The sequence below is a fragment of the Bos indicus genome, chromosome 1 (genome assembly GCF_029378745.1).
Source record: "Bos indicus isolate NIAB-ARS_2022 breed Sahiwal x Tharparkar chromosome 1, NIAB-ARS_B.indTharparkar_mat_pri_1.0, whole genome shotgun sequence".
In the NCBI taxonomy this organism is placed as follows: domain Eukaryota; kingdom Metazoa; phylum Chordata; class Mammalia; order Artiodactyla; family Bovidae; genus Bos; species Bos indicus.
The window spans coordinates 133,488,731-134,065,446 of NC_091760.1; the positions used below are offsets into that span (position 1 = coordinate 133,488,731).

At 40.7% G+C, this 576,716-nt stretch overlaps 2 protein-coding genes, 1 long non-coding RNA gene and 1 other non-coding gene across 14 annotated transcripts; 3 read left to right on the plus strand and 1 right to left on the minus strand.

Annotated features, from left to right (window-relative positions):
• The first annotated feature begins 1,199 nt into the window (after positions 1–1,199).
• Positions 1,200–32,782, plus strand: MSL2 (MSL complex subunit 2). The gene is made up of 2 exons (XM_019962108.2): positions 1,200–1,341; positions 28,883–32,782. The coding sequence occupies exons 1-2, from the start codon at positions 1,200–1,202 to the stop codon at positions 30,472–30,474; spliced, it is 1,734 nt and encodes a 577-aa protein (XP_019817667.1). The 3' UTR covers positions 30,475–32,782.
• Positions 32,783–33,668: 886 nt separating this feature from the next.
• PPP2R3A (protein phosphatase 2 regulatory subunit B''alpha) lies at positions 33,669–266,735 on the minus strand. Of its 7 annotated transcripts, none has more exons than XM_070794422.1 (15): positions 266,579–266,735; positions 218,527–218,680; positions 203,238–205,697; positions 178,338–178,604; positions 170,739–170,842; positions 160,498–160,600; positions 133,718–133,792; positions 125,120–125,206; positions 121,197–121,353; positions 116,012–116,060; positions 115,221–115,310; positions 63,409–63,584; positions 62,793–62,911; positions 60,279–60,385; positions 33,669–36,226 (listed from the first exon to the last, which is right to left on the minus strand). In XM_070794422.1, exons 3-15 carry the CDS (start codon positions 205,227–205,229, stop codon positions 36,100–36,102), a joined length of 3,453 nt encoding a protein of 1,150 aa, XP_070650523.1. In that variant the 5' UTR covers positions 205,230–205,697; positions 218,527–218,680; positions 266,579–266,735; the 3' UTR covers positions 33,669–36,099. The 7 variants fall into 7 exon arrangements, with proteins under 7 accessions (XP_070650523.1, XP_070650519.1, XP_070650540.1 ...); XM_070794418.1 differs by having other exon boundaries at positions 218,527–218,713; positions 266,579–266,732; XM_070794431.1 differs by lacking the exon at positions 33,669–36,226 and adding an exon at positions 39,971–43,809 and having other exon boundaries at positions 218,527–218,713; positions 266,579–266,732.
• A 9,857-nt stretch (positions 266,736–276,592) lies between these two features.
• Positions 276,593–409,865, plus strand: LOC139184511 (uncharacterized). Of its 5 annotated transcripts, none has more exons than XR_011568015.1 (6): positions 321,988–329,243; positions 338,321–338,422; positions 355,123–355,210; positions 357,213–394,855; positions 404,263–404,649; positions 405,157–409,865. It is a non-coding gene; the product is annotated as an uncharacterized lncRNA (long non-coding RNA). The 5 variants fall into 5 exon arrangements; XR_011568012.1 differs by having other exon boundaries at positions 357,213–357,301; positions 358,295–394,855; positions 404,263–409,865; XR_011568014.1 differs by having other exon boundaries at positions 357,213–357,301; positions 358,325–394,855; positions 404,263–409,865.
• Positions 409,866–495,927: 86,062 nt separating this feature from the next.
• TRNAC-ACA (transfer RNA cysteine (anticodon ACA)) lies at positions 495,928–496,000 on the plus strand. Its single transcript has one exon. It is a non-coding gene; the product is annotated as a tRNA-Cys (tRNA).
• The last annotated feature ends 80,716 nt before the right edge of the window (positions 496,001–576,716 follow it).

Genomic DNA, 576,716 nt, shown 5'->3' on the forward strand with positions numbered 1-576,716 from the left:
ACGACGGCGGCGGGGGAGTCTCGGGGATGACAGTGGCTTTGCCCGTTGGGGTAACGGTCGTCGTCGCCGGCAGGGCCTGAGGCGCCGCACAGCCCGCGGGATCCATTAAGGCCGCAGCAGCCCGGGCCCTACCGAGCTAGAGTGGCGCGTGGAGTCGGGGTGAGGGCGGCGAGGCACGAGGGGAGGGGCCTGCGGCGGGGCCTTGCCGTGTGCGCTGGGCGGCGGCGGGGCCTGTCGGTGTGAGCGCTCGCCTCAGCCGCGGCCGGCCGGGCGTCGTGGGCGGTGGCGGCCGTGGTGCTTGGCGGAGGAGGCGTCCGTGTGTGTGGCGCGGAGAAGATGGCCGGGCAGTGAGGGGGCGGCGCTTGCGCCTGGTGACCTCGGAGTGAGCGACTGAGGAGCGAGGGGCGCCGCCGCGGCCCGGCCGGGCCTGCTCCCCGCCCCCTCCCGCCGCCGCCGGCCCGCGCACTTCCTCCCCGGCCCTCCCCTCTCGGGCGGGGGCCTCCCCTAGCCGCTTCGCCACCTCAGGGAACAGCCGGGCTCTAACCGCCGGGGCGGAGAGCCAGGCTCAGTCCGGACCCCGCGTCCGATATGGAGAGAGCGGCGGCGGTCTCCGTCAGCCGCAGCAGCAGCGTTCGCCGCCGCCCCGGCTCGGTGCACTAGATCCAGGAAGCCGACGCCCGCGCTGCCGTCCTTGCCGTCGCCGCTGCCTCCACGCCGGGCGCTGTGATGGAGTAAGGGCCCCGCAACCCGTGAGAAGCGTGCCCGCCTCTCGGACCGGGCCGGGGCCTGCTGCCGCGCCCGCCAGCCCGACCACAGGAGGTGCCTCCGCGTCCAGGGATGCAGCTCGAGCGCAGGCCGCCCGCCGAGCCGTGGGGCTAGACTGAGCGCCGCCTCCGCCGCGTTCTGCGCCCCGCGGCCGCCCGGGACGAACTCGAACGCTGGTTTCTCCCTCGCTCTTTTTTTTTTTTTCCTACTCGGTCTGCAAGTCTCAGGGACGGAGGAGGGGCGCCAGGGCCCCATGTGTGGGAGGACTGCTTCAGCTCCACAAACTTGTACGGATTTTGGTTACTACTTTGGCCAGTGGTTCTGCCCCGATTTCCTCCGAATTGTTACAAACTCGCTGTTGTTCCCTGGCTGCTTACAAAGTTGGATCCGGAATTTCTCTTCACCCGGGAGCCAACGGTGTCGAAGCGTCTGCAATGAACCCGGTGAATGCTACTGCTCTCTACATTTCCGCGAGCCGCCTAGTGCTCAACTACGACCCCGGAGACCCCAAGGCGTTTACAGAGATTAACAGGCTCTTGCCTTACTTCCGACAGTCCCTCTCGTGCTGCGTTTGCGGTGAGACGCTTTTTATTGTTCCCTTTTCAATGCTGGTTTAAAAAAAAAAAACAACACTCCGGGCGATGGTAACAGGAAAGGTTTGACGGCCGGGTAGTTTGTATTAAGCTTTTGTTACTTGTGTGGTAATGCAAGGTCTTTAGTTTTGAAACTCGCCAGAGGACTTTTGCCCGGCATTTGAGATAGAACCTTCTAAACCGCCCTGTACGGCGGCCTCAATGTTCAAAACTGTTTAATTCGCCTTAAGTCAGCTCAGTACCATTTCTGGTGGTGGGTTTTTGTTGTCTTCCCGCCCCCCCCCCCCCCCCCCCCCCCCCCCGGAAAGAGGGAAAATCATGCATGCTGCTGCCTTAAAAAAATTTTTTTTTTTTTTTACTGTTTCGATAACAGAACTGACAAAACACCTACCTTGGTTAAACCTGGTTTACACATGTACATGTGGCGTGTTTGCATTTCTCCAAACGTGTTAGGTGTGGACGATGGTATAGCGGGTGAACTCGCTGCGGAACTTTCCCCCCAGGTTCTTTTAATGCTTTGACAGCTTGACGGTAAACAATGATCCAGGGCAGACTGATGGTACTAAGTGCTTTTTAGCTAGTGGGGTTTTTACAGGATTACGTTTTCTTTGGCTTTACTTTATCTTGGCTTGGTAGAAAGTGATTTTAGGTGTTTTTGTTCAAGAAGTATTAGTTCGTGCTGGGCAGGATATTTTCCAAGTTATTTTTGAGAGATGAAGTTGTCTAATATTAGTGTTTCCAAAATGGTAATAACTTGTGATTATTATCGAAGTGATTGAAACTTGTTTTTCAAAAACACACCTAGACTGAAAACTTATTAATATAAAGGAAAGGGCAACTGGCAGAACCAAAACAAAATAGTAATACTCCACATTCTTATTTCTCCAAAACTTCTGAGGTTTTGTTGATCCTCTTGTTTAGTCAGAATTTGAGAAATTCGGTCGTTTCAGGCTTTTACTTAAAGATAAATTTTGCGACTGTAGTGGCTGAAGGGAGAAATAGTATTCATCTGAGATTCAACATTTTCTGTATAGCTCTGGGGCAAAGCACGGAAGGAGGGTGCAGAAAAGGTGAAGAGGTGTTTTTTTTTTTTTTGCACGTCAGGTACTTAATTTAATCTCATAGACATTTAAGTAACAGTGTTCGAATGTGATTAAGTGCTACGCTCACTGGTAACGGAGACTTAACCTTTATAGAGAAGCAGTTGCCCTGGGTAAATCAGGTAACTGCCCCCGGACCTCAGTTTCTTAACGTGTAAAATGAGAGCTTTGGGCTAGATTCACAGTTTCCTTTCTGCTCATATTTTACAAATATAAGAATTTGCTTGATTTCAGCGTTCTATCCCACCTCATTCTCCCTCTCTTTTTTGTATGGAGTACTTTATTTTATGCCTTCACAGCTTTTGATAGTCCGTGGAATGAGGAGATGGGGCTGCTGTAACAACTTTTTACACAAACTTTTCTGGGAGTGGGGATTGCTACTGTGGTAATGTAGAGGGCATAAGCCAGCCCATCCTGGCCTGCTAGAACTGCAATAAAGAGTGATGTCATAATCCAGGTAACACTTGAATATCTGGTAGGTCTCCTTTTTACAAGATAGAGGGAACTTAGCTCTCTAAGAGGGAAATGGTAGTTTTGAAATAGTGTAGGTGCTTGGTTCTTATTAGTAACTTCAGGACAGTTGTGGTCTAATTGAACATTTTCTAGAGTCTAACCTGGATTTTAAAAAATGTTATTAAAGCTACATTAGAACCTTTTTTAAAAACCAGTTTGACAACTGAAAAAGGAAGTTTTCTGACATTGGGGCTTGGTATTATTCCTTTTTCAAATGTCTCTTTCCCATCATTCTATGGGAGAGATTTGTGGGTTCTACTTTGCCTTTATAATTAAGTAGCCTGCATAAAATTTCAGCATTATAGGTGTAGGTTCAGTTTTTTCCCCTTATCTCTTTGGATGTAAGTCTGTGGTTATCAAGAGATGGGGAAAAAAAATTGTTATTTGTATTCAGAGCCAACATTTTTCATTTTTGTACCAGATACTATCCTAGACCCTTTCTTCTTAGCTGAAAAGTAGTTATTTCAATTAACAGGGCATGTGCAGTCTTACTTAATAAGGATAAACAGATATGTAAAAACGAAGTTTAATTCTCTTGGTGCTTTAAATAGGAAGTTTGTTTAAGTATGTCCTTCAGTGTCTGACCCAGTCCTACCTTTTCAGCTTTGTATTCAATTGCCCTCATATATAATTTCAGTCAGTTTAGTATTTTTGTCTTTTCAAACGTACATACCGTATGACTTCCTCCTCTTTTCCCCACCTTTGCACTCTGAAGTTCCTTCTACCTAATATTTCTATTCTGTATGGTCTAAATCCCTCCTTAGTGAATTCTTTGTTCTAATCATAGGCACTTTGAACTCTTGTAGAGCAGTTTTTATATAAAATTATTCTATCTTAGGGTAAATACTAAGTTTTTGTACATTTTTTGTGTTCCTTTTGCCTCATTCTTTCCTATCCAGTGACTTAGTTGCATGTAGGTGTTTATGACAGACTCAGAGGAAGAAAGTGAGGAGGTGGGGAGGTAAAATCCTAACTTTGTTACTTTGCTGTCTAGGCAAGTTATTTTAACTTTTCACCTGAATTTCCTCTATGTACAGAAGGGGATAGTCAGGCCTTCTTTAAGTTTTGTTTCTCCAAATCTGTGTTATATGTGAGTTTATTTTTAAGGGGGAAAAGCCTTTTGAACCCATGAGAACAAGTGTGTGGACTTGGCTGTCTGGCTTGGCATCCTGCTCTTGTAGAGAGGTAGACAAAGGTAGGGGGAAGTGAGAGATTGAACTATCAGTTCAAATATAGTGAGTGAGTGAAAGTTGCTCAGTCGTGTCCTACTCTTTGCGAACCCATGGGCTATACAGTCCATGGAATTCTCCAGGCCAGAATACTTGAGTGGGTAGCCTTTCCCTTCTCCAAGGGATCTTCCCAAGCCCAGGGATCCAACCCAGGCCTCTGGCATTGCAGGCGGATTTTTTTTTTTTTTTTTTCCAGCTGAGCCACAAGGGAAGCCCTTGTGAATATTGTGAAACCTTGAGTATTCACTGGAACTACAGGTTTTGTTATCATTGTTCTTTGAAATGTTAATAAGCTGATTATCACTGCTTGTTTTTCAGTTCTTTGAATGTTTAGACTTTCTGAAGCTTCTGGTGAATGGGATAGCAATGCTCCAGAGTTATTGTTGTTTCTAGGCCACAGACAGTAGTACTGCAGGTACTAATTTTGTGTCAGTTTTTTCCCCTTGTTATAAATGTTGAGCTTTATTATTTTGTCATTTATCTTGAAGTATGTAGAATTTACTTCTGATGGCATGAGACTTCATAAATTCTAAGGATTTTAAGTTTTTTGTTAAGCTTTTAAGTCCTCAAATGCTGTAATAAGTTTGATATGTTAGAATAAATACTGTTAGAACTGGAAGGACAAGATAAGTGAGTGGAAAAATATTACTCTCTGACATATTTGGAGTCCTGTAAATTAATCATGGTCACATCTCTACTCAGGGACGTGAATATTTCCCTGATGTTTTAAATTCTAGAAACGAAATAGTTTTGGCTTTTACTGAATAGTTGTGAAACTTTTGGATATCCAGTTTCTCATTTATAAAATAGAAAGGGGCTGGAAAATAGTACCACTGACAGGCTGACCAACTTTTGAATGTTACAGTCTTAAAAACCAAGCCCTATTTTTTCTTTCTACTGTTAACTCTCACATTGCGTTACCAGGTAGGTGGTTCCCTGAGGGCGAGAATCTTCCTGGTCTTGGTCACCTCTGTAGCCCTGCACCTGACAATTACTGGCTCAATGAGTATTGTTGAATGGATGAAGGTTCAAAGTAGGAAGGATGTGCTCTCAGAATAAAGTGTGTGCCTTAAAATTAAATAGATTTAACTTCATGAAAGATGACTTTCATTTTCCTTATTTGTCTCATTTGGGCATTGTTTGTGGGACCACGTTGGAATTAGTGCAGTAGATCTCAAAAATCTCTTTCAGTTCTGGAATTCTGATTCTTGAAGCAGAAATACTTTGTCTTTTGATTGAGTAAACAATTTATAAATAGCAAGAATCTTCTAAAATGAAGTTTGAACATGTAGCCTGGAGTGACTTAAACTATCTTTTAGACTGTGGCTGAATTTAAAGCCATTTGTATAATGTAAGCATTACACTAATTTTTAAAATTTTTATTAATTTATTTGGCTGTGCAGAGTCTTAGTTGCAGCCTGTGGGATCTTCTGTGTTTGTTGAGACAGGCGAGATCTTTGGTTGTGGCCTGTGGGATCTAGTTCCCTGACCAGGGATTGAACCTGGGCCTCCTGCATTGGGAGCACGGTTTGCCACTGGACTACCAGGGAAGTCCCTATGCTGCTGCTGCTGCTAAGTTGCTTCAGTCGTGTCCGACTCTGTGCGACCCCATAGACAGCAGGCCACCAGGCCCCATCGTCCCTGGGATTCTCCAGGCAAGAACACTGGAGTGTGTTGCCATTTCCTCCTCCAATGCGTGAAAGTGAAGTCGCCCAGTCGTGTCTGACTCATAGCGACCCCATGGACTGCAGCCTACCAGGCTCCTCCATCCGTGGGATTTTCCAGGCAAGAGTACTGAAGTGGGTTGCCATTGCCTTCTCCGAGGGAAGTCCCTATACTGATGTTTTATATTTATGTTTGTTTCAAGTGTGAGTTCATTTGATACTGTATTTTTTTGGTACCTAAAATCACTGTAGTAAAATTTTTTTATTTTAAGCACATAATATAAATATAAAACTTAACCACCTTAACCTTTTTATTAAAAGTTAATTTTTGGTTGTGTTGGATCTTTGTTGCTTCTCGTGACTTTATTTTTGGTGAGTAGGGGCTAGTCTTCATTGTAGTGTGCGGGCTTCTCATTGAGGTGTCTTCGCAAAGAGTTGGACACGACTGAGCAACTGAACTGAACTGAGTGGATTTCAGTAGTTGTGGTGTGTGGGCTTAGTTGCTCCAGAATCTTCTCAGACTGGGGATCAAATTTGTGTCCTCTGCATCGGCAGGTGGTTTCTTAATGACCGGACCACCAGGGAAGACTGTTAACAATTTTTAAATGTATCGTTCAGTAGTGTTGAATATGTTTACATTGTTGTGGAACAGGTTTCCACAACTTTTTTGGTCTTGCAAATCTATGCCTAACGAGCAGCCACCATTTTCTTTCTTCCCCCTCAACCCCTTGTAACCACCGCTGTACTCTCTGTCTTTCTGAATTTGACTGCTGTTACTGATTCCTCATATAAGTAGAATTATATGGTCTTATATTTGTCTTTTTTTTGACTGGTTTATTTCACTTAGCTAACGTCTTCAAGGTTCAAGCATCAGATTTCTTTCCACCTTTTGGCCACAGCACATGTGGGATGGTAGTTCTCCCACCAGGGATCAGACCCACACCCTTTGTGTTGGAAGCACAGAATTTTTACTACTGGGTAGCCAGGGAAATCCCAGGATTTCTTTGCTTTTTAAGGCTTAATAATAATTCTCTTGTATGCATAGCACATGCTTACTTTATTCATTCATCCACTGTTGAATGTTTGAGTTGCTTCTACCTCTTGACTGTTGTGAATAGTATTAAGAACATGGATGTGTAAACAACTCTTTGAGACACTGCTTTCAATTCTTTTTGGTGTATATATACCCAGAAGTAGGATTGCTGAATTGTGTGATATTTCTGTTTTTATTTTTTGAGGAACTCCATACTGTTTTCCAAAGTGGTTGGTACCGTTTTACAATTCTGCTGGCAAAACAGGGTTTCCAGTTAGTTTCTCCATGTCTTTGCCAACACTTGTATTTCCTGTTTTGTTCTTGATTATTTTTTTAATGGTAGCCGTTCTGATGGGTGTGAGATGATCTCTCATTGTGCTTTGTATTTCTCTGGAGGTTGGTGATTTTTGCATATACTTGCAGTCGTATATCGTCTTTGGAGAATCACTGTTTTTTTAAATCTTGAAAATTTTTATTTTGCTTATAAAGTCTTTATTAATCAGTTGTGATGTTCTCAGTGCTGGAATAAAAGATGAATTAAGACACATAGCCCCAACCATATGTTACTCAGTGATATGGGAAAGACAGATAAGTAAACCAGCAATTATTGTGTGTTAGAGTCACTTATACCAAGTCTCAAGCATTATAATAGAATACTCATATGTTAATTTTGTCACACATGTAAAAACCTCAGAAATTAATGGAGTGGTTCTGTCCCCCCCACCCGTCTCGCCCCCAACTTGTTTTTGAATAGCTGTTTGGGTCAAAGTTTGGGCAATCCTGATTGGGGTTAGAGCAGAATTTGGTTTACCAGTTTTTTCTTGGAACTTAAGTTTGCCTCTGATCTGGGAAGAATTCTTTGCCCAGTCACCCATGTAACTCTTTGCAACTTTTTCGATTGTAGTCCGCCAGGCTCCTTTCTCCATGGGATTTTTCAGGCAAGAATACTGAAGCAGGTTGCAATTTCCTCCTTCAAGGGATCTTCCCAGCCCAGGGACCAAACCCACATGTCCTGCACTGCAGGCAGATTCTTGACCACTGAGCCATCGGGGAAGCCAAAGGAAGAAAATTATTTAGTATTATGTGTTGGCAGATACTCTTATTTTAGATATATTTAACTGTTGGTTTCTTTTCCTAAGAAAAATCTCCTTTTTACAGTTTACCATTTTAGTGTTCTAAAATTATTTCTAAAATGTTAGTTCCTACTTGGTTATGTTTGAAAAGTCAAAGTCTCTCAGTTGTGTCCAACTCTTTGCGACCCCCATGGACTGTAACCTGCCAGGCTCCTCTGTCCATGGAATTCTCCAGGCAAGAATACTGGAGTGGGTTTCCATTCCCTTCTCCAGGGGATCTTCCTGACCCAGGGATTGAAAGCAGGTCTCCCACATTGCAGGCGGATTATGTTTATGGACAGTAAAATTGCCTTAGGGAAAGGATGCACTATGCATTTTTGTGGATGCTGAGTGAGAATAGCTTTGATCCACAGCCCTTTGTCATAAGATAAAACCTACTGAAAATGTAGTAACAATTCAGAGCAGAAACAGTATGGTACTGTAGAATTAAGCAGCAGAAACTGTTTCAGTCTAATGGGATCTAAGGGTTTCCCAGTGTCTCAGTAGTAAAGAATTCACCTGCCAAGCAGGAGATGCAGGTTTCATCCCTGGGTCAGGAAGATCCCCTGGAGAAAAGTGAAAGTGTTAGTTGCTTAGTTGTGTGTGACTCTTTGCGACCCAAGGACTGTAGCCTTGGGCTTCTCTGTCCATGGAATTCTCCAGCAAGTTATACTGGAGTGGGTAGCCATTCCCTTCTTCAGGGAAGATCCCTGGGTCAGGAAGATCAGCTGGAGAAGGAAATGGCAACCCACTTCATTATTCTTGCTTAGGAAATCCCATGGAGAAAGGAGCCTGGCGGGCTACAGTCCTTGGAGTCTCCAAGGGCCAGGGACATGACTTAGTAACTAAACAGCAGCAGTAGCAGTTAGATCTAGGAAATTTGGGGCTTGAGCTGAGCTAAGAGGAATGGTGAAAAGTGAACATTTTCAACAAGACTTAAGAGAGAACATTTGGCTTGTTTAGGATGCAGAAAATCAAGTTTATTTGTAATGAGTCCTTGTAGGGGAGCCCATCTGTGACCCATAGTGGTAACTCGGGGGCCTTTTGTGGGAGGGAACCTTGATGTCAGGCTAAGGAATTTGACATTTACCATATGACTTGTTCTTTTTCACAGTGTGTTCTATAGGTCACCAAATCAAACCCACTGAAAGAGATTGTTAAAATACAGATTCCTGGTTATCAGACTGATTGAATTGAAATCTCTGTGGGCAAGGCCTTGTAATCTGCATTTTCTCCCCCCTCCCCCATATGAGGAGCAGAATTTGGAAATCCCTATTACCTTCGAGAAATATTTTTAAAGTAGGAGAGTGATGTGATCAAAACTTTATTTTAGAAAAGATTAGTTTGGGGATGGAATTTAGGATTGATTATTGGAGTAAGGTGAAATTCAATTAGAAAGGATAATATGTATCCTTGTTATAGAGGCCTGAATAGTGATGGGAGTGAAGAGGCAACACCCTAAGATAATGCAAAGGGAAAATTTTGTCCTCTTTATAGTTATAACATTTTAATTCTTTGATATATACTGTAGTATATTTTGTTTTTGGCTAGGCATTTTGACTGTGAATGGGCTAAATGAGATATTTCCTCCCATTAAATTTATAAAAGTACTAAATTTTACAGATAAAACCTGGCTTGTCAGGTACTTGGGAGAGGTTTCAGTTAAGGTAGGAATTAGTGGAGTAGGAAATGGCAACCCACTCCAGTACTCTTGCCTGGAGAATCCCTTGGACAGAGGATCCTGGTGGGCTACAGTCCATGGGATTGCAGTTGGACAAGACTGGGCGACTGACACACACACAAAATTGAGGAGATACTTGATAGTGCAATACACTTCATCTATTCTCCCATCTCCTGCAGGAAGCAGGATGGGGCCGCCAGCACCTGGGAGGCAAGATGGCTCCTCCCCGCCCCCCCAAATCCCTTCTGGAAGTCTTGGGGCCTCAGTGCCTGCAAGAGCTGCTCCTGCTGCTGCTGCTAAGTTGCTTTCAGTCATGTCCGACTCTGTGCGACCCCATAGACGGCAGCCCACCAGGCTCTGCCATCCTTGGGATTCTCCAGGCAAGAACACTGTAGTGGGTTGCCATTTCCTTCTCCAAAGCATGAAAGTGAAAAGTGAAAGTGAAGTTGCTCAGTCGTGTCCGACTCTTCGGGACCCCATGGACTGCAGCCCACCAGGCTTCTCCGTCCATGGGATTTTCCATGCAAGAGTACTGGAGTGGGGTGCCATTGCCTTCTGCCTTGGGCAAATAAGAGACTAAGTTGTTTACTGGCAAAAAAAAAAAAAACAAAACACAAAAGATAGGAATTAGGACCAAGTAGGCCTGGGGAGAATGAAAAGAAGGATGAAACAGTAATGATTTGATGATGCCTGGGAGTTGGGATTAGTGAGGAAATATTATTGGAAATGTGTTTAGGAAAGGCTAAAATTGAAACACTTTAATTTTGTGCCCTTTCCTGGAAACCTTGATTTTAAAATGATCTTATATGCTTTTTGGTATAGTAAAACAAACAATATAGCTTTTGACTCCTGGGATTGTGGTTTTCATTCTCTCAAATTAATTTGAACATTCAGTCCTTTTTTTACAGTCCTTGTTTTCATTACATTGATAGTATACCATCATTAATTGGTTAATGCTTTATTGTATTATCTTCTCTTGGAGTCCACCTGGCTATTTTAATCTATAATTTGATTTGTTTTTGTGAGTTCTGATTAAATTTTATCTTTTATTTTAAAAGATAGTGTTTCAGAATCCTTATTCTAATTTGTATTTCTCTCTGTGTCCCTCACCTTTGAGTTTTCTTCCTATCCATTTAGTTTATGTTATTGTCTTGTCTCTTTTAAACATTATTTTTTGTTGTTTCCATGTCAGGAAATTAATTCAGATAATTTTCTTCATTTTAATTACTGTATGCCTGGCCATTTTCATCTTTTCCCTGTTCTGACTCCATAATATTTTAGCAGAGTTTTTCTTGTTCATTGCCTTTCTGCTCAGAAACATCTGGCTTTGTCAAGCTATTTTTATCTAGTTTTATAGCCTGCATATTTTGTGTATGTTAACTTTAGTTTGTCTATTAATTAGCATTTGCCCTTTAAAAAAGTAATTATATTTCTGGCTGAGCTTGTTCTTCATTGTTGCAAGGGCTTTTTTCTAGTTGCAGCAAGCAGGGGCTACTCTTGCTTCTCATATCCGTGGCTTCTCTTGGGTTGTAGAGGTGTGAACTCAGTAGTTTTGGCATGTGGGCTTACCCCACTGTATGTTGGATCTTAGTTCCTCAGCCAGGGATCGAACCCATGTTCCCTGCCTTGGAAGGCAAATTCTTAACTAACCACTGGACCACCAGACAAGACCACATTGAAGTTTAAATCTCTGTCTCCTTTTCTCCCAGGTGGCACAGTGGTAAAGAATCTGCCTGCCAATGCAGAAGATGTGGGTTTAATCCTGGGTCAGAAGATCCCTGTCATAGGAAATGCAACCCACTCCAGTATTTTTGCCTGGAAAATTCCATGGACAGAGGAGTCTGGCAGGCTACAGTCCATGGGGTTGCAAAGAGTCAGACATGACTGAGCTACAGAGCATGGCATACACTCCTGTTGTGAAATTTGGGACTCTGTCCATATATAATATGGGATTATAAAATTAGAAGGGAGCATTCCAATTCAGGTATCCTTGTGATGGATTTCTGAATCCCCTCCACAGTTAATTAGTTGGTTGCCCAGCTTATGAGTCAGCTTTTTCAAGATACGACATAAGATATGACTGGCATATTCTTTCCACCAGAATGTCTGAGTGTCTCAGAGATCTTTTAATGATGTCATTGAGCTTGCCAGTTCAATTTTTACATAGATTTTACATGGAAGGTTATTCTTCCTAATGAGAATTTATAAAGCTTTAGACAGGAAGATAAATTGTAAAGCCATTTTCTTCACATCAAATAATCCTTCCTGTAATATTCTTGAAAATTCGTCCAAGCCTTTTCCTGAATACCTCTGGGGTAGGGAGCTAAATTTTACTCTGCAAAATAGCCCTATCTGTTTTGAAGTGTAGAATTCTAATGTTGAGATCTTGAATTATTTTGTGAAACCATATCTGGATAAGAATCACTGTTGCTTTATCTTGTTTGGCGTTTGGGATAGTTATTGGTTTATGATGTTTATGGTCAACTAAAGTATTTTCATAAGTTGGTTGATGGTGTGTTTAGATCTTCTCTGTCATTACTGATTTTCTGTGTTGTAAATTTTTGAGAGATGTTATCTCTAGCTGTGATTATGGATTTAGCAGTTTCTCTTTGGAGTTTCTGTCAGTTCTTGCTTTGTGTATTTTGAAGTTCTGTTTTTAGGTACATAAAATAATTCTGAACATCTGGAATATAGATAAGATATATAATGTAATAGTCATAGAACATAGTTGATCAACATCAAGTTGATTTTTAATGTTCTGGTCTAATCCTGTCATCTATCATTTTTAGTTATGTTGCTGTTTGGTTTTTCTACTCTGCATGGGTCATATTTTTCTGCCTTTTTTGCATACCTAGTTAATTTTTTTAAAAATGTATTTTTGGCCATACCATGGATGCAGGATGTGGGATCTTAGTTCCTCTATCAGAGATTGAACCTTGTGCCTCTTCCTATGGAAGTGTGGATGGAATCTTTAACTACAGGACTACCAGGCAAGTCCGTACCTGGTTAATTTTGATTAGATGCTAGATACTGTGAATTGTACCTTGTTGGTAAAATTTTACCTTGTGGGTGGGTGTTTTTCTCCTATTCTTGAGCTTTGTTCTTGAGAATGAGGTTAAGTTACTTGGCAGATAGTCTGACCCTTGATCCTTTTGAAGCTTGTTTTTTTCTTTTTTTAATTAAGGGATAACCAAAGCAGCCTTTGGGGCTGATTTTCTGCACTACTGAGGCAAGAACCTTTTTAACTACTCTGATGCCTCGTGAATTATGTGGTTTCTCACACAAGGTGGTGGGAATAAGAATTGTTCTGCTGCTTTGGAGTTACAGGTATTGTTCTTTTTGCTCCTTTCTGGAGGTTTTCTCTCCATCCTGGGGTGATTTCCTCATACACACGTGCTAATAATTTTTTACTCAGCTGAAGATTTGAAAAGGGCCATGTATGAATCTGCATTCTTTCACTGTTCAGCACTCTAATCTCTGGTGTGCTCTGCCCTGAGGCATCTAGCTGCCTTAGCACCCAGTTCTGTCTTCTCAGCCCAGGGACACCCCTGGGCCTTGTCTTGGTTCTCTCTCCTTGTGCTGTGGCCTGAACATTATTTCTAGACAGTAAGCTGGGACAGCTTAAGTTGTTTGTTACTCCATCCAGGGATCTGTGGAACCCATTGGACAATATATATGAAAACCATTGTTTTGTCCAGTTTCTGTTTCAGTTAGGAGAGTAAGTCTGATTATTCCAATTTGTCTGGAAGCAGAATCAGATTAAATACAGTTCTTTAGTTATACTTAGCTATATCTTAGGTGCTTGGTAGCCACATGTAGGTAACAACTACCTTATTGCATATGTAAAATATTTCCATCATTATGCATAAAACAGTTCTACTGGGACTTCTTTGGTGGTCCAGTGGTTAAGACACTGCACTTCCACTGCAGGGAGCACAGGTTCAGTCTCTGGTTGGGGAACTAAGATGCTGCATATTGTTGGTGGCCAAGAAATAGAAGGAAAAAAAATAACCTTAAAATAATAAAGTTTTACTGGACAGTGCTAACACAACTAACGAACTTAGGTTTATTCCTGAAAGCTGTGGGAGCATTGAAAGATGCCTTCAATGTTTTCATCTTAAGTTTTGATTTTTAAAACATTGAGCCCTTAAAACATTATGAACAGATCACTGGAGCTCACCACTATAAACTTAAAAAAAACAACTTTCCCAAATCAATGAATTGGATTCAAGCAGGTGTTTCACAGTATTCATGTAGTGAAGTGAAGCGAAGTGAAAGTTGCTCAGTTGTGTCTGACTCTTTGCAATCCCATGGACTATATAGTCCATGGAATTCTCCAGGCTAAAATGCTGGAGTGGCTAGCCAATCCCCTCTCCAGGGTATCTTCCCAACCCAGGGATCGAACCCAGGTCTCCTGATTGGCAGGCTGATTCTTTACCACTGAGCCACCTGGGCAGACCTCATGTAGTAAAAGGTTTCCATTATTTAAGAAAAAGGAAAATAACTTTTTTTCTTCCTTTAAAATGAAGCAGTTTGAGATGTCAAATGACTACTGGACCAAATCGTGTGCCATACTAGTGAATAATTTTGCCAAATCATTCTGTTGTGAGGGTTTTATATGGTTCTGTTACTTCAGTTCAGTTTAGTTGCTTGGTCATGTCTGGCTCTCTGTGACCCCATGGACTGCAGCACGCCAGGCCTCCCTGTCCATCACCAACTCCTGGAGTTGACTCAAACTCATGTCCTTTGAGTCGGTGATGCCATCCAGCCATCTCATCCTCTGTTATCCCCTTCTCCTCCTCCTGTCTTCAGTCTTTCCCAGCATCAGAGTCTTTTCCAGTGAGTCAGTTCTTCACATGAGGTGGCCAAAGTATTGGAGTTTGAGCTTCAGCGTCAGTCCTTCCAATGAATATTCAGGACTGATTTCCTTTAGGATGGACTGGTTGGATCTCCTTGCTGTCCAAGGGACTCTCAAGCGTCTTCTCCAACATCACAGTTCAAAAGCATCAATTCTTTGGTGCTCAGCTTTCTTTTTAGTCCAGCTCTTACATCTGTACATGACTACTGGAAAAACCATAGCTTTGACTAGATGGATCTTTGTTGGCAAAGTAATGTCTCTGCTTTTTAATATTGCTGTCTAGGTTGGTCATTACTTTTCATCCCAGGAGCAAGCATCTTTTAATTTCATGGCTGCAGTCAGTATCTGCAGTGATTTTGGAGCCCAAGAAAATAAAGTCTGTCACTGTTTTCACTGTTTCCCCATCTGTTTACCATGAAGGGATGGGACCAGATGCCATGATCTTAGTTTTCTGACTGTGAGTTTTAAGCCAACTTTTTCACTCTCCACTTTCACTTTCATCAAGAGGCTCTTTAGTTCTTCGCTTTCTGCCATAAGGGTGGTGTCATCTGCCTATCTGAGGTTATTGATATTTCTCCTAGCAATCTTTATTCCAGCTTGTGCTTCATCCAGCCCAGCATTTCTCATGATGTATTCTGCATATAAGTTAAATAAGCAGGATGACAATATACAGCTTTGACGCACTCTTTCTCCCTATTTGGAACCAGTCTGTTCCATGTCCAGTTCTAACTTTTGCTTCCTGACCTGCATACAGATTTCTCAAGAGGCAGGTCAGGTGGTTTGGTATTCCCATCGCTTTAAGAATTTTCCAGAGTTTGTTGTGCTCCACACAATCAAAGGCTTTGGCATCATCAATAAAGCAGCAGTAGATATTTTTCTGGAAGTCTCTTGCTTTTTCGATGATCCAGCAGATGTTGGATATTCTACTAACTTAGTCATGTGTTAATGTTTTTTTAATTCTTAGTAATATTGTTTTAGTTTTTTTAGTTCTTTGTATATCCACTCAATGGTCCATTGGTTAGGGACAAGAAACATTAAGAAAATTAAGTTGCTACTGAAATACTAGTTAACAAGGAACACAAAAACACTGATGATTTTAAGTATCTGGCTCATGATTATTATTGCCCCTCTCTGTAAATTGTCTGTGTTCTGTTAATATCCTGTCTATTAACAGAGTATAGGTAATTATCCAAAAAGAAATATTAGCAAGAAAAAATAGTGATATATACGTGTATATATTCTCAGTCGCTTCAGTTGTGTCTGACTCTTTGCAACCCCATGGACTGTAGCCAATCAAGACAGGCTCCTCTGTCCATGGGATCCTCCAGGCGAGAATACTCGAGTGGATTGCCATTTCCTACTCCAGGATATATATATATTTGGCCTTTTATTTTTAGAGAATAAAGACTATGCTTGCTGTGCTACTTGAAGTGTTTGTAAATACCAAACACTTCATCATTTAGTAACAGAACACTAAAAGTTTTTCTAGTGAAAGATGAATTCCAAATTCCAAGTCACATTTACAGTTTTGTCCTTGTATAATGTGTTAAATTTTAGCCTATGTTTTTAACATTTGTAAGTCTACAAACAAGTCATTTAAAAATAAATATTGGGGGGATGTCCCTGGCATCCCAGTGGTTAGGACGCTGTGCTTCTATTGGGCTTCCACTGCAGGGTGCAGGTTGCGGAACTAAGAACCCACATGTTGTGTGGTATGGGCCAAAAATAAAAAAGATACATTGCCAAAATGCATTTTATTACATAATTTAAATAATGCAAGATGTAGTCCTTGTTAATGGGAAGTCAAAATTTGTATGTTTTATTAAAATTAACTCATAATTTTTGATAATACTCTGATTTAAAAATTTTCTTTTTTGAAACCATTTAATCACATTTCTTAACTGATTAGAAAATTGTCCAGGTTGAAAGATGGCATCAAGGCAAAAAAGGTAAAGTATCTTTAATCCTGGTTGTCGATCAGAATTTGTTAGGAAGCTTATTCAAAATACATATTCCTGGGCAGTCTTGAGTCAATCTGGAGAAGGCCATCTACATAATTCTAATACTAATCTCTGAATAAGAGTACTGCTGTCTTTGAATTCTCCTTATGTGAGGTTTTATAGGTGTACTTTAAAAAATATGTATGTGCCAATAAATTAAGTAATATGGAATTAAGCAAGGGCTTCCCTGGTGGCTCAGTGGTAAAGAATCCACCTGCCAATGCAGGAGACGCAGAAGATGTGGGTTTGATTCCTGGGTTGGGAAGATCCATTTCTTAGAGAAGGAAGTAGCAACCCACTCCAGTATTCTTGCCAGGGAAATCCCATGGATTTCCAAGAGGAGCTTGGCAGGCTACAGTCCATGGGGTCATAAAGAATTGGACACAACTAAGCGACTAAACAACAATATTAAATGAGCAAGTTTCTTGACAGTTTTCAGTTTTAAGATACTATTGTAGATTTTGGGATGCCTTTCCAGGAGGATATTAAAGCAAACCTATTACTGCATTCTGGTATAATGAAACACCAGTTTGGGAAATTTGGATCTAGCTTTATATTGATTTATTCAGTTAATGTTTGGTTGTTCAGCGATGAATCAATTGTGCCTGACTAGCCTGCTTTATCTTACTGCTAGTAATTTAATGAGAGATCATCATGGCTTTGCTAAAATATGAAAATAACAGAATATTACAAAAGTACTCTGTAACCACAAAACACTCTATAAAAGTCTCTTCTACATAATTATAAGATAAATGGTGTCTGGCATTCTTTTAATATCTTACTAGAATATGAAATGAGGTATGACTTGAGTTTATGACTATGCTGTGGTTTATATATCATCCATTTAATAATTTATGGTGTTTGGTCTTTTAGTTTATAATGGTAGTTGACTGGTGAAGCCTACTTACCTTGTATCAACTACTGACATCACCAAGAGTATCAGGAAATATTTTTCATAGTTTTACATTGACTAAAGACATAAAAGGTAAAGAAGCTCTGAAGTTTAATTATTCAGATGTTCAGTAAACAGGTTGGCTTGAGTAACATTCATACTTTTAAAATTGCAGTATTTAACAGTTGATTTGCATTTTTTATTACACAGCAGACTAGTTGTAATCCTTTTTCCAAAACTGGAAATGCAGACTTTGTGTGTTTTTTTTTTTTTTAAATCACCCTCCCCCCACCGCCACTCCCCTGGTGTACATAATTAGCTGTCACTGGTCTGTCAGTAAAGTCGTGCTTATTTAAAGTGATGTAAATGAACTTTAAAATAATTACTTGATCAAGCAGTCAAAATACATCTGTGTCACCATTTTTAGTGATTGATGCATATCTATCATCATACTCTCTGATTTTAAAATGCACCTTTTCTATCATACTATGAAATTATGGATATTTGTGCTAGATATTTTAAAGAAAAGTTTACAGGTCTGTGAAATCTAGACGATCAGGGGCTATAATGATGGTTTGGGGCATAGCTGCTTGAATATTTAATTAAACAACTAATAATTTCCTTGAAATTTTAATTTGTTTGGATTTGTTGACTTTTTGAGGCATGTATTTGCTTTTTTTTTTTAATTTGCTTTTTAGTTTACGACTAAAATTTATGCAAAACTTTAAAGGAACATGTTTTAAGCGCTGCTTAATCAAAAATTTAAAGAAGAAAAACAGACCTGGATAAGCAAGCTCTGCCAAGAGGAAGATGGAGCTGTCATAAGAGGGTTCTCTAATCTCATTCATTTCCCTTTGATTTGTGCTTGTTATTCTTCATAGTAGCACTCATGAATTTTGCCTAATGAAAAGATTTGAAGAGGTTTAGACTTCAACATATGTTTGAAAAAGGTATATTGGGCACAGTGTTATAAGACTAGTAACAAGTTTTAAAAAGAACAGTTTAAATTGTCTAAAAATTAATTCATCTATCCCCATTTGCTAAGTGATACATAGGATCTTTTTATGGTATTGTAATTTTTGTTCTTAGTTGAATCCAGATTATTATTCCCATGTGTTTATGTATCTAGGAGATCTCTTAATGTTGTTTCAAAACATACTTTACGTCCTTAATTTTGGGGTGTAATTTTGGTGCTGTAATTCAGTGATGTAGAAAGATCCAAGTATTTATTAAATGCACAGTGCTTGGCACAGAGCTGGGCCTTAGAAGTTACTGCTTAAGTGATTAAAGAAAGAGGAATGTTTTTTTAATTGAAGATAGCCTAAACAATTAATTCTTCATTTGGAAGAGGTGAAGAATGGGGATACTTAGATCAGTAGGTTGAATTATGCAAAGATTATTGACCTTTGATTGATTATGGAAAGGTTATTGACATCAGTAGGAGAAGTATATTTTCCCAGTCTTTTTTTTTTTTCCTCTTCAGCTAAGACAGTAAAAGAGATGATGTATTTTATACAAGTTACATTTAGCCACAACTGAGTACAGAAGTAGTCCAGAATATCTCAGGTCCAGGGCAAAGGACCCAAAGGGACTGCTTTGTTATGAGCAAGGTGGGTCTCTGAAAGGTGGTCTAGGTGATTAGAATGGCCATAGTGTTCCAGATAAATTGAGACACGTTCTAGATAGTTAGGCATGCAGTCCAACAGTTTATATGAGTGTCCTTGGCCCATTGTTTCCCTTGTTTTTGGCTTCTGTGGGTGTACAAGTTCACTTGGCCTCTGCCTCATCTTTTGCGCTTTAGCCTGCACATTTCTTCTTCCTCCACTTAACTTGCACGGTGTGGAGGTTTCTCAGGATGATGCCAAGGCTGAGAACTCTCCCAGTCTTTATATGTGCCTTGGTACTGCTGTTGGAGGTTGAATCTAGGCTGAATGGATATAACTCAAAGTCAGCATAGTTATTCTCACATCACAGGAAGAATAGGGTGTTTGTATATACTGGGGTTCATTAGCATCAATTTAATGCTACTACTAGCTTTACTTTTATAGATGAATTATAATATGTTCAAAAGTGACATTGCTTATAAAAACCAGCTCATCCTAATCATAAGAGTTTAATATGTACATATTTACTTATTTTATATACTTAGTGTTATGTACATAGAACATTTAATATATATACACATAGTCTTTAATTAAGATTTCTCATGCTGTAAATGCATAGACTGATGTGTAGTCTGGGGTTTTTTTGTTGGGCTGTCTTCACAGAGGAGATAATACAATGCTTTATATTATCATGTATGTTCACTTAAAATATTTAAGATTAACTTTAAAAATAGAGCTTGGTGTATAAGAGAATCCAGGCAGGACTCTTGTAGCTCCAGTTTCTATGCAGTAAAGATTTCCTCACCTTCACGAAACTATTATTGGTCATCCATTTTCCCCTTTGTTTCACTCTTCCTGCCTCATTCACTGTTCCTTACTGCCAGTACGCATTCCTGTCTTGTATCTCATTCCCTCAAAAGGTTTTATATCTTGTGGTTGTTGATTCTGCTATGCCTAATTTCAGTAATTACTGTTTTTGATAAGTGAAAACAAAAATTGTCTGGGTGGATGCCGTGGACTTAATAGCAGATGTATGGATGGCTACCTGTTAAGTAGAAAGAATACTAAGATTGGGAATCAATAGACTAAGCTTCTGTTTCTCTTTGTAACTAGCTATGTAATTGTATGGAAGTCCATCTTGGTTAAAATGAGACTGTGGAACAAGTTGATTTCCAAGGTCATTCCCAACTCTAATGTGCTTTTTATGATTCATTGAACATTTATTAGGTGCTGGCTTATGTGCCAACACTGGCTTAAAGACACAGAGATAAATTAAGTTTCTGGCCTTGAGTAAGTGGAGAAGGCAATGGCAACCCACTCTAGTACTCTTGCCTGGAAAATCCCATGGACGGAGGAGCCTGGTAGGCTGCAGTCCACGGGGTCGCTAAGAGTCGGACACGACTGAGCAGCTTCACTTTCACTTTTCACTTTCATGCACTGGAGAGGGAAATGGCCACCCACTCCAGTGTTCTTGCCTGGGGAATCCCAGGGATGGCGGAGCGGGATCGCACAGAGTCGGACACGACTGAAGTGACTTAGCAGCAGCAGTGAATGTTGACAGTATAATGTGATAAGTGCTATAATAGGATGTGCAGACTCCTTTTTGAACAAACTGAGGGGCAGCAATTAAGGAAAGGTTCCTCTTGGAGGTCATAGTCAAGTCATTTCTTAAAGAGTAAACAGTTTACCATGCAAGGAATGAAGAAGGTCTTTATAGGAAGAGCAAATCACAGAGGAATGAGTAAGCAAGCATTGCTTGTTTTGAAATGGCCAGGAGAGGATAGAGTATGGAGTTTGTGGAGAAAGCTTAATGGTACAAAATTTTTGGGAATAAGGTGAGTAGGGGCTAGATTCTGAAAGGCCATATGTCATTCCAAAGACTTTGGGTTTTAAAGGTTGCTTGAAGGTGTTTTTAGTTGTTCCTTTGTGAAGTATTTTGTAAAGAAGAAAGATCATCAGATTTATGTTTTAGAAACATCACTTGCTAGTAGTATGGAAAATGGACTGATGGAAGCAGGTGAAGTTAAGTCAGGAAGATATGCTATAGAGAACCCTTACAGTATTCAGGATGAGAAATGATGAGGGTCCAACTAAGGCAGTATGTTGTTTGGAGTGGGTGTGGGTAGGATGGGCAGTGGGGAGAGAGGGAGAATATTTAAGTATGTAAAGCTGGTAAATTTTAAATCATGAAAAAATTGGGGCAAGTGAAAATATGGAAGCTTTCATTGAGTTTTATTTTGAAACTTTTATAGAAAATTTCATTATACAAAACAGGACTCTAATATCCCTATCCTTTCAACAGTGATATTCAAATGTAGAACTTCTGGTATACTATAGATCTTGCTGTAGAATCTTAGCATCATGAAATTTTGGAGTTAGATCTGAGATATTTAGTCACTTTATAACTTTAAGAAATGGGCTGCTGCTGCTAAGTTGCTTCAGTCGTGTCTGACTCTGTACGACCCCATAGATGGCAGCCCACCAGGCTCCCCTGTCCCTAGCTAGTCATTTTTAAAGGCAGAAATCATACACCTTTTTTTTTTTTAACTCAAAATTCATCAGATTGGGACAGCTAAAATGACTAATCATAGTGGTTGTCATGTATACACTACCCAAATCCCCACTTTAGAACTGAAGGATTTCATTTTCTTAGTTACTGGGAGTGTTACTGGAGTTGTCAGACCTCTCTGGGAATTGCTGCTGGCTGAAGAGAGACACTAACCCACACTTACATTCCCTTCCTTGGAGTATCTTGCATCCAAAGACTAGTCCATTAAAGACCTGGCTCTCTTGCCAGGACAACCTTGAAGAGCCATCTCAGCTTGAGAGCTGTGGGGTTGGTCTGAGGCCTTTGCTGTGATAGATCCCGGCCTAATTTGTTCTTCTGCCCCATCCTTCCTTGCCTGATAAACTTTCCACTCTCTAACGTCTCACCCAAGAGTTTGAATGTCTAGGAACTTGATTTCCAATACTGATGAACTTTAAAAACTTATTTTGATTTGTAACAGATTTGTCAACTTTGAAGGATTTAACATCTATCGGTTTTTCATGTTTATGAGAAATATTCAGGTAAATGTTGAGTCACATAATAATGTAATGAAAGGATGGAAAAATATTATTAATTTGTGTGTGTGTGTGTGTGTTAGTTGTTCAGTTGTGTCCAACTCTTTGTGACCCCATGGACTGTAGCCTGCCAGGCTCCTCTGTTTGTAGAATTCTCCAGGCAAGAATACTGGAGTGGGTTGCCGTTCCCTTTCCAGAGGATCTTCCCGACCCAGAGATTGAACCCGACATTGCAGGCAGATTCTTTACCATCTGAGCTACCAGAAAAAAAAATTCATTATCAGAACATGTTTTGGTGTGGAACAAAAAGGAAAGTAACTTTTATAGTATGGTACACTTTTACCAGTGGTATTCTGAAGTTGAATTAATTACCACTGGCTTTGTTCAAACTTGGTATCACTTATGAATTCAGAAGAGTTTGCCAAGACTGATCATATCCTTGCTTGCTTATACTAAGGAGTTGTGCCTATTCCTTGTACAGAGAAAGGGGCAAGCTGATTTGAGACCTAGTTGTATAGTTTGCCTATTTATTTTGGTGCTGTAGGCCTTTTCCTCAAACTTAGGCTGCTTTGTTATTCTTGATGCTGGCAGTGGTTTTTGGTAGAGGTAGGGCATGGCAACAGATCTTAGCTTTGGTATATTAATACTGCAAAAGTAGTGATTTGAATGATCTATGTTAAATCTGTTTAATAAAAGGAACATTTTATGACTACTCCAAAAGCCATAAATATTTTTACTGAGAAAATACAACTTCTGAAAAAATTTTTTAATGCCAGAATTAAAGCCCTCTTCTAGGTTTTTAAAATGTTTTCCCTTAAGTTAAACCTAAATTTGGTTTACATTTTTTTATTACATTTATTTAAATAATTAATTTTGTTAGGTGTGGTAATAACATTCTGATTACTTACGGAAATGTACTTTGTACTGATTTATACTGATACATAGAGATGAGACTTGCTGGGATTTGCCTTGAAATACTTAAAGATCAAAAGATGTAGATGAGCCAAATGTGGCATAATCTAGATAATTACTGAATCTGTGTGGTAGGCATTTGAAGGCTCATTTTACTACTGTCTGCCTTTGGAACTACTATAATAACAGTTTCACAAATTTAAAAGCACTAAAAAATTCTGGTATTGAATATCTTAGTAAATTACTTGCCAACAGTTATGTATTCTCAGAAATTCCCAGGACTATTATGGTAATCTAAAACTAAATCTTAAGTCTCAAATTACAAGTATCTTACTTGGGGATGGGAAAAGTTAAGGAGAGGGAGAGTAAAAAAGGAATTAGTTACTTTCATTACCGTGAGGAGTAAAAATGAAATTTAATCTTTATTAGGGTCAGTATAGCATCATTTAGTATTAAGGCACATTATATCAAATTCATTTAGTTACAGGACAACTTGCATTATGTAAAGGAAGGTAATTCCTATGATATATTCCTGATTAAGAATTCAAGTCAGTGCAGTGAGAAAAACCTTTTGTCATGAACTACCAATTTTTAAGGTCTGAAGATGTGTATTTTTGAGCAAGTCTTTTTGTGCATGAGTTTGAAACTGGATATAAGCTAAGCAAGTTAAACCTCTTCCCAAATACTTCCCAGTTTTTATGGTACGGTCTACCAGTAAGTGACACACTTCCTCTTGATGCAAATTGCCCCTCCATTTTACTTTCTAGGGCCAGATGTATTTTTACCATTTAAAAAGTGTTCTTTGATATTTCTTAATTTTGTAGGCAGGAGTTTCCTTAGGGACATATAGTAATTATATGGTTAACATTTGGTTCTAGGAAGCCCTTGAACTTTTTCTTCCTTCCTTGTATCATTGGAGCTGCCTTCCTCGTGAAGGGTAAAGAGAACCCTCTGGGAAGCTTTTCAGTATTAGGATACTTAACTGAGTGCATGAAACAGGTTTGCCGATAGGCATCTTCAATAGTAGATTAAAATTTCAAATATCTTAGTTGAGGAATGGTTGGGCAATCCAATAGGTAATATGTGTCTACATGGCGGAAGTTCTTAAGAACTCAGTGGTGGTAGAATTATGAATTTATAAATGATAGTTTTTGTGTTTTCTAGCCTGTTTTCAGTTCTCAGGATTAGGCATAGTCTAAAACCTCATCAAAGAACACAAATGTGTAGGGGATAAGTCCTTTAAAGGTGCTGGGTAGCTCATGATTAACATGACTGGTGAAAAGAAAATCAGTGATGGAATGAGGGCAAGAGATAATCCTTACTTTTCACTTAGCTTGTATAATCTGCAAATCATTGTTGAGTTGCTAAGTTGTGTCCGACTCTTGTGACCTCATAGACTGTAGCCTGCAGGCTTCTCTGTCCATGGGATTTTTCAGGCAGGAATACTGAAGTGGGTTGCCATTTCCTTCTCCAGGGGATCATTCCAACCCAGGGATTGAACCTGCATCTCCTGCATTAGCAGGTGGATTCTTTACCTCTGACCCACCAGGGGAGCCCTTAAAATGATACTCAAATTATGTCATTCTTCATTAGTTATATTATTCCTATAAAGTGAAACTTCTCATCTATGATTTGGTTATTTAGTGGTTTAGCTCATATATAGGTAAGTCAGAATAAACACTTGCTTCTTGTCTTTGTTGTTGCTGTTGTTTAGTCCCCTTCTCTAGAGGATCTTCCCGACTCAGGGATCGAACCTGAGTCTCCTGTATTGCAGGCGGATTCTTGTATTGCGGAGCCGCTGGGGAAGCTCTTCCTCTTGATTTACCAGTTTCCAAACTTAATGAGCAGGTTCACTAGCATCCTGAAGCTGATTTTCTCCCTTTTTAAAAAAATGAACTTCAGAGATTTGACCTTTTTTAGGTGTGCTTTTATATTCCATTGCATTTATGCATGCTCAGATTTTCTCGTCTTTGGTCACTGAAAGTCTCTTCAGGTTTGCTCCTGAGTCTTTTTAAACATTATCCTGATCGTTCATAGTTTCCTTGTGAAATTTCTAGCGTAAGATAATCAAAATTTATCTCTTCTAAGTTATGTCACAGATGTAGAATCCACCATTTGCCCTGATCCCTTTGAACAGGAAATTGTTTTTTAGCATTATTAACTGAGTTCATTGCTGCTGTGGTTGGTTCCTGTTTCCATGCCTTTTCATGGAAAAGTGTATAGTGCTAGGAAATATGTATGTCTGAGACAAAAACTTAAGTTCATATTGATAAATCCAATTGAAATTCAGGACTACCAAATTTTTAATTTTAACTTTCATATCTTACAACATTTTCCTTCTTCTTACTAAAAAAATCAGGATTTTCAAGAATGTCAGCATTTACTTTACCTCACAATTAGACACCATCACTTTATGGTAACTATCAACACTACCAGCAACAAATATAATTTCTGAAAACAAAACAAGAATATAAGGACTAGAGTCAATTTTCTGTTTTAAAGTTTAATATTTGAAATCGTTAACTGAAATGGTTATACCATCAATTTGATAAATTACAGTTACTTGTTTTGCTTTTGACTTGTAGGCGTTTCCTTTAAATTTATATAATTATGTAAAATATTTACATGATTTGCAAGTTAAAAGTTACAAAACAGTTTAAACCCAGAATGCTGCTGCTGCTGCTGCTAAGTCGCTTCAGTCGTGTCCAACGCTGTGCGACCCCATAGACGGCAGCCCACCAGGCTCCCCCGTGGACTAGTGCTATCCTAGGTCATTTCTCTTTGTTCAGTCTCCCCATCTCAAGAGGGTAACATATTTTATTTTTTAGCTTTACGCTTTATCCTTTTAAGTGTGTACACATCTCTCTCTCTTCATATTTTCTGTACTCTTCCTTAGATTAAGTCAAGGGTACCTTAAAGGATTCCTGCATTGGATGGAAAGCAGGTTGGACTTGGTAACTACAGAGGCCTTGCCTTAAGGTGTTTTTATTTATTTTTTTAAGTGTTGTTGCAGCCATCACCACGAAATGATGTTAGAACATTTTAATCACCTCAAAAGTTCTATTGAGCCTATTTAAAATTAACCCCAGCTCCTGCCCCTAGACCTGGGCAACCACTATTTCTGCTTTTCTGTCATTTCTAGACATTTTATATAATTGTTGTGCTTAGTCGCTCAGTCATGTCTGACTCTTTGCAACCCTTTGGACTGTAGCCCGCCAGGCTCCTCTGTCTGTGGGGTTTTCCAGGCAAGAATACTGGAGTGGGTTACCATTTCCTTCTCCAGGGGAATCTTCCTGACCCAGGGATCGAAGCAGCATCTCTTGTGTCTCCTGCATTGCAGGCAGATTCTTTACCCTCTGAGCCATCAGGGAAGCCCTTTGGGTCATCAGGGAAGCCATTATATAAATGGGATAACACAACAATGTATGCTTTTGTATCTGCCTTCTTTCACTTAACATAATGTTTCTGAAGTTCATCATGATGTGGCATGTACCAATAGTTGTCATAAATGCTAAGCATTATTCTTTTGTATGAATATATCACAGTTTGTTTATTCTCTAGTTGATGGACATTTGGATTGTTTTTGTCTATTACGAATAATGGGCTTTCCTGATAGCTCAGTTGGTTTTGTGCCTGTGATGCAGGAGACCCCAGTTTGATTCCTGGGTCGGGAAGATCCCCTGGAGAAGGGATAGGTTACCCACTCCAGTATTCTTGGGCTTTCCTTGTGACTTAGCTGGTAAAGAATCTGCCTGCAGTGCGGGAGACCTGGGTTCAATCCTATTCACAAACATCTCTTTATTTGGATGTATGTCATTTGTTTTTGAGTAGGCTCCTAGGAGTAGAATTGCTGCTTTGTATGGTAAGTGTATGTTTAACTTTTAAAGAAACTACCAGACTGTTTCCCAGTGTGATTTATCATTTTATATTCTTACCAGTGATACAGAAGGATTCTGTTTTCTCTACATTTTGGTCAACTCTTGATATTATCTGTCATTTTGAGTTTATCCATACTAGTAGGTGTATAGCAGTGTGTCATAGTTTTAATAATATATTTGGCATATTTTTATATGCTTATTAAATATTCATGTTTTATTTAGTGAGATGTTTATTCAAATTTTGTTTGATTTTTAAATTGAATTGTCTTTTTATTGATTTATATGAAGTTTTTTAAGCTCTTTATCAGATGTATGGTTTGCAAATATTTTTTTCTCATCATTTTGTGGATTATCTTCTTGTTTTCTTAATGGTGACTTCTGAAGCACAAGTATTTTTATTTTTTGAATATGTAGTCAACTGTTCACAGTTGACAGTTTTTTTCTTTTTGTGCATTTGATGACACGTCTGACACTGCCCAACCCAAAGTCACAGTTTTTTTCCCTCCATTTTCTTCTGCTTCTGACTTTCAGCATAGATTTATGTCTGTGATCTACTTTTAAGTTAGTATTTGTGTCCTGAATGAATCCTCTTCCATCTTAGCAGCTTCCTGTTCTCACAGGGTAAACACCGATGGAGCTGGGTGGTTGGGGAGCCCTAGAGCAGAACCCCACAGATCCCCACTGTTCTCACCTGAGATTCAGCAGGTTTCACACATAAATGCTTCTCAGATGGTTTTATGTCTTTGGTTGTGAAAATGACTCTCTGTCAAAAATTTTCAGGTTTATAGTTGCTTTTAAGGGAGAGGGTTTGCTGATTTCACCATCTATAACCAGAAGTACCTTTTGTCTCAATCTTAAATTATGTAATGTTTATGAGAAAACAAATGCTGCTTTGAGTTCATTATTATTTGTCCTGAATTGGAAAGCAGTGAACAGTTGTTTCTTTGGGGACTAAGGGTAGAGATAGGGACTGGATCTAGTTGTTTCCCCCTTTCTGATTCATTTTGTATAGGTCATTTATAATTTAGGAGTTCGATCAAGTTGAGTAATCACTTTCACTCCCCCTCCCCACTTTCACTTTTATATTATATTGCTGTACTTGGATACTTGACCATGGTCATTTTCTATTCTGACAAAATTTTGAGCCCAATATTAAATTCTTTTACTTAATTTTTTTTAAGCTACATTTAAATATAGTTCTTTTTGTTGTTACTGTATTTTGATCTTCTGTAAAAGGATTTAGTAGTATTTCCTTTTTTTAAATAAATGAATATAGTTCTTTTTCATCATAACTATATTTTGGTCATCTCTTTTCTAGTTTATGATTAGTATATACAGTAACATGGCTTGCAGTTATACTTTTTTCGTGAAGACGCTTTTGTACTGATGATTAATGAATAACCTCAAACAATTTCTGATGAGGCAAGGACTAACCTTTTTTGGGGGGCTTTGTTTATCTACCCACAAGGCCTCAAAAGATTTCCAGGAAATAGTTGGCCTGTCATTACCTAACTGAATCTGTCAAATGAAACAAAACATTCAGTTTAAGGAAGAGAAATGAGTAAGAATAAGAATAGGAATTAACTCTTGCTCTTATCTTTTTCCCAGTGTCTAGACAATTGTTGCAGTAGGTTGAGGTCCCAAGGGTTATAAGCCTGGTTGGTACTTTCAGTGACTGATCTCCACCTCTTTATAGCCTTTGGAGAAGAGAGTAAGAAAGTGAGCCAGAATATACCATTTTGGGGGAGAAACAGACAGAGGAAGATTGTTTGAGAAAAAGAAATGGGGAATATAGCATGGAAATGAAGTGAGCTATTGAATATTTTTCTGTTTCCTGTAAGATACGTTTTTTTGTATCCTGTTTTGTTGTCTGGTGAGTTTAATCCATCTTAATTTTAATAGATTACTTATAATCTCAACTTCAGTATATAAAATTATAAATTTATTTTACTAAAATCTTTGCTTTCTTCCTTTTTCCCTCTTAGGACATTTGCTACAAGATCCTATTGCACCCACCAACTCAACCTGCCAACACTATGTCTGCAAAAGTTGTAAAGGCAAGAAAATGATGATGAAACCTTCATGTAGCTGGTGCAAAGACTATGAGCAGTTTGAGGAAAACAAGCAGTTAAGCATCCTAGTGAACTGCTACAAAAAACTATGTGAATATATAACACAGACTGCATTGGCACGGGATATAATAGAAGCAGTCGACTGTTCTTCTGATATTTTGGCTTTGCTTAATGATGGATCCTTGTTTGGTGAGGAGACGGAAAAACCCTCAGATTCATCCTTTACTTTGTGTTTGACACATTCCCCCTTACCTTCAACCTCAGAACCCACAACTGATCCTCAAGCTAGTTTATCTCCAATATCTGAAAGCACCCTCAGCATTGCTATTGGCAGTTCTGTTATCAATGGTTTGCCTACTTACAATGGGCTTTCAATAGATAGATTTGGTATAAATATTCCTTCACCTGAACATTCAAATACGATTGATGTATGTAACACTGTTGACATAAAAACTGAAGATCTGTCTGACAGTTTGCCACCTGTCTGTGACACGGTAGCCTCTGACTTATGTTCCACAGGCATTGATATTTGCAGTTTCAGTGAAGATATAAAACCTGGTGACTCTCTGTTATTGAGTGTTGAGGAAGTACTCCGCAGCTTAGAAACTGTTTCAAACACAGAAGTTTGTTGCCCTAATTTGCAGCCCAACTTGGAAGCCACTGTATCCAATGGACCGTTTCTGCAGCTTTCTTCCCAGTCTCTTAGCCATAATGTTTTTATGTCCACCAGTCCTGCACTTCATGGGTTATCGTGTACAGCAGCAACTCCGAAGGTAGCAAAACTGAATAGAAAACGATCCAGGTCAGAAAGCGACAGTGAGAAAGTTCAACCACTTCCAATTTCTACCATTATCCGAGGCCCAACATTGGGGGCATCTGCTCCTGTGACAGTGAAACGGGAGAGCAAAATTTCTCTTCAGCCTATAGCAACTGTTCCCAATGGAGGCACAACACCCAAAATCAGCAAAACTGTGCTTTTATCTACTAAAAGCATGAAAAAGAGTCATGAACATGGATCCAAGAAATCTCACTCTAAAACCAAGCCAGGTATTCTTAAAAAAGACAAAACAGTAAAGGAAAAGATTCCCAGTCATCATTTTATGCCAGGAAGTCCTACCAAGACTGTGTATAAAAAGCCCCAGGAAAAGAAAGGATGTAAATGTGGGCGTGCTACTCAAAATCCAAGTGTTCTTACATGCCGCGGCCAACGCTGCCCTTGCTACTCTAACCGCAAAGCCTGCTTAGATTGTATATGTCGTGGCTGCCAAAACTCCTATATGGCCAATGGGGAGAAGAAGCTGGAGGCATTTGCTGTGCCAGAAAAGGCTTTGGAGCAGACCAGGCTCACTTTGGGCATTAATGTGACTAGCATTGCTGTGCGCAATGCTAGTACCAGCACCAGTGTAATTAATGTCACAGGGTCCCCAGTAACGACGTTTTTAGCTGCCAGTACACATGATGATAAAAGTTTGGATGAAGCTATAGACATGAGATTCGACTGTTAAATCAGTGGGTCTTTAAACCTACCTCTGGTAGGAAAATAGCTACAGTTTTACGGCAGCTATGGTTTTGTTGGTTTAACTTGCCGGAGCTCCTGCATATAGATCACTTGTATCAAGTGTTTTCATTGCTAAGTTATATGTGTTAGTGTCGGGGAAATAGTTTGCAGATAATGGAGGAGTAACCCTACAACTATATGTCCTTAGTTCTTACAGAACCTCATAGTTTGAGAACAAATGCTGATGCAACTGATTTATACAAAATGAACTTTGGCAAGGAAAATAACATTAACCTCATTGTTTATGGTCATGCTTTGTGCATAATCAAAGTTTATGATTAAATGTAAGGAAGTGGTATCTAGTCAGTCCATAAGGATTGTGCTCATATTTTGTGGAAGAGTAGCCATTAGTTTGTTCAGGAGACTCAGTGCTACCTTCAGATGCCATTGATGTTTCTCCTGTTGAAAAGCTGATGTGTCCAGCTCAACCTTTGTACTGACATAATACCATTTCTGATCATGAAAATTGGCTACTGGTGTATGTAGCAGTTTTTAAATCAGCAGTATTATGAAAGAAAATTTGCCCCTCATTAGAATGTTGAAAAAAATCTGTCTTTTAAAAGTGAACAAACTGAAATTCTGTCAGACTGTGGATGTTTAAGCTGTTCATGCCACAAAACTCTTCTGAGTTGAATCCCATTTTTAGTTAAGTCTGACTCATTTCTAGGGGAAAAACTCTAAATCTTTCCTTCACTTTGAGCAATGTTCTGATTAGATAAATGAAGTGGAGAAGAGTAGTTTTATTCTGAAGGTAATTGAATTTAGACTATACTATGTGACAGAATTTTAAAAAATTATACAAATGTTTTATTTAGAAATTGGGATTTACTTAAAATAATTTTGGAATAATGCTCCAAAACTTACTCAGATTTATGCACTATACCTATTGCCACTGGCCACTTCAAAGTGATTTTTTGTTTCCTCTAATAGTTTGCCGCAGACTTTAGTTTGGAGATGCTTTTTCCTTTTTTTTTTTTTTTTTAATAGGGTGCTATTTGTTGTGGAGACTTCTTTATAGAGGCCTAATAAAAATGCCTTTTTATGAAGCCTGTGCATTTAGGTAGGTTTGAAGCTAGTTGGATTTTCTTTAGAATACTCTTTTGCATGTAAAGCACAAACTATGTTTCAGTTTAAATCCTTGTCTTCCCTGTAATTTTTATGGGGGAGGTAAGTGAGTCACAAACATTCTTTTGAAGGGAAATCTAGTCAGTTGCTTGAAATAGCACACACAGCCCAAATAAAACAAGGACTGACTAGGTTGTAAAGCAATGACCTTATGATTTAAAAGAAGAGTTGCTGCTTTGACAGTGCTTATTTAAAGAAAAATACTGCTGGAAAATTTTCAGTTTCTACTACGTTCACCATCTTTTCTGAGATCTGACATATGCTGAAGTTATGTTTTGATTTGGCACACAGCATGTTCAATGATGGTTACTCACCTAGTACGAGACATGGAGAAGAACCCTTTGGACACAGAGCAGATGACACCTCCTTCTGTTTTGTAGTGTATCCTGGTGTCATTTTCTGTGAATGTGGTCAGGTAGAGTTGTTTTTGTTGTTGTTGGGCTTTTTTTTTTTTTTTTTGTCTCTTTTGGTGGGGTGGGGGTGGGCTAAAGCCATAGGAAGAAAAATGTGATGTATGTGTCCAGTATGTACTATTTTGTTTTTGTTTTGCAAGAAGAGTTGAACTATTTTTGATAACAAGAGTAAATGGTGGAAAATGCTTCTTAGTTGTCTTGTCTTTATTTGCTTTCCAAGTTTTGGAATTTTATTTAATTCCTCTGAGTGTTAGCAGTGTCTTATGAAACATGTATTTGCCTAAAGTTTGTAACAGTTTTACGTTGGATGCAGATGCCCTGCTATATAAACTTGTAAATCTGTTCTTTATTCACTAATGATCACTGCAAAAATGACTAGAAATAACGAGATTGTACACATGGATGATTAGAATATATTTTGCAAATCTCCCAAAGTTTCCTAATATTATGATCTTAAAATTCCTTGAGTACTTTATTGCTTCCCAAGTTTGATAATCTTAGTTTCGTGTTTTTTGATGCATGGGAGGTTGGCAATATAGACAAAGTGAAAATCATTAGTATGTGAGGGCCTTGATTGTTATGTAATATTGCCAATGATGAATTCAGGTTGTTTTTAGCACAAGTTTCTCTTTTTTATGCTGGTATTCTCACTGCCACACTTTTGGAAACCTGTATTACACCTTAAATCTATCAATAAATGTTAGTTTTCTAATTCTATGTTGTAGAATACTGAGGAGTTTGGGATAGCATGCTTTGAATGGCCTGTATTATATACGTTTGGGGAAGAGTAATTAATTACTGTGCCTTGATTTTTATGTTGTTTTTCTTTATATGGTGAATTATTTTTAGGAATGCTGACCAATGGCTAACAATGGATAATTGAGAAATTATTACTGAAGTAATTGGATTTACTTCAACAGGATTTAAAAGCACCAAAACAATAACAGCATTTAATATGACTCATCTTCATTTGTTTTTTTTGATTCCTTGTAATTACCATAAGTGATCCAATGATCTTTCACCTTAGGTAATAGACGTTTTACAGCTGACAGTTGTAGAACTAATCGTTTTGATTAGTTTCCATAGGTCTACACCTCTAAACATAGAGGCAGTACAGTTCTAGGATACAGAATTTCTTCACTGTGTTCTTAGTTTTCTTAAAACAACTTGATGGTGACTAAAGCAAAGTAAAAGTTTCATAACAGATGAAAAATAAAATTTTCCATGTATTATAGGCAAAAAATATAAAATGTTTTAGAAAATACTAAGTTCACAGTTTAGAATTGGAATCTAAAGTGTGGATGGTATTTTTCCTCCCTCTTTGTTAAAAAAAATTTAGGTATCCAAATAACAATTACATATTCTTTAAACAATATATAAGGCTAAATTCTCCTTTGATCTTGTGAACTTCTCATTCCCAAACCCAAATTCCCATCCCCAGAGGAAATGACTTCTTAATATGAGGTGTTATCTTTCCATATCTTTCTTTATAAAGTTTTCCCAGAGGTTCAAAGAGTTACTTTCTTTGAAACTCAAGCTTGTTTATAATGCTACTCTTTTCAAACATAAAAATGAGTTGCAAGTGTCATTAAAACCAAAAGTGTGTATTTGACAACTTTATTTAGTTTTGCAAAAAGGGAAAAACAAAAGTTAAATCATGCAGGCTTCTCCACCCAAACACACCATAACATTTCCAAAGTTGAGCAAATGACTTCTCTCATTTGATCAGTCTAGAGTTTTAGAAACACTTTGAACAGTACACAATGACATAGATAAGATGCAGGGAAAATACACATAATTTCATTAGTTTGATTACCTTGGCAGTTAATGTTAAGCTCTGAAACTTATATCATTGACTAGCTTTAAGGTCATACCTTCAATTTAACTTTTATCAAGGAATCTTGGATATTGTAACAACTTGAAATTTCCAGTTGGGCAATAATGATTATATTCTGCATGATCTTTACCAGAAAGTCAAATATACCCTATTTTAGTTCCTCAGAATTCACATTTCTTATATTTAATACTAAGAGGGGAATACAGTGAAACACATTCTTGTTTCTGAAAATGTGTTACTTTGGATGACCTAAATTAAAAGCGCTTAAGTGGAATGATACTGGTAGCTATACTTTTATAATAATTACAGGCTTTTGAAACCAAATATTGACCAAAATGAAAGCAAGATGACTTCAGTAAGGAGAAACAAGGTAAAGTACAGCCATGTAGTTTAAAAAAAAAAACAAATGTGTGTTGAAAAACTGAATTTTTGCTGAGTCTTAGAAATAGTTTAGACCATTACGGCTAAAACCTATAAACCATATCTAACTTCTAATTACCATTTGAGTATTTTTTATCTGAAAAAAATTTGTTTCCTTGTAAAGGCTGGATGGGGTAGATGGCAAATTTTATGTACTACAAAAATACCTTTAATCCTAATTTCCAATGTGTTTAGATTACTGCATGTAGTATTTCCTAAAAATTTAGTCACTTTTAAGGTTTTATTTCTTTGTGAGCTATTAGAAACTAAGTTTTTTCTATAATAGTTAAATTGAACGTCAGTTCTGATCATGAAGGTAAAACAACAGGAAACTGGGAGGATACTGACAAAAGGATTGCTAAATCTATTAATAACTGTACGAGTTGATGGTACATTTCCTAGATTCTCCTTTTCTCCACTTTTTGCCAATGTTTGATTATTTCAAAAGTTTGGCCTTCACACCAGCAAGGGAACCAATGTGGGGTGGAAAGGGAGCTATTCTGACATTTAGGACTTGTGGTTAAAAAATCCAGGGAAAAACTTCAATGACTTTATACAGAGGTGGATATTAAGTTTCTGGGAGGTTTCTTTTATACTAGCAGAAATTTCCATCCTTTTTAATAGTTTATTTTCAATTTGTCTTCAATATTGTGAGATTTGACTAGCCTTGTGGTTTGCTGAAAAGTACAGTATTCTGTAATAACCACGTCTGCTCTCTAGTAAGCATGAAGTTGCTTTCTTTTATGGGTAGCATCTCTGTTTTCTCCCATTTTTGTGATAAATACTGAAGTGGATGCAGTATTTTGAATACGTTATTTTTCAACACGAAAGAATAATGTTGAGATAGAGGCCTTTACTGTTAGCCTAGTCTAATATTCAGTGATGAATATGTCTAGTAAGAATTTTCATATATAATTATTTAAGCCTTCAAGTAGGCTTTCTGATATGAAGTACAGATGGGACACTAATTTTTAGATTAATAAATCACTCAATAATTTGCTACAAATGTTAAGAGTTAAAAGGAAACTTTTTTCCCTCCCAATTAGGAGTCATATTCTGCACTTGTCCTCAGTTAAGTTTTTCTTCAGGTTTTATATAAGATCCACAGTCAGGATGGGGGGAGGGTTTAGAGCTTGCTAGCAAGGTTGGAAGGCCCAGTGGTTACAATACCTGAGGATGTAAAGTGACTAGCAGTTTGGCAGGTCATTGTGAAATTACATTAAGTTCAAGATCTTTGAACTCCAGTACACATACAATTAAAAGAAGTCTCTGAGATGTTTTGGCAGTGCTTTTATTACCAGGGCTAATTCAGTTCTGGAGGCCCTGACTGCTTTTTCAAGTTCCAGAATTTCTTGACTCAAGTTTTCTGCAAGTGAAGGTTTCTTCTGGGCTCCATAGGAGCCCTGATGGGCCTCAGCGATACTGGACAACAGAGGCAACTTCTGCTTTTGTGCAGAGAGCCGTGCTTGGCACTGTCCCCAAGAGATCCTTGGTACATTCAGGGTGAAGAGTGCTGATTCACAGATGTTGGAAGGTGATGTATATATCATTTGCTTCTGAGGAAAAGCTCTGTAGGAGGTTTGAGGCAAACTGGAGGAGTCTCCCAAATTGGGTATGTGTATCCAGAGCTATTGCTCAAAAACGTTAAAAAGTTCCTAGTGCAGATACACACTTGCAGAAATCAAAGCTTTTAAAATGCAATATGCAAACTAGAGCATCTCTTCACAAAAACATTTTTTTTGAAATACGTATCTCCCTTTCATGTAGCCACTGGCAACTATTCTTCATCCACTGACTGAAGCTTTCCACATTTCTCTGAAAGGCTTGAGGTCACTATTTTATTGCCCTTGTTTCCAATTTCAGAGGGAGAGGGAGGCTCTTCTGTTTCATAATCTTCAAAGGAGCTGAAAGAACAAAAATGAGTTACTGATTTTTTAAAAGTTTTAATGTTTGGGTAGAAGTCAATATAGCAAACTAGACTAAAGATCAGCTAGTGAAAGTACCTGGAGTTGCTAAATGGCAGCTATAAACTGAAACACCCTGGAAGAAACCGTGCCCTGGAACAGAAAACACGTTCTCCCTGTTCACTCAAGCTCATGTTAGAATACGTTGAAATGTGCTGAATCAGGCTTTCCCTAGAGGCTTTGATGGGAATGAAAGCATTATGGATTGAGGGTATGAGGTCTGGAAAGTATGAGCTTTTACATGAATGCTTTCACTGAAGTGGCTTTGATGCAGAGTGGGGAACTTTCTCAACTCTAATTGCTTTATAGCTTCCATGGCTTCTAAGAAATCTGTGTACACAGAGCTGATTAAAGCTTACTCCTGGATTTCGTTTCATTCTTTACAGAATTCCACAGCATTTTCCCTCTGCTCACCCCTCTTTAGAGTTCTATATCCTCCAGACTAACCCTCCTGGCTACTCCAGGCATGGATGACAAAATATTTTATCTCCTGGGAATGATGGCTGTTTCACCTGTGCAGAAATTTCTGGATATATAACTGTTTTGTCAAAAAGGTACCAATACTGGCTGATGACAAAAAAAAAAAAAAAAATACTAGGTTAGGACTACCCAGTAGGTGGCACTTACTCTTTGAGGGTAGAGAATGTTACATTTTTGTTAAAAGCATATCTGATGTTTGGAAAACTGCTCTGAGTACCCGTTGATGATCCTGTCAGAAATCATTTACAACTGTCATTTTGCAAAAGCTGTCCATACTTAATTTCTGTTTGCACTCTGCCATCTCCTAGAGGCTGCACTATAACTGGTATATGAATAAGGAGGCAATAAGAGTAATTTTGCTTTAATGGAACTGAAGCAGGGTTGATGGAAGATCCTCTATTTCTGGGGGGAAACACTCAAAGAAAAGTTAATTCTACAGATGCAGCTACTTATTTCCCATCAGACTGGAAGACATTTTCTTCCTCTTTGTGATCTAATTTGCTGTTTGTGAGTGCTCTCTCAGTGCGGATCTATGAATGAATTAGAGTTAAGTCTGAGCTGAGACTATTCAATATTCAATAAATATTTGAGCTTCTGTTGCTAAGCATGAGCCAAATGCTAGGTATACAATGGTGAAAGAGACTGACCAGCCCCTTCCTCACAGAGCTTACAGCCTAATGGAGACCATCTGGAATAGTGGTTAAGTGGTTTAGCTTTAGAGTATGGACTTTTGGTCACTTAATGCTACTTTGGCCATGTAACTTAACCCCTCTGCCATCAGCTTCCTCATTCCTACCCCATTATATATGGGCTTTCCTGATAGCTCAGTTTGTAAAGAATCTGCCTGCAATGCAGGAGACCCCAGTTCGATTCCTGTATTGGGGAGATCCGCTGGAGAAAGGATAAACTACCCACTCCAGTATTCTTGGGCTTCCCTTGTGGCTTAGTTGGTAAAGAATCAGCCTGCAATGTGGGAGACCTGGGTTTGATCCCTGGATTGGGAAGATCCCCTGGAGAAAGGCCAGTATTCTGGCCTGGAGAATTTCATGGATTTGCTAGTCCATGGGGTTGCAAGGAGTCGGACATGGCTGAGTGACTTTCACTTCACTTCACCCCATTATAAGGGTTGAAGAGAGATGAGGTGAGAGAGAAAATACCACATTCTGATGGTGGAGAAGTACCTGGGCTTACTGAAGCAGAATGGTGGCACCTAATCCTGTAGTAGGGGACAGGGTTTTGTGTAATTTTTTTTTAACAAAAGAGTGTGTTTTTCCACTGTAGCCTCATGTAGAAATGGAATTTTTAACAACAGATTTGATTCAAGCTAGTACCTAAACGTATTCCAATGCGTTGTGGGTTGGATGTAGTGGAATGTCACCTGCATTTCTTTTGTACTTTCAAGGTACCAAGAACAGTAATATACATAAAGGCTTTGGAGGAATCTTGGGTCAGGGGAGCTCATTCAGAACCTCTTGTCAGTGTGCTGATGAATCTTACCCTAACTCAGTAGTTCTCAGCTGGGGTTGATTCCCCCTACCTTGGGGGTCATTTGGCAATGTCTGGAGACAAATTTGTCATTAACTGGGCAGGTCCCATTGGCATCTAGTGGATAGAGACCAGGGATGTTGCTAAACATCCTACAACAGAATTACCCAGCTTAAAATATCAGTGCTGTTGAGAAATCCTGCTCTAACTTGCCCTTGTAGTGTCAGTGCATCCCAGGGTTCTGGATTAAGCTCTTCTCACTTTGTACTTCCGTGAGCAATCAGTCTTACAGCTTTATCTACACTTGTGGGTTCTAGACGTACATGTCCAGCCTCAGCCTCTTTCTAAGCCGAAGACTGCCATGTATCCACCTGTCTAGTATGTGGCTCTTCCCATGTGGCAGCGTATACGAACCTGGACTCATCGTACCTACAACCCTGGTTTTCCCTGTTGTAGCAAATAGTACCATGATCTACCCACTCAAAGCCATAAATCTCATTACTTCAAGCTCCTCTTCCCTCCCCTCTTCAAATCCAGTGACTCTCCTAATACTTCCAATAATACCACATGCATACAGTCTTGGCTCGTCCTCTGCATTGCCACTAATTGAGTAAAGGATGTTACACGTTCTTGCTTGGATTACTGCAATAGTTTTCTAACAATTGGTCTTCCTGTTTTTGCTCCTATCACATACCCTTGGCTCTTGCCATACCAGACTGTTTACAGTGTCAGAATAGGTCTTGGGACCTAATGCCACAGTAGATGTTTTTCAGGGGCCTGCAGTGCTCTTCCTCCTTGGTTAACTTGTGCTCATATTTTAATCTGAGATATCATTTAAAAGGTTCTTGATTTCCAGTGCCTGAGCTTCCACCATCTCTTATTTAGATGTCTGTAATAGCTTCCTTATTTGTCTCCTTGCCTCTGTTCTTGCACCTCTCCAACCTAGAAGAGTACTACCTTGCTGGACTTTTTATCAGTAGCTCCCCCAGGCCCTGCATGATCTGACCCTTGCTAATCTTTCCAGCTATGATTCCCTCTTATTATATTCCAGCTATACTGGCTTTTTAAAATCTCCTCAGCACCATTTCCTGCCTCAGAGCCATTGCACACATTTACTCCTCTGCCTAGAATATTTCTCCTCCCTGCTTTTTGCATAACTTTGCTTCTCAATTTTTAGGTTCTCATCACTGTAGAAAATTCTTCCCTCAGCTCCCTAAGTTGCAAGCCTGTCTCTATTACTGGTTTACCCTGTTTATTTTTCATAATTATATAATTAAATGTGTCATGCCCACTCAAATGTGAAATGTCCATTTTGTAACGCACTAATTTCCTTGGGTTATAGTATAGTGACTGACACTAGCTGCTTAAAATGTGCTGCTGAATGAAAAATAATGTCTTAGTGCTCTTTCAAAATAATGAGGAATGCTGGAGTCAGTAAAATGGTGAGGGTACAGAAGTCATCTTGAAGTCACCAAAGTCTTTCTTTATCTTGCTCTCCAGGAATTCCTGAGGGAGAAAGAATGTTTACTGATTGTCTTCTAAATGACCACTTCCAGGCTTGCTTGCAGGTCACTGGAATGCCTCTGGGCTCAAATGAAATTATTTTATGATGTATTCCCTGTTCATTTAATTGGCCACTTTAAACTGAGTAGAGGGGTCAGAGGATTAAAGAACTCATAGGGTTCACAAACAGTTCACAAAGAAACCTTAGGTATCAAATTGAGCACAGATTCTTTAATTGAGTAGTAACAGTATTGTTAGCATAAGGGAAAATAATGGTTCATGTATTTTTTTTTAAACTTTATTTTGTATTGGGGTGTAGCTGATTATTGATGCTTTTGAATTGTGTTGGAGAAGACTTTTGAGTCCCTTGGACTGCAAGGAGATCAGATCAGCCCTAAAGGAAATCAGTCCTGAATATCCATTGGAAGAACTGATGCTGAAACTGAAACTCCAATAATTCAGCCACCTGATGCGAAGAACTGACTCATTTGAAAAGCCCTGATGCTGGGAAAGATGGAAGGTGGGAGGAGAAGGGGATGACAGAGGATAAGATGGTTGGATGGCATCACTGACTCGATGGACATGAGTTTGAGTAAGCTCCAGGAGTTGGTGATGGACAGGGAAGCCTGGCATGCTGCAGCCCATGGGGTCACAAAGAGTCGCACACAACAGAGCAACTGAACTGATAGCCGATTACCAATGTTGTGACAGTTTCAGGTGAACACAGAAGGAACTCAGCTATACATATATGTGTATCTATTCTCTCCCCAAACCCCCTCATCCATGATGCCACATAACATTGAGCAGAGTTCTGTGTACAATAGGTCTTTGTTGGTTATACATTTTAAACATTGTGGTGTTTACAGGTTCATGTATCTTTGCTAGCAATATGGTAGCTTTTAGAAACCTGTGTCCCTAAGTTTCCCCTTTTAGAAACTGTGTCCCTAAGTTTCCCATTTCAGATGAGCAATTTCTGGGCAAATGTATTAAGGCTAGTTCTGCAGATTCCTGGGATGGAAGTATAATAGCTAGAATGAACAGAAATAATGACTGGCACATGTGTGGTCTGACAAAGGATTTGTAGGCAGTTTTAGGATGTCTGCGAGTTATGGTTTGATTCCAGTTTGGGGATTCTGACTTTACAGGGGCAAAGGGATAGAATATTCAATTCAGGGCTTGTCAGGAAATCTAAGATACATGGTAGCTATAAGCACAGAATAAAATGTTAACTAGTCCTCTTAGTTTGAAGTCTATATTGCTGTAGAAATAGGAGTAGATGAATTTTACCCTTATACTTTTAAGAACAGATATCCTAAGATATCCCTGGTGGCTCAGACAGTAAAGTGTCTGCCTGCAGTGTGGGAGACCCGGGTTTGATCCCTGGGTTGGGAAGATCCCCTGGAGAAGGAAATGGCAACCCACTCCAGTATTCTTGCCTGGAGAATCCCATGGATGGAGGAGCCGGATAGATTATAGTCCACGGGGTCGCAAAGAGTTGGACACGACTGAGCGACTTCACTCACTCATCCTAAGCCATTTACATAAAATGAATTATCGGAAATACTTTAGAAGTTGGATATTTGGTTCAAAGAATTTCCTTATTGACCCATTCAATCACTTCAAATTTGGTAAAGTTTCCTAATACGTACCATTTACTTTTCTATCTTAGAAAGTTGATCCTATTTATTTTTTGATGGCTAAGGATCTCTTGCAGTTCCAGGTCATGAGCCATCAGTAATTCTTATTTTGGCTGTAGATATAAAAATTTTGGATTAAATATATTCTAATTTTGAACTTGAAGGAAGGGACAGAGTTTATTTTTATTACCAGCCATAATGCCTGGCATAAATTACCAGTGCATATCTACTGAAATAAAATTTATTTAATTTTAAACTTCTCTGGTCTTCTGACTAACCTACAGTGTCGTACTTTCCAGTACTAATTGAACTAAATGTACATCTCATAAATAGTAATTCAATATATGTTTATATTTAACATAAAGGAGAAATTCACCTTTAAAAACATCCAGTGGGAAATAATTCTAAATTATCTAAATGTCCGAAGGTAGGGAATATGGATGTGTTATTGCTTGAGAGAGTACTCTGAAGCATTAAAAGTCATGTTTTTGAACACACTAGTAACATTAAGCATCAAAAAGAAATACACCAAAGTATACATAATGGTTATCTCTGGATGACTGAACTGAGGATGATTTTAATCTTTTTATATTTTTCAATTTTTCTTCAGCAAAGCCTGTCTTTCTCTACTAATCAGATAAAGACTCAGAAAATTGTGTTTAATCTAGGTTAATCAAATGTAAAGCTGTTGGTGAAATACCAGAATATCCTGTAAGAATATATTTTTAGGATAATGTGAAAGACTCTTAACTAAAAATCTGAAGTAATCAAGTTTTTGTCAGATAGGTAGAGAAGTTTGTTTCTAATTATTACAGGTCCCAGTTTCTCAAGATAGCAACATGGAGGACCCTTTAGCCTACTTTTCACAATTCTTGTGGCGTTTTAAACTTTATTGCAAAAACCATAAGAAAGTTAATTATAAATTAATTGGGTGTCATATAACTTGTTATCTTCATGTATGTGACATGTTTAGTTGGCCAGAGGTATGTAACTGTTACCTGTTTCTGGCTTCCCCTATGACCTTGGCTGAATTTATACAAATGCTGTTGTATGCTCTTATCACACTGTGTGCTAGATGGGGTAATTCACAGTGTTTGCAAATTCATACCTAAGGAGACCCTTGGCCCTCCATCACCAAACTAAAATATGGAGTCATACTGCATTTCTCATTGTTTCATTACTAGGTTGCTTACTGAAGGTATTACCCAAGCAACAGCCTTGAGTCAGGGGGTACAGGCACTTGGCCCAGAGGTGGCCTGTTATGTGAAATGGTAAAGTAGAGAATTTCAAGTTGTTTCTGGAAGGTCAAGTTGTCTAGGCTTCTGCAGTTATCCTTGTAGTGAAGGTGGCTGCCAGATTAGTGCTACCTTCTGTGCCACTCAGTAAACATTTGCTGAGGCTCTCCTACTTCCCAAAGAGTTTGCCCAGTGCTGGGGCTACAGGATGAATGAAACAGGTGCTCTGCCTTAAAGGAGCCTGTGTTCCAGTGGAAACACAAGCAGGTCCACTTCCCCCAGCATTTATATGCTAGATACTGTTAGATACTGTTCAGTTCAGTTCAGTTCAGTTCATTCGCTCAGTTGTGTCCGACTCTTTGCGACCCCATGAATCGCAGCACGCCAGGCCTCCCTGTCCATCACCAACTCCCGGAGTTCACCCAAACTCATGTCCATCGAGTCAGTGATCCCATCTAGCCATTTCATCCTCTGTCGTCCCCTTCTCCTCCTGCCCCCAATCCCTCCCAGCATCAGTCTTTTCCAATGAGTCAACTCTTGGCATGAGGTGGCCAAAGTACTGGAGTTTCAGCTTCAAGCATCATTCCCTCCAAAGAAATCCCAGGGCTGATCTCCTTCAGAATGGACTGGTTGGATCTCCTTGCAGTCCAAGGGACTCTCAAGAGTCTTCTCCAACACCACAGTTCAAAAGCATCAATTCTTTGGTGCTCAGCCTTCTTCACAGTCCAACTCTCACATCCATACATGACCACAGGAAAAACCATAGCCTTGACTAGACGGACCTTTGTTGGCAAAGTAATGTCTCTGCTTTTCAATATGCTATCTAGGTTGGTCATAACTTTCCTTCCAAGGAGTAAGCGTCTTTTAATTTCATGGCTGCAGTCACCATCTGCAGTAATTTTGGAGCCCAAAAAAATAAAGTCTGACACAGTTTCCACTGTTTCCCCATCTATTTGCCATGAAGTGATGGGACCGGATGCCATGATCTTGGTTTTCTGAATGTTGAGCTTTAAGCCAACTTTTTCACTCTCCACTTTCACTTTCATCAAGAGGCTTTTTAGTTCCTCTTCACTTTCTGCCATAAGGGTGTTGTCATCTGCACGTCTGAGGTTATTGATATTTCTCCTGGCAATCTTGATTCCAGCTTGTGTTTCTTCCAGTCCAGCGTTTCTCATGATGTACTCTGCATAGAAGTTAAATAAGCAGGGTGATAATATACAGCTTTGATGTACTCCTTTTCCTATTTGGAACCACTCTGTTGTTCCATGTCCAGTTCTAACTGTTGCTTCCTGACCTGTATGCAGGTCAGGTGGTCTGGTATTCCCATCTCTTTCAGAATTTTCCACAGTTTATTGTGAAATCTCTAATTCTCATGCAGCAAATGTTTACTGTGTGTCAACTGTGCCATGTTCTGGGAATGAAGGGGAAAGAGGCAGCCAGTGGAACACTCATGTACTGCTGCTGCTGCTAAGTCGCTTTAGTCGTGTCCGACTCTATGCGACTCCATAGTCGGCAGCCCACTAGGCTCCTCCATCCCTGGGATTGTCCAGGCGAGAACACTGGAGTGGGTTGCCACTTCCTTCTCCATGCTAATGTACTACCTGACTAAATTCTAGTTCAGAGAGGTTAGGTAATGTGGCCACGATCACAGAGGTAATAATAATTGTTATCGTTTAGTCGCTCAGTCGTGTTGGACTCTTTTGAACCTCATGGACTGTAGCCTGCCAGGCTCCTATATCCATGGGATTTTCCAGGCAAGAATACTGGAGTGGTTGCCATTTCCTTCTCCAGGGGATCTTCCCCACCCAGGGATGGAACCCATGTCTCCTGCACTGCAGACATTCTTTACTGTGGAGCCACTGGTGAAACCATGGTACTAATAAGAGCCATTGTTTATTGATTACACGTTTCCCCAGTGGTTAAGAATCTGCCTGCAATGCTGGAGACTTTCAGGAGATGTCGATTTGATCCTTGGGAGTAGAAGATCCCTTGGAGAAGAAAATGGTGATCGACTCCATATTCTTACCTGAGAAATCCCATAGACAGAGGAGCCTGGTGAGCTACTGTCCATGGGGTCGCAAACAAGAGGGACATAACTGAGAGACTAAACAACAACAACAACAAAATTGATTACATGGGCACTGTGCCTGAGAACATAATATATTATGTATGTTGTCTTCTCTAAAACAGTCTGGTGTGGCAGGTGGTATCCTCATTGTATAGCGAATGCTGAGGCTTAGATGACTAGTAAGTGACAGCGAGGATTTGAACTTAACTAAATTTGTCTAACTCCAAATTCTGTGGTTTTAAGCATGATGTTATATTGTATAATATCTCTTCCTCTTCAGGGAGTAGTAGTAATAGCTACTCTGTCACATATTTATATCAGTACTATGTGGCAGGTGTTTATAGAGTTATATTCTCTTTGATTCTTACAATCACCTTGGAAGGTAGTTGAAACTGAGCTGCAAGGAGTCAGATAACCTGCCCAGCTGGTGAGTAAGAAGACAGAATCAGATCTGTGTGGCTCTTTCCATGGTACTGCCGTTCTTCCTCCCTTTCTAATAGTTGATTCTGGTAATTTCTGTTTGACAAACTCACCCTGACTTATTTGTAATTCCTTTTGAGATGAAGCCCAACATACCCTTGGAATTCTGGATCTGGCCTTGCTTTTGAACTGTGTCAGTCAGTTATTAACAACTGTAAACAGGCCTTTCGTTTCTTGTGGTGACATTCCAGTGCTTGCTCTACAGGCTGCGGCTGTTAAGGCTTCCCCTCTCTCCCTGAGACCTCATCACCCACATGGGCTCTGTGCAGGCCTTATCTTATCTCCCATAACATGAGAAGAGGGGTGTCCAGCAGAAGCCTCTCATATGCACCGGTTGAATTTCACTACAGCTGGTCTCTGCATCTCCTCTCGTGACCCCTCCTCACCTGTATTTCTGTCTGCATCCCTTTTTCTCCTCTGTCTCCCCTCCACACACACACTGGGACCTTCTTTGAGCACTACCACAGCTCAAAAATTTTTTTTACTTGACACATAATAATTCTCTTTAGCTGCCATCATTTTCTTGTCTCTTTAGACTAACAAACTTCTAAGTGTTTAGATCTGCTATCTCTTTTCTCCTTCCTCTAAAGCAGGTTACAAAACAGTATGTTATATCAAATTCCATTTTTGTAAAACAAATTACTTATCTATTAATATTTGCAAAGAAGTATCTAGAAGCATACTCCTAAATGATGTCAGGCTATCTCTGGATGGTCGATTTTAGGTGAAGATTTTTATCTTTATTTCTACTCTTCTGTAGTTAATACATATTACCTACGTAAGCATATAAAGGAGAAAAATAACTTTTCCTATTTATTAAAATAGTACATGTTCATTATACAAACATTATAAATTACAGAACAGAATAAAAAGCCAAATTACTTGCAATTCTACAGCTCAGAGTTAATCACTTAATATTTTGGAGTCTTACTATTTAGCTCATGTATATATAGATATACATTTGTAATACTGGGATTATATCACAATTTTGTAAACTTGATTTTTCCGTGTTATGTTTTTGTGCAACACGTAGTTTAGATGTCTGCATAATATGACACAGATATTAATACCATGACTTACTTAACTATTCTATTATTGTACATTTGTGTTGTTTTGAATTTTTTAATTTTACAATTTAGTTAGAAGAGTTCTATCTAAACTTCTGATTATTTACAGTAGATGCCCAGGATTGGGAGTTAAAGGGTATGAATTCAGGCTTCTGCAGCATATTGTCAAATTAATTTCCAGGGAGGTTGGGCCACTTTGTTTCTACCAGCAATATCTGTTAACTACAGTGTGTTGCTTCTGTGAGAGAGCAGTAGAGACACTTTAATTGCATCTGTCTGTTTCTCCTGCTAAGGCAGGGATCCTGCGTTCATCAATATCCAATAATGCTTAGTGTATAGAAGGAATGCAAACATTTATTGAATTAATATTGTCTTTTAAAAAATTCCTGCCAGTTAATCTCAACTTTTTTCGGTGCTTGCTTTTTACAAAAATTTTCAGTTTAGTTTACATATCACAGAATTCACTCATCTTAAGTGGAACTCACTGCAGTGTTCTTGCCTGGAGAATCCCACAGACAGAGAAGCCTGGCAGGCTACAGTCCATGGGGTCGCAAAAAGTTGGACATGACTGAAGTGACTGAGGACACACAGTAAATTTTTACAATTGTGCAATCATTACCACAATTTAAATTTAGAACACTTTCATCTCTCCATCTGCCCCTCCTCTCCCTGTGCTTGTTTGTATTCATTTTCTACTTTTTCCTGGAACCTAGGCAGCCACTGATCTGTTTCATGGCTCTATAATTTTGCCTTTTCTAGAAATTTCATATAATGGAATTACGTAGTCTTTGGTGTCTGGCTTCTTTCATGTAAAATGATATTTTTTTGGATTCATCTGTGTTGCTGCATGTATTAATAGTTCTTTTGTTTATTGAGGTATAACTGACAGAATAAATTGCTTAAAGTGTACGATTAGTAAGTTCTGACTTTTGTTTACATCTGTAAAACATCATATCGAGATCATGAAAATATCCCTCCCTCCCATGAAAGTTTCCTCTTGCCCCTTTGTAATTACTTTTGCCTTACCAAGGTAACCATTGATTTGCTGTCATTATAGATTAGAATGCATTTTCTAGAATTTTCCATAAATGGAATCATACAAGATTGGAATATATTTTTGTCTAGCTTCTTCCACTTCACTTACAATTCATCCATGTTGTGTTAGTCAATAGTTCATTCTATTGCTGAAGAGCATTCCATTATATGGATATACTGTATTTTTGTTATTAATCTACCAGTTTAGTGGATATCTGGATTATTTTCACTTTGGGGCTACTATGAATAGTGCGGCTATAAACATTCATGTACAAGTCTTTGGGTGAACATTTTTCTTGGGTAGATTCCTAGGAGTGGAATTGCTGATTCATATGACAAATGTTTGTTCAACTTTTTAAGAAACTGCCAAACATTTCCAAAGAGGCTACATAATTTTACATACACATCAATCCAATATATGAGGGTTCCAGCTTCTTCACAGCATTGCCAACTGGTGGTTTTAGTTGTTCTAGTGGCTGTGAATGTATCTCATTGTGGTTTTAATTTACATTTTCCTAATGACTAGTGATATAGAGCATCTTTTCATGTATCTATTTGCTGTTGGAACCTCTAATGTAGTTATTGTTTAACCAAATTTTTGTCCATTTAAAAAATTAGGTTGCCTTTTTTATTAGTGAGTTGTAAGTTCTTTATATATTCTGGATGGAGTCCTTAACAGGATGTTTTGGAAATATTTCCCCCCAATGTGTCTTTTTCATTTTCTTAGTGGTGTCTTTAAAGAGCAATACTTTTTAATTTTGAAAGAAGTCCAATGTATCAATATTTTATTGCTCTTGCATAACTCAGGGTCACAAAGATTTTCTCCTGTGTTTTATTCTAAAAACTTTAGGATTTCAACTCTTATATTTATTGAGATTATTATTATTATTTTGGCTGCACTGTGCAGCTCGAAGGATCTCAGTAGACAACCAGGGAATCTGAGATACTTATAAAAATAAGTATACAAAAGTATATGGTGTGAGATATGGATTGAGGTTTTCTTTCTTTTTTTTTTTTTGCAGAAGGACGTCCAATTATTTCAGGTTCATTTCTGAAAAGACTACCCTTTCTCCTTTGGTTGAAAATTAATTGGTCGTATGTATGAGCATCTATTTCTAGAGTGTTTCATTGGTTGTGCATACTTACCAATTCTGGGACTTCCCTCATGGCTTAGATGGTAAAGAAACTGCCTGCAATGCAGGAGGAGATCCAGGTTTGATCCCTGGGTTGGGAAGATCCCCTGGAGAAGGGAATGGCTATAGACTCCAGTATTCTTGCCTGGAGAATTCCACAGAGGAGCCTGGTGGGCTACAGTCCGTGGAGGTCACAAAGAATTGAACGTGACTGAGTGACTAACACACACATACTTATCAATTCTACAGTGCCTTGATGGTTGTTTGCTTTCTAATAAGTTTTGAAATCAGGTAGCCTAAGTTCTTCAACTTCGTTCTTTTAAAAAAGTGTTTGCTAGTGCACTGGGACGACCCAGAGGGATGGTATGGGGAGGGAGGAGGGAGGAGGGTTCAGGATGGGGAACACATGTATACCTGTGGCGGATTCATTTTGATATTTGGCAAAACTAATACAATTATGTAAAGTTTAAAAATAAAATTAAAAAAAAAAAGAAAAAAAATAAAGCTAAAAAAAAAAAGTGTTTGGCTATTCTAGGTATTTTGCATTTCCATATAAATTTTAGGATCAGTTTGCCAGTTTTAACGAAAGCCTGTAGGGATTTTGATAGGGAGTGGATTAAATCTTTAGATTAATTTGGGGAGAACTGACATTTTAAAAATACTGAGCTTTCTATTATTATTTGAATCTTCCTTAATTTTTCTCAACACAATTTTGCAGTTTTCAGTGTGCAAGTATGTTCTTTTGTTATATTTGTGTGTTCTTTTGTTACATTTATTATACATATATAAAAGTGTGTTCTTTTGTTATATTTATTCCTAAGTATTTTTCTTTTTGATGCTGTTGTGAATAATTATTTTTATTTGTATTTCTCTATTTGATTGTTCATTACTAGTACATGGAAATACAACTGACTTTTATATTCTGATTTTGTATTCTGAAGAAAAATGAAAGTGTTAGTTGCTCAGCCATGTCCGACTCTTTGTGACCTCATGGACTGTAGCCCACCAGGCTCCTCTGTCCTTGGAATTCTCCAGGCAAGAATACTGGGATTGGTTGCCATTCCCTTCTCCAGGGGATCTTCCCGACCCAGGGATCGAACCCATGTCTCCCACATTTCAGGCAAATTCTTTACCATCTGAGCCACCAGGGAAGCTGAGACCTTGCTAATGAATTTATTAGTTCTGGTAGCTTTTATGCAGATTTCTTCATATTTTCTACTTAAAGTATATATAACCTAGGGATAGATTACTTCTTTCTTTGCAGTCTGAATACTTTTAATGTTTTTTTTTTTTCCTTGTCTTAATGCACAGGATAGGACCCTCATTACAATGTTGATTAGAAATGGGGAGGAACAGAAGCCTATTTTCCTTGCTCTGGATCTTAATGGGAAGGCATTCAGTTTTTCGCCATAAGTATAATGTAAATAATGTAATTATAGATGTCTTCTATCAGGTTAAAAAAGTTCCTTTCTATCCTTACTTGGGTAAGAGATATTTTGAATGGATGTTGGATTTTGTCAAATGGCTTTTTTGTGTCTATGGAAATGATCATGTGCTTTTTGTCCTGTGTTGTATTAATATGGTTTATTATATTAGTAGATTTTCAGATGTTAAGATGGCCTTCCATTCCTGGGGTAAACCTACTTATAGTGTATAATCTTTTTTATATGTTGCTGGATTTGATACTTTTAATATTTTGTAAAAAGTTTTATATTGATTTCATAAGGGATATTGGTATCTTTGTCTGGCTTTGGTATCAGGGTAATACCAGCTTTCTAAAATTAGTTTTGAAGTGTCCCCTCCTATTATTTTCTGAAAATATTAATGAAAGATTGGTATTATTTTTTTCCTTTAAATGTATGAACCATTTGGACCTAGACTTTTCTTTTGGGGAGAACTTAATAACTTATTTAGTGTCTTGATATGGCCTATCCTGATTTTCCATTTCTTCTTGAGCTGTTTTCTTTTTTTAATAGATATAATTAAATTTATTTGAGTTGATTTTGGTAATTTGAGTTTTTAGATGATTTTGTCCCATGTCATCTAAGATGTGAAACTTACTGAGATTAAGCTGTTCATAATACTCCTTTATAAGTATATCTATAGTGATGTATCCTCCTTTATCCTGATTTTAATGTATTCCTTTCTCTCTTTATCTAAAGCTTTCTATTTTAAAATATTTTTAAAGAACCAACTTTTGATTTCATAAATTCTTTCATAGTATTTTCCTATTTTCTATTTCATGGATTTCTACTCTGATCTTTATTATAGCCTTCTTCCTACTTATTTTGGGTCTGATTGGTTCTTACTTGTTAGCTTAAGATGGAAGCTTATCTTACTGATGTTAGAACTTTCTGGGTCATAAATATTCCTTTAAGCACTGCTTTAATTGCACCCCACACATGGATTTTCATATCATCTTTTATTTTCATTTGTTTCAGGACAACATCAAATTTCCCTGCAGTATCTCCTTTGACCCATGTGTCTTTAGAAATGTGTTATTTAATCTCTAAACATTTTGGGGTTCCTAGATTTCCTTCTGTTATTAATCTGTAATTTTATCCTATTATGATCAGACAACATACTTTATTTGAATTTATTGAATCTTTTTTTTTCACCTAACATATGGTCTTTCCTGAAGAAGTTCCATGTGCATTTGAGAAAAATGTATATTTTGCTACTGTTTTGTAGAGTACATATGCTGGTTAGATCAAATACACTGTGTTGTTCAAGTCTTCTGTGTCTTTAGTGATTGTCTCTTACTAGCATCAACTACTGTAAAAGAAGTGTTGAAATCTTAAACTATTAATTGTTGAATTGTTTGACAATTTTTGTTTTATGTATTTTGAGGCTGTTGTTAGGTAAAAATAGCATTTAAAATAGTTATATCTGGCTACTACATTTTACCTTCTGGTGAAGTGGGAATTTTCATTGTTATTTCCTGGTGAAATTTCTATCTTTTGATGTTTTAGAATTGGTTAATAGTCATGTTCTTAACTATTGATTTTGAAGATTCCAATAATGAAAGAACATTATTGATGATTCAACCCTATGCCTTTTGATTGTGATATAGGATTTGTCACTTTTAAAATATACTCAAATCTATAATTCCCTTATAAATTTCTCCCATCATTTTTTTTGCATTTAAAGTATTTATTTACATGCAGGTATTAGCTTAATATGTACTTTTTTCAGTCTGCAGAGAGTCAACATTTTACTGACTAGACTTCTTGACACAGTGTCATATACTACATTGGTTTGCATAAGTCTTCAGTTTTGGCATGGATCCTATACGGAGTTTAATTACTATAGCTTTGGATTATGCATCCCCTGTGCCCTACCATACCTTTGATTCTTTTCAGAACTCACTTTAGTTCTTTTGTATTTATTGTTCAATATGAGTTTCAGAATTAGTTGATCAAGTTCTATAACATATTTGGGGGGATTATATACAATTTTAACATGGAGAATGATCTTTGTAATTTTTAGTGAAATTTTATATTTTTGTCATATATATTTTCAAGTAACTTTTTTTGTTGCTATCACAAATAGGATTTCCTCCCTATTATATTTTTAGCTAGTTATTTCTGGGGTATGGGATTAATACCCTTTACCCATTAAGGAGGTGTTCTTTTTAAGTTTGCTTAGTTTCATTTTCTCCAAATTAGAAAATATATTTTATCACATGCCTTCAAAGAATCAGTCTATATTTTCTTTTCTTTTCTTTCTCCTTTAATCTGTTAATGACAGATTTTGTAAAGTTGAACCACTTGCACTTTTGGGATAAAATCAACTTACTTATGATGTATTCTTTTGATGTATTCTTTTATACATGTTGGTAGATTTGACAAGTTAATCTGTATTTCAGTTTTAATATCTGTAAAACAGGGATAAAGCATCTACAAGATATGAGTTTTGCGATTAAAATGAATTAAAATATTTAGAATAGTGCTTGGCACAGTATGCTTTCTGGTTGTGTATGTATAAATTAATAGATTTATTTTTTGTTTGAAATACAGTTGTTTAACTTCTTTTCATGTACTTTATTTGGGTCTATTTTGTCATCCTTTTTCATGCATATTGAGATGACAGCCTAATTTATTTCTTTCTACAGATTACAACTTTTCCCGTGTTTATATCCTACATATCTTAATAAATATAATGCTTTTATTGCCTGGTTCTAAAAAAAACCCTGTAATTGGTTTTTTGATCTTCTCTGTAGCTTAACAGTTATTTTAAGATATATTTAATTTTTCAAAATGTTTTTTTTAACTTTCCAGATATGTGTGTTTTTGTTGTTGTTGCTAATTTCATAAGTAACAAATATGGCCTATATGTTAGTAGTTTTTAAAAATGTGATATTCTTCATGCCTTAATAAGTAGGCACTGTATTGTGATGGCTCCATATTTGTCGGGTATCAAATCTATTTTTGAGTACCCCTATGAATGTTTACTAATTCTATATTATGAATTTTTTGTCCTATTTGATTTGTTGGGTTTTATATGACTATGGGATTGTCAAGTTTTCTTTTGTATTTCTATCAGATTTGCTTTTTGTATTGCTTAAAGTTGGTGACTTGTTTTCACGGCCAACTGCTGAAATACTGATGTTTCTTTTAAAGCTTTCAATTCTACTTGTCTCATAAACATTACTGTACCTGATTTCCTCTTATTTACTGTTTATTTGACTGTTGCCTCTGCGTTAGGTATGAATCTAAAGAATAGTGTACAGTTGGATTTTTAATCCCTTCTGAGTTTTGTGATTCATACTATATCTGGACTTATTTTGTCTATTTATTTTGTACTGTCTTTGTCTTTTTGTCTCCTTTATACTGTAGTGAACATCTGCTATTCCTTTACCAGCATGCGTTTCCCCTTTTTTGACCGTCATGTTCAAATTTCCCAAATTTTCCTTGAGAAAACATGTGGTTTGGATGAACTTGAACTTCTGTCCAAGCTAATTTCTAGGTCTGACTCCTTCTAGAGCTGGTTCAGGGACTAGACCCAAAATAAGCCAATTACAGCCAAACAAGTCCTGGGCTTTTGTAGAATCTGGTGGGAAAGGGACTTGCTCTTTTATTTGAATGTAAAGCTATCATTTTGCCACCACATACTAAAAATTTGCTGAAGAGTGAAAGAATGAAAGAAAAGCATTACCTAAGAGATTAAAGAGAGACAATCTAAGTCTCTGAAGTCAGTACTAGCTCCGGACTTTTCAGTTCTTTAAGCCCACAATTTCTTTTTTGCTAAGGCTTTGCTTTCCCTTTATGCCAATGTGAGTTAAAGTCACTTCTTACCAAAAGAATACTGGTTAAACACACTTGTCTTTTAGTAGACTGAGTTTTCTATATACAGATTTTCCAGTTAAACAGTCTACTGTCTTTTTCTGAAAATGATTAGAAAGTTTTCCATTTAATATTTACTTTTAGTGATTTTCCTTAAAAAATTTAAGACATTTTAACTCTATAGTTATCATTATAAAAATATAAATTTATCAGTGTCTGTATTCTCCACTTTAATAAAGATTCACCCTGACCTTTTACTATCTGTTAATGGTATCTATAAAAATTCTAAGGATGCTATGCTATGCTAAGTCACTTTAGTCGTGTCCGACTCTGTGCGACCCCATAGACGGCAGCTCACCAGGCTCCCCCGTCCCTGGGGTTCTCCAGGCAAGAACACTGGAGTGGGTTGTCATTTCCTTCTCCAATGCATGAAAGTGAAAAGTGAAAGTGAAGTCGCTCGGTCGTGTCCGACTCTTAGCGACCCAATGGATTGCAGCCTAACAGGTTCCTCCGTCCATGGGATTTTCCAAGCAAGAGTACTGGAGTGGGGTGCCATTGCCTTCTCCGAATTCTAAGGATAAATTTTGCTAATTTTGTTGTTGCTTATATCCCACTATTCCTCTAGGATATATTTACCTTGTTGCTGAAGAAAACCCTTTAATATTTCTTTCAAAGTTTGTCTGTGGGTGGTAAACATTTTTGCATCTCTTGATGTCTAAAAATGTCTTCATCTATCCTTTGCATTTAAATAGGAACAGAATTCAAGGTTCAAAGTTGTTTTTAAATAAATGCTGTTTCTTTTTGTGTTTATATTATGGGCATTTTTTTTTTCTCTCTAGTAGCTTTCCAGTTCTATCTTTTTATGTACTGAGATTTCACTCTAGTACAGGAATTGGGAAACTGCAATCTGTGGTCCAAATCTGTCTCACCACCTGTTTTGGTATAATAGCCCATGAATTGTTTTACCTTTTTAAATTAAAAAAAAAAAAAAAAATCAAAGAATACTTCATGACGTTAAAATGATCTGAACTTAGTATCTTAGTGTCTGTTAAAAATTTTATTGGAACACAGCCACATTCATTTGCTTACATATTAGGGCTACTTTCCCAACACAGTGGCAGAGCCAAGTAATTGTGACAGAGATTGCAAAGCCTAAAATATTTATTACCTGGCCAGAAAAAATTAGCTGACTTCTGTTTCTGTTTATATTTTTATTTGTTTTAATAGCTAAAATTCTGGGAATTATCTGGCTATTATTTCTACTGGTTTCTACAGGAATTTCTTACTCCTGTATTACAATCAATATTATAGATAAAAATTTTTTCAGATGTGTCCATTCTGTTATCACATCACCCAATGATTGTGTTTTCTTTCATTTAAAATTTTATCTGTCTAAAAATAGACAGACTTCTCTGGTGGTCTAGTAGTTGAGACTCTGAGCTTCCACTGCAGGGGGCATGAGTTTGATCCCTGGCTGGGGAACTAAGATCCTGCATGCCACACAGTAGAGCCAATAAAAGCAAATAGTAAATATACCCATCTTGATGTCTAGTTCTGATTGCTGTAATGAGTCCAGGGTTAAAAGTTCTTTCATTTGCTGAGTATTTTGTTGGTTGATATTTGTCTCCTTTACCGTGTACTGTTGGCCCTGCACTGGCTGCTCAGGAGAGAGCAGTGTGGACCTGCTGGCACTTTAAATGAGAACAGGGGGATGGATGGTCCATGCATGTCTGAGGTTATTGATACTTCTGGCAATCTTGATTCCAGCTTGTGCTTCAGCCTGGTATTTTGCATGATTTACTCTGCATATAAGTTAAATAAACAGGGTGACAATATACAGCCTTGACGTGCTTTTCAGATGTGTCCAGGAGAAATATCAATAACCTCAGATATGCAGATGACACCACTCTTATGGCAGAAAGCCAAGAGGAACTAAAGAGTCTCTTGATGAAAGTAAAAGAGGAGAGTGAAAAAATTGGCTTAAAACTCAACATTCAAAAAATGAAGATCATGGCATCCGGTCCCATCACTTCATGGCAAATAGATGGATGGGGAAACAATGGAGACAGTGACAGACTTTATTTTCTTGGGCTCCAAAATTACTGCAGATGGTGACTGCAGCCATGAAATTAAAAGACGCTTGCTTCTTGGAAGAAAAGCTATAACCAACCTAGACAGCATATTGAAAAGCAGAGACATTACTTTGCCAACAAAGGTGTGTACAGTCAAAGCTATGATTTTTCCAGTGGTCATGTATGGATGTGAGAGTTGGACCATAAAGAAAGCTGAGCACCAAAGAATTGATGCTTTTGAACTGTGGTGTTGGAGAAGACTCTTGAGAGTCTCTTGGACTGCAAGGAGATCCAACCAGTCCATTCTAAAGGAGATCAGCCTTGGGATTTCTTTGGAAGGAATGATGCTAAAGCTGAAACTCCAATACTTTGGCCACCTGATGAGAAGACTCACTGGAAAAGACCCTGATGCTGGGAAAGATTGAAGGCAGGAGGAGAAGGGGACAATAGAGGATGAGATGGTTGGATGGCATCACCAACTCAATGGACATGAGTTTGAGCAAGCTCTGGGAGTTGGTGATGGACAGGGAAGCCTTGCATGCTGCAGTCCCTGGGGTTGAAAAGGGTTGGACACGACTGAGTGGCTGAACTGAATGGGGCCATGCTGCTCCAAGATTCCATTTTTACTGCTTTTGTCTTTCCTTTAAGAGTAGGATGGGATGTATAGGGTTCAACCTACCTGGATTGAACCTCCCTTTTGCTCTTGTTTTCAGTCATATTAAGGTATGGATCATCTTTAAGTACTGCTCCCTTATCTGTGGCAATTATCTTTCTCATCTTCTGGCAGAGAACCTAAGCTCTGGCTCCCTCTTCAATCTGATTCCATCTGCTGTCCTGTTAGTCCACTGAAAGCTTCACTTCTTACTTCAGGTGATACTCTGTATTTCTTATTTTTATATGGCATGAGAGACTGAAAACTACAGGATGCTTTGTTTACCACCTTGAAATGAGAAGCTACTCTATATTATTGTAATACTTTTGGGAAGTCTACTGAAGTTTTGTTTGTGGCCTAATATATATTTTGTAAATAGTCTCTGGACAATACACCACAAAAATATTTTCAGGGAATAATTTCCTATGGATGCAACTAACAGGTTTCAAGTTCTCCTTTTCTTTCCTTTTGGAGTTTCTGCTCCAAAAATTTGATGTTATCAGGACAGCTTTTTGGGGGTGGTTGTTTTTTTTTTTTTTTTAAAGTCTATTTGGCTGCTATGGGTCTTAGTTGCAACACGTGGGATCTGTAGTTGCAGGATCTTTTTTATTTTCAGTTGTGGCACAGTGGGTCTTAGTTGCAGCATGCAGGATCTAGTTCCCAGACCAGGAATTGAACCCAGGCCCCTGGCACTGGGATTGTGGAGTGTTAACCACTGGACCACCAGGGAGGTCATTGTTTAATCTTTTTAAATTCAGCTTTTGTTACCATTCTATAATGGAATTGTTTTATTTTTATAAGTGAGTTTGTTTCACTTACGTTCACTGATCAAAAAGTATTTATTTTAGTTCTGTCATCTTTATGCTGCATGGTGTGTGTTTTTCTTTTTTGTGCACACATGTTTTCTGATTGAATTAGAATATTTAGAGATTGGCTTTGGTTTTTCAAGTGTTTACTTTAATTAATAGTCTTAAACCTCAACTTGACTTACTAGCTTTAGAGGGGAGCCATTGAGGACCTGCTAACGAAACTTACACACGTTTCTTCCTCCACTGTACATCCCACTTTGAGTTATATTATTTTTTCCAGAATGCTATGTTCTGACCCTATCCTTTATGTTTAAATGGACTGAACACTCATTGTTATTTCTTTTCCACCATGGTCGCTCCATTTCTGGGATCCTTATTTTGGCTCATCTCTGTTTTATGATTATGCCCTTTTTAAACAAGAGCTCATGGGTGCTTTATTCCTTTCAGTTTTTAGAAAATTCCCATTTGTGTTCTCATGCTTGAATGTCATCTTGGGTTAGTATAAAACTTTAGGGTATAGAATTTCTTTCTCTGAGGGAGAGATAAATATTGCTTCATGATCTTTTCCGGTATTCATTTTTCCTGTGGCAGTCTGTGAGGCAAGGTTGATATTTTTTCCCCTCTTACCTGGTGACGTACATTTTTAAAAAGCTGAAAAGTCCCCCAAATAATCTTTGAATTCTGTTAACTTCACCACACATTTGTGGGGCCAATCATTAACATACGGTGTGACTTCTGACCTTTCAGACTCAGGTCTTCTTTTATTTCAAAAAAACTTTTTATTATCTTTGAATTTTTTTTCTACTTCATTTGTTCTATTGTCTAGTATGTATAAGTTAGATCCCTTTTGTTTTCCTTACATATACCTAATTTTCTTTCTGATAACTTTATTTTGTTCTTTTCTGTTTCACTAGATCTTTTAAGGCCTTTTTTCATATTCCTATTTTTTTATTGATGGTCAATAATTATACACCCACAAAATGATTTTTTAATGGTTAAATGGGATTGAACTGTGTATATGTATGATAATTTTATTAATCTTATTACCTAGATTGTCTTTAGGTTTCACTATTATAAACATCTGCACATGTTCTTGACAGAAGTGATATTGCTTCATAAGATCAGTACTTACCCCAGTTCCTAACTAATGAAGCTCACTGACAAAGAATTAAGTCATGCCTGTGAATAGAGCTGCTCCTTTGGGTTTTGATGATGTTGTCATCTCCTGGTCCTTTTAGGCCTACGGGTGATATGGCTCCCCACCATTGCTAAGTCTGGGTATCTGTGTCATTTCATATTGGCTTCTCCAAAATCCTATGTATTTGTAAGTTTGCTATCTGTTTGCTGTGTGTGTGTGTGTGTGCTCAGTTGTGTCACACTCTTTGCGACCCCATGGATTGTAGCCTGCCAGGCTCCACTGTTCATGTAAGTTTCCAGGCAAGAACACTGGAGCGGGTTGCCATTTCCTACTCCAGGAGATCTTCCCAACCCAGGAATCTAACCCGCATCTCTTGTGTCTCCTGTACTGGCAGGAAGATTCTTTACCACTGTGCCACCTGGGAAGCCCTATCTGTTAGCTACACCCTAGAAATTTATCCCACAGATGTATAAAATGACATATATAAAAGATTATTCACTGTAACCTTATATCTCTTAATATTTCACTATTTTCACTATAATGTCTGTGAATAGAGGAATATAAGATAATGGTGTAACTATACAGTGGAATATTATGCAGTTATAAAAAACTTAGCACATTCACTGAATATATTTATGGAATAATCTCCAATTTATTGATTTGTTTTTCTTCCAATCTTCAGTTCTTCTTTTACTAATTTTTTCATACACTCAGGGATCCCCAGATATTTATGCTGCCTCATTTATACCTCAATGATCATAAAATACAAGTATTTAGTTCACCATGCTGTTCTCCCAAGCTTTGTTGTTACTGTTTTTAGATTTATTGAAGTTTGATACAAAAAACTGGACACATTTAGTGAATATATCTTGATGATTTTGGAATATGCATATATCTGTCATATCATCACTACAGCCAAGGCACTAAATATATCCATTACTTCCAGACATTTCCTTGTGTTCTTTTTTTTTTTCTTTTGTAGGAACACTTAACATAAGATCTATCTTCTTATTTTAAACCACACAATACCATATTTTAACTATAGATACTGTGTTGTACAGCAGGTTTCCAGAACTTATCTTATGTAACAGAAACTGTATAAAAAGTGTGGAAAAAGTGGAGAACCAAATAGTATGCTACCATATGTGTAAGAGAAAAAAAGAAAAAAATGTATATGTGTATTTGCTTTTATACACATATGTATAACGAGAGAGTGTGAGAATGGGAGGAACAGGATGGAGCATCCTTGGAAAGGCACATGAAGTGATAACAGTGGTTGTTTCTGGGGAGAACTGAGTAGCAGGAAACTTACTATTCTTTAATTTGAATATTAAGTGAGTATACTGCCTATTCAAAAAAGTATTACATTAATAAATGAGGATTGATTGAGAGCCTTACAGAAACAGTGACTATAAAGGAACTGCTAAAGAAATCACTAGAAGGTGAAAACAGCCAACAAAGTACAGTTACTAAATGTTCTAAGTAGTAAAAGTCTTGGATAATTTAATTTCTTACCATGGTCCCTTAGTAGAAGTTAACTTCTTCTTCAGAGTTGAATGCACAAAACCATGTCTGATAAAGGTTTGTTTTGATGATCATAATGGTCTTTATTATTTAAAAGAGCTTCAGTTCTCCTGTGTTTATAGGGCTTACTAACATCCCTAACAGAGCAGTATGACTGCACAGTGATCTCCATTTTCAGTAAAAGGTACAACTTCTTTAAAGGAAATGGCACATGAGAAGACTTTTCATAAAATCAGTGAAGGGAAGAGAATACTGCCGGAGGAATATTCACTCAACTAAAATTGGGTTAAAATCACTCATTTTTATGATATGACAAAAATCTTGATTTTTTTAAAGGTGATCCTAATGTGGTTACCCCTGTTAAAAAAGACACAGGGAAACTTACTCACCCTTCCTGGAACTGTGCTTGGGCAGACTCCTCTGCTACAAGGGTCTCATACTCTTCAGCAGCAAACCTGTCCCAGTCGGAGGGCTCAGGACTGTCATTCTCAACATCCTGATTGGGAAGGGGATGGCCACAGGAAACAGAATCAAAAACAAAAATTGGAGATAGGTCATCACAAATTTTTACATCCTGAAAAAACCTATGTGAAAAATGTTTTATTTGACCCCATGGACTATACAGTTCATGGAATTCTCCAGGCAAGAATACTGGAATGGGTAGCCTTTCTCTTCTCCATGGGATCTTCCCAACCCAGAGATTGAACCCAGGTCTCCCACATTGCAGGTGGATTCTTTACCAGCTGAGCCACCAGGGAAGTCCAAGAATACTGGAGTGGGTAGCCTATCTCTTCTCCAGTGGATCTTCCCAACCCAGGAATTGAATTGGGGTTTCCTGCATTACAGGCTGATTCTTTACCAACTGAGCTATCAGGGAAGCTCTAAACATTAAAGAGGTACTAAAGTCACACTCCTAAACTGAATCTACACCTTGAATCACAAAATTATTAAGTACTCTTCATTAGCTGGACTGTTTGGGTCTAGATTCTTCAGCCTTATAATCAGAGACTTTTCTCTAGCCCCTTCTCCTCTCGCACTTGGCAAAACAGCGATCTGGAGTGACCTGTGGTTTGCATATGCCCACCTGAAATGTGGCTTCCCTGGTGGCTCACATGGTAATGAATCTGCCTGCAATGCAGGCGACCTGGGTTCGACCTCTGGGTTGGGAAAATCCTCTGGAGAAAGAAATGGCAACCTATTCCAGTATTCTTTTTTTTTTTTCAATTTATTTTTTAATTGAAGGATAATTGCTTTACAGAATTTTGTTGTTTTCTGTCAAACCTCAACTTGAATCAGCCATATACCGGTTCACTATTCTTGCCTGGAGAATTCCATGGACAGAGGCTACAGTCCATGGGGTCACAAAGAGTCAGACACAACTGAGCGGCTTAAACTTAACCTGAAATATACCATCCCTTCCTCTAGTGAATTTTTATTGCTTCCTTCACAGCCAGCTTGGATACCCTGCCATCTGAGTTACCTTCTGAGAAGCAGCCCTTCTCCCCTAGTCATTTCCTTCACTGTACTATGTGGGCTGGGCTGCCACCTTTTGTTCTCCTGTCTTTGTCATCTCTATACACCCGTTCTTTTTATACACTGAGTCATCTCTATATAACCCCCAGTGTCTCTTCAACACAGTACCTGGAATTTACTGAGCACTTACTAACAGCATCCTTTGAAGATCACAATGTTGATAATTACTACCTCTCAGAAAAAAGAGGAAAATTTAAAGTAAAATTTGTAATACAAATAAAAAAACGAAGGGGGAAGAAAGTATATATTTTCTTTTCCTTCTACAATACAGACTGCATCTTAGATTCTATGTTCTAGGTAAAATGATGTTTTTCCATAATGAAATTGGGTTAACAATGCCCTAGGATGTAAAGTTAGTAATGCTAAAAGAACGTAAGTACCTTAATACTGACTACATAATGTGTTAATTACTGTAATCCATTTGAAGAACTTCACCCCATCTTTTAAACATGTCTGAAATTGCTATGCATCTTAGATTTATAATTGCTTTTTCTTGCTTAAAGGTATATAAAATAATGGGACATTTTAAACTCAATGAAATATAATACTGACTTTAGGCTAGTGATAATGTACCTTGATATGCTCCAAGTTCTGGTGCAGAGTATTTGTTTTTAGAAGCTGGTCCTTGTATTCTTAACTATTAATATTTAGGTCAAACAGTTATGCAACATATGGAAGATAAAAGACTGAGGAAGTTTCCTGTACTGTATGTACTCAATCAGTTCTTTTCCATCAATATAGTTTTTACTCTTTAAACAGGGGAATAGAAGGAGAAGTGGTGATATTCTGCTTTTTGTTTGTTTTTTTCCTGGATTTGGGTTTTCTGAGAGTCCACAGGTTTTTGTGTATGGGGAAGGCATTTCACGGCTCTTCAGCTGTAGAATGACTTCAAACTGATGTCATATACAGTCATCGTTACTGCTTGAAAAAGTGTTACATTTATCTGAAGGTTGTCTATCTTTGAGGGCATCTAGTTTTCATTACCATGCCATCCTGAAATTGAATGGTACAGTTAAATCAAGCCCAGTGTATACTCTGTAATAGAGATGTATCTATTGATGTAGTGTTGAAAGTGAGAAAGACAATTATTTCAAAATTTTCTGTAACCAGTTTCTATGTATATGGAAGTACACAAAGCACATAGTTCATTCAATGAAAGGCAGATGCAGGTTATTACCTACACTTGAAGATTAGCTGTGGGAAGAGATGGGCTCTGAGTCCTTTATTCTTTCTTTTCAGTATGTTATGAAATATTTTAAATGTTAGCTTTTTTAAATACCAGAATTCCTGCAGACAGAGGCCACTTTTATCTGAAGCATAGAACCCCTGATATTGCATCCCTCAAACAGAAGTTAAAACTATACTGGTACCTTCTGGACCGCAAAGGGATCTCTCTGTTCATGGTCTAAGTATTTCTCCAGATTAAAGAAAGTGTCATAAAAGATGTGAGCCATTCTGCATCTCTTCAGGTCTCGTAGAGTTATTTTGCCTGTGTAAGAACAAATCTGGTAAATTTCAAAGGCTTTTTTCGAAGTGAAAAAAAAACTTTTACTGAAGTTTAAAAGGATATATGGATATGCTTACTTGATTATAAAAATTTGATGTTTTTTGAGGTAAAGTTCACATAAAATTCACCACTTTAACCATTCTAATGGTTTTTCACACATTCACACTGTTGCACAAGCATCACCACTATAACATTCCGTAGCATTTCCTTCACCCCCAAAGGAAACTCTGTACCCGTCAAACAGGCTCACTCCCCTCCCCTCTGCAATCCTCCCCAACTGGCTACCACTAATCTGCTTTCTAAATTTGCCATTAATTGTTAGTTCTATGCCAACAATAAAGGAGAAACTTAAATACTTCTGTATTTAGAAAGCCTGTATGGAAGACTGGGAAGTTAAATAATTTAGAACAATCCAGGATTACAACCCCCACTCTGTTATGTAGATGGACAATGCAACTTGGCTCTTTATTCAGTCTTACCATCACTGGCTGGCTTTACCAGGTCAAGCATCTGGCACAACAAATCATGGAATGGCAAGGGCTCAATGCCCATGGCTTCCATCCGTTCACACTGCTCCTCGTAGAAGTATTCCAGCTCGTACATGGAGAGCACTCCATCCCCATCCACATCCATACAGCGGAACCAGTACTCAATGCTAGGAGGTAAGGATACTCATTAGCAATGGCCTGTTAAAGCTCTTTTATTCACTCAGATTTATTACTGTTTGCTTCTTTTAAAAGTTATATATGGGTATACTTTGGACTTAGACATAGTTTTACAAAATTTATTAGAAACAATGGCAGTCATCTTCTTAAATTTTGTCTTCCCCAGATCCAGGCATTTTCAACACTTGCTTATTTTGTTTTTTATCTTTACATTTCAGTTAAGATGTCTATATTGTTCCTTTCTTGCATTTCTGATTTAAGGACTGTGGTTTAATTTTGCACTATGAAAGATGAGGTTTCAGTTCTTTTGCTACTCATTCCACCTTACCCACATGCCCTTTCTAACCTCAGCATAGACAAATTACTCAACATTCAGAGTTTATAACTTTACATTTTCCTTTTATCTCTTTTATTTGTTTAGTTTTGGGATATAGTACATGCTACTAATTCAACTAATTCAAAGGCTTCTGCCAGTTTTCTATGTCCATAATCAGCCCCATTGGGTATTCTAGCAATTTCATTTCCTTGAAATCATTTTCAGTTCCCTCTGACCTACTCCAATCTGGGCTGGTTGATCTCTAGGCCTGATTTACAGTTTCACCCTAGGGATTCCCTTCACCTTTCTCCTGTTTCTTATATCTCACATTTTCCTCATTCTTGGTTTGCTTCCTTGTTTGGTATAACACATTCTTCAGTATCTTCCTAAACAAGGGAGCATAGCAGGTACATTTTTTGGATGTTAGATCATTGAAAATACCCTTTATCTACCCCCTAATGTGGTTGGTATTTATACAGTTATGGCTTGATGGTTCTTTCCTTCAGAATTTTACAGGCACTGACTCATTGTCCTCGATTTATCCACTGTTGCTGAGAAGTCTAAAGCCACTGATCTTTGACTGCAACCTGTTTGTTGCCTACAGAGGTTTCTGAGTTCCTGGTGTTTTAAAATAAAACTGATGAAGTGCCTTGGTCTGGACCAAATTCACTTTTGCTGGGCTAAGAGCCTCCTCAGTTTGGAAACTAGTATTCTTAAATTCTTGGACATTTTCTTAAAATTGTTTTGTTTCTTCTCTGCTTCTCTTTCCCCTTATCCACTCTATTTCTGGAATTCTTGTTATTCAAATCAGCATGGTCCAATATGGTGACCACTAGCCATATGTGGATAACCCAATTTGAGATGTCTTTTTTTTTTTTTATAAATTTGTTTTCTGTTAATTTTTGTTTATTTATTTGGCTGTGCTGGATATTAGTTGCAGCATGTGGGATCTAGTTCTCTGACCAGGGACTGAACCCGGTCCCCCTGCATTGGGAGTGCAGAATCTTAGCCACTGGACCACCAGGAAAATCCCTGGGAGGTCTTTAAGTGCAAATACAGATTCTGAAGACTTTGTAAGAAAAAAACAGTAAAACATCTTATCAATAGTTTTATACTGATTACATATTGGAAAAATATTTTAGATATATGGTATTAAATAAGAGATGTAAGTAAAATTAATCCTGTGTTTCTTTTTACTTTCTTACTGTGGTTGCTACTGCTGCTGCTGCTAAGTTGCTTCAGTCATGTCCGATTCTGTGTGACCCCATAGACGGCAGCCCACCAGGCTCCCCCATCCCTGGGATTCTCCAGGCAAGAATACTGGAGTGGGTTGCCATTTCCTTCTCCATCTTACTGTGGTTAATTTTACTTAAAAAATTAAAAAAAAAAAACATATTTAAAGTAAAAATTGTATGTATTTAAGGTATATAACAAAATAATGTGATATAGACAGTGAAACAATGACTACAGTAAAGCTACTTAACATAGCATCTCCCCACAATATTACTATTTTGCAGGATAGTAGGGATGTAGAGTACCTGAAATCTACCCTCTTAAGTGAATTTTCAGCATTTAAAACAATATTAAATGTATAGTGATTATATTGTACATTCGATCTCTAGATTTATTCATCCTGTATAACTGCAACTTTGTACATTGGGTCAGCATTTTCTTTTTGCCTCACACCCCCTGCCCCTGGTAACCACCATTCTACTTTCTGCTTCTATTAAGTCTGACTTTTTTTTTTTGATTCCCATAGAAGAGATCATGTACTATTTGACTTCCTGTGCCTGGCTTATTCCACTTAGCATAATATCCTCCAGGTTAATCCATGTTGCAAATGACAGGATTTCCTCCTTTTTTGAAGGCTGAATAAGATTCCATTGTGTGTGTATACATACACCACATTTTATTTATCTATCCATTCTGTGAGAGAGATTTAGCTTGATTTCATATAATGCTTAACCAACAAGGGAGTTCAGATATCTTCAAGAGACTGGTTTCAGAGTTCTGGTTCAAGATGGTCAAATAGGAATTTGCCTTCTCCCATGGACACACCTATATAGCTACATATGGACCAATTTCTTCTGAAAAAACCCTAAAAACTAGCTGAGTGACTTCTTTGAGTGACTATATTATTGGAAAAAAATGAGAAAAAACTCATATTTAGTGGATAGGAGATGCTAAGATACAATCTTGCTGTAAACCCCAGCACACTGACCCACAATTTGGAGAAACTGGAAATCCAGAGCTTTTCCCCAAGGAGCAAAGAGTTTGAATCCCATGTTGTGAACCCAACTTTTAAGACCTGCAACTGAGACAACTACCCTCAAATCTAGCTTTTTTCCTTCCTTTTAAAAAACTGAAGCATAGTTGACATGTAATATTATATTAATTTCAGGTGTACACCATAGAGATTTGACATTTGGATACATTATGAATTGGTCACAATAAGTCTAGTAACCATTTGTTACCAAAGTTATTACTATATTATTGACTATATTCCCTATGCTATATATTACACCCCTGTGGCTTATTTATTTTATACCTGGAAGTCTGTACCTCTTAATTCCCTTCATCTATTTCACCCAACCACCCATTTACCCTCTGGTGACCTCTACTGTGTTCTATTGGTGTTCTGTTTGGTTTGTTTGATTTTTAAATTCCACATATAAATGAAATCATATAGTATTTGTCTTTCTCTGTCAGACCTATTTCACTGAGCATAATACCCTTAGAGTCCATTCCTGTTGTTTCAAATGTCAAGCTTTCCTTCTTTTTTTATGACTAAGTAAAATTCCATTGTGTGTGTGTGTGTGTGTGTGTGTGTGTGTGACATCACCTTTATCCACTTACCTATTGATGAATACTTAGGTTACTTCCATATGTTGGGTATTGTGAATAATGCTGCAGTGAATGTTGGAGAGCACCTATCTTTTAAAAATAACATTTTTATTTTCTTTGGGTAAACACCCAGAAGTGAAATTACTGGATCATATAGCAGTTCTATTTTTAAATTTTTGAGGAACGTCTAGACTGTTCCATGGTGGTTGCACCACTTTACATTCTCACCAGCATAAGGGTCCCCTTTCCTCCACATCCTTGCCAACACTTGTCATTCGCTGTTTGTTTGATAACAGTCCTTCTGAGAGGTGTGAGGACAGCTCACTGTGGTCTATTTGCACTACACTGATGATTAGTGATGCTCAACGCCATTTTATGTGTCTGTTGGCTATCTCTATGTCTTTCTTGAAAAAGCGTTTGTTCAGGCTTTTTGCTCATTTTAAAATCAGGTTGGATTTTTTGATACTGAGTTATGTAAGTTTTTTTAAAAAATATTTTAGATATTAATCTTTTATCAGATAAATCATCTACAAGTATTTCTTCCTATTCAGTAAATTGCCTTTATGTTTGTTGATGGTTTCCTTTGCTGTGTAAAACCTTTAAAACTGATATAGTCTTATCTATTTTTATTTTCCCTGCCCTTGCCTGAGGAGACAGATTAAAAAAAATACTACTAAGTCTAATTTTAAAGAGTATACAGCCAATGTTTTCTTCTAGGAGTTTTTTTTTTTATGGTTTCAGATCTCACATTTAAGTCTTCAATCTTATTTGAGTTTCTATTTTGTATATGGCATAGAGAGTGATCCAGTTTCATTCTTTTGCATGAAGCTGTCAAGTGTCCCAGTATCATTAATTGAAGACACGGTCTTTTACCCGTTGTATATTCTTGGCTCCATTGTGTACATTCAGTTCAGTTCAGTCGCTCAGTCGTGTACGACTCTGAACCCCACAGACTGCAGCATGCCAGGCTTCCCTGTCCATCATCAAGTCCTGGAGCTTGCTTAAACTCATGTACAGCGAGTCACTGATGCCATCCAACCATCTCACCCTCTGTTGTCCCCCTTTTCCTCCTGCCTTCAATCCTTCCCAGCATCAGGGTCTTTTCCAATGAGTCAGTTCTTCACATCAGGTGGCCAAGTATTGGAGTTTCAGCTTCAGCATCAGTTCTTCCAATGAATATTCAGGACTGATTTCCTTTAGGATCGACTGGCTGGATCTCCGTGCAGTCCAAGGGATTCTCAAGAGTCTTCTCCAACATCACAGAAGTGTCAGTTCTTCAGCACTCAGCATTCTTTACAGTCCAACTCTCACATCCATACATGACTACTGGAAAAACCATAGCCTTGACTAGATGGACCTTTGTTGGCAAAGTAATGTCTCTGCTTTTTAATATGCTGTCTGGGTTAGTCATAGCTTTTCTTCCAAGGAGCAAGCATCTTTTCATTTCATGGCTTCAGTCACCATCTGCAATGATTTTGGAGCTCCCCAAAACAAAGTCCCATTGTTTCTCCATCTATTTGCCATTAAAGGATGGGACCAGATGGCATGATCTTAGTTTTCTGAATGGTGAGTTTTAAGCCAACTTTTTCACTTTCCTCTTTCATTTTCATCAAGAGGCTCTTTAGTTCTTCACTTTCTGCTGTAAGGGTGGTGTCATCTGCGTATCTGAGGTTATTGATGTTTCTCCCAGCAATCTTGATTCCAGCTTGTGGTTCATCCAGCCCAGCATTTCGCATGATGTACTCTGCATATAAGTTAAATAAGCAGGGTGACAACATACAGCCATGATGTACTTCTTGCCTGATTTGGAACCAGTCTGTTGTTCCATGTCCAATTCTAACTGTTGCTTCTTAACCTGCATACAGATTTCTCAGGAGGCAGGTAAGGTGGTCTGGTATTCGCACCTCTTGAAGAATTTTCCACAGTCTGTTGTGATGCACATAATCAAAGGCTTTGGTATCATCAATAAAGCAGAAGCAGATGTTTTACTGGAACTCTTGTGCTTTTTCGATGATCCAGTGGATGTTGGCAGTTTGATCTCTGGTTCCTCTGCCTTTTCTAAATCCAGCTTGAATGTCTGGAAGTTCACAGTTCACATACTGTTGAAGCCTGGATTGGAGAATTTTGAGCATTCCCTTGGTAGTGTGTGAGATGAGTGCAATTGTGCTTGAACATTGTGTTTTTTTGCTTGAAAATGTGCTTGAATATTCTTTTCCACTGCCTTTCTTTAGGATTGGATGGCAACTGACCTTTTCCAGTCCTGTGGCCACTGCTGAGTTTTCCCGATTTGCTGGCGTATTGAGTGCAGCACTTTCACAGCATCATCTTTCAGGATTTGAAATAGCTCAGCTGGAATTCCATCACCTCCACTAGCTTTGTTCCTAGTTATGCTTCCTAAGGCCCACTTGACTTCACATTCCAGGATGTCTGGCTCTAGGTGAGTGATCATACCATCGTGATTATCTGGGTCGTGAAGATCTTTTTGGTACAGTTCTTCTGTGTATTCTTGCCTCCTCTTCCTCATAGCTTCTGCTTCTGTTAGGTCCATACTGTTTCTGTCCTTTATTGTGCCGATCTTTGCGTGAAATGTTCCCTAGGTCTAATTTTCTTGAAGAGATCTCTAGTCTTTCCCATTCTATTATTTTTCTCTATTTCTTTGCATTGATCACTGAAGAAGGCTTTCTTATCTCTCCTGGCTATTCATGAAATGCTGCATTCAAATGGGTATATCTTTCCTTTTCTCCTTTGCCTTTACCTTCTTTTCTCAGCTATTTGTAAGGCCTCCCCAGACAACCATTTTGCCTTTTTGCATTACTTTTTCTTGGGGATGGTCTTGATCACTGCCTCCTGTACAATGTCACGAGCCTCCATCCATGGTTCTTCAGGCATTCTATCAGATTTAATCCCTTGAATCTATTTGTCATTTCCACTGTATAATCATAAGGGATTTGATTTAGGTCATACCTGAATGGTCTAGTGGTTTTCCCTACTTTCTTCAATTTAAGTCTGAATTTGGCAATAAGGAGTTCATGATCCGAGCCACAGTCAGCTCCTGGTCTTGTGTTTGCTGACTGTATAGAGCTTCTCCATCTTTGGTTGCAAAGAATATAATCAATCTGATTTTAGTATTGACCATCAGGTGATGTCCATGTGTAGAGTCTCCTCTTGTTTTGTTGGAAGAGGGTGTTTGCTATGACCAGTGCATTCTCTTGGCAAAACGCTGTTAGCCTTTGCCCTGCTTCTTTTTGTACTCCAAGGCCAAATTTGCCTGTTACTCCAGGTATCTCTTGAGTTCCTACTTTTGCATTCCAGTCCCGTGTAATGAAAAGGACATCTTTTTTGGATGTTAGTTCTAGAAGGTCTTGTAGGTCTTCATAGAACCACTCAACTTCAGCTTGTCAGCATTACTGGTCAGGGCACAGACTTGGATTACCATGATATGGAATGGTTTGCCTTGGAAACGAACAGATCATTTTGTCATTTTTGAGACTGCACCCAAGAACTGCATTTCGGAGTCTTCTGTTGACTATGAGGGCTACTCCAGTTCTTCTAAGGGATTCTTGCCCACAGTAGTAGATATAATGGTCATCTGAGTTAAATTCACCCATTCCAGTGAATGGTTGTATATTAATTGACCACATAAGAGGGACTTTATTTCATGTCATCTGCAAATAGGAACAGTTTTACTACTTCGTTTACAATGTGGATACCTTTTATTTCTTTTTCTTGTGTGACTGCCGTCACTAGGACTTCTGATACTATTTTGAATAAAATGTCAATAGTAGACACTTTTCCTTGTTCCTGATCTTAAAGGAAAAGCATTTGGCTTTTCATTGTTTAAGTATTTTCTGAGCCACTGGTTTGTCATACACAGCTCTTATTATGTTGATACATGTTTCCTGTATACCCACTTTATTGAGAGTTTTTATAAAAAATGGATATTGCATTTTGTCAAACATTTTTCTGCATTCATTCAAATGATCATGTGGTTTTTCTTTACTTTGTTAATGTAATATATCATGTTGATTTATTTATGTATATAGAACCATCCTTGCATCTGTGGAATACACTTGGTAATGGTGAATGGTTCTTTTACTATACTGTTGATATCCGTCTAATATGTTGTTTAGAATTTTTGCATTATAATGGCCTGTAATTTTTTTTGTAGTGTCTTTATCTGGTTTTGATATCAGCATAATGCTGGCTTCAGAGAATGAATTTAGAATAGTTCCTTCCTCTTCAATTTTTTGGAATAGTTTGAGAAGGATAGGTATTAACTCTTCCTTAAGTTTGTTGAATTTACCTGTTGTCTGGTCCTGGGCTTGTTTGTTGGGAGGCTTTTTAAAATTTCTAATTCTGTTTCATTATTGGTCATCTGTCTGTTCAGATTTTCTATTTTTCCTGATTCACTTTTGGAAAGTTGCATGTTTCTGGGAACTACCCATTTCTTCTAGGCTGTTCATTTTGTTGGCAAATAATTGTTTGTAGTAATCTTTTATGATCCTTTGTATTTCTGTTGTGTCAACTGTAACGTCTTTGCTTTCAGGTCTATTTTGCCTGATAGTATTGCTACTACAAGTTTCTTTTCATTTTTATTTGCATGAAATATCTTTTTTTTTTTTTTTAAACTTTACATAATTGTATTAGTTTTGCCAAATATCAAAATGAATCCACCACAGGTATACATGTGCTCCCCATCCTGAACCCTCCTCCCTCCTCCCTCCCCATACCATCCCTCTGGGTCGTCCCAGTGCACTAGCCCCAAGCATCCAGTATTGTGCATCGAACCTGGACTGGCAACTCGTTTCTTACATGATATTTTACATGTTTCAATGCCATTCTCCCAAATCTTCCCACCCTCTCCCTCTCCCACAGAGTCCATAAGACTTTTCTATACATCAGTGTCTCTTTTGCTGTCTCGTACACCGGGTTATTGTTACCATCTTTCTAAATTCCATATATATGCTTTAGTATACTGTATTTATGTTTTTCCTTCTGGCTTACTTCACTCTGTATAATAGGCTCCAGTTTCATCCACCTCATTAGAACTGATTCAAATGTATTATTTTGAATGGCTGAGTAATACTCCATTGTGTATATGTACCACAGCTTTCTTATCCATTCATCTGCTGATGGGCATCTAGGTTGCTTCCATGTCCTGGCTATTATAAACAGTGCTGTGATGAACATTGGGGTACACGTGTCTCTTTCCCTTCTGGTTTCCTCAGTGTGTATGCCCAGCAGTGGGATTGCTGGATCATAAGGCAGTTCTATTTTCAGTTTTTTAAGGAATCTCCACACTGCTCTCCATAGTGGCTGTACTAGTTTGCATTCCCACCAACAATGTAAGAGGGTTCCCTTTTCTCCACACCCTCTCCAGCATTTATTATTTGTAGACTTTTGGATCGCAGCCATTCTGACTGGTGTGAAATGGTACCTCATAGTGGTTTTGATTTGCATTTCTCTGATAATGAGTGATGTTGAGCATCTTTTCATGTGTTTGTTAGCCATCTGTATGTCTTCTTTGGAGAAATGTCTATTTAGTTCTTTGGCCCATTTTTTGATTGGGTCATTTATTTTTCTGGAGTTGAGCTGTAGGAGTTGCTTATGTATTTTTGAGATTAGTTGTTTGTCGGTTGCTTCATTTGCTATTATTTTCTCCCATTCTGAAGGCTGTCTTTTCACCTTGCTAATAGTTTCCTTTGATGTGCAGAAGCTTTTAAGGTTAATTAGGTCCCATTTGTTTATTTTTGCTTTTATTTCCAATATTCTGGGAGGTGGGTCATAGAGGATCCTGCTGTGATGTATGTCGGAGAGTGTTTTGCCTATGTTCTCCTCTAGGAGTTTTATAGTTTCTGGTCTTACGTTTAGATCTTTAATCCATTTTGAGTTTATTTTTGTGTATGGTGTTAGAAAGTGGTCTAGTTTCATTCTTTTACAAGTGGTTGACCAGATTTCCCAGCACCACTTGTTAAAGAGATTGTCTTTAATCCATTGTATATTCTTGCCTCCTTTGTCAAAGATAAGGTGTCCATATGTGCGTGGATTTATCTCTGGGCTTTCTATTTTATTCCATTGATCAATATTTCTGTCTTTGTGCCAGTACCATACTGTCTTGATAACTGTGGCTTTGTAGTAGAGCCTGAAGTCAGGTAGGTTGATTCCTCCAGTTCCATTCTTCTTTCTCAAGATCGCTTTGGCTATTCGAGGTTTTTTGTATTTCCATACAAATTGTGAAATTATTTGTTCTAGCTCTGTGAAGAATACTGTTGGTAGCTTGATAGGGATTGCGTTGAATCTATAAATTGCTTTGGGTAGTATACTCATTTTCACTATATTGATTCTTCCAATCCATGAACATGGTATATTTCTCCATCTATTGGTGTCCTCTTTGATTTCTTTCACCAGTGTTTTATAGTTTTCTATATATAGGTCTTTAGTTTCTTTAGGTAGATATATTCCTAAGTATTTTATTCTTTCTGTTGCAATGGTGAATGGAATTGTTTCCTTAATTTCTCTTTCTGTTTTCTCATTATTAGTGTATAGGAATGCAAGGGATTTCTGTGTGTTGATTTTATATCCTGCAACTTTACTATAGTCATTGATTATTTCTAGTAATTTTCTGGTGGAATCTTTAGGGTTTTCTATGTAGAGGATCATGTCATCTGCAAATAGTGAGAGTTTTACTTCTTCTTTTCCAATTTGGATTCCTTTTTCTTTTTCTGCTCTGATTGCTGTGGCCAAAACTTCCAAAACTAAGAAATAGAAAATCTTAACAGACCCATCACAAGCACAGAAATTGAAACTGTAATCAAAAATCTTCCAGCAAACAAAAGCCCAGGTCCAGACGGCTTCACAGCTGAATTCTACCAAAAATTTAGAGAAGAGCTAACACCTATCCTGCTCAAACTCTTCCAGAAAATTGCAGAGGAAGGTAAACTTCCAAACTCATTCTATGAGGCCACCATCACCCTAATACCAAAACCTGACAAAGATGCCACAAAAAAAGAAAACTACAGGCCAATATCACTGATGAACATAGATGCAAAAATCCTTAACAAAATTCTAGCAATCAGAATCCAACAACACATTAAAAAGATCATACACCATGATCAAGTGGGCTTTATCCCAGGGATGCAAGGATTCTTCAGTATCCACAAATCAATCAATGTAATACACCACATTAACAAATTGAAAAATAAAAACCATATGATTATCTCAATAGATGCAGAGAAAGCCTTTGACAAAATTCAACATCCATTTATGATAAAAACTCTCCAGAAAGCAGGAATAGAAGGAACATACCTCAACATAATAAAAGCTATATATGACAAACCCACAGCAAACATTATCCTCAATGGTGAAAAACTGAAAGCATTTCCTCTAAAGTCAGGAACAAGACAAGGGTGCCCACTTTCACCATTACTATTCAACATAGTTTTGAAATATCTTTTTCTATCCCTTCACTTTCATTATGTGTATGTCTTTAGATCTGAAGCCTGGGTATGCAGCATATAAATGGGTCTTGTTGCTTTAATCCATTCAGCCACCCTTTGTCTTTTGATTGCCGCATTTAGTCCATTTACATTTAAAGTAGTTATTGATAGGTATGTACTTATTACCATTTTCTTAATTGTTTTGTAGTTCCTCTGTTCATTTCTTCTTTTCTTGTTCTCTTTGTGATTTGACGACTTTCTTTAGTGTGTTGTTTGTATTCCTGTCTCTATTTTTTTTGGTGTGTATATTATAGGTTTCAGGTTTATGGTTACCATGAGGTTCATATACAACAATCTATGTAAACAGCAGTCTATTAAAATGATTGGTCATTTAAGTAAGAGCACATTCTAAAAGCTACTTACCCGCCCCCCCATATTTTATGTTTCTGACATATTTTGCATCTTTTTGTGTATCGTCTATTTGTTTCATATTATAGGTGATTTTACTACTTTAGTCTTTTAACCTTCATGTTAGCTTTGTAGGTGACTGACCTTTAGTATATGTTTGTCCTTACCAGTGATATTTTTTCTTTCATGATTTTCATGTTTCTAGTTATAGCTTCGTCTTTTTGGTTTAAAGAAGTTCCTTTACCACCTCTTATAAGGCTCAGTTAGTGGTGATGAACTCTATTAGCTTTTACTTCTCTGGGAAACCCATTATCTCTACTTCAATTCTGAATGATAGTCTTGCCAGGTTGAGTATTCTTGGTTTAAGTTTTTTTCCTTTTAGCACTTTGAATACCATGTTAGTCTCCTCTGGCCTGAAAAGTTTCTGCTGACAAGTCAGCTGAGAGTCTTATGTGGGTGTCCCTTGTTGCCTTAAAGATTCCTTCTTGGTCTTTAACTTTTGAGGTTTTAATTATAATGTATCTTGGTATGGATCTCTTGGGTTCATCTTATTTGGGACTCTGTGCATCCTGGACTTGGATGTCTGTTTTGCTAACCAGGTTACGAAAGTTTTCAGTCATTTTTCTTCAAATATGTTTTGAAGAAAAATTTCCCTCTCTTCTCCTTCTGGACCCCTGTGAATGTTAATACACTTGATGTTGTCTCACAGGTCCCTTAAACTATCCTATTACTTTATTTTTTAAAATTATATTTTGGCTACATCACGCGCCATGCACAACTTCCCTTCGGTTCAGTTCAGTTCAATCGCTCAGCTGTGTCCAACTCTTTGCAACCCCATGAACTGCAGCACGCCAGGCCTCCCTGTCCATCACCATCTCCCAGAGTTCACCCAGACTCACGTCCATCGAGTCAGTGATGCCATCCAGCCATCTCATCCTCTGGTGTCCCCTTCTGCTCCTGCCCCCAATCCCTCCAGCATCAGAATCTTCCAATGAGTCAACTCTTCACATGAGATGGCCAAAGACTGGAGTTTCAGCTTTAGCATCATTCCTTCCAAAGAACACCCAGGGCTGATCTCCTTTAGAATGGACTGGTTGGATCTCTTTGCAGTCCAAGGGACTCTCAGGAGTCTTCTCCAACACCACAGTTCAAAAGCATCAATTCTTTGGTCCTCAGCTTCCTTCACAGTCTGACTCTCATATCCATACCTGACCACTGGAAAAACCATAGCCTTGACTAGACGGACCTTTGTTGGCAAAGTAATATCTCTGCTTTTCAATATGCTATCTAGGTGGGTCATAACTTTTCTTCCAAGGAGTAAGCGTCTTTTAATTTCATGGCTGTAGTCACCATCTGCAGTGATTTTGGAGCCCAGAAAAATAAAGTCTGACACTGTTTCCACTGTTTCCCTGTGCCCCCTGTAGTGGAAGCATGGAGTTTGAACCACTGGACTACCATGGAAGTTCCAAGCTATCTTCATTTTAAAAATTATTTTATTTTTTGCTGTTTTGACTGGGTGATGTCCACTACCCTGTCTCAGATTGCTGATCTATTCTTTTGCATTTTCTAGTCTGCTGTTGATTCCCTCTGGAATATTTTTCATTTCTGTTAATCTATTTTTCAGTTCTGATTGGTTCTTTTCTATATCTTCTATCTCATTGTTGCAGTTCTCACCAAGTTTATCCATTCTCCAGAGTTCAGTGAACAACTTTAAGACTATTAATTTGAACTTTTTATCTCGTTAGTTGCTTATCTCCATTTTGCTTTTTTCCCTTGGTTTTGTCTTGTTTTCTCATTTGTAGGCTATTCCTTTGTCTCCTCATTTTGCCTCTCTGTATTTGTTTCTACATATTACAGCTATATCTCTCACTCTTGAAAGACTGGCCCTATGTAAGTATCTGTGGGCCCAGTGGCACCATAAGCCCAGGCACCAGCGTGAGATCCTCCTGTTATCCCTTGTATGTGCTGTGTATGCCTTCTTGTTGTGGTTGGGCTGCAAGTGCTGTGTGTGCACTGGTAGATGGGGCTGATTCCTGACGTGACTAGCTGAGTGGCGTGGCTACAACTGCTGTTGACACCCTCGTGGGTAGGGCTAGCCCCCAGTCTGGCTGTCCATGAAGCCTGGCTGTGACTACTGTGGGTACATTAGTGTGCAAAACTTGTCCCCTCTAGCAGGAGCCATTTTTGAGGGGCACTGGTGGGGGTTGGGACTACTTGCCAGGTAGGGCAGGGCGGGTGCTATTTTGGAGGCACTGGCTGAGGCTGGTGGGTTGGGCAGTGTGAGTTCTCAGAGGAATGCTGGGGATGGGTCCAAGGTGTTAAGTAGACTGATGGAGAGTGACAGAAATGGTACCTGGCAGAACAGAAGAGTAAAAACAAAAAGGATGCCAAACAGCACTTCTGTCACTGGAGGAAGAGCCACCAGAAACCCTCCCTTCATGGCACATGCACTAAAATAAGTCTCCCTCCTGTATGATCCAGGTGCCTTTCAAGCTGCTGTCTCTGTGCTGGGACTCAGGGTAAGTGAGCTTGTGTGAGCTTTTCAAGAGTGGAGCTTTATTTTCCCATTGTCCTTAGGCTCTCCTGGACATAAGCCCAGCTGATTTTCAAAGGCAAACATCATGGGGATTCATCGACTCACCTTCCCTGAGTAGGCCTATGGGCTGTGAAGCCCAACCTGAGGCTTGAGCCTCTTGCTCCTCGAGGGGACCCTCCTTGGTTATGCTATGCCTCCTGCTTGTGGCATTGCCTCAGGGGCACGGGTTCTGTTGGGATCCATCTCTGCCTCTCCTATCTGTCTTGATGTGGCCTTTTATTTATATCTAGAGTTGTAGAAAATTTGTTCTGCTAGTTTTCAGGTTGTTCTCAAAGACATCTGTTCCATATAAAGTAGTTTTAGTGTGTCTGTGGGAGGAGATAAGCGTAGTTTTTCTTTTTCTGCCATCTTGACCTGGACTCTCCCTGAAACATTTAGCTTTGAAAACCAATGAGGCTGGAGTCCATGAGACCTACAAGGCTATACTGAAGTGAGAGAAGGCTCTTGAAGAGTTTGTATGTTTGGTCTAACCTGCACCAGGGCCCAGTATAGAAGCAGCCACTAGAAAGGTGCCAGATTTTCTGTTAAGGAGGCAAATTTCCTTATCTTTAAGCCTTGGCCTAAGGGACAAGCATCTAATTTAATGCACATCTAGGGGCCTCCTGGGTACTCTGAAAGGACAGACACTAGCACCATCTTTTCACTCCCTCTGGCTCACTCCAGCCAGAGGGCACCAGTTTCCCACTCTCCCACTGCTTTACAGGACACCAGTGTCTCACCAGTGTCCTGGCTTTTATGTCAGGCGCTCCAGTTTTTATTGTGCCACCTGGGGGATGCCACTTGATTGCCTGGCTTGGGAAGCCAGCATGGCCTATGATACCATAGCATGGGACCGTAACAATTTGAGACAGTTCTTAGCAGGCTACCATATCTAGGTCACAGCACAGACAGAAGACCAGAAAACACTCCTAGTCTTTCAGTGAGAAGCCTATTTGCTTAACCAGGAACTTGGGCCTGAAGGGGCAGGCTTCTGATTTAGCATACATCCAGAGGTCAACAGAGGAGCTCTCAGGGAATGATGACTGATGGATGCAATCTTTGAGCTTCCCCTCTGCCATACTCTGGCTGTATCTTTCAGGAAGGAGCTTATAAACTTGTCTGACACCTTGGTTACTGTGGCTGCCTCCAGGGACATCTCTGGATTGTCTGGCTCTGGTGGCCACCAGGGCTTATACTCATGGGTTCCACAGGACTGTAACCAAAGGAGAAAGAATTCTTAAAGAGCTACCACTCCCAGGGCAAAGCAAGAGGCAGCACACCCAAGAGCCCAGTCTGTTAAAGAAGCCTATTAGCTTACCATCACAGCTGCAGTCAGAGGGACAGAAATTCTTAATTAAACACAGATCTAAGGGTAATCCTTTCCAGAGGCCTCAAAGGGTGGGTGTTTCTTCATACTGTCTTTCTGCTGCACTTGAAAGCCCCAGGATCTCCTGGAGGGGAATTTTTATGTATGTCTGGTGCCCCGGGTTTTGTATCTGGAGCCCTGGTTTTAGTGGCTGCCACCCAGGAGACACCTGATCACCTGGTTCTGGTGGCCAGGGGGCCTTGCATTCCTAGGTACCATGAGAATGTGACAGCTGGAGAGACAGTTCATTGTAAGCTACCAAACCAGAGCACTATGTAAACAGCAGAGTGAAATATAAACCCACCAGTCTTTCTGTGAAAAACGTCTACTTGTGTGTGCTAGAGCACTGGCTTCACATTTAGGGCCCTATGGCGGTGCTTTTAGAGAACACAAGGCAATGGATGCCATCCTTTCACTCTTACTTTGTCTTGCTTCAGCCTGCCAATACCTCCCAGAAAGGAGTTTATATAGTTATTTAGCACCCCTGATTTTTTTTTTTTGACTGTTGCCCAGGGATATCTCCCAATTACTTAGTTCTGATGGCAAATGGGACTTATACTTGTGGTGCCATAAGACTTTATATATTTGCATAATTTAAGAGCTACTGATGAGAGTCTCCTGCTTCCCTGGTGGCTCAGATGGTAAAGTGTCTGCCTGCAATGTGGGAAACCTGGGTTTGATCCCTGGGTTGGGAAGATCCCCTGGAGAAGGACATGGCAACCCACTTCAGTACTCTTGCCTGGAAAATTCCATGGCTAGCTTTTAATCAGCCTGAATCTAGCTGCTGCCTGAGATCCTTCCTTTGGGACACTAACAAGTCTTCACATACTCTTAACTACTGGGAACCATCAAACTTAAAATAGGATGCTTGGATGAGTACAGAGGTTTGAGAGACAACCAAGAGCTAGGGCAGAGTTGAACCATAATGTTCATGCCCTATGTGAAGCCACTACTTCAAGAATGGGAGAGGTGTTTGTTTTATCTAATGCATAGAAACTAACAAAGGGAGTCAAGCATAATGAAGAAAGAGAGAAATATGTTCCAAACTAAAGAACAAGGGGAAAAAATCTCAGAAAAAAATCCTTAATGAAATGGAGATAACTGATTTACCTGATAAAGAGTTCAAAATAAAGGTCATAAAAATCCTCACCAAACTCAGAAGAAGAAAGAATGAATATAGTGAGAACTTCAACAAAAACAGAAAATATAAAAAAAAGTACTAAACAGAAGTTACAGAGTTGAAGAATACAATAATGGAATGAAATACTTTAGGGGAGTTCAACAGCAGACTAGATGAAGCAAAGAAAGGATCAGTGAATTCAAAGACATGGCAGTAGAATTCATACAGTCAGAGGAGCAAAAAAACAAAACAAAGAGAATGAAGTAAAGTGAAGACTGCTTAAACGACTTATGGAACAGTATCAAACAGACCAGTATTTGCATTACAGGGGTCTAAAAGGAGGAGAGAGAGAGAAAGAGGCAGAAGCAGAAAACTTAACTGAAATAATGGCTGAAAACATTCCTAACGTGGTGACAGAAACAGACATTTGGATCTAGGGAGCCCAGAGAATTCTAAAACAGAGTAACCCAGAGAGATCCACAGGAACACATATTAAAGTGTAAAAGGCTAAAGACAAGAAGAGAATCTTAAAAGCAGCAAGAGAAAACAAACAAACAAACAAAAACACAACTAGCTGCATACAAGGAAACCCCTGTAAGTTGATGAGTTGATTTTTCACCAGAAAAACTGTAGACCAGAAGGGAGCAGCATGGTATATTTAAAGTGTGGAAAGAAAACTTCTAGGCCAGAGTAGTCTACCAGGCATTGTTTTCATCAAGAACTGAAGAAGAGATAAAAGAGTTTTCCAGACAAGCAAAGCTAACAGAGTTTATTGCCACTAAACTGGCCTGACAAGAAATAAAAGAAAAATACTTTTTTTAAAACTGAAAAAAATGGGGCTAATTAGTAACAAGAAAACATATGAAAGTATATATCTCACTGGTAATGACAAACATATAGTAAAGATGGTGAATTATTTATAAAATATGAAAGTTAAAATATAAAAGTATTAAAAATAACTATAATTAATACATATATAAGAGATGTAAAATGTGACTACAAAAAATGACAGGAGAGAGCAAGAATGTAGAGCTTTAGAATGCATTCAAACTTAAGTTAAAATAGACTGTTCTTAATATAATTTTTTATGTAAGCCCCATGGTAACCAAAAAGCAATAACCTATAAAAGATACACAAAAGATAAAGAAATCTAACATACCATGAAAGTCATTACACCATAAAGAGAACATTAGAAGAAGAAAGAAGCAGAGAACTACAACAACAATCAGAAAACAATTTAAAAAATGGCAGTAAATACATAACTATCAATAATTACTTTAAATGTAAATGGACTAAATTCTCCAATCAAAGGACACAAACTGGCTAAATGGATAAGAAAACAAGACCTAGCTATATGCTGCATACAAAAATTCACTGACTGTAAAGACATGCGCAGACTGAAAGTGAAGGAATGGAAAATGATAGCTGGGTTAGCAATACTGTTGAACTCCCCTAATAAAGACTGTAATAAGAGGGAAAGAAAGGCATTACAGAATGATATAGAGCTCAACATGAGGACGTATCATTTGTAAATATTTATGCACCTCAATATATAAAACAAATATTACCAGACTTAAATGGACAAATAGGCACCAATACAATACTAGTAAGATACTTAACTACCACACTTTGATCAATGAATACAGCATTCAGATAGAAAATCAGTGAGGAAACATATCTTAAATGACATGTTAGGTCAGATGAACTTAATTGATACATATAAAACATTCCATCAAAAAGCAACAAAATACACACTCTTCATGAATGACATGAAAGTTTCTCCAAGATAGATCATACATTATGCTATAAAACACGTCAATAAATTCAAGAAAGTTCAAATTATATCAAGCATCTTTTCTGACAGTTGTATAAAACTAGAAATTAATTGCAAGATGAAAACTGGGAAATTCTCAAATATGTCGTAACTAAACAACATGATACTGAACAACCAACATGTCAAATAAATAAAAGAAAGCAAAAAATACCTTGAGATAAATGAAAATCAAAATACAACATACCAAAACTTACAGGATGCAGTGAAAGCTGTTCTAAGGGGAAAATTAATAGTGATAAATGCTTATATCAAAACCCAAGAAATATCTCAAATAAATAACTGAATTTTAATCCTCCAGCAACTAGAGAGAGAGGACGTAGGAGCCTGGTAGGCTGCAGTCCATGGGGTCACGAAGAGTCAGACACGACTGAGTAACTTCACTTTCACTTTTCACTTTCATGCGTTGGAGAAGGAAATGGCATCCCACCCCAATGTTCTTGCCTGGAGAATCCCAGGGATGGTGGAGCCTGGTGGGAGGCTGTCTATGGGGTTGCACAGAGTCGGACACGACTGAAGCGACTTAGCAGCAGCAGCAGCAGAACAAATGCAGCCCAAAAGTATTAGAAGGAAGGAAACAACAAAGATCAGAGTGGAACTAAATGAAAAAGAGGTTAAAAAGACAATAAAAAGTCAATGGAACTAACAGCTGGTCCTTTGAAAAGATGAACAAAATTGATAAACCTGCAGCTATACTCCCAAAAAGAGAGAGAGAAGTCAAAACCAAAAGTGAAAGAAAACATTACTAGTGATAGTAGTGAAACACAGGATTATAGGAGGCTACTATGAACAATTACACACCAACAAACTTGACAACCTAGAAAAAAATGGATAAACTCCTAGAAACATATAAGCTACCAAGACTTGAATTATGAAAAAAAGAAAATTTGAACAGTCCAATTACTAGTAAGGTGACTGAATCAGTAGTGAAAAATCTCCCAACAAAGAAAAGCCTAGGACCAGATTTACTAATGAATTCTGTAAAACATCTAAAAAGCTTTAGCACTGGTTCTCTCAAACTATTCTAAAAGACAGGAGAGGAAGGAATATCCAAACTAACTTTGAGGCCAGCATTACCCCCAAATAACAAAATCAGACAAGGATGCCACAAGAAAATTATAGGCCAATATTTCTCATAATTATAGATGAAAAAACCTCAACAAAATGTTAGTAAACTAAATGTAACAACAAAGTAAAAGGATCATAAACCAAGATTCAGTTCAGTTCAACATCTGCAAATCAATCAAGGTGACACACCACATTAACAAAAGGAAGGATAACATATGATCATCTGAATAGATGTGGAAAAAGTGTTTGACAAAATTCAACATCCATTAATTATAAAAACTCCCAACAAAGCGGGTATAGTGGGGACATATCTCAACATAATAAGGGCCATAGTGGTAAATGCTTATATCAAAACCCAACAAGTATCTCAAACAAACAGCTGAACTTTAATCCTCCAGGAACTAGAAAGAGTAGAACAAATGAAACCCAAAAGTAATAGAAGGAAGGAAACAACAAAGATCAGAGTGGAAATAAATGAAAAAGAGATTAAAAAGATAATAAAAAGTCAATGAAACTAAGAGCTGGTTCTTCGAAAAGATGAAGCTTTTCAGCTAACATTATACTCAATGGTGAAAAGCTGGAAGGTTTTCCTCTAAGACCAAGAACAAGAAAAGGGTACTCACTTTTGCTACTTTTATTCAATGTAGTACTGGAAGTCCTAGCTGGGACAGTTAGGCAAGAGAAATAAATAAAAGCTAACCAAATTTAAAATGAAGAATTAGACTGTCACTAGGTACAGATAATATTATATACAGAAAACCTTAAAGACTTTACCAAGAGACTGTTAAAAACTAATAAACACAATAAAATTGCAAGATACAAAATCAATATACAAAAATCTTTTGCATTTCTATACAGTAACAATGAACTAGCAGAAAGAGAGATTAACAAATCCATTTACCACTGCATCAAGAATGAAATAAAATATCTGGAAATAAATTTAAACAAAGAGGTGAAAGATCTGTGTACTGAAAAATCATAGGACACTGATGAATGAAATTGAAGCTACATATAAATTGAGATATTTCATTCTAATGGACTGGAATAATTAATGTTGTCAAAATGTCCCTACTAACCAAAGTCGTCTACAGATTAAATGCAATCCCTATAAAAATTTCAATGACATTTTCCACATAAATAAAACAATCCTAAAATTTGTATGGAATCATACAAGATCTCAACTTGTCAAAGCAAACTTGAGCAAGAAGAACAAAACTGGAGCATCACATTACCTCATTTCAAATTATACTACAACACTATAATAATCAAAACAGTATGGCTGTCACAAAAATAGACACATAGATTAGTGGGACAGAATAGGGCCCCGAAATCAAACTACACATATATGATCAATTGATTTATAACAAAGGAGCCAAGAATATACAAGAATATACAATGGGGGAAAGAACAATCTGTTCAATAATGGGTACTTGGAAGAATGGACAGCTTTATGCAAAACAAAACAAAACTGTACCACTGTCTTATGTTACACACAGAAACCAACTCAAAATGGATTAAAGACTTGAATATAAGACCTGAAACCAAGCTTCTAGGCTGTGATCTCCTTGACATTGGTCTTGGCAATGTTTTTTTTGGGTTTGACACCAAAAGCAAACTAATAAAATAAAAAATACATGAGTCAGCTACATCAAACTAAAAAGCTTCCACACAGCAAAGGTGAGGTGAGGTGAAGTTGCTCAGTCATGTCCGACTCTTTGCGACCCCATGGACTGTAGCCTATCAGGCTCCTCCATCCATGGCATTTTCCAGGCAAGAGTACTGGAGTGGGTTGCCATTTCCTCCTCCAGAGAAACAGAGTTAGAAGCTCTGCACAGCAAAGGAAACCATCAAGAAAAATAAAAAGACAACCTACTGAATAAAATATTTGCAAATTACATAGCTGATAAGGCATTAATATTCAGAATATATAAAGAACTTATAAAACTCAACAGCAAAAAATAAAACAAAAACAAAAAACTGAAAAAATGGCAGAGGATCTTAATAGACATTTTCCCAGGAAGAGATAAGAATGGGGGAAAAAAAAGAAGAGATACAAATAGTCAACAGGTACATGAAAAGATGCTGAACATCACCAATTATCAGGGAAATGAAAATCAAAATCACAATGAGACACCTCATACCTGTAAGAATGACTGTTATCAAAAAGACAACTGTTGGCAAGGATGTGAAGAAAACGGAATCCTTGTGTACTGCGAAATCTAAATTAGTGCAGCCACTATGGAACGCAGTAGAGAGTTCCTTAAAAAATTGCAAATAGAACTACCATATGGTCTAGCAGTTCCACTTCTGGGTATTTATCAAAAGAAAAAACAACATCCCCAAAAGATATTTACCCCCTTGTTCACTGTACAGCTAATATATGGAAACATCCTGTATGTCCATCAATGGATGAACAGGTAAAGAAAACATGGTATATACACACAATGGAATATTATTCAGCTATAAAAAATGAAATATTGCCATTTGTGACAACATGGATGGACACTGAGGGCATTATGTAAGTGAGTTAAGTCAGATCGAGAAAGGTAAATCCTGTATGATCCTTAAATTCCTTACATATGGAATTTAAAGACCACCACCACCACCACCACCAAAACCCAAAATCAAGAGATCACACAAAGAGAACAGATTGGTGTTTGCCAGAGGTGGAGGGTAGAGAGTGTGTGAAATGGCTTGCTGCTGCTGCTGCTGCTGCTAAGTCGCATCAGTTGCGTCCAACTCTGTGCGACCCCACAGACGGCAGCCCACCAGGCTCCTCTGTCCCTGGGATTCTCCAGGCAAGAACACTGGAGTGGGTTGGTGAAATGGCTTAAGGGGGTCAAATATTACAAACTTCTAATTATAAAATAACTCCTAGGGATATAATGTATGGTATAGTACCTAGAGTTTATAACACTGTATTGCATATTAGAAAGGTGATAAACGAGTAGATCTTAGAAGTTCTCGTCACAAGAAAACTGTAACCATATATGGTGACAGATTAAGCAGACTTATTGAAATGATCTTTTTGAAGCATGTAAGAACAGTGAATCATGAAGTACATCAGAAATTAAATTAATGGAAAGTTATGACCAATCTAGATAGCATATTAAAAAGCAGAGACATTACTTTGCCAACAAAGGCCCGTCTAGTCAAGGCTATGGTTTTTCCAGTAGTCATGTATGGATGTAAGAGTTGGACTGTGAAGAAAGCTGAGCGCTGAAGAATTGAGGCTTTTGAACTGTGGTGTTGGAGAAGACTCTTGAGAGTCCCTTGGACTGCAAGGAGATCCAACCAATCCATTCTAAAGGAGATCAGTCCTGGGTGTTCATTGGAAGGACTGATGCTGAGGCTGAAACTCCAATACTTTGGCCACCTCATGTGAAGAGTTGACTCATTGGAAAAGACTCTGATGCTGGGAGGGATTGGGGGCAAGAGGAGAAGGGGACGCCAGAGGATGAGATGGCTGGATGGCATCATCAACTCGATGGACGTGAGTTTGAGTGAACTTCCGGGAGTTGGTGATGGACAGGGAGGCCTGGTGTGCTGCGATTCATGGGGTCACAAAGAGTCAGACACAACTGAGTGACTGAACTGAACTGAACTGAATAGGTCAATTATACTGAAGGAAGGAAAAAAGGAGGTGGAAAAGGAAAAAGAAAAGACACAAATTGCAACTGTAGTAATTTGATATGAGGCCAGTCTTTTTTCCTGGGGGGAGGTAGGCAAAGAGACTTTATTTATATGGAAGAACTCCCCAGGTTGGTAGGTGCCCAATATGCTACTGGAGATCAGTGGAGAAATAACTCCAGAAAGAATGAAGGAATGGAGCCAGAGCAAAAACAATACCCAATTATGGATGTGACTGGTGATAGAAGCAAGATCCGATGCTGTAAAGAGCAATATTGCATGGGAACCTGGAATGTGAGGTCCACGAATCAAGTTAAATTGGAAGTGATCAAACAGGAGATGGCAAGAGTGAACGTCAACATTCTAGGAATCAGCGAACTAAAATGGACTGGAATGGGTGAATTTAACTCAGATGAGCATTATATCTACTACTGTGGACAGGAATCCCTTAGAAGAAATGGAGTAGCCATCATGGTCAACAAAAGAGTCCGAAATGCAGTCCTTGGATGCAATCTCAAAAACGACAGAATGATCTCTGTTCGTTTCCAAGGCAAACCATTCAATATCACAGTAATCCAAGTCTATGCCCCAACCAGTAACGCTGAAGAAGCTGAAGTTGAACGGTTCTATGAAGACCTACAAGACCTTTTAGACCTAACACCCAAAAAAGATGTCCTTTTCACTATAGGGGACTGGAATACAGAAGTAGAAAGTCAAGAAACACCTGGAGTAACAGGCAAATTTGGTCTTGGAATACGGAATGAAGCAGGGCAAAGGCTAACAGAGTTTTGCCAAGAGAACGCACTGGTCATAGCAAACACCATCTTCCAACAACACAAGAGAAGACTACACATGGACATCACCAGATGGTCAACACCAAAATCAGACTGATTATATTTTTTGCAGCCAAAGATGGAGAAGCTCTATATAGTCAGCAAAAACAAGACTGGGAGCTGACTGTGGCTCAGATCATGAACTCCTTATTGCCAAATTCAGACTGAAATTGAAGAAAGTAGGGAAAACCACTAGACCATTCAGGTATGACCTAAATCAAATCCCTTATGATTATACAGTGGAAGTGAAAAATAGATTTAAGGGACTAGATCTCATAGAGTGCCTGATGAACTATGGATGGAGGTTTGTGATATTGTACAGGAGACAGGGATCAAGACCATCCCCATGGAAAAGAAATGCAAAATGGCAAAATGGCTGTCTGGGAAGGCCTTACAAATAGCTGTGAAAAGAAGAGAAGTGAAAAGCAAAGGAGAAAAGGAAAGATATAAGCATCTGAATGCAGAGTTCCAAAGAATAGCAAGAAGAGATAAGAAAGCCTTCCTTAGCGATCAATGCAAAGAAATAGAGGAAAACAATAGAATGGGAAAGACTACAGATCTCTTCAAGAAAATTAGAGATACCAAGGGGACATTTCAGGCAAAGATGGACACAATAAAGGACAGAAATAGTATGGACCTAACAGAAGCAGAAGATATTAAGAAGAGGTGGCAAGAATACACAGAAGAACTGTACAAAAAAGATCTTCACGACCCAGATAATCATGATGGTGTGATCACTCACCTAGAGCCAGACATCCAAGCCAGCCACTTGGAATATGAAGTCAAGTGGGCTTTAGAGAGCATCACTACGAACAAAGCTAGTGGAGGTGATGGCATTCCAGTTGAGCTATTTCAAATCCTGAAAGATGATGCTGCAAAAGTGCTGCACTCAGTATGCCAGCACATTTGGAAAACTCAGCAGTGGCCACAGGACTGGAAAAGGTCAGTTTTCATTCCAATCCCAAAGAAAGGCAATGCCAAAGAATGCTCAACCTACCGCACAATTGCACTCATCTCACATGCTAGTCAAGTAATGCTCAAAATTCTCCAAGCTGGCTTCAGTAATATGTGAACCGTGAACTTCCAGATGTTCAAGCTGGCTTTAGAAAAGGCAGAGGAACCAGATATCAAATTGCCAACATCCGATGGATCATCAAAAAAGCAAGAGAGTTCCAGAAAAACATCTATTTCTGCTTTATTGACTATGCCAAAGCCTTTGACTGTGTGGATCACAATAAACTGTGGAAAATTCTTCAAGAGATGGGAATACCAGATCACCTGACCTGCCTCTTGAGAAACCTATATGCAGGTCAGGAAGCAACAGTTAGAACTGGACATGGAACAACAGACTGGTTCCAAATAGGAAAAGGAGTATGTCAAGGCTGTATATTGTCACACTGCTTATTTAACTTATATGGAGAGTACATCATGAGAAACACTGGGCTGGAAGAAGCACAAGCTAGAATCAAGATTGCTGGGAGAAATATCAATAACCTCAGATATGCAGATGACACCACCCTTATGGCAGAAAGTGAAGAGGAACTAAAGAGCCTCTTGATGAAAGTGAAGGAGGAGAGTGAAAAAGTTGGCTTAAAGCTCAACATTCAGAAAACGAAGATCATGGCATCTGGTCCCATCACTTCATGGTAAATAGATGGGGAAACAGTGGAAACAGTGTCAGACTTTATTTTTCTGGGCTCCAAAATCACTGCAGATGGTGACTGCAGCCATGCAATTAAAAGACGCTTACTCCTTGGAAGGAAAGTTATGACCAACCTAGACGGCATATTAAAAAGCAGAGACATTACTTTGCCAACAAAGGTCCGTCTAGTCAAGGCTATGGTTTTTCCAGTAGTCATGTATGGATGTGAGAGTTGTACTGTGAAGAAAGCTGAGCCCCGAAAAATTGATGCTTTTGAACTGTGGTGTCTCTTGAGAGTCCCTTGGACTGCAAGGAGATCCAACCAGTCCATTCTAAAGGAGATCAGTCCTGGGTGTTTGGAAGGAATGATGCTAAAGCTGAAACTTCAGTACTTTGGTCACCTCATGCGAAGAGTTGACTCATTGGAAAAGACTCTGATGCTGGGAGGGATTGGGGGCAAGGGGAGAAGGGGACGACAGAGGATGAGATGGCTGAATGGCATCACCGACTCGATGGACGTGAGTCTGAGTGAACTGCGGGAGTTGGTGAGGACAGGGAGGCTTGGCGTGCTGCAATTTATGGGGTCGCAAAGAGTTGGACATGACTGAGCGACTGAACTGAACTCATAGTCGATTTATAATATTGTATTAGTTTAAGGTATACAGCAAAGTGATTCAGATATATGTATTTTTCACAGTATTTTCGATTACAGGTTATTATATATATAATATTCTGACTAGAGTGATGTGGATTTATTTCTGGATCTGCCCATTTTTTGAGTTTTTTTAAAAAAGTTTTGAGTTGTATGAACTGTTTATATATTTTGGAAATTGAGCCCTTGTTAGTCCCATCATTTGCAAATGTTTTTTCCCATTCCCTAAGTTTTTTTCATTTTGTCAATGGCTTCTTTTGCTGTGCAAAAGCTTTTAAGTTTGACTATGTCCCCTTTACTTATTTTTTCTTTTCTTTCTCTTGCCTTGGGAGACTGATCTAAGAAAATACTGCTACAACTTGTGTCAGAGGATGTTTTGCCCAAGTTAAGAGGCCAGTCATTGAAGCCTGTACTCTCACGGGCTTGGAGTCAGAAAAAAATTACCGTAATAATTTACTGTGGTTAAAAAGACCATTACATTTGCTTCTAGATCAGTTATATTTGAGAAAGAGTTTCTTTAGAGTGCAGAAAATGTGACTTGCCGCAAGCATAACCCGTTATTTCAATACCCTTTATTATTTATTTTCCAACATCCTTTATCGAAGAGACTATAGTTTCCTCATGTATGTTCTTGGCACCTTTGTTGAAGATCAACCAACCATAAACGCATCGGTTTATTTCTGGTTTCTCTATTCTGTTCTCTTAGTGTATGTGTGTATGTATGGTTTTATGCAATATGATGCTGTTTTACTATAGCTTTGTAGTATATTTTGAAATCAAGTAGTGTGATGCCTCCAGCTTTATTGTGTTCCTTAAGATGGCTTTGTGTTCTTTTCTAGGACCATATGAATTTTAGAATTGTTCTTCTGTTTTTGTGAAAAATTCCATAGGAATTTTGATAGGTATTGCATTGAATCTGAAGATAAGTTTGAGAAGCAATTTTTTTTTTCGTTTTAAGCAATTTATTAAGGTATAATTTATTGTTATATATTACAATAAATTGGACATATTTAGAGTATATAATTTTGATGTTTTGTTTTATAGATATATGTATATTTATAAATATAATATATAAATATATAAAATCTATAAATATAAAAATAAAAATATATAACTATATATTTATAAGTATATATATATATAATAAAACCACTACTATAATCAAGAAAGCTACCGGGTCCCAGTGGTTAAGACTCTGGGCTTCCACTGTAGGGGCACAGGTTTGATCCCTGGCTGAGAAACTAAGATCCCACATGCTGAGTGGCCAAAAAATAAACTGAAAAAATTTTTTGTAAAAGACAGCAACCATATCATCACCCCCAAATGTTCTTCATGCATTTTATAAACCTTTCCAATGTCCCCTCCTGCTACTGGCACCCTACCCCCAGGAAACCACCTGTTTTCTGTTGCACTACGTTAGGTTACAATGTTAGGCTTTTATATCCATGGACCCATACAGTATGCACTCCTTTACCTGGTTTCTTTCACTCACCATAACTATTCTGAGATTCATCTGTGTTTTTTATGTTCATTAGTAGTCTATTACTTTTTATTGCTGAGTGGTCTTCAAGTTTGCATAATCAGTTCAGTTCAGTTGCTCAGTTGTTTCCGACTTTTTGCCACCCCATAGACTGCAGCATGCCAGGCTTCCCAGTCCATCACCAACTCCTGGAGTTCACTCAAACTCATGTCCATTGAGTCAGTGATGCCATCCAACCATCTCATCCTGTTGTCCCCTTCTCCTCCCGCCTTCAGTCTTTCCCAGCATCAGGGTCTTTTCCAATGAGTCAGCTCTTCGTATCAGGTGGCCAAAGTCAAAACTGGAGTTTCAGCTTCAGCATCAGTCCTTCCAATGAATATTCAGGATTGATTTCCTTTAGGATGGACTGGTTGGATCTCCTTGCTGTCCAAGGGACTCTCAAGAGTCTTCTCCAACATCACAGTTCAAAAGTGTCAATTCTTTGGCACTCAGCTTTCTTTATAGTCCAACTCTCACATCCACACATGACTGGTGGAAAAACCATAGCTTTGACTAGATGGACCTTTGTTGGCAAAGTAATGTCTCTGCTTTTGAATATGCTGTCTAGGTTGGTCATTATTTTTCTTCCCAGGAGCAAGAGTCTTTTAAATTCATGGCTGTAGCCACCATCTGCAATGGTTTTGGAGCCCCCCCAAATAAAGTCTGTCACTGTTTCCATTGTTTCCCCATCTATTTGCCATGAAGTGATGGGACTGGATGCCATGATCTTAGTTTTCTGAATGGTGAGTTTTAAGCCAACTTTTTCACTCTCCTCTTTCACTTTCATCAAGAGGCTCTTTAGTTCTTCGCTCTCTGCCTTAAGGGTGGTGTCATGTGCATATCTGAGGTTATTGATATTTCTCCCAGCAATCTTGATTCCAGCTTGTGGTTCATCCAGCCCACCATTTCGCATGATGTACTCTGCATTAACTTTAAGCAAGGTGACAATATACAGCCATGATGTACTTCTTTCCTGATTTGGAACCAGTTTGTTGTTCCATGTCCAGTTCTAACTGTTGCTTCTTAACCTGCATACAGATTTCTCAGGAGGCAGGTCAGGTGGTATAGTAGTCCCATTTCTTTAAGAATTTTCCACAGTAATCTGTTTTCTTTTAATTTTGAGGCCTGTCCATCATATCAGTTTCCTAGAGCTCCCCTAAAAGTTGTACCACAAAATATGTGGCTTTAAACAGAAGTTTTTCTCTTTCAAGTTCTGGAGGGAAGCATGGATATTTTAACAAGATTCTTCCAGATCATTAAGATGGGGTATCTTTCCATTTTTTGTATCCTCTTTAAATTCTTTCATCAAGATTTTATATATTTCAGTATACAGATCTTCAATTTCCTTAGTCAAATGTTTCCTATGTGTTTCATTTCACTTGATGCTGTTTGTATATGGGAAGATTTTCTTAAATCCCTTTCAAATACTCTGTTGTCAGTGTACAGAAGTGCAACTAATTTTTGTATGTTCATTTAATATACTGCAACTTTCCAATATTCATTTGCTTTTTTCTAACAGATTTTGTGGTCTTTAAGGGTTTTCTATATATAACATTATGTAATTTCCAAAGAAAAAAATTTACTCTTTCCCTGGTCTGGGTACTTCTTCTTTACTTTTCTTGACCGATTATTCTGGCTAAGACTTCTACTTCAGTAAAAGTGGCAAGAGTGGGCCTCCTTGTCTTGATCTTAGAGGAAAAGCTTTCACCTTTTTACCACTGAGTATGATGTTAGTTGTGGACTTGTCACGCGTGCGTGCGTGCTAAGTCGCTTCAGTCATTTCCAACTCTTTGTGACCCTATGAACTGTAGCCTGCCAGGGCTCTCTATCCACGGGATTCTCCAGGCAAGAATCCTGGAGTGGGTTGCCATGCCCTTCTCCAGGGGATCTTCCAAACCCAGGGATTGAACCTGCGTCTCTTATGTCTCCTGCACTGGGAGGTGAGTTTGTTACCACTAGTGCCACGTGGGAAGACTGGGTCTTGTCATACACAGCCTTTATTATGTTGAGGTACATTGCTTCTACACCTAATTTGATGAGACTTTTTTAATCTCTTTAATTGAAAGTTGTTCAATTGTGTCAAATGCTTTTCTAAGTATCTATTGATTTGATCATATAACTTTTATCCTTTATTCTTTTAATGTGGCATGACATTTACAGATTTGCATGTCAAACTATCCTTGCATCCTAGGCATCAGTTCAGTCGCTCAGTCGTGTGCAACTCTTTGCGACACCATGAGTTGCAGCACGCCAGGCCTCCCTGTCCATCACAAACTCCTGGAGTTCACTCAAACTCACGTCCATCGACTCAGTGATGCCATCCAGCCATCTCATCCTCTGTCATCCCCTTCTCCTCCTGCCCCCAATCCCTCCCAGCATCAGAGTCTTTTCCAGTGAGTCAGCTCTTCGCATGAGGTGGCCTGCTGCTGCTGCTAAGTAGCTTCAGTTGTGTCCGACTCTGTGCGACCCCATAGACAGCAGCCCACAGGCTCCCCCGTCCTTGAGGTGCAGCCCTGGGATTTCTTTGGAGGGAATGATGCTGAAGCTGAAACTCCAGTACTTTGGCCACCTCATGCAAAGAGCTGACTAATTGGAAAAGACTCTGATGCTGGGAGGGATCGGGGGCAGGAGGAGAGGGGGACGCCAGAGGATGAGATGGCTGGATGGCATCACTGACTCAATGGACTTGAGTCTGAGTGAACTCCGGGAGTTTGTGATTGACAGGGAGGCCTGGCGTGCTGCGATTCATGGGGTCGCAAAAAGTCGGACACGACTGAGCGACTGAACTGAACTGAAACCTCACTTAATCATGGTATATGATCATTTTAATGTGTTGTTGAATTCAGTTTGCCAGTATTTTGTTGAGAATTTCTGTATCTATGTTTATTAGAAATATTAGCTTATAATTTTCTTCTCTCATAGTTTCCTTATCTGACTTTGGTAGAAGGGTAATGCTGGTTTCATAAAACGAATTTGAGAGTATTCCCTCTCCACTTTTTAAGAAGAGTTTTAGAATAATTTGGATTCATTCTTTCATTGGCAGAATTCAACTGTAAAATCATTAGGGCTTGGACTTTTCTTTCTTGGGATGTTTCTGATTACTGATTCTATCTCCTTACTCACTCATTACTGGCCTGCTCAGATTTCCTGATTCAGTCTTGGTAGGTTGAATGTTTCAAGGAATTTATCCATGACACCACCCTTATGGCAGAAAGTGAAGAAGAACTAAGGAGCCTCTTGATGAAAGTGAAAGAGGAGAGTGAAAAAGTTGGCTTAAAGCTCAACATTCAGAAAACTAAGATCATGGCATCCGGTCCCATCACTTCATGGCAAATAGATGGGGAAACAGTGGAAACAGTGGCTGACTTTATTTTTCTGGGCTCCAAAATCACTGCAGATGGTGATTGCAGCCATGAAATTAAAAGACACTTACTCCTTGGAAGGAAAGTTATGACCAACCTAGACAGCATATTAAAAAGCAGAGACATTACTTTGCCAACAAAGGCCCGTCTAGTCAAGACTATGGTTTTTCCAGTGGTCATGTATGGATGTGAGAGTTAGACTATAAAGAAAGCTGAGCACAGAAGAATTGATGCTTTTGAACTGTGGTGTTGGGAAGACTCTTGAGAGTCCCTTGGACTGCAAGGAGATCCAACCAGTCCATCCTAAAGGAGACCAGTCCTGGGTGTTCATTGGAAGGACTGATGTTGAAGCTGAAACTCCAGTACTTTGGCTACCTGATGTGAAGAGCTGACTCATTGGAAAAGACCCTGATGCTGGGAAAGATTGAGGGCAGGAAGAGAAGGGGCCAACAGAGGATGAGATAGTTGGATGGCATCACTGACTCAATGGACATGGGTTTGGGTGGACTCTGGGAGTTGGTGATGGACAGGGAGGCCTGGAGTGCTGTGGTTCACGGGGTCACAAAGAGTTGGACACGACTGAGTGACTGAACTGACATCCAATTTCTTGCTATAAAAGTGTTTATATAAATCAACCCTGAATACTCACTGGAGGGACTGATGCTGAAGTTGAAGCTCCAATACTTTGGTCACCTGATGGAAAGAGCTGACTCACTGGAAAAGACCCTGATACTGGGAAATACTGAGAGCAGGAGGAGTAGGGGGTGACACAGGATGAGATGTTTGGATGGCATCACTGACTCAATGGACAAGAGTTTGAGCAAACTCCAGGAGATAATGAAGGACAGGGAAGGCTGGCATGCTGCACTCTATGGGGTCACAAAGATTTGGACACAACTGAGCAACTAAATGACAACAACAGCTATTATTGTTTCTCCATTTAAGTCTGATAATATTTGCTTTATATATTTAGAGGCTCCTACATGTTAGGTGGATAAATATTTACAAGTGTTACATCCTCTGCTGCAATGATTTCTGTATCATTCTGTATCATTCTGCATTGACCTTCTTTCTCTTTTATTAGTCTTTATTTTAAAGTCTTTTGTCTGGCATAAAGGTAGCTAATCCAGCTTTCTTTTTGTTTCCATTTGCATTGAATATCTTTTCCTATCCCTTAACTTTTAGGGTATGTGTGTCCTTAAAGCTAAAATGAGTCTCTTGTAGGCAGCATATCATACCATCTTGGCTTTTAAAAAATATATATATTTACTTATTCTTTTTTGGCTGCATCATTTTAGCTGTGGCATATGAGAGTGTGCGGACTCAGTAGTTGTGGATGTGGGCTCTGTAGTTGTGGTGTGTGGGATCCAGGGCATGTAGGCTCTGCATTTTGTGGCACTCAGGCTTCCTAGTAGAGACATGTGGGCTCAGCTGTTGTGGCAGGCAGGCTTAGTTGTCCCACGCCATGTAGGATCTTAGATACCTGGGTTCTTTGGTGGCTCAGATGGTAAAGAGTCTGCCTGCAGTGTGGAAGACCTGGGTTCAATCGCTGGGTCAGGAAGATCCCCTAGAGAAGGTAATGGCCACCCACTCCAGTATTCTTGCCTGGAGAATTCCACGGACAGCGGAACCTGGTGGGCTACAGTCCATGGGGTCACAAAGAGTCAGACATGACTTAGTGACTTTCACCTTCATTTTCCAGGGATCAAACTCACATCTCCTGAATTAGAAGGCTGATTCTTAACCCCTTGACCACCAAGGAAGTCCCTGTACAATCTTGTTTTTAATCATTTCACAATCTGTGTTTATTGGTTGTTGATTTTGATCCATTTACATTTAAAGTAATTATTTATTGGTAAGGACTTACTATTGCCATTTTGTTAATTTGTTTATGTTTTATAGTTCTGTTGCCTTTTTCTTCCTGTCCTCCTTTTTCAGTGGACGATTTTTTTGTAGTGATGTATCTGGATTCTTTTATCTTTTGTGTATCTATTACAGGTTTCCTATTTGTGGTTATCTTCCATGAAAGATCTTATAGTGATAAAAGTTTATTTGAAGTTGATAACAGCTTAAATTTGACTGCATACAAAATCTATATGTTTTACTTTTCCTCCCATCACATTTTATGTTGTCATAATTTACATCTTATATATTGTGTATTCACTACAAAATTACTGTAGTTATATACTTTTTTCTTAACTTTTAAAGCAGAGTTAAAAGTGATTTATGCTTTATCCTTAAATATTAAAATATTCTGAACTTAACTATATTCTTATCTTTACAATGAGCTTTATAATTTCTATTTTTATGTTAGTTGGCATCCTTTAAGGAACGGTTGAATAACTCTTTAGCATTTCCTGTAAGGCAGGTCTAGTGATGATGAACTCCTACAGATTTCATCTGGAAAAGTCTTTATTCCCCCTTTATTTCCGAAGTATAAGCTTTGCCAAGTACAGCATTTTTGGTTGAAATTTTTTTCTTTGAGCAATATGAATACATCATGCCACTCTTTCTTGTCTGTAAAGTGTACACTAAGAAATACATTGCAAGTGGACTGAAAAAGAAAAAATAAATACACTGCTAGTCCTATAGGGGTCCCCTTGTATATGATGAGTTGGTTTTCTCTTGGTGATTTCAAAATTGTCTTTGAGAATCTGATTATAATGTGTCATGGTGAAGATCTCTTTATATTTTCTATATTTGAGATTCCTTGTGCTACATGGATCTGGATGTCTATTTCCCTCTCCAGATAAGTGAAGTTTTCTGTCATTATTTCTTTAACACATTGACCAGACACATATGTCTTTTGTTACCCAAATGTTACTGACAGGAGGCATATCAATATCACTCACATAACAAATTGCCCACCACAGGCATTAGTTTCTGCAAAAATCCCCCAGGTAATAATGAGCTGAGTACATTTTCTGCCTTTGTCTCTTTCTCTGTCCCTTCTGGGACTCTAATAATGCATATATTGTTCATTTTCATGGCTTTCTGTAAGTCTTGGAGACTTTTTATTCCCTTTCCATTCTTTTTTCTCTGATTGGGTAATTTTAATTGACCTGTTTTTATGCTCACTGATTTTTTCATTTGATTGGTCTGTTGTTGAAGATTTCTATATACTTTTTCTGTACAGAAATTTTGCTCTTTGGTTTTAGAATTTCCATTTGGTTCATTTTTATGGTTTCTGTCTCTTTGTTGAACAAAGAGGTATTTTCTTCATGTATTGTTTACCTGATATTTGCTTAGTTGCTGATCTGTGTTCTTTCATAGCTCACTGAGATTCTTTAAGATGATTATTTTGAATTCTTTCTCAGCCAATTCACAGATCTCAATTTCTTTAGGGCCAGTTATTGGTGTTTTATTTTGTTCCTTTGATTATTTCATGCTTTCCTGATTATTTGTAACTCTTGTTGCATTGAATTGCTGTTACTGTATCTAAGAAGTAGGCATTTATTTCGGTCTTTACAGACTGCCTTTGGCAGGGAAAGCCTTTCACCAGTCTGCCTGTTCAGAGATTCTAGACAAGTTTTCTGGTGGGGTCTGTGGGCAGGTTTGCTGCTGGAGTACTTGGGTAGGCCACACAAGTGCCTGAGTCTATAGGTGGGTGGGCCTGTGCTTGGGTTCATATGGGCTGACCCAGTAATATGGGGTCTTGAGCCTGATTCTGTAGGGACTAGCCTAGTGCTGGGATGTTACTTGATCCCTGTGGTACTGAAACTTCAGTCTGCAAGGCTAGATCCTGGGTCTGGCCAGTGTTGACATCTACTGGCGTTTGTTGGAACCTGGGTTTCCAGGGTTGGTTTGGGACTGGGATGAGTCTGGGACCATAGGAAATGGCTTGGTCCTCGGTGAGTCTGGAGGATGGGTCTGTAATATCCTACCTGGAATCTGGGATTTCAGGAGCTGGCCTGGTGCTGAGGTGAGCCAAGAACTCTAATATAGGGGTAAGTCTGGAGCCTGGGGCCACAGGGGTTGACCTGGTGGTGAGGTGGGCTCAAAGGCTGGGTCTTTTGGTGCTGACCTGGAATCCTTAGCTCTTGTGAATGTATTTTTGTTCATGGATAGTTGTTTAGATGGGTGTTTCTGCTAGGGGATGAGCAATCAAAATGCATATCTCACCATCTTGCTGACATCACTCTTTTATGGCTAAATTTTTAAATTACCATGTAAATCTTGTATTATATTTCAATTTCCAGTTATGTTGGACTTCTTAGATTGGTTCTCTAATTTTCATATTTGTCTCTATATTACTTCAATTTCCAGGGTTTTTTTTTTTTTTTTTGAGGTTTATCTAGCTTTATCTTCTGAAAACCTTTTTTTTTTTCTTCCTGTTATCATAATTTTGATTTTCCAGAGTTCTGTTTTGGTTCCATGAATGTTCCTTTTATTTAAAAGTACCATTCTGTTCTATGAGTTTAATTTCTTCTCTTATCTCTGAGGATACTAATAACTATTTGTTGTTTTTGCTGAAAGTTTCTTCTCCCTGAATTCTGTTTCATCCAAGTTACTTTCCCCCACTTCTATTTGTTTGGTTTCTATCTTTTAAGTAAGAAGTTTTACTTAGGTACTTAGTGATTCTTTGTTCTCTGCTCCTATTTAAGAGTAGATGTTAAAAAGCTGATGGGAAGTTCTGGATTATGGGTTTGTTGATGTTGAACTTTACTGTAAAATCATCTGGCTGGTTTCTTTCCTTTGAGATGAGCCAATGTCAAATTTTCAGGTCTTTTATTCTTGGGCTGCCAGATTCTCCAGAAAAGCATCTTTTTGTCTTCTGCCTAGAGGTTCAGGACAGGCTGCCAGGATTAAGGTCCAGAGAGGAATGAAGACTGGACATCTTATTTTCAGTATGCATACACTCATTTCATCTGTTTTCAGTATGGCAGCCCTACCTTCAATTGTGCCCAGTGAGCCCCAGTCCAGAAGCTCTCTATACCCTCCACGGAATAAGGCACCGGTTTCCTGCCTAGGCACAGGAGATGATCTGGAGGTTAGCTGTTTCTTTAACAAGCTTTCTATAAACTCTCCTGATTTTTGGTTTTATCTTTCAGTTCAGTTCAGTCGCTCAGTCATGTTCAACTCTTTGTGACCCATGGACTGCAGCATGCCAGGTCTCCCTGTCCATCACCAACTCCTGGAGTTTACTCAAACTCATGTCCATTGAGTCAGTGATGCCATCCTACCATTATCCCTTTCCTATTTCCAGCATTCCTGGTACCCCCTCAAGTCCTGAATGTTAGAAGGTTTTTGTGATATATCTGATTGCCTCTTTGTCTTTTCCTGTGGTGGCATAGGTTTCAGGTAGTCTGCTAAATTTATTTACTTTCTGGTTTCCAAATCTTCATTATTATTTACTCTTTTTTCCTTATAAAAATCTTATAAAAATTCCTTATAAAAATCTCTGTATTGTCATTTTAATGGAATATCAAGAGGGATTAAAAGTACTACATGTGGTTGTGTTGCTATCTTCATTTGAAAACTTATCCATACTCTACTATGACCATTTTATTATTTAGCAATGTCACTTTTAGTAGCAAGTATAGCCATGTTACTAACTTATCATATAATAAGAAAATAATAGCATTAAATGGTAATAAAGAACAATATTTTTCTATGAAGAGCCAGTGATTCATGGTAAAGTTAAGGTTCTAAGAGACTCTTCGATAAATTACCATTTGTAGGCTTTAAGCCATATTGAGAAACCATATACTTACTAGTTTTAAAAAATCTCTTTCGAGAAAAGAAAGGTAAAAATAACTAGGTTGTGACTATTAATAGTTTTCAAGTACATCACACTAAGATTCATAATGCACCTTTATTCTGAAAGATAAATTTTATATTACTGAAACAAACCAAACATGTAATATTTGCAAAATTCTTTTCAGAAATCTATTTTAAAAATTGTACCAGCATGATGTTTAATATTACCGTCAAAGAACACAGGAAACAAACAGGATCCAAAAACATTAGGTAAAAGAGTTTGGCTCTGGTGAATTCCAATCATATTACATCTACTTGCAGAGTTTTAATACTGTCCCATCTTGAAACATTTCCTGATTGTGTAATAATGTTTTGAATAGTACAAATAGAAGCAGTAGACTGTCCTTTGACTGCTCTCTGAGGCCTCTTGGTGACCTGAAATTCCTTTTTACTTATCTTAGTATAATAAAAATTAGGATAATAGGAAGGAAGTAACTCTTGATTTTGGCAATTATCTAATAGGACTTTAGTGAAAGGCAACTCATTTTACTGAGAAATATAAACTAAAGTTAGTTGCATTTTCAATTAAGAACTAAGTTGTTGTTCAGTCGCTAAGTTACATCTGACTCTTTGCGACCCCATGGACTGCAGCATACCAAGCTCCCCTGTCCTTCACGATCTCTTGGAGTTTGCTCAAAGTCATGTCCATTAAGTCAGTGATGCCATCCAACCATCTTATTCTCTGTGGTCCCCTTCTCCTCCTGCCCTCAATCTTTCCCAGCATCAGGGTCTTTTTCAATGAGTCTGCTCTTTGCATCAAGTGGCCAAAGAACTGGAGCTTCAGCTTCACTATCAGTCCTTCCAGTGAATATCCAGGGTTGACCTCCTTTAGGATTGACTGGTTTGATCTCCCTACAGTCCAAGGGACTCTCAAGAATCTTCTCCAAAACCACAGTTCAAAAGCATCAATTCTTCAGCACTCAGCCTCCTTTATAGTCCAACTCTCACATCCGTGCATAACTACTGGAAAAACCATAGCTTTGACCATACGGACCTTTGTCAGCAAAGTGATCTCTGTTTTTTAATAAGCCATCTAGGTTTATCATAGCTTTCCTTCCAAGGAACAAGTGTCTTAATTTCATGGCTGTAGTCACCATCCACAGTGATTTTGGAGCCCAAGAAAATAAAGTCTGTCACTGTTTCCACTTTTTCCCTATCTGTTTGCCATGAAGTGATGGGACAAGATGCCATGATCTTAATTTTTTGAATGTTGAATTTTAAGCTAGCTTTTTCACTCTCCTCTTTCACCCTTACCAAGAGGCTCTTTAGTTTCTCTTTGCTTTCTGCCATTATAGTACTATCATCTGCATATCTGAGGTTGTGGATATTTCTCCCGGTAATCTTGATTCCACCTTGTGAGTCAGCTGGCCCGGCATTTCGCATGATGTACTCTGCACAGAAGTTAAATAAGCAGGGTGACAATATACAGCCTTGATCATACTATTTTCCCAATTTCGAACCAGTCTGTTGTTCCATGTCTGGTTCTAACTGTTGCTTCTTGACCTGCATACAGGTTTCTCAGGAGACAGGTAAGGTGGTCTGGTATTCCCATTTCTTTAGGAATTTTCTACAGTTTGTTGTGATCTACATAGTCAAAGGCTTTAGCGTAGTTAGTGAAGCAGAAGTAGATGTTTTTCTGGAATTTCCTTATTTTTCCTATGATCTAATGGATCATAGGCAATCAGGAAGCTTGCATAAGCCTCATCCTCATTCATCAGAGGGGAGACAGAAGCAGCAAGAACTACAGTTCCACAGCCTCCAGAACGAAAACCACAATCACAAGAACTAAGTTAAAGAGTCTATATAAAAAATAAAGTTAAGATGAATTCATCGACAGATGAATGGATAAAGAAGCTGTGGTACATATATATAATGAAATATTCAGTTCAGTTCAGTTCAGTCAATCAGTTGTGTCCGACTCTTTGTGACCCCATGAACCGCAGCACGCCAGGCCTCCCTGTCCATCACCAACTCCCGGAGTTCACCCAAACTCATGTGCATCGAGTCGGTGATGCCATCCAGCCATTTATGCTCTGTCATCCCCTTCTCCTCCTGCCCCCAATTCCTTCCAGCATCAGGGTCTTTTTCAATGAGTCAACTCTTCGCATGAGGTAGCCAAAGTATTGGAGTTTCAGCCTCAGCATCAGTCCTTCCAATGAACACCCAGGACTGGTCTCCTTTAGGATGGACTGGTTGGATCTCCTTGCAGCCCAAGGGACTCACAAGAGCCTTCTCTAGCACCACAGTTCAAAAGCATCAATTCTTCAGCTCTCAGCTTTCTTCACAGTCCAACTCTCACATCCATACGTGACCACTGGAAAAACTATAGCCTTGACTAGATGGACCTTTCTTGGCAAAGTAATATTTCTGCTTTCTAATATGCTATTTAGGTTGGTCATAAATTTCCTTGAAATATTACTCAGCCATAAAAAGGAACACATTTGAGTCAGTTCTAATGAGGTGGATGAACCTAGAGCCTATTATACAGAGTGAAGTAAAAGTCAGAAAAATAAAATATTGTATATTAACACATATACATGGAATCTAGAAAGACTGTACTGATGAACCTATTTGTAAGGCAGCAGTGGAGATGCAGACATAGAAAACAGACTTGTGGACACAGGGGTGGGGAAGGAGGATGTGTAATGAATGGAGAGAGTAGCATGACAACATATATACTACCATATGCAAAACAGATAGCCAGTGGAATTTGCTGTATGATTCAGGGAGCTTAAACCAGTGATCTGTGACAACATAGTGGGGTGGGATGGAGTGGAAAGTGGGAAGGAGGTTCAAGACGGAGGGGACATATGTATACCTGTGGCTGATTCATGTTGTATGGCAGAATCCAACAAAATATTGTAAAGCAATTATCCTTCAATTAAAACTAAATAAATTTAAAAAGAACCTGATGACAAATTTCTTTTGTTTCTTGCAGGCTAGCATGCAGTGAAAATAATTGAGTCAGCATTATACATATTGCCTCTGGTTCACTGAAATTTAGCATCTTGAGGTGTATGACTCAAAGTGCTCTATGTTGCTGTTTTATCATACCTTATTATATCTGACAGTTTTACAAACTCATCTTTAATGTTATGCCAAGAAATAAGTATAAAGTATGCCAATATTGCATGGTGTTGAGAAAAAACAAACAAGGAGCAGGGATTAGTCTTTTAAGCTAAAGCAGTTAACTTCAGAGTTTGCTTTATAATCTAGATGATGTCATTTAAACTACAATATCAGTTTGCAAAACCCAAAATACAATGCTTTGTTTTCTAATTTAGATAAATCTTATATTCAATTAAATGTCTTCCTGGTTTAAATAAAAGTTACACAATTAATTAAACAAAAATAAAGCTAAAGCTAGCTCATAAAAGAGAAACAAACCTAGGACACAAAACAAGTGGCAAATAAACTGCCTTGATATTTGCCAAAGTCACATGAGAGCTGCTTTTAAATATTTGAAAGAATATCATGTGATAGATGAATCTGATGTAATTTTGTGAGTATTAGACAGCATGAAAAGGATCAATGCACAAAAAGAGAAAATGTTTCTAAGATCAGAACTAGGAAAAAAAAAAAATACCTCAGTAGATAGCTATTTGTCCCTGAAAGTTTAGAACAGGGTCTGCTGGAGGGTTTAACATTTATAGGACATGTTCAGAGAAAGTTTTCTTATTGAAAACTATAGATACTCTCTATAAAGATTTTTTCCAATATAGATTTAGTTCTTTTCTTTCTAACAAAGGCAATATTTTCTTAGGTCTAGAAGGAATTCATTGTAGGACAATTGGAAAACAGGAAAACAAAAGGAATAACTACCTAGAAAGAATCAGTGTTAAATTTTTTGTATATTTGCCACCAGTTTTTGGTTTTAAAGCATAATTATACTCATTAAAGATTGTACAATTGTAGACATAAACAAGATTACCTTTTGGCTTGTCCTCAGGCTGATGAAATTAAGTTCTGAACTAGAGATGTCTTATCATTGGTATAAATTCTTATATGCTACTGATGAAGCAAGTTATGGGGAACTTCATGATTACTTAGGGAATAACTAAATATATATTCCTTTGTATATTCAATATACATAATTTAGCACCTCTTACCTTCAAAGGCACTGGCCTAGTGTCCTCAGACATAAAGGTGAATGAGGATACCTAATCAGAAGGCCAAGGGAGAAGGCAGACATGACAAATAGCCAGATCAGAAGGGTGGTTAAAGAATATACCAAAAGAATATGCCGTTGGTTGCAAGAGCCTGTCCACAAAAAATAATCTATCCAAAGACACTTTCCATATCCAACCCTGACAGGGCCAGGCATAGGAAAGACTCAAGATCACAATTTTCTAAATAGTATTTTCCACAGCACTCATTGCACTTTAGAGAGTATATTACTTCTTTCATAAAACACATTTTTTCCCTACCCATGTCATTTGTAAGCCACAAATCTGATTTCTATAAAGTGTTGCCTACTATATTTTAAATAAGAGTTTGATGTATAGATCTCGTCTTCATTACTTTAAAACAGTGAGGTTTAACTGTTCTGATCACATTCTGCTTTTGTAAGATAATGTCAAACACTGAGAACAAATACACTGGGTGCAAAGTAAGTGCCAGCAGGAGCCAAGAAAACAGACTAGGCCAATGCTTAGTCTTGACTCTGTTAAACAACAGGAATTTCAGGACACCAAGAGAGCACTCTTTCAGGGATTCCATAGCCTAGGTGGTAAGAAGATAGGCAAACGTGCTGTCTCATATGATTGCCATACCTTATAGTGGTAAATAGTCCAGAACTTGGAATGATATAGACCTGGACTTTAATCCAAGCTAGGTCACTTACTAAGTCTGCAATCTCTCAGAGTGTTTGTTTTCTCAACTGTGGAATGGGAACATTGACACCTAAAGTCATAGGGAGAAGACTAAATAAGCCATTACATATGAAACACGTTACCTGGCAAAGAATAAAGCTGCAACAATATCTGAACTGTTAGGTAGAAGAAAGGCAACATACAAGGCAGAAAAGGGGAATGAAAGAAAGCTTCTGACTTAAAAACCTCTTTTGGCAATATTTCTATAAATAAAGATCCAGTTACGTATCTCAAAATATGAAAAGTTGATCTGAAGGGGTCTGGTTCTGGTAATGATGAAGTAACTGTCTGGATTAACCATCTCACTGAGAAAATCTGGAGTAAAATTCCTTCTTGAAAGCACTGAACTATTAACTGGGCAGTGAAGAATTATGGTGTCCAGATGTAGAAGGAAATCTAGAAAGGAGGAGCCTAGCATTTGGGACTATCTTTCCTGTAGGGCATCAGCTGATTTTGGAAAGGGGTCTGAGAGGTTGAGAAGTTGAGCTCTGACTTGCTAGTATCCTGTTAATGATTTTGTTGGTTTTCGTATCTAGGTAATGCTGGTTTCATAAAATAAGCTGGGAGTTCCCTCCTTTTCTATTTTCTGAAAGAAGTAGGGCAGAATTTGATATTTTTTCTTCAGCTGTTTGGAAGAATGCAATAGTACAATTATCTGGGTTGAGATGTCTTTTTCAGAAAGTTTTAAACTATGAATTCGGTTGTCTTTAATAGATACAAAACTTATTTGGATTATATATTTCTTCTTGGACAACTTTTGATAATTTGTGACTTTAATGAAATTGGCCCATTTAAGTCACCACATCTATGTGTGTGTATGTTATTCATAGTATTCCTTTACCTTTTGAATACCTGTTTCTCTTGATACATGCGTTTGGACCCAAGGATTACTTAGCATTGTGTGTTTAATTTCCAGTCATCTTTCTCTTATTGATTTTTACATTAATTCCATTACGAACAGAGAATATACTTTGTATTCTTTTAAAAAAAGAGTTGAGATTTCCTCTCCCCCAATGAATTGTGTCTTCACATCCTTGTTGAAAATCAATTACCATAAATGTAAGGATTTATTTCTGGACTTCTAATTTAATTCAATTTATGTTTGTTTATTTTTATGCTAGTATTACATGTTCTTTACCTCAGCTTTGTATATTTCGAAATCAGAAAGTATGAATCCTATAATTTTATTTGTTTTCAAGATAGTTTTGGTTACCCTGATCCTGATCATTTCGTATCTTCATATGAATTCAAGATTCAGTTTTTCTCTTATTACAACAACAAAAAGTAGCTGAGATTTTGAATCTACAGATCAGTTTGGGGAATACTGCATGCTAATATTAAGCCTTCTGATCCATGAACATGGAATATCTTTGTTTCATTTAGATATTCCTTAGTTTCTTTCAACAACATGTTATAATTCTCACAATATAAGTTTTATACTTCTTTTGTTAAATTTATTCCTAGATACTCTATCCTGTTTGTTGCTATTACATTTATTTTTATTTACTTTTAGCTGCCACGCATGGACTTTCTGTAGTTGTGGTGAGCAGGGGCTACTCTCCATTGCAGTGCAAGACCTTCTCACTGTGGTGGCTTCTTCAGACTCTAGGTGTGCTGGCTCAGTAGCTGTGGCACACGGGTTTTGTTGCTCCACAGCATATGGGATCTTTCTAGACCAGGGGATGAATCTGTGTCCTCTGCACTGGCAGGCAGATTATTAACCACTGGATCAGCAGCGAAGTCCTGCTGCTATTATAAATGGAATTATTATCTCAATTTCAGTTTTGGGGTTTTCATTGTTCATGCACAGAAACAGATTTTTATAAATTGATATTATATATCAATCTTATAAACTAATTTTGTAAATTGAAAGTAACCTTTACTAAGTTCTAATAGTTTCTTGGTTTGTTTCTTAGGATTTCCTATATACAGTATCATATTTAAACAGTTTTCCTTCTTCCTTTCCAATTTAGATGCTTTTTATTTCATTTTCTTGCCTGATAATTGTGTTTAGGATCCAGTGTTGAACAGAGCACACAGCTTTGTCTTTCTCCTGATCTTAGGAAAATAGCATTCACACTTGCACCATTAATTAGTCATTAGCTGTGGGTTTTTCATAGGGTTTTTCATAGACCTTTATCAGGTCAAGGAAATTCCCATCCATTTTTAACCTTTTTTTTTTTTTTCCTTTTTTAACCATGAAGAAGTGTTAGGCTTTTTCAAGTGCTTTTTCTGAAACTGTTAGGATGAACATATGGTTTTTATCCTTTGTTGTATTAATATGATACATAGATAGATTTTTACATGGTAAACTAACCTTGCATTTTTGGGAAAGGTCTTGTTCATGATATATAATATTTTTCATATTTTGCTAGATTAATTTTCCTAATTTTGTTGAGTATTTTTGTATCTATATTCATAAAGGATAGTCATTTACAGTTTTCTTGTTAATGTGTTGTCTGGTTTTGGTATCTGGGTAATACTGGCCTTATAAAATTAATTTGGAAGTGTTCTTTATGCTTTTGTTTTTTCAAAGAGATTGTAAAAAATTGTTATTAGTTTAGTAGCATCCTCTAGTGAAGCCAGATCAGTCTAGGATTGTTTTTCCTATTCAGATTTTTAATTTCTTCTTGAAACAGTTAAGTAGTTTGTGTCTTTCTAGGAATTTGTTCATTTTGTCTGTTAATTTGATAGTATCAAGTTGTTATATATAATACATACACTATAATCCTTTTCATTCATGTATGGTCAGTAGTCATGTTCCCTCTTAATTCTGACCTTAGTAATTTGTATGTTCCTTTTTTTCTTTTGATCAGTATTTGTTGTCATTCAGTAGCTAAGTTGTGTCCAACTCTTTGCGACCCTATGGACTTAAGCATGCCAGGCTCCCCTGCCCTCCACTATTTCCCAAAGTTTGCTCAGTCATGTCTATTGAGTCAGTGATGCTATCTAACCATTTCATCCTCTGCCATCCCTTTTTCCTTTGCCTTCAATCTTTCCAGCATCAGGGTCTTTTCCAATGAATTGGCTCTTTGCATCAGGTGGCCAAAGTATTGGAGCTTCAGCTTCAGTCCTTCCAATGAATATTCAGGGTTGAATTCTTCCTTTAGGATTGACTGGTTTGATCTCCCTGCAGTCCAAGGGACTCTCAAGAGTATTCTCCAACACCACAGTTCAGAAGTATCAATTTTTCAGCACTCAGCCTCCTTTATGGTCCAACTCTCACATCCATACATGACTACTGGAAAAACCATAGCTGTGACTATACAGACATTTGTCAGCAATGTGATGTCTCTGGTATCTAATATGTTGTCTAGGTTTGTCATAGCTTTCCTTCCAAGGAGCAAGTGTCTTTTAATTTCATGGTTACAGTCACCATCTGCAGTGATTTTTGGAGCCCAAGAAAGTAAAGCCTGTCACTGTTTCCACTTTCCCCCCTTCTATTTGCCATGAAATGATGGGACTGGATGCCATGATTTTGTTTTTTTAAGTTGAGTTTTAAGCTAGCTTTTTCATTCTCCTCTTTCACCAAGAGGCTTTTTAGTTCCTCTTTACTTTCTGCCGTTAGAGTGCGATCATCTGCATGTCTGAGGTTGTTGCTATTTCTCCTGGCAATATTGCTTCCCGCTTGTAACATCTGGCCTGGCATTTTGCATGATGTGCTCTGCACAGAAGTTAAATAAGCAGGGTGACTATATATAGCCTTGATGTACTCTTTTCCCAATTTTGAACCAGTCTGTTGTTCCATATCTGGTTCTGTTGCTTCTTGACCTGCATACAGGTTTTTCAGGAGACAGGTAAGGTGGTCTGGTATTCCCATCTATTTAAGAATTTTCCACAGGCTGTTGTGATTCACACAGTCAAAGGCTTTAGTGTAGTCAATGAAGCAGATGTTTTTCTGGAATTCCCTTCATTTCTCTATGATCCAGTGAATGTTGGCAATTTGATCTGTATTTGGTTCCTCTGCCTTTTCTAAATCCAGCTTGTACATCTGGAAGTTCTAGATTCACATACTGCTAAAACCTAGCTTGAAGGATTTTGAGTATAGCCTTACTAGCATGTGAAAGGAGCATAACTGTATGGTAGTTGGAACATTCTTCAGTGTTTCCCTTCTTTGGGATTGGAATGAAAACTGACTTTTTTCAATCCTGTGGCCATTGCTTAGTTTTCCAAGTTTGCTGACATACTGAGTTCAGCACTTTAACAGCACCGTCTTTTATGATTTTAAGTGGGTTCAGCTGGAATTTCATTCTCCACTAGCTTTGTCCATAGTAATGCTTCCTAAGGCCCACCTGACTTCAAACTCCTGGATATCTGGCTGTAGGTGAGTGACCACACCACTGTGGTTATCTGGGTAATTAAGACCTTTCTTGTATAGTTCTTGTATGTATTCTTGCCACCTCTTCTTAATTTCTTCTGCTTCTGTTAGGTCCTTACCGTTTCTGTCCTTTATGTGCCCATTCTTGCATAAAATGTTCCCTTAATATCTCCAGTTTTCTTGAAGAGATCTCTAGTCTTTTCCATTCTACTGTTTTCCTCTATTTCTTTCCACTGTTCACTTAAGAAGGCTTTCTTCTCTCTCCTTGCTATTTATTCTCTGGAACTCTGCATTCAGTTGGGTACATCTTTTCCTTGCTCCTTTGCCTTTCGGTTCTCTTTCCTCAGCTATGCCTTCTTGCATTTCTTTTTCTTTGGGATGGTTTTGGTCACTGGCTCCTGTACCATGTTACAAATCTCTGTCCATAGTTCTTCAGGTTCTCTGTCTACCAGATCTAATCCCTTGAATCTATTTGTCACCTTGACTGTACAATCATAAGGGATTTGACTTGGGTCATACCTGAATGGCCTATTGGTTTTCCCTACTTTCTTCAATTTAAGCCTGAATTTTACAATAAGGACCTGAGCCACAATCAGCTCCCAGGTCTTGTTTTTGCTGACTGTAGAGAGCTTCTACATCTTCAGCTGCAGAGAATAAAATCAATCTGATTCTGGAATCGATCATTTGGTGATGTTCATGTGTAGAGATGTCTTTTGCATTGCTGTAAAAGGGTATTTGTTATGACCAATGTGTTCTCTTGACAAAATCCTGTTAGTCTTTGCTCTGCTTCATCTTGTACTCCAAGGCCCAACTTGCCAATTACTCCAGGTATCTCTTACTACTTTTGCATTCCAATCTCCTATGATGAAAAGGATATCTTTTTTTGCTGTTAGTTCTAGAAAGTCTTGTAGGTCTTCATTTAACTGGTCAACTTCAGCTTATTCAGGATTAGTGGTTGGGGCATTGACTTGGATTACTGTGATGTTGAATAAATTATAAGCTATATAATAATAATTTATATAATTACTGGAAATAAACCATGATCATCCTGTCATTTTTGAAAATGTATCCAAGTACTGCATTTTGGGCTCTTTTGTTGACTATGAGGGCTACTGCATTTCTTCTAAGGGATTCTTGCCCACAGTAATAGATATAGTGACCATCTGAATTAAATTCTCCCATTACTATCCATTTTAGTTCACTGATTCCTAAGATGTCAATGTAAGTCTTGCCATCTTCTATTTGACCACCTCCAGGAGATGGTGATGGACAGTGAGGCCTGGTGTGCTGCGATTCATGGGGTCTCAAAGAGTCGGACATGACTGAGTGACTGAACTGAACTGAACTGAACTTACCTTGATTCATGTTAATTCCAGGTTTATGCAATATTGTTCTTTACAGCACTGGACTTTACTTTTACTACCAGTCACATCCACAACTGAGCACTGTTTCCACTTTGGTCCAGTTGCTTAATTCTTTCTGGAGCTATTTGTAATTGCCCTCCGGTCTTCCTCAGTAGCACACTGGGTACCTTCTGACCTGGGGGGTTCATCTTCCGGTGTCATACCTTTTTGCTTTTTCATACTGCTCATGGGGTTCTCATGGCAGGCACTGGAGTGGTTTACCATTCCCTCCTCCAGGGCACCACGTTTTGTCAGAACTCTTCACTGTGACCATCCATCTTGGGTGGCCTTGTGGAGCATGGCTCATAGCTTCATTGAATTATGCAAGCCTGTTTACCACAATAAAGCTGTGGTCCATGAAGGGGATCAGTACAGCTAAAGCCTTATCAAGATTACTAATATTTTCAAAATAACTGACTTTTGGCTCCATTGATTTTCTCTATTGTTTTCCTATTCTCTCATTTATCAGTTCTAATCTTTATTCTTTTCTTCTGTTTGCTGTGCTTCATTTGCTGTTTTTTCCCCAGTGTCTTAAAGTAGAAGGTTAGGTTATTGATTTAAGACCTTTCTTTTTCAGTAGATGGATTTACAGCTTCATCCTACACATTTTGGTATGTTTTGCTTTTTATTCATTTAAAGTTTTAGTATGTTGTTCTTTCATTTTCATTCATTTCAAATTAGCTTCTAATTTCCTTTAGGTATTTTTTTTTGATCCACTGGTTACTTAAACTGTGTTATTAAAATTTTTGCATATTTGTGGAACCTCAAATTTCTTTCTGTTAATTTTATTCCATTGTGGTCAGAGAACATAAGTTGTATAATTTCACTTTTTATATTTTTTAAGGCTATTTTATGGCCTCCCACATATTCTATCCTGGAGAATGTTCTATGTGTACTTGGGAAGAATATATATTCCACTGTTCCTAGGTGGGACATTCACTAGATATGTTAGGTACAATTGATTTCTAATTTTGTTTATAGTGTTGTTCATGACTTTTATTTCCTTGTTGATCTTCCTGGATGTTTTTCCATCACTGAAAGTGGGGTACTGAAGTCTCCAAATACTACTGTTGAATTATTTATTTCTCTTTGCAATTCTGTTAGTTTTTCTTTCATATATTTTTAGGGCTCTGTGTTGTTAGTTGCATATATGTTTTTAATTATAATGTCTTTCTGTTGGATTGACCCCTTTATGAAACAGAATGTCCTGTTGTCTCTAGTAACACTTTTTGTACTGAACTCTAAGTCCTCTGATATTTATATGGCCACTCCAGGTTTCTTATGGTTGTTGTTTGCATTACATATCTTGACCCTTCCTCCTCCTTTCTTACCCTTCTTGTATCTTTAAACTTAGTATGTGTCTCATATAAACAGTAAAGAATTGTATCAAAAAAAGTTTTTTTTTGATCCAGCCTGAAAATCTCTGCTTTGATGGAATGATTAATCCATTCACATTTAATGTTATTACTGTTATAGTTGGACTTATGTCTGTCATTTTAATTTTTGTTTTTTAAGTGTCTTGGAGTTTTTCCTCTATTCTTCCTTTATTGCTTTCTTTTACATTTAAGTGAGTATTTTCTAAGTGGAACACTTTAACTCTTTTAACAATTTTTTTACTATGTATTCTTGAGTTAATTTCCTTCCGGTTCCTCTAGCTGCTGCTGCTAAGTCATGTCAGTCGTGTCCAACTCTGTGTGACCCCATAGATGGCAGCCCACCAGGCTCCCCCATCCCTGGGATTCTCCAGGCAAGAACACTGGAGTGGGTTGCCATTTCCTTCTCCAATGCAGGAAAGTGAAAAGTGAAAGTGAAGTCGCTCAGTCGTGTCCGACTCTTAGCGACCCCAGGGACTGCAGCCCACCAGGCTCCTCCGCCCATGAGAGTTTCCAGACAAGAGTACTGGAGTGGGTCGCCAGTGGTTCCTCTAGAGCTTACCATATACATTTCAACTTCTTAGAATTATTTCAAACTGATACTTAATTCCTGTGAGATACTGAAGTGTTACTCTTATATAACCCGATTGCCTCATCCCTCTTTTTTGTGCTATTATCTCTCTATATTACAAATCCAATAATACAGTGTTCTAATCATTATTGTATATAATTTATGTTTTTTAAAGAAGCTGATAGAAGGCAAACAAGTATATATTCATGTTTGTTATATAAAGCTTCTTTATTATAATTTCTATCATTTATGTCATTTGTTCTTATGGAATAACAGAAGGAAAAGATGGGAAGTATTTGAGGAAAGCTTTTTTATAACTAAGTAAATATGAAAGGTAAAAGATTAAGAGGGTTAATTAAGAACACCCCAAAGGCAAGAAACAGAAAAATGCACAGCTTTCAAAGCTTTGAGGATTTAGATAATTAAAACCACCTAAGGTTTTTCCAGTAGTCATGTATGGATGTGAGAGTTGGACTATAAAGAAAGCTGAGTGCTGAAGAATTGATGCTTTTGAACTGTGGTGTTGGAGAAGACTCTTGAAGAGTCTTCATTTAGGAATGAAGTCCTGAATATTCCTAAAGGAAATCAGTCCTGAATATTCATTGGAAGAACTGATGCTGAAGCTGAAACTCCAGTACTTTGGCCACCTGATGTGAAGAACCGACTTACTGGAAAAGACCCTGATGCTGGGAAAGATTGAAGGCAGGAGGAGAAAGGGATGGCAGAGGATGAGATGGTTGGATGGCATCACCGACTCAATGGACACGACTTTGAGTAAACTCTGGGAGTTGGTGATGGAGGGAGGCCTGGCGTGCTGCAGTCCATGGGGTCGCAAAGAGTCAGACATGACTGAGCGACTGAACTGAACTGAAGCATTCAAAAAATGGATTAATAATATAAACAAGCACACTTACTGGCATAGAAATAAACTGTTATGTGAAGAAATGTGTCACAAAATTGTATAATATGATACCATTTAGTATACTGTGTCATTTGGTGCAGAGAGAGGAGGAGGAGGGTGAAAGGAGGAGGGAAAGGAAGAGAAAGGAGGGGGATGAGGATGAGGTAGGAGGTAACATACCAAAATGTTAGCTATGGGTCAAAGAATTACAGATAAATTTTATATTAAGGTTTCTGAATGTATATATTTAAAGTTTTTAATATTTAATGTGTATTTGTGATAGAACAATAAACTTAAAAAATTAGTCCAGCAGAAATGAGCAAAAGACACAAAAAGGCAAGTCACCTTAGATGAAATAAAAATGGTGAAAAATGTATGAAAAAACTTCTGCCTCTCTAGTAATGAAAGAAATGCAATGTAAGATAATGCTGAATTTATTACTTATCAAATGGGAAAGATTCTTAAAGAGGAAGATACTTAGTGTGAATAAGGGTTATAGGAAATACACTCAATACTTTGTTGATGAAAGTATAAAATGAAAATACATTCTGAAAATAAGTTTAATAGTTTTTATAAAAGCCCTTAATATCTATGCCCTTTAATTTAGCGATTCCTTTTCTGGGGAATTTATTTTAAGGAAAAGTATAGTGGATGTTGGGCTTCCCAGGTGGCATTCATGGTAAACAGTGTGCCTGACAATGCAGGAGATGCGGGTTTGATCCCTGGGTCGGGAAGATCCCCTGGAGGAGGGCACGGCAACCCACTCCAGGATCCTTAGCTGGAGAATCCCATGGACAGAGGAGCCTGGAAGGCTACAGTCCATGGAGTCGCACAGTCAGACATGACTAAAGTGACTCAGCATTCATGCATGCACAGCGGATTATTACAACTGTTTAGCTAAAACTACTAGGGGATATTTAGGAGAATAAATTAATCTAAATACCCAAAGAATATATAAAAGTTTATATGAAAAGCACTGTCCAACACATTCCAACTTTTAATAGTGTCTTTTTCTGAGTGGTAGAATTATTAGTATTAAAATTATTATTAAAATTTATTTTCTTCTGCTTTATCCATGTTTTCTAAGTTGTATATAATGAATAATAAATTACTATCTTTGAAATGGACAACAAAGTTATTTAATATACATGCTGCCCATGAAATAAATCAGTTTCATTTCTATTTCAATTATTTCCAAACCATATATCTAACATTTAGATAACTTTTTGAATTAATGTGCAGACAGCCAAGTCAGTGATGCTAGCAAGCAGCATCAGGGACTATGGGCTCCCCCGCCTTGGTCCTGAGCATAAGCTATGTGCAGGGGACTGTGTTACACAAGACAGGTATAAAAAGAAAGGGACATAGATTTTTGCATCCCTCTTGTTTTCTTTTTATTCCTAGCTTGTGTAACACAGTGTTATAGATGTCTAAGAAACAGGTACATAAACTCAGAGCTACCAATCAAGGAATGCCAAAGAAACAGAGAGATGATTCTTACTGGCAGAGTGAGGGCATGTTCTCCAGTTTACTACTAAACCAGGAAGATCAGGAAACAACAAAAATTCACAGTTATCTATTCCCATATTTCATATAAATGCTTGCTGTCCTTCAGAGACAGCTCCCACATCACTCCACCTTTGTTTCTGGGGGTAAGAGCACTCGTCCTGATACACTGTGACTGTGGGCTCAGTCTGAGGGCAGAGACTAAGTCTAACCCATCCTGGCACCCCTAGTTAACCTGGCATTCACTAGATATTCATCATGAATTTTTCAAACTTTGTTCATTTGTTTAACATCTGGGCAAAGGAAACTCAGAAGTCATACCTGGTGGGGTTCCTTTTGTCTTCCTCAGAGATCAAAAACCAAACAAAATCTGCATAGCTCATTCGTCCCTCTTTCTGTACTGTTTTTCCCCTGAAGAAAACACATGGTTACAAAGTTTCCTAAAAATCAATTACTTTTCTAAATTTAGCAGGATGACAGACTTAAGGAATAAAGTAATATTTCTTTGGAAATTAAGTTACAAAAAAACAACAACACACAGAACACTGGAAATCTCACAAAGGGCAACCTCTTTCATTGCCTATCTTATTTTCAAATGCCTCGAGGATGAAATTAGAAGCATTTGCAGATTTGAAGGAACTCTGGTTTCTAATTTGAATACAAATCAGGTCAAATACTGTTACCTGTACTTAGATAAACAGGGCTTCCCTGATTCAGTTGATAAAGAATCCGCCTGTAATACAGGAGACCCCGGTTTGATTCCTGGGTCGGGAAGATCTGCTGGAGAAGGGATAGGCTACCCACTCCAGTATTCTTGGGCTTCCCATGTGACTTAGCTGGTAAAGAATCCGCCTGCAATATGGGAGACCTGAGTTCGATCCTTGGGTTGGGAAGATCCCCTGGAGAAAGGAAAGGCTACCCACTCCAGTATTCTGGCCTGGAGAATCCTGTATATTAAAGTATTACTGCCATCTTATATGAAGCCACACTGCATATTTTGTAGGGTATTATCTAACCTACAGCACTGACAAATTATGCAGGAAGCCTTGCTAAAAGGACATTGCTAAAGTATTACCTGTAGTTCATTTTAAAACTCAGATGGTTTTTCTTACCTTGTTACTGCCCCAGAGAATATTCTTTCAATAATCCTGTTTGATGAAGCTAAACATAAATAAAAAGTACAAAGCTAGTTAAAACATGCTCCAAAAGGTACCATTTTTGGCAAATTTATTTTCAAGTAGCCACAAGGTTAAACTTAATAATCTTCCATGATAAGAATACGAGTAGTTGAATTTTTACTTTTTATGTACAATTGATACTTTTTGAAAGAAGTAATTTGAGATAGCTTGGTCTATCAATCATTTAAAAAAGAACACGCAAATTGATGTATCTGACAGCTCAAATACATTAATACAGTTGGGCACCAAATTGGTTCTGAATATCCTGACAACGGAGACAAAAATGTACAAAATTTATATTGATCTTGTTATCCAACAAGACAAGACAACATTTCCTCTAAAACAAGACAGATTTCATCCTAGCATTAAATTCAAGGGGAAACTGATTGTTGGGGGTTTGAGTCAAACAACGGAGAATGTTTTTCAGGTAGAATTTTAGAAAAGGTACCAAAAACAAACCACAAAATACTTTTCTTACATTCGTATCCTTTAAAATTCCAGGATATAACATGATATACAATTTTAAATTCCATCAGTAAATTTTATTCAGAGAGAGATGATTCTATCTTAAGATAGTATGTCGCATTTGATGACAGATCCTAGTAATCTGGATCGGTGTACCTCACTGTGAGTTCAAAGTAACCAAAAGCATTAGTCACAAAAAAGGAGGTAACAATGGACCTCAGACCTAGGGATGTGGTGAGGACAGGAATCTGTTCTTTTAACAAACGCCTCGCCAATGGTGTGCACACTACAATTTCAAAACCAGTGATGAGGTCATTAGAGAGCAGCTACCAGCATCTAACTCTTCTGTGTGGCGTTGGGTACAGTCAACATAAAGGTTCATTACTTTGGTTGAAGAATGTTAAGAAAATGAGTGTCAGCACAGCCCCTCCTAGACACATACCAAAGGCTGTATAAGGGCCCTCTAGAGTTTGTTGCGGAGAAGGCAATGGCACCCCACTCCAGTACTCTTGCCTGGAAAATCCCATGGACAGAGGAGCCTGGTAGGCTGCAGTCCATGGGGTCGCTAAGAGTCGAACACGACTGAGCAACTTCACTTTCAGTTTTCACTTTCATGCATTGGAGAAGGAAATGGCAACCCACTCCAGTGTTCTTGCCTGGAGAATCCCAGGGACAGGGGAGCCTGGTGGGCTGCCGTCTATGGGGTCGCACAGAGTTGGACACGCCTGAAGCGACTTAGTAGCAGCAGCAGCAGTTTGTTGAGCACTGGTTTATGGGGTTAATAATTTGAAAATAAAGGAAAACAGAACAAAAGGCAGCTACATAGGAAAGGCAGAGATATTTATTTCTGAAGTCTTTCTTTAGATTTGGAAGGTTTAACTTCCTAAAACTGCAGATCATGTTGTCCCATTAAGGACAGGTTGGTGGGTAGGCAATTACACAGAGTTTCAGTGGCCCCTTCGTTGTGCAGGCCGAAACGCCTGCTTTTCTGGACTTCATTCCTTTAACATGCCTCTAATGAGTAACTATATGTGTATATACAATATTTTAGGGGTTAATGAGAACTACGTTTATGACAGCCAGAAAAGGTGCTTTAGAGCCCATAGGGTTTTGTGTGATCTCTGGAGGCTAGCTCACATTATACAGATGATCTGGCCACTGATGATCAAAAAGTGCATAGCTAATACAGCTGATCCAATACCCCTATAAATATCTCCATCTTTATACTATGCTTGTAATAGGAAGGTATGACTATAGGCATAACACAGAGATACTGTGGGTTCAGTTCCAGGTCACCTCAATACAGTGAATATCACAATAAAGTGAGTCATATGAATTTTTTGGTTTCCCAGTGCATATAAGTTATATTTGTACTATACTATAGTCTACTATGTGTTAAACAGCAGTTATGTCTTTAAAAAACCAATGTATATAAAAATATTTTATTGCTAAAAAAAAATGCTAATAATCATCTGAGCCTTTAGCAAACTGTAGTCTTTTTGTTGGTGGAGGGTCTTGCCACCACCAATGTTGATGGCTGCTGACTGATCAGGGTGATGGTTGTTGAAGGCTGGGGTGGCTTTGGCCATTTCTTAAGACTACAATGAAATTTGCCACAAAGATCGACTCTTCCTTTCACAAATGATTTCTCTGTTATGTGCAATGTAGTTTGACAGCATTTTACCCATAGCAGAAATTCTTTCAAAATTGGAGACAATCTTCTCAAACCTTGCTGCTGCTTTATCAATTAAGTTCATTTAATATTCTAAATCCTTTGTTGTCATTTCAACAATCTTCATACTGTCTTTGCCAGGAGTAGATTCCATCTCAAGAAACTGCTCTCTTTGCTCATCCATAAGCAGCAACTCCTCATCTGTTAAAATTTTATTATGGGATTATAATGATTCAGTCACATCTTCAGGCTCCTCCTCTAATTCTAAAGTTCTCTTGCTATTTTTACCGTATCTGCAGTTGCTTCCTCCACTGAAGTCTTGAACCCCTCAAAAACATGCCTGAGAATTGGAATTGACTTCTAAATTCCTGTTCATGTTGATATTCTGCCCTCATGAATCATGAATGGTCTTAAGGGCATCTAGAATGGTGATCCTTTAGAGAAGGTTTTCAATGGACTTTGCCCAGATCCATCAGAGGAATCATAACCTATGGTAGCTATACCCTTATGAAATATATTTCTTGAATAAGACTTGAAAGTCGAAGTTACTCTTTGATCCATTAAGTGCAGAGTGGATATTGTGTCAGTAGGCATTTAAAGTACATTAATCTCATTGTACAATCTCCATCAGAGCTCTTGAGTGACCAGGTGCGTTGTCAATCAGGGTCATATTTTCAATCTTTTTTTTTTCTGAGCAGTAGGTCTCAACAGTGGGCTTAATATATTCAGAAAACCATGTTGTAAACAGGTGTGCTGTCATTTAGGCTTTGTTGTTCCACTTGCAAAGTGCAGGCATAAAGAGATTTAGCATAATTCTTAAGGGCCTTTGGATCTTTGGAAGGGTAAATAAGCACTGTTTTCACTTTAAAGTCACTACCTGCACTGCATTAACCCCTAAAAAGACAGTCAGCCTGTCCTTTGAAGGTTTGAAGCCAGGCACTGACTTCTCTCTAGAAATCAAAGTCCTAGATGGCATCTTCTTTCAACAGAAGGCTGTTTTGTCTACATTGAAAATCTGATGTTTAGTGTAGCCACTTTCATGATCTTAGCTAGATCTTCTAGAAACTTGTTGTTTCACCTTGCACTTTCATATTATAGAGATAGCTTCTTTCCTTAAACCTCATGAACCGATTTCTGCTAGTTTCAAACTTTTCTCCTGTAACTTCCTCACTTCTCTCAGCCTTCACAGAGTTGAAGGCAACCTTGCTCTGGATTAGAATCTGGCTTCAGGGAATGTTGTGGCCGATGTGGTCTTCTATCCAGGCTACTAAAATTTTCTACATATCAGCAAACAAAGTATTTCACTTTCTTCTTCTTCTTTTTTGGCTGCATCACACAACCTGTGGGATCTTAGTTTCCTGGCCAGGGATTGAACCTGGCCCCTCGGCAGTGAAAGTGTGGAGTCTTAACTGCTGGATCAGCAGGGAATTCCCTGCTTCACTTTCTTATTCATGTGTTCACTGGAATAGCACTTTTAATTTTCTTCAAGAACTTTTCATTCACAACTTGGCTAACTGGCACAAAAAGCCTAGCTTTCAGCCTATCCTAGCTTTCAACATGCCTTCCCCTCTAAGTTTCTAGCTTTTGATTTGAAGTCAGAGATGTGCCACTTTACCTGAACACTTAGAGACCATTGTCGTATTAATGGTATGTATTAACTGGCCTGATTTCAATATTGCTGGGTCTCAGGGAATAGGGAGCCCCGAGGAGAGGGAGAGAGAGACAGGGAAGACTTGGTTGGTGAAGCACTCAGAACACCAACAGCAGTTATCAATTAAGCTTGCTGTCACCTAGGTGTGGTTCATGGCACCCCAAAACAATTACAATAGTAACATCAAAGATCACTGACCACAGATCATCATAACAAATATAATGTTATATATCAATAAATCAATAAAATTTTGACATATTGTAAGAATTACCAAAATGTGACAAAGACACAAAATGCACAAATGCTGTTGGAAAAATGGCACTGACGAGACTTGCTCAATGCAGGGTTGCTACAAACGTTCAATTTCTAAAAAAAAAGCTCTATTTGCAAAGTGTAATAAAGCAAAGTGAATTAAAATGAGGCACACCTACCTGTACTTAAAGAAGGACAGATATAGTACTAAAATGATTTTTTATCAATAAGTATGATTTAGTATTTCCTCTTGATGCTTGGTTGGCATGTGAACTTTTGTGAACTAGAATTCTGCTAAACATGGAAAGGTCTGAATATTGACATGTAGAATGAACCTTTTCTTAAGATATATACTAGTAGTCATAGATACACTAAATAACAGAAACAAAGCATTTATTTAAGATTTGTACTTTGCTACATCTAGACGGATAAAGGCTTATAAATAGGGACAATCTTATGAGAGAAGAATGAATCAAGGTATCTTGGTGCTTAGTTAAGAATATGCAATCAGCAGATAATAGATTCTAAGTTTACTACTGGTCAAAATGAAGTAAAAAGGGTAGTATCATGTGATATATAATTTTTTGTTTTCTGGCAAAAGAAAGCACACCAAATTCATCTGCAGAGAAACTATGTTTTCTAGAGCTAAATTCCAAAAAGTTTTATGAATCCTTGAAAGCACTGGCAAATTGGAAACATCACTTTCATCCTTAGCTGTTTATAAATAGTGTAAATTGAGAATTTATAAAGGTGTATATAATTTTCTTTCAAATAAACTTTACACAGATGTGGTTCTTATTGAATTCATCAGGAGAAAACCAGCATCACTATAAAGACTCATCCATTCATCAAAACCAATACTCTAATTTCTTACTTACCTCCAAACCCCTTCTCCTAAACCTGGTTTCTAGATAAAAAATTAGTATCTTCACTCATTTCCACTTTAAAATTCTTGGCCTTTTCAAGAGGATTTGATTAGATACATAATTTAAGAACTGGGAATTCCCCATAATGAGTGAGCACAATTTAACTCTTGTCTCCTTCAAAATAGCTAAGTCAATATCCACAGAAACACTCACCCTGGTCATTGTATCGAGATAGATCGGCCTGGCTGATGTAGAGGTCATGATCACTATCTAGTTCCCAGAATTTACAATAAATAACATAGAAGTGTTCATAGGAGAAGTAATCTGTGATTTGGTTTATATCTTCCTCTTCTTCCAAAAGGGCTAGAGTCTGAAATGGTATGAATAAAAGGATTATTTTATTTTAAAAATATGGAGACCCAGCTTTGGCCATTATTCAGATTCTAGTACATTTTTATTCTAAACTGAATTAAAAATTTTGGTTTTGGTACAAAACCAGGAAATTTACTAGGCAACATCATCCTATCTTTTAATCAATTGACCAATCTGCAAGCATTTATGAACTCTGTACTATTTTTAGCAAAGAATATGAAGGATTCAAACACAGGGAAAGGGGAGAACTGTCACCGAGAGAGCTGCAGTCTATCAGAGGCCCCCGACTAGGAAGCACAGGACAGTCAGACAGCAGACTTTTAGTTACACGACTGTAAACTGACACTGCTTTTAACTTTTAATTTTACGACAAGTGGTCTTGTATCTATTCTGTTATGAAGAGTGGGCATCCACTGGCAGGGTTTGGCTTTGTAATGGCATCAAGTTTACCAGAAAGGTGACTCATGTATACCTCTGTGATAGTGTGGGGCAGCCTGGTATAAAAGGCATGGGGGTAGAGCTGCAGGGCCCTGAACTAGAAATATTATCTGGGTCTCTCTTGACTCCCTGTGTGCCCCTAGGATAAACACCAAAACCAATCATTTTTGAGTTCAGAATTCTTATTATCAGTCAAATTATCATATAAGTGGCCAGAGATATATGCAGACCTTTTTAGAAAGATTCGGAAAAAAACAAAAAAAGATAAACCATAAGGAAACTCAGGAAATAGAAAAAACAAAGTGAGATGACAGAAATAAGATCAGATAAATCAATAGTCGGGACTTCCCTCATAGCTCAGTCAGTAAAGAATCTGCCTGCAATGAAGGAGACCCAGGTTCAGTTCTGGATGGAGAGGATCCCCTGGAGAAGTAAATGGCAACCCACTCCAGTATTCTTGCCTGCAGATTCCCATGGACAGAGGAGCCTGGCAGGCTATAGTTCATGGGTTGCAAGAGTCAGACACGATTTAGCCACTAAACCACTGCCATATCAACAGTCACAATAAAGGTAAAGAGGTCAATCTCCCTGTTAAAAGATTTTCAGATTGAGAATAAAACTCAAATCCAACAAGCAGATCTAGGTATATGTTGTCCATAAGAGATAAGTCTGACAGAGGATGAGATGTTTGTATGGTATTACCAACTTGATGGACATGAGCTTGAGCACTCAAGGCTCCGGGAGTTAGTGACAGATAGAGAAGCCTGGTGTGCTGTAGTCCATGGAGTCGCAAAGAGTCAGACATGACTGAATGACTGAACTGAACTTAAAATTTTAAAGTAAGGTTAAAATATATACTGCTGTTGCTGCTGAATATATACTAGCTAAATCTTAAAAAGAAAGCATGTCAATATTAGAAAATAAAATGGAATCCAAGGTGAAAAGCATTATAAGAAAGATAACTATTAATATTTCATAATGCAAATGTATTACTTTGATAAGATTCATTTTCTAAAATGTGAATACTGGAAATCCAAAATAATTTGGCAAATTGAAAACAAGATAAATTATGAAATTATGGTAAAAGAGACTCAATGAAAGATTTTACAGCCAGTAAAAATTATAAAGTCTGCATAGAAACAAAGGAAAATCATGACATGCTAAGTGCAAAATACAGGATATACGATTATACACACTAAGAACTACATTAAATTCTAAATCCAATATGCATGTGAATATGACTAGAAGTACACATAAAAATATTAGTTTTATTAGGGTGCTAAAATATGCCTTCTCTTCTGTTTTCCAAACTTGCTTGTAATGTTTTTATACAATGATCGTTAATGTATAAAACAGAATATGTACAATAAAACAAATCTTGAGAAGCAGGGGGGCTCTCATTTTCATCTACTGGATTGTTATAAAATGAAAAAAATGAATCACTTCTGCTGGTGGTGAGTATGTAAATTTAAGTATGCATTAGTGCAGGCGTTTAGGAGGGTAACTTGGCAGGATCTATGAAACTGAAAATGCACACACCATCTGATCCAGGATTTTCCTTCCAGTAGTCTATTTTAGAGAGATTCATACTCATATGGACACAAGAGAAAAGTGTAAGGGTGTTCGCTGTATTACTCTAATAGGGAGAATATGAAAACGACTTGAACATCTTCAATATGTATGTAATTACAGCATAGCCATGCCACAGATTATGCAGTAGTTAAAAGAATGAGATAGAGTTATATTGATCGAAATAAGAAAACATCAAGACATACTGTTAAGTTAAAAAAAGTTAACAGAATATGTGTGGTCTCACATATTAAAAAAAATTCATAAAAAGCAGCCATCTAGAACAAAACTAAATAAATACACCATACATATATACTCCATACACACGCATAAAAAGGAATAAAACCACAGATAATATGCGTTCCCTCTGGTAAAAGGAGTGAAATGGCAGGATAAAGAGATAAATAGTGACTTCTGGTTATTATTTTATACATGTTTATATTATTTGAACATTTTATGTGCATACATTCAGGTACTAAGAGGCAAACTAAAGAGAGCGTTAGGGAAGAAAATAGAGGGAAGCAGAACACTTGAGCTCTATTTCCAGTTCAGTTACTTAGTAGCTGTATGATCTTATCCAAGTCATTGAACCATATTTGCCTCAAATGTTATTGTAAGTAAGAAAAATCTGGATTATAATAATGATCTAGAAATACAAACTTAATATGCATCAGGAATGTTAGGATTATCATTCTTCAGGTGTAAGGCCTTTTTTCAATGGAATTCTTGCCATCTCAACCCATCCCCATGTAACCTCCTGAGAGCCCAGGCAAAAACCAGATGTTTAGTAAATATTAATAATGACTGTAATGATGACTTTTCATTTATTAGAATAAGAAATGTTTGCATATCTATTACAGACTGGTAATTTTGCCAATTTTGTCTGTCCCAGATAAAGATGGGAAAAAAATAAGAGTGTAAACAAGGTTGTATTATTCACCCAAATTTCATTTAGTATGATTTATTTAAAATAAAACATTTCATTTCAAGTGTGACCAATTCTGCTTTCTTTAAGTTAGTAGAAATGCTTGAACAATCAAGCATGAAGACTGCCTCGGTAAAAGGCACCCACTAGTGATCAATACTTTCTCATTTGGTAAAAAAAAAATACTTGAATGAAATACATTCTTTCTTAAAAGGAATTTTCAGTATTTTTCTCCAGCAGGAGCTGGATAAAGCGTCATTGCTCAAAGGAACAAGTTGAAACTCCTCCATTTGTTTTGCCAGGCTCTTCCCAACCTGGCCCCGTGTCACCCCTCAGGCCTCATCACTGGTCCCTGATCACTCTCTCCTTGGAGCCTGTGGCCACTTAAGACTGTCCTGCAGTTCCTGAACATGACATTTTCATGCTTCTGGGCCTTTGCTTAGGCTGCTTGCTCTATCTGGAATCCCCTTTTCTTTTAATTTTTTAATCTTGTAAACACTTGATATCTTCAAGGTCAAGATCACATGCCAGTCCTACTGTGAAGCCTTCACTGCATATTTATGACACATTTCTGTGGAATTTTTCATCAGGTGTGGCTGTCTGTACGCTTTTCTCTTTTGTTCCACAGTGCATGCCCTGATGTGAAAATCTCTTGTTACTCATCTTTGTTCTCCCAACACAACCCAGGTAGCTGATAACTGCTTAATAACTGAAAAGAGTGACTTTGCACATAATAGGGCTTTGCACATAATGAGCACTCAAATATTTGTTAAATGAAGTAAGATTGTCATTTAAATTGCTCCTTAAATATAAATTTCAATGAGAGGCATACTTGCAAAAAGTTGCTTTTTCTTATCTCTGTTGCCGTAATTTTTCCACTCCAAGATCTGTTGACTGTGTAGAATATTCTCTGAATAACCTGGTTCCAGAAGGAAAACAAAACCAAATAAAAACATTAAAGATACCTATTATGTTATCAAAGGCCATCTTATGAATATTCTTTGAACCAAGCAAGTTTTGTGATTATATCCAGTGTCATTTCTAGTAAAAATGTTTAAAAATCTACATCCATATACTTTACATCTGCCCTTATAATTCTAAGAATAAAAAGATTCTTTGCTCACAAGTCTGCATTTCCTAGGTGCCTACATGTCACTTTTTTTTTTTTTTTAACCTCTCATACAGTGATGCCTGACTCAAGCAGTGCCTGTTGGGCTAGGTGTTTTTGGAAAGCACAAGAGGTGAGAAGTATGCACTGGGTTGGCTTAACAATTACTGGGTCAGAAGAAAGGCTGCCAACGTGGTATGATTCAAGAGGGCATTATTCCAGTTAGTATAGCCTTATCCATTGGTGTTTTGAAGACTTACAGACTCTGGAAACTCAGATACATTTGGGATAATTTATATACCAAGTCCTGACTTGGGCATGAACAATTTTGTTACTAACTGGGTTTTAGTAAGCTTAACAAAGGTGAAACTCTGGAGAAGACCAGGACAAGATGAAAGAGGAGGAGGAAGGTTGGCAAGTGTGTCTGAAATTGAGGATGTATGTGCTGTGGTGGAGGTAGGAGGCCACGGTGCATTCTTTGCATTTTACCTGACTTATTCCCACCCATTTAATTTGCCCTTGACCTGGTAGTTTTTTTGTTTTTTGTTTTTTTTCATTTTCTCCAAAAAGAAGCAAGGGTGAGAAAAGCAATTAAACAAGGTTTTTGTTTTTTTTTTTTGGTATACTGGCTTTGATTTTGATTATCTAATGATATGGAAATTCTGTATCCTTGGTTGAACCCAGGTCTCCGGCATTGTAGGCAGAGGCTTTAACCTCTGAGCCACCAGGGAAGCCCATAGAAGAGATTAGATCCCTGTAAAAAGGCTATTTTAGTGCATAAAGAACAAAAAGGGGAAGACATTTAGACATCTATCCTAAACTAAACGACTATTCTGTTTCTGGACTCTTTGACAAAGAGTGATTCCCATAGGAAGCCCCAGAATAGGGACTTGGGCTGAGCTGCCTTCTGTGCTCCTGACGTCACCCATGTCTGTGCTCCTTCAGTCATCCTGTGGTTATGTTCTAGACACAGGTACACCTGACTCTCACCACCTCCAAAGTCTAAGGCACCTGGTCTTTTTTCACGTGCATCCCAGTGCCTGATATATTGCTCTGCCTATATCAACAGGTGGTCAATAACTACATGATAATTTAAGAAAAACTGAGGTATAATTAACATACAGTAGTTTTTGGCATACTAATGATTTAATATTTGCATATATTGTGAAGGGCTTCCCTGATGGCTCAGCAGGTAAAGAATCCACATGCAATGCAGGAGACACAGGTTCAATTCCTGGGTCAAGAAAATCCCCTGGAGGATGGCATGGCAATCCACTCCAGTATTCTTGCTGGGAAAATTCCATGGATAGAGGAGTCTGGGAGGTTAAGGTCCATGGGGTCGCAAAGAGCTGGACATGCCTGAAGCGAATGAACATATATATTGTGAAATGATCACCACAATGTCTACTTAACATACATCACTATGGTTACAGAATTTTTTTTCTTGTGAAATTTTAAGATTTACTCAGTAATTTTCAGTTGTGTCTGACTCTTTGCGACCCCATTGACTATGCAGTCCACTGAATTCTCCAGGCCAGAATACTGGAGTGGGTAGCCTTTCCCTTCTCCAGGGGATCTTCCCAACCCAGGGACTGAACCCAAGTCTCCTGCATTGCGGGCAGATTCTTAATCAGCTGAGCCACAAGGGAAGCCCAAGAATACTGGAGTGGGTAGCCTATCTCTTCTCCAGCGGATCTTCCCAACCCAGCAATCTAACCAGGTCTCCTGAATTGCAGGCAGATTCTTTACCAACTGAGCTGTCAGGGAAGCCCACATCTTCCGTATCCATTCATCTGTTAATGAACATTTAGCTTGTTTCCATATATTGGCCATTGTAAATAAGGCCATAGTAAACACAGGCGTGCATGTGTCTTTTCACGTTAGTGTTTCTGTTTTCTTTGGATGAATACCCAGAAGCAGAATTGCTGAATTAGCTCTATTTTAATTTATTTGAGGAACTTCCATTGGTTGCACCAATTTACATTCTTTTCTCCACATCTTTGTTATTTCTTGTCTTTTTGATGAAAGCCATTCTAACAAGTGTGAGGTGATATCTCACTTTAGTTTTGATTTGAATTTCCCTGATGATTAGTAGTGTTGAACATCTTTTCATGTACCTGTTGGCCATCTGTGTGTCTTCTTTGGAAAATTGCTTGATAAATTAATGAGGTTGGAAAGCTGTATAACAAAGACTTCTGAGTTGTATTTGTGATAGAGACATATGCGTTGGATTCATAGCTAGCTAACTGAATAAACTCTTCAGAGTTTTGAACAGCAGATGGATGTAACCTAGGGAAGTAATTAATATTTTACATAAATCAGTATTGTTGTCTATGATTTATTGATAGGCTACATATAAGATACACAGAAAATATAAAACAGGGAACTGTATATAAAATTATTGTGAAAGATACTACTGGACTAGAGTGTAGGTGTGATCACGATCTGAAGGGCTCTCAGGTGGAAGACGTTGATTGGCTTCGTATTGCATCATAGTGTAGAACTAGAACTGGAACTACTAGAACTACTGGATAGAAATGCTTCAATGTAAATAAGAGTTTCCTAAAATTAGCCCTATAAAGCAATGGGTTGTATGAAGTAGCGAAGTTACTTCTCACCAAGTTATTTACGCAGAAACTCACAGGATTCCTATGTTGGGTGGGAGCAGGGACTAGCTGATGTTTATAAGTTCTCTACTGGCTCCACTCAGACTCTGAATGAGGTGCTTCAGGGCAGAAAATAGAGGATTTTAGGCCAGAAATTATATATGTGTGTATATATATATATATATGAAAATAAAAATTAAGAATATCTTTTATCATAGTTCCATGTTCCTTTTCTCAAGTTAAAGTCAATTACAACACATATTATTACACCAAACTTTTCTTTTTGTACATTGTAAGATTTTGTCCTTATTTCTTGATTGTGAATATAAAATTATCTTAAAGTCTAAGTTTCCTATCTACCTAAATTTTATATATATACTACTTAAATATTTTATATTACTTATGGAGGTACTATGTTATACTTAAAAGTATAAAACTTGAGTCTGTATTTTTGCTTATTTTATTATTTTTTCATTTTTTGTTCTGACAGAATTTTTAAAATTTGTCAACATTTTGAATATCAAGTAATTTCCTATTTTTAGCATCTGATAAGCTACTTGCCTTGTACTGTAAAAAACTGAACATGTATACCATTCTCCATAGCCTAACTCTCCTTATTCAGTGGCCCCACTATATCAGCACATTTACTGGGTTCCACAATACTGATTCAGCATTTTAACTTACCGAGGGAGGGGCACCATCTAGTGGTAAGAGCATGTAGTTGCTGGTTCTACACGAATTGCAGTTTTTCCCCCCTAACTTTTGGTCTACCAGTTTTAGGTTTTTAAGAGAAATTAAGAAAAATATAAAAATATAAAAAAATGTAAAAATTAATAGCAGTAAGAATAACTACATACTACCAATGACAGAAATGAAATTGGATAATTTTTTACCAGGGGATCTCTAGTCAACTTGACAGACAATTTGAATTATAAATCAGTTTTCTTTATATCTACTCAATTGGAAATTTCTTTCTTTTTTTTTTTTAATTTTATTTTATTTTTAAACTTTACATAATTGTATTAGTTTTGCCAAATATCAAAATGAATCCATCACAGGTATACATGTGCTCCCCATCCTGAACCCTCCTCCCTCCTCCCTCCCCATACCATCCCTCTGGGTCGTCCCAGTGCACTAGCCCCAAGCATCCAGTATCGTGCATTGAACCTGGACTGGCATCTCGTTTCTTACATGATATTTTACATGTTTCAATGCCATTCTCCCAAATCTTCCCACCCTCTCCCTCTCCCACAGAGTCCATAAGACTGTTCTATACATCAGTGTCTCTTTTGCTGTCTCGTACACCGGGTTATTGTTACCATCTTTCTAAATTTCATATATATGCGTTAGTATACTGTATTTATGTTTTTCCTTCTGGCTTACTTCACTCTGTATAATAGGCTCCAGTTTCATCCACCTCGTTAGAACTGATTCAAATGTATTCTTTTGAATGGCTGAGTAATACTCCATTGTGTATATGTACCACAGCTTTCTTATCCATTCATCTGCTGATGGACATCTAGGTTGCTTCCATGTCCTGGCTATTATAAACAGTGCTGCGATGAACATTGGGGTACACGTGTCTCTTTCCCTTCTGGTTTCCTCAGTGTGTATGCCCAGCAGTGGGATTGCTGGATCATAAGGCAGTTCTATTTCCAGTTTTTTAAGGAATCTCCACGCTGATCTCCATAGTGGCTGTAAATTTCTAATTCACAATTTTAGATCACCAGGAATGGAAGGGGACTTCCCTGGTGGCTCAGACCGTAAAGAATCTGCCTGGAGGCAGGAGACCTGGGTTCAATCCCTAGGTTGGGAAGATCCCCTGGAGAAGTGAATGGCTACCCACTCCACTATTCTTGCCTGGTGAATTCCATGGACAGAAGAGCCTGGTAGGCTATAGTCCATGAGGTTGCACAGAGTTGGTTACAAGACTGAGTGACTGATACTTTTCACACTTTTAGGAATGGAAGTATGTGTTTGGTGGCTCTGTCAAGAGAGTTTTAGACAAGGGGATCAAACTCAGACACAGAAATTACAGAGATTGCTCTTTGTAGGTGACATGGATGCAGGTGAACACCTGAGTGCCAGAAGCCTGGCCCTTCTACTAGGCGCCACTGAAATATCTTTACTGCCAGCACCAATATTACAGAAAAGTATTTTCAATCTTATCGCTTATTTTAAAACCTACCTCTTTCCTCAAAAGTCAGCATGTGCCAATAAGGATAAGCAGAGTCTTATTTACTGGTAATTTCTTTGCATGGTATGCAAATATGCATACTCAAGGGTCACAATTTGCAGGTATTTCCAATTTCCATTTTCATTCAATATCAAAAGGTTTATTACTCAATGTCAACTCTTCTCTGGAAATAAGAGTGACTTTGGGTATTTGCTATATGCATAGTTGGTATTCTAGCTTTCCAATCTAAAACAGCTGACAAAATAATTAAGATTAACTAAACAAACAAATATAGTCTTTTCCTCCTGTAGCACAGGTTTTCACTGATAAATGGAAAATAAAAGTTGCCCAGTTTTCTTCATCATTTATGTGCCACACATAAGCTAATACTTGAGTCATAAGCTGTCAGCAGTTTCTTCCAACTGTAAAGTGAAATAATTGAGTAACTCTAGCATGTGAACAAAATCTATTAATTATCCTATGCTGTATGCCATTGAAATTATATTCAGTAGGGTCAGATGATAAATTAATTTTTGTTTTTTGAGACATCTGTCATTAATTCTGACTGATCTTTGTGAGTCTCTTGGAAAAACTGTTGTCTGTCTTTGTCATGAGCAGGGCAAAGTCTGACACTTTTCTAAATTTGCTTACTATTATGCCTTTAGCAAGAAAATTAATTTCATACTAGAAAGCTTATTTTGTATTTTTTATAGAAAGATTCACTGTACTTTGATATAGTACAAAATTTTCAATGACTTCATGTCATTATCTGACCAAATTTCATAATAGAAGAGACACTGGAGAACAGACCATCAGTCCAATAAAATTCTATTCAGTGCGATACTTTTTTATTGGCACCTCGGTGTTTTCAATGATAGTATGGGATTATCACAAACAAGCATTCACACTTATCTTAGTATATACAGATTCACATTTTGTGTTCTCAGTTGGACCTAATTTACTACGTATGTTATGATGCTGTTTCGAGCTGCCCCATTATCGCTATTTAATCATAAGTAGTTTACACTTTTATGACAACTTCTGAGTAATGGATTAATCTTGAAAAAATTTTTATTGTTTACAATGTTGTGTTAGTTTCTTCTGTGCAGCAAAGTGAACAAGTTATACTGGATTCATTTTTGTGAACAGGGGATTTTAAAGTAGCATAATACTAGCAATAAAGTATAAATTTAAAAAAGTAAACAATAATATGCAAATACCATGCATATGTCAGCAGAAAATTAACTGAATTCTGTTAATTGACCTATGTAGTTCTTTTGTGTGTGTGTGTGTGTAATAAAGTTTTATTAAAGTATAAAGGAGATAGAGAAAGCTTCTGACATAGGCATCAGAAGGGGGTAGAAAGAGTACCCCCTATGTAGTTCTTCTTGGTCAATGATTGACATACTAGTATTTCTCAGAAAATGTGAATTACATGCAAACAAAACTGTATCATGGCTTTTCATTCTGAAATCATAAAACTACCAGGGGTCACTAGATGATCCCAGTCTATCATAGGTCTGGGGATCATACTTTAGTAAATACCAAACTAGAAAGAGTACAAAGGAAAATTTGTGCTTTCATAATTCTGATCTTTAACATCTTCTCTAAGAACAAATTCAAATGATTCCTATACAGAGCATTTTCTGAATTGGCAGAATGTTGGAATAGATTATCAAGATCTTTTCAATCTCTTGAGATTCTAATACATTATTGAGTGACCAAAAAGTTTGTTCAGGTTTTTCTGTTACATCTTACAGAAAAGACTGAACAAACTTTTTGGCCAACTCAATTTTAATATGCCCTGAGTTTACAGAACAGTCAACAATCAGAATCCAGTAATTCTCATTGGGATTGAAACCATGGTTACATGTAGAGTTCTTAATTCTACACATGAATAACTTCACTTACTCACTCAATAAATACCTACTGTATATCTATTATGTGCCAGGCCCTATTTCAGGTATTAGAGATATAGCAGGATCTAAATATAGATGAAGTCCCTCCTCTCATGGAGTTTATGTTATAGAGAAGGACATGGACAATAAACAAAAATTTTAAATATCAGATGTTATAGCACTAAGAAGGAAAATAAAGCAAAACAAAAGAAGAGTAGAGGGAGGGGACAGAGACAGAAGACAGCTGAAGAAGGCAGAGGGTGATCAGGGAAGGTCTCATTAAGAAGGGAATGTCTGAGCACACATCTGGATGAAGTGAGGGAGTGGGTCACGCAGCAATCTGTAGGAAGAGCATTCCAGGCAGAGGAGAGAGTAAAGACAAAGCACCTGAGGCAGAAGTGGGTTTGGCTTGTTCCAGGAGCAGAGAGAACAACTGTTGCTTAAGTAACAGAGAGTGGGCATTGTGAGGGTGTGGGTGGGTGGGTGGGGGGTTATGGAGAATAATGGCAAGAACTTTGGCTTTCATTCTGAATGAGATGGGGAAACACTGGAGGGTTTGAGCAGAGGAGTGACATGATCTGACTTACATTTTCAAAGAATAACTCTGTGGAGACTAGGCTGTAGGGCAATGAGGGTATAAGCAGGGAGACCAATTAGAGGGAATCCACGTGAGAAACAAGGATGACCAGCTGGGCCAGGATGACTGTGGTAGAGGTAGCTTAGTGTCGGGTTGTGGTTACAAGCAAAAACAACTTCTAAGACAGTCTTAGATGGCAGTGACATCTTATGGTTCAAATGAAGTCTTATAAAGTTTTATGTCAGCAGAGAATCAATGTAAAAGGAAATAATGAAGTTCCTACAGGAGAAAAAATAGTGGTAGTATTCTGTAATTCAACAGAACCCAACAATCCATAGCTAACAAAAAGTGCCCCAAGAAGGAGAGGGTCTTCCTCAGAAGAGACTGCCCTATTTACTGGGAGAGCTGAACCAGAGGTGGGGATCGTATCAGCCGGGTATGGCTGTGAATGCGAGGTGTGCCCTGAGGTTCATCTGTGGAATTCTTGCACAGATAATCTGGGAGCTAGGGCAGAGAGCGCCTGGTGTGGCTGCAGTGTGAGCTGCAGGCCTGTGAGCTCTCACCCGTAATGCATGCCCTGCCTGTGACTGATCGAATGAGGCTGTGCATGAGAAACGGAATGAGAACACCTTGCAAAACAGGAGACTGTGATTATGTTATTTTAAATTCTTACATGATTTATTTTCTGATTATAAATACTCATTTCTCATTATCATCTCAGTTCTAATTTTGAGGTACTCTAGATAACATCTTTTTTTTTGGGGAAAAGGCTGTTGAAAAATTCTTGTATTATTTGCAAATACTAAAGATCAACTGGGTATCAATATTAATGGAGACCAGAAAGAATGAGTATATCACTTAGATTTTGTATACAAGAGACTTCTTAAGCACTAGGCACATAGAAGAAGTGAATGAGATATAAATAATTAATTCAATTTTATTTCCTCCCATTTAAAATAATCATTATGGCCCATTCTACATAAAGATCTAAAAGCTTAGATACTAGGCAGTGACAAAAAGGAAACTTAAAAGAGTTTTATTAAGACAAAAAAGGACTCAGCCTACCGTGGTGATGTACCGGGAGTGGAATTCTGGAGCGTCTTTCAGGAACGTGAGGCCAGGATGTGTATCTACCACATCCTGAAAAAGAACAAAATCATAACTAAGTTAACAAACATACCAAAAAACCCCCTAAGATACATACTGAATTTTTTTAAACTCTTGTACAATACTTGCCAGTTGAGCATACTTGCTGTTTCACAATACTGAACAATACACTTAAAATTTAACTAGTATTTTATTAAACTCAAATATTTCACAAGCACACTTTTGTGTGACTTTGATATGTACAGTATACTTCAAGAAAGTTAAAATGTTAATCTGGCTATATCTGGTGATTTGTAAATCAAGTGTCTTACAGGTACATGCTGTAATTCTAACACACGTCAGCGAAATTCATCCCATAGATCTTGTTAGAGATTGCCAAGTGAAATTTACACAAAAAGGAGGATAGACAGAAGCCAACTAGAATGATTCTTTCTTAACCTACAGACATGGGAAATTATTGGAAAAAATAATAGCCTGGTAGCCAAATAACTTTATGTTAAGGTATGTGAGTCAGCTAATGTTCATCAAAATCACTGTGTTGATAAATCTGTTTTCCAATTTAGGTTTTTATTTATTTTAAATCTGATATCCTGTTCTCATAGAAGACTATTTGAACATTAAAACCGTGAAATAGTTTTTTTTTTCTTTGTTGTTCAGTTGCTTAGTCACATCCGACTCTTTGAGACCCCATGGATTGCAGCATGCCAGCCTTCCTGTCCATCACCGACTCCTGGAGCTTGCTCAAACTCATGTCCATTGAGTCATTGATGCCATCCAACTATCTCGTCCTCTGTTGTCCCCTTCTCCTCCTGCCTTCAATACTTCCCAGCATCAGGGTCTTTTCTAATGAGTCAGTTCTTCACATCAGGTGGCCAAAGTACTGGAGCTTCAGCTTCAGCATCAGTCCTTCCAATAATATTCAGGACTGACTTCCTTTAGGACTGACTGGTTTGATCTCCCTGCAGTCCAAGGGACTCTCAAGAGTCTTCTCCAACACCACAGTTCAAAAGCATCAATTCTTCAGCACTCAGCCTTCTTTATGGTCCAACTCTCACATCCATACATGACTACTGGAAAAACCATAGCTTTGACTATACAGACCTTTGTTGACAAAGTAAAGTCTCTGCTTTTTTAATATGCTGTTTAGGTTTGTCATAGCTTTTCTTCCAAGGAGTAAGTGTCTTTGAATTTCATGGATGCAGTCACCACCTGCAATGATTTTGGAGCCCAAGAAAATAGTCTGTCAGTGTTTCCCACTGTTTCTCCATCTATTTGCCATGAAGTGATGGGATCAGATGCCATGATCTTTGTTTTCTGAATGTTGATTTATAAGTCAACTTTTTCACTTTCCTGTTTCACCTTCATCAAGAGGCTCTTTAGTTCCTCTTCACTTTATGCCATAAGAGTAGTATCATCTGTGTATCTGAGATTATTGTTATTTCACCTGGCAATCTTTTATTTTTTATTTTTTTGGATTTCAAGTATTTTTATTTTTTTTTATTTTATTTTTAAACTTTAAAATATTGTATTGGTTCTGCCATATAATGAAATGAATCCACCACAGGCATACACATGTTCCCCATCCTGAACCTGGCGATCTTGATTATAGCTTGTGTTTCATCCAGTCTGGCATTTTGCGTGATGTGCTCTGCATATAAGGTAAATAAGCAGGGTGACAATATACAGCCTTGACAAACTCCTTTCCCCCTTTTGAAGCAGTCTTTTTTTCCATGTCCGGTTCTGTTGCTTCTTGACCTGCATACAGGCTTCTCAGGAGGCAGGTAAGGTAGTCTGGTATTCCCATCTCTTTAAGACTTTTCCACTATTTGTTGTCTACACAGTCAAAGGCTTTAGTGTAGTCAATGAAACAGAAGTAGATGTTTTTCTGAAATTCTCCAGCTTTTCCTATGACCCAGGGGATGTTGGCAATTTGATCTCTGGTTCCTCTGCCTTTTCTAAATCCAGCTTGTTTTAAATCCTGGAAGTTCTCAGTTCACATACTACTGAAGCCTAGTTTGGAGGATTTTGAGCATTATTACCTTATTAGCATGTGAAATGAGTTTTTTTTTTTTTCCTAATTAGGTTTTTAAAACATTTTCAATGAGTCTGAAGAATCTAATGGAGATAATTACTGTTAATTTAATAACCAGAGGCAACAGTAATACTACCACAGAAATAATCTATTAATTGGCTAGTCATGAATGGAAAGACATCAGTTACATCTCTTTTCTTTGTTTCCTCAGAGCAGTTAGCTATTTAGACTGTACTTACCAGTACAGTCTAAAACCAATGAACCTTATTTAAATTTTTATTTGGAAATAATTTTAGTCTTACAGAAAATTACAAAAATATTACAGAGAGATTCCCTATGTTCTTCTCCTAGCTTCTCATAGTGGTAACAACTTAACTGACCTGCCTCTTGAGAAACCTGTATGCAGGTCAGGAAGCAACAGTTAGAACTGGACATGGAACAACAGACTGGTTCCAAATAGGAAAAGGAGTTCGTCAAGGCTGTATGTTGTCACCCTGCTTATTTAACCTATATGCAGAGTACATCATGAGAAACACTGGGATGGAAGAAGCACAAGCTGGAATCACGATTGCTGGGAGAAATATCAATAACCTCAGATATGCAGATGACACCATCCTTATGGCAGAAAGTGAAGAAGAACTTAAAAGCCTCTTGATGAAAGTGAAAAAGGAGAGTGAAAAAGTTGGCTTAAAGCTCAACATTCAGAAGACTAAGATCATGGCATCTGGTCCTACCACTTCATGGCAAATAGATGGGGAAACAGTGGAAACAGTGACTGACTTATTTTTCTGGGCTCCAAAATCACTGCAGATGGTGATTGCAGCCATGAAATTAAAAGACACTTACTCATTGGAAGGAAAGTTATGACCAACCTAGACAGCATATTCAAAAGCAGAGACATTACTTTGCCAACAAAGGTCCATCTAGTCAAGGCTATGGTTTTGTCAGTGGTCATGTATGGATGTGAGAGTTGGACTTGAAAGAAAGCTGAGCACAGAAGAATTGATGCTTTTGAACTGTGGTGTCGGATAAGACTCTTGAGAGTCTCTTGGACTGCAAGGAAATCCAACCAGTCCATCCTAAAGGAGATCAGTTCTGGGTGTTCATTGGAAGGGCTGATGCTGAGGCTGAAACTTCAGTACCTTGGCCACCTCATGTGAAGAGCTGACTCATTGGAAAAGACCCTGATGCTGGGAAAGATTGAGCGCAGGAGGAGAAGGGGACGACAGAGGATGAGATGGTTGGATGGCATCACCGACTCAATGGACATGGGTTTGGGTGGACTCTGGAAGTTTGCGATGGACAGGGAGGCCTAGCGTGCTTCGGTTCATGGGGTCGCATAGAGTCAGACACAACTGAGCGACTGAACTGAACTGAACAAACCACAGTACAATTATCAAAACTAAGAAATGAACATTGTTGTAATACTGGGTTGGTACAAAAGTAATTGCGGTTTCACTCTGTTGAACTTTGTTGTTTGATAGTGGAATACATTTTTAAATAAAAGTGGTTATCATCTTAATGCACATTTCTTGCTTTATGACTAATGACTTATTACTTATTTTATATTTATTTTAGACTCCAGAAATGATGTTAGACAAGCAAATTTCAGTGATTTTTTATTCAAGTTCAAAATGGGTTGTAAAGCAGTGGAGACAACTACCAATGTCAACAACACATCTGGCCCAGGAACTGCTAATGAACATACAGTACAGTGGCAGTTCAAGAAGCTTTGCAAAGGAGATGAGAGCCTTGAAGATGAAGAGCACTGTGGCCAGCCATCAGAAGTTGGTAATGACCAACTGAGAGCAACCATCGAAGCTGATCCTCTTACAATTACATGGGAAGTTGCTGAAGAACTCAACATCGATCTTTCTATGGTCGTTCGGCATTTGAAGCAAATTGGAAGGGTGAAAAAGTTTGATAAATGACTGCCTCATGAGCTGACTGAAAAAAAAAAAATCATTGAAGTGTCGCCTTCTCCTATTCTATGCAACAACAATGAAACATTTCTCGATCAAATTGTGATGTGTGATGAAAGGTGGACTTTATACAACAACCGGTGATAACCAGCTCAGTGGTTGGACCAAGAAGAAGCTCCAAAGCACTTCCCAAAACCAAACCTGCACCAAAAAAAGGCATGGTAACCGTCTGGTGGTCTGCTGCCCATATGATTCACTATAGCCTTCTGAATCCCAGCGAACCATTACATCTGAGAAGTATGTTCAGCAAATTGATGAGATGCACCAAAAACTGCAATGCCTGCAGCCAGTACTGGGCAACAGAAAGGGCCCAATTCTTCTCCATGACAATGCTTGACCACACGTCGCAGAACCAACGCTTCCAAAGTTTCACGAATTGGGCTACAAAGTTTTGCCTCATTTGCCCTATTCACCTGACCTCTTGCCAACTAACTACCACTTCTTCAAGCATCTTGACAACTTTTTGCAAGGAAAATGTTTCCACAACCAGCGGGAGGCAGAAAATACTTTCCAAGAGTTTACTGAATCCTGAAGCACAGATTTTTATGCTACAGGAATAAACAAACATTTTTTGATGGCAAAAATGTGTTGACTGTAATGGTTCCTATTTTGATTGATAAAGATGTGTTTGAGCCTAGTTGTAATGATTTAATATTCACAATCCAAAACCGCAGTTACTTTTGTACCAACCTGATACTAAACTACCGGAGAAGGCAATGGCACCCCACTCCAGTGCTCTTGCCTGGAAGATCCCATGGATGGAGGAGCCTGGTAGGCTGCAGTCCATGGGGTCGCTAAGAGTCGGACACGACTGAGAGACTTCACTTTCACTTTTCACTTTCATGCATTGGAGAAGGAAATGGCAACCCACTCCAGTGTTCTTGCCTGGAGAATCCTAGGGACGGGGGAGCCTGGTGGGCTGCCGTCTCTGGGGTCGCACAGAGTCGGACATGACTGAAGCGACTTAGCAGCAGCAGCAATACTAAACTACAGATCTTATTCAAAATTTACCAGCTTTCCCCCTGAAGTCTTTTTTTTTCTGTTTCAGGATCCTAACTGCATTTAGTTCTTGTGTCTCATTGCTATCCCAATCCATGGCAGTTCTTCAGTCTTTCCTTATGTTTCATTTTTCTGACACTTTAATGAGTTCTGGTTAGTTTTTCTGTAGAATGTCTCTCAATGTGGCATGTCTGGTATTTTCTTATGATTAAAGTTACACACTTTTAGTGAATTTACCACGGAAGTGATGTGTCCTTTTCAGTCATACAAGGAGTATGTGGTGTTGATAGGTCTTACAACTTGTATTAATTTTTGAATATACTTGGTTAAAGTGATATCTGTTGGGTCTGCCACCATAAATTTATTACGTTCCTTTAACAGTTGATAAATATCATGGAGGAGATACTTTGAGACTCTGTCAGTATCCTGTTTCTCTGTAAATTTTTGCCCACAAATATTAGCAGCCATTTATAGAAATTGACTGTGGCATTTTTATAGTGCTGTTTACCAAATTTAGAACAACAGACTGGTTCCAAATAGGAAAAGGAGTACATCAAGGCTGTATATTGTCACCCTGCTTATTTAACTTATATGCAGAGTACATAATGAGAAACACTGGACTGGAAGAAACACAAACTGGAATCAAGATTGCCGGGAGAAATATCAATAACCTCAGATATGCAGATGACACCACCCTTGTGGCAGAAAGTGAAGAGGAACTCAAAAGCCTCTTGATGAAAGTAAAAGTGGAGAGTGAAAAAGTTGGCTTAAAGCTCAACATTCAGAAAACGAAGGTCATGGCATGTGGTCCCATCACTTCATGGGAAATAGATGGGGAAACTGTGGAAACAGTGTCAGACTTTATTTTTTGGGGCTCCAAAATTACTGCACATGGTGACTGCAGCCATGAAATTAAAAGATGCTTACTCCTTGAAAGGAAAGTTATGACCAACCTAGATAGCATATTCAAAAGCAGAGACATTACTTTGCCAACAAAGGTTCATCTAGTTAAGGCTATGGTTTTTTCAGTGGTCATGTATGGATGTGAGAGTTAGACTGTGAAGACAGCTGAATGCTAAAGAATTGATGCTTTTGAACTGTGGTGTTGGAGAAGACTCTTGAGAGTCCCTTGGACTGCAAGGAGATCCAACCAGTCCATCCTAAAGGAGATCAGCCCTGGGATTTCTTTGGAAGGAATGATGCTAAAGCTGAAACTCTAGTACTTTGGCCACCTCATGCGAAGAGTTGACTCATTGGAAAAGACTCTGATGCTGGGAGGGATTGGGGGCAGGAGGAGAAGGGGACGACAGAGGATGAGATGGCTGGATGGCATCACTGACTCGATGGACGTGAGTCTGAGTGAACTCCGGGAACTGGTGATGGACAGGGAGGCCTGGCGTGCTGTGATGCATGGGGTCGCAAAGAGTCAGACGTGATTGAGCGACTGAACTGACTGACTGACTGACCAAATTTATACAGTGGTGTTTACTTTGCTTTTCCCCTCATCCCCTCCACATTTGTTAAGTGAAATTTTTCTATAAGGAAGAGCTGTCCTTCCCTTGTATTTATTTGTTCAATTTATGTCAGTATAGACTCATGGGTATTTACTTCATTCTATGGGTTATAATCCAATACTATCATTGTGTTGGATTATATCAGTTTATCAATAGCATCATAAAATACTAATATTATTCTGCTGCTCAAATTGAGCTAGCTTTGGTCCCTGGGAGCTGTTAGGTTGGCTCCTTTGTCCTCCTGACATACCCCATCCTTTTGTGAACACTTCCATATTTTCTGGTATCACAAAATAGTGCAGGCTCATTTTATATTGTCTATGCTCCCACCTGAGAATCAACCTTTTCTCCAAGCAGCCCTGATTCCTTTTACTGGAGAATGGTATTTGGAACCAAATCTGGGGGCTAGGAGTGCTCGTTACTACTAGGGTGTCATTGCTACCGAATCCTCTTAGTAGACACAACTAGGAATACATGAATGTGTATCAGTTCATACATACCCATATACTTGTATTTTTCTGTATCTATATGTATTAAAAACTATGTAATCATACAGATAATTTTAATTCAATAATGCAAGGTTCCCCCTTTCCTTTGTAACTGTTAATAGAATTGCCAACCATTACCCCATTGAGAAAGTAATTTACTAACTAGACTACAGTATTTGTATCTTTCGTCTTTAGAGTATCCAGTGAAGATATTATTTTCCAAGGTTATTTAGCTCTTTCCTTATCTTCTTTTATCTTCTTTAATGTAGTTGTGTTACCCATTTGTAATAGAGTTCATTTGTTATTGTTTATATTCTATTTTGGGCTTCTTTTTTTTTAATTTTATTTTATTTTTAAATTTTACAATATTGTATTAGTTTTGCCAAATATCGAAATGAATCCGCCACAGGTATACCTGTGTTCCCCATCCTGAACTCTTCTCCCTCCTCCCTCCCCATACCATCCCTCTGGGTCGTCCCAGTGCACCAGCCCCAAGCCTCCAGTATCGTGCATCGAACCTGGACTGGCGACTCGTTTCATACATGATATTATACATGTTTCAATGCCATTCTCCCAAATCTCCCCACCCTCTCCCTCTCCCACAGAGTCCATAAGACTGATCTATACATCAGTGTCTCTTTTGCTGTCTCGTACACAGGGTTATTGTTATCATCTTTCTAAATTCCATATATATGCATTAGTATACTGTACTGGTGTTTTTCTTTCTGGCTTACTTCACTCTGTATAATAGGTTCCAGTTTCATCCATCTCATTAGAACTGATTCAAATGTATTCTTTTCTACAGGTTTCAGTTCAGTTCAGTTGCTCAGTCATGTCTGACTTTTTGCGACCCCATGAATCGCAGCACACCAGGCCTCCCTGTCCATCACTAACTCCCGGAGTTCACTCAAACTCATGTGCATCGAGTCGGTGATGCCATCCAGCCATCTCATCCTCTGCCGTCCCGTTCTCCTCCTTGCCCCAATCCCTCCCAGCATCAGAGTCTTTCCCAGTGAGTCAACTCTTTGCATGAGGTGGCCAAAGTATTGGAGTTTCAGCCTCAGCATCAGTCCTTCCAATGAACACCCAGGACTGGTCTCCTTTAGGATGGACTGGTTGGATCTCCTTGCAGTCCAAGGGACTCTCAAGAGTCTTCTCCAACACCACAGTTTAAAAGCATCAATTCTTCGGCGCTCAGCTTTCTTCACAGTCCAACTCTCACATCCATACATGACCAGTGGAAAAACCATAGCCTTGACTAGATGGACCTTTGTTGGCAAAATAATGTTTCTGCTTTTTAATATGCTATCTAGGTTGGTCATAACTTTCCTTCCAAGTATTTAATATTTTGGTGAAGAATTATAAATGGTATTTAAAAGATTTTATTTTCAATTATGTGTTGCTAGTATATAGAAAGTTGAGTTTCATATATTGATCATGTATCTGTAACCTTGCTAAACTCACTTATTAAATACAGCTTTAGCAGCATCCCATAAATTTTGATATGCTGTATTTTCATTTCAAAATATTTCCTAATTTTCCTTTTGATTTCTTCTTCTCTGACCCATAGGTTATTTAAAAGTTGTTATTTATCAAACATTTAGGAATTTTTCACAGATCTGTTATTGTTTCTAATTTAATTCCATTATGGTCAGAGAACATATTTAGTGAACTGAATATTTAAAATTTGTTGAGATTTATTCTATGGTCAGAATATAGTGTATCTTGGGAAATATTCTGTGTTTGAGTTAAAGGTATGTATATTCTATATGACAAGGGTATGCTTGAACCCATACCTTCTTACTCAGATTCCTAGTGTCCTTTAGCCAGGAAATTAAAAGACGCTTACTCCTTGGAAGGAAAATTATGACCAACCTAGATAGCATATTAAAAAGCAGAGGCATTACTTTGCCAACAAAGGTCTGTTTAGTCAAGGCTATGGTTTTTCCAGTAGTCATGTATGGATGTGACAGTTGGACTGTGAAGAAAGCTGAGCGCCAAAGAATTGATGCTTTTGAACTGTGGTGTTGGAGAAGACTCTTGAGAGTCCCTTGGACTGCAAGGAGATCCAACCAGTCCATTCTAAAGGAGATCAGTCCTGGGTTTCTTTGGAAGGAATGATGCTAAAGCTGAAACTCCAGTACTTTGGCCACCTCATGCGAAGAGTTGACTCATTGGAAAAGACTCTGATGCTGGGAGGGATTGGGGGCAAGAGGAGAAAGGGATGACAGAGGATGAGATGGCTGGATGGCATCACCGACTCGATGGATGTGGGTTTGAGTGAACTCTGGGAGTTGGTGATGGACAGGGAGGCCTGGAGTGCTGTGATTCATGGGGTCGCAAAGAGTTGGACCTGACTCAGCGACTGAACTGAACTGAACTGATAAAGTAGAAAAGATAACATGTAGGGAAAGACAATAAGATGTATAAAGATTTCACAGGAAAAAATTAAAAGAATGTGTATTCTGCTGTGGTTCAGTGAAGTGTAAAGTAAATGTCAATTAGGTCAGGTTGGTTGATAGTCTTGTAAGTGTTCTATGTATCCTTACTGATTTTCTCTCTACTTGTTCTATTCATTATTAAGAGCAGCACATGGAAATCTACAACTATAATTATGGATTTATCCTTGCAGTTCTATTGGATTTTGCTGCATGCATTCTGAAGTTCTGTTATTAGGTGTATAAACATTTAGAATTGTTATATCCTCCTGATAAACTGACCCCTTTACCATTCCCCAGCAATATTCTCTAAAAATTACTTTGACATTCATATAGACCCAGCCTTTTCTTTTCTTTTTGTGGCAGAGAAAACATAGGATTCATCCTCCCAACAATTTACAAGTGTGGAGTACAATACTGTCAATCACTTGCACAATCACCTACAGTACAGTATTGTCAATCACTTGGGCTTCGATTGTTTTCAGCTTGAAACAATTACATCCAGATATTTTGGGGTGCAAATAACTATAGTTAACAGACTACAACAGACTACAATACTGTCAATCACTTGCACAATCTGGGACATCACCAGATTCTACCCACTTGCCATCCAACTCAGTCCTGCATGACTGAAACGCTACACTCATCACACCACGAACTCTGACTTCATCCTCCCTCCAGCCCCTGGAAACCACTATTCTTCTATTTGTCTGCATTTGACCACTTTAGATTCCTCATAAGTGGAGTCATGCAGTATACATCTTTTTGTGACTGGCTGATTTCCCTTAGCATAACGTTCTCAAGATTAATCTATCGCTTCATGTGACAGAATCCCTCTTTTTTAAAAAGGTAAACAATATTCTGTTGTATATATATATACACCACGTTTTCTTAATCCATTCATCCATTGATGGACACTTACATCACTTCCACCTCTTGGCTAGAGTGAATAATGCTGCTATCAACACTGCTGTACACATCTCTTTGAGATTCTGCTTTCGATTCTTTTGGATGTATACCCAGGAGTAGTACTGATGATCATATGGAACTTCTGTTTTATTTTCCATAGTGGCTATACCATTTTACATTCTTAACAGTATTCTAGTTTCTCCACATCCTTACCAACACTTAAAAAAAACAAACAGTAGCCATCTTAATGGGTGTGAGGTGGTATCTCATTGTGGTTTTAATTTGTATTCCCCTGCTTAATGATATTGAACATCTTTTCATATGCTTATGTGACATTTTATCTTCTTTGGAGAAGTGTTTATCCAAGTCCTTTGGTTGTTTCAAATTCAGGTTACTTGTTTACTTGTTTGTTGTTACTGAGTCACAGGAGTTCTTTATATAATCTGGATAGTAGCCAGATTATATAAATTTAAAATTTGATATAATCCCATGTTGTCTTTTGCTTTTGTTATCTGTGGTTTTGGTGTCATACCCATAAAAATCATTGTCAAAACTAGTATCATAAAGTTTCTCCCTATGTTTTCTTCTAAAAGGTATATAGTTTGAGGTTTTATGTTTAGGTCTTTAATCCATTTTAATTTTTGTACATGCTATGAGATGTGGTCTAACTTCTTTCCTTTGCCTATGAATATTCAGTTTTCCTGACACCATTTGTTGGAGATTATCTTTTCCTCACTGTTACTCTTGGCAACACTGAAGATCATTTGACCATATAAGCAAGAATTTGATTTCTGGGTTCTCTATTCTGTTCCATTGGTCTACATGTCTGTATTTATGCCAGTACCATCCTGTTTTGACTTCTGTGTCTTTGTAATATGTTTTGAAGTCATAAAGTGTGAGACTTCAGCTTTATTCTCCTTTTACAGGATTGTTTTGGCTATTCCAAGTCCTTCGAACTTCCATATGAATTTTAGAACTGTTTTTTCCACTTCTGTAAAAATACCACTGGTATTTTAAAACAACTTTATTGAGGAATAATTGATATACAAAAACTGTACATATGTACAATTATCTGAGTCTGGATAAATGCACATACCTTAGGAAACCACTGCTGCAATCAAGGTAACAGATATATCCATCATCTCCAGCACTTTCCTTGTGCTTCTCCTTTTTTTGTTTGTTTTTTGATAATACTTAACATGAAATCTACCGTCTAACAAAAATTCAAGGGCACAACACAGTATTGTTAATGACAGGAGGCACTATGTTGTACAACGGATCTCTAGAACGTACTTGTCTTGCATAACTGAGACTTTATACTCACTAAGCAACATCTCCATGATTCCGCTTATATAGGGTATCTAAAGTAGTCAAACTCATAGAAGCAGAGAACAGAAATGGTACCTGCCAGGGAACAGCAGAATGGAACTGCTGGGATTTTGATAGAGGTTACATTGATCTATAGATTGCTCTGGACAGTACGGGCATTTAGAAACAGTAAGTCTTTCAATCCATGAGCATAGAAAGCCTCCCATTTATTTATAAGAGTTTTCTTTTAACAGGCAAAAAATTCAACAGAAGTTTAATAATGTGTACACATGGGAGAGACCCAGGAAAACTGAGTAAGTAGGCAAAATGGCCAAAGCTCTTACTTTAAATGCCATCTTCAGCTAGAGACACTAGTGGATGTTGGAGGTGGTGGTTTGGGACTTCAAAGGGGAGGAAAGCACTTCACGTGAAGATGGAAAAGCAATGTTTGATAAACAAAGGTTTGCTGGGCAAACAACAGGACAGGAGGACACAGAGTGGACTGTGATCTCTAGGCCCTGCTCAGTTTCACTCACCATACTTTGTGCATATTCTTTGCAGAGATTTCTGCTGATTGCTCTGATCACTCTGTTCCAGGAAGAGGTCCTCTATCTAAATTTTTTTAGGCAGCTAGGAAGATGGTCAAGGTTTTTTCTGAGTTTTTTGGGCTTCGATTGTTTTCAGCTTGAAATAATTACATCTAGATATTTTGGGAGGCAAATTTTGCTCCTTTACATGGACTTCAGTGAAGAAGTCAAAATATGAATGGGTTACCTTGCAAAAATAATTCCCAGACTTTGGAGGTGGGTGTCAAGGCACATGAACTCTGGGGGCCTGCAGGAAAGCTGAGGGGTACTGCAGTGAGAGAATTCCTGGGGACCTCATCCTTACCCCCCAGCAGATAAAGCCTGGGACATTTGGCTATTAACAATGTAAGAAATTAATATCTTGATGAAACTTGCTTTGGGGTTCTCTCTGGCCCCTGTCTTCATAGCCCTTTTGACTGAGTTCAGAGCCCTTGAAGTGCCTTCAAAATCCTCCACTCCCTGCCCACTGGGAAATCTCTACTGGGGTCTGCTTTCTTCTTGCAGATCCATGAGGAGACAGGTCTGGGTATATAGGTGAGATCCTCCAAACAGTGTGTGCATGGAAAAGAGGTGTCGGAGGGGTCAGCCCTGGGAGTTCCAACATTCAGAAATCAGAAGAATGTGGAGGGATTTTTCTGCTTTTGCCAAATTATTTCTTTCTTGAGTTCTTAGCCATAACACTTCTGGCTAAAGGGTGGGAACAATATGGCTGTAAATGAATGTATGAGTCAATTTCTGGGCAACTTCACCATCATTGGATATTAACATTCAACTTTTTGGCGGGTCCTTTTAGAATGTGTAAATTGTTATCTTCAGACTACTTTCATTTACATTTCTTTGATTTCTAGTGAGAATTAACGTTTTCCTGTTTGGGGCTTCCCTAGTGGCTAGTGGTAAAGAATCCGCCTGCAATACAGGAGACAACTACAATGTAGGAGACACAAGTTCAAGCCCTGGGTCAGGAGGATCCCCTGGAGAAGGAAATGGCAACCCACTCCATCATTTTTGCCTGGGAAATCCCATTGACAGAGGAGCCTGGCAGGCTACAGATCATGGGGTTGCAAAAGAGTCAGATAAGACTAAGCAACTAAACAACAACTATAATGGTCCTGTCTTTTATCTCTTTATCTTTTAGAATATAGACATTTATTTTACAAATTTGTATCAGCTATTTTTTTCATTTAATTTTTTGTTGAAGTATAGTTGATCTACAGTGTTATGTTAGTTTCAGAATTTTTGCAGATTATATTCCATTATAGATTATTACCAGAAAATGGCCATCATTCCCTGTGCTTTACAGTATATCCTTGTTACTTATTTTATATATATTATATAATATATCCTTTTTCAGATTCTTTTGCATTGTAGGTTATTACAAGATACCGAATACAGTTCTCTGTGCCATATGGTAGGTCCTTGTTGTGTATCTACTTTATATATAGTATGTGTATCTATTAATCCAAAGCTCCTAATTTATCCCCCCCTCTGCCTTGGTTCCCCTTCAACCATAAATTTGTTTTCTATGTCTGTGAGTCTGTTTCTAAATAAGTTCATTTGTATCATTTTTTAAGATTCTACATACAAGTGACAGCATATGATATCCATCTTTATCTGACTTACTTCATGAGTATGATGATCTCTAGGTCCATCTATATCAATGCAAATGACATTACTTCACTCCATTATATATATCTTCTTTATCCATTCCTCTGCCAATGGACATTTAGGTTGCTTCCATGTATTGGCTACTGTAAACAGTCCTGCTTTGAACACTGGGGTGCATGTATCTTTTCAAGTTAAGAGTTTTTGTCTTCCAAATATGTGCCCAACAGTGGATTGCTGGCAGCTCTACTTTTAGTTTTCTGAGTAACCTTTGTACTGCATTCCACACTAGCTGTACCAATCTACATTCCCACCACAGTGGAGGAGGGTTTCCTTTTCTCCACACCTTCTCCAGCATTTGTTATCTGTAGACTTTTTAATAGCCATTCTGACTGGTGTGAGGTTATACCTCATTATAGTTTTGATTTGCATTTCTTCAAGAGCCTTCTTTTGATTAGTGTTAGTATGATATATATATTTTCCTCCCCTTTCACTTTTAAACCTGTTTATGTCTTTATGTTTCTTTCAGGGTCTTGGTTTTTTGTCTAATCTTTGGGTCTTGGTTTTTTTTGTCTAATACTATTTTAGGTCTTGGTATTTTTGTCTAACATTTGCCTTTGAGGGATATGCACGCCACTTATAGGTGACTATTGATATGGTTAGGTTTAAACCTCTTATCCCATCCAGCCTTTGTTCCTTTTGTCCTTCCATTTCTGCCTCCATTTGGGGTAACTGAGTGTGCTTTATAATTCTTTTATTTCCTTTTTTGGCTTATTAGCTATAACTATAGCTATAGCTCTTGTTATTTCAGAGGTACATCAGAGGTTACAACATACATCTTTAACTTAGTATAATCTACTTGCAAGAAATGTTAAACAACTTCATGGATTATATGTGAACCATAACAATATACTTCTATTTCTCTTCTCCTAATCTTTATGCTATTGTTGTTAAACTGTACTTAAACATATGTTAGAAATAACATAATGCAGTGTTGATAGCTTCATTTAAAGAGTTAATTTTCTTCTAAAGAGATGTGAATAATAAGAAATCACATGTATGTAGTTACTACTTCTGGAGCTCATTCCTTTGTGTAGACTTGTATTTCCATCTGGTATTATATTCCTCCTTGCATAAACAACTTTTTTAAAAAACAAACAAATGAAACACATCTCTTGTAATGCATTTCTGCTGGTGATGAATTCTTTGAGTTTTTTATGTCCAAAAATAAAAATCTTTAGTCTACCTTCATTTTTGAAGGATATTTTCATTGGGTATAGTATTCAAGGTTGACTGTTCTTTTCTTTCAGCACTTTAGAGATGTTGCTTCTCTGTCTTCTGGCTTGGATTTTTCCAACACGAAATCCACTGTCATCTTTATCTTTGTTCCACTCTATGAAATGTGACTATTTTCTCTGGCTACTTTTCAAACTTTCTATTATTGATTTTGAGCTACTTCATTGTGATGTGCCATAGCTCAGTTGGTAAAGAATCCTCCTGTGATGCAGGAGATCCCAGTTCAATTCCTGGGTCGGGAAGATCTGCTAGAGAACGTATAGGTTACCCACTCCAGTATTCCTGGGCTTCCCTTGTGGCTCAGGTGGTAAAGAATCTCCTGCAATGGTGGGAGACCTGGGTTTGATCCTTGGGTTGGGAAGATCCCCTGGAGAAGGGAAAGGCTACCCACTCTAGTATTCTGGCCTGGAGAATTCCATGGACCATGGTCCATGGGGTAGCAAAGAGTTGGACACGACTGTGTGACTTTTACTTTCACTGGTATAATTTTGTGTTTCTTGAGCTTTGCGCTTATCAAAATCTTAGGTTTGTGGGTTTATAGTTTTTATCAAGTACAGAAAATTCTGGGCCATTATCTCTTCAAATAATTTTTGGTCCCCGTGCAATGTAATTTCAGCACTAACCATCCAGAGTTAGTGCAGATTTCAGAGGTTAACGACACAGTTCTAAACAAGACTCGTCTTACTTCAGACACCAGCCATAACTCTGGGGTTCCCAGGCTACCCACACTTCTGACTAACTGGTTATAAATTTGGGGGTTTCCATTATCCTCTGAGGTTCAACAACTTTCCCAAATGACAGAACTGGGCAAACACTATACACAGAACCGAGGAAAGTACTATATTATGATTTCTACTCTATTATAAAGAATACAAATCAGGACAAGCCAAGTAAGAGATGCACAGGGCAAGGTCTGAAACGTGGAGCTTCTGTGTCCCCAAGACAAGTTACACTTTCAGCACATCACTGTGTATCATTAACCAGGGGAGCTCAATTGTGCTTCAGTGTCCAGTTTTTAACTGGGTTTCATTATATAGACATGATTAACTGAATCATTGGCCATATGATTGGATTCAATCTCCATGCTTCCTCCCTTTTTTGGAGATCAGGCTGATAATCTGATCTCAGGTTATCACCTGGCTGAAAGCCTCAACCTTTATTCATGTGGTTGCCCTTCCAGCATGGCAGGCTCTCATCCTAGAACTACACTGGGGCTCATGATGAGTCACCTCATTAGTATAAATGTAGGCATGGTCCCAGGAGCCCACCATGAAGAACACAGACACTTATAATTCAGGAAATTCCAAGGCTTTAGAAGCTCTGTCCTTGGGCTAAGACCTGACAAATATTTTACAGCATCCTCTCTTCCATTTATGTTAAGTTGCTTGAAGCCAGGTTCCACAGCTCACTGATGCTCTTTGCATTTTCCTTTAATTCTTTTTATATGTCTCTGTGTCTCATTTTGGGTAGTTTATATTCTATTTCTTCAAGTTCACTATCCATTTCATTTGCAATGTTTAATCTGCTGTCAATCCAATCTGGTATATCTTTCACTCCAGACACCTTAGTTTTCATCTCTGTAAGTTCAATTTGGGTCTTTAAAAAAGTGTTCAGTTTTGATATTTAATATACTTATCTGCTAATTTTAAAATCTATGTCAGTTCCAAGTCAGTTTCAATTGATTGGTTTTTCTCCTAATTATCAATTGTATTCTTCTGTTTCCTGGCATGCCTGATGACGCCAGTCATTTTGAATTTTGTCTTTTTGAGGGTTGGATATTTTTGTATTCTTATTCTAAACTTCTGAATAGAATACATATTTTCTGTTCTGGGATGCTATTAAGTCACTTTGAAAAACCTTTCATCCTTCTAGATTGTGCTTTCCTGATCTGTTAGACAGGACCCAGCACTGTCTATTCTGGGGCTAATTATTCTCCCCCACTACTCAGGCAGGTGGCTCAGGCGTCTGCCCACAATGTGGGAGACCTGGGTTCGATCCCTGAGTCAGGAAGATCCCCTGGAGAAGGAAATGCAACCCACTCTGGTACTCTTGTCTGGAAAATTCCATGGACAGAGAAACCTGGTAGGCTATGGTCCATGTGGTTGTAAAGAGCTGGACATGACTGGGCGAGTTCATTTTCACTTTCACTACTGAGGCAAGAGGGATTCCCTGGTGACTCAGGGGTAAAGAATCCATCTGGCAATACAGGAGACACAGGTACCATCCCTGGGTTGGGAAGATATCCTGGAGAAGGAAATGGCAACCCACTCTAGTATTCTTGCCTGGGAAGCCCCATGAACAGAGGAACCTAGTGGGCTACAGTCCATGGGGTTGCAAAATAGTCAGACTCAACTTAGTGACTAAATAACAACTGAGGCAAGACTCCTATGACTACTCAGTGCTACGTCTTATGAAGTTTTCCAGTCTGGGTGGTAGGGTCAGATACTATTCTTGGCTGTGTGTGACCCACAGGTATGGTCCCAATTTTGGTTGCAAAGAGTCAGACATGACTGAGCAACGTTCACTTCACTTCTTCACCTTTGGCGACTATCCTCAGATATATCTGCTGGATTCTCATGGAGGACTTCTGAAGATCTCTGGAGTTTTCTCTCTGTGTACTTCTTTCCTCTTTGGTGCTCTGCCTTGAGAATTCTAGCTACTTTTTCTTCCAGATTCTCAACTCTCCTAAACTCAGGAGTTCGCTGAACCCCGCTTAGGGTCCCCAGCAGTACACTGTGGCTTGAAAACTCTCTCAAGGAAATTATAAGGCTAACCTTGTTTGTTTTCTGCTTCTCAGAAATCACTCTTTTGTTGCCAGATGTCTGCCATCTTGAAAACCACTGTTTTGTATTTCTTGCCTGATGTTTTTTGTTGTTTCAAATGGCAAGGCAAATCCAGTCCCAGTTACTCCATTTTGGTAATAAACAGAAGATCTGTTGATTTTGTATGTTAATTTTATTTCCTACTATTTTACTGAATTCTTTTATTGTTTGAGTTCTATCACTTATTCTCTTGAATTTCCAGGTTTACTGTCATGCCATTTATGAATAGATACTTCTTCAACCATTCTTTTTTTTAAAAACTTTTAATTTTGTATTGAAGTAGGGCTTCAGCTCAGTTGGTAAAGAATCCGCCTGCAATGAAGGAGACCTGGGACCGATCCCTGGGTTGGGAAGATCCCCTGGAGAAGGGAAAGGCTACCCACTCCAGTCGGATACAACTGAGCAACTTTCACTTACTATAGCCAATTAACAATGTCTCCAACCATTCTTATGCCTCTAGTTGTTTTCTCTGGTATAATTACTCTAGTACAATGTTGAACAGTACTGGGACAGTGGCATCCTTGCCCTGTTTCTGATCTTAATAGAAAGGCCTTTAATATTTCCTTATTAAATAACACACTGGCTTTAGCATTAGGTATATACATTGTAACAATGTTAAGAAAGTATCTCAAATACCTACTTTCTTGAGCAGGTTTTTTTTGGCTGTGCCATATGGCATGTCAGATCTTATTAACAGTTCCCTAACCAGGTATTGAACCTGTTGTGACCTCTGCAGTGGAAGCATAGAGCCTTAACTATTGGACTGCCAGGAAGTCCCTTGAGCGTTTTTATCAGATCAGATCAGATCAGATCAGTTGCTCAGTCGTGTCCGACTTTTTGTGACCCCATGAATCACAGCACGCCAGGCCTCCCTGGCCATCACCAACTCCCAGAGTTCACTCAGACTCACGTCCATCGAGTCAGTGATGCCATCCAGCCATCTCATCCTCTGTTGTCCCCTTCTCCTCCTGCCCCCAATCCCTCCCAGCATGAGAGTCTTTTCCAATGAGTCAACTCTTCACATGAGGTGGCCAAAGTACTGGAGTTTCAGCTTTAGCATCATCCCTTCCAAAGAAATCCCAGGGCTGATCTCCTTCAGAATGGACTGGTTGGATCTCCTTGCAGTCCAAGGGATTCTCAAGAGTCTTCTCCAACACCACAGTTCAAAAGCATCAATTCTTCGGTGCTCAGCCTTCTTCACAGTCCAACTCTCACATCCATACATGACCACAGGAAAAACCATAGCCTTGACTAGACGAACCTTTGTTGGCAAAGTAATGTCTCTGCTTTTGAATATGCTATCTAGGTTAGTCATAACTTTCCTTCCAAGGAGTAAGCGTCTTTTAATTTCATGGCTGCAGTCACCATCTGTAGTGATTTTGGAGCCCAAAAAAATAAAGTCTGACACTGTTTCCACTGTTTCCCCATCTATTTCCCATGAAGTGGTGGGACTGGATGCCATGATCTTCATTTTCTGAATGTTGAGCTTTAAGCCAACTTTTTCACTCTCCACTTTCACTTTCATTAAGAGGCTTTTGAGTTCCTCTTCACTTTCTGCCATAAGGGTGGTGTCATCTGCATATCTGAGGTTATTGATATTTCTTCCGGCAATCTTGACTCCAGCTTGTGTTTCTTCCAGTCCAGCGTTTCTCATGATGTACTCTGCATATAAGTTAAATAAACAGGGTGACAATATACAGCCTTGACAAACTCCTTTTCCTATTTGGAACCAGTCGTTGTTCCATGTCCAGTTCTAACTGTTGCTTCCTGACCTGCATACAAATTTCTCAAGAGGCAGATCAGGTGGTCTGGTATTCCCATCTCTTGAAGAATTTTCCACAGTTTATTGTGATCCACACAGAGCGTTTTTATGAATGGTTGTTAAAATTTTGTCCAAAGTTATTTCAGCATCTTTTGAGACAATCATGATTTTTCTTTTAGATACAATATGTGATATTAATAAAGATCTTAATTTTGAACCAATTTTGACTTCCTGGAATAAATCCCACCAGGTTATGTGCATCTGCTTGGTAATATTTTGTTACTTTTTATCATTAATCATGAATTAGGTTCATTTGCAGTTTTCTTTTTTGTACTGTCTTTACTTGGTTTACATATCAGTTTAATAGTTATTTCATTGAAAGAGCTATGGAGTTTTCCTTCCTTTCTAATTCTCTGGAATAATTTACTGAGCATTAGGACTCTCTGATCTTTGAGGGTTTTATAGAATTCCCCTGAAACTACCTGGGCCTGTTGCTTGTGGGGTAGTTTCTTAATAAAGATCTCTATTTCTTCCAAGGAAATTACTCTATTAATCTTTCTAAATAAAATGGGATGAATTTTGGTCAGATATAGTTTCCTAGGACGGAGAAGGCAATGGCACCCCACTCCAGTACTCTTGCCTGGAAAATCCCATGGATGAAGGAGCCTGGTGGGCTGCAGTCCATGGGGTTGCTACGAGTCGGATGCGACCGAGTGACTTCACTTTCACTTTCATGCATTGGAGAAGGAAATGGCAACCCACTCCAGTGTTCTTGCCTGGAGAATCCCAGGGACGGGGGAGCCTGGTGGGCTGCCATCTATCGGGTCCCACAGAGTCTGACATGACTGAAGAGACTTAGCGGCAGCAGCTGCAGCAGTTTCCTAGGAAATTATCCATTCCAGCTAGGTTTTCAATTTTATTTCCGAATAAATATGAGGTCTGCAAAAATAGTCTTTTATGATTTTTAAAAAATTTATTCTGTTGCTCCTTGTCATTTCTTATTTTGTGTATTAGTGCTCTCTCTTTTTTCTTGATGAAATTAGCTAATTGTTGGTCTATTTTGTTAATGTTTTCCCCATAGCAAGATTTTAACTTACTAAAAATGCTACTGTTTTTTAAATTCTCTGTCTCTTTAGGTTTTGATCATTACTGGAGGTCAGTCTAGTCAAGGCTATGGTTTTTCCAGTGGTCATGTATGGATGTGAGAGTTGGACTATAAAGAAAGCTGAGCGCCGAAGAATTGATGCTTTTGAACTGTGGTGTTGGAGAAGACTCTTGAGAGTCTCTTGGACTGCAAGGAGATCCAACCAGTCCATTCAAAAGGAGATCAGTCCTGGGTGTTCTTTGGAAGGACTGATGCTAAAGCTGAAACTCCAGTACTTTGGCCACCTCATGTGAAGAGTTGACTCATTGGAAAAGACTCTGATGCTGGGAGGGATTGGGGGCAGGAGGAGAAGGGGAATGACAGAGGATGAGATGGCTGGATGGCATCACTGACTCGATGGACATGAGTTTGAGTGAACTCTGGGAGTTGGTGATGGACAGGGAGGCCTGGCGTGCTGCAATTCATGGGGTCGCAAAGAATCGGACACGACTGAGCAACTGAACTGAACAGAACTGAGCTGGAGGTGAGTGGTGGGTATATGGAGGTTCATAGAGCATTCTGCATTTGTAGATGCTCAAAATTCTCCATAATAAAAATTAAAAAATTATATATACATATGGTATAAAATCAAGCAGTATATAAAAACTTATGATGGAAAGAACCATTCTACCAACCTACCCTGTCCATGGACCTTTAGCCCTACTTCTGTTGAATCACTTATGTTTTTATTTCTTTTGCTGTTTACCTCTATAATTAAACATAAATTTAAGATAAACATAAATTATTTAAGTATAATGAAATACTATGTTACAATTACTTTTCTTTATAGCTTTATCAACTTTAGACAATGTTTATGATTCTCTGCTAGGGAAGGTGAGGATTTAGCTAATTTATACTGGCCCACTTTACTCCCCTTTACCCAGTGGTTATGATCGTGGTTATGATTTTTAGTTTTTGTATTGGTTATCTCTGTAAATGAGAAATAATCTATTTATACATTTAATTTTCACCCCATTTCATCTTAGTGCCTTAAGTTCTATTTATAGGATGATGACAATACCACTTCTACCTTTATTTTCTCTTTTTCTCCTTCACATTTTGGCAATATTTTGACTTCTACATTGTTCAGGTTGCTTAAATACTGTTCTGCAACCATAATAAAATTTTCTTCAGTTTATTCATAGGATGACTTATAGGTGTTATACATTAAAATATTTTACAACATTTTGACTCTAAATACTGTTGAATGCCAGTTAAGCAGCATACTAGGAATGCATATCATTTCTTACTGGTCCAACATCATGTCCCTTGGGCATTCAAAGGAGAATATTCTGGGCACTGAAGTTAAATGAACTTCCTTTTTTTCTTTTTTTAAGGTGAGGCATCCTAAAGGAAATCAGTCCTGAATATTCACTGAAGGACCGATGCTGAAGCTGAAACTCCAATACTTTGGACACATCATGCGAAGAACTGACTCACTGGAAAAGACCCTGATGCTGGGAAAGATTGAAGGTGGGAGGAGAAGGGGACAAAAGAGAATGAGATGGTTGGTTGGCATCACCGACTCAATGGATATGAGTCTGAATAAACTCTGGGAGTTGGTGATGGACAGGGAGGCTTGGCATGCTGTAGTCCATGGGGTCGCAAAGAGTCAGACACAACTAAGCGACTGAACTGAAGATGAGGCTTTATTGGGGTCCTTTGAACTTCCTTTTCTTACTTTCCACCAGTTGTTTATAATCCTGTCATATTTTAGTTTGCATCATGTTTATATATGACTTCAGAGTTTTTTTTATTTTTCTTAGAGTTTCTAATTGCCTTTCTTCAGCTTAGAGTTTCTAACTGCCTTTCTTCAGCATTATGACACATAATGCTGCATATTCATTATATTCTTCAGTTCCCCTGTTCTTAAATATAAAAACTATTGCATGGATTCACTCCTCCCCTCCTAGCTCCTTCCCAGAGAAATCCCGTCTTCTCTATTCTGCAGTGGCTGCTCTTCAGTTGCCAACCTGGGACTTTATTTCACTTATTTTCTTAAGTGAATCCATTGTTTCCTGGATCTCATGCATTTCTTCTTGGTTTGTTTAATTTGCTATAGTATATATTCAAGTAACTCTCCAAGAAAACAGGAGATAAACTTTCTGAGTTTTTAAATGTCTTTATTCTAAACTCATATCTGATCTACAGCTTGGCAGGATATAGAAATCTGAGTTCAAACCCATTTCTCCAGGGTTGCCAATGAGAATGTAATACCACCCCAATTCTTATTCCTATTAGGGTGACCTGGTTTTTCTCTCTGGAGGATTTCAGTGGCTTTCTAAAATTTCAAGAGGACTTATGTGTGTCTTTTTAAAATTGTGTTTGCCACTCAGAGGCTCCTTTCAACCAAAAGACTTATATTCTGAATATTCTGGTTCTGTGGGCAGTGACTGGAGGGAACGTGAGAGCTGGGTTGGAGGGCCATATTCTGTTTTTGATCACATGATGGCCACACAGGCACGATGTGCTTCCCCAAGAAAGTAAACAGGAATCTGAAGGAGTCCCACTGGGTTTCTGCTCTTTGGACCCATCCTATCACTCCTGTGTTTCTAATTCTCTCCATCTTGTATTATTTATTTGATGATTCTGTATTACTTCTTTGATGATTTCCTTCTTTCCATTTCCCCCCTTCTTTCTCCCCTAGATTCCAGTTAGTGAGATGCTGAAATTCTTGCATCCAGTATCGTGCATCGAACCTGGACTGGCGACTTGTTTCATATATGATATTATACATATTTCAATGCCATTCTCCCAAATCATCCCACCCTCTCCCTCTCCCACAGAGTCCAAAAGACTGTTCTATACATCAGTGTCTCTTTTGCTGTCCCGTATACAGGGTTATTGTTACCATCTTTCTAAATTCCATATATATGCATTAGTATACTGTATTGGTGTTTTTCTTTCTGGCTTACTTCACTCTGTATAATAGTTGAATGGGTCCTTTATGTCGTCACTTCTGTCTATCTCTCTCTCTCTCTCTAACATGTGTGCATTTGCGTGCCCCAGAGACATCCTTAACTTTAGTTGCCAGGCCAAGAAATTCGCACAGCTCTTTCTTGTGTCAGCATCTAGTCTTGTCTTATATAATCTCTCTGAATATAGTAATTATTTTTTTAAAATGACTTTTTAAGAACAGTTTTAGCCTTACAGAAAAGTTGAGAAGATAGTGTCAAGTTCCCATATATCTGCACCCAGGTCTCTAATTATTAACATCTTACATTAGCATTTGTTATAACTAATAACCCAATATTGATACATTATTATTACCATTATTCAAGGCTATACTTAATTCACATTTCCTTAGTTGCTGCTGCTGCTGCTAAGTCACTTCAGTCGTGTCTGACTCTGTGCGACCCCATAGATGGCAGCCCACCAGGCTCCCCCATCCCTGGGATTCTCCAGGCAAGAACACTGGAGTGGGTTGCCATTTCCTTCTCCAATGCATGAAAGTGAAAAGTGAATGTCTTTTCTTCTATTCTAGCATCTCATATTACATTTAGTTGTTGTGCCTCCTTAGGCTCCTTTTGGCTTAGACAGTTTTTCAGACTTTCCTTGTTTCTGACGACCTTGATAGTTTTGACAAGTACTGGCCAGATACTATCTAGGATGTTCCTCTACTGAAATTTGTCTTAACATGCTCCAAGTGCAGTCCGGCTGCACTTTATATTTGGGAACCAGGTAAGCAGTCAAATGGTCAACTGCTCTGTACCCCAGCCTTCAGTGATTCCCCATTCCTAGTACTTCACATCAACTCTGCCAACTCTGAGTTCATAGCCTCCCTGGGAGATCCTAATGAGCAGAGTGGAACAGAGTAGCTCACTTCTCCACTGCAGCTCACTTCTCCCAGAGCCCCTTGCTCTGGGCTGTGGTCTCCTTTGCTTGCTTCCACTTTCTATCTTCAAGAAATACTAGATCTCCTGTACACTGATTTTTTTCCTCCTCTGTTCCTCTCTGACATTCCACTCACTTTCATTGGTTTATTCCTTTTAACATATCAATATTTATCTTCAGAGGAGTCTGGAAAAGAATGAGAGGGGTAGCAGTCTGTCCTCTTTTATGAGCAGATGCCACATATCCCATTTTTATATAAAAATAAAACTTCTTATATTTAAGGGAAGGAAGTAAAAATGTCCACTAATTTTGTTGTTTGTTCATAATTCTCTTGGCATAGCTTAGTTTATATTCCTGTCAAAGCTTTTATTAAAGTTTCTGATAAAACTCAGTCAGGGTAGTCCCCACAGGAAAAAGAATTCTCCCATATGAATCTTTCATGAAGCACCTAAATGAAGAGTTGTGGGTAAGGGAACAAACAAGGGAATGGGAGGTGCCAGGGATGAGCAACAGAAAGATACTGTTACAATCCTTAGGGCCAAGGGACCAGGGAGGAACAGACCAACAGGAGCCCAGTAAGCACCACAACTGTGGAGAAGGGGCCTTGCCGCGTTAGCTGAATTATAGAGAAACATACAGTTAGTATGCTGAAGCAAACAGTTGGGAAGACACGCTAACTTCTTTCTTCTCTGCCCTCCCACCTCCTGGCAGTGAGATCCACTGGCCAGACCAACCTGAAGCTAGTCAGCAAACGGAGTGAAAAAGATGCAGTTTATAGGAGACAGAGTAGGGCCGGGAATGGATGAGTGGGTGAGGGTGAGGGGTGGCTGAAGAATTTACAGAAAACATAAATAGGAACACATAACATTGGGTTTTATACATGACGGTCTCGATTAAATGTGAAAAACTTAACAATCTTCATTCCCATGAATACTTTTTAAAGGGGAACAAAAACATATCGCAGAAGAGTTTAAGAATAATCAAAGCTATCATGCAGATTAAAATAAGCTCAAAACCCTGCACATAAAATAAATTACATCCAAACTTCATTTTCTGAACATGTATAACTGTTCCAACAATTAGAATCTGTCATACAGCGCTAGAAGTTAGGGTAGTGGTTCCCCTACAGTGGCAGGGACTGGCAGGGAGCAGGAAGTGTTTGGGGGTGCTGGTAGCGTTTGGTTTCTTCATCTGCATGCTAGTTACACAGAAGTGCTCACATTGTGAAAATTAATTGATGCATCATGATTAGTGTGTTTTTATGTGTGTATATGTTGCAATTCAAAAGTCTAAAAGAAAAAATAATATGGTAGCCACAAATACAACTTAAAAAAAAACTCAAGTATGTCCATGTATCTTTCTGCCCTTTTTCAGGCATCCTTACTAACAGTCAACAAGGATTTACTAGAACAACTCAAAAAATGATGTGCATTCAACAGAAATGAAAGGCAGGCTTCAGCTTCAAGGAATTTGTGAACTACTTAGGAAAATGTAATATTTAGATATGGAATACATTAACAAGCAATGTACCAAGCTATGAAGAATGCTGTAATAAAAACAGATTCAATATTGGCATGCAACTGATTCTCATCAGAAGGCCTGGATATAAATATTCCCCCACTGGGCTCTTTCTGTTGGAGATCTCTTTCTCTTTAACCTTAATGAAGGTCAGCTTGATTAGCTAGGCCAAATGCCTGATTTCAGGAGGTGCTTCTGTGATTGCTGTGGGTGGGCACAGGGGGAGCCTAAGTAAGGCCTCTCTCTTCTGCTTCAGTGGGAGTAGCCCTGTTTCATCTGGGCTATAATATATATACTATTATCTGTTTTATACTATCTATTATCTGTATCAATTTTTACTTAACAAAAGAATTTTGCTGCTAAAATAAGCTTGGAAACCACTCGTCTAGAAATCTAATCTCTAAATTAGTATATCTCAATTGACATATCTTACAGTTGAAAAAATTTTAAAAGCTTCTGAAACTCTAAAAATAAAACCCATTTTAAAAGGAAATGAAAATTACCTGAAGTAAAGGAATAAAATCATCCTGTTCTAGAGAGCTGCAGCTGGGCTTTGCAAGAAGACAGATAAACTTAGAGGCATCATCATGATGGTTACTCAGCAACCTAGAAAAGAAATGACTGCTTAGGAAGATTGGTTACTGTGAACAGTGACCACAACATCAATAGTTGGGAATTTCAGTCTGGTCTGAAGGCCATTTAGGTCAAGAATCAAGTGCTTTCTTTTCAATGATTAAAAAAAAGGAAAAAATTCCATGCTGCTGATATTGTACAAGGGCTTTCTTAATTAAAGCTCAACAACAAGATGGTATATTATTTTTGTAGAATGCTTCTGAGACACCAAGTCAACTGAACTAATGCAGGTAAAAATACACGTGAAGAATGTCCATTCAGGTTAGCTCAGGGTATCTGGAACCAGAACTCCAGAGCTGCCCACAAGGAGGGAACACATCTGATGGACCACCATGTACCGCGTAAGGCATGAACTTCTGTTTGTCCAGGTTTGCAGACATTCAGGACCAACCTGAGGGGGCTTTTGAAATGAGACTTTGAAGGACCAGGCTTAAGAAAAAATGAAGGCGCTATTAAATCTTAAAGCTCTAAGAATTCCTCATATCCCGCTAATTGCTGGACGTTTCAATTTGGATGCTATACTCACATAGCAAAGTCAAAATAGTGAAAACCAAATTTAGAATCTTCTTCTCAAAGTCAGTTCTTTTCATGGATGTCTATTTTTGTCAATTGTGGTACCACTCCAAGTTATTTGGGCTTCAAAATTTGAAGTCATTTCAAACTTATTTCTCTTCCTTATTCTCCACATCCAGTTAGTCTCCAAACTTTCTTGCTTTTCTTCTTTAATCATTTATTGAATGCTAATTGTGTGCCAGATACTGTGTCTGGCCTTGTGTATATTTGGAATACAAAGAAAATAAGACATGGTGTTGTGCCCTGTAAGGAGCTTACAGTCCAGTGAGAGAGATACACCAATAAGATCATACTCCTGGATAATCTTATTAGAGAAATAATACATTCAGGGTGTCATGGAAAGACACAAGATGGCCAGTGAGATTCCCTGAAGAGTTGTGAAGTGGAAAAGGGGCTGCTGTGGGTCAAGAGAGCTGTTATACAGAGTGAAGTAAGCCAGAAAGAAAAACACCAATACAGTATACTAACGCATGTATATGGAATTTAGAAAGATGGTAACAATAACCCTGTATACGAGACAGCAAAAGAGACACTGATGTATAGAACAGTCTTTTGGACTCTGTGGGACAGGGAGAGGGTGGGATGATTTGGGAGAATGGCATTGAAATATGTATAATATCATATATGAAATGAGTCGCCAGTCCAGGTTCGGTGCACAATACTGGATGCTTGGGGCTGGTACACTGGGACGACCCAGAGGGATGGTATGGGGAGGGAGGAGGGAGGAGGGTGCAGGATGGGGAACACATGTATACCTGTGGCGGATTCATTTTGATATATGGCAAAACCAATACAATATTGTAAAGTTAAAGGATAAAATTAAAAAAAGAAGAGGGCTGCATGTACAAATGCCTGGTATGAGAGTGCACAAATTATTTGGGCAACTGCAAGCACTGGAGGTGGGAAGGGAAGGGGACATGAGCATTAGGATCAGATCCTGGAGGCCCTTTCACATTCAGGTCCAGGTCAAGTCCAGGTCAAGAAGCCTGGACTTCCGCCTATTCACAGAAAAATTTTAACTTGGACAGGGAACATGATCAGATGTGTTTTTCATAAACACCAGGCAGAAGTTTGTCTAAGGGCTTGAGCAATAATACTGGCAGTGTGAGACGAAGAGAAAGGGGCAAATACAGCTGAAAATGAAAGGACATGATAGTTGAGTGGTGTGGAGGGGTACAAGTGGGGAAAGTCCATGATGACGTCCAGGTTTCTAGCCTGGACCACTAGTGCTTGGAATATAGGATGGGAACACATTTTAAACAACCATTTCTTCCCTCCTGTTTCCAGTTTACCATGAAGTCCAGGGTCTTCTTATTTCATGCTGAGACTTTCAGAAGGGAAGAAGGTCAAAACAGGCTTCAGTGTCCATCCAACCTCACATCACAGATAATTCATCATTCTAAAACATTCTTTGATTATATAATTCCCTTTTCCAAAAATGTTCAACAGTTTTTTACCACTTATGTGAGGAAATCTAGATATCTAAGTTTGGCATTTAAGGCCCTCTTCAATTAGGCTAGAGCCAGTATGCCTATCTCACCACTTTGCTAAACTGAAACGTCCACTCTGGGCAACCGGCCTGACCCACTCTGCTCTGAGTGTGCCGTGTGTGTTCTTGCCTTAGTGCCATTTCTCATGCTGTTTCTCTCTCCTGGAAAACCACCTCTCCCAACTTTGCTATCTGAATACAGGTTATTCTTTAAGGTCCAGCTAATAACTCACCTCTTTCAAAAAGCCTTCTCTGATAGCTAAGTCCCTTACTGACCTTTGTACTATATTTAGTTTATGTGTATTACATATGCCATTGTACCATGGATTTCCTTCTATTTCTCTGGCACCTAAAGGGCAGGCAAAGTTATAGCTCTTTTTTTTTTTTTTCCTTTAGCACTAGAAACAGTGACTTTCATACTGAAGATTCTTAAAAAATGTTTGTGATCTGACCAACAGATATCCACTTAACTGATTCCATTTGTGATTATTAAAGCCATAGAACACTCTTTAAAGTTATTTTCCTTATCATTCTTCAGCATGCTTAAGGCTCCCAAAGTTAAATAAATACACGTTTCAGAAAGAGATCAGTGAAACAGGTGCTGATGGGAACCATCTCTTATGATTTGAACATGAGTGGGATGTTCAAAAAGCAGGGAGGTCTTTGGAAAATAGTGTTTTCATGAAGAAAGGATAGCAGCACTATGTACAAACTGCACAGATATACCAGGTGAGAGATTCTGAGAGGGTGAAGTTAAGTCAGGTATGGCCTTTTGGTATTAGAAGCATGCAACAGAAAGAAAAGATGAATTATGATGTTCAGCCAGTGCTAGAGGCTGGTGAACTTCATTCGCCAGGAGAAAAAGACATAATAAAAGTCACGAAAACTGGAGAAAGAAGGTAAACATAGCTATTCTAAACTATCTTCCAGAGCTCTTAAGACGAAATGTTGTTTTGTTAATGAACAAATGACACTTTGACATGAAAAGGTAAGAAGTAAAGCATATAAAAGTTGGAGCAATATTACCGATTCTGAGAGGAGTTCTGTCACAAAGTTGGTAATCTAGGAACTCAAAACGAAATGCTGTGGAGCAATCTCTTTCCCCTAAAAATGTCTTGACTGTAGCAGAAACAGTTGTCAAAGAATAGAGAGGAAATGGGCAGCAGAACAGGGAAGGGAGGGGGATCAGAGGCAGGGGAACAAAAGCCTGGTGAGGAGTTCACACTCAAAACACTCAGAAGAGGGCTCAGAAACCTCCACCCCATGAGCACTGGGACAGGAGGAAAATTATTTACTGTTATACTGTGACTTTTGTATTTGACTTTCCCCACAAGATTATATAGAGCCTATTACTGGGGTAAGTCAGCATGTGTATGTATATGCTGCTGCTAAGTCGCTTCAGTCGTGTCCGACTCTGTGCGACCCCATAGACGTCTGGCAGCCCACCAGGTTCCCCCGTCCCTGAGATTCTCCAGGCAAGAACACTGGAGTGGGTGTTTTATTTCTGTTATTTTTTTTTGTACTTGAAAGTCTTAATATGCTAAAGTTGGACCCAGGTCACTAAGCAAAGGGTAAAATTTGTAAAAAATTATAAAAATAAACACATGTCTTCTTCAAGGTAAGTGTGGTAATTCAAACCATCATGCTTAGTTGCTTAGTCTCCCAAAATAGCCCTACTTGGTGCTCCTTTAAAGCACCCTGGTTTTTAAAAGGCATTTTGAGCGCGCAAGAGAGGAGCTGCCACTAGAGGGCACTCCAGTCATTATAGTATCTGGCCAGAAAATAGAAAAAAAGACCTTACACTTATCTATTCATAGGATTTTTTTTTTTTTTTTTAATGAAAAAAAGACAGGGACAGTTGCTCATGCTATATATTTCATAAGCAGTTTCCTGCAGTAATGGAAAATGAGGACTTGTGCTTCATGTCCTTTTTCCCCCTTTTGACTTTGCAGAAATCTCTTTTCCTTGGAGATAAAGTGAAAATGGGAAAAGGCAATGGCACCCCACTCCAGTACTCTTGCCTGGAAAATCTCATGGACGGAGGAACCTGGTGGGCTGCTGTCCATGGGGTCGCTAAGAGTCGGACACGACTGAGCAACTTCACTTTCACTTTTCTCTTTTATGCATTGGAGAAGGAAATGGCAACCCACCCCAGTGTTCTTGCCTGGAGAATCCCAGGGACGGGAGCCTGGTGGGCTGCCGTCTATGGGGTCGCACAGAGTCGGACACGACTGAAGTGACTTAGCAGCAAAGTGAAAATGATTCATCTCAATGAAGAAATACAGGTGTTGTGGATGCTGCTGCTCTATCCACCAACATAAATGTCCACTCTATCTCAGTGACACAGTCTTAGGGCCAAAAAAACCTGGCTGTTACTATCCTTAACATTATAAAGTTAATTGTAGGTAAACAAGTTGATTACTAGTTTTCTTCTGCCACAGTCAGCTTCAGGCTCACCCAGACAGGGTCCTCGCATAGTGAAAATAACTTAGAATGCAAGCCCTTGTCTCTGGCTCTAATCATTTATAGAATGAGCTACTTCCTATTATTTATTTATTTTTGAATCTCCCAGGTTGTTCAAACTTTTATCTGAAACAATCACAACTCACTCTTGCTGCTTTCCCAGACTGTTAGAGGGGTTTTGCCAACAATGCTGAATTCAGGGGCTGAAGATACCCTGACAAGAGCTGTGTAACATCCCTGTCCTCTCTACCCTTTGTTCACACTCTACCTGAGGCCTTTTTTAGGGCCTGGCACCTACCCAGGGGAGAGAAGGTAGCTGAAAGCCAGAACATTACACATTTCAAGTTCTTCAATTCTGCTACTGTTATATGCTGCTTTAAAATAACAACAATAGTAACTAATAATAGACAAGCAGACCACCTCGCTGAAGTCCTGGCTTTACTGGTGGGGAAAGGAGAGGGAATCCTAGGCCTTCAGCTCTATTTTCTTCCCTCTGGTTTTAGGTGCCACAATAGCCAGAATGGAAAATACCATATATATATATATATTTTAAACTGGCTTACTTCTGCCTAATTAGTGCTTTTTTTGCTAATCCTGGACTCCAAGAAATTATTGTGCTTTTATTATTGCTTAACCATACACTGGAAAAAACTCCTTTTAGACTTCTATCCAGCTGTATCCTATTTGCAGTAGGAGAGAGGGAATGGTGACCATGGCCCTGACTTCTGGAGGGTCATTCCACTAGTGTATAAGGAGTGATTCTCCCATGGCCACTGCAGTCCTTGGGATCTGAACAACTTACAACTATTCCCTGCAACAGAATGATCAAAATTCATCTGGAAAGCATGAGGCACTTATAGCTTTTGGCTCTGGTGTGAACTGGTGGTCTTATTTCTCCTCATCACTTTGTCGTCGTGCAGTCACTTAGTCGTATCCGACTCTTTGCGGCTCCATGGACTGCAGCATGCCAGGTTGCCCTGTCCTTCACCGTCTCCCAGAGCTTGCTCAAACTCATGTCCACCGAGTTAGTGATGCCATCTATCTCATCCTCTGTCGTCCCCTTCTCCTCCTACCTTCAGTCATTCCCAGCATCAGGGTCTTTTCCAGTGAGTTGGTTCTTTGCATGATGTGGCCAAAGTATTGGAGATTCAGCTTCAGCATCAGTCCTTCCAATGAATATTCAGGATTGATTTCCTTTAGGACTGACTAGTTTGATCTCCTTGCAGTCCAAGGGACTCTCAAGAGTCTTCTCCAAAACCACAATTCAAAAGCATCAATTCTTTGTCAGTCACCTTTCTTTATGGTAAAACTCTCACATCCATACAACCATTGGAAACATCACAGCTTTGACTAGAGGAACTTTTGTTGGCAAAGTAATGTCTCTGCTTTTTAATATGCTCTCTAGGTTTGTCATAGCTTTTCTTCCAAGCAGCGAGCGTCTTTTAATTTCATGGCTGTAGTCACCATCTGCAGTGATTTTGGAGTCCAAGAAAATAGTCTGTCACTGTTTCCATTGTTTCCCTATCTATTTGCTATGAAGTGATGGGACTGGATGCCATGATTTTTGTTTTTTGAATGTTCAGTTTTAAGCCAGCTTTTCCACTCTCCTGTTTCACTTTCATCAAGGGGCTCTTGAGTTCCTCTTCACTTTTTGTCATAAGGGTGGTGTAATCTACATATCTGAGCTATTGATGTTTCTCCCAAATCTTAATTTAAGCTTGTGCTTCATCCAACCTGGCATTTCCCATGATGTACTCTGCATAAAAGTTAAATAAGCAGGGTGACAATATACAGCCTTGACATTCCTTTCTCAGTTTGGAACCAGTCTGTTGTTCCATGTCAGGTTCTAACTGCTGCTTCTTGACCTGCATACAGATTTCTCAAGAGGCAGGTAAGGGTCTGGTATTCCTATCTCTTTAAGAATTTTTCCGCAGTTGGTTGTGATCCACACAGTCAAAGGCTTTAGTATAGTCAATGAAGCAGATGTTTTTCTGGAATTCTCTAGCTTTTTCTATAATCCAACAGATGTTGGCAATTTGATCTCTGGTTCCTCTGTCTTTTCTAAATCCAGCTTGAACATCTGCAAGTTCACAGTTCACGTACTGTTGAAGCCTAGCTTGGAATATTTTGAGCATTAATTTGCTAGCGTGTGAGATGAGTCCAATTGTGTGGTAGTTTGAACATTCTTTGGCATTGCCTTTCTTTGGGATTGGAATGAAAACTGACCTTTTCTAGTCCTGTGGCCACTGCTGAGTTTTCCAAATTTGCTGGCATACTGAGTGCATCACTTTAACAGCATCATCTTTTATGATTTGAAATAGCTCAGCTGGAATTTCAACACCTCCACTAGTTTTGTTTGTAGTGATGCTTCCTAAGGCCCACTTGACCTCACACTCCAGTATGTTTGGCTCTAGGTGAGTGATCACACCATCGTGGTTATCTGGGTCATAAAGATCTTTCCTGTGTAGTTCTTCTGCTACCTCTTCTTAATACCTTCTGTTTCTGTTAGGTCTATACTGTTTTTGTCCTTTATTGTGCCCATCCTTGCATGAAATGTTCCCTGGTATCTCTAACTTTCTTAAAGAGATCTCTAGTCTTTCCTATTCCTGATCACTTTAGTTCTATTGTAGTGCAAGAAGAACTTGGTGAACTCAACTTGTGGCTAGATTTTTCAAAATAAGAATATAGTTATTAATCACTTATGTTCTCAAGCATTTTACTAGTAAGGGCTTTGAGGTGGCAGGAAAGGATTAGGGAGGCCTTACAAATAGCTGTGAAAAGAAGAGAAGTGAAAAACAAAGGAGAAAAGGAAAGATATAAACATCTGAATGCAGAGTTCCAAAGAATAGCAAGAAGAGATAAGAAAGCCTTCTTCAGCAATCAATGCAAAGAAACAGAGGAAAACAACAGAATGGGAAAGACTAGGGATCTCTTCAAGAAAATCAGAGATACCAAAGGAACATTTCATGCAAAGATGAGCTCGATAAAGGACAGAGATGGTATGGACCTAACAGAAGCAGAAGATATTAAGAAGAGATGGCAAGAATACACAGAAGAACTGTACAAAAAAGATCTTCACGACCCAGATAATCACGATGGTGTGATCACTGACCTAGAGCCAGACACCCTGGAATGTGAAGTCAAGTGGGCCTTAGAAAGCATCACTACAAACAAAGCTAGTGGAGGTAATGGAATTCCAGTTGAGCTATTCCAAATCCTGAAAGACGATGCTGTGAAAGTGCTGCACTCAATATGCCAGCAAATGTGGAAAACTCAGCAGTGGCCACAGGACTGGAAAAGGTCAGTTTTCATTCCAATCCCAAAGAAAGGCAATGCCAAAGAATGCTCAAACTACCGCACAATTGCACTCATCTCACACGCTAGTAAAGTAATGCTCAAAATTCTCCAAGCCAGGCTTCAGCAATATGTGAACCATGAACTTCCTGATGTTCAAGCTGATTTTAGAAAAGGCAGAGGAACCAGAGATCAAATTGCCAATATCTGCTGGATCATGGAAAAAGCAAGAGAGTTCCAGAAAAACATCTATTTCTGCTTTATTGACTATGCCAAAGCCTTTGACTGTGTGGATCACAATAAACTGTGGAAAATTCTGAAAGAGATGGGAATACCAGACCACCTGATCTGCCTCTTGAGAAATTTGTATGCAGGTCAGGAAGCAACAGTTAGAACTCGACATGGAACAACAGACTGGTTCCAAATAGGAAAAGGAGTTCGTCAAGGCTGTATATTATCACCCTGTTTATTTAACTTATATACAGAGTACATCATGAGAAATGCTGGACTGGAAGAAACACAAACTGGAATCAAGATTGCCGGGAGAAATATCAATAACCTCAGATGTGCAGATGACACCACCCTTATGGCAGAAAGTGAAGAGGAACTCAAAAGCCTCTTGATGAAAGTGAAAGTAGAGAGTGAAAAAGTTGCCTTAAAGCTCAACATTCAGAAAACGAAGATCATGGCATCCGGTCCCACCACTTCATGGGAAATAGATGGGGAAACTGTGGAAACAGTGTCAGACTTTATTTTTTGGGCTCCAAAATCACTACAGATGGTGACTGCAGCCATGAAATTAAAAGACGCTTACTCCTTGGAAGGAAAGTTGTGACCAACCTAGATAGCATATTCAAAAGCAGAGACATTACTCTGCCAACAAAGGTTCATCTAGTCAAGGCTATGGTTTTTCCTGTGGTCATGTATGGATGTGAGAGTTGGACTGTGAAGAAGGCTGAGCACCGAAGAATTGACGCTTTTGAACTGTGGTGTTGGAGAAGACTCTTGAGAGTCCCTTGGACTGCAAGGAGATCCAACCAGTCCATTCTGAAGGAGATCAGCCCTGAGATTTCTTTGGAAGGAATGATGCTAAAGCTGAAACTCCAGTACTTTGGCCACCTCATACAAAGAGTTGACTCACTGGAAAAGATTCTGATGCTGGGAGGGATTGGGGGCAGGAGGAGAAGAGGATGACAGAGGATGAGATGGCTGGATGGCATCACTGACTCGATTGACGTGAGTCTCAGTGAACTCCGGGAGTTGGTGATGGACAGGGAGGCCTGGTGTGCTGCCTCCAGAATGCCAGATTCATGGGGTCGCAAAGAGTCGGACATGACTGAGCGACTGATCTGATCTGATCTGAAGTTGAGTTTTGCTGCTATTATATGCTGATTTTAAATAACAATGATGATAGTGATGGCAGGTGAACAGCATTTCCCAGTAGTTCATCAGGAAGGGTATCCAGCCCAGAAAGTAAGAGCAACATACTTAGAGAAGGCTGATGGGTTAAAAGAGGTAGAAGGGGCAAGCTATAACATTCCCTTAAATTGTGCATAAATATATCAAGAAATAATTTCTAAAGAAAGAAGGCAGAAAAAAGAAAAGAGAGAAGCAAGTTGGATTTAAATTCAAGAGAACTTGTCAGGATATTAAAATCCAGGAGTATCTTTATAAATATACTAACCCTTTGTTCCTTAACTGGAGCTTTCAAAAAGTAATGACTAAAATCTATTAGAATTCAGTTATTTTTTAAAAGAAAGATCTTTATTTATTTTCGGCCATGCAGCATGTGGGAATCCTAACTCTCGACCAGGGATGGAACCAGAGGCCCCTGGGTTAGAAGCACAGAGTCTTAACCACTGGACCACCAGGGAAGTCCCAGAATTCAGTTATTTTTAATAAATCAACTGGATACAATTCTAAATTGGATCAGATGAGAATGAAAGCATGTGACACGTATGATTTGCTCCCCTTAAAGGAACACTTATGTCACTGCTGTAAGAGTCCAATCCTAAGACTCAAATTGTTAACAAGTGAAACTAAGAAACTATCAAATAGTTATTAAACAAGTAGTTTTGGAGATCTGCTTTAACGATCAGAGACATGTAAGATAAAGGCTTAGGGAAAGAATTTGTTTGTGGGCATAAAAAGTTGTCAATCATTGAATTTTACTTGCTGAAACAAAGGGTAAGAGGGAAATTAACGAATGAGTAAAGTTAGTGTCCTTTATAAAGCATGTCACGAGGGCCAGATAATTCCTTGCCCAGCCCGAGTAGCTGCTCTCTTACTTACTTTCTCCATATGGTGATGAATGACTGTGCTGACACAAATCCTGTCCTCTCTCCCCCTGCAGCCCTGAACATGGGGGCTTTCCAATAAAGAGGACAGCCGCAGGCCTGCAAATAAAACACAAATGCAGTGTGAGCCAAGGGGCAGTGAAGAGATGGCATGGCCATAGAAAGGGCCTTTGTGGCTTTTACCCTTCAGGCCACAGTGGACAGAAGGGGACCTGGGGGAGCAAAACTGGGATGGAGCAGATACATCAGCTGGGGCAGATTCAGCGATCAGGGGGAAAACAGAACAAGAGGATGACATGTGTCACGAAGAAGATGAATATCCATCTGCCTTTTCTTAAAGTACATTTATAGTGATGTTTCTTTCCCGTAAATTTTATAGTTAAAGCAACCAATCTCCCTCCCTTCCTACCACTCTTACATCACGTACTTTCTACTTTTAGAAAGAAAAATAAGTGACTGAATGTCATGGTTGTGTAAATGGCCTCCCTTCCTATGGGAGAAAAATACAGCCACCTTTACTACCCAGTCACTTGGTATCAATACGCTCTCTCTCTCCTTTTCTCCTTTGCTTACTGTGTTATTAGGCCCCAGGTTCAAGGAGAAACTGAAAAGCCTGGACTGTTTTAGAAAACAGCTATAAATCTATTTAAATGGTTACAATTCAGGTGAAAGATGGGAGGCAAAAATTAAAATGCTATCATTTATTTATATATCAGAACATATCACCAATGACAACATATTATAACAGCCTTAGAAAGAACTAAAATACAACATCCTAAAAGGTAATGATTTTCTTCTCAATAAAAAACCTTTTTCTTCCAATTAAGAAAAATGTACACCTGTGGTGGATTCATGTCAAGGTATGGCAAAACCAATACAATATTGTAAAGAAATTAGCCTCCAATTAAAATAAATGAATTTATATTAAAAATAAGAAGAAAGAAAAATTATTCTTATCCTTTTATAAGAAATAATTCATACCAAATTTACCTGCTTTTTTTTCTAGAGGGAAAATTCTTCCAAGTATTAATATCTAAATATTAGCAGAAAAATAATCTCTACATGTTCCCAATTTTGTATACACACATAAAACGTATTCCCAAATTAGAAGCTCTTCAAAGAGTCACATCTTATTACTGGATAAAGATATTCTTAATAGATATAGGACTATTGAGTCTTATTCTACAAAGGGAAGCTTCTCCTCTGGTAGATGACTAGGTGTGAATCCATATTAGGCTGAGGTGAAACTGCTCCTGATGTGGGGCCTCTGTGCATAGGGGATCCTACAGAAGCCTGAACAGTACTTCATCTGAGATTAGTTATGCTGAGAGAATGCCCAGGACTGCTGGGTTCATGTCAGAGATGAGGACATGGATGATGAGATTCAAGCCAAGGGCGGTAAGTAAGTACAGGGCAGCAATAAGAGATTGCTTCTGCCAGGGCCACCCAATCACATTCTGCAAGCAGGGTGGAATTTAAAATTTCCTAAGTCCAGAGGTCAAATACCTCCACTGAGGTCAAGAAGGAGGGAAAGGTGTTGCTTAGCAACCAAATGGATTTTGTTTATTGTGTAAATTATGATTGCCAAGGTACAAAGATCACAATTAATATACTTTGGGTGGTTACTGTCAAATCCACTTTCCCCAATCCCAAGCCTCCCTTTCATGAGGAATGGTAGTATGCCAAGAAAATGCTCTTATATGTGATAGGCTATTGGCAACTGCCTGGAAAATTAAAAGAACAGCTTGTATTATGGAGGTGGTGGTGCAGAGCCACAAAAAGAGAGAGAAAATACAGAGAGAGACTGGGTGGGACTGGCTTGCCAAAGTACTTGAAGCTCCCAACATTAGAGTCACTACAGATTTTTCAGAATTGGAAGGGATCAGGAATCGTCTAGCTCATCCTTGGGAAGTGGTCACCAGCTCAGCTGAAACACGTTCAGGACCTGTGCACTTACCATCCTGTGGGACTACGTCCACTATTAAACCACTTTCATTTCCTTGGATTATGATTTTTATTCAGAAGACTTTGTTAAAATGTACATGTCAGCTCATAAAGAGTAGCAAATCACTGGGATTAACATTTACAAATTTATTATGGAGAACAGTGTGGAGATTCCTTAAAAAACTGGAAATAGAACTGCCATATGACCCAGCAATCCCACTGCTGGGCATACACACTGAGGAAACCAGAATTGAAAGAGATATGTGTACCCCAATCTTCATCACAGCACTGTTTATAATAGCCAGGACATGGAAGCAACCTAGATGTCCATCAGCAGACAAATGGATAAGAAAGCTGTGGTACATGTACAGAATGGAGTATTACTCAGCCATTAAAAAGAATGCATTTGAATCAGTTCTAATGAGGTGGATGAAACTGGAGCCTATTATATAGAGTGAAGTAAGCCAGAAAGAAAAACACCAATACAGTATACTAACACATATTTATGGAATCTAGAAAGATGGTAACGATAACTCTGTATGTGAGACAGCAAAAGAGTATAGAACAGTTGTACAGAACAGTCTTATGAACTCTGTGGGAGAGGGCGAGGGTGGGATGATTTGGGAGAATGGCATTGAAACATGTATATTATCATATGTGAAACGAATCGCCAGTCCAGGTTTGATGCATGAGACAGGGTGCTCAGGGCTGGTGCACTGGGATGACCCAGAGAAATGCGATGGGGAAGGAGGTGGGAGGGGGGTTCAGGATGGGAACACATGTACACCCGTGGTGGATTCATGTCAATGTATGGCAAAACCAATACAATATTGTAAAGTAATTAGCCTCCAATTAAAATAAATAAAGTAATATAAAAAAACACAAAAACAAATTTATTATAACCCAAAGGCAGAAACCTAAGAGATACGGTACTGAGTAGATACATTTTGAAGTGGGTGTGAAAGGACTGACCTATTTTTCTTGTAGTGGGACACCCCGAGTAGTCAAGGGTTGAGCAGCATGAAGGTATCAAGCCCTTGGAGAAAATACTAAATGCAAAAACGAGAAGGGCAGTGGATGGCAAGGGCTGCAGATATTACACTTTGACTGTCTTTTAAAAATGTAGGTATTTCTCTGGTGGTCCAGTGGTTATGAATCCATCTTCCAACGTAGGGGACTTGGGTTTGACCCCTGGCTGGGAAAATAAGATCTCACATGATGTGGGGCAACCAAGCCCACGCACCACAATGAAAGAAGCCCCCATGTGCGACAACTAGGGAAAGCCTGTATGCCCCAAGGAAGACCCTGCACAGCCAAAATAAAATAAGTTAATAAATAAAAACTGCTCTGAAATCAGAGAAAATAAGTATACTTTCCCGCTATTTAAAAAATACATGTATGACTAGCCCGCATCTTCTTAAAAACAGAATTACGATAAAAGGAGCAAGATCAATACAAACCTAAAAAAAGTAAATAATACTAATCTGAGGGCAACAGAATAGAGACTTTTATAACAAAGGAGAGAATAAGCCCATGCCAAGACTCTTCACAAAGGAAGAGACAGGATGACAAGTGAAGAGGTACAGGACATGCTGAAAATGGGTTTAGGAAACAGGCTTAGAGAAGGCAAGTGTCAGTGTTGCTGGAGCCAAGAAAACTTGATTAACACCTATAATTTCATCTAAAAATGACCCAACAATATAAAGAACTAAACGCAAGTTGTCTAATGATACGTAGGAAGAGATGCTCGCCCAATAGTTGCAAGGTTCTTTAACAGTTTAAAATGTCTCGTGCTTGTTATTTTACTCAGTCCTGACATGACCCCATACAGGAGAGGGCAGGTATTCTTATTTCATTCTGCAGACAAAGAAATAAAGGTACCAAGAGGCTACTTGTAGGCCACAGGCAAGAGGGTTAAGCTGGTGCCATGTCAGCTAGTGAGAAGAGCTGGAGCGCTCTGTACAGTTCAGAAGATAGTTTCATTCTTCTCCCTCAAATTCTCCCTCTACTCCCTCAAGCCTGTCAGAGGCTAAAACTCAGTGGTGTCAAATACTTTCCTTGCTGTTGCTCAGTTTCTGTTCCTATGCTGCTTTTGTCCCTCTTAGATCATTCTCTATTCGTTTCTTCTCCATCACTTCATAAAGCTGTGGAAAAAAATACAAACTACACACTAAGAATTTAATCAGAAATGGAGATCAGTCTCTCCAAGGAGCTAGGACAGTCTGCAGAACAAAGAGTGGTGGAAAGGCTGGTGTAGTGAGTCCTAACAGACTGGCCATAGCCGAGAACAAGTTGGATTACATGGAACTAGCGAACTGGAAGACATGATTAAATAAATTTTTTAAAATAAATGATTTTAAGAATAAAGAGATAAAATCCAATAAAATGAGCTAATATAGTACTTGTGAGGTCATCATACACACATCCTCATCTTACACGCAATGTTAGTTCACTTTGCTACCTAAACTGACAATTAAGGTCTGAGGGCAATGAACACAAATGCTTGGCATCCCTGAATGGAATTTAGAACTATAGTCAAGCACAACTCAGGTTAATCAGGTATGTATGTCTATACTGGCTATTGTGCCACATGATAATTTGGTATAAACAGTAAATTATTATGTAAATGACTGTTACTATGGCTAAACAAGTTTCTATCTTTTTTTATAATTAAAAAATTTAGAGGGTGGGATGATTTGGGAGAATGGCATTGAAACATGTATAATATCATATATGAAACGAGTCGCCAGTCCAGGTTCGATGCACGATACTGGATGCTTGGAGCTGGTGCACTGGGACGACCCAGAGGGATGGTATGGGGAGGGAGGAGGGAGGAGGGTTCAGGATGGGGAACACATGTATACCTGTGGTGGATTCATTTTGATATATGGCAAAACCAATACAGTATTGTAAAGTTAAAAAATAAAATAAAAATTTAAAAAAAATTTATTTTTGGCTGTGCTGGGTCTTTGTTGCTGCGAGCAGGGGCTACTCTCTAGTTGCGGTGCACAGGCTTCTCACTGTGGTAGGCTCTCCTGTTGTGAGCATGGGCTGTAGGCCATGTGGTTTCAATAGCTGTGTCTCTCAGGCTCTCAAGCAAAGGCTAAATAGTTTTGGCACACAGGCTTAGTTGCTCTGCAGCACGCGGGACCTTCCCGGATCGGGGATAGAACCTGTATATTGGCAGGTGGATTCTTTACCCCTGAGCCACCAGGGAAGACCCAGTTTTCTCTTTTTAAACTTCTCTATGTTGTCAGCTATAACACTGGCAGTTTTTCCTGATGCCACCTACAGATAGATCCTCACTGTCTGTGAACAGGAAAGTCCTCCCTCTGACTCCCCAGCACCAACCCCTTCCCTGACCTGACTACACTCTTTTCCTACACTCCCCGTGACCACGTGGAGTCCTCAGGCTCCCTGCTGTCCTCTGACTGTGCGTTCACTGTGGAGTGCTGGTGGGCCACTGAGCCACAGGCAGGGAGCCAGGTGGGAGCACCAGAGCAGGAGGGTGGAGGCAGCATGCAGGAAAGCTCCTCAGGCAGAGGCTGGGAATATTCAAGAGGACGAAGGTTGACCTGAGACCTTCAAGACAGAGCAGGCTGCAGGTCTCTGACAGTGAGGCACTGATCCCTTGGATTGGCTCTCCAGATATGGGGAGCCCAGCACAGCACAAGGAAATATCACGGTGCTCAATCTGCAGTTTCTCCCGCTTGTTTGCTCAAACTTGTTCAAGAAGCCTCCTGCCTCTCTTACGCAAACCATTGCCATGTTAGACACACCCTGTTTGGCATTTATGTGATTAACATGTTATCTTCAAATGCAGATTTAATTCATCTCTGCTAAATTCTCTCTCTTGGATTTAGGTTCAACATTCCAGCCCATTCAGATAATTTACCACCTTGATTCATAATAAAATAGTCATCTCTCAAAGCATGGGGTAAAAAATTGCAAATGCCCTGAAGAGCTTATAATTTATTTGAGTGGATACTGCTTAGTAGGAGTGGCTGATTTCACATTAGCCCACTTCAGGGGAGATAAGGTAGAAACAGCATGATGCAGGAGTCAGAGGACATGTCTCTTGACATGTACAAACTGTGACCTCAGGTACATACTTGTGGGATATCAGTTTCCTCATGTTGCAATAGAGTGGAAATAGGTGAGATCTTATTTCTAGAATGAAAGAGTTAGTTTTTCACTAGAAACACCTAAGGTGTCAACAAGAAAGCAAGACTGGGGGATGATGAAAAAAGGAGTAAAAAAAATAAAGAATTCTTTTTCATTTTCTTGAAAATCACTCTACTTACAAATTAACAGCAGTAACAAATGTTCTGGGGTTAGAAGTAGGAAAGCAGAGGGGGCATGACAGGGCAGAGTCTTAGAGAATGGTGATGTGGGAGTGGACAGTAGAAGTCCATTTTGGAGGGGAGAAGCATGAAAGCCCAGATGTAGAGGCAGGCACAGGTGGTCAGGCGGATACAAGGAATAGTAGTGTGGATTTTACCCACAAAAGTGGTAGTTTTCAAACTTTTAAATATGCTTCCTGAAGACAGAGATAGTGTTCCGAGTAGAAGGGTGCATGGGGCCTTGGGAACTCCCTCTTGGTGTCTCCTTGCCCACATGCAGCCCTTACCCTGCTAACCCCTCTGTCTCTTGAAGCACAGCTGGAGACCACTGCTAAATCCTGAGGTTGGATCTGACTCTTCAGAATAGTGTATGTGCATGACCAAAACAGAACCCAAACGAAACAAAGCATCCTATAGTTCAGGGGTCCCCAAACCCTGGTACTGGTCCTTAGCCTGTTAGGAACTGGGCTGCACAGCAGGTGGTGAGCAGCAGGCAGGCAAAATTTCATCTGCGGCTCCCCACCACTTGTGTTACTGCCTAAACCATCCCTCCCTCACCCCCTTGTTCCATGGAAAAATTGTCTTCTGTATGAAATCGGTCCCTGGTGCCAAACAGGTTGGGGACTGCTGCTATAGATGGTAGGAATCCTTGCATTTTGCTGAGCTGGGGAATGACATGAACAAATATAAACTGGTGGTTATGCTCAGTATTAACTGTTCTAGGAGGAGGCTGGAAGTGCAGAATCCAGTTACCGAAGGTGCTACAGTAGTCCAAGGGTTAGGGACTAAGAGCTCAAATTAGAAGCAGCTGGATGTATTGAAAAGTATCAAAGACTTGCAATAACAAATCCATCTATTTCTGAGAAGAATCCCAGCATTGAGTTCGCCTAATAGTTCGTTGTCTGGCTTCAGGGCAAGGAATTATGATCAACGAATGAGAATAAAAAAAGAGATTTGTATTCAACAAGGGGATTTTTTCTAACAAGTAAAGCTATTTAATGATGGAACAGGCTGCTTGGCAATGGAGTGAGTCTCCTGTCACTGAAGGCACTCAAGCAGGAAATTTATGTTTTGGTGATGCCATGAATGAAATTCCCATATTAAATGGGAGGTTGGACTGGGAGACCACTAGGGTTTTTTTCAAATTGTACCACAGCTAATATATCAGTATCAAATATATTTTTTTCAATGTGGAAAAAAAACCCTTCTATACATGCTTCAAAATAGAGAGCAAGGAGGCAGTAAAGAGAGGGAGATTGGGATAGCTAGAAAAAGTGAGATTATACATCATTTAGTAGTTACATTACCTTTGCAATTTTTCCCATTTCATAAACATCTGCTTTCTGATCTTCAATATCCATGAAAGCAGCTTCAATTCTGCTTAGAGTTTGTTCATGATTACTGCAGGCATCAGGGAGTCCTTCAGGAAAGTAGAACCGTGGAATGTTGATGGATAATGTTGCACTCACAACATTATTCACGTGAGGAACAGGGGAGGGAGGTCGGGGGCTACTTGGAAAGGGGGCTGGAGGTGGAAGTGGTGTTCCAGGTTTCTTTTCTGGTTTATTTTGAATCTGTAAGGAAAATATGAGACACAAGAATTCTAAACAGTATGTATGACTAGAAAATCCTCACCAGTAATAGGAAGTTAAATAGAAGCAGTATAGATGAAGAGCTCACTCTACTCGAGGGGGCAGGCATGCTCTGAGGGAATGCTTTTCTACACTGAATCAATCGATATATTACTTATCTGCCAATACCTGAATTTACACAGATCTGTGCTTAAAAAGTCCTACAGTATGTTTTCCACGAGGATGTGGAAGAGTGATGTCAGCTGATATATTAAAGGATCTCCAGGTGAATTCTCAGTCTGTTGGACCTGGATTAGTAAATTCTTCTTGGAGACTGTTTTTGGTCTTTCTGTACATTTTGACCTGTCCTTCAACAGGCAGATAGAATGAGTTCCCTTTAAATATGTAGATCTAAAATATATTGTGTGTGTGGGTCCTTCTACCTTTTTCCTTGGTTTGGCTTTATCTAGGTAGAATCATTCCAAGTGTCTGAGCAGAGAAAGTCTTTGTTAAGAAAATTAAAGCATTTTAGTTTTAGAATATCTTCTCCCAGGCTCATTTACTTTCAACCAGGGGCATGCCATTTTTTCTGAGATGCACATTTCTCTCATTCCTGGTAGACCCCAATAGGCAAAGATCATGGTTATTAACTTCACCATGGCCAAACCCTCTTTACAGTTTATTAATTCATTAATAGTTTATATCATCCCTTTTCCCAAAAAGGACCTGAGGTGGTAAACCATAAAGAGACACAGAAAGGACAGTATAAAAAAGTGGGGGCAATGGGGAGACTAAGATTATCCATGATTTAGGGAAAGGGGTGGGGAGATACATTACTATTCAGGTAAAAGTTTAGTTTACCAATGAAGACTAAATTTAGTTCTGAGATTCCTAGCAGAAAAAGCAAAAAAGATTTCATGAAGATTTTCAGAGATTAATTTCTATTCTTAATTTTGACCAAATTATCTATCAAAGCTCATGAGCATGGTACTATTAGATGCTACATAAAGTATGAAAAATGGATATGACTGTTGACTAGCTAAATTTATTTTAAATTCCCTGTGAACTCAAAATATTACTCCACTGTTCATCTTTCTTAAACTATGTCCTAACGCCATTCCTAAAGTCTGAACAATGGTTTATCAGTACGAAGCAGATCTGAATGTCATATTCCCTTCTGACATGTGGACTTATAATGTGCTTTTTAAATTCAGGGTAAAATTTTTAGCTACCTTTGAAAAGCATGAGTATTACAGGAAGATAGGCTTCATTCACATAAATATGTGATAAGTATGATTTAATCTCCTACTTTTGTTAAACATGGCCCATTTTTCATGTTAATATCTGACATTAACACAGAGTAGAGTCTGCTCATATATTAACACTATTAAGGATATGAAGGTCGGTTGTCACACCAAGACTTTACTGCAGTACAAGGATATTACCCATATAAAGCAATAGTCAAGGAAGAAGTGGCAGAGGGAAGTGATGCCAATGAAATACGAAAAACTTAACAAAAAACAGTGATGGGTTACTAGCTCTGTGACCTCAGGACCGTTACTTAACCTTTCAGAATTTCAGTAATAAAATAGATTATAACCCCTTCTTCTTGGAAGGTTGTTGTGAGGATTAAAGGAAATTACAGGATGTAACACAGGGAAACGGCTCAAAGATGCCAAAGGATGGGGTTCTCAAAAGATTAAACATAACGTGGCATGGTCTTTCAGCTTCAATAACAAATAAGATAATAATTTACACTTGTAAGGCAATTTAAAGTTTACACAGTACTTTCAAGTCAACAAACTGATAATCTATTCTAAGTAATATTTCTCTCTGCCTTGGTGCTAAACCCGCAACTATTATTACACAGTCCTATGAGTCAATAACAGAAGAAACCATTCTTAAATTTCTAAAATAAGGCATATAATTCTTCAGCAGCTTTACTTAGGTCATTTGTATTAAGTGTCATTTCCTTTCTATTATTCTAAAATTCTAAAGAGATTTGTGAGACTACAAGCATACAATTGTCAAAAGTCTTTTTTGTTTCCCCAAAATGTTGCCCACAGTGTGACAGCCAGGGCAGTTATGGATAACTTCAGGGCAGTTATAACCATAGGATTAAGGCCACAGTCCCAGTGGAGATGCAACTCACTAGTCTAGTGAACACACACTACTGGAGAAGGTTTAGAGCAAGCCTTTCATTGTTTTTGCTTTTGCTTTGACAGAAGTAAGTGACATTCAGAACAAACCCAGGCCATCTGTCAAAGTTTTAATTTGAATAGGAAAATATTCAATTATATAATAGCCTACCTTGCTTTCCTCAGTGTACTTAACGTAGAGCAGTTCACTAATAGGCAAGTATTTATTAATTCACTGTGTAATTCCATATTTAATAAAACTGATATTAACATTTAAAGGGAAAAGAAAAAGAATGCATTTATTCTGAACTTTTCAGGTATACTGATTTACTTTTTACTGAGTTCAATAGGAGACGTATAATTTAATCCTTAAAGGAGTTTAATAAAACTGACACTTTACAACATTACAGACTAAAACAGTAATATAAAGTTTGTCAGATTTACTAAGTTTAGCATCTGCCCACTTTGATAAAACTTTTTCATTCATATCTAGGATTACAAGAGAATTAAAAGAGATAAAGAGAATTAGCTGTGCAAAGCATCTCAGCTCTCCAGAACCTTACAGTATCATTTAGGCAGTCATTCTGGACAGAACCGTAACGCTATTATGTTAGTGTAGCATTTCCAATATTTGACCATTTTTTACCTGTTTTTAAAAAAGCAATTTCACATGGTTCAGTCAAATAATCTGAAATTAGTGTAGGTCAGAATAACTATGAAACTGTGGTTTCTTGCTGGATTCTGGATGCCCGTCATGATATGGCTCACAATTTGTACTGTATTCAATGCCAGGCAACTTGTTTCGTGAGATACTAGACCTATGGTTGTGAGCAAGTAAGCCTGGTCTCTGCAGACAGAAATGACTCAACCTCACAGCTGAGGGAAGACATTCTTTTACAACCCAGAAGTAACTGCCATGCTTTATTACCTATACACAGTATATCATACACACACAACTGCTGATATATGTAAAAATAGTCTTTTCAAAAAACCATGATTATTAGCATCAATATTCCTTTTTAAAAAAGATTACAGATGTATGCATGTTAAAACAAATTTAGTCTACTGATTCAAAGTGCAAACAGGCTTTTAATATGGAAATTCTAATTTCTCAAAGATATTTTTATGAAAAATTCTAAAGTACAAAATATTTGTTAAGTTGTATTTATTGTCTCTAAAACTGGATTCTCTCTCTACAAGAGAAAAATGTGAGTACTGTACTTCAGGTCCAGAAGGTCTATTTTTAAACCTGTTGGAATCTCTCTACAAATAGCTTTCTGGAAATAGCTGAATAGAGGACACAGATTAATTCCTTGATCTAATATCAAGTGAGCTGTAAAATTATTTGTAAGTTAGTTCACTGGGTGGTTTTATTAGTAATAAAAATATTTTAAAAGAAACACCCAAGTTTCAAACCTGTGTCTGCTGAAATGACTTCAGCCGCTTCTTAAACCGTGACGGGAGAACAAAATCACAGCCCCTTGCCAGGAAAGCTAACTCTCCCCTTAAATCCGGGTCCCTTCGTAGAGATGTTTCCTTGATCATCATCTTTGAAAAGTGGATGTTTACTTAGCAACTGTCCAGCACACTTCTGAAGATAGTCAGATTTAATACGTTGTCAGTCTTGTCAGGTAGAAAGGTATTTTTTTCTTCTTTATCTCCCAAAGAAATTAAGTTCAAGCATTGTGCTCTCCCAGCCTCCAGGGACCACAATCCATGCTTGTACTGACATGCAGCTGGTTCCCAAGTAAAGCCTGTGGCTCCCAAGACCTGCTCATAATTTTCAAGTAAGAAACGGGCTGCAATGGGCCTGCTGCTCCGCGTAGGTAGCTTTATGTCAAATTGACCTGCCCATGTAGAGAATACAGAGCCTTCTGGGAAAGGAAGCACCCACTACTCTGCACACCAAAGTTAGAAACATTACAGCTGGACCTAAAAATAGTGACTTCTCAGATAAAGCTAACTTCTTAAACTCAAGAGTATATGAGGTGTCACCCCACATAAAACAGCTCCTGCTCAAGCCAGAAGAGAATGTGTAGAGGATTTTTGATTTTGTTACTTAATATTTTATGACAAAAAAAAAAAAAAAAAAATGCTGCACTTCAAATGTGAAACTATCATTTTAACTATCATTTTAATTTTAAAAAATTTCCTTATTAGGAGGGAAGCAAATATCCAACACCTTCTAGATATATCCACAGGATGTTTGGAGAAAAATATGGAGAAAAACACTTTTATCCTCAAATGGGAATATACAAAGAGATTTGTTACGTCTCAGATTTTAAAATTAAAAAAATTTTCTGGTTTGTTTGCAGAAGACTATCTTAGTGATCAAATATACTTTTCTGAAGTGATTCTAAATCTGGATACATTTGAAAATTTATTGTCAAAGAAAGTGACAGAATTCCAAAAGAAAGCAGATTTAGATGCAGAGAGGTGAATGAAATTTGGCTATAGTAAAGGTACAAAAGATGATCACACAGCAGTGACATAACAGATCTTGAATTTGTGAGACTTGTTTTTCTTAAGAAGCTTTGAAGAATTCTCAGATTTAAAATATATTCTATTATTTTATCATCTATTGAATAGCTGCCTTAATTATTTACAAGTGAATCAAGTACTCAGTCATATTTAATATTCAGAATTCAATATTTATTTTCAATCACCCATATTTAAATCCATATTGATTTTCTACTAATTGAAAGTATAAATCAAATATTACCAAATAAACCCCCTAAACCAAAAAGAACTTATGATTCTCTTCTGCTGAACCTTTGTCTAATTAATGGGAATTAAATTCTTCAGTTTTGACAACATTTTGTAACATGTATATTTGGCTTATATATCTAAATCCATAGTCTTCAAATTTCTTAAGCTGTAGAATTCTCCCCTCATACAAAATCTTACCTGACAGTTTTTGGTATATATTCTGATTGAAAGAGGATTACACTGAAAGCATTGGGCTAATGCTTTAACCTGGGCCTTTCCTTTGTGCCCCCAATTTTCCTCATTTCAGGCTGACTCTTTGAGCTAGGTGGCTTCCCCTACACTCTTGTTTGTAATACTCTAATTCCTCCTTCATTATTTACCTCTAAATTAAAACATTTAATAAGTTTGTTATGAATGCAACTGGGTTTTTAGACTTGTGAAATAATGCTTTTTCGATTAAAATCACATCTTTGCTGTATTTCTCCCCTTCCCAATATCAACCTGTGGCTTTGGGGGGTGACTTTTCATCCCCTTCCTGAGAACACTCCTCAAATTATATACACATTAACCATCCTTCAAAATTCAACTCAAATTTTACCTATTTCATAAAGGATTACCTATTTAAGCCCCCTTACTGCAATTCTCTTAATAAAATACTGTAGAATCTTTCTTGAATGATTCCATTTATTCTCTGGATGAGCCAATGCTCTCTCTCCATTTCATCTATAAAAGAAAACCACCAATGCCCTGGACACACTGATTCATGGCTAACAGTTTAGTTTCTGTTATGCTCTCATGTGTCTTATCTCAGTAGCTGAGTTTAATGCTAAGAGCTAGTTGTACTCATTCCCACTTACTTATACTGGCTGTACTTTTCACAGTAATTATTCAATTCATAAACTAATGAGTGTGGAAAAAAGAGTTGATATTTTTATAATTGAGGGGAAGACTCTAAATTGAATATATAAGACTTAGTAAAGGCAAAAAACTACTGAAATTCTGTCACTGTAAAATTAAATTATTGGTGCGATAAAAGAAAAAAACATTAAAATCTAGACGGTATCTACATTCAAACTGTTTTACTGCTGACTTAAGTTCCTGGAAATAAGGGAACAAATGTACTAAGTATGATTTATTAAAGAAAGATGTCATGAAACTTCAATTTCCAACTATGACACTTATTTCCAAAGAAAAGACTTTGGCACTACACGAAAAGATCTGAATACTTGAAGTCTGAGTTAAAATAAAATGTTTAACATACACATTTTACAGAATACATAGAGTTTATGATGTCCTACTGAGTAACTACCCATAACCCAATCATGTTCAGGTAAATGGGCTTCTACTGTAATATTTTATAACCTGACAATATTTTCCAAGTGTCTAAACTCTTGAGGGTATGGTCAATTTTAAAGTCACTCAATCATTCAACAAATATTTTTCTGATGCTTTTAATATGCAGTTACTTTGCCAAGTGCTGAGGATATGAAGATAAAGAAGTGATCCTTTCTTCATTGCACCTAGCACAATCTCAGTTTGGAGCAAAGGACAATGAATACTTTCATTTCATTTACTTCTCATAAATCTTTTGAGTTTCAAAGTCAGAACAGTGGTTAAACGTCTGGCCTGCTATCCCTCTTAGGCAAGAAGAAAACATTTCTCTGTGTCTTTTGATGGCGAAATAAGCTCTAAGTTTTTATTTATCCAAGTGCTTTCCCAAATATTCAGAGGGGAGAAAAGGCCAGGTCCCCTAAAGGGAGTTAGGGAAGAAATGGTCTGTGGCAATGAGTTACTGATGGAGAAAGACTATTTTGAAATTTATTTGCCTTTATCTTATTTACTTGTGTTTCTATGTAAGTATACCTGCTTGGTTCTAGAAAGAATCTGAGAATGTGAGCTGGTTTCAAGAAGTATATGATAACTAGAACACAGCAGCAAAGAACATGGGTTTTAGAGTGACCTCTTCTTTACTGGGAAAGGGTCAAACATAAGGAATTTCACTATTAATTCAAACACAGCCTATAATCTACTCTCTTCTCTATTTTAATCACAGAGAAAAGTATACAACCCTTGAGGCTGGGTGCTGGAAGGGAAAAGCTGTTTCTAGGTGAGAGGTTTCCCTGGAGGGACTAAACAGAATGAGGAAGAACAGAAAACTATAGTTTATAAATTCAACTTGAAAAGATGGAAAGTTGGGCAGTTTTAATGGAAAGAGTGGACTGTAAGGGTCTTCCCAGTGTCCTTCTGGAATAAACCATGAGATATTCTCTCCTGCCCTCTGCAGCATACATGAAGTCTCTCATAGCAAGAGAGCTAGCCAACAGTAGGTGTCTCCTGCACAGCAACCTGCATCTCTTTTTTGGCCTGCAAATCATTCATGTGCATACACTACCTGAAGACCCAGGTTGTCCTGTCTGGACCACAGGCCAAACCTGGGTCTTCAGGGCAGCTGTGCTGACTAGAGGATGAGAAAAGACTGGTGCTCTCTTGTTCTGAGAACGACTGGGATAGATCAGGTGCTACCTCAAGATCCAGCTGCCTCAGCTGGGCTTCCTTTCCTATCTTATCATTCTATATATGTTCTCCCAGAGCAAACATGCTTGAATAAGGAGGATAACCTTTCTCAAAGAGAACAAGTTTGGTGGTGCGTTCTTGAGTTACAGGGTTTTACAGGCTGCCTGGCAGGGGTACATAGAAGAGAGGCTGATCTCTCTGAAATGACTCTAAAAACTAAAGAATTGTTTTAGGGTAGCCTCCAGTATATCAAGTGAGAAAAGATATTCCTTCATCGTGTCCTGAAATGACCTGCAGAACTGAGGCGTGAGTCCAGAAAGAGCTTGCATCCTGAAGGAGGGTGACAGTGGGAGGAGACAGAGGATAAAACTGTATATGACACCAACATATTCTGTTTTTGTAGAATTCACTTTTTGAAGCTTAGTTTGAAACTCAGGATGGATTTTCCAGAGCTTTCCAAATCCTTTCACGACTCTTTGCCCTTCCCCACCAGTTCTATGGGATGTTTTAAGAAAAGAAAAATGGGTTGATTACACAAGATAGAGAAAATTTTGAATACCTGATGAAGATGTAAATCACTTATTTTGAATTATATAAAACTGCTAAACAGTTAATGTTGTGTATGCAACATTTTGTCCTAAAATAAGTCTAGCTTTTATTTTACAAACCAACATGTAAAGTCAAACCAGCCTCAAATGAAGATGACTTTGGAGACTGAGAGAACAGCATCCACCAAGGTCTCAGAGTTAAGACCTGGTTGGAATAGACAATGCAGCAAAACCATCAACATCTGAGTGCAAGCCTGGAAATCAGCTCAGCTGTGAGGACCTGTGTTGAGGTGAAGATCAGAACCAGGTCCAGAAAGCAGCAGAGTCATTCTAAATTCACATCAAAAGATTTTGCTCATAAGATGCTACAGGAGAAAAAAAAGTTACATATTAAAGAGGAAGTTCTGCTACATGAGGAGGGTACTTCTGATTTTAAAAAGGAAGCTGCCTGTTTTGAAAAACTTGAAAATGCTAAATCAAAAGCCTTTCTGTCTACATGAAAACTTGTATGTGAATGTTCATAGTAGTGTTATTCACAGTAGCCAAAAAGTGGAAACAACCCAAATGGCCATCAGTTGATTGATGGATAAACAGAATGTGGTATATTCCTACAATGGGACATTATTTAACCATAAAAAGGAATGAAATACTGACACATACTACATGATGAACCTTTAAAGCATTTGCTAAGTGAAAGATGCCAGACACAAAAGACCACATATTGTATGATTCCATTTACATGAAATGTCCAAAATAGGCAAATTCATAGCGATGGAAAAATTAGTGATTGCCAGGGGCTGGTGGCTGGGGGGATGGGGAGTGACTGCTAATGAACACAAATTTTTTGTGAAGTGATGAAAATGTTCTGGAATTAGTGCTGATGGTTACGTAATCTTGTTGAATATACTAAAAACCACCCCAGTACTCTTGCCTGGAAAATCCCATGGACGGAGGAGCCTGGTGGGCTGCAGTCCATGGGGATGCGAAGAGTCGGACTCGACTGAGCGACTTCACTTTGACTTTTTACTTTCATGCACTGGAGAAGGAAATGGCAACCCACTCCAGTGTTCTTGCCTGGAGAATCCCAGGGACGGGGGACCCTGGTGGGCTGCCGTCTATGGGGTCGCACAGAGTCAGACACAACTGAAGTGACTTAGCAGAGCAGATACTAAAAACCTATGAATTATGCACTTGGTATGGTTGTATTTTATTAATGTATAAACATAAAGTGATATAATAAACATGACAGGGCATATAGTTGGTTCAGCTGATGTACAATATTATATGTTACAGGTGTACAATGTAGTGATTCTTAATCAGGCACTTTATTTTTTTAACTTTTAATTTTTGTATTGGAGTATAGCCAATTAACAATGCTGTGATAGGTTTCAGGTGGACAGCAAAGGGACTCAGCCGTACATATTGAATTAAGCACTTTTAAAAGGGTAAATTTTATACTATTATATTTCAATTTTAAAAAGTCTTTCTCATCTTGGCTCTAACTGGCAAAGCAGTTATTAATTTAAAAAAAAGGTATAATAACTTGGAATCACAGACTTTGCTTAAAATATCATCATAAAGCTTTAACAGAGAAAACTGATTATAAGCCAATTAGTTAATTACTCTTAATCCTAAATTTTTATATCCTCATTTATGCTCCAACTTGGTGTCTTTGCATTATTTAATAGCTTGCTCTGTTTTGCCAGTAACATTATTTACTCTTAAGTAATGAAGCACTGGAGTGGGGAATGTAGGCTGGGTGGCTGTGGTGATCTGTGGCTTCTTTGCTCCTCTAGCCTTAACTTCACTGGTTGCAGAAAAACAGGAGCAGATCTGATAAGCATTTCTATGTCTTGCTTCAACTGCCATCGAAATGATAGGAACACATTCCATGACCCATAAGACAAAGAACCCACAAATCTAGTATTTTTACCTCTCAGTGTTCCTAACACTTGGAGTAGATGTTCTTCTGGGATCTGGGGCAGGGAGAGATAATTAAGAACCTAAAATTATTACATATGATAATTCTTGGATGTCTACAACTTCTGGTTCCTAGAGTACTGTACTTTTTAGTCTGCCTTTCTTCTTCCTCAGTAATTACTTCAAGTAGAGACTGCTCATTACAGAGCATAAGAAATTCATTTTGGGCTCATAAATATGTCAGACAACTTAAGTTAGAAGGAATAGAGGGTTTCTAATCCACTGACACTGCCATGTTGAGTATCAGTGAACGCACAGTGGCAGTACTGTAACATACCTTGCCCCCCTAAATACCTTGCCCCGGTGTCTTTGTGGGGGGTGTGCATGTGTACGGTTTCTCAGTAATTTGGGGTGAATTAAGAGATGTCAGAAGAGAAGGCTAGAATTGATGGTCAAAGACCCTAGGGATGATCTTTATGTTGCAAATATAATAGCTGATGGAGCTGTATCTCCTGCATGCCAAAGTGTCTTTTGAATGCCTGGTTTTAAAGAGGAGAGAACTGCGCATGTTTATCAGTTGATGGAATGATCAAAGGGAAAAAACTGATGACTGCAGGGGAGAAAGGGGCCGGGGCCTGAGAATATGTATTTCTATCCAGTTCCCAGGTGATGCTAATGCTGTTAGTTGGGAACTACACTTCTAAAGCTACTGACATAAAAACAGGACCAGAGAAGGACTAGCTAAAGAAGGGCAGACGACAAGCTCACTGAAGGAGAGATCAAAGAACTGAGAAGCTCATGGATTGGATGCCTCATCTACTGAAAACTCACAAGAATCTTGGCAAGTAGTATTGAAAAGGGTCAAACAGCCAGGAGCTAAAATCATCAAGGAAGGGACGTGGGGTTGGCAGATGACTACAATCAAGGAAAGGTAGGGCTTCCCTTGTGGCTCAGCTGGTAAAGAATTTGCCTGCAATGCTGGAGACCTGGGTTTGAGCCCTGGGTTGGGAAGATCCCCTGGAGGAGGGCATGTCAACCCACTCTAGATTCTTGCCTGGAAAATCCGGTGGACAGAGGAGCCTGGTGCGCTACAGTCCATGGGGTTGCAAAGAGTCGGACACGACTGAACAACTAAGCATGGTGGATAGTGAGTCTGATGACATTAGCTCAAAGCCGGGGGATGGTAGTTTCAGAGAAGCGGGAAAAAGAATAGTCTGGAAGTTGCAATGAAATGCAAGAACATTTACTGCTTCCTCCAGATCCAGTGAGACAGGGGTAGAGTGGGAAAGAAAAGAGTCGCCATTTCACATGGCTATAGTACCCCTGGGTGCCAGTGGTAAAGAACCTGCTTGCCAATGCAGGAGACGTAAGAGATTATGTGTTCAGTCCTTGGGTCAGAAAGATACCCTGGAGGAGGGCATGGCAACCCATTCTAGTATTCTTGCCTGAAGAATCCCATGGACAGAGGAGCCTGAAGGGTTACAGTCCATGGGGCCACAAAGAGTCGGACACCATGGAAGCGACTTAGCACACACCCTTAGGGACAGATGGGTTTCAGACAGAACAAGAGGGTAAAGGGAATGTTTAGAAGAGTTTGATGACCTAGGACATTTTGCCAGTGAATGATCAAGAGGGCACAGTGAAAGATTTCAGGGCTGGACTCAGAAACAGGATATACAAGAGCAGGGTGAGGAGGTGAGGTGAGTGGTTATGTGAACTCCTAGACTTCTGTGGTGACTGATGTAAACAGGGATGAAGGGCTATTGGATTAGTCCTGATCTTAAGGCAGAGAATAGTGAAGCTGTGTGCTGGGTAGGTCCATGAGGGGAACCACAGGCTGACCAGAAGCAATCTGAGTTCTGGGAGCTCCTTTCACTTCTGTTTTGGAGGCTGGGGAGGGCTATACATATCAGGAGTACCTGGATATCTGGGTCTCAGTCTTACTTCTATAAGAACATGTGTAATTTAGAGTGTATTTACCCCCCAATTTTTTGCATACACATAAACATACTAATTACAAAAAGGGATCACATTGGTGTATTTGTTTTACAATTTATATCTTTATCTTGACAATTGATGTGAATAATTAGAAAGGATGGAGATGCAACAGGACCTGATCTCAAAAGACATTAAAGGTGGAGGGGAAATAGCTGTTGAACTCATCCTGTAAATTTATATGTGCCATTGGCCAGATCTCTTTACTTTTATTAATCTCTGTGGTGGTTAAATGAAGTAGAAGGGAGAATAGTTTCTTGCTGTATTGATGAGTGCTTTGATTTCTATTCAAATATTTGCAGCACTGAACCCAAGAAACCGTCAGCACCTAAAGCTGAGGGAGAAGAAACATTTTCCCTCAATGATATGACTGCTCAGTCTTAATGAAGGTATGATACAAACCTAGAAAGTAAAAGAAGAATGCTTCAGAAGAAGCTTTTAATAAGATTCCAAAAGTGTGTTCTTCTATAATTTCATTTTCGTAATTATTCTACATTTAAACATATATGAAATTATACAATATAGTATCTAAACTTTGAAAAGACTCATAATATTAGATCATTAACCAAGGAAGGCTCTTGATTCCCCCTGGAATGATATGTGAAACACATATTACTGATCAGGGTCAGAAAGAAACAAAGAAAGTTCTAGTAACGGTGCAAATCCTACCCACCTTGAAAGATTTCTCTGACCCTCTTGGGCATCCAAAAACAGACCCAGAGGAGGGAGGAGGGAGGGGGGTTCAGGATGGGGAACACGGGTATACCTGTGGCGGATTCATGTTGATGTATGGCAAGAGCAATACAATACTGTAAAGTAATTAACCTCCAATTAAAATAAATAGATTTAGATTTTTTTAAAAAATGCTATACTGAAGGTAAGTGGCCAGAAAAGTTCTTTTCCAAGCTAAATCTGTTGGGATGAAGGTGGGACTTCTAAGACGGGGAAAAGGAATTTTCAGGATTTAAATAAACAGCTCATATGTGGAGGTACTACAATAGGGCTTGAGGGTGAAGTGGTGAATAAGAGAGTGCCTACAGTCTACAATCAAAACACTTTCATCCTGTGATAAGGTAAAATGATCTATACTCTTAATGGGGTTCTCCCCTCTAGTCAGGGGAGGTGATAGGATTTTCCCCAGAACTCCATAGGTTTTTAGGTGTTACAAGCTAGAGGAATTAAGAGGCTACAGGTCTGGGTGAGATCTGAGTCTTGCTGAGGCACCAGCCTCAAGTCCTAGAAGGGAACCAGTTGTCAGGTTCTTTTGCGTGCATCTTTGAGAAGCCAAGGGCCAGGAAAGAGATGGCCTTCAGGCAAGAGAGCACAGTTTCTACTTGAGAAGCAGGCAAACCAGACAAGCAAAAATCCCTTCATTTGATTATCCATTCACTTATTTGTTTATTCATTCAATAAATACTTATTTAATGCTACCATTTGTTAAATAAAGGCCAATGGAGGATAGTGCCAGGCAAAGAAACTTGAAAGGGACTCATAAATCTCTCTGCATGTGCTTATTTTAATATTTCATTTTTATTAGGTAGGTTTGGGAGCTGGAGATTATAATTTTGGAGCCTGAAGTGGTAAAAGAGAAGATGATATGAATCAGGGTGTCAGATAAGACTGTCTGCTTGAAGTGTGACTTAAAACCTGCAAAAAACAATGGGAACTACCCATCCAACCCTTTACTTTATTAGCATGAGTCCTATCAACTATCAACTTAGAATTTTAAATAAGATAAGCAAAGCAGCCTGATATTTTCTTTTATACTCTCTAGGAAGGAGAGTTCTGTTAAGCCAATTTGACTTACTCTTAATCATCAAGATTAGACTACCAAAGAGCTTGGGTTTGAAATAATGGATTTATGATCTAGCCATCTAGCCTCCCTTACTGGATTCCCCAAGGACCAAAAACTTCTATTTGTAAGATAGATGGAGAAGGTTAACATGGACCACAGCCTTGTATAACTCAATGAAACTATGAGCCATGCCGTGTAGGGCCACCCAAGACAGATGGGTCATGGTGGAGAGTTCTGACAAAACACGGTCCACTGGAGAAGGGAATGGCAAACCACTTCAGTATTCTTGCCTTGAAGATCCCATGAACAGTATGAACAGGCAAAAAGATAGGACACTGAAAGATGAATTCCACAGCTTGGTAGGTGCCCAATATGCCACTGGAGAACAGTGGAGAAACAACTCCAGAATGAAGAGACAGAGCCAAAGCAAAAAGAACACCCAGTTGTGGATGTGACTGGTGATGGAAGTAAAGTCCGATGCTGTAAAGAACAATACTACATAGGAACCTGGAACGTTAGGTCCATGAATCAAGGTAAATTGGAAGCAGTTAAACAGGAGATGGCAAGAGTGAATGTTGACATTCTAGGAATCAGCGAACTAAAATGGACTGGAATGTGTGAATTTAACTCAGATGACTGTTATATCTACTACTGTGGGTAAGAATCCCTTAGATGAAATGAAGTAGCCCTCATAACAACAGAAGAGTCTGGAATGCAGTACTTGGATGCAATCTCAAAAATGACAGAATGATCTCTGTTCCTTTCCAAGGCAAACTATTCAACATCATGGTAATCCAAGTCTATGCCCCAACGAGTAACGCTGAAGAAGCTGAATGGTTCTATGAAGACCTACAAGACCTTCTAGAACTAACATCCAAAAAAGACGTCCTTTTCATTATAGGGGGCTAGAATGCAAAAGTAGGAAGTCAAGAGATATCTGGAGTAACAGGCAAATTTGGCCTTGGAGTACAAAATGAAGCAGGGCAAAGGCTAACAGAGTTTGGCCAAGAAAATGCACTGGTCATAGCAGATGCCCTCTTCCAACAACACAAGAGAAAACTCTATACATGGACATCAACAGATGGTCAATACCAAAATCAGATTGATTATATTCTTTGCAGCCAAAGATGGAGAAGCTCTATACAGTCCGCAAAAACAAGACCGGGAGCTGACTGTGGTTCAGATCATGAACTCCTTATTGCCAAATTCAGACTTAAATTGAAGAAAGTAGGGAAAACCACTAGACCATTCAGGTATGACCTAAATCAAATCCCTTATGATTATACAGTGGAAGTGACAAATAGATTCAAGGGATTAGATCTGATAGAGTGCCTGAAGAACTATGGATGGAGGTTTGTGACATTGTACAGGAGGCAGTGATCAAGACAATCCTCAACAAAAAGAAATGCAAAAAGGCAAAATGGTTGTCTGAGGAGGCCTTACAAATAGCTGAGAAAAGAAGAGAAGCTAAAGGCAAAGGAGAAAAGGAAAGATATACCTATTTGAATGCAGAGTTCCAAAGAATATCAAGGAGAGATACGAAAGCCTTCCTCAGTGACCAATGCAAAGAAATAGAGGAAAACAACAGAATGGGGAAGATAACAGATCTCTTCAAGAAAATTAGAGATACCAAGGGGACATTTCAGGCAATGATGGACACAATAAAGGACAGAAATGGTACTGACCTAACAGAAGCAGAAGATATTAAGAAGAGGTGGCAAGAATACATAGAAGAACTATACAAAAAAGATCTTCATGACCCAGATAACCACAATGGTGTCATCACTCACCTACAGCCAGACATGCTGGAATGTGAAGCCAAGTGGGCCTTAGAAAGCATCACTACGAACAAAGCTAGTGGAGGTGATGGAATTCCAGTTGAGCTATTTCAAATCCTGAAAGATAATGCTGTGAAAGTGCTGCACTCAATATGCCAGCAAATTTGGAAAGCTCAGCAGTGGCCACTGGACTGGAAAAGGTCAGTTTTCATTCCAATCCCAAAGAAAGGCAATGCCAAAGAATGTTCAAACTGCCACACAATTGCACACTCATCTCACATGCTAGCAAAGTAATGCTCAAAATTCTCCAAACCAGGTTTCAATAGTATGTGAACTGTGAACTTACAGATATTCAAGCTGGATTTAGAAAAAGCAGAGGAACCAGAGATCAAATTGCCAACATCCATTGGGTCATCAAAAAAGCAAGAGAGTTCTAGTAAAACATCTACTTCTGCTTTATTTACTAAGCCAAAGCCTTTGACTGTGTGGATCACAACCAACTGTGGAAAATTCTTCAACAGATGGGAATACCAGACAACCTGACCTGCCTCCTGAGAAATCTGTATGCAGGTCAAGAAGCAACAGTTAGAACTGAACATGCAACAACAGACTGGTTCCCAATTGGGAAAGGAGTATGTCATGGCTGTATATTGTCACCCTGCTTATTTAACTTATATGCAGAGTACATCATGCAAAATGGTGGGCTGGATGAAGCACAAGCTGGAATCAAGATTGCTGGGAGAAATATCAACAACTTCAGATACACACCGATGACACCACCCTTATGGCCGAAAGTGAAGAAAAACTAAAGAGCCTCTTGATGAAAGTGAAAGAGAAGAGTGAAAAATTTGGCTTAAGACTCACCATTCAGAAAACTAAGATTATGGCATCCAGTCCCATCACTTCATGGCAAATAGATGGGGAAACAATGAAAACAATGAGAGATTTTATTTTTGGGGGTTCCACAATCACTGTGGATGGTGACTACAGCCATGAAATTAAAAGACTCTTGCTCCTGGGAAGAAAAGCTATGACCAACCTAGACAGCATAATAAAAACCAGAGACATTACTTTGCTGACGAAGGTCCGTCTAGGCAAAGCGATGGTTTTACCAGTAGTCATGTATGAATGTTAGAGTTCGACTATAAAGAAAGTTGAGTGCCGAAGAACTGATTTGAACCGTGGTGTTGGAGAAGACTCTTGAGAGTCCCTGGAACTGCTAGGAGATCTAACCAGTCCATCCTAAAGGAAATTAGTCCTGAATATTCATTAGAAGGACTGATGCTGAAGCTGAAACTCCAATATTTTGGCCACCTGATGTGAAGAACTGACTCATTTGAAAAGACCCTGATGCTGGGAAAGATTGAAGGTGGGAGAAGAAGAGTCAAAAGAGGATGAGATGGTTGGATGGCATCACAGACTCGGTGCACATGAGTTTGTCCATGAGAAAGTAAGCTCTGGGAGTTGGTGATGGACAGGAATGCATGGCGTGCTGTAGTTCATGGGGTCGCAAAGATACACAACTGAGCAACTGAACTGAAATGGAGAAGATTAAGGTACATTTTTACATCTTAGAACAGAATGGAAATGGTCCAAGCCAATGAGATAAATAAACCTCTAACCTTAGTACCATTAACACTATAACAACACTAACATTTAGGACTTTAAGTAAATTCACTGAATAAGACGAGGGTATGCATATCCAAATGCTATTTTCTCCAGAGAAACTTCCCTGAATTTCACAAGCTGGGATCTCTCTCTCTCCATCCTCTGAACTCCTGTAGCATTTCATCTCTCTCTCATGGAATCCATTCTTTTCACTCTGTATCACAGTAAATAGCTCATCTCTTCTACTAGACTGTGGGCTCCAAAAAGGCTTATGATGTCTGATTCATCTTAATCCCCAATTGTGTGCTCTACACAGTACATGCGTAAGCTATTTAGAAATTATCCTTTTTAAATCATTTTGGCAACCTCCATTTTACGTAATAATGTATTAACTATGCTGAAATAAACTTCCAGGCTCATGATGGAGCCGTTCCTGCCCAGAGCTCCTGCCAAATCACCAAACCAAAATCTGGATAACTTATATGTCCCTGTATATGGTCCACTTGACCAAAAATGTAGTATATTCAGTCAGCTAATCCCCAAGTGCCAAGCGAATTCTGGGCCTTCTCACCCCAAACAAGCTTGACTATGGGGCGCCAGCCATTCATATACTTTCTTCAATAATTTTTTAACAATCATAAAAGTGATCTTTATCCCATTTTTGAAATAGGTCCTGCTCAAGTTCACATCTGGCAATACTGTGACAACAGTTTTACTCTTAATAGTTTTTTTAGAAAATTAGAGTTTTAATTTGAACTTTCTAATAATTAGACACCTTTCCCTCTCAGTTAGTGGAGAAAGCAATGGCAACCCACTCCAGTACTCCTGCCTGGAAAATCCCATGGATGGAGGAGCCTGGTAGGCTGCAGTCCATGGGGTTGCACAGAGGTGGACACGACTGAAGCGACTCAGCAGCAGCAGCAGCCCCCTCAGTTAGTGAAATCTGTAAGGTTTCACTAGACTTAAGCATTACAGTATAGCTTAAAAAAATCTTCCTTTTTGTTTACCTTAACATTTTCCTCTTTCATTGACAAGTCCTTCCTGCCTGCCCTCCACTCTTTCAATGGAGACAAGCAATAATGGAAACTTTCCCCAGGCTTTGTTTTCACTAAATTAAGTAAAAGTAATAATTTTCAGGGGAGGCTAGGGTTTATTATTTTAATGTGTGAATAATAGCTAACAGGTTATTGTCCCATAAAGCTAAAAACAGACCAAAAATGACTGTAATATCATCTGTTAAAGGTAATAAAATGTAGAATTGAAACATCATTTATTACGTGAACTTCCAAAGCAGTATATTTTCCTAAGTGTTTTTTTTAAAAATTTTATGTCCATGTCACACTCATGGACATGTATGTAATTCACTCATTTGTTATTATGAAACCCTCTGAAACCTCAGCCACATCCTCTTTCTCTCCTCCACAAGCTGTTCCTATTTTTTTTTTTTAAACTGAAGTATAGTTGATTTACAATATTATATTAGTTTTAGGAGTACATTATAGTGGTTTGATATTTTTATAGATTTTACTCCATTCAATTATTATAAAATATTGACTGCATTCCCTATGCTGTACAATATATTTTGTAGTTTATTTTCCACCTAGTAGTTTGTATCGCTTAATGCCCTTCCCTATCCTGCCCTATGTCCCACCCCTCAACCTACTAGTAACCACTAGTTTGTCTGCTATATCTGTGAGTCTGTTTCTGTTTTGTTATATTCATTTGCTTTAACTTGTAAGATTCTATATATAAGTGAAAACATACCATTCTCTTTGTTCAACTCATTTCAGGCCTATGTGAGTAACGTCTGTTATTCCAGGACCTACAGGGTTGTTTCCTGTCACCTGTTGACCAATTATATAGAACTTGACACAGCGAGAGAGTTCATGAGCAAAGAAAGGAAAAAAGAGCAGAGAATAAGACATGGGATGAAAAGGAATCTGTTTTAAGTAGAAAAGTCAGAGATCGGGAAATGACTAGAGAGGAAAAGGGAGAAAGCTATATAGATAAGAACCCATGATGAAGAATTCTGAAACTCTGGGCTTACTTATTTTTCTACTTCTATTTGACTATCTGATTGCCACATTGGTAGTTTTTGCTACTGATGTCTTTGAAAAAATATCACACTGAACCTTATCAAAAATCTGTTTTGCTGATCTACACAAAATAATATCTAGACCAGGAAATTAGCTAACTTTTTTCTATAAATGGCCAAACAGTAAGTATATTAGGCTTTAAGGTCTCTGTTACAACTACTCAACCTAGTAGACAGGGCACAAGAGCAGTCACAGTTCATATGGAAATGAAGGACTGTAGCTGTGCTACAATAAAACGATTTACAAACACAGGTGGCCAATCAGATTTGGCCCACGGACCACAGGATTCTGACTCCTCATTTATTTAAGCTGTTTAAAGCTGATTTGTGTCTTTATTTTTAATTGGAGGATAATTGCTTTACAGTGTTGTGTTGGTTTCTGCCATACAGCAGTGTGAATCAGCCATAAATACACATGTATACCCTCCCTCTTGAAACTGCCTCCCACCACCGCCCCCAGGTAGTCACACGGCACCAGGGCTGAGCGCCTTATGCTACATAGCAACTTCCCACTAGTTATCTATTTTACATATGGTAACATACATGTTTCAATGCTACTGTCTGAATTCATCCCCCCCTCTCCTTATCCCACTTTGCCTATAAGCCTGTTCTCCATGTCTTCATCTCTATTCCTGCCCTGCAAATAGGTTCATCATTACCATTTTTCTAGATTCCATATATACGTACTGCTGCTGCTGCTGCTTAGTTGCTTCAGTCATGCCCGACTCTGTGCGACCCCATAGACAGCAGCCCACCAGGCTCCCCCGTCCCTGGGATTCTCCAGGCAAGAACACTGGAGTGGGTTGCCATTTCCTTCTCCAATGCATGAAAGTGAAAAGTGAAAGTGAAGTCACTCAGTCGTGTCTGACTCTTAGTGACCCCATGGACTACAGCCTACCAGGCTCCTCTGTCCATGGGATTTTCCAGGCAAGAGTACTGGAGTGGGGTGCCATTGCCTTCTCTGACATATATGTGCTAATATACGATATTTGCTTTTCTCTTTCTGATTTACTTCACTCTGTATAATAGGCTATAGGTTCATCCACCTCAGTTCAGCTGACTCAAATCCATTCCTTTTTATGGTTGAGTAATATTCCATTGTATATAGGTACCACAACTTCTTTATCTGTTCATCTCACCCCTGATTTAGACCGATATCCTCTGTACCAATCTCTCAACATCCTTCTAGTATTTTTTATTTGATTCCCTCTCCAAATACAGATTTGAAATGTATTTCTGGAAAATAGATACTGTTCCTCTTGAGAAATTATTCTGAAATACATATTAAAATATTAATGATATATAATATTGTGAAATAGATCTTTTCAGTGAAAATCATCAATGTCAAATAAAAGCAATTCCTATATGTCCCTTACATAAGTCTTTTAATTGAAATGTTTTGAACAACTGGAAACATTTTGACTGTTCAAAATGTTAAAAAATAAAAGCCTTAATTTAAAATTTATTATTCTTTAAAAAATTATTCTGAAAAAACTATACTGTGGGAGTCCTGTGCTTTAAAATCTTCGTTAGCTAGCCACTCCCTTAGAATGATCTCTTTTTTTAGAAAAAAATTGAAGTATAGTTGCTGCATAATATGTTACAGGTATATGATACAGTGATCCACAATTTTTAAAGGTTTAGCTCCATCACGACTTCACTTTCACTTTTCACTTTCATGGATTGGAGATGGAAATGGCAACCCACTCCAGTATTCTTGCCTGGAGAATCCCAGGGATGGGAGAGCCTGGTGGGCTGCTGTCTATGGGGTCGCACAGAGTCGGACACGACTGAAGAGACTTAGCAGCAGCAGCATAGTTATTATAAACCACTGGCTGTATTCCCTGTGTTGCGTAATATGTCCTTGTAGCTTACTTTATACCTAGTAGTTTATACCTCTTACTCCCTAAGCCTATATTGGACCCCACCCACTCCCCTGTGCCCACTGACAACCACTAGTTTGTTCTCTGTATCTGTGAGTCTGCTGCTTTTTTGTGAAAGAAACACTTTAGCATAGCATACAGGGTCATTTGTAAGTTGGCCCCAACCTAACTCTCTGATTTTATTTGCTTTTGAACTGTGGTGTTGGAGAAGACTCTTGAGAGTCCCTCGGACTGCAAGGAGATCCACCCAGTCCATCCTAAAGGAAATCAGTCCTGAATATTCATTGGAAGGATTGATGCTGAAGCTGAAACTCCAATACTTTGGTCATCTGATGTGAAGGACTGACTCATTGGAAAAGACCCTGATGCTGGGAAAGATTGAAGGCGGGAGGAGAAGGGGACAACAGAGGATGAGATGGTTGGAAGACATCACTGACTTGATGGACATGAGCTTGAGTAAGCTCTGGGAGTTGCAGGGATGGACAGGGAAGCGTGGTGTGCTTCAGTCCATGGGGTTGCAAAGAGTCGGACACTACTGAGCGACTGAACCGAACTGAACTCTCTGTTCATTCTCTGTATACAAGAATAAAAACATGACTAGGAGATAAAAACACTGACATTTCAGGAAATGGTTACTTCTGGAAGAGGAGAGAATACTGGGGAGGGGAACCCTTGGGATTTCAACTATATCTGAGGTGACTTTTTTAAAAACGGTGATATTAATGAAAATATTAAATAAAGATCTGAAGCAAAGCTACAGCAAAGCATTAAGATTTGATAAAGCAAAGTGGTGAGTAATAAAAAAGCTTTTTCTGTCATTCACAATACTTTTGTCTTTGTTTAAGACAAACTACAATTTGGCCCACTGCCCATTTTTTAAGACTTATAGCTAAGAATGGTTTTACATTATTGAAAGGCTGTTTAAAAAAGAAAAAACAAAAATAAGACTATATGACAGAAACTTGTGACCTGCAAAGACTATAGTATTAACTATTTGGCCCTGTATAGAAAACATTTGCCAACTTCTGATTTTAAATATTTCGTAAAAAGAAAAGATTAAAAAAAAGAAGAGGTAAGGAGGCAACTGAGTCAAGGAAGGATGGGTTTGTTTTCTTACCTTAAGTATCTTCCTGACACATTTTATATTGCTTGTTTCTTTAAATTAGCTTTTCATGAATTATTTTTTCAACTTTTATAAAGAAGAAGTCTCATCAAAGTAATAAGAATTCTAACTATGTATGGCAATAGATAGTAACAAGACTTAACTGGGATTATATCCATGTATATAAATACCAGGTTATTGTACACCTGCAACTAATATGTCAATTATACCTCAATTAAAAAAAAATGATGTACCTCTGTGGGAAAAAAGAAATCTCATCAAATTTATTCTATGAGGTTGGAACTCATAGAAAATGAGTTCTATGAGGAACTCATTTAAAAGACCTATGGGAGAATCCTTTAATATGATTTTGATTTCAGTCAGTCCATACTTTGTCAAAAAACTGGGGAGCTCACTTAGAGCCCAGAGTGCCATTTTTATGTAGATGTATTTGCACTGGTGACCCACTTATGAGCTGTCAGCCGGGCACACAGGAGAGATGCTGCATGGGATCTATTCTTGGCTTCAGGTTCACATTTTCTGCTTTCTGCAGTCTACCTCTCCTAGAAGAATTTGTTTCCCTCTGCTCCCCGCCACAGATGATAATGGGGCAAGAGGGCTAAACAAATTTCAAAACACTGTATTACAGTAAGAGTTTCTGGCCATAGTAGTTGTGAAACATTGGAATATGTCATTAGAGAAGGTAGACTTTTTTTTTTTAATGGGGAAAACAATACATTTAAATATTTTGGTACACCGCAGATCACAAGAACTGTTAGATCTTATGTTATTATCATTTTGGTTACTATACAGGTATTTTCTTTATAAAATAGTAAGCACATCAGTCTTGCCTATGTACATGAAAGGATTTTAAAAAATTTTTCTAATTAATTGACATAGTTTCTCCCCTTCAGCACTGACCCATGTTAACAAAGAGTATTACCAACTGTGAATCAAGGAATGAAGAGACTCAAGAGAGATTTCACAGTAACGCTCAGTGGACAACTGAGGATCTTTTAGACCTAAATTATTTAATACTTTAAATATGTACTGTTTTAAACTTTAGCATCACTGGTAACTAAAAATGTGTACAGGAGAACAACAGCCACAAAAAAATATGAGGTAAAAATTATTCATCTGATCATAATATGCATTTTTTCCTGTTCTAATGAAAATATTAATGTGAAAATAATAACTTGTTTTTTAACTGGGCCATATATATGCTGTCTCTAATATCCATTTGTCTTTTTAAAATTTATTATATTAAAGATATACAAAATGGCATGACAAAATAATGGTGATTCATTACCAGATTAAATATTACTGAGACCCTGTGTATTCTTCCTCAGTTCTCTCTCTCTTCCTTCTTCCATGGATTAATCACTGTTCTGAACACTGTACCTGATGTATCCATGTATTTATTCACACTTTTTATACAATACAAATACCCCAAATAATTCCTATCATTATTTTACAACTAGTTTTGTTGACTTTGCTTCATGTCTGAATTCATACATGTTGACACATATAGTGTATTCACATGGTAGAGACAGAGCTCACCAAATATTCTATGTGCTCCCATATGATTCTTAGACTTCAGGTTGGAATCACTGGGCTGTGAGCAGACGGGAATTATGTCAAGAGTGGGGCAAGGTGGCTAAAAGCTCCATTTCTTTCTTAGCCTTCTTCAGTGAACTCCTAAGCCACATCTTCCAGATGGGGCAATGGGGCAGCTGTAGGAACATGGAACATCCATCAGTCTGGGTCCCTGTGCGAGGTGGAGCAGAGCCTCTTACCAACTGTGTTGGACATGTAAAACGAATAAGAATAATCCTATTGGGCTAAGACACATATACATACCTACAAATGGGCAGATAACTTCCTTTCTGGTATTATTCAAAAGCAATGCTATCAGTAGCAGGGTAAATTCAAAGCTTTCTGAAAATACTTCTACCTTGGAACTCTAGACTGACATCCATTCTCACTTGCATGACGAAGGATATTTCATATACTCTAATCTTTACCTTCTTTGAAGATCTGCTGCACTAACAAAACTTTCAGAGATGTGCTTATATGTTCACATACTTTTTCTGGTATGTTAGTTTTGTTTCCCCAATTAGATTTTAAGTTCTACACAGGCTTGTAGTCCACAAAGGCATGCAGTGAAGAGTGGCTTACTGGTTGAGGATGGTGAAACTAATATTAAATAACTCTTTGTGTAAGGCACCTTGCTTGTGCTTCACCTGACTTATCTTGATCATTATTACTCCCATTACAGATGAGGATATTAAGACCAAGTAAGTTTCCTTTGGTCACAGAGCTAGGAAGAAGATAAAGGGTGTCAGGAAGGAAATTGAAAGCAATCTGCTTAACTCTATAAAGACTTTGCTTTTTAGCTTTTTCCACTGAACTCAGTGAGACCATGCCTACTGTAGGGTAGGAGCTTTAGTGGAACATAAAACGACTGACAAAATTTTTTTGTTTCTAAATTTTGCAAACATTAGTACATTTCTTTGGAGACTTCTTGGGACTGAAGATTGTTAGGTCTTACCTTGATCACCTCTGGGGTCTGCTGAATCAAAACCACTGAGGTAGTATCTTTGACTTTATCACCAACAGGACTTCTGCAGACTGATAAATTGGCCTGGGAGGAAGTTGTCAAGGTTTCTTGTAGAATCTGCATCATCTCTTTTTCTTGTGATAGGCTCCCTCTGCCTGATTTGCATTCAACCAATTCTTGAGCAAAATCTTCAATGCTTTCTAGAATCCGCAGTAAGAGGGCTCGATCCTCTTCCTCTATTTTGTGTCCATTGGTTTCAATAATCCTTGTTAGACAGGAAGGTGACACTTTTTCCGTGGGTGAGGAGACTTTAGATTTAGGCTCAAGATCTGGGAACTGATCAATCAACTGACTCTGACTATTTAGAGAGTTAGAGCTTTTACCTTTAGCAAGTGGCTCTCTTAGAGAGGTCTCCATCTTTTGTGAGAAAGATTCCAAGTCCATTAACAATTTATCTATCTCTTCCTGACTGTTAGAATTCATAAAATCTCTGTGGTTTTCCTCTTCAACTTTAGGAACTTTAGATTTAAGATCTTCCTCAGGTAGACTAACAACTGATTTCTCAAATATCTTACCAATTTCATTTTGCATTGAGGCAGGACATTTTTTAAGATGAGTACCATGGTCTGATAATTCTGCTCTATCTTCATTTACCTTTATCAACTCCTGAGAGGGTCCATTTTCTGTCTTCTGTTCATGATATAATGCTTTCTTTCCATCTGACTCTTCTTCAATATATAGGGTTTCCATGAGATTACCAGAAGAAACATTTTCTAAAGGATTTACAGTTAGTGGCTGTGATTGAACCTGGACATCTTTTAGAGTTCTGGGATCACTTATCTCTAAATTATATAAGGAATTTGTAGAGTTATTTGGAATGGGTTTTATAGTGTCTGTTTTTCTAGAACTGTGCTGGTCATCTTGCAATTCTATAGTTTGAAACTGTCCAGAGTCAAGGGGTGAGAGCTGGACAACATCTTCATACTTGGGGGGCTGTTCAGTGCCAAATACTGGGGAAAAGGGAGTCAGCTGTAAATTAGGCATATTACTGACCAGTTCTGTTAAATCTATAGCCTCATTATTCCCAGATTGCATGAACTCAAATGGTAGCTTTTTCAGGTAGGATGCTAACCTGGTCATTACATTCATATAGACAGTTTCAGAGCTAGAAATTGCATCATTACCATTTCCTTCATTGATGCTACTCCCTGTCTTTTTCTTTATACACTGTTTTATGATGTCTGTGCATTTTTTCAAATCCTCGGAGCATTTTAGCAAGATGTCTAAGCACATCTTTATATCTGTACCAGAAGAAAAATTATCTATTTTATGTTTTTCTAAAATCTGAGTAACCAGGTCTTCTTCAGAGAAGTTGTGAAGAAACACTGAAGTCAGATTTGTATCGAGTGAGTTTCTACGGGATAAAGATTTTTCCTCAACTGAGGAACTCCGGAGTAAACCAAAGGATGGAGAGTTCCCATCATGGTTATAATGGCCACAGAGCAAGTCAAAATCAACTGACCTCCTGTTGAATGAGTCAGATTTAACTTTCCTTCCCTTTTTGTAAGCGGCATGGTTAGAGTTTTTGAGTTTTTCAAGGGAAAATTCTTTTATTTTCCCACTGGCAAAACTGATTGCTTCTCCTGCAATGTCCTTTAAATTACAGGTACTCTGAAATGTAGATCCTTTCCTGACCTTGGGTATGCCCGTGAGGGCTTGATGGGGATAGTCACCTTCAGCTGAGGAAAACCCATTTTCATGGGGTAGAAACAGAGAGTCCAGATCTGTATCTTTGAACTGAGACACAGGGATGTGTAAGAGGTCTGCACAAACACTATGATGTATCACAATGCAGTCAACTCCATGTGTGAAGGTGTGGCAGGTTCCAGTGCAATAATGTATCGCTTGCTCAAAACGCCGGTCTATCACCACACTGCTATAGTGGTTCACAGTACTAACCACAAGTCTGTAAGTTGCTGCCATAATATCAAATCCACTGAGTGGTAGGATGTAGAATTTTCCAGAACTTGTTTCAAGTAAATTCTCCTAAATGACACTCAGCTAAAAATATATTTGACTGACAATGTTCAGTGGTTTCTTGCAAATATAATGACCTTTCCCGCAAAGGGAAATCATCAAAATTTGAGGTTTGGTAACTGTCAGATACAGTAGCTGTTGCACATGCGTGCTTGTATCAGTCTAATAATTTAATAATTGTGCTTGCTTTCTAGTTTCATTTAGTAATATCATAATACTATAGGATTATTTTTAGGAATAAATTTTAAGAAGAATAAGGAATATTCTCTTTTAGTTCTTCAGCAGTTCTATGATGCAGACATTTATGGTCATAAATGTACTGTCATAAATCTCAGTTGGTAGTATAGAAGTACTGTGATAACTGAGTCCTCCAAAGGCTTAAATGATCCATTTTTTTGTGAATGACAGGAAAACCTATAATGAAAAAAGAAAATAATTTAAAGGAAATACAGTCTCTTAATACTGACAGAATCTTTTATTTCCTCTTCTTTTGTATCCCACATGCAGTTAATTATCTTTTTCTTTGCCACATCACTGATGGCTTATTTTTGATTCAAGCCTTTGTTTCATTACACCCTACACTCCTTATTACCTAAAGTAGTATTACCAGCTTTCCTGGGGACTTGGTGATAAAGAATCCGCTTGATAATGCAGGAGATGCAGGTTTGATTCCTGAGTTGGGAAGATCCCCTGGAGGAGGAAATGGCAACCCACACCAGAATTCTTACCTGGAAAATCCCAAGAACAAAGGAGCCTGGTGGGCTACAGTCCATAGGGTCACAAAACAGTCAGATATGACTTAGTAACTTAACTACAGTAACAGTATTACCTCAACTCTGCCTTGTTACAGCTGCCTCTCAGTTGGCATTTCTAATCCCGCCCTCCTTGCTTCCTAACATGACACTGACTAGCTTAGACATAGAGAGCTTTCTCACCTCTTACAGATCAAGAATTCACACTACTGATCCCTAACATGCATCATGGCAGGCCTAGCTTTTTTGACTCATTTTCAACAACTATTCCCATCCACACATAACCTTATTTTCTGTTACTGTCCTGCATCAACAGGACAGGTTGATGTTGCTTCCATCAACCTAGGTTTCTTAAAGACGGCTGACACACAGTGCTTGCTCTTCACTGTACAATGTCCTCGACACTTGGAAATTATTCCCTTACCTTCATCTCTTTTCTTACTCTTTCTGAGAGAGAAAAACAACCTTTATTACTGATCTTGATCTCATCCTCTCAGACCCTGCCACATGCAGATCTCCCTCTCTTGTCATCAATGGATAGAATTTAATCATTCTCTTTTTTTTTAAAGGGCATTTAAATCATGTTGTAAGTTGCTGTCCAAAAAGGTTCAATCCAGTGCTGCCCAGTAGTCCTATCCATTACTGAAAGTGGGGAGGCGGGTACTGAATTCTCCAAATATTATTGTTGAGCTTTCTATTTCTCCCTTAATTTATTTTGCTTTCTGTATTTTAATATTCTGTTGTTAGATACGCATGTTTCTAACTGTTATATCTGCCAGATGGAGGGACACAAACTATCATAAATATATGTATATGTATAACTGACTCACTTTGCTGTATAGTAGAAACTAACACAGCACTATAAACCAATTATCCTCTAATAAAAATTAATTTAAAATAATAAAAAGAGAAAAAACATTAAAAAACAAAACAAAATAAAAAGGTTCAGTCAATGTTCTGACTTAACCAATAAATACTGAGTGCTTACTGTGTGACAGGCACCTGCCAAGTGCTAGAGATAGAGCAGTGAATAAAGTCCCTGTCCTGAATGAACTGACGATCTAGCTGGAAAAAGAAAAACAACATGTAAGTAAACCTAACTTAGATGGTGATATGTGCAATAGAGAAAGATGAAGCACAGCAAGGGTTTAGAAAGGATGAGAAGGTGCTGTGTTACAAAGGGCAGTCAGGGAAGACCTCACTGATATCTGAACAGAGATCTGAAAGAAGAGAGGGAGCAGGTTGAGGAGGTATTTGGGGTTAAATCATCTCGGGCAGAATAACCAAAAGTAAAAAGGCTCTGCGGTATAAGCATGCTTGACTTACTAAAAGAATGACAAGGAGGCTAAAGTGACTGGAGTAGAGAAAGCAAGGTGGTAGGCAGTGTGGGAGAAGAGGCCAGAAAGGAAAGGTGGGAGTCTAAATCATGCAGAGCCTGCAGACTATTATGATGAATTTGGCTTTACTGTGAGTGAGCTGGGAAACAACTGATGTCTACTGAGCAGAGGAATGACATGATCAGACTTACGTTTTTAAATTGGTAATTTTGGCTTCTGTGTTCAGAGGAGACTGCAGAGGAGCAAGACAGGAAATAAGGAAACAAGGTAGGAGCTATATCAGTAAATGAGGTAAGAAGGCTGGGGGGCCTGAACCAGGAGAGGCAAAGTGAAAGTGAAAGTCACTCAGTCGTGTCTGACTCTTGGCAATCCCATGGCCTATACAGTCCATGGACTTCTCCAGGACAGAATACTGGAGTGGGTAGCCTTCCCCTCCTCCAGGGGATCTTAAACGCTGAATATATTTAAAAGGTAGAGCCAATATGACTTGCTGAATAAAAGTGTACAATACTACTGCATCAAGAAAGGCGGACTAAGACAAGGACAGGTAGGAGATGACGACAGCAGAGAAAGAGAGCATCAGTTTAACAATACCAAGAATTGCACTGGTATTTTAACAATAAAAACAGTTACCCATTTAATAATGAGAAACAGAACTTGACTGTTTTCATTTTTATTTCTTCAATCCCAGAAAATTCTGTTTATTTTGCTTATTTGTTATATTTCTTTTTTGGTAAAGTTTCTATTCAAATCTTTTGCTTATTTCTGTATTTGAGACAGTGAAATAAGATATGGTTAATAGTTAATACAATTAATTCATGAAAAACCCTTTGTTTTGTTGAATTCTTATACTGTTTAGGATATATTTCTTGGCTCTTTAGATTCAATGATTATTACTCTTTTATTATGCCAATCCTATACTATCATAATTACTATTGTCTTATTAAGTTTTATTATCTGACTTTTTCCCTCATATTTTGAATTATGATTCCTTTTTATGTTCCAACATTCTTTGATGGTCTTCCAGATGAATTTCTGCATTGTCAGGTTTTAAGAAAACTATGATAGGAATTTGATTATAATTACAGTAAACTTATGAATTATTTTGAAGGAACACTGATATCACTATAATATTCAGATTTTCCTTCCACAAACATATAAATCATAATTCCAACACTCCTTTCTTTCTTTCTTTCTTTCTTTGTGGTTTTTCTTCAGTGTTTCACCCTCATTTTTCTTTCTTTCTTTCTTTGTGGTTTTTCTTCAGTGTTTCACCCTCATTCTTCTTTTCCTGCAGTGTCTCAACTTTATTGCTATGTGAATGGATCTTGAGCCATTGTTTTGTCCTCTACTGCCTTGCCTTCAAATCCAAGATGGTGGCTCATATAAAACTATAAAGCTGAATATCATGCAGGTTGGCTGAAGCTCAAGTATAAAGAAGATCCATAGTAAAGGGAGTGAGTCAAAGTCACTCAATCGTGTCTGACTCTTTGTGACCCCATGGACTATAATTTATGACCCCATGGGATTCTCTAGGCCAGAATACTGGAGTGGGTAGCTTTTCCCTTCTCCATAGGATCTTCCCAACCCAGGGATCGAACCCAGGTCTCTCACATTGCAGGCAGATTCTTTACCAGCTGAGCCACAAGGGAGTACCTACCCAATAATTCTTAAGTGAAAATACAAAAGTGCCTAAGAGGAATAAGTGTTATGGGGCAGAAGACTAGAATGTAGCAATGGAAGGAAATACATTTTTAAAAGATGTACATCCAGGAGACAGGGAAGAAATAGCACCAAACACAAAAAACTATGCACCTTTTCAGAAAACCATGATTTTGAAGAGTTTTTGGGTAAGGATAAAAGAGAAGGAAAATCAAAGGACACTATCAAGAAAGTATATTAGGATAATTGTATGAGAGCTAATAAGACTATATCATTTTTGTTTGTTTTGGCCATGCTATATGGCATGTGGTATCTTAGTTCCCCGACCAGGGATAGAACTTGTGCCCCTCTGCAGTGGAAGCATGGAGTCCTAATCATTGGATCTCCAGGGAAGTCCCAGGACTGTATCTTAATATGGGTGATAAAACTGGTCCTGAAGCAAAATACAGAACTGTTAGACAATTTAAATATCCAGATTAAATTGTATATTTAAATATTAAATTTAAACTATTACAACAGTTGTCAGATAAATTCCTAAAGTGACATAAGACTCTTTTATTTCTCTGAAATTTGAGAAACTAAAGAGAAATCTTTCTCTAGGTTTGAAAATGAGCAAAACAACCAGTTAATAAGGTAATATGACAGAAAATACAAGGAAGTATTGTTGTGGTGTTAGAATTTGAAGTAATCAAGGGAGAGAATACTGCCAGAGTCAGACATAGGCTTTTAGCCAGTGCTGCCTAGAAAAACTTTCTGTGTTGATGGAAACATTCCATGTCTGCCATGATATGGCTGCATCTGCCACATGTGGCTATTGAGCACTTTAAACGCAGCTACTGTAACTGAAGCACTGAATTTTAATTTTATTTAGTTAAACATTTTAAAATTTGAAATTATTTTAGACTCACAGAAAAGTTACAAAAATAATATACGGAGTTCCTGTGTGCCCTTCCCCCAGTTTCCTCCAATGGTAACATCCTATATCACCACACCACAAGGATCAAAGGCAGGAAGCCGACAATTAACAGACCTTATTTAGATTTCACCAGTTTTATATGACTCACTCCTTCCTTTTCTTTTCTTTCTCCCTTCCTTTTACAGTATGTACCACCACAATCAGGATCCAGAACTACCCCTTCGCTCTTCAGAACCTCTCACACCACTCTTTTGTAGTCATACAGTAAACTGTCCTGTATCATTGTGATTCTGTCATTTCAAGAACATTCATGCAAGGCACACAGTGTTTAAGCTTTTGATATTGGTTTCTCTCACTGAACTCAATGATTTTGAGAGTCATTCACTTTACTGAACATTTCAACAGTTCATCCCTTTTTATTGCTGAGTCTATTGACTGTATGGATATACCACAATTTGTCTGCCCATTCACCTGTTTAAGGATATTTATGTTGTTTACAGTTTGGGTTATTACAAATAAAGCTGCTGTTTTTGTATAAACATGATTTTCATTCCTCTATGGTAAATAACCACATTTACAAGTCTGATTGTTAGGTTGAATGTTAAGCATATTTTTAAAAGAAACTGCCAAACTATTTACCAGAGTGGCTACACCATTTTACATTCCCACCAGTAATGCATGAGAGAGATGGCTAATTCCACATCCTCTTCAACATTTGTGACGGCCAGTATTTTCTACTTTAGCCATTCTAATAGTGTACTGTATTATCTCAATGGAGCTTTAACCTACATCTCCCTTCTAGCTAATGATGTTGAACATCTTATCCTGTGCTACTGATCAGCCCCATATGTCCCTAGAGAAGTAGTGTTTAAATATTTTGTCTATTCTTATTAATTCCAATAATTTCTTTGAAACCCATATGTGGTTAGAGGCCACCATATTATGCAGTATAGTCCCAGTTAGTAGGAAGGCAGCTTTCAGAAATTCTGAGACTTTAAAAGAAAATATGAAGAAAAAAAAGAGAAGATATAAAAAAAATGAAGACTGACAGGTTTTAAAAATGAAATCTGATGACCCTGTCATAAGTAATCTTACTGAGAAAAAGTGGTGGGAGGAAGAGCTAAAGAACTAATTAAAAATTTAGGTCTTTGAGTTTAAATTTTGAAGGGACATGAATATCACAGAGAGGGAACATAAAACTAAATCCCAAGGGATGGGACCAATTTCAATAAGAAGTTTACAGTGTAAAATAATTTTTTTTTAAGGTAAAATAAATGAAGATTATTCTCCTGGTATTTGGTTCAGATTCTGTGGGTATCAAATTCTGCCTTTTTGTTTAGATCATGACTCAACTGATGCCCAATTGTACCTCTGGAATCCTAGACATGGAATCTAATCCAATTATTCTTAATCAGAGATACAATCTAACTCAGAACTATGATGCTATCTTATGTCTCTCAGTAAAAGCCAGTCTGCATGGGTTTGAATCCCAAGCCTGCCACCAACAGCTATGTGGCCTTACAGAAGTTGGTTAACTTTTATCAGCCTGTTTCACCTGCAAAACAGAGATAAAAATAGTAACCATCTCATGAGGATTAAGTGAATATGTTGAATGCTTAGAACAATGCCTAAGACACCGGAAATACTCAATAACTGTTAGCTGTTACTGGTATAACTCACTTATCCAGCATTTTCTACTCTGAGCCAGATGTTGGTGGGATGATGCTGAATAATTCTTGGTGATGGCCCTCAGCACACTCACTGTTTAATCAGGGCAACAGGGAGGCAAGTACAGCATGGATCAGGAGCACAAAGGTGGGGGTTCTCTTTTCCATATTGCTCTCATAGTAAAAACATGTTATCAGAAAAGTTAGAAAAACACTGTAATTACTCATATCACAATTCAGAAATAACCATTGTTAATATTTTTATGAATAAACATCATGAAATTTTGTGTAAGTATGCTTTACAAAAAAGTTATTTTCTTAGGATATATTCCAAGGTGTAAAATGCTAAGCCAAAAGGAGTGTGTGTATATGCCTATTATTTTTAATGGTTCTAGAAACATACTCTGCTCTCCAGAAAAATGGCAAATTTATATTTCCAATATCAGTGTAGGAGTAGGCCCATCTTTCCATGTTCCAATTTGATAAGATGAAGAAATGAAGTGCATATTTCAATCTGCACCTAAACATCTATTTAGCTAGTAGACATTTTGTGTTCATTCACAAATCCTTTCTTCAAGCCCTTTTGTCCATTTTAAAAGAGAGTGTCTAAATCAGACCTCAAAGTCAGGAACGGCTTCCCCAAATAAGGGATGTATGTACCTATTCTTGAGTTCTAAATTCTAACTAATGAGAATTAGATAAGAAGGAGAGGGAGAATACTCTAGAGGGAAACATACATGTGAAGGCTCAGAGGCCTAACATGGCACGGTGAGTTCAGAACAATGATAGTTCCAGCTGATTTCACTGGGGGTGAGGTGGGATGGGGAGGGTACAGACAGGCAAGAGGGGAGGCAACCAGAGAGGAGCAGGAACTGGGCCACAGACTGTCTTGTGTGCTAACCTCAGCAGTCTGAACTTGATTCTGAAAACTATGGGAAAAGAAACAAAGACTTTTAAGCTGGGAAGTAACATGGTAAAGTTTATGTTTGAGAAAGACATTCCAGCAGTTGAGTGAAAGTGTGGAAATCAATTAGAAGGCTAATGTAATAATCCATGTAATAAGTGCTAAGACTCTAAACCAAGTAGGTGGCAGAAGTTAATAAACAGGAAGGCACTGATTAAATAGTGAGAAAGAATTCACAGAAGAGGAGGAGGAGGAGAGAGTAAAAAGGGAGGAATCTTGGGTTTCTGATTTAGGTACTTGGAGGACTAATGTTATCACTTCCAACATGTTTTTTGTTTTTGTTTCATGGGAGGTGGTCATAGAAAACATGAAGGGTTTTATTCTGAATGTGTTGTTTGAAGAGGTAACACACATGGATCATCCAAGTGGTGATGAGTGGATGAAATGTGAATGTAAAAACCTTCAGGTCAGCAGCAAGATCTGGGTGGGAGAGGCAGCTCTGAGAGGTCACTCAGAGTGTGTGCACATAAGTGAGAAGGGCTCTGGGCTGAGGACCATAGACATTTCTGGGTTAAAGAGAAGAACAGAATTCTTAGGAGGGATCCCAAGAAACAACTCTCAAGGATGTTGAAGGAGAAACTTTCAAAATGGACATCATTAGTGATTTGGTGCTGCCGAGAGATCAAGGAAAAACAAAAATTACCCACTGGACTTGCCAGTGTGAAGGTCACTGGTAACCTCAGTAAGTGAGATTTCAAAAACCAACAAACCCCAAAGACTATGGCATAGTTCCAAAGACTATGTATGCACAAGAGGTATGTATAATTAAAAATACCTGTCAATAGAAGTCCAAAAGAACTAAGTAAAAAGAGTCCTAAATGATAAGAAAGCATTGTATTCTAGTTTGAGATTTTTCTTTCTAAATGGCACATGAAACGAGTGTTTTACAATGTTCAATTTGATGTAATATCAGTCTAAACATGTTATATCAGGGGTAGAAAGCAGAGAGGGAGGGAAATTAAGAGATGATATTTTGAATATTTACATTTATTCCTCTTCAGGTCTTTTTGCGCATTGCCTGCCCACTTCCCCCAAGCCTTTCATCTTTTCTGTTCCTTCATCTCCACAATGGGCCAGAGTCTGTTTTCCCAATTTCTGTCTAAGTGGTTCATATGCACTCTAAGTGGTTCAGCGTTCACTCAACAATCCCTATTACTTCCATGTTAATTGGTGTATGACTATGTTAACAAGTACTCTCCAGTGGCTCCTGGTATTCCTTCAGCACAAACATCCCAATGAAGTGGATTTCTTGTGAAACAGAGGCAGCCAACAAGAAAAGTTAGGAGGGAGAACTGGATTTTGAAGGATGAGAGCCTTAGCAGGTGAAGATGGGATTTAACTGGTGGGGAAGATCCCCTAGAGAAGGAAATGGCAACCTACTCCAATATTCTTGCCTGGAAAATCCCATTGAGCCTGGCAGGCTATAGTCCATGGGGTCTCAAGGAGTCAGACACAACTGAGCACACACATGCATATAAGCAAAAAGGAATTCAACAAAGGTACAGAGATACAGCAGATATTCTACTATATAATTAAGAGAGAGCTTTGTGTGTTTGGAGAAGTAGCAGGACTTTGGTATTGGTAAGGCTGAAAATGTACAGTACGGATTTTACAGTTTTAAGGTCTCCTTCAAACATTAAGAACAAAAATAGGAATGTAAACTCGATCTTCAAAGAACCTAAGAGACGTCAGTAACCCCACATCACTGTATATGAAGACAGAAAACTGCAGCGGGATAGTAAGTGACTTAGCAGAGTAGAGGAGGAAGGGATACTAATGACAAACACACCAACTCCCCCTGCACAACCCCAGAAGGCCCAGGTTAGGAGGTACCAAAAATCACAGAAAATGGGCTAGGGTAGAGGACAGACCACAAGGGGAGTGCTTATAAGTTTGAAAGGAATAGAGTTCTCCCGACCCTTACTCCACAAACTCAGAAAATCATCCCTCCTTTTCTGCTAAGACAGGAATCCTATTTGTTGGTGAAAAAACCTGAACCAGAAAAACACCAACCTCAGGCCATCACACATAAAAAGGGTGGTAAAGGACTAAAAATTGAGTAAAGGTCTACTTTCTGAATAAGCCCACCAGCCTCCTTATCCCAGCTCAAGTCCAGGTCAGTCACCAAAACCAGGTTTATTATCTCCAGCTCCCAGCCCCCACTATTAAAGAATTCTTCTTCTGGAGATTAGAAAGCCCATCTGATCACATGATCACCTTACAGAGAAGCCCACTAATTGACAAAAGAATTCTATTCCTTTCAAACTTTCAAACACTCCCCGTCTTCACTAATTGACAAATGCTACTCCAAAACAGATCTTCCTCTCAGCTCTCTGAGTGCCTGCTAAGTCGCTTCAGTCATGTCTGACTCTTTGCGACCCTATGGACCGTAGCCTGCCAGGCTCCTCTGTCCATGGGATTCTCCAGGCAGTACTGGAGTGGGTTGCCACGCCCTCCTCCAGGGGATTTTCACAACCCAAGCATCAAACTCGCACCTCTTACACCTCCTGCATTGACAGGTGGGTTCTTTACCATTAGCTCTACCTGGGAAGCCACTCAGCTCTTAGAGTCTCACTTTTATTTTAAATCAGCTTTACCGATGTATAATTCGCAGAGTAAAAATGTTCATTTTAGATGAATAGTTCAAGGAAATTTAGCAAGAACCACTGTTCTAGAAGAGAGGGAAAATTTACATTGCCCTAAAACTATTTCTGTGCCTCTCCCAATCAATTGTGCCCCTGCAATATTTGACAACTGCTCATCTGAGTCCTATCACCATAGATGCGTTCTGCCAGTTCTAGACCTTCACATGACTGAAGATGTGTATATACGAGATGTACACACATTTTCAGTCTGGATTCCTTCATTTTGCATAATGGCTTTGAGATTCATCCATGTTATTGCATGCATCAATAGAATATACCTTTTTACTGCTTAGCAGATATCCTACTATATAATTAAATACACCCAAATTCATCTTATCTATTCAGTTAATGGACATCTGGGTTGTTTCTAGTTTGGACTATTATGAATTAAAACTGCTAAGAAGTTTCAAGTAAAAGTCTTTTTTGTCAATAAGCATTCATTTCTTTTGGGTAACTAACAATGGAATTAATGAGTCATGAGAAGTGTACGTTATATAAAAACCTGTAAAATAGTTTTTCAAAGTGGTTCTGCCATTTTATGGTCCCATCAGCAACACTCTAGAGCTCTATTGCCCTACAACCTTTTGGATACTTGTCAGTTTCCTTAATTTTAGCCATTTTAGCAGGTGTGAAGTGGTATCCCACTGTGGTTTTAATTTGCATTTCCCTGATGACTAATGATGTTGAGCAATTTTTATAAGCTTTTCTAAAAATTGGGGTATAGTTGCTTTATAATGTGCTAGTTTCTGCTCTACAACAAAGTGTCATATGCTTATTATTAGCAATTCATATACAATTCTTTTTTTGGTTAAGTTTCTATTCAAATCTTTTGGGTTGCTTTTGACTACTGAGTTCTAAAAGCTCATTTACATATTTTAGATGTAGATATTGTCTCTTGGTCTGTGGCTTTCCTATCCAGTTTCTGAGCAGTAGCTTTTGAAGAATAGGAGATTTTAATTCCAATTTTAATTCTAATCATTTTACTAATCCAATTAATCAAAGTCTCTTGTGTAGTTAATAAATTTGTATCCTGTCTTAAGATTTCTGTCTATCTTAAGGTCATAGATGCCTTAAGGTTTTTAGGGGTTTCAAGTGTCTCTGATCTATTTTGAAATAATTTTCATGTATGGAATGAGGCTGAATTTCAACATTATCCTGCATCACTTGTTCAAAAGACTATCCTGTCCCTACTGAACTGTGTTGGAGCTTCTGTTGAAAAGCAAATCACCATACATATAGACTTATTTCTGGATTCTCTATTCTTTTGTCTTTGTATATACCAATACCATTCTGTTTTAATTATTGTAGCTTTATAGTAAGCCTTAAGATAATAATGTAAATGCACCATTTCTTCTTTTTCAGAATTGTTTCGGCTATTCTAGGTCCTCTGCACTTCCATAGTGATACTGGAGTCACTGTGCCTATTTTCACAAAGAAATATGCAGGGGTATTGACTGGAATTTCATTTAATCTAAATCATTGGTGACAATGGAGACCTTAACAATATCAAGTCTCCAATCATTATAATCCATGAACATAAATGTATCTCTCCATGTATTTACATGCTCTTTCATTTCTCTAAGCAATGTCTATAGGCCTTTCATTAAATTTACTTCCAAATATTTCATGTTTTATGATGCTAATACAAATGGTAGTTATACTAATTTCATTTTCCACCGTGTTTGTTGTTGGTATAGAAAAATACAGTTGATTTATGTATATTGATCTTATCACTTGCCACTGGGCTAAATTCATTTATTAAAGAATTTGGGGGAGGGTAAATTCCTTGGGATTTTTCATATAGACTACCGTATTGTCTGATACTAGAGAGTTTTACTTTTTCCCTTTCCAATACTTACTGCCTTACTGACCATTGCACTGGTTAGAATCTTCAGAACAATACTGACTAGAAATATGAGTTCAGAAATCCTTGCCTTGTATCTGATCTTAGGGAAAAGTACTCAGTCTTTCACCATGATGAGAGCTGCAGATTTTTTAGTAGATATCCTTTATCAGATTGAGAAAGTTCTATTTCTAGTTTGTTGAGATTTTTAAAAAATCTCATGAGGTGATTTAGTTCTGTTAAATATCTATTCTGAACCTGTTGAGATGGTCACATAATTTTTACCCTTTATTTAGCTAATGTGATGGAAGGGGGGTGAGAAAACTGAAATTCAGCTTCAGGCATGGGCTGTTTTCATAGGGCATCCCGAAGAGATACTTCCCATTCAGATGAATATACATGGCAGTAAAGAGACAGGAGTTGAAAATAAAAACTTGGGAGTAAGTGTCAGATAAAGGTTTTAAAGTCACAAGAGTGGACAAGACTGATCTGCACAGAATGAGAAATAAGACAAAGACAAAACTCTGAGGAAGGCTGATATGTATAGGGTGAAGAGAAGGATGCAAGGAAGGAGACAGAGACTGCATTTTCAAAAGGCAGGAAGAGAACCAGCCAAATGTGACATGGAAGTCAAGGGAGCAAAGCGCTACATTCTTCCAACATTCTCAATTCCGAAGAGTTTGTGTACCAATAAACATTAAAACTATACTTTTGTTTTGTACATGTTTCTCCCTAATTTCATGTAGAAATTTGAGGAGTTAATAAAACCTTAAACAGCATACATATAATGATGGAAAATAGAGAATGATGTTACACAATTTTTTATGTTGCTATTTGTGTGTTTTATTTCAGGAAACACCTGGAGCAGAGAGTATGAGGTAAAGAACTTCCACCACTTATCTCAGCTGATGAAAGGGTTCAAGAAGAAAATGATCTGCATAAATCATAGACGCAAGGGACGACTGTTTGAATATCCGTGTTATTTAAATAGGACATTCTGGAGACTAGATAAGGAAAAATTGTAGAAAAGTGCTTAAAACTTTTTTTTTTTTTAAAAACACAGTACATAAGGTGTGATGATTCAGAAGGAATGAGTCATTTAGAAATAATAAGATAGTCTGCCTGGAAAACACCGGCACTCTGTAGTGGATGACTCAGTATGGAAACTGATCCCAAGAGAACAATTTAGAGGGATACAAAAACATATACTACAGAGCTACTTGTAGGCTAAAAAAAGGAGACCTGGAATATTTTATCTGTTGGGTTCACTTCAAAAATTGTTGAGAAAATAAGAAATCTCATAGAAGGCAATATTTTTCTGATGCTCAAAGAAATTATATATATGAACATGAAAGAACAATGTTCTAGGTTTAACGCTGATGTCTTTACTTTTAAGAGCATCTCAGCAGCAGGCCTAATTTGAGCATACAGGATCTAGGAAGTGCTTAAAGACTTACTTTTTTCTTTACTCCAGTGGAGGAGGAGGAAATGTGGCTGAGGGAAAAAGCACCAGGTGGGCAGGCAGGAGTTCCTCGTCCAGCTTCTACTTCTGCACTGACAAGCTCAGTAAGATGGTCAAGTCAATGCTCTCACTGGGATTCGCCTTCTCTTCTGGAAAAACAGGACAAGTGATGGTTCTGGGGTCTAGGGAACACAAGAAAAGCAAAACATTCTTTCTTGCCTTGAATTACAAAAAAGCAATATTTTACCTAAAAACTATTCTGTATTTTTTTGATAGGGGAAGCACAATGAACTGGGTATTAATTTTTTAAAAATATTTATTTATTAGGCTGTGCCGGTGTTTAGCTGAGGCACACAAGAGGTTTAGTTGTGGCATGTGAACTCTGAGTTGTAGCATGTGGGACCTAGTTCCCTGACCAGGGATCAAACCTGGGCCCCCTGCACTAGGAGTACAGAGTCTCAGCCACTGGACCACCAGGGAAGTCCCTGAACTGGCTATTAATTTTTAATGCATGTCATTTGCAAAACTACCGATTTCTGAGTATTGGCTCTAAGTGGCAAATCATGAAGTTAAACTTTGTGCATGTGAGCATGCTCCCTCACTCAGTCCTGTCTGACTCTTTGCAATCCCATGGACTGTAACCTACCAGGCTCCTCTGCTCACGTGATTTGCCAGACAAGAATACTGGAGTGGGTTGCCATTTCCTTCTCCAGGGAATCTTCCTGACCCAGGGATCCAACTGGAGTTTCCTGCATCTCTTGCATTGGCAGGTGGACTCTTTACCTTTGAGCTACCTGGGAAGTCTGGTGGTTAAACTTTGACCATTGTATAATTAAAAAATTCTCTATAATACATTCCAAAACATCAACAATAGCTATCTCCATTGCTGCTAGTACTTTAAGTTACTCTGATTCATATATTTCCCTTTTCTAAGGCTTTTCTTATTTTGGAGCAGATCATATAAAGATAAAATCACATTCTGTAGATGAAAATCATTTGGATGATTTAGAAGAACATATATACAACCCAGTTTAATAAACATTTGATGCTACTACAAGCCAGGTACTCTTCAAGACAAGTAAACTACAAATCCTATAATTTTGCCTCAAGCGAGCTTACAGTGTAAGTAGGCAGAGAAAAGAATATTTTTTATATCAAGGAAGGCACCCCAGAGAGCAGGACTGCCAAGCCCAGTTTGGAATGGAGCAGAAGCAGTGGCTGCTGAAAGAAATGGAAGATGCCTTGTGGATAAAGAGGGCCAGGCAGGAAGTGGCCTGGGAGATATGAGGAGCTCCTGGGAGTTTGGTGTTATTTCAATGTCAAGTGTGAAGAGAGGCTTCTAGGTGCTACCACTAAAGGGGTGGGGAAGAGGCAACAGCATCAGAGACTCCCGAGCGGCTTCAGTGGGGGTGGGGGGACTCAGTCAGGTTTACACTGTGGGCGTATCACGGTGTAGCACTGCGGAGGACAGAGCTGGGGAAGCAAGACCAATGCCAGGCAGAGGAGGTAGAAGGGCTCTGCACAGAGATTTCAGAAGAGAATCAGTGAGGCTGTAAATGAAGGCAGCTCAAAGGCTTATGTGACTACCTGTGATCACAAATCTATGAGCACAATCTGAATGTAAGTTATCTTTATTTCTTTTTTAAAATTTCTTTCTTTTTGGTGCTGGGTCTCTGTTGCTGCGTGGACTTTTTCTAGGTATGGGGAGCAGGGGCTACTCACTGTTGTGGCTTCTCTTGCTGTGGAGCCTCCCATGGGCTCAGCAGTTGTGGCTCCCGGGCTCTAGAGCACAGGCTCAAAAGTTGTGGTGCACAGGCTTAGTTGCTCCACAGCATGTGGGATCTTTCCCGATTAGGGATTGAACCTGGCCTCCTGCACTGGCAGGCAGATTCTTTACCACTGAGTCACAGGGAAGTCCACAAGTTATCTTTAAATCCTGTTCTTTTCCGTATCCCTGTGCAAGTACAAATTCTGGCCAAAGCTGACAACAGATCCTACATTCAGTTTTATTAGGTAATTATGGATCTTTAAAAAGAAAAAAGGACTATTTGCTAATGTATACTAAGTACCTGAAATGTTTAGGGTATCACAGAAAACAAGCAAAGCTCCTGACTGTAGGAACTTACAAAATAAATGAGGCAAAGAAGAATAAATCAATCCATTCAACTGGGGTATACAGGGGTATACTGGGGGGCACTTCTGGGCCTTGATGGAAATCACATTCTCGTGACAGTTCCTTTTAGAACATAATTTTTACATCCATCTTTCTTTTTCTGACAAGTTTATTGCGGTACAAGTGATCAGAGAAGCTCTCCAGAGGCAAGTGGACAATTCTAGGTGATGACCAGGAACCTGAGTAAAATAAATAGAAGCCTGAGTCAGGGGGAAACTTGCTTGAATGGGACGATAACAGACCAGGGAAAAATCCCCAAAGATGGCATGGATGGCAGTAGCTGAGGAGGAGTCTGAAACTGCTTTGAACATAGCTTGGATTTGACAGATTGAAGTTATAACTGCTTATTTCTTAAACAACAGTTTTAATCTTTGTAAAAGTAATGACTGAGATATAAGACATGACTGCTGGGAAAAAAAAGAGAAAGAGAAAATACAAAGAGGAAAATAAAGATCACACCCAGAGACAGTATCAATATGAAGATTTTTCCCCTTTTTGACTTTCAACACACACATAAACATACACATAAATAGACATGTGGAATTTTACAAATATTTATCAATTTTTAAAACAAAAGTGAGACAATTATAGTTTATCATCTGCCGTTTCCACTTAAGACAGGAAAACACCTTTTCATGAAAATTAAAATCATGGCATACATCCTAGATACAATCTGTGGACATACCAAATTTACTTGTTCAGCTCTTTACTAAGGCACATTAAAGCTCTATGATAAAGGTGCATAAAGGAAGCAAGCAGCAAGCAAATAATAAAACTGACTTCAGCTGTGACAGTATTTTCAATATTTTAAAGGTGGAAAGAGGTAAGACATGGAAGCTCATGAGATTTTAGTGTTCCAGACACAAGATGAATAATGTCTGATTCTGGAATTCTTTGTGGATGAAGAGTTTCCAACTGAAGCCGGAAAAAAAGGAAAAGACTGCAGCCCAACACACACTAAAAATGAAGTAATTTCAAATCTTAACATCTGCAGAACAGATAGAATGTCAAAGACAGCACCCAGACAACCAAAAGCAGTGGGTGGACTGCCAGGGAAAAACCAAGTGCCATTCTGGTGACCATCCATAACCACGGCTTTCCCAGGAAGTGACACACTGCTCTAGCACAAAGCACGCCGAACCTCTCTCATAAGGCGAGAGGCCACCTTCAGACTTCATGGACCTTCTTCAGGCCTCGCTTCCTCCAGCGCTTGGCTGGGCTCTGTGAATTACAAACAGCTCGTCAGAGTTCCCTTGGAAGCTGCCAATACTAGCCATTTCCCACTGCAATTAGAATAGCTCTGCTGTTATCTGCTTTACTGGGTTGGCCAAAAAGTTCCTTCCATTTTAAAATAAACATAAAAGACATATTTTTCATTTTCACCAAGCACTTCACTGAACAATGTATTCAATGTTTTGTTCCAGTATCTTCTGCCATTTTTCAGGCAACTTCATAATTCTATCTTCGCAAAACTTTTTCTCTTTTTGAGCAAAGAACTGTTCCAGGTGCTTTCTACAGTCTTTTAGGGAATTGAAATTTTTCCATTAAGAGAACTTTTTAAAGACTGAAATAAATGGAAATCTGAAGTTGGAATATCTGATGAATATGGTGGGTGAATCAGAATTTCCCAGTCAAGCTGTAACAGTTTTTGCCTGGTTATCAAAGAAACATGCAGTCTTGCTTATCCCGATGAAAGATTATGAGCTTCTATTCACAAATTTTGGACACTTAGCATCAACTGCTGCTTTCAGTTGGTCTAACTGGGAGCAGTACCTGCTGGAATCAATCGTTTGGTTTTCTGGAAGGAGCTCATAATAGAGGACTCCCTTCCAATCCCATCATATACACAACATCACCTTCATTGGATAAAGACTGGCCTTTGGTGTGGTTGGTGGTGGTTCATTTCACTTGCCCCATGATCTCTTCTGTTCCACATTATTGTACGGTATTTACTTTTCATCACCTATCACAATTTGTCTTAAAAAACTGAATGTTTTGGTTATGTTTCAGTAGAGAATCACATGTGTAAATATGGTTAAGAAGTTCTTTTTCGCTTAACTTACGCGGAATCCAAACATCAGAGCAATTTAACATAACCAAGCTGGTGTAAATGACTAAGTTGGGTCCCTTAGTGTAGTGTTGATTGTTCTTAATTAATGTCTCAGTTTGATCACTATCAACTTCAACTGTTCTACTATAAAGCATCGTCCAGCAAAGAATCTCTAGCATGCAACTTTGCAAACCACTTTTGACATGTTCACGCTTCCCTCATAGCTCAGTTGGTAAAGAATCCACCTGCAATGAGGAGACCCCACTTCAATTCCTGGGTTGGGAAGATCTGCTGGAGAAGGGATAGGCTACCAACTCCAGTATTCTTTGGCTTTCCTTGTGGCTCAGCTAGTAAAGAATCCACCTGCAATGCAGGAGACCTGGGTTCAATCCCTGGGTTGGGAAGATCCCCTGGAGAAGGGAAAGGCTACCCACTCCAGTATTCTGGCCTGGAGAATTCCATGGACTACATAGTCCATGGGGTCGCAAAGAGTCAGACACGAACAACTGAGTGACTTTCACTTTCACTTTTCACTTGACATGTTCAGTCACAGCACCTTCTCTATACACTGCAAAAATCTTTCCTTACATTTCAGTTGTGTTTTTACTTTTCTTGAAATAATAAAGCATAATATGCTGAAAATAACTGCTTCTTTTCTTCCATTTTCAATATTAAAATGGCTACACAAAAATTCACCTATTTTGGTGAGTTTTCTGAAAAATGAGTGCTGATACGACAGCTGTAACAATACAACCTAACAAAATTGTGCTGAATGAAGTTAAATACACTGAGCCCTACTAAAGCCATCTTACAGAAAAAAACTGAATGAACTCTTTGGCCAACCCAATATATATTGGATGGATCTCTAAAAAATATTTTATTTGAAAAAATACAAATAGCTCAAAATTATTCTTAAAAATCATGTGATTAAAAAAATAACATTCACCATTCAGATTGTTAATCACAAAGGTACAAATATAAATTTATAATGAAGGGATCTGAAAGTCACCACCGTAACACCTTAGTTAAACTTAGAATCACTAACGGTGGGATATCAGATAATACGTAGCTCCCAACTGGATGCATTATGAAACCTGAATATCACGCATGGACTTTTCTTGCCAAGAATATTTAGCTTTAATCAAATTTTCAGATTTAACATTCATTTATAGGAAATATAGGCAATAGAGAAATAAGTTTTAAACCACCATAGGTAAACAGAGAAGTTCATGATATGGCTCATTCTCTAAGACAACTGGCCAGGCCTCTTCAATAAGTCAGTATCATGAGGGAAAAAGCACATGTGTGGAGCTTGGTTGGAGGGAAGGGGCATGACAGAAAAAATATCAACTATAAAGGCTCTGAGGTGGGAACACATCTTCATATTTTAGCAAGGTGAGAATGCCAGTGTGACTAGACTTTGACTTTTACTGAATGAGATAGGAAGCTACTAAGGAATTTTAAGCAGAGAAATTACATGATCTGACTTACTTTTAAAACAAGATCATTTTAGTTGCTCTTATGGGAACAGACTACAGGGACGAGAGTAGAAGTAGGGAGCCCAAAAAAGGGGGCCAAATTTGCCTAGAATATTCCAGGCAAAAGATGATGTTGGCTTGAACCAAGTGACAGTAGAGGAAAGTTGAAAAGTCAGATTCTGGATATATTTTGAAACAAGAGCCAATGAGACACATGTGAGAGCTTTGTGGAAAAGAGAGAGGTCAAGGGTGAATCTAAGGGTTGATTTTTTTTTAAAACAGTTGTTTCTTTTCCTGAACAATTGGAAGAAGAAAACTGAGATAATTCAGACTGGGAAGACTGCAGGAAGAACCAATTCATTGGTGGGAGATGAATCAGTGGTGGCAAGGTGGTCAGTAACTCAATTTTGGCTGTTACTTTTGAGATGCCTACTAGACATTCAGATAAAGATGTGCAGAATGCTGTTAGAGAATTAAACCTAGACTTCTGGGGAGAGATTTAGGCTGGTATAAATCCGAGACTCATAGTTAAAGCCTTGAGACTAGATGAGATCACCAAGGGAGGGAATATAGAAAGAAAAGAAATACATATATATCCTATAATAAATCTTATTCTTTAAGATTCTACAGAAATCTATGTTTCTATATAGGAACAGAATAAGAAAGAAGCAACCAAGGCTAAGACTAGGTGCTGTTCAATAGAACTGTCTGAGATGATGAAATATTTTATATATCTGTGCCATTCATGTGGCTCTCAAACACCTGAAATATGGCTAATGCAACTGAATAGTTGAAAATTTAAATTAAGTAGCTACATGAGCTAATGGCTACAGTAGAGTAGTACCTACAGTACTGAGAGTCTGAGGGAATGAAGTGGAATCAGCAGAGAAGACAGAAAAGAAGTGGTCAGGAAGGGAGGAATTGTGAGACAGTTCTCCATGGGTCTCTCATGATTCTATACACATTGCAAGCAAGGCACTGCCTGTCTTGATAATCAGTGATAAGATATTTTATATAATATGACAGTTCCACATGATCTTTTTCAAGACTGTCTGTATAGCAAACGACCTTGGAACACTTGATACTGCCTCCCTCTGGAGCAAAGAGAAGGCATGCTAATTGCCCATCATAAAAGATTTGCCTTCTCTAAGATCAGGCTGCCTTTCTAATAACACAACCTACCATGCCAGTAGCTGTAGTTTGGCCCCTTTCACACTGCCTCAGAGTGACTGGGCTAAGGGAACCAGTACAAAAAGACTCCTACTGTGGCTACTGCTATTGCTGTGTTTATTACAGACAATTTACCTGTCTCTGATCCATAAGTCTTGTGCCTTCTACCACCATTCATGAAACTAATGGAGTTTCTGTAGTGTAGTGGTTATCACATTCACCTCACACCATTCATGAAACTGGCAAGCTAAACTGCTGGCTTACAAACAGGGTAAAATCTAAGATATTGCACAGTTCTTGACAAATATTTTAAAGTGAATAAGGTATTTCAAGGAGGAGAGAGTGGTTAACTCTGTTCCTGAACGTTAAACCAGGTAAGTATAGAAAAATGTGTTGATGAAATTTGGGAAGCAGAAATATGACTGGCAACCAGTCCATTCTGAAGGAGATCAGCCCTGGGATTTCTTTGGAAGGAATGATGCTAAAGCTGAAACTCCAGTACTTTGGCCACCTCATGTGAAGAGTTGACTCATTGGAAAAGACTCTGATGCTGGGAGGGATTGGCGGCAGGAGGAGTAGGGGACGACAGAGGATGAGATGGCTGGATGGCATCACTGACTTGATGGACGTGAGTCTGAGTGAACTACGGGAGTTGGTGATGGACAGGGAGGCCTGGCATGCTGCGATTCATGGGGTTGCAAAGAGTCGGACACGACTGAGCGACTGATCTGATCTGATCTGAGTTAAAAAAACAAAAAAAAGAATGCGAAGACAGAAATTATTGATAGAATATAGACAAATTTTACAAGAAGTTTTGCTGTGAAGTTTAACTGAAATAAGGTCATAGGAAGGTGGAGTCAAGGAGAATTATTTTTTACATTGCATATTTTAAATATGCAATACAAGCATATTTTCATGTATAAAACAATGACTCAGAGAGGGTAAAATTGATGTAAGAGAAAGAATTACAAAGCAATTAGGTTAATAGGAAAGAAAGCAGAGTATATGGATACTATGGCAAAGAGTGGGTAGGTATGGTGGTGAAAGCTTTTGAATGTATGCAAGGGAGAGATGCTGATGACGATGGACTCCAAGCTTCTATCCTACCTCCAGAAATTGTAACCCATCACTGGGCCCTACAGAACACATGTATGCTGCTGCTGCTGCTGCTGCTAAGTCGCTTCAGTCATGTCCAACTCTATGCGACCCCACGGACAGAAGCCCACCAGGCTCCCCCATCCCTGGGATTCTCCAGGCAAGAACACTGGAGTGGGTTGCCATTTCCTTCTCCAATGCGTGAAAGTGAAAAGTGAAAGTGAAGTCGCTCAGTCGTGTCTGACTCTCAGCAACCCCACGGACTGCAGCCTACCAGGCTCCTCCATCCATAGGATTTTCCAGGCAAGAGTACTGGAGTGGGATGCCATTGCCTTCTCCGAACACATGTATAGACATCAGCAAATTCCCCAGATCTTGGATCTCTTCTCTGACACTTTCTTCAACTCCCTCTACTTTCTTATTTAAATTGAATCTGTACTTTCCCCTGAGGATGCTGCTTTCCTTGTAGCCCTCTTAGATGATGACTCTTTTCCACACCCTTCAAACATGAGGCCTGGTAGAAGCCCTTCTTGTTCTGCATTGCTTCTCTGCCTGCCCTCCCCCTAAATCCCCTGCTCTGAGTCACATACCATTCAATTCTATCACCCACCTGCCTTCCTTATTGCAGGATTTAAGGCTCCCCAAAGTCACTCCCTTTCATTCCTTGATTTTAGCTTTTAGCTCACTGTCATTCCAACAGTATTCCTAGTTTATTTCTTATTGATTTTGACAGTCAAATAGATAATCCATCTGATATCCTGGCCTCTTTGGTTCTTGACCTTTTCTCTACAATGTTAAATATACTGATCTTGTTCTCTAATCCGTCTCAGCCACTTTCTCCCATGATCTTACCCTAAGCCTTTAGAATATCCAGAAGTATATTTTAAGAGCCACACATATGAAGGAGTAGCATTTACCCAAAATGTGCTAGTGAGCTGAGAGTAAGTGGGCTTCCCTGGTGGCTCAGTTGGTAAAGAATCTGCCTGCAATGCAGAAGACCTGGGTTTGATCCCTGGGTTGGGAAGATCTCCTGGAGAAGGGAATGGCAATCCACTCCAGTATTCTTGCCTGGAGAATTACAAGGACAGAGGAGCCTGGAGAGCTACATTCCATAGGACCACAGAATCGAACATGACTGAAGTGACTTTCACTTTCAGAGTAAGAACATCCTCTCTAGGACTCCACTGGCAAAGTCAAGATGGTCATTCATCAGGCAAAAGACCATCCTCTGCAGGGATTATGCTACCATCATCAGCAGATAATGAGACAGCAAGAAAGAGAACTAGGAATACTTCTTTGAGTACTCTTATCGTGGGCCTGTATTCCTTAGACACAGGGGAGAGGTATGTGTGAATACCTGGGAGGGAGAAGCAGAGGCATGCTGCTGTGTTGACTGATCCTTCTTGAACTGGACTTGCAAAGGGAAGATTAGTATTATCACTTCAAAAGTATTCATATGCTAGGTATTGTGTTGAACACTTAAATGCATTTTCTAATGTATTTTTATGCCAGCACTGAACACAGTGTTATCTCTATTTCACAGATGAGTAGACTGAGGCTAAGTTTAAAAAAAAAAAAAAAAACTTGCTCATATTACATACTTAGAAAGAGGAAAAACTGACTGAGCATAATTTTCTCTAACATCAAAGCCCCTCTGTCTTACACCATGGCCATATTAAAGGCAAAGGAGGTGGGATAGACAGTACTTGAGTCCTTGCCATAATTTCAGATTTCTCAACATATAGGGAAGGAAATACCTCAAATCTCAGCAGGAACAAGAAAGGGAAAAAAAGGCTAGAAGGACAGAAAGATGGAAGGATGGCAAGAAGGAAGGAAGATCGGAAGGAGTGAAAAAGGAAGGATGGACATAAATCTACAGAACCCTGAAGTTCTTTGTAGTAACCTGGATACAAAGAACATAAAAGGTTCTTTTTTAATCTCAATTTTGTGTTTCAGAAACCGTGATAACTTAATAAGTTTATTAGTGAATAATGAAATTGTGCCACATAAAGTAGCCAAACAAAATACATAAGATACATTAATAAAGTAAAATGTAGACCCTTAAGGACCAATGAATAATGTTAATGCTACCTATCTGAACTTTAGACCACAAGTATATTACCAAATTTTATAACCATAATTAAGACAATGGGCTTGTTCAATAATAAAGCTGAGAAATAATTAAAGGCATATACATACATGGCATCATATCCAGAAGCAGAGCTATACATAAGACATGCCATAAAGTCAAGCGTGTAGTTTAATTTTTTTCTTTAGAACAAGAGACCTATAAGATTAAATCAAGGAAGGAAATGAAAAATGCAGAAGACTGTAAACATGCAAGAGCGTCAAGCATCAGGGCAAGAAAAAAAATTAATGTATTAATAAGTGTGAAATACGAGATTTGATTTGGAGGAAAAGAAATACAAAAGTTTAGTGCAAAGATTTTCTGAACAAAAGAAGCTTGGAAATAATTTCCATTTATTCACAAGGCATTTATTAAGCATTTGCTGCTGCTAAGTTGCTTCAGTCGTGTTTGACTCTGTGCGACCCCACAGATGGCAGCCTACCAGGCTCCCCCGTCCCTGGGATTCTCCAGGCAAGAACATTGGAGTGGGTTGCCATTTCCTTCTCCAATGCATGAAAGTGAAAAGTGAAAGTGAAGTCGCTCAGTTGTGTCTGACTCTTAGCGACCCCATGAACTGCAGCCTACCAGGCTCCTCCATCCATGGGATTTTCCAGGCAAGAGTACTGGAGTGAGTTGCCATTGCCTTCTCCATTAAGCATTTATAGCACTGCTAAGTTTTTCAAGAACACAGATGATGGGATTCAGGTGGCAGTGTGATGGATCAGGGAAGCAGAAGTAGAAATAAGCCAGAAAGCCACTGCAATTTACTCATCCTCATATCCTCAATATGAAGCCAGTGCACAGCATAAAACAGGAATTCAGTGTTATTTTCTTAATATATTAACTGTTAGATGCTGCGGAGCACCCCAAAATTCAACTGAGGGAGAGAAACAGAGGAAATGGAAATATCTGGAACAGCCCAGTTGAAATTTCTACAGGCAAGAAGGAAATGCAGATTATTTTGAGCTGATGATTTTCAGTTTTCAAGTGTCTCTCAAAAGAACTCAGTGCTTCCCCATTTCTGTTTGTGCCCTGGATACAGTTTTGATATCTTATTTATTGAGCCAATTGATGCCCTCTATTTAATCAACCTTAATGTATCTCAGTTGAAATCATACTATAAATAAGATCATTGGTTCACTTTTGCACAGATTCAGCAAATCTCTGAGCCTGCCCACTGGAAGAGTGCAGGAAGCACTTGTATATCTTTAAGTCAATTTCGGGCAAAAGGTTGTGGTCTTCTGGGCTGCATAGTAGTACCCAACTAAACAAAACAATCCTTGGGGCACAAGTCTCAGCCAGCACCTCTAGTGGGCCTCTGTGGCCACAATTTCAGCAGAAAAAATTTTAACAGGTTGTATTTGGGAGAGTAGGGAGCTGGGAAAGAGGATGCTGAGATCAGACAGGAAAGCAGAGGTAAGAACCAGGTTCTAGCAGGGAGACATAATGGGTGTCCAAACAATAAGGCTAGAAGTAGGTATAGAGGTTGACCACAGAGTCAGAAATCTGAGAGTAGGAGAGATGAAAATAAACAGAATTATTTGCTGTAACAGAACAAGTGAGATTGTTCAGGACTTGCTTTGTATTTTCTGGGCATACATATGGTTGTTAGACTGAGCTGACAAGTCCAAGTCTAGGGCCACCACCAAGCCTGCCTCACCACCCGTTATTCAGCCTGAAGGACATGAGAACCTGAGACACTCTCAAAGTTCTTCATTCAGTTGGCATTCTACATGTGGGACTAAGGGTCCTCTGTTTCCCTGTAGATGAGGTCTAGCAAGGGTCAGAGTACATCATGAGAAACGCTGGACCAGAAGAGGCACAAGCTGGAATCAAGACTGCCGGGAGAAATATCAATAACTTCAGATATGCAGATGACATCACCCTTATGGCAGAAAGTGAAGAGGAACTAAAAAGCCTCTTAATGAAAGTAAAAGAGGAGAGTGAAAAAGTTGGCTTAAAGCTCAACATTCAGAAAACTAAGATCATGGCATCCGGTCCCATCACTTCATGGCAAATAGATGGGGAAACAGTGGAAACAGTGTCAGACTTTATTTTTGGGGGCTCCAAAATCACTACAGATGGTGACTGCAGCCATGAAATTAAAAGACGCTTACTCCTTGGAAGGAAAGTTATGACCAACCTAGATAGCGTATTCAAAAGCAGAAACATTACTCTGCGAACAAAGGTCCATCTAGTCAAGGCTATGGTTTTTCCAGTAGTCATGTATGGATGTGAGAGTTGGACTGTGAAGAAAGCTGAGCGCCGAAGAATTGATGCTTTTGAACTGTGGTGTTGGAGAAGACTCTTGAGAATCCCTTGGACTGCAAGGAGATCCAACCAGTCCATCCTAAAGGAGATCAGTCCTGGGTGTTCACTGGAAGGACTGATGCTAAAGCTGAAACTCCAATACTTTGGCCACCTCATGCAAAGAGTTGACTCATTGGAAAAGACTCTGATGCTGGGAGGGATTGGGGGCAGGAGGAGAAGGGGACGACAGGGGATGAGATGGCTGGATGGCATCACTGACTTGATGGACATGGGTTTGGGTGAACTCCGGGAGTTGGTGATGGACAGGGATGCCTGGCATGCTGCAATTCATAGGGTCACAAGGAGTCGGACACGACTAAGCGACTGAACTGAACTGAATTCCTTACTGTATACACAGACAACCCAGTATAGCTGGTAACACAACTGGAATAACTTATGGGGGCATTAGATCTTTTTACAGATAACTTGGTAGGTTGTAAGTCCAAAAAAGCACAATGGCCATCTTGACATATTTGTTGGCCATACCTAGGATATAAACTCACTGTGCTCAGTCGCTCAGTCATATCTGAATCTTTGCAACCCCATGGACTGTAGCCTGCCAGGCTTCTCTGTCCATGGGATTTTCTCGGCAAGAATACTGGAGTGGGTTGCCATTTCCTCCTCCAATAAGCTCACTAAGGCCTATCAACCCTATTGCCAAAACCTCTCTCAATTTTGACCACTTCTAATTAGAATCCTGCTACAATCTTGGCCCAAATTACCCAGCTCTATTACCTGCACTACCATTATGGCCTTCTAACTGGTCTCTCTGCTATGTTGCCTCTCCATACTTCAGTAATTTTTCAAACAGCACATTTACAGCAATACAAATCAGTGAATCACACTCCTATTTAAAATGCTCCAGTGGTTACCAGTTACCAAAAACAAGACGGGAGCTGACTACAAAATTCAGATGTAAATTGAAGAACATAGGGAAAACCACCAGGCCATTCAGGTATGACCTAAATCAAATCCCTTATGATTATACAGTGAAAGTGACAAACAGATTCAAGGGATTAAATCTGATAGAGTGCCTGAAGAACTATGGATGGAGGTTTGTAACACTGTCTAGGAGACAGTGATCATAACCATCCCCAAGAAAAAGAAATGCAAAAAGGCAAAATGGTTGTTTGAGGAGGCCTTACAAATAGCTGAGAAAAGAGAAGCAAAAGGCAAAGGATAAAAGGAAAGATATACTCATCTGAATGCATAATTCCAGAGAATTTCAAGGAGGCATAAGAAAGCCCTTTTAAGTGAACAATGCAAAGAAACAGAGGAAACCAACAGACTGGGTAAGACTAGACATGTCCTCAAGAAAATTAGAGATACCTAGGGAACTTTTCATGCAAAGATGGGCACAATAAAGGACAGAAATGGTATGGACCTAACAGAAGCAGAAGATATTATGAAGAGGTAGCAAGAATGCACTCTACAACTTTTTTGTATAGTTGCAAGAACTATACAAAAAAGATCTTCATGTCCCAGATAAGCACAATGATGTGATCGCTCACCTAGAGCCAGACATCCTGGAGTGTGAAGTCAAGTGGGCCTTAGGAAGCGTCACTACGAACAAAACTAGTGGAGGTGTTGGAATTCCAGCTGAGCTATTCCAATTCCTAAAGATGATGCTGTTAAAAATGCTGCACTCAATATGTCAGCAAATTTGGAAAATTCAGCAGTGGCCACAGGACTGGAAAAGGTCAGTTTTCATTCCAATCCCAAAGAAAGGCAATGCCAAAGAATGCTCAAACTACCGCACAATTGCACTCATCTCACATGCTAGTAAAGTAATGCTCAAAATTCTCCAAGCCAGGCTTCAGCAATATGTGAACCGTGAACTTCCTGATGTTCAAGCTGGTTTTAGAAAAGGCAGAGGAACCAGAGATCCAATTGCCAACATCCGCTGGATCATAGAAAAAGCAAGAGAGTTCCAGAAAAACATCTATTTCTGCTTTATTGACTATGCCAAAGCCTTTGACTGTGTGGATCACAATAAACTGTGGGAAAATCTGAAAGACATGGGAATACCAGCCCACCTGACCTGCCTCTTGAGAAATTTGTATGCAGGTCAGGAAGCAACAGTTAGAACTGGACATGGAACAACAGACTGGTTCCAAATAGGAAAAGGAGTTCATCAAGGCTGTATATTGTCACCCTGTTTATTTAACTTCTATGCAGAGTACATCATGAGAAACGCTGGACTGGAAGAAACACAAGCTGGAATCAAGATTGCCGGGAGAAATATCAATAACCTCAGATATGCAGATGACACCACCCTTATGGCAGAAGGTGAAGAGGAACTCAAAAGCCTCTTGATGAAAGTGAAAGAGGAGAGTGAAAAAGTTGCCTTAAAGCTCAACATTCAGAAAACAAAGATCATGGCATCCGGTCCCACCACTTCATGGGAAATAGATGGGGAAACAGTGGAAACAGTGTCAGACTTTATTTTTCTGGGCTCCAAAATCACTACAGATGGTGACTGCAGCCATGAAATTAAAAGACGCTTACTCCTTGGAAGGAAAGTTATGACCAACCTAGATAGCATATTCAAAAGCAGAGACATTACTTTGCCAACAAAGGTTCGTCTAGTCAAGGCTATGGTTTTTCCTGTGGTCATGTATGGATGTGGGAGTTGGACTGTGAAGAAGGCTGAGCGCCGAAGAATTGATGCTTTTGAACTGTGGTGTTGGAGAAGACTCTTGAGAGTCCCTTGGACTGCAAGGAAATCCAACCAGTCCATTCTGAAGGAGATCAGCCCTGGGATTTCTTTGGAAGGAATGATGCTAAAGCTGAAACTCCAGTACTTTGGCCACCTCATGCAAAGATTTGACTCATTGGAAAAGACTCTGATGCTGGGAGAGATTGAGGGCAGGAGGAGAAGGGGACGACAGAGGATGAGATGACTGGATGGCATCACTGACTCGATGGATGTGAGGCTGAGTGAACTCCAGGAGTTGGTGATGGACAGGGAGGCCTGGCGTGCTGCGATTCATGGGGTCACAAAGAGTCAGACATGACTGAATGACTGATCTGATCTGATGATTTTTCCAGTAGTCATGTACAGACGTCGAGAGCTGGACAATAAAATAGACTGAGTGCTAAAGAATTGATGTCCTCAAACTGGATTGCTGGAGAAGACTTTTGAGAATCCCTTGGATTGCAAGGAAATCAAACCAGTCAATCCTAATGGAAATCAACCCTGAATACTCATTGGAAGGACTGATGCTAAAGCTCCAGTACTTTGGCCACCTGATGGCAAGAGCTGACTCACTGGAAAAAAATCCTGATGCTGGGAAAGATGGAAGGCAGGAGAAGGGCTGACAGAGAATAAGATGGTTGGATGGCATTACCGACTCAATGGACATGAATTTGAGCAAACTTTGGGAGATGGTGAAGGACAGGGAAGTCTGGAGTGCTGCAATCCATGGGGTCGCACACTGTTAGACACTACTGAACAACTGAACAACAACAACAATGGTCACCTACTCCATTCCGAACAAAATCTAAACTCCTCTACCATGGCCAAATATAGGTCCAGAATCTACTTACCACTTTACTGGCCTCATTTTGTTCTGTTCTTCCTTGGCCTCTGTTTTGGTTCCTGCAATAAACACTTCTTCCTTGACCAAGGTCCCGTTTCATTACTCTCTACCCTTCCCTGATAGCTCAGTTGATAAAGAATCCACCTGCAATGCAGGAGACCCCAGTTCAATTCCTGGGTCAGGAAGATCCGCTGGAGAAGGGATAGGCTACCACTCCAGTGTGCTTGGGCTTCCCTTGTGGCTCAGCTGGTAAAGAATCTGTCCGCAATGCGGGAGACCTGGGTTCGATCCCTGGGTTGGGAAGATCCCCTGGAGAAGGGAAAGGTTACCCATTCCAGTATTCTGTCCTGGAGAATTCCATGGACTGCATAGTCCATTGGGTTTCTTTTTTTTATTATTATTATTTTTTAATATAAATTTATTTAAATTGGAGGTTAATTACTTTACAATATTGGTTTTGCCATACATCAACATGAATCCGCCATAGGTATAGACGTGTTCCCCATCCTGAACCCCCCTCCCAGCTCCCTCCCCATACTATCCCTCTGGGTCGTCCCAGTGCACCAGCCCCAAGCATCCAGTATCCTGCATCGAACCTGAACTGGCGATTCGTTTCTTATATGATATTATACATGTTTCAATGCCATTCTCCCAAATCATTCCCCCCGTCCCTCTCCCACAGAGTCCAAAAGACTGTTCTATACATCTGTGTCTCTTTTGCTGTCTCACATACAGGGTTATCGTTACCATCTTTCTAAATTCCATATATATGCGTTAGTATACTGTATTGGTGTTTTTCTTTCTGGCTTACTTCACTCTGTATAATAGGCTCCAGTTTCATCCACCTCATTAGAACTGATTCAAATGTATTCTTTTTAATGGCTGAGTAATACGTACTTCAATTGGGTTTCAAAGAGTCAGACACGACTGAGCAGCTTTCACTTTCACCCCATTACTCAGTTTATTGTCTGTTCAGCACTTATCAGTATCTATAATTATTTTGTTTATTGTTTACACATTTAATATATTTATCCCTGCAATAGAATGTAACCACCACAGAGGCAGGGATCTTGTTTGCTTGTTCATTACAGTATCCCTACACCAGTACAGTGCTTGGTATAGAGGAAGAACTTAATGAGGAAGTGAAGGAAGCAATCTGTTAATATACTACTATTTCTGATTTTTTGGATAAGACTTGGACTGGGAACAGAGTCACCTTTTAAAACTAGTTTTGTTATTTTTTTTTTTTAGAAAACTAGTTTCAGGAGGGACTGACTGACACCATCTAGAATGAGGTGGCCTAACCTTCATTTTACCTGATAAAGAGGTTTAGCACACGCCCTGAATCTAAGACCAGCATCCTGGCCCATATGACAAAATACTGAGAGACAATGTACAGAAGACAATCCACTAGAGCTGCATGACCCAGCACCATTCCCTCCCAATATACACTGAGAAAGACTGCCTGCCAAAAGCAGGATTGACTGTTCTCATACTATTGCTAGGAAAGCTCCTTCATAAAAGTCCACTCATCAATAGATTTCTGGTTAATCAATAAGGGGGCCATGTACCACCCTGATCTCCAAACTTAAGTAACACATGTCCAAATCCTACAGAATGCATTCCTGTACAGGTATTTTCTTACTGAAGCATCTGAAAACATTCTTCCAACTAGGTCTTGGTCTTTTAAGAAAAGTGACACATCCACACTGATAAATAGTACCATTAACCAGTACTTAACCAGTACTTCTGTTGCTTAGTACTGTCACTCTGTATATCTACCCCTGGCAGTGCTCCTCCTTATGAATGCCCTTGCTACTACTCACCTATACTATGCACGAGGGGATCAAGACAATACCAACCCCATTACTTTGGAGTGGGAGGACCAGGACATTTGAATGCTGGTGCTTACCAAGCTTGGTGAGCTGGATGGAACTTAATGGAGCTTTCCAGTCTGATCTGTCATCTGCTTAAACAAACTTTTATCATGACTGTAGCTGGGAAACAGACTTTAGATCTAGGTATCTATCTACACCTTGACAGACATTATACTACAGGAAATTTTTGGTTATATTCCTAAAGTTTTAATCATTTACTTTATCTCATCTCCCAAGACCCTCATTCCTGTTGGATGGGAAGCAGCTGTAAAGATTATCGGGACAACAAAGTTGAATAGGGTTATAGAATGGACAGTGGGTGGTTCATTTTGTAAACTGACCTAATTGATCTTTTAAAAACTGAAGCAGAGGTGATTTACAATGTTGTGTTACTTTCAAGTGTACAGCAAAGTGATTCAGTTACACATACATGTGCATGTTGTCACTTTAGTCGTGTCTGACTCCTTGCGACCCTATGGACTGTAACCTGCCAGGCTCCTCTATCTATGGGATTCTCCAGGCAAGAATATGGAGTGGGTTGCCATGCCCTTTTCCAGGGAATATTTCCAACCTAGGGATCAAACCCACATCTCTCATTTCTCCTTCAATGGCAGGCGAGCTCTTTACCACTAGCACCACCTGGGAAACCCCTATATGTACATACAATACACAAACATAAATATTCTTTTTCAGATTCTTTCTCCTTATAGGTTACTACAAAATATTAAGTATAGTTCTCTGTGCTATACAGTAGGTGCTTGGTGGTTATGTATTTTATATATAGTAGTGTGTATATGTTAATTCCAAACTCCTAATTCATCCCTACTCTCTTTTCCTTTTGGTAACCATAAGTTTTTCTATGTCTGTGGGCCTATTTCTGTTCTGTATGTAAGTTCATTTAAATAATTTGTTTTTATTTTCTTTCTTTCTAAAAAATATTTTAAAATTTAAGTATACGTGGTTTACAACTTTGTGTTTGTTTCAGGTGTACAGCAAGGTGATTCAGTTACACATATATATTCATTGGTACCTTTTAGATTTCAAATATAAGTGATATCATGGACTATTTATCTTTCTCTGACTTACTTCACTTAGAATAATTCCTAGATCCATCCATGTTGCTGCAAATAACATTTAATTCTTTTTAATGCTGAGTAATATTTTGCTGTGGCTTCCCAGGTGGCTCAGAGGTAAAGAATGTGCCTGCCAATGTAGGAGACTTGGGTTGCATCCCTGGGTTGGGAAGATTCCCTGGAGAAGGAAATGGCAACTCACTCCAGTATTCTTGCCTGGAAAATCCCATGGACAGAGGAACCTGACAGGCTAGAGTCCATGGGGTCGCAAAGAGTTGGATATGACTTAGCAACTGAGTATGCATACAACATTCCACTGTATGTATATGTATGTGTGTATATATGCATATACACACATGTATATTATATCTCCTTTATTCATTCATCTCTTGATAGACATTTTGGTTGCTTCCATGTCTTGGCTATTGTAAAAAGTGCTGCAGTGAACACTGGGGTGCATGTATCTTTTCAAATTACAGTTTCTTTCTGGATATATGCCCAGAAGGGGGACTGCAGGATCATATGGCAGCTCTATTTTTAGTTTTTTAAGGAACCTCTGTACTGTTCTCTATAGTGGCTACATATTCGCATTCCCACCAACAGTGCAGGAGGGTTCCTTTTTCTCTACACTCTCCAGCATTTATTACTTGTAGACTTTTTGATGATGGTCATTTTGACTGGTGTGAGGTTATACCTTACTGCAGTTTTGATTTGCAATTTTCCAGTAATTAGCAATGTTCAGTATCTTTTCATGTGCTTTTTGGCCATCTGAATGTTCTCTTTGGTTAAATGTCTATTTAGATTTTCTATCCATTTTTTGACTGGGTTGCTTTGTTGTTTGAGTTTTTTGATATCAGGCCGTAAGTATATTTTGGAGGTTAAACCCTTGTCAGTTGCTTTGTTTGCAAATATTTTCTCCCATTCTGAGGGCTGTCTTTTGTTTTGTTTGTTTTCTTTTGCTGGGCAAAGCTTTTAAGTTTGAATAGGCCCCATTTTGTTTTGTTTTTGACTTCCATTACTCTAAGAGATGGATCCAGAAAGATACTGCTGAGATTTATGTAAACTGACCTAATCTTCCTAGGAAGATTACACTTAGGAGACTATTACACTCTTTTATTTATTTTTTTGTGTGTGGGGGTGTATATATTTTATAATCCCCTCTTTTTCTCAGAGCTCAGGGCACTTATCCATTCCTTCTCGAACTGATCTTCTCTCCAATATACTGAACAAGAGATATAGGAGAGCATCCTGTAGATGTTATAGAACAGCCTACTTCTTAGAGACTTGCCTTCTTCACAGGCTAGGTGGGACAACTTTATGAGTCACATGCTATCCAATCTCTGGTCAAGTTTAGTTGGGACACTGACTCAAGGTAGGCCAACCTTGTTTTCTCTACTTGGGACTTGGAATTAGAGCACTGAAACATTGTCAATTAGCTGAGAGCTCTGGGTCTTAAAGTCTACAGAACTGAAGGCTATAACAAAAAGCCAGTTGGATAGAATAACCCTTATTTTACATTTTTCTTATTTTTGAGTGTTTAAATCTTTCCTTTTTAGACCACTGCTTGGGGGCATTCATAATGAGTAACACAGCAGAAGCTGGGGTTAAGAAAAAAGAGTACATATAATACAGAGAGAAAGAGTAGTATGCTCCGTTTCTAAAATAGTGAACTGATATGCTCTCTGTATATTTTTACTATAAATAACCTTTTTACTAATATATCTTTAAGTGGATATTTATTCCTTATAGCTAATCATTTTCTATGACATTCAAACATATACCTTCATTGATATTCTGACTCCATTTTTCTTTCAGCTCTTGCTTTCCAATACTCTACTGCCTTCCCTCTCCAAATCTTTCTTCATTTAATCTGTAACCAAAAAACTTCATACTGTGTAATGAATACTTAACATTTTTTTCTTTTTTTAAGCAGCCTAGAATCTTGTGGACATTGTAATCTTTGATTATAATGGGGCAGTTGTGCAATACATGTATCCATCTGCCCAGTTTTAAGATCAAAGTGACAACATGCATTGAAAGAGGGGAAACTATTACCCTTCTGAAAGTGAGCAGCAAGGCTGTGCTCTTCAGTTAAACAGCCACATCACGTGACACATCCTGTCCCTACATTTGGATGATGGTACATGTCTTTTCCACGCACAATTTGACATCAATCGGTACAATTTCAGTGACTGGGCCTACACATTATTTTGATAATTTGGAGGTTTTGTTTTTAAATATCAAGGTAGAAAATGGTTTCATGTACTCTTTGAGAGAAGTTCTCAGCAAACATATACTATAGATATTTGTCACCAATAAACAAAAAGTCAATTGGATAGAATAATCCTTTTTTTCACATTTTCAAGTGTTTAAATCTTTCCTTTTTAGAAGTTTAAGTATCTAAACAGAGTATGCTCAATTATTGATATAATAAACATCCAGCTGTCTGTAACACTAGTTGTGTAGTAAGTTGAAGATGAATTCTTTTTAGGGCAACCTCTTCCTTATTTCATACAACATGGAATCCACAACTGACAATCCATTTTAGAAATGAAAGCATCTTAATTTGATTAGACCCTTTCTATGTCTCATAATATTCAATAAAGTATCTTTACCTTGCTATTAGTATTTGTACTTAGTTAACAATCCTGAATTATTTTTCTTTTCAGTAGCTTTAAGAATAGGAAATAGCAAATGTCAATTATATACATATATTAATGCATATATGATTTTAAACTAAGGCATGTTGGCTAATGTTTTTGTATTTAAAATGATTGAAAAACCTTTATATCTTGAAATAATTATAGATTTCCAGAAGAACTCCCAAAAGAACACAGAGAATTCCCTTATACCTTTCACCCAGCTTCTTTTAATCATAATTTTTTAAGTATTAGAAACATCTTGGTATTTCATACAAATTTTGATCAGATAAATGCAAATTACATATTCCATAAAAGCATCTTGAAACAGTTTTACAGAATTATCATTTTCATGTGCTTCATTAATTTACGATATTCTGACATGTGTTTCACACATGTTCCATCTTTAACCAACAGTCCACTATGAGTACAATTTAAACTATATTACAACCAAGACCAACACTTAAAAACACTATAATGGTCCTCCTTAAACTCTTCCAAAAAGCAGAAGAAAAGGGACTACTTCCAAACTCACTTTATTATTTAAAAAATTTTATTGCAATATAGTTGATCCACTTTGCTATACAACTGAAACAAATAGAAAAGTGAATCTGTTATAAATATATATACTTAAAAAAATGTCTTTTCCCATACAGGCCATTACAGAGTATGGAGTAGAGTTCCCTGTGCTATACAGTAAGTAGGTCCTTATTATGTATGCGTTAGTCGCTCAGTCATGTCTGGCTCTATGCAACTCCATGGACTGTAGCTTACCAGGCTTCTCTGTCCATGGGATACTCCAGGAAAGAAGCGGACTGCCAACCCTCCTCCATGGGATCTTCCCCACCCAGGGATTGAACCTGGGACTCCTGCGTTGCAGGCAGACTCTTTACCATCTGAGCCACAAGGGAAGCTCCAGGTCTTTATTAGTTATCTCTTTTATATACAGTAGTGTGTATATGTCAATCTCAATCTCCCAATTTATCCCTTCCCCCAATTCCCTAGTAACCGTAAGTTTGTTTTCCCCATCTGTGACTAGTACTTCTCTTTTACAAATAAGTTCATTTCTATCATTTTTTTAAGATTACACATATAAGTACTATCATATGGTATTTGTCTTTCTCTCCCTGACTTACTTCACTCGTATGACAATCTCTAAGTCCATTCATGTTGCTGCAAATGGCATTATTTTATTCATTTTTATGGCTGAGTAATATTCCACTGTAAATATGCACAACATTTACCTTATCCATTCCTCTGTCAATGACATTTAGGCTGCTTCCATGTCCTGGCTATTGTAAATAGTGCTTCAGTGAACACTGGGATGCATGTATTTTTTCAAATTATGGTTTTCTCCAGATATATGCCCAAGAGTGGGATTGCTGGGTCACATGATAGTTCTATTTTTATTTTTTTAAAAGAATCTCCATTTTGTTCTTCAGTGGCTGTACCAATTTACATTCTCACCAACAGTGTAGGAGGAGGGTTCCCTTTTCTCACTCTTTCTAGCATTTATTTTTTGTAGATTTTTTTTTTTTTTTTGATGATGGCCATTCTGATAAGTGTGAGGTGATACTCATTGTTGTTCTGATTTATATTTCTCTAACAATTAGCAATGCCAAACATCTTTTTGTGTGCTTCTTGACCATCTGTATATCTTTAGAGAAGTACCTATTTAAATCTTCTGCCCATTTTTGATTAGGTTATTTTGGTCTCTCTCTCTTTAAAAATATTTGAGCATCATGAGCTATTTGTACACTTTGGAGATTAATCCCTTGTTAGTAGTTTTGTTTGCAAATATTTTCTCCCATTCTGAGAGTTTTCTTTTTGTTTTGTTTATGGTTTCTTTGCTGTACAAAAGCTTTCAAGTTTAATTAGGTCCCATCTGTTTTTATTTTTTTTCCATTCCTCTGGGAGATAGATTAAAAAAGACTTTGCTGTGATTTATGTCAAGAGTGTTCTGTTTTCCTCTAAGAGTTTTATAGTGTCTAGCCTTACATTTAGGTCTTTAATCCATTTTGAGTTTATTTTTGTGTATGGTGTTAAAAGAGTGTTCTAACTTCATTCTTTAATATGGTTCAGTTTTCTCAGAAACACTTACTGAAGAGACTATATTCTTGCCTCCTTTGTCACAGATTAGGTGACCACAAGTGCATAGTCAAACTCATTTTACGAGGCCAGCATTACATGCAATTCAACTTGGCAACACCACTATAAAAAAAAAAAAGAAAATTAGAGACCAATATCCTTGATGAACAAATACAAGATGAAAATCCTCAACAAATGAGCAAACCAAAATCAACAATACAGCAAAAGAATCATATACCATGGTCAAGTGGAATCTATTCCAGAGATGTAAGGATGGTTTAACACCCACAAATCAACCAACATGACACACCACATTAACAAAATGAAGGATAAAAAGCATGTGATCATCTCAAAAAATGCAGAAAAAGCATTTGACAAAGTTCACGAGCCATTCATGATAAAAACTCTCAACAGACTGGGTAAAGAGGAAATATAAATCAAAATAAGAAAGGCCATATATGACAAACCCACAGTTTGTATGAGACTCAACGGTAAAAAGTTGAAAGCATCTCCTCTAATATCGGGAACAAGAAAAGGATGCCCACTCTTACCACATGCATTCAACATAGCATTTGAAGTCCTAGCCAGAGCAATTAGGAAGGAAAAGAAAGAAAGGAATCCAAATCAGAAAGGAAGAAATAAAACTGTTTCTATTATGGTATTATATGTAGAAAACCCTGAAAACTCTACCAAAAAACTGTTATGACTAATAAACAAATTTGGTAAACTTTGCATGATACACAAACAATATACAAAAATCAGTTGCATTTCTATATGCTAATAATGAACTATGAGAAAGAGAAATCAAGAAAACAATCAAATTTACACTTGCATTAAAAAGAATAAAATATCTAGGACTAAATTTTACCAAGGAGGTAAAAGAGGAGTACACTGAAATACTGTAAGACACTGATGAAAGAAACTGAAGACACAAATAGAAAGATATTCCATGCCCACGGATTAGAAGAATTAATATTGTTTAAATGTCCATATTACCCAAAGCAACTTACAGATTCGTTGCAATCCTTATCAAAATTGCAATGGCATTTTTCACAGAAATAGAACAAAGTGAAAAGTAAAAGTGAAAGTCACTCAGTCATGTCTGACTCTTTGTGACCTCATGAACTGTAGCCTGTAAGGCTCCTCTGTCCATGGAATTCTCTAGGTAAGAATACTGGAGTGAGTAGCCATTCCCTTCTCCAGGGGATCTTCCCAACCAAGGGATTGAACCCAGGTCTTGTACATTGCAGGTGGATTTTTTTTTACCATCTTAGCCACCAGGGAAGCCCAAGAATACTGAAGTGGGTAGCCTATCTCTTCTCCAGGGTATCTTCCTGACCCAAGAATCGAACCAGGGTCTCCTGCATTGCAGGCAGATTCTTTACCAGCTGACAATCAATCTTGAAATTTGTATGAAACCGCAAAAGATCCTGGACAGCCAAAAGCAATCTTGAGAAAGAAGGACAAAACTGGAAGCACCGTACTACCTGATTTCAAAATATATTACAAAGCTGTAGTAATCAAAACAGTGTGGTACTGGAATAAAAACAGACACACAGATCAATGGAACAGAATAGAGCTCAGAAATAAGCCCATGTATATGTGGTCAATTAATTTACAACAAAAGAGCCAAGAACATGTAATGGGGAAAGAACAATCTTTTCAATAAATGATGTTGGGAAAACTGGACAGCCACAAGCCAGAGAGTGAAAAGAGACCACTATCTTATCCCATACACAAAAATTAAATCAAAATGGATAAAAGAGTTGAATGTAAGACCTGAAACCATAAAATTAGTAGAAGAAAACACAAATGGTAAGTTCTGTGACACTGGTCTTGACAATGGTGTTTTGGATTTGACACCAAAAGTAAAGGTAACAAAAGCAAAAATAAAACAAATGGGATTACATCAAACTAAAAAGTGTCTGTACAGCAACAGAAACCATCAACCATCAACAATATGAAAAGGCAACCTCTGGCAGAATATATTTTCAAATCAGCTACCTAGTGAGCTGTTAATATATAAATATATAAAGAACTCACACAAGAGTAAAAAAGCATAAACAACCAGATTAAAAAAAGGGCAGAGGATCTGAACAGAGATTTTTTCCAATGAAGATACACAGATGGCCAATAGGTAGAGAGGAATTCACTCATCAGAGGAATACAAATCAAAACTACAATGAGTTATCACTTCACACCTGTTAGAATGGCTATTATCAAAAGACAACAAATAATAAGCATTGGCCAGGATGTAAAGATAAGGAACACTTGTGCACTGTTTGTAGGAAACTAAATTGGTGCAGCCACTATGGAAAACAACGTGGAGGTTCCTCGAAAGATTAAAAATAGAACTACTATATGATCCAGCAATTCCACTTCTGGGCATATATCTGAAAGACATGAAAACATTATCTTGAAGAGATAACCACATTCCCATGTTCACTGAAGCTTTATAATAGCTAACGCATGGAAACAACCCAAGTTTTTTTTCAATGGGAAAAACATTTAAATAGTTAGTTTATTAATTTCCAAAAGACATTATTGATACAGAAACTATTATTGCCTTCAATTATATGGATTGATTCTAAGATCAATATATAAGCTAGTTCTAAAATTTCACATGGAAGAGAAAATATGAAAGAAGAGTGCAGAGAAGCTTGGGGTCAGGGGACTAAGACAAAATAGTAATATTTTTCCTTTAAACTGAGCAGTGGGTAACGCTCATTGTACTGTTATGCTTTACACCTTCAGTTCAGTTGCTCAGTTGTGTCCGACTCTTTGCAACCCCATGAATTGCAGCACGCCAGGCCTCCCTGTCCATCACCAACTCCCGGAGTTCACTCAAACTCATGTCCATCGAGTTGGTGATGCCATCCAGCCATCTCATCCTCTGTCGTCCCCTTCTCCTCCTGACCCAAATCCCTTCCAGCATCAGAGTCTTTCCCAATGAGTCAACTCTTCGCATGAGGTGGCCAAAGTACTGGAGTTTCAGCTTTAGCATCATTCCTTCCAAAAAACATCCAGGACTGATTTCCTTTAGAATAGACTGGTTGGATCTCCTTGCAGTCCAAGGGACTCTCAAGAGTCTTCTCCAACACCACAGCTCAAAAGCATCAAATCTTCAGCGCTCAGCTTTCTTCACAGTCCAACTCTCACATCCATACATGACCACAGGAAAAACCACAGCCTTGACTAGATGAACCTTTGTTGGCAAAGCAATGTCTGCTTTTGAATATGCTATCTAGGTTGATCATAACTTTCCTTCCAAGGAGTAAGCGTCTTTTAATTTCATGGCTGCAGTCACCATCTGCAGTGATTTTGGAGCCCCAAAAAATAAAGTCTGACACTGTTTCCACATCTATTTCCCGGGAAGAGATGGGACCAGATGTCATGATCTTAGTTTTCTGAATGTTGAGCTTTAAGCCAACTTTTTCACTCTCCTCTTTCACTTTCATCAAGAGGCTTTTTAGTTCCTCTTCACTTTCTGCCATTAAGGGTGGTGTCATCTGCGTATCTGAGGTTATCGATATTTCTCCCCGGCAATCTTGATTCCAGCTGTGCTTCTTTCAGCCCAGTGTTTCTCATGATGTACTCTGCATATAAGTTTGTTTTATAAATATTGTGCTATAGCTATATTTTTTTTAAAAAGAACAAAGAAAGAAGATTGTGCCTACCAAAAATCAAAATATATTATCAAGATATAATAATTAAAAGCGTATTAATGGCACAGAAGTGAAGATCAATGGAACAAAATAGAGTACTAAAACCAATCTATACATATATAGATAAATTATTAATTAGTAATCTGACATGCCACTTACTAGAAAAATTATTCAAATGAATAGCCAACAAGATTTTTCCCTTACACTATTCACAAAAATAAATTTCAGATGAATTAAAGACCTAAATGTTATAAGAACATATACGAAAATGTAAGATTACTATGTTTTTATCTTCAGGACAGGAAAGACATCCATTAAAAAGTTAGTTAAAAAAAAAAAACTTAGCAAAAAAAAAAAATTCAAATCAAAAAGCCATAAAAGCAAAGATAGGAAAATTTGACCCCAAAACTAAAAACTGACAATGGGAGAGGACTTACAGATTGGAAGAAAATGTACAATTTTCATAAATAAAGATTGAGTATCTAGAACCCAAAGAACTCCTGTAAATAAATAAAAAGCATTTTCTACATTGTATATAACAGAAAAAAAAAAAGAGAGAGAATGTTTAAACAAAACAGAAGTTAAATTTCTCTCTTATGGGAAAGAAGTTGAGGTCTGGTGCAGCAGCTCCACCAAATGCTCAGAAACCCCGATTTTCTGGCTCATTGAGCTCACGGTCCTCTAGGATGGCTGTTAGAGCTCCAGTTATTACTTCTGTGTTCCAATATACAGATTGGGTGAAGGGATGAGGGAGTGCCTTCTCTCTTGAAAGAGGCTTCAGAAAGTTACATCGAGCCCTTCTGCTTATGTATTCTTAGCTAAAACTCACATAGTTATACTTAGCTCCAAGGAAGCCCAGAAATGTAATCTTCTGGATGCTGGCAGCAATGCACCTATGTAAAAGCTGGGGTTCCTATTACTAAAGATAAAGGAAGAATGGGTCATAGGAGGTAACCAGCAGTCTTTGTTATGCCATCCAAATAGAAAAAAAACAAGTAAAAATGGTCAAAAATTGAGGAAATGTGCTCAACCCCAGGGATATAAAAATTAAAACAAGGAGAGAGCTATGGCTGATTTATGTTGATATCTGAAACCAATGCAATACTGTAAAGCAATTATCCTTCCGTTAAAAATAAATAAATTAAAAAAAAAAAAAACTAGGAGAGAGGAGCTTTAAAAACTTTTGAGAGAGGCAAAAATTTGCAAGTTGGTGAATACATGAGGCTTTTTATCCTTTGTTAAATTTTTTCAACAAAGAGACCATATTCTATATTCCTAGTGTAACTAAAAGTAATACAAATATTTTATTAAAAACATAAATATATTACAGATTTTAATTATATTACATATACTATAATATTAGAATAGACACCTTGGGGACCAATTTGGCATTATCTGTTAAAATTTTGATTATATGGTTATATGACCTGGTAATTCCATCTTTCAGAATCTATACAATATAAACATTCATACATTTGCATAAGTACCAGAATGTTCACTGCAGTAATGCCTGAAAGGGGAAACACTGGAAACAACCCGAGGGTTCATCATTAGGGGAATAGCCCTACTTAATTTTCTTCATAGCACTATTACCACTATCTGAAATTACATTATTTATTTATCTACTTATTTGTCATCCAGGAAATTAGCTCATCTAGGGGCTTCCCTAGTGGCTCAGGAGGTAAAGAATCTGCCTGCAATGCGGGAGAGCAGGGTTTGATCCTTGAGTTGGGAAGATACCCTGGACACAGGAATGGCAACCCACTCCAGTATTCTTGCCTGGAGAATTCCATGGACAGAGGAGCCTGGCAGACCACAGTCCACTGGGTCACAAAGTGTCAGACACGACTGAAGTGACCTAGCACGTATGCACATAACTGCTTTTACGTGTGGATTCCAATACTGTGGAATGTGGATTCCAATACTGCTGCCAACACTGAATGAAACCCCACTCATAAGCAGAGCCTGCCATAGGAAAGAGGTCCCAACTAGAATGCCAGGAGAATGCCAAGATTGCTAAGACATACCATGCTGAGAGAAGACAAAATGCTGATATCTGAGCCACAGTGCTTGAGCGGGGCAATGGTAGAAATGCTGTAACCAGCATTACATCAGTCCTCACAGCAGGATTGCAACTCCATGGACTGCAGCACACCAGGCTTCCCTGTCCTTCACCATTTCCCGGAGCCTGCTCAAACTCATGTCTATCAAGTTGGTGATGCCATCCAACCATCTCATATTCTGTCGTCCCCTTCTCCTGCCTTCAATCTTTCCTACCATCAGGGTCTTCTAACGAGGCAGTTCTTAACATCAGGTGGCTAAAGTATTGGAGCTTCAGCATCATTCCTTTCAATGAATATTCAGGGTTGATTTCCTTTAGGACTGACTGCTTTGATCTCCTTGCAGTCTAAGGGACTCTCAAGAGTCTTCTCCAATACTACAGTTCAAAACACCAATTCTTCAGTGCTCAGCCTTCTTTAAGGTCCAACTCTCACATCCATACATGACTACTGGAAAAACCATAGCTTTGACTAGACAGACCTTTGTTGGCAAAGTAATGTCTCTGCTTTTAATATGCTGTCCAGGTTTGTCATAGCTTTTCTTCCAAGAAGCAAGCGTCTTTTAATTTCATGGCTGTGGTCACCATCTGCAATGATTTTGGAGCCCAAGAAAATAAAGGGCTCCATCCTTAAGGCTGTGAAATAGGAAATATGTCTGTGATCATGAAATGGAAGGGCTCAGTGCTTTTGCTGTGATTTCTAAGTTCATAATGACAAACCCATTCACAGACACTAATCTCTGCTTTTTATTTCTAACCTCGTAGACAAGCAGTTTTCAAACTGCTTAAAAAAAACAATATAGAACTGGGGGACTTGTTCAAAAGATTAAAGATGGATCAAAAAACAGAAGGGAGAGAAATAGCCTCAGTGCTCGATCTTGAGGAACACTCGACTACTGAGGGCTCTGGGAAGAAGAATTTGAAAGGGAACTGAATGCTGGGGAAAATGAACTTAAGCAAAGACTCGAGAGAAGGAGCTTTGTAGACATTATGGGAGAGCAAAGGTCCTGAGGGAGGGATGTACCTGCTTTGTTGAAGGAAGTACAAGGTACATTGGTGACTGGGACAAAGTAAGCACAGGGGAGAGTAGTAGGAGATGATATCAGATAAGTAAAAGGGGGTTTAGATTATTCAGGGCCTTGTAGGTAAGTGTAAAACCTAGTATCAGAGAACTTACTTTAAAAAGTTTTTTTTAATTGAAGGATAATTGCTTTAAAGAACTTTGTTGTTTTCTGTCAAACCTCAACATGAATCAGCCATCAGTTCAGTTCAGTTGCTCAGTCGTGTCTGACTCTTTTCGACCCCATGAATCGCAGCACGTCAGGCCTTCCTGTCCCTCACCAACTCCCAGAGTTCACTCAAACTCATGTCCATCGAGTCAGTGATGCCTTCCAGCCATCTCATCCTCTGTCGTCCCCTTCTCCTCCTGCCCTCAATCTCTCCCAGCATCAGAGTCTTTTCCAATGAGTCAACTCTTTGCATGAGGTGGCCAAAATACTGGAGTTTCAGCTTTAGCATCATTCCTTCCAAAGAAATCCCAGAGCTGATCTCCTTCAGAATGGACTGGTTGGATCTCTTTGCAGTCCAAGGGACTCACAAGAGTCTTCTCCAACACCACAGTTCAAAAGCATCAATTCTTCGGCGCTCAGCTTTCTTCACAGTCCAACTCTCACATCCATACATGACTACTGGAAAAACCATAGACTTGACTAGACGGACTTTTGTTGGCAAAGTAATGTCTCTGCTTTTGAATATGCTATCTAGGTTGGTCATAACTTTTCTTCCAAGGGGTAAGCGTCTTTTAATTTCATAGCTGCAGTCACCATCTGCAATGATTTTGGAGCCCCAAAAAATAAAGTCTGACACTGTTTCCACTGTTCCCCATCTATTTCCCATGAAGTGATGGGACCAGATGCCATGATCTTCGTTTTCTGAACATTGAGTTTTAGGCCAACTTTTTCACTCTCTCTTTCACCTTCATCAAGAGGCTTTTTAGTTCCTCTTCACTTTCTGCCATAAGGATGGTGTCATCTGCATATCTGAGGTTATTGATATTTCTCCTGGCAATCTTGATTCCAGCTTGTGCTTCTTCCAGCCCAGCATTTCTCATGATGTACTCTGCATATAAGTAATAAGCAGGGTGACAATATACATCCTTGACGAACTCCTTTTCCTATTTGGAACCAGTCTGTTGTTCCACGTCCAGTTCTAACTGTTGCTTCCTGACCTGCATACAAATTTCTCAAGAGGCAGGTCAGGTGGGCTGGTATTCCCATGTCTTTCTGAATTTTCCACAGTTTATTGTGATCCACACAGTCAAAGGCTTTGGCATAGTCAATAAAGCAGAAATAGATGTTTTTCTGGAACTCTCCTGCTTTTTTCCATGATCCAGTGCATGTTGGCAATTTGGTCTCTGGTGCCTCTGCCTTTTCTAAAACCAGCTTGAACAACTGGAAGTTCACGGTTCACGTATTGCTGAAGCCTGGCTTGGAGAATTTTGAGCATTACTTTACTAGCATGTGAGATGAGTGCAATTGTACGGTAGTTTGAGCATTCTTTGGCATTGCCTTTCTTTGGGATTGGAATGAAAACTGACCTTTTCCAGTCCTGTGGCCACTGCTGAGTTTTCCACATTTGCTGGCATATTGAGTGCAGCACTTTCACAGCATCATCTTTCAGGATTTGAAATAGCTCAACTGGAATTCCATCACCTCCACTAGCTTTGTTCGTAGTGATGCTTTCTAAGGCCCACTTGACTTCACATTCCAGGATGTCTGGCTCTAGGTCAGTGATCACACCATCATGATTATCTTGGTTGTAAAGATCTTTTTTGTACAGTTCTTCTGTGTATTCTTGGCATCACTTCTTAATATCTTCTGCTTCTGTTAGGTCCATACCATTTCTATCCTTTATCAAGCCCATATTTGCATGAAATGTTCCCTTGGTATCTCTAATTTTCTTGAAGAGATCTCTAGTCTTTCCCATTCTGTTTTTTCCCTCTATTTCTTTGCATTGATCACTGAGGAAGGCTTTCTTATCTCTTCTTGCTATTCTTTGGAACTCTGCATTCAGATGCTTATATCTTTTCTTTTCTCCTTTGCTTTTTGCTTCTCTTCTTTTCACAGCTATTTGTAAGGCCTCCCCAGACAGCCATTTTGCTTTCTTGCATTTCTTTCCCATGGGGATGGTCTTGATCCCCGTCTCCTGTACAATGTCACGAACCTCAGTCCATAAATCATCAGGCACTCTATCTATCACAATCAGCCATACGTATACATATATCCCCTCCCTTATGAACCTCCCTCCCATCTTCTGCCCATCCCATCCCTCTAGATTGATATAGAGCCCGTTTGAGTTTCCTGAACCATACAGCAAATTCCCATTGGCTATCTTCTGAACCACCTGAGAAGCCCATCTATTTTACACATGGTAATGTAAGTTTCCATGTTACTCTTTCCATACATTTCATCCTCTCCTCCCCTCTTCCCATGTCCATAAGTCTATTCCCTATATCTGTTTCTCCATTGCCACTGTACATGAATTCTTTAGTACCATTTCTCTGCTGCTGCTGCTAAGTTGCTTCAGTTGTGTCCAACTCTGTGCGACACCATAGCCAGCAGCCCATCAGGCTCCCCCATCCCTGGGATTCTCCAGGCAAGAACACTGGGTTGCCATTTCCTTCTCCAGTGCATGAAAATGAAAAGTGAAAGTGAAGTAGCTCAGTTGTGTCTGACTCTTAGCGACCCCATGGACTGCAGCCTACCAGGCTCCTCCATCCATGGGATTTTCCAGGCAAGAGTAATGGAGTGGGGTGCCATTGCCTTCTCTGACCATTTCTCTAGATTCTGAATATGTGTGTTAGAATACGATGTTTATCTTTCTCTTTCTGACTCACTTCACTCTGTATAAAAGGTTCTAGGTTCATCTACCTCATTAGAACTGACTCAAGTGTGTTCCTTTTTATGGCTGAGTAATATTCCATTGTATATATGTACCACAAATTCTTTATCCATTCATCTGTTGATAGACATCTAGGTTGCTTCCATGTTCTAGCTACTGTAAATATTGCTGCAATGAACAATGGGATACATGTGTCTTTTTCAATTTTGATTTCCTCAGGGTATATGCCTACGAGTGGGATTGCTGGGTCATATGGTGGTTTATTCCTAGTTTTTTTAAGGAATCTCCATACCATCTTCCATAGTGGCTGTATCAATTTACATTCCCACCAACAGTGCGAGAGCATTCCCTTTTCTCCACACCCTCTCCAGCATTTATTGTTTGTAGACTTTTTGATGATGGCCATTCTGACTGGTATGAGGTGATTTCTCATTATAGTTTTTTTTTTTTTTTCTCATTATAGTTTTGATTTGCATTTCTCTAATAATGAGTGGTGTTGAACATCTTTTCATGTGTTTGTTAGCCATCTGTACGTCTTCTTAGGAGAAATGTATGTTTAGCTCTTTCCCCCACTTTTTGATTGGGTTGTTTGTTTTTCTGGCACTGAGTTGTATGAGTTTCTTGTATATTTTGGAAATTCATCCTTTGTCAGTTGTTTCATTTGCTATTATTTTCTCCCATTCTGAGGGCTATCTTTTCACCTTGCTTATAGTTTCCTTTACTATGCAAAAGCTTTTAAGTTTAATCAGGTCCCACTTGCTAACTTTTGTTTTTATTTCAATTACTCTAGCAGGTGGGTCATAGAGGATCTTGCTTTGATTTATGTCATTGCATGTTCTGCCTATGTTTTTCTCTAAGAGTTTTACAGTCTCTGGTCTTACATTTAGGTCTTTGATCTATTTTGAGTTTATCTTTGTGTATGGTGTTAGGAAGTGTTCTAATTTCATTCTTTTTTACATAGCTGTTTAGTTTTCCCAGCACCAGTTATTGAAGAGGTTGTCTTTGCCCCATTGTATATTCTTGCCTTCTTTGTCAAAAATAAGGTACCCATAGGTGCATGGGTTTATTTCTGGGCTTTCTATCTTTTTCCACTGGTCTGTATTTTTGTTTTTGTGCCAATTCCATACTGTCTTGATGACTGTAGCTTTGTAATATAATCTGAAGTCAGGAAGGTTGATTCCTCCATCTCCATTCTTCTTTCTCAAGACTTCTTTGGCTATTTGGGGGCTTTGTGTTTCCACATGAATTGTGAAATTTTTTGTTCTAGTTCTGTAAAAAATGCCATTGGTAATATGATAGGGATTGCACTGAATCTGTAGTTTGTTTGGTAGTGTAGTCATTTTCATAATATTGATTCTTCCTACCCAGGAACATGGAATAGCTCTCCATCCATTTATGTCATCTTTGATTTCTTTCATCAGTGTCTTATAATTTTATGTGTACAGTTCTTTTGTCTTCTTATGTAAGTATATTCCTAGATATTTAATTCTTTTTGTTGCAACAGTGAATGGGATTGTTTCCTTAATTTCTCTTTCTGAGTTTTCATTGTTAGTACATAAAAATGCAAGTGATTTCTGTGTATTGATCTTGTATCCTACAACTTTGCTAAATTCACTGATTAGGTCTAGTAATTTTCTGATACGATATTTAGGGTTTTCTATGTACAGTATCATGTCATGTGCAAACAGTGAGTGCTTTACTACTTCTTTCCTGATCTGGATTCCTTTTAATTCTTTTTCTTCTCTGATTGCTGTAGATAGGACTTCCAGAACTATGTTGAATAATAGTGGTGAAAGTGGACAGCCTTGTCTTCTTCCTGATCTTAGGGGGAATGCTTTCAGCTTTTCACTATTGAGAATGTTTGCTGTAGGCTTATCATATATGGCTTTTACTATGTTGAGGTAGGTTCCTTCTATGCCCATTTTTTGAAGAGTTTTAATCACAAATGGGTGCTGAATTTTGTCAAAGGCTTTTTCTGAATCTATTGAGATGATCATATGGTTTTTATCTTTCAATTGTTATCACCAATTGTTAATATGGTATACCACATTGATTGATTTACATACATTGAAGAATCCTTGCATTCCTGGAATAAACCCAAGTTGATCATGGTGTATGAGCTTTCTGATGTGTTGCTGAATTCTGTTTGCTAAAATTTTGTTGAGGATTTTTGCATCTATGTTCATCAGTGATATTGGCCTGTAGTTTTCTTTTTGTGTTGTCTTTGTCTGGTTCTGGTATCAGGGTGATGGTGGCCTCAAAGAATGAGTTTGGAAGTGTTCCTTCCTCTGCAATTTCTTGAAAGAGTTTTAGAAGGATAGGCATTAGCTTTTCTGTAAATGTTTGACAGAATTCTCCTGTGAAGCTATCTGGTCCTGGGCTTTTTTTTGGGAGATTTTTAATCACAGATTCAATTTTAGTGCTTGTAACTGGGTTGTTCATAATTCTTACTTCTTCCTGGTTCAGTCTTGGAAGATTGAACTTTTCTAAGAATCTGTCCATTTCTTCCAGGTTATCCATTTTATTGCCATATAGCTGTTCATGATAGTCTCTTATAATCCTTTGTATTTCTGTATTGTCTGTTGTAACCTCTCCTTTTTCATTTCTAATTTTGTTGATTTGATTCTTTTTTTCTTGATGAGTCTGGCAAAGGGCCTGTCAGTTTTGTTTATCTTCTCAAAGAACCAGCTTTTAGTTTTATTAATCTTTACTACTGTTTCTTTCTTTTTCATTTATTTCTGTTAGGATCTTTATGATTTCTTTCCTTCTACTAATTTTGGAGTTTTCTTTGTTCTTCTTTTTCCAGTTGTTTTAGGTGTAAAGTTAGGTTGTCTATTCGATGTTTTTCTTGTTTATTGAGGTAGGACTGTATTGCTGTAAACTTACCTCTTAGAACTGCCTTTGCTGCATTCCATAGGTTTTGAGTTGTCATGTTTTCATTGTTATTTGTTTCTAGAAAGTTTTTGATTTCCCCTTTGATTTCTTCAGTAACCTGTTGGTTATTTAGAAATGTGTTGTTTAATCTCCATGTGTTTTTGTTTCTTACAGTTTTTTCTTATAATTGATATCTAGTCTTATAGCTAGTCTCACTGTGGTCAGAGAATATGCTTGATATAATTTTAATTTTCTTAAATTTACTGAGGTTTGATTTGTGACTGAAGATGCGGTCTATCCTGGAGAATGTACCATGTGCAGTTGAGAAGAAGGTGTATTCTGCATTTGGATGGAATGTCCTGAAGATATCAATGAGACCCACCTCATCTAATGTAGCATTTAATACATGTCTCCTTATTAAATTTCTGTTTTGATGATCTGTCCATTGGTGTGAGTGGGGTGTTAAAGTCTCCTACCATTATTGTGTTATGGTCCATTTCTCCTTTTATGTCCATTAGTGTTTGTCTTATGTATTGAGGTGTTCCTATGTTGGGTGCATAGATATTTACAATTGTTACGTCTTCCTCCTGGATTGATCCCTTGATCATTATGTAGTGCCCTTCCTTATCTCTTGTAATGTTCTTTATTTTGTGATCTATTTTGTCTGATATAAGGATTGCTACTCCAGCTTTCTTTTGCTTCCCATTTGCATGGAATATATTTTTCCATCCTCTCACTTTCAGTCTATATGTGTCTTTAGGTCTGATGTGGGTCTCTTGTATACAGCATATATAGATGGGTCTTGTTTTTGTATCCATTCAGCCAGTCTGTGTCTTTTGGTTGGAGCATTTAATCCATTTACATTTAGAGTAATTATTGATATATATATATATCAATAATATATATATCAATAGGAATATATATATATTCCTATTGCCTTTTTGTAATTGTTTGGGGTTGATGTTGTAGATCTTTTCTCTTCTCTTGTATTTCTTGACTATATACGACCCTTTAACATTTGGTATAAAGCTGGCTTGGTGGTACTGAATTCTCTTAACTTTTGCTTGTCTGAAAAGCTTTTGATTTCTCCATCAATTCTGAATGAGGTCCTTGCTGGGTACAGTAATCTTGGTTGTAGATTTTTCCCTTTCAGTACTTTAAATATATCCTGCCATTCCCTTCTGGCCTGCAGAGTTTCTGCTCAAAGATCAGCTGTTAAGCATAAGTTAAGTATGTATGTTACTTGTTGCTTCATCCTTGCTGCTTTTAATATTCTTTCTTTGTGTTTAGTCTTTGTTAGTTTGGTTAGTATGTGTCTTGGCATGTTTCCCCTTGGGTTTATCCTGTATGGGCCTCTTTGTGCCTCTTGGACTTGATTGACTCCTTTGCCATGTTGGGGAAATTTTCAACTATAATCTCTTCAAAAATTTTTTCATACCCTTTCTTTTTCTCTTCTCCTGCTGCTGCTGCTGCTGCTAAGTCGCTTCAGTCATATCTCTGTGCAACCCCATAGACGGCAGCCCACCAGGCTCCCCCATCCCTGGGATTCTCCAGGCAAGAACACTGGAGTGGGTTGCCATTTCCTTCTCCAACGCATGAAAGTGAAAAGTGAAAGTGAAGTCGCTCAGTCGTGTCTGACTCCTAGCGACCCCATGGACTGCAGCCCACCAGGCCCCTCCGTCCATGGGATTTTCCAGGCAAGAGTACTGGAGTGGGTTGCCATTGCCTTCTCTGTTCTCCTTCTGGGACCCCTACAATTCAAATGTGGGTGTGTTTGATAGGGTCCCAGAAGTCTCTGAGACTATCCTCATTTCTTTTCATTCTTTTTAATTTATTCTGCTCTTCAGAAGTTATTTCCACCATTTTATCTTGCAGCTCACTGATTTGTTCTTCTGCTTCAGATATTTTGCTATTGATTCCTTCTAGAGTATTTTTAATTTCAGTAATTGTGTTGTCTCTGTATGTTTATTCTTTAATTCTTCTAGGTCTTTGTTAATTGATTCTTTCATTTTCTCCATTTTGTTTTCAAGGTTTTTGATCACCTTTACCATCATTATTCTGAATTCTTTTTCAGGTGGTTTGCCTATTTCCTCTTCATTTATTTGGACTTCTGTGTTTCTAGTTTGTTCCTTCATTTCTGTTAATATTTCTCTGCCTTTTCATTATTTTCTTTTAACTTATTGTGTTTGAGGTCTCCTTTTCCCAGGCTTCAAGGTTGAATTCTTTCTTCCTTTTGGTTTCTGCTCTCCTAAGGTTGGTCCAGTGGTTTCTGTAAGCTTTATATAGGGTAAGATTTGTGCTGAGTTTTTGTTTGTTTGTTTTTCCTCTCATGGGCAAGGCTGAGTGAGGTGCTAATCCTGTCTGCTGATGATTTGGTTTGTATTTTTGTTTTGTTTGTTGTTTAGATGAGGCATCCTGCACAGGGTGTCACTGGTGGTTAGGTGATGCTGGGTCTTGTATTCAAGTGGTTTCCTTTGTGTGAATTATCACTATTTGATACTCCACAGGGTTAGTTCTCTTGTAATCTAGGGTCTTGGAGCCAGTGCTCCCACTCCAAAGGCTCAGGGTTTGATCTCCTGCCTGTGTTCTTCTGTCTTCCAATAGGTGGCTCAGCAGTAAAGAATCCACTTGGTAGGGTTGTTGCACAGGTCTCATACTTTTATCCAGGAAAGCACCTGGAACAGTGCCTGGCAAGTAGTAAGTATGCAAAAAACATTAGCCTTTATTAATATGTTAACATTCAGTCAACCTCAGATACCATAAGAGTCCTGACCAGGTCCAAGAACTTACTTTTAATGGGGTCCCTCTAGCTACCAGGAGAGCAAGGGTAGAAGGAGGGGAAAAGAGGCTGTGGCAATAATCCAGATGAGATACAATGGTGGTCTGGACGAGGTAGAAGCAGTAGAGATATTGGGATGTTACCAATTCTAGATGCATTCTCTTGGCAGAGCCAAGAGAGTTGGCTGATAGACTGAATGGGTGAAAGAGAAGCGAGTCAGAGATGATGCCAATATTTTTGGCCTGGGCTACTTGAATAATGGAGCTGCTATTTACTGAGACAGGACAGGCTGTGGGAAGAGTGGGTTTTATAGGGGAAGATTAGGAGTTCAGTTTTGAGATACCTGTCAGACAGCCAAATGGAGAGGTCAAGTAGGCACTTAGGTAACAGAATATGAGGTTCAGAGGAGAGGTGTAACTTGGAGAAAAAAATTGGTAGTCTTTGGTATGTATTTAACATCATGAGACTGGGTAAAATGAAAAGGAAATAGGGTTGATAAGGAAGATTGGAAGTTTCAGGAATAAGCAGCACTCCAACTCTCAGAGGTCAGGAAGATGATGAGGAATGAGCAAAAAGACTGAGAAAGAATCACCAGTAAGGTAGGAAGAAATCTAGAGAATGTAGTATTTTGGAAACTAAATGATGAAAGTATTTCAAAGAAAGTAATAAACAACTATGCAAAATGCTGTTGAAAGGTCAAGCAAGAAAAAGACTGAAAACTTACTCACTGGAGTCAGCACTGTTGAAGGTAAAGTCCTGACTCAAAGAGAGGGGGCTCAAGAGAGACTGGTGGAAAGGAACTTAACTGTCTCTCGGTAAGTGAGACAACAGAGAGGAACAGATGTGGAGAAGGATCAAGAGGAGGGTCAAGATAGAGTTTGGGTTTGTATCACAAGGCACTGTATCTCTAGTGTTTGGTAAAGTGCCAGGCACATAGTGATAACTCAATAAATATTTGTTGACTAAAGTGAATGAAATCACTAACCACTGATTCAGGAAATAGTCTTAGTTTTAGAAGTTTAAAGTTGGTACAATGAAATGTGAAATTCTTGGTCCAATAAAAAGAACTGCTTTCATTCTCCTTCAATGCCTGAAAACTCTTTCATATTGAAAACTATGACTCACATACCTAGAACAGCTATCCTTAAATTTGAGAGGAACAGTAACAGAATTTGACAAGTACATGCTCAACAAGAAAAAAATACTTTCAATTTTGTATGGGTACAACCTAACCAAATATCTTTTGCACCTGGGGTCCTGTGACTGGCTGAGTACTAGTCCTCTAGTTACATCATGACTCACTAGGCACTATTAATAGAATGGAAGACTCTTGGTAGTTGCTGAAGGATCATATATCTGACAAGGGTCTGGTAACCAGAATATATAAAGAACTCTTAACTACACAACAACAAAAGGACAGACAACCCAATTAAAAAACAGGCCAAGAACTTGAATAGACATCTCTCCAATAAAATGGCCAAAAAACACATTAAAAGACGCAAAGCATTAAAGTAATGCAAATCAAAATCACAGTGTGAAATATTTTCACAGTGTGAAATATCACTTCACACCCACTAGGATGGCTATGACCAAAACCAAAACAAACCCAGAAAATAACAAGTGTTGATGAGGACATGGAGAAACTGAAACTTTCAAACACTGATAGTGAAAATGTAAAATGGTGCAGTTGCTGTGGAAAACAGTATGGTGGCTACTCAAAAAGATAAATTTAGAATTACCAGATGGTCCACAATTCCACGCCAGGTATATACACAAAAGCACTGAAACAGATATTCAAGTAAAAACTGGTACACAAATGTTCTTGGTAGCACTATTTACAGTAGCCAGAAGGTATAAACAATGGAAATGCCCATCAATTGATAAATGGATAAACAAAATGTAGTATATCCATTCAATGGAATTATTATTCAAAGAAAGGAACACATGCTACAACATGAACGAACCTTATAAACTTCATGCTAAATGAAAGAAGCCAGACACAGGAAGTCACATATTCTGTGATTCCATTTATATGAAATGTCCAGGATAAACAACTTCATAGAGAAAGAAAGCAAACTGGTGGTCACCAGGAAATAGGGGGAGAAAGGGATGAGGAGCGACTGCTTAATGGGTACAGGGTTTCCCTCTGGGATGATAAAAATGTTCTGAAATTAGATAATGGTGATGGTTGTTCAACACTGTAGATGTATTGAGATTCACTGAATCGTACACTTTAAAATGACTGAAACAGTTAATTTTATGTTACATGAATTTTAACTCAATAAAAACAATAAATCACACAGCTCACACTTGACACATTAAGGCCATGCACCCAAGAACTGACTCAATTCTCTTACCATGTGCCATTTCCTCCTTTATAAACCAAAGGTACTCTGGACAACTTTGGCAGTGAACTTTTCCCTCCATCTAGCACCATCAGGCATAGTGGGTGTGTGTGTGTGCACGTGCATGCATTGTGTGTGTGTATGTGTGTGTACGTGCTCAGTCGTGTCTGACTCTTTGCAACCCCATGGACTGTAGCCCACCAGGCTCCTCTGTCCATGGAATTTTCCAGGCAAGAAACACTGGCGTGAATTGCCATTTTCTTTCTCCAGGGGATCTTCCCCACCCAGGGATTGAATCCACGTTTCTTGTGTCTCCTGCACTGGCAGGCAGAGTCTTTACCACTTGCGCCACATGGGGAACCAACAGGCATAGTACCTAACTATATTTGTGATAACAGAATTCCTACAATTGACTAAGCACAAAAGTTTCTAAGTACAATATTTTCTTATCATAGACTCCCAATGTAAACCTTCTTAAACCAAGGCCTGCTATTCATATCACAAAGTCATCCTTCATTTAGAAGTTAACCATTATTCACATAACTGATGAATCAATGACAGCTGTGAAGGACAATCCCTTATGAGATGATACTGTTTGCAAAAAGAGTACAGCCAATGGGGTTTTTGCCTTCAACTAATAAATACCATTTTTTACTAACAATCCTTGGCATTTTCCAACCCCTGTGATTTCTATCCTGCTGGTAGATCACAACTCTTAGAAATATGATGTGTAAAACTGACCTTTAAACCTTCCTGTGTCAGATTACCATTGCCAATGAGGTAGAAATGGATAAAAGACAGATTGGTAGTGAACATCTGCATGACAACTCACTCCAGAGAGTCACTCTAACCTAAAGTCTTCAGGCAACAGCATTCAAACAGCCTTCTGGAAACCAGTTTGTTTGGTGTTCTCTTATTCTGAGCTCAATGAGGGCCTAATCCTCCATACCTTTTAATCACCATCAGCGATAAAGATTTCAAAGTATCAGAAATGTTACATGCACGCAACTGGAAAACCAAACTGCAAGATAAAGTTAATTAGGAGAAAATAATAGCTGCAAAGACTACTCCTAGGAATGACACATAGATACATATTCCCTGACCAAGCCAAGTGTTACATTTTCAACATGCTGACAATCTGGTCTTTGTTCATCAATTCACTGAAAAGATGATGTCAGGGTCACTGGAGTGCTGCTGGCCTTTAGGATCGATGGCTTTCCAGATAAGAAACAGACTAAGGGCATAATCACCAACATCTGAGTCTCAAGAGTCCTGGAAAAATACCTCCTCAGGGACAAGCACAAAGTCTCCAAAACAAATGCAAACAAGACCCCTTGGAATGGGGTAGAGGGGTAATCAGGCACCTCTGAGATACCTCCTTGAAAAGTCAGGAGAAGCATCTGGGTAACAACACAGGCTAAGTGCCTCCCATAGAGACATATAAGACACCTCCCTCTCTCTCATCACTCCTCTATTGGCTAAACTTCTCAAAAGATTTTTCCAACATTCACAATTTCCATTTCCTTACTTTCTATTCACTTCAATCTGGTTTCTGCTTTTTTCAATCTAAAGCAGTTGTTACTGAGGTCAAAGACTCCATCTTGCTAAATTCAATATAGCATTTTCGGTCTACATCTTTACTTGAGGACTCCTCTTATTAAAATACTCTCTTACCTTGCCTTTCATGACACATCTTAAACTGGAATTAAATTTGAAAATGAGTTTCTAAGACAAAAATCAAATACAGTTTAAATTATTCTTGAAAATTCTTTAAATGGCCTACTAAGTAAAGCCTGTCTTTTGTATGTATAACTTTATGCAGTAATGAATAGAATATATGCATACATGCAAAACAAACAGTAAGTATACCTGCTGTTTGGAACACTTTCTTTCATCTAACTAGAAACAATTTCAATGTATTGGGTTAAGTTTGCACATCTTAACTGCAAGCAGGTTACCATCCACTGTACCTCTCTTGCCACTTCCCATCACTTTTCTGGGGCTACCCTCCTGGACCCAACTTTGAAATGGTAGGGCTGAGCCCTCCTCTCACTTCCACGATGGTTCTCAACTTCCACTGCTCAGTGGAAACACCTGAGGACTTTAAAAATCCAAGGCTGAAATTCAGAAAAAATAAACAAAAACAGGGGCTCCCCTAGAGGCCCAGATGTAAAGAATCTGCCTGCCACGCAGGCAGGAGATTCAGGTTTGATCCCTGAGTAGGGAAGATCCCCTGGAGAAGAAAATGGCAACCCATTCCAGTATGCTTTGCCTGGAAAATCCCAAGCATAGAAGAGCCTGGTGGGCTACAGTCTGGAAGGTTGCAGAGTTGGACAGGACCTAGCAACTAACAACAAACAGAAAAAGAAATTTCTGAGGTAGGCTCCAGCAACAGTATTTTTTAACCATTCAGTGTTTCCATGTGCCACGAAAATGAGAATCACTATTCCATATTTTCTCCCTACAGCAGGGATTCCACACTCAAGTGCCTATAGAGTCAGAAAAGAAAATAAACAAAGCAGGCCAGGAATAAGTCTTAGGTAGTGGTAGGCTCTTTGGTGGACTAGAAAGCAGCTGGGATCAGCTGTGCTCAATTGTTCCCACATGGGAAAGCCAGATCAGTAGTGCTACATCTTCATACTTTTAAAGAACAGCCCTAAATCTAGATTTTCATGGGAAATTTTAACATTTTAAATTATTGGCAACTAGCTCAAAATTAAACTACCACCACCACCACTGTATGTGAAAAACAACACAAATCTGTAAAGCAGATTCAGCTGTGGGCTGAGGGTGTACAACCTCTCTGCTGGTTAATTCCATCTATGCCCTTCAATTTATACCTAAATATGTGTATCCCCTGTTCATCCCACTCTTCTGGGCTCTGGATTTGAATCAGCAAATGCTCATGTGACATCTCCGCTTCTCACCAGTCCCAAAGTGAACTGTAATTTAAACTACCTCAACCATTTGTCCTTCCAATGTTCTCTAGTTCAGGTACCAGAACCATTCACCTGGCTGGGCAAGCAAGAAACCTGGGCTTCATCCTATGCATGTATGTCTCTTTCTCACTGCTTGTACCATACCACTCATCAAATCCTATTGATTACACCTCCTAAATATATCCCTTGCATCTATCCACTTCCCTTCATTTCCTCTGTTATCAGCTCAGTCCCAGCTACCAGTTTTTCTCTACCTTTCCACAGTGTAGTTTCCCTCTGTATCCATGGATGAAAACCTGCAGATATGGAGGCCTGACTGTATTACACCATGTTATATAAGGGACTTGAGCATCCATGGATTTTGGTATCGAAGAGGGTCCCAGAACCAATCCCCAGTGGATCCTAAAGATTGACAGTATTAGCCAGCTCAAGTTGCCACAGTAAAATACCACAGACTGGACAGCTTAAACAACAGAAATTTGTTTTCTTACAGTTCTGGAGGATAGACCTCCCATATCAATGTCTGGCAAGGCTGGTTTCTGGTAAGGACTCTGCCTGGCATGTAAATGGCTACCTTCTCACTGTGTGCTCACATGGCCTTCCCTTCCTCCTCTTCTTGTAAAGCCACCAATTTTATTGGATTAGGGCCCCACCCTTATGACCTCATTTAACCTTAATTATCTCCTAAATACTACCTTCAAATATAGTCACATTAGGGAGTAGGGCTTTAAAAAGCAATTTTAGGGGGATGCAATTCACTCTATAGCACACTGTAATTTAGAATCATTTTTCTCCCAACATTCACTCATTCTCTCCAATTTGATAAGAATAATCTTTTACAACCACAAATATTTACAAATGTTTGTGTGTATACATATTTGACCCAACAATTGCACTTCTAGGAATTTATCCTACAAATATATTCACACACATATGAACTAGCATATGCATAATACTATTTCTTATAGTAAATTACTGGAAACAATTTAAATGTCCCTCAATAGAGAAATGGTTATATAATCTGTGGTGTATCTATACAATGGAATACTAGATAGTCATTCAAAAGAATAAGAACACTATGTACTAGAATGGAAAGATTTCCAGGACATCGTTAAGAGAACAAAACAAGAAACAAAACAGTGTATACCAGTATGCTGTTTGTGTAAACAACAGAAAGAATATGTGTTTGCTTGAATGTTAATGACATTTCTAGAATGACAATTCTAGAAAATGTCTAAAATGATACATAAAACTACTAACAGTGATGACCACTTTGGAAGGTATGGAAAACTGGAAGCTGGGGGAGGGAGTAGGACCCGCTGCAGACATTCTGCAGACTGTCCCCCTAAGCTTCACCTTGTAACTTCTATTTTTTCTTGAGTCTACCTCACCTTAAAGGTTATTACCCAAGGAAACGTTCCCCAGTTTCCAAACTAGGTCAGTACCCCTTTTATAGGTACTCGTAGTACCTGTACATGGTCCAAGAGTGCAGAGACAACATCCGTGGCTTTTACTGCTGTATTCCCAGACCTAAATTCATGTCTGCCTGGCAAACTGGGCCCTCCCTCACATGTTTGCTGAACAAATGAATGACTGCTCTTACCTTCAAACCTAGCAGAGTAAACTGACACAGAAGCAAATGATGACAATGCATTTGTCATTAGTGTTAAGACAGCAGTCCATTTAGAACAGTGATTCTCAAGTGGGGGTGATTTTGACCCTTCCAGGGGACATCAGGAAGTGTCTGGAAACATTTTTGAGTGTTACAACTGTGTGGGTTGTATGACTGTTTGTCACAATTGTGTGTGTGTGGAGGGGGACTCCTGGTAACTATTAACTAGAGGTCAGGAATGCTGCTAAACAACCTATAATGCACAGGATAGCCTCCACAAAAAGAATTATCTGGTCCAAAATGTCAACCGTATCTCTAATTTAGAGTAAGGTCATAACCAAAACGGTGATCAGTTCTATTCTAGATGGTGGTGTTTTTTTGCAGGGGGAAGTGGGGTGGGGTTAGGATGTCAAGAAAAGCTTCAGAGAGGAAGTAAAGCTTTAAGCTGGCGTGTTGAAGGGTGGCAGGGACCATATCAGAGTAAATTGTCTGCCAGAGGTAATGTGAAGTGTTTAAAGGCAAAGTTATGGTTTGAACAGGTACCCGCCCCCGCCCCAAGTACCCCATACCCTGATATTACTCAACTTCTTTATTCCCTTCTTGCTGAAACAAAACTTTCATTCTCTTAGGGTAGTGGTTTCAGCTAAAAATATTAAGGCCAAATTAATTCAGACTAAAAGTCAGATAGGCCATTCACTCTTCAAAATGTCAGCTGCATTTTAAAATTTGCAAATACGAACACAAAAAAATCTTTAACTCCTTAATGTTCAGATTACTTGTAATAAAGCTATTTTTGAACTCAATAGCCAGGTTGGTTCTGGTAAAGATTTCTCCAGTTTTTTTTAAAAAGGGCTTCTCCATTTTTTTTTTTAAACTTTCTTTCCTCTGTACTCAGTTTCTGAGCTCCCAAGATCCAAGTTTTTCCACAAGCATCTCATGCTATTAAGTTCTTGTGCCAGAGAGGATAGGATGCAATAAATGTAAATGAATTGTACATGTAAATTAGGAGTAATCTGTAGATTTTTTTAAAGGCTTTCACTAAAAGTTATAGATACTCCTGGAAGAAATTAAGTTCAGATAATTTAAAATAGAAAGAAAGAAAGAAAACAGTGTTTTACTGTAACACAAGCCTGCTGCCTACTGAGCTGAAAGCACACACTCTACTCTAGTATGGCCATTCTCAGGGTCTCGGAGTGGGTGTTCTCTCCAGAAACTGAGGCCTGAGACTAACCAAGAACAAAGAAAAACGCCTGGCACAGAAGGTTTGGGCGAAGTTTTGTACATAAATGATTTGAGGAGGAACACTTCCTCAGATTTTGGAAGGCATACAAATTACTCTTTTTCTTGCTTACATGTTAAAAAACTTTTATTTCGTGTTTCCAGATCATTTCCTAATAAGAAAATACCTTATAATTTACAGACAGCAATTTATTCTCCCTTACATTTGCTGACCACTAAAACTGGATACAGTTTCCTTAAGCTTTACCAGAGTCAGAGGATTGGGAATGATGTGAGCACAGCAGAGTGCAGATGCAACATCAACTCCAACGTCGGCCAGCTGGTTTCCATCGAGAGGTCCCCCAGGAGAAAGCCCCTCCGAGGCGGCGGCCGGCGTCGGCGCGGAGTAAGACCCACCGGGGCGGCCCAGTGGCAGCCACGGGGCAGGGCCGAGGTCTGCCTGGCCCTCGTTTACCTTTGTTTCAGGTACTCCCGCTCCCAGCCGGGCCCGGGATCCCGCCCGAGGCCCCGAGCTGGTGACACATCCTTCTTTGGCCAAGTCGGGCCGAGGTTGGGCAGGGGGCGGGGAAGGAAAATAAAGCCTCAGCGCCTAACGACGTGACTCTCAGTTCTTCCAAAACGTTGGCATTTGTTTCTCTGCCAAGCTTTCCTATTAACAAGTTCCCGAGGGCTGTACGGGTGAACTGGCCCCGGAGCCCCGAAAGTGGGAGGGACCAGGCCGTCCCCCGCCCGCTCGTCCGTGGGCACCCCGGGGCAGGCCGTTTTCACACCTCCCGGGCTGACAAGGCCCGGGACCAAGCTGGGCATGAGGCGGCGCCCGTACCGCCTCGAACCCCGACCTCCGCGGCCGGGCCAGCCCAGCTGGCCCCTCGGGCCAGTCCGGTCCCCGCCCCCAGGCCCCGGCCCCGCCCGCCCGGGCCTCCGCGCACCGCCCCCCGGCCTCGCCACAACCCGCGGGCCGGACCCGGGGCGCTAGAGCGCCGGGCCGCGCGGCGGGCGGCCACACGCCTACCTCAGCACCCGCGGTTCCTCCTCCGGCTCCTGCCTCGGATCACGGACAGCGCTAGCCGCCGGGCCTCCCGGCGGCGCGGGATATGAGACTGCGAGTGCGGCGCGTGAGGAGCTGAGGCCCGAGCGCGCCCCGCCCAGCCGCCAGTCCACCTCCTCCTACCCCTCGGCCCCACCTTCTGCTGTGGGCTCGGCGCCGCGCCCCGCCCCGCCCACCAGGCTCCGCCCCTCCCAGTGGGCCCCGCCCACCCTGCTGGCCCGAGAGTGACAAGGGGCGGTCAGGGGCGCTAGGAGAGCCGCGGCGTCCGCAGTCCCTGCAGTCCCTGCAGTCCCGCGTCTGGAGGCCATGCGGGAACGCGATTCCTAGTGCTTACTACGATTTGGCGGATGCGAATTTCACTCTCGGATATATTATTACAGTGACTGGTATTATAACCTTATCGTTGTTATTGTCATTAGTAGTTTTGCCCTCTTGTAGCCGACTGGATGGTACCATTTGAGGCCAGAGGTGGCAGACAGGTAGCCCTCACCGCTGACCAGACATTCCTGGTCACTCCGATCCCGCCAGTGGCCAGCATCTGCGCCGTATTGTCGTTATAAATAGTGAACAATTGTGTGAATTTTGAAAGAGATATTTATTATTAACAGTTATTGTTAAATATAACACAAATACAGAAAGTCGTATAAAACCAATATCCAACTTATGAATTATCCAGAGACATACGCCCTTATAACAACTCCTGAAATTTAGCACCATGTAAAATGGTCTGGCTTGAAACATAAATCTCATCGATAGTTGGGAGGAGACAGCTCCGGAAGGTCCTCCCAAAATTGCCTTCCTTGTAAATGACACAGGAATTCACAGGTCACTTGCCCACAGTCGTGTGCTAAGAGCACATATAGAAAACTTGAAAAAGTGAAATTCTTCATTAAAAAGATAAGTCAATAAATACACAAACATGTAAATAACTTAATAAGTAAGTCAATCAGGAGAGTGAACAGCATGAATAAGGAGCACCTAGGGGTGGGAAGTATGTGGGTATGTGAAGACTTAAAAATAGCCTAGGATTAGGTGGTCTCCAAGGATAGGTCTTGGACACCTACCTGTCCTCACTGTGTCACTAGCACCTAGCACAAAACCAAGGGTATAATAGATGCTGTGTGTGTATTTATAATTCAAGAAAGGAAAAAAGATATTCATATATATATACAGTTGACTCCTGAACAAGGTTGGGTGGGTAAGGGGCGTCTATCACCCTCCCACCTCCCTTGCAGTGGAAAATCCTCTGTCATGCTATCTCTGACTCAAAAACAAAGAATTGATAAATGACTCACTCAAGGGCTGAAAAAGTTTGGATAGAATCAGGACTCAATTCCTAGTTCTTTTGATTCCACATATTGTAGTCTCTAATCAAGCACAGATTTTCCCCTGCGTTTAAAGATCTGAAATGTGAAAATACAAGTACCGTATTTATTGAAAAATATCTGCATATAAGTGGATCTGCAGTGTCTGAACATTTGTTGTTCAAGGATCAAATGTATAATCACCCCAAACATGCTTTGCCTACTGAACAGTTTCATCCAGGGTCACATCTTCCAATAGTTAAAATGATGTGCTCCCTAAGATGCCTTCGTGCCTTGGAGCTTTAAACTTTATGCTGCTTTCCAGTTTTTTTTTTTTTTTTTTAAAGCTCTTTCAAGTGGATTATCCTATCTTGCTTGAGACTTAGAGCAGTCCTATGAGAAAGGCAGGGCAGGACAGGACTTTGCAAAGGTCAGTGTAATGCATACTTGTGAGGAAGGGAAGTACACAATGAACTTTACAACAATTTCAGTACTTCTGACCCTGCCAATCCCTGCTAGATTCCAGGTTTATTTTGACAGTTTCATTATCTGAGTTTTTACGTTAGAACTTTTTGGGCTCCTTTGCCATATGCAGTATGATTTGAATTTATAAAGCACATAAGATCTAACTTGAAATTTGATTCTGCACGACAGAGTCAGCATATCTGTCATAAGCACCTTGGCGAGTTAGGGTAGAGAGCTGCCAATTCACCACCATTTATTGAGCATCCCAACTCTGGGTTGGTGATAGGAATACAAAGAGTAGAAAATGTGTAAAACATAATCTTTGCTCCAAAGGGATTTATAGCCGAATTAGGGAGAACAACTTGAAAATAAACAAGTGTTTAATTTGTTTGGATGGTAGGAGAACAGTCTTGAGCATAATTAATTCTATTAGGTGTAGGGAGAGAATATGATAAGTCTTTTCAGAGAAGAGAATATCTGATTTTTCTTTAATTATGGGGAAAAAAAAATCAACTTTTGCAAAAGTGGGGCTTCCTCAGTGGCTCAGCAGTAAAGAATTCACCGGTAATGCAGGAGACACAGGAGACTTGGATTCAATCCCTGGGTTGGGAAGGTCCCCCGGAGGAGGAAATGGAAATCCACTCCAATATTCCTGTTTGGGAAATTTCATGGACAGGAGCCTGGAGGGCTACAGTCCATAGGGCACAGAGTCAGACATGACTGAGCAACCGAACACAACACAACGACACTGCAAAAGCAGAGAGAATAGTATAATGAACTACTGTGCTCTCATTACTCAACTTTAACAGTTACCATCCCATGACCCATGTGTTCCTTCTGTATCCTCAACTTTTCTTTCCCTCCCTGGATTATTCTGAAGCAAATCACAGTAGCATATTATTTCAATCATAAATATTTTACTATGTATCTCTAAAATGTAAGTTCTGTTTTTAAGAACAACAAAATCATTTATCTTAAAAAAATTGACAGGCAATAATTTCCCTGCAAAGCAAGAGACCCGGTTTCATCCTTGGATCAGGAAGATCTCCTAGAGAAGGGAATGGCTATCCATTCCAGTATTTTTGCCTGGAGAATTCCATAGACAGAGGAGCCTGGTGGGCTACAGTCCATGCGGTCGCAAAGAGTCAGGATACAACTGAGTGAGTAACAGTTTCACTAACAAATTTCCCCAATTTTCTCACAAGCGTTTCATATAGTTTGTATCTTCAAGTCAGGATTCAGACAAAGTCCTCACATTGTATTTTTTAATGATTCTTCTTTATTTTTTAAGTTTATTTAGGAAGCATTACTATGAATAAAGCTAGTGCAGGTGATAGAATTCCAGCTGAGCTATTCCAAATCCTAAAAGATGATGTTGTTAGAGTGCTGCACTCAATATGCCAGCAAATTTGGAAAATTCAGCAGTGGCCACAGGACAGGAAAAGGGCAGTTTCATTCCAGTCCCAAAGAAAGGCAATGCCATAGAAAGTTCAAACTACCGCACAATTGTGCTCATTTCACATGCTAGCTCAAAATTCTTCAACCTAGGCTTCAACAGTACATGAATTGAGAACTTCCAGATTTACAAGCTGGATTTAGAAAAGGCAGAAGAACCAGAGATCAAATTTCCAACATCTGCTGGAGCATAGAAAAAGCAAGAGAATTCCAGAAAAACATCTATTTCTGTTTCATTGCCTTTGACTGTGTGGATCATAGCAAACTGTAGAAAATTCTTAAAGAGATGGGAATACCAGACTACCTCACCTGCCTTCTGAGAAACCTGTGTGCAAATCAAGAAGCAACAGTTAAAACCAGACACGGAATAACTCACTAGTTCAAAATTGGGAAAGGAGTATGTCAAGGCTGTATATTGTCACCTTGCTTATTTAACTTCTTGGCAGAGTACATCATGTGAAATGCCAGGCTGGATGAAGCACAAGATGGAATCAAGATTGCTGGGAGAAATATCAATAACCTCAGATATGCAGATGACACCACCCTAATGGCAGAAAACAAATAAGAGCTAAAGAATCTCTTGATGAAGGTGAAAGAGGAGAGTGAAAAAGCTGGTTTAAAACTCAACATTCAAAAACAAAGATCACAGCATCTGGTCCCATCACTTCATGGCAAATAGATGGGGGGAAACGGGAACAGTGACAGACTTTATATTTTCTTGTGGATGGTGACTGCAGCCATGAAATTAAAAGACGCCTGCTCCTTGTCATAGCTATGAAAAACCTAGACAGTGTAATGAAAAGCAGAGACATTTTGCTGACAAAGGTCTGTACAGTCAAACCTATGGTTTTTCTAGTAGTCATGTATGGATGTAAGAATTGGACTACCTAACCAGACCACCTTACCTGCCTCCTGAGAAACCTCTATGCAAATCAAGAAGCAGTAGTTAGAACCGACACGGAACAACTCACTGGTTCAAAACTAAGAAAGGAATATGTCAAGGCTGTATATTGTCACCAAAGAACTGATGCTTTTGAACTGTGGTGCTGGAGAAGACTATTGAGAGTCCCTTGGACTGCAAGGAGATCCAACCAGTCAATCCTAAAGGAAATCAACCCTGAATATTCATTGGAAGAACTGATGCTGAAGCTCCAATACTTTGGCCACCTGATGTAAAGAGTAGACTCATTGAAAAAGACCCTGGTGCTGGGAAGGATTGAGGGGAGGAGGAGAAGGGATGAGAGGATGAGATGGTTGGATGGCATCATGGATTCAATGGACATGAGTTTGAGCAAACTCTGGGAGTTAGTGAAGGACAGGGAAGCCTGGCATGCTGTACATGGTGTCGCAAAGAGTCAGACACAACTGAGCAACTGAATGACAACAACACATTTTTATTTTGACTGCACCATGCAGCTTGCAGGATATCTTAGTTGCCTGCTGAGAGATTGAACCTATACTTTTGGCAGTGAAAGTGTGGAGTCCTAACCATTGCACTGCCAGGGAATTCCCATCACATTGTATTTGGTGAAAAATCTTAAAACATTTGTCTTTCCATGCACTTTATATGTTAAAGAAATTAATAGTTGGTCCTGGATTTTCCTACATTCTGTACTTTACTGATTATACCCTGAGGTATTATTTAATGTGTTCCTCTATCTCTGTGTTTCCCATAAACAGGTAATAGATAAAGACATTAAAACAGTTACTGTAATTGTATTCTAAATGTTCACTGGATGCTTGGGTCTAGTGCACTGGGACGACCCAGAGGGATGCTATGGGGAGGGAGGAGGGAGGAGGGTTCAGGATGGGGAGCACATGTATACCTGTGATGGATTCATTTTGATATTTGGCAAAACTAATACAATTATGTAAAGTTTAAAAAAAAATAAAATTAAAAAAAAATAAAAATAAATGTTCAAAAAGCTAAGCAGAGAAATGAGATAAATAAAAAGACCCAAATTGTACTTCTAAAGAAGATGACAATGTTTGAATAAAGATATATTGGATAGGTTAGTGGCAAATTGGACATTGCCAAAGAAAAAATTAGTGAACTTGAAGTCACACCAATAGAAATTTCCAAAATGAAACATACATAGGGGAAAAAAAGATTTTGAAAATGTAGAGAATCAGTGAGTTCTGGGACAATTTCAAGTGGCCTAACATATGTAAATGAAGTCTCCAAAAGAGAGTTGGAGCCAAAAAGTATTTGGATAAATAATGGCCTAAAATATTCAACATAGATGAAAACTATATACTCACAGATCTAAGAATTTCAACACCCAAAGCACACAAAAAAATAAAGAAAGCTATATGAAGGCATACCAAAATCAGATTGCTCATTAACACAACATTGTAAAGCAATTACACTTCAAATTAAAAAATAAAAGTAATAAATTAAAACTATCAAATTGCTCAAAATCTGTAATAAAGAGAAAAATCTTAAAAGTAGGGAGAGGAGAGACATGTTACATATAGAAGAAGAAAGAAAGGATGACAGCAGATCTCTTGTTAGGAACAATGCAAGCAAGAATATAGTGAAATAACATCTTTAAAATACTGAAAAACCTATCAATCTGGAATTCTATTCTCAAAAAAAGAAGCTTCAACAAATTAGGAAAAATAGAATTCTATTCTTATCTAAAAAGTTCTCAAAAATGAAGACAAAATAAAGACTTTTTCAGATATACAAAAGGTAAAAAAATTCATCATAGCAGACCTGTACTGCAATAAATGCTAAAGAAAGTCTTCCATACATAAGGAAAAATGGCACTGAAAGAAATTACAGATCTATGGAAATGAAGGAAGAGTGAAAATAGTAACTATGTATAAATATATAAAATTTTAAAATTATTAAAACCACTTTAAAAGATGCTTTATTACTTAAACAAAAATATAATGTATTATGGTTATGATTGCCAGATAAAATATGAGATGCCCAATTAACTTTGAATTTCAAATAATTGTTACCTTATTAGTATATGTTCCTAAATATTGCATGAAACATATTTAATGAAGTTATTTGGTATTTACCTGAACTTCAGATTTTACCTGGTGCCCTTCATTTTTATTCGTTAGATCTGGCAGCCCAATTTTGAAGTTTATCAGTCAGTCAGTCAGTTCAGTCGCTCAGTCGTGTCCCACTCTTTGTGACCCCATGAATCGCAGCATGCCAGGCCTTCCTGTCCATCACCAACTCCTGGAGTTCACTCCAACTCATGTCCATCGAGTCGGTGATACCATCCAGCCATCTCATCCTCTGTCGTCCCCTTTTCCTCCTGCCCCCAATCCTTCCCAGCGTCAGAGTCTTTTCCAATAATGTATGACAAAAACAGCAAAAATTCTAAGAAAGGAAATAAAAGTATGTTGCTATAAGTTTCTTATACTGTACTGATACTTAAAGAAATCAAATTTCACTTGAATTTAAATTTTGATGTTAAAAATTCATATAAACCCTAAAGCAACTACTAAAATAACAAGATAGTAAAAGCTAAAAAAGCCACAAATGAGTTAAAATGTAAACATAAAAAATTTTAATTAACCCAAAAGCACATACAAAAGCAGGAGAAAGCAACAAAGAATCACTTGGAAAGGTAGAAGACAACAAGATGATCAACTTTAACCAAACCATATCAATAATCATACTAAATATAAATGGATTGAACACTTCCAATTAAAAGATAGAGACTGGATTAAAGAGAAGGCACACAGTATGCTGCTTACAAAGAATGCATTTTAAATCCACAGACACACATAGGTTAACACTAAAAGGATGGAAAAATATTTACTATGCAAACAAAAGGAAATTAATCAAAAGAAAGGATTTCAGAGCAAAGAATATTACAAAAAGTAAAGAAGATCAGTTCACAAGGATAAAGGGATCAATTCATCAAGAGGACATAACAATTCTAATGTTTATTTAATATAATAGAGCTTTGAAATACATGAAGCAGACATAGAAGTAGACAAATTCACAATCATACTTGTTTATTTCAAACCCTTTTCCTAGTAATTGATAGAATAAGTAGACAGAAAATTAGCAAGGATGTAGAAGACGTGGATAACACCATCAAGCAGCTTCACCTAACTGGCATTTGTAGGACACTCCATCCAATAAAATAATTCACATACGTTCTAGATACATATGGAATACTTAACCAAGGTAGACCAGATTTTGTGCTATAAAATAAAGTTCAATGCATTTAAAAGAATTTAAGTCATACACATTATCTTCTCTGACTACAATGGAATTAAATTAGAAGTCAGTAATATATCTAGAATTTAGGGTACTCCCTCCTCCTTCCCCTAAGTCTCAAAACTCCTCTTCCTCCCATGTTTGTCCTTTCTCCGCCAAGATCCCATTATCCATTCAGTTACATAAGGCAGGAATTTTTTCTTCTTTTTGAAAACTTTTTGTTGAAAAGAAATGAACTATTTTTGACTCTTCTGGGTCATCATGACTGTGTAGGCTTTTCTCTAGTTGTGGAGAGCAGGGGCCATTCTCTAGCTGTGGTGCACAGGCTTCTCACTGTGGTGACTTCTCTCGTTGCTGAGCACGGGCTCTTGGGCTTGTGGGCTTCAGTAGCTGTGGCACATAGGCACAATACTTGTGGCTCATGGGCTGTGGAACACAGACTCAGTAGTTGTGGCACACGGGCTTAGTTGCTCTGCAGCATGTGGGATCTTCCTGGATCAGGGATTGAACTCATGTCTTCTGCATTGGCAGGCATTCTTTACTTCTGAGCCACCAGAGAAGCCTAAACCAAAAAATTCTTAATTCCTCCTTCTTCCTCGTCTCTCTTGTGAAACAAATCTCCAAATTCTGCTGGCTTTTCTTTCAAATTGTTTCTCAAATCTGCTCCTCTCTGCTTCTATTACTGCAGCTTTAGTCATCAAAAGTTCAGATCATAACCATCCCTTTGTGGGCCTGCACCAGGCACCTATATGGTCCCTCTGTCTCCCATCTTGTCCCCTTTTAACATAATTCACACACTTTCCAATGTGGCTGAGTATAGTGAACAATCTGGCACATTCTTACAGTTTCTTAGTATCTGTGAATATTTTTCCTTTATTTAGAAAGTCTCTACTGTTAGGCATCACCAGCTCAATGGACATGAGTTTAAGCAAGCTCCGGGAGATATTGAAGGACAGGGAAGCCTGGCGTGCTGCAGTCCATGGTGTCATGAAGAGTTGGGTACGACTGAAAGAGTGAACAACTACTGTTAGGAGTTCTGATTCCTAGGTTGAAACCAGAATTCAATTTCTCCACTTTTTTTGCAGCTATGGGAAGATATGTTTCTAGAGACATTGTTTCCTTACATTGGGAGTGTGATTACTTTGGGAAATCTGAAAAGTTTGAAGTTTGTGTTTAGTTTTCTTTCTTGTTTTTGTTTTCTTCCTTCTTCCCATCCACTTTTCCTCTTTTCCTTCCTTTCTGTGACATCTTTATTGAGACATAATTCACATACCATACAATTCACCTATTTAAAATATGAAATTCAGTGTTTTTTGTATATTCACAGATATGTGCAATCATCATCAAAATCAATATTAGAACATTTTCATCAACCCAAAGAGGAATGCTACACCCATTAAGCCACTCTCTGTTTTTACCCATCCTTCCAGCAACCACTGGTCTACTTTCTGTATTAATAACTATTCTGAAGATTTTATGTAAATAGAACCATCTAATATGTGGCTTTTACATCTTGTTTATTGCATATCTGTAGCATGTTTTCAAGGTTCATCTGTGTTAGTATTTTATTCCTTTTTTTTTTAGCTGAGCAATATTCTTAGTATGGCTATACTACAGTTCATTTATCCATTCATTTGCTAATGATCAGTGTTAGGTTGATTTCAACTTTTTGCTATTACAAATAAGATTCATGTCTAAGTCTTTGTATGGACATATTTGAACTGTGGTGTTGGTGAAGACTCTTGAGAGTCCCTTGGACTGCAAGGAGATCCAACCAGTCCATTCTAAAGGAAATCAGCCCTGGGTGTTCTTTGGAAGGAATGATGCTAAAGCTGAAACTCCAGTACTTTGGCCACGTCATGCGAAGAGTTGACTCATTGGAAAAGACTCTGATGCTGGGAGGGATTGGGGGCAGGAGGAGAAGGGGATGACAGAGGATGAGATGGCTGGATGGCATCACCGACTCGATGGACATGAGTTTGAGTGAACTCTGGGAGTTGGTGATGGACAGGGAGGCCTGGTGTACTGTGATTCATGGGGTCGCAAAGAGTCGGACACGACTGAGCCACTGAACTGAACTGATGCCTTCATTTCTCTTAACCCTCAGCAGCAAGCTGTTCTCTCTTTATCCTCCCAAAACTTGTTGTGTTGGAAAAATGTTTTGCTTCAGACATTCTGAATCTGGACAGACCCTTTGAAATGTGTAAGAATTCAAATTGCTTTTCAGTTTCAACCTCTACAGACCCTAGAAGGCAAACTAGAGCCACATATTTAAATATCACCTTAATAAAGCACAATATTGAAGACTATGAAGACTAAGAAAAATGAGCACTCTAGTATATAAGCAATACATTGCCAGTACTGTGAAGCTAAACAATGAAGGCGATTATTTTATTAAAGCGGGGACAACTGTTTAGCCTCTGCAACATTCTTCTGTCTTTGGTTCCAGTGCCTGGAGACCAGCAGTACAGTCAGACTCTTAGTGGTGAGAACAAAATGTGTTTTCTGCCTTTGGTGACACTGCTGTTTTTACAGTATGTTCTGTGCTGTGGGACTCCTGTTGATTTCTGCTGTAGAGGTCAAGGGAAGACATGTTCCAGCTCTTTTGACGAGCTCCCAGAGGACTGGGAGTGGACTGGATTCTGGCCAGAGCCATTTATTCTTGAAGAAATTAGAAACCAGCGGGATATGGATCTGCTTATTCAGAAGAAGTAAGAAATAAACTAGTATGTGACAGGGCAAGGAAGTTTATCTCCATCTAGACACACTTTCATTTTTATAGGTCTATAGAGGTATAAAGGTGATCAAATGAAGACCAGGAGAGAAGATATGGCTGGTAGTAAACTGAGAAATGGGGATAGGGGGAGGGAAGAAGGAAGAAAGAGAGAGACTGATAAGGCAAGTTTCTATCCAATAAAGGTTGTTTTCATGTAGAGTTAGGATTCTTCCCCCTTATTCTCTTTCACAGTTCTTTTTCTTTTTAAATTAAGAAACTTCAGAATATATGAAGCATACAGAAAAGTAGAGTTATAATATACGTATTATATAACATCCATGTTGTCACCACCCAGGTGGGACAAGTGTTAGAGACACCTGAAAGGAGAGGGAAGCCCTGATGAGTCTGTGAAGATGACCCAAGAGAAGATGCCTGCTAACCATCTTCCTGGCTCAGAGAGTGTGAAGCCATCCAGTCAGGTAGGAACTGCTCTATCCCCTTCCTCCTCTTGCTGTCAAGCCCCTACCATTAGGGAGGAGAGTAAGACAGCAGATGTTAAGTGGTGAAGGAGGAAGACAAGTAGGAAGAGCTGAGAGCAGGAGAACCCATTCCCCTTTTCTACTGCAGGCTGCCAACCCCGCAGTTGGTGGAGGGGAGAAGGTTTACCACTAAGTGAAGTTGTGAGTTTTGATTATTTCAGGGGATTTTACATTCTGATGCTAAACTGAGACTGTGTTTGTGACTTAAAATAACTGTGGGATTGTTCCTTATTTAAGAGGGAACAGAAAAGGCGTGGGGCTCATTGAGTTTTTGTTCAGGAATGGGGAAGGTGACTTCCACTGAATAAATGTGTAAAGGAAACAGAGAGAGACAAAGCCAAGTTGAATTTCATTGCCAGGTGTCGTGCTTGTTCCACATACCATATGGAAAGCATTTCACTAAATCTAAGATGCCACTGATACTAAGGAAAACTATACTTTTAGATGCCGCTTAGAACAAAAAAAAAATTTCTATCCATGATACATCAAAATTAAGGCAAGGGGATTTCCCTGGTGGTCCAGTGGTTAAGACTCTGTGCTCCCATTGTAGGGGGTGCTGGTTTAATCCCTGGTCAGGGAACTACATGCCTCAATGGAGACCCATTGCAGCCAAATATACATTGAAAAAATTAACAACGACAACAAACACCCCTCAATATTAAGGCAAAAATCAATAATGAACAATATACCAAGTTTTAAATAGGCAGGATCAGAAATATTGACTTTTCCTTTTGCTTTAGGCTTCAGTATATCTTGGATGGCACTGTTGCTCATCTTTATCTAAAATGTGACTTTCTTTCATTTTTTTGGCATTACTTCATTTTTGAAAAATATTCATTAAAATATATTTATCTTGGCATTTGAGGTTTCTTGTCACTCAATTAAAATTTTTGTCATAGACAAGTGCCTCACTCATCTACTTCTCTATCTCTGAGAGACAGAGATGGGGGAAGGAAAAAAAAAGAAAAAGGGAAGAAATAAAGAAAAAAAGAATGAAAGATTCTTTTGCTTATTTTCTTGCCCATGTAATTACAAATGGAAGGAATAGTTTCCTTAATTTCTCAGAGATCTCATTAAAATTCTTGCTGGAAATTATTAGAGATGGTCTAACTGATAACCCCAGATAACAGTGAGTAAAGGAGCTCTAATCATTTTGAGAAGACTCCCATTTACTGCCTGGATGACCAAAGTCCACAATAACCCACTAAAATGGGGCTCTCACGGCTGCTGATGTTAAAGTAGGAAGCAAAATTTTTGTTGTTTATTTCCTCATTCCTGCCATTTAAGGAAATTCCCTCTAGCTCCAATGAGAGTGTAGAAGGAGATTTATGACACTTGTGTGTAATGAAAATACCTGGTTTACAGCCGTCTACCATTTCCATCACCTCACTTCATTCTCATCATATTTCTCATTCAATTCTCAAAACAACAGCAGGATGTAGGCAGGGAGGGTATTGCCCTATTTTATGGACAATGTATCAGTCTCGTTTTTCAGGTGAGGCTGACCCAAGTCACCTGATGAACCGCTACTGAATGGGAAGCAGAACCCTGATCTTTCTGCTTCAAGAAGGGTCCCTTTCCTTTACAGTGTTGTATGCCACTGAAGACAGGCAAATAGATATTCTTAAGTGGCTGTGTTTGAGGAATTGCAGCTATAATCTGAGCTGGTTAGCAGCTGATCTCCTTGAGGCTATATCCAGTCTCCTAACGCTGTTTCATATTAAACAGGTTTGAGAGTGAGTCATTTGGCTGGCACAAACCAGCCAAGCGATTGCTTCAGCCCGCTTGGAAACTCCACGTCCTCCCTTTGCCTGGGGGAAGCAAACTCTGTGCAAACCACAGCTGTAAAACTGCAGCTGCTCTGGGGCCGACTTTGTGTTTCGCTTTTGTAATTTCAAGCTTCGTTGAGCATTCACCCATTTTCTCCTTCCATGCTTACGTGGTTTGGTACAGTGTTCTCTTTTGCTCACACTCCAGTCTACACACATTTTCCTTTGCATAGGTGATACTGGAGTAGAAAGGCAAGCACACCCTCCCCACAGAGCTCTCAGTCAAAAAAGATACTCAAGTAGGCTGCTTGCTACCTGCCCCCTGGCTGGGTCCTGGAGGTGGTGGGATTTTGAGTAGTTCGAGGAGGGAATTTGGATCTTCTGCTTCTTCTTGTCTGGGACTGAGGCTTAGGTTGCTCTTGGTCATCAATTTGGGAGCTAGAAAATGTCCCCTCCTAAGCCCTACTGACCTTCCTGCTGAGAGAGCACTTATCTGTCCTTGAGCAAGAGGTAAACTAGGGACCTCTCCCTCAGTTGCCACCCCATGCCTTACAGAGAGGTGTGACACAGCACTTGGCAAAGGTTTATTGTGCTATTTTACGTTAAATGACTGTTTTCTCTATTGGACTGTGAGCATCCAGAGGGCAGGGACCATGTCTTATACTGTAATCCCCTTAGAGCCGGGCTACTTTGTGGCAGCCAGTTTTATCATAGTGTGGCATCCAAGGGTAAAACATGGTCCCAACTGCAAAGAAGTTCATCAAGTCTCCAAGAGACCATGGGCAGAAATTACTGTCACACACACACACACACACACCACCCCCCTGTGGTTTTATGTCCTTTGCAGGTCTGTTCATTGACCCACCTGCTACCATTTTTCTCACCACCTCAACTCCAGACTCACTCAGTTTCTCCCTCCTCTCTCTCTCCTTCCCCCCAGTCCCCTTCCTTGCTCCTGCAGATCTCTAATCTCCTCTGCCCCAGTTCTTTTTGGCTCAATTCTTTATTGTTTCCCCTGAATTCTTTCCATCTTCTTTGTCACCCATTTTCCTGATCAGCACAGCACAGCTCCAGAAGTATGTGAACAGAAACCTCCGTAAAAGGGCTGGAAGTGTTGATAGAGGCAGAGGAGGAGGCTGTGAAAACATGTTTGTTAGTATTTTTGTCCCTGTCATATTTACTTTTGTTTCCTCAGCATTTAGTTCCACATTTAGCACATATTAAGCTTTCAGTAAATGATCCATGAATGAATGAAGGATTGTTAGCCTTTACCCCAATGTATCATCAAAGCTGCTCATGAGTTCCACCCCTTAAAAGGAGACTTAAAAGGAGAGACTGGCAGATCAGTAGTTTTTGTCTCATAAATCAGTAGGGTTTGGCTATAACTTTTTGGCTGCTTTTAATCCTGCAGGCTTTGCTGGTAGTTCAGATGGTAAATAATCCATCTGCAATCCAGGAGACCTGAGTTTGATCCCTGGGTTGGGAAGATCCCCTGGAGGAGGGCATGGCAACCCACTCCAGTATTCTTGCCTGGAGAATCCCCATGGACAGAGGAGCCTGGTGGGCTACAGTCCATGGGGTCACAAAGAGTCGGATACGATTGAGTGACTAAACACAGGATCTTGTAGACAGAGGTGCCAGACTCCCTGGAGCCATCCTCCATCAGGAGGGCACTAATTCCTCCCAAGCCTTCTTATGCCTGGATGCCCAGGTCACTGGCTTCCCAGGTGGTGTGTGGAGGGTGAGGAGCCTTGTCCTGATATGTGGGTGGACAGGGTCTTGATCCTGCCAGCCCTGTTTCCTGAGACCAGGCCCATGCTCCCATATCCCCTGTGCCTCAGTGAGCAGAATGCTTCAACCTCATCTACCTGGTGCCCCTCACTCTTTGGACCCCAGTTCTTTGAATGAGTTCTTCCTGTGACCCCTCAACTCCTGGCCAGTAAGTGGCCAGAGTCTGTTGCATTAGGCTCAGATTTTTGTCTTTTTAAAAAAATATATTGTTTATTTTTTAAAAGGCTTTATTGAATTTGTTATAATATTATTTTTGTTTCATGGTTTTTGATTTTTGTCCACAAGTCATGTGCGATCTTAGCTCCCTGACCTGGGATTTAACCCACACCCCCTGTATAAGAAGTTGTAACCACTGGACCACCAGGGAAGTCTCAGATTTTTGTCTTTTATTGTTGATCTCTGCTGGACCCACCTCTACTCCCATCTCTGGCTTTTTTGCCCTACAATTTTTTTTCTTCCTGTTTTATAATCCCCTAGCAACCATTTTCCTAACTCTTTGCTGGATGCAAATGTTGATAGTCTTCTTATAAGATGGTGGGTTTCAACTCTAGAGAGCCATGGCTTGAAGTGGAGAAGGATGAGGAAAACAGTGTCTGCCATCTGAACAGCAAGACCTATGTGCTATGGCCAAGGCTTCCTACAGAGACTTGATTTGAAGGTTAGCATTAATACATTTTGACAAGAATATTAGTTATGCTACTGCTAAGTCACTTCAGTTGTGTCCAACTCTGTGCAACCCCAGAGACAGCAGCCACCAGGCTCCCACGTCCCTGGGATTCTCCAGGCAAGAACACTGGAGTGGGTTGCCATTGCCTTATCCAATGCATGAAAGTGAAAAGTCAAAGTGAATTCGCTCAGTCGTGTCCGACTCTGTGCGACCCCATGGACTGCAACCTACCAGGCTCCTCCGTCTGTGGGATTCTCCAGGCAAGAGTACTGGAGTGGGATGCCATTGCCTTCTCTGATATTAGTTATAAGTGAGTTTTTATAGTTTGACATTAAGAAGTATTTCTACATTATGATAAAGGAAGAAAAGTGATATAAAATGGATGGAGAGTTAGGTCGAAGAGGAGATAATTCCCTTAAGACATTATGATGATTCTTTAAAAAAGACAAGACACCAGCATAGTACTGAGAGGAGAAACATTTGTTGGATAATAAAATTCTAAACTATTCCTGGATAGAGTCCTCTAAGTTCTACTGCTCCAACTCTGCTCCAAATCCAACTGGGAGGTGAATTGGCTCTATTTAAATCCAAGTAGAGTTTACTTATAGGGATGTGCTTTTGCTCAGTCATTAAATATTAGCCAGAACCCTGTGAAAAAGCTTAAGATTACCTGGATAATATCAATACTAGTAGAATTCTAATTTTATTAATATTTATTTTACACAAAACACTGTTCATTGTTTCCAGTGTTTCATTTGTAAATGAGGTTGTCTGTTCTCCTCCTGAATGGATCTATAAAAGACAGTGGTAAAATACCAACTTAATGGGCAGCACATAGGGCCCAAGTAGGTGAGACAGTGAAAGCAGATGAGAAAGAGATTAGAATAAAATAGAGGGACCCAGGGGTTAGCACACTGAAGGAGGTCAAAGAGTAGTTGTTTTTGTTTGTTCTTCTTAAAAGAGAGAACTGGAAAATGGACAGGTAATGGGTTTTGGTGGGATATTAGACTTCAAGTTGGCAGAACTGAAATAGCTCTGAGTAATGATTATGTTCAGAGTGAAGCCACAGGAGTGACTGGTGAAGAGGAGAGAAGGTAGAAGTCACCTGTAACCTTGGCAAGACTTGGGGAAGAGAGAGTGAGGGCCAGGGAATGTAGAGGGAGTGACTGAGGGGAGGATAGATGACAACGATAACCACGACAAAGGCAGAGAGTGTTTCTAAATGAATGAAGAGTAAGTGTGTGGATATGTACATAGGGCACCAGAAGGATAAATAAGTTCCTTTCCCCAAATAGTAATGGGGCACGTGAAGAATGAAAGAATAAACATCCTCACTCTCAGGGGCCTGCAGGAATGGCAGTATCCTTCAACAAGTGTTATGTCTCAGGTAAGGCAGGAGGGCAAAGGAGCCCAAGGAAAGTCTTACGTTATAGAGAAGGGAGTTTGTGAATGAATGAGTGGTCCAGTGGGGCAGTAGGAAGGGTAAGTTGTGGGGGAGGCAAAAGTGAGAGGATGAGCCAGAGAAGCATGGAGGTCATAGTAACAAAAAAGGCCATCAGAGGAGCTAGTCTTCAGGATGGAAACAAAGCTTGCCAGTAGTGGAGAGACAGGTAAAGCTGAATTAGCTAGTGTGGATGATCTGTTTGGGCCTCTGGCATTTGGGACATTAGAGCGTGGCAGGTGGTATCTGAGGTTAGGTGCTGCCCACCCTCATGGTCTTGTCAGCAACAAGAGCCCTCTCTCTGCCCAGGGCACCAAAGGTTTGCAACATGGCTGTATGGTTGGCTGTGTTTCAGCATGAACCAACCTCAAAAAGGAGGGTAGGGACTTCCCTGGTAGTCCAGTGTGTAAAACTCCATGCTCCAAATGCAGGGGACCCAGGTTTGATCTCTGGTCAGGGAACTAGATCCCACACGTGTGTGTGCTAAGTTGCTTCAGTTGTGTCAGACTCTTTGAGAACCCATGGACTGTAGCCCTCCAGGCTCCTCTGTCCATGGGATTCTCCAGGCAAGAATAGTGGAGTGGGTTGCCATTTCTTTCTCCAAGATCCCACATGCCACAGCTAAAGATCCCACAAGCTACAATGGAGATTAAAGATTCTGCATGCTACAGCTACGACCTGGCACAGCCCAATAAATAAATAACAAATAAATATTCAAATAAATAAATATTCAAATAAATAAATATTTTTAAAAAATAAATATTAAAAAAAATGAAATAAAAAGAAGGTAGAGTTGTCAGACCTGAATCAAAGGAACAGAACTATACATGCTCCCAGGCCTCCTGGGGAAGTGTATCTAATCGTGGGTCCTGACAAATTAGCTAAGCCACCCTCATGTTGCTGACACACCCTTATCCCTGGCATCCCCTCAGAACCATTTGGGCCTCAGCCACAGAGTCCTCAAGTTTAGGAGGCAGAAGAAATCAGCACCTAAACTCCTTGGCCTTCCCAACAAGTGACCAGGAAATAAAACTGCTCCCAAGAGTCTTCATCATGATGACAGTGAGTCTCCCCAACACTGCTTCCCTTTGCTAGGGTGACCACCCCTCACCTAACCCTCTACCGGACAGGGGGTGAGTTGCTGGAGATTTAGATATGAAACTGAGAATTTGGTCCAAGAGGGAAAAACTATAAATTCAAGTTTGGGGAAAATTGATATTAAATTAAGACAGGAAGAGCAGGAAGATAAACACCGTGCTGAATCAGCTAGTGGCTGATCTAATTTTTATGTAACTCAGATGTCAGCTGCAGTCACCCTGCCCTTAGTATCTGTTAGGTGGCTCCAGCCTATCCTGGTGGCTCAGCTGGTAAAGAATCTGCCTGTAATGCAGGAGACCTGGGTTTGATCCCTGGGTTGGGAAGATCCCCTGGAGGATGGCATGGCGACCCACTCCAGTATTCTTGCCTGGAGAATCCTCATGGACAGAGGAGCCTGGCGGGCTATAGTCCATGGGATTGCAAAGAGCTGGAAACGGCCAAGTGACTAAGCACATTCTGGGGAAGTTCCGCGCCCTCCTGGAGTTTCTGCACTGCCCCTCCTGCTGTGTGTCTGAGTTCTTCTCCACACCCAAGTGGTTTACTGGTTACAGCATCTAGTTCTTTCTCCTTGGTTTCTTCCTAAAGCACCACTCATAGAAGTTAGCAGAGCATTGGAGAGTTTCTGCTGTTGGTGTTTCAGATACGCACTAGACAGTGGGTGACAAGAGTTAACATCAGATAATGGAAATACGAGAGCACCTGACCTGCCTCTTGAGAAATCTGTATGCAGGTCAGGAAGCAAGAGTTAGAACTGGACATGGAGCAACAGACTGGTTCCAAATAGGAAAAGGAGTACATCAAGGCTGTATATTGTCACCCTGCTTATTTAACTTCTATGCAGAGTACATCATGAGAAACGCTGGGCTGGAAGAAACACAAGCTGGAATCAAGATTGCCGGGAGAAATATCAATAACCTCAGATATGCAGATGACACCACCCTTGTGGCAGAAAGTGAAGAAGAACTCAAAAGCCTCTTGATGAAAGTGAAAGTGGAGAGTGAAAAAGTTGGCTTAAAGCTCAACATTCAGAAAACGAAGATCATGGCATCTGGTCCCATCACTTCATGGGAAATAGATGGGGAAACAGTGGAAACTGTGTCAGACTTTATTTTTCTGGGCTTCAAAATCACTGCAGATGTTGACTGCAGCCATGAAATTAAAAGATGCTTACTCCTTGGAAGGAAAGTTATGACCAACCTAGATAGCATATTCAAAAGCAGAGACATTACTTTGCCAACAAAGGTCCGTCTAGTCAAGGCTATGGTTTTTCCAATGTATGGATGTGAGAGTTGGACCGTGAAGAAGGCTGAGCGCGGAAGAATTGATGCTTTTGAACTGTGGTGTTGGAGAAGGCTCTTGAGAGTCCCTTGGACTGCAAGGAGATCCAACCAGTCCATTCTGAAGGAGATCAGCTCTGGGATTTCTTTGGAAGGAATGATGCTGAAGCTGAAACTCCAGTACTTTGGCCACCTCATGTGAAGAGTTGACTCATTGGAAAAGACTCTGATGCTGGGAGGGATTGGGGGCAGGAGGAGAAGGGGACGACAGAGGATGAGATGGCTGGATGGCATCACTGACTTGATGGACGTGAATCTGAGTGAACTCTGGGAGTTGGTGATGGCCAGGGAGGCCTGGTGTGCTGTGATTCAAGGGGTCGCAGAGTCGGACACGACTGAGAGACTGAACTGAACTGAAACCTGTTTGAAAAACCCCCTATGCCATTTCTCCCAACTCCCAGTTTCCAGATTCCCACCACATTGCTTAAGTCTTTTTCTCCTCTCCTCTATCTGCCATCTTCTTCCTCTTTCACTCTCTCCACTTCAAGTCCCTTTTCATTTTTTTGAGCAGAGGCATCTATCTGCTTCCTTGTTAACTCCTGGCAATCCCTGTCCCAGGGCTCACCCTTTATCTCCACCTGACTTTTCAAGATATTTTCCTATGCAGGGTAGTTGCTTCTCTAGGAGGAATTCTGGGGCAAGCTGGCTAGAAGGTTTTCCTTACTTCTCTATTTTTATTGCCCCAATTGGAATACAGCTGACTCCCAGAATCTGCCATGGGGCTTAACCTATAGGTACATTTTAAGTGGTTCCTGATTTGATGGGTTGGAGGAGGGGTCAGTAGACAGCACTGGGCTGTTGCCATGACCTTCTCAACCAGGGCTTGGTTCTCACACATTCTGAACTTTGTGGCCCCCTGAGCGACTTCTCTCATGGCAACTTTCAGACCACCTGTGTGTTTTTCTTAGAAAATGCATCAGCCTGCCTTTTATTCACTCTCTTTCAGGTAACACACTGGTCCTCCCTCAGTTTTCTCTCTCTCTCTCTCTTTTTGTGCACTCTTAGCTCAGAGATACCTTCCTCCTTTCTCTCCATAGAACAGACACAAAGCAATTCTTTGTTTAGGGCTTGAAAACTCAGTGTCTCTTTTCACCTAACTGGAAGGAAGTATTTTTCCATTCACTTCATTTTCTTATTGGAAATTTTGCTAACTGGATCGGAGAAGCTTAGTTTGCACACAAGGTTGTTCATTAATTAACAGCCTCCAGGCCAGGTTGTCCTTATCAGGACTTAATATCTAACTCAGCACTGGCTAAACCAGAAAGAGTGCTAGAAATTGCTGGTAGCTACTGCTCTGCTGGAAATGGACCTCCACAGTGGTAGCAACTCTTTTTCTGGGTTGGAAGCTATTTTGATGACGAAGACCCTCCAAGGACTGAAATGTTTGGGGATCCTTGACAGGGGTTGGGGATGGCGACCACTTTGCCAGTTGCTTGTCAAGGCAAAGTAAAACAAATGCCTCAAGTTTCTAAGAAGACAGAAAACAGTCAAAGAGGTTTTTTAAAAGTATTTTTTCCAAACAAATCTCTTTATTTTCTACTCAAGAAAGCACCAAGTAATTGCCAGCTATTGCCTCAGCGGTTTCTCCATCCTCTGCTATCTGGTTGTGATTATGTGATTTTGCTCCCTGATATTAATCCTGTGATTGTGCTGTATTAATTGGCAAAGGAGGCTTTGCAGATATAATTAAGGTTACTAATCAATTCACTCTAAAATAAGGATATTATCCGAGTGGGTTCAGAGTAATTATGTGAGCCCTTTAAAACCTGAAGGCGGAGCAGATTTCAAGCATGAGGATTTAATGTGTTGTTGCCGGCTCTGAGGTAGAGGAGCCATGTGCACGGACCAGGAAGAGGCCTTTTGGAGCTAAAGGCAGCCGATAGTCAGCAGAGAAACAGAGACTTTAGTCCTGCAACAGCAAGGGACTGAATTCTGCCAACAACCTGAATGAGCTTGGAAATGGATATTCCCCAGAGCCTGCAGAAAGGAATGCAGCCTGCCTGACACCTTGACTTGAGCCTTGTGAGACCCTAAGCAGAGAATTCAGTTGACTTCTGCCATGTGTGGACTTCTGACCTACAGAAACTGTGAGACAAATAGGTGTTGGTTTAACCTTCAAAGTTTGTGAACATTTGTTGCAGAAATACTAAATGATTATAAGGGTTTTTTTGTTGTTGTTGTTCAAAAGTTGTGAGCAGTGGAGGCCCTTCTTGCTTAGGAGCAGCTAAGTAAGGATCTTCACGGCAAAGTTCCAGATTGCTCACTGTGCTCAAGGGGGTGAGGTGGCTGGGCCTCTTGTTTTCTAATCTGGATCTGTGCAGTCCAATACGGTAGTCGTGAGCCATGGATGGTTTAAACTGAAATTTAAATGAATTGAAATTAAATAAAATTTTAAAGTTTTTTTCCTATGCTGTATTAGCTACGTTTTAAGTGTTCAACAACACTATGTGGCTAAGGGCCATTGAACTGGAAGGCACAAATACAGAACATTTCCTTCATTACAGAAAGTTCTGTTGGGCAGTTCTGGTCTAGATGATTAACAATGATAACACCCAATGACAACTGTGGTTTTTCTCATTTGGGGCACAGAGAGATAAGATTCCTGTACTGTCTCGTGGAATTATTACAGAGCAGAATGCAGGCAAATTTCTCTCAACTGCAGCAAGAAAATGTTTGAAGTTTGTGAAAACTTTCATGTCTCTACTTTCTTTCCTTATCACTTGCATAAATTTTCTCTTGGAGATATAAAGCCCTGAATTTGCAGTAGAATACTCTAGAAATACCAGTGACAGGTATTCACTCGATACCCTGGTCAGTCACATGTGTAGTCTTATCTCTGTTCCTGCCCTAAGCCTCACTCCTATGGCCAGAGCCTCACATGAGGCAATTCAACACTTGCACTCCCCACCAAGAATCCTACAATTTTAAACATCGCACTCACTCACCTCTACTCAGTACATTCCTCTGAACATATGATTCCTTATAGTCCTCCATATCACTAATACCTGCAGTCCATCATTTCGATAAGAAAACAGAAGCAGCCAGAATAGAACTTCCACAAGCTCTTACCACCATGTCTACCCGCCTCTGGCATCTGTGCACATAGATGCTGCCTTTCTTCCTGCCATGATGGGTGCACTGTCTGTTCTTCTGTGTAAGTCAGCCTTGCCACCTCTGCACTGGATCCAGCCCCTCTTCCCTACTCTAGAATTTCACTCCTGCAATTGCCCTTCTCCTGAACCTTTAAATTTTTTCTTTTTCACTGGATCATTTTCACTGCATCAAATATACCTTTAACATTTCTCATATATAAAAATCCTTCCTAGATCCCTATCCTTTTTCATCTGCTACCTCTTTTCTCCACTCCCTTTATAGTGTCTTTCACTGGTGTTTTCTCATCACCCTGAATTCTAAATGTCAGAGCGTCTCAGGGTTTGCTTCTCAGAACTCCATTCTTCTCTGCCTACCCTCATTACCAGGGGATGGACACAGTTCCATGACTTTAAACAGCTTCATCTTGCTGCCAGATTTGTATGCCCTCCCTGGACCTCTCCCCTGAGTGGCAGAACACAAAACTAGGCACCTGCTTAACATCTCAACTGAATACCTGTCAGGCATCTTAACCTAAATATGTTCAAAAATGAACTACTGATTTTCAGCTCCCAACTCCCAAAACTGCTCCTTCCACAGTTGTCTCTGACTCAGTACATGGAACTCTGTTCTTTCACTTGTACATGCTAAAAAATTTCAGTTTCCCCTTGTCTCTCTTTTTCTCTCATATACCGCATCTAGTCCATCAGAAAGCAAAGCAAGATCAAGAATCCTGAAAGGCTGTTTCAACCAGGTCAGAGAAAATTCCTTGTTACCAAACAATATTCCCCTCCAGTGATGAGAATTATTACATAATGTAGGTGTGTTCAGTCTTAATTCAGCAAATATATTTGGAACATTTATCACACTCCAGGCAATGTTCTAGGTACTAGGGATATAACAATGAACAAAACATTTCATGGAGCTTACCTTCTGCCAAAGGGAGACAGAAAACTTGTCAGATGGTTAAGGAGAAACACTTTTAGGGTAAGGGGATGTAAAAGTGAAGGCAGGAGGCTGTTTCAGGTAGGGTGGTCGTCTGTGACTTCTGCAGTAAGATGCCAGTTAAGCATAGATATTTAAGGATTAAGCAGAGTGAGCCATGAAGATATCTGGGAATAAATGATTCAAGCAGGAAGGGGATGTGCAGAGGTCATAAGGCAAGAGCATTCTTGGGGTATCCCAGGAGTAGGATGAAAGAACCTGTAGAGTGAGTGAGGAGGGTATTGGGCTATGGTGAGATCAGAGAATAGGGGTAGAGCATGCAGCCCAAGAAAGACATCTGGGCTTTTATTCTAAGAAGTAGGAAGCCAATGGAGATACATCATGATCCTTTACATTTAAAAGAGTCAGCCTAATATCCTTATCATATTTACCAATTCTGGACTGTAGCAGGGAGACAGTGGAAACCAGGAGACCAGTTAGAGGGCCTAGTCCATTAGTCCAGGTGCAGGAAAATGGTACCCATTTTAAATGGTTACTGTGGATGTAGCAGGAAGTACTGAATTTAGAATTCATTTTGAAGGTAGAGCTGACAGGGTTTGGTAAGTATATGGTAATAGGTACACAATTTATATTTGTTGAGTGAATACACAAAGTATTTGGGGGGGCGGTGTGCATGCATGCATGCTCAGTTGTATATGACTCTTTGCAACCCCATGGACTGTAGCCTGCCAGGCTCCTCTGTTTCTTGGAGTTTTCCAGGCAAGAATACTGAAGTGCTTTGCCATTCTCTGGGGGTGAGGCAGGACATTTTCCTGACCTGGATGAAATATCCCAGCCATTGACACTCCACCCTCTGTTCTCTCTCATGCTTATTTGCAGCCGTCTGATGACTGATATACTCTGCATAGAAGTTAAATAAGCAGAGTAACAATATACAGCCTTGACGTACTCCTTTTCCTATTTGGAACCAGTCTGTTCCATGTCCAGTTCTAACTGTTGCTTCCTGACCTGCATACAGGTTTCTCAAGAGGCAGGTCAGGTGGTCTGGTATTCCTATCTCTTGAAGAATTTTCCACAGTTTATTGTGATCCACACAGTCAAAGGCTTTGGCATAGTCAATAAAACAGAAATAGACATTTTTCTGGAACTCTCTTGCTTTTTTGATGATCCAGCAGATGTTGGCAATTTGATTGGGGGCAGGAGGAGAAGGGGCCGACAGAAGATGAGATGGCTGGATGGCATCACTGACTCGATGGACATGAGTTTGGGTAAACTCTAGGAGTTGGTGATGGACAGGGAGGTCTGGCATGCTGCGATCCATGGGGTCGCAAAGAGTCGGACACGACTGAGCAACTGAACTGAACTGAACTGATGACAGATACTTTGTTCCATATCTAGGGAGGGATGTCTTGAACATTGAACACTGCGATATTGTCACTGGAAAATATCTACAACTCTTAGTAATTGGGATTCTGGATTATTTGTAATTCTTTTGCCAATTTCAGACCATTTTTCTTTATGCTGATAAAGTTGAGCTCCCGGCCTAAAAACCTGGAGCCCAAAGTCTGGAACATGGAGGTCCCACATGGTCCTTTCACACTGTTGACTCATTCCCATTAATTGGAATCTTTGTTGAGGGTTTTCTCTCATTTTAGCAATACGTGCTTCTCATTACTCTTCAAATTCACATTGTTAAATTTCTAATTTGTGGAATAATAAAATTGGGCAGAAACTCAGTTGTCATTGTCAGAGATTTATAGAGTTCTTCTTTACTTCCGCGCCCTTTTCTTCAATTCCGAGGGCAGCAATAATGCCTACTGTGGCCAGGACAAGGGTGAGGCAAGTGAAGTGCCCAGGGTGCAGCACTGGAGGTGTTCACTTTCAGAGCTGTGGATGTGCACGTGGGCACCTGGGAATGAGGGCCTCCTGAGACCTCCCTCCAGTCCTGGCCCTTCTACTCCCTGCAGAAAAGCATTTTGGTTTATTAACCGGGCAGCTGTAGCATCAGGAGCAAGACCAGTTCCCCACTGTTTGACCATGACTGTGCAAGAGGAAGCTGCTCTCAGAGAAAGCAAATGGCACGGAGAGGAGCCATGTTCTGGGAAGCTTTGCCAATTTAGAAATTAAAACCAGTGGGAAAATGGTGACAAACATCATGGAATTTTGCTTTGTAATCAAGTCAATCAGCAACTGGCATTCCTTTTGTTGAGGGCTATCTGAATCTAGTCATCCTATCTATAGCATTTCTATCCAGTTTGCAATTTCTTAGATACAGTACTTAAAAAATGTTTGTTCTCCACTACCTCCTGTGCCTTCTTTTTATATGTTCCAGAAGTTAACAGAACAAATAAATGGCTGCAGTGTAAATGCTTTGGACAGTCAGGTAAGGGCTTATTTTTAAGGTTGGCTTAACAAATTCCATTTTCAAAACAAACCCAAACTGAATGAGTGATTCTACATTAGCTCCTTAGTTTTCCCCCATACCCAGTGATAATGCCACTATTAATTTCAATTATTTAGAGGCAACATTAATGTGTGAAACAAGAACAGCGATCAAGACAGAAAGGAATAAATTACTCCCTGCAAGACAGAATGACATTTTGACTGGCATAGAGACTTTTTTTTTTCCTTCACACACTTTGTGCTTTGACATTTCACTTGGCACAAACATTTCACAAATTCTTGACCTATTCTGATGTACTGTTGTTTAGCAATTGCGGACATGACACATTTTAACCTCATGCTCACTGGATTCCAAATGTTACCTTTTCCTGTCAATCAGGGTTGGATGACCTCCAAAAAACAGTGCAGGCAAAAGTCTGTGTACCTAGGAGGATAAGTGTTTGCTCAGAATAGAGAAAGAGTAGCTTGAAGTAGGATTTGGGGTAAAGGCAGGAAAGAAGGTGTCATTTAGGCAATTTTGGGGTGAAAAGAGGAGAAAGACAGATCCCTAGGGAACCTCAACGTCTTGAGAGAGACAACAGCCCCAAACATAAAATACCTAGGAATAAACCTAACAAGAAATAGCTGGGGCAATATGACAAAAATATAAAACTTAGAAGAGATATAAATATTGGAAAAATACATAATCTTCCAACAGAGGAAAACTGTATCATATAAAGATGCCACTTCTCAAATTATCTTTTAAGTATGACTTGACTGCCTCTAAGCCTCACTGACTGTGGGTGCTGGAAAGAGGTCACATTCTTATTATTACTCGGATTTTGCTAGCTCATTAGGGGCTATTGACATCTTCTATCTCCCAGATCTTTACTGAAGAATAAACCAATTTACAATGCTCTGCTTGATATCCCTTTTTAAGGGTTCTATCATTTAAAAATGCTTTCAGCTGCAAGTAATAAAACACCAACAATGGTTCAAATAATAAAGATTTTCATCATCTCTATCATTAAACCAGTTTCAGGTATGGTGCATTGGCTTACTCAACAAATTCATCAAAGACCTAGGCTTTTTCTGTGTTTCCACTCTTGCCAACCTGAGAAAATTGCTTTTGTTGAAAGAATCACAGCTCCAAGTGTGATGTCCACACATAACCATGTTCAAGTCAGGAAGAAGGGGTGGGCAAAGGGATTTCATTTTGCAAGGCTGTGTCTTTTTATTAGACAAGACAAACTTTTCTAGAACCATTCCGAGCAGACTTCCCCTTAATCTCGTGGTCCAAAGCTGGGTCATGTTGCCTGCCAACCTAGACCAATCATTCACCAAGGGGACTGCAACTGCCATGGCCGGCTTTGACCAAACATGATTCATTCACAGGTGCTGGGAACATGGCTATGGGAACCAAACTGTGGTTCTGTGGGCGTGGCTGTTGGGTAAGCAGCCACAGCATTTGCCCAAAGAGGCATCACCCATAGGCATTTGAGAGCCCCCTCACAAGAGCACTGCACTGCTGGCTTCTCCAGACTCTTCTTTGATCTGCAGGGCAAGCTCTCCTTAGTAGTTGCTCCCTGTCAGAGTCTCCAGGCTGCGTGGCCTCCTGCAGTAAGGAGGGGCAGAATGGCCTTCTCAGTAGGGTGCACTGTGTTACCTGGATCCCACGGCAACACTCCTGGAACCAGTCTTGCACAGGTGCTCCTGAAAACGGCTCCCACAGCTCCTGCCTCTGGTTCCTCCTCTATGGTGACTTCATGGGAGTCCCTGCAGGTGGGCTCAGTCAATATCCTTTCTCATCTCTCTTCTCCCATCTCCATTCTAGAGGCTGGAAACCAAACATTTTGTAGCCTCCTTTACAGGGAAATGTAGTCATGTGTGTGACAGTTTGGGGTAATGATACGGAAGCAGACATTTGCCAGGGGTTTCTGGAAAAACATTTGCTTTTCTGATAAAGGCCTTGGCTTTGCCTTGGATTATAAGGCTACTGAAGTTTAACATGACCGCAGTCAAAGTATTAATGGGATTTTTAAGTGGAGGGGAAAACAGCAAAATTATTCTACAGTTTGCCTGGAAAAAGACACAAGTGAGAACACCTAGAATATTAGCTTTATTGGAACAGAGATTATATCAAAGTAATTTCCTCATTATTTCTTCCAGTGCTTTTATGATATGAGACTTCCTAATTCTGATATTCATGAAATATTTACCTTATTTTTTCTGGTTTTATTTACTATATTCAAAATACTTATATATCAGAAATCACTATAAGCAAAGGTATGAGGCAAGCAACAAATGGGGAAAAGTCTTGCATGGTGACATGGGAGTGTGATATCGGGGATGGGGTGAGAGCTAGGGTTACTGGAGTCTGGGGTCTCCTTTTAGCACAGGCTTGTGGTATTATCATCCCCCGATACAACTGTTGTTCTTTATCTCCATTTTGTCTCCGTTAAGAAATTAGGTAACTTGGGGCTTTCCTGGTGGCTCAGTGGTTAAGAATCTGCCTTGCAGTGCGGGGGACATGGGTTCAATCCCTGATCAGGAACTAAGATCCCACAAACAGCAGGGTAACTAAGCCTGAGCATTGCAGCTGCTGCACTCAAGCGCTCTGGAACCCGTGGGCCACAACTAGAGAGTCTGTGCCCTGCAGTGAAAGATCCTGTGTGCTGCAACTAAGACCAGATGTGTCTAAATAAATAAATATTTTTCTAATTTAAGATTAAGTTTATGATACTGCTAAAAACATTAAGAAAAAAAGAAGTTAGGTAACTTGTCCAATGTCAAGTGGGATGGACTGAAATCCGAATCCAGGTGGACTGAAATCCAAAGCCAAAGCCAAGGTTTGTGCTCTCTCTACTACACCCCACTGCCAATGAACTCAACTGAGAAAAGTTAACTTTTCAACAAAATAGAAATAATCAGAGGAGTGGCAGAAAAGGACTATTGGAGAGATATGGAAAGCAGCGAAAATGTATATTAATGGGAAAAGATGAAAATGAAAGTTATCTACACATATAGCACAAATTAGGTCTAGGATCATGAGGAACTGGTAGGTAGGAAGGCTGGACCCCAAATCTGTGTTGCTTGTGACCTGGATTGAATTCTTGGTCACACATAGCCAAGCAGTGTATAATGGAAAGTCCAGACCTTTTATATCCAACAGATCTTTGTTGATCCCCCTTCATCACATACTAACCACATGTCAAAACAAGGATAAAACTGAATCCTTAAGTAATCCAACCATAGCCTCCATCAGATTGCAATTTTATCTTCTCCAAGGATACTGAGGTTGGGGCTGTTGCTCCTGGTGTTTGATTCCTGCTAGATTGCACTCCCCATCTAGTGCTATATCCCAGAGCCATAAAGCTGTAGGCATGACAGCTTTTGTTGCCAACAAGAACCCAATAAGCATAATCTACTATTTTCCCTGGCCTGATTCTGTATAAAGATTGCACCCATAGCCCTCTGGAGAATACTATTTTTTATAGGTATACCATATTTAAATGGGAGTGGCTACGGTGTATCGACAAAGGTAAATGCGATTAAATAAAAGCAATTGTGATCATGATGAATAATTTCTATTGGTCCTACTCATATAATAAATGTGAATAGTAAAATCTGTGATGGAATAGTTCCATTTAAAACTAATGTTGGTCAATTTATGGCCAGCTTTTCAAAATCTTAACTTCAATCATTTTCTTACTCAACACAATTATAATCATAAATAATTCAAATTGATTAAATTTGAAAATGAAAAATTCAATTTATGAAAAGTTACAAAGCATAGTCAAATGTGGCAGATCAGATAGCACATGAAAATTGGCTTACATTGTCTGCAAAGAAATTCTTTTGTTTTTTTTTGCAAAGAAATTCTTAATGCAAAGAAATATGATCAATGTAATACTAGATTATCAAACTGATCAATAGAACTGAATATTATCACAATAACTTCTAAAAATAAATAAAAGTGACTGATATGAGAATTTATATCCTCTTCTTATATTTAATAATAAATAAGAATACTCAAATAAAAATAGCCATATTCTTTTCCTAGTCTAGCGTATTTGCTTTTTATTGTACAATTGCTCTGAGCTACTGCTTTGATGTCTTTAAAAGCTTTAATTTTGCTACAGACCTTGAAATTAATTTAGAAACAATTTGATGTTCAATTTTTTCAGTAAACAAAGAAACAAGCTGGTAAAACTAATCACTGTGCAGCAGTATGAACATCTTTAATGAGTATGTATGGGTGGAAAAAACATTTTCTTGCTTCAGATGGTTCTTAAATATTTATAGTACTGTAGTTAAATAGGAGCACACATATCAAGGCATTTCCTGGTACATTGTAGGTGGTTAGGAAATGTTTGTTGAGTAAGTGATTAATACACTTTATCACACAAGTTTACGTCATTGTGCCATATACATATTCTCCAAAAATCATGGACTTTTAAACATTAAAGAAGTATCCTAATGATGTGTGGCGTGTTTACACGAGGTGGTAGGGCACAAAGTCCTCAGACAAGTGTGAGCCTCGTGTTTGTTTTGTTTGCCACATAGCATGTCAATTCTAACCACCTCATCCAGATCCTCTCCCATTTCTGCACCTGTGAACTTGAACTGCACTATTATTAGAAAGGTTCCATCCTTCCCCTAGGGAAGCCACGTTTTTCATTTCTTATTTTAGAAAGAATCTCTGTTGGATTAGATGCACTTGTACAATTTTCTTTGGCTTTGCAAAACTTCTTATAAAACTTTTTTCATTGTGTGCCCCCAGACCTGAGAAAAACCTTCTAAACTCAATTCTACTTTGGTTTTTCAATTTATCCTACTGCTTTTTAGTGGGTCATAACCTTTGTGTTTCCTACATTCATTTTAAGTCTCTCAAATCCATACAATTTTGTCTCACGCTTCCTCCAAATGTTTAGTGACCGTCCATCACTCCAACTGCATGCTGGCATTTTTAGAGTTAAAAAGGACTTTATTTTACTAGTACATTGGCATAACAGATGTTCTTGCTTGAGGGCACAGAAGGCATCTCTCTTGCAAGTGGTGTCACTTAGGGACCATTAGGGACCATTAGGGACACTGAGCCAAAAGAGCTTCTGGTGGCTGGGATAGGGATGGGGTACAATGAGCGAGATCTACAGCATGCGAGGGGTCAGCCAGGAAGTCCCATCAGTTGCTGAAATAGAATTTGCTCAAGACTCCTTGTCGGGAAAAGGGAGGGTGGTCATGGGACATGACACATTATGGAGGACCCGGCTTCTGCCTCTCAGCTTCTCTCCTGAGGACTTTGGGAACACCCACACAAGTGCTCCACTCACATCTTATGTACTGGATGCTGAACTGTCCAACCATCTCCTCCTCCTCCTTTCCCACAGGTCCACTTGCCTTTCGGCACCAGTCTCTCCTCCCCATCTCCCCCCAAAGCTGGCTGCCTCAAGGAAGCTGAGCCTCTCTTGGTTCCAAGGCTGGGACTAATTGGCTCAATGGCTCACCCCTTTGTTAGGAAGTGGGTAGTGAATGTGCCCGTGGCCCAGTTTGAGCCAATAGGATTTTACTGTGTTTTGGGGAAAGGACTTCATCGATTTCTAGGCGAGTTCCTAGTACCAGCTGACTTTCTCTTGCTATGGCTGTTGTTACTCACAGTCCTGAGGCCTCCTGCCTGAGGAAGAAGCCAAAGCACAGAGGAGGGCATTGTTGGAAGGCAGGGGAGGCTTTTTCACCTATAATTTGGGAAGGCAGTCTTTGTCCTTTCCCTACCTCCTTTCCTTCCATGAAGGGGGACCTAGAAAAAATTGTGCTAAAATACACACAACATAAAATTTTACCACAGTAACTATTTTAAGTGCACAATTCAGAGGAATCAAGTATACTTGCCTTGTAGGGCAACCATCATCACTACCCATCTCCAGAAATTTTTCATTACCCCAAACTGAAATTCTATGTCTATTAAATATGAAAATGGACTTTTTAGTATGTGTGTATGTATGTATGTATTTTTATTAAAGTATAGTTGATTTATGATGTTGTGATTGTTTCTGGTGTACAGCAAAATGATTCATTTATATACAGATTCTTTTTCAGGAGGCTTTCCTGGTGGTTCAGGATAAAGAATCTGCCTGCAACGCAGGAGACAGAGGTGATGCGGGTTTGATCCCTGGGTCAGGAAGAGCCCTTGGAGGAGGGCATGGAAACCCACTCCAGTATTCTTGCCTGGAGAATCCCATGGACTGAGGAACCTGGCGGGCTGCAGTCTATGGGGTTGCAAAGAGTCGGACACGGCTGAAGCAACTGAGCATGCACACACGTATTCTTTTTCAGATTCTTTTCCATTATGGTTTATAACAAGATAGTGAATATAATTCCTTGTACTATACAGTAGGACTTTGTTGTTTTAATCTCTTTTATGTATAGTATTAAAGTGGAAGTGAAGTCGCTCAGTCGTGTCTGACTCTTTGCGACCCCATGGACTGTAGCCTACCAGGCTCCTCCATCCATGGGATTTTCCAGGCATGAGTGCTGGAGTGGATTGCCATTGCCTTCTCCAGGGGAATTTTCCGACCCAGGAATCGAACCTGGGTCTCCCACATTGCAGGCAGACGCTTTACCGTCTGAGCCACCAGGGAAGCTCATGTATAGTATTGCTGCTGCTGCTAAGTCGCTTCAGTCGTGTCCGACTCTGTGCTACCCCATAGATGGCAGCCCACCAGGCTCCCCCATCCCTGGGATTCTCCAGGCAAGAACACTGGGGTGGGTAGCCATTTCCTTCTCCAATGCATGAAAGTGAAAAGTGAAAGTGAAGTCATTCAGTCATGTCTGACTCTTAGCGACAACCATGGACTGCAGCCTACCAAGCTCCTCCATCCATGGAATTTTCCAGGCAAGAGTACTGGAGTGGGGGGTGCTATTGCCCTCTCCGAAGTATAGTATTGGATACCTGCTAATTCTGAACTCCTAATTTACCCACCTCCTCCTTTCCCTTTTGGTAACTGTAAAATTATTTTCTATGTCTATATCTGTTTCACTTTTCTGAAAAAGTTTGTGTTATAGTTTAGATTCTACTTAGATTCCACTTACACAAGCGATATCATATGATATTTGTCTGACTTGACTTAATATGATAATCTCTAGGTCCGTCTGTGTTGCTGCTAATGGCTTTATTTTATTCTTTTCATGGCTGGGTAATATTCCATTGTACCACATTTCTTTATCTATTCTTCTGTCAACAGACATTTAGATTGCTTCCATGTTTTACCCATTGTAAATTGTGCTATTATGAACATTGGGGGATAGTTATCATTTTAAATTATGGTTTTCTCCAGATATATGCCCAGGAATGGGATTGCTGGATCATATGATAGCTCTATTTTTAGTTGTTAAAAAAACTTTCATACTGCTTCCCATAGTGGCTGCACCAATTTACATTCCCACCAGCACCAGTGTAGGAGGGTTCCTGAGAAGGCAATTTTAATTTGGCTGGATTCCAGGGTTCACACTGCACCCTTACTTCCTGGAGAAGGTGGTCACAATGTGTTTTAATGTCATACACATAGGGGTGGCTCTCTCTCTCTGGCTTTTCTTTCCACCCACAAAGCAGGAGGATGAGCTGAGTCAATGCCCTCTCCCTGGGGAAGGCCTGGACATCTTGGTCCCTCCACTTCTTCCTTGAGAAAATACTGTGAGAAGGTTGGTAGTTGGTTGGACAAAAAAAAACCATTTATTGTTTACCTGAAATTCTACTTTCACTGGGCATCCTGTATTTTTATTTGCTAAACCTGACATCACTATGTAAGGAGAATGAATCCTATTGAATGTGGTGACTGGAGACCTTGAAGGACCCCTGGCAGTAGCAGTGAACCCCAGTGCAGGGCAATAAGGATAAAGCAAGAAGCTGGCTCTCTCGGCAGAGACCAGCATGAAGAGAGGATTGTGGGCCCAGCTGACACTCTATATCTTCATTCCTGTTGTCTGGATGAAACATAAATTACGCCTCATACCCAACCCTGAACTTAGACTGTAGAGGTTGGTAGGGAGGAGAACAGAGACAGAATCCTTAATTGGTTTAGTATTAACCCCAAAAAAACAGATGTGAGGGTGTGTGTGTGCGGGGAAATGTGAAAGTGACCGAGTTCTTCTGCACCAGTAAGACGGAGTTGAAATGAGAACTTAAGCACTAAGTTCAGTTACAGTGTAATAAAGTCACATTTTCATATTTGAGCCTGGGAGTGAAAATCTGAACCTGCTACAGATTGAAAATTCAGACTCACGAGCATGTCTCCAAGGTCCCTTCTGTACTGAAAATTCCATAGCTATAGAGATAAGGCTTGAGGACCTGAAAAGAAAAGTAAGACAGAAGCTAGATGGGGGTTGCAGTATTAGAAAAAAACCCTATTAAGTGCCTGGTTACAGGAGACCTAGCAAATGAGCCTGGATGGGAAGAGGGGTAAGGAAAATCATAACTACTGTGCATTTAAGCTGTCCCTGTTTTGAGTTTGCTACTTTTTAAACATTTAAAGTTGAGAACTTGCTGGAGTTAATTATTATTAGCAGTGAGAGGCAGCTGATTTTTGTTGATTAAGCTGATTTAAGAGCTGTTTTATTAAGAGAAGTATGATCAGGCTTTCTAGGGAACCAACCCGTGAACAAACATGTTTTTACAGGGAGAGCCACAAAGGACTCTCCACCCAGGAAGTCTGAAAGCTGAAGGAATTGTTGCAGACTGCACCATGTTCAACTTCCTGCTTAAACAGGCAGCACGTGCTGCAAGCATAGGGTGTCCTCCCTGTTTCCAAAGAGGGTGAAAGGCTTCATCTGGAGCTCCCCGACCCCTGCAGAGGAAAATGGGTGCCTAGACAGTGGGAAAGACACATGCCAGTCAGGAAGCCAGAATGGAAACCTTCCTAAGAGAGATGGGAGTTTAGCTAATTTCAGGAGGCTTGAGAGTAAAAGTGATCCAGTGGAAGGGCTAGTGGAGGAGAAACATCTCTACCTGGGGCCAATAAGGTGGCTTTGTGCTCTCACCTAGCAGTGCCCCACACTTACCTGAAGTCAGAAAGTAGACCATGCACTGGCAGGAGCAGGAACAAGCAAGCCTGTTCCTACCCAGGGAGGAGGAAGTGAGTCACAGAGGCTGGTGAGTAACTCCCTTTGGCAGAACCATGTGGCCTGACCCAGACAGCAGTGGTGAATTGTCATTCTGGAGGAGCATGGAGGCAAGGCTGCCACCCACCAGTATATGTTAGTCCTATCAATCAATACTCAACCCTATAAATTTATATATAAAGGAGTGAGTGAGGCAGAAGAACTCTGCCATGTATATCTTTTCTGGCTTTGAAATCCCTTGTAACATACATGGAAGGCTAAAGGTAGAGGTGGGCAGTGGTCATAATCATGTTGCCTTGTATTTTAAAGGTTGCCCCTAGTGAAGAATAATGAGGAGTGAAAATTGAAGTATTGGCTAATCCTGGTATTAAGTATCAGGCTTTAGTTTTCTAGATGGCGGTTTTTGATACCAGAGCTTCTGGCAGAGATTTTGCACTAAATCTGGGAAGACCTGTTTGACAGGAAACACCTATCTAATTGAGAGATTTTACCCAAAATTGGAAGGAGTGGGGAGAAATTGGTCTAATAACACCATGAAACCAGGTGTCATGGCAGTAACCACTACAGCACAAAATGAATATGAAATTCATGTGGAAGCATCCAGTAAATGAGTTAGAAGCAGTGTCCATAGACATTGAGATCAAGTCTGTAAGGTGCAGAATCAGCGAAAAAAAAAACAAAATGTATTCAACATCTTTACACAATGAGGTAAATATAATCCCACAGATATGACGTGCAATGGGAAGAACAAATTGCTGGCCCAGGCCTGTCATATCCACGAGAAGGGTGTCAGAAAGGCTAAAGCCAAGAACAAGCCAAAACTTGTGGGGGAAAAAAAAAACTAAAGACAAGCAAAAGGTTTTTTTTAAAAAAACTCTGAAACAAGAAGTACATGGAGGGTGTAGTTCTGCTGTTCGGGAAATTTAGCACAATATTTGCAGACAATGAAGATCAAGGGAAAGTATATAACAAGGGTAATGGATTCAATCACTTATAAAGCAAACATGAAGGCTAAAAGATAAAAGTAGCAAAATCAACTAAAATGACAATAGTTAGTTAAAGGATGCATGAAATAAAAAGCTGCAAAATGTCATCAAAAGTATAAAATGTGGAGGTGGGTAAAATGATAAGCTTTGGGATGTGTTCAAATTTAAGTTGTACCAGCTTAAAATAGATGACTATTTACATAGAATGTTATATATGCACCACACAATAACCACAAAGAAAAAAATTATAGTAGGTACACACAAAAAATGAGAAAGGAATCTAAACACAATGTTAAAGAAAATCACAGAAGCACAAGGGAAGAGAAAAATAGAATAAGAAAGGAACAGAGAAAAGCTAAAAAAATGGCCAGAAACCAAAATGGCAATAAACACATAACTATCAATAATTACTTTAAAGGTAATTTAGACTAAGTTCACCAATCAAAAAACATAGAGTGGCTAAATGGATAAAAAAATAAGACCTATTTTATATAATAAAAAAACAAATATAATAAAAAATAAGATCTATATGCTGCCTCCAAGAGACTCACTTCAGAAGAATGGACACATGCAGCATGAAAGTGAAGCTGTGGGAAAAGATATTCTATGCAAATGCAAATAGAAAGGTGGAGTAGCTATACTCATATCAGACAAAATAGACTTAAAAATGGTTAATGATAAAGGGGTCAATCCATAAAGAACATATAACATTTATAAACATATATGCAACTAACAGATGAGCATCAAGATATAGAAAGCAAATATTACTGGATTTAAAGGGAGAAATTGAGAGCAATAAATAATAGTAGAGGACTATAACACCTTCACTTACACCCAATGAGTAGATCGTCCAGACAGAAAGTCAATAATGAAACATGGAATTTAAATGACACATAAGACCATATTGACTTTACACACACACACACACACACACACACACACACACATGCACGCACATGACATTCTATCCAAAAGCGGTGGATAGTGCACATGGAACATGCTCCAGGATAAATCACATTAGGGCACAAAATTACTCTCAAAGTCAAGACTGAAATCATATAAAGCATTTTCCACAGAAGCTACAGACTAACAGATTGCAATGATATTAAACTAGAAATCAATCATAAGAAAAAGCACAAAAATGTGGAGATTAAGCAATATGTTACTGAACAACTAATGGGTCATCAAAGAAATAAAAGGAGAAATTAAAAAAAAAAAACCCTAGAGACAAATGAAAACAGAAATATGGCATACCAAAAATCTAAGTGATGCAGCATAAGTGGTTCTAGAAGGGAAGTTAATAGCAATACAGACCCACCTCAAGAAACAAAAATCCCAAATAAGCAATCAAACTTTACACCTAAAGGAGCTAGAAAATGAAGAACAAATGAAGCCCAAAGTTAGTTGAAGGAAGGAAATCATGAAGATCAAAGTGGAAATAAATGAAATACATTAAGAAAACAAGAGATGATAATCAATAAAAGTAAGAGCCGGTTCTTCAAATTTTCTTTGAAAATTTATAAATCTTTAGCTATATCAACAAAGGGAGAGCGAGAGAGGAAAGAGATGGAGAGAGGAGACTCAAATGAATACAATCAGAAAAAAAAAGTAACAACATCAGAAATGCAAAGGATCATAAGAGACTACCGTGAATTATATGTCAACACATTATAGAAGAAGTAGATAATTTCCTTAAAACATATAATCTCCCAAGATTGAATCATGAAGAAATAAAAAAAATCTGAATAGACTGCTTATTAGAAAGGAGATTGAAATAGTAATCAAAAATCTCCCAACAAACTAAAGCTCAGGACAGATGGCTTCACTGGAAAATTCTAGATTTATTCAAAGAAAACTTAATCTTTGTCAAACACTTTCAAAATATTTAAGAGGAGAGAAAACCTTCAAAACATTTTACAAAGCCCTGATACCAAAACCAGACATGGAAACCACATGAAAAAAATAACAGGCCAATATCCTTGATGAAGATAGATGCAAAATCCTCAACAAAACATTAGCAAACTGACGAGAAAATACATTAAAAAGATCATATCCCACAATCAAATGGTATTTATTCCAGGGATGCAAGGATATTCAACATCCACAAATTGATCAATGTGACATCATATTAATGAAATGAAGGATAAAAATCATATTATCACCTTATGAAAGAAATCAAAGATGACATAAACAGATGGAGAGATATTCCATGTTCCTGGGTAGGAAGAATCAATATTGTGAAAATGACTATATTACCAAACACAATCTACAGATTCAATGTGATCATTATCAAATTACAAATGGCATTTTTCACAGAACTAGAACAAAAAATTTCAAATTTCAAATGGAAACACAAAAGCCCCCAGTAGCCAAAGCAGTCTTGAGAAAGAAGAATGGAGCTGGAGGAATCAACCTTCCTGACTTCAGATTATACTACAAAGCTACAGTCATCAAGACAGTATGCTACTGGCACAAAAATATAGACCAATGGAAAAAGATAGAAAGCCCTGAAATAAACCCATACAGCTATGGGTACCTTATTTTTGAGAAAGAAGGCAAGAACATACAATGGAGCAAAGACAGCCTCTTCAATAACTGGTGCTGGGAAAACTGGACAGCTACATGTAAAAGAATGAAATCAGAATACTTCCTAACACCATACACAAAGAAAAACTCAAAATGGCTTAAAGACCTAAATGTAAGACCAGAAACTATAAAACTCTTAGAGGAAAACATAGGCAGAACATAAGATGACATAAATCAAAGCAAGATCCTCTATGACTCACATCCTAGAGTAATGGAAATAAAAACAAAAATAAGCAGGTGGGACCTGATTAAACTTAAAAGCTTTTGCACAGCAAAGGAAACTCTAAGCAAGGTGAAAAGACAACCCTCAGAATGGGAGAAAATAATAGCAAATGAAACAACTGACAAAGGATGAATTTCCAAAACATACAAGCAGCTCATACAACTCAATACCAGGAAAACAAACAATCCAATCAAAAAGTGGGGAAAAGACCTAAACAGACATTTCTTCAAAGAAGACATACACATGGCTAACAAACACATGAAAAGATGCTCAATGTTGTTCATCATTAAAGAAATGCAAATCAAAACTACAATGATATATCAACGCACATTGGCCAGAATGGCCATCATCAAAAAGTCTAAAAACAATAAAGGCTAGAGAGGGTGTGGAGAAAAGGGAACCCTCTTGCACTGTTGTGAAGTGAAGTCACTCAGTCTTGTCCGACTCTTTTTGACCCCATGGACTGCAGCCTGCCAGGCTCCTCTCTCCATGGAATTCTCCAGGCAAGAATACTGGAGTGGGTTGCCATTTCCTTCTCCACTTTCACTCTTGGTGGGAATGTAAATTGATACAACCACTATGGAAGATACTGTTTTTTATTACTTAAAAAACTAGGAATAAAACCACCATATGACCCAGCAATCCCACTCTTATGCATGTATCTTTTGGAAACCAAAATTGAAAAGACACATGTATCCCATTGTTCACTGCAGCACTATTTACAATAGCTAGAACATCGATAGATGAATGGATAAAGAAATTGTGGTACGTATACACAATGGAATATTCAGTTCAGTTCAGTTCAATTCAGTTCAGTCTCAGACATAAAAAGGAACACATTTGAGTCTGTTCTAATGAGGTGGATGAACCTAGAGCCTATTACACAGAGTGAAGTAAGTCAGAAAGAGAAAGATAAATACTGTATACTAACGCATATATTGGAGAAAGCAATGGCACCCCACTCCAGTGTTCTTGCCTGGAAAATTCCATGGACGGAGGAGCCTGGTGGGCGGCCGACTATGGGGTCGCACAGAGTCAGACAAGACTGAAGCAACTTAGCAGCAGCAGCAGCAGCAACGCATATATACGGAATCTAGAAAGATGGTACCAAAGAATTTATTTGCAGGGCAGCAGTGGAGAAACAGACATAGAGAACAGACTTATGGACATGGGGAGAGGGGAGGAAAGGGTGAGATGTATGGAGAGAGTAACATGGAAACTTACAATACCATAAGTAAAATAAATAGCTAATGGGAATTTGCTGTATGTTCCAGGAAACTCAAACAGAGGCTCTGTATCAACCTAGAGGGGTGGAATGGGAAGGGAGATGAGAGGGAGGTTCACGAGGGAGGGGATATTATGTATACCTATGGCTGATTCATGTTGTGGTTTGACAGAAAACAACAAAATTCTGTAAAGCAATTATCCTTCAATAAATAAATTAAAAATGCCATATTGTCATCATCATCTAAATAGATGTAGAAAAAATATTTGACAAAACTGAACATTCATGATAAAACCCTTAACAAAGTAGATACAGAGGGTACCTCAATATAATAAGGGCCATGTATGGCGAGCCACAGCTAACATGATATCCAACAGGTATCCAACTATATCCAACTGATATTCAACTATCTAAGATCAAGAAGACAAGGATGCTTACTCACACAGCTTTTATTTGACAAAGTATTGGAAGTCCTAGCCAGGGCAATTAGGCAAGAAAAGGAATTAAAAGTCATTCAAACTGGAAAGCAAGAGGTAAAACTGTTGTTATTTGCATATGAAATGATAATATAGAGAGAGAACCTAAAGATTTCACTCAAAATTTGTTAGAACTAGTAAATGCATTCAGTAAAGACACAGGATACAAAATCAATATACAGAAATTTCTAGCATTTCTATACACTAATAAACTATCAGAAGGGGAAATTAAGAAAACTATCAAAAGGGGAAATAGAAAACTGCTATTACAGTTACATCACAAGGAAAAAAATTCCTAAGGGTACACTTAACCAAGGAACTGAAAGACTTGTACACTGAACTCTGATATTGATGAAAGAAATTGAAGAAGACACAAATAAATGGAAAGACATTCTGTATTTATGGATTGGAATAATTAATATTGTTAAAATGTAATCTACACACTCAATGCAATCCCTATCAAAATTACAATGGCATATTTAACACAACTTGAACAAATAATTCTAAAATTTATATGGAACCTCAAAAGATCCTGAATAGCCAAAATCTTGAGAAAGAAGGATAAAGTTGGAAACATCATGCTCCTGATTTCAGACTATACTGCAAAGCTATAGTAACAAACAGTATAGTACTGGTACAAAATCAGATACATCTACCAATGGGACAGAATTGAGAGCCCAGAAATAAACCCATGCACAAATGGTCATTTAATTTACCAAAAAGAGCAAAAAACATACAATGAGGAGAGGATATTCTCAATATGAAGTTGAGGAAATTCTCAATGAAGTTGGGAAAACTAGACAGACACATGCAAAAGAGAAAAAATAGACCACTGTCTTTCACCACACACAAAAATTAACTCAAAATGGATTAAATACTTGAAGGCAAAGACCTGAAACCATAAATCGCCTAGAAGAAAACATGTGCCTTGACAATAGTCATAGTGATGTTTTTGTGGACATAACTCCAAAGACAAAGGTAACAGAAGCAAAAATAAACAAGCGGGACTACATCAAACTAAAAAGGTCCTGCATAACAAAGGAAACCATCATCAAAGCAAAAAGACAACCTATAGAATGGAAGAAAACATTTGCAGGTTATATATCCCATAAAGGATTAACATCTAAAATATATAATGAACTCATATGATCCAGCAACAACAGAAAACCCAATTAAAACATGGGAAGAGGATTTGAATAGACACTTTTCAAAGACACACAGATGGCCAACAGATACAGACAAAGATGTTCAACATCACTGTTAGGGAAATACTAATCAAAACCCCAATGAGATATCACCTCACCTGTATTAAGAATGGTTATTGTCAAGAGGATAAGAAATGACAAATGTTGGAGAGGTTGTGGAGAAAATAGAACATTTGTACAATGATGGTGAGACTGTAAATTGTTGTAGCCACTATGGAAAACAATAGCGATTCCCCCAAAACTTAAGAAAAATCTGTCATATGACCCAGTTATTCCTTTTTTGGTTATTTGTTCACAGCATATGAAAACACTAATTTGAAAAGATATATGCACTCCTATGTTTATTGCAACATTATTTATAATAGTCAAGATAAGCAACCTAAATGTCTGTTAATAAGTGAATGGTAAAGAAAATGTGGTATATGTACAATGGAATAATACTTACCCATGGAAAAGAATTAGATCTTGCCATTTGTGACAACATGGATGGACTTTGAAGGTATTATGCTAAGTGAAATAAGACAGAGGGAGAAAGACAAATACCATATGATTTTGCTCATACATGTCTGAGCCACCAGGGAAATCTCATACATGGATTCAAAAAAATCCAAAATGAGTGAACAGAATAAAATTAAAACAAGTACATAGATACAGAGATCAGATTTGCAGGCACCAGAGGGAAAGGGGGTTGGGTGGATGAAACAGGGGAAGGGGGTCAACTGTAGTGTGTGTGTGTGTGTGTGTGTGTGTTAGTCGCTCAGCTGTGTCAAACTCTTTGTGATCCCATGGACTGTAGCCCACCATGCTCCTCTGTCCATGGAATTCTCCAGGCAAGAATACTGGAGAGGGTAGCCATCCCTGGAGATCGAACACTTCCCTTCTTCCTGAAGTAGGGATCAAACCCGGATCTCCTACATTGCAGGTGGATTCTTTACCATCTGAGCCACCAGGGAAGCCCCAACTGTTGGGTGACTTGTGGTGATCACTTTGTAGGGTATGCGGATGTTGAATTTTAATGCTGCACACCTGAAATTAACATAGTAAAAAAGTGTTTAATCCCAGGGAAAGAAGTTGAATTGGAAGATGAAGGATATGGGAAGGTTTTCACTTTACATATTTCTGTATTACTTTTTTCACAAGTTTTATGTATTACTTAACAGAAAGAAACATTTGAAAACACATTTAAAAAATCAATCAGGCAAAGCACAATGAATTTAATGGCTCACTTAAAAAATACTGAAATGAACTAGTTCTTAGTTTAAAAAAGACCAAGAGAGAATATACTGTCTGAATATTGCTTCTGTCTCCTCCAAGAAGTGTATGCTTTTCAAGCTCCATAGAGCTTGAAAATACATAGAGGAAAAGGAAAGATAGAAGAGATCCAGGCTTCAAATACTTACCTGTCAGGGAAGTGCTTGTTAAAAAATTGTTGTTAATTAACTTGGTGCAAAAAATGAAGAATGGTGAGGAGATAAAAGAGACCTTTATACAAAGGAATTTGAGTACTTGTTTTAGAAGATTCCCTTTATGTAGATTATCCTCTCCAAGAACTCTGGGGAGTATCTGCCAAGCTTAATGACTGTCCTTACCCCCACTACTGCATACCCTCTTAATGCATGGTACAGAGAAAGGGCATAACAGAGAGAAACCTTTACATTACTACAGATCAAGGTCAAAAGCCCTACCAACTTCCCATTCTCAAAGGTAGAAGCAGAAAAAGTGGGAGGGCAATAGGAGGTTCTCTGGTCCTGGTGGCAGGAGAGAGAGCCACCCTGTCATTCTCTGCTAAACTGACACCTGTTTTCAGCAGGGGACTTAATCACGAATCCCCTAAAATAGCAGCTCATTCCCTAAGCATTCTGGGTTTCTAGTTTTAAAAAAATGCTCTTTAATGATTTGTTTTAAAGAGCCATACATTTTCATAGTATGAAATTTGGAAAACATTTTGGAAAACACACAGAATTAAGAAATGGGATGACCCAGAGGGATGGTATGGGGAGGGAGGAGGGAGGAGCGTTCAGGATGGGGAACACATGTATACCTGTGGCGGATTCATTTTGATATTTGGCAAAACTAATACAATATTGTAAAGTTTAAAAATAAAATAAAATTAAGAAAATTTCTAGAAATAGCCTCTGTTAATATTTTCTGTTAGAGTGTTTATTATTTTTCTCTAATAATAGTGGGGTATGGATGTGAGAGTTGGACTGTGAAGAAAGCTGAGCGTCGAAGAATTGATGCTTTTGAACTGTGGTGTTGGAGAAGACTCTTGAGAGTCCCTTGGACTGCAAGGAGATCCAACTGGTCCATTCTGAAGGAGATCAGCCCTGGGATTTCTTTGGAAGGAATGATGCTAAAGCTGAAACTCCAGTACTTTGGCCACCTCACGCAAAGAGTTGACACATTGGAAAAGACTCTGATGCTGGGAGGGATTGAGGGCAGGAGGAGAAGGGGACGACAGAGGATGAGACGGCTGGATGGCATCACCGACTCGATGGATGTGAGTTTGAGTGAACTCCGGGAGTTGGTGATGGACAGGGAGGCCTGGCGTGCTGCGGTTCATGAGGTTACAAAGAGTTGGACACAACTGAGCGACTGAACTGAACTGATGCATAGGATTAAATTTTGAAAAATAGAGACAAACTTACAGAATAAAAGAAAACTGCCTGTAATTTCACTATTGCTGATATCTTTTTACACACACACACACACACACACACACACACAGGTAAATTTTAAATAAAATGTAAATCATATAGTATATGTAGTTTTGTATCCTATTTTTTATACTTAATGTTATATCGAGCATTTTCTTGTCATTAAGTATTATTCAAGAACATGATTATAATTGGTCATCAACTATTTTATTAGGTAAATTAGCCACAGTTCATATAACCTGTATCTCAGTGAAGTTTGGCTTGTTTCCACTTCTTTACCATTTGAAAATAATGCCATTTTAAACATCCTTGTATGGAAATCTTCATCAAGGATCAATTTCTGAAGGTTGAGTTTCTAGGTCAAAGACCATGGACATTTTTAAGGGTTTCAGTACATACTGCAGCCTGTCCTACAGGAAGGCCGTGCCCTTTCACGCTCCCCCAGTGAGCAAGCCAGTGCGCATCTCTTGTCAACTTCTATTAGATTTGTAGTTTCTGTCTGAGAGGCCTTCCTGCTTTGTGCAATCCCATCGCACCACTGCCATCTTGTGTTCTCCCTCTGTGGCTTTTCTGGGTGAGAAAGTCCTTGTACTCTTTGAAACACTCTTCCTGTATTCCTCTAAAGACCTTCGGTGCTCTGAGGTTATCCCTAAGTTTGCTTGGAGGTGATGTGGATTCCCCTCATTTGACCAGCTTGACAATTCCTGTCCTGCACTCAGTTTATAACTTGTCTCCTCTGCAAAGCTTCCACTGACACTTCAGGCTTGTTTAAGACCCTCTCCTTGGTACTCCCCTCAGTCCTTCCCCTGTCAAAGTTCTTGTCACATTGTACTGTGTGCTCATTTGTCTTCCCTCCAGATGTGAGCTCTCTGAGGATAGAGATGTGTGTCTTTTCCCACTGTTCTCAGTGCCTGACGCTGCACTTGGCAGATGTGGATATTCCAGAGATACTGAATAAATGCTTACTTTATTTTAAAAATTCTTGAATGTTCATCTCTATTTCCTTACCATGTATTCTATTCTAAACCCCATAAATATTTACTGAGAACTTTTCTGATTATATAAGCATCTTGTAGTTCTATTTATTTAATCTTATTTTTTCTAGCTTTATTTATGTATAATTCACATATAACATTGTGTAAGTGTAAGGTGCACAGCATGATGATTTGATATATATATATATATGTATGTATATGTAGTAAATGATTGTCACAATAAGCTTAGTTAATACATCTATCACTTCACATAGCTACTATGGTAAGGTTTCTTTGTTTTTTTGCTATGAGAACTTTAAAGGTCTATTTTCTTAGTACTTTTCATGTATGCATTAAAGTACTGTTAACTATAATCGCCAGGCTGTATATTAGAGCCTCAGAACTTATCCTAGTACAAACTTGAAATTTCTACCTTTGACTAACAATATCTAATTTCCTCACCAACCTCACCTGCCCCCCCAACAATGGCGACCACCATTCTCGTCTTTGTTTCATAGAGTTTAGCTTTTCTAGACTCCATATAAAATGTGAGATTATACATTATTTGTCTTTCTCTGTCTTACTTATTTCACTTAGCACATGCTCTTAGTTTTCATCCATGTTGTTGCAAATGGTAGGATTCCTTTATTTCTTATGACTGAATAATATTCTATTAAATATATATGTATATATTTTTTCTTGTTTTAATCCATTTATTCATTAGTGGGCCTTTAGGTTGCTTCCCATATTGGCTATTGTAAATAATGCTGTTTTGAACATGAAACAGTAGGTATCTATTTGAAATAGTGATTTCATTTCCTTCCACTATATACTCAGAGTGGAATTGCTGGATCATATGGCTGTTTGTAATTTTTTGAGGAAATCTCATACTGTTTTTCACAGTGGCTGTGCCAGTTTACATTCCCATGAACTGTACACAAGAGTTCTCCTTTTGCGACATCTTTACCAATACTTGTTATTTGCTATCTTCTGGATAATAATCATTCTGGCAGGTGTAAGGTGTTATCTCATTGTGCTTTTGATTTGCATTTCCCTAAGCATTAATGGTGAGCACCTTCTAATGTGCTTGTTGGCTATATATCTTCTTTGGAAAAAATGTCTATTTAGGCCCTTTGCACATTTTAAAATTAGATTATGTGAGGGTTGGTTTTCGTTTTTGCTCTTTTTTTGCTATCAAGTTATGTATTAACAATATATGTGAATTAACTTATCATATATATGATTTAAATTGTTTTCTTCTATTCTGTAGATTACTTTTCATTTTGTCAATTAACCTCTCTTTTTGCTGTTCAAACTAAAGAAGCTTTTAGTTTGATGTGGTCCCGCTGGTTCACTTTTGCTTTCATTGCTTGTGCTTTAAGTGTCATATCCAAAAACGCCTTGCCAAAATCAATATCAAGGAAATTTCCCTCTATGTTTTCTCCTAGGAGTTTTATGATTTTAGGTTTGACATTCAAGTCTTTAATCCATTTTGAGTTAAATTCTTGATATGTTGCAAGATAGTGGTCTAGTTTCATTCTTTTGCATGTGGCTATCTAGTTTTTCCAACTAGATTTACTGAAGAGACTGTTCCTTTCTCCACTGTATGTTCTTTGTGTATTTTTTGTAAATTAATTAATCATGTGTGCATGGGTTTATTTCTGGGATCTCAATTCTGTTCTATTGATCTGTGTGTCTTTTTTTTTTTTTTACTAGTACTTTACTGCTTTGATTTCTGTACCTTTGTAGTATAATTTGAAATCAGGAAATGTGATGCCCCCATCTGTGTTCTTCTTTCCCCAAATTGTTTTGGCTATTTAAAATCTTTGTGATTCTATAGGATTTTTAGGATTGTTTTTCTACTTCTGTAAAAGATGTCATTGGAATTTTGATAGAGACTCCAGTACTCTTGCCTGGAAAATCCCATGGATGGAGGTCCTGGTGGGCTGTAGTCCATGGGGTCACTAAGAGTCAGACACGACTGAGCGACTGCACTTTCACTTTTCACTTTCATGCATTGGAGAAGGAAATGGCAACCCACTCCAGTGTTCTTGCCTGGAGAATCCCAGGGACGGGGGAGGCTGGGGGGCTGCCGTCTATGGGGTCGCATAGAGTCAGACATGACTGAAGCGACTTAGCAGCAGCACCATTGAATCTATGGATGGGCTTGGACACCTAGCAATTTTTAATCATCCTTCAATAACCTTAAATTGACCTAAGAGACTGAAAAGGGAAGAAGGAAAGGGAAAAGAATGAGGAAAAGAAAGAGAAGGAGGAAATATATATTATAATATAAATTATACTTTATATTTCTGTATGACTTTATAGTTTACAGTGTTCTTTCATATGCTTGTGGAAATTCTAAGCCCCCTTCCAGAAAGGATAGATCTTTATGATGAATGCTGTGATGTACTCTGTATCTTCTATAGTACCTCTTGGATTGTTGGTATATCATTGTTAGTGTTCACTGATGTATCCCCAATACCTAGTACAGTGCTTAATGTACTGTGGCTATTTAGTAAATATTTATGAACAAAGAAAAAGCATTATTATTTCCATCTATCTCTAATGATAGATATATCATTATATAGAAGAGAGGAGGAGGAACTCATAGAGATGAGGAGAAGTGATCTGAAATTGATGCCTGATGATGAAGGGAGGATAAATGCTAAGTGCTTTGATGCACTTAGGATGTGACATTTGTGGCTCCACCAAACTTAGTAAACCAAGATTCCAGTCAGAACTGGAGTATTTTTAAAACAAGCCAAACATGAAAATTCAATATTACTCTCCCCCATAGTAGCTTTTAATACTCTCAGGCCAATCAATGGATAAATTACCACAGCTTTGAGACCACACTAAATGGTAGTAGTGGGAGAAAAGATTATCCTGGTGATGTCCTCCAGAAAATCATGGGAAGGATCTAGTTGCCTCCTCCTGGCTTCATACAACTGAGTGTAGAGGGTTAAATGAAGCTTTTCTGTACACAGAAAGACACGCCCTCTGGAGTGTTACAGATGAAGACCAAAGAATACTATGACACAGATGACACTACTTTCCATTTGACTACACCAAAGCCTTTGACTGTGTGGATCACAACAAACTGTGGAAAATTCTTAAAGAGATGGGAATACAGACCACCTTATGTGCCCCCTGAGAAATCTGTATGCAGGTCAAGAAGCAAGAGTTAGAACTGGACATGGAACAACAGACTGGTTCCAAATTGAGAAAGGAGTATGTCAAGGCTGTATATTGTCACCCTGCTTATTTAACTTATATGCAGAGTACATCATGCAAAATGCTGGACTGGATGAAGCACAAGATGGAATCAAGATTGCCGGGAGAAATATCAATAACCTCAGATATGCAGATGACACCACCCTTATGGCAGAAAGCAAAGAGTAACTAAAGAGCCTCTTGATGAAAGTGAAAGAGGAGAGTGAAAAGGCTGGCTTAAAACTGAACATTAAAATGAAGATCATGAAAGGTTGTTGCTGAATGGAAAGATGCTGGAATTCTTTTCCTCATATTCCCTACCATAATAGACTGTCTAAGCCAGTTGTAATAGAGTATTTAAAGACGGATTTGGTCCATAAGCCTGTTTTAATAGCTTACGGTGGATATCTTGAGCTGACTGAGTGAGAAATCTATCCTTTAAGATCACTTTTCTCTTGTTTTCTACAGAACCAGTCTAATTGTAAAACAGTATTATATTTTAGAGATCCTCCAACTGGCCACTGTTTGCCGTCCTCCAATGGATACTGTGGCCACGCGTATCACATAGGAAGACTAGGTGTGTCTTCTTTAAGCCCTAGGGATCAAATCTATCCCAGTTTTTCAGGATACACTTTAAAGGAGTGAGGCTGGAATTGTTAGCTCCCATCTGTAAGAGAGGAAAAAAAAGAGACCAGCATCATCTTTCTACTGGAGGCGTCCCTCACTGCTCTAGATGGGGGTGTAGACAGATTTTACACCAAAGCTTTTCTTTCCTGGTTGGACTTAATCTGTCCCTTACCAACGCAGGCACCGTACTTGTCCCTCCCGGTTCTACCACTGAGACAGGGTGGGGATGTACCAGGGGTGGACCTGATGGCATCCCTACCTGAAGTCCAGCTCTTCACCATTAAGCTTGCTTGCCTCTGATGCCACCCGGGGTGCAATTAGAGTAATCTTCCGGAATGCCTCCCAAGCTAAGACCGCTGGGGGAAACATTCATCACCTGAGTGCCTGTGCATGACCCTGAGTATATTCCTGACCACAATAAGACAGATACGAACATAAAACTGAGATGTTCCTTCCAAGCATCACCACACCAGTATACGAGCCTCCTCTGGTCCACTAAGAGCCAGCGTTACCAAAGGAAAAAAACCCATTGTGGTCCCAATCTGAGTAACCTTTAACCTCAGAGATGTTCTTGGAGCTAGAGCTCCAGCTAGCTTCCAAACTTTTGATTCCTAGCGAGGCTAGGCGCTTTCCTGACTGCCAATCCAAGTTTGGGACCTAAGCCAATGTACACAGTAACAGTATAGATCACAAGTCCCTTGAAAGTCTATGATCCGATAGATTAGGTTAGTATTTCTAATTCCCAAGGAGTTATGAAATGGTCAAAGAGACTGAAAAGTTTGACCGAGAAAGGGGAGTTTGGTCCACATGCTTTGCCCATTTCTGGTTGGTTCCCGAAGGAGACATTGGGTGCCTCTTGGCATTGGCAGGTCGGTATAAACCCCTGACAGGTTTCTGCCATAAGCCTTATGAGATCACTGTGGAACCACAGAGCAGGGCTCCTCACTTGCTTTGCGCAGGGCATTTCATTCATTCACACAAGCACACCGTAGAGTTAGTAAAGTACACCAGAAAATGTGTTCACTAGGAGAACAAAGAACTAGAGCTCCAAGCATTCTTTCTTTGTCCTGAAGGATCCCAGATGAGCCCACAAGATGAAAGGTTGTTGCTGAACGAAAAGACGCCAGGATTCTTGGCCTCCAGAGGAGAATTCAATCCAGTGCCCGAGATGAGGCTTGATTGCTCAGAGCTTTTGTGTAATGAAGTTTTATTAAAGTATAAAGGAGATAGAGAAAGCTTCTGACATAAGCATCAGAAGGGGGCAGAAAGAGTACCCCCCTGCTAGTCTTCAGCTGGATGTTATATAGTCACTAACAGTCTGTTAATGAAAGAAAGGAATGTCTTAAAACTCAGAATGGCACCAGGCCCCTCACCCATAAGATGCATTTTGGGATAATCTTGGCACCAAAAGGTTCATCCCGGGCCATAAAATGATTAACTTGAATCTTGTAGAAGGACAGATTACCATACAAATAGTTTTGTTTACATAGATTAGGGGAACAATATCTGAGTCTAACATACTGGTTTGTCAAGTAGGTTCTGAGCCATTAGGCGGAACCGACTTGAAGACAGAATTTGCGGTAAATGCATAGTACATTAACATAGCTTAAGACAAATATTTTCATAAGAAAAATGCATTGGTTATCTCAAGGTTTGGAATGGTTAACTTCAGGTGAAACCAGGTGTCATTGTGGCAACACAGTATTATAAGAGAAACCTCCTTTTAAATTTGTATAGAGAAGAAAAAAATATCACTAGTTTGTTTCCTCCTGCCGCTTAAGAGAGATAAAAATGTCTGACACTTGCAGGCTATTTCCTGCGTTTGGAGACCCTTGGCCTTCCTGCCTGTTACCCTCCCAATCACAGCATCTGGTCCCATCTCTTCATGGCAAATAGATGGGAAAACAATAGAAACAGTGAGAGACTTTTTTCTTGCGCTCCAAAATCCCTGAGATTTCATGTCTGCCGCCATAAAATTAAAAGACGCTTGCTCCTTGGAAGAAAAGCTATGACAAACCTAGATAGCATATTAAAAAGCAGAGACATTACTTTGCCTACAAAGGTCCATCTAGTCAAAAGTATGATTTTTCCAGTAGTCATGTATGGATGTGAGAGTTGGACCATTAGGAAAGCTGAACACCTAAAAATTGATGCTTTAGAGCTGTTGTGTTGGAGAAGATTCTTGAGAGTTCCTTGGATAGCAAGTAGATCAAATCAGTCAATCCTGAAGGAAATCAGTCCTGAATGTTCATTGGAAGGACTGACGCTGAAGCTCCAATACTTTGGCCATCTGATGTGAAGTGCTGACTCCTTAGAAAAGACCCTGATGCTGGGCAAGATTGAAGGCAGAAGGAAGAGGGGACGACAGAGGATGAATAGTTGGATGGCATTACCAACTCACTGGACATGAGTTTGAGCAAGCTCCAGGAGTTGGTGATGGACAGGGAAGACTGGCATGCTGCAGTCCATGGGATCACAAAGAGTCAGACATGACTGAGTGATTGAACTGAACTGAACTTTCCATTTATAGCGTTTTTGAACTCTTGGAAAGCAACAGAGCATAGAAATTAAGAGTATGGGCTGTGGAGCCAGACTGCTTGGGCTGGAATCTTGATTTAATCACTTCCATTTTTTGTGATCTTGGGCAAGTTTCTCAACCTGTCTACAATCTAGTTTCCTCATTTGCAAATTGGGAATAATAAAAGTACTTAACCCAGTGGGATATTGTGAAGATATAATGGGATAATGCATATAAAGGGCATATAACAGAGTCTGGCCCACAGCCAACACTTAATAAATATTGACTCTCTTTTCTAGTATTGCCTTCTAGTTGCAGACATGGAGGAAAATGTCTGCAGATCTGTTCAGTAAGCAATGAGCATGGTGCCATTTTCAATTGCCTGGGATCCTCTAAGAATTCCTAAGTACCTGAAGTCACACACGAGAACATACCTTATGGTGTCCCACCCTTGGCCAAAGTTTCTGGGAAAGTGAGTAGACTCCTCAGGAGCCACTGGCAGTCAACCCCTTTGAGTACTTCACCCTTTACCCACACCTCAGCTAGGTTCCAGAGGTTACATAACATTCTCTTCCCTTAAGTTGCCTTTGATATTTACTTTAAGGTGACTTCAGACATAAGACTAGAGTTGGATGTCAAGAAAACTACTGCAGATACTCCCAAAAGTTAGTCCTAGAAAACTCAGCAATTGGAATTCAGTATTTCCTTAGACACACTAATTACAAAGGATCTAGGTAAGAGCCAGTAAATGATTTGTTTGGGTAGCATGTTATCCATTTGGTGGTATCTACCTACCTACATACCTACCTACTTATCCATCTACCTATCTGATTTTCAATACCTTCAGTCAGGGCATGTATGCTCTAAGGGCTTCCCTGGTGGCTCAGAGGGTAAAGCATCTGCCTGCAATGTGGAAGACCTGGGTTCAATCCCCAGGTTGGGAAGATCCCCTGGAGAAGGAAATGGCAACCCACTCCAGTACCCTTTCTTGGAAAATGCCATGGATGGAGGAGCTTGGTAGGCTACAGTCAATGGGATCGCAAAGAGTCATACACGGTTGAGCAACTTCACTTTGTACTCTCCAATCTGTTGACATACTTTTGTTACTAGCCTGAGCAGACAGATGCCCCTATACTAGATTCAACTTGCCAACAATAGCTAGTACTGATATTTATTTGTTACTGATAATTTTTTTTGTATGGTGGGCCATATACTCCTCTTTCCTAAATCTAGGTCCCCATTGAATACCTAATACTGTCTGAGTTTCTCTCCAGTGCTTACCAGGTCCTTCATGATCTGGCCTCTGATCAGACATCCATTTTCTTCTCTTGATCCTGCCCACTCTTCCATCTATTCTAGCATCAAAATTTTAAGCTCCAGTCATAGGAGCCAAGATGGTTCTTGGCACTCTTTATGCATGTATTCACCTTCTTGCCTTTACTAATTTGTCTTTTATCATATAACCTGCCTAATATCTCCCAATATATTTTGACTTAGTTCAGTCCTTACATTATTTTGGAATCTTTCTCGAATCCCCTTGTGGGGGATTAGATTCTGCCTTCAGTTTTCTCATAATACTCTAACCAAATGTCTATTTTAGTCCTTACACACTGTGTCATAATTTATGTGCTGTGTTTTTGTCCTTATACCTCCTTGGCAATAGAAATCATGTCTTACCCACTTTTCAATGCCCATTGTAACTAGTATATACGAGGCTGTCAACAAGTATTTGTTGAATGAATTCCTGGATGATTATGATTAAGATATAAAAACAAGCAATAAAGAACGTGAAAAATTTATGAGACACTATTAAAAAATAGATAAAACCAAAAGGCAGAATTAAATATACTTTCTAGAAACAGCAGTATAGTTATTAAAATAAAAACCTAATCTATGAAATAAATAGCAAATCAGACAGAATTGAAAGGAAATTGATAAACTGAATTGCAGGAGAGAGAAGCTAAGACATAGAAAACATGAAAGAGAGCTTAAAACACACATGCAAACACATACACACATGCATACCACATACAATGAGAAAGACTAAAGTAAAATGAAGGCAAATTGGAAGTGGTCAAACAGGAGATGACAAGAGTGAACATTGATATTCTGGGAATCAGTGAACTAAGATGGACGGGAATGGGTGAATTTAACTCAGATGACCATTATATCTACTACTGTGGGTAGGAATCTCTTAGAAGAAATGGAGTAGCCATCATAGTCAACAAAAGAGTCCGAAATGCAGTACTTGGAGGCAATCTCAAAAACGACAGAATGATCTCTGTTTCCAAGGCAAACGATTCACTATCACGGTAATCCAAATCTATGCCCTGATAAGTAACATTGAAGAAGCTGAAGTTGAACAGTTCTATGAAGACCTACAAGACCTTCTAGAACTAACACCCAAAAAATATGTCCTTTTCATTATAGGGGACTGGAATGCAAAAGTAGGAAGTCAAGAAACACCTGGAGTAACAGGCAAATTTGGCCTTGGAGTACAGAATGAAGCAGGGCAAAGGCTAACAGAGTTCTGCCAAGAGAACCCACTGGTAATAGCAAACACCCTCTTCCAACAACATAAGAGAAGACACTACACACAGACATCACCAGATAGTCAACACCAAAATCAGACTGATTATATTCTTTGCAGCCAAACATGGATAAGCTCTATACAGTCAGCAAAAACAAGACTGGGAGCTAACTGTGGCCCAGATCATGAACTCCTTATGCCAAATTCAGACTGAAATTGAAGAAAGTGGAGAAAACCACTAGACCATTCAGGTATGAACTAAATCAAATCTGTTATGACTATACAGTGGAAGTGAGAAATAGATTTAAGGGAGTAGATCTGATAGACAGAATGCCAAAGAACTATGGATGGAGGTTCATGACATTGTATAGGAGACAGAATCAAGACCATCTCCAAGAAAAAGAAATGCAAAAAATCAAAATGGCTGTCTGAGGAGGTCTTACAAATAGCTGTGAAAAGAAGAGAAGCTAAAGGCAAAGGAAAAAAGGAAAAATATACCCATTTGAATTCAGAGTTCCAAAGAATATCAAGGAGATTTAAGAAAGCCTTCCTCAGTGATCAATGCAAAGAAATAGAGGAAAACAATAGAATGGGAAAGACTAGAGATCTCTTCAAGAAAATTAAAGATACCAAGAGAATATTTCATGCAAGATCAGATCAGATCAGTCGCTCAGTCGTGTCCGACTCTTTGTGACCCCATGAATCACAGCACGCCAGGCCTCCCTGTCCCTCACCAACTCCCAGAGTTCGCTGAGACTCACGTCCATTGAGTCAGTGATGCCATCCAGCCATCTCATCCTCTGTCGGCCCCTTCTCCTCCTGCCCCCAATCCCTCCCAGCATCAGAGTCTTTTCCAATGAGTCAACTCTTTGCATGAGGTGGCCAAAGTACTGGAGTTTCAGCTTTAGCATCATTCCTTCCAAAGAAATCCTGGGGCTGATCTTCAGAATGGACCGGTTGGATCTCCTTGCAGTCCAAGGGACTCTCAAGAGTCTTCTCCAACACCACAGTTCAAAAGCATTAATTCTTCATCGCTCAGCCTTCTTCACAGTCCAACTCTCACATCCATACATGACCACAGGAAAAACCATAGCCTTGACTAGACGAACCTTTGTTGGCAAAGTAATGTCTCTGCTTTTGAATATGCTATCTAGGTTGGTCATAACTTTCCTTCCAAGGAGTAAGCGTCTTTTAATTTCATGGCTGCAGTCACCATCTGCAGTGATTTGGGAGCCCAGAAAAATAAAGTCTGACACTGTTTCCACTGTTTCCCCATCTATTCTCTACTTTCTTCCATTTAAGTCTGAATTTGGTAATAAGGAGTTCATGATCTGAGCCACAGTCAGCTCCTGGTCTTGTTTTGGTTGACTGTATAGAGCTTCTCCATCTTTGGCTGCAAAGAATATAATCAATATGATTTTGGTGTTGACCATCTGGTGATGTCCATGTGTAGAGTCTTCTCTTGTGTTGTTGGAAGAGGGTGTTTGTTATGACCAGTGCATTTTCTTGGCAAAACTCTATTAGTCTTTGCCCTGCTTCATTCCGTATTCCAAGGTCAAATGTGCCTGTTACTCCAGGTGTTTCTTGACTTCCTACTTTTGCATTCCAGTCCCCTATAATGAAAACGACATCTTTTTTGGGTGTTAGTTCTAAAAGGTCTTGTAGGTCTTCATAGAACCGTTCAACTTCAGCTTCTTCAGCGTTACTGGTTGGGGCAGACTTGGATTACTGTGATATTGAATGGTTTGCCTTGGAAATGAACAGAGATCATTCTGTCATTTTTGAGATTGCCTCCAAGTACTGCATTTCGGACTCTTTTGTTGACCATGAGGGCTACTCCATTTCTTCTAAGGGATTCCTACCCACAGTAGTAGATATAATGGTCATCTGAGTTAAATTCACCCATTCCAGTCCATTTCAGTTTGCTGATTCCTAGAATGTCGACATTCACTCCTGCCATCTCTTGTTTGACCACTTCCAATTTGCCTTGATTCATGGACCTGACATTCCAGATTCCTATGCAATATTGCTCTTTACAGCATCGGACCTTGCTTCTATCACCAGTCACATCCACAGCTGGGTATTCTTTTTGCTTTGGCTCCATTCCTTCATTCTTTCTGGAGTTATTTCTCCACTGATCTCCAGTAGCATATTGGGCACCTACTTACCTGGGGAGTTTCTCTTTCAGTATCCTATCATTTTGCCTTTTCATACTGTTCATGGGGTTTTCTCAAGGCAAGAATACTGAAGTGGTTTGCCATTCTCTTCTCCAATGGACCACATTCTGTCAGATCTCTCCACCATGACCCGCCCATCTTGGGTTGTCCCACGGGCATGGCTTAGTTTCTTTGAGTTAGACAAGGCTGTGGTCCTGGTGTGATTAGATTGACTAGTTTTCTGAGAGTATGGTTTCAGTGTGTTTGCCCTCTGATGCCCTCTTGCAACACCTACCATCTTACTCGGGTTTCTCTTACTTTAGGCGTGGGGTATCTCTTCATGGCTGCTCCAGCAAAGCACAGCCACTGCTCCTTACCTTGGACAAGGGGTATCTCCTCACCGCCAACCTTCCTGACCTTCAACGTGGGATAGCTCCTCTATGCCCTCCTGTGCCCGTGTAGCCACGGCTCCTTGGACATGGGGTTGGTCTTCCCGGCCACTGCCTCTGGCCTTGGGCGTGGGGGCGTGGGGTAGCTCCTCCCGGCTGCCGCCCCTGACCCCCCTGACCTCGGACGCGGGTTAACTGCTCTCGTCACCGCCTCTGACCTTGGACGCTGGGTATCTCCTCTCGGCCGCCTCCCCTGACCTCCGACGTGGGTAGCTCCTCTCGGCTGTTCCTGCGCCATCACAGTCTGGTACTCTCGGCTGCTGCCCCTGACCTGGGATGTGGGTAACTCCTCTTGGCTGCTGCCCTTCTGGCATGGGGTCCTCTCGGCTTCTGCCCCTGACCTTGGACGTGGGGTGGCTCCTCTCAGCCGCACTTAGTGCGCCGGTCACAGCCGCCTGCACTTTTTCATGCAAAGATGGGCTCAATAAAGGACAGAAATGGTATGGACCTAACAGAAGCAGAAGATTTTAAGAAGACGTGGCAAGAATACATGGAAGAACTGTACAAAAAAGATCTTCACGACCCAGATAATCACGATGGTGTGATCACTCACCTAGAGTCAGACATCTTGGAATGTGAAGTCAAGTGGGCCTTAGGAAGCATCACTACGAACAAAGCTAGTGGAGGTGATGGAATTCCAGTTGAGCTATTCCAAATCCTGAAAGATGATGCTGTGAAAGTGCTGCACTCAATATGCCAGCAAATGTGGAAAACTCAGCAGTGGCCACAGGACTGGAAAAGGTCAGTTTTCATTCCAATCCCAAAGAAAGGCAATGCCAAAGAATGCTCAGACTACCGCACAATTGCACTCATCTTACACGCTAGTAAAGTAATGCTCAAAATTCTCCAAGCCAGGCTTCAGCAATACATGAACTGTGAACTTCCAGATGTTCAAGCTGGTTTTAGAAAAGGCGGAGGAACCAGAGATCAAATTGCCAATATCTGCTGGATCATGGAAAAAGCAAGAGTTCCAGGAAAACATCTATTTCTGCTTTATTGACTATGCCAAAGCCTTTGACTGTGTGGATCACAATACACTGGAAAATTCTGAAAGAGATGGGAGTACCAGTCCACCTGATCTGCCTCTTGAGAAACCTGTATGCAGGTCAGGAAGCAGCAGTTAGAACTGGACATGAAACAAACTGGTTCCAAATAGGAAAAGGAGTACGTCAATGCTGTATATTGTCACCCTGCTCATTTAACTTATATGCAGAGTACATCATGAGAAACGCTGTGCTGAAGGAAGTATAAGCTGGAATCAAGATTGCCCGGAGAAATATCAATAACCTCAGATATGCAGATGACACCACCCTTATGACAGAAAGTGAAGAAGAACTAAAGAGCCTCTTGATGAAAGTGAAAGAGGAGACTGAAAAAAAAGTTGGCTTAAAACTCAACATTCAGAAAACGAAGATCATGGCATCCAGTCCCATTACTTCATGGCAAATAGATGGGGAAATAGTGGAAACAGTTGCTGACTTTATTTTTCTGGGCTCCAAAATCACTGCAGGTGGTGATTGCAGCCATGAAATTAAAAGACGCTTACTCCTTGGAAGGAAAGTTATAACCAACCTAGATAGCATATTCAAAAGCAGAGACATTACTTTGCCAACAAAGGTCCATCTAGTCAAGGCTATGGTTTTTCCAGTGGTCGTGTATGGATGTAAGAGTTGGACTATAAAGAAAGCTGAACACCAAAGAATTGATGCTTTTGAACTGTGATGTTGGAGAAGACTCTTGAGAGTCCCTTGGACTGCAAGGAGATCCAACCAGTCCATTCTAAAGGAGATCAGTCCTGGATGTTCCTTGGAAAGACTGATGCTGAAGCCGAACTCCAATACTTTGGCCACTTGATGCGAAGAGCTGACTCATTGGAAAAGACCCTGATGCTGGGAAAGATTGAGGGCAGGAGGAGAAGGAGACGACTGAGGATGAGATGGTTGGATGGCATCACCGACTCAATGGACATGGGTTTGGGTAATCTCTGGGAGTTGGTGATGGACAGGGAGGCCTGGGTGCTGTGATTCATGGGGTCGCAGAGTCGGACACAGCTGAGCAACTGAACTGAACTGAGCTGAAGATAGTATGGTTGACAATTGCCTAGTGTTGATAAAAGATAGACTTTCTTTTCAGGAATCACGAGTTTTTTGTTTATCCGACAGAAAGAAAAAGGGAAATGCGCACCTAGACATATGAAAATGCCAAAACATTAGAGAAGAAAATGTCATAAAGGCAGAAAATAGACTTCACCTATAAAAAAATGACAATTAGAATGACAGCAGACTTCTCAACCATTACAATGGGAAGTAAAACTCAATGATAGACTAACAGTTTATGTGGAATGAGGTTAGGTATTGAAGCACAGACCTGAGATCCTGGGGCTATATTTAGAAACAGAAGGTGATATGGGTATGGCTTCACCCATAACTTAGAGGAAATCCTCAAATGAGCTCACATTTGGAGGAAAGGAGCAGATTATGATATCAACATCCAAGGACTCCCTCTCTCTCACTTCAGAGGCAGCTTAAGATCCAAAATAGAAATTGCATCCTTCTAACGTGCTGCTTATATGGTGGAGTGAGCCACCAGCAGGACTGTAATTTTGCCTCACACTCTTGGTGTTTCAGGGCCCCAGTATGGGTGATCTGGAGCCCAGTGTTGGCTGTAAGTAGATAGCCTCACATTCACTTCCTTTAAGGCAAACAGGGAAATCTTATGACTGCTTATCTCTAGGCATTCTGTCCTATAGTCCAGAGTTGGGCCCCTTTGCTGGAGATCACTTTATGTTCATTTAGTGTGACCCTAAATCTTTTCATTTTCCTCATAAGCATGATGTGCAAGAGGTTATGAAATACTACTAGAGCTAATACTCTTGTAGGGAGGGAGGATTAGGTGTGAATATGGATATATCTCCGCCTGGGAAATTTCCCATTACCTAGTCCAGCAATTTATTAGAAAGGTCTGATAAGTCCAGACAAGTTCACTCAGCAGCAGTTCACAGATCCACGAGAGCAATGGCTCTCAACTCTGTTAGATCAGATTCCTAAAATTGAATGTGATAAGACTCTCCCTGGCAGGCACATTAAAACAGTTTCCTGGGCCCTTTCCCCAGAGATTGTAATTCAATAGATTGGAGTGGGGCTCCTGAATTTGCATTTTTGATTGGCTCCCAGCTGATACAATGCTGCTGGTCTAAGGCATTGAAATTACCATAGAAAAAGATGGGGAAAACTTTGGGGAGGGGATGTGGAGGGAGGAAAACACTGAAATGCCAGAGTCCCTACAGCATGTATTTGTATATGACATAGGTTTTTTGGGGAGATGGGATGGGTGAACCTATGAAAATTCCTAGCCTTTACTCACTCTCCTCTGCCACCTAAAGATTGTTCTGGCTTTGCATTCTGGTTCCTGCCCTCCTCTGCACAGTGAGAGGACTAATTCCTGAGTTTCGAGGGGCAGAAATTGGAGACCAGGAGATAGAGAGCCAGAGAGAAGAAAAGAAAGGGAAAGAGTGGAAAGACAGGAAGCTCAGGGCCCGATGATGGAGGACTTTTCCAGGCAGTTTAGGGGAGGGAGGTGGAAGCAGCTGTGAGGCATGAGGGAAGTGGATGAGAGAAGAAAGGGAATTTCTTTGAGTGCCATGAACTCAGGGTGCCAGAATGTGGTCTGGGGCAGGCTACAGGTATTTGAGAAATGCAGGAAATAGCTCAAGTTATTTTGAAGTTACTTTTTGATTGTTTGATGGTGTGTCTTGGGATGCACCACTGCTCTGAGACTCTGGTCTTGGCTTCATTAGAGTTACAATAGCATGACAGTTCTGATGCATCCCTCATCCTTTTTAAGACCCTCCATGTTTCTCACTGGGCCAGCTTTGCAATGGTTTCCTCCTGTTACCCTGCCTTGAGGCATTCTTCCTCCTTCCCTCCACACACAGCCACTAGGCTAGTCCGCTAGATCAGAATTCTGATAACAGTCACTAGCATTCAGTGGCTTCTGCCACAAAACCCTTGGCCCCCTGGAGTGTTAGATTCCTTAGTGTTATAACAGGCTCTTATGTTCCCTCTAAGACTCTTCTAGTAGAAGGTTTGTTACAGATTCTACTGACTGTTGGTTTTAACCAAAATACTTTTCAAGGCATTCAAGGCTTCATACACTATGCTTCTAATGCTCTATCCAGATGCATGTATCTCATTCTCCAATACCTCTGTTCTTTGAGTATTTACTTAGTTTCTCACCTCCATGCCTTTGGACATGCTGTTCTTGCCACCTGGAATGCTCTCTTTATCGCTTCTGCCTAATGAGATGAACCTATGCTTCAAGGCCTTGCTCAAATACCTCCTCTTTAGGAGCCTCCTCTGGTCATCTCTACGCATCCTTCCCACTATGGAACTTTATTTGTACTTCCCTGTGCTATAAACTCTGCTGATAGTTGTCTGTGTTTTAGTCTTATCTATCTTTCAAGACCTGTGCTGTCCAGTGTGGTAGCCAGTAGCCATGTGTGGCTATTTAAATTAATTAAAATGAAATAAAATTCTAGATTTAGTTCCTCACATTTAAAGTGTCCAATAGCCCATGTAGCTAGTAACCACTGTACTGGGCAGTATGGATAGAAGACATTTTGAAAGTTGTAGTGGACAATGATCAGACCATATATCATTTACTTCTCTTATTCTCATTGACTAAAAGTCAGTTTGAATCAACGAGAATCTTACTGGTTGTTTTATATTGATTTCTTAACCAGAATGACAGCTTTATATTTCTATAATTATACCTGTTCCTTCCTCTCTCTTTTTATACCTGTTCCTTGCTCTTTTTTATAATTCGTATTTCTTAAAAATAATTTTATTTTTATTTATTCATTAATATTTATAGACTGTGCTGGATCTTTGTTGCTGCACAGGTTTTTCGCTATCTGCTGGGAGGAGGGTCTGCTCTCCAGTCGTGGTGTGAGGGCTTCTCACTGTGGTGCCTTCTCGTTTTGTGGAGCACAGGATCTAGGGCACTCAGGCTTCAGGAGCTGTGGCACGTGGGCTCCATGTGGGCTCAGTAGTTGTGGTTTCCAGGCTCTAGAGCCCAGGCGTAATAATTGTGGTGCATGGGCTTAGCTGCCCTGTGGCATGTGTGACCTTCCTGGACCAGGGATCGAATCTGCGTCTCTTGCATTGGCAGGTGGAGGGAAGCCCCTATATTTCATGTTTTATACAGATTTCCTGCTCTTTTTCTTTTTACAACTTTCTCATAGTCTTTATTTGACCTCTACAACTTCTTCAAGCTTATTTTTATTTATTTATTTTTTATAATGTTGTGTTGGTGTTTGCTGTACAACAACGCAAATCAGCCATACATCAGCCAAATCACACGTATATTGCTCTCTTTTTTATACCTTTTCCTTACTCTACATTCTGATGAAATGAAGCCCTGTCTCCTTTTTCTGTGAGTTGCCTTCATTACAAGGCCATTCCAAGAGTTGTTTGCTGCTTCATCTTTCTCCAAGGTGTCCCAGGTCACTTCCCAAGGCTTCCCCCTTTAACAGTATTCTTCAGTAATGAGGCCTCTGCCTCGGAAGAAAAGAACAGCTTCCGTAACTCTCATGGTTACACTAAGCTGCCTGTCCTTCTCGACAGTCCCTCATGCCTGCAGCGTGAGAAAGACATGGTCATGAGGGCACCTACTACAATTAGCAATGGCATTTGACTTTCTGATTACCATCTTGTAAAATCTGTTGTCTGTAGAAGGCTTCTGGGAAGAAACCACAAAACCAGAATGACCACAAGAGGGCACCAACACACCTTCAACAACATTTACCTCCAAAAACCCCGGGAAGATTTCTGCTGCAAGGGCAGGGTAGAATGAATCACATAGAATCTGAAAGGAATAGAAAAAGAAAAAAGAAAAAAAAAATTTCATCATATTATGTCTAACTGGAAGACCCGCTTGCCAGGCTTTTATTTATGCATCCAGAACCTCCTTATATATAGGAATAACAGTCACATTATACAATAATAGCCAGACAAGGGATTAGATTGAAAATATTCCAAATGGGGATATGAATAGGTCAGTAGACTTTAAAACAGAATAAACCTCACTTCGAAGCAAGGTAGCTATGGAAACATTACCAAAATCATTCTCTAACTTCATGGCTGCTGTGGTTTCTGCAGCCAGGAAATGCTGTCAAGGGACGACAGAATATTATTTTCTTATAAATAATACAACATAGGATCCTGTATGGAAAGTTGCAAGAAATTAGATTTCAGAGGTAGAGATGTTTCAACAAAAATACCCAACAGCTTTAATTTGGTTTCTGATAACTGGGCTCTGGATTTGCAGTTGTTAAGTTTTTCTCTGTTTCTGTTTTCTGTTGCAGAAAGAAAGGGTGCCTTTGAGAGATTTATTATTTCCATGTCTCTGGATATATTATATACATACAAATATGTGCATAGTTAGCATGGCTGATAGAAGTCACCTGTTCACCTCTGGGGCGACCCATGTGAGGGTAAGTGACCTATATTTAGACCTTAGACAAGGGGTTTACTTATCTGTAGGGGATGGGCCTGGAGTTATGTGGCTTAAGGTGACAGAGTCCTGCCATTGGCTCTCTGAGACACTACACCAACTATCCATTCCCTTGAGATTCCTAGCAAACTTTAATGAACACATGAACGCCATTATATGTGTCTGTTCTCTGACCATGTTTAACCCTTTGAGTTTTTTTTTTTTTTTTCTTCTTCTTCTTTTTTAAATTTAAGTCTTATCTGACACTTTTGTGACCCCATGGACCATAGCTGGTCAGGCTCCTCATCCCACGGGATTTCCCAAGTAAGAATATTGGAGTGGGTTACGATTTCCTTCTCCAGGAGATCTTCTGGGCCCAGGGATCCAAGGATCCAACTCAAGGTTCCTTCACTGGCAGGCAGATTCTTCACCACTGAGCCACCAGGGAAGCCCCAGACCATTCTGATCATGTAGTTGGAGGTGTGGGTAAACAAAGTAGGTAGGCACTTCCTTGGTGGTCCAGTGGTTAAGAAAGCACCTGCCAATGCAAGGGACATTGGTTCGATCTCTGCTCTGGGAGGATCCCACATGCCACAGGGTGACTGAGCCTGTGCGCCACGGCTACTGAAGCCCGTGTGCCTAGGGCCTGTGCGCCACAACAAGAGAAGCCACCGCAATGAGAAACCCACACACCACAACCAAAGAGTAGCCCCACTAGAGAAACAGGGGTTTCTACATGGTCTCTAGCCCAGCTAGAGAAAACCCATGTGTAGCACAGAAGACCAAGCATAGCCAAAAATAAATAAATAAATAAAATTTAAAAAGAAAAAAAAAAACCCAAAACCAAAGTAGTGAGGGGGTAGATGTTTAGTAAATTAGGAAATGTGGTACCTGCCCTGGAAATCTGGTAAATGTCATGCTGGTAGGTGCCATCTCCTTTTCCCCATTCCTTCCAACTCCTCAAGCCATAGGCCACTACTAAATGCTTTCTTCTGGAGGTTTTGTGTAAATGAAATCATGCGATATATTGTTTTCTTATGATTGGCTTCTTTCACTTAGCATAATATTTTCAAAGTTCATTCACACTGTACCATGTACGAGTACTTCATTTCTTTATATTGCCAAGTAATATTTGATTGTGTGTGGCTGTACCACATTTGATTTATCCATTCATTAGTGGATGGACATTTGGATCGTTTCTATTTTTTGCCTATTGTAAGTAATGCTACTATGAACATTCATGTGCACATTTTGTGTGGATAAATAACCTTATTTTTCTTGGATATATACTTAGGAATGGGTTTGCTGGGTTATAGGATAACTCTATGTTTAGCATTTTGAAGAATTGCCAAATTGTTTTCCAAAGTGACTGAAATTTTACATTTAATAAGGGTCCAATTTCTCCATATCCTCACCAACTCTTGTTTTTTGATTAAAGCCATTCTAGTGGGCCTTAAGTGATGGTAGCTCATGTTGTCTTCATTTGTGTTTTCATGATTGCTAATGATGTTGAGCATCTTTTCATGTGCTTATCAGTGATTTGTGTATCTTCTTTGGAGAAATGTCTATTCTGATTCTTCAACCATTTTCAATTGGGTTATTAGTCTTTTTATTGTTGAGTTGTAAGAGTTCTCCATCGTCTATTTAAAGTCCTTTATCAGAGATACAATTCAAAACCATTTTTTGTCCTTGTGTATTGTCTTTTCACTGCCCTAATAATGATGCCTTTGGAGAAGGCAATGGCAACCCACTCCAGTACTCTTGCCTGGAAAATCCCATGAATGGAGGAGCCTGGTAGGCTGTAGTCCATGGGGTCGCTAAGGGTCGGACACGACTTCACTTTCACTTTCACTTTTCACTTTCATGCATTGGAGAAGGAAATGGCAACCCACTCCAGTGTTCTTGCCTGGAGAGTCCCAGGGACTGGGGAGCCTGGTGGGCTGCCATCTATGGGGTTGCACAGAGTCGGACATGACTGAGGCAACTTAGCAGCAGCAGCAATGATGCCTTTTGAAAAACAAAGTTTTTAAAAAAATTTGATGATGTCCAGTGTAACCTGTTTTCTTTTATTACTTATGCTTTTGGTGTCATATCTAAGAAATCATTGCCTAATTCAACATCATAAAGATTTATTTCTATGTTTTCTTCTAAGAGTCTTCTATTTTAGCTCTTACATTTATGTCTATGATCAATTTGGAGTTAGTTTCATGTATTGTATAAGGAAGGAGTCCAAATTCATTCTTTTCCCTGTGACTATCCAATTGTCACCCACTTAAAATATGGTTGATAAAAAAACTAGAGCAAAAAGAAAACACCTTTTTTTTTTTTTTTCCCTTTGGGAAAGTTTTGAATATTGATGTGATTTAAAGACTCTTGAGAGTCCCTTGGACTGCAAGGAGATCCAACCAGTCCATCCTAAAGAAGATCAGTCCTGGGTGTTCATTGGAAGGACTGATGCTGAGGCTGAAACTCCAATACTTTGGCCACCTCATGTGAAGAACTGACTCATTGGAAAAGACCCTGATGCTGGGAAAGATTGAGGGCGGGAAGAGAAGGAGATGACAAGGATGAGATGGTTGGATGGCATCACCGACTCAATGGACATGGCTCTGGGTGGACTCTGGGAGTTGGTGATGGACAGGGAGGCCTGGCGTGCTGTGGCTCATGGGATTGCAGAAAGTCAGATATGACTGAGCAACTGAACTGAACAGTATTATTTTTGTGGATTTGCTCATACCTGATCAAATACACTCATTCTTCCAATAAATATTTTCAGAGCACCTACTTTCTGCTAAAGATGTTTAAGTTGCTAGTGATACAGCAACAAATAGGGCAAAGATCTTGCCTACATGTTGCTTATATGATAGTGATGAAGATGGGTATAAACAAAATAAATGAATAAATATATAGTATACTGCAGTAGTGCTAAGAATTATGAAGAAAAAGCAGAGTGAAAGGATGGAGGAGGTGTGGGGACTGTGGAAAGAATGCTATTTTATATTGCATAGGATAGTCGGAGAATGCCTCTCCAGAGTGGTCACATTTGTTCAGTGACCTGAATTACATAAGGAGGTAAGACATGTAAATACCTGGAAGAAGTGTTCCAGGCAAGGGAAGAGAAAATACAATTATCATGGAATAAGAATATGCGCAGAAGAGCACCAGCTGTGACGGACCTTGCAGAAGTACAGCCAAGAGGAGCTACCCCTCGCCCAAGGTCAGGGGCGGTGGCCGAGAGGAGAAATCCCATGTCCAAGGAGCGGTGGCTCTGCGGGCTCAGGAGGGCTGAGAGGACCTATTCCATGTTCAAGGTCAGGAGGGGCGGCCAGGAGGAGATACCACTCGTCCAAGGTAAGAAGCAGCATCTGCACTTTGCTGGAGCAGCTGTGAAGAGATACCCCACGTCTAAGGTGAGAGAAACCCAATTAAGATGGTAGGTGTTGCAAGAAGGCATCAGAGGGCAGACACACTGAAAGCATAAACACAGAAATCTAGTCAATCTATTCACACTAGGACCACAGCCTTGTCTAACTCAATGAAACTAAGCCATGCCGTGTGGGGCCACCCAAGACGGACGGGTCATGGTGGAGAGATCTGACAGAATGTGGTCCACTGGAGAAGGGAATGGCAAACCACTTCAGTATTCTTGCCTTGAGAACCCCATGAACAGTATGAAAAGGCAAAAAGATAGGACACTGAAAGATGAACTCCCTAGGTCAGTAGGTGCCCAATATGCTACTGCAGATCAGTGGAGAAATAACTCCAGAAAGAATGAAGGGAAGGAGCCAAAGCAAAAACGATACCCAGCTGTGGATGTGACTGGTGATAGAAGCAAGGTCTGATGCTGTAAAGAGCAATATTTCATAGGAACCTGGAATGTCAGGTCCATGTATCAAGGCAAATTGGAAGTGGTCAAACAGGAAATGGCAAGAATGAACATCGAAATTCTAGGAATCAGCAAACTAAAATAGACTGAATGGGTGAATTTAACTCAGATGACCATTATATCTACTACTGTGGGCAGGAATACCTTAGAAGAAATGGAGTAGCCATCATGGTCAACAAAAGAGTCCGAAATGCAGTATTTGGATGCAATCTCAAAAACGAGAGAATGATCTCTGTTCGTTTCCAAGGCAAACCATTCAATATCACAGTAATCCAAGTCTATGCCCCAACCAGTAACGCTGAAGAAGCTGAAGTTGAATGGTTCTACGAAGACCTACAAGACCTTTTAGAACTAACATCCAAAAAAGATGTCCTTTTCACTATAGGGGACTGAAATGCAAAAGTAGGAAGTCAAGAAACACCTGGGGTAATAGGCAAATTTGACCTTGCAATACAGAATGAAGCAGGGCAAAGGCTAATAGAATTTTGCCAAGAGAACGCACTGGTCATAGCAAACACCATCTTCCAACAACACAAGAGAAGACTCTACACATGGACATCACCAGATGGTCAACACCAAAATCAGATTGATTATATTCTTTGCAGCCAAAGATGGAGAAATCTATACAGTCAGCAAAAACAAGACTGGGAGCTGACTGTGGCTCAGATCATGAACTTCTTATTGCCAAATTCAGACTTAAATTGAAGAAAGTAGGGAAAACCACTAGACCATTGAGGTATGATCTAAATCAAATCCCTTGTGATTATGCAGTGAAGGTGAGAAATAGATTTAAGGGCGTAGATATGATAGATAGAGTGCCCGATGAACTATGGAATGAGGTTCGTAACATTGTACAGGAAACAGGGATCAGGACCATCTCCATGGAAAAGAAATACAAAAAAGCAAAATGGCTGTCTGGGGAGGCCTTACAAATAGCTGTGAAAAGAAGAGAAGCGAAAAGCAAAGGAGAAAAGGAAAGATATAAGCATTTGAATGCAGAGTTCCAAAGAATAGCAAGGAGATAAGAAAGCCTTGCTCTTTTCCTCATTGGAAAAGACTCTGATGCTGGGAGGGATTAGGGGCAGGAGGAGAAGGGAACAACAGAGGATGAGATTGCTGGATGGCATCACTGACTCAATGGGCGTGAGTTTGAGTGAACTTTGGGAGTTGGTAATGGACAGGGGGGTCTGGCATGCTGCAATTCATGGGTTGCAAAGAGTTGGACACGACTGAGCGACTGAACTGAACTGAACTGAAGAAACCCTTCCTCAGCAATCAATGCAAAGAAATAGAGGATAACAACAGAATGGGATAGACTAGCGATCTCTTCAAGAAAATTAGAGATACCAAAGGAACATTTCATGCAAAGATGGGCTCGATAAAGGACAGAAATGGTATGGACCTAACAGAAGCAGAAGATATTAAGAAGAGGCCGCAAGAATACACAGAAGAACTGTACAAAAAAGATCTTCATGACCCAGATAATCACGATGGTGTGACCACTCACCTAGAGCCAGACATCCTGGAATGTGAAGTCAAGTGGGCCTTAGAAAGCATCATTATGAACAAAGCTAGTGGAGGTGATGGAATTCCAGTTGAGCTATTTCAAATCCTGAAAGACAATGCTGTGAAAGTGTTGCACTCAGTATGCCAGCAAATGTGGAAAACTCAGCAGTGGCCACAGGACTAGAAAAGGTCAGTTTTGATTCCAATCCCAAAGAAAGACAATGCCAAAGAATGCTCAAACTACCACACAATTGCACTCATCTCACACGCTAGTAAAGTAATGCTCAAAATTCTCCAAGCCAGACTTTAGCAATACGTGAACTGTGAACTTCCAGATGTTACAGCTGGTTTTAGTAAAGGCTAAGGAACCAGAGATCAAATTGCCAACATCTGCTGGATCATGGAAAAAGCAAGAGAGTTCCAGAAAAACATCTATTTCTGCTTTATTGACTATGCCAAAGCCTTTGACTGTGTGGATCACAATAAACTGTGGAAAATTCTGAAAGAGATGGGCATACCAGACCACCTGATCTGCCTCTTGAGATACCTGTATGCAGGTCAGGAAGCAACAGTTAGAACTGGAAGTGGAACAACAGTCTGGCTCCAAATAGGAAAAGGAGTACATCAAGGCTGTATATTGTGACCCTGGTCATTTAACTTATATGCAGAGTACATCATGAGAAACGCTGGGCTGGAAGAAGCACAAGCTGCAATCAAGATTGCCGGGAGAAATATCAATAACCCAAATATGCAGATGACACCACCCTTATGGCAGAAAGTGAAGAAGAACTAAAAAGCCTCTTGATGAAAGTGAAAGAGGAGGGTGAAAAAGTTGGCTTAAAACTCAACATTCAGAAAACAAAAATCATGGCATCTGGTCCCATCACTTCATGGCAAATAGATGGGGAAACAGTGGAAACAGTGTCAGACTTTAATTTTCTGGGCTCCAAAATCACCGCAGATGGTGATTACAACCATGAAATTAAAAGACATTTACTCCTTGGAAGGAAAGTTATGACCAACCTAGATAGCATATTCAAAAGCAGAGACATCACTTTGCCAACAAAGTTTCGTCTAGTCAAGGCTATGGTTTTTCCAGTGGTCATGTATAGATGTGAGAGTTGGACTGTGAAGAAGGCTGAGCATCGAAGAATTGATGCTTTTGAACTGTGATGTTGGAGAAGACTCTTGAGAGTCCCTTGGACTGCAAGGAGATCCAACCAGTCCATTCTAATGGAAATCAGTCCTGGTGGAAGGACTGATGCTAAAGCTCAAACTCCAATACTTTGGCCACCTCATGCGAAGAGTTGACTCATTGGAAAAGACCCTGATGCTGGGAGGGATTGGGGGCAGGAAGAGAAGGGGATGACAGAGGATGAAATGGTTGGATGGCATCACCGACTTGATGGATATGAGTTTGAGTGAACTCCGGGAGTTGGTGATGGACAGGGAGGCCTGGCATGCTGCAATTCATGGGGTCACAAAGAGTCGGACATAACTGAGGGTCTGAACTGAACTGAACTGAAGAATATGCTTGGATTCTTCTAGGATGAGTACAGAAGGCAATGAGGTTAGAGTATGACACATGAGAGGCAGATGGATGGAAAATGATGTTGGAGAGGTGGTCTTGGGGAAAACCAGACTCCCCTAAATTTACTAATATTTGCCTGGCAATGCATTTTGACCAACTACTTCAATGTGGTATGGGAATTGTAGTCTCTGTCTGGGCAGCTGCTTCCTATTACGGAGTTTAGAGAGAGATTTTCATGGGGAGCTGCAGGACTTGAACAAAAATCAGTATCATTCTTTCTCCTCCTGTGAATCTAGTGCTTGCTTCAAAACTTTTAGTAAACAAATTAAAAATAAACAATACAAATAATCATATGAACAAAATTCTAAGACATATATTTCCTTGAAAATAAATAAACATCAAAATAAGTCAAAGGAAAAGGAATGGAAACTTTGACAATCTTTCTTTGTTTTTCAATGTGATTTCCATTAATAAAACCTTCCTCCTTTTCTTTGTTTTAATTCCATGGTCAGGTCTGCAGCTGTCCATGAAAATCTCTTCCCTATCACTTAGTAATAGGAAATAGCTGCCCAGAAGGGGACTACAATTCCCATACCCTCTTGCAGTAATTGGGGCCATGTGATCAGTTCTTAGCGATGCCATATGAGTGGAAGTGATGTGTAACACTTCCTGCCCTTAAGGGGCAGGTGGAGCTTCTCTATGTTCTTTCCCTTTTCATCAGCTGAATGCAGGAGTTGTAGAGAATGATGGGGCTCCAGAGGATGGTGTAGCCACAAATTGGCAGGAGCCCGTGTCCCTGAGTCAGTATGTGATGAAAAGCTTCCTGCTGATTCAGAAACGCTTGCCATGGATTGTTACGTGATTTGAGCTATTACTTTTGTGAATACATTTGCTAAAGCAATTTAGCCTACCATAACTAATATAAATTCAATTTAGACAGAAAGGCAGAAAAATAGACTACTTGAAAAGCCAGACTTAAAGGGGCTAGGGAGAACAATGAGAACAATAACATTGAGAACAGTGTTAGATTGGGATCTGAGAAAGAGGTATCTGGGCCGAGGAGGTTTGGGATTGAATGGGTTCCCCTTTCTGGTCATATGCATTGCTATTGCATGTCTAAAGATCTTTCCATTTTGTGCCCTTGGCAGAAGAGGTGAAAGGGTGGGTGTGGGTGGTAGTGGAGGGTAGCAGAGGTAATAGGGTAGGAGATAAGCACTTGAATGTGTCTTCAGGAGTACCTGGACAAGTGGGCTGAGATGGTACCTGATCCTGGGAGGGTCACTGGGCCCTGAGTATGTCTGTCATCTCTGTTTTGCCAGTGTGCTCAGGGCTTCAGACTCCTCACTATACCATAAATGGGAACTTATTGGTTCAATAGCACACTGACTTTTAAAACTAAAGAATAAAGGTTTTTTTTTTTTTAGGCACAGTAAGGAGCATTCAATAATCTTCAAATTTACCTCATCAAAATCAAGCCACAATCAATCAAACAGAACAGTAGTTCATTCTCACACAATTCATGAGTTAGAGCAAAACTCCCATCACCTCACATTAGGACATTAAGATAATTACTTATCTCTTGAGGGCAGGGAGTGAAGTGCTATACCTCATTTCTGATCACATAAACCAACTGTTATGGGAAGAGAGGTCATTTGTAAGAGAGAAATCTGGATTGATGGCACCAGCCACAAAGGTCAAATGGTCACTAGTGAATCTGGGCCCAAACTTAGCTGAGAAAAATAGATGAAGGCACATTAACTTTGGGCAAATGAAATAAGTTAGAGGTTAGGTGAATTTATGGGCTTCCCTGGTGACTCAGCAGTAAAGAAAGTAAAGAATCTGCCTGCCAATGCAGGAGACTTGGGCTTGATCTCTGGGTTGGGAGGATCCCCTGGAGAAGGAAAGGGCAACCCATTCCAATAGTCTTGCTTGGGAAATCCCATGGACAGAGGAGCCTGGTGGGCTACAGTCCATGGGATCGCAAAGAGTTGGACATGACTTATCAACTAAACAACAACAAGAAACTAAATTTAGGTGAGTGTAGTAAATGGTGACATACAAATTTTGACAAGCATTTGGTAGTTTAAAATGAGACATCTGCCTGTAACTTCACCTGTTTGTACTTGTGTTTTCTATTATTTTTCTTTTTCCCTAGAATTTTTTTGAAGACAAAAATTCAAAACACCTTTTCACTTTTGTCTCAGCTGGACCAAGAGAAGAAAGACATCAACACTTATCAAAATCTAAGTTAAGATTGGTAAGGAGAGCAAACTACCCCCCAGAACAGTTATGGTGACCATAGTCTTCTCTCTTAGAGGAGGGAGGGGGATGGGTTAAGTGAGGACAGGCTTTCTCCCTGGGAGAAGGCTAAGGATGAGATGATTGGTCCTCTTTGCCTCCTTGAGTTTTTCCCTCATGAGATTTTCCCGTGTGTGTGTGTGTGTGTGTGTGTGTGGTTGTTAACTTTTATGCAGAAATAATTTAAAACATGTAGTCAAGTTGCAAGAATAAGGGTAGAACACAGGACACCCATGTACTCTTTCCCCATATTCATGTATCTTAACATTTTGCTGGATTTATCGTTTGTAAGTGCTCGTCTGCTGTCTATTTAACACACAAATACACACACATAATTTTTTTCTGAGCAATTTGCAGGAAGATGGTATACCTCATTGCCTTTTATGACGAGATACTTCAGTGTGTATTTCCTAAGACTAAGGAAATGTGCCTCTTAACCACAGCACAATTATTAATTTCACTACATTTAACATTAATACAATATTCTGATCTATCTACGATATTACAATTTTTTCAGTTGACCCAATAATGTCCCTTGTAGCATTTTCTACCCATAGATTGGGTATAGCATTCCCATTAGTTATGTTTTTAGTCTCTCTATCTGAAGCATTTCTATAGCCTTTCTTTGTCTTTGAAAACATTGGCCTTTATGAAGAATTCAATTCTTTTTCGTTTTTAATATATAGAATGTTCTTCACTTTTGGTTTGTCTGATGTTTCTTGATGGTCAGCTTTAGGTTATAATCCTGGCATAATCTTTAGATAGCATCATGTCTGGAGGCACACAAAGTCCATCTGCCTCTCATTGGCGATGCTAATTTTGTTCCCCATCCACTTTCAGGAGACCCTTTAAGACCATGAAGACATTCTATGCCTCATCAACAATTCCCTCCAGATTTAGCAACCATCGATGATTCTTGCTTGGACTGACCTTTGCTCTGGCACTTACAAAATGATGATTTCCCATCTCCAGCCCTCCCCTCATTTACCTGTCAGCCTTTGGCACACCTGTGATTCTGTCAGAAGAGTGCTTTTCTTTACAGAACTCAGAACTGATTCTCATGATGTATAAATTTGAATTCTATTTTCGTATGTAGGAATAGTATGTTTTACCCTTATATCTGACAGCTTACTAAAATAAGATATTAAAGAAAACTCATTTCCATCTTGGTTTAAAAAATATTATGTTCTCTTAAATACAGTTTAGGTAGAATGAGGCTCGAGCATGAGTTGGAGGTCTTTAGCCATTGTTAAACAAGGAAGTAAGAAAACAAACATTTGACTCTCATGGACAGAGGGCTGGTTGAAGAAGGACTTCCTCTTTTTTTTAAGTCTTTATTGGATTTGTTACAATATTGCTTCTGTTTTCTGTTTTGGCTGGGAACCATGTGGGATCTTAGCTTACCGACCAGGGATTGAAACTGCTTTGGAAGGCGTTTTCCACTGGACTACAAGAGAAGTCCTTTTTAAAAGAGGATTTCCTCTTTGTGTTAAATCATCCCCTTTTACTAGGTAAAAAGAAAATATACTCTGTATGTGTGTGTGTATATGGTCACACCATGGGTAGTATGTGGCACGATTCTAATCACTTTCCCTTCCTGGCTGTTGACAAATGGTGTGGATTAGAAGATCAGCCTCTCACAATAGAAGACAGAGTGATTAGACAGCAAGACTGTTAATTAGAATGTTAGGACCCAGCAGGGCCCCATCTCACTGAGAAGCTGAATGAAGGCAGCTAAGATTGTGAAAAGCAGGAGAGAAACCACGTGAAATATTTATTGGTGCCCAAATCTCTAATATCCGGAGGGAAAAAAAAATGCCAAGTCCCAACCCCAAACAGGACTTAAACTCTTAGGGAAGAGAGTGAATTCTAGCTGAGGTTTTGGGCAAGTACCAAGATTAGATTAAGCAGTGAATGATGGCTGTTAACAGTAACAACGAGGTATATGTATTTCTTTAAACCTTGCTCTAAGTGCTATAATCAATTTTTATCTATAATAATTTGAAATGAATTATCATGGTTTGTTAACTTAATAAAGTATTCTATTTCTATAGAAAAAGCACAGAGGCACAGAAGAGCGTATTAAAGTCTTTCTCCAATGGGAAGCCTTTTGCTCCAATTTATGGTCACGGTCCAAGGCCAGGTCTACCCAGGAGCAGCCAGTTCATATTGGTGTAAGAGGGAAGAGTCCATATGTGCAAACTCCCAAACCCAAACCTTCAAAAGAAGGTGGCAACCAATTTTTTTTTGGAGGAATGAGATGATGAGAGGGTCCATGAAGGTGCCAGGAACCAGGAATCCTGCCCTGCATGGGTGTTTGTGGCTCCACAGTCTGGGAGATGACTTTTGGCATAAGAGTCAATTGAAAAACTGGTGAGGCCTTGAATACAACATGGACGTGGAACAACAGACTGGTTCCAAAGAGGAAAAGGAGTATGTCAAGGCTGTATACTGTCACCCTGCTTATTTAACTTATATGCAGAGTACATCATGAGAAATGCTGGGCTGGATGAAGCACAAGCTGGAATCAAGATTGCCGGTAGAAATATCAATAACCTCAGATATGCAGATGACACCACCCTTATGCAGAAAGTGAAGAAGAACTAAAAAGCCTCTTGATGAAAGTGAAAGAAGAGAGTGAAAAAGTTGGCTTAAAGCTCAACATTCAGAAAACTAAGATCATGGCATCTGGTCTCATCACTTCATGGCAAATAGATGGGGAAACAGGGGAAACAGTGTCAGACTTTATTTTTCGGGGCTCCAAAATCACTGCTGATGGTGATTGCAGCCATGAAATTAAAAGACGCTTACTCCTTGGAAGGAAAGTTATGACCAACCTAGACAGCATATTAAAAAGCAGAGAGATTACTTTGCCAACAAAGGTCCGTCTAGTCAAGGCTATGGTTTTTCCAGTGGTCATGTATGGATGTGAGAGTTGGACTGTGAAAAAGGCTGAGTGCCGAAGAATTGATGCTTTTGAACTGTGGTGTTGGAGAAGACTCTTGAGAGTCCCTTGGACTGCAAGGAGATCCAACCAGTCCATCCTAAAGGAGATCAGTCCTGGGTGTTCATTGGAAGGACTGATGCTAAAGCTGAAACTCCAGTACTTTGGCCACTTGATGTGAAGAGCTGACTCATTGGAAAAGACCCTGATGCTGGGAAAGATTGAGGGCAGGAGGAGAAGGGGACGACAAAGGATGAGATGGTTGGATGGCATCACTGACTCAATGGACATGGGTTTGGATGGACCCTGGGAGTTGGTGATGGACAGGGAGGCCTGGCGTGCTGTGGTTCATGGGGTTGGAAAGAATCGGACACCACTGAGCAACTGAACTGAACTGAATGCAGCAACTTCTTTTTCTAGATGCCTCTTATCCTCACCGTGAGGCCCATCTCTGCCATTTTCTAAACTCCTTTTGCCATGTTTCTGTTCTTGCTGATGCCACACAGTCTAAACTGCTAAGGATGGGGGGCCTGTTAAAGTATTTCCCTCTGTTAGAAAAAGTAAAGGGACTTCCAGAAGAGATGCCTTGGAAACTGGTGATATACACTGCCAAGGGTGGAGGCAAAAGCCCTTCTTAATTAAAAAGAAAGATGTTTGGAAGCTGGAGAGTAGACTGAAAGCACTGGCCATAGAGCAGTTTTGTGTATTTTATTTTTTTGGTAGTATCTTTTTATAATAGGACATAGTGCTTTACACTTCAAAGCAGTTATTTATTTATTTAGCTGTGTTAGGTCTTAGTTGCAGCACGTGAGGTCTTCTGATGCCGCACACGGACTCTCTCACTGTGGGCTCCAGAGCGCATGGGCTTCAGTAGATGCTGCACGCAGGCTCAGTAGCTGTGGCTCTCAGACTCAGTTGCCCTGCAGCATGTGGGATCTTAGTTCTCTGACCAGGTCTCGAACCCATGTTCTCTGCATTGCAAGGCGGATTCATTACCACTGGGCCACCAGGGAAATCCCACGAAGAAAATTATTTGAATTGCAGCCCACCATTTCCAAGCTTTGTGATCTCTGGTATTAGTTACCTAAACTCTCTAATCATCGGTTTTGCCATTCTTATCATAGAGTTAATAGCACTTACCTCTTGGTGTTGTGAGGAGTAAATTTAATAATTTTTATAAATCTCTTACTACAAAGCTTGAAACACAATGAGCATTAAATAAATGGTGGCCAGTGTTGGGAGCTATTACTGTCAGGCCTAAATTACAGTGCCTGGTATTGAAATGCCTGTGCAATCTGCCTCCAGCTTGCCTACTTATCTTGTTTCCTACCATTCATCTGTTCATTCCTGCTACAGCAGGAATGTTCATCATCAGCCTGAACCAGGCTCTAGCCTGGCCTGGGCCCATTTCATCTCCCTGTTCTCACCTCCTTCTTACTACAACTTCCGGGGGAAATGCCCCTGCCTGTGCTTTCATCTCATCCCCTGAGGCTCAATGTTAGTCCCATTTCCTCCCTGAAGCCCTTTATAGCTATTTCTGCTCACTTTAGGCTCTACTCGGCAACCCACTCCAGTACTCTTGCCTGGAAAATCCCATGGACGGAGGAGCCTGGAGGGCTGCAATCCATGGGGTTGCTGAGGGTCGGACATGACTGAGCGACTTCCCTTTCACTTTTCACTGTCATGCATTGGAGGAGGAAATGGCAGCCCACTCCAGTGTTCTTGCCTGGAGAATCCCAGGGACAGGGGAGCCTGGTGGGCTGCCGTCTCTGGGGTCGCACAGAGTCGGAGACGACTGAAGTGACTTAGCAGTAGGCTCTACTGTTCTCTGAGTCACTATTGTAATTACTGTTTGTGTTGCAGAGTTTAGTGCTGCATTATATAGAGAAGAGTTTTCTGTGATGGTAGAAATACTCTTGAGCTGGGTTGTCCAAAAAAGCAGCCACTACCTTTATGTGACTATTGAGAATTTTAAATGCAGCTGCCAGAGAAGGCGATGGCACCCACTCCAGTGCTCTTGCCTGGAGAATCCCATGGACAGAGGAGCCTGGTGGGCTGCAGTCCTGGTGGGCTGCAGTCCATGGGGTCGCTAGGAGTCAGACACGACTGAGTGACTTCACTTTCACTTTTCACTTTCATGCATTGGAGAAGGAAATGGCAACCCACTCCAGTGTTCTTGCCTAGAGAATCCCAGGGACGGCGGAGCCTGTTGGGCCTCCATCTATGGGGTTGCACAGAGTCAGACACAACTGATGTGACTTAGCAGCAGCAGCAGCAGCAGCAATGTGATTAAAGTAGTTAATTTTAAATTCGTTTTCATTTTAATTAATTCAACTTTACATTACGATTTTTTAAATTGGAGTATAGTTAATATACACTGTTGTGTCAGTTTCTGCTGTGCAGCAAAGTGAATCAGTCATACATATCTCCACTCTTTTTTAGATTCTTTTCCCATATAGATCATTACAGAGTATTGAGAAGAGGTCTCCGTGAGAAGTAGGTCTTTATTAATTGTCTATTTTAAATACAGCAGTGTGTATGTGTCAATCCCAATCTCCAATGTATCCATCCCACCTTCTCCCCTGTAAGGTAAGTTTGTTTTCTATGCCTCTATTTCTGTTTCATAAGTTCATTTGTGCCGTTTTTTTAGATCCCACATATAAACAGTATCGTATAATTTAACACCCTTTGCAGCAACACGGATGGACCTAAAGGTTGTCATACTGAGTGAAGTAAGTCAGCTTTACATTTGAATGGCCCCTTGGCTCCTTGTGTGGACCATCTCCTCTGACAAAAGCTCTTGTAAGAGGTAGTACTCCTGTGTTCCCATTGGCCTCATAAAGCCAAACCTATCTTCTCTTTCTATGGTAACCCCTTTGCCCATAGAGAAATCAAGGGTGGACTTAGGGAAAAAAGGAAGACATGGGATAGAGGGGTAGTGCTCAATCAGAGGAGGTGGGTGTGAGCTAGATGGAAGTTGGGGTGAATGGGACCCAGTCAGATGCCTCCCATCTGTTCGTGAGTCTTCCTATAGAATTGGCCTCAGTGTCCAGCAGGATTTAGAGGAGCCCTGTTACCCACAGGGCTTACACCCTCACAAGTGAGTGAAGTCTCTCATGGTGGCCCCTGAGTCATGGTGTCCGACCCTTTCAGGGATCCCTGGAGATGGTGCTGTAGCAGCCCAGTTGGCCTAGACCAAGCCTCTGCTTGACTCTTCCTTCCAAACTTGACCTTTCTGAGAGAATCCTCTCCCTGTCCCTCAGCTCTGGTTCCTGATTTCAGACTCTTCAGAGCTGCCCCAGCCTCCTCCCTGTCTGTCTTGAGTCTATTTGTTTATATTTCCCAATAGTTTATGAACTTTTAGAGATCACAGACCTCTTTGAGAAGCCAACTAATGCTATGGACACACTTCTTAGGAAAATGCACATGGCCATATTCATACACAATTTTGCAAATTGTTTTGGGGAGGTCACAGATCCCTTGAAGCCCAGGCTCAAGTCTGAGACCCTTGGCTAGGAACACGTTCTTTAATCTGACTTCAGTGGTTTCATATGCTATTCCTTCCTCTCTCAGCACCAGCTCAGCTCTAACTAATTCTGTACTCATTGGGCAATGTTTTGATGACTGGTTGAGGGCTCTAGTTACCTACTGACAGCAACAGTAACTCTAAATAGCTATGAGAACATTTCAGTTGCTATAAATATCTATCCTTATTGGTAGGTTAATAGATTGGCATTATGGCTTCTAAATCCATTCCCCAGCTTGCAAAAGAGTTTTTAGAGCCTGATATCTGGGTGAAATAATACGATTCATAAAACAGCAGTACTGAGCTACAGTCTCGGGCTGACAGTACACTCTCCCCCCCACCCCCGCCCCCGCTCATCACCTGTAGTTAATTAGAGGTTTGCAGCCCTGGATCTGTCATGTAGTATCATTCATATCCTCAACTGAACTTTGAATGTGCACTTCTCTAACTTGGTTGGGCTTTCTTCTGTTCTCACCTGAGCCTCTGTTTCACAGACCACAAACATTGAGTTAGTGGACATGCTGAGATCATTTCTTGCAGAGCCCATGGAGGGAAGGGGCTGGTCCAAGTTTCCACAGCTGGTTCCACAAGGCAGGGCTAGAACCCAACTGCCTTCTATACCAGCTCAGTCTCTCAATTTCTCTATGCTGTATGAGCAATTTGTTCTGGAACTTTGGCTAAAATGACTTAAGAAGTAGAGTCTGTACCATATGTATAGAGACACCTCATTGCCTGCTTTGGATAGATTCTTGCAAATTTGATAATAGAGTGAATTTCAGTAAGTTATATATCCTATCATGTCTTTCAAAGACTACAGATGTATTCCTTCTGTAAAAGCTTTCAGCCTTGGGTATATACGTGGATACAACTGAGAAAACCATGTGCTTAGAGGGAAAATAATTTTCTGATGAAATATTCAACTAATGTTTGGAATAAACCAACAAATACTAAAGTGTGAGATAACAATCTTTTTGTCTAGACGAAGATATAGCCAGTCTATTTCTTTAAACTTAATATGCATTTTCCTCTACCCACAGGTAAATATTCCTTTTGAAAAGCTTTCTTCTTTCTGAGGGGTTTATCTTGCATGATTACTTTTAATTGTTTATTTAACAGCCTGGATTAGCTTGCTGCAATGTTTGCTCAGCATCTTGTGTAAATTCTTTATCATTAAAAGTCAGTTTTCCTGATGGCGTTATTGAAATTTATTATTTCTATAAGTATGCCTTTCTCTGTAGTGGAGATTCTGTAAGTGGAATAGACAAAGGAAGAAACAATTATTTTGGTTTTTACTAGCCATGGGATAGTCTATTTTACTTCTAATTAGAAAAACTCTGAAAGGTTATATGAGATAACATTACGTTTTGGATGCTTTAGAAAGAAAGTCTGGTGTCAGTTTTCCCTTGGTTACTTGCCATGATTATCTTTGCTGGGGCCAACATGATCAGAATAACTTTCTTTAGCCTGATCCTGTAACCAGTACATTTTGTAATATAGATGCTTTCAGGAGGAAGAACTTGAACAATAATCATTTCAGCCTGCTTCCCGCTAAACTTTTAACTAGAGCAGCTAATAGGAAGCAAACGCTTGGGTTTGAATTTCATCTCCTTTTGTTTTCCCTGCTCACTCTCTGGAAAAGGGGCTAATGAACAGTGAAACCGCTGAGTTTGAGCCGCAGAGGAGAGGACACTCTTTCTGGGGAGGCTGGTGCTGTGTAATCAGCTCCTGAATTGTCGCAAGATGCCCCAGGTTTTTATGAAGGTGTCTGAAATAGCCAGGATCCAGCACTGAGGGGAGTAAGGAGAAGAAAAGATGGGGTTCCAATGGGCACGATATCTACTCTGTCCTTTGGATTGAAGCTGTACTACTCCCAAAGAAGGCTCCTTAGAGAAAAAAAATGTGAAAGGCAAATACTGGTGTGCAAATTGTAACAAACTTGTTAGTGTTTACAGTACAGATGCTGACACTGTTTAACCTAATAGCAAGCTGTTTTCTAAGCATCTTTCAGAGAGTAATTAAAAGGTTCCTACACACACTGAAACCAATTATAATAAAATTTTATTTGTAGGGAGTGCTCAAGACTTAAGGTAAAAAAAAAAAATCAGGATTCATAACCCAACTGAAGATGTCTTCCTGCCACAGGCAACAGGGATGCTGCCGAGAAGAACCCAATTAAAGACCAGAACTTGGTTACGAAGGCGGAGACCTCAAATCAGCTTTTCTTTGACCCAACCCAGTGCTACTTTAATGAGGGAAAGAAAAAGTTCACTCCTGCCACATTATTAAGTAGAAATTGGAAGAAAGAACAGGTTATTCCTTTGGAAAAAAAAGACCGAGGGAATGATGTGAGCCTGCTTGAAGAAGTTGCAGTAGCAGCAGGGTTTGAAAAAAATCAATGTTGAGAGGGTTCTAAGAAGATGCTTTTTTTCTGGAGAAAAAAGCATTCTTTGGGCATAATAAATGGTTTATATTTATATTTGTGGGTTGTTGTCAAACAAAACAAAACGAAACAACACCATCCAGCAGGTTAATCTGCATACCCCAGCTGAATTCCAGGAGAGAAGCATTAGGAGATTCATCTCCTCATTCTGAGACCATCACTGACTGGCTGTGTGACCTCAGAGAAGTCACTTTCCTGCTCTGAGTCTCAGGATCCTAGGATCTGTAAAGTGAAAGGAACACTTCTGGTTCTAGAAAGCCTCAATCTTGCTATAATAATACTCTGGATTCACAAAATGTCTGCTCCTCTAACCCCTAAATAATTTGGAAAATGCTGTCAGCCCTTAACACCGCTCTATAATCCACAGGCATTAGTTTCCTTATTGCAGTTGGAGTTATGGAGAGTCAGTGAAGTTACGTGGCAGGCACAAGGTGACCTTGTCATTTTTCAGAGGAGGATAAAGAACTGTACTCCTGACTTCAGCCCAGAACTTAAGCCGTTCAGGCCAGAATTGTATGGAAAATGATAAAGATTCTGATGGAATTTGATGTATGGTGCTGTCCTTAATTAACTACATCGAATCAACTCAGTCCTATGAGTCTTCCCATTTTTTCCTCAGGCCTCTGTCCTTTTTGTTCTCTGACCAGAGCTCATCAACAGCAGCTATAGCTAAAGATACCAGGATGCCAGTGATGTCGTCTTTTTACATAGTCTTTGCTACACCTGTGGGGTGAGGGATGTGACGTGAGCACCTGCATGTGTGGGAACAGCTAATATATCACCAACTTCCTTCCAGGATGTTCTGACATTCATTCTCCACTTTCGCAGCCAGTTCTGTCTTCAGTGTCTACTGGAAGAGATGTCCTGGGCTGAAAATTTGGGGCCCTTTGCAAGGATGTATCTTTGGCTGGCAGCTCTCACCCGTGTTTCTTGGCCCCATCAGTCAGCATGCTCCAGCTCCCTGCCACAGTCCCTGCTCCTGTCTCTGGGAGCTCCTGGGGGGATGTCAGCTATGACTGGCACATGGGCATATGATACTTTCACCCTCTCTCCAGCGAGAGAGACTCACAGGATGCTGACAATCGTCGCTGCTGCTCGAGGGCCTGGTGTAAGTCCCTGGGCCTAGAGCTGAGGCTGTTTGAGTGTGTCATCTCTGGTTGTGGCCTGTTATGCTTGAACCAAACTTTTGTACTTCCTTGCTCTCTTTTCTCAAGATAGGACTTCTTTATTTTTGTCATCCTTAATTATAGTTTACATTAGTGTTTATATTGATTGTTTTCATATTGTTTTTATTGGAGTATAGTTGAGTTTTAATATTGTGTTTTAGTTTCAGCTGTGCAGCAAAAAGTATATCAGTTATATATATACAGTGTGTATATATCCCCTCTCTTTTAGATTCGTTTCCCATATAGGCCATTACAGAGTATTGAGTCCCAGAGTTCCCTGTGCTATATATTAGGTCCTTATTTTATATATATAGTAGTGTGCATATGTCAATCCCAAGTTCCCAATTTATTCCTACCCCCTTACCCTCTGGTAACCATAAATTTGTTTTTTTCTATGTCTGTGACTGTACTTCTGTTTTGTAAATAAATTCATTTGTACTCTTAAAAAATCATTTATTCATTTATGTATTTTTGGCCGTGCTAGGTCTTCATTGCTGCGTTGGCTTTTCTCTAGTTCCAGAGAGTGGGGGCTGCTCTCTAGCGTGGTGCAAGGACGTCTCACTGTGGTGATTCTCTTGTTGTGGAGCATGGGCTCTAGGGCACGTGGGCTTCAGTAGTTACAGCTCCTGGACTCTACAGCACAGGCTCAATAGTTGTGGTGCATAGGCTTAGCCTGCTTCTGGGCATGTGGGGTCCTTCCAGATCAGGGATTGAACCAGTGTCCCCCGTACTGGCAGGCGAACTCTTCATGACTGAGCCACCAGGGAAGCCATGTATCCTTTTCTTTTTGATTCCGCACCTAAATGATATCATATGGTACTTGTCTATCTGACTTATAACTCAGTTTGACAATCTTTAGGACAAGACTCACTTTGGAGGGTCCTTAGTTTCTTCACATGAAGAGACTCATCGTGTCTGATTCTTAAGGCTCAAGCTGAAGTGCTCACCTCCTTGGATTCTAAAGGTAGAGTCAAAGCTGCCCTTGGGCGCTTGATATCTTGGTCCATGATGTTAAAAGACAGAAGGAAGAGCCCTCAGTTAGCTTGCTTCTTCCTCTGGTGGGAGGTCTCACACTAGGGGATAGGAGGAGAGAATAGTATTTGGTGCTCCAGTTCAGTATTCCTGAAGCCCTCTCAGCATGCATCCCAGGCTCCCTTTGACCAAAGTAAAAGGTGGAGAACTTGCTTCTGTAATGACCGTCTCTTCTTTCTCTGCTTCTTCAATTCTTCAATGCCTGTCACTGAAAGTGTGATGTGTCCTTAAGCTCCACCTGCTTGCTAGGAATCTCCATGGGGCTGTCTGTCTTGGCCTGACCCTCATAGATGGGGCCTTGTGCTGTGAGCCCCTCCTCTTTCTTTCCTCCCCATCTATCCAAGGTGCCACTCCATCAAGAGCTGATTTTTTCTAAAAATGATAAGCTGAGGTGTTGCATAAGGATCATGACTTTGCCCTGCCTCTTTCAGCTGGCTATTCCTGATGGAATGTGATTAGATCCGAGAGCTGATATCCACTTTTTGGGTTTTGGGACAAAAGACCAAAAGTCTTGCCATGAACGTGATGACGAGAGGTCACCTGAGAGTGGATGGGGACTGCCTGTGAGACAGTCCGCATGTGTGGCCCTTCACTCACCTCTTTACCATCCTTCAAGATTGTTATAAGTAAAACTTATGACTGTCTAGACCCGGAGCATGTGGTCTCTCTGAAAGGCACTTCTACCTGTTACTGTTTAAGATAATGCGTGTTGCCTGTCTGTTAGAGTAAGGAAGGCTGACAGAAGAGAGAAAGTCTGGGGCTTCAATCAGTAGGCAACAGAGGAGTTGGAGGTGGATATAAGAGAATTAAAATGGTGGCCAATGGAAGCCATGGAGGAAGAGAAGTGAGTGAGGATACAGAGAGAAGAGGGCATTGGAAATATTTGATCCATTATTTCAGGGAGATCTTGGTTATTAACACAGAGGTTAAAGGAGGAATAGGGTAAATAGGTGGAGGGAAATGTACTGAGTAGGATGGAACGGACATTCTCCTTGGAGGAGTCAAGGTGAAGGTCATTGTTAGATTTAAGGACAAGGGCAACGGGACTGCTCTGGATGTTCTGGAATACTCACACTCCCAGCAGTCCATGCTGAGCAGATGGGCGGAAGGATGACTGAAAGAATGAATGAACACTGCCAGTATACTCCCTGAGCCTACAAAGACTTGCTGGGTGAGTCAGAGTTATTAATATAAATAGTTACGGTGGCAACAATATGTCCCAGTGACAGTCCTATTTTAAAAATTAACTTTAAAAGCTATTTTAAAATGTTGTTCTAAATCCTACGTGCATTCTCTTTTGCATTCTTTTGAGGACTCGAGTCTGTTATTTACAGTGTTTATTACTTTTAAGCATATGGGTGTACATATGAAGTCTGTCCACTTTTTTCCAGAACTAGTAAACAGACTGAGAACAGGACCAATATAATCATATTCATTCTGCCATTGACCTTGTGCAGGCTCTCCAAGGTCAGGAATGGTAGTTGGATTTTTGTCAGAATTGACTTGTTTTCAGCAGGAGCTGGGTCTCCCGCCTACTAACATTTGTAATCTTTCCTTACTATCTAGCCTGCTGTAAAATTACTAGTACAGTTTCCCCAGGCAATGACTTTGTGATTTTCTACTCTTTTATTGATCAATAAACAGTTTTAAACCAAAAGCCCCACAGTGAGAATAGAAACTTATTTGGTACTTGTAACTACCTGCCTTGGAGAAGAAAGAGGGATTGGAGAGATAAGAGCCTTAGGCTCCTGCGGTCTTCTTGATGCCAACACCAATAGATAAAACTAGAAAAATACAGCCATGGGTTAACAAAACAACAATTGACACGCTATGCTAAATAACCCATTGTTTTGCATGGAATTAACCCATTGTTTCCTTGTCCCATGGTTATATGTATCACTTTCTGTAAACTTCAAAGAGGCAGGCTTTGGTTTTTCACTTGTGCCAAAAACAGTGTCTAACTCAGAGTTCGTATTTAGGAAAAAATAATGGAGCTATTGGAATTGAGAATAAGAGGGTGGATTTATGTCTCTGGTATACTGAGATTGGTTTCCAGTAATTTCCTTGCATAAATCTGATCTCTCCAGCTAGATTTAAGGAGAGACCCTAGGCCCTGTCTGTTTTTCGCTTCCTATGGGAGCAAATTTAGTATGACCATAGAAATACCTCTAGGTAGTAATGACTGTGTTTCCAATGGTTATGGCTTCCCATCAACCTATTTGTTTTCGTTTGGCTTTGTTTTTGGGTAAATAGAATTTTGAAAATAAGTCTAGTAAATAAGGTATCATTTTCTTTTAAAGTAAAACCAAATCAATAACCAGCTAAGGATAACAGAAAATTTGTGATTTGAATTGAAAACTGTTCACGTGGGTGCATTTTGAAGGATGACAGAGTTTTCTTCTCACATTTGTTGATGTCGTTTGTTTTATCCAAGGAGAATTTGAAGATAGGATGAAGTGAAAGTGTATTGTTTTCTGGAGCAATGTTGAGTCATTTGCTTTTCTGATAAGAAATGTTGAAAAACTGTTGACTTTTGGTTTTCTTGTTTTCCATGGGGACATCACTGGCAAATACCTGTTGTCTGTGTAATGCTTAGAATTCAGAAATGGAAAATTCAGTGATAACACGGCAGGGTATCAAGAAACAGGGAAGGATAAAAGAGCTTTTATAAATTCATCAAAAAGTAAGAACATTCTTTCCACAAATATTCCTTGAATAAAACACGTGTTTTAATTCACCCAACATGGAATCCGGATACTGGACCTGGAAGGGCCTTGTGTATGTCAGTCGCTCGGTTGTGTCTGACTCTTTGCAACCCCATGGACTGTAGCCTGCAAGTTCCTCTGTCATGAAATTCTGCAGGCAAGAATACTGAGGTGAGTTGCCATTTCCTTCTCCAGTGGATCTTCCTGACCCAGGGACTGAACCTGGATCTCCCTTATTGAAGGCAGATGCTTTACTGTCTGAGCTACTAGGGAAGCCCACTAGGGAAGCTACTAGGGAAGGGCCTTGGGAGCCTTTATTTCAGTCTGCTCATTCACATGAAAGGGAATGGATTCAGAGCAGCTCAGGGCTGTTTGAAGTCACATAGTGAGTCAGTGGCAGAGCCTCCCACTCCGGGGCTTCCCTGGTGGGTCAGTCGGTAAAGAATCTGCCTGCAATGCAGGAGACCCAGGTTCCATCTCTGGGTAGGGAAGATCCCCTGGAGAAGGGGATGGCTACCTGCTCCAGTGTTCTTGCCTGGAAAATTCCATGGACAGAGTAGCCTGGCAGGCTACAGTCCGTAGGGTCGCTAAATAGTCGAACATGACTGAGCAACTAACACTTTTCCTCTCACTTTACTCCTATTCTGGCCCCCAGCCATGGGTTATAAAGAGTGATTGCCACCCTTGATGGCCCTCTACCGTGACACCCGCAGAAACAAATCTGTGCTCCGGTTACAGATGGATCCTCAAGTGGCCTTTCCCTGTCTGTTTTCTCCAGGTGGCCTCCTCAGGTTGCTGGGTACCTTGGGGCCCAAGGGTCCCTTTCCAGGGCATGGACAGGAATCCTGGGGATGGAACGAGGAGTGAAGTTCATTGTTTTGAGATCCTCAACCCACTTCTCCGCACCCAGAAGTTGTCTCACACCCATGGGCTCCGTGTGTCACGGCTGCAGCCTAGCAGACCTAGTAGCCTTGAGGCAGAAGGCCTTTCACTCAGCCAACTGATGAAAACTCTGTCCTTTTCAAAATGTCCCAGAAAGCCAAAATAACTCATATATCCCACGCAACTGTAGAGCAGATTTATGTCCCTTTAAGAACACATGTGGTGTAAAAAGATGAAGGGAGAGAGGGCCTAAAGTTTTACATATGGCACCAAGGTAATCCTAGCCGAGTTGGCTCCTCTCCGGAGCCCGCCTGCAGGGTATAATTAGAATGGAGATAGCCATCCCAACAGATCTATACTTGAGCAAGTCGTGGCTGTGACAAAATTGGAACCAAGGCTAAATTTATCAATAACAGGGTTTAAAAAAAGGAAAAGAAGACAAATGAATTTGAAATTTCTCCTTGTTTATTTTAATGTGCAGAACATTTTCTAGCTGATTTATGCCACAGCTTCAGTGTATTTTTCATTTTTTATTTATTTTGCAGTTAATTGGATTTCCAGGCTTTGCAGCCAGTCACTGCAATTGATCCCTGAAAAGATGGATTTATTGCTTAGACAGGCAGAATTCTGACAATCTTCAGAGGCTGGAAAATGAAAGAAAACAGCCCATATATAGAATATTGTGGGTCACCATTGGGTCAGATCAGGGAAATATGTTACAGCTGGCAGGTTTATGCCAGAACTTCAATACAAGTAATCTTCTTGAATGGGCAGCTCCAGGATCCAGTGGAATATTTTGTAGGATATTGTCAGTGATCCATGCTTAGGAGGAAATGTAGCTTAAGATGGAGACACCAAAGTAGATGTCAGATCCTGGATAGGTTGGATCTATGGTTGCAGAATTTTTGATAACTAAACTGGACATAGCTCACACGTTTGATGGCTCCATAAGGAAGAGGACCTTATTTTTCCTGTTGGATGACTTTGTTGAAATGACATAATGGGTCAAGAGGCAGAACCAATATGGAACTCACACCTTTAACTACTCTTCCAGAAGTTTCTGGAAATTTGTCAGCTGATAAGCAGCAGAATGTTGCCCTTCGTTCTGTAAAAGTCTGACATCCATTTAACCATTCCTCTAGCCATGCATCCATTTATCCATATAATAATATTTTTTATTGAGCTCATACTATATACTAAATCCTTTGCTTGATGCTAAGCATAGAAAATTAATATTTAAAAAATATAGTCTCTACCTTCGCAGAGATTGTAATCTACTGGGCAAGTGCTAATTACAAATTTGCTGAGAATTAGAGAAATTCAGGAAGCTGCATGTTCATATTACAAGTGGACCTACCCTGATCTGGGGGTTGGGGAAGACTTTCCTGAGGAGATGCTGTGAGCTGAGACCTGAAGGACTGAGTAGACAATGGTCAGATCATATGTAAAATAGAACTCTCACCCATAATCTGCAGCAATCGGCCCCCAAAACTAAGTTGTTATCTATAGTAACCAGCCTGGGCTGCTGGCCTGTTGTCTATATAAGTCAGACGTGTAGGAAGTCAAAACAGTCTCTGTAGCAACCAGCCCAGGAGGCCAAACAATAACTCCTGTAACAATTGGTTCTAAACAGCCAGGACTTGATTAATAACTGACAGCTTCCCTAATTTTTGTTCTTACTTCCAACTTAGTTCACCAAAGAAAGCCAGATCTGTACCCCTAACCAGTCACGTAGAATGTCCTGCTCCTAGTTTTCCCACCTACAGCTTTCCTCTGCCTACAATCCCCGATCAGGGCCCACATGAAACCTTCCCTTTCTCTGCTATAAAGCAGTCTTCCTCCTCTGCCTGCCTGTGAGGTGCTGCCCAAACTCAAGCAGGAGGGGCTGACTTTCTTGCTGTACCAAGTTCTGGATACATAGCCTTTGCTTGTTCTCACTTGGCTGGGTTTTGTTTTTCCCACAGAGCTGAAGAATGAGCATATGTGGGCCAGACAGTGGTGGGAAAAGACTGTTTCAGAAGATGGAACAGCACATGCAAAGACTTTAAGAAGGTAAGAAAGACTAAGGCACACCCTTCAAACTGGAGTCGAACATGACTGAAACATGGAGGGTGAGGGCAAGACTGTCATGAGATACGGCAGGGCATAGGGTTTTGGGGAGAAGGGTTGGGGTCCTGCAGGGCTTTTTGAGTTGTGTTGATGATTTTGGCCTTTATCCTAACCAGAGCTTCACTTATGGCCGATGTCTTGGCAGTTTTCTCCTTAACTAGCGTTTCTGCTCTGACCGGTCTCCAGCTGCTGTCTGCTGCTCTTCGTGTGAGCCACTTACATCCTGTTGTTGTAGTGAGGGCCTCCTGTTGTTTTAGTGAGGCAGACGCACAGGCAAAGGTGACTTGCTGTGTGAGTCCTGCTGTATGCCAGGACCAGCTTCCCTGTCCTTCTGGGCAATGATGAGGTGAGCCCTGACTTGCCCTCTCTAATCCTGAGTCCAGCCGAGCCTAGGGGAAAGGGTCAGTGTAGCAGAGATTGGGACTTATTCCCGTATCTGTTCTCACCTTCTACGGTGATAGAACACGCTGTCAACTAGATGAGAGATATTTCCCAGTCTCCTTTGCAGTTCAGTAATAGGCTTTTATCCAAGATCTGGCCAATGGGATTTGAGGGGAAGTGATACACACAAACCCTCCCCTTCCTGCTGTCTGGAGTGTAGAGGTTGGTACCAAGGATGGCAGAATAGTCAGAAGGAACGTCATGACCTGTGCGGACTGCTTACATTCGTAAAGTTAAGTGAGAGAGAAACATATTTTTATCTCATTCAAGTCACTGTTATTTTAGTCTCTGCAATAACAGATGACCTATACTGTATCTTAATTCAGCAGTTTTCAAAGTGTGGTCCCTTAACCCCTGGAATGGGGGACTGTGTCTCTGAGACTCTTTCATGAGGCTTACTGCAGTACCGACACTTGATCCGCCTTTTTTATTCTCATTTTCCCATGATTATATAGCTGAATTTTCCTGAGGCTACATGATGAGTGACATCACAGTAGATTGAATGCAGAAGCTGATACATGAATACAACTGTCTTCTATTAAGCCAGATATTAAAGAGCTTTGCAGAAGTGAAAAACAATGTCACTCTTCTCAGTAAAATTTTTCAGAAAATATAAAAATATTTGTTTACATCTTTATTTTTGCTATTTTAAAACAAATGCACGAAGAAACATTAAATTTTCTTCCATTTTAATTTCTAATGGTAAATATGGACAGATGTAACCCTGTCCATATTTTATGGAACATACATAAAAGCACTTTGGAATAGCTGATAACAAAATCCAAATGTTTGAGAGCCACTGTCTTAACTAATCCATGCAGCTAGACCTTCTCTGTTGATAAGCAGTTACCAGCTGCAGGTCCCACTGTTTTGGGGATCAGCTGGGGCAGCTGCCACTCCTTTCTGCACCCTGTTTTCTGATTTCTTCTCTCTTGGTGTCCTTTGATTCTCTAGGAATTGACTTCAGTTGGTAGAATCCACTGACTATTTCTCCCTCCTCCATCCTTCGTTGCTTCATCCATTCAGTCAATAATAAAGCCTCCTAATATGGGCTAGGACTGTGCTTGGTGAAGGTTAAAGATGACCCAAACATGGTGGCGACTTTGGTTTGGCTCACAGTCGAGCTCTGGAGAGAGGCTGTGAACGAACAGTGGCAGCTCAGGCACTCAGCGCATTAGTGATTGTGGAGAGTGTGGAGGTGATGCAGAGAAGGGGCTCATCAGCTCTGCACCGGGGGACGTGGGAGCAGTGGGTCAGGAAGGCTTTAAGGTAGAGGTGACTTGGAGGGAAACTGAAAAATAAATATAAATTAACGAACTTCTGTGCAAGGAGTGCTATGAGGGGGAAGGGCACCCAGGCAAAGGACAATGCCGGGGGAAGGGCAGGGTGACGTCATAGGGCAGGGTGTTTTTGGAAAAGTCTAAGTGGTTCATTATGGGCTGAGAAGCTGGAAAGGAGCCAGGACCCATTAAGTAATGATAAACAATCTGACTTTTATTCTTAGGGTGTGTGTTAGTCACTCAGTTGTGTCTGACACTTTGTGACCTCATGTATTGTGGCCTACCAGGCTCCTCTGTCCATGGAATTCTCCAGGTAAGAATATTGGAGTGGGCTGACGTTCCCTTCTCCAGGAGATTTTCCCTGCCCAGGGTTGGAACCCGGGTCTCGTGCATTGCAGGCAAATTCATTGCTGTCTGAGCCACTAGGGAAGGCAGTTAAAAATTACAGAATAATTTTAAGCAGAGAGTGATGTGATAATATTTGATTCTAGAACTGAATCGGAGGTTTCCTTCACCCTGTTTAGGGACTGTCTTCTTGGCTTCCAAAAGATGTTGATATATTTCAGCATGACTGGTGGGTGGGGCCTCTCTGGAGAGAAACTTTCATTCAACTTATAGTTGCTGATTACCGGCCCCTCCATTTTTGAGGGGAGGAGAAGGACAAATGATTTTGAGTAAGGCTGGGAAAGTCTGTGTCCTTTGACTCGTCTGTCTGCAGAGACCCCTAGGCATTGGTGTCTAGATTCTAGGGAGGGAGGGGCTATATAATAACTAGAAAGAACTATTTTAGTCTGCAATTAGGACTACTTAACAGTTATAACTAATTATGCCTTTATAAGTTTGTGACTAATTATAAACACTTTTGAGCACTTCAGTGTGTGCTAGGCACCTTTTATGCTACACGTATTAATGCATAGAATCCTCATAGCAACCCTTTCAAGTAGGTCCTATATTATCTCCCTTCTTCTGAATAGGGAACTGAAACATGGACAGTTTATTGAATTAAACAAACACTGCAGCCTGAGGCTGCACTCTTTCTATAAATTTTAATTAAGTTAATTTAGTAATTAGGGTGCACTGGGTCTTTGTCGCCTTGTCGGCTTTCTCTAGTTGCCGCTAGTGGGGGCTGCGCTCTAGCTGTGGTGTGCAGGCTTCTCATCATGGTGGCTTCTCTTGTGGAGCGTGGGCGTCAGTGGTTGCAGCATGTGGGCTCGGTAGCTGGGGTTCTCAGACTCTAGACTGTGGGCTCAGTTGTTTGGCGCACAGGTTTACTTGCCCCACAGCACATGGAATCTTCCTGTACCAGGAATTGCACCTATGTCCCCTGCATTGGCAGGTGGATTTTTCAACCACTGGACCAGGGAAGTCCTGAGACTTCTTCGACTGTACTCTTGACTGCCACCCTGCACTGCCTTCCAGAGCAGAGCAGGAGACTCCATACAGCAGGCTGGGCAATCTGCAGAGGATGGAGGTCCTGAGGGTAAGTTCATTACCATCATTTTTCTTTTTTCATCAAGGTCAGAGTGACTGGAGAACACATGGATAGAGGTCCAATGAGCAGCTTCAGCATCACCTGGGAATTTGTTTGGAAGGCAAATTCTGGGGCCCTTCCTCAGACCTCCTGAATCAGATACTTCCAAATTGTGGCCCAGGAAACTGTTTTTCATAATCCTGCCTGGGTGATTTTGATGCATAGTAAATAGTAAAGTTTTAGAATTACTGAATTAGAGATGAATTCTGGTGTGCCTGTGTGTGTGTGTGCGTGTGTGTGTGTGTGAATGTGTGTGTGTAGGGGTGGAGAGCAGATTGGAGGGAAAGACTGGAAGCCAACAGCCTACTTCTGAGGTTGTTGCCATTGTCAGAGTGAGAACTCTGAAGTTCTGAAGAGACTGAAATCAGAATCTCCAACCTGGGCTGCTCTTTAGAATCATCTAGGGAGTGTTTGAAATATACCACTGCATTGGCTTCAGCCCAGATCTATTAGATCCGAATGTCTGGGGGATAGAACCCTGGCATCAGGTTTATAAGAAAATTCCCCTCAGTGATACTAATATCCCTATAGGCTTAAAAATTAGTGGTTCTCAAACTTGAAGATGCATCCAAATCTCCTGGGGGGTTTGTTAAACAGAGGTCTGGGCTGGAGCCTGAAAATCTGTATTGCTAAGCTCCCAGATGATGCTGGTCAAGGGGCCACACTTAGGGAATCACTGCCTTGCATGTTCACCCCCTTAGTTCTGGCAGGTTAAGTGGAGGCTGTGGAACCAAACCTGGAGGGCCCCTTCCTCTGCAGTTAACTGGGTTGAGCTGATATATTAATGTGCCTATGACATGATTTATCTTGTTGAAGATGTGAAAAATTCTAGTTAGCTATCTAGATATTTTTACCTTCCAGATATGTTTATTAGTTAAATTCATAGACCTAAAGTTTGCCTTTCCTCAGGACAGTGGCTGCTTGAGATTTGATAAAGAAAGTCTAATTTTCAGTTTTTCTCGGTTTCCCCCCTTAGAGGATTTCTCCTACCTATGGACTTGTAGAATGCAAGTACTCTGAGGGAAATGCTAAGATTTGAGTTATGATTTCAGATCTATCGTCAGAAATCAGGCTTTTAAAACACTCACAGTTATGGGGCATTCGATATAACACTCATTGCTCTAACAACTCCTGAAAATAGTCCAAGGCAATTTAACTTTTATTTCCTCTATAGAGCTTGTCACCATTTATTAATCTTAATTTACCTCAACATCACATATCAGATAAGAGACCAATTTTTCTCCTCTGTTTCCATAGCATTAATATTTAAATGGCAAAGTATGACACTCATAAACAGCTCAGGAGGAGAGGAATATTTCTAGGAAGAAAAACCTGGATCAAATGCCACCTCAAGGCGATTTCCTTAAAAACCGCCCCAAATGAAGCCAGGCAAACATGCCCAGTATACCTTGCAGTACAGAATAGAAGGATGAAGAGGCATTGCCTGTGCAAAGAACAGCATTAAGTAAAACGAATAACATTGTTTCAGAGACTTCCCGTATAAGACTGAAGAAACATTTGGGGAGGTGGAGGCGGAAGGTGGTGCAGGTGGAGATGCTGGCAGAAGTCCTTCTACTCTGAATGCTAACACAGCTCACTGAAGAATCCAAAGCACATTTGCTGGTTGCTCTGTGGCTCCAGGAGGGAATTTAGTTTTATTACTTTAGATATCTATTTGGCATCACTCATGTGTCAGGCTCTGGATTACAGGTGGCATGGATACCAAGACAGTTGAGGCACAGCAGCAGTCTTCAAATAGCTGATTGAGAGGATCAGACAAAAGCCCAAGTTGGGTGGGACATGCGCCAGGGAAAGATGTAGATATAATGGTGGGTGTGGAGAAAAGGGCACCCTCCTATATTCTTGCCATGCCATGCCATGCTCATGCTCAGTTGTCGTGTCTGACTCCCTGGGACCACATGGACGGTACTGTAGCCCTCCAGGCTCCTCTGTCCATGGAATTTTCCAGGTGAGAAAACTGGAGAGGGTTGCCATTTCCTCCTCCAGAGGCTCTTCCTGACCCAGGGACTGAACCCGCAACTCCTGTGTCTCCTGCATTGCAGGCAAATTCATTACTGCTGAGTCACTGGGGAAGCCCTTACAGTCTTAGTGGGAATGTAAATTGGTGCTGCCACTATGAAGAAGTCTATAAAGGTTCCTTAAAAGACTAAAAATAGAGCTACCATATGATCCAGCAATCCCATTCCTGGGCTTATATCTGGAGAAAACCACAATTCGAAAAAATCCTTGTACCCTAATGTTCATAGCAGCACTGTTCACAACAGCCAGCATATGGAAGCAACCTAAATGTCTATCAACAGAAAATGGATAAAGGAGATGTGGTATAAATATACAACAGAATTACTCAGACATAAAAAAATGAAATAATGCTATTTTCAGCAACAGCAGTAGATCTAGAGATTGTCATACTGAGTAAAGTAAGTCAGAAAGAGAAAGAAAAATACCAGGTGATATTGCTTATATGTGGAATCTAGAAAAAGGGTACAAATGAACTTATCTACAAAACACAAAAAGAGTTACAGATGTAGAGAACAAACTATGGTTACCCCAGGGGTTAAAGGAGGAGAGGGAAAGATTTGGAGATGGAAACTGACATATGCACACTGCTATACATAAAATAAGTAACTTATAAGAACCTACTGTGTAGGACAGGGAACTCTTCTCAATATGCTGTAATTACCTGTATTGAAAAAGAATCTGAAAAAGAGTGGATATATGTATAACTGATTCACTTTGCTGTCAGTTCAGTTTACTTCAGTTCAGTTGCTCAGTCGTGTCCGACTCTTTGCGACCCCATGAATCACAGCACACCAGGCCTCTTTGTCCATCACCAACTCCCGGACTTCACTCAAACTCATGTCCATCAGGTCGGTGATGCCATCCAGCCATCTCATGCTCTGTCGTCCCCTTCTCCTCCTGCTTCCAATCCCTCCCAGCATCAGAGCCTTTTCCAATGAGTCAACACTTCACATGAGGTGGCCAAAGTATTGGAGTTTCAGCTTCAGCATCAGTCCTTCCAATGAACACCCAGGACTGATCTCCTTTAGGATGGACTGGTTGGATCTCCTTGCAGTCCAAGGGACTCTCAAGAGTCTTCTCCAACATACAGCTGAAAAGCATCAATTCTTCGGTGCTCAGCTTCCTTCACAGTCCAACTCTCACATCCATACATTACCACTGGAAAAACCATAGCCTGGACTAGACGGACCTTTGTTGGTAAAGTAATATCTCTGCTTTTCAAATGCTATCTAGGTTGGTCATAACTTTCCTTCCAAGGAGTAAGCATATTTTAATTTCATGGCTGCAATCACCATCTGCAGTGATTTAGGAGCCCAAAAAAATAGTCTGACACTGTTTCCACTGTTTCCCCATCTATTTCCCATGAAGTGATGGGACCAGATGCCATGATCTTAGTTTTCTGAATGTTGAGCTTTAAGCCAACTTTTTCACTCTCCACTTTCACTTTCATCAAGAGGCTTTTTAGTTCCTCTTCACTTTCTGCCATAAGGGTGGTGTCATCTGCATATCTGAGGTTATTGATATTTCTCCTGGCAATCTTGATTCCAGCTTGTGCTTCTTCCAGGCCAGCGTTTCTCATGATGTACTCTGCATATAAGTTAAATAATCAGGGTGACAATATATAGCCCTGATGTACTCCTTTTCCTATTTGGAACCAGTCTGTTGTTCCATGTCCCGTTCTAACTGTTGCTTCCTGACCTGCATACAGGTTTCTCAAGAGGCAGATCAGGTGGTCTGGTATGCACATCTCTTTCAGAATTTTCTACAGTTTATTGTGATCCACACAGTCAAAGGCTTTGGCATAGTCAATAAAGCAGAAATAGATGTTTTTCTGGAACTCTCTTGCTTTTTCCATGATCCAGCGGATGTTGGCAATTTGATCTCTGGTTCCTCTGCCTTTTCTAAAACCAGCTTGAACATCTGGATCTTCACGGTTCACGTATTGCTGAAGCCTGGCTTGGAGAATTTTGAGCATTACTTTACTAGCGTGTGAGATGAGTGCAGTTGTGCGGTAGTTTGAGCATTCTTTGGCATTGCCTTTCTTTGGGATTGGAATGAAAACTGACCTTTTCCAGTCCTGTGGCCACTGCTGAGTTTTCCACATTTGCTGGCATATTGAGTGCAGCACTTTCACAGCATCATCTTTCAGGATTTGAAATAGCTCAACTGGAATTCCATCACCTCCACTAGCTTTGTTCATAGTGATGCTTTCTAAGGCCCACTTGACTTCATGTTCCAGGATGTCTGGCTCTAGGTCAGTGATCACACCATTGTGATTATCTTGGTTGTGAAGATCTTTTTTGTACAGTTCTTCTGTGTATTCTTGGCACCACTTCTTAATATCTTCTGCTTCTGTTAGGTCCATACCATTTCAGTCCTTTATCGAGCCCATGTTTGCATAAAGTGTTCCCTTGGTATCTCTAATTTTCTTGACGAGATCTCTAGTCTTTCCCATTCTATTGTTTTCCTCTATTTCTTTGCATTGATCACTGAGGAAGGCTTTCTTATCTCTCCTTGCTATTCTTTGGAACTCTGCATTCAGATGCTTATATCTTTCCTTTTCTCCTTTGCTTTTCACTTCTCTTCTTTTCACAGCTATTTGTAAGGCCTCCCTAGACAGCCATTTTGCTTTTTTGCATTTCTTTCCATGGGGGTGGTCTTGATCCCTGTCTCCTGTACAATGTCACAAACCTCCGTCCATAGATCATCAGGCGCTCTATCAGATCTAGTCCCTTAAATCTATTTCTCACTTCCACTGTATAATCATAAGGGATTTGATTTAGGTCATACCTGAACGGTCTAGTGGTTTTCTCTACTTTCTTCAATTTCAGTCTGAATTTGGCAATAAGGAGTTCATGATATGAGCCACAGTAAGCTTCTGGTCTTGGTTTTGCTGACTATATACAGCTTCTCCATCTTTGTCTGCAAAGAATATAATCAGTCTGATTTTGGTGTTGATCATCTGGTGATGTCCATGTGTAGAGTCGTCTCCTGTGTTGTTGGAAGAGGGTGTCTGTTATGACCAGTGTGTTCTCTTGGCAAAACTCTATTAGTCTTTGCCCTGCTTCATTCCATATTCCAAGGCCAAATTTGCCTGTTACTCCAGGTGTTTCTTGACTTCCTACTTTTGCATTCCAGTCCCCTATAATGAAAAGGACATCTTTTTTGGGGTATTAGTTCTAAAAGGTCTTGTAGGTCTTCATAGAACTGTTCAACTTCAGCTTCTTCAGCGTTACTGGTTGGGGCATAGGCTTGGATTACTGTGATATTGAATGGCTTGCCTTGGAAACAAATAGGGATCATTCTATTGTTTTCGAGATTGCATCCAAGTACTGCATTCTGGACTCTTTTGTTGACGATGATGGCTACTTCTTTTCTTCTAAGGTATTCCTGCCCACAGTAGTAGATATAATGGTCATCTGAGCTAAATTCACCCATTCCAGTCCATTTTAGTTTGCTGATTCCTAGAATGTCAACGTTCACTCTTGTCATCTCCTGTTGAGCACTTCCAATTTGCCTTGATTCATGGACCTGACATTCCAGGTTCCTATGCAATATTGCTGTTTACAGCATCGGACCTTGCTTCTGTCAACAGTCGCATCCACTGTTGGGTATTCTTTTTGCTTTGGCTCCATCCCTTTATTCTTTCTCGAGTTATTTCTCCACTGATCTCCAGTGGCATATTGGGCACCTACTGACCTGGGGAGTTCCTCTTTCAGTATCCTATCATTTTGCCTTTTCATACTGTTCATGGGGTTCTCAAGGTAAGAATACTGAAGTGGTTTGCCATTCTCTTCTCCAGTGGACCACATTCTGTCAGACCTCTCCACCATGACCCGTCCGTCTTGGGTGGCCCCACAGGGCATGGCTTAGTTTCATTGAGTTAGACAAGGCTGTGGTCCTGGTGTGATCAGATTGGCTAGTTTTCTGTGAGTATGGTTTCAGTGTGTCTGCCCTCTGATGCCCTCTTGCAACACCTACTGTCTCACTTGGGTTTCTCTTACCTTGGACGTGGGGTATCTCGTCATGGCTGCTCCAGCAAAGCGCAGCAGGAGGGCTGACAGGAGCTACTGCACGTTCAAGGTCAGGAGAGGGTCTGTGAGGAGATATCCCTCGTCCATTTTGCTGTACACCTGAAATTAATACAACATTGTAAATCAACTATACTCCAACAAAAATTAAAAAAAATAAGGATATCATATCTTCTCAATATTTTGAGTATATTTAATAAAGTTTTTTAAGTTCTTTGCTAAAAATGAAACCAAAACAATGACAAAGTGGTGGGCATGTCATGGGGATGGTGGGTGGGTGGGGGGAGATTTGGAAGGCATTGGAAAGAGTTTTGGATGAGAGGATTCTTGCAAATAAGAGATCAGAAATTTGGGTAAAGGGAGCAGAACTGATTCACTACATGTTTCCAAAGCATTCATTGGGCTCTTACCTTATGTAAAGCACTACATTGGATTCTGGTGATGTGAATGTAAATAAGATTCTTTCCAGCTCTCAAGGAGTGGGAAAACAGGCAGGGTCAATTACAGTGTAGCAAAGGCTTCTTGGAAGAAGTCTTAAGCTGATTCCTAAAAGTGAATGAGACTTATTCAGAAGAAGATGGAAGAAGTGAGGAAAGGAAAGCATACTATTAAGAGAGGAGGTGGCAGGTACAAAAACCTTGAGGAGTGAGAGAACCAGGTGATTGTGGAACTGCAAGGGCCCATGATGGCTGGAGCATGGAGTGTTAGGACAGGCCAAACGGGAGGTGATACTGAGGTGGCATGGTGGCCAGGTCAAGGAGTGTTAGGACAGGCCAAATGGGAGGTGATACTGAGGTGGCATGGTGGCCAGGTCAGAAAGGGCCTATCTTTTAGACATCTGTCCATAAAGAGGATTTAGACTTTTTCTACAAATTCTGGGGAACCACTAAGGGATTTTAACATGGGTACTGTATGAGAATATTTAAAGTTTAGACAGACTCTTCTGGTTACTGCCTGTAAGAGGGTTTGGTAGAAGGCAAGGTAGAATCAGATGGTGGTTTAAGAACCTATGACAGTCAGAGAGGAGATACAAGATGGGAGCTGGTAAAGTGGATGGAAAGAAGGGTTGGATTAAAGTAATATCAATGAACTAGAATCAGTAGGCTTGATCGGCTGAGAGGATGTGTGGTAGGAGAGGGGGAGTTAAAAATGACTCCACATTTTTTGGGTTGGGCCACATTGATGGTGGTACCATTTATAAAGTCAGAAAATAAAGTAGGAATGGGTGTAAGTTGAGGGAGGAGACTAGATGGTGTTGAGTTTTGGAACATTCAGATCAAGAGATTCAATAACCACAGTTGGACACATGACTTCGGATAGAGATCTAGATGGTGACTGAAGCTTTGCAGCCAGAAGAGATCATCCAGGATGAGTGTAGGATGAGAAGAAATAAGAAAAGCATGCTTTCTATTACCACTTCTCTATAACACTGTATAGAATGATGGTTCTAGGTGGTTCAATAAAGTAAGAAAAGGTATTAGAAACATAGGGATTGGAAAAGAGGAAATAAAACAGTTTTTATTTGCAGATTATATAATAATTTACATATAAAACCACAATTACTCTAAAGATAAATTTTTAGAAATAATAGGGGTGTTTAGTAAGGTATAAGATTAATATAAAAATCAGATGCATTTCTCTATACCAGTGAAATTTATAATACACAATTAAAGACAAAATAACATCTACAGAATTATCATAGAATATGGAGAATGTAGGAATAATCTAACATAATGATGTAAAAGACTTCTACTGGGAAAATTATTATGTAAAATTTTCTTCAGCACTGTTAAAGAAGGCTTAAAATAGAGGAAGATATTGTATGGTGGCTAAGACAATGTCATAAAGATTTCAATTAGTTTCTATAGATTCAGTATATTTCTGATCAAAATCTCAGGCCTTTTTTCATGGTATTTGATAAAATTATTTCAAAATTCACAAGAAGGGGTAGAGGGCCAAGAGTAGTCAGGATATTTCTGAAAAGAAAGAGCAGAGAAAGGACTGTGAATTGGTACAGGAATAGACAATAGATCAGAGGATTAGATTAGAGAATCACAGGTGAAACTACAGTTTCACGTGACAGAGGAGACATATCAGATTAGTAAGAAAGCAAGAATGATCAATAAATGGAGCTGGGAAACATTAGTTATCCATTATCAATATGGGAAAAGATAAAATTGAATCCTTGTCTCACACTGTATCAACTCCAAATGGGTTAAAGATTTAAAGATACTTTAAATAAACTGAAAGATGAGCTATAAAATTGGGTAAATATTCATAATAGACAGAACTGCAAAGGACTGACATCAAAATATGTAATGAAGTGAGTGAAAGTCTCTCAGTTGTGTCCAACTCTTTGCAATCCCATAGTCTATACAGTCCATGGAATTCTCCAGGCCAGAATACTGGAATGGGTAGCCTTTCCCTTCTCCAGAGGATCTTCTTAACCCAGGGATTGAACCCAGGTCCCCCATGTGGCAGGCAGATTCTTTACCAGCTGAGCCACAAGGGAAGCCCAAGAATACCGAAGTGGGTAGCCTATCCCTTCTCCAGCGGATCTTCCAGACCCAAGAATCCAACAGTGGTCTCCTGCACTGTAGGTGGATTCTTTACCAACTGAGCTACCAGGGAAGCCTTCAAAAAAATGTGTAAACAACTCCTACAAATTAATAAGAAAAGCATACAAACACATATCCCTCAATAGAAAAATGGGAAGAATACACAAACAGTAAAATTACTACGTGACCAATAAACTTGTGAAGATTAGTGACCAAGGAAATGCAAATCACAACTACTATGAGTTATCATTTTACATTTTTTGAATTAGGTAAAAATGAAAATGTCTGATAATGCCTAGTAAGAGTACAATAACTTTGGAAAAGAGTTTGACATTATTAAAGTGAAACATGTGATCAGTTTAGAAAAGAGTATACCATTATCTTCTAAATTTGATTTTTCACATATCCTGTAGCTCCAGCAATTCAACTCATAGGCATATACTCTAGAAAAACTCTTGTACATGTACAGCAGGATACATGTAGAAGAATGAGCATGGCCTCATTGTTCACAACAGGAAAAACCCAGAAACAATTTAAACGCCCAGCATTAGGAGAGTGGGAGAATAAATGGTAGTGTATTTACACAGCAGATTATTATATGTTATTATCCAAAAAGAAACGAACAGTATCTTACAACAATATGGATGAATCTAGATAACACCGCATTAAAGAAAAAAAGTAATTCTCCAAAGGTTACTTACAGTATGATATCTCTTTAAAAAAGTAAAGTAAAAATACAGATACATATATACATCTATGTATATAAAACATGTATATATATGTATATGCACTTGTGTATATAGCATACGTTTTACATATAATATATATTATATATGTACATATATAATGTATATAAAGGTAGTGAAACTATATACAAAGAAAGCAAAGGGAATGAACCTGGGATTTCAAAGGATGCTTATCTCAGGTGGGGAAAGGAAGGAGGTGGTTGGAATGCAGGGGAAATCACCTGCTTAGATGTAGATCCTTGTCGAGGTTCTAATACTATTTGTGCATTTGTGAATGCTTAATACATTATTAAAAATAACCAAATAAAGATACCTCAGGCTTGGACCAATGACGAGAGGATCATCAATCAAGGGTTATGATGAATCCAGTACCGTGCATCTGAAGTCCAATTAGAGAAAAATAATTTTCTTGAATGAATGAATGAATCGAAAATCATCAGTGACAGTGATCAGAGACAAACCTGATATAGGCAGACCTTTATCACACTACTGAATTGTATAATAGAATGTACTTGCTAGGGCATCTCTTTAGGGGATTATAAATAAACACAAGGACATTTAGGAAGAAAAAGTTATTAGGGTAAGCCATGCTTTGTCTAAAAATGTCCCTGGGTCATTTCTAAAAATGATACTGCTTGCCATTCCTTTATAGCTTCAGTGATACAGTCCTTTCACCCTTCCTCTTGTGTGTTTTTCCCCTGCAATTAAAAGTGAGCTGTGGGACATCCCTGGTGGTCCAGTGGTTAAGAATCCACCTGCCAGTGCAGAGGACGTGGGCTCAGTCTCTGGTTGGGGAACTAAGATCCCACCCACATGCCTTGTGGATAACTGAGCCCTTGGCTGCAACTATGGAGCCCCTGCACCACAACTACACAGAAGTCCACATGCCGCAACTACAAAAGCCCACGTGCTGCAACAGAGAGCTCGCCACAACGAGAGATCCCATACGCTGCAACTGAGACCCAACGCAGCCAAGCAAATAAATGAATATTTTATAAAGTGAGCTGCTATTGGATGATTTGCAGTTGAATTACATGATCTAAGTCATGTGGACCAAAGGAGACATATTTAAAGTACAGCCTTTCTATTTCAGATTGTTTTAAATAGTGAGAGCATCCAGAGAATGAACAACTCCCAAATTTCTAATATGGTACTTTCAGAGTAAATATTTAAAATTTTATACAATTAATTTTCCTTCTCACCATAGTTAACAACTAAAATTTAAGCCAACTTAGATTCTACCCCCGGTGTTTTATTAGATTGTTTTTCTCTCATCCTGAATCTTGTCATGTTGTAGTTGGGCTGCTTCATTTGAACGGCACCCTCCTCGCCCCCCGCCGTGGCCTGCCCACTTCATGTGACTAGCATGGACCCTAGTAATGGGATTTTCTCAGCTCGTGGAAGTGGAGGCTACCTATGGTTGACTGTTGACCCAACTTTATGAGAACAATTCAGAAACAGTTTTCCTGTTACACAGCAACACCTGTCTTTTATGCCCTAGAGAGTTGTTCCAAGGAATAAGGAACTAGAAAGGAAAGCTCTTCAGAAAGAAACAGTCTTAAACATCCATCAAGTCGTTTGTCCCCATGGCTTCCTTTCAAGAAGGAGCTTTTCTCCTTATGGCTAAGATGAACTCTAATGGGTTTATTCACACGTGTTTGCCTCTACTCTCCTGTTTTGAGGCAGAAGTGTGCTGGGGAGTAGGGACGTGTGTGGTGGCAATCAGAACACCTTCCTGGGTCCAGGCTTTCTCATGGCAAAACACTCTTTGGTTCTGAACCATTCTTTTCATCCATCAAAAAAAGCCAGCCAACCACCAACTGGTAGTTTCCATTTCTCCAAACTTGTGCTTGGACATTTTGGGTTTGAGGTAGAATTATGTCTTTTAGTTGCTTATTTAATTTCTTGCTTTTTTCTAGTTAGTAAAGTATCTGTGTGGGTATGTATGTGTGCTCAGTCAGTCGTTGCCTAACTTTGCAACCCGGTGGACTGTAGCCTGCCAGGCTTCTCTGTCCATGGGATTTTCCCAGCAAGAATACTGGAGTACGTTGCCATTTCCTTCTCCAGGGGATCTTCTCCATCCAGGGATCGAACCCATGTCTCCTGCATTGGCAGGTGAATTTTTTACCTGCCCTTGTAAAGGATCTGAGGCAGCATCAAAAAATAAAAGAATGCTAACCGTGTATGACACAGATGCCCAACTTTGCTGTTGTAAATCCCCAAATTTCTGCTGTGAAATCCCTTCATTTATTTATTAAACCTGTTTTTTTTTTTTTTTAATGTGAGTCATTTTCAAAGTCTTTATTGGATTTGTTACAATATTGTTTCTGTTGTATGTTCTGGCCTTTTGGCCACAAGGCATATGGGATCTTGGCTCCCTGACTAGGGATTGAACCCATACCCTCTGCTTTTACAGCAAAGTCTTAACCATGGACCACCAGGGAATTCCTTATGAAATCCCTTTTAGATCTTACTTAGATTTCATTTTAAATGTCTCTTGAAAAGGATAAATGTTTGTTCAGATATTGACCATGGAAACGTCATTTCCAAGCAGATAAAATGTTCCACCAGATTCCAAGCCCCTGGAGGAGAGGGTTGTGCTTTATATGACTATCTCCTTGGCACCTAGCTCCAGGCATGATATCTAGTAAATTTTAGAGACTGGAGGTGAAATTGTTGAGTAATGTGGTGACCTCATAGCCTGGATATTTGAATCATACTCTGCCAATCTTCTCTGTCTTCCAAAAGTCTTCTTGGGGATGTTAATTGAAAGTACTACTTGGGTAAGCAACTTAAGTCCCAATTGATAAAACTGGGGAGTTTTATCATGATAAAACTGGGGAGGAAAAAGTGGGGGCTCTCACCTCTCCAATGCTCCCTACCCTGAATCTTGGGACTATAATGCTCAGGCATGCCTGTGAAGAGATAGACAAAGAGCAGAGAGAAGTGGCTTATCCCAAGAGAGTCTTTGGAAACATTTTCCAGCCAGCCCTCAGAGTAGAAGAGGAAGAATAATAAGGCTGGTTGACCCATGCAGACCTACTGGGGTCTGAGGCAGAAAGGTAAGCAGTATACCTAGGTGCTGACTTTTACAGCAAAGTAATCTTGCCTGTCAGAAGAAAAGTGGTCTCACCAAATGTTCCAATCAATCAAGATGAGCAATTCCTCCTCTTTAAGGGAAGAGCTAACAAGAGAAGCCATCTAAAGGGAGCAAAGGTGGTGGAGAGCCCACTCCCAGGGTGAGCACTCAATACATGTTTGTTAAAAGAATGAATGAAGTCAGGCAGTGTTGCTAGGGAGTTGTTACTATGAGAAATACCATTTGCATGCAAATTTTACATTATTAGCAATGAGGAGCCTCTAGCAAGTAGCCTGATGGAAGGGCCAATATGTTGCTTTTCTGAATAAGACATGGATGGAGAGGAATACTGCTGGTATTCTGCAGAGCCCGAAGGAGAAACTTGGCTTTAGTTATGTTACATGAAGACTGTGAGGTCAAGTAGGTAAGTTCTGGAGGCACTATAGAAACAGGAATGGATTTCATGTGGAAGCTCAGAATATTGGATTTCCAATTCTCTTCTCCAATTCAGTCTCTTTTTCCTCACACATGGAAAAAAGAATATTTAGGTCCCAGTTCCTATAAGATCCCAAATTGAGCCAGAGCTAGTTGTGATGCTAGGCTTATACATTTAAAAGCTAATGGAAACTGAAGACAGATTAGGAAAAAATATGCAAATGATTAAAAAGTTTAGAAATACTTGGAGTGGAAGTTATGCTATACAAAGGAGATACATATTTATTTGGGAAATATATATTTGGGAAAGTGTTTATTTCAGCTAAAACACAGCCAAAGAAAGGTCTGACATCAAGGTAAATTTAGGATTGGGAGAACTTTCTGATAAGGATTATAAAAAAAATCAGAGGTGATAAAAAATTATTTTTTGAATAAATGATCAGTCATGGAATTATTCTTAAAAACTTTTTACAGTACATATTGCTTTGCATTTTTGATATTTAGGAATCATGAAAATTGACCAGATGATTTCTCATCTCCCTTCGAGCTCTTTAATTCTACAAATGGCCCAGAGTGGTTGATTATTTATCCCATACTCTAAAGAGTACGTAGAGGCCACAGGTAATCTCATCTTTGCAGCATGCATCCACACTCACTCCCTGGTTTTCCACCAGAAACATTTAGACTTTTTCTCCATTGGAAAATTGCTATCATTGTTTGCTCTCTATAGTGCTATTATTTATTCTAATCACTGAGGCTGTGTTACGCAGGTCCCTCTGATACACATCAGTGTGAGTTATACCTGTGCTGTAAGGAGGGGAAAATGAACCTCTAAGCCATAGTCAAATTGGTTTCCTAAATGATGCTGCACGTTTTAACTGGAATTTGTGTAGTATTCTAGTGGAAAAAAGAAGCTGGGGGTGGAGGGAAGGATTCTTTTAGTTTTCAGGCTGTTAACTGTAATTAGCCTGGTTTCTGAGATGTAATTATCTTGCAATCTCAAAGCAAACACCCTGGAGGAAATTGCACTGTTAAAGACAGCATGGCATTAAAAATAAATTATTACCCTGGTGCCTGCTATTGCTGCTTATGCTTTGTGATTTGTCGGGGTTTCCGTTAGCAAGTGCTTGTTTAGGGCTGGAGTTCTGCAGCCATGTTGCCACTGTTTGTGCTAGAGAGGTGGGAGGCGTGGTTTGCTTCATTGTAATAATGCTGTGAAAACTTATATGGTGGCGAAGGCTGGTGTGGTACCATCCATGTTTCCTTACTGATCACCAGTCACCAAAAGACCCAAGGATCAGGGAGAAGGAGCACTAGGAGTCCTCTTAACCTGCTGGCGTGGATGGATGAGCAGAGAGGAGCGTCTTAATCCAAAGGTCAGGCAATTCAAATTATCCTCCTGGAAAAAATTCAAATTCTTTGGAGATAACTGAGAGGAAGCACGGAGAAGGCAATGGCACCCCACTCCAGTACTCTTGCCTGGAAAATCCCATATACGGAGGAACCTGGTAGGCTGCAGTCCATGGGGTCGCTAGGAGTCGGACACGACTGAGTGACTTCACTTTCACTTTTCACTTTCATGCATTGGAGAAGGAAATGGCAACTCACTCCAGTGTTCTTGCCTAGAGAATCCCAGGGATGGGGGAGCCTGGTGGGCTGCGGTCTGTGGGGTCACACAGAATCGGACACGACTGAAGCGACTTAGCAGCAGCAGCAGAGAGGAAGCAAGAATCATCCTTCCTATTTTAGTACCAAGCATGGAGGGGTCATGAATCATCATCACTGACCAATGAGGCTGGAAAGACCACGCATGTCATGGGGTTTGAAATCAAAGACTTGTAGGTTTGAACATAGGATTGTGCAGCTTGTATACTGCCCAGAGTGTCCCCACTGTGCAGACAGGTGAAGGTTGACATCTCACCAGTGCCCCCTGACCAAGCTGTGTGCTCACAGGGCTTCATCCACTCAGGGGAAGGGTCAGATCAGATCAGATCAGTTGCTCAGTCGTGTCCAACTCTTTGCGACCCCATGAATCACAGCACGCCAGGCCTCCCTGTCCATCACCAACTCCAGGAGTTCACTGAAACTCACATCCATCGAGTCAGTGATGCCATCCAGCCATCTCATTCTCTGTCGTCCCCTTCTCCTCCTGCCCCCAATCCCTCCCAGCATCAGAGTCTTTTCCAATGAGTCAACTTTTAGCATGAGATGGCCAAAGTACTGAAGTTTCAGCTTTAGCATCATTCCTTCCAAAAAAATCCCAGGGCTGATCTCCTTCAGAATGGACTGGTTGGATCTCCTTGCAGACCAAGGGACTCTCAAGAGTCTTCTCCAACACCACAGCTCAAAAGCATCAATTCTTTGGTGCTCAGCCTTCTTCACAGTCCAACTCTCACATCCATACATGACCACAGGAAAAACCATAGCCTTGACTAGATGGACCTTTGTTGGCAAAGTAATGTCTCTGCTTTTGAATACACTATCTAGGTTGGTCATAACTTTCCTTCCAAGGAGTAAGCGTCTTTTAATTTCATGGCTGCAGTCACCATCTGTAGTGATCTTGGAGCCCAGAAAAATAAAGTCTGACACAGTTTCCACTGTTTCCCCATCTATTTCCCATGAAGTGGTGGGACCGGATGCCATGATCTTCGTTTTCTGAATGTTGAACTTTAAGCCAACTTTTTCACTCTCCTCTTTCACTTTCATCAAGAGACTTTTGAGTTCCTCTTCACTTTCTGCCATAAGGGTGGTGTCATCTGCATATCTGAGGTTATTGATATTTCTTCCAGCAATCTTGATTCCAGCTTGTGTTTCTTCCAGTCCAGCGTTTCTCATGATGTACTCTGCATATAAGTTAAATAAGCAGGGTGACAATATACAGCCTTGACGAACTCCTTTTCCTATTTGGAACCAGTCTGTTGTTCCATGTCCAGTTCTAACTGTTGCTTCCTGACCTGCATACAAATTTCTCAAGAGGCAGATCAGGTGGTCTGGTATTCCCATTTCTTGAAGAATTTTCCACAGTTTATTGTGATCCACACAGTCAAAGGCTTTGGCATAGAAAAACAGGGGAAGGGTACTTTTTTGCAATTTGCCTATTCCGTGGGGAATGCTGTATAAAATTTATCTGTCCAGGATATTTTACAAAGATGCTATATAAGCCACTATTTATGCTCTGTGTGACTTTGATCAAATTACTTATTCTCTCTGAAACTCAGCTTTCCCAAGTTAAAAAAAGATATTCGTCCTCCTCCTCTTCCTTCTGAGGATTATTCTGTGGACTCAAAACTGACTCTGAAAAGCTTGTGCTCAATAGGTGGCAGGAGTTTTGATGATAATGATTACGACCACGACGATCATTATCATTGAGTGTTCTCTAGACTGGAGCTTGAACCAAGTCCTGGGTGAGGCACAGGGAACTACAAGAGACATGAGAACTTGGCTTCCTCTCTCATAGAGCTGAGGGTTTGGTTGGAGGGGCAAAGAGAGAGATAGGGAATTCACTGTGCCATGATTTTGTGTGGGTTCTGTTGGGTAAAATTCCACAACTCCTGTAACAATTAATCTTTGCTATTAACTCTCTGCTGAGGCTAGCATTTTTTTTTTTTTTTGGTAACAGAGGGGGAAAAATGGGGAAACCCTATAGAATTTGAAGTTGAAGATAGTGTATAGTGAAGTTGCTCAGTCATGTCTGACTCTTTGCGACCCCGTGGGCTGTAGCCTACCAGGCTTCTCCGTCTGTGGGATTCTCCAGGCAAGAATACTGGAGTGGGTTACCATTTCCCTTCTCCAGGGGATCTTCCTGACCCAGGGATCTGTCTCTCGCATTGGGTGCAGACGCTTTAACCTCTGAGCCACCAGGGAAGTTATGCAAAAAGGGAAGATATGGGAGAGGAATAGGGGAAGAGGGAGCTATCAATAATTCAAAGAAGGCTTTGACTAACTAGAATATTTTCCTTTTCTTCCAATAGGCCAGGTTGAAATGTATTACATGTTTTTATTAGAAGGACTTCAGTTTTGCTCACATCACTACTTTTTCCCTTAAATTTTATTTGTACCTCTGATGTTTCATTAAATGAATTATGAAATAGAAGGCAATTAAGTCCATCCAGGTTTATGTCTCACCATCAGCAATATTAGGTTAAATTTTCGCAGAGCTATTCAGTTCAGTTGGAGAAGGCAATGGCACCCCACTCCAGTACTCTTGCCTAGAAAATCCCATGGATGGAGGAGCCTGGTAGGCTGAAGTCCATGGGGTCGCTAAGAGTCGGATATGACTGAGCGACTTCACTTTCACTTTTCACTTTCATACATTGGAGAAGGAAATGGCAACCCACTCCAGTGTTCTTGCCTGGAGAATCCCAGGGACGGGGGAGCCTGGTGAGCTGCCATCTCTTGGGCCATACATAGTCAGATACGACTGAAGTGACTTAGGAGCAGCATTCAGTTCAGTTCAGTCGCTCAGTCGTGTCCGACTCTTTGCGACCCCATGAATCGCAGCATGCCAGGCCTCCCTGTCCATCACCAACTCCCGGAGTTCACACAAACTCATGTCCATCGAGTCAGTGATGACATCCAGCTGCGCAGAGCTATTAATCACGGCTTATTAACAAAATATACAAAAACCCTACCCTGGTTTTATGAGTTTTAAGACTAGAATAGAATGTATGCTCAAAGGTCATTTCCTAGGTTGCTTTAACTTTGAGAGTGACTTTACCACATTGGTCCTATAGATGCCTTGTTTGATTGTTAAAGAATAAAGGGCAAGAAGAAAGTTCACAATTTCCCTTTCAGATAAATCTGTCAGTATTTAATTGAGTTTGAAAAGAACCTTTGGAGTCAAGATTAAAATTTATTCTTTGATAGATTCTTAAAAAAAAAAGAGAAATACTTTGTAAATAAATAATATCCTTACTCATTTATTTAACTAGTATCAATTAATAAGATTCATGTCCAATAATATGAGCAACAGTGCAAATTACAATCCATTCCTTCCAGAAGTTAGACGGAATATGCGTGGGGATTTCCATTTATAGCAAGATGGTGAGCTAATTGCCTTGAAAAGCCTCTTCTGACAACAACAAAACTAGGAAAGTGAATAAAATGAAACAAACATTCTTTTAAATGCATAGCAGGTTAGGAAAGAAAAGACTCATAGACCAAAACATGAAAATAAAACTGAAAATCAGAGAGGCATGTAGGCACTCACGTCAGCTGCCGTGGGATGTGTTGTTAGTAAGCAGATGACTTCAGTTTAAAGACCACAGGTTCAATGCACAATACTGGATGCTTGGGGCTAGTGCACTGGGACGACCCAGAGGGATGGTATGGGGAGGGAGGAGGGAGGAGGGTTCAGGATGGGGAGCACATGTATACCTGTGATGGATTCATTTTGATATTTGGCAAAACTAATACAATTATATAAAGTTTAAAAAAAAATAAATAAAGACCACAGGAATTAAGGCCTTGGACGTTCCTATAGCAGGATGTTTGAACTGAGACCCCTGTCCCCTGTTCAAAGCCTGCAAAGGGCTACACTCTCAGTGAAATGGTGGTTGAAAATACTCACTTACTGGCAAAGCAAAATAAAAAACGCAAGAAAGCGAAATAAAAAACTTACAGAGGATTTCCTTGGTGGTTCAGTGGTTAAGAATCTGCCTGCCAAGGCAACCCACTCCAGTATTCTTGGACAGAGGAGCGTGGCAGGTCGCAAAAGAGTTGGACACAACTGAGGGACTGTGCCCACACACACTCCAATGGAGGGGACACAGGTTTGATCACGGATCTGGGAAGATTCCACGTGCTGCAGGGCAGCTAAGCACACACATGGCAACTGCTGAAGCACGCAGAAGCCACCTCAGTGAGAAGCCTGTGCACGGCAACTGGAGAGTAGCCTCTGCTCACTGCAACTACAGAAAGCCCGCGTGCAGCAGTGGAGACCCTGCACAGTCAAAAATAAGCAAAAATAAATAAGAAAAAACTTGTAGGAATACTTGGTTTGTTTTGCCTAGGGAAAAAATATCTCATGAGAATTCATAAGGCCATCCTATTATCCTTACCTGCATGATCCAGGGAATCCAAGCAAAAATGTTAACATGAAATTGATGTCACACTAGTAAAACCTAAGGGGCACCATTCTGGAAGGACAGCATTTCAGTCCAGATTGCACAAGATTCCTACAGCTAAAGCCCTGCCAAACTCAAGATTATGATTCAATATGACAACATACATGGGGAACCAGTCCACCACAAGTGGAAAACTCACTACAAGGGACAAAAGAATTAAGTCCCTAAAATTTCAGGTAACAGAATTATTGGATGCATTCTCTAAATGAAGTTATTTAAATTGACTAAACACACACAAAAAAGAAATAAAAATATAATAAATAAATAGTACCTATATAATTATCAGACAGTTTTGTAAAGAATAGAATAGGACTTCTGGAGGTTAACACATAAAATAATTGCATATAAAAATTCAAAAGACAAGGTAAGTACAGATTAGGCAGGGATGAAGAGTGAACAAGTGAATTGGAAGATATTTGAAGAGAGATAAAAAGAAGGAAAATATGAAAGAAAGATAAAGAGATGGAGAGTAGAGTGAGAAAGACTGAGAAGCATAATGTAGAATTTTTTAAGAATATAATAGAAATTCTGAGGGAGAAACAATATTAGAAGAAATAATGCCCTGAGAATTTTCTAAAATGATGAAAGACACGAATTTTCAGACTTAGGAAATACAGAAAATTCCAAAACATTTATATTTTTTAGTAAACTAATTTCCTATTCAGATATATATTGATGAAATTTGAATACCTCAAAGACAAAGAGAAAATGGTAAAAGCAGTCATAAAAATAATAAAGATTACCCACTAAAGAAGAAAACTAGACTGACTGCAGGCCTCACTATAGGGACTATAGAAACCAGAAGACAGTGGAATAAGGTATTCTGTGTGTTAAATGAAAGTAACTCTTTATTTAGAATTTTATGTTCAGCTTAATAATTCCATAATGAAGGTGGATGTCTTTATATAGATTTCCAGACAAAAGCAGAGGTTATTTACTCTTAAGAAAACTTTGCTAAAGGATTTTTTAAGATAAGGTGCTCAATCTGGCTGCATATTAGCATCATTAGGAGAGACTTATGAAGTAGTAATACCTGTCTTATACCCTCAAGGATTTATAGGTCATTGTTCTGTGGCACACACTGGGAACTGGAATTTTCAAACTATTCCTACATGATTCTGGTGTGTATCAAGTTTGAGAACCACTGGTATAAAAAGGATGCACTTTGTGAATAATGAAATTGGACCCAAGAAGTAATAATCAACAAATAATTGTTAAGTATGTGAATAAACCTAAATGTTCATTGACTGAATAAATAAACAGTGATATTGGTAAAGAGAATATGAAAGCATCATCAAGGTAGATTACTGGACAGAAATAACATGTAAGAAGAGAGGGAGGTGATCGGAAATTCAAGGCATTTAAGGCCTTTCATTAGTCAGAAGGAGGGTTGGTATACTAATTAACTTTTAAGTAAGCATGTTAAAAAGTTAAGGGTAATACTAATATTGTAAAGTTAAATAAAATAAAGTAAAAAAAAAGAAACGTAATATGTGATTTCTAAATTGGAAGAAGCATTAATTTGGCAGGATTTTGAGAAGGGGATGTAGAATGCAGGGAGGAACTTGGTGACAAGGGCAGTGGAAATAGGAGGGGATGAGGCAGTTGCAGGAGAAGTTAGGAGCTAATGCGACCTCATGACTAATGTGCTAAAGGTATGTATTAGGAGGAACGGAGGGAGAACAACTCCACTCTCAACGTAGCACTCTAGGACATGTAGTCAGGCCAACAAGGAAAATGAGGGTGAGAAGATTCAAAGTCAAAGGGCTGGACAGACTTTGTGAGTAGTTGGTAAACTGGCTTCACATATTTAGGGATAGTGTTTAGTAGTAATGTTTGGTGGCTGACGGCTGAAAGTGGGAGGGAATCAGACCATCTATCTAGGAAGAGGGCAGAAAAAGCAGAAGAAAGGGCAGAGGACTGAAGGTGGGTATCCACGTCTACGGAACATAGGGAGGAAAGAGACTAACTCTGCGTCATATAAGGGGGATTGTTCGCACTGAGACCATATTCAAAGCAAACTTTTAAGACGGAGAAGACATAACTTCCTTCCAAAGATCACTGCTTGTCTTCTTATTGATGGATATAAATGCTTAGGGTGTCAGCACTTATACTATTTTAACTTTATTTTCTAAGTAAAAAAAGAGGTTTGAACTGTTAACACAAAAGAAAACAAAAGGCTATCAGGTGAGAACTCCTTTATTCTTTTTCTCCTCTATTTTAAGTATTATATTGCTTCATTCAGAGTCATGGGTGGACTTGTAGAGGATGAAAAATTGGCTGCAACTTTTTGACAAATCCTCACAGTAAGAGGTGAAGTCCTTCTCCTTCCCCTTGAATCTGGGCTGGTTTGTGATAGCCTTGACCAAAAGAGAGGGCATAAAAGATGCTACCCCAGTTCTAGATCTAGAGTTTAAGGACCATGCAAGGTGGAGGTCACCATGTTGTGAGAAGTTCAGACCAGGTCCATGGAGAAGTCCTGTAGGGGTGAAACTCCATGTAGAGCGAGGCCAAGGAGCACAGAGGGGCCACCCATGTGAGTGAAGTAACTGTCTTCTAAGTAAGTGATTCTGTTCCAGCTGTTCCAGCTGAAAATATGTGGACCTGAGGAGGATAGCCAAGCTCACTCTCACTGTATTTCTCAGTCACAGCATCGAAAAAGAAGAGAATAAGAAGATTGTTTTAGGCCACTCGGTTTTGGGGTAATTTGTTACCTAGCAATAGAGAACCAGGAAACGACTGCCTCTTTCAAATACTAATCACTACAGGGACCCTAGAGCCACTGTTAAGGCCTCCCACCACCACTTGGCTTCCTTTGTCTTTTCAAGTATTTTAAAAATCCTCTCTCTCTTTACTCTTCACACCTTTACCCTTAAATTAGAAACACAGCCCCAAACATTCCCCCCATGGTTTTGTTTTTGCCTCAGTCTCTGGAATGTCTTTTATTCTTCTCTTTGCCTTTCTTATCAAGTCTTATTTACTAAGATCTTATTATATCACCATAGTGGAATGACTCAGAATTTGTGAAAAATAAATTACAGACTTTCTTGCTTATAATATAGACATTTTTAAAGGGATGCGGTTTTTACTTGCAGATAACACAGCAATATATACTAACTGCTAAGTGCTTTTAAGCTGACGTTCATCTAAGCCTGCTTTAATGAACAGATAACTCATTTATAATTAGCAGTGCCAATTAATTGGCATGCAAACAATTAAAGTGATTAAAGTGCTAAAGTTCTTAAGAACAGTTTTTCCTAAGTAGGTTGTAGACAAACCCTCCTTGACCCTGAATTTTGTTTACATGATTAAATTGCTGAGGAAGCCTGATTTGGAATAAGTGAACCCCATTTATGCAGAACTTATTATACTCTGATCTTCTAAATCAACACTCTAAAATTTTTTTTAAATTACATATGTTTGTCATCCTCTTGCCGTTATCTCCCATCCCTAACTTCATCCTCCACCCAGGACCTTGGTAGATTTGAAACTGTCAAAATCCTATCCAGATCACTTTTCTTTCCAAGTCATCTATCTTACAGCCTAGAAACTGGATAGAAGGCTGTGGTTTTTATTTTAAATGGCTATGACTCGCTTCTAACAGATGGAATGTACCAGAAATGACATTGTGTGATCTCTGAGGTTAAAACCAAAACAGACATTGCAGTTCCTGTCTTGGCCATTGGGAATCTGCTTTTGAGGCCCTGGGCTGCCATGTAAAACTGTCAGCCCCCTTGAGACCACCACGCCATGAGGAAGCCCAGGTCATGTGGGTAGATGTGTATAGGTGCTCCGGTTGACAGATCCAGCTGCGATCCCAGGTTGCAGCCAGCATCCACACCAGACATGAGTGAAAGTGCCTGTAGATGGTTCTAGACCCCAGCCACTGAGTCACCTCCAGCCTGCAAGCCTTCCCAGTGGAGGGCCCAGACATGCTGGGGCACAGACAAGCCACCTCTGCTGTGCCCTTTCCAGATTTCTGGCCCACAAGTACTGTGAGCATAATAAAGTGGTTGCTGCTCTATTCTGCTAAATTTGGTTTGCTTTATGATGTAGCAACAGTAATTGGAAAAAGGCTTTCTCCTTCTTGTCTTAAGGCTCTATAAAACGTCCACCTCTTATTTTTTTCCCTTTTACATACTTTTCTGGTTTCTGTTTTATCCTTAAATGTCTTACTCAACACTCTGTGTGTTTACTGGTTTTTAATAAAATTTCCCTTAATCTCAGTTGAAAGTGACTGGGATTCAAATCCTCTTTGGCAGGTTATTAATCCTCTGAGTCTCAGCTGCCTTGATGATGAGAGAGTCATACCTGCCTTATAGGGCTGTTGTGAGGATTAGAAATATTGCAGGGAGAGTACCTGGCACTACTGGTAATTAGTGGTAGGAGTCTTTGGATTCAGGTTATTTAACCCCAAACCTCAATTTCCCATTTGTCCAAAGCACATTGCTCTAATTGGGAGCAGCGTTGTATTCTAAGAGGGAGTTTGGTGTGTCTGTGGGTGCATGCCTATCGTCTGTTCTCTGCTGGATAAATGACTGTGTCCTTATAGCCCACCCATCACTGCATGAGGTTGGAAAACAACAGCAACAACCCAATGAAAGCAAGCCAACCAAAACCAGCTCCCAATTAGGAGTTGAAATTAGGAGGGAAGTGGGAGTGGATTTAAAAGGGTATCATGAGGGAGCCTTTCGGGGATGAAATGTTAAGTACCTCAACTGTGTGACGTCAGTATTTTCGCTGTGTTATTGTATTGTTGTTTTGTAAGATGTGACCTTTGGGAAAACTGGGTGAAGGGTAAAAGAGAGGGCTCTGTATTATTTCTTTTTAAAAATATTTACTTGTCTGCAACAAGTCTTAGTTGCAGCATGTGGAATCTGGTTCCCAGACTAGAAATTGAACTCGCCACTCCCAACCCCCCGCCAATGGGAACACGATTCTCAGCCACTGGACCATTAGAGAAGTCCCTATATTATTTCTTGCTACTGTGTTTGAATAAATAATTATCTCAAAATTAACAAAAAGTATTAAAAAAAAAACCCAGCTCTGAACTCTCACCATAATTATATTTGTCTAAAGAAATTTGCAAAGCATAGAGACCAGATAATTAAACAGAACCCGCTGGGTGCCCTCTCTATGGCAGAGCCTCAAGTTTGGAGAGAAAGGTCCACACCTTCCTTGGCTGGAGCTGTATTTGCTTTTTGGAAGGGACATTCTTTGTAGCACAGATTCTGGACATTTTGATGGGTAATTTTAAAAGCTATGGACCTCGTCTCCGGAAAAGTGAACCCACCCATCCTCCCGCAAGGTTTTGCCTGCCATTTTAGTGTTCATTGTTGCTATAAACAATAGATGTTGAAGTCTGTTAAAGAAGCCTGTAGGAATTCAAATGCTTGGCTTTGTGATCCTGGGATGGTGACTTTAGTTCTGACTAAAACAGGGAGGGCTGCCTGTGAATGTTGCCTTGTAAGGCAGGAAGCCACCGTCTATTGAGCATCTACTGTCGATCAGGAGCTTCACACTATTGCTGTTCAGTCGCTAAGTCGTGTCTGACTCTTTATGACCCCATGGGCTGCAGCATGCCAGGCTTCCCTGTCCTTCACTATCTCCCTGAGTTTGCTCAAATTCATGTCCATTGAATCGGTGATGACATCCAATTATCTCATCTTCTGTCACCGCCTTCTGCTCCTGCCTTCAATCTTTCCCAGCATCAGGGCCTTTTCCAGTAAGTCAGCTTTTCGCATAAGGTGGCCAAGTATTAGAGCTTCAGCTTCAGCATCAGCCCTTCCAATGAATATTCAGGGTTGATTACCTTTAGGATTCCCTGGTAGCTCAGCTGGTAAAGCATCATCCTGCAATGCCGGAGACCCTGGTTTGATTTCTGGGTCTGAAATTTCCCCTGGAGAAGGGATAGGCTACTCAATCCAGTATTCTAGGGCTTCCCTGGTGGCTTAGATCGTGAAGACTCCCTCTGCAATGCAGGAGCCTTGGGTTCAATCCCTGGGTTAGAAAGATCCCCTGGAGGAGGGCATGGCAACCCACTCCAATATTCTTTCCTGGAGAATCCCCATGGACAGAGGAGCCTGGTAGGCTGTAGTCCTTGGGGTCAGAGTTGGACATGACTGAGTGACTAAACACATACAGCATTTATGATTGACTGGTTTGATCTCCTTGCTGACAAAGGGACTCTCAAGGGTCTTCTCCAGCACCACAATTCGAAAGCATCAATTCTTCAGTGCTCAGCCTTCCTTATGGTCCAACTCTCACATCTGTACTAGAAAAAGCATAGTTTTTAATTTCATTGCTGCAGTCACTGTCTGCAGTGATTTTGGAGCCCAAGAAAATAAAATCTATCACTGCTTCTAATTTTTCCCTGTCTATTTGCCATAAAGTCATGGGACCGGACACCATGATCTCAGTTTTTTTTAGTGTTGAGTTTTAAACCAGCTTTTCACTCTCCTCTTTCACCTTCATCAAAAGATTCTTTAGTTCCTTTTCGCTTTCTGCCATTAGGGTGGTATCATCTGCATGTCTGAAGTTTTTGATATTTCTCCCAGCTATCTTAATACCAGCTTGTGGTTCATCCAGCCCGGTATTTCACATGATGTACTCTGCATGTAAATTAAATAAGCAGGGTGACAGTATATAGCCTTGATGTACTCCTTTCCCAGTTTTCAACCAGTCCATTGTTCCATGTCTGGTTCTAACTGTTGCTTTTTGTCCTGCACCCAGGTTTCTTTGGAGACAGATAAGGTGGTCTGGCATTCCCGTCTCTTTAAGAATTTTCCACAGTTCATTGTGATCCACACAGTCAAAGGCTTTAGCGAAGTCAATGATGCAAGAATAGATAATCTTTTTGGAATTCCCTTGCTTTTTCTGTGATCCAGTGAATGCTGGCAATTTGATTTCTGGTTCCTTTGCCTTTTCTAAATCCAGCTTGTACATCTGGAAGTTCTTGGTTCACATACTGTTGAAGCCTAGCTGGAAGGATTTTGAGCATGACCTTGCTAGCATAGGAAATTAATACAATTGTATAGTAGTTTGAACATTCTTTGGCATTGCTTTTCTTTGGAATTGGAATGAAAACTGACCTTTTCCAGTCCTGTGGCCACTGCTGAGTTTTCCAAATTTGCTGCCATATACAGTGCAGCACTTTAACAGCATCATCTTTTAGGACTTGAAATAGTTCAGCTGTAATTTCATCACCTCTGCTAGCTTTGTTCATAATAATACTTCCTAAGGCCCACTTGACTTAGCACTCCAGCATGTCTGGCTCAAGAGCCTGGATAGGGGTCCAGATGCCAACATCCCATGGTCTTCTCTTAGTTTCTGTTTGTGTCTTGGGTTGCTAGCTGAGACCTGCATCTCTCAAAAGATCATGACTGGAGAATGTGTTAGCCCTGGGCTTGCTGTTTTACTTTGTATGTCCTCTATGCCCCCTCTTCCATCCCTGCCTCTCTCTGGCCCTCTTAACGACTATGGTGTGGGCTGGCTGTGAAGTTCATGCTTTGTTGCTGGCAAGGCTTGAGAGAGCAGTAAAAGATAGTGATATGAACCAGGGCCCCAGAGTCTGTGTGCTAGACCTGGAATCCATTGAGCCTCCCCAGCATTTATCTAGCATATTTCTTTTACAAAGAGTTTTTTCATTTGATAATAAGCTAGGCATGCCAGACATTTTTATGTCCATTTACAACTGTGGACACAGAACTTTTTCAAGGAAAATTGTCTTACCAGGTCTTCCAATTCTGGTTCCCAGTCTCTTTCCATTACCTTCTAGCTACCTCTTTTGGATAATAAGGTTAAGCACTGCCATTCTGGGAAACTGAAGCTATAAGAACGAAAACATGATGGCTTGGAGCAGTAAGTCATGAGTCATGGTGATTGGTAGATGGCTTTCCTTGCTCAAGTTCTGGGAAGCAGCCATCACAAATGTAGCTAATGTATAACAAGCAGTAATCTGGGAAATTGTAACATGAGATCACATAATGGCAGTGGCTTTTGAAAGATAAGGAAACTGATAAGGAATATTGAGAAAGGAACACAGGAGACTAAGACTTTGAAAGATTTCCTCTAATGCTGCCTGGGGAGAGCGTGATCTGACTTCAGATGCCCTGTACTGATTCTTCAGACTCCAGTGAGGAAGGGCAATCCATCAAGCAACCAGTGCTGGAAAGTAATTCTCTGAAAGAACAGTGGCCACGGCTCATGTTCTCTGCTTTCCAGCAGAGAACTTGCAATTTGGCGTCCTGAGTGCTGATGACTGGCGTGAGTTTTCTCAGTGAGAACCCTCCTGCCAGGAACTAATAAGGGATATTAGTCTATCAATCACTCTCTGGTGATTTCAGTTTCCACGATTCAGTCTCTTGTTGTCTGATCCCCTCTGTGGGAACTGGTAAGACCTTGAGTCTACTCAGATGTTGAGCAGATTTTGGGCTTTGGGAACCTACTTCAGTTGTAGCCATGCTGGAGACGTTCTCACCTGAAGAAGACAGAATCTTTCTCATGATGTGGCCTCGGTAGCCTCAGAAGCTAGCAAATCTTGTTTTGTCCAGGAACTCAGCATGTCCATCTAGTCGTAAAGCTTCAAAGAGCAGATGTTTTGAAGAACATGGGTATGTGTTTGAGCAAGAATCTTGCAGAAGTATTCCTAAACACAGCCTCCTGTGAGGGTCTCAAACTCAGGTTAGTACCCCAAATAGAGATGTACTCTTTACTACTAGGCTAAGTGCCTGGGAGGGCCCCTTTGAACTTTTGTTGCCCTATGGTTTTGAAGAAAGGAGCTCACATAGGAAGCCTAAAGGGACAGAGCAGCATCTCAGGATGCAACCTGGTAGTATATCTTTTGGGCAACAGCTGGTCAGCCCTGGGACAGATGGAGAGGAGGCAGCACAGGGGAGAAGGAGAATCTCCCACTGGTCTGGAAGCTGGGAAGTTGGCTGGTGAGGATGCCAGTCAGATGTGGCTCCTGGATGCTTCTTGAAGAAATCCTTCCCATGGTGTCCTCATCTCTCCTTGGTAGTGCCCCCACTCCACCCCACCCTCATTGTGGTCAACACCCTGAGATAGGTTGGCTTGGAGGGGTAGATCCCTAATCAATGGATGGAATACTCTGAGATTCCATCATGAAGAGGTCACTCAGTGAGCCACTGAGTGGACTCAGGATTCTGGTTTGCTGGGACTCAGTAATTCAGACAGGTGGGGAGGGGGCAGAAATCGGATGGCCTGGCTGTTAAGGCAGTGCATTACATAGTGTCCTATTGGTGTGGCAGATTTGGTGAGCCCTAGTACAGTGTGGGGAGGGAGTGTCACATCTGATGGCTGAAGTTGAGTGAAAGTAGGTGGACACTCAAGTCAGATGGCATCTATGTCAGGGTTCCACACCATTTATCAGGAGCAAACACTATAATATACAGTACAGTCTTTATACTATGCCTGATAAGAGCTTAACAGTGGCAACCACTGCCATTAACATCATTATCATTGTCATCATCATCGTCTTCATAGTACTTTACACCTCTTCATGTGGCACTCGATAAGACTGATAGTTGGCTATAGAAATTATAGTAAATTATTCTACAATTATACTTAGTCCACTGTTGATTCACGGTAGAGGCTGGGTCCTTAGTGGCTTCCCAGAGTTTTGGAAGAGCCCATGAGGAACGAAGGTCATATACTCAAGATCAGGGCCAGGCAGGTAGGATGCTTATGTTAATTAGGTTGACGTAGAATTATAGGGAAGGGTGGGAACTGTGGGGACCTGGAGAACGTATGCCTCTTCAAAAGGCAGTGACTCATCAACTCTAGTTGGTTGTTGCCAGGCAGATATATGGGTCCAGGGATTCTAGCTCTTCTGATCATTCATGAAAGATAGAAATCCAGATTTGAAGGTAGAATTTTACAGTTTTAGAAATATAGTGAGCCAAACAAAATGTGTCTGTTGGCTGTATGGGATCTGTTCATTGTCAACTGGGATACTCTCCTCTGAAGCAAGAATTCCCTCTAGGGCCCTCCTGCCACATGGCCAACCAGTGAAAGCCCTACAGGATGGCCTGATTGTCCTTTCTAAGTCCTACTTGCATGGCAGTGTGACAAGTCTCTGAAGTGCAAATCTGGAAAGGGCCAGGTCAATAGGTCCGTAAATGCAGCCACCTACTATTGCTTACCTGCTGTTTCAACAATAATTGGATTGGACACAGATTCTTATCCCTCACCCAACATCACTCACCCCAGGTTCAAACTCACATTGGAGCAATCTGGAGAGTCAGTGTTCCTCTTGTTTACAACCTTGCCGGTGATACAAGCCCAGGCTTAACCTCTTAAAAGCTGCAGAAAACAGGAGTCAACTTGAAGAAATGAAACCTGGGTGATGCTAAAACATAACTGCAGGACCAGCTGCCTGGTTGTGTAACCTATGCATTTGCACAAGGCTGCGTGCTAAGAAGGGCCCACACTTGATTTAATGTTCTGTTCTGGTTGTTTTGAAATGCTTAACATTTTTTGAACAACAGTCCTGTGTTTTCATTTTGCACAGGGCCCCACAAATTATGTAGCCATCCTGCATAAATATGATGAGAGCTGGAACCATATCACATAAGTGGAATTCTTTTTTGGCAGGGGGGTTGGAACTTCCTACAGATAGATAAGTTTGTACTTAATGTGAGTTGAGGAAATACCCACAGAAACCAGGGAGCAGGAAAATGCATTCCTGATCATTATAAAAGATGAGGATGTTCTCTTCTGCTTTGTCATGAGTAGAGTGGGGGAAAGAGTCAATTCCCCATGATCTGACCATTTTCCAGGGCTTTTTCCTCTTGTCTTGGGTCCTGGATCAGCATTAGCTGTTAGGCATAGGAGATGCAAGCAGACATGGAATTAGTTGTGGGAATAGTTTCCATGTTAGCATTAGAGGATATTGAAGAAAAGACAACACCCTATGGATAGGAGAGCCACGAGATTCCAATGTTCCTTTGATCATTTCCAGCTCAGTTCTGGAGTTATCGAGGAGTTGGGTGTGCACTGGGCATCAGAACAGTTTTACTGATGCATTTCATTTGGCACTATAGATCAAAACAGAGGATGCTGCGAAGCTACCAATAGGCCCTCACTGAACCTCTGCGAGAGATTCATTGGTGCTGGACCTATAATTAACTCCATTTCTACTGCTCTCTTATTCATTATAAATACGGTCTGCTGCAGAGGTCTCAACTGTGGGACTCTGGGTACAATGGGAGGGTCCAACAGAGCAGACTTTAAAAATGAGGGCTTTGTCTTTGCACTTTGGCGTAGTCGATGAAACAGAGGTAGGTTTTTTTCCAAAATTCCCTAGCTTTCCCTATGATCCAGTGAATGTTGGCAACTTGATCTCTGGTTCCTTGGACAGCAGAGGAACAGAGTCCCTTGGACAGCAAGGAGATCAAACTAGTCAATCCTAAGGGAAATCAACCCCGAATACTCGTTGGAAGGACTGATGCTGAAGTTGAAACTTCATTATTTTGGTAAGCTGATGCGAACAGCTGACTCACTGGAAATGTCCCTGATCCTGGGAACGATGGAGGGCAGAAGGAGAAGAGGGCATCTGAGTATTAGATGGCTGGATGGCATCACTGATGCAATGGACATGAACTTGGGCAAACTTCGGGAGATGGTGAGGGGCAGGGAGGCCTGGCGTGCTGCAGTCTGTGGGGTCGCAAAGAATCGGACATGACTGGGTGACTGCACTTGCACTTTGCACTTTGGCCTTTTAGAAAAGAATTCAGAGACTGCAGTTATAGAGCTTGCTTTTAGTGAGAAGAGGAAGCAAAACTTGAGGGAATCTATCGTATTAATGCCCTCTCTAAGTCGTGGAGATTTGTAGATCAAGAAATTGCTTGCAAACTTGGCAAACTATAGTAGCTAGGATGACCAACTAATGATGATTAGAACAACTCACCAATCTAGGACTCATGTGACAAAAGCAAGTATTTTCTCTGGATAATCACCTTTTCCCTTTGCAAACTCTAATCCCCAGATCTTTGGGACAAGAATTCCATTAACTGTATAAATGAATTTTGGGGAAGAATTGACATTTTTACTACAGCAAATTCTACCTGGCACACAGGATGCTTCTCAGCTGATTCAATTCGAATTTTTATGCCCTTTAGTGAAAATTTATGGCCCTTTTTATCTAGTCCTGCATATTTCTTATTAACTCTGCCCCTGGATATTTCACATTTTTCAATGCTATTTTGAATGTCATCTTTTTTACTATAATTTCAAATGAATTAACTCATTCTTACTGGTATATTAGGAACTAATATTTTTATTGAATGAAAGAATCTTTAACTTCTACAGTGCTTTACAATATTCACAAGTTTCCCATGATTTCATATATACTTATTTTTTCATATTACCACTGAACTCTCTTACAGTTCTTTTAGATTTATACCTTTTTTGGTAACTAAAATGCAAATATACAATATGTGGCATAAACACTGCAGGTACTTTCTCCAGGGTCAGTGTCGGAAATCATTAATCGGTCATCTGATCGAGGCTGGGTGCTGTAAATCCTTCTCAATTTGCATCTATTGGGAGACAATTCTCTATGGCTTTGTCTTGTGCCTGTACATATTCTGAGCAAGGCACTTGCTGCCCATTATTCTGACCTATCTTTTCAAGATTGTTTGTGCAGCAAACAGCCTTGGAAGATGGAGACAGCGTCTCCCTCAGGAGCAAAAGGAAGATACGCTAGGAACGATAGAAGACTCAGATTTTTAAAGGTCAGAGTTCTTCTGTAACATATCTCATTGCATGCGCTGGTGTCCTCTGGCTCTCTTCAAATCACCTGGTAAAAATTGGGATCCAGGAACTGGTGTAAAAATGCTGATTTGCTTTGGATGCTGCTATTGATGTGAGTAATAAATGGGCTTTTATCTCTGACCCAGGAGTCTCTTATCTTTTATCAGCATCTATAAGATCATGTCAGGCTAACTTGTTAGCTTATAAGTAGGAGAAAATCTTAGACACTCTTATTTTTTGACAGTGTTGGTGATGAGGATGGGATGCTCCAGAAACATGGTTTTCTGGAAGAGGAAAGATGAGAGACCTGTGGGTTTTAGAGTGGGATCTGAGTAAGTCCATGAAATTGGTAGCAAAGATGCTCGTTTAAATTGTATGAGCAACTGGGTGGTAAATAGTCTTCCATTTTATTTTTCCTTAGTGAGAAGAAACTGGGGAAGTGGTGTGGACTAAGTACCAGGAAATAAATTCAAAGATAGCAGCCTGAATGGTGCCAATTCTCCCCCAAGACTTTGTCACCAAAGCCAGTGGTCAGTCTCAAGTCCACCTTATTTAGCAGCTAGTACTAAGGTTTGTTTTGAGTAGGGAGAGGTTTCATTCATTTCAGACAATAGTTACAGAGATACACATCTACCCTGAGTAAGAAAGGAGGAATGTTTATGACTGGTATGGGTAGAAATCACAAAAACTTTGGCTGGCCGCTGGGAGAGGAGGGTTGCCGTGTATTAGGCAAAATGGCTATAGTAGAGATCCTAGGGCTCAGCTTCTACTGGCCGTGCATCAGACGGATCCGCTGGAGACGAGGGTTAAAGGTCTCAGGGTTTGTGTTAGTTTATTTATCTATTTTTTCAGTAGATTCTGGCTGCTTTAAGGGAGCTTTTGCCCTCTATGGAGAATTCCCTGAGAAAGACAAATTGCTATGGGAAACCATAGTTGAGACATTGACTAGTATTTGGGCTTTTTCTGTCCTATGATTTGGGCTTACAATGCTAATGAGGATGATCCATTGGTGAATGAAAAACTGAGCCAGAGAAATCTAGATAGAGTCTTGTGACCAGCCCCAGCACCCCCGAAAAATCTCCCTAGCCCTTTTTGTTGAAACTGGGCAAGATCTTTAGGGATATTATCCTGGTAATGATGTGGCACAGGAAACAGCAAACCTTTTCTGTAAAAGGCCAAACAGTAAATATTTTAGTATCAGTTTAGATTCCCACCAATAGGGCAGGAGAGTTTGATACAGGGCCTTTAAAGAAGTAATAAAAAGTTAAATGAGGCATAAAGGTATGGCCCTGATCTAATAGGATTGTTGTATTTATAAGAAGAGGAAGAGACCCCATGGGTCTTTATTTTGACCAGAGTTGAAAGGTTAACACAAAAGTTTACAGAGAAAGTCACTCAGTTCTCTAAGGTAGACCCTGCTGGTTTATGGGATTTGTTCAGCTGGCTAGGCCTGTTTCTAGGAGTCCTTTGGATACTGGCCTTAATTAAATGCTGTGTGAGACAAATGGAATGGATTTGGAATCAGCTTCATTTCATCTGATTGACTGAAGTGGCAACAGAGTGGGAAGCTTCTCCAGAAGATAAGACATTGTATAAATGAGGATATTGTTTTGAGACAATCCTCCATGGGTCTCTTGTATTTCTCATGTCTCCTGAGTAAGACACTCACCACCCTTTGTTTTGGACTGTCTTTTCAAGGATGCTTGTATGGTGACCAACCTTGGAATATACAATGTCTCCTTCCAAGCAAAGGACAATTTTGCTTACAGTCTTGGAAGGTAGAGAAGAGACTGTCTCTCTCTAGAGCCAAGAGCAGGCATGCTTAAATTCATTATAAAAGATTTGGGTTTCCCTAAGTTCAGGGTTCCTCTTCTGTAATGCAACCTATTATGTCTGCAGTGGTCACCTGACATGAACATGCTGTGGAAATTGAGGTTTGGGGAACTGGTGCAAAATGCCAATACTTTGGTTATAATCATTGAATGAGTAATAAATGATCCTTCATCTCTGACCCAGGAGTGTCATGTTTTCTACCAACTTCCATAAAACTGTGGTAGGCAACCTTATTATCTTGCAAGAAAAAGAAAATTGCAGACCTTGTTCAATTCTTGACACACTCCAAGGAGTCACTACCAAGCTGTTGGAGTTGAGACATAAGATGAAACCAATTTTCCATCCTTGACCCAGAGGGTGTGAAGAAGGCAGTGGGCCTCTGATAGATCAGAAACAGCCTGGACCAACAGGTCAAAACAGCGGGGGAAGACAGATGAGCACTGCAGCATGGCCATGCCAGAACACCGTGTCTTTAGGTGTTACAAGAAAGTGTTTCCATTTAATATGAAACAGGATTTAGCCCTGACTTCTTGCTTTATTTAATAGAGTGGTTTTGCTTGACCTGTCTCAGTCTTGCTAGGGACAGGTCAGGCTGACGTGGGGGTTTGTGGGGGTGTGGATTCAGGAAAACTTGTCATCTCCTTTCAACTCTTATTTTTTGTGTCCTTTTCTCCTTCCTGGGTGTGCATGAGTGCTAAGTTACTTCAGTTGTGTCCGACTCTTTGCAACCTCATGGATTGTAGCCCCCCAGGCTCCTCTGTCGATAGGCAAGAGTACTGTCTCTGTCTCCAGGCAAGAATACTGGAGTGGGTTGCCGTGCCCTCCTCCGGGGTATCTTCCTGACCCCGTGTCTCTTATGTCTCCTGCCTAGCAGGCAGGTGGGTTCTTTACCACTAGCACCAACTGGAGAGCCCTTTCTCCTTCCTAGATACCCCCTTTCCACAATGAAAACCTGTTTGCCTGAAAGAGCCCATCAATGGTCTGTTACATCATAGTGTTAATTTACATTATTGGAGTATTTTATATCTCTTGGTGAACAATGTTTGAACCTTAGCTCCTTTTTTGGGGAAAATGACTCTTCTACATGGAAGACAGTTGTTGCATTTTAGAGCAGACAGAATTTGGAAGGATTTTCTGGTGCTCTTGGCATTGTGCCATGTCAACCACAACTCTTTTCCATCTATCTGACCAGCAGAGGTGCGGATGGCTGGCTCCATGGCACCCTTCCCCACTCTAAACAATCCTTAGTCTCTTAAAGTTGTACTAACCTAAAACTAAAGAAAATAAATCTAAGTATGTATCACCTTTTAGAGTCCTTTGCAAATCTCCACCAGCTGGGAAACCTCAGCTCTTCATTTTCATGCTAAGGGGCTCTTTTCAGAAACTTGTAGAGCATCTGAAGGGAGACAGAATTTTAAAGTGAACTTCAAGCCAATTAACTTGGCCCATTTTTAAGAAATGGGAATGATTACCTCAGAGATTAATTAAGGTTGCTAAAGGTGATGGTGGACTAGAACCCAAGTGGTCCCATAAATTCTTCTGCCTTGGTTTAGAGTGCACACACCACGGGCAAAGGGTAGAGGTTATTAAAGTGAATGAGGTCGTTGCCTTTTACAGGTCGATGGCGGCCTTTCATTTTGCAGTAGCAGGTAAGAGAGAGGAGGAGAAATTTTCTTCACCTTCACATTCGGATTATATAGTGCATTCTCTAATGTAATATGAAATATCATCCTAATGAATTAGTCTTAAATATGATGTCTATCAGAGTAATGAAGAGAGTGCTTGGAAGTGCAGGATTGCTCCTACCAGTGACGTCAGATAGCATCCAGGGAAAGCAGTTGTCATCCAGTGCCTCATCACTGAGGATTTAATGGCTCTGAAAGACGTGCGGAAGAATGAGTTCAGGTCTTAATAAGAACTGTCTCTGAAACTACTGAATCTTTATTTTCAATTGTGGAGCAAAATATACTGTATGCTTGCCCTTAAAAGCTCTCAGACATTTTGACTTGAAATGATGGATCCTGGAAGAACCCAGGGACTGAGTCTTTCTAGATGACTGAGAAATCATACAGTACCTCAAATCATACAGTACCTGGGACAGTGTCCAAGGGATGGGCTTGTGAAGAATCAGTTTCCACCCTGGTTTCTGCCCTGAAGGAACATTTCAGAAAGGGTTTTGCTCCTCTGTAGTGACTTTATAGAAGGAGCCATGCTCCAATAGGGAGTACCATCTTTCTCTGGCTTTCTTCCCTGGCTTGGACTGCTTGAAAGTACATTCCTTGCCTTATGACAGAACCGATTTTGTTTAGGTACCCAGCTGTCACCTACTGGACCTCATCTCAGTCCCAGGAGGTAAATCTCTCTTCGTATGAATTGACCTTGTTAATTACATTCTGCTTACCAATGACAGAATTCTGGCCAATGAGTTAGAAGTAAAGTGAGGAGTGGTGCTTCTGGGAATGTTTTCCTTACTTTTAAAAGGAGACACAAGAAAAGAATGTTCTCTCAAGGTCTTTGAATATTTTTGTGTCCGAATGTGATGCTTGGAGCTGCTGCAGCCATCTTGCCACTGTAAGAGTTCAAACCTGAAGACAAGGAACAATGAGCTGAGGATGGCTGAGCCAAATGATAGAAAGAACCCGGGTCCCCAGTGACATAGTCGAGCCACTGAATTAAGCCGAATATGCCCGAATTCTAAACTGCTTATTATCTGAGGTAAGTGCCCTTATTTAATTTGCTCTTACTTTATTCACAAGTTTTTTTGAGTTGTGGCTTCTATTACATGCGGCTGAAAGGATTCCAACCTTTGCCTCCAACATCCTTGCTCCTCCTTTCCCCTTTCAACTTACCTTCTTTTATGAAGACTTCTTTATTTTATTTTAAATTTATTTTATTGAAGTATAGTTGATTTATAGTGTATTAATTTGTTCTGTACAGCAAAGTGATTCAGTTATACATCTATATGTATACATTTGTTTTATATTCTTTCCCATTATGGTTTATCATAGGGTATTGAATATAGTTCCCTGTCCTATACACTTGTTGCTTATCCATTCTGTATATAATAGTTTGCATCTGCTAATCCCAAACTCCCAATCCATCCCTCCCTACCTCTTGGCAACCACAAGTCTGTTCTCTATGTCTGTGAGTTTGTTTCTGTTTCATAAATAAGTTTATTTGTGTTATATTTTGGATTTCACATGTATGTGATATCATATGGTATTTGTCTTTCTTTTTTCTGACTTACAATCTCTAGGTCCATCTTACTGCATACAAAGATTTATTTCTTAATAGATAGTTGTCACTTATAAGCTCAGGTGTCCACATAGATCTCACAATAGTGGTCCCCTCTGAGAACATGTATGGGACAGCAGTTCTCTAAACCTTCTTTGTGCGCACGCTCAGTCACTAAGTTGTGTCTGACTCTTTGAGACCCCATAGACTATAGGTCGGAGAAGGCAATGGCACCCCACTCCAGTACTCTTGCCTGGAAAATCCCATGGATGGAGGAGCCTGGTAGGCTGCAGTCCATGCGGTCGCTAAGAGTCAGGCACGATGGAGCAACTTCACTTTGACTTTTCACTTTAATGCATTGGAGAAGGAAATGGCACCCCACTCCAGTATTCTTGCCTGGAGAATCCCATGGACAGAGGAGCCTGGTAGGCTGCTGTCTATGGGGTCACACAGAGTCGGACACGACTGAAGCCACTTAGCAGACTATAGCTGGTAGGCTTCTTTGTCCATGGTATTTCCCAGGCAAGAATACTGGAGTGGGTTGGCATTTCCTTCTCCAGGGGATCTTCCTGATCCAGAGATCAAACCTGTGTCTCCCACATAGGTAGGCAGATTCTTTACCACTGAGACACCTGGGAAGTCAAACCTTCACTGAAACCTCTTCAATGCCTCCAAAAGGAACACTTTCAAAGCAGCAATCTGATAAATGCCAGATCCATCCTTAGTCTAGAGTGGAGCGAGACATCATGAAACATCAGAGGAATGACAAGGTCTTGGGCTCTTTGGCAGAACACTTGATGGTGGTCCATTTCCTCTTGTGTACCCATCTGGTCCTCTGAATGGGGGCACATTGTCTCACACTGCATGGGGGCACATTGTCTCACACTGCAGGATTCTGCTTGCCTGGGAAAGGGTAGTCAGGTCGCTGTAAGGATGAAATGATCTCAATAGTTTTTATTTCTTAAAACTTTTTTTTTGTCCAAACTGAGAATAAACAGGAAAACAAATCCCCCACATATTTCTGAATTTCTTTCCCAGTCCTCACGTCTCTAAATATATCAAACATGATAATTTTATGAGCAACCAAGTTTATACATAATACATTTTATGTTCTTAAATGTATCAAGTGATTTTAGATCTGCGCAGGATGCTAAAAAACAAGAACACACAGTGCCCAATTTGTACATTAATTTGGGAATATAACTTTTTTAAGTGGGATGCTTGAACTCAAAATGTTTTTTCTTATGGAAACAATGGTGGTTGAGTTCCAGGTCTACACTACAAAAGCCCACATGCTTTTGTACGCTGCAGTCTCGTCATTTACTAAACATGCCAGTACATTTAAAATGCCTCTCCTGTATGGCTGACTCTTTACTCCATCTTTATATATGTTAGCTCGATGATCTAATTCTCACAACAACTCTGTGTCAAAAGGAACCAAATCTCTGATAGCTTAAGTAGCTTGCCCAAGTACACAGCATGGATGTGGTTAAAAAAAAAAGGACCCCTGTGGTCTCTCTGGCCCCAGAGTTGATTGTTTTCACACTCACCCTGCCCTCCTGATGGGTCTCAATCACCATCTGCATTAACATTTTTATGAAAAAATGCATTCCAACTTCTAATGGCCTTGCCAAGATCACATCTCTCAGCTCTGGCAGCTAAAGTCCTCTTTGCCCTTCCAATGTTTCTGCTTTATTCTGCAATTGGAAAGAGAAAAAGAGAGAGAGATTGGTAGGTCAGCCTGGCATGAAAGCCCCATTCTGTCATTTGCCAGGTAGCCTGTCTCCGTCTCTGGCCTTGAGCATCCACTGGCTGCCCATGGGTAGCTGAGCTGGAGATAATCCACACACTACTCCTTACATTTCTGTTACTTTTACTGACTCTTTACAGCCCAACCACTGATCTGAGTTTGAGAAAAGGGCCTGGGATCATTCGGATCCCAGCTCGAGCCAGAACTTTACTTTGAAAGCATTCAATAAAATGTGGCTTTGAAACAAACAGAGTGAGATTTCTGCCCCCATATTCCCCATTGGTATCTCACCCAGTGAGGACCATCATAATCTTCTTCATACCTCATCCCATAGACCTGTCATCCCTCTTCTCACCAGATTAATCTCTTCTTTCTCTAATGCTTCTGAAAGTGTTGTGAATCCTGTAAAATCAACCAAGCTGTCTCAGTTGGCCTGCATCTCATCCAATGTATTATCACTTTATTTCTTATATTAAACTTATCTCCCAGTTAGGTTTTGTAGTCTTTCTTGATAACAAGTTCCATCCTACCCCCTTTCTTTTAAAAACTTTTTAAAAAATTTTATTGTAGTTGATTTACAATGTCATGTTAGTTTCGGGTGTACAGCAAAGTGGTTCAGTTATACATATGCATATATCCATTCTTGTTTTAGATTCTTTTCTCATCAGGATTGTCAAAGAATAATGGACAGAGTTTCCTGTGCTATATAGCAGGCCCCCATTAGTTATCTATATTATGTGTAGGAGTGTGCATGTGTTCATCCCAATTCCTGATTTATTCCCTCCCCCCCTAACTTTTCCCTTTTGGTAACCGTAAGTTTATTTTCAGTATCTATAAGTCTGCTTCTGTTTTGTAAATAAGTTCATTTCTACATTCTTTAAAAATGAGATCTCACATCTAAGTGATATCATATGATATTTGTGTTCTTTGTCTGACCTACTTCACTTGGGAGATAATCTCTAGGTCCATCCATGTTGCTGCAAATGGCATTATTTCATTCTTTCTTAAGGCTGAGAAGTATTCCATTGTATAAATGTATTGCATCTTCTTTAGCCATTCTTCTGTTGACGGACATTTAGGTTGCTTCCTTGTCTTGACTATTGTAAATAATGCTGCATTGAATATTGGGGTGCATGAATCCTTTAGAATCCTTTAGACACATGTCCAGGCGTGAGATTGTTGGATCATACGGTAGTTCTATTGAAGTTTTCTTTTATTGCAGGATAATTGCTTTACAATGCTGTGGTGGTCTCTGCTATAGATCAATGCAAATCAGTCATAATTATATATATCCTTTACCTCTTGAGCTTCCCTCTCCCTCACTATTCCACTCCTCTAGGTCATCATACAGCACCATGCTAGGCTTCCTATGTAATACAGCACCTTCCCACGAGCTATCTATTTAAAACATGGCAGTGTATTTAATAAATGCTAGAGAGGATGTAGAGAAAAGGGAACCCTACTGCATTAGCTATCTATTTAAAACATGGCAGTGCATTTAATAAATGCTAGAGAGGATGTGGAGAAAAGGGAACCCTACTGCACTGTTGGTGAGAATGGAAATTGGTATGGTCACTATGGAGAATAGTATGGAGATTCCTTAAGAAACTAGGGATAAAACTACCACATGACCCAGCAATCCCACTACTAGGCATCTATTCTGAGAAAACTACAATTCAAAAAGACACATGCACCCCAGTGTTCATTGTAGCACTATTTACGATAGCCAGGACATGGAAGCAACCTGGATGCCCATCGGGAGATGAATGGATAAAGAAGTTGTGGTACATATATACAATGGGATATGTTTTTTTAAGGAACCTCTATATTGTTCTTCATATTTGTTGTACCAATTTACATCCCCACCAAAAATGTAGGAGGATTCCCCACTCTTTTTCCTTAAAAGAAATTTCTCATTTCTCTTATTACTCTGTAACTAATTTCTTGTGTCTCCCGTTCTTAGGAAGACCTTAAAGCTACCTTCATTGCCTCTGGTTATTATTAATATTATATCGAGAATTCATAATTTAGTATGTGGAGTATTTTGGACCTGGTTCCCTAAGTCTTTTCCTTCTGTTTCCTGGATTTCTCTGACCCATGTTGCTGCTACCCAAGGGAAAAGAGAATCCAGGGAAGAGACACAGTACAATGCCTTGGCCAAGGGAAAGTTGTTGCCTCTGACTGGCTAAAACAAGGTATCTCCATTCTCTGTGGAATCACATTCTTCTGCTTCCACAGATGATTGGGAGTTGGCTTTATCAAGTGGAAATGACAAGAAAAACAAAAAAGATATTATCAACATAATCGACACTGAAAATAGGCAGTCTAATGTGTTTTTGGCTAAGAAATTATCCAGGATTATTAGGAAATAAAGAACGATTTAAAATTATCTCCAGTATGAGTGAAAAGTACTCCCTTTGGGAGCTGAACCTCCATGGTCTCTGAAGACCTTCACTGCCATTAGTTGATTAATTAATTCATTAACACCTCATAGAGCACAGGATATTGACTCCATATGGCATTGAGCAGGCAGTTTTATTTCTTTAGAAAATTTCTCTTACACGAAAGCACAGAAATAGTAAATAATTAAGCTCGAAGCTGCCTCGTTGTGATCTTTTATTGATCAAGGCAGAGATTTGAGAGGAGGAAGGCTTCAGGCGCTCACTCCAGCTAGACCACGTTTGCCCCACGATGACATGTTACTGAGAGAGGCTTGTTCCTATTATAAAATCTTTAAGGAACAAAACAAGCCCACAATGTGTCTATGGCTCGCGGTACTTCTGTCTGAGGTTAATCACCCGGGTCTTGAAGATGGAAGCATTTTCTTATGGACTCCCGAGAGACCAAAGGAAATGAGAGATGAGAGTGGACTGCCTGCTGCCTTCTGAGTCCTCTCTTCATTAAGCTGGGTTTTAATGCTTTTTTTTTCCCCCTCCTAATAAAGCTATTAGAACAATGACTTATGATTGTGTGGCTCAGTGAGACCTCCAGGGAGCGAAGGTGGGGGCAGGGGCAGAAGTGCTGAACTTGGATCAGTGGCAGAGAAGGTGGTCCGAGCCATTCTGCCAGTGGGCTTTCTGCTGCTGCCTTCCTGGGTTTCCCTGTTGCCCCTGCTTTTGTCCCCACTTACCAACCAGCCAACCGCCCCCTCCCCCAAGGTCTCCAGGTGGACCTAAGTGGTGGGGGGCGAGCCATCGACGGGGGCTGAGTAGCTGCATCCAAGTCCCAAACCTTTCTGGTCTCTTGTCCTGCTGCAGTCCCCTCCCTGCCATGTGTACCTTCAGATACCACCCTCCTTTTCTCCCTCTCTTCGGCTCAAAGCTCTTTGGAGGGCTCATCTACTCCTTCCATCTCTACCTTCCCCCCCATGCTGCAGCATCTCCACATCCAGGCTTTCATGCTTCACTTGTCGATGCTTCTTGGTGACAAAGCTCATCTCACTCCTCTGGGGTTACATCTAATGTGCAAACACGTGATACATCTTCCTGCAGGAAGCTTTGGAAGTTGTCCATAACTCCTTCCTTCAAATCCCGTCCTTTGGCTTTTGTGGCAAATCTTTTTCTTTAAAAAAAAATTATTTTATATTGGAGTACAGTTGATTTACAATGTTGTGTTAGTTTCAGGTGTACAGCAAAACGATTCATTTATACATACGCATATATCCATTCTTTTCCAGACTCTTTTCCCATATAGGCTATTACAGAATACTGAGTATAGCTCCCCCTGCTACACAGTACATTCCTATTGCTTATCCAGTTTATGTGTGATCGTGTGTACAGATTAATCCCAAACTCCAAGTTTGTCCCTCCCTCCACCCTTCCCCTTTAATAACCATAAGTTTGTTTTCAAAGTCTGTGAGTCTGTTTCTCTTTTGTAAATAAGTTAATTAACTTCCTAACTCCTCCCTTCAGCTTTTGTGACAATTCTTGGTAGTTGCTTTCCCACTTTCTCTCTTTCTCTTGTGACTGTCATGGACATGCAGTGCTCAGACCTCACCTTTGAGAAAGGACTTCCTGCCTTTCTCAGGACATTCCTACCTTCCTCAGGAGATTCTTGAGGATTCCCCTCAGCCATGGGTCAAGGTCTTCTTGGATGGCCCCAGTCAATGACTGAGCAAGGCTTGGAAGGGCCCAACCACTGGGACTCTCTAACAGGAATCTTTGCCCCAGAACTCCCAGCTGGATGGCTTAGGTCTGCACTGGTCTGACCACTGCGCTTCCCAATCCTGCCTCTTTTCTTTCCATGTGTGGCTCTGAGTAAACCTATTGTTCTCCTGACTCTATCTCAGTGTCTGTCTCCTGGAAGACCCAAAGCACAGATTCCTTACACTCCTCTATTGCTTTCCTTTTTGACAGCCTCTTAAATGATGATGTTTCAAAGGTGTTGATCTCGGCCTTCTTCCTTTCTCAATTTACCCACTATTATTTTTTTCCCTTTGTACCAGCACATGGATCTTTATTTTATTATCATTATTTTTATTGGGGTATAGTTGCCTTACAATGTTGTGTTAGTTTCTGCTGTACATTGAAGTGAATCAGTCATATATATCCATATATCCACTCTTTGGACCCCCACCCCCAAATCCCACCCATCTGGGTCACTACAGAGTAGCGAGATGAGCTCCCTGTACTACACTGCAGGTTCCCACTAGCTAGCTATTTTACACAGGACAGGGCACGTATGTCAGTCCCAACCTCCCAATTCATTCCCCTCCGCCACGTCCACCTAACTGTTCTCTACATGGGCATCTTTACTCCTGCCCCACAAATAGGTTCATCTGTACCGTTTTTCTAGATTCTACATATATGCATTGATATACAATATTTGTTTTTCTGTTTCCGACTTACTTCGCTCTGTATGACAGACTCTAGCTCCATCCACACCTCTACAAATGACCTAATATTTTTCCTTTATATGGCTGAGTAATATTCCACTGTATATATGTACCATATCTTTAAAAAAATTTAATTAATTTACTTTAATTGGAGGCTAATTACTTTATAATATTGTGGTGTTTTTTGCCATACTTCTACGTGAATCAGCCACAAGTGTACATGTGTCTTCCAACCTGAACCCCCCTCCCCACCCTATCCCTCTGGGTTGTCCCAGAGCACCAGCTTTGAGTGCCCCAATTCATGCATTGAAATTGCACTGGTCATCTATTTTACATAAGGCAATATACATGTTTCAATGCTATTCTCTCAAATCATCCCTCCCTTGCCTTCTCCTACATAGACCAGAAGTCTGTTCTTTACATCTGTGTCTCTTTTGTTGTCTTGTATATAGGGTCATCGTTACCATCTTTCTAAACTCCATATAGATGTGTTAATATACTGTATTGCTGTTTGTCTTTCTGACTTACTTCACTCTGTATAATAGGCTCCAGTTTCATCCACCTCATTAGAACTGATTCAAATGTATTCTTTTGTATAGCTGAGTAATATGCCATTATGTATATGTACCACTACTTCCTTATCCATTCATCTGCTGATGGACATCTAGGTTGCTTCCATGTCCTAGCTATTGTAAAAAGTGCTGCAATGAACTTTGGCGTACATGTGTCTCTTTCAGTTCTGGTTTCCTCAGTGTGTATGCCCAGTAGTGGGATTGCTGGGTCATATGGAAGTTCTATTTCCAGTTTTTTAACGAATCTCCATGCTGTCCTCCACAGTGGCTGTACTAGTTTGCACTCCCACCAACAGTGTAATAGTGTTCCCTTTTCTCCATATCCTCTCCAGCATTTATTGTTTATAGACTTTTTGATGGCAGCCATTCTGACTTGTGTGAGATGGTATCTCATTGTGGTTTTGATTTGCATTTCTCTGATAATGACCAGTGTTGAGCATCTTTCATTGTCACTGTCTTATTCTCCTCCATGTCTTTCACTCTGTCCCACCCCCACCCCCCCACCCCCCCTGCAAGAGTGAAGAATTGCATCTCTCTCTCAGATCATATCTCTCCCCAGTCTCCAAGACTCTGTATCTCTGCTTTGCTGCTGTCTCCACTTGGATGTCTTACAGGCATCTCAAACTTAGCATGTGAAAAAATCCCTCATCAGCCCCAAATCTGTAGCCCCCAAAATGGTCCTCTTGTATTTTCTGTCTTAGGGAGCGGTACCTAACTGTGGATTAAATCTCTGTGTCAGAAACCTTGGTTTTGTTCTTGATTCTTCTGTTGCCCTCTGTTGCCCTGCCAGTCTCCAGTCTCATATGATCACTGACTCCATTCTTGCTGGAGCTGCCTTCATTCTGTCTTGGGTCACTACAGCCACCTCATGACTGTCTTTCTTTCTCTAATCCTGCCACATTTAATCCATCCTTGAACGCACTGTCAGAGTGATCCTGAAATACAAATCAGTATCATTCTGCTGATCAGTCCCTTTTAATAGCTTTCCTTCCACCCTTCAATCCAAGCATCTCCAAATGGTTTGGGGAAGAGGAGTCCCTGGGACAGCAGCATCAGCATCACCTGGAAACTTACTAGAAATGCAAATTCTCAGGCGCCAGCCCAGACCTGAGTCAGAAACTCTGGGGTTGGGGCCTAGCAATCTGTTTAACAAGCTCTCCAGGTGATGCAGGATAAAGTGTGATTATCAGCGACTCAGGAAGCCGTTCACATCTCTAGTTCCATTGTTATGATAAAACATCTGTCTCTTCCCTGCTCTGACCACACTGAACAATTTGCCTGGTCAACACAGGGCTCCTTCTGCTAATTCCTGAATCAGTGCCTCACCTCCTCCAGGAAGCCTTCCCTGACAGTTCTCTAGCTGAGATAGGCATCCCCTCCTCTGTGCTCTCAAGTCCCCTGTGCTTCAGTCTATCACAGCTCTTATCTCGCTGTGGTGTAATTGCCTTTTTACCAGGCTGCATCTCCCACTAGACTGTGAGCTAGTTCAAAAGACAGATTGTCTTTCATCTCTGATTCTCTGGGGCCTGGCTCTCTGCCAGGCCTGGAGAAGGGGTGTAGTCATGACGTCCTGATGGGGGAGTATCAGGCCTGCCTTTACTGGGGTTGCTGGGCTACAGCACCACTGTCAGCTGTCGGAGCAAGTGCACTCTGCCTCCTCGTGTGCCTCTGGACGGCTATTTTAAAAGTAGTGGGGCTGGGGTTTGATCTCATCCTGCTTGTTTCATTTCAGCCCTGGGGAGCTGGAGGCTGGCATGTGCTAATTGGATGACGGCATTGGGTCTGACTGGCCTTGTAAATGTGTACATAGGCAGTCAGCGGAGCACAATTCAAACAGAATCATCTTGAAGATGCTTTGATTCCCACAGCTAAGCAGTCTGACCCTGCACTCCTGGGATCTTGGCAGAACTCTGCTGTACTGCTATCGGTGAAAGCTGGACTTGGGAATCAACTCTGCGGGGAAATGTTGCTGTCACTGCTCTGTCTTTCCAGACTTCCCAGACTCCATGAACCCTGCAAGGTCTTAATTTGTCCATCTTCACAGTGAGCATCATCCAGACTAGTCACGTGTTCTGCCAAGTGCTTCAGGTATAAAGCTTTCCAAGTGAGTGACTCTCAGGTGAGTCAGTGGTCCTGACATGACAGCACAGGGCATTAGGTATGCACCTGGAAGCTCATCAAAGCAGAGGAGGAGGTTGAGGGGTGCCCTGGTCTTAGGCAATCTGGGAGCCCAGAGGAAGAACTGTCCAGGTTGTAGATGCTGAGAGAAAACAGCAGAGAAAGGCTGGTTGCTTATCTGAAAGGAGCTATGCTCCTCCACCCTGCTTCCTCTTTCAGTGGCAGCTGCTACACCCCTTCCACAGTGGTTTAGGAAGTGGAGGTCCAAGAGACAGACAGGGCAACATTTGAGCTTCATGGAGCAATTCCGTTGCTGTTGATCCCTTGTGAAGCCACAACCCTATACTGCATCTGTCAAATAGTCAGCGTTCTCTCACCAGCTACCCCTCAGACCAAAACTGTCACTTTAAGGCAGTGGTCCTTCATCTATTTTGGGTGGTCAGGGACCCTTTGGAGAATCCTAGAAAATGATAGCATTTCTCCCCAGAAAAAGTTGGTCTCATTTCAGGTGGTTTGTGATATTGCCGAGGTCTAACCCATAGGAGCCTGTGGACAGCTGAGAAGGAGTCCCCACTGCTAGTTGCTCCCGGTCTTTCCTGCACCAAGGTCCCCTCTTGGATCAACTCACTCCTGAAGCCCCAGGCAGAACGGCTCCCTCCTCAGAACTCACAGGTAGGGAGCTGACTGCAGAGCAAAACACAGCAGGGGACTCGGCTCTGGAGTCAGGCTCCCAGCTGCTGCCCGGGCTCCTGTTCTGGCCTACTGCTTACCCAGCTGCTGCCCAGGTTCCTGTCCTGACTCACCTGCTTACCCGCCGTGTGGAGCCCCTGCCAGTTGTGGTTTCCAGGAATACACACACACTCTCCTATGCAGGAGAGATTCATCTCAGGCTACTTGAAGCAGAGGCCACATGGATCCAAGGCTCTCTGCAACCCAGCTCCTCCAGGCCCCAGGGGGCTGCCGAGCTTCGTTCATATTCATCATTGCCGGGAGCTGCACCTTTCCTCCAGGCTGTGTGGGGATGTGCATCACCATGGAAACGCTAGAGGTGAAATCACTCAAGTGTTGGCAAGCGGAGTTTCTCTTTGGAGCTTGAAAAAATGGAGATCAGGCTCACCGTGTCACAGAAAGGAAAGATGCCCTCAAAACAACCTGCACACTCTCGATTTCCATTTGAGGACTTCCTCTTTAAATAAAAGCTGAACAGTAAATGAAAGATAAATGTTTTCAGTCTCTAGCTTGGCGGCCCCAGAGAGTCCACTTGGAATGGACAGGCCAATTCTTTCTGGCTTTGCTAACCTGCTACATCTTGTAGAGTGGATAACACATTCTGTCTGAAAAGAAATGGGGTGACATCTCAGAACTGATATTTCAAATAGATGAAGTTGGAGCCCAGAATAGACCCTTGTGCTTCTTGGCCACTTCTGGTCCTTTGCCTGCTTTTTGTGCTCAGGATACATTTTCTAAATGAGGATCTGATAGGCTCCTGGTGGCTAAGCTTCTTAAGGATGTATTTGCTCACCTGGGCAGGCTCCAAGATCCCTGTGGTCATAACTACTCACAGGTCGCCCTGCCCTCAGATTTTTGAGAGCTGTATGCCAGCTCCCAAGCGCTAATTTGGGCAGTGAGAGACCACATTTGGGCTGCCTGGACTGGGGTGGGGAGGAGAACCAGGGAAATCAGGGAATGGAGAGAGTGTGGGAGGTGCTGGAGTGGAGCTGGGCACTAGGGTAGCTCACAGGAGACTTTGGCTAGCAGGGGATCTGGGCACATCCGTGGCTTGGAGGAGGCCATCAGTGTGGGCTACTTGAACTCTAGTTCATCCTCAGTGGACAACAATCTTTCTTGTCTTCTTTTTCTCCACTGGGCAGAAAGAGCACTGACAATACTTCCTCTCCTTCCATCAGGGGTGGGTCTGGACATATTGTGTCCAATATGGACACATATTTTTTAAGGTTTTAAAGCTTGGCTTTGCTTGTTCATTCATCAACAGGAGTGTGTCAGGTGGGGCCTAAGGAAACACCCTTCTCGCAAATAGTTATGGACCAGGATGGCAGACTGAATATATGGTTATAGATAAAGACACAAATAAAGTAAGTGCTTTCAGCAAATGCCTCTATTGTGACAGTTATAATTTTTCTGTTTCTATCAGAGGTTTGGATTACTATGTCAAAGGCGGATGAGAGACGGACAGACACCCACAGAAATTGGTTTTGAGACTAAGACCAGTGTTTCACTTTCCCAGGTGAGAACAGACAGGTCAGTTGAAATGCAATCTAGGGGAGGGATAAATTAGGAGCTTGAGATTGACATAGACACACTACTATATATAAGATAGATAACCAACAAGCACCTACTGTATAGCACAGGGAACATACTCAGTATTGCGTGATAACCTATATGGGAAGAGAATCTGAAAAGAATGAATATTTGTAAATATGTAACTGAATCACTTTGTTGTACACCAGAAACTAGCCAACACTGGAAATCAACTATACTCCAATAAAATGACAAAAAAAAAAAAAAAAAAAGAAATGAATCTAACCTAATCCATTCTGTGCTTGTATGGTTATATCTTAGTTTTCTCCATATTAAACTTTAGTCAGAAAAATTAGAACATACTATGTTTCTGAGTCCCTGATGTAGGAAGAGCTGAGGTTTTGGAGAAGTTGGCACATGGGGTCAATGATTCTTCTCCTGGTATCTGACTTAGGGCTGCTCAGGGCACAACTCAGGAGGCATCATTTATGTAGATTATGTTGTGGGTGGTGCTTCTGAACTGTGCAGCTAGACAGCCCTGGTATAGGGGGCTCTGAGGGTTGTTTTTAGAGACAAGTGGGGACTAAACTCTGGGAGGCAAGCAGGAGAGGAAGAGGTGCTCCAAGGAGTATAGGAACTCCAGAACAAGTCGGTGCAGGTGGGGTGGGTGGTGTGCCATTGACATGGCAGAATGGCATTGCCAGACATCAATGTGACAAGTAGGGTGATGGTGGGTGAAGCCAACAGGAGAATGAACAAGAACTCATGGAGCCAAGACCAGTTGCTTTAGGAGGCTTCCAGAAAAGCATCAAAATAGAGACATCTGAAGTGCTACCATTTTGTAGGTGGGGGCTATTGGTCTACAGCTTTGGGGACTAACTTGTGAAATGGCCATAGTATGATTCACTACTTAGTGGGGCCCTGGGTCATGTGGGCTTCCTGTTTGGTACATAGCTCTCAGGAGGATTATTGTTTTAGAAAAGGAATGCTTGTTTCCTTCTTGAGGTCCTCAGGGAGAGAATTACAAGTGAGAGGACTAGAAATAATGTTGCAACTGCACCTGTGCTGAGTGTCTAGCTTCTCTTTCCTCCTAGCAGAGCTGACAAAGGTTCAGCTGATTTCTTCTTCTTCCAGGGCACAGGCCTAGACTGCATCTCCCAGCTTCCTTTGTAGCTAGGGGCAACCATGTGACCAAGTTCCTGCCAATGGCATGTGAACTGAAGTGGTGTGAGCTGTTTCCAGGCCTGGCATAAAACATCTCAAGTACCATGTTCCACAATCTTTCCATTTCTTCTGGCTTGATATGGATCAGCATGGTGACCTGGGAAGCTGCATGTTGAAAGTAGTGGAAGCACAAGATGGAAACAGTCTTGAGTCCCTAAATCACCACTCACAGAAGACCTGTTTGCCAATAAGGAACCTCCACTTGGGACTTTACACAAGTAAGATAAGTCTATATCAGGTCTGAGCCATCATACAAGTTAGGGTTTGCATGTTTCAGCAGCAAGTAGTACTTTCACTAAAGCACTGTTAGTCTTCAGTTTCCCCAGAGTCGGGTCCGACTGCTCTGAATCTGGAGTCTACTTCTGGTCCGATCAGTGTGGTAAAGGGGCTACAAAGAGCAAACCATGGTTATCTCTGTTCACGAAATAGCCTCTCTCAGCAGGGGCTACAGTGGGGAAATTTTTCCTGGAAGGGGACCAAGAGCGTGGCAGTTAACTTGACTTAGGGTCTAATGCTATTGTGGGAAAAATCCCAGTAGAACTCCACAATCTGAAATCTGCCTTCTAGCTACTTCCCTTCTTACTCCCAGTTCTTCTCTTTGCAGCAATAGTTAAGTCCCTTCTCAGTTGTCCTGTTTCCAGGGGTTCTCTTCTCCCATCTCCCTACCCTGCCACCCCTAGTTCTGACTTGGTTCCTTTGATGGCCTGGTCCCTGAAGCACAGGCTTTGAAGTTACATGGACATCAGCTCAAATCCAACCATCTCCACAAACTGGCCTGGTGATGATAAACACCTTCTCTCTCTGAATCCCAACCTCTTCATCTGTACAGTGGCGATGGAGACACTTCTTACGGTTGTTGGTGTAAATATTTACTGAGATCCCATGCCTGAAGCACCTAACACTGTGCCTGGTAGCGGTGTCTGTGATTTCTGTTGTGTTTGATGTTGTGATTTAAGCCCTCTCACCATCCTGGTGGGGGCTTCCCAGGTGGCGCTAGTAAAGGATCTTCCTGCCAATGCAGGAGACACAAGAGACGTGGGTTCGATCCCTGGATCAGGAAGGTCCCCTGGAGGAGGGCATGGCAACTCACTCTAGTATTCTTGCCTGGAGAATCCCATGCACAGAGGAACCTGTGGGCTATATAGTCCATGGGGTTGTGAAGAGTTGGACATGACTGAACAAGTGAGCACCAGCACAACAACCATTCTGGCCAGTGGCTCTGAATATGCTGCGGTTGGTCCAAATCCTGTGGAACTTGGATCTGAATACAATTCTTCTGCAGCTGGTATTCAGCTGACATCAGTACAGGGTACGTCTTCTTCTCGTGATGCTGGTACTGTGTTCATGTTCCTTTCCTCTGGTTAGTGGGCCCGCCAAAAACTTGTTCTCAGCTTGACCCTCACACTGTCAGGGCAGTAGCTTTCTACCAACACACCTGGTCCATTGAAGACATCACTCTTGGGACTTACCTGGTGGTCCAGTGGTTAAGAATCCACCTGCTGATGCAGGGGACCCAGGTTCTAGCTCTGGTCTGGGAAGATTCCACATACCATATGGCAACTAAGCCCGTGTACCGCAACTACTGAACCTGTGCTCTAGAGCCTGTGAGCTGTAACTGCTGAGCCGCAACAAGAGAAGCCATTGAAATAAGAAGCTTGAGCACCGCAATGAAGGGTAGCTCCCTCGCTGCAACTAGAGAAAGCCTGCTTGCAGCAACAAAGACCCAGCAGTCATTAGAGAAAAAAAAAATCCCTCTTTGTTCTGGGCCTTGACATCTCAGGGCACTGCCAACTGGGAGATGTTTTGGGGGAGCCTGGAACATTCTAAAAGATCTTTGAAAGGATTTTATAGAACTATCATTCTTCACCTTTCTTGGATTATGGGTCCTCTGGAGATTTTGATGAACATTCTGGATATTCTCTTTACAAAGATATCCAGACACACATAGACAAAGAGTTTTGCTACTACCTGGAGGGCCTCCAGGGAGTCAGCCCTTGGCTGGCAGGTTGGGCTGGTACACGCCTGCCCTTCCTGGGGAGTGGTGTGCTCTCCCTGGAGAGGGCGCTCCAGGCAGCCTCCCCACCGGTGGCCTCAGTAAAGTGAGGATGATTCAGGCATTTTTCTCATCAAGTTTAAATCAGCTGTGTGAAACCTCAGTGGAGCCTTCTCTCTGCCCTCCTAGTCATCTGTCTGAACAACCCTACAGATTCTGAACGTTAATCAGTGTCATTGGGAGTCTGCTGATGTTACGTGCAACTTAATTGGTTCTTTGGAGGAAAGAGAGTCACCGTCTAGGAGTGTAGGCTGGGGGCAGGAAGGCACAGAGGGAAAGGAAAATGACACTGAGCTGGGAAAAGATCAAGTGTGCCCTTATTGCTTCTCCGAGATTGCAACCCGAGAGGAGCCTGCTTCTGCTGATGGGGCTTAAAGAGGTTTTCCGAAGCACTGAGACAAGGCGGCCGCCTCCCCCTCCCGCATCTTTGTTTCTCTCCCCGCTTTTCCGCGTGTGGAACCACATCCAGCGGGGAGCTGGGGGTAGTGGGGGGAAGGGAGAGCCCATCCACTTGACTGTCAGAGCTGATCACTGCTGACCTTATCAAAACGCAGAATCAATACACTCTCTTCCCAGCAGCCCAGAAAAATCACAAGGAGTTTGAACCGAAGCAATTTGAAGTGCAGAATTGTCCTAAGCAGAAGACAAGCTGGTAAATGGTTGGGGCTCTGAGTTCTCCCGCTCGCAGAGTCAGGCAAGGCCAGTAGCCTCACTAGAATTTTGGTGAAGGATGGGCACCCAATGAGGGGAGAATCCACAGCAGTCTTTGTGCCCTGTGCCCCTTGCTGGCTGACCCTCTGGGATCAGAGTACTACCTGTGCTGGGAAGGAGGTGTTGGGGATTGGGGCACAGAATGCAAGGAAGTGACCTTGGCTCCCCAGGACCCTTCAGCAGGCTCTGGGGAAGGCCCTCTCCCCGCCAGACCCTGGAGCAGAGGCCTCTAGGGTCTACTGCACCCTTAGAAAAGCCACACTGTGTCACCGGTTTAGTGCTAAGGGGCCTTCATGATGCTACCACCTTCAACTTTCCTCTCATTTCTTTCTCCTCTTTCTCTTTTCTATAGTCTTGCTTTCTAGTCCTTGTCTCTTTCTACTTTGCCTCTTTTTTCAGGAGGGAGAAGACCAGAAGGAAGGAATGGAATAGAAGCCATCGTGGGTGGAAGGAGATAGATGAGGTCCCCGGTGCTGGCGGAAGTCTCTGCCTTCTTGCAGAATCCGTATTCTGCGGGTCACTGTGTGTGGCAGGTTTGGTATTGGGGTGAGCGTTGGGAGTGCAGGCTCTCCGGGACACCAGAGGCTATCTCCCTGGGGCCAGCTGACCAGAGCTAGATGTCCTCCATCCCTTCCCTGGCCTTCTAACAACAAACCAGTGTCTTGAGTATATTTCCCAAAGACATCAACTCCTTAAACATGTCTCCATCTCTTGTTTCTGGCCATTCCTGCCATTTCAGAGCTCACAGTGGCTGGAGCCAGCATGGCTCATGTGCCCCGGGCTGGCAGAACCATCAGGCGTTACTGTACTACACACACTGGACAACAGTTGCCCACCCTGTCTCTCTCTTACTTGGCGCTGACCTCCTTGAGGGCAGCAGCAGATCTGAATTATCCTGGTGTCCCCAGAGCCCACCCCAGGAGACTGCACAGAGAAGAGCCCAGACCCTGGCATTCCCGAGGGACCAGAGCTCATCAGGAAGGCAGGGCTACCTTCACCAGAATCCACACAGAGGAGTCTAGATCAGCCCTTTTGTGGCCTCATGGCTTTGTTGTTGAGCAAGTACACAACAGCAGGGCTGGCTACCTTACCTTGCCAGCCTCATGACACTAATGTGTTTTCATTCCTTTGCGTGCTCGGTGGCCTCTGCCTGGAAAGCATCCTACAAATGCAGAATTAATTGCTCTCTTTTCTGAGTTCCTAAAGGATGTTGTACTCAAGGTTTTTAGAGCACTGATCACATTGTGCTTTATTGGTTGTTTGCATGACTGTCTCCTCCTATGTAGGCATTCATCCCACAAATACTCATTGAGCATCTTTGGTGTGGGGATATGTGAGGAACAGCACAGGCAGGGCTCTGGCCCTCATGGAGCCAAGTGGGAGGATGAATGGCCATGGCAGTGCCAGGTGTAGAGTAAGCCCACATCAAATGTTCATTGAATGGAAATGAGGGTGTGGTATTTGGAGAGGCTGGATGGAGAAAGGGGCCAGGAACACAAGAGGGAAGCACATTTAGGGAGATGATGTCTTACTGTTATCATCCAGAGAATTTAGTAGTGGGAGGGGAGAAAAGGGAGCAGAAACAAGGAAATCTTGTCGACTGAAACGGGCTGGGGAGGGAGTCCAGCAGGTTAGGCTGCTGCAAGGACAGCATTAATCAGGAGCCTCTGGGCTACGGGGTTCACCCAATGTTGTGGCTGCAAGGATTCTGCCAGCCCTTTAAACCAGCCACCACTCCCACCACTGTGCCACCACCCAGGTCTTCAGATACTGGGGATAGGAGAATGGTTATCAGGAGGGTATACATGAAGCAGCAGGGGCAAGTGGGCCTGGTGCTGACTTTGTTCATTGAGGGGAGTGTGAGGCACCTGATTTTTTAATATCACATTGACAAATGGAGGGAAACCATCCCTGAGCAAACAATAAAACAGCAAGGATGAAGCATCACTGGCTTGCATCCTCCCCTTGAGGGAAGGAGAAAGTAAGGGGGGGGACAGATGGGAGTGGTATCCTGGGCCTCTTAGGTCCCTGGCATGCAGAGCCCATGCCTATGACTGGTGTTGGAATGAGGCTTCCAGCTCCCTGTGCAGTTTAACACACCCGGTGGCAGGTGAGGCTGCCAGCCTGCCAGCTGTCAGGGTCTCTTGACAGAGCAGCTGGGAGTCAGCCCCATTGGAGCAGAGGAGCACTGGTGCCTGACCTTTCTTCCCAGCGAATGCCTTCCCACACAACTGGGCATCTGCGGCCTGAGCATCCTGGGAAATTCCCAGTACCCTAGAAACTCATCAACCCGCGGGCAGGGAGCAGAAATGAACACAGCAGCACCAGCCGCAGATGGCCATAGCTTCTAAATAAGCATTTCATTAGTTTGGAACCCGGGGAAAACACGGTTCAAGATATAGAGAAAAATAAATGACTAAGGAGAGCCTGATTTTAAATCCTGCTGGTTATGTTCAGCACGTCCATAAAAGTAAGCAGAGCTCTCTTTTTTAAAGGGGCCACTGTTAATTAGCCGAGGCGCCATTCGAGCACTTTGTCTAGTTGCAGCCTGGTTCTGCCATGCCGGGGAGGAGGCATACGGTTCCACATATCCTTTTAATGCCAGCTCCTGTCAGGCGGAAATTGGCTCCTTCACTCTGTAACTGTGCTTTATGGAGGAGCGGAGCGGGAGTAGCAGTCTGGGTGCTTACTTGCTGCCTGCCCCTCCCCCCAGCACTGCCCCTGAAGGCCAGTTCTTCCTCATTCCTCCTTCCCGAGGTTGGTGCTCCATCCCTATCCAAGTGGACACCCGAATCCATTTCTGCAAGCTGTGTGTTCCGTTTCTCTTTCTCTTTAGCCAGTAAGTGATGCCTGAGGGTGCTTTTCATGTTCTTTAACCTCTGATGGCTTGTTCTGATTCTCCGTGCTTCCTGGGGATAGCAGGAGTCCTACTGCCCTCTCCTCCAAGACCAGGAGTCTAGTCTCATCTTCCCTTGTCTCCCCAACAGGCTTGTCCTGCCCAAGGAGGGGTTCAGACTGGGGCTTACAAAACCTCCAGAATGCCACCATCATAGGACATTTTAGCAGGTGGCAGGAGATTGTGGGGTACCTGAGACTTGGGTTTGAGACCTAAGCTGCACCACTGATAACCTTGCTGAACCCCAGTCCCCCATCTGCAGGTTGGGGGCAGGAGGCTGTGCTGTGGGGAGGGATGATGGCCACAGAGCTCCCAGGCACCTTCCTACCTGCTTCTTTCAGTATTCATGTGCTTGGGTTTATATTAGGTTGAGATCAGGTGACTCTGCAAAAAGCCAGAGAATTTTTTAGTTTTAGGCTGATCCTGGGTGCTGAGGGTCCTGGTTTCTAAGTAGGTCTGATTGGTTTGGATATTCTGAAATACTCTTGGATGGACCCCATGGATCCTCATTAGTATGATAGCTTTTTGAACACCTTCTTGTGTAATCACTGAAGTATTGTATTCTTTATGTTCTGTAATTTTAAAGTGTTTTAAATTAACAATTTGTTGTGATAGTTTAACACAATTAGCTGTGTTGTGATAGTTTTAGGTGAACAGCAAAGGGGCTGAGCCATACATATACATGTATCCATTCTCCCCTAAACTCCCCTCCTATCCAGGCTGCCACATAAGATTGGCAGTTTCATGTGTTATACAGTAGATCCTTGTTGGTTACCCATTTTAAATATAGCAGTGTGTTCATGTCTCTCCCAAACTCCCTAACTATCCCTTCCCCCATCCTTCCCCAATTTTTATCACGGCACTATAAGCAGATGCTGTTATTCCCATTTGATGGATAAAGAAACCGAGATTCAGGGAGGTTAATAATGGGTCCAAAATATCACATTTGATAAGTGTGAGAGCTGAGTTTCTCCTGGCCTGCTGACTTTCAATTCTATCCTTCCACCATGCATTGCTATGTCTGCAGAAATCAAAGAATCCAAGTTAAACAATTCCTTAGAGTAGTGCTGTCCACTAGAAAGTTTTCTGTGACGATGGAAAAATCCTACTCTGCTGTGTCCAATATGATAACTGTTAACCACTTGAAATGTGGCCAATGTGGCAGAATTGAGTTTTACATTTTATTTCATTTTAATTTCTAAATTTAAATAGCTCATGTGGGTAGTGCTTGCCATATCAGACAGTGCGGTGCTACAGTTTGTATTTTGCTAATGCGAGTCCTCAGGAGACCCAGGGGGCTTGTAGCCAGTGGCTCCCACTCAAGCTCCTCCCACTTTCCCACCCTTGTAGGCACACTGAATGACTACCTTCTTATAGTTCTGTAATAAATTGTATGCCACCTTCTGCCCGTAATGGGCCCTGGGGGCTTTTGTTGGACAGGATGGTTCTCCATCTGGTAGTTTCTTTTCCCAGCTTCCCTTTAACTTCTGGTTTCTGGTCTTCAATCTCAGTCTCCAGTTTTCTGGGTCAGTTCTATCAGTAGCTATGATTGGCAATCCTATTAGTTTTCTAAGTCACTGGCACGGGGGTACACAGGCTCTTTTTACATTCTTGGCAATTTGAGCATCACATTTCTTTTTCTGTCTCTTTCAGTTCAGTTCAGTTCAGTCGCTCAGTCGTGTCCGACTCTCCGCGACCCCATGAATCGCAGCACGCCAGGCCTCCCTGTCCATCACCAACTCCCGGAGTTCAGCCAAACTCATGTGCATCGAATCGGTGATGCCATCCAGCCATCTCATCCTCTGTCGTCCCCTTCTCCTTCTGCCCCCAATCCCTCGCAGCATCTGTCTCTTTGGAATATCTTTTATTTAAATTATAGAAGTAGTGCTTGTTGATAATAGAAAATGTAGAAAATATGGGAAAAAATAAGTAAAAACTGGGAGCAATGCCAGTATTCAGACCTTATCACTTTCATAATTTGAGATTTTTTTTTCCTATCAAATAAATGTAGTTTTAACATAAGGAAGATTCCATTGGTAGTCTCAGTTTTTATTTACCAATAGATCATGAGTGTTTTATCATCAAATATACTTCAAAAACATAATTTTAAACAGGTGTACAGTATTTTCTTGTGTGAATATGTTAAACTTATGTAACCATATTTCAGTGGAATATTCAGGTTATTACCAATGTTTTGCTATTTTAGGTAGCAAGAATGAACATCCATACAACTGATTCAGATAATTTCTTGTGTATACTTGTAATCAGTCTAGAGCAGACTTCTAAATTGCAGTTGAGAGGTCAAAGAAGATGTGTCTTTTAAACCTCTCACTTCTTGAGTGGTTTCTGGCTTCCCCCAGAGTGAGTGTTCCAAGAGATCCAAGTTGAAGTTGTATGGCCTTTTCTGACCTAAGCTGGGAGTCATAGAGCACCACTTGTACCATACCCTGCTGGCTGAAGCACTCATACGTTTGTGCAGATTATGTGGAGGTGACTGACTCTAATTTTTAATGGGAGAAATGTCAAAGATTTGGGGCCATTTTCAAAAACTGTCAAAAGATAGTGTACATGTATGCATGGTTTGTATGGTATTAGTGACCTATCACCATCAGAGTCATTCGTGTTTAAGGGACATGTATCTGAGAAGGTGTTTAAAGACATCACTGGATAGATGTGATGGCTGCTAAGGCCTTGTGTTGGGTTGATGCACATGTGAATGCAGGTGACCATGATCGGGCCGGGGATTTATTAGTCAACGTGAACAGCAGTCAGGAGTCCAGAGTCTGAGGTTAGAGCCCAGCCAAGTAGGACTGGACAGCATGGAACAGGGAATCTTCTGTGGACCTTTCCAGAATACATACAGTCAGGGTGAGGAAGTGATTTTGGCATGTCTGTTTAGAGACAATTCTCTGACAATTATGATGCTGCCCTCCCCAAAGAGCCTTGGTTTACAAGGTGTTTTATTTTGCATCTGTCACCTTAGTTGATTCTTTTTTTTTTTTTACCTTAGTTGATTCTTGCAAAAGACAAGGCAGGTGTTGGTACTCCTGTTTCACAGAGAATGAATCTGAAGCACAGAGAGGTTAAGTCACTAGACAGACAGACTCACACTGAACCAAAAATTTCTGACTCCTCAGCAGGTTCCTTTCTGTGAAGAATTTCTGGCCACAACCTTCACTGTGCCACTCTGTGTGTGCGGGTGGGTTTTTGGATGCACTGGGTCTCCACTACTGCGTGAAGGCATTCTCTAGTTGCGGTAAGCAGGGCTACTGTTTGTTGTGGTGCGTGGGCTTCTTATTGTGGTGGCTTCTCTTGCTGCAGAGCACAGGTTCTACGTACACGGGCTTTGGTGGTTGTGGCTCGTGGGCTCAGTAGTTGCAGCTCTCAGGCCCTAGAACACAGGCTTCGTAGTAGTGGCACATGGGTTTAGTTGCCCTGCAGCATGTGAGATCTTTCCGGACCAGGGACTGAACACGTGTCCCCTGCATTGGCAGGACTCTTTACCACTGAGCCACCAGGGAAGTCCCACTGTGGCATCCTTGAGGCTGTGACTGGCATATGTTTGGTTGAACTGTATTGGTAGCTTTATGGCCCAGAGGGTCTGGGACAGGGAGACTCTGGGGCTTGGACCTTCTGTGTGCACAGGAATATTGTCCTTCTGATTAGCTTGCAAGTTCCAGCTGGATTTGGGTTGTGAAGGTGACACCTCTGCTGGTGGGAATGCTGAGGCCATTAAGCATGCACAGCACATCTCCAACCATAACAGTCAGGCTCCACGCCTCCAAATGTAGGTCGGTGGTGAAAAAAACAAAAAAACAAACCTTTATTTTACATTTCAAAGTGCTGTTGGGGGAGAAAGGCTGGCCTGCTGCTTGGAAGTGAGTTAATCTGGCAGGAGCCAACTTTTAAAGACCAGGATGTATCTTTTTGATAGAAAGGACAAGGGAAAATCTGGAGTGACAGACATCAAGCTCAGTCAGCCGGAACAGTGACTGCTAACAGAGTGCCCCCAGGCCTGCAGCGCTTTGATGACAATCGACAGTATAATCTTTTCACGTGGGAACAGATAAGTGAAGGTTAGAACCACAACTTGTAAGAGTTAAGAGACCCCCTGGTTCGCTCCCAGGATCGACAACAGAAACTCCAGGCTCTGAGAAAAGATGCTTGTCTGGAGTCACTCAGGGCATCAGTGGCAGCAATTGAATTAGAACCCGGGGTTCCTCCTGTTCAGCTTGGGCTTGTGCCATCATGCCACCTTGCAGCTCCCTGGAACAGGGGACCCAGAATGCAAATAGGAACTAGGCATTTTCTCACTTCCAATGTGACAAGTTTTCAGATTTGAACCTCTTTTTAATCCCATCCCACCCCTCTTCCATTGGTGGGAGGATGAGCTGTTAGTTAAAATAGGATGCCTTACAGTTGGTCTGGTGAGCTTTGAGTGCTTAGAGAAACACCAAACCATTTTCCTGCCACATAGCTAAAATGACCTCTGTTTGTAACGTCCCAAGGTTTCTTAGTTAGAATATAAAGCAATAAACTGTTATTGGCCATATATATTTCCAGCTTTGTATTCCTGATGAATCTGAATCACCAAGCAGATCTTCTGATAGTGCTAGAGGGATAGGTTAGTTTGCTGGCTGGAGGGGGATTGTGAAATATGTGAGCAGTGAACATTGCCTGGAGAAGACTTACTTATTTGGGAGTTTTTGCGTGAACCGTGAGCTTCCAGATGTTCAAGCTGAATTTAGAAAAGGCAGAGGCACCAGAGATCAAATTGCCAACATCTGTTGGATCATTGAAAAAGCAAGAAAGTTCCAGAAAAACATTGACTTTGCCAAAGCCTTTGACTGTGTGGATCACAACAAACTGTGGAAAATTCTTTAAGAGATAGGAATACAAGATCACCTGACCTGCCTCCTGAGAAATCTGTATGAAGGTCAAGAAGCAACAGTTAGAACTGGACATGGAACAACAGACTGGTTCCAAATCGGGAAAGGAGTATGTCAAGGCTGTATTTTGTCACCCTGATTATTTAACTTATAAGCAGAGCACATCATGTGAAATGTCATGCTGGATGAAGCACAAGCTGGAATCAAGATTGCTGGGAGAATATCAATAACCTCAGATACACAGAGGATACCACCCTTATGGCAGAAAGTAAGAAAGAACTAAAGAGCCTCATGATGAAAGTGAAAGAGGAGAGTGAAAATGTTGGCTTAAAACTCAACATTCAGAAAACTAAGATCATGGCATCTGGTCCCATCACTTCATGGCAAATAGATGGGGAGACAATGGAAACAGTGAGAGACTTTTTTTGGGAGGATCCAAAATTACTGGAAATGGTGACTTCAGCCATGAAATTAAAAGATGCTTGCTCCTTGGAAGAAAAGCTATGACCATCCTAGACACCATATTAAAAAGTAGAGACATTAGTTTGCCGATAAAGGTCCATCTAGTCAAAGCTATGGTTTTTCAAGTAGTCATGTATGGATATGAGAGTTGGACTATAAAGAAAATTGAGTGCCAAAGAATTGATGCTTTTGAATTGTGATGTTGGAGAAGACTCTTGAGAATCTCTTGGACTGCAAAGAGATCAAACCAGTCAATCCTAAAGGAAATTTGTCCTGAATATTCATTGGAAGGACTGATGCTGAAGCCGATACTTTGGCCACCTGATTTGAAGAACTGAGTCACTGGAAAAGACCCTGATGTTGGGAAAGATTGAAGGCAGAAGGAGAAGGGGACAACAGAGGATGAGATGGTTAGATGACATCACTGACTCGATGGACATGAGTTTGAGCAAGCTTCAGGAGTTGGTGATGGACACGGAAGCCTGGTGTGCTGCAGTCCATGGGGTTGCAAAGAGTTGGACATGACTGAGCGACTGAACTGAACTGATGGGCCATCAGTAATAGAAAGGCATCAAGAGCCTAAAGTGAGAAGGAAGGAGAGAACCACTGAAGGATGGACATGGCAGGGAGCAGCAGTACCAAAGACCTCCACTGAAAGTGAAAGTTGCACACTTGTGTCCAACTTTTTGTGACCCCATGGACTGTATTTCTCCAGGCCAGACTACTGGAGTGGGTAGCTATTCCCTTCTCCAGGGGATCTTCCCAACCTAGGAATCTAACTGGGGTCTCCTGCATTGCAGAGGGACCTCCATTGCCTAGTTCAAAATTTTGTGGGTTTAATCCTTGCTGTTATGCTTGGTATTAATCCATGGGGTTTCTCACAGGCACCATGGCCATTAGGCTTTTAGGTCAGTGCTCAGAGAATCTGGTTTTCCTTTGGTCTAAGATAGTATCTTCCATGTTTGTGTTCTAAGAATCTGATATCAAGCAGAACTACTCCCTGGAAAGATTCCCTGAAGACCTCTCGTCAAGTCCCTTCCTTGGACAGGTGAGATGCTGAGAGACTCTATGACCTCCTCCAACCAGCCCATAGGGCATTGAGACTGAAACTTGCCTTGACTTTTATCTCCTTCTTTTATTAAAAAAAAACAAAAACAAAAAACACAACAAAAAACAACCCCCAATCAGTGCCACAAACTGCTGTCAGTGGTTATTAATGGGGACTTCAGGTTCTGACCTTGGTTTCTAGCATCTCTGAATTGGATGCTAGGTTTTGGTATAAGGTAAAAATGTCTCATCTTTCCTGGATTAATGATCAGGTGTGTTCTAATGTACGTTCACTCTGAATGAATATTTCCTGGACAGGTGCATTACCTGGTGGACCAAAGGAGTGAGTGGAAGAGGGAAGGAAGAAGAGAAAGAGGCTAACCTAGGCAGAGTAGATGAGGATAAGGATAATTTTTACAGTTCCTGTTCCCAAAGAAAGTTCTCTGTGAGTGGGATATTCTGCTCAAAGGGAGAGCCCAACCTGTCCACTCATTCTCATGCCTCATCATCTGACACCTTTGATAGAGACCACCAATAATAGTTCACATTTACTTAGCACACATTGCCAAGAAACTCAAAAACGTATTATAAATGTCATGTGCTGTGACAGGCACTATTATCCTATGAGAGATATTACAACAAATCATTCAATAATTAATTTACAAATACCAGAGAACCAGAGGATACTGGATGAAAACCAGCGTGATTGTGCAGGGGACCAATCACATCAGACCAATTTAATTTCCTCCAATGTCAGAATGACAGGTCTGGAAGATAAGGCAAAAGCAATAGACGTAAAATATCCTGACTTCAGTAAGCCCTTTAGTTCTGTTCCATATGATGTCCTCATAAACATGCTAGGAAAATATGGTGTAGCCTCTGCTATTGTTATTTAGTCTTGATTTATCATGGCTCCGTTTCCCTAAAGAGTTGGAGTGGAGTTCTCTGTAGAAAAATGTCTGCCTCCTTGGAGAGCACTGGGAGGCCCTGGCTCAGGACCCAGGCTTGGAATGAGTCTGCTTCAGAAATACGATTACAGAGATAATTCATGATGACATACACACTTGAACATTTACAAAAAGCTTTGCATTGGATCTCAAACCTGAGTCTTTTGATTCCAAATGCAGATCACTTCCTGCTCTCCCACAACTGCCTTTAAAGGAACTATTCACTCAGCCATCCCAGAGGAAGTCTGGTTCCTTCTGGGACAGTGACGAGGAGGTCTTAGAATAGTAATGCTTACAGTGAAGGCAGGCAAGCTGCCCTTGTGAGGACAGCCCCAGCCCTGTGGAGTGTTGGGTGGGCCCGCTGGTGAACCCAAACAGATATGGTGCTGGGCATTTGGCTCAGATGAAGTCAGAGTGACCAGGGTAGAGAAGACTCTCCATTCTCAGAGTGAAAACGGATTTCATAAATCTCTGAAAGGTGCAACAGCTAATAGGGCCCAATGGGCCTGCAGAAACCTCCTGAACTGGTTGCTAGAAATGCTGCCTGAGCCTGCTGACTGGTGGGGTGGGGTAGGAGAGGACCACCTCTCTACCCTGTAAGAGGAGACATGTGGGCGGGGCTGCTTCCTGCAGAGAGGGAGCTGGTCATCATCTGGTAGCTCCCTCACTGCCAGCCCACTGGCTCCAGAGACCTTCAACAGCTCCAGCTGTCTGAATGTCCAGGAAACATACAGTAATGAATAGAAGAAGAAAACTCATCACCCACTTAGGGGAATCTAGTAAACAACTAGAACAGGTGGCTTTTACTGAGGTAGAACGAAATAATGAGGCAGACAAGAACTTCAGTAGAAAAGAAAGAAGAACTCTGGAGGAAAATTAGAGAAAACATTCATTTTCTAAAACAACAAAGAGCAGTTGCTGAATTAAAAAAATTTATAGGCAAACTGTAAAAGAGAATGGTCACTGCTGAGAACCAAATTCATGTCCTGGAGAAATGGGAGAAATGGCTCGCAAACAAAATAAAACCACAAAGATGTTGAAATCAGGAGCAAAAAAGCTAAGAAATACAGAAACCAATATATTACAAAAAAACCCCCAAACAAACCAAGCATTCTAGAAGGGTAGATGGAGAAATAATAATAAAAGAAATCACAGAAAAAAGCATTTCTTGATTGAAAAAAGACAAGGTCTTGAGTGTGGAAGGGCTCACAGATGGTTCCAGGATAGTTGCAAATAGAAGTACCCTAAAACATCGTCAGGGGGCATTACTGAGCCCCGAAGAAAAAGAAAAAAACACTTTACAAGCTGTTGATGGAAAAAGTGGGTTATTTTCAAAGGAAAGAACTTTACTTTTTTTTTAAATTTTGAACTCATACTTTATTTTTCTCCCAAAGCAAAGAACTTTATTATTATTTTTTAACTGTAGGAAAACTGTTATATGGTGTCTGCCATATAACAATGAGAATCAGTCATAATTATATGTATGGGGGTGCAGTTAATCATTAAGTCATATTGGACTCTTGCAACCCATGGATTGTAGCCCACCAGGCTCCTCTGTCCATGGGATTTCCCAGGCAAGAATACTGGAGTGTGTTGCTATTTCCTTCTCCAGAGAATCTTCCCCACCCAAGGATCAAATCCAAGTTTCCTGCTTTGCAAGAGGATTCTTTACCACTGAGCCAACAGGGATATGTATATCCTTTCCCTCTTGATCTTCCCTCCCCTCCCCCATGCCACCCTTCTAGGTCATCACAGTCCAAAGGAAAGAACTTTAGACTCATTCACAAACAGAAGCCAGAAGACTGGAACAATATTTACTCACATTGAAAGAAAAGAATTATGATCTAAGAATTCGATTCCCAGTGAAGGTAATTATCACCTCTCAGGGCATTTGTGGACACACAAAGTACCAGTGAACATCCCACCCACATTCTACATGCAAGGTCAAAAATTGGAAAGGAAGATAAAGATTACTGCAGCCACTTCTTTCCTCCCCATCCATCATATCTATTTTTTCTTCGTGTGTGTTCCCAGTGCGATAAAAGCAGGGATGGGAGTGGAGAGAAAGTCAGAAAGGCTGTGAAAACCACTGTATGAGATGTAATGCTTATTCACATTTGGAAGTGAAGAATCAAGTTGGCTGTAGTGAACATGACCCCAGGTCTGTATGAGAGGTCCCGGGGAAACCAATTTGGTTGCAGTGCAATTTCCCAATGGGAGAAATGAGACAGCACTGCGTGGCTGGAGGTCCCTGAGAAGTTCCCACCTATGGTTGACCAGTTTAGCAAATAAAAATAAAAGACAACCTGTTAAATTTGAATTCATGTAAACAATGACTTTGGCCACCTCATGCGAAGAGTTGACTCATTGGAAAAGACCCTGATGCTGGGAGGGATTGGGGGCAGGAGGAGAAGGGGATGACAGAGGATGAGATGGCTGGATGGCATCACTGACTCGATGGACATGAGTTTCAGTAAACTCCGGGAGTTGGTGATGGACAGGGAGGCCTGGCGTGCTGCGATTCATGGGGTCGCAAAGAGTCGGACACGACTGAGCAACTGAACTGAAACAATGACTTTTTTTTTTTTTTTTTCCAGTGTAAGTATGTCCCCTTAGTGTCTCAGATGGTAAAGAATCCACCTGCAATATGGGAGACGCAGGTTCAATCCCTGGGTCAGGAAGATCCCCTGGAGAAGGGAAAGGCAACCCACTTCTGTATTCTTGCCTGGAGAATCTCATGGACAGGGGAGCCTGGCAGGCTACAGTCCATGGGATCACAAAAAGTCGGACTGACGTGACTGAGCGACTAACACACACTAATATTGCGTGAACACATTGTGTTCTACCTGGCAACTCTGTTCTTACCTGCATGCTTGTCCTGGACCCATAGAGAAGTGTAGTTGTCAGGGGGCTTGGGACATGGGCCCTAGATGAACACTTGAGACCAGAGTTTCAGTGGAAGGAAAAAAAAAGAAAACTTTGAAGTGAAAGATGGAGTGAGTGCCAACATGGGAGCCAGAGGAAGTTTCGGAAAGATAGCTTGTCTCTGTAGAGATGTGAAATGTATTTGATTGAGTCCTTGCCTTTGTGGCATTTAGAATCTCATTATAAAGAGAGTGTGTGTGTGTGTGATAATAAAGTCGAGTTCTCGTTGAGCATTTCCTACATCAAGTATTATGTTAAGCGCTTTTGCCCATTTATTCTTCAGAACAATGGCCCCCATTTTACAGATGTGGAAAAAGGTGCAAAGACTTTAAGTCATTTGCTTAGGGTCATACAGCCAGCAAGTGCAGAGTCAGGACTGAACCTAGGGTGGCCTGAGTCTGGCAGCAGGCTCAGGGGCAGGGGCAGGGCAGCTTGCCCCTGCCCTCTACGCCATGTTACCTCACAGCAAGCAAAAACCAAAAACAAGCAAAGCAAAGCAAGCAAACAAACCAACAAAATGCTGTATGCAGGCACTGAGTACTGGAGGTGGTCAAGGAGAGATCAGCATGGGCCAGATCAATGAGGGAACCTTCTTGGGAAAAGAAACTCTGAAACTGGGTTCTCACTGGTGGGTTTGGACTCAGGATGGTGAAAGGAGTGAGTTATGAGATCATCAGCCTGGGCTAGTGGAAGGAGGGAGGCTGATGGGGCGGGCTGCAAGGGTAAGAATGGGGAGGGTTAGTGAGCTGCTGGCCCAACAGTTCAGAAGAGATAGAAGTGTTGAGTCAGCCTAGCAGGAGAGTGTGTCCATTTTGACTCACAGAGTGACCAAGAGGGAGATGTAGCAAGTAAGGCCAAAGTAAGGCCAAAGAGGAGGGCAGGGGCCATGTCACCTTGTGGGTGAGGGGATGGGTGAATTGTCCAGTTTTGACAATGTATGGGCAAGGGCGTGATTGACTTACTATTTTCTGTCAGCTTTTGGTCTTTCTCTTAAGGTCAATGGGAAGCTATGAAAGGGAGTAGAGGAGGTCGGTTAAGATGAGGAGTGGAGGGGTGGGCTCCAGCAATGTTTAGAAGGTAACTAGACAGGACTTGGTGATAGAACTGGATGTGGGCAGGGGAGGATGGGAGCACGCTGAGCAGGGCCACAGGGCATTGCCCTGGGGTGGAAGGAACCCAGAAAGTTGTCTGGAATAGGGGCAAATGGAGTAGCTTTGTTGATATTGATGCTGGGGAAGCTGTTGCCTCCAGGAGAGGAGGGGATGTGGTGCCTCTCCTTGTTCAGGGCATGGACAGGTGGTGGGTTAGATCTGACTCCACGCCGGTCTTGAGAGTCCACTTGCAGCAGCGACAGGCAGTGATGGCATGCCTGGGTGCCTTGGGATCTCCCGGCCAGCCCCAGAGCCTGTCACTGGATCTTCCCAGAGGCTTTTCCCTCTCCCTGGTCATGTAGAAGCCAAGCTGAGACCTGACATGGATGAGGCTAGTTGAGGACTGGCTGCTTTGAGGGCAACATGCGTGACATTATGCCTCTCAGGCAGTGTCTGCCCCACTGGTTTTACATAAAACCCATGCAGCCTTCCAGATCACCCACCACCATGAGCCCAGCACTGTCTTCAATGCCGAGTATGGGCAAGCCAAGCCATCGCTGTGCAAGGCGACGGAAATAAAATGTGTAATTGTGCTCCAAGACACCTTAATTGTTTATTAATTACTCCATAAATCATAATGACACCTGTGTTTGTGCTCCTGTTAATTCGCTCTCACAAGATGGGGGATGGAAACTCATAGCCGAAGAATAACTGGGCTCATAGCTGTGGGATGGAGGGACCTGAAATGGCACAGGGACACCAGGGCTCATGGTGCTTCTCCCCTACAGTTGGCCTCAGCTCCATTACCATCCACTTCTGGCCAAGACTAGCCCTGGAAGGGGCTGCTAATAATTGGTACTATTAACACTCATTAAAGGAGCCTTGGTGGGGCACGGGTGGGGCCAAGCACTTCATCTCTTCCCTCCAGATGACAGTGGAGAGAGGGGTTACTGTATTATTCATTTTACAGGTGAGAAACTGAGGCTCAGAGATTTTTTTGTAAATCCCAAGGTTACACAGCTGGTTACCTGTCCTTGCCAGAGTTTGAATTTGGGTTTGAATGACTCCCAATGATGTAGCCCTTGTGGGAGAGTCAGAGAACAGCCTGGGGACGAGGAGGGAGCTTTCCTGTTAATTATCCTTGGCATCTCATATGTGTTTTTCACATTTATCCAAGGAAAGGCAAGCTGTTTTCTAAATAACAACACTCTTAATGTTTCTTGAGGATCATATCTAAAATGGAAAAAATTTATTTGGGGGTTTTGGTCAGAATGTTCTGGTGCCCTGCTGCTTAGACTGGCCACTGCTGGCATCCCCCTCTAACTGACCTCCATCCCAGACAGTCACCCGCCCCGTCCCTCGGAGCCCCTCTCTGCCCGCATCTGTTGGCAGCCATCAGCTACTGAGTGCCGGCCCTGGAGAGCACGCCATTGCTCCAGATGGCTAATAGAACTTTATTGCCGCAATCATTCTTAATGTGACCATTCCAGAGTCCCTGTCTGGAAGCTCAGCTCCCGAGACGGGGTGGCCGTCCCTGGATGCAGGGAGCAGGGCCACTGGCATTTAGCCCTCTCTCCGGGACCTGACAGCACACTTCTGTGGGTGCCATAAACCAGCTCGGTAGAAGATAAGTAATGCCATAAAACCCAGTGTGAAGCTAATTCGTTTCCCCTGGGTTGAGATCAGGACTTTGAGGGGAGGGAGGGACACTCCAGGCAGTGGCCGTAGGAGACTGTCTGCTCTGAGTCCTGAGTGCTGTGGAAGAAGGGAGCTTTGCCAGGGCTGCAGGGAGAGATGAGGGGGAGAGGCCACCCTGCTCCTGCCCCTCTCAGTCCGGCTCCTCCCTTGGACCTCAACTGCAAGAGACCTTCCCTGCCCAGCCAGTCCTGTTACTCTCTCTTTCTCTCAACCTGTTATTATCCTTCCAAGTGCTTTTCTCCATTTGTGATGATAAACTTATTTATGGATCTATTTGTTTAATGTCTCTCTCAGACCTGAGACTATGGAGGGGTGATATTTGTTTTATGGGGCAGTATTCCAGGTGTGGAGAAGGCAATGGCACCCCACTCCAGTACTCTTGCCTGGAAAATCCTATGGACTGAGGAGCCTGGTAGGCTGCAGTCCATGGGCTCGCTAAGAGTCGGACATGACTGAGCGACTTCACATTCACTTTTCACTTTCATGCATTGGAGAAGGAAATGGCAACCCACTCCAGTGTTCTTGCCTGGAGAATCCCAGGGACGGGGGAGCCTGGTGGGCTGTCATCTCTGGGGTTGCACAGAGTCAGACATGACTGAAGTGACCTAGCAGCAGCATTCCAGGTGTCAGTCAGCACAGTGACTGGCACATAACAAACACCCAATAAATATTTGTTGAGTGAACGAAACAAATGAATGAATATTATTATAGAGTGATGGTCCCTCTTGCCTCAAAAACAGTTCTCTCAGGTTCTACTCAGAGATGTCTCATAATGGGCTTGCTATTTGGTGATTTAGGTTTGGAAAGAGGAAAGAAGGACCCCAGATGCTTTCAGAGGTCAACAGAATAGATTCTGGGTCTTGAAGCCTGGATGCCCATTTCTGTGCTGGGCACGTGGAGGGCACTGCACACTTACACAATAAGTGAATGAGACAAGGTTAGAAAGGCTGGAATGTTTCTGCAGATGACAAAGTAGATGAGGCTGGGAGAAGAGTTGCCAGAACCTGCCAAAAAGAGAGTGGGAGAGTTTGATCTCTGCTCCCATGCTCATGAGGTCATTTCACACCTCAGGAAGTAGAGCATTCGACTCCCAGCTAGCCTTCTTCCTGCTGTACTCTGGCCTGAGGTGATTGGCTAATGGCTCAGAAACATACAAAAGGAAGCAGCCAGGGCACCCAGCCATCACTCTGGGCTCCAGGTGCGGTGGGACTGGACGACATTAAGGGTCAGTACCAGGGTATGGAGAGGGAAACCCAGAGTCTTGGAGGAGCCATCTGCAGAACTACCCTCCCTCCAGAAAAGGAACTTACAGGGAGCTTAGGAGCAGGAAAGCTTCCTCCATCTGCTGGACCACTCTTCCACTGGGGCTAGCTGTATCCACGGACTGTCTGGTCTCTGAGGGCAGGGCCCCAGATGGACAGAAGCCTATTGGGAGTCTAAGGAACACAGGTGGGAGTGGTCACACACAGAGGATGTGTAGCCTAAAGAGAAGGGCTTGGGGAGTTTGCCGGACTAGGTTCTGTTGTATTTCATCACTGTGGCTGTTGTGGGGGAGGAGAAGGCCTCAAGAGGAGGAGTGATGCTCGACCTTGAGGAGGGCCCTGAGAGAAGCCTGGGTGATCAGAGGGGTGGGGGAACGTGGAGGGGGAGGTGGACTGTGAGGATGGGTTGGAGGGGGAACCACAGGAGCTCAGGGGAAAGGAGGCAGAGATGATTCCTTAAGAGGAGGCCTGCTGTACCTGAGGAAGAGACTGTAGAGATGGACTGTGAGTCTAGAGGCTTGGGACTGGCAGTCCTCCCTGCAGGCTGGAAACGCAGGGCCTTGAAGATGAAGGCATGAAGCTGCACTGAGGACTGAGGGGACAAGGAGGTGGTGGGAGCCTGCATCTAGGAGGAAGGCGGATGTGAACTAAGGTCACAAATCCAGAAGCCCGAAAAAAATCCTACAATAAAGTCCTAGATGTTTGGTTGATTAAAACTTAGGAAGGATGTTGTGATTATTTGAACTTATTATGGACTCACTGAATTTTGTCAATTAACCCTTGTTCTGGCCAGAGCTAGGTGTTCCATCTTCCAGAGAGATGTGTGCTGTGTGCTTAGTCACTCAGTTGTGCCTGACTCTTTGTGACCCCATGGTCTGTAGCCCGCCAGGCTCCTCTGTCCATGGGGATTCTCCAGAAAAGAATATTACATCAGGAGAAATGACATCCCTACGTTACTCTGTCTTGAGCAAGTCAGAGATCTTGCCATCTCCTGTTGCATCTGTGATTAAGATGATAAAATGTATGCTGCGTGTAAGTGTATCATTGAAGAAGCCATGATGGTTGAAGCAGGATGGAGGCAAAGTTAAGGCAAGCATATAACTCATCATCTAAATGGACTCACTTTTGAAAGAGGAAGATTCAGCTGGTCCTCTGAGAAGCAGACACTGAGAAGGAATTAGGAGGGCAAACGTTTATTGGTGAGGAACAGCTGTGAAAGAAGACAGGAGGAGGAAGTAGGATTGGATAGAAGGAGCTGGGAAACCATCATGCAGACCTGCCAGAGTCTGTCAGTACATCAGGGAGACATAATGACCATTGGAAGGGTTCTGGGTGGGGTGGAGGTGGCTAGGTCCTGTACCACTGCCTGGCTCAGTTATCATTTGGGACGACTTGGGCTCAAAAGCTGAAGTGGTCTTGAGGACGTAAGAGATGCAGGCTGTCAGTAACCATACTCCTCACAGGGGGACAGCACATCCTTCTGTGAGTGGGCATCTGGGGAGCACGCCTCTGTTTCTGGCTCAGAGAACTGGTATGATTGTACTGGGACCACAGGAGTAAACCAGGACCATCCCTCCAAAACCAGGACATCAGCTATTGTATTTCCAGAGAACTTCTATAGGATTCTGTCTTTGATTCTATCTTATTCTATCCTAGTCCTTTCCTATTAACTTCTTTTTCTGTCTTGAATAAACTAACATGCACTGAGCACTTATTTACATGCCAACCATGAGCTGAGCACTTTATACGAATCCATTATTTACTTCTAACAACCTCACGATATAGTATATTATAATTACTATATATTTATACTTATTATTTATTATAAAATATCTATATATAATATATAACTATATATTCATATAGTATAGTTATATACTTATATAATTCTAATATACTAATATTATAATATCACCCATTGTACAGGTGAGGGAACTGACCTGTACATAGGAGGTTATGTGGTTTGTATCAAGGTCATACGTCATGTAAGTGGCAGAGCTGGGCCACAGAAGTTTGCTTCCAGGGCTAGAACTCTTAAGCGCTTCACTAGTTGTAGTATTTAGAGCTAGCAGAGACTATTTTTGTGTTTAGTGGCTAAGTCATGTCTGACTTTTTTTTGACCCCAGGCTCTTCTGTCAGTGGGATTTGTCAGAAATACTAGAGTGGGTTGCCATTTCCTCCTCTGGGGGATCTTCCTGACCCAGGGATTGAACCCAAGTCTCTTGTGTCTCCTGCATTAGCAGGCTGATGCTTTACTGCTGAGCCACCTGGGAAGCCCAGTATGGACTACAGAGGTCATCTTATTGAGATCCAGAGAAGTAACAGGACTTTCCCATAGTCATGTCCAAGGTTAGGACTCGTGTCTAGCTCCCTGACTCCTGAGTCAAGATTTTCTTCCCTGTTGCATGTCTCAGACTTGCTTATTAAATTTGTAGATAATAGAAAGTTGGAAGGGAAAATTCTACCAAAAAAAAAAAAAAATACAACAGTGGATCAAAGAGATTTTGACAGGTTAGAATGCTGGTTGAAACCAATAAGATGAAAGTTAATAGAGATGTATGTAAGCTTACATACGTCTCTATTCAGATTTGAAAGCCTCAATTGTACAAGTGCTAGGTGGGGAAGACTTTGTCTTAATGCAATTTATTGGTAACAAGATCAGTCAGAAGTGGCAGAAGGTGAGAACAAGGGGACACAATTTAGGCTGTGTTAATATGATAGCTAAATCCCTAAAGGATGATGCCATCAAGGTTTTGCATTCATTATGTCAGCAAATATGGAAGAGCCAGCAGTGGCCACAGGACTGGAAAAGAGCAATCCTCATTCTAGTTCCCAAGAAGGGTAGTACCAAAGAATGTGGTAGCCATTGGACAATCACACTAATTTCCCACGCTAATAAGGTTATGCTTAAAATCTTCCATGCTAGGCTTCAGCATTATGCTAACCAAGAACTACCAGAGGTCCAAGCTGGGTTTAGAAAAGGAAGAGGAATTAGAGATCAAATTGCTAACATTTGCTGGATTATAGAGAAAGCAAGGGAATTCCAGAAAAACATCTTTCTCTGTTTCATCAACTATGCTAAAACTTTTGACTGTGTGGATCATGACAAACTGTGGAAAGCTCTTAGAGAGATGGGAACACCAGACCATCTTACTTGTCTCCTGAGAAGCCTGTATGAGAGTCAAGAAGCAACAGTTAGATCCCTGTATGGAACAAGTGATTGGTTCAGGACTGAGAAAGGAGTAAAACAAGGCTGTCTGCTGTCACCCTGTTTGTTTAACCTATACACTGAGCATATCATGAGAAATTCTGGGATGGATGAGTTACAAGCTGGAATCAAGATAGATGGGAGAAACATCAACAACCTCAGATATGCAGATGATACCACTCTAATGGCAGAAAGTGAAGATGACCTAAAGAGCCTCTTGATGAAGGTGAAGGAGGAGCGTGAAAGAGCTGGCCTAAAACTAAATATTAAAAAGAATTAAGATCATGGAATCTGGCTCCATTACTTCATGGCAAATAAAAGGGGAAAATATGGAAGTAGTGACAGATTTCCTTTTCTTGGGCTCTAAAATCACTGTGGATGGTGACTGCAGCCATGAAATCAGAAGACGATTGCTTCATGGCAGGTAAGTAATGATGAACCTAGACAGTGTGTTGAAAAGCAGAGACATTACTCTACTGACAAAGGTCCGTATAGTCAAGGCTATGGTCTTCCCAGTGGTCATTTTACGGTTGTGAGAGCTGGATCATAAAGAAGGTAGAATGCCAAAGAATTGATGCCTTCGAACTGTGATACTGGAGAAGACTCCTGCAAGTCCCTTGGATGGCAAGGAGATCAAACCAGTCAGTCTTAAGGGAGATCAGCCCTGAACATTCACTGGAAGGACTGATGCTGAAGCTGAAACTCCAGTATTTTGGTCATCTGATGGGAATAGATGACTCCTTGGAAAAGTCCCTGATGCTGGGAAAGATTGAGGGCAGAAGGAGAGAGGGTGTCAGAGAATCAGATGGCTGGGTAGCATCACCAATGCAGTGAACATGAACTTGGGCAAACTCCAGGAGATGGTGATAGACCGGGAGGCCTGGCACGCAGCAGTCCATGGGGTTGCAGAAAGTCGGACATGACTGGGCAACTGAACAACAACAACAGATAGCATTCAGGTCACAGGAAGTGAAGATCCTCCCTGCGGACCCCTTTACCCTTGTCTGGGAAGTGGGGTATCGAGCTTTCTTCTGGTCACCATGTTTTAACAAAAATGGAGACTGCTTAGGGTTGAATTGTGCCCCCCCAAAATTTGTTCAAGTCCTGACCTCTAGAATGTATGAATGTGTCCTGACATGGAAATAGGGTCATTGTGGATGTAATTAAGAATCTTAAGACAAAATCATCCTTGGTTTAGAGTGGTCTCTAAATTTAATGACAGGTATCCTTCTAAGGGCAGAGAAGGCAATGGCAACCCACTCCAGTACTCTTGCCTGGAAAATCCCATGGATGGAGGAGCCTGGTGGGCTGCAGTCCATGGGGTTGCTAAGAGTTGGACAGGACTGGGCGACTTCACTTTCACTTTTCACTTTTATGCATTGGAGAAGGAAATGGCAACCCACTCCAGTGTTCTTGCCTGGAGAATCTCAGGGATGCGGGAGCCTGGTGGGCTGCCGTCTATGGGGTCTCACAGAGTCGGACACGACTGAAGCGACTTAGCAGCAGCAGCAGCATCTTTCTAAGGGAAAGGAAAGGAAAATTTGAGAGACAGGCAAGGGAAGAAGGCCATGTGAGAAGGGAGACAGAGGCTGAAGTAAAGCCACCATATCCAAGAAAGCCCAGGAGTCACCAGGGCTGAAAGAAGCAAGCAAGGATTCTCCCCTACAGCCTTTGGAGAAGTGTGGTCTGGCAGACACCTTGGTTTTGGACTTGTGGCTTCCAAAACAGTGAGGTAATAAATTTGTGTTGTTTTAGGCCACCCTGTTTGTGTAATTTGTTACAACAGACCTAGGAAGTGAACAGAGACTAAGTCAAGAAGAGGCTCTGAGGATGGGCCTTTAACCACATGCGTAAAGAGCAGTGAGAAGTCCTGGCCGGAACTAGGGCCACTTAACTGACACTGCTGCTCGCTCAGAATTGCCAGGGTCTGGGCTGGTGAGGCCCCCTGCAGGTCACCCTCAGAAATCCCACAGAGCCAGAGAGTCTCTGGAAGGATGGAGGATGATTAAGTTAGAGAGTTGTAATTGCCAACTTCCCCCAAAGTCTCCTGGGATCCTTCTGCTCTCCCAACCAGTGACCTTTTGACTTGTCATCACCATGAGCAGTGGCAGAGCCCCCCTCCACCCCAGGGCTCAGCAGAGCACATCCAAAGCCTCTCTTAAACCAGCCCCCCCAAATAAAAGAGAGGGGGTCCTTTGCAAGGGACTAGAGTTTCCAGGTAAGGGGATGGGACAGGTGCCTGGGCATTTGGGTAATGGCTTCTTAAAACTTTGCCCTATTTTGGCTTCAGGACATGGTCTTGCCTGGTTTCGATGACCCGACTGATTCATTGAGACAGTGACCATAGAGGGTAAGTAGAGCTTTGGTGGACAGGACAAGGTTAGTTTGGAAAGTGTTGAACTTGGCTGGAAATCTTTCTTATAGGCTAGGATGTCGAGACTGGCGGGGACTAGATGTGTGTGTGTGTGTATGTGTGTGTGTGTGTATGCGTGTGCGCTTGGCGGGGGGGTGTTATTAACACACAGGTGGTAGTTGAAGCTGATAGTTCAGAGCCTGGGGAGGTAAACCCTCCTTAAAGACCCCAAAGTGTGGTCTGTGCACCAGCACTACTGGCCCCTCCTTATTAGATAAAGTGGAATCTTGGGCCCTACCCAGGCCTGGGGCATCACAATCTGCATTTAAATAAGGCCCCAGGGGGTTTCTCTGCATATTATAGCCAGAGAAGCACTGCTCTAGGTCAGTGATTCTCTCTCCATGCTCGTGCTCTTTAAAACCCTCTGTCCCTGGGCTGTGATTCAATTGGTCTGTGGTGTGGCCCAGGCTTGATTATTTTTGGATTGGCCAGAAAGTTCATCTGGGTTTTTCCATAAACTGTTATGAAAAACCTGAATGGACTTTATGGCCAATCCAATATAATTTTTAAACAGTTCCCCAGGTGATTGTCATGTGCAGCCATGGTTGTATAAATTGGTCCTCAAATTTGAATGACACTAGAACTGCATGGAGGGCTGGTCACACAAGTTGCTGGGTCCCACACCCAGAGTTTCTGATTCAGTAGGCCTGGGGTGGGGCTTACAACTTTAAAATTTCCAACAAGTTCCCAGCTCCTGCTGTTGGTCCCAGAATGGTAGTTTGAGAACCACTGGCCAGACTTGAAGCCCAAGAAAATCACCAGTTAGAGGTCAGGAGAGGAAGTAAAGAAAGGGAAGAAAAGGCTTCAGATGTGGGAGGGAAACCAGGGAAGTGGTGTCAACAAAAAAAATTAATAGTCAATCTAAGAAGAGCTTCCCAGGTGGCACAGTGGTAAGGAACCCACCTGCCAATACAGAAGATACAAGAGAGTTGGGTTTGATTCCTGGGTTGGGAAGATCCCTTGGAGAAGGAAATGGAAACCTACTCCAGTATTCTTGTCTGGAAAATCCCATGGACAGAGGAGCCTGGTGGGCTATAGTCCATGGAGTCAGAGTCAGACACAACTGAGCGACTGAGCATGCACACGTGCAATGTAAGAAAGAAATGGAAAATTTTATTTGAGCTGACCTGAGTATTATAACCTGGGAAACATCTCTCAGAGAGCTCTGAGGATTGTTCTGAGGAGAAGAGGGGAGGCCAGTACATGTGCTTTTGGAGAAGGGGGATGTGCAGTCAAGCACACATCTTGGTAGAAGGTTACTGTGACCCGCGAGGACCAGATCTCTTAGTTAACAGTTTCAATGCTTCCTGAGTCTGGGAAGCTGCAAGAAGCTGGGTTCATAAAACTTCCTCTTGAATATGTTGAACTATCTGTGGGCCAGTTCTTTCAGTTTTCATAGAACACTGAGTGTCATGTCTTGCTCTTTGCCCTGCTGTGTTGTGGGTCAGTAACTGCAGTGTCTGGTGACTTGATTCTTGTAGAACTGGATGGTGGACAATGTTCCTTATTGTACAATCACTCTCCTTTCCATCTTAGTTTTGACCAAGGTTTGGGAGGCATGTTGTGACCAATTTGTCCCACGGTGCTGGGAATGCTCATTCCCAGGTCAGGTGAGCATTACATGGATAGGCCACTCAGTGTGCCTGTTAACAGTAGCCCAAGGGCTCTGAAGAATCCCATGGACAGAGGACCCTGGTAGGTTACAGTTCATGGAGTTGCAAAGAGTCAAACACAATTGAGCCACTAATACTTAAGGGCTCTGGACCAGCTGTCTTAGTCTGTGATGGTCCAGGAAATGGTTCCCTCTTGTTGCTTCTTTCCATATCTAGAGTTACACTATGACAATCATTGTTCTTACAGGGGTATATATTTGGTCAATCACTTCAAGTCATCATTAATTTTATCAGAGACTCAGTCACACATTTGCTAAAGAAGGAAACAATCTTATAAAATAGGCAGAATACAAGTAACATAGCTAGGAACATTAATCCTTGGAAGGAAAGTTATGACCAACCTAGATAGCATATTCAAAAGCAGAGACATTACTTTGCCAACAAAGGTCTGTCTAGTCAAGGCTATAGTTTTTCCTGTGGTCATGTATGGATGTGAGAGTTGGACTGTGAAGAAGGTTGAGCGCTGAAGAATTGATGCTTTTGAACTGTGGTGTTGGAGAAGACTCTTGAGAGTCCCTTGGACTGCAAGGAGATCCAACCAGTCCATTTTCAAGGAGATCAGCCCTGGGATTTCTTTGGAAGGAATGATGCTAAAGCTGAAACTCCAGTACTTTGGCCACCTCATGCGAAGAGTTAACTCATTGGAAAAGACTCTGATGCTGGGAGGGATTGGGGGCAGAAGGAGAAGGGGACGACAGAGGATAAGATGGCTGGATGGCATCACTGACTCGATGGACGTGAGTCTGAGTGAACTCCTGGAGTTGATGATGGAAAGGGAGGCCTGGTGTGCTGCGATTCATGGGGTCGCAAAGAGTCAGACACGACTGAGTGACTGAACTGAACTGAACTGAACTGAAGGAAGTATTTAAACTAAGGACGACCACTAGGTGTGGCCCAGTATCTCTCCAGGTTGTCTGACTCAGTTTGTTTTGCACTGGTGCTGGCGGTGGTTTAGTTGCTAAGTCATGTCCGACACTTTGCGACCCCATGGGCTGTATGTAGCCAGCCAGGCTCTTCTGTCCATGGGATTCTCCAGGCACGAATACTGGAGTGGGGTTGCCATTTCTTTTTCCAGGGGATCTTCCCAAACCAGGAGTTGAACCCGAGTCTTCTGCATTGCAGGCAGATTCTTTACCAACTGAGCTATAAGGAAAGTCTTCGTGTTCTGCACTAATTTCTATCTTTAAAGGAAATTGTATATTGGCATTGTACACATAGTTCACCAAAGGTGTCTGCACATACAAGGTGAGTGGTGGGTCATTATGATCCCTTACAGGATTGAGAAGGGAATGTTACCTTCTGAAAAGTTACACGTTTGGTGCCAGAAGAAGAAAACTTACCTTTATGGTTGAGCAGGTATTTCTGCCTTTGGGGAGGTCTGGTAAATGCAGATGCAAATGCACACTAGAGGGAAGTGAGGGGGCCCAAATGGGCAGTGATAAATGTTATGTTAAAATTTTTCTTCTCTTGCCTTAAAATATGAGTTTTTATTTCATCAGTTGGTTCTCCTTAGGGTCTTTTCCCCAGATTATTAAAACCTTACAGATTTATCTCATTCTATTCTTATCTCCCTCTTTGATGAATTCTCATAACACCTCTGATTATCAGCAACAACTACTTGGAAATTTTACATCTGCTCACTCATGCCCACCCTTCTTTGCATTCAGGATAAAGCCCAAACTCCTTAGCTCAGCACACAAGGCCCTGCGGGGTAGGGGTAGGGCCTCTGGCCTCCTTCCTCCCATCTCCCATGGGATCCTTTGCTCCAGGCATCACAACCTACTTGCTGGATCCTCAATTAATTTTGCTGTCTTGTACCTCGCTGCCTCTGCTCAGGAGTCAGGCCTCCTCCTCTTCCTCATTTCACAGCTCTTACTCAGCAAGATTAGATTAGAATTCCCTCAGGGAAGGATTCTCTTTTAATTTATTTTTTATCTTTTTCCACTCTACCCTTGATACCTTCAACTCCTAGCTCAGTTCAAACCTTCCCTCCCTCCCCAAGCCTCCCAAGCCTGCCCTGAATCCCTGAGGCTAGGGTAGCACCCTCTCCCTTCCCCAGGTTCCTACTTTCTGGACATAATACTCATTCCTTCCCTTCAAAGTTGTTGATTTAATTATCTGCCTCCTTCACTATATGTGGATTTTCTTTGAATAGAGAACTGAGTCTTTTTTTTTTTTTTTTTTGTCCCCTGAGCTCCTTGTACAATGCTGGCACAGAGTAGGCACTGGATACTCATTTATCATGTGAAAAGATACAGGAACTAGTGAGTGAATGGCCATGAATGCAGACACACTTGAGAACCAGGGCCCCTTTCCCCCAGCCCAGGGTATCAACTGACCCTTCCTGGAGGTGGTCTGTTCCTTTCCCAGAAGGGAGATGAAGAAATGTCCTCTGCTCACTGTCCCATGGGAAAGCATTGCTGGTCACTTCCACAATAACCCCAGTAGATCACTGGTGTCTTCATCTCCTTGGTCAGCAGTGTAAACACCTCTCTTCAGGCAATGTCATGGGGAACAAGTGCTCTCTCTTCATGTGGACAATTCTACTTTCTTCATGGAGAGCTAGCAGGTGATGGGCAGAAGGCAGAAGTATCTCTTTCTGGTTCTTGTGTGTCTTCCATGCCCCAAGGACCCAACCCCAGTGAGTTTGAGAGGGAAGCTCAGCCTTCCAGCTCTACCTGGTGCCTGCTCCCTGGGCCCTCCAGGCTCACAGAGTATGGTGGTGAGCCAGCCCTTAACCAGGCAGCCTCCTGATGGGCTCCTTAATGCACCTAACAGAGTACAGTTTTGGAGAGGGGCAGGGTGAAGGGGCTGGGAGAGAATCCCAAGAAGGTCACAGTCCTGCCACACAGCCAGACACTCATTGGTCCTCATGATTCATGTGGCAGCTCTACTCTGTTTGACAAGAGCTTCCACACATTCTCTTTCTTGGTTGGGAGCTCAGAAGGATGGAGGGTGGGAAGTGGTCAGGTCTCCAAGGGTCAGAGGGTCAGAGCACAGGAATAACTTGCTGAGCATCCCATGGTGTGTAAAGGTAGAGTTGGATTTGAACCCAGCCTGGTCCGCCTCCAGCCTCTTCACCCCCCTCAACATGCTGCAGCTAAAATAATGTTAAAATACGTATCAACCATACAGGGTGCAAGTGCAAATTATTCCTTCTGTGGAAGTGCAAAATAGCCAAGTGGTGACGGGAACTTGGCAGGACAGAGTGGGATGAGTCAGGGACAGCTTTCTGAGGTAGAAGAGCTGTTCTGCGGGGCTGAGAGAGGGAGGCACGGCAGGCAGGGAGTGAGGGGGGAGAGCTGTAGGCAGAGGCGGTGGGCACACTGTGTTGCCTCTGCAGTGGTGGGCTGTGGACGGGAGCAAGGAGACAGAGCAGGATGGAGCTGGAGAGGCCTTGTCCTGATTAGCTGTCTCCAGGGCCAGAGCTGTGCACGCATGTTTATGTGCATGTATGTGTGTGTGTATGTGAACTGTGGGATGTGTGCTGTACATTGTGCATGCAATGTATGTTTGTGTATATGTAGGGTCTGGGTGTGTATGTATATGGTATATGTGTGTGTGTGGCGTATATGTATGTATGTTAGTGTGTGTGTATGTGTATGAAGTGTGGGTATATGTGCTATACATGTGTGTATGTGATGTATGTGTGTGTATATGTGGGGTCTGGGCATGTGTGTCTATAGTATATGTGTGTATATGTATGTATGTTAGTGTGTGTGTATATACGAAGTGTGGGTATATGTGCTATACACGTGTGTATGTGATGAACATGTGCGTATATGTGGGGTCTGGGTGTGTATATGTATAGTATATGTGTGTATGTGGTGTATCTGTGTATTTGAAGTGTGAGTGTATGTGCTATACATGTGTATATGCAATGTATGTGCATGTATATGTGGGCTCTGGGTGTGTATTGTTTGTGTGTATATGGTGTATATGAGTGTCTGTGTGTGAGTGTGTGTGCATGTATATGTCTGGTCTGGTTTTGTATGTGTATGGTATATGTGTAAGTGGTATATGTGTGTATGTGTGTGTGTGTGTGTGGGGTGTGGGTGTATATGAATGTATGTGTGTGTGTATGTGGGGTCTGGGTGTATATGTTTATAGCGTATGTGTGTATATGGTATATATGTGTGTGTGGAGTGTGTGTGCATGTATACATGTGGTCTGGTTTTGTATGTGTATGGTGTGTGTGTAAGTGGTATATGTTTGTGTGTGTATATGTGGGGTACGAGTGTATGTAATGTATGTGTGGATGTATATGCAATGAATGTGTGTGAATGTGTATACATGGGGGTCTGGGCGTGTATGTGCGTGAAGTGTGTTTGTATTTGGAACAAGAGTGTGTGGTGTTTGTGGATGGAAGAGAGTCTGGTGTGTGTGTGTGTGTGTGTGTGTGTGTGTGTGTGTGTGTATGTTCAGGTAGAGTACTAGGCACATCAGAAAATTGCTAACTTCAGGTTTATAATATTCTTTCTTTACTTACCTGTGGATAGTAACCTGGGCTTCCCTGGTGGCATCAACAGTAAAGAATCTGCCTGTGAAGCAGAAGACACAGGAGATATGGGTTCTATCCCTGGGTCTGAAAGATCACCTGGAAGAGGGCATGGCAACCCACTCCAGTGTTCTTGCCTGGAGAATCCCAGGGATGGGGGAGCCTGGTGGGCTGCCGTCTATGGAGTCGCACAGAGTCGGACAGGACTGAAGTGACTTAGCGGCAGCAGCAGGTATAGCTGTATTTAGGAATTTATGGTGCTGCCTTTTTGGTCTTCCAGATCTGTCTTCCATGCTGTTGCAGGCTCTGTCCATGTGGTGGTGTCTGAAGATTTTTAGGAGGCTATGCCCAGGTTTATACTTTCTCAGCTTTAAGCCCAGTAGAAGGAGAACTTTGGACCTATAGTTTCAACACAAAACTCCAAATGAATCTCACTGGCTGGGTTTGGGTCATGGGTCTGTCTCCGAATCAGTCACTGTGGCCTTGAGATAGAAAGCTTTGTTTGGCTGACCAGGTCACACGCTCAGTTCCTATCTGGCGTGTGAGGTTCAGGACTGCTGAAAGTGGACCAGTACCCAGAGCACCTCTGGGATGCTGGTGCCAGAGGGGTCACTAGAGGCTGAGGAGACACAGCCCCTGCCTCTTCCTGTTGATTGAGGGCTTCCCGTTTGTGTGAAGATGGCCTTAACTCAGAGAGGGAATGAAGCTGTGCATGATTACTGTGTATGTCATATCCTGGGCCAGGGGCAGTCCTGAAATGATCTCCTTAATCTTCACAACCTCCTCATGAGTTGGGTACCCGTGCATATTTCTGTGACAGGTGGTGCATCTTGATGGTTAGGAGCACAGGGCTGGGAACCAGACTCCATGGAATAAATTGTGCTCCTTCGTCGTGATCTTGGGCAAGTTACTAATGCTACTGCCTGCACTTTGGTTTTTTCATTCATGAAATGGGGATGTTAATGGGGCCTATCTCAAGGGATGATGAGAGGATTAAACAAAGGCTGTTTGTGGATCACTTAGAATAGTGTCTGCCTTGTAGTTTGCTACTGTTAATATTTTAAATTTATTTTTGATAATACCTATTATTATTCCATGGAATGAGTATTATGTAAATGCATTTTTTGGAAATGTTGCTGTGGAGGAATCGGCAAGAGGAAGGAAGTATGGGGTGTGTCCAGTATACACATCCATAGTTGCAAATAGTTCTCTTGTGACTAATTCATTCATGGGTTTTGGCTCAGACATTTTTGATTGTCACCCACTTAGGACATGAACAACTCTCAAATAATCTGCTGTCTAGGCAATTCTTACCAAGTTATTCCTTCTCTGAAGAACCTGCCGTGGCTGTCTGTTCCTTTTTCTGCTGGGCTCCCTCCGGCATTCAGTTCCCCCATGTGCCTCCTGCCAGGCTTGTGTCATCAAGATTCTCTCACATCTAGCACCAGAATAGACTCTCTGTTACATCCCAGAATAGGGCTCAGGTCTTGTCTTCATCTGGCTCATTCCCATTCCCACCTGTGATGTCCTCCCACCTGTTCTTATGAAAGCCAGGTTCTCACTTTCAAAAGCAGATTTGGAGCTCCTCCATAGAGCATCACCCAGGTGTCCTGGGAAGGACAGAGCTCAGCATTGTGGGCACCACTTGGAATGTGTTCACAAGCTGCCAGGTGATTTTGTAGCATTATCAGCAGATATTCTTCTCTCATTTAGACAATACGTCTCTTACCCGTGCCCCTCTCCAACCCACAAGAGCAGGGTCCAGGCCTTCTGTTGATTTTAGAGCCTGCTCAACTCTCTGAACCCAGTAGGTGCTGCTCAGGGCACGTGTGAGGAGCTGCTGCAAAGTTGAGGATGCAGGCCCAGAGTCAGATGAGTTTTCCAAGGCCAGAGCTCATCAGGCCTGTCGTCAGAAAGCATATAAAGCAATCAGAAATTGCTTTTTTTGTAGGATAAACAGTGAGGCTTTTGGAAACTATCTTTTTTTTTTTCTTGTTCTGCAGGAGCAGAAATTATAGCCTAGAAAAACTGACCCTGACATCACACAGTGGGAACTCAGGGGTGCGGTTGACCCTGCTCCTGGTGCTCCTCTCTGACAGCGTGTCTGGCCACAACCCACCTGCCACCTAGACTCTTGGCAGGGACCACACCTACCTTCTAGGGCTGACTCAGCACACCCCATCTTTCCTCAGTCTCACTAGGAGATGCCAGGGTGTGGTAGGGTGATGGGGCAGTGGTTTCTGGCGAAGGCTTTCGTTAGGTTTCAGCTCTGTAACCCAGTTATGTGCTTTGGGTAACCACTCAACCTCTTTAAACCTCAGTTGTGCATCCAGAAAAGAAAGGGAGCTGATGATAATGGTACCTACCATGTAAGGATGTTGGGTATTGTTGGGTCAACTATATGGAGGGCTGAGCACAGTGCCTGGCAGTAAGGGCTCATCACGTGGACCATTATTATTTTACATATGACTGGACTCAAGGTCATGGGTTCTGGAAAGATCTCAGCTTAGAAATACTCTCTCTGTGGAGCCTCTCACCCTTCTCTATGTGCACAACTTCCCCTGTTCTCCTCAGGGCCTGTGCAGCACATTGTACTTATGTGTACGGACATTTATCACCTGCCTGTGAGCCTGCTTCGCCATGGTCATGTCGGGTCTAAAGAGTAGGAATCTGTTCTTTTCCATTCAGCAAATGCTTGAAATAAATATATTGGAAATGGCATCTCCTGCCCTGTTCCCCTATTTTTAAATTTTAATTTAATATATTCATTTTTTAAAATAGGCACTGCTTTCCCATGGTTCAAACTCCACAGTAAACATACAGTAAAAATCTCCCTTCTTTGCCTTTCCTTCCCCAGAGGCAAACAATGTTATAAGTTTTAAATTGTGTTTCCTTTCAGAACTATTATTTGTATCTGTGTGTATGCAATGATAGGTAAATAGTCTGTCAATATTCCTTTTGTTTCTCCATTATTTTTCTAATTTTATTTTATTTTTTAAGAAACTTTTTATGTTGGAGTATAGCCAATCAACAATGTTGTGATAATTTCAGATGGACAGCAAAGGGACTCAGTCATACATATATGCTCCTCATTTTCTAAAAAATGAATTAATTTTGTTATTGAAGGATAATGGCTTTACAGAATTTTGCTATTTTCTGTCAAACCTCAACATGAATCAGCCATAGAGGAGAGTGAAAAAGTTGGCTTAAAGCTCAACATTCAGAAAACTAAGATCATGGTATCTGGTCCCATCACTTCATGGCAAATAGATGGGGCACAGTGGAAACAGTGGCTGACTTTATTTTTTGGGGCTCCAAAATCACTGTAGATAGTGATTGCAGCCATGAAATTAAAAGACACTGACTCCTTGGAAGGAAAGTTATGACCAACCTAGGTAGCATATTCAAAAGCAGAGACATTACTTTGCCAACAAAGGTCTGTCTAGTCAAGGCTATGGTTTTTCCTGTGGTCATGTATGGATGTAAGAGTTGGACTATAAAGAAAGCTGAGCGCTGAAGAATTGATGCTTTTGAACTGTGGTGTTGGAGAAGACTCTTGAGAGTCCCTTGGATGTCAAGGAGATCCAACCAGTCCATCCTAAAGGAGATCAGTGCTGGGTGTTCATTGAAAGGACTGATGTTGAAGCTGAAACTCCAGTACTTTGGCCACCTAATGCAAAGAGCTGACTCATTTGAAAAGACCCTGATACTGGGAAAGATTGAAGGCAGGAGGAGAAGGGGATGACAGAGGATGAGATGGTTAGATGGCATCACCGACTCAATGCACATGGGTTTAAATATACTCTGGCAGTTGGTGATGGACAGGGAGGCCTGGCATGCTGCAGTTCATGGGGTCCCAAAGAGTCAGACATGACTGAGCAACTGAACTGAACTGAACTGATACATATATCGCCTCCCTTTTGAACCTCCCTCCCGTCTCCCTTCCCATCCCACCCCTCTAGGTTGGTACAGAGCCCCTATTTGTGTTTCCTGAGCCACACAGCAAATTCCCATTGGCTATCTATTTTACATATGGTAATTTACATGTGGTAAAAAAAATACATATGGTATTTTACATATGTTGCTCTTTCCATATATCTCACTCTCTCCTCCCCTCTCCCCATGTCTGTAAGTCTATTCTCTATGTCTGTTTCTGTACTGTTGCCCTGTAAGTAAATTCTTCAGTATCATTTTTCTAGATTCCGTATATATGTGTTAGAACATGGTATTTATCTTTCTCTTTCTGACTCACTTCACTCTGTATCATAGGTTCTAGGTTCATACACCTCATCAGAACTGACTCAAATGCGTTCCTTTTTATGGCTGAGTAATGTTCCATTGTGTATATATACCACAACTTCTTTATCCATTCATGTGTTGATGGACATCTAGGTTGCTTCCATATACTAGCTATTGTAAATAGTGCTTCAGTGAACAATGGGATACATGTGTCTCTTTCAATTTTGATTTCCTCAGGGCATATGCATGGAGGAGGCAATGGCACCCCACTCCAGTACTCTTGCCTGGAAAATCCCATGGATGGAGGAGCCTGGTAGGCTGCAGTCCATGGGGTCGCTAAGAGTCGGACACGACTGAATGACCACTTTCACTTTTCACTTTCATGCATTGGAGAAGGAAATGGCAACCCACTCCAGTATTCTTGCCTGGAGAATCCCAGGGATTGGGGAGCCTGTTGGGCTGCCATCTATGGGGTCACACAGAATCGGACACGACTGAAGTGACTTAGCAGCAGCAGCAGGGTATATGCGTAGAAGTGGGATTGCTGGGTCATATGGTGGTTTTATTCCTAGCATTTGGAATCTCCATACCATCTTCCATAGTGGCTGTATCAATTTACATTCCCACCAACAGTGTAAGAGTGTTCTTTTTCCTCCAAACCCTTTCCAGGATTTATTGTTTGTAGACTTTTTGATGAGGGCCATTCTGGTGTGAGGTGATATCTCATTGTGGTTTTGATTTGCATTTCTCTAATAGTGAGTGATGTTGAGCATCTTTTCATGTGTTTGTTAGCCAACTGTATGTCTTCTTTGGAGAAATGTCTGTTTAGGTCTTTTTCCCACTTTTTGATTAGGTTGTATTTCTGTTATTGAGTTGTATGAGCTGCTTGTATATTTTGGAAATTAATCCTTTGTCAGTTGTTTCATTTGCTATTATTTTCTTCCATTCTGAGGATTGTCTTTTCATCCTGCTTATAGTTTCCTTTGCTGTGCAAAAGCTTTTAAGTTTAATCAGGTCCCACTTGTTTATTTTTGTTTTTATTTCCATTACTCTAGTAGGTGGGTCATAGAGGATCTTGCTTTGATTTGTGTCATCAAGTGTTCTGCCTATGTTTTCCTCTAAGAGTTTTATAGTTTCTGGTCTTACATTTAGGTCTTCAATCCTTTTTGAGTTTATCTTTGTGTATGGTGTTAGGAAGTGTTCTAATTTCATTCTTTTACATGTAGCTGTCCAGTTTTCCCAGCACCATTTATTGAAGAGGCTGTCTTTGCCACATTGTATATTCTTGCCTTCTTTGTCAAAAATAAGGTACCCATAAGTACATGGGTTTATTTCTGGGCTTTCTATCTTGTTCCATTGGTCTGTATGTCTGTTTTTGTGCCAGTAGCATACTGTCTTGATGACTGTAGCTTTGTAGTGTAACCTGAAGTCAGGAAGGCTGATTCCTCCAGCTCCATACTTCTTTCTCAAGATTGCTTTGGCTATTCAGGGTCTTTTGTGTTTCCATATGAATTGTGAATTTTTTTGTTCTAGTTCTGTGAAAAATGCAATTGGTAATTTGATAGGGATTGCATTGAATCTGTAGATTGCATTTGGTAGTATAGTCATTTCACAATATTGATTCTCTCCATTCCATATTCTCAACATGGAATATCTCTCCATCTGTTTATGTCATCTTTGATTTCTTTCATCAGTGTCTTATAATTGTCTGTGTACAGTTTTGTTTTTTTTTTTGTCTCCTTAGGTAAGTTTATTCCTAGATATTTAATTCTTTTTGTTGCAATGGTGAATGGGATTGATTCTTTAATTGCTCTTTCTGATTTTTCATTGTTAGTATATAGAAAAGCAAGTGATTTCTGTGTATTGATTTTGTATCCTGCTGCTGCTGCTAAATTCACTGATTAGCTCTAGTAATTTTCTGATACTATCTTTAGGGTTTTCTATGTACAGTATCATGTCATCTGCAAACAGTGAGAGCTTTACTACTTCTTGTCCAATCTGGATTCCTTTTATTTCTTTTTCTTCTCTGATTGCTGTAGCCAGGACTTCCAGAACTATGTTGAATAATAGTGGTGAAAGTGGACACCCTTGTCTTATCCCTGATGTTAGGGGGAATATTTTCAGTTTTTCACCATTGAAAATAATGTTTGCTGTGAACGTGAAGTCGCTCAGCTGTGTCCGACTCTTTGCGACCCCATGGACTGTAGCCTACCAGGCTCCTCTGTCCATGGGGTTTTCCAGGCAATAGTACTGGAATGGATTGCCATTTCCTTCTCCAAGGGATCTTCCCAACCCAGGGATCAAACCCGGGTCTCCTGCATTGTAGACAGACACTTTACCATCTGAGCCACCATTGAGAATAATGTTTGCTGTAGGCTTCTCATATATGGCCTTTACTATGTTGAGGTAGGTTCCTTCTATGCTCATTTTTTGAAGAGTTTTAATCATAAATAGGTGCTGAATTTTGTCAAAGGCTTTTCCTGAATCTGTTGAGATGATCATATGGTTTTTATCTTTCAATTTGTTAATATGGTATATCACATTGATTGATTTGCATATATGGAAGAATCCTTGCATCCCTGGAATAAACCCAACTTGATCATGGTGCATGAGCTTTTTGATGCATTGCTGAATTCTGTTTGCTAAAATTTTGTTGAGGATTTTTGCATCTGTGTTCGTCAGTGATACTGGCCTCTAGTTTTCTTTTTTTGTGTTGTCTTTGTCTGGGTTTGGCATCAGGCTGATGGTGGCCTCGTAGAATGAGTTTGGAAGTGTTCCTTCCTCTGCAATTTTTTGAAAGAGTTTTAGGATAGGCATTAGATTTTCTCTAAATGTTTGATAGAATTCTCTTGTGAAGCCATCTGGTCCTGGGCTTTTGTTTTTTGGGAGATTTTTGATCACAGCTTCAATTTCAGTGCTTGTAATTGGGTTGTTCATAATTTCTATTTCTTACTGGTTCAGTCTTGGAAGATTGAACTTTTCTAAGAATCTGTCCATTTCTTCCAGTTATCTACTTTATTGGCATATAGTTGTCCATAATAGTCTCTTATAATCCTTCTTATTTCTCAATTTTCTGTTGTAACCTCTCCTTTTTCATTTCTAATTTTGTTGATTTGATTCTTCTTTTTCTCTTGATGAGTCTGGCAAAGGGCTTGTCAATTTTGTTTATCTTCTCAAAGAACCAGCTTTTAGTTTCATTAATGTTTACTATTGTTTCTTTCATTTCTTTTTCATTTATTTCTGCTAGCATCTTTATGATTTATTTCCTTCTACTAATTTTTTTTTTTTTTCTTCTTCTTTTTCCAGTTGTTTTAGGTGTAAAGTTAGGATGTCTATTTGATGTTTTTCTTATTTCTTGAGGTAGGATTGTATTTCTATAAACTTCCCTCTTAGAACTGCTTTTGCTGCATCCCATAGGCTTTGAGTTTTTGTGTTTTCATTGTCATTTTTTTAAAGAAATCTTTTAATTTCCCTTTTTATTTCTTCAGTAATCTGTAGTTATTTAGAAACGTGTTGTTTAATCTCCATGTGTTTGTGTTCCTTACAGTTTTTTCTTGTAATTGATTTCTAGTCTCATAGCATTGTGGTTGGACAAGATGCTTGATACAATTTAAATTTTCTTAAATTTACTGAGGCTTGATTTGTGACCCAAGATGTGGTCTATCCTGGAGAATGTTCCATGTGCACTTGAGAAGAAGGTGTATTCTTCTGTATTTGGATGGAATGTCCTAAAGATATCAATGAGATCCATCTCATCTAATGTATCATTTAAGACTTGTGTTTCCTTATTAAATTTCTGTTTTAATGATCTGTCCATTGGTGTGAGTGGGGTGTTAAAGTCTCCTAATATTATTGTGTGACTGTCCATTTCTCCTTTTATGTCTATTAGTGTTTGTCTTATGTATTGAGGTGCTCCTATGTTGGGTGTATAGATATTTACAATTGTTATGTCTTCCTCTTGGATTAACCCCTTGATCCTTATGTAGTGTCCTTCCTTATCACTTGTAATCTTCTTTATTTTAAGGTCTATTTTGTCTGATATAAGGATTGCTACTCCAGCTTTCTTTTGCTTCCAATTGGTATGGAATATATTTTTCCATCCTCTCACTTTCAGTCAATATGTGTCTTGAAGTCTGAAGTGGGTTTCTTGTAGACAGCATATATGTGGGTCTTATTTTTGTATCTATTCAGCCCGTCTGTGACTTTGGTTGGAGCATTTAATCCACTTACATTTAAGGTAATTATTGATATATATATTCCTATTGCCATTTTCTAATTATTTGGGGTTGATTTTGTAGCTCTTTTTTCTTCTATTGTATTTCTTGACTATATAAGTCCATTTAACATTTGTTGTAAAGCTGGTTTGGTGGTACTGGATTCTCTTAACTTTTACTTGTCTGAAAAGTTTTTGATTTCTCCATCAATTTTGAATGAGACCCTTGCTGGGTACAGTAATCTTGGTTGTAGATTTTTCCCTTTCAGTATTTTAAATATATCCTGCTATTCCCTTCTGGCCTGCAGAGTTTCTGCTGAAAGATCAGCTGTTAAGCGTATGGGGTTTCCCTTGTATGTTACTTGTTGTTTTTCCCTTGCTGCTTTTAATATTCTTTCTTTGTGTTTAGTTTGATTAGTATGTGTCTTGAAGTGTTTCTCATTGGATTTATCCTGTTTGGGACTCTTTGTGCTTCTTGAACTTGATTGGCTATTTCCTTTTCCACGTTGGGGAAATTTTCAACTATAATCTCTTCAAAATTTTTCTCATACCCTTTCTTTTTGTATTCTTCTCCTGGGACCCCTGTAATTTGAATGTTGGTGTATTTGATATGGTCCCAGAGGTCTCTGAGACTGTCCTCAGCTCTTTTCATTCTTTTTACTTTATTCTGCTCTTCAGAAGTTATTTCCATCATTTATCTTCCAGCTCACTGATTCATTCTTCTGCTTCAGATATTCTGCTATTGATCCCTTCTAGAGTATTTTTAATTTCAATAATTGTGTTCTTTGTCTCTCTATGCTTATTTAATTCTTCCAGGCCTTTGTTAATTGATTCTTGCATTTTCTCCATTTTGCTTTCAAGGTTTTTGATCATCTTTAGTATAATTATTCTGAATTCTTTTTCAGATAATTTTCCTATTTCCTCTTCATTTATTTGGACTTCTGTGTTTCTAGTTTGTTCCTTCATTCGTGCAGTATTTCTCTGCCTTTTCTTTTTTTTTTAAGTTATTGTGTTTGAGGTCTCCTTTTCCTAGGCTTCAAAGAAAGTTGAATTGTTTCCTTGAAGAAGGTTGAATTCTTTCTTGCTTTTGGTTTCTGCCTTCCTCAGGCTGGGTCAGTTTTGTGTGAGCTTCGTATAGGGTGAGATTTGTGCTGAGTTTTTGTTTGTTTGTTTTTCCTCTGATGGGCAACTCCTGTCTGCTGATGATTGGGCTTGTATTTTTGTTATGTTTGTTCTTTAGATGAGGCATCCTGCACAGGGTGCTACTCATGGTTGGGTGATGCTGTGTCTTGTGTTCAAGTGGTTTCCTTTATGTGAGTTCTCAGTATTTGATACTCCCTAGGGTTAGTTTTCTGGTAGTCTAGGGTCTTGGAGTCAGTGCTCCCACTCCAAAGGCTCAGGGTTTGATCTCTGGTCAGGAATGAAGATTCCACAAGTGGTTTGTTATGGCATTAAAGGAGAATAAAACAAATATCCAAAAACAAGAAACCAAAGATGAACCCCAGACAAATGGCAGTTACAAAACCAGGCAAATAATAATTAAAATAATGGAATATACACACAAGCATATATACCCATGAGCAAAGTGAAAATAGTTCAACCAAAATAAAGTACCTTAGGTAGATCTGGCAAACAAAGGAAATCAAAAATTATATTTACCAGTTAAGAAGAAAACTAACTTAAGCACAAACTGGAAAACTGGAAAACTAAAGCAAGGTGCCAAGTGGGGAATAAAGCAATGAAAACAAAACTAGCAAATATGTTGAGAGGAAAGGAAAGAAAGAAAAGAAAGAAAGAATAGATATGCAAAGTTAAATAGAGGTAAATGAAGATTTATATACATTAAAGATAAACTGCAAGGGGAAAGAACAGTAGGAAGGGCAAATGAAGGAATAAATGAAGAAAAATATAATAGGCTTACAAAAATTAAAAATTAAAATTATAAAAAAAGAGAAAAGAGAAAAAAGGGAAGAAGAAAAAAAGGGGGGTGGGGAGGGAAAACTCCACAGAACTGCAAAAGTCCAATATAGAGGCAGAGGTTTATAACAACAATAAAAACGTGACTGAAGAAAAAGAAAAAAAAAGTTTAAAAACTTAATTGGATTTCTTAGTGCCAATAAAATTGACAACTACAACTGAGTGGGGAAAAAAGAAAAAGAAAAAAAAATCCAAAAGATTCTACAGAACAAGTCAGAATATAAGAATAATAAATGTTTTTCTTGAGTCTCTGCTGTCAGAGTCCTCTCCTGCGCTGGGAATCACAGTCCGCCTTACCTCCCTAGGATGCCCTCCAGCACTGTGCTGATCTCTGGACCTGCTGTGGGGGCAGCTCAGATTCTAATCTGGTCCTACTCCTGTGTGTTCTTGCCTCCGATGTCCACAGCTATCAGAGCTAGCGCGTGGCCTTTTATATATTCCATAGACACAGAGTCTGCTTAGTTGATCAAGTGGATTTAATCTGCAGCTTGTACAGCTGGTGGGAAGGTTTTGGGTCTTCTTCTTTAGCCACATTGCCCCTGGGTTTCAATTATGGTTTTATTTTCACCTCTACATGTGGGTCGTTCGCTGGGGTTTAGCTCCTGAGCCTGCCCTGGAGGGCTTGGGTTTGCCCCTGTGAGGGCCAGGTGTGGAAGTGGTGCAGCTGCTTGGGTTGCAGGGGTTCTGGCAGCACCAGGTACTCAGGGGGGTTGGCAGGTAGGGCAGCAGGAAATATAGTGCTCTAGATGGGTATGGCAACCAGTATTGGCCAATATGCTCCAGTATTTTTGCCTGGAGAACCCCGTCTCTGACAGAGAAGCCTGGCAAGCCACAGTCTATAGGGTCGCAAAGAGTCAGACAGGACCGAAGTGACCCTGCACGCATAAACACAAGACCTAATTTTTTTTTTTTTTTTTTGTCTGTGGCAGCTCTACCCCAGTGAAAGCTGAGTGTGAGGGTGGTGCAGCTGCTTGGCTTGCAGGGACCCTGGTGGCGCCAAGTGTGCAGGGACATGGACTGCTTCTGTGGCAGGAATTATGGCCCTATCAGAGCCTCTTGTAGCTGGCGATCAGAAGGCCTCTTTGGCCAGTCTTTCTCCGTAGCTCCATAGATGAAGCGCTTAGAGGGATCCTTTGCTTGGGGTCCTTCTCTGTTGTTCAGTGCATCAGGTACATAGAGGGGGTCCCCCTGGCTGGAGTCCTACTCTGTAGATTGGTGCATCAGTCACTGAAAGGAGCACCCTGGGTGGGGTCCTACTCTGTAGTTCAATGCATTAGGCATTTGATGGGCCAGCCTCTCTGTGGTTTAGCTGCCAATGCTGGTGTGTGGGGAGAGAGAGGCTATGGTGATGGCTCCACCCCCTACACATGACTTAGCAGTATTGCCTTGCTTCTATGGCTGCCTGACTTTCTGCCACAGGCACTTCCCACCACGATCTCCTCCCTCACCTCCCCTCAATCTGTCTTTCCGCAGTCAACAGCAGCCCTCGCCCTGGGATTGCTCCATAATCCCTAAATTCCAGCTCCCAGCCACTGCCCCTTCCAGGAGACCCGTGTTCCTGCCTGGCATATGTATGGCTGTGGCAAGGACTGTCTGATTCTCATTCCATTTAGGCTGCCACAGACCAGCTGTTTCACTCTCAGCCTTAAATGTTTCTCCTCTGACTCAGACAATTGCACCTCCATGGGGATCAGACCCCTGCTTCAGTTCCCCCACCTGCTGAGGGTAGGTCCAGTCCTACTAATACTCCAGTTTCCCCCCCTTGTTCCTTTGTCCTACAGAGTTTTGTGTGGTTCTATATATTCTTTACAAGCTGGAATCAAGATTGTCGGGAGAAATATCAATAACCTCAGATATGCAGATGACACCATCCTTATGGCAGAAAGTGAAGAGGAACTCAAAAGCCTCTTGATGAAAGTGAAAGTGGAGAGTGAAAAAGTTGGCTTAAAGCTCAACATTCAGAAAACAAAGGTCATGGCATCCGGTCCCATCACTTCATGGGAAATAGATGGGGAAATAGTGGAAACAGTGTCAGACTTTATACTTTGGGCTCCAAAATCACTACAGATGGTGACTGCAGTCATGAAATGAAAAGACACTTACTCCTTGGAAGGAAAGTTATGACCAACCTAGATAGCATACTCAAAAGCAGAGACATTACTTTGCCAACAAAGTTTCGTCTAGTCAAGGCTATGGTTTTTCCTGTGGCCATGTATGGATGTGAGAGTTGGACTGTGAAGAAGGCTGAGTGCCGAAGAATTGATGCTTTTGAACTGTGGTGTTGGAGAAGACTCTTGAGCGTCCCTCGGACTGCAAGGAGATCCAACCAGTCCATTCTGAAGGAGATCAGCCCTGGGATTTCTTTGGAAGGAATGATGCTAAAGCTGAAACTCCAGTACTTTGGCCACCTCATGTGAAGAGTTGACTCATTGGAAAAGACTCTGATTCTGGGAGGGATTGGGGGCAAGAGGAGAAGGGGACGACAGAGGATGAGATGGCTGGATGGCATCACTGACTCGATGGACGTGAGTCTGAGTGAACTCCGGGAGTTGGTGATGGACAGGGAGGCCTGGTGTGCTGTGATTCATGGGGTCGCAAAGAGTCGGGCACGACTGAGCGACTGATCTGATCTGACATATTCTTTTCCACTGGTCAGGTCCTCCTGTCCACTCTCAGCTGGTGTTCTGTATGCATTTCTGTGTCTGAAGTGTATCTGTAGAGAGAGATGTACTCCATGTCCACCTACTCCTCTACCATCTTGTTCTCCTTGCTCCTTATTTTTGATGACTCATCTTCCCTGGTGGCTCAGGCAGTAAAGAATGCACTGCAATGCTGGAGACCTGGGTTCGATCCCTGGGTTGGGAAGATTCCTTGGAGGAGGACATGGCAACCCCCTCCAGTATTTTTGCCTGGAGAATCCCCATAGACAGAGGAGCCTGGTGGGCTACAGTCCATGGGGTTGCAAAGAGATGGACACGACTGAGCAACTAAGAACACGTCCGTATTGTGGATGTGGTTGTATAGCCCAGGTTCTGGAGCTAGATGGCCTGGGTGCCAGCCCTGGCTCGACTACTTATCACCCATGTCGTCTTGGGCAGGTTACTTAACCTCTCTGTGCCTTGTGTCATCATTTGTAAATTGAGTATGCAGCAGGCACTGTTCCTGAAGGCCTGCTAGGAGGAAATGGGTATAAAGCCTTGAGAATGCTGCTTGCATGGACTGAAGGCGTATGATGGCAGCTATCATTATGGGTTGCTATTCATTCAGTGCTTATCCCAAGCCAGGGTGACTTTACCCTCATGATCTCCTGGACCACCCCACAACCTTGTGAAGCAAGGGCTAAATTCACTGCACCTCAGACTTAGGGCTGGTCTCTGGCACAAAGCCCCAGGTTCCTAGGATAGTAAATGTTATAGGTGAGATTTAAGGCCGAACAGGCAGAGCCTATTCTATCTCTTGAAGCTTCCTGTTTATATCTCCTTCCCAGAGCTATAGTCTACACACAGTAAGTGCTCAGAAAAAGCTTGGGTCTTTCCTCCCCCATATCTTTGTTTGTGTTTGAGAGCATCATTTCTGAGCAGACTCTTCGAGTATCTAGTTGTGTCCTGGTTTGACCCTCAGTTCAGCTCAGGGCCTTATGCTTAGAATCTGCAATTTCTGCCTGGCACATCTCTAAGGGAATCTGCCTCCCAATTATCTTTTTCTTTTCTCCCTCATGTTTATATCAGCAGAAATGAAGGAGAGAAAAACCAGCCTTTAACTAGGATTTTATTACCCATTGACCTCAGCCATCTCCATCTATCTCTCCCGAGCTCTGCCCATTAGTTGTCAGGGCAACGTGGTGTAACTCCTGGCCTGCTACAGTTGGCTGAGTTTAATTCTCCCTGCTGCCCCCGCTGGCTGGGCATGGCCACCCCAAGTACTGGCTTCGGAAGCATTGTCAGGCACAGCCCTGGAAAAGTAAATCAGGAGAATGAGATGTGTTTGAGTGAGCCGGATAGCTGACTAGCTCTTTATTCTCAGAGAGTAATTGCAGTTTTAAGTATGGTTCATGGGTCATTGCTGGAAATCATGAGGTTGAATTTGGTGCAGAATTGTACATGTGAGAATGGCTGACTTTGAAGTTGCTCATTTGGGCCCAAGCTTTGTTCTATTGTATCTTAAACCCCTGTAGCTCCTCTGAACCTGATGTCCTCACCCCAGACCCTCCCCTCTGTCTTCCTCTCCCTGTCTCTGCTTCCTTGGAAGAAGGAGCATCAATTTCCATATTCCCTCCCTCCCTTGGCACATTTTTTTGTTTCCATGCCCAGATGAATTCTCATCAGTTCAGTTCAGTCAGTCAATCGTGTCTGACTCTTTGCAACCCCATGAATTGCAGCACTCCAGGCCTCCCTGTCCATCACCAATTCCTGGAGTTTACTCAAACTCATGTCCATCGAGTTGGTGATGCCATTCAGCCATCTCATCCTCTGTTGTCCCCTTCTCCTCCTGCCCCCAATCCCTCCCAGCATCAGAGTCTTTTCCACTGAGTCAACTCTTTGCATGAGGTGGCCAAAGTATTGGAGTTTCAGCTTTAGCATCAGTCCTTCCAATGAACACTCAGGACTGATCTCATTTAGGATGGACTGGTTGAACCTCCTTGCAGTCCAAGGGACTCTCAAGAGTCTTCTCCAACACCACACTTCAAAAGCATCATGTCCAACTCTTTGCAACCCCATGGACTGTATCCCACCAGGCTCCTCTGTCCATGGAGTGGGTTGCAGTTCCCTTCTCCAGGGATCGAACCCAGGTGTCCTGCACTGCAGGCAGATTCTTTACCATCTGAGCCACAAGGGAAGCCCATGATACCCTAGAGGTATGCTAGGGTACAAAAGCATCAATTCTTCATCACTTCCTCCCAAGTTGCCTATCTTGCCTCTTCCTATTGCCCCTCTCAATCTCTGAAGCACGTTGCTTCCTTCTTTTCCAAAGTTTGAGGATGTTTCCTAATATTTCTTTCTTCACTAGCAGTCCCTCTGCCTTCAGATATGCACAGGCTTTGTCCACCTTTTCATTGGCTTTTTTGTCACTAGAGCCACTTTCTCATTCCACAAGTATTCCTGACACCTGCTGGAAGTCCAGCTCTAAGAAGACAAGGATGAAGCAGACACACTTCCCATCATTGAGGGGCTCCCACTTGGGCACTGGGACAAAAATGTGACCAATAGGTGTGATGCACAGGGTGTGCTTACTGGAATAGCATCAGACACTGTCCCAGAAGAGCAGAGGTGAGGTGGGTGGAAGGACAGATCAATTGAGAAAACTCAACAAGGGCAAGTGGGCTTTGTCATTCAGGACATGGAGACTTTTGCACTGAGTGTGTACTGTCAAGGTCAGGCAACTTCTTATACTGCCACCCTATATCCAGTTCTGCCATCAGGACCTGGAGATGTGACCCAGTTTACTCTGATTCTGTCCATATTTTCTCAAATCTGTGTTCAGTAACTTCATGTTGGTTGCTTGAAATTAGCCACAGTGTGAGTATTTACATCATAAAAATCAGCAAACACTACAAAAACTGAGTTTGTTTCCTTTCTTTCTTTCTTTCTTGAGTCAGTTTACTAGCATACCTCTAGGGCATCATGGGCTTCCCTTGTGGCTCAGATGGTAAAGAATCCACCTGCAGTGCAGGAGACCTGGGTTCGATCCCTGGAGAAGGGAACTGCAACCCACTCCATGGACAGAGGAGCCTGGTGGGATACAGTCCATGGGGATGCAAAGAGTTGGACATGACTGAGTGACTTTCATTTTCAGGGCATCAAAGACAAAGCAGAATTTTTCTTTGAACTTGAAAGATAGGCAGCAGATTTCTAAGTAATGAAAGTGGGGAGAGGAAAGAGTGAAGGACATTTGGTTGTTTGGGCTTTTTCAGTTGCAAGTGATATAAACTTAATTCAAACTAACTCAAGGGAAAAAGGATGGTATTAGCTCATGTCATAAGGAAGAGGGGGCAGTTGTTGCATGCATGGATGGAACAAGGGGTTCAACTAAGTTATTGAGAATTTCTATCTTTCTTTTAAAAGTGCCTCTCTCTCCATCTCCATCCTCTTTCTCTCTCTCCCTTTTTTCATCTCCATCTCCTTCTCTGTCTTAGCTCTACTTTAAGTCTCACAAGATAAGATGCCCTCTTCCAAATTTTCAATCCATCTGCCAATTGACTCTATATGTAGTCATGTGCCCACCCCTGGACACCTACTCTGTCCAGGAGGATGGATGAGTGCTAATAAAAAACATATCTGTTCTGAAGGGGAAAAGATTACTAAGTAGGGAAAGAACATTAATTTCTCCTAAGATTACAGGCAGTGGGAAGAGGGGGAGAAGTAAAAGGACCTGATTTGTTCAAGGACTGCTGAGATGCCTGGCGTGTTTGACATGCAGGATTCTTCCATGCCTTGTCAAACTTCCAGAAAGGATGACCCACACCTGTGGCTTCAATCTTCTTTCCTCTTGTACCAGCCCTCTGTATTTTGGAGTTCACACCTCTTTATTGAGGCTGATCTCCTGAAAGGACACAGAAAACTCTGGTCCCAAAGCCAGTGGTTTTCTTTACTTTCACTTTCTTGAACTGTGTTATCTGATATTGACCCACACATTGACCAACTTTTTTTCTTTTAAAACTCTTATCTTTATCTTTGGCCGTCACAAAAACACCATCTGCCTGTCTCCTACCTCCTTGAATCTTCTTCTTTGACCACAGCTGTGGTTGGATGTCTTTATCATAACTTGGCCCATTTCTCTTCTCTCCCTATTGTTTTCCTCTGGGCCACCCCTTGTTCCCAGAGCTTAAACCACACTAATAACTTTCATATTTAAAATTCTGGACCTTATCTCTGAGTCTCTAGTTGTAACCCTTTATCAGTCTGTGATACTTCCTTTTAAAGACTTCATGATTACTTAGACTCAAACTGACTCAATCTATTCCCAATATCCTTATAATTTCCCTGCCTCTCTGGATAATGCCCTACTTACAGGTTTCCAGTCATGACAATCTCTGGTGACTATTTCCTTTTTAGCTTTCCCGCTCCAGCCTTTGACCTCAGACCTACTATTTGTCTTGGTGGGCATACTGAATAATTATACAAAGATTTTTAATTTAATTCCAGTGTGTTTAGACAACATGCTTTGTATAAGTCTAATCTTTTAAAATGTTTTGAGGCCTATCTATGGCCTATAAAATGGTCTGTCTTAGTAATTTTTGTGTGTATGCATTCAAAAAGTGTGTCCTCTGTTGTTGCTTGAAGAGTTCTATAAAAGTCAATTAGGTCAAGTTCATTGATAATATTGTTCAAATTTGTATATCCTTACCAATTATTGAGACAGAGCTGTTAAAATCTTGGACTCTAATTGTAGATTTATCTATTTCTTTTTGCTTTTCTATCATTTTTTTTGCTTTATATATTTTGAAGCTATGTTATCAGGTGCATAAATGTTTAGGCTTGTTAATTCTTGATGAAGTAAATCCTTGTTATTATGAAATGACTGTATTTGCCTCTGGTTATATTATTTGCTCTAAAATATGTTTATGGATATTGTTACTCCAACTTTCTATTAGTTTTAGTATATCTTTTTCCTTAAAATTTTTTTTAAACCTATTTGTGTATTTAAACGGAGAAGGCAATGGCACCCCACTCCAGTACTCTTGCCTGGAAAATCCCATGGATGGAGGAGCCTGGTAGGCTGCAGTCCATGGGGTCGCTAAGAGTTGGACACGACTCAGCAACTTCACTTTGACTTTTCACTTTCATGCATTGGAGAAGGAAATGGCAACCCACTCCAGTGTTCTTGCCTGGAGAATCTCAGGGATGGGGGAGCCTGGTGGGCTGCCGTCTATGGGGTCGCACAGAGTCGGACAAGACTGAAGTGACTTAGCCGCAGCAGTGTATTTAAATTTAAAATGGTTTTTTTTTTTTTGTTGGTAGTTATGGGTCAGTCTTGATATTTTTATCTGATCTGACAATCTTTGCCTTTTGTTTGAGATTTTCAGCCCATCCACATTTAACATGATTAGTGAAATAGTTTTTCTTTTTTGTCTGGGTTTCATTTCAGATAGTTTCTATTTCTATATCTTCAAGTTAACTATTAATAATATCTTCTTCTGCCACATCTAATCTGCCATTGATCCCATCCAGTATTATTAGTTTTTAAAATCTGAGACATTGATGTTTTTAATCTCTAAAAGTTTTATTTGAGTCTGTTAAACTATCTTCCATACTTAATCTTTTCTTTAGCTATTGAATACATGGAATACTGTTTTAACAACTGTTTTAATGACCCTCTAAGGTAATTCAATTCTGTTTTAGTTCTTGGCCATTTCAATGAACTGTTTTCTCTCATTATTATAAGTCATATTTTCTTGCTTCTTTGCATGCATGGTTATTTTTTATTGGATTTTAGACAATGTAAGTTTTACTTTGTTAAGGTGTTGCTATTTTTATGCTTCTGTAAATATTCTTATTTTTATTTGAGATGCAGTTAAATTACTTGGAAACAATATTGATCATTCTCGCTTTTAAGATTTGTCAGAAAAAAAAAAAAAAAATCAGAGCATCATTTCCTAGGGCTAACTTTCCTCCCCTACTGAGGTAAGATATTTCTGAGCACTCTACCAAATATTTCATGAATGATGAGTTTTTCAGTCTGACTGGTGGCAACAGGCACCATTTCTGACTCTGTGTGACCACCAAATACTGTCCACTCTAATTTTTGAAAGTCTCTTTTCCTGGCCTCAGATAGTTTCTTCATTGCTGATTAGTACTCTGGTGAACACTCACAGGGAACTTCTGCATATTTCCAGTGGTTTTTTTTTTTTTTTTGCTCTTCTTTCCACTCTGATACTATAAACTCTCACTGCCCTTGTCTCCTGGACTTCCAACTCTGTGTTCTCAACTTACATAGTCCAGCAGACTTTGCCTGTGTTCTCTTGCAGTGTCTATCATTACCTTTTCTTGCTCAGTCTACCCTATAGGTCCTTAGGTGACCTATAGGCAATTTGAAGTAGCATCTCCATAAGATGATCTCTCTCTACATGGTGAAGGTCTTAATGTCCCTCCTCAAGTCTTGGCTACTGCATTTCAAAAATAACTCTGGTTAGAGCCACTCTTTGATTTTATATATTACAAAGAAGAGTGAAAAACTATAGATTAAACAATGCTTATATGAGGCACACTTCGCATGAAATACCGTGTAGGAATTAGACACCATCAATTTCTGCACTTTTGTCATATTATCTCCTTGGCATACTGGCTCTCTATTTAGACTTTAACCCTGTTTGCCAACCTGAGTTAAATTTCTCTTTCCCTGCCAGCCCCTAGCCTTAACCCACATTCAAAACCAGGAGTCTTCAAGAACTCTCCTCATGCATTTCTCTCTCTCTCTCTTTTTTTTTTTTTTTGGCTCTTTTATTCGCCAGAAATGAAGCATATTGGTTCAATGTCCTTTAAATAAACTCTCTACTCTGCCTAGCTGACCTCTCAGGGAAATGTTTCCATCCCATACAGAGGGAGATGGAGCAAAACCTTTTCCTTCAGACTTTTCTTAGGCTCAGCAACCCACCTACACACACACACCAAAAAAAAAGGTCAAATAGGGCAGCTTTTCAGTCCTGCTCTTCTGTTACTAAAGCCCCCAGTCAGTGAAAGTAGAACTGAGTGCAGTTGAATCTGCCTGAGTTTGGGGTTATCTCCCAGTGATGGGTTGACCCAGATACCCAGATGATGACAATCTAATTTCTTCTTCCTCTTTTGGGAAAATCACAGGCAAAGGAGAAAGCAGCAGTTCTCAAGAGCTCCACTTTCTATACTAGGTGGGTTTCAGAAGGATGTCTCCATAGAAGGGATGCCAGTTCTTCCAGATCATGTATTTAAAAACATATAGAAGAGAGAACACATCTTTAAAGAAAATTCATAGTAGGTTCCAGACAGTGGCTCCTTCCATCTAGCTGAACATTATAAAATAGACCTCTGGTTTAGCTTGAAACTTATCATTTATTTTCTTGCCCAAGGATCGTCTGCTCAGCTCCCAAGTAAGGCTGAATTTCTCTTTGGTGTTTAAAATCATTCCTTTAGTGTTCTTTTCATTCATTGGAAAATGGATTCTTTTCCCTCCAGAGTTTGAAGGTAAATGCCTGGGTGGGACAGTGATGCGAGGCTGTCAGTTGAGAGGCAATAAGAATTCCAGAGAGGAGCATGAGCTGGATTCAATCAGATATTGATTTTTCAGCCCAGTAAATTGTGGCTGCTTCATAGCAAGGGTAACAAGTACGCTGTGCTTTTCAGAAAGAGATGTGATCAGCTTTTAAACAATAAAGAGGAGCACTGCTGGGCAGAGTGATTCGATTTAAATCCGCATGAAAGCTGGTTGTGAGTTTAAAATAGACAAAGCAACATTAAAAGCCACCACCACACCCAGAACCCCACATCAACAGTAAACAGATAGGGGGATTTAAGCCATCCAAGGTGATGTTTAAAGAAATTGAATTCCATTGAGGATAACAGGCTAGATTTAGCTGAAATATCTCAGTGGCTATGCATTTAGTCATCCCTTTTGTAGGCATGCAGGAAAAATTCAGTACCCAAAAGACCCTCTGATGGGCATCCAGGGACCACTCTGGGCAGGAGTGTGGGTACCTCCTTCTCTTAGGGACCAAACTGGCATAAGGTTTTCTGGCTGGGACTCCTTCCCTGCTGACCCTGTGCCTTGCCTCCTATATCCTAGCTGCTCATTAGTCCCCTCCTCTGCGGGGTTCTCGTGTTGTGTGTCTCAGCTAAAACCTCACTCTTTCTGAGCAGAGGAGCTGGGTCCACACCCTGAGATCTCTATGTGTGATTTTTGCTGCTAGCGATGCTGCTGGGAGAATGTGACTGTGTGCTCCCAGCCCCAGGGCTTAGTTTTGCGTGTTTCATGTTCTATCCATGGATAATGGAGAGCTCTCTCTCTCTCTCTGTGTGCGCCTGCACAGTCGTGTCCAACTCTTTGCACCCCATGGATTTATAATCCCCATGGGATTATCCAGACTGGAATACTAGAGTGGGTTGCCATTTCCTACTCCAGAGGATCTTCTTGACACAAGGGTTGAACCCAATCTCTTGCATCTCCTACATTGGCAGGTGGGTTCTTTACCACTGCACCACCTGGGTAGTCTGATGGAGAGCTCTGAGCTTCCCATTATTTGAGGGTCTAAGACTGCCCTGGAATCACCCCAGTCAAATGCACCTCTGACCACTGCTGGACTGGACAGATGTAGAGGCAGATGGCATATACTCATCATCTCCTAAGATCAAACCTGATGCAAGGGGTGTGTGGCAGTGCTTCTCTTTCTCAAGCCCAGGAAGGGGCTATTTGTGTGTGGATAAGGTTTTGAGATTTTTTTTTTTTCTTTCTTGAAATCCCCTGCCCTTCATTTCTTCTCTCTATTCATACTAGCTCTATGTTGATTGCCTCAAGGAAAGTTTCAGTTCAGCTCAGTTCAGTTGCTCAGTCGTGTCTGACTCTTTGCGACCCCATGAATCACAGCACGCCAGGCCTCCTTGTCCATCACCAACTCCCAGAGTTTACTCAAACTCATGTCCATCGAGTTGGTGATGCCATCCAGCCATCTCATCCTCTGTCGTCCCCTTCTCCTCCTGCCCCCAATCCCTCCCAGCATCAGGGTCTGTTCCAATGAGTCAATTCTTCTCACGAGGTGGTTTAGAGTAGAGTAAAATGCAGATGGCAGCAAAACAGCTCTACTAGGATGTTGTTCTAAAAACTAATTCTTAAAAGGAGAGAATAGACTAAAAAGTCTCTTGAACGAACACAAAGGGAAGAGCTTCTCATCCCCAATCTTAGTCTAGAATTTGTTTCCTCAGGTTGGAGTATAGCGGGGAAAGAGGCTTATGGAGCCAAGGGCTAGATCAACTTGTTGCCCATGCCTTGGAGAGATGTCTTAACAAAAGCAGCCCCATGGTACAGATGAGATCACTGGTCACATTTAAGGAAGAGGCTCATGCACCACGTGTTGAATAGAAATAGGGAGCTGCACGTCATGAAGGGACACATGGACGGGGCCAATAACCATCTCGCTGCTGACCAATGTGTACAGAAGATCAAGGGCCAATGAGAATCTACCTCTTCAGTATCTTGGCAAGGGGAAAGAAAAGAAAGATAAATATGCCACAGTCTATGTTTGAAATGGGGCTTCCCTCGTAGCTCAGCTGGTAAAGAATCCACTTGCAATGTGGGAGACCACAGTTCAAGTCCTGGGACAGGAAGATCCCATGGAGAAGGGATAGAATACCCACTCCAATACTGTTGGGTTTCCCTAGTGGCTCAGATGGTAAAGAGTCCACCTGCAGTGTAGGAGGCCTGGGTTCGATCCCTGGGTTAGGAAGATTCCCCTGGATGAGGGCATGGCAGCCCATTCTAATATTCTTGGCTGGAGAATCTCCATGGAAAGAGGTCTACAGTCCATGGGGTCACAAAGAGTTGGACATGACTGAGTGACTAGGCACAGCAAATATTTGAAATAGTCGCAGGGCCTGAGGTGTAATTAGAGTTTGAGAGGCCAAGTCCTGTCTCATTACTCTCCCTAGCACATAGGAAGACCACACTTCTAAGCCTCTTGCATTTAAGGCTGGACGAATGACTAGTTCTGACCAATAAGCTGCAAGTGGAGTGACAGGCAACACTTCTGTGCAAAGGCAGCAGAAAACCCCTACGTTACCTTCCAGGTTTTTACTTCTTCCATTGCATGCTGAGATGACAATGTCACGTGACACAGCCTTCCATAGTCTGGGTCCCTGAGTGATCATGTAAAGCACATTCTCCAATTGACCTGTGCTGGTCATGTAGCATAAAAAAGAAATAAGCCAGTGGTGGGTCAAGTCACTGAGATTTCAGGCTTACTTTGTTCCTTGCAGCAAAACCCTACCTGGAACAGTTAGAGATTATGTTGTATCACAGAAAATAGAGTACAATTTTTAATACCCCCAAATTTGTGGACTAGATTTATACTTGCCAGAAGGATATTTGCTATCCATGCATCTTCTCTGGTCATACTGTAGGTTTTAAACTCTAGGTAAGGGACTATAGAAGTCATCAGTCATGAGTCCCTTCAACCTGGCATGGAGCAAGACAAAGTGCAGGAATGCATCAAGTTAGTACACGTCTTGCCTATGGAAGATAGACAACTAAAATGCCAGTACTTCCTCCTCCGAGACCTTCACCTTCCTCTGATATGATAACTAGAGAAGCAGGTGCAAAGCCAGACAGGCTTAAGAAAAAGCATCTATAATTGCTGAGCCTTGTGCTGGACCTGAGACTCAGAGAGGAGCCAGGAGCTGCCCTTGACCTTCAGTCTAAGGGCCCTGAAGGGGAGCTTGATGCTGTCACAACAGCAGTACAACACACAAAGAGGACCAAGAGTGTTGGGATGAACAGAGAGGAATTGGAGAAAGTGTGTCTTGGAAATGAAATTGTGGAGGGAAGTGATCAGAGCTAATGTTTGCTGATCATTCACAATGAGCACAATGCTTTGCACACAGTATCATATTTAACCTTTGCAATAACTCTGTAAGGCAAATGCTACTGACCCTGTGATATTTCCTGTCTAGAGTCCGGGTGCCTAGATACGATGGGAATGAAGCCGCCTGAGAGTTGTTCCGATCATTCAACCCAGGGGCACATGAAAAATTCATCTCGTAGCTGCTGTATTGGAGGTTCCACCACCACCCCCCCCCCCCCCCCCCCCCCCGCCTTAGCTCCCATAACTTCAGAAAGGTCTCAGCTCAGCTTCTGTGGCCAGTTTCTACTTGTCAACTCATGACCAGTGATGAGCCCTGAGATGGGGAATAGAAAAAGGTGTTCAACCTCCAAAATAGGAAGGTCTGAGAAAGGACCGGAGAAGGCAATGGCACCCCACTCCAGTACTCTTGCCTGGAAAATCCCATGGATGGAGGAGCCTGGTGGGCTACAGTCCATGGGGTCGATAAAGTCAGACACGACTGCGCGACTTCACTTTCACTTTTCACTTTCATGCATTGGAGAAGGAAATGGCAACCCACTCCAGTGTTCTTGCCTGGAGAATCCCAGGGACGGGGGAGCCCGGTGGGCTGCCGTCTATGGGGTCGAACAGAGTCGGACACGACTGAAGTGACTTAGCAGCAGCAGCAGCAGCAGAGAAAGGACCAGACATGAGTGGGGTACTTGCAGTGTATCAGGAATTGTAGAAACGGTATATCTCATTCCAGTTTATAGGTGAGAAGCTTGAGGCTCAGAGTGTGGCAGTGACTTGCTCAGGTTCAAACAGGGAGTGAGAGGCAGTATCAGGATTAGAAACCAGGTTCTCTGATTCCCCCTTGGCCCCCAATCCATGTTCTCTAGTCATGAAGGCCTTGTGGGATTCCTTGTGGTGTGAGAATCACTAACCATTGATGCATCTGACCTCAGGAACATCCTTACCAGGGATAAGCAGGTAAGAGTGTATGGATAAGAGATGGTAGCCAGATGGCTATTTCAACTACCCATTCACTCACTGGGCATTTATTAAGGTTCCCCGTAGGTGCCATTCCCTGAGCCAAGGTCTGAAGCTACTGCCAGGAATTGACTAGGTCAGCTCCTGCTGGAGAGGTGACCACAAGCATATTGCAGGAGAGACCCAGGAACTTAATGGGTAGTTTCAGATGAAATGACAGTCTCCTGTCAGGGATCTTGTAGAGCCTAGCCAGGTGGAGGTGAAACAGATGAAGCTGGTGGCTCTGCAATGAGGTGGCCATTTTGAACCCACTCTCACTTCCAGGGTTGAAGATGCCGTGAAACTATGACTCATTCCATGCAGCACCCAGGGCTCAAAGTCACTTTCCTTTCATACCCCAGGGAAAGCTGATGCCTGCTACTCCAGGTCCTCTGCTTCTTCTGCTGGCCCTGGCTTGACCTGGGGCAGCACTGCCAAAGGCTACCTTCTGACCTGGGTGCAGACATCCCTATGGGATCAGTGTGCTTCAAGGGACTAATATTTCTGACTGTAATTGATTCTGTTGCCCAGCTGGCTCCATGGGACCCTCATTAGGGTCTGCAGCAGATTTTCTGGAGTCCCAGAGCTCACCATAGAGGTTAGCTATTCTGAAACTGAGAATTCTGGTAAAACCCTCTCCCTGATTTGCCTCCAACTTTACAGAGGATGCTGGAGGAGACACGCAGACCCAGCCTATGTGAGGGGATGTCCTGGCCTTAGAAGACGCTCCATGAAGAACACAGGCTGCTTCTCTCAGTTTCTTACAGATCCAATGCAAAGCCTGGCACAGATTTTTGAGGAACCATGAAATTCAACATTAACTCACAAAGCTGCTATCTGAAAATATAAAGCTGGTACAAATCTGGATGTTTAGAATAGCACTGGGGTCCTGGCCGTACAGTCTCAAGTTCCTATTTGAATTAGACCTCGAAGAGATCTGTGAGACCCTGAACTGTGAGAAAGCCTGATGGGGTTGATCACCTAAGCTGTGTCATCAGCCCAGGTGCCGACTTGATGGGATGGGGCCTGGGTCTGCTGAGACAACCAGGTGGGGGCCAAACCCAAGGCAAAGGACTCGGTTCTGTGACCTTGGTTGGACCATGGCAGCCTGTTTCTCTTCTCCAAAATGTGGACTGAGATATTTGTTAAGCTGCCACTGTTATCACAAAAATAATGTGATGTGATCTTGGACAGCTTCTCCTATGCAAAAATGTTGACAGAATTTTAGGAACTTCCCAGGTGGTGCTGGTGGTAAAGAACCTGACCGCCAATACAGGAGACATAGGAGACACAGATTCGATCCCTGGGTTGGGAAGATCCCCTGGAGAGGGAAATGGCAACCTACTCCTGTGTTCATGCCTGGAAATCCCATGGACAGAGGGGCCTGGGGGACTGCAGTCCATTGGGTTGCAAAGAGACACGACTGAAGCGACTTAGGACGCATGCATGTATAAAGTAACGCAGTGGGATGCACAGGCTCAAAGCTTCTTTCTACTCTGACATCCTAGGATTCTGAGCGGAACTGAAGCTTCAGACCTTCTCTGTTACAGTTTCCGCCCACAAGCTGCCACTGGTGCAGACCCAGACAGAGATCCGGCTGGAAGTCATAAATCTGGGTGGCCGAAGCTGCTGGGGAAATAAACACAGTACCAGCGCTCTTATTTGCATACAGTCATATCTGTTTGCATCTAGCCATCACATTCATTTTCTTGCAGTGGGAAAAAAGGTAGTTTAAGAAGCGCAGTGAGTCTCTAGACCTCGTCTCCCCAACCTGCCCTTTTGTGGGGGTCGGTGTCCACTTGAGTGTGTGCTTCTGTGGCCCCTGCTCTCATGCTATCGATCAGGTCTGAGGCAAAAGTGAGGAGGTCATGACCGGTGGTGCGGTGGTAGTGGGCGCGGGGTGGGGTGAGAAGGACCCGGATGCAGGCTGCTCAGAGGGGAAGCCGGTGGGAACTGCGCCAGTGAAACTCAGTGGAGGGGTAGCCCCAAGGGAGAGGTGCTGTCTGCCAAGCTGAATGAAGTTCCTCCGCTGGTACTAAATATTTCCTTCCCTTGGTTATTTGTCATGGAGAGATCTCAGCGGGTCATTTTGTGTTACCACTTAGCCATCAATTAGCAAAAGTCTACCCCTTTGGGTCGTTTCTCATAAATCAATCCCCCCACTTCCCTCATTATTTGGTTGTTTTCTTTTAACAGCCTCTCCTGCGCTGTAATTTATGGATCCCTATCATCCAAGGGCAAGCATCACGCTTGCTCTGAATCCTGGGAAAGACTTTTGTGGAATTTTAAAGGACCAGTGAAAGAAAATGGTACAAGTGAGGAATACTTTGTGAGATGAAACCTTTCTGAATTATGGTTATATTCTTTTTCTTCGCTGCTGCAACCTATCAACGCAAGGGGCAAAGAGCTCTGGGGTGGAAGTGGGCGAGTTCCTGCACTGGGCATGCTTTGCATTTTCCAACTTGAATCTCACTGTGTTGTTTCCTCTTCATATTTATTACCACTTAACGTTCATTTACATTCCCTCTCTGTCCACAGTGATCAGAGCAACACCTCCCAAATTAGCATCATTTGCAAGTTTCATTAACATGCTGTTTACTCTGCTTCTTTTAGATCATTAATAAAGATGACCCCCATGTACCTCCCCTCCCCCCTCAATGCCATACATTTCCATTTGTCATCATCCTTTGTTTGCAGACTTCAAGCCAGTTTTAAATTTATGTGGCAGCACTCCTTACTAAGCCAATTTGAATTAATTTTGAGTGTAACACTTTATACCACTATATCAAATGCTTTTCTTATGGCTGCATGCATTCCATCAATAGCAGTCCCACCATTTTTCTATTTGGTATTCAGGTTGAAAGCTCTCAATTCTGCCTGGCATTTTAGTTTTTTAAGTCACTGTATCCTCTGTACTGACTAGGGACTTTCTCTTAATTTTTCGCTTATTTTGAAATGATTGATGTTACGAAAGAAAGGATTTGGAGAGCTATTTATGGCAATCGATAGCTTTCATCTTTCTTCCCCACATCTGCTATTGTGGTTGAGTAAGTAATTTTGGTGAAATCCCTTCACATTCCAGGATGCAAAACCTTCTGTTTTGAAGGCTATGGATTTCCCAAATATTCCTTCCCCTTGCTTGAAACCATTTGAATGATTTTTTAACCTGTGTACACATTTTGAAGATATTTTACGTGCCTGGTATATCATAGGTTTTCAAGGATTTTTTTTCAAGGGGGTGTTGGTGAAATGAATAGAATACATAAATCTATCAGTCATTCATACTTTCCCCTAATCTGCAACCTTTCCTCATTCTGTGAAGTAGTGAACAGGTTAAAAACAGACAAGGAAGATAGGTATACTATTGTCATTCATTCATCTCTTCTAAATATATTTATTGAGATCAGACTCTGTTCTAGGCTCTGAGACTATTACAACGAACAGAAAGAATCTTTTTCCTTCTACACAATTGAGCAAATGTGGGCAATGGCACCCCACTCCAGTACTCTTGCCTGGAAAATCCCATGGACAGAGGAGCCTGGTAGGCTGCAGTCCATGGGGTCACTAAGAGACGGACACGACTGAGCGACCTCACTTTCACTTTTCACTTTCATGCGTTGGAGAAGGAAATGGCAACCTACTCCATTACTCTTGCCTGGAGAGTCCCAGGGACGGGGGAGCCTGGTGGGCTGCCGTCTATGGGGTCGCACAGAGCCGGACACGATTGAAGCGACTTAGCAGCAGCAGAAGCTGATACAGACGTATTACCAGATTTAGATGAGTGCTATGAAGAAAAATAGAGACTGAGATTTTGTAACATTCAGAAGCTGTTTTTTGTGTGATTGATCTATTTTTCGGCTCTGAATGTTGTTATCTGGGAAGATGTACAATTTCTACAAGCTTCATGGGCAGAAATAATGACCACCAAAGAACTTAGAATTTCATTATAACAAGTGGCTAGCCATGCCCTATTTAAGACCTATGGTGTGTGCATCTAAAGACATGTCCGTGCTGGGCCAGAATTTTGACTTTGATAGCTCCAGGGACCCTCCCCATACAGGTGTCTGTGACAGGATCCGAGGAATGTTATCATTCTGAATTTTATGAATCTGGGCGAAGAATTGGTGGAGAACATTCAATTCACCCTATGAACTGCACCAGGAACAGATTACCAAGCGATCAACTAGATATGAAGAGGCCACATGCAAGAGGCCACAGTATTCAGACCCAGCAAAGAACATGCAGGCATGAGTCTGCAGGAGATCTGCAGTGGCTGAGGACAGAGGTGCTGGGAGGACCTCAACTTCTTTCCCAGTCCAGAGTTACTCTCTGGGCCACCACTAACAGGGATCATTGTCCTTAAGTGAGGCCACTTATGCAGTAAATTTCATGATGGCTCTTTATTGTTTTTAGGTTCATCCTTTCCTCCCCTATTTATTTCATTTTATTTTCATTTATATTCTTTTGTGGAAAAATGATTATTCCAAAATGCCAAAATGACTAGGTCATTTTCATATTGGAAACTCTAAGATGGTGCTTCTCCACCCGCAGACTCAGTTACAAATGCTGAGCCCAGTTCTCACAACCTCCTGGTCTTCTGCCTTCCCAGCTGTCAAGTCTTATGGCCTGCCCCTTCCTACCGCTCTGATCTTGAAGTCTAAGAGGACCAAATTACCCATGCCCCTTTATTGCATTAGATTATGTCCTACCTCTCTGTCTTCCCAGTGTTCCTTCTGGGTGGGATGTCCTCCTCCCTCCTCTTTACCTTCCAACTTCTGTTTAGCCCTTAGACTTGTCTTAGGTGCCACTTCTTCCAAGGATCAGGCTGGGGGAGTCGGGGTGGTATCTTACTTCAGCAGCCTGGACATCTCCCTAGCCTCACTCTTACACTTTGCTGGTGGGATTCCAGCATCACAGGAACAATGTCTTAGTAGTTTTGAATCTGTATCACCTAGCACAGTCCTAGGCACAGAGCAGGTATTCAGGAAATATTTGTTAAACTGAATTGCAGATGGAAGGAAATGAGGCATTATCAGTCCCATTTTGCTGTTGAGGAGACTGAGGAAGGTGAAGACCTGCTGGACAGGTGGGTGGTGTGACTGAGATTATCTAGGAAGAGCTGGGGTGAGGCTGACATCAGAGGGCAAGGTGATGGGCACCTCACTCCGCTGATCTGGACCGATTTCCTAGGTGATTTCAAAGCACTGTGAAATTTCAGCGCTCAGCCAAGTCTGTTGCCCACAGGCATACTTTTTGTTCAAAATACTTCTGATTTGCAACTAATGATTTTTGGTGGTTATCACAGTCATCAGATGGCCTATTTTTGTTGGTGCAGTTTATTCTTTCCATGAAAGTTCTTATTCATTTTCAAGTTAAATAAGATCTGACTTTTATCCCCAAAGGAACTTATATTTCAAACTCCTGATTTGAGCAGGATTTTGGTTTGAGTTTGGGTTTGATTCATCTCTTTGATTAAAGGCTTATCTTCTAAATAACATGTCTTAATAGTTACTCTTTCCCTTTCTAGACCTTCTAAATTTAGATAAATGAGACCAATTATCGCTTCCAGAATGTTCAGTTTATACTCTGGTCCTAGAATTTGGTCTCTAAGAGATGTTGATTTTCTTCCTGTGGGATCACTTAAATTCTGCATTTTCTCAGTTGCTGTCCTTACCCGAAGGGGAAAGACTGTGGGAGGAGCCTGTTGGCTGCTGATTCACCAGGAGCTGTAAAAGGATGGGCATTTGGCCTCCTGAGAGCTTGGGCATGACCCACAGGGACCTCATTATCTGTGAACAGAGGGCTGTCCTGCAGCAAGTCAGCTGGTGCATGAACAAGTCCACTTAGAGCATCGTGTTTGTGGACACCCAGGTAAGGAAGAGGAACCTCTGAAGATGTGCTGTGGTGACATGTAACCTGCAAGGAAAGGTTTTTTTTTTTTTTTCCAATTCCTTTTCTTCTTTGTCATTTCCAAAGATGATCTTCAATTTATGATGGGAAGATATGGAATATCATTCATGCATTACTTCAGTATATATTTAGTAAGTACTTCATGTGGGCCAGATATCAAGCCATACTTTGTATATGGGGTGGGCAGGAGATGTGTCCCTGTTCTGACCTTGCAATCAGAATGGGGAGGAGGGTTTGCTGCTAGCTGTCAGGGGTGAGGGGGACAGACTGTTATACTCAACGATTTTTGATTATACTCAATTTATACTCGATTTTTGGTATATATGTACCATAGATTCCTTATCCATTTCACCTATCAATGGACATCTAGGTTGGTTCCATGTCCTAGCTGTTCTAAATAGCAATGAACATTGGGGTGTATGTGTCTTTTTCAATTTTGCTTTCTTTAGGGTATATGCCTAGTAGTGGGATTTCTGTTTTTTTTTTTTTTTTTTTTAAGTTGCTCAGTTGTGTCTGACTCTTCGTGACCCCATGGACTATTCAGTCTATGGAATTCTCCAGGCCAGAATACTGCAGTGGGTAGCCTTTCCCTTCTCCAGGGGATCTTCCCAACCCAGGGATTGAACCCAGGTCTCCTGCATTGCGGGCAGATTGTTTACCAGCTGAGCCACAAGGGAAGCCCAAGAATAGTGGAGTGGGTAGCCTATCCCTTCTCCAGAGGATCTTCCTGACCCAGGTATCTGACTGGGGTCTCCTGCCTTGCAGGGCAATTCTCTAGGTTGTTTCCATGTCCTAGGTATTGTAAATAGTGCTGCAATGAACATTGGGGTACATGTATCTTTTTCAATTTTATTTTCCTCAGGGTATATGCCTATTAGTGGGATTACTGGGTCATATGGTAGTTTTACTCCTAGTTTTTAAAGGAATCTCCATACTATCTTCCATAGTGGCTATATCAATTTACATTCCCACAAAATCTAATTCTCTTTTGCTGCTAAGAGAACTTTTCCCTTCAGGGTCTCAGAGCTTGGCACTCTGTAACCCTCTAAAGGGTTGCACAGCCTGGGAACTGCTTCCAATATTATAAAATCTGGAATTGGGGAGAAGGAACTAAGGGGTTTCTTTCCTCAGATGTCTGCCTACCTCTTTCACTGAATTCCAGTCCTGTCAACCCTGACTTTTTCAGACCTTCCTGTCAAAATGTGAACTTGGAACTGGCTCCCCAGGGCCCCTGTAGACAAAATCCATCTGGAGAGGACATAGCATAAGATATGACCCACCCTCCCCCATCCAAGTCCTGTTGAATCTGTGATTGTTGTGATGTTGCAGGGCTGGAAGTTTCCTTGGCTTGATCCACGGACATGAGGCTCACTAGCACTAGGGTAAACAGCTTTACAAGAGTAGTAACCCTTTATCTGCTTAGAAGTAGAATCATCAGGGGGGCCTAGAAATCTGCACTGACTTGCAAACGAGGTGGGGGTGATTACAGTGTAAGCACAGACTAGCTCTGCTCAGAGAAGAAGCTTTTAGCTGGGATCCTTGGGCTGATCCCAGCTTTAGAGGGTTTCTGAGTGCCATCCAATTGCACGTGAATTTTCTTTTTGTAAGTGTGAGCATATGTGCATTTTTTTTTTTTTAAGAGGGTCTGTGGTTTTTATCATATTCCTGTAAGGGTGCAGAGTCTGGAGTGCAGGGGACTTGATTCCATTCCTTGCTTCCTCTTTTTGTCAGCTAGGTTGGAGGGAGTCAATGGGGCTCTGTCTTCATCTCTGATGGGCTGTTCTGAAGTCAGAATGAGAAACATAGGTAAACAATAAGGTTTGCAAACCGCAGGCTATTATGTGAGCCCACCCCTTTCCCTTCTGCCTTCCCCCTTCCCCTTATCTCCCTGCTTCCTGGTTGATTTCTAACTGTCCTTTAAGACCCTCTTCCAGGAGCACTTCCAAAAAGCCTTACCCTGGGTAAGGAGCCCCTGTCTGTGCTCCATCACTGACCTCTAATAAGATACACTTTGCTCTGTGGCCATCACTGACTTACTGCCCTGGGTACTGACCTCGTACCCAGATGGCACACTCCTTGGAGGACACAGATGGCAACCTGGTTGTTTTCTCTGCCTGGCACAGTGTAGTTGTACTGTAATTTTGTTCAACTGATAAAATGTTAGTTAATTTATTTCTAAATCCTGCCTTAATGAGCTAACTACAAATCATTTTTATCTATTCATCCAAGGCAGACTCAGCTCCTTTCACTATGTTTAAATGGAAGTGATAAAATGGAATCCTTTAAGAGCATCTTAGTACTGTCTATTCGGTTGGCCTTCTAGCAAATTAGTCTGAATTAATGAGGGCTCATCTCCCTCTGTGGAGAGAAGGAGGGCACAGGCAGTTGCTTGCTGCGGTGTCTGACCAGGCTCTGTGCCCGCCACAGTGATTCCATCCTCACTGCCAAAGCAGCTCACGCCTCTCCAGCCTGTCATCTGTGACACGTGCTGCCCATCAAGATGGATAGATCTGGGGCCAGGAGCCATACAATAGGAGAAAGTGGCCTCGCTGGCCTCGCCCAGGCAGCACTTGACTGGAGCATCAGGCTGTCCCCAGGCTGGCTCCCCAGTGGTCCTCCTCTCTTTTTCTTTGCTACTTGCTGGCAGGTTATTCCCAGGAGCTGTGAAGTTCCATCTTCTGAGGCTCTTCCTGCTGGTCTCTCCAGGGCTTTCCTCTATTTTATCTCCTGCTTCTGTCCTAGGAAGTGCCCACATTTTCCATCCCGTCTGCTTTTATTTCTATGACTGGAAGGGGAAAAGGAATTATGTGCTTCCCGCTGGCTCCAGCTCAGCTGGTATCAGACATTGCGTAGACTGATGCGATCTTACCAAGGAGGAAATTATTAACAGGGCGAGGCTAATTTTCTAATTCACACCTGGAAAGTGAATCCGATGGCGCTGGCACAGATCTTTAATGAAATAACATTGTTTAAGAAGTTTCCAGAGAAATTCATCACTAATTGATTTTTGAACTGTGGGAAAAGATAACAGAGAGATGAGATATGAGCCTCTGTCTGGCCTGCCTTCCCCGCAAGCTTTTTGTTCCCTTAGTTTTTCTTTCTCATGGAAAATCAATCCCAGCGGCTTCCTGAATTGGCACTGCGGATGGTAGGGCCCACAGAAAGGCCCCCATTTGGATGTAATATTTTCTTTCTGTTTCAGTTTTCGTGTGTTTGGACTCTGCTGTGAGGTCTTGGTGAAAACCATAGGCTTCCACAGTGGAGCTGGGAGATTCTTTGTGACTCAAGTCAAAAGCATTGAGTGGGAGAGAAGGACTTGGGAGCAGGTTGGGTGTCCTTGGAAGTGGCAGTTTTGTAGCGGGGACAGCACCGGGGCACAGTCCTCCCTTTATCCCCAGGGGCCTCCCAGACTCTCTCCATCCTTAAATAGGCATCATATCTATCTATCTATATATATATATGATCTTTTTTTTTTGTTCATCATGCAGCATGTGGGATATTAGTTTCCCAACCAGGGATCGAACACCACCCCCGCCCCTCCACACCTCCAACCCCTTACCCCTGCACTGGAAGCACATATTCTTAACCACTGGATCACCAGGGAAGTCCCAACATATATATTCATGTTATAGTCATATATATGAACATATATTCATATACTCATATTTCATATATGAGAGGTACTGCTGACATTTCCTGGTCTTCCATTAAGCATTAATAAAAAGAACCTTAAGATTTTGTTTACATAAATTGATCTGAAACATGTGATTCCATTAAACACTGAATGCCAGAAATGCAAAGCCAGCTCCATAAGTAGCCCAGCCCCTCTCCACACAAGTTGCCTCACTTTGCTATCCCTTCTCTGTTTAAAATTTTAGAGTTCTGCCACTGAGCCTTAGGCTCCTGGACTGACCAGAGAAGTTGGCTTCTGGTCTTTTCATCTTCCTGCTGATGTACTCTATGAATTTGTCTTTTTAGAAATTTTGAGGACTAGTGGGGGCCTAGATCTCAGGAGGAATAGTTGGCTTAAAGGACCTTATTCCAAATCTGGCTTGTGAATGTATTAAGGTAGGTAGATTGGACTTGAGGTGCCCTCCATAAAAGCAGTCAGTAGTCTTTGCCAGGCCCTCACACTGGGGATGAAACAGAATGCAATTTTGCCCTCAAAGAACTCACAGCTAGTGAGATGGAAGCACATGATGATGAGGCTCAGAATATTATGAAATCCATAAAGAAGGTTTCTCATTCAGTCTTGGGAGTGCCCAGGAGGACTTCCTGACAGGGACTGTAGGGACTGAGCCTGGGAGAGGGAGACAGCTATGGGTAACACTCTTTAACTCTTCCCCTCACAGAGCCTCGTGCATCCCTTACTGGCTACTACTCTAGCCTTTGATAGGAAAAACAATATCCTGTTTATCAAGGAAGTATTCTTTGCATGATTTTTCTGCCCTTGTTGTCAATGTATATTAACTCTATTCAGTTCCCATACCCCATAGAAACTCCCATCTTAGCTCTTACTCGGGATCTGCTGAGCTAGTTCTCAGCATGGTGTTGATTATAATAACAGTCCCAAAGTTTCCATTAAAAAATTTCCTAAAGGGTTTAATACAAGGGAAAGGGACTTCAGACCCAGAGGCAGGTGGATGGGGGAGGCACTGTTGGTGTGAACATTTCTTTTGCTCTTCAAATAATGTTTTAGAGAACCACCAACCCTGGCTCCTGAAAGGTTGGCTTTTCTGGGTGGTTTGGATGGTTGGGGTGTGGAAGTGGGGCTGGGGAGCCCTGTCTGGTCCATGAAGGCCAGTGTGGAAGTCTTGTTCTGCCAAGGTGACTCATGGTGACTGAGCTGGGAGCACTAGATTCAATGTTCATTTCTGCCACTATCTATTTGGGTCAAGGTCTTGTCCCCTCAGTCCTTATCTCTGTAAATTGCAAGGGTAGCTCAACAATTCTGGGAATGTCTGAAATGGATGTATACTCACCATATTAGTCAAGGTTCTCTGGAGAAACAGAACCAATAGAAGACTATATATATATATATATATATATACACACACACTGGGGTTGACTCATGCAATTATGAAGGCCAAGAAGTCCTACCACCTACTGTCTGCAGGCTGGAGGACCAATAAAGCCTATGGTGTAATTCAAGTTGAGTCTGAAGGCCTGAGTACTTGGAGCTCTGATGTCTGAGAGCACGAAAAGACGGACATCTCAGATCAAGAAGAGAGAGAGGGACTTCCCTGGTGGTCCAGTGGTTAAGAATCTGCTTGCCAGTGCAGGGTACACAGTTTAATATCTGGTCCGGGAAGATTCCACATGCTGCAGGGCAACTAAGTCGCGGGCCACATCTTCTGAGCCCACACTCTAGAGCCTGTGTGGGGCAACTGCTGAGCCTGTGAGGTACTACTGAAGCCTCTGCCTTTGTTTCATTTGCTCCATGAGTGGATTGGCCACACTGATGAGGGCAAATCTTCTTATTCAGTCTACTGAATCAAATGTTAATCTCTTCCAGGAACACTTTCATAGACACACTCAAGAATAATGTTTACTAGTTATGAGGGCTTCCCTTAGGCCAGACAAGTTGACACATAAAATTAACTCTCATGCTCATTCATCCTTTGTTGAGAAATTTATAGAAACCCATTGGCATCCTCCCAGAAGGAACATTTTATTAAGGCTATACCCATACCTTTTAGCTTAGTTTGTGAAAATAATCATTGTGTTTATGTCAATAACACTCTGAAATTGTATAGGATTTTTCTAGTTCAAAGTGTTTTTACACCCATGGTCACTTTGGGTCTCCAAGTCATCTCTATGAGGTTGCATATATTGAATACTTACTGCATGTACTTTAGATACTTCACCCCATTTAACCCTCTCAACAATTCTGTAAGGCAAATACTATTATTATCTAAGCATCTCAGATGAGGAGTCTGAAGGTCAGAAATGTAGAGTGCTTTGCCTGAGGTCACACAGCTAGTCTAAGTCTGTGGGGGAGAGTTCAGTTCTATAGCAGTAGTGTGCCCACTTGCGTCTTTGAGCCTCAATTATGCTAGTGACCTCTGAGCTGGGCATGCATTTTTGCTATGCAATGACAAGAGGGTAGGTGGGCTGCTGAGCTTTTAGCTCTGGACACCCCATAATACCAGAATGTCACAGCAAAATTCCTTTGTGTTTCAGCCACAGGACAGCATATCCTTGCAGCACTGGATGAGCCTGAGGAACATGAGATGCTGTTAATTGGAGCAGGTAGCTCAGGGTCTGAACTTGGGAGACAGCAAGAAGAGAGAAAATAAGACAAGTTGTGTAATTAAGTGGAGAACAGAACAAGGAATGAAACTTTTAGAGCATTGGAGAGAGGTCTGAATATTTGAGAGGATGGTTTTAGAGGCAACTAAAGCACCGAGGAGTCATAAGGAAGAGAGAAGGAGAAAATGATTGTAGCGTCTTAACCAGCATAAGAGGAAACTGCGGGGGACTTAGTCAGTGTTCAAACATTTGGAAGGTGATGGCAAGCTCTTGTAGAATTCCACTGAAGACAACATACAGAGGACTCTGGTTAAATAGGGCTCTGCAGCAAGTGGGAGTTTGGTTAGCCTCTAGGGAGGATTTCTTGGATGCAAGGTGTTTCTAACACTGTAACAGATGTAGTCAAGCTACTTGTAGGATAGCTGTCAAGCCACTTGGGCACCCAGCCCTCTTGGACACCCTTTCCTATTTTTGGAGAATTTCTCACCTCTGAATCTATGCCTCTCCAAGAGAGAAGCCAGAAATGGGCTTTCCCAGCTTCTCTTGAGCAGAGTACAGGCTTAAGGTCCTTCCAAATAGATGAACCCGTGTCAGGCTTCAGTTAGGAAGCCAGTGATGCTAGAGAGCAGATGTCCAAAGGAGTCCACTCTGATCAGGGAAAAAGTAGAGCCATTCAGCATCCAGAGATGGATATGGCAGAGACTGGTGGAAACACATGGTATGCAGTAGCGTTGCTGGGACATGTGGTTTCTGTGCCAGTGGGGATGCTGGCGGGACCCTATGGGGATAATGTGGAGGGTGGCATGATTGGTCTATTGTTCCTGGCTTTGGGACCTCCCAGAGATGCTAATGGAGAAGGCAATGGCATCCCACTCCAGTACTCTTGCCTGGAAAATCCTATGGATGGAGGAGCCAGGAAGGCTGCAGTTCATGGGGTCGCTGAGGGTCAGACACGACTGAGCGACTTCACTTTCACTTTTCACTGTTATGTATTGGAGAAGGAAATGGCAACCCACTCCAGTGTTCTTGCCTGGAGAATCCCAGGGACGGAGGAGCCTGGTGGGCTGCCGTCTATGGGATCACACAGAGTCGGACACGACTGAAGTGACTTAGCAGCAGCAGAGATGCTAAAAGCTAGCAGTACCCTTTCATAAATGTCTTTTTCACTTAAATCAGCTAGGGAGAGTTCTTTTGTTTGCAACTAAGAACCTTAACTGGTATAACAGGTTACTGAGTGAACTTTTAGAAATAGGAAAAATGCTCAGCTGTCTACTCAGCACGATCAGGATTTGTATCAGTTAAGGTTCTTGGTTGCGAACAACGGGAACCAACTCTGGGCATTTTGAGCAGAAAACGAATCTATTGAAGGTTCTGAGATTCAACAGGAGGCTAGAGAACCAGCTTTCAATATGGACAGGAACTAGTGCTTTAGTTAAGAACTCTGCTAAAACAAGAAACAGTCTTTGCTGCTCCAGAATACCACTTGACCTTCCATTAGACACCAGGAATGAGACACCCCTGTGGCTGCCAGCAATAAACCTGACTGTCTTAGAGCCATATACCACTTACTCCAGCTTCTGAATAGGAGAATCTAACCATCTGAGCTTCCAGAGAATAGAGGCAGACAGAATCTTCACCCTGTGGACTTCTGAAGTGAGAGGCTGGGCACGGTGCTCCACCAGTATTAGACACAAAGCAGCATTACCTCAAAGAGAAGGGGCATTCAATACATAGATGTCCACATCCAGACACACATCCTTGACTCCTGCTGCCGTGGGGTGTTGAGCTGCAAGAGATAAATGGAATACAAATGCCTAGCAGATGACAGGTTTTCATGCTGCACAAGTCAATGAAGGGACAAAAACTCATTTCTTTTTCATCAGTTTCATTGTTTATTTGCATACTATATCCCTTTTATTGCAGTCTATTTCTTTTGCCTAATTCTAAAGCAACTGCCAGGACAATAGAATTGGGTGCTTTAAGATATATTTCTCCATCCATCCATCCATCCATCCTCCAGCAAGCATTTCCTAAGCACCTTCTCTGGGCATGCCCCAGACAGGCTCTAGTGATGCAGAAATGAATCAATAAGGCAGTTTCCACTTTAAAAGCTCAGTGAATGGGTGAGTTGCTATATAATGGGCAATTACAGTACAAGTTGTGTTAGTTTCTTTTTGTTGTTGTTGCTGTGTAACAAATTACCCCAGATTCAGTGGCATAAAGGTAGCTCACAGTTTCACAGATCAGAAGTCCAGCAAGGCTGAAATCAAGGAGTTGGCTGGACTCAGTTCTTATCTGGGGGCTCTGAGGGTAAATCCACTTCTGAGCTCATCTTCATTGTAGGCAGAATTCAGCTCCTTGAGGTTGTAGAACTGGAGTCCTTATTCCAATGTTGGCTGTCAGCTGGAGACTGCTCTTAGCAACTAGAGCTGCTCCTCAGTCCGTGCCACAAGCCCCCTCCATTTGGGCAATGGAGAACCTCCTTGGGGTTGAGTTCTCTCATGCTTTAATCTCTCTGACTTCCTCTTTTCTGGCCAGTTGAAGAGAACTCTGCTTTTAAAGGGCTCTTGTAATTAGGTTAGGACTACCTGATTAATCTTCCTACTTTAAGGTCAATGGTATAGTGTACAAAATACAGCATTATGGGAATAAAATCCATCATACTCACTGTCCCAGAGACTATGCAGGGTGTGTACATGGACAGCTGAGTGGGTAGGAAACCTTAGGGCACATCTTAGAATCTGATCTACTACACTATGTGACATGTGCAAAGTATGGAGGTGTACACAAGGAGTGGTGGGAGTACAAAGGAGGGATACTGATCCTACCTTTTGAGGTGCGATAAGAAGTCAGGGAAGTCTTTGTGCAGGGGTATCATCTGCATTATATTAAAGGTTGAGAAAGACTTAGTTCTGCAACGTGAGGATCATCTATCTATAGGACCAGTCCAGCTAGTGAGGCTGGGGTTATGACACAGCACAGTATATTTGGAAATAGAAAGTTTGGGGCTGCCCAGGTGGTGGTAGTGGCAAAGAACCCACCTGCCAATGCAGGAGACCTAAGAGACGTGGGTTCGATCTCTGGGTCAGGAAGACCTCCCTGGAGAAGAGAACGGCAACCTGTTCCAGTATTCTTGCCTGGAAATCCCATGGATAGAAGAGCCTGGCGGCTGCAGTCCATGGGGTCACACAGAGTCAGACATGACTAAAGCGACTTAGCACTCACACATGCACCGGGCTGCTAGAGAGTAAATTTTAGGGGAAGGAGTGGTCAGACAAAGACATGGTGAAGCCCAGAAGGGTTAAGTCAAAGAGGACTTTACCATCCCAACCTATGGGAGTTAGATCTGTGGGCTCAGCCTGGAATTTCCGATTTGGGGTGGGTCCTAAGAATTTACATTTCTAACAAGTTCCCAAGTGATGCTGGTCCTGCTGGCTGGGACCACACTTTGAGAGATCTCCTCTGGAAAATGAATGTAGAAGAGTAAGACCGTGTGCCTGAAGGGGGCCCTGGCTTGAGTCTAATAGGAGTTATTAAGGCTCTGGCCAGGCTCAAGCAGGGTCGTCAGGGTGGAAATAGCATGGAGTGGATGCGATTTTGGGAAAGACGTAGGATGTAGCACTGGGGTGTGGGTGTACAAGGCAGGACAGCTTTAGGGTGACCAGCCATGACAGACCTGCGAGAGACCTCAGCCACTGATTAGTCCAGACTTCTCATTCCTCTGATGGACAGAGTGAGGCCCAAGAGATCAAATGACACCTTCAAAATCACAGACTTGGTGTCAGCAGCAAAACATGGGGCTCAGATTCTGGGGTATCCAGGACACAGCATTTGTAAGTTAATTTGAAAAGAAGGAAACAATATAAAAACAAGGCAGCCCCCAGCCCTCCCACAAACTACTTGTCAGTTTCATCTCTGCAGCTCCCAGCTTCCCCTGCCCATTCCTTGGGCAAGCCTGCTGCAGCCTGTGTACAAGAGCAACAGCGTCCCCTCCCTGGACAGTGACCTGTAAGGGCTCCTAAAAGAGAGGTCAACCTTATCAAAGGTGTTTTAAGTCCCCTAACCCATCTCCTTTCAGCCCCCAGCTCTCGGTTGTGGAAGAATTTTCATGGCTGAGAGAACCTGCTTGTGACAAATCTGCTGAAGCGTGGAGACAAGATTGGGAAATTAGAGGATGCTCTTGGATTTCCAAAGGGACAGATACGGAACGTGGACATTCCTTTTCACATACACAGACGTCAGTGCACACACGCCTGCGAGGGAGATCAATTCTAACCCCCAAAGACCCCTTTGTCTCACTGAAGCGCTTATTAAATGAATCTGTGTTTTCCACCGGCAGCCCAGAGTCATCTAGAAAGGGAACACAATGCGATGTCAGTCAGTATTTGTTACTGTCAGAGCCTTGCTCACAGTCTGCCTGGCGTTTATTGTCTTTTTGGGGCCCGTTTTATCCATTTTCTGTGGGCAAAGTCATTAATCTTCCTCCAGGCTCGGGTGCTGTGTATCCCTGACAGCCAGGGTTCCGGCTTCTTGGGCGGCTGAGTAGGGGCACCTCCTGGCCTTGTGGTGCCCGAGCTTTGATTAGAAAGAGTGAGGAGCGAGTGGAGCCATAAAAAAGACCGAGAGGGGAGGGGTGCCAACGTCTGGGGTCCCAGGAGGAACAGGGGATCTGTGGAAAAGGTCACTCTGTTTTTGAATCATCTCCAGTGCACCCTGACACCAAAATACGCTTAGTCTTATGCAGAGTCACTTGATAAAGAGGCTAATGAAGTGGAAAGATGTCAGCAGAACTAAGCGGGCCAGGCTCTGGGGGATACGCCATGATTCACCCTTTCGTTTCCATGGAAACCAGAGAGGCTTGGCTTCTTTCTTCCTTTCCTTCCTTTTGCAATGTCTTTCCTTGGTAACCTTGACCCTTTCACATTGGCAGCCAGAGATAAGGAATTCCATTTTGCCTTATCTGGTCATGGTTGGCTGGTAGACACTGATGGGTCTGCGATGGGGGCGGGGTACTGGCCAGGGGCTCTGGCGTGCCTTAATTCAAATGCATGAAGTGGAGGGTGGGAGGGGATAGAAAAAGAACACAGTTAATTAAGGTTGATATTGCAGAGAAGGTTGTTTTCTGAATAATAAATTCTATGGGCTTCAAAAACAAGTGCAATTAAAGGAGTGCAAAAAGGAGAGACAGTTGAAGGGCAGAGGAGGACCACTTTGGTCAGAGGATGTTTTTGGAGGGTTGGGGTGAGGGATAGAGGCTACATCTAAGGAGCCCTCACTATGCTAGGATCTTGATACACAGAACCAACACTGTGTTCAATGATAGCTTGTGATATTACTGTCCTTACAAGCACACTTTGCTTTGAGCAGTGAGGTCATTTGTGGCCTCAGCTAATGGGGAACGGCTTTGAAATTGATCCAGACAGGAGAGTTGCCTTTGGATTATTATCAAGGAGAAGAATTTTTCTTCAATTTGGGCTCAGAAATGTTGCTTCTCGGCAGATGCCTTCCCCAGACATGTTGTATATCACTTTTCAGTTCAAATGCCCACTATACTCTTATGTTTTCTGTGTCTTCTGATTAAATTATTCCAATTAGAGTTTTTATTTTTTCTAGATACTCAGGACTAGAATTGGTAGGTCATATGGTAGTTCTGGGCTTCCCTGGAAGCTCAGATGGTAAAGAATCTGCTGGAGACCTGGGTTAAATCTCTGGGTCTGGAAAGCGCCCTGGAGAAGGGAATGACAACCCACATCAGTATTCTTGCCTGGAGAATCCCATGGACAGAGGAGCCTGGTGGGCTACTGTCCATTGGGTCTCAAAGAGTAGGACAAGACTGAGAGACTTTCACTTTCACAGTAGTTCTATTTTAAATTTTTAAAGGAACTTCTATACTGTTTTTCCCCCAGAAAGGGCTAGCAGAGTTATGCCAAGAGAATGCACTGGTCATAGCAAGGACCCTCTTCCAACAACACAAGCGACGACTCTACACATGGATGGACATCACCAGATGGTCAATACCGAAATCAGATTGAGTATATTATTTGCAGCTAAAGATGGAGAAGCTCTATAAAGTCAGCAAAAACAAGACCAGGAGCTATCTGTGGCTCAGATCATGAACTCCTTATTGCCAAATTCAGACTTAAATTGAAGAAAGTAGGGAAAACCACTAGACCATTCAGGGATGACCTAAATCAAATCCCTTATGATTATACAGTAGAAGTGAGAAACAGATTCAAGGGGTTAGATCTGATAGAGTGCCTAAAGAAATATGGACTGAGGTTTGTGACATTGTATAGGAGGCAGTGATCAAGACCATCCCCAAGAAAAAGAAGTGCAAAAAGGCAAAATGGTTGTCTGAGGAGGCCTTATGAATAGCTGAGAAAAGAAAAGAAGCTGAAGGCAAAGGAGAAAAGGAAAGATATACCCATCTGAATGCAGAGTTCCAAAGAATAGCAAGGAAAGATAACAAAGCCTTCCTCAGTGATCAGTGCAAAGAGATAGAGGAAAATAATAGATGGGAAAGACTAGAGATCTCGTCAAGAAAATTAGAGGTACCAAGGGAACATTTCATGCAAAGATGGGCACAATAAAGGACAGAAATGGTATGGACCTAACAGAAGCAGAAGATATTAAGAAGAGAAGGTAAGAATAAACAGAACTATATAGAAAAGATCTTAATGACCCAGATAACCACCATGGTGTGATCACTAACCTAGAGCCAGACATCCTGGAGTGCAAAGTCAAGTGGGTCTTAGGAAGCATCACTATGAACGAAGCTAGTGGAAGTGATGGAATTCCAGTTGAACTATTTCAAATCCTGAAAGATGATGCTGTGAAAGTGCTGCACTCAATATGCCAGCAAATTTGGAAAACTCAGCAGTGGCCACAGGACTGGAAAAGTCAGTTTTCATTCCAATCTCAAAGAAGGGCAATGTCAAAGAATGCTCAAACTATCTCACAATTGCTTTCATCTCACAAACTAGCAAAGTAATGCTCAAAATTCTCCAATACAGGCTTCAACAGTATGTGAACTGAGAACTTCCAGATTTTCAAGCTGGATTTAGAAAAGGCAGAGGAATCAGAGATGAAATTACCAACATCCATTGGATCATAGAAAAATCGAGAGAATTCCAGATAAACATCTACTTCTGTTTCACTGACTATGCCAAAGCCTTTGACTGTGTGGTTCACAGCAAACTATGGACAATTTTTGAAGAGATGGGAGTACCAGACCACTTTACCTGCCTTGTGAGGAACCTGTGTGCAGGCCAAAAAGCAGCAGTTAGAACCAGACATGGAACAACAGACTGGTTCTAAATTGGAAAAGGAATACATCAAGGCTGTATATTTTCATCCTGCTTATTTAACTTATATGCAGAAATAATGCATGTGAAATGCCAGGTTGGACGAAGCACAAGCTGGAATCAAGATTGCTTGGAGAAATACCAATAACCTCAGATATGCAGATGACACCATCCTTATGGCAGAAAGAAAAGAGGAACTAAAGAACTTATTGATGAAAGTGAAAGAGGAGAGTGAAAAAGCTGGCTTAAAACTCAACATTCAAAAAACTAAGATCATGGCATCTGGTCCCATCGCTTCATGGTAAACAGATGGGGAAACAATGGAAACAGTGAAAGACTTTATTTGCTTGGGCTCCAAAATCACTGCAGATGATGACTGCAACCATGAAATTAAAAAACACTTGCTCCTTGGAAGAAAAGTTATGACAAACCTAGACAGTGTATTCAGTTCAGTTCAGTTCAGTCGCTCAGTCCTGTCCGACTCTTTGCGACCCCAAGAATCGCAGCACGCCAGGCCTCCCTGTCCATCATCAACTCCCAGAGTTCACTCAGACTCACATCCATCGAGTCAGTGATGCCTTCCAGCCATCTCATCCTCTGTCATCCCCTTCTCCTCCTGCCCCTAGTCCCTCCCAGCATCAGAATCTTTTCCAATGAGTCAACCCTTCACATGAGGTGGCCAAAGTATTGGAGTTTCAGCTTTAGCATCATCACTTCCAAAGAAATCCTAGGGCTGATCTCCTTCAGAATGGACTGGTTGGATCTCCTTGAAGTCCAAGGGACTCTCAAGAGTCTTCTCCAACAGACAGTGTATTAAATTATTAAAAAGCAGAAACATCATTTTGCCATCAAAGGTCTGTCTAGTCAAAGGTATGATATTTCCAGTAGTCATGTATGAATCTAAGAGTTGGACCACAAAGAAAGCTTAGCACCGAAGAACTGATGCTTCTGAACTGTGGTGCTGGGGAAGACTCTTGAGAGTTCTTTGGACAGTGAGGAGATCCAACCAGTCCATTCTAAAGGTGATCAGTCCTGGGTGTTCATTGGAAGGACTGATGCTGAGGCTGAAACTTCAATACATTGGCCACCTCATACGAAGAGTTGGCTCATTGGAAAAGACCCTGATGCTGAGAAGGATTGGGGGCAGGAGCAGAAGGGAACGACAGAGGATGATATGGATGGAAGGCATCACTGACTCCATGGACGTGAGTCTGAGTGAACTCTGGGAGTTGATGATGGACAGGGAGGCCTGGCGTGCTGCGATTCATGGGGTTGCAAAGAGTCGGACACGACTGAGCGACTGAGCTGAACTGAACTGAACTGTTTGTTTTTCCTTTTATTTCTTTTGCCCTGGAAGACTGATCTAAGAAAATATTGTTATAATTTATGTCAAAGAATGTTTTGCCTATATCCTGTTCTAGGAATTTTATTGTGTTATGTCTTACATGTAGGTCTTCAAACCATTTTGAGTTTATTTCTGTATATGATGTGAAGGAATGTTCTAATTTCATTGTTTTATATGAGGCTGTCCAGATTTCCCAACGTTCAAGAGATTATCTTTTCTCTATTGTATATTCTTGCCTCTTTTTTCATAGATTATTTGATGGTAGGTATGTAGCTTTATTTCTGGCCCCTCTGTTCTGTTCCATTGATCCATGTATCTGTTTTCATGTCAGTACTGCACTCTTTTGATTACTGTAGCTTTGTAGTGTAGTTTGAAGCCTGGAAAGATTATATCTTCAGTTTTGTTCTTTTTTCTCAGGATTGTTTTGGCAACTGTGGGTATTTTGTGATTCCATATGAATTTTGGGATTAGTTGTTCTAATTCTGTGAAAAATGTTATGGGTATTTTGATAGGGGTTGCATTAAATCTGTAGATTGCTTAGGCAGTATGGCCTGGAGTAAATTACTGATTGAGAAAAATTTACTTGCCCCTGGCCAAGCAAACCCCACCTCCCAGCAGCAGTGGCTGCACGGGCACAGGAGGGCCTAGAGGAGATATTCCACGTTCAAGGCCAGAAGGGGCTGTGGTGAGGAGATACCCCTCATCCAAGGTAAGGAGCAGCGGCTGTGCTTTGCTGGAGCAGCTGTGAAGAGATACCCCACGTCCAAGGTAAGAGAAACCCAAGTAAGATGGTAGGTGTTGCAAGAGGGCATCAGAGGGCAGACACACTGAAAGTATACTCACAGAAAACTAGTCAATCTAATCACCCTAGGACCACAGGCATGTCTAACTCAATGAAACTAAGCCATGCCCTTGGGGCCATGAAAGATGGGTGGGCCATGGTGGAGAGGTCTGACAGAATGTGGTCCACTGGAGAAGGGAATGGCAAACCACTTCAGTATTCTTGCCTTGAGAACCCCATGAACAGTATGAAAAGGCAAAATGACAGGATACTGAAAGAGGAACTCCACAGGTCGGTAGATGCCCAATATGCTACTGGAGATCAGTGGAGAAATAACTCCAGAAAGAATGAAGGGATGGAGCCAAAGCAAAAACAATACCCAGTAATGGATGTGACTGGTGATAGAAGCAAGGTCCGATGCTGTAAAGAGCAATATTGCATAGGAACCTGGAATGTCAGGTCCATGTATCAAGGCAAATTGGAAGTGGTCAAACAGGAGATGGCAAGAGTGAACGTCAACATTCTAGGAATCAGTGAACTAAAATGGACTGGAAAGGGTGAATTTAACTCAGATGACCATTATATCTACTACTGCAGGCAGGGATCCCTCAGAAGAAATGGAGTAGCCATCATGGTCAACAAAAGAGTTCAAAATGCAGTACTTGGATGCAATCTCAAAAACAAAAGAATGATCTCTGTTCATTTCCAAGGCAAACCATTCAATATCACAGTAATCCAAGTCTATGCCCCAACCAGTAATGCTGAAGAAGCTGAAGTTGAACGTTTCTATGAAGACCTCCAAGACCTTTTAGAACTAACACCCAAAAAAGATGTCCTTTTCGTTATAGGGGACTGGAATGCAAAAATAGGAAGTCAAGAAACACCTGGAGTAACAGGCACATTTGACCTTGGAATACGGAATGAAGCAGGGCAAAGACTAATAGAGTTTTGCCAAGAAAATGCACTGGTCATAGCAAACACCCTCTTCCAACAACACAGGAGAAGACTCTACATCTGGACATCACCAGATGGTCAACACTGAAATCAGATTGATTATATTCTTTGCAGACAAAGATGGAGAAGCTCTATACAGCTCTATACAAAAACAAGACTGGGAGCTGATTGTGGCTCAGATAATGAGCTCCTTACTGCCAAATTCAGACTTAAATTGAAGAAAATAGGGAAAACCACTAGACCATTCAGGTATGACCTAAATCAAATCCCTTATGATTATACAGTGGAAGTGAAAAATAGATTTAAGGGCCTAGATCTGATAGATAGAGTGCCTGATGAACTATGGAATGAGGTTCATGACATTGTACAGGAGACAGGGATCAAGACCATTCCCATGGAAAAGAAATGCAAAAAAGCAAAATGGTTGTCTGGGGAGGGCTTACAAATAGCTGTGAAAAGAAAAGAAGTGAAAAGCAAAGGAGAAAAGGAAAGATATACCCATCTGAATGCAGAGTTCCAACGAATAGCAAGAAGAGATAAGAAAGCCTTCCTCAGCGATCAATGCAAAGAAATAGAGGAAAACAACAGAATGGGAAATACTAGAGATCTCTTCAAGAAAATTAGAGATACCAAGGGAACATTTCATGCAAAGATGGGCTCGATAAAGGACAAAAATTGTATGGACCTAACAGAAGCAGAAAATACTAAGAAGAGGTGGCAAGAATACACAGAAGAACTGTACAAAAAAGATCTTCACAACCCAGATAATCACGATGGTGTGATCACTCACCTAGAGCCAGACATCCTGGAATGTGAAATCAAGTGGGCCTTAGAAAGCATCACTATGAACAAAGCTAGTGGAGGTGATAGAATTCCAGTTGAACTATTTCAAATCCTGAAAGATGATGCTGTGAAAGTGCTGCACTCAATATGCCAGCTAATTCGGAAAACTCAGCAGTGGCCACAGGACTGGAAAAGGTCAGTTTTCATTCCAATCCCAAAGAAAGGCAATGCCAAAGAATGCTCAAACTACTGCACAATTGCACTCATCTCACATGCTAGTAAAGTAATGCTCAAAATTCTCCAAGCCAGGCATCAGCCATATGTGAACCGTGAACCTCCAGATGTTCAAGCTGGTTTTAGAATAAGGCATAGGAAGCAGAGTCCAAATTGCCAACATCCACTGGATCATGGAAAAAGCAAGAGAGTTCCAGAAAATCATCTATTTCTGCTTTATTGACTATGCCAAAGCCTTTGACTGTGTGAATCACAATAAACTGTGGAAAATTCTGAAAGAGATGGGAATACCAGACCACCTGACTTGCATCTTGAGAAATTTGTATGTAGGTCAGGAAGCAACAGTTAGAACTGGACATGGAACAACAGACTGGTTCCAAATAGGAAAAGGAGTATGCCAAGGCTGTATATTGTCACTCCGCTTATTTAACTCATATGCAGAGTACATCATGAGAAACGCTGGGCTGGAAGAAGCACAAGCTGGAATCAAGATTACCAGGAGAAATATCAATTACCTCAGATATGCAGATGACAGCACCCTTATGGCAGAAAGTGAAGAGGAACTAAAAAGCCTCTTGATGAAGGTGAAAGAGGAGAGTGAAAAAGTTGGCTTAAAACTCAACATTCAGAAAACGAAGATCATGGAATCCGGTCCCATCACTTCATGGGAAATAGATGGGGAAACAGTGGAAACAGTGTCAGACTTTATTTTTGGGGGCTCCAAAATCACTGCAGATGGTGACTGCAGCCATGAAATTAAAAGACGTTTACACTTGGATGAAAAATTATGACCAACTTAGATAGCATATTGAAAAGCAGAAACATTATTTTGCCAACAAAGGTCCATCTAGTCAAGGCTATGGTTTTTCCTGTGGTCATGTATGAATGTGAGAGTTGGACTGTGAAGAAAGCTGAGTGCCAAAGAATTGATGCTTTTGAGCTGTGGTGTTGGAGAAGACTCTTGAGAGTCCCTTGGACTGCAAGGAGATCCAACCAGTCCATTCTGAAGGAGATCAGCCCTGGGATTTCTTTGGAAGGACTGATGCTAAAGCTGAAACTCCAGTACTTTGGCCACCTCATGCGAAGAGTTGACTCATTGGAAAAGACTCTGAAGCTGGGAGGGATTGGGGGCAGGAGTAGAAGGGGACGACAGAGCATTTGATGGCTGGATGGCATCACTGACTCGATAGATGTGAGTCTGAGTGAACTCTGGGAGTTGGTGATGGACAGGGAGGCCTGGCGTGCTGTGATTCATGGGGTCACAAAAAGTTGGACCCGACTGAGCTAATGAACTGAGCTTAACTGGCCAATCAAAGCTTGGTTATTTTTGATCTTTGGGTTGATCATCCATTCTTGGATCAGATAATGGGTGCGTGGCTGAATACATGTGGTACTAACCTGACTCCTTACCCATCCCCTCAATGGCAGCTATGGATTGGGATAAAATCTTAGCGAAAGAGATACTGTGTTATGCTACTCCAAATGCCTTTGTTATAAGACCTCTATCTTAACCTCTAATGTAAAACCTCAGGGAAGAAACGTATATTTTTAAAAATTATTATTATAAAGATAAAAATTGTAACATGTCTTCTTCCTTTATAATATGACCCTTATTTTTTTATAATTGGGAATCTGGAAATGTATTCACAGGTGTGTGCAAGAACTGGAAGATCTCAAACTTGGTTGGCTACCAAGGAGGAAGTGCTCCATGGTTGGATAATATAGGTTTACAGAATTCTTCTAATCCATTCTTCATCATTATGGATGATGATCTAAGATGATCATAGAGGCTGAGGTAAATTTATTGGGAAAAATAGTGGAGGGTGTGATGCTCCCTCTTCCATATCATTGAGCTATGGCTTAGGGGAATATTGGAAGCAGAAGAGCTTTTGCTTAGCTTCACATAGATTGTGGACAGAGATTTCTTGTGTATGATTCATCAGTAAAGGATTGGCCAGATCAGTCATGCTACACATATAATGAAGTACAATGCAGCTATATAAGATCATGAGGAAACTCTGGAATGATATGAAAGCTTTCCCAGATCTATTATTAAGTTAAAAAAAAACCAAGAGCAGAGCAGTGTGAATATTACATTTGACTTCTATTAGAAAAAGGAGAAAAATATATTTTCATGTATGCTTGTAATTACATAAAGGAACTCAGGAAACACACACAATACATAATAATAAAAGTAAATTACTGATAGAAGGATGGAGTAAGAATTGAATGAATGCATTGAAAGACTGAAAGGGAGATTATGAACCTTAATTTTTCTGAAAACAAGGCAACCATAATAGACTTGATATGTTCTTCACATACCCCAGTTGACTGTGAGTATGAACAGAAGACACACACCACACATCTCTTGTCAATAGAGACTGTGCTCATGCACAGAAGAGTATGTGAAAGTAAACTCAGTAGTTTACTTGGCAGAAATTAAACTCCTGGAGCAACTTGAAAATGGCCTAAATTTTGAATGCGCTCCTTAGTCTACATTAGCAGAGACTATAAGAATCCCTGGTTCAAGGTCTGAAGCACAACCTCCAACTAATATTTGGTTGAACATTAAGGTATATAGACATTAGGGTGAACTTTAGGACGCTAGGCTTGAAACTTAAACTGAGCAGAGACAGAAGCATCCAGACACTGTGCAGGAGACAGAGTTCACAGATTTGGTCCAGGCAAGTTACTCAATGGACAAGTAAACAAATAAAAAGTAACAACAATAATTCTTGGGGAAAGGGTGGAGTCAGAATCCAGAATTGCTAAAATATATGGTCTAAAATGTCCAGGATTCAATAAAAACTATAAGACATGAAAAAAAAAGTCTGATTTATACTACGGGAAAAAAAGAAGTCAGCAGAAATTGTCTCTGACTTCCCCCAGATGTTGGAATTAACAGATGAATATTTCAAATTAGTTATTATAAATGTGTTAAAATAGCTAAAGGAAATTATGTTTAAAGAAGGGAACAAAAGTTGAATATCAAATATTCAGTGAATAGCAAATCTCTAGAAGAAGATAACATTTTTAAAAAGGAAATTCTGGAATTGAAAAGTATAATAACTTGGTAGATTTTAGATCACAGGAGAAAGAAGAAATGAATTTGAAGATGAATCAATGTAAATTACCTCAACTGAGTAACAGAGAGAAAAAATGTTTGAAAAAAAATGAGCAGAACCTCAGAACTCTGTGGGCCAATACAAGTATATTAACATATATGTAATAGCTGTTTCAGAAAGAGGGGCAAGAATGGTAAATACAACTCCAAAAATTTGATTAAAAAATTAATTTACAGATTCAAGGAGCTCAGCAAATCCCAAGATGGATAAACACAGAGAAATATACAACAAGACATGTCATTTTGATACTGTTGAAAGCCAAAGGGAAAGAGAAAATCCTTTTGTATGGAGAAACAATATAATTGCTGACTTCTAATCAGAAACAATACAGTTTGAAGGCAATAGAATGACATCTTCAAAGTGTTGAAAGAAAGAAAAAAATTCCTAAATACAACAAAGCTAGTCTTCAAAAATAAAGGTGAAATAAAACCATACCCAGATAAACAAATATCAAGAGACTTTGTTCCTAGCAGACTCGTCTTACAAGAAATACTAAAAGTTCTTCAGGTTGAATAGAAGTGATGGCAGATTGTCACTTGAATTCACAAAAAGAAATGAAGATAAACTGGCAAACCTCTTTAAGAAAGCATCAAAGAATATTTTAATGATGTTGGGTTAGGAGAAGAGTTTGGGGATATGACATCAAAAGCTTAAGACAAAAAAGAACAAAAATGACATACTGAGTTTTATGAATATTACAACCTTTTTCACTTCAAAAGACATCATTAAGAGAATGTAAGGACAAGTTATAGACTTGGAGAAAGTATTTACATATTTTATTTTTGATAAAAGATTTCTATTCAGAATATGTAAACAATAATTAATACTTTATAATCAGAAAACAAGACAATTATAGAATGGACAAAAGACTTACATATTTCACTAAAAATTACATACATAAGTGGCTATTAAGTATAAGAAAAAGTGATCAGCATTATTAATATTTCAGTTCAGTTACTCAGTCATGTCTGATTCTGTGCAACCCTATGAATTGCAGCATGCCAGGCCCCCCTGTCCATCACCAACTCTGGGAGTTCACCCAAACTCATGTGTATTGAGTTGGTGATGCCATCCAGCCATCTCATCCTCTGTCATCCCCTTCTCCTCCTGCCCGCAATCCCTCCCAGCATCAGGGTCTTTTCCAATGAGTCAATTCTTCGCATGAGGTGGCCAAAGTATTGGAGTTTCAGCATCAGTCCTTCCAATGAACACCCAGGAAAGGTCTCCTTTAGGATGAACTAGATGGATCTCCTTGCAGTCCAAGGGACTCTCAAGAGTCTTCTCCAGCACCACAGTTCAAAAGCATCAATTCTTCGGGGCTCAGCTTTCTTCACAGTCCAACTCTCACATCCATACATGACCACTGGAAAAACCATACCCTTGACTAGACGGACCATTGTTAGCAAAGTAATGTCTCTGCTTTTTAATATGCTATCTAGGTTGGCCATAACTTTCCTTCCAAGGAGTAAGCGTCTTTTAATTTCATGGCTGCAATCACCATCTGCAGTGATTTTGGACCCCCCCAAAAATAAAGTCTGACACAGTTTCCACTGTTTCCCCATCTATTTGCCATGAAGTGATGGGACCAGATGCCATGATCTTCGTTTTCTGAATGTTGAGCTTTAAGCCAACTTTTTCACTCTCTCCTTTCACTTTCATCAAGAGGCTTTTTAGTTCCTCTTCACTTTCTGCCATAAGGGTGGTGTCATCTGCATATCTGAGGTTATTGATATTTCATCCAGCAATCTTGATTCCAGCTTGTGCTTCTTTCAGCCCCGTGTTTCTCATGATGTAGTCTGCATATGAGTTAAATAAGCAGGGTGACAATATACAGCCTTGACATCCTCCTTTTCCCATTTTGGAACCAGTCTGTTGTTTCATGTCCAGTTCTAACTGTTGCTTCCTGACCTGCATACAGGTTTCTCAAGAGGCAGATCAGGTGGTCTGGCATGCCCATCTCTTCAGAATTTTCCAGTTTATTGTGATCCACACAATCAAAGGGTTTGGCATAGTCAATAAAGCAGAAATAGATGTTTTTCTGGAACTCTGTTGCTTTTTCCATGATCCGGTGGATGCTGGCAATTTGATCTCTGGTTCCTCTGCCTTTTCTAAAACCAGGTTGAATATCTGGAAGTTCACGGTTCACGTATTGCTGAAGCCTGGCTTGGAGAATTTTGAACATTACTTTATTAGCATGTGAGATGAGTGCAATTGTGCAGTAGTTTGAGCATTCTTTGGCATTGCCTTTCTTTGGGATTGGAATTAAAACTGACCTTTTCCAGTCCTGTGGCCACTGCTGAGTTTTCCGAATTAGCTGGCATATTGAGTGCAGCACTTTCACAGCATCATCTTTCAGGATTTGAAATAGTTCAACTGGAATTCTATCACCTCCACTAGCTTTGTTTGTAGTGATGCTTTCTAAGGCCCACTTGACTTCACATTCCAGGATGTCAGGCTCTAGGTAAGTGATTCCCACCATCGTGATTATCATGGTTGTGGAGATCTTTTTTGTACAGTTCTTCTGTGTATTCTTGCCACCTCTTCTTAATATTTTCTGCTTCTGTTAAGTTCATACCATTTCTGTCCTTTATCGAGCCCATCTTTGCATGAAATGTTCCCTTGGTGTGTCTAATTTTCTTGCAGAGATCTCTAGTCTTTCCCATTCTGTTGTTTCCCTCTATTTCTTTGCATTGATCACTGAGGAAGGCTATCTTATCTTATCTTTCTTATCTTATCATTGGAACTCTGCATTCACATGCTTATATCTTTCCTTTTCTCCTTTGCTTTTCACTTCTTTTCACAACTATTTGCAAAGCCTCCTCAGACAGCCATTTTGCTTTTTTGCATTTCTTTTCCACGGGGATGGTCTTGATCCCTGTCTCCCATACAATGTCAGGAACCTCTGTCCATAGTTCATCAGGTACTCTATTAGATCTAGTCCCTTAAATCTATTTCTCACTTCCACTGTATAATCATAAGGGATTTGATTTAGATCATACCTGAATGGTCTAGTGGTTTTCCCTACTTTCTTCAATTTAAGTCTGAATTTGGCAATAAAGAGTTCATGATCTGAGCCACAGTCAGCTCCCAGTCTTGTTTTTGCTGTATAGAGCTTCTCCATCTTTGTCTGCAAAGAATATAATCAATCTGATTTCAGTGTTGACCATCTGGTGATGTCCATGTGTAGAGTCTTCTCTTGTGTTGTTGAAAGAGGGTGTTTGCTATGACCAGTGTGTTCTCTTGGCAAGACTATATTAGTCTTTGCCCTGCTTCATTCCGTATTCCAAGGCCAAATTTGCCTGTTACTCCAGGTGTTTCTTGACTTCCTATTTTTGCATTCCAGTCCCCTATAATGAAAAGGACATTTTTTTGGGGGGTGTTAGCTCCAAAAGGTCTTGTAGATCTTCATAGAACCATTCAACTTCAGCTTCTTTAGCATTACTGGTTGGGTCATAGGCTTGGATTACCATAGTATTGAATGGTTTGCCTTTGGAAACAAAGAGATCACTGTCGTTTTTGAGATTGCATTCAGGTACTGCATTTCGGACTCTTTTGTTGACCATGATGGCTACTTCATTTCTTCTAAGGGATTCCCTGCCCACAGTAGTAGATATAATGGTCATCTGAGTTAAATTCACCCTTTCCAGTCCATTTTAGTTCGCTGGTTCCTAGAATGTCGACGGTCACACTTGCCATCTCCTGTTTGACCACTTCCAGTTTGCTTTGATTCATGGACCTAACATTCCAGGTTCCTATGCAATATTGCTCTTTACAGCATTGGACCTTGCTTCTATCACCAGTCACATCCATTACTGGGTATTGTTTTTGCTTTGGCTCCATCCCTTCATTCTTTCTGGAGTTATTTCTCCACTGATCTCCAGTAGCATATTGGGCATCTACCGACCTGTGGAGTTCCTCTTTCAGTATCCTGTCATTTTGCCTTTTCATACTGTTCATGGGGTTCTCAAGGCAAGAATACTGAAGTGGTTTGCCATTCCCTTCTCCAGTAGACTACATTCTGTCAGACCTCTCCACCATGACTCGTCCATCTTGGGTGGCCCCCTACCGCATGGCTTAGTTTCACTGAGTTAGACAAGGCTGTGGTTCGTGTGAACAGATTGGCTAGTTTTCTGTGATTATGGTTCCAGTGCATTTGCCCTCTGATGCCTTCTCGCAATGCCTACCATCTCACTTGGGTTTCTCTTACCTTGGACGTGGGGTATCTCTTCATGGCTGCTCCAGCAAAGCATAGCTGCTGCTCCTTATCTTTGACGAGGTCACCCCTCCTGAACTTGAACATGGAGTAGCTCCTCTCGGCCCTCCTGTGCCTGCACAGCTGCTGCTCCTTGGACATAGGGTTGCTCCTCTTGGCCCAGACTTCCCTGGTGGCTCAGATGGTAAAAGCATCTGCCTACAATGTGGGAGACCCAGGTTCAATCCCTGGCTTGGGAAGATCCCCTGGAGAAGGAAATGGCAACCCACTCCAGTATTCTTGCATGGAAAATCCCATGGACAGAGGAGCCTGGCAGGCTACAGTCCATGGGGTCGCACAGAGTCAGACACGACTGAGTGACTTCACTTCACTTCACTTCACTCCATTACAGAAGTGCAAATTAGAAACACAATGTTATACCTCTACTACCCTCTAGAATGGCTAAAGTCAAGAAAGCGGGTTCTATGAAGTATCGGCTGGAATGTGGAGAAATTGGAACCCTCATATATTGCTGGTAGGAATGCAAAGTGGTACCACCACTTTGAAAACACTTTTGCGTTTTTTAAAAGTTAAACAAAGCTTACCTTTTGACGCAGCACTTCTACTTCTAGCACCATTTCTTGAGTAGACTCAAGAGAAATGAAAAAATGTGTTCACACAAAGACCTATATGAGAATGTTTATAGCAATATTATTCATAATGGAAAGTGGCCATTATGGATGGTCTCAAACTGGAAACAATCCAAATATCCATCAACTGGGTAGCAAGCAATGGGTAAGCAAAATGTGAGATTATCCACACAATTCATAAGAAATAATGCTGTAATGTAGATGAACCTCCAAAATATTATGTGAAAGAAGCCAGTTGCCAAGGACTTTGCACTGTATGACCTCATTTATACAAAATGTCCAGTGAAGGCACCTTTATCTAGGCAGACAGCTGATCAGTGGTTGTGTGGAACTTGATATACGAAAGGGAATTGACTGCAAATGAACTTGAAGGAATTGATTTTGGGTGATGGAAATGTTTTACAACTGGGTTGTGGTGATGCTTGTATAACTCATTTAAAGCTACAAAATATTATTGAATGGTACACTTAAAATAGGTGAATTATATAGGATGCAAATTATTCCTCAATAAAGGTGTTTTAAAATATTCCTGTCAAAGAATAAATAAGGGTAGCAGAAATGAAATGAAAGAAAGTGAAGTGAAAGTGTTGGTCGCTCAGCTGTGTCTGACTCTATGAAATCCCATGGACTGTAGCCACTAGAGTCCTCTGTCCATGGAATTCTTCAGGCAAGAATACTGGAGTGGGTAGCCATTCCCTTTTCCAGGGCATCTTCCTGACCCAAGGATCAAACCTGGGTCTCCAGCATTGCAGGTGGATTCTTTACCATCTGAGACAATAAGGAAGCCCAGGGGAAGTGAGATAGTGATATACAAAATGTGTTCTTGAAAGCCTGTATCTCTGTTAGACAAAATTGTGGGTGTCTGCTAGCCAAAGCACACTTGAGGATCTCTAAAATCACTCACTCAGAAATGCAACTGTTCCTTTTGTTGAATCCTGAGATGAATGTCTTTTGCTGAATTAATTTTATTCATTTATTCATAAATATTCAATGTGCATCTGTTATGTGTCAAGCACTGTGTTAGGTTCTGGTTGCATAGGGATGAACAAAACAGTCATGATTCTTGCCCTCTTGGAGCTTTGAGTCTACAGTTCTTGGGTGTAGTTCTTGTGCATTTTGAAAATGCAATTGAGATCTTGCTGCATGTTTAATTCTATATTTTGGCTTTTTACTTAATACTATATCATAGGTATCTAATCATATTATTACAAGCTCTCCACAAACCTTAATTTTATTTGCTGCAAACTTTACTGCAACATGCCTCCATGTTGGACATTTAAATTATTTACAGTTTATTGCTGTTATGTATAATGCTCCAAATAATTTCCTTGCAAATGAATCTTTATTTCCTTTTCTTTTTTTCCCAACTAGAATCTAAGAAGAAACATTATTGGGTCAAAGTTGTAAATATAGATCTTAATAAATGAATTCTTGATTGTTGTTGTTTAGTTGCTAAGTTGTGTCTGACTCTTTCACAACGCTATGGACTATAGTCCGCCAGGTTCCTCTGTCCATGGAATTCTCCAGGCAAGACTACTGGAGTGGTTGCCATTTCCTTCTCCAGGAGATCTTCCTGACCCAGGGATTGAACCTGTGTTTCCTGCATTGGCAGGTGGATTCTTTACCACTGAGCCACCAGGGAAGCCCAAAGTCTTCATCAATTCAGTTCAGTTCAGCTCAGTCACTCAGTCATGTCCAACTCTTTGCGACCCCATGGACTGCAGCACTCCAGGCTTCCCTGTCCATCACCAACTCCTGGAGCTTGCTCAAACTCATGTCCATTGAGTCGGTGATGGTGATGCCATCCAACCATCTCATCCTCTGTCGTCCGTCCCCTTCTCCTGCCTTCAATCTTTCCCAGCATCAGGGTCTTTTCAAATGAGTCAATTCTTCCCATCAGGTGGCTAAAGTATTAGAGTTTCAGCTTCAGCATCAGTCCTTCTAATGAATATTCATGACTGATTTCCTTTAGTATTGACTGGTTGGATCTCCCTGGAGTCCAAGGGACACTCAAGAGTCTTCTCCAGCACCACAGTTCAAAAACATCAGTTCTTTGGTGCTTAGCTTTCTTCATAGTCTAACTCTCACATCTATACTTGACTACTGGAAAAACCATAACTTTGACTAGATGGAACTTTGGCAAAGTAATGTCTCTGCTTTTTAATGTGCTGTCTAGGTTGGTCATAGCTTTTCTTCCAAGGAGCAAGTGTTTTTTAATTTCATGGCTGCAGTCACCATCTGCAGTGGTTTTGGAGCCCAAGAAAATAAAGTCTTTCACTGTTGCCATTGTTTCCCCATCTATTGCCATGAAGTGATGGGACCAGATGCCATGATCTTAGTTTTCGGAATGTTGAGTTTTAAGCCAACTTTTTCACTCTCTTCTTTCATTTTCATCAAGAAGCTCTTTAGTTCTTTTCCGCTTTCTGCCATAAGGGTGGTGTCATCTGCATATCTGAGGTTATTAATATTTCTTCTGGCAATCTTGATTCTAGCTTGTGCTTCATCCAGCTTGGCATTTTGCATGATGTACTCTGCTTATAAGTTAAATAAGCAGGGTGACAATATACAGCCTTGACGAACTCCTTTCCCAATTTGGAACTAGTCTGTTGTTCCATGTCCAGTTCTGCTGCTTCTTGACCTGCATACAGATTTCTCAGGAGACAGGTCAGATGGTCTGGTATTCCCATCTCTTTAAGAATTTTCGAGTTAGTTGCGGTCCACACAGTCAAAGGATTTGACATAGTCAATAAAGCAGAAGTAGATATTTTTCTGGAACTCTCTCACGTTTTTGATGATTCAATGGATGTTGGCACTTTGATCTCTGGTTTCTCTGCTTTTTCTAAACCAGCTTGAACAGCTGGAAGTTCATGGTTCATGTACTGTTGAAGCCTGGCTTGGCGAATTTTGAGCATTTCTTTACTAGCATGTGAGATGAGTGCAACTGTGGTGGTAGTTTGAACATTCCTTAGCATTGTCTTTCTTTGGGATTGGAATGAAAACTGACCTTTTCCAGTCCTGTGGCCACTGCAGAGTTTTCCAAATTTGCTGGCATATTGAGTGCAGCACTTTCACAGCATCATCTTTCAGGATTTGAAATAGTTCAACTGGAATTCCATCACCTCCACTAGTTTTGTTCATAGTGATGCTTCTTAAGGCCTACTTGACTTCACATTCCAGGATGTCTGGCTCTAGGTGAATGATTATACCATTGTGGTTATCTGGATACCTATTACCAAATTGTTTTCTGGAAAGGTGACATGGGCTTACAGTCCCATCAGTAGGGTAAAGTGCTTGTTATCTTCCAAGACCTTGGATTGAGTTGGAGGATGAACCTTAGCCCACAAAAGTGGGCCATGCTCTCGGCTGCGGGGGTTGGGCCCTGGTCTTAGGCATTAATGTTTTCTCAGAAGAAATTTTGGAGCAAAGTTTCATCAACAAGGACTGAACTAACTTCTGGCTGAGTTCTGTCCTCTCTTAGGCTACAGAAAAGTGGCTAGACCAACAATACCCAGGTCTCAAAATGAAACTGAGTTGGAAAAGGCAAACTGGCTCCAGGTACAAAGGGAAGGGTATTATGGATTGAGTTGCTGACATTAGGCACAAACTAGATGAAAAGAAATCACAAAGCAACTAAGGAAATGGAAACTAAGTATCACAGGAAAATCAATTAGTCAAAAAGTCAGGTGAAGAGCCCAGTCTGGAAGAAACACAAGTCAGGTGGGAGAAGTGGCTTCCTCACCAACGTTTTCATTAGAGAATAAATTCAGTTCAGTTTAGTTGCTCAGTCGTGTCTGACTCTTTGCGGACACTCTTTGTGGAGCATAAATTAGTAGGATTATAAATGTGAAAGAACAAAATCTGAAAGATGAGATGATAATACAACAGGATGAGCTATAAAAGGATATTGCAGACCTAAGGAAGGACTGATGCTAAAGCTAAAACTCCAGTACTTTGGCCACCTCATACAGAGTTGACTCATTGGAAAAGACTCTAATGCTGGGAGGGATTGAGGGCAGGAGGAGAAGGGGACGACAGAGGATGAGATGGCTGGATGGCATCACCGACTTGATGGACGTGAGTTTGGGTGAACTCCAGGAGTTGGTGATGGACAGGGAGGCCTGGCGTGCTGCAATTCATGGGGTCTCAAAGAGACGGACACAACTGAGCGACTGAACTGAACTGAACTGAAGGAAATGAATTAAACAGAGTGATCCCCTGAAGATGGGAATGGCTTCCTGATCCAGTTTTCTGGCCTGGGGAATTCCATGGATGGGGGAGTCTGGCAGACTACAGTCCATGGGGTTGCAAAGAGCTGGACATGACTGAGCTATTAACGTTTTCACTTTTTACAACATGAAATAGCAAAGAACAGAATAGACAGAGCTAAAAACTGAATTAATGGTATGAAGTGAAAGCTAGAGATAATCACATTGAATATAGAGGAAGAAGAAAAAAAAAAGAATAAATAGTTAGAAGGAAGAGGAAGTGAAACAAAAGTGATTCAAAATAAGGTAATGGGTGTTCTTGTAATAGAGAATCCTACAAAGAGGAAGAATTCAGAGAATATTCAAACTTGCAAACCCACATGTGGAAGGGTACCCCACAAATGAAAAAAAAAAAAAAAAGAGAGAGAATGACTGATTTTTCTAGGTTAAATGATTGAATTTAAAGAATAAAGAAGGCATTCCTCAGACATGTAGGCACAAAGCAATTCCTGACAGTGGGAAAAATGAGTCTATCCTGCTATATTCTATGATAACTTCCTATGTTCAAAGATGATGGCACACTGTTTATAAAGTTCTGAGGTTTGGAAAGTAAGACTAAGAAAACTATATGCAGCCAAGCAGTTGCCCACGTAAGAAGGCAACAGACAGCAGTCTTAAATATGACCCGCTTACATAAACCAGAGCTCTTTGGCAATGAGATCAGGTTTGACAAAGCTATAAAAAAGGGTTAGTGGTGAGCAATGAATTCATTTGAATAAAAAACTATTTTTTTTCTCAGCAAAGTGTGGTTGCAGCATAGAATGCTACTATTATAACTCTGGCAAAATGAACCAGCCTAATCAGTAGACATTGAAGGGTAGAGGAGTGGGAGGAAGTATGAGAGTATTATCACCTCCATGCTACTTGAAGCAGCAAGTTAGTCAATACTATTTAAAATTCTAGTTAAAAAATGTAACTACAACTTGCCATGGTTCTCATAACATTTAAAAATTTTCTTTAACCTTAATTTTTAAGTTAATGAAACATTTAATGTACTATGAGTCAAATTTCCTTCAGTTTCTTTGTTGTTTAGTCACTAAGTCATGTCCAACTCTTTGTGACATTATGGACTGTAAACTTCTAGGCTTCTCTGTCCATGGGATTTTCCAGGCAAGAACACTGGAGTGGGTTGCCATTTCTTTCTCCAGGGGTTCTTCCTGACTCAGGAATTGAGCTTGCTTCTCTTGCATTGGCAGGTGGATTCTTTACCACTGAGCTCCCTGGGAAACCCTTAATTTCTTTATCTTCTGTTAAATTCAAGAAAAAAAATTAAATTTATAAATAGCATTCATAGAATCTTCTCATTTTTAGAAATGTTTCTCTGTGTCTCTCTCCCCAGCTTTCTTTTCTCTCTTTTTCTTAACATCTGTGTAAATATCAGAACAGATCAGATCAGATCAGATCAGTCGCTCAGCTGTGTCCGACTCTTTGCAACCCCATGAATCGCAGCACGCCAGACCTCCCTGTCCATCACCAACTCCCGGAGTTCACTCAGGCTCATGTCCATTGAGTCAGTGATGTCATCCAGCCATCTCATCCTCTGTCGTCCCCTTCTCCTCCTGCCCCCAATCCCTCCCAGCATCAGAGTCTTTTCCAATGAGTCAACTCTTCGCATGAGGTGGCCAAAGTACTGGAGTTTCAGCTATAGCATCATTCCTTCCAAAGAAATCCCAGGGCTGATCTCCTTCAGAATGGACTGGTTGGATCTCCTTGCAGTCCAAGGGACTCTCAAGAGTCTTCTCCAACACCACAGTTCAAAAGCATCAATTCTTCAGCGCTCAGCCTTCTTCACAGTCCAACTCTCACATCCATACATGACCACAGGAAAAACCATAGCCTTAACTAGACGAACCTTTGTTGGCAAAGTAATGTCTCTGTTTTGAACATGTTATCTAGGTTGGTCATAACTTTCCTTCCAAGGAGTAAGCGTCTTTTAATTTCATGGCTGCAGTCACCATCTGCAGTGATTCTGGAGCCCAGAAAAATAAATTCTGACACTGTTTCCACTGTTTCCCCATCTATTTCCCAAGAAGTGGTGGGACCGGATGCCATGATCTTCGTTTTCTGAATGTTGAGCTTTAAGCCACCACAAAGATGATCACAAAATGATAACACAGATTATTTCTGTGTGGTAAGATCTCCAGTGACATGATTTCTTTTTTGTACTTTTCTGTGTGTCTTGCATTTTAAAATAATGAGTATGAATCATTATAAAACATTTGTTATTTTTATAAGACGTTATACATGCTTTTTGCAGAAATTTTCAAACATACACAAAAAGAGGAAAGAACCCTGCCTTCTAGATATATCTACCATGGTAACCTATTCTGTTGGTGGCTCCCAATGAACAATGCTTCTGGGTTTTCATGCTCCATGCAGTCCCCCTCCCACACTGACTCTGAGCTTGGCCACAAGTGATGGTTAATTTTATGTGCCTCCTTAGCTAGGCTATCATGCCAAGTTATTATTTTGTTGTTGTTGTTGAATACAAGTCTAGGTGTTGTTGTGAAGGTATTTTTTAAAGATGTGATTAATAGTCAAATCAGTCAACTTATGAGTAAAGCAGATTACATTTCATATTGTGGGTGGGCCTCATTCAATCAGTTGTAGGCTTAAGAACAAAGACTAAGATTTTCTGAGGAAGAAGGAATTCTCCTCAAGACTGTAACATAGAAACCCTGCCTGAGTTTCCAGCCTGCTGCCCTGTGGCATTCATACTCAAGACTGCATCATCAACTCTTACCTTGATTTCCAGTCTATCAGCCTGCCCTACCATTTCAGACTTGCTATATTTGGCTAATGGGGCATAAGCAAATGTAACACAAGCACAGACTTAATACAGTCTTGCACATTAGGGGTTACTATTTTGGAACGGTTCCTCTTGGAGCCCAGAACCACTGTGTGAAGATCTGGCTGTCCTTCTGGAAGATCATGGTGAAAGAAAGAGGAGGGGAAAGAGAGAGAGGTTCAGGCAGCCCCTAACTGTTCTGCTCCCTTCAGATGAGGGACCAGACAGTCTCAGTCAGGCCACGAGGTCATTGCAGCTGTTATCAGTGACCCAGGAGAGACCAGGAAAAGAACGACCCAGACTGTAGAATCATAAACAAATAAGTGGTTATAGTTTTAAGCCACTAATTTTGGGGGTGGTCCTTTGCTTTGTAAAATGTAACAGAACTATATTGGTATATGCACTTTTTGTCTTTCTATGTAATTTAAATATTTTAATGAAACTGAAATCATACTCCATAATTTTACATCATGCTTTTTGGGTGACATTATGGGTCATTTCTTATGTTATTAAAGTTTTTCTTAAACCTCATTTTTAATGGATATATATATATATCCATTTCCTATTGCACATCTAGATTGTTTCTAATATTTTCTATTAGACAACAGTATGATAATTGTTCTTATGTGTATTACCAGAATCAGCCAGCCAAGCATCTTCTATATTCCAGACTCATTGAAACTGTGTAATATAATAAATGTTTATTATTTTAAACCACTAAATAATGGGTAATTTCTTATGCAGCAATTAGTAGCTAATTCAGGACCCCTTGTGACTTTTGGATTTTTAACCTTTAAACTAGGAAAACCTACCACAAGTTTGATTCCTTGTAACTCAGCTCTTAGCATTGACTAATTCTACCACTTTATGGAGGGAGAATATGAACAATCTGTACCACATCGACTCTTCTTGGGCCTTTCTCTTCACAACAGGTCTTCAATGACCTCTGTATCTTGACAACTTATTGGAGCTCTAGCCTTAGTTTCTTCCCTGCATAGACATCAGGGAAGATGATGCCTATTATCACTGCCTATTATCTCCTTCTGGATGTTACTCAGAGTGTGTAAAATGAAGTTCATCATCTTCTGTTACAATTCTTTCCTTCTTTCTTATTTGCCTTGATACAGAGGTGGGACTAGGCTGGGTGGAAAGTGGGAATGTGACACTGCATTAGTTATCTATTGTTGGGAAACAACTTACCCCAAAACTTAGTGGCATAAAACAAGAAGCATCTGCTATCTTGCACAGCTTCTGAGATTCAGGAAGGTGGAAGTAGGTTATCTGGGTGGCTCTTGATTGAAGTCACTTATGAAGTTACCATCAAGATGTTTTCTGGGGACTTCCCTGGCATTTCAGTGGCTGGAAATCCACCTGCCAATGCAGGGGACATGGGTTCAGTCCCAGGTCTGGGAGGATTCCACATACCACTGGGCAGCCAAGCCAGTGCAGCACAGCTACTGAGCTCTGGAGCTGCTGAGCAGCAGTTACTGGAGTCTGTGCTGTCTACAGCCTGTGCTCCACCACAGTGTGCACACCACAGCTAGAGGGTAGCCCTTGCTCGCCACAACTAGAGAAAGTCTGCATGTAGTAATGCAGACCCAGCACAGCCAAAAAATAGATATATAATTTTTGGGGAAAAAAGATTGCAGTATTCTAGATATCTTCCTGGGGCTGAAGGGTCTGCTTGCAAGATGGCTCACTTACACAGTTGTTGGTTAGAGGTCTCAGGTTTTTGCTGGATGTTGGAAGAAGGTCTCCATTCCTCACCACATGGACCTCTCCAGAGAGCTGCTTGAGCATCCTCACAGTATGGCAGCTAGCTTTCCCTGGAGGGAGCAATCTAAGAGCAAGGGAGAAACTGCCATGTCTTTGATGACCTAGCCTTGAAAGTCACATACCGTCACTTCTCCCATATTCTTTGGGTCATGCAGATCAACCTTGAAACAAAGTGCACACAAAATCTTGAAACAATCACATACAAAGCTGTGACTGTGGGGATGGAGGGGGGGTGTCATTTGGAGCCATCCTAGAGCAGACACCATTCTTGTGCCCATGGTTTTAGAACTGAGACAACTGCTATAGGAAGTATATTATACAGCTTCCAGGTCAGTTGTGCTAGGATAAGGTACTTGGAGTTATATCACTTAATTGAGAGAGGACAAAATGAGAGAGGCAAGCCGAAACGAGACTCAGAGTGGTACATGGGACAAAGTAAGTTACTGTATATTTATCTTGAATGTATGTGTGTGAGTATTCCTTGTGGAGAGGTGCAAACACAAAAAGACCTTAAGAGGGATCTGTAAACTTGATTGTCATCACTGCAGGGACAAGCTCTTTCCTCACTCACCTCTGTGCTTCAACCTGACCTAGCCAACTATTCACAGTAGGTAAGTGTCTTGCCTCCTCTGTCTGAACTTTTCCCATGTTTCTGTAACTGAGCACTGTCTTAGTTTGATGCCCATGAGAAAAGGCTTGTTAGTGCAAGCAGTTCATTTGGAAGGCAATCCCAGGAGATTCTGGCAGAAGATGAGGGAATTGCACTGGTTAGAGATAGGGAAGGTGGTCAAGCAAACAGGCTAGTCCCATGGGCAATTAGCTTAGTCCCTCTGGAGAACACTGGGAGATAGAGTAGAGGAGTGAAAAGCTGGCCTCTGAGTTATCCCATCTGCGAGATGAGATTCCTGGAGGACCTATTCACCAACTCCAATCGTTTGTTGGTTGAGGACTCTCCCAGGAGGAGTTAATTCTCTGGCATGCTGGCCTGCCACTCAAACAGGCAGAGTTGATACAGCAGCTGGGTGAAGCTCTCAGCCTTGGAGTTGCAGGTGCTGACAGTTGGAAGTCAGAAGTTAGAAGTTGGGCCTGCAGGGATGTGTTAAGTGCCAAGGAGATATGGGAGGGGCACCAGTAGCATTTTCTGTGAGCACCATTAGAATTCAAGTCAAGCCTCACCTCTCATGAGAAGCTCTCCAAGACTCCTCTTTCTCTCCCCCAGTGGGTTGGGTGCCTCCCTGCTTTGCTCTCATCCCAACTGCCCTTTACTTTATTGTAACTCTCTGCATCTTTCCCTCTGAACTGAGAAAACTGAAGATTTGGAGTCTTTCTTCTCACTATCCCTGTGGTGCCTAGAAAAAGTCCTGGCTCAGTGACTTCTCTGGTGGTTCAGTGGTTAAGACTTCACCTTCTAATGAAGGGGGTGTGTGTTCAATCTTCAGTCTGGGAGCTAAGACTGTGTATGCCTCAAGGTCAAAAAGCCAAAATGCAAAACAGAAAAAAATATTGTAACAAATTCAATGAAGACTTTGAAAATAGTCCACATTAAAAAAAAAAAAAAAGGCCTGGCCTGGCACATGGCGGATGTTCGATAAATCTTGAGCGAATGAGTGAATGAAGACTTCATCATTTGGAGTAGCATGGGAAATGCTCTATGTGTTCCTGTGTCTGAAAGCTTTAACATAAGTTATTACCATTTCTACTCTTGTGGGCTTATTTTATGGGAATAATTTCCTACAGAGGGGTCTTCCAGGTGCAGGAAAAGCACTAACATGTTTATGGTGTACCAGCTGGCACATCAAGCCCTGGCTGATTCACTGCTGAAGCTCTCCCTGGATTCTTGGGGGATGAGCTGGGGAGGGGGCACGGGCGGCTGCCATGCAGCAGCTCTCTGCCTAGAAAACCCTCACAGTGGGTGAGGCTGGGGCATGAGGAATGGCAAGGTTTGTGCATAGTCCGAGAATGGCCCCAGAAATCCCGTCTAGTCCCATTTTAGGTAGTCATGATTTACTCATTGTCACAGCCACTGAGCACTCCGAGAAGGATGCGTTGTCTCTGAGTAGACAGCAGTAGTGATGATTTGGCCGTTATTATGGATAATAATTGTGTTTGCTGTCTGTGCTGCCTGGGCATCTTTGGGAGCTTTGTTACCACTGCTGTAATTTTAAATATTTTAATTAATGATACTTTGCTGTGCTTATGCCTTGAGGCTCCTTAAGCAAAATGAGCAATTAAAAAAAAAACACACAGAAAGCAAACGAATGAAAATAAAAGAAAGGGCACTTAAAAAAATCATTCTGTTTCTATGATGTTTCAGGCTTGAAAAATGTATTCAACTGCCTGCTGCAGGCAAGAGAAAATTCTCCGGGCTTCTGCCTGTTATCTTTTGCTTCCATAGTCATCCATCTCCTGTAGCTGCTGAGTGACATGGAATATACATAAAGGATCATCAAAAAGAGCAAGAGCGGAGGAAAAGGGTAAAATGGAGGCTTAAAGTGTCCATCAAAATTGGAGTCCATGCTTTTAAAAGTATATCATCATCATTGATCATCATCATCAATTGTTACTGTTAGTTATTTTCACACTTCCCCGATATTGGGATACCATTGAGGAGATACCAGACAACGGGTCTCTATCTGAGCTCTTTCAATGTATTGGGTTGGCCAAAAAGTTCGCTTGGGTTTTTACATAACATCTTATGAAAAAAACCCCAACAAACATTTTGGCCAACCCAATAGTAACTGAAAATGTCCTGGCTGAGCAATCACGAGCCTCAGAATGTTCCTGGAGGAATGCACGGGAGAGGTCGGTAGGGTAGGTGATCTTCTGACTTGTGAATGTTTTAGTTTCATTATGTAGGAGATATGAAGACATGGAGGCCTAAGAGGCAAAATTTCCCTCCACATCTCACCACAACAAGGGTTATCTGGCCCAGGCCAGGATTCCAAACTCAGGGACTCATGGGCCTGCACAACTTTAAAACGGAAACGCCAAACAGGAAAATCTAACTTCCAAACTCTTGAAAGTTCAGAAGCTCTGCCAAGCCCAGTCCACATGGCAACACGGGGCTGGAGCCAGTGCTGGCCCCACTGTGGTGTGCTGGAATGGGCTCTCACCAGTTCAGGAGGGGGACTGTGTGCTTATCTTCTCAACTGTGATGAGGACCATTTTAAAAGTCTTTATTGAAATTTTTACAATTGCTTCTTCTTCTTTTTTTTCATGCTTTGTTATTTTTTTTGGGGGGGGGGGGGAGCGGTGGGGCACAAGGCATGTTTTAGCTCCCTGACTAGGAATCAAATCCTCCTGCATTGGAAGGCAAAGTCTTAACCACTGGACTGCCAGGGAAGTCCCTTTATCAATTCTGATCAGTGACTTCATGGTGGTAGCTTGAGATCATTGAGATCAGTCACAGTGGGAGTATTTATATCATGAAGACTGGCAAATACTACAAGTCATTAATAGTTTAGTTTTTTTTCTTTCAAAGAACTCATTGTTAAACATTTAACACACCACTGTGGCTGCCCCTGCAGATAGGTTTGTTGAGTGTGCATTTTCACACCTGCAAGCACCCCATCATCTCTCTACAATGAGATTGGGTTGTCCACCTTGCCCCTGGGGTTTAGATCCTGGGTTTAGGATATTCTTAGATTACTCTTTTGTGTTCCAGGGGCCTCCACGGAAAAGAAATCCCCTACCCTAGACCTGCATTTGGAAGGATAGGCTTATCAAAATTGTCACTGATAAGGGAGAAAGGGAAAATCAGCTTTGAGCTAGGAGAAGGGCTGGCTGAATCTTTGGGGGTGAAAGACTCCTGTAAGCCAGGGAGGGGAAGAGTTCATTTTAGGAAGCAAAAGATATGAATTTTTTGTGTGGCAGACACCCAGCCCCTAGGTATACAGTGTCCCTATTGTATGCTGTGGGGTGGACCCTGGAAAAGTTAGGCCAAGACATACAGAAGTCACTACTGAGCAGACCGCTTGTGCTCTGGTGATGGGAGCATGGGAGAAACACCATGGGCAGGACTGATGTCATTGACTTGTGCTTTGTACTTGCTTTAATGCTGTTTTCCCTGCTTGAAATTCTTTTTTTTTTTTTTTTTCCTGCTTGAAATTCTTAAAAAAAAATTCCAATGAATTAAAAAAATTTTATTATTGAAGTATAATTGCTTTACAATGTTGTGTTAGTTTCTGCCATAAAACAAAGTGAGTTAGCTATATGTATACATATATCCAGGCTTCCTATATGGCTCTAGTGGTAAAGAATCCACTGGCAATGAAGGAGCCTCAAGAGACATGGGTTCAATCCCTGGGTCGGGAAGATCCCCTGGAGGAGGAAATGGCAACCTGCTCCAATATTCTTGCCTGGAAAATCCCATGGACAGAGGAGCCTGGTGGGCTACAGTTCATGGGGTTGCAAAGAGTTGGACACGACTGAAGAGACTTAGCACAACACACACATACATATATCACCTCCCTTGTGAGCCTCCCTCCTACCACCACTTCCATCCGACCCCTCTGGGTCATCACAGAGCACTGAACTGAGCTCCCCGTGCTATACAGCAGGTTCCCACTCTCTCTGTCTCTTTAGCCACTAAGTTGTGTCCGACTCTTGCGACCCCATGGACTGTAGTCTGCCAGGCTCCTCTGTCCATGGGATTCTCCAGGCAAGAATATTGGAGTGGGTTGCTATTTCCTTCTCCAGGGGATTTTCCTGACCCAGGAATCGAAACTGGGTCTCCTGCACTGCAGGCAGATTCTTTACTGACTGAGTTATGAGGGAAGCTCAAGCTAGCTATTTTATACAAAGTAGTGTACATGTGTCAGTGTTCTCATTTTGCACTGACTGGGCTGTACAAATGATGCAGCTGATCCTGTCCATTGGGAACTGACAACCAGAGAGCTGCCCAATTGTTTTGGGCTCCATAGTCCCTCACAGGGCTTCCTGTGCAATCTCAAGAACCAGGGGGAGGGGTTCTTCAAAATGTCCTACCGACTCCTGGGAGTGGGGCTGACTCAGAGCCACATGGTCAGAAACACTAGGAAATGTGTTACTTTTGGATAGATGTAGAGCTGTCTTCTTGCCTGGAAAATCCCATGGGCAGAGAAGCCATCCATGGGGCTGCAGTCCATGGGGTCGCTAAGAGTCAGGCATGACTGAGTGACTTCACTTTCACTTTTCACTTTCATGCATTGGAGAAGGAAAGGCAACCCACTCCAGTATTCTTGCCTGGAGAATCCCAAGGACAGCGGAGCCTGGTGGGCTGCCGTCTCTGAGGTCGCATAGAGTCAGACATGACTGAAGCGACTTAGCAGCAGCAGCAGCAGAGCTGTCTTACTGCACTAGGTTGACTGTGTTTTTATTTTTTAGCCCTAGAATGAACTGGTGGTTCAGATGGTAAAGACTCTGCCTGCGACGTGGGAGACTGGGCTTCGATCCCTGGGTCAGGAAGATTCCTGAAGAAGGGAATGGCTACCCATTACAGTATTCTTGCCTTGAGAATTCCATGGACAGAGGAGCCTGGTGGGCTAAAGGTCATGGGGTCTCGAAGAGTTGGTCATGACTGAGCGACTAACACTATCAGTATCAGAGCGGTCTTATTTATTGCACTAGGTTGATGGTTTTACTTTTTTAGCCCTTGGATTAACTGAAGACACTGTGCCAGATTTTGGTAATATAGGACTGAATGTGACAAGGCCTCTTCCCAGAGGAAGCTCAGAGTCCAGTGGTACCTGTGTAGGTAACCCACAACTCTTAGCCTATGTGGTACGTTAGAATTGCAATCTGTAAAATGTACCATGGAGATGAAGTTGTTTTTTAGTTTGCAACTCTATGCGACCCCATGGACTGCAGCATGCCAGGCTCTCCTGTCCATCACCAGTTCCCAGAGTTTGCTCAAACTTGTGTCCAACTCATCACCAACTCATCAAGTTGGTGATGTCATCCAACCATCTCATCCTCTGTTGTCACCTTCTCCTCCTACCTTCAATCTTTTACAGCATCCGGGTCTTTCCCAATGAGTCAGCTCTTCACATCAGGTGGCCAAAGTATTGGAGCTTCAGCTTCAGCATCAGTCCTTCCAATGAATATTCAGAGTTGGTTTCCTTTAGGATTGACTGGTTTGATCTCCTTCAGGAGCTATCTATCGGTTCTGTACAAACAGGATGAGGGGCATTTATGGCAAAGCCCTGAAGGTGAGTAGAGCTCTCTGGGTGGAGAGGGTGGCAAGGTGTAAAGCAGATGCTTGACTAGAATCCTCTTACTTAGGGGTCTGCTGTGTTTTGATGATGCTGTAGCTTTGAGCAATAGTGAGTTCCACCTAACAGCTTTGTACACCCTGGAATGACTGCCTTGTGCTATGGTTTATGATGGTTATGATAGCAAAAGCATTCTGGAGGCTGCTTCAAATGACCACTTGGTAAGTGGGTCTTTCTTGATAGTGTGCTGAGGTAGCACATGGGAAGTACTGTGGATGTGTTTCCCCTAATACATCCCTTACTTGGTGACCCTTATCCATCTGGACAGCTGGACTCTGGAACATGCTTGCTGCAGGAAGGGATATGACAACAGAAGCTTTAGCCAGGCTTTGAAAAATCTGAGACTCAGGGGTCTTGGGGAGTATCAATGTCAAAGGAAGTCACTGAGAGCTTTTCTGAACCTGAGGAATGGACAACATTTTCCCAAACAGGGAGAAGGTGGTGTCAGATGGGCAGGAGGAGGGAAGAGATGAGGGTCCCAATGATAACACTATATTCTGCAGCCATGCTTCTTCAGCTCATCCTGAGAAGCGGAAGGGAAGAGAGGCAGTTGATGGCAGTGATCCTCAGTTCTATTAAAACTAATGACTGCTTTATGTAGTAAATATTTTGTGAAGTCTTCTTTACTGTCCTGAAATAAAGTGAAATTCATGGGTAATATAACTCCTGTCATATGACAACCAATTAATATGTTCACAAAATTTCTGAAGTACCCCTTGGGGAATAGGACCAATACTGGTTGAGAATTACTGGTTTAGGGATTCCCCCCCAGCACCCCCGGGTAGGAACCAGGAAAAGGAAAGATCCCATTAGTGGTGGGATGGGTCAGGAAGGGACCAGGGAAGCCTGCAGAAAGCATCCATTCATGGGAGTCTTCAGAGGTGCCAACTGCAGAGCTGGGGAGTGGCTGGGTCACACTGAGTCCTGGACATCATTGTGAAGGAGGTGGCTGTGGTGCTGGAAGGTAGAAGAGAGAAGTCAGATCCAAAAAGGCCTCATGTTGGGAGGGAAGAATGGCCCAGCAGTGACTTGTGTGGCCTGACCACCCAAACTGGAATGAGGCTGAGGCTGTCTCAGCAGATGCTGGTGAAGATACAGAACTGCACCCCAGCCCTACCATGCTCAGAGCTCAGCGATAGAAATGGAGTCATTTTTACTTGCTGCAATTATGTTCAGAAGATTCCCTCACTTGACTGAGTTTGGCCTCTCTCCCACCTCCTCTGATGTAGAGGGTGGACCACGGCTGAAGATCCATCATCCAATCATAGATCCCTGCTGCTTATAATCTAACTATGCCCATCTCCTGGAAGATGAAGGTTCTGGGGCTGTCTGAAGATAGTCTGTGGGTTTTATGAAACAGAAAATCTTTGCGAAGATATATCAGGTGTAAATCCCTGGGAGGTAAGAAGTAACTACCCCTGTGGGGGCAATAATCATACAATCTTGCTTTCCATCTTTGCTGAGAATGAAGGTGGTGATGGACATATTTGTTCTAGTGAGAAAATAATGGGATTTAGAGGGTAAGAGCTCTTGAATCTTGATTTACTTTGTGGGACCATTTATTTACCTTCTTTGAAACTCATCTTTTTCTCATCTGTAGAATGGGTGTGAGAATCACACGGAATAATGTATAGAGAGTATAGAGAGCTCCTTCTCATCTGTAAAGTCATGATGGTTAATTATTGCCATGAAAATCACATTAGGAACAACTGATTTTTGCCATCCAGTGGCCAGATGGGGGTAAATAGATTTCCTCTGGGCTCAATAGTTTCTGCCTCAGATAATCACCTCTTAAGAGTTCTTTGGTTGGCACTTGAAGATCAGAAATTTCTTTGAAAGCAATTTAATAACTCTGTGAATAAACTGAAAAATATATTTCATTTTACAGATGAGTGAAATGTAAATTACTAATAGCATATGGGCTATATCTGTAAGAGTTTAATTTTGATCACTAATGCTTTCACATTGGCCTTTGGTTAGTTTTTGGATTGGAGATGTATTTATTTAAGGCTTGTTTGAAACCTGTGTATCAGTGCATGCATCCTTTTATCCAGCCAGTAAAAGCATACTCACTGAAGTGTTTAATTTGTTCAAGTGTCTGGGAAAAGTCCTGGGGGCTGTAGCCCTGAATCTCAGGTAAGCCCTATTTAAGTATTAACTCTTGACCGTTCACTTTTTCTATTCTTGATATTACTTCTTGCATCTTCATTAGAGATTATACACTTTATTTAGTTCAACTGTTTTATTGATAATTCTTAGCTGATTCCTTTTTTTTTTTTTTTTTGAGGCATAGAAGAATCATTTGTTTGGGCTGAAAGAGATCAAGTTATGGGAGACTGATATCAAGAAGCCCTGTCTCCAAGAGTAAAGTAATTGATCATGTTCAGTACATGCTACTTTTCCATTTGATAAATTTGCTAAAGTAAAATTAAGAATTAAAACAACAACAATACCCAGTGTCAGAAGAGTATATACTCTTGGGATGGGACAGACCTAAAATAAGCTAGGAAAGCCATCATCCAAAGAAGAAAACTTTGACGTATTCATTCATTCATTTTCATTCATTTCAGTCGCTCAGTCGTGTCCGACTCTTTGGGACTCCATGAATCGCAGCACGCCAGGCCTTCCTGTCCATCACCAACTCCTGGAGTTCACTCACACTCACATCATTCGAGTCAGTGATGCCATCCAGCCATCTCATCCTCTGTCGTCCCCTTCTGTTCCTGCTCCCAATCCCTCCCAGCATCAGAGTCTTTTCCAATGAGTCAACTCTTCGCATGAGGTGGCCAAAGTACTGGAGTTTCAGCTTTAGCATCATTCCTTCCAAAGAAATCCCAGGGCTGATCTCCTTCAGAATGGACTGGTTGGATCTCCTTGCAGTCCAAGGGACTCTTAAGAGTCTTCTCCAACACCATAGTTCAAAAGCATCAATTCTTCGGCACTCAGCCTTCTTCACAGTCTAACTCTTACATCCATACATGACCACAGGAAAAACCATAGCCTTGACTAGACGGACCTTTGTTGGCAAAATAATGTCTCTGCTTTTGAATGTGCTATCTAGGTTGGTCATAACTTTCCTTCCAGGGAGTAAGCATCTTTTAATTTCATGGCTGCAGTCACCATCTGCAGTGATTTTGGAGCCCCCAAAAATAAAGTCTGACACTGTTTCCACTGTTTCCCCATCTATTTCCCATGAAGTGATGGGACCGGATGCCATGATATTCATTTTCTGAATGTTGAGCTTTAAGCCAACTTTTTCACTCTCCTCTTTCACTTTCATCAAGAGGCTTTTGAGTTCCTCTTCATTTTCTGCCATAAGGGTGGTGTCATCTGCATATCTGAGGTTACTGATATTTCTCCCGGCAATCTTGATTCCAGCTTGTGCTTCTTCCAGTCCAGCATTTCTCATGATGTACTCTGCATATAAGTTAAATAAGCAAGGTGACAATATACAGCCTTGGCGTACTCCTTTTCCTATTTGGAACCAGTCTGTTGTTCCATGTCCAGTTCTAACTGTTGCTTCCTGACCTGCATACAGATTTCTTAAGAGGTAGGTCAGGTGGTCTGGTATACCCATCTCTTTCAGAATTCTCCACAGTTTATTGTGATCCACACAGTCAAAGGCTTTGGCATAGTCAATAAAGAAGAAATAGATGTTTTTCTGGAACTCTTTTGCTTTTTCCATGATCCAGTGGATGTTGGCAACTTGATCTCTGGTTCCTCTGCCTTTTCTAAAACCAGCTTGAACATCAGGAAGTTCACAGTTCACGTATTGCTGAAGTCTGGCTTGGAGAATTTTGAGCATTACTTTACTAGCATGTGAGATGAGTGCAATTGTGAGGTAGTTTGAGCATTCTTTGGCATTGCCTTTCTTTGGAATTGGAATGAAAACTGATCTTTTCCAGTCCTGTGGCCGCTGCTGAGTTTTCCAAATTTGCTGGCATAGTGAGTGCAGCACTTTCACAGCATCATCTTTCAGGATTTGAAATAGCTCCACTGGAATTCCATCACCTTCACTAGCTTTGTTTGTAGTGATGCTTTCTAAGGCCCACTTGACTTCACATTCCAGGATGTCTGGCTCTAGATGAGTGATTACACCATTGTGATTATCATGGTCATGGAGATCTTTTTTGTACAGTTCTTCTGTGTATTCTTGCCACCTCTTCTTAGATGAGATAAATATTTGAAACTTCTATGTCAAATGATATCATAAACAAAATCTAAAGGCAAACAAAACATTGGGGGAAATACCCACAACCCGTATGAAAGACAAAAGTTCCTATCTCAAGAGCTCTATAGCATGTTAAGAAAAAGCGTTCCAGCTGTTAGAAGGAAGCACAAAGGCAGGTCATACCTGAGAAAACAAAAGTGATAAGTAAACCTATATGCAGGTCAGGAAGCAACAGTTAGAACTGGAACTGGAACAACAGACTGGTTCCAAATAGGAAAAGGAGTACGCCAAGGCTGTATATTGTCACTCTGCTTATTTAACCTATATACAGAGTACATCATGAGAAATGCTGGACTGGAAGAAGCACAAGCTGGAATCAAGATTGCCGGGAGAAATATCAGTAACCTCAGATATGCAGATGACACCACCCTTTTGGCAGAAAGTAAAGAGGAACTCAAAAGCCTCTTGATGAAAGTGAAAGAGGAGAGTGAAAAAGTTGGCTTAAAGCTCAACATTCAGAAAATGAATATCATGGCATCCGGTCCCATCACTTCATGGGAAATAGATGGGGAAACAGTGGAAACAGTGTCAGACTTTATTTTTGGGGGCTCCAAAATCACTGCAGATGGTGACTGCAGCCATGAAATTAAAAGATGCTTACTCCTTGGAAGGAAAGTTATGACCAACCTAGATAGCATATTCAAAAGCAGAGACGTTATTTTGCCAACAAAGGTTCGTCTAGTCAAGGCTATGGTTTTTCCTGTGGTCATGTATGGATGTGAGAGTTGGACTGTGAAGAAAGCTGGGTGCTGAAGAGTTGATGCTTTTGAACTATGGTGTTGGAGAAGACTCTTGAGAGTCTCTTGGACTGCAAGGGTTCCAACCAGTCTTCTAAGGGAGATCAGCCCTGGGATTTCTTTGGAAGGAATGATGCTAAAGCTGAAACTCCAGTACTTTGGCCACCTCATGCGAAGAGTTGACTCATTGGAAGAGACTCTGATGCTGGGAGGGATTGGGGGCAGGAGGAGAAGGGGACGACAGAGGATGAGATGGCTGGATGGCATCACTGACTTGATGGACGTGAGTCTGGGTGACTCCGGGAGTTGGTGATGGACAGGGAGGCCTGGTGTGCTGCGATTCATGGGGTCGCAAAGAGTCGGACAGGACTGAGCGACTGAACTGAACTGAACTGAAGCATATGAAACAATATACAGCCTCTCACAATGTCAGGAAAATATAACTTAAAAGAATGGATTAGCATCTTTATTCAGTCATCAGCAAAACAGGAAATGATAGAGGATTGCCAAGGCTTGAGTGGTATGGGAAAATGGGCTCTTTCATCCATTATTTGTGGGAATGTAAGTAGGTGTAACATTTTGGATAAGTAATTTAAACATATTTTTTAAAATATAAGATAGACATCACAACAACACAAATTGACCTAGAGATTGTCATATTTAGTGAGGTAACTAAGAAAAAGAGAAATATCATATATCACTTATATGTGGAATCTAAAAAGAAATGATGCAAATGAAGTTATTTACAAAACAAACAGGTTCACAAACTTATGAATGACCTTATGGTTATTAGGGAGGAAAGGAGGGTGCAGGGATAGTTAAGAGAGTTTAGGATGACATGTACTTGCTGCTATATTTAAAATGGATAATCAACAGGGACCTAGTGTATAGCACAGGGAACTCCATTCAGTGTTATGCATCAGCCTAAATTGGAAGAGGGTTTCGGGGGGGAATGGTTACATGTACATATATGGCTGAGTCCCTTCCCTGTTCATCTGAAACTGTTACAACATTGTTAATTGTTTATACCCTAATACAAAAAAAATGTTTAAAAAATAAAATAAAATGAAAAAATAGAATTTATAACCAACAAAGACCTACTGTATAGCACAGGAAAGACTGCTTAATATGTGACAGCTTACCTGCAATTACACACTTTCTCAGAGCTGCTGGATTTGTGGTTTTGGTCTCAGTGTTTATGCCTCACAAAAGCAAACAATCATTAATGTGTAGAAAGTACGAATCTAAACCTCATAAACAGGAACAAGTTCATTTTTTTAAAAAAGTTGAATAAAAAATGATGCCAGCACAACACACACACACACACACAAAGTGTGGTGGCCTGAATGGGAAGGTAGTGGGGGAGAATGGATACGTGTCCATATGTGGCTGAGTTGCTCTGCTGTGCACCTAAAATTCATAATATTGTTAACCAGCTATACTCCAACAAATAGTAAAAAGTTAAAAAAAATTTTTAAAAAATAAAATAGATGAAAAAATAGACATATTCTTTGATGCAATAAATCCAGATTTCAGCAAATAAGGTGCTTAATACAAAAGGAGAAATATATAAAAATAGTTATTGCAGCAGTGATTGTAAAAAATAGGGATGAGGGAGTAGGAAATGTGAATGTTCATCAAGTCAGGAATAACCGAATAACCTGCTCTCTATATCATATGAAATATTATAAAGCCATTAAAAAGCATGACTTGGATTTATATTTATTGCCTTGAAAGAATCCACACCATGGCTGTCAGACAAAATGTGTGTGTATTATTAAGGCCTAGGAAAAGCTATGGAAACAAATACCTCAAATTACTGAGGTTGATTAATCCAAAGGGGTGCATTTGAGGATAGGAGACTAATAATTGTCATTGTTACAGATTTCTGTTTTGTTTGAAAGCATTGCAAGCAATATCTTCATGACTTCATGATTTCATTGGGTTGAAGTGAAGTTATAAAAACAAAAATGAAAAGAGAGAGGAAGGGGGAAGGGCAAGGAATAAAGAGCTGTTAGCCTGACGCCATCTTGGGCCCTTGCAGTTTCTCCTGTCCTTCCTCTGACCCTACCCAAGACTGTAGTGTGCCGTGAATCACTTCTCTGTCATTAAGGGCTTTGTAGTTAATAGATATTATTTAATAATCATTAGGACCAGGTGGCCTCTATGCCCTGTTAGTCCCCAAACAATGATGGAAACCTTCCCTGACATATTCTCAGCACCCACAAGACTAGTTACCCATTCATAAATCTTGACTTAGGAATGCATGTCCTGTTTCCAAGCACTTACCCTCACGCCCTAGGTTAACTATAAAATTTTCACAGTGGCCCTTTGGCAGTGCGGAATGCAGCTTCAAATGATTCTCAGTCATTGTCTGCCCCATCCCACCCTGTAAATGTTACCCAATAATAAATGGATCCTCTGATTATATGGAGGTGCCTGTCTCATTTTTGGTCTCAAGATGCCGCCTTAGTTTAGTGGGCATTTTTCATTCCTTCTGTGCTCCAAAGGGGAAGGAGGAAGACAGGGATGGAGGGAGGGGCGGGTAGAGAGAAAGAGGAAGTGAGTTAGAACATTAACATTGTAGAACATTAACGGAGGAAAGAAAAAAAAAAAAAAATTCCCAACCACAGAAAAGCAGTCATAAGTCAAAGGGAGTTAGAGCTAACAGAAATACCACTATAGAGTGAGTTCTTTAACCTGACATTGTTATTCTTATAAATCACACAAATGGACTATTTGGGGGTTAATGTTCAGTGTTAGGGTAGTGAGGCTCTTTCTAGTCTCTCTTTTATATTGAAGTATTTGTGCCTTGATTGTTGTTGTTAACATCTTAGTTTTGTTTGTTGGAAGTTTATTTGAGATCTTGGTTGTTTAAAAAGAACAGGAAATCAGAAAAGATAAATAAGATTGAGAATGGGGAAAAGAAAAAAAAAATTACTTGTGCCCCTCAGTGGTTTGAAAGTAGCTGTAGTTCATCTTCAAATACAGAGTCATGAAAGATTTATTTACCTGCGGTTCTCTTAAGGTCGAAGGAGTTGAGATTATCACTCTCTCGTCCAAGCTCCCTTTCTTCACCCGGGTTCTCTTATTTATTTCCCTCTTCTCCTGAGCCAAAATGTGAGCTTCTGAAAGAGATTCTTAGTTGGTTCCCAATATTTGAAACCACTTTCAACAATACCATCCATCTCCTCCCCGAGCAAGAGGCATTATTTCCACGCTCCTGGAGATGAGCCTCCTCCTCCTGCTTTTATCACTCAGAGCTGCACAGTTTGGTTACAAACACCCTCATACTGTTCCTATTGGTATCTCACGAGTGAAATAACAGATAACCGTTCTCCCAGTGATGACAATGCTGTCTCCCCACACCCAGATAACTAGGAGGGGAGGTTTCCATTCCCATTGCATGCTGTGATTAAGATCTCACCGGCAAAGATACAAGTGAGATTGCCTATATAAAATAATATCTGTGCTCATATCATTTTACTCAGCTCAGATAGCTGCTCACATCATTTCTTGGGGCCCTCCCCCATATCAATCTGCATTGGCTTTCAAACATGTATACTACCACCTGCCCTCCTGGTGAGATAAGAATAAAAGCACGAGATGGCATATTAAATTGTGCAGCGTTTTTCATATTACTCATACAAATGAGATAACAGCTGCAGGATAGTTGTTTCATTCTTGGCAGAACTCCCAATCATTGTGCTGCTGAAATAGGGCTAGCCTTACTTCTCAGCAGTGGGGGCTTTGGTTCATGGGCACAATTCAGTAGGGCCAGAAGGCCACCCTCCCCTCTGATCACCTTCCCAGCCTGCTTGATGTGAATTCATAAAGGACAAATCCTTTTATTCCCAGCCAGATTTAGGTTCAATGTGCAGTTACTTAAAGGAAGTCATCCGTAGAGTATTTTCCAAATTTCACTTATCAAGTTCCAATTTTTAAATATTTAAAAAAATTATTTAACTACCCGTCTTCAGTTCAGTTCAGTTTAGTCGCTCATTTGTGTCTGACTCTTTGCAACCCCATGGACTGCAGAATGCCAGGCCTCCCTGTCCATCGGACACTCCCGGAGTTTAATCAAACTCATGTCCATTGAGACGGTGATGCCATCCAACCACTTTGTCCTTTGTCGTCCCCTTCTCCTCCTGCCTTCAATCTTTCCCAGCATCAAGGTCTTTTCCAATGAGTCAGTTCTTCGCATCAGGTGGCCGAAGTATTGGAGTTTCAACTTCAGCATCAGTCCTTCCAATGAATATTCAGGACTGATTTCCTTTAAGATGGACTGGTTGGATCTCCTTGCAGTCCAAGGGACTCTCAAGAGTCTTCTCCAACACCACAGTTCAAAAGCATCAATTCTTCGGCACTCAACTATCTTTATAATCCAACTGTGACATCCATACATGACCACTGGAAAAACCATCGCCTTGACTAGACAGACCTTTGTTTGCAAAGTAATGTCTCTGCTTTTTAATGTGCTGTCTAGGTTTGTCATAGCTTTTCTTCCAAGGAACAGGCATCTTTTAATTTCATGGCTGCAGTCACCATCTGCAGTGGTTTTGGAGCCCCCCAAAATAAAGTCTGTCACTGTTTCCACTGTTTCTCCATCTATTTGCCGTGAAGTGATGGGACCAGATGCCATGATCTTAGTTTTCTGCATGTTGAGTTTTAAGGCAACTTTATCAAGAGGCTCTTTAGTTCTTCTTCGCTTTCGGCCATAAGCGTGGTGTCATCTGCATATCTGGGGTTATTGATATTTTCCCTGGCAATCTTGATTCCAGCTTCCTCCAGCCCAGTGTTTCTCATGATGTACTCTGCACATAAGTTAAATAAGCAGGGTTATAATATACAGTTGTGACATACTCCTTTCCCAATTTGGAACCAGTCTGCTGTTCCATGTCCAGTTCTAACTATTGCTTCCTGTCCTGAATAGAGATTTTTCAACAGGCAGGTCAGGTGGTCTTGTATTCCCATCTCTTTAAGAATTTTCCAGAGTTTGTTGTGGTCCACACAGTCAAAGGCTTTGGCATAGTCAATAAAGCAGAAGTATATAGTTTTCTAGAATTATCTTGCTTTTTCGATCATCCAACAAATGTTGGCAATTTGATCTCTGGTTCCTCTGCCTTTTCTAAATCCAGCTTGAACATCTGCAAGTTCATGGTTCATGAACTGTTGAAGCCTGGCTTGGAGAATTTTAAGCATTACTTTGCTAGCGTGTGAGATGACTCCAATTGTGTGATAGTTGAAGCATTCTTTGGCATTGCTTTTCTTCGGGATTGGAATGAAAACTGACCTTTTCCAGTCCTGTGGCCACTGCTGAGTTTTCCAAATTAGCTGGCATATTGAGTGCAGCACTTTCACAGCATCATCTTTCAGGATTTGAAATAGTTCAACTGGAATTCCATCACCTCCACTAGCTTTGTTCATAATGATGCTTCCTAAGGCCCACTTGACTTCACATTCCCGGATGTCTGGCTCTAGGTTGATCACACCATCGTGATTATCTGGGTCGTGAAGATCTTTTTGGTACAGTTCTTCTGTGTATTCTTGCTACCTCTTCTTACTATTTTCTGCTTCTGTTAGGTCCATACCATTTCTGTCCTTAATCGAGCCCATCTTTGCATGAAATGTTCCCTTGGTATCTCTAATTTTCTTGAAGAGATCTCTAGTCTTTCTCATTCCTTTGTTTTCCTCTATTTCTTTGCATTGATTGCTGAGGAAGGCTTTCTTATCTCTCCTTGCTCTTCTTTGGAACTCTGCATTCAAATGGGTATATCTTTCTTTTTCTCCTTTGCCTTTCACTTCTCTTCTCTTCATGGCTATTTGTAAGGCCTCCTCAGACCACTATTTTGCCTTTTTGAATTTCTTTTCCTTGGGGATGGTTTTGATCCCTGCCTCCCGTACAATGTCAGGAACCTCCATCCATAGTTTTCAGCCTTATCTTAACTAATAAGAATGATAAAATAATCAGAAGTTTGTTATGCTGGTTTTATTTCATTATTTCTAATTGGTATTAAAATATATAATTATTAATGTTTTCTGCATAGCATCTAAAATAATTTTGAGTGATAACCTATAGTTATTTTTGAAACCCTGTGTTTCAGAAACACCAGTAGAATAGTCCTCACTGAAGTATACATTGCTAATACACATCATTTCCTGGTGGCCACTTTTGATAGATGATCCCATACCTGGAAAGGGTGGGGAAGAAAATCTATGGATATAAAAAGTGTTTAGAAAGGAGAAATTAGAGGGAAGTGAGGAGCAGTCCTGTCCAAGGCATTATCTCATCCTGGCCAGCCTTAGATGAGTGAGATGGAGCCAGAGGTATTATGACTATTAACTTTCTGGGTGGGATCTAGGAATGGAGGATCACAGGGCTCTCTTTGAGGTCCTGAACCATATGTTCAGACACCCAAAATTTTAGCCACTCATGACTCCAGGATGAGGGTTCTACTTGCCTCCTCTAGGCTGGCTCACAGCATAGACCCCCCTCAGAGAGAACCAACCCTCATGGGGCATTTCCCAGTAGACACCACACACAGGATTGTGTTCAACCCTGTAGTGTCCATACTGGTTGGAAACACAAATTAACTAGCACCATGAAGACGGGGTAAGGATGACACAAGATGGCAAGTGCCAGGTGTTAGAGAAGCAAACTTTCTGTCAAGACTATCTTATTCACCCAAGAAAAGTGGCTCCATGATAAAGTCACTTCATATGTGCTTATATATGTTATTTTAAATGCAAAAACAAAACCCCACAACCAAAATCAGATTAATGAAAGTGAGTGTTTAGGGTTGGAAAGCATTGATTTAGAGGTAGCAGAGGTCCCTGAGAGCTGTCAGAGAAAATTCTGTTCCGAGCTTTTCTAGGTATCTGTAACCTCAGGCACCCAGAGCTCTGCCATAGTGATGCTTTCCCTGCCAGTCTTTGGCTCTGTCCTTCCTGGTCATTATCCTAAACAAAGCCTGCCAGAGATCATGATGATGATCTCTCCTGCTCTGGCCAACTCCTAAGTTCTATCATCTCATGTCCAGGTCATGACCTCAGGACAACTATCCCAAACATGGCCCTGAATGCCTGTAGAAGAGCTGTCTTGAGCATGTGGCCTCTTCTCTTGCAGAGCTTTCAGGAAACCTGTGTGGATCCAGAGCTGAATAGGACATACAGGTTATTGATAGGCAGCTGGGCAGGAAGGATTTAATCTCCAAACCCACCACGGGTTAGTTGTGGGCCTGCCAAGCATCCAGGCTGAGCTTGTGGGAGCACCACAGGGCAGCAGTTAATCAGAGATCTGCTTCTAGGAGTGTGAATGACCTGACTGATGACCCAAGATGAGCTAAGTGTCTGGGACGGTTCACATGTACAGGCCTGAGACACAGAGGAGACAATGATCAATCCCTGCTTCATCCTTTAATCCACATTGGTTGATAACAATAATCCAGCAAAATTCAACGGGGCCGGGGAGGGGTTCTTTTGCACTCTGATTAAATGAAGCAGGAAGGCATCCTCCGCGTTTTGTAAATTGTATTTTTCCTAGTTGGTCAGTGATGATTAGCTCATGTTTACCCCGAATTAACTTTTGCCATCGTCTTGCATACCCATGAAACTTGGTTTCTGCAAGATGACTGGTCAGTAAATCTCCCTATTGTGCCCTCTGGCCACTCCCCGAACAATCTTGCCTCTGATCCTTTCAGTGCCGATTTCCCTCTAGGTTCCTTTCTCACCTTTGTTAATAGAAAAGGGAAAAAGAATTATTCCAAGAATTTAGACTTTTAGTAACTTAGAATATTCTTTTTCCTGATTCTATAAAACCCAAATTTTTCCTCTTTGTCCCTTGAAAGAAAGAAAAAAGGAAGAAAAGAAGGAAGGAGAGAAAGAAGAGTGAGAACAGAGGAACACATTTCTTCTCTTCACAAGAAGTAAATCTTTTCCCAAGTAAAAGAAATAAATGTACATTTGTATGTAATTTAGCTCATTACAAAGGTAATAGAATCACATTACAGAAAAGTAGGAAAAAGAAAAAGAAAAAGAAAAAACCCATAATAGTAACAACATAACAGAATTGCTGTTAGCAGGCTGGGATGTTTTCTGCTAGTCTTTCTGCTAAGCACCACTTTTAAAATCTAGCTATAATTCTATGGTATATACATTTTTTTCCTCTTTATTTAATGTTAAGCCATGAGATTTTTCATTGTGCTATGTGGCCTTTAAAACCATAGTTTTTAATGATTGTATAATGTTTCCTCCAGTGGAAAAAAATGCCAATTAAAAAAGCCAATCTTTGTTTTCATATCTAGATTGATGGTAATTTAAAAAGGAATCACCGTATCACTGAAATGATACTGTTCAAGCAAATGCTCCCACTTACCCCTACTTTTGCATTCTTTTATGAGGATCTCATCAGAAATCTGATGACCAAACAAAGCCCATGGACATTTTAAGGTGCCTGATTCACCATTTGAACTAAAAGCACCTGTGGCCATGAAGTCCTCACCATGGGTGTTGGAGGGACCACAGCACACCCTCACTATGCTTCTCCCTCATTTTTTCTCCTTCCACAAAGGTGGAAAAGAGCTGCCTGTCACAGATTTCTTATTATTTGCCCCCAGTCTAAAGCCAGAAAAGCTTCATTTATCTTGCAAGTGGTTTTCATTCTGTTCTCATCGTTCAATTGCTCAGTCATGTCCAACTCTGTGACCCCCATGGACTGCAGCATGCCAGGCTCCCCTGTGCTCCACTATATCCCAAAGTCTGCTCAAACTCATGTTTATTGAGTCGGTGATGCCATCCAAACATCTCATTCTCTGTTGTCCCCTTCTCGTCCTGCCTTCAATCTTTCTCAGCATCAGGGTCTTTACCAATGAGTTGGCTCTTCCCAAAAGGTGGCCGAAGTATTGGGTGTTTCAACTTCAGTATCAGTCCTTTCAAATAAGGGTTGATTTCCTTTATGACTGACTGATTTGATCTCCTTGCAGTCCGAGGGGCTCTCAAGAGTCTTCTCCAGTACCACAGTTCAAAAGCATCAATTCTTTGGCGCTCAGCCTTCTTTATGATCTAACTCTCACATCTGTACATGACTACTGGAAAAATCATAGCTTTGACTATATGGACCTTTGTCAGCAAAGTGATATCTCTGCCTTTTAATGTGCTGTCTAGGTTTGCCATAGCTTTTCTTCCAACGAGAAGCATCTGTTGTTCATGGCTGCAGTCACCATCTGCAGTGATTTTGGAGCCCAAGAAAATAAAATCTGTTGCTGTTTCTGTTTTCCTCCCATCTATTTGCTATGGAGTGATGGGACTGAATGCTATGATCTTAGTTTTCTGAATGTTGTGTTTAAGCCAGATTTTCTACTCTTGTCTTTCACCATCATGAAGAGGCTCTTTAGTTCCTCTTTGCCTTCTGCCATAAGGGTGGTATCACCTGCATATCTGAGGTTGTTGATATTTCTCCTGGCAATCTTGATTCCAGCTTGTGCTTCATCTAGCCTGACATTTCATATGATGTATTTTGCATATAAGTTAAATAAGCAGGGTGACAACATACAGCTTTGATGTACTCCTTTCCCAATTTTGAACCAGTCCATTGTTCCATGTCCAGTTTTAACTGTTGCGTCTTGACTTGCATACAGGTTTCTGAGGAGACAGGTAAGGTGGTCTGGTATTCCCATCTCTAAGAATTTTCTACAGTTTGTTGTGGTCCACACAGTCAAATGCTTTAGTGTAGTCAATGAAGTAGAAGTAGATTTTTTTTTACATTCTATCACTTTTTCTATGATACAGCAAATGTTGGCAATTTGATCTCCTGTTCCTCTGTCTTTTCTACATCCTGTACATCTGGAAGTTCTGAGTTCACGTACTGTTGAAGCGTAGCTTGAAGGATTTTGAGCATTACCTTGCTAGTGTGTACCAGCACTGGAGTGACTGTGAGGAGATACCCCACATCCAAGGGCAAAGAAGAAGCCCCACAAAGATGGTAGGAGAGGCAAAATCACATTTAGAATAAAACCACATACCCATCAGAGATGCTCAGAGGGCTCAAACAAACGTTGTGTGCACCAGAACCCAGAGAATCCACAGAGACTAAGACAGAACTGTGTTTGAATGTCTCCTTCAGAGGTATGGGTCAGCAGTGGACTGCTGTAGGGGCAGAGGCTCTGGGTGCAGCAGACCTGGGTATGGCATAAGCCTTCTTGAAGGTGGTCACCATTAACCCCACCATAGAGCCGCCAGAACTTACACAGGACTGGGGAAACAGACTCTTGGAGGGCATAAATAGAACCTTGTATGCACCAGGACTCAGGAGAAAGAAGCAGTGACCCTACAAGAGACTTACCCAGACTTGCCTGTGAGTGTCCAAGAGTCTCTGTCAGAGGTTTGGATCGGTGGTGGCCTGCTGCAGGGTCAGGGACACTGAGTGTAGCAGTGCATGCATGAGACCTTTTGAAGGAGGTCCTTATTATATTCATTACCTCCACCATAGTTTGGCCCCAGGTAAACAACAGGGAGGGAACACAACCCCACCCTTCAACAGAAAATTGTATTAAAATTTTTCGGAGCATGGCCCCACCCATCTGAATAAGACCCAGTTTCTCCCTCAGTCAGTCTCTCCCATCAGGAAACTTCCACAAGCCTCTTATCCTTCTCCATCAGAGTGCAGACAGATTAAAAATGACAATCACAGAAAACTAACCAATGTGATCACATGGACCACAGCCTTGTCTAACTCAGTGAAACTACGAGCCATGCCGTGTAGGGCCACCCAAGACGGATAGGTCATGGTGGAGAGTTCTGACAAAATGTGGTCCCATGGAGAAGGGAATGGCAAACCACTTCTGTATTCTTGCCTTGAAAACCCCATGAACAGTATGAAAATGCAAAAAGATAAGACCCTGAAAGATGAACTCCCCAGGTCAGTAGGTGTCCAATATGCTACTGGAGATCAGTGGAGAAATAACTCTAGAAAGAATGAAAGGACAGAGCCAAAGCAAAAACAACACCCAGTTGTGGATGTTACTGGAAATGGAAGTAAAGTCCTATGCTGTAAAGAGCAATATTGCACAAGAACCTGGAATGTTAGGTCCATGAATCAAGGCAGATTGGAAGTGGTCAAACAGGAGATGGCGGGAGTGAACACCAACATTTTAGGAATCAGGGAACTAAAATGGACTGGAATGGGTGAATTTAACTCAGATGACCATTATATCTACTACTGTGGTAAGAATCCCTTAGAAGAAATGGAGTAGCCTTCATAGTCAACAAGAGTCCAAAATACAGTTCAGTTCAGTTCAGTTCCTCAGTCGTGTCTGACTCTTTGCAACCCCATGAACCGCAGCATGCCAGGCCTCCCCGTCCATCACCAACTCGTGAAGTCTACCCAAACCCATGTCCATTGAGTCGGTGATGCCATCCAACCATCTCATCCTGTGTCGTCCCCTTCTCCTCCTGCCTTCAATAATTCCCAGCATCAAGGTCTTTTCCAATGAGTCAGCTCTTCACATCAGGTGGCCAAAGTATTGGAGTTTCAGCCTTAGCCTCAGTCCTTCCAATGAACACCCAGGGCCGATCTCCTTTAGGATGGACTGGTTTGATCTTCTTGCAGTCCAAGGGACTCTCAAGAGTTTTTTCCAACACCACAGTTCAAAAGCATCAATTCTTTGGAGCTCAGCTTTCTTTATAGTCCAACTCTCACACCCATACATGACTACTGAAAAAAACCATAGCCTTGACTAGACGGAACTTTGTTGGCAAAGTAATGTCTCTGCTTTTTAATATGCTTTCTAGGTTGGTCATAACTTTTCTTCCAAGGAGTAAGCATCTTTTAATTTCATGGCTGCAGTCACCATCTGCAGTGATTTTGGAGCCCCCAAAAATAAAGTCAGCCACTGTTTCCCCTGTTTCCCCATCTATTTGCCATGAAGTGATGGGAATGGATGCCATGTTCTTAGTTTTCTGAATGTTGAGCTTTAAGCCAACTTTTTCACTCTCCTCCTTCACTTTCATCAACAGGCTTTTTAGTCCCTGTTCACTTTCTGCCATAAGGGTGGTGTCATCTGCATATCTGAGGTTATTGATATTTCTATCAGCAATCTTGATTCCAGCTTGTGCTTCCTCCAGCCCTGTGTTTCTCATGATTTATTCTGCATATAAGTTAAATAAGCAGGGTGACATTATACAGCCTTGACATACTCTTTTTCCTATTTGGAACCAGACTGTTGTTCCATGTCCAGTCTAACTGCTGCTAACAACAGTTCTAACTGTTGCTTCCTGACCTGCATACAGATTTCTCAAGAGGCAGGTCAGGTTGTCTGGTATTCCCATCTCCTTCAGAATTTTCCACAGTTTATTGTGATCCATGCAGTGCTTGGATGCAATCTCAAAAATGACGGAATGATCTCTGTTCATTTCCAAGGCAAACCATTCAATATCACAGTAATCCAAGACTATTCCATGACCAGTAATGCTAAAGAAACTGAAGTTGAACGGTTCTATGAAGACCTACAAAACTTTCTAGAACTAACACCCCCAAAAGGTGCTATTTTCATTATAGGGAACTGGAATGCAAAAGTAGGAAGTCCAGAAATACCTGGAGTAACAGGCAAATTTGGCCTTGGAGTACAGAATGAAGCAGGGCAAAGGCTAATAAAGTTTTGCCAAGAGAACACACTGGTCATAGCAGACACCCTTTTCCAACAACACAAGAAAAGACTCTACACATGGACATCACCAGATGGTCAATATTGAAATCAGATTGACTATATTATTTGTAGCCAAAGATGGAGAAGCTCTATACAGTCAGCAAAAACAAGACCAGGAGCTGACTGTGGCTCAGATCATGAACTCCTTATTGCCAAATTCAGACTTACATTGAAGAAAGTAGGGAAAACCAATAGACCATTCAGGTATGACCTAAATCAAATCCCTTATGATTATACAGTGGAAGTGACAAATAAATTCAAGGGATTAGATCTGACAGACAGAGTGCATGAAGAACTATGGATGGAGGTTCATGACATTGTAAAGGAGGCAATGATCAAGGTCATCCCCAAGAAAAAGAGATGCAAAAAGGCAAAATGCTTGTCTGAGGAGGCCTTACAAAAAGCTGTTTAAAGAAGGGAAACTAAAGGCAAAGGAGAAAAAGAAAGATATACCTATTTGAATGCAGAGTTCCAAAGAAGAGCAAGGAAAGATAAGAAAGCCTTCCTCAGTGATCACTGCAAAGAGATAGAGGAAAATAATAGAATGGGAAAGACTAGAGATCTCTTCAAGAAAATTAGAGATACCAAGGGAACATTTCATGCAAAGATGGGCTCAATAAAGGACAGAAATGGTATGGACCTAACAGAAGCAGAAGATATTAAGAAGAGGTGGCAAGAATACACAGAAAAACTATACAAAAAGATCTTCATGACCCAGATAATCAAGATGGTGTGATCACTCACCTAGAGCCATCCATCCTGGAATGTGAAGTCAAGTGGGCCTTAGGAAGCATCACTATGAACAAAGCTAGTGGAGGTGATGGAATCTTGGTTGAGTTATTTCAAATCCTAAAAGATGATGCTGTGAAAGTATGCCAGCATATTTGGAAAACTCAGCAGTGGCCACAGGACTGGAAAAGGTCAGTTTTCATTCCAATCCCAAAGAAAAGCAATGCCAAAGAATGCTCAAACTATCAAACAATTGCTCTCATCTCACACTGTGATAGTCAGTGTGATATCTCATTACTATGATAATCACACACTAGCAAAGTAATGCTCAAATTTGCCAAGCCAGGCTTCAATAGTACATGAAGCATGAACTTCCAGATGTTCAAGCTGGATTTATAAAAGGCAGAGAAACCAGAGACAAAATTGCCAACATCTGTTGTATCATTGAAAAAGCGAGAGAGTTCCAGAAAAACATCTACTTCTGCTTTATTGACTATGTCAAAAGCTTTGACTGTGTGGATAGCAACAAACTGGAAAATTCTTAAAGAGATGGGAATACCAGACCACCTGACCTGCCTCTTGAGAAATCTGTATTCAGGTTAGGAAGCAACAGTTAAAAGTGGACATGGAACAACAGACTCATTCCAAATTGGGAAAGGAGTACATCAAGGCTGTATATTGTCACCCTGCTTATTTAACTTATATACAGAGTACATCATTGAAATGCTGGGCTGGATGAAGCACAAGCTGGAATCAAGATTGCCAGGAGAAATATCAATAACTTCAAATATGCAGATGACACCACCCTGAAAGTGAAGAACTAAAGATCCTCTTTATGAAAGTGAAAGAAGAGAGTGAAAAAGTTGGCTTAAAACTAAATATTCAGAAAACTAAGATCATGGCCTCTGGTTCCATCACTTAATGGCAAATAGATGGGAAAACAATGGAAACAGTGACAGACTTAATTTTTGGGGGGCTCCAAAACCACTGCAGATGGTAACTGCAGCCATGAAATTAAAAGATGCTTGCTCCTTGGAAGAAAAGTTGTGACCAACCTAGACAGCATATTAAAAAGCAGAGGCCAACAAAGATCCATCTAGTCAAAAGTGTGATTTTTCCAGTAGTCATGTATGGATGTATGAGTTGGACTATGAAGAAAGCAGACTGCCAAAGAATTGATGCTTTTGAACTATGGTGTTGGAGGAGACTCTTGAGAGTCTCTTGTACTACAAGGAGATCCAACAAGTAAATTCTAAAGGAAATCAGTCCTGAATACTCATTGTAAGTACTGATGCTGAAATTGAAACTCCAATACTTTGGCCACCTTATGTGAAGAATTGACTCATTGGAAAAGACCCTGATGCTTGGAAAGACTGAAAGCAGGAGGAGAAGGGGATGACAGAATGAGATTCTTGGATGGCACTACTGACTCAATGGACATGAGTGAGTAAACTCCAGGAGTTGGTGATGGACAGGTAGGCCTGGCATGCTGCAGTCCATGGGGTCACAAAGAGTCAGACATGACTGAGCAACTGAACTGAACTGAACTTGCTAGTGTGTGAAATTAGTGAAATTGTACAGTACATTGAACCTTTTTTGGCATTGCCTTTCTTTGGGATTGGATTGACCATTTCCAGTCCTGTGGCCACTGCTGAGTTTCCCAAATTTGCTGGCATATTGAGTGCAGCACTTTCACAGCATCATCTTTTAGGATTTGATGTAGCTCAGCTGAAGTTCCATTACCTCCACTAGCTTTGTTTATAGTGATGCTTCCTAAGACCCACTTTATTTCACACTCCAGGATGTCTGGCTCTTACTTAGTGACCACACCATCGTTATCTGGGTCATTAAGACCTTTTTTTGTATAGTTTTTCTGTGTATTCTTGTCAACTCTTCATGCTGTTTAGTTCAGTTCAGTTGCTCATTCATGTCCGACCCTTTGCGATCCCATGGACTACAGCATGCCAGGCTTCTCTGTCCATCTCCAACTCCCAGAGCTTGCTGAAACTCATGTCCATCGAGTCGGTGATGTCATTCAACCATTTCATCCTGTGTTGTCCCCTTCTCCTCCTGCCTTCAATCTTGCCCAGCATCAGGGTCTTTTCCAATGAGTTAGTTCTTTTCATCATGTGGCCAAAGTATTGGAGCTTCAGCGTCAGCATCAGTCCTTCCAATGAATATGCAGGACTGATTTCCTTTAGGATTGATTGGTTTGATCTCCTTGCAGTCCAAGGGACTCTCAAAAGTCTTATCCAACACCACAGTTCAAAAACATCAGTTCTTTGGTGCTCAGCTTTCTTTCTGGTCCAACTCTTAGATTCATGCATGACTACTGGAAAAACCATAGCTTTGACTATCTGGACCTTTGTTGGCAAAATGATATTTCTGCTTTTTAAAAATTTAATACCCTGTCTAGGTTTGTCATAGCTTTCCTTCCAAGGAGCAAGCGTCTTTTAATTTCATGGCTGCAGTCACCATCTGCAGTGATTTTGGAGCCCAGGAAAATAAAGCATGTCAGTGCTTCCGTATCTATATACCATGAAGTGATGGGACCAAGGCCATGATCTTCATTTTTTGAATGTTGAGTTTTAAGCCAGCTCTTTCATTTTTCTCTTTCACTTTCATCAAGAGGTTTTTCAGTTCCACTTTCACTTCATGCTGTAGCAGATGTATTTAAAAGTGATGGTCTTTGGTCCTTCACCTCAGCTGAAGTTCAGCAGGTGTGGAACACAAAAGGTTAATGATGAGATAAAGGGCTGTGGGCCAGCTAGGAGGGGGATTTGGAACATAGATCAGCACAACTGTTGGTGTCAGAATGACTATAATAGATCCAGGAGAATTTTATTGAGTAGTTATGTGTATTAGCCACTGTGATGGGTTTGATTGGATACACAGAGGTATCCCATCAAATAGATACTTGCATGAATGTCTATTTTTCCAGTAGTCAAGTACTTAAAACTACCTTTCAAAAAATGAAGATCATGGCATCTGATCCTATCACTTCATGGCAAATAGATGGGGAAACAATGGAAACAGTGACACTACTTTGCTGACAAAGCTCCATTTAGTCAAATCTATGGTTTTTCCAGTAGTCATGTATGGATGTGAGAGTTGGACCATTAAGAAAGCTGAATGCAGAAGAATTGATGTTTTTGAACTGTGGTGTTGGAGAAGACTTTTGAGAGTCCCTTGGACTGCAAGGAGATCAAATCAGTCAGTCCTAAGGGAAATCAGTCCTGCATATTCATTGGAAGAACTGATGCTGAAGCTGAAGCTCCAGTACCTTGGCCACCTGATGAAAATTATTGACTTGTTGGAAAAGACCCTGATGTTGGGAAAGACTGAAGGCAGGACGAGAAGGCGACAACAGAGGATGAGATAGTTGAAGGGCATCACTGACTCAATGGACATAAGTTTGAGCAAGCTCTGGGAGTTGGTGATGGACAAGGAAGCCCAGGGTGCAGCATTCCATGGGGTCACAAAGAGTCGGGCACGACTGAGTGACTGAACTGGGCTGAACTGATGAGTGTCTATAATCATCTATAGTAAGTATAGAGCTACTATAGAAGGGTTTTGCAGCTTGTTGGGAAATGAGAGTCCTTTGAATAAATGTTACAAAGACAGAAGAAGGGGAACAAAGGGGTCAGGATGAGCCAGCAGTTTATACCCTCAGAGAAGAATCTCTGTACTTTAGGCACATGCTTTCAATGTTCATTTTGATATGATCATGTGATTGTGGAAGATGGAGTAGGAAGTGAATTGTGGCACCTTCACTTCTGCTTGTGTGAGTGCTAGGTTGCTTCATTCAAGTCGGACTCTTTGTGACCCCATGATCTATAGCTGGCCAGGCTCCTCTATCCATGGGATGCTCCAGGCAAGAATACTGGAGTGGGTTCCCATTTCTTCTTCCATGGGTTCTTCCCCACCCTCCTGCATTGGCAGACAGGTTGTTTACATCTAGCACCACTTGGGAAGCCCATGGCACCTTCACTAACATAAGATTAATTCTGATTGCAGAAGAAGGTAAGGTCTGTATACAGGTGTCTGAGTAAAGCATTTACATACTCACTGACCATTCACTGACATATGAGAGTGAGCATATGTATTGATTGGGGGGGTGGGGAGGTGACAGATGCAGGGAGCACAAGATGTTAGCTTTTGCTCTGTAGCATCCCTATGGTTCCAAAGACTGAAGAATCAAGAAATGCCTGCCCTCGAAAATCTTCTGACCTAACAGTAGGTTTACAATGAAGGGCTGAATATCAGATTAAGTAACAGATGACAGGAGTGGAATATTAAGGGAAATTAGGTACTGTACATACCGAGGTATATGTGGTTCTTTAGATCTTGCCACATAATATATCTATTCTTTCACATGTCTCTTATAAAATGATTAATTTAATTGTGGGGTTTTAAAATAGAAACTGGCCTTTATCATTTGAGAGGACTTAGTAACATGTTAGACTATGATACGGAGAAGGCAATGGAACCCCACTCCAGTACTTTTGCCTGGAAAATCTCATGGATGGAGGAGCCTGGTAGGCTGCAGTCCATGGGGTCGCTAGAGTCAGACATGACTGAGCGACTTCACTTTCACTTTTCACCACCATGCATTGGAGAAGGAAATGGCAACCCACTCCAGTGTTCTTGCCTGTAGAATCCCAGGGATGGGGAAGCCTGGTGGGCTGCCGTCTATGGGGTTGCACAGAGTCGGACATGACTGAAGCAACTTAGCAGCAGCAGCAGCAGACTATGATAATGGAATCAAACATCCTCCTTTAATTTAAAATGCATAAAAATTCTAGATTTAAAAACAACAAAAACAAAATTTTGGTGAAATTGCATTTGCTGGCTTGAAAGAAGGAAGAACTAATCTGAGATGTAAGGGGAAAGAAAGGGAAATGAAAGCTACTGTGAGTGAATGGATAATGGGGAGCCCATGCCCAGGAACTCATGGGAGTTCAGGTTTCACATGGCCTGGGCTTATGGTATCTGCATGAGGATCAGTTATATGGTTTCCAAACCATGGATGATGGAGGGAGGAGGAGTTCTATATAAAGCCTGAAAAAGTCAAAGAGCATCCCTGCTCATAAAATATAGACCAGAAAATTTCACCCTTTTGCCAAAGAAAGCAACATGGAAGCCTGTCATATATCCAGAGACTTAAGCAGATAGGAACAAAAATCATTTGAGAAACCTAATCCTTAAGCCTGAACTGCATAGAAGTATGTGATCCAAATTTACACTACCTGTCTGATGTGGGACGTCCAAGCTGAGAATTTATCATAAACCAGGTCAAGGACCATTGAAACTCTATAGGCTACAGTAAAAGCAAATATAAAACTTCTCAGCAGGAATCCTTTCATAATCCAGGGCACACAGAATTCCAGAGACCTAACATCCCTGATGAAGAGGGACTCATAATAAAAAACAGACAAACATCATAAATCAAACTACCACACATCAGGCTCAGGAGACACCACAAACAGGAATTCCTATCTGCTACTGGCTGGAGTGTCAAAAGATAAAACTACACCAGAAAAATTTAGCAAGACCCAGTACATTTGAGTATGGGCACATGGTGTACCCAGAAAACTGTACAAGGCATATGCTCTTGAAAATTCTCTTACATGTATATAAGAAGATGTGGCCAAAGATGTTCACTGCCCCATTGTTTGTAAAAATAAATTACAACAATAACAGAAAACTCCAAAAGGTCAGAATGGGAATGAATTTAAGTAAAGTGTGATTTATGTACATTAGGATAAAAGTGAAAGTCAAAGTGTTAGTTGCTCAGTCGTGTCTGACTCTTTGCGACCCCACAGACTGTAGCCCGCTAGGCTCCTTTGTCCATGAGATTCTCTAGGCAAGAATACTGGAATGCATTGCCGTTTTCTTCTGCAGGGGATGTTCCCAACCCAGGGATCAAACTCAGGTCTCCCTCAATGCGGGCAGATTCTTTACCTTCTGAGCCACCAAGAATGCTTATGTTAGGATACTGTCAAGTCATTAAAATGAATGAGCATATCCAAATGTATAAATCTTAAAAACATGATGTCAAGTGAACATGGCAAGTTCTCAAGTTTCTCAAGGATAAGCATAACATACTATTAATATAAATTAAAAGTTAATAAATACTGTATACTGATATGAACATGTGCAAATATAGTAAAAGCATAAAACAGAAAAAATATATCAGTCTAAGAAAAGTAATTTCCTTTTGTGTGGTATGGAAGGTGAAAGACTTGATTCAAATCTAGGTCTGACTTTGAAACTAAATACTAAAAATATAGGATAGGAGCTCCCTGCAAACCAATACATTTTGTTTTTAACAGTAAAAACAAAAACCCTCTCCAAATATTGTTTTTTTCCTGCATAATTTTTAAAAAAGAAATAATGCATTATAGAGTCCTTTGACGCTCCATTTACATATCAATTCCATCCACCCCCATATCCTTGTATTTCTATGCTCTCTGTTTCCTTTTCAAATGTAAACCAAGGTCAAATCATACATTTAATCACTCCCACCACACCAGGAAAGAATAAAGCATAATAAGATATTTCTTTTTTGGAAAAAAAGTAGGGACTGGGGAAATAATGCTGTTGGCATTAGTGAATGTCATGTACCATACCCTCCTGGGTGAACATTCCAAGGACGCTCTGATAGAGGAGGGAGTTCCTTACTGGGTCAAAATGGCTGTCTTTGATCTGATTTGAAAGCATTTCCCTTATCTAATGTTCTCCACAACCACGTGTAAGCTGGGCAGGGGCTATATTTCTTTTCTAGGAGCTGTATTTATGGTCATAGATCATTTCCTGTTTTAGGGAGTCTAGGGCATTGGGGCGGACCTTAGGGACTGAGCAATTACGAGCTTTTGTTTTCAGGTTTTGAAGTTGGACTAATTAGCCAGTCAGTTAGATTTCTAGAAACTTCAAGGGATATTAAGCAAAGCTAGAGATGTTATGGAGTCATGGTCTATGAAGTTTGACCATTTTTTCATAGTGTCTATCTCTTAGCAACAAGCTCAAGAGCTCTGTGCATGCTCCCAGCCCTGGGCTTAACTGCTTCCATTTTATCCCCTCAAATAATGAATCAAGGCAAAGCTAATATGATCCTTACTCTGGAGCTGTTTACAATGGGGGCAACTGTATGTTTTGAGCAGCAAGTGAACCACTGGAGGTGTTGCTGGGCTCACTCCACAATTCTGATTTTTTCTAGGTCTCAATCTTAATTGCCTCTGCATTTCCCACCTAATTACCTTGACTTAAACTAACTTCAGCTTTGGGAAGACAGTATCTGACTCTTAGCCCTCTTATATTGCTGGCCTCTGTCTCTAAGCAAGGCTCTGTAAGCTTCCATTTCTGCTTGTAGATTGGCGAGCCTGTGTTGAAATAGAAACTCACTCTAATATCATGATAGTGTTTTCTTCTAAGCTGAATCTCAAAGCATAACATGTGATGGTTTAACTAGCTCTTTTGCAAGCCCATAAAAGGATTACCAACTTGAATACAGGAGCAGGAATCTTCACTATATCTTAGTCCACCTAAATTTAGCCACTTCCAAGTAGGTCTGTTGCTCATAGCATCCCATACCTAGTATCAATGTATTGGTTATACCCTTTAAGAGAAAGGAAAAGAATTCAAACTATTTTAAAAAAGAGCCCAGGAATGAAACTGACCCATGTTTAGTAAGTAAAAGAAGTATGGATATGAAAACAAGCTAGACCCTGTGGGGCTCCTGGGCACAGGAGCCTTTCTGTATCCCCCATTTCTTATTTGTGGCTTCTCTGGTGGCTCAGCAGTAAAGAATCTGCCTGCCAATGCAGGAGACTTGGGTTCCCAACCTTAGGGTCTGGAAGATATCCTGTAGAAGGAAATGACAACCAACTCCAGTATTCTTGCCATGGACAGAGGAGCCTTGTGGGCTACAGTCCGTCCATGGGCAGCCAAGACACAACTTAGGGGCTAAACAACAACAACAGCATTTCTTGTTTGTAGAGAACAAACTCCAGGCTCCATGACATTCCCTAAGTTCCAAAGGACAGAAAGTAGGGAAAATCACTAGGCCATTCAGGTATGATCTAAGTTAAATCCCTTATGATTATGCAATGGAAGTGACAAATAGATTCAAGAGATTAAATCTGATAGAGTGCCTGAGGAATTATGGATGGAGGTCTGTAACACTGTACAGGAGGCAGGGATCAAAACCATCCCTAAGAAAAAGAAATGCAAAAAAGGCAAAGCGGTTGTCTGAGGAGGCCTTACAAACAGCTGAGAAAAGAAGAGAAGCAAAAAGCAAAGAGAAAAGGAAAGATATACCCATCTGAATGCAGAGTTCCAAAGAAAGCAAGCAGAGACAAGAAAGTCTTCTTAAGTGAACAATGCAGAGAAATAGAGGAAAATAATAAAATGGGAAAGACTAGAGATCTCTTCAAGAAAATTAGAGATATCCAGGGAACATTTCATGTAAAGATAGGCACAATAAAGGACAGAAATGGTATGGACCTAATGGAAAGAGAAAATATTAAGAAGAGGTGGCAAGAATACACAGAAAAACTACACAAAAAAGTCTTAATGACCTGGACACCATGATGGTGTGATCACTCGCCTAGAGCCAGATATCCTGGAGAGTGAAGTCAAGTGGGCCTTAGGACGCATCACTACAAACAAAGCTAGTAGAGGTGATGGAATTCCAGCTGAGCTATTTTAAATCCTAAAAGACAATGCTGTGAAAGTGCTGCACTCAATACGCCAGCAAATTTGGAAAACTCAGCAGTGGCCACAGGACTAGAAGATGTCAGTTTTCATTCCAGTCCAGAAGAAGGGCAATGCCAATCTACTGCACAATTGCACTAATTTCACATGCTAGCAAGGTAATGCTCAAAATCCTTCAAGCTGGGCTTCAACAGCATGTGAACTGAGAACTTCTATATGTAGAAGCTGGATTTAGAAAAGGCAGAGGAACCCAAGATCAAATTACCAATATTCACTGAATCATAGAAAAAATGAGGGAATTCCAGAAAAGTATCTGCTCTGCTTCATTGACTATGATAAGTACTTTGACTGTGTAGATCACAATAAACTGTGAAAAATTCTTCAAGTGATGGGAATACAAAACCACCTTATCTACCTCCTGAGAAACCTGTATGGAGGTCAAGAAGCAGTAGTTAGAACCAGACATGAAATAATGTACTGGTTCAAAATTGGGAAAGGAGTACGTCAAGGCTGTATGTTGTCATCCTGCTTATTTAACTTATATTCAGAGTACATCATGTGAAATGCTGGGCTGGATGAAGCTCAAGCTGAAATTAAGATGGCCAGGAGAAATAACAATAACTGCAGATATGCAGATGGCATCACCCCAGTGGCAGAAAGTAAAGGGAAACTAAAGAGCCTATTGATGAAAATGAAAGAGGGATTGAAACACCTGGCTTTAAGTTCAACATTCTAAAAACTAAGATCATGGCCTCTGGTCCCAATCACTGTGGTCAGTGACTGCACCCATGAAATTAAAAGATGCTTGCTCCTTGGAAGAAAGGCTATGACAAACCTAGATACCATATTAAAAAGCAGAGACATCACTTTGCTGAAAAAAGTCCATATAGTCAGAGCTATGGTTTTTCCAGTGGTCATGTATGGATGTGAGAGCTGGACTATAAAGAAGGCTGAGCACCAAAGAATTGATGCTTTTGAACAGTGGTGCTGAGGGGACAACAGAGGATGAGATATTTGGATGGCATCACCAATTCAGTGGACATGCTACTGCTAAGTTGCTTCAGTCGTGTCCGACTCCGTGTGACCCCATAGACAGCAGCCCACCAGGCTCCCCCGTCCCTGGGATTCTCCAGGCAAGAGTACTGGAGTGGGGTGCCATTGCTGACATGAGTTTGAGCCAACTCTGAGAGATAGTGGATGACAAGGAAACCTGGCATGCTGCAGTCCATGGGATGGCAAAAGGCAGACTGGACTGAGCTTTGAACAACAACAAATAGGGAAAGGAGTGGATGTAGGGACAAGGGAAGAGCAGTGAAGAAACAGTATTACAGCCTTGGGATAGGGTCCTGGTTATTCCTCAAGGATACACATAACAATACCTTTACATTCTTTACAGAACTAAAATCCCCCCAAAATGGAAGATGTTAGCATTTTTCACTCCAGAGAAAACCTTTTGAGACCAGATTAAGAAGTACAGGCCTTACATATACCCTAATCTTATCAGCAACCCTACATTTGAACCAATGCTATAACTCCTTGCCATATCTTTCTAGACTGGGACATATAGATTTAAGGAGTGAACCCACTATGTCCCTTTTGCCTGGCAAAGTGATAAAGCTATTCTTTTCTACTCGAACTCAAAACTCTGCCTCTGAGATTCAATTTGGCACTGGTGCATAAGGGCCAAGGTTTTGGCATCAAGTAGTCTTAGGTAGGAGAAGGCAATGGCACCCTACTCCAGTACTCTTGCCTGGAAAATCCCATGGACAGAGGAGCCTGGTGGGCTGCAGTCCATGGAGTCGCTAAGAGTTGGACACGACTGAGCGACTTCACTTTCACTTTTCACTTTCATGCATTGGAGAAGGAAATGGCAACCCACTCCAGTGTTCTTGCCTGGAGAATCCCAGGGACAGCAGAGCCTGGTGGGCTGCTGTCTCTGGAGTCGCACAGAGTCAGACATGACTGAAGCGATTTAGCAGCAGCAGCAGCAGCCTTAGGTAGCCTGGATCCAAAAGTTCAAATAGCCTCATCAGGAACCTGCATATTTTTCTCTATCTCTTTGCTCATTTGTCCTCAGTGTTGGCTTCATTCTCAAGCAGACCCTCCATGGGGGTAGAAAGATGCTCATCTGTATTTCTTGGCTTATGTGTATGTTCAGTTCAGTTCAGTCCAGTCACTCAGTCTTGTCTGACTCTTTGCAACCCCATGAACTGCAGCACACCAGGCCTCCCTGTCCATCACCAACTCCTGGAGTCTACCCAAACCCATGTCCATTGAGTCGGTGATGCCATCCAACCATCTCATCCTCTGTCGTCTCCTTCTCCTCCTGCCATCAACCTTTTCCAGCATCAGGGTCTTTTCAAAAGTCAGTTCTTCGCATCAGGTGGCCAAAGTATGGGAGTTTCAGCTTCAAAATCAGTCCTACCAATGAACACCCAGGACTGATCTCCTTTAGGATGGACTGGTTGGATCTCCTTGCAGTCCAAGGGACTCTCAAGAGTCTTTTCCAGCACCACAGTTCAAAAGCATCAATTCTTCTGTGCTCAGCTTTCTTTATAATCCAACTCTCACACCCATACATGACCACTGGAAAAACCATAGCCTTGACTAGACCTTTGTTGGCAAAGTAATGTCTCTGCTTTTTAATATGCTGTCTAATAATAGTTGGTATTACAGCAAAAACAGAATACCTGTTTCTAACAAGACTGCAAGGAGATCCAACCAGTCCATCCTAAAGGAAATCAGTCCTGAATATTCATTGGAAAGACTGATGCTGAAGCTGAAACTTCAATACTGTGGCCACCTGATGTGAAGAACTGACTCATTTGAAAAGACCCTGATGCTGGGAAAGATTGAAGGTGGGAAAAGAAGGGGATGACAGAGGATGAGATGGTTGGATGGCATCACTGACTCAATGGACATGAGTTTGAGTAAACTCCAGGAGTCGGTAATGGACTGGGAGACCTGGTGTGTTGCTGTCCCTGGGGTTGCCAAGAGTCGGACACAACTGAGCAACTGAACTGAACTGAACAATTGCATTGGAAGCCCTGGGAAAGGCTCTGATTATCTTGGCTCAGCTTGGCCATATGCCTGTTCTTGAATGAAACACTGTGGTTAGAGTCTGGGGTTCAGGTTCTCTGATTGAACTGGTTGGGCCCATAAGCCCAAACCTGAAATTTAGGGTGGTGTCAGTGCCACTTGAAGCAACAAGGGCAATAAGTAAAGGATGACTCCTCAAACAGTTCCTAGGCAGAAACAAGGGTTTTGCAATAGGAATGTCCTGAATCATTTGCATAGTATCTTTGTCAGAAACTTCAGGTACTTTTTAAAGTGGATTTTTAGTGGAAATACATTTGGTAGTTATATTTAAAATCAAATTGTCACCCAGTGGCCCCATTAAATGAAGGTGTTTAATTTTTAACGCAATGCCTCTCAAATTAGATTTTGAGAGTATACATACCCTTTTGTTTACTTTAATGGAGATTAAGTCACATATTATTCAAATAAGCAAAGGACTCCAGACCCTTTCAGTGTTGTGTGGTATAGTGCCATATGGAAACATATGGTTCTCAATGTTTCCTAGTAAGAGTTCTCTTTGACAGCCCCACATTTTATGATTTTCCACAAAATAGAAACTACACTTGTAGTATCTTTAGAAAAATAAAAATGACAACAATGACTATGTAACCAGTATTTTATTAAGTGCAATAGCATTAATTACACTTCAAAAGTAACAGTATACATAAGAGCTGGGCCTGTAATTTGATCAGGCTGCAGAAAATGCTTGGGCGCTTGTGAATTTATCTGAACTCCTTTTGGGATGGCACTTGAGCTAATTGGATGCATAGGGTAGGGACTAGCGCTGGAATGATTAAGAACATGGTTCAATCCCAGCTTTACCACTTGTGAGCTGTGTATCTTTGGGTGAGTTATTTAACCTCTTCACGTCTTCAGCTTCCTCAAACGTTACCTGACGCTAGCACCACCTGTGCCTCTAAGGTTGCTGAGAAGATTAGAGATATAGGTAACGCATTTGACAGAGTCCTTGACACACAATTAGCATTCAATGCCTGATGCATGATGTCACCTCAGTTGTGTCCCGACTCTTTGGGACCCCATAAACTTTAGCCCCCAAGGCACCTCTGTTCATGTGATTTTTCCAGCAAGAATACTGGAGTGGGTTGCCGTGTCCTCCTCCAGGGGATCTTCCCAACCCAGGGATTGAACCCTTGTCTTCTGCATTGGCAGGTGGATTCTTTACCGCTAGCACCTCCTGGGAAGCCTTAGCACTCAATATATGGTAACGATTTTTGTTACCACCTTACAATTATTGATTTACTATAAGTCTCCTTGAAGGTAGGTGTTGTGCTTTATGGATCTTTATATTTCCAGTCCCTAACAACATCTTGACTTATGAAGGATATGTTTATTGAGTGAATAAATAAATTATTGGAAAATTAAATGCAACATATATCTAGAGTGTTTGGTCCTGTGGCCACAGCCTGATCAGTATGCCTTAAATATGTCTTTCTCTTTGTGTCCATCATCCAGGCTAAGGCATGGTCTAGCTCAGCAGTCCTCAAACTTTAGTGTCCTTGAGAATAATGCGGGGCTTGTTGAACCAGATAGGTAATCACACACCAAGTTTCTGATTCAGTAGTTCTGGTGAGACCTGGACAATAGTATTTAGTATTATTTTAAAGCCTCTTCCACGAAGTCTCTCTAATATGAAGTACAAATCACTAGCATTACAGTTGGACTTACACAACCCAACTCAGGCTACCATTATCATCTGGCTGTTGTCAGCTGGCAGCACTAAAGGAATTATCTCTAATAGGAAATAACCAACATCAGTAAGTCTGGTATAGTATTGCTAAATTGATTATGTAGATATAACATACCACTCAAACCAGTTAGTAAACTGAGATTCTACACAGGTTCAGTGTTGTTTCTCGCAGACCAGTGAGTACTTGCAAATCTCTTGGACAGAACCTTTTTGTTTATTCACTCTATGTGTGTGTGTGTGTCCCACATGCAGTGACCTTATATTGAGTGTTTTCTATAACTCATTTTATAAGCAAAGGATTAACTCAATGGAATCATAAGGGTAGAGAGAGCTGCTTTCGTTTTTAGAAATCAACAACCTATTTTCAGTTATAAAATCCTTCCAAGATCCTAAATCTGCAGTCATGGGCTTATTAAAAGCAAGTTACAATTACAAGTGTGTTTGCCTGCTTCCTTCCCTCTTAGTGCTTGTGTCTGGAGCTCATTTTTTTTTTTCTTATGAACTTTAATACATGTTTAATGTGAAACTTAATGATTTGATTACAATGGCATAATTACATAATTGGAATGTATTGTGCATGCTGGCGGGAAGGAGTCTGGAAGGTGCTCAGTGAGTGATGTTACATAAACAGAATAATAATGATAGTGCGATGGAGAATGAGACTAATGAGAAAATGATTAGAAAACCTTGGAAGAAATGGACACTTGTGGAAATGAGAGGGGAGCATTTCTTTTGCTTTAATGATTGAGAGTTATTTCACCTCTGAGACTGAGGCTTCTGAGAATTGGTGCTATTGAATGAGATGGGTTCGGGACTACCCTGGTGGTACAGTGGATAAGAATCTGCCTGCCATGGTAGGGGGAGCAAACTAAAGCCCGTGTGCCACAACTACTGAGCTGGTGCTCGAGCTTGCAAGCTACAGCTACTGAGACCGTGAGTTGCGACTACTGAAGCCTATGTGTGTAGAGCTTGTGCCCCACAACAAAAGAAGCCACTGCAATGAGGAGCCCTCACACGGCAACAGAGATTCAGCACAACCAAAAAAATAAAATAAAATAAAATCCCTCCCACTCACAGCCATGGGGGGAAAATAAATGAATGAGGTGGGTTCAGATGATGGATATTTTGGGGACTACTTTGGAGATGTGTGATGGGCCCAAACCCTACTCATCTGGGCATAAAACAAGCCAGACTCATCAGCAAGCTCTGATGATACTGCTTCTTAAGATCCTTAAAACAGGACAAGTTCAGGTGTCTTTCTCTCCAATGTCCTTGCTTTGTAATGCTTTATGTGGCACATTTGCACATTGTCAGAACATCGAGAGAGCTCTGTTAATGTGGAATGGAGCTACCTTCCCCTCCCTAGTGCAATTCAACCATCTCTCACTGGTGACATATTGCTACTGAAGAGGAATGGCCCTTAGCCAATCATGTTGTGCTCCCAGTTAATGACCACCATTACTGTGTCATTTGGTCTAGAGAAACATGTGCACTGCCTAGAGCTCTTCTCTTAGTAATTGGCCTGTGCAGTGTCGCTCTTACTTGATGGTCACTGTGTGTTTCTATAATCACAATGATTCCTTCCCAACTTATTTTACTATAAATGTGAATCAATTCTACTCATTGATTTAGCAAACACTTATATTTATTAAGGGCTTCCCTGGTGGCTCAGATGGTAAAGAATCCTCCTGAAACGCAGGAAACCCGGGTTCGATCCCAGGATCAGGAAGATCCCCTGGAGAAGGGAATGGCTACCCATTCTGGTATTCTTGCCTGGAAAATTCCATGGATGCAGGAGCCTGGGGGGACTACAGTCCATGGGATTTCAAAGTGTTAGACTGAGAGACTAACACTTTCACTTATTAACTAACTAGGTGTTAGTTGCTATGTGTGATGCCGAAGAATAGAAGACATAGCATTTATGGCTTAGGAGTTGAAGCCTAGACAAGGCATTCATAAAAAGTTAAATACTGGAGCCTATTATACAGAGTGAAGTAAGCCAGAAAGAAAAACACCAATACAGTATACTAACACATATATTTGGAATTTAGAAAGATGGTAATGATAACCCTGTATGCGAAACAGGAAAAGAGACACAGATGTATAGAACAGTCTTTTGGACTCTGTGGGAGAGTGAGAGGGTGGGATGATTTGGGAGAATGGCATTGAAACATGTATAACATCATATATGAAACGAATTGCCAGTCCAGGTTTGATGCAGGATACAGGATGCTTGGGGCTGGTGCACTGGGATGACCCAGAGGGATGGTACCGGGAGGGAGGTGGGAGGGGTGTTCAGGATGGGGAACACGTGTATACCTGTGGCAGATTCATGTTGATGTATGGCAAAACCAATACAATATTGTAAAGTAATTAACCTCCAATTAAAATAAATAAATTTATATTAAAAAAAAGTTAAATACTGTAAGTCCTTACATGGTGAGTTAGAAGAATAGTTCAGAATATTTTCAGAATAACCATGCATTCTTTCATCCATCAATATACAAGTACTTACTGAATGCCTACTGGGTGAATAGCTCAGAGCTAGAGTTAGAATGTTGAGATGAACTTGACCAGGATCCTGCCTTCAAGGCAGTTTTGGAAGGCAATCTAGCAATATCTAGTATGAACAAGTGGACGTACTCTGATCCAGAATGTTCATTTCTTGGTTTCTGCCCCAGATGGACATTCATTCGTGTGCACAGAAAGGGCATGTACAATGATGGTAGTTGCAGTATTGTTCATAATATCATAATACTGCAAATAATCAATACTGTAAATGTTCAACAGAAAGTGCAAGTGGCTCAATCATGTTCGACTCTTTGTAACCTCATGGACTATACAGTCCATGGGATTCTCCAGGCCAGAATACTGGAGTGGGTATCCTTTCCCTTCTCCAGGAGATCTTCCCAACCCAGGGATCAAACCCAGGTCTCCCGCATTGCAGACGGATTCTTTACCAGCTGAACCAGAAGGGACACCCAAGAATACCGGAGTGGGTAGGCTGTCCCTTCTCCTGTGGATCTTCCCGACGCAGGAATCGAACCAGGGTCTCCTGCATTGCAGGCAGATTCTTTATCAACTGAGCTATCAGGGAAGCCCCAATGTCCAACAGGGAAGTATCCAAATAAAGAGGTTAAAGCCATACAATGAAAATTACACAAAGGTTAAGAAGAGATTAGACCTTCAGTACATCTTTAGGATACCTTTTTGAATTGGGTAAGTAGCAAGTAATTATGTATGGTGTCTTTTCTTATATGAAAAACATAAAGTGAAGGAAAAAATAACACACGGTAATTTTATTCATCTTCTAAGGAACAAAAATATTTATGTAAAATATGAAACAATGGAAGACTAGAAGTTCAGAAGGCTATAAACTGAAGTGATAACAGTTGCTACCTCTGGGTAGGTTTGGAGGATCTGGGACAGGATATTTGTGAAAGGAAATCTTAGCTTAACTTTGATTTTTTTTGATTTTAAAAAAGGAAATGTATCTATATTTTGTTTATTCTCTTGAGTGATAAGTGCCACAGAAATGGGTAAGTAAAATTCTATGGGAATCCCCAGTGCCCAGTACACTACTTACTGAATTGAACTAAAGGGGCTTCCCTGGTGGCTCAGATGGTAAAGAATCAGTTGGCAATGCAGGAGCCAAGGGTTCAATGCCTGGGTAGGGAAGATCCCCTGGAGAAGGAAATGGCAACCCACTCCAGTATTCTTGCCTGGAGAGTTTCATGGACAGAGAAGCCTGGTGGGCCACAGTTCATGGGGTTGCAAAGAGTCAGACATGACTGAGTGATTAACATTAACATTAAAGTACAAACTTAGAGAAAGGAGAGAGAGTTTGAGGCTGAAAGCATCAGGGCAGGCTTTAATGAAGCAGATACATTTGAGCTGGTCCTTAAAAAGGAGAGGTATTGGAGGTGTGGAGGAAAAAAGTGCCATGCAGGTTCAATTCCATAGTGTGAACATGAGTGGAGAAATTCCTACTAAATAATTATGTCATTTGTGAATAAATATTTGCTTCCTTTCCAATATGTATGCCATTTATTTATTTATCTTGCCTTATTGCACTGGCCAGGACACCTAGTTCTATATTAAAAGACACGGAAGTGGGGATGGGATGGGAGGGAGGCTCAAGAGGGAGAGGATATATGTACACATATAGCTGATTCATGTTGTTGTACAGCAGAAACTAATACAACATTGTAAAGCTATTATGCTTCAGATAAAAAAAGAAGCAAAAGCAGACACTCTTACTTTGTTCCCAATTATAGGAGAAAGCTTTTTTTCTTTGGGTGGGGGCAAAGAGGGGTGGTGATAAGAGTACATTTTCATTTGTTTGTGAATTAGTGATGAATTTTTTCAAATACTTTTTCTGTATCTCTTGAGATGAGCCTATGGGTTTCCTTTTTATTCTGTTAGTGTGGTGAATAATAAATATTTATTTCACTTTCTGTATTTTCTCTTTTTTATCTCTTTCTGTATTTTCAATATTTTCAACTGATCTGTCTTTTAGATTATGAATTCTTCTTTCGTCAATGTGGAAGGCTGAAACCAAACCTCTAAACAGCCTAATTCCTGACTGTATTGGCCCCTAGGACTTAATCCTTCATGCATCTGAAGTGAGAGGAGCTTCCTTTATGAGAAATCTTCCCCCCACCTCCCTCCCTGATGAGTCTGCCCAAGCTCTGTGTATCCTCCGAGATGCTCCTTTCTGCCCAGTTGGACTTCTATAGGAATTAGCAAAGCCTTGAGTGGAAAAGTTGTGCCTGATGTTGGGCTCTCTCTGCATTTCTTTTCTCTCTGAGCTTCTGGAGCCGTATGTCCTGCCTGTCTTGGTAGTCTTGAACTCCCATCGTTATTTCCACATATCCACGGCACTGCCTAAAGGTCTATTCAGGTTCTCAGGTGCTTACCCTTCGCTTTCTGCTTGACTTACCACATCACTTAAGAAATGGCAAATGCCTTGAAGGAAAAAGTGGAATAGAATATTAGAACTCATCTCAGTGAATTTCTCTTCTCGCCGTAATCTTGAGCCTTTAAGTCCTAGGGCCTGATAGGTCTCTGGTGTCTTAAAATCCATTTTAAGAGTAGCTAAAAATCCCATTATTTTTAGCTACTCTTGGCAGGAAAGTCACTATGCTACAACAGAGGATATGTCTCTCAGTATCTATCTAATGTAGTTTTAAGATAAAGCCTGGAATTCTGAGTAAGGACTAGCTGAGGGAGTCTCCTACTCCAGCTGAGGGAGTAATATAGGTCCCAGCTGTATCCCACGATAGCCATGGCTGTGTTGTCAGCTAGTCAAGTTCCTTTCAGAGTAAGTATTTCTAGACCTTTCTCAAAGACCAGGACTTGGCTCAAGGCACTGAGGGACTTACTCTTCTGAGAAGAGAATGTGGTTCACATGTGCTCATATCTGAGTTTTGTGCTAGAGTCTTAGGGTCTGAAGCCTCCTTTAGTCCAGCTTTAGGGCAAAGCTTGGGTATATCTTAGAAAAAAGTCTACATATGGGGTGAATTCTCTTTAGTTCCAAGGTATATCTCTTTAAGAGTAACTGTTAAGAATTAATCTATCAAGTTTTAAAATTTATCATGATTTTATTCTCTTCTACTCTTGAGTGTCAGATTTTAGTTGATATCATTTTCTAAGTCATAGTCATTTAATTCAGTCCTTGGACTTTTACTTCCTGCTAATTCAGACTCACTACTTTTTTGGGGGGGGGGGCTTTGCTGAGTCTTTGTTGCTGCTCATGGGCTTTCTCTAACTGATGTTAGTGGGGACGACTTTCTCGTTGTGGTGTGTGGGTTTCTCACTGTGGTGGTTCTCTTGTTGCAGAGCATGGGCTCCATAGCACACGGGCTTCAGTAGTGGCAGCCTGTGGGTTTGGTTGCCCTGTGGCATGTGGGATCTTCCTGGACCAGGGATTGAGCCGATCTCCAGCACTGGCAAGCCGATTCTCTACCAGGGAAGCCCAGACTTACTTTTTTGGTCCTCAGAGAATGACAATTATGTGGAAGGTAGGGTGAATATGAACGTGGCCAGAAGAGGGCCAGTTGAGGTCATGGGCTTGCAAACCAGTTGTGCAAGAAGGCGATGTTTGATGTACTCAGTAGTGGAAGAGTGGAGTCTCTCCTAGTAGGTGGTGTTAGCAACTAAGGGCAAGAAATGAGGGGCAGATCTACACACTCTTTTCAAGATGAGGAAATTTAGAGATACAGCAGAAGACCTCTATTTTGAAAATGGTTTCCTCTAGAGTTGAGAGAGCAACCCTGGGCCTGGCTGGGTCTGAGGCAAGAGCTTCTGCAAGTTGAAGACCTTGTCCATCCTTAGCTCTTGCACTTTCTTTTCATCTTAAAAACCATCCTTGGATAACATGTAGCCTACTCTTTGAGGAAGGTTCACTCCCCAACCCTGCCCAGCCCACCCCAGTTGACATGCAAGATACATATGATTCTGAGCATTTGACATTTTGAGAATGGATGTGAGAGGTTAAAGAACTTTGTATTGAATGTCACAGGCACTTAAAGCTCACAAACAAAGAGGACCACCCCAGAAAAACATTTCTTTCTGGGGCTGGTGGTGGTGGTAATGACCTAGTTGTGTTTCAAGGGGTCTAAATTGAAAGAGGACCAATAAATGACCTAAGGAAAGAGTGTTTCTTTTTTCAAAGAAGCTTTTTTTTGCCCTGTTGTGCAATATGTGGGATCTTAGTTCCCCAACCAGAGACTGAACCCACACTACCTGTAGTGGAAGTGCAGAGTCTTAACCACTGGGCTGCCAGGGAAGTCTCAGGAAAATGTCTATTTCCTATGGAAGCCTCATCTGGAATATCTATTTTGGAGTTCAACTACACCCACCCAGTGCCTTGTTTCCTATGTCAACCAGATGAACACCTTGACAGTAATAAAATCTCCAACAATCTGAGAAGTCAGACATGCTATTTCCTTTAAAAAACTTATTTCAGGATCCCAAGTCTATCACTCCTGAAAACAGGGTGCTGGAATTAATAAAACTCAGGAGGCTAGGTAGGCACCAACATTTATTTAATGCTGCCTATGTGCCAGGTGTATATTAGCCAGTTTGTATGAGCTGCCTTGTTGAACAAGATGAGGTCTTTGACGTGTATGTTTTGCATCTGTATCATCTTGCCTTACACTTGTCTTAAGCATTGGCTTTAAAGAGCTCTGTGTTCTGCTCTTTTCAAAACTATGTGTTTCAAATACACATGTTTGCAAAACTGTAAGCTGGCTTCTGCTGTCTTCTTGCCCCTCAGGAGCCTGGCATGGATGAGGTACTCTGTGAGCCTCAAATGAATGCTTCATGAATGAATGGATCTCCATGGAAATGGAACCGACAGTGACAGAGAACTCTGTCCTTCTGCCTCCAAAAGTTCCCTGGCCCTTCTGATCCCAATTGGGTTGTGTCTGCAAAGATAAGGATACTGGGAAGGATCTCAGCCAAGTTTCTCCCAGGCACATTCTACTTGTGCTGATAATTGGAGCCACCATGGAAAAGTTATCCTATTCATGTGAAAAATCACAAGCATTTAGAAGATAGTTAAATGTCAGCAAAATTTGGACCTTGTCATTAAATACTTCAGTGGCTTCTATTGTTTTAAGAAGGGATTATCAAACCTAGTGATCATATTGGGGGACAAAATGGGAACTTTTAACAATACAAGTTTTTGCTTTAACCTGATTAAATTGGGTCTTGGAGGTGGCCAAAATACATGTTTTTAAAAACAATGCCTAGGAGATTCTAGATGATTCTGAGTGTAAAGTAAAGCTCCTCAACATGGCAGGGAAGACCTTCCTCAACTCTGTAGACTCAGCTGCTGCTGCCTTTGGCATAATTTTGCTTCTGTGTATTTCCTCTGCACTTCTACCAACACACACATGTACACACCGATGCACATATACACAGAAAAATTCATACACACATAGACCCACTTACTTATGCATACACACTCAGACACACACAGACACACATACATCCCAACACACACAGTTCTATAGCTTCCCTCTGTGTCTTTGCATCCAAGTCCCTTTGCTTCTTTTCCTCCAGCCCAACTGTGATGGTTAGTTTATGTGTCAACTGTGTTGTTCTTTAGTTACTAAGTTGTGTTTGAATCTTTTTTGACGCCATGGACTGTAGTCTGCCAGGCTCCTCTGTCCTTGGTTTTTCCCAGGCAAGAATACTGGAGAGGGCTGCCAGTTCCTTCTCTAGGGCATGTTTTCTCTAGGGAATCGGACCCACATCTCATGCACTGGCAGGCTGATTATTTACCACTGAGCCATCAGGGAAGCCTGTGTCAACTATAGTACCTAGTTATTTGATTAAACTGACCTATTATTTTCTAGTTGTGGTTAACATCTCCAGGCAATTGACTTTTAGGAGATTATCCTCAATGGCCTGAGTGGGTCTCTTCCAATCAGTAGAAAGGCCTTATGAGCAAAACTGAGGTTTTGTTTCATGAACAAAAGTACTGCTGTGGACTTCAGTTTGTGCATTAGGTTGTAACTTTTATTTAATAAAAAAAGATTTAAGTTATACATATATATAATTTATTCTATCAAATATAGTTAAGTGCCAATAATAATGACTAATAACTAACATTTATTACCATATGCCAAGTTTTCTTCTAATGACATTAACTAATTTAAAGTTTAAACAACTTTATGAATAGATATCTTTACTTCTGTTTTATAGATGAGAAAACTTGAGGCATCGATATATCAGCTAAGATCAGGATTTATACCAAATCAGTCTGACTCCAGAGCCCATGGTCTTAGCCACTCAGTTATAATTTTAAATAATATTTTATTCCTTTATTTCTTATCGCATCTTTTTCTTTAGTATTTTTGAGAATAATTTCAACTATCATCCTTTCTAGAACAACTTTGGATAAGACAGAAAATCCATTTGCTTTACATCTTCAAAATTCTAAACTAAACATTAGTTAACATGATAGTGATATATGGTTTTAATGTTTCTGTTTGTGAAAATTGCTTAAAAAGTTCTGCATAATCCTGTACTTAGAAACTTGTCTTATTTTATCTTCAAAATTTGCTGGAAAAAGTATATTACATTTACTTTTTGCATTTTATATACATTTCATAGTAGTATTTGGTTGAAAGCAATACAATTCTGGTCTGACCTTATTAATTTATATTTTGTGCCCCTAAATGAGAGAGGTCCCAGTGGAAATGTACCAGTCTACAGAGCAACATGGCACCCACCACAGTTGTTAGTTAATCCCCAAAGACCACGTGTGAGAGCCATACCCCAAGGTGACTTGCCCTTAAACACCTAAAAGAAGAAGCAATGAACACCTCAGATGTCTCTGTGCCAACTCAACCTGTGGACTTGGAAGCCAGTCCCACCTGAACTCGGTGCTCAGGAAGTGGGACTCACGTGCAGCCTGCCCTGTGCTTCCCTCTCCATTCAGGGTGGGGCAAAGGCCTGAGGTACCCTCTGCATCAGTCTCCCAGCCCAGCCTTGTTCTACTTTCCATGACCTGTGAGCTGGCCTTTGTAAGTTTGCCAACCTTACCACCCCAGCTTGGGGTGTTGGGGCATCATCCCAACTGTGTCCCAGCCTTATGACACAGAAGCCACAAAGGTAGCCAGAGCACACACACCAGGTTTGATTTTCAGGTTTGATATTTCATGGTGTGCAGTGCTGGATGCGTTCCTCCATCTCACTGAGTCTTAATTTCCACATCTGTGAAAACAGAGCTAATGTTCGCTTACTGGGATGTTAGGTTTAAATTAGATTAGTGCTGTGGTCCATCATGGGGCCCCTCAGGCAGCAGAGAGAAACACAGAATCTGGGGAGGGGGCATCAGAAAGGTCTTCCTGGAGGAAATTACACCTAAACAGAGTCTTAAAAATAACAAATATAATTAGCCTGGCCAAAAATGCACTTGTGTGTATGTGTGTGTGTGTGTGTGTGTGTGTGTGTGTGTACATGTTCGTGGGTGGTCAGAAAGAGGATGGTGCAGCCTGAGATAAGGAAGGAGTTGGATTCAGAAAACATAAAGACATTTATATAAGAAAGTCATGCCTGGGTCTGTGGGCTAGAGGGGGAAAGTATAAGGTGAACGATCTGAACGGTGCCAAGGGCCCTGAAAGACATGCGTAAGTAGAGAGGTTGTATAGAAGCTGTTGCCATTTCCTTCCTCAGGGGATCTTCCTGACCTAGGAGTCAAACTTGCCTCTCCCACATTGGCAGGCAGATTCTTTACCATTGAGCCACCTGGGAAGCCCAGCAGAGAGGCTGGAAACACTAAAAGTTAAGTTTTTAGTTCTGATAAAGGTGAGTTTCCTATTTATTTGGAATCTTGGAAATCAGTGTTAGTGAGACCATAGAGATAACCTTATTTTACTAATAAATACACTGAAGCCCACAGAGGTCCACTTGTGAAAGTAACACCTTTTGTTAGTGGCAGGTCATGAGCCACAGCTTTTTGCTTCCTCTAGCTGGTCTTGCCATGGCCACAGTCTCCACTCCCTTCCTTGCCCACTGTCTCTACCACTTTCCCAATCTCTGTTTTATCTATGTAGTTTTTTGACTGCTCCAACATACAGCCCATATTCCTCAAAAAAACGCAAAAATCTTTTCTCTTTTGGCTGTGCTGGGTCTTCTTGCTGTGCGTGGGCTTTCTCTAGTTGCGGCAAGCAGGGGCGACTCTCTAGTTGTGGTGAGTGGGTGTCTCACTGCGGTGGTTTCTCTTGTTGCAGAACTCGGGCTCTAGGGTGAGTGCAGAGCTTCAGAAGTTGGGGCATATGGGCTTAGTTGTCTAGTGGCATGTGGGATCCTCCTGGACCAGGCGTCGAACCTGTGTCCCGTGCATTAACAAGTGGGGTCTTTACCACTGGACCAACAGGAAAAACAGTCCGTATTCTGTATTCTTCTTTTTATTTCTCTTCTCATTTCATCAAAGTAATACTTGGTCTTGGTTTTAAGAGTCAAGTGTGCCATGATTCATGTCATGAAATACAGCAGTGGAAGCACTCCAAGGGCATAAATTGGCTAGTGATCTGTCTTCCTCCTAGGAAGAGGATGCTTGGCAGGAAGTTGGCGAATGACGCCTCAGATCTGAGTGGCAGATGGCATTAGGGTGCAGTCTCTGGGGCCACACTTCTTGGGCTGAAGTCCTGACGTGCCACTTCCTAGTCGCATGATCTTGGGAAGGTTGCCACGAATCTATGCTCACAGTGTTTGGTGTTCTCTGCACAGTGCAAGGTGCTATAGAGGACCCAAAGGGGGTTTCAGAGCAACCCTGGCTCCTCAAGGAGCTCTCAGGCTGCAGGAAGAAGGAAGTAAGGGGCAAATTTAGGAAGATCTCTGACAAGTGGTGAGAATGCATATAATTACAACCTGGAGTCAGGGTTCAAGTTCCAGTACCATCAAGTTCTAGCTGTGACACCTCAGAGAAGTTACCTCTCTGAGCCCCAGTTCTCCTTCTGAAAAATAAGATCATTATGAATACCTCTTTGACTGAGTTATTGTGAGTGTTAAATAGGATAGATGAATAAAAGCAGGAGGAGGTAAAGGAATCCACCATGGCAAGAATAGGATCTATCCTTAGACAGATTTTGAAAAATTCTTGGAAGATGGAAAGCAGATGGGATCAGATTGCAGAAACATAAGGGCAGAAAAAAAGCTATGGCTCACAACACAGACAACAGAAATCTACCAGGGAAGTAACAGACATTCCAGAAATATTTTAAGCTCAGAGTCAACAAATAGAGAGACCAGGAGGGGTTTGGGGGGCAACCATCAGGTTAATTAACAAATCTTAGTATTCAGAACAGCTGAGCCCACCAAGCCCCTTCCCTTCCCTACACCTACTGAGCAGAGAGCATGGGTGACGTTTAGACCCAGGATAAAATCTCCAGAAGGGGAGAAACAACCCAAGGAGGCAACACAGAGCTAGAACTAACCCCAGACATCCAAAGAACAAAGAAAGGAAAAAAATAGGATGACTGATTCACGCATTTGTCCCTAGAATAAACTCTGAGCATAGCTGTCTGAAGCAGGAAGAGTCCTGACCCAGGAAACTTAGATGGACAGTTAGGCCAGAATAGTAGAGAAATGACTCCAGAAGACTTACACTCCTGGAGGGGTTAGCCCCCATCCCAGAAAGCAAGCTACTAGTTTGCAGTTCCTTTCCTTCACTTTCCAGCCTGCACCACCTTCCTCCCCGCCCCCCAAGTCACCCAAGACAGCTGGAGTCAGCACTTATGTACTCAGGCAAACAGGAGTTTCAAATTCAAGTGCAAACAATAGTTAAGAATGTCCAAACATTTAAGGAAAACAGACATCATTAAAAAGAAGAACCAAAGTCAACAAATAAAATAGCTAATGTCTATGGGAAGGAAGAAATAACTTTAAAATAAGTGTAATTAATATTCAGATGTGAGATGCTGGTACACCATCAATTAACAATGAGTGCTGTGAAATAAAACTAATTAGGATTCCATGATCACCAACTAGTTTAGGAAAATTTACCAGATGTGCTGAATAGCAGCATGAAAGTGAAAGCTGCTCAGTTATGTCTGACTCTTTGAGGCCCCATGGACTGTATAGTCCATGGAATTCTCCAGGCCAGAATACTGGAGTGGGTAGCCTTTCCCTTCTCCAGAGGATCTTCCCAACCCAGGGATCAAACCGAGGTCTCCTGAATTACAGGTGGATTCTTTACCAGCTGAGTCACAAGGGAAGCCCAAGTAGCAGCATGGGCACAGATAAAGACAGAATTCATCAATCAGAGAGTTAAAAAAGAGAAAAAAAAAATGAAAGAGGGGGAAAGAGAGAGAGAGAGAGAGACCAGAGATCAAGGAAGAGAGAAAATAAAGAATATGAGCAAACTTAGAACTAAAAAGTCTCTATTCAGATTGGAAAAGGGTCACAGAGAGACAGCAAAATGAAGGACCCCAAACTCACAACGTGATACATCAAGAATATCAGGAACAAAAGAAAATACTAAAAGCTTCTGCAGAGAAAAATAACAATCTGCCTATGATGACAGGTGGGCACTGCATTTCTTTGCTAATCCTGGAAGCTCAAAGTCAGTGGTATCATACCTTCTAGTTTCTAAGAAGAAATCATTTTCCTCTACCTGTGCAGGTGCTGTGGTCATGTCGTCTCTGCCCACCTCTGGTTTCCCCACCAAGCTGCAGTGGAAGTGTCTCATGAGCTCTCTGAGCTCCTTCTGTCAGCCTTCCTCCTCAAGCTCAAGGTGTGAACCTGCTTTCTGCTCCAGGATCTTCTCCGATGGCCATCCTGAAGCTCAACCAGGCGTGGGACAACTTAACTGCCCCTGGGGGCAACCCTCTAACTCTGAACCTATTGGTGATGGGAGCTGGGAGAAAGCCACCCACCCTGGTGTTCTTCAGGGGGATAATTCTAGAAGGGTATTCTACACACTTCTCAGAGGGTCATGGCAGCATGGAGCCACCAATTTGTGGGAACTTCCTTCACATCACCCACTTTTATTGACTCCTCCCCCAACCCTGTCTGAGATCTCTCCACCTCCATCCTGCTGCCCGGGATCACCTCACAAATAAACTACTTACATGCAGGTCCTTATCTCAGGGTCACCTGTTGGAGGAACCTGGTCACACACATCCACTGCTTGTGTGTGTGTTAGTCATTCAGGCATGTCTGACTCTGCGACCCCATGGACTGTAGCCCATCAGGCTCCTCTGTCCATGGAATTCTCCAGGCAAGAATACTGGAGTGGGCTGCCATTCCCTTCTCCAGGGGATCTTTCTGACCCAGGGATCAAACCCGGTCTCCTGCACTGCAGGCAGATTCTTTAACGACTGAGCCACCAGGGAACCGCCACCATCCACCCCCCACTCCTCACCCCCCCCTCCCCCCCCCCCGCCATTCAAGTGTAAGGTCAACATGAAGACACACTCAGCCTTGCAAGGACTCTGTTTTTTCACTCATGGCAGGTGAATCATCTTTCTCCACACCCACAGGTTCACCAAGCCTTCTTTCTACATACAGGCACCACTTTGGAGAAGAGAAGGAGAAGGGGAAGAAATGTTAAAGTGAAGCATGTATTTCCCCAAAGAGAGGTGTGCAAGGTAGCACAGGTGGTAGAAAATACATAAATTGGCAAATACTGGGTTTGGATTTTCCTCCTCCCCTCAACCCCCTTTGCCCTGCAGTGAGGAGAACTTTGTGGTGGTTCAGACAGCACCCCTATTTTTTTCAATATTTATTTGGCTGCATAGGCTCTTAGTTGCGGGATGTGGGATCTAGTTCTTCGTTGTTGTATAGTCATTCAGTTGTGTCCAACTCTGTGACCCCATGGACTATAGCCTGTCAGGTGCTTCTCCATGGGCTTTCTCAGGCAAGAATGCTGGAGTGGGTTGCTATTTCCTTCTCCAGGGGATCTTCCCTACCCAGGGATTGAACCTGTGTCTCCTGCATTGGGAGCACAGAATCTTAGCCACTGGATCACCAGGGAAGTCCAGAGAGCACTTCCTTAAGGCAGACCTATCAACCTTTTGGACAAACCACCTCCCAGGTCCCATCTCCCAAGAATGACAATTTAAATAATTATTCAAATTATTTAATTCAAATAATTAAAATTATCTAAATTTCAAATTATTAAAAGAATGCTAATTTAAGTCATAATTCAAAAGAAATAGCTGGAGTGCCTGAGGATGGCAGCCTTTCCTGAGAGAGGACAGGAATCAGAGACTGACACGTGTTTGCGGTTGGGCTATGAACACAGCAACAGAAGAGGCTTGGTTCTGAATGCATAGCCAGACTGAGGGAGCTCTGTCTGAGAGCAAGTTTTGCAGTGTTCCTTTACGAGCAGACAGGGCATGGGAGGTGGGGGTGGGGATGCAGATGATTCTAGCTGTGGTCTTTCTTTCATTCAAGGGAACAGGGCAAGTGTGGGAGAGAGTTTCTTACTGTGAAAGAGGCAGGTATCATTATCTCCAGCTAGTTCATTTCTTGTCCTCCAGATTGTAATAAACATTTCACTATGCAATCATTCAACAGATAATTTTGTTCTTACCTTGTGTAAGTTATCGTGACACACTGCATTCCTGGAAGTGCTGGCAGTTGAGGGGTTCTGGGTAAGAAATCATCCCACCTAATGGAAAGTTCAGTTCTGGGGTAGATTTAAAACCTGTTCACAAATTTTGAAACTCTCTTCCTCTTGAAAGGTGGGTTCTGTGTTCTCTTCCCCATAGTCTGGTTCTTTCAACCTATAGAGTACAGTGACAGAGACACTCTGTGACCTCTGAGCCTAGCTCAGAGAGGGCCATTCACCTTCTGCACAGTCGGAAGCTGTCTTCTGACTCTGGAACTGCCAAGCTGAGGGTCACATGTGGACCCTCAGGCCAGTTTTCCCAACTGAGCCCAGCTTTCCATTCATCCATAACAAGGTGCCAGGGCTGGTGACTAAACTGTCTTGGACTGTCCAAACCATCCCCCAGCTGATATCACCAAGGGACCAGTCAATGCCTTGTGTAACAGAACAATCACCCAGCAAACCTTTCCCCAAACTCTACCCTTCAAAGTCATTAGAGATCAAAACATGATACTTGTTTCAAGCTTTGGGATAATTTGTTAGGCAGCAAGAAAGTTGGAACAACTGTGGAAATAGGTTTTAGATATTTACCTAGAAACGACGTAACTTTTGGCCCTTCCTTGTCTGAGGTTGAGACCTTCCTTGACAGAGGATGAGATGGTTGGATGGCATCACTGACTCGATGGACATGAGTTTGAGCAGGCTCTGGGAGTTGGTGATGGACAGGGAAGCATGGTGTGCTGCAGTCCCCAGGGTTGCAAAGAGTCAGACACAACTGAGCCAGTGAACTGAACTCAACTGTCTGAGGTGGTCATGAAGGTGCACCCCTTGGACTCCCTTCAAAAGAACCTGCTGCAGGAGTGTGGCTGAGTGGCAGGCTCAGCTGCCTCCCTGCGGGTGCAGAGTTAGCAGTCTGGATGACGGGACCCCCTCCTCAGGATGCACGGCACGTATTAAATCAGTGACCCCTATGTGGAGCTGTGTCCTCAAGGGATACCTTAACCTTAGTTATGTATCCAACACCCCAAAGCATGGGTGGCTCCATTCACCATCACTCTCAGCGACCCTGTGAGGACTTTGTGCTTCAGGTGCCTGGAACTATGGGCGCTGCAGGAGTAGAGTTTTTCTCCCCAGGGGAGATAGTAAGTTTTGTTGGTAGACAGAGTAAGAATCCCATTAAACTATAGGTTATATTGTAGCCAGAGCGCTCTGGACTCCTGTACTCAGGGATGAGTAGGCAGGAATGGGAGTCTGAGATATTTGGTTCTGATCCACAGAAAGCCTGCTTTTACATGATAGGGACAAGGGTGGCTACTTGTGTAACTCAGCTGATTCAACTAGGTTCATCCTGGTACTTTCCATTAAATGGACCTGTGAAGCAACTCCAGCTTGAGAAGGGTATGGCCACCAGTGGTTTGTTCAGGCCTCTCCAGCACGAAGGTTTGAGTCATATTACTCCATAAGCCACCAAGGCTTTCTAAGGCAATATGGTGAAGATGAGGAGACTAGAATGAAACTGCAGTATCGGGGGTGATGTTTCATCTCACTTACTCTATCTTCTAAGTTTTCTCTTATAGAGAGTTAATGGGACCATGGGGTAGCTGTTCCTTGAACATGAGTGGACAAATGTATCTGTGTTGTATAAGTTATGGATGTAGTGGCCATGGGAAAAGGCATTCAGATTTCCTTTGTGTGAGCCTGCTGTAGGGACAGACTGACAGCCTCTAGCTGCTGCCCAAGGAATACTGATTCCATGCTTCCCCTGAACCATTTCTAGCCAATGAATGAGCACGGTAGGCTCCTTCCTATCCAATGTGGAATTCTGGGACAGGAATTCCTGGAATAGTGCCAACCCATTCCTGTCCAACATGTAACTTTGCCTGGAAATGCTACGGGCCTGTAAGAGATCTCAGAAACGTGCTTTAGTGTGGGACTCTTGCAACTCAATACTTCCATCACTTTCTCCTTAGGCAGGGGTTAGATCTGCTTCATAGTCTAAAGTTCTCTCTGACTTCTGCTCCTCCTCCCTTTTATGCTTCACAAGTATTTCTTCTGGTGAGTCTTTATACATGTGATTCCATCTTGGTGTCTGCTTCTTGGAGGAGCTGAATTAACACAAAAGTGAAAAGTTTTTATAAACATTTTTTATTCTTTTCTTGATGACAATGATATTGGTATGCTATCAAATAAAATATCAAAAAAAAAATAAACAAAATAAAGCAGCACAATAATGCCTGCAATCAGGTGTGGCAGGTACTTCTCCAGCTCTTTTGAACCTTCCCATATTTCTAATGTGTTAAACCTCCCTCCACTCCAACCAATAAGATTTTTTTTAAAAGAGCCTGGGAATCTGTTAGTGGTTATACGTGAAAGGTTATATTGTAAAAAAGTCTGGAAAGGCAATCTGGGGACATGTTATAATGGTTAGTAAGAACTGATTTGAATTAAAGAACAACAAAATGGAGTAGTAGGCAGTGGTGATGGAGAGGATCTGAGACTGATGGTTATGTAGGGAAATCAGCTTTTTTTCACTAGTATGATGATATTTGCTCATCTTCTATCCATTTAGAAACTTTACAATTTCTTATCTTTATGTTTTGTGTGCCAGGTGAAAAGGCACAGAACTAATTTAAAAAATCCACTTTGATAATTTTTTCCCTTTAACTGATACATTTAATCTGATAACATCTGTAGTCATCACTGCTATGTTCAGATTCATTTTTATATTCCATTTATCATGATATTTCTTTGCATCTTTTTTTCCCCTTTCTTTCCTTATTTAATACTGATGAATTTTTTAATTCCTTACCTCACCAAATTTATATAGCCTATTTCTATTCTTTTAGGGGTTACTCAAATTTTAACATGCATTCTTGCCTTAATAAAGCCTTATATTAATAGTTAATCAGGATTCTTCCTTAATGCAGGGGTCATTGAATATTTGACCTAATCTTTCTCCTCTGATCTTACATATTGTTCAGAATTGTGGTCCAATCTTATTCTTTAGCCCCTCCCATCACTATTGTTATTATTGTTTAATACTGTTAATGTGAGGTTTGATTTATAGCCATAATTATCAATTCCTTTGCTCACTATTCTTTCTATTCTTTCTCATATCCCATTCCTTCTGGGTTCAATTTCCTACTTCCTGAAGTTATACCCTTTAGAATTACCTTCAGTGAGGGACTGTGAGTGTCAAATTCTCTAATTCAATCTTATTTATTTCATCTTCATTTATGAATAGAAGTTAAGGATAAAAAAGCAGATCTCGACATCTGGGACTGATCTAAAGTTAGAGTTAGGTCTCAGTATTATTGTAGACTGATCTGATGCTGACTGCGAAGCCATGCTGTTCTCTTGTTGGTCAAAAAGCCACAGACACTCCACTCAGACAAGTTCACTGCATAGCTCACAAAACTCCAAGAATCTCCCTCTCTTGCTAAATGAGTGACTGCAACTTTTAACCTATAACAGCTTTTCCTCACTCTAGTCTTCCCTCCTGATAGGTAATTTTTGAGATTCACAGCTGCAGAATTGCTCTCACTTTCTGGTTACCCTTCAGTCCAAAACGAGTTCCTTGATTCCTCAGACTCTCCCCAAGATTACCTGATCATAGTCAAGACCCTATACTGGATTATTTCTAGCACCTTCTTACTGAGATGCACCATTGTTACAACAAGTGATAAACCCAACTTTCTCTGTTTTTCTTCAGTCCCTAATCTAGATTGTTGTGTCCCACTCTTTGTGACCCTGTGGACTGCAGCATGCAAGTCTTCCCCGTTCTTCTCTATCTCCTGGAGTTTGCTCAGATTCATGCCCTTTGAGTTGGTATAGTTATTCTACTACAGCTTTATTCCTTAAGTTGGCTGAAGAGCATTAACGAACTTTAACATGGTCCAAAATTTTAGATGATAGTTATTTCCCTCTAGAACTTTGAAAATAGTATTTTATTGTCTCTGACTTCTATTGCTGCCGGTAAATCAGTCCTTTTTTGCTTTCTTATGGATGTAACCTGCTTTCTCTCTCTTTTTGTTTTAGGACAATTTTTCTATTTTTCTACAATTTCCCCTTGATAAGACTACCTGTTGATTCACTGTTATTCATTTTACTTGAAATAAATTATGCTCCTTGAATTTGAGGTTTAAAGTCTTTCTTCAGTTCTAGAAAAATTTAAGCTATTATCTCCTCGAATATTGCCTTCTCTCATTTTCTTTCTTCTCAGATATGATATTCTTGGAACTATGTTAAATCTTTTTGTTCGATCCCCCATTTCTCTTAACTTCATTTGTTTTATTTTCACTTGTCAATTCCTCTGTGGTAGCTTCTGGGTGATTTTTGTAGATTTATCTTTCACTTCACTAATTCTCTCTTTGTTTAATTTGTGGTTTAACCCATGCTTAAAATTTTAGATTAAGTGATATTTTTATTTTCAAAATTTCCTTTTAATTATTTTTTAGAATTAGTATTTCATAGTGTTTTGTTTTTTAAATCTCTTCTTAAAAGTTTCTGCTTTTATTTCATTTCAGCCATGCTTATTCTATAAGTGTAAGTAGTCCACAATTCTTAGTTATTAATGCCTGTATTAATAGTCTGTCTAATTCTACTGCTTTTATTTCTTTGGATTATTTCAAATTGTGGCTTGTATGAACTTATATTTGGCAGCACTTTATATGTGGGACTCCAACAGTGCTACCTGGGTTAACAATGTGTTTTTCCAGACAGGACTATTTCTTGCTTCTTTAATCCAGGGTCATATTTTCCCCTGCTGACTCTTCAGCAGGAATCTAGAAGAAATTTCTTTACTATTTCTTTTAGTGCAAGTTTGATAACCATGATTCCTCTTACTTTTGGTTTATTCTAAAACACTTTAGTTTATATTTATTCTTGAAGAATTTCTCAAGGTTTAGAATTCTAGGCTGGCTATTATTTATTCACATTTTTCTTGGTATAATTGAAAATCATTCTATTGTTCTTTTTCCTTTATCATTTCTATTATAAAATCAAATGCTCATCTTACTGTTTCTCCTTTGAAGGTAATTTTCCCCCAGGTCATTCTTTCTTTTTTATTTAAGTATAATTGACTTACAATATTATATTATATTACCATTTGCACAGCATAGTGATTTGATATTTTTATACATTATGAGATGATCATCATAAGTCTAGTTATCATCTGTCGCCATGCAAAGTTATGACAATATTATTGACTATATTCCTTATGTTGTACAGTTCATTACTGTGATTTATTTATTTTATAATTGGAAGTTTGTACTTCGTAATTCCCTTCACCTATTTCATCCATATTCATTTCCCCTGCTTGCTGCCCTCGATGAGTTTGTTCTCTGTATCTATGAGTCTGTTACTATTTTGTTATGTTTGTTTATTTGTTTTGTGTTTAGATTCCACATATAAGTGAAATCTGTGGTATATGTCTTTTTCTTTATGACTTATTTTATTTTGTTTAATACACTTTAGGTACATCCGTATTGTCATTTATGGTAAGATTTCACTCTTTTCTGCGGTTGAGTAATATTCCATTGAATACACACACACACACACACACACACACACACTTACAAAATACACATTCTTGCCGACACTTGTTTTTTGTTGTCTTTTTGATAATATCAATTCTGACGAATGTGAAGTGATATCTTATAGTGGTTTTGATTTGCATTTATGTGATGATTAATGATGTTAAGAATCTTTTCATGTGTCTGTTGGACAACTGTATGCTTTCTTTGGAAAAAAATGTCTATTCAGGTCCATTTAAAATAAGATTTATTTATTTTTTTGGTATTGATTTATGTGAGTTATTTATATATTTTGTATATTAACTTCTTATTTGGGGCTTCCCTAGTGGTTCAGACAGTAAAGAATCTGCCTCCAATGTGAGGGACCCAGGTTCGATCCCTAGGTCAGGAAGATTCCCTGGAGAAAGGAATGGCAACCCACTTCAGTATTCTTGCCTGGAGAATTCCATGGACAGAGGAGCCTGATGGGCTATATTCAGTCCATGGGATTGCAAAAAGACAGACATGACTGTGTGACTAACATGCCCTATGACTAATCTCTTATTGGACATATCATTTGCAGGTATCTTTTCCCATTCAGTAAGTTGCTTTTTTTTTTGTTTTGTTCATGATGTCCTTTGCTGTGCAAAAATTTTTAGTTTGATACAGTCTCATTTGTTAATTTTTAAAATTTTCTTTTTCTTTTATTTTTCTTGCTTGAGGAAACACATCCCCCCGAATACTTCTAAGACTGATGTCAAGGAACATACTTCCTATGTTTTCTTCTATGAGTTTTATGGTTTCAAGTCCTACATTTGTCCTTAGTCTATTTTGAGTTTATTTTTGTATATGCTATAAGAAAGTGGTCTAGTTTCATTTTTTTTTTTTTTGTCTGTAGCTGTCCAGTGTTCCCAACACTATTTATTGAAGAGACTACCTTTTCCCCTTGTATAGTATTTTCTTGTCTTCTTTGTCAAATGTTAATCAGCCATATAAGCATGGGTTTATTTCTGGGTTCTCTATTTGTTTCCATTGAGCTATGCTCTGTTTTTGTGCCAGTACCATACTGTTTTTATTACTATAGTTTTACAGCATAATTTGAAATCAGGCGAGCTTAATACCTTCAGATTGTTCTTCTTTTTCAATATTGCTTTGGCTATTAGAGATATTTTGTTGTTCCATTCACATTTTAAAATTATTTGTTCTAGTTCTGTGTACAATGCCATTGGTATCTTGACAAGGATAGCACTGAGCCTATAGATTACTTTGTGTTATGGGCATTTTAACCAAGAATCTGTGCTCTGCAAATCATAAGGCATTGATGAAAGAAAATGAAGATGACACAAATAAATGGAAATCTATGTTGTGCTCATGGATCAGGCCATTCTTAAGATGTTTTCTCTCTCTCTCTTTATCTCTTCAGCAGTCCTACTGTGATGTGCCTGTATGCACTTTCCTTTGACTTTTTTATATTAAGAATTAATAATGTTAGAAACTGTGAATTTTTCTCTTTCATCATTGTGGAAGCATTTTGGTCATTGCCTCTTACATAGCTCTGTCTCATCCTCTCCCTCCTTTTCCTTCCATTTGCAAGCGTGTGGAACATTTTCACCATTTCTCTAAAGGTATTATCTGTATTTTCCTAGCTTTTGCATTTATGTACTTGCAGATTTTCTATGGACCTGTATTTTATTTTTTAAAGTCAATGTTCTTTCTTTCTCTTCAAGTACTAGTCTTATTTTATACTATTTTATTAGTTCAGTAATATACTCTTCTGTTGTGTTTAATTTTTAGTAAGTCCATTTAATGTGCTACTCATTTTGTGATATTATATATTCTGATTTTGCAAGTAATTTCTATTTAATTTTTATTAATAGATTACAATATTCTGAGGAATGTATATCGATGTTGTAATTCTCCAGAGGATTTACCTTCTTTTCTGATAGGAGATAAAGCCAGGCACTGCACCGAGTTGCAACCAAATTACATGTATTTTATATTAAAAGTGAACTTAAATAAGTATATTAACCACAAATTGGTTATTAATATGTTAAATTATTTAAAAAATACAATTTTAAACAAAATTAAAGAAATACACTAAATATTTAAGTACAGATTGTCTTTTCATCCAGTCCCAAGCACATTCATTGTCTGTATAACGAGGTTTTCTATCATGTTAATAGTAATTAATTTATATTTGCTTAGACTATTTATTTATTCAGTCATTCAATCAAGTATATACTAAACTCTAGTGTCATACACTCTTCAAGGTACTCAAAATTTAGAGAGGAAAATAACATATACGCAATCACATTTTAAGGTAAAATTCAGCTGGTGCCAAAAGGTAGGGCTTTCAATTCTCTCCTTTTGTTTACCCACCATTGGCATTTTACCTGGACATATATAAGGCAGATCGAAGCATAAGGGCAATTCCATAGTAGCTGGCTGCCAGTCCACCATTGCTCTTGTTCTTATGAGCGTGTTCAGTTCAGTTCAGTCGTTCAGTCATGTCCAACTCTTTGCGACCACATGAATTGCAGCACGGCAGGCCTCCCTGTCCATCACCAACTCCCGGAGTGCACCCAAACTCATGTCTATCGAGTTGGTGATGCCATCCAGCCATCTCATCTTCTGTCATCCCCTGCTCCTCTTGCCCCCAATCCCTCCCAGCATCAGAGTCTTTTCCAATGAGTCAACTCTTCACATGAGGTGGCCAAAGTATTGGAGTTTCAGCTTTAGCATCAGCCCTTCCAACGAACACCTAGGACTGATCTCCTTTAGAATGGACTGGCTGGATTTCCTTGCAGTCCAAGGGACTCTCAAGAGTCTTCTCCAACACCACAGTTCAAAAGCATCAATTCTTTGGCACTCAATTTTCTTTATAGTCCAACTCTCACATCCATACATGACCACTGGAAAAACCATATCCTTGACTAGACGGACCTTTGTTGGCAAAGTGATGTCTTTGCTTTTCAATATGCTATCTAGGTTGGTCATAACTTTCCTTCCAAGGAGTATGTGTCTTTTAATTTCATGGCCGCAGTCACCATCTGCAGTGATTTTGGAGCCCCCAAAAATAAAGTCTGACACTGTTTCCACTGTTTCCCCATCTATTTCCCATGAAGTGATGGGACCAGATGCCATGATCTTAGTTTTATGTATGTAGGAGCATGTACTAGATCACAAATATTGCCGATGTTGCTTATCTCAGAATGGGGTTCTCGCCTCTGGGAATGGCTTCAAAAGATAAAATGGACCTCCAGGGGCCAGGTCTGTGCTTTGTGACTCTGGATGTCCACCTCTTACTTCCTGGATGAAGTCAGCTTGCAATAAGAGAGAAGAAAGCCAAAGAATTCATCATGCAAAGAGAAGCAGAGAGTCCTGGCAGTGTTTGAGTTCCTGCTTCTCACAGTTACACAAGATAGTTCAGTGTGGTGGTTTAAAAACACGTCTACAAATTATTTTGATGCTCTTCCTACTGAGAAGTGTGATATATTTCCCCTACCCTTGAATCTGAATGGGCCTGTGACTTGCTTGTAACCAGCAGAATACAGCAGATGAGATCTTCTGAGAGTAGGTCAGCCAGTCCAGGTTCAATGCATGAGACAGGGTGCTCAGGGCCAGTGTACTGGGATGACCCTGAGGGATGGGATGGGGAGGGAGGTGGGGAGGTGGTTCAGGATGGGGAACACGTGTACAACCATGGCTGATTCATGTCAATGAATGGCAAAACCACTACAATATTGTAAAGTAATTAGCCTCCAATAAAATAAATAAGTACATTAAAAAGATAAGGTGATACATTTGTTAGCTGGAAAATTTGCACTGGAACCCTGAGCCACCATGTAGCCCCATTATTCTGGGACTGCCATGCTGTGAGGCAGCTTAGGCCATGTGGAAAGGAAATGTGTAGAAGTTCTGATTGACAGCCCCAGATGGAGTCTTATATGACAGCTAACATCAGCTACCCAAACATGTGAGAAAAGTTCTGACCCAAATTTGTGAGCACGATCCCCAAACTTAGTGACTTAAAACAGCAGTTTTATCATGCTCACAAATTTGGGTCAGAACTTCCGGGTCAGGACTACGGACAGGGCACAGTGAGGATGACTCGGCTCCATGATTTCTGGGGACCTTGGCTAGGAAGGCCCTCTGAAAGGGAGGGGTGTGGGGTGGACAATTATCCCCAGCTTATAGGAGAAAAAGCAGAAGGCCAGACAAATGAGCAGGTGTGTCCCTGCTTACAGTGTTATAGAAAAAAAATTAGTGTAAGTCCTCCAGATTTTTGATTCAGCTTTGATTAAAATTAAGTTGCTGCTAGTGGAGAGAATTTTTTAATAGGGACTTTGAGAAGATGAGAAGTTCTTGATATAAGTGTTTTTGAAAAGGTAAATCAACGGATAGACTATGACTCTTCATTCAGAAAGGTCAGGTGATTAGTGAATATTTACATACCAGTTACCAAGATTTTTAAGGTAATCTGTTCTTATTCTATATCTCATCATAAACTTGAGTTTCTAAAGAAGTTTATTTACTAAAAGAGGCAAAGAGTAGCTTTCCTATCATATTAAAAAATTTGTTCAATAGCTGTAAGGCCTGCTGACTTGTAACTGATTACCTTAAAAAATAGATATGTTCATTTAGAATGTTAAAGCATTTACTGTAAAATACTGAATTTGTTTTTTAGAGTTGTAATTTATGATCGCTATAGGAAGTTGATTTTATTCACCAACCTTGTGATAATTAACCTTTGACCATGACCTTATTGATCAAATTATAATGAACTTAGCCATTATAAAAGGTTCTCTTAGAATCAGGAATGTGCCTAAGGGCTTTTCTCTTTTGAAACATCTTAAAAGCAAAACAAGAAGAATGTCTGCTAGGTTAATTTTCAGACACACATACAATGTTGATTTTTCCATAAGACCATGAACTGTCCCACCTCTGGGCCTGGGGATGTTTGGTTTCCTCCTTCTTGTCTGGCTTGTCCTTACAGGTCTGCAGGCTGAAGGGTTCCAGTCCCTTCAGTATGTCATTCCAGATCTCTGCTCCAGAGGCCTGGGGCCCCGCCTCCACATCCCACAGTGCTCTGCCCTCCCTCTGTCGTTTCTTATATGAGGTCAGACTGAGAGGGGCTATTGATCTGAATATCTTCCCCACCTCACTTTGGGGCCCCAGCAGACCGGGCAGGGTCCTGGTCCTCAGCTTTGGATCCTGTGTACATCCTACAGCCAAAATATTTATGGAACAGCCGCGGGAGCAGAACTGGGGCTTCCCGGGGTGATGCTCTTCCCATCTCAGCTGCCAACTGTCTTTTGAGTTTACAACCAGGGGGAGAAGTGTGTGTGTGTGTGTGTGTGAGTGTTGGAGAGAGGCAGAGACAGACACAGAGACAGAGAGCTGGGGACACAGACAGGTGATAAGACAGGTGAGCTGGGCTATGTCAGGTGACTCTCAGTGCCTGGTGTGATGGGTCTTCCTTCCTATCTTGCTACTCCTTTAACCGGTCTCAAGGCCACTGCCATCCAACACGTACTGAGTACCTACTGTGTTCCAACCACACACTAGGTGACTTGCACATCTGTATGTTAACCTAAAGCTCTCTTCTCTGCTAATAAGAAGACTAGGAAATTGGGCCTTCAATGAAATCTCCCAGCTGACTCCAGAGCCATTCATTTCTTCTTCCATCCAACCTACTCCCAGTGACTAATACACCCTTCCTCTCCCCACACCAATTTGTCTTTTTGTGGCCCTGCTAATGAGTAGGGAGAGGCCATAGGAGGTTCTTGAGGAGGAATGGGAGAGGAAGAGGGGGAAGTGACCGGGGGTGGGGCAAGCAAAGGGCATGGGTACTCTATAAACCAGGTCATTTATTTTGTATGTCCCTGAGTGGGTGTCCCAATTATTTAAGGTATTTTAGGTTCAAAGATCTGTCAAGACACGTTTTTCTAAAGGACCTGCCTTTTGCCCTATATCTGTCTTGTTTCTCAGCAGGAGATATTGATATATGGAGCATAAGTCTTCCCGAGTGCCAATTAATGCCCGGGCTGCTTCTTTGAAGTCATGTGAAGACTGACTCCCCAGGCTGGATTGTTTGGCAGACAGAGGAGGACCTGCTTTTTTTGGTCACATGAATTCCAATCAGCTTAGAGAGAGAGAGCTGCAGATATGCTGTGTTTTTGGGGTGACTGGCCTGAAGAGTGCATGTGCCTGGTCAATAGCAGGGGAAGTCATGCTGGGCTTTAGTTATAGTCATGGAGAAGGACCCCATTAATCAAGAGCCTAATCAGCTGGCTCTGTGATACGATGGTGAGGGTGACCATATAATTTATTGTCCAATCTAAGATAATTTGAGACTGAAAAGTGAGTGCTATTAATAATGATGTTGGGAGAACAGGTGTAAATCGGGATTGTCCCAGGAAAACCAGGACATATGGTTACCCTAAGGTAATATATTAGCTTTACCAATTAATTCTTAGAAGCCCATGGAATAAGCTCACTCCATATATCATTCTTCCAAGGAAAGCAGGTGTCAGTTGAGTGTGACCTCCTACGTGTTTCTGTTCTCTGTGTTGAACACAAACACAGTATTTTGCAGGCTGATGCTTTGAAAGAACAAAGGTGTAGATGCTGGGTAGGTCTGCATTTGCACCCAGCTCTGACTTCATAGGGTAACCAACATCCTGATTTGCCCAGGACTGTCCTAGTTTTTGCACCGAAAGTCTCATGACCCAGGAAGCCCTTTATTCCCAGGCAAACCGGGACAGTTGGTCACCCTCTTGGCAACCTCACTGAATCTAGTATGGGCATGGAGAGCTCACAGCAGTCAGAGCTGTGTGCCAGCCACCGTGTGGGCTACCTGAATAGAGCAGTGATGACGCACAAGTAGTGGACGCCTTAGAGTGGTGACAATCCGTGACTGGTGCAGAGGGACCTCCAGGAGGGAGCCATGAGAAGAGAGATGGCCCCAAGTTTGTATGGGTCAAGGCGGGCATTGATAGTGTAGTGGACAAGTGTAGGCTGGGTCAAAGCAGAGAGGAGGGTGACTCCAGCAAAGGCCAAGAAGGAGGGTAGCAGCTGGAGTGAAGGGCAGGGCTGTGCATAAACAGCAGGGTGTATTATATGTGAGAATCCCCCTCCCCACATGCAGATCACCAAAGACCTTTCTATAGGCTGAGTGAGCATATTTCAGGGTCAAGAGCTTCCTTGCAGAAAGAGATAGTTTCTGCCAAGGCCCTGATTCAGTGATCTCCTCTTGTTGCATCTCTTTTGGACATCAGAGGTAGGAACAGAAAGGGAGAGGAAGACAGCTCGAGAACTTGAGTAAATCACAAGCTCTAGGAACTCTGGGTTTAGCTTCTGCCAAATGAGACCACACTAAATCACTTGTTCTTAACTCTTTTATTTCTTTTTTGTTATAAATCCCTCTGAAAAGTTATTGAAAACTGTAGACACCCGTCCCAGAACAGTACACACCTGTGTGTGTGTGTGTGTGTAAGTAGGTAGGTTTTGAGAAACTCATGAACTACTAGAATCCATGCCTGGATCTTACATTCAAAATCCCAGCATTAGGTGATGTCTACATTCCTTCCAAATTTCAGCTTCTCTGATTCTCCTTTAGAGAAAGGGAGGGAAGGATGGAGGAGGGGAGAACTGGTAGCTGGTGGTTGGCGGGGCGGGGGGTAGATCCACCTGATGATGGAAGCCAGTGTCTGTAGCCAGAACCCCAAGAACTTGGCCCTGGCAGCCAAGCCACCTCACATGAGCTACTGGAATGTGAGAATGCAGATTGATGACAGCAATAAACCATTTTCAGATTCTCTGGGCATGGAGACAGCAGGTGTGCAGAACCGGCAGCATTCTTTGCCAGTTTTAGAGGAAGAACGCCCCAGAGACTGGGCCTGTATCAGTGCTGGTTGCAGCCAGTTGGGGGGAGACTGCTTGCCTCTAGTCAAAAATCTCTGCTGCCTACACTGCGGGCCCATGAGGCTCCTGCATGTTTTGCACCTAGCAGCTGACATCCTGGGATTCCATGTGACGTTCCTTGGACAAAGCTGCTGGAGTGAGACTAGGAGGACATGGAGGACATGTTCAGGGCCATTGTCACCAGGGTCGTGTTCATACAGGCCATGGGAGGCTTGATGGCTGAACATGGGTGGCAGCAGTGAGAAGGACCCCTGGGAAGCAGAAGGTTTCTCAGATGTACTTCCTCAGGGCTGGCAGGAGTTATGCTCCTGTGTTGTTCATCTTGCTCAGAAAGTCAGAGAAGGATGGGTCAAATTAGGATGGAACCTGCTTCCCAACCTGCCAGATGCTTGCCAGCCGGGCTGGGAGAACCTCACAAGGCTGCATCCCAGATGGGTTTCCTGGGGTGAGACTCTGCTCCTTCCTTCTTCTAGAAATGTAGAAAGAGGGCGTGTTCCATTGCCTTCCCCCACATTGGCAGCCTCTGTCATTGGGGCAGTGGCCTGGTGCTCTGCTGAGCAGCTCTGCCTGGTTGACCTAAAGGTACCCACTTCCTTGAGGAGCAAGACCAGGAGTGACGGAAGCGTGGAGTGGGAGAGGAGTGCAGGGTAAAGATGATGCTGGGCCAGACACTGGTAAGGAAAGCAGGGGTCAATGTCAGGTCATCTGGGACAGACTCAGACATGGGGGTGGAAGATAGATACTGCACCAGACTATGACAGAAACTCCAGCTAGTGTTGCCCTAGCAGGATGAGAGCTGGATGAGCCACTCCACTTCTCCAAGCCTCAGTTTCTCCATATGCAACATGGGATGAATAACTTCTACCCAGAAAAGTAGTTGTCAGGATAGGAAATGAGTATACAGATAGTTCTTGACTCACAATGATTCAGGTTATGATTTTTTGACCTTATGATGGTGGAAAAGCAATCCCCGTTGGGTAGAAACTTTGAAGCTTTGAATCTTTGAATATTGATCTTTATCCCGGGTGATACGCAGTACGATCCTCTTGTGATGCTGGGCAGTGGCAGCTGAGGCTCACAGTCACAGTGGTTCATGAGGGTAAACAACCGTCTCCTTACAACCCTTCTATACCCAGACAACCATTCTGTTTTTCACTTTCAGTATAGTTTTCAACAAATTCCATGTGATAGTCCACATTTTATGATAAAACAGGCCATGTGTTAGGTAATTTTGCCCTACTGTAGGCTAATGTAAGTATTCTGAGCATGTTTAAAGCAGGCTAGGCCAAGTTATAATGTTCAGTAGGTTAGATGTATTACATGCATATTCCACTTACAATATTTTTAACTTATGATGCATTTATTGGAATGTAGCTCCGTTGTTTGTCAAGGAAGATCTAGAAATCATTTAACATATTCATGGTATAAGGAATCATCTGTAATTAACAGCAGATCATTATCAATATGTGTTGGCCACCTGGCAAGATCCTTGGACAGGTTGGGTGGGGTGGTTATGAAAATGAGTAAGATAAACTCTCAGTTCTCATTTTGCTTATAACTTCACAATTATCACAGAAGTCAGACTATGATGAGTGCTATACTAAATGAAAGCATTCTTGCTGAATTTCTCCTGTGACCCCATAATTGCTCACTTGTGGAAAACCTCTCAAGTGACCAGAAACCTCCCAGACGAAGATATTACAGGATCCTGCTTCCAATTAATGTCCCTTAACTTGGATTACAAACGTGGGCTAGAATTTCTCGGGGTCACTGCTGACTGTTTCTCAGGTAACTGGAACTGAAGACTGTGCACAATGACATTCTTCAAGGATGGTTTTAAAACTATAAGGATATGTGTGTGGGAGGAACTATTTCTACTGTGAACCATTGAATCAAAATGGGGAAAAAAATGAGAACCATGGAACTAAAGAGCAATTAGATTTTTTTCCTCAGAGAAATACAAAGTTCCTACTCATTCACTTTCATAATTAGAGCTGGTCCCTAAATAAGTTCAACAGATGAGAAAACAACACCCCTTTGTTTATATATAACAGTTATTGATGGAAATGGATAAGGCAAGTAGAAACTGACCCAAGGGAGGGCCAGAGATGGAAAAGTAAAGACTGTCAGAGACACACGAGGACCAGGAGACACAGAGAGAGATCCGGACTAGAAGCAAAGGTAAGCAATGGCCCAGAGGTGAGAGGACAGGAATCTCTCTCTCTGTCTGTGTGATGGGGAAGGAAGATATTCTAATCCATTCCCTCTAAACGAGTCAGCAAACTTTTTCTGTAAGGGGTCAGATAGTAAATATTTTAGGCTTTGTGTGCTACATGGCTTCTGAAAAAACTACTCAACTCTGGAGAAGGGAATAGCTACCCACTCCAGTATTCTTGCCTGAAGAACCCCATAGACAGAGGAGTCTGGTGGGCTACAAGTCCATGGTATTGCAAAGAGTCAGACATGACTGAATAACTAACACTTTCACTTTCTGCCCTTTAGAGCAAAAGCACCCATGGACAATATATATAAGGATGGGCAGACTGTATTTCAATAAAACTTTATTTATAAAAGCAGGTAGCAGGCCAGATTTGGCCCAGTGGCCTTAGTTTGTGACCCCTGCTCTAAATAGTCAATAAACAGTGATATCTCTTCTGGATCTTCAAGGTTCAGTACCTCTAAATAGCTCTCGAAGTCTGACAAGGATCTTGGCTGCTGGCAGGTCCTTTCCTCCAGACTACAAAAGCTGGCACCACTTCTACCAGAAAGAAGGAGGTGCCAGGAAGGACTACTTCATCTTGGGTAGGTGATGGAGTGAGGTGGGTGGTGAATACATGCAGGCCACCCAGACCCAGCCAGTCAGCAAGGAGCAGGGTGCAGACCCTACCGGAAGCTTGCCAGGGCTTCCTGGGGAACAACTCCCTCCAGGTGCAAGGCTTCCCCTCCGGCCCCCAGCCCTGTCTTTCGTCCCAGCACATAATGACTCTGACCTCTGGCATTTCAAGCGTCTGCTGTTAAAAAAATGTGGTACTCTAATCCATCTGTTGTTGAAATTCTGGAAAGAGAAATAAATAATTTGAGGCACATGGTGGATTCATCAAGGAAAGCCCTTGGAGAGAAGAGACTGAGAGCAGAAGAGGAGAAGGTAGGAATGCTCTCAAGGAGTTATTTATCTCTCTGCTCCTCTTCCTGAGAGGCTGGGGGTGGGGGTTGGGGACATGGGTAGCTGCTCCCGGAGGCTCGGAGATGGACCAGATGTGTGCTGACCTCATGGTGGCTTCAGGCTCCAGCTGTCCAGGCTGTTTAGCATTCCTGACATGTGGATTTATATGACTCTGTTCCCCTGCAGAGTTCAAGGCGTTCAGTGTGATATATTGGAAAAATGCTGTGTTTGGGAGACCTGGGACGTCAGTCTGGTTCTGCTGGGCTGAACCAGTGTTTCTGATTGTGCTCTGAGAATCCTGGAAGGAGATGACTGTGTCCAGTGAGCTTGGGGAAAGCCATGCTAAACTAAGTTAAATGAGTTCTTTCACTGCAGAACCACTCACATCCCTTAGATGTGAATGTACTTTGTGAATGACGAGGGGCTGCAACCACAGTAGTACCTGAGGTCATCTCCCATCCTGTCCTTCTTGCACTTTTTTTTCTTCCTGGGTTTCAGATCCACAACCATGACCTAGTTCTTATGCTCTCAGACCATAGTTTGCATCTTCTTTCCCTCCTCTCAGCTTCTATCTGTCGGAGGGTCAAAGGGTCTGAACAAGGTCCTCACTCTTTACCATGGGCCCTCTGTGTGCTCATCATTCTCAGGCTTAGATGGGGACTTTCACACAGCTTAGTTTACATCTTTAGCCTGGACCTCTTGCTGGGACCTAGATTTCCAGAAGCCTTTATCCTGTGGACATCTTTCTATCCTTTCAACAATGAAATGTGCAACCCTGACTCATCCTCTGCCCTTCTTCCTCTCCATCCGGTCTTACACTTCAGTTCCAGGTTCTGGCTGCATCATTCACACATCTGCCCCTCCCTGGATGAGCCCTTTATTTCTAGAATTTCTAGCATTTGTCTACTATTCTCATCTTTGTTACAATCTCCTTCATTACATTCCTTCAAAATACACCATGTCTTCCGTGTGCCCGTGGAACCAAGAGCAAACTCCATGCTTAGACTCACATCACCCAAATCTCCACATGGCCTCCAGACTGAGAGGCCTTGGTTTAGGGCTTCAAAGCCCAGTGTAAATCCTTCTGAGGGATTCATACGGGATTTCCCCTTCTTCCCCAGATGTTCACACCACTCCACACCTGGCCAGTTCAGTTCACCCACAGTGCTCTTGGCCCCTAACTATCTAACTAGATTACAAGCCTTTGGGAAAAGGGTGCCATGTATTCCACAGATCTTTCGTGTCTAGCAGGGACAGGAAAATTGGGGGAATATTTTGAGGTTGACTGATATTCTTGGGTTTGCCAATTATGCCTAAACAATAGTGAGTGCTACAAAATTGACAGCAGACATTACCAATGGCATTCTAGGCTTAACTCATTGAGCAGTTACTGTCCTGTCCTTCTAGGAAGGGTGGTATATTAGGGTTCTCCAGAGAAAAAGTCTGTCTGTCTGTCTTTCTATTTAGAGAGAAAGAGATTTATTCTAAGGAATTGGCTTATGTGATTGTGGAATCTGGCAAGTCTAAAGTCTGTATGACAGACCCTCAGGCTGGAAATTCAGGGAAGAACTGATGACATGGTCTTGAGTTGGAATTCTGCAGGGAGCAGGCTGGCAACTAAGTCAGGGTTCCTCTGCTGCAGTCTTGAGGAGAACTCCTTCTTTTATAGGAA

Coding starts and splice junctions, on each gene's coding strand:
- MSL2 (XM_019962108.2), top strand. CDS start 1,200: ATGAACCCGGTGAATGCTACTGCTCTCTACATTTCCGCGAGCCGCCTA. Junction 1,342..28,882: donor CCTCTCGTGCTGCGTTTGCG/GTGAGACGCTTT, acceptor TTTCCCTCTTAG/GACATTTGCTACAAGATCCT.
- PPP2R3A (XM_070794422.1), bottom strand. CDS start 205,229: ATGGCAGCAACTTACAGACTTGTGGTTAGTACTGTGAACCACTATAGC. Junction 170,843..178,337: donor AAATGGGAAAAATTGCAAAG/GTAATGTAACTA, acceptor TTTTATTTGCAG/GCCTGCGGCTGTCCTCTTTA. Junction 63,585..115,220: donor GACAAAAGGAACCCCACCAG/GTATGACTTCTG, acceptor CTTACCTCCTAG/CATTGAGTACTGGTTCCGCT.